The sequence below is a fragment of the Oryctolagus cuniculus genome, chromosome 6, assembly GCF_051225735.1.
Source record: "Oryctolagus cuniculus isolate XC-2025 breed Fujian yellow rabbit chromosome 6, ASM5122573v1, whole genome shotgun sequence".
NCBI classification, from domain to species: domain Eukaryota; kingdom Metazoa; phylum Chordata; class Mammalia; order Lagomorpha; family Leporidae; genus Oryctolagus; species Oryctolagus cuniculus.
In genome coordinates, this window is record NC_142872.1 from 127,894,972 (window position 1) to 128,471,687 (window position 576,716).

Consider the following 576,716-nt stretch of genomic DNA (forward strand, 5'->3'; position numbering starts at 1 on the left):
CCTGGCTTCAGAACGGCACAGTTCCGGCCACTGCAGCAAATTGGGGGGTGAATCATCAAATGGAAGACTTCTCTCTCTGCCTCTCCTCTCTCTGTATAACTCTGACTTTCAAATAAATAAACAAATCTTTAAAAAAAAAAAAAAAAAAAAAGGAGATGAATTCCTGCCAACAACTAGTGAGCTGGGGAGAAGAACTTGAGCCTTAGATGAGATTTCAGCCTGATGAAACCCTAAGCAGAGGATACCACAGGCCTGAGCCAAACGCCTGATTCCTGAGATCCAAGTGTGAAGCCAAGCACCCATGTTGTGGTTACTTGTTATGCAAAAATAGAAAAGAAAAGAAATGTGATGACCATTGTTAGAACGAGTGTTATGGATGGGTTTTCTCACCCTTATACTGTCTTCAGAATGAAATATGAGTGTTACTTTGAGGGAAGAAATTCATGAATGCAAGATTCAACCCTAAGGAAGCTACAGGAAAGTAATAATGGATGACTGCATAATAGTTTAGAGTTTTCATATAAAATCTCACTGGAAATTTATGTCATTCATATGACAAAGGTAGGCAGCAGTGGTGAGGAACAAAGATACTGGAGCCACAGTGCCTGCATTCAGCTCCCTTTTGGAACACTTAGGCATTCGATGAGTTCAGGCCAGTTTCTTGTGTGCTATGTGCCTCAGTTTCCCTACCTGTAAAACAGGGATGCAATAATTCCTACTTCCTGAGGGTCAGCGAGGATTAAGTGACTTTGTATAAAGTCTAGCTCACAGTCAGTGCTGGATGCATACTGTTGATATTCTTACCAATGGTCTGGTCTAAACAAACCAAGAAAGCAGTGAGCTTTGCTCCCTTCCCACCATAACATGCTACGCCAGTGACAACCTCAGGTTTTGATAAGCACCACCCCTGTGAACTTGGGAATTATCCTGGAGAATGGTAACCTGCAACTGTACGAGAGGCCAGCCATCCTCTGGCTAGGATCCTAAATCAGGGGAATGCAGACAAGAGCAAATAAACTTGGGGCACACCCAAGAAGCACCCTGGGCTGAGCACACATGTGATTGCTTTCTGTTGTCCCCTTTAAAATAGAACCCTGGTCAAAGGGATCACATAAATAAGACCAAGTGTCTGCTAATAATAATTGATAGAATTAAAGAGGAGAGAATGATCCAACATGGGAAATGGGATACACAGCAGACTCATAGAATGGCAGATCCTAAACAGCACTCTGGCCTCAGAATCAGCCCTTAAGGCATTCAGATCTGGCTAAAAAGCCCATGAGAGTGTTTCAGGCATGGAAAGCCAAGACACTCTGGCAAAAAATGACTTAAATGAAAGATCTCTATGAGTGAGATCCTGGTGGAAAGAACGGGCCACCAAAGTATGAGGTACCTTTCTCTGAAGGGAGGAGAGAACTTCTACTGTGCTTATGGCCTTGTCTAAATAAGGTAGGAGTTTGTGAATTCAAGAGGCTTCCATAGCCTTGGCAGCTCATGACAAGAGCCTAGGGTGATCACTGACATCATAAATAAGAGTGTTGTTAAATCAACAACAGGAGTCACTGCACACTTGCTCCCCTGTAGGACCTCTGTCCTTATTGTGTTGTACTATGAGAATGAACAGTAAAACTAGTCTTCAAAGAGTGCTTTATACTTTGTGTGTCTGTGTGGGTGCGAACTGTTGAAATCTTTACTTAGTACAGAGTTAATCTTCTGTATATAGAGAATTAAAAATGAATCTTAATGAAGAATGGGAGGGGAGAGGGAGTAGGAGATGGGATGGTTTGCGGGTGGGAGGGTGGTTATGGGGGAAAGAACTCTATAATCCAAAAGTTGTACTTTCAAAATTTATATTTATTAAATAAAAGTTTTCTATTAAAAAAATAAACAACTTGATAAAAAGAAAAGAAAAGAAAATAGAACCCTGGTTCCAATGGGACTCCAGACTTGGGACAAGAACACGGGCACACGTGGGTTCCTGCCTCTGTGGTCAGAGTTCCGTGATCTGTATCTCATGGTCTGGAGCAGACAGGCTGGCCATGGTTTCATGCAAGGTGGATCAGCTGCAAAAGCTCTTCCTTCTAGGTAGACTTGTCAATTGCAAACAATTAAAAGCATTTCCTGCCCCCCCCAAAGTCTTCTGGTCCACCAGGGTGGGGGCTGGAGGGTTGGCAGTGCCTCCTAAGGTGCCGTCAGCTGCACACATGACAAGGACAAAAGTGGTGTTTTCACTGGGCTCGCTCAGGGAGGGGGCAGGGTTGCCTGTGTACTTAACTTAGAGATGCAGACTCCTGAACAACACTTCCTAGCTACAGATTGTCCCAATAAGTCAGACAGTTCCAAACACCAAGGCTGCCAGGGCCCGATGGCATGTTTTGGTTCCTGGGCACAGCCGTGACTGTATTCTGTAAAAGTTTAAGGGATAGATAAAGGTGTATTTTTCCATATAAATTTTAGTACCATTTAAGTACCACTGGCCAGGGGCATACTTGGTCATCCCTAACCCAGTGCACTAATTTCTCAACTCACGTTTTAAAGAACAACACTTGATGGGGATGGGGAGAGGGAATATCTGAGTAAGCAGCTAAGCATCTGTGTGTGTGTGTGTGTGTGTGTGTAGTACAACAGACATCACTCTTCTGGTTCTGGTCCTCACCATTGCAAGCCTTGGTGTCACACAGAGAGCCATGCCAATTGTCCCCTTTGTATCTTTTCGGTATTTTCCAAAATTCATGCCATCTCCTGACAACAAATCACTCAAAAGAGAATGGAAAGCTACCAGCCACACACTTTACCTCATCTCCCAACGACACAGGAGCAGGCCAGCTTGTCCCAGCCATTTCACCTTCATGCTCTTGAAGATAGCCGGACAGATCCAAGAAGAGGTACAGCCCGGACGTCTACAGGGCACGTGCATTAACAGGGAACTGTGTGATCTAAGCCGACAGCAACAACCCTCCATGGCTTGCTTTGTACAGCACCGGTGCCAACGAAAGAAAACCCAAACACAGTCCTGCCAGGGTGCCCTGGGAGGCCTGGAGTGCCTGGTTTGCAAGGATCCCTGAACTAGAAAGTAGGAGTCTGAAAAGCCAATTGGGTACAGGAATATGGACCCCAAGACAGAGGCCAGAAGAACTGAAAGAGAATCCAGGGGCCGGCACTGTGGCTTAGTGGGTTATCGTCCTGGCCTGAAGTGCCAGCATCCCATATGGGTGCTGATTCTGGTCCCGGCTGCTCCTCTTCCAGTCCAGCTCTCTGCTGTGGTCTGGGAAAGCAGTAGAAGATGGTCCAAGTCCTTGGGCCCCTGCACCCACGTGGGAGACCCGGAGGAAGCTCTTGGCTCCTGGCTTCAGACCAGCACAGTTCCGGCCGTTGCAGCAAATTGGGGGGTGAACCATCAAATGGAAGACCTCTCTCTCTCTCTGCCTCTCCTCTCTGCATAACTCTGACTTTCAAATAAATAAATAAATCTTAAAAAAGAAAGAGAGAGAGAGAGAATCCAAACAACTAGATGGGCTTCCTGAAAATTGCCGTCCTCAGTGATCTGTGAGCTCAGAGTGCTAGACAAGACACATCCTAGAAATCCAAAGGCTACAGCGGCACATCAGCCTAAACACAAAAGGTAAAATCCAGAGGTGATGCCTCGGCTGCTGACGCCCAATGAATCACCCCTGCTATTTCGAGCAAAGGAAAATGCTTCCTCTTACTAATCAAAATATGAAACCATCTGCGATTGCAGGGTGGGTTTTAAGCCACTTCACAGCAAGCTATACCAAGCAAGGCAATCCCTGTTGCATAAACAGTCCTTATCAGAGCTTTTCCCTAGGGAGAAATTCCCTGCTGAAATCCCTTTGTCCCTGCAAAGCTTGGTCTAGTCCCATTAGGACACACAGTCCTCTAAGAGATTGTACAACTGTGTAGAGGACGCCGGGGGCTGGCACTGTGATGTAGTAGGCTAAGCCTCTGCCTGCAGCACTGGCATCCCATATGGGCACCAGTTCACGTCCCGGCTCCTCCACTTCCAATCCAGTTCTCTCTGCTATGGCCTGGGAAAGCAGTGGAGGATGGCCCAAGTGCTTGGGCCCCTGCACCCACGTGGGAGACCAGGACAAAGCTCCTGGCTTCGGATCAGCCCAGTTCTGGCTGTTTGAGGCTTTTGGGGAGTGAATCAGCAGATGGAAGCCCTTTGTCTCTCCCTCTGTCTATAGATCTACCTCTAAAATAAATGAATGAATGAATGAATAAATAAATAAATAAAAACTGGACGACGATGGAAAATTGTTCTATCTCAGATTAGTAATAATGGACCCCAAGGCAGAATTTCAATGTTGGTGTCTAAGAAATGGAGTACTCAGACCCTTCACCCACACAATCATATCAAAGTCAGAGACCTGAGAAAAGCCTGCGTGAGGGGGATGTATGCAGCGAGACAGAGAGGTTCTCTTCCCATTGGAAGTGGTCTTCTCGTTTCAAGCCTTCAGGGGAATTCAGGGAGCTTCACAGGAGATTCCTCGCTTAGGAAGATACCGTGGACTGAAAATCCCAGAGCAAGAGGCAGACGGTCCGCTGCTGACCTGAGCTCAAGGCAGGGCAGCTGTTTGGAAACTGGGTGACCCTGTACTCTCAGCTCATCAGGCCAGCGACACCTGGATGTGTCCCATGGACAGGATGTGGGCCACTCATTCCTAAGAGGCAGCTGGTGTGAGATCATGTGAGGACCTGTCTTGTAGGGTCTCCAAGAGGGCTGACAAGACCTCAGTCCATGAAAGCTAGAGGTGACTGGCAGAGGCCCTGGGGTGAAGAATGAGCAACCGAAGAGCCAGACGGTACAGCAACTGCATGGCAAAAGCTACAGGTGAAAAGGTCGCATTGAAGAAGGCAGGAAGTCAGGGGGTCACGGGGTCAGGCAGTCTCTGGAACACCCACAAAAACATCTAGGAGAGGAAACATTAGCCTTAAACAACCAGATCAAGAGAGCACAAAGCCACCCAGAGCAGAGAGGCCAGGTAAAGGCTGTTATTCCAATGTAGACGGCCCAGACGCAGCAGTTGTAGGTGGGGCAGAGGTGACAACGAGGAGCCAACTACCCCCCCCCAGGTGTGCTCCAACAACACACCCATGACAAATACATCACAAGCCCCTCCTTTAAAAATATTTCCTGAAATTTGGCTTTGCTCTCAACACGTTCAAGGTGAAGCATAACTTCACCTCTAAAACAAGGAAGTCACAGTGGTCACACAACTTATTCTTATTTTACCTTTGCCTTATGCAATAATGGGGAATTATCTGTACTTCTCAATTAGCTTATGACTCACCCACTTCTAGTTCAGCATAATATTTTATTAGAGCCTAAGCTTTGGAAACTCTTCTTTAGCATGAAAGGTGGGGAGGTATTTGGTCTCTTCCAGTGTTTTGTTTGTTTTGGTGTTCTTCCTGCTTCCTTCTATAATTGCTTCCATAAGGTTGTCAGTTATCTGGCCCTTAACCAGTAACAAGTGACTACATTCTCTGTTGTGATTATTATTATGATATTTATTTGAAAGGAAGGCACACACACACACACACACACATACCGAGAGAGAGAGAGAGAGAGAGAGAAAGAGAGAGAATCTCCCACCCTCTGATTCACTCTTCAAATGCCCCCCACAGCCAACACAGGTCAAAGCAAGGATCCAGGAGCTCCATCTAGATCTTCCATGTTAGTGGCAGCGACCCAAGTACTTGAGTGATTGCCCACTGCCTCTTGAACCCAAACACTCTGATATGGGATACAGGCACGTCAAACAACAGACTAACCACCACACCAAACACCCACCCCCAAATGTATCCATATTTTTGGTTAAAAATTAATAGGCTGTCACAAATTGAAAATCTGGGTGTTAGAAAAGTTCTGTGAAAATAAAAGTTGCAGGGTGGTGGGGCGTGCTATGGTGTAGCTGGTAGAGCCACTGCCTGCAGAGCTGACATCCCATACGGGCACTAGTGCAAATACCGGCTGCTCCACTTCTGATCCAGTTCTCTGTTATGGCCTGTGAAAGAAGTGCAAGACGGGCCAAGTCCTTGGGCCCCTGCACCCACGTGGGAGACCCAGAAGAAGCTCCTCACTTTGGATCAGCACAGCTCCAGCCATTATATGGCCATTTGCGGGGGAGTGGGGGGGGTGAACCAGTAGATGGAAGACTTTGTTTCTCTCTCTCTCTGTCTCTTTCTCTCTCTCTCTCTGCCTCTGCCTCTCTGTAATTCTATCTTTCAAATAAATTAATTAAAAAACAACAAAAAAAAAACAGAAAAGAAAGATTGTGGGTTTGAGGCTTGGAAAAATCAAAAGAATTGAGACTATGAAGGAATGATCTGAACTTGGACTTCGAGTAAAAAGCTAAAATGTTAGGAGGTGACCAAGCAGCTGTTGTCTATCTGCACTGCAGACAGAAAATGCTTTAAAAGCTACATGTGTTGTATTAAATCAGTCTAGAGGGAGGAGGAGAGGTTGGAAAGAGAAAATTACATAACTGCCCATTTTCTTTGCTTCCGTATCCCCACCTGAATTAAAGGCCAAGCCAAAAGAAGACATCTGGTGGACTCAGGCTACGTTTCTACTGGGAAGGAAACTCATTCCAACATTTACTCAGAGTCAACTGACTGAAATTAAAACATTACTGGAATCCCTGAGTGCCAGCACTTGGATTTTCAACCCATAGTCACTTACTTTCAGCCAGATGTGGCCTTCGTCTTCAGCAGACCTGGCCAAGACATACGGAAAATTACTCCATGGGTCACATACAGATAATTCTTTTTTGAAGATTTTAAGTCTGATAAAGTCTGGAAGAGACAGAGACGAGGAATCTGCACAGACAGAGATGCTGTGAAGTTATTATGAATGAATAAACAAGTAAGAATAGTTCATCCTTGCCAGGGGCTCTAGGATACACAGAAATGGATTCAAGAAAGACACACGTGGGAAATCGCTCTTGTGGACTCAACACTAGCACCACTTCCACAGGCACGGGGGGCAGGGCCCATACTTCATCCTGAAAGTGGGGTTAGCAGGGCAGAAGAGCGATGGGTGACACACTTTCTGTAAGTTAGGAAGCTCTTCCGTGTGCCATCAGAAGGGACTCAGAAAGACGTCCCAAGAGTTGAATGGGCAAAGCACGAAAACGACTCCCTTGATATTCGTGCAGGACCCTTGGTGTCACGGTCAAGAGCACGGCTCTGGAGCAGCTCTGCATGGGTTGACGTCCAGCACTGCACTTGGTAGCTGAGTGAGCGTGGGCAAGTCCCTGGTCCTCTGCAGACTTCCGTGTTGGTGCTACTACATCAAGAATGCTAAAGGCCCAACCGGGTGAGGTTCTGTAGGACTTGATGCATTAGTGTGTGGGAAGAGCTTAGAACCTAGCGCACAGTAGGTGCATTTAAGTACACCAGACCCTCGCTAGACAGCATCTCTATAAAACAAAAATGGAGGAGAAAGCAAGGCCGAAAAAAAAAAAAAAGTTCAACATTGCACACAAATCCAAGTCTATCTTTCTAAACTCAGGGCTTTCCACACCAGCACACTGCTGCCGTGAGACCAGGGGCCTGCAGCCAGAAAGAATCAGGGTTAGCATCACTTGCTTTAGCTCCTCGGGGCTGCACTCTGATGGCGGGGCCATTGAGCAATGATCAAGAAGCTGAGATTCACCTTGTTTGAAGGAGTCTTGGAGTCTACCATGGTTGTTCCAGCCCGCAGAGATCAGCTCAGACAGCTCTGTACCCTCATGGAAATGTGCACAGCTCACACATAGGCCGGGAATATTGTGTTGCCCACCTTAACAGAATGCAATTAGAGAATCCTTACGTTCATTCTTTATTACTGAACTGAGTTATACATAGGATTTCCCAAATAAAATAAGGTCTGCGTTAAATTATTGCCTACCTTGTCATTATCTCCTCAACAATAGGATTTAACTCTCCAATGAAGAACTTGAATTTGCTCTATGCTACTGGCTTTTAATTACTCTTTTCACCACAATCAATGGAGAAAAAATAAATCACTGTGACTCAGTGTACCCACACATCTATAGTTGAAGCAAACATTTTAGAACATAATGTTTTCCCTTAGTACATGCAATGTACTCTGGTATTTACCATTTTATTTCCTTCATTTTATTTTTGAAATGCTGATTGCAGTCACTGAGCTGTTACCAGGATCACCAGTTGGTTGCCATCCATGGTTTAAAGAGCACTGCATTAACAGTTTCGGCCAATCATTTCTAGGTACCGATGACAAAGTTCACCAACATCTGTAGAGCACCATGCTAGAAACTAAATGCTTAGAGAGTTTCCAAATTGTATAATCCACTCCCCCTGAAATATTTTAGTACGTGCATGATAAAATTTACTCCAGGTACTTTGTAAATAAGAAATGGTGTTACTGACTTCACTTTCATTGGTTGGTTTACTTAAGTCCATGTCCACTAATTACATTAAAATGATCCATTGTTGAATGGATGTTCCCTGATGTTACATCAAGTATTTGTAAACTCTATCAGTTGAATACAATGGGTGATAAATACATCCTCCCAGGCCTTTAAAGGGTCCCCCTAGGAAAAAACTTCCGTCTACCACCAAAATGATAGCAGACTTCCTTTAACCATGTCCGACCTCTCCACACATGCCCAACCCTCTGCAGCATCATTTCCTCACTCGCAGGGCTGTACTCCCCGTTCACGTACTCAGGCAGCTTTTACAAACTACAAGGCCAACAGCAAAGCATTCTCATGCCCAGCTCGTTTTATCAGGAAGATAAATATCCAACCCTCTGACATCCTTTTATTATTTTTAATTTTTTTTTATTTATTTGAACATCAGAGTTACAGAAAGAGAGGGAATGACAGAGACTCACTCCCCAGTTGGACAAAACAGCCAGGGCTGGGCCAGGCCAGAGACCAGGGCTCCTTCCAGGTCTCCCACATGGGTGCAGGGGCCCAAGCACTTGAGCCATCTTCCTCTGTTTTCCCATGCACATTAGCAAGGAATTGGATCAGAAGTGGAGCAGCCGGGACTTGAACCAGCACCTATATGGGATACCAGCAACACAGGCAGCAGCTTAACCTGCTATGCCACAACCCTGGCCCCTGGCATCTTTCATCATTACATATTTATCCTAATTAATCTCACAAAGTGCACTTTTCAAGTATTATAGAGGTCGTCACACCTGATATGGAATTCATTCATTAATTAGCTGATTGGTGACTACCACTGGGGCCAGCATCATGGCACAGTGTGTGCAGCTGCTGCCTGCGGCACTTGCATCCCATATCGGAGTGCCAGTTTGAACTCAGGCTGCTCCATTTCCAGTCCAGCTCCCTGCTAATGCACCTGGGAAAGCAGAGAGGATGGTTTGAGTACTGTGTCCCTGCCACCCTCGTGGGAGATCTGGACAGAGTTCCAGGCTCCTGATTTGGGCCATTTGGGGAGTAAAGAAGTGAACCCAGGATCTCTCTCTCTCTCTTCTCTCTCTCTCCCCCTCTCCCTCTCTCTCTGTAACTCTGCCTCTTAAATAAATAAATAAATCTTAAAGAAAAGGACAGGAAAGACAGCTCATGAGCTCACCATGCCATTGGACATGCTCTAGAACAGCACAGTCCATGAGAGCTGGCTGTGACAATGGAAGGTTCCAGATCTTCACTGACCAATATGGTCGCCATCTGCCACAGGTGACACTGAGCCCTCGGAATGTGACTAATGCAACCAAGAAATTGAATTTGGAGTTTTATCTTAATTTAAATGAAAACAGATACATGTGGAGCCAGCGCTGTGGTACAGCAGGTTAACGCCCTGGCCTGAAGCACTGGCATCCCATATGGGCACTGGTTTTTTGAGTCCTAGCTGCTCCTCTTCTGATCCAGCTCTCTGCTATAGCCTGGGAAAGCAGTAGAAGATGGCCTGAGTACTTGGGTCCCTGTACCCATGTGGGAGACCTGGAAGAAGTTCCTGGCTCCTGGCTTCAGATCCGTGCAGCTCCGGCCATGTGGCCAATTGGTGAGTGAACCATCAGATGGAAGAAACCTCTCTCTCTCTCTCTTTCTCTTTCTCTTTCTCTCTTTCTCTCTCTGCCACTCCTCTGTGTAACTATGACTTTCAAATAAATAAATAAATCTTAAAAAAAAAATGAAAATAGGCTTATGGCTATAACATTAGTGCAAATATGCATCATTTGTCACAGGACTTTCTAACAAACCTGATATAAAATAAATTTATTTATTTATTTATTGAGCATTTACCGGAATTTGCCAGTTATTTTGAAATCTACAATACATTTTATTGACCACAGTCACCCTGCTGAACAACAGAACACCAGAACCCACTCCTCCTGTCAGTAACATTGTACCCATCGATCAACCTCTCCCTGTGCACCCTCCCTGCACCCTCTCCCACCTCCGGGACCCACTATCCTACTCTCTACTTCTGTACAATTGACTTTTTTTAAAATTCCAGAGGTGAGTGAGATCAGGCAGGTTTACCTTTCTGTACCTGGTGTATTTCACATCCCATGTTTTTCCACGTTCATCCATGCTGTCATCAATGACAGAATGTCATCTTTTTTAGATGACTGAATAGTATTCCATTGTGCATACATACCACAATTTCTCATTCATTCACCTGTGGACAGACACTGAGGTTCTTTCCATATCTTGGCTACTGTGAATACTGCTCTAATACACAAGGGAGTGCAAATGTGTCTTCAACACACTGATTTCATATCCTTTGGAGATATATATAATGTTGTATATATTAATCCAGGGATTTCTAGATCAAATGGTAATTCTGGAGTGGCACTGTGGCATAGTGGGTTAAGCTGCCACCTGTGATGCTGTCATTCCATATGGGCACCAGTTCAAGTCCCAGCTGCTCCAATTCCAATCCAGCTCCCTGCCAATGTGCCTCGGAAACCAGCAGAAGATGGCCCAAGTGCTTGGGCTCATGCACTCATATGGGAGACCTGGAGCTCCTGGCTCCTGGCTTCAGCCTGACCCAGCCCTGGCCATTGTGGCCATTTGGAGAGTGAACCAGCAGATGGAAGACCGAACTCTCTCTGCCTCTGCCTCTCTGTAACTCTGCCTTTCAAATAAATAAATAAATCCTTTAAAAAAAAACTTGGTAATTCTATTTTTCACTTTTCAAGGAAGCGCTATTCTATTCTCCAAACATTCTCTGCAACAATGTGCAAGGGTTCCCTTTTTCCACATCATTGCCATCACTTGTTATCTCTTGCCTTTTTTGACAATAGCCATAGCTGATTGGAGTGAGGTCATTAGCCTACACTTTATGCAATTTGCTCTCACAACAACCCAACCTGGTTGTTGAAAATTACTGAAACCACACAGCTACTAAGTAAGCCATGAAACTTGAGATTCAGACCCAGCCCTGCCAGCAGAACCAGACTCTCTCCCACACCAGTGCCACTGGTCCTGTGTGTGTCTGCCTTTAACATCAATCGACAGGAAAAAGACCTGTGCAAGAGACTTGAGAATAAATTATTTTCTCTATCATTTACAAACGTCTCCTCTACTGGGAACCCAAAATGAGCCCCGAAGGAGGAGAGCAACCTAAGACAGAATCCTTCCAGCCCTAAAAACAAATGTCTGTGTGATTTAAATACAAGGCTGGAGATCAAGAGGTGAACTAGAATTCAGTTATATTTATGGCTTGGAGAAGCTCTGCCACTTGAGGATACGATACTATTTTTACATTTATTTATGATTTATTCCTGTCTGCTTCTGAGCGGATTTGAGGGGATTCACAGAGTGTGCTTAAGGCCTTAAAGGATCATAAAGAACAAAAGTCATTTTGGGAAAAAAAATTGATGGAATAAACACTAAAGTGTTACAGATATGGCAAAAAAGTAACAATAATTGCAGATAATAATTAGCATAATAACTTTATTAATTAACCAATTAGTAAAATGTGTGGGCTTTAGGTTGTAAATGGAATCTGTTGTTTATTTCTTGACAAAGAAATTAACTTCAGATTTTGCTGAAGATACAGACTGTTGCAATAATTCCTTTTTCTCTCGTCCTCCAAGAAGCAGACAGATTTTCAGGAAAATAGAACTCAGTAAAGACAGTTCTCTGAGAAGCCACGTCGCCCTGGCACTTTCCTTTCAAGAGCACCTACGAGTCCCTTTGTCCACCCAGCACTCACGCAGGTGCGGCCTCCTTGTTCTGTCCCTCTGAGCAGCCTCCTGTGGCCACTGCTGCGGCTGAACACTCCGAGGCTCAGAGCCTCTGTCTTTGCACCCGGCTGGGGTGAGGGGCGGGCAGCAGCCTCTCTACCACCAGCACACCAGGGACGTCTCTGTAAGCGAAGGACTGCTGTTGTCATTGACTTGCGACGGAGCTGAACTTGGCTGTGTGACTGTGTGTTCGTCAGAGGTTGCATCAAGTGTGTTGAATATGGTTAAAGATTTTTGCCTCTTCATGCACTTCCTTCTTATTTGAAGAAGGGAAATAATTACAAAACTACACACAGACACGCACACTTTTTCTACTTTAAACAGTTAACTCCTAGAGGGACTTTCTAAGGAGAGGTGTTTTGTCTTTCCCAGGTCAAAGTTAAAGGACTTGCACCTTTCAGGGCGCAGCTGCATGTAACCCAGCTTTTTCCTTAGGAGAGTCCTTGAGCTGGTAGTGATGGGAGAGTTAGGACAGTGGGGTGCAACGCCTTTAGCAGCTTTTTTTTTTTTTTTTTTTTTGACAGGCAGAGTGGACAGTGAGAGAGAGACAGAGAGAAAGGTCTTCCTTTGCCATTGGTTCACCCTCCAATGGCCGCCACAGCTGGCGAGCTGTGGCCGGTGCACCGCGCTGATCCGAAGCCAGGAGCCAGGTACTTCTCCTGGTCTCCCATGCGGGTGCAGGGCCCAGGGACTTGGGCCATCCTCCACTGCACTCCCGGGCCACAGCAGAGAGCTGGCCTGGAAGAGGGGCAACCGGGACAGAATCCACACCCCAACCGGGACTAGAACCCAGTGTGCTGGCGCCGCAAGGCGGAAGATTAGCCTATTGAGCTGCGGCACCGGCCTCTTTAGCAGCTTTAACGTTTCTCTAGTTCCATAGGAAGAGAACAGGGAAAAGGTTCATAATTTGTACACCTGCTATGTGTGATGCTCTTAATATGCCTTAATTTAATCATCACAGATCCACCAATGGTAGGTATGACTTTTATCCCATTTTGAAGATGAAAGCCACTGGGGTAAGTCACCCAAAATCCCTTGGCCAGCAGGCATCTAAGTGAGACTCAGAATCAAGACCATCTACCCCAAATCTCTGAGTCAAAGCTCCTAGGTTCATCTTTGATGGGAGGCACCAAGTCCACCTTGAAACTTATACGCTTGGCCTGGCACCCACTGGTGGCCAGCAAGTCTGGGCTGACTGACAGACTGTCTTTATACTCCTTACTCCCCTTTTCTGGGGAGTATATATACCCAACCATGTGCTAAATCCAACGCTCCAAAGTGATAAAATTCTAAAAACTGTTCAGCCATTACTAATGTACCATGCTCTCCCTCAGAACACCCACAAAGTCCCAACAGTCTTCTTTGGTGTCGGTGTACACCACTCACCCTTCCACCCTACTCAGTCCACTCAACACATACTTCATCAGAGGAGGCATTGTGGCACCACGGGTCAGTTAAGCCACCACTTAGGATGCCCCATCCCATATCAAGTCCTTGGGAATGGGTCCCACCTCTGCTCCACATCTAGCTTCCTGCTAGTTCATCTGGGAGGGAACAGATGATGGCCAAAGTACATGGGTCACCCAGTTAGGGCTCCTGGCTGCAGCCTGGCCCAGCCTTGGCTGTTGTGGGTATCTGGGGAATGAAGCAGTGGATTATTCTCTCTCTCTCTCTCTCTCTTCCCCCCACTCCCTCCCTCTATGTGTATGCTCATGTGTGTGCATGTGTGTGTATATCTATTTAACTCTCTCTTTGTGTTGCTTTGTCTCTCAAATAGATTAATAAAGAAATAAAACTTTAAATATTTATTTTGGGAGAGTGTAATAATGGAAATAAACATTGTAATTAATGCTGTCTCTTGGCCACATAAGACTGGATGAGTGACTTGTATTGTGACAGCCAGGTTAAGCCACCACTTGGTATGCCTGCATCTCAAGAGTCCTGGCCCCTCCACAAGTCTGATCCAGTTTCCGGCTAGTGTGCCTAGGATACAGTGGATGATGGCTCAAGTACTTGGGGCCCTGCCACCCACGTGGGAGACCTAGATAGAGTTCCTGGCTTTGACCGGGCCTTGCCCCCCACCAATTGTTGGAGGCATTTGGGGAGTGAACCAGCAGATGGAAGGTCTTTCTCTCTCACTCCCTCTCTCTCAAATATTTTTCTAAAAAGAAAAGGTGAATTGTTTTTTAAAATAAATGATTAAGAATTCCAAAAGTTAATGAGTATTAATGAGAAAGATAAGAGATTTAAGACCCAGATGTTGCTATAACAACATCTGTGGTTTTAATAGATTTTTTTTCATTAATAGACCTTAGCTTTTCCAGCAGTTTTTGGTTTACCAAAAAATTGAGTGGAAAGTCTAGAACCCCCATGTATGTTCCTCCTCTACTCTACATACAGTTTCCCCCATTACTAAATCTTGCATTGGTGTGAGTTATTTGTTATAATTACGGAGTCAGAATTGACACCTTACTTTTATCTAAAGCCCATAGTTTACAACAGGGGTCACTCTGTGCGCAGCTCATGCTACAGGTTTGGACAAATTCACGACAATGTGCATCCACCATTCACGGCACTAAACACTCCCTGTGTTCCATTGGTCAGGTCTCCCTCCCACCCATCACCACTTATCTTCCTACTGTCTCTATTGTGGCTTGACCTCTTCCAGAATGTCTAATGGCTGGAATCACACAGTCCATAGCCTTTTTAGATTGACTTTGTTCACTTAGCCAAATGCATTTACGTTTCCTCTGTATCTTTCATGGCTTGCTAGCTCACTTTTTTGACTGCCGAATAACACTCCATTGTACACATGGACCACTGTTTATCCACTCCCCTACTGCAAAATATCTTGGCTGTTTCTGTGTTTTGGCAATTATCAATAAAGCTTCTGCAACATTTGTGTGCAGGCTTTTTGGTAGATACCTAAGTGTTCACTTTGGATAAATACCGAGGAATGTAACTGCTAAACTGTACAGTAAAAGTATGGTTAGTTTTGGAATAAGCTGCCAAACTGCCTTCCAAGGGAGCCACACAGTTGTGCAATCCCAGTAGAAATGAATGAGACCTCCTGTTGTTCCACATCCTCACCCGCATGTGCTGATGTCAGTGCCTTGGACTCTGGGGACAGAGTGTCATCTCATTGTTGTTTTATTCTATAATCCTAATGACAGATGATGTTGATCATCTTCTCATGTTTCTTTGCCATCTCTATACATTATTTGATGATATATATTCAGATATTTTGCTCACTTTTTGAAAAAATTGTGTTATTTTGTTATCACTGAGTTCTCAGAATTCTTGCAGATTTTGAATGAGTCCTTTATCAGATGTGTTTTTTCAAAGATGTCGCCACAACTGTGGCTTTTCATTCTCTTAATAATCCCTTGTGTTTTAGTGAATGGAACATAGTTAATCATGTATCTACTTAGAAATATTTTAAATGAATAGAGCTAATGCAAGATGAAATTCTAAACACAAAAAAATCACGGAATGGTCAATATTTGTATTTAATCTCTGTATTAAATAATGATATTATTTCTAATAAAATGTTGGGGACTTCTCAAAGGATGAGAGAAATGAAGTATTTCTTTTTTTAGACTCCCATCTTATTAAGACCACATTTTTTATTAAAAAAAAAGTGAGCGACATATACGCAAACAGAATTTTTTGGTAAAAAAAAAATTTTTTTTAAATAAACTTACACAGCCTACTCTGGAAGTGATCGCAGCAGGCTGCTGTGAGGCCAAACTTTCCCAACCAGCCCTTCAAGTGCACCTCCCAGCCCGTAACAGGTGTTCTGTGTCCCAGCTCTGGTTTTGACCATTTGTCAAGTTCAGCTGAGCTCTCGCCTTCTCTGGAGCTATGTGTTAGGCTGGGATCTAGGAATTATCTGTAGGAGTGACCTTAGGCAAGTTGCTTCAACTCTTTGTGCCTGAGAGCCCATCTGAAAAACACTGCTGGTAATAACTACCTCCTGGAGTTGGTGGTGCAGCTCAATGAGACAATGCACATAAAGGACACAGACAAGCACCAGCCCACGGGGTCTTTATAAAGGAGTTGAGTCATGGCTACACAGTAGTCACGGTGCTCCCCAGAGCAGTTCGCACAGTTTACAACCTTGGCTACGTAGCCAACCCACCTCAACTGTACTTAGAAACCTATGCTCATTTTTTTTCACTATTAATAAAAATATATGGCAACCTTCTCTGCACTCTTTCTTCTTCGTCATGGCTGTTGGATTATAGTGACTCAACCACAGCTGCTTTGTTCTACACGGACGTGGTGCTTAGCACTTGCTCGGCAGCGCTGTGCTCCACAGGCGATCAGAATAGGCCACTGGGGAGAAGAAATGGAGCCATCTCGAGGAGGCCTGGCACAGTCTCCACCCACGGCCAAGCGGTCAGAACACGGAAGTCACAGCTTACGTGCACTGCAGTGCACAGGGCTTCCAACACGTTCCACTCTTTCAAAATTGGTAAAACACAAAACTTCTGGGAGGTATCATTTCCCTGGAGTGTTCCTTCTGAATAATAATGAGAAACTACCTAAGCAAAGAAATTCCAGCAAACAGTCAAGAAAAGTAGTTCTTCACACGGGCAGGAGAATAAGCTTTCCAGAAGGAAAGAGAGTGACACTTCCCCCTCCGCCCGGAATTTGCCCACCTACAGAAAACAGAATTTAATGTTCTTGAGATTTCCATTAACAGCAAGGCAAACAGGAAGAATCTCTCAGAAGCACTTTATGAAGCTGCACAAAGACCTATTTTTTCAGCATTTCATGGTTGGCAGCTTAAGATAATTTTCTTCTTTACTTCGAAGGGGAAGATGTCTTAGTTCTTCTGACATGTTGATAACGTGTACCTCAGATCCACATAATTACAGGAGATAAATCTTGATGGAGCAGCTGAAAAGTTACAGACCGAAAATGTCAGAAAATAAAAGGAAAAACCCTCCCCTGGGTTATGGCCTTTTTTACGTGACACATTTGGGCCTACAAAAAATAACAAGCAATAGACTTCTACTCCCAGCCTCCCTCCTGCCTGCCTGCACTGCCTCTCCTGTGGGAGGGCTGTAGCCACCTGCACCACCCCAGACAGGAAAGCAGACTCGAAGGACTCAAACCCGAACAACACCCACGTACTTTATTTTACGTAAAGGCTTCTGTGTCGTCCTCTACCTGCGAACCGGTTCCAAGAAAGACCAAGCAGAGTGTCCCCTCTCTGGCTTTATCTGTATCCACTCCCAACTCCATCAAGGACCCGGTTCTCACACAATTTTAAATCCAGTGCATCTGTGTTTCTAAGACAGCACATCTCAGACCCTCAGGGTATCCATTCCAGGGAAGAACTGAGACACGCTTGAAGCCGCCGTGTGCTTGCTGTCAGTCACGCGTGCACACGCATTCAAACGTGTACACTGAACACACTCAGCACGTGCAAGTCATTTTTCCTGGGACGGGAATATTTGCAAGGTGAACCACACCCCACGCTGCTTCATCTGGGCAGGCCACAGTGTGGCGGAGCGCCAGTACAGACGTGACTGGGAGCCCTGTTAGCCCACACTCATGTCTAAATCAGCAGAGTCTGAGTACAGCAGGTTGCCCTGCCTGATGCGGCTGTGACTGCCCAGTCAGTCGGAGGCTGAAGAGAAACAGACTGAAGTCCCCCAAGAAAGACTGAATTCAGGCCGGCTTCAGATGGAGCTGCGAGCTCAGCTCTTCTCTGGGTCTCTACCCTGCGGAGCTCAGACCTCCAGCCTCCACACACATAGGAGCCAACTCCTGCAAACAGATCTTTCTGCATATTCATATTGATACAGCTATTAGCCTTATAGAGAGACAGGTGGTCCCTTTGTATTCCCGGGATATTGGTTCCAGGACTCCCATCAGACACCAAAATACAGGAATGTTTAAGTCTCATATAAAATAGTATAGTGTTCATTTATAACCCTATGCACATCCTCCTGCATGTTTTAAATCACCTCTGGAGTATTTCTAATATCTAAAACAAATGAAAGCTATGAAAATAGTTGTCCTACTGTATTGTTTAGAGTATAATGACAAGGAAAGGGGACCAGCGTGTGGCACAGCGCGTTAAGTCATGGCCTGCCGCACCAGCATCCCATATCATAGTGCCAGTTTGAGTCCCCGAAGCTCTGCTTCTGATCCAGCTCCCTGCTAATGCACCTGGGAAGGAAACAGGGACTTGGGTTCTTATCACCCATGACGGAAACCTGGACAGAGATCCTGGTTTCTGGCTTTTGTCTTTGGCCTGGCCTAGCCCTGGCTGTTGCTTGCTTTTGGGGAATAAACTAGTAGATAAAAGATTCTCATTCTCTCTCTCTCTCTCTCTCTCTCTCTCTCTTCCTGCCCCCCCACGCTCCCTCTTCCTCTCTCTCCCTCTCTTTTTCTATTACTCTGCCTTTCAAGTTATAAAATAAATCTTTTTCAAGAAATGACAAGGAAAAATGTCTGTATATACTCAAGACATTTTTTGTGAATATTTTTGATCCATGGTTGGTTGAATCTATAAATGCAGAACTCACGGATATGGATAGCTGTAGATAATAGATCTCTTGCATCTGTCTGTCTGTCTCTGTCTCTAAACACACACACACACACACACACACTTCTGGAGAACCCTTACCAATACATATCCCCATAGCTCCATCAGACTGGGGGTGAAAAAAAACCTTAAAACTCACCAAGCATTGAGAGGTGGACACAGGAACCTCTCCACTCTCCCATGCTGCTGCTGGGGGTAGAAGCTCCACACGCATACTAAGGGGCCATCGATGGATATCTAGGAAAGTGGATGGCGCACTCACCCGGTGACCAGCCCCAGAAGAGCAACCATGGAGGGCTGCAGAGCCAGAGCCACTGGGAGCTGTTGCCGAGTTGACCAACAGAACGGTTGAGTGCATTACCCCAGAGGACACTTGGAGAAATAGTGTCAAAACTCTCAAGTCACTCAAGAGAGACCCAAGTCCCAACCATGACTCAGTACAACCAAAACAAAACAAAAAGCCAGCGGAACCATGTGTGACACTCTGGGACCCCGATCCTCCCCCAGAGGACCACAGCCCCTGTCTGGCTTCCCTGTCCCCACCCTCCACCCCCATGGCCCGCTGCTCCCGCGGCCTGCTGTGAAAAGCCTACACTCATAACTTAAAGAAAGCCCTTGGCACTGTGTCTGCACATGGTAAGTGTTTGACAAACAGTAACTACTATGAAGGGCATAAAAGTAGGCAGCTCACTGTTTTTATAAGTGACTAGCTACGAAACCGCCTTCGTCCAGCACTTCTAGCCTGTATATGGTGGAATCAGATGAGCCACTGTGGTGGAGCCAGCCAGTTCTCTGGAGTAGTCAACTGACTTGGACATGGTATTCCTTTTCCATGAAATTAACAAATGGCGGGCACTTACCAATCAGCAGTTCGTTGTGTGTGGACTGCTCTTAGACTGACACGTGAAACACACCATTGGGTGAAACTGCATGATGGACAGCTGACAGAACAAAAGTGCACTAAAGTCTAATTTCCTTTCTGCTTCCTTCTTATCATTTTACAGGTGTGCCTTGAAAAGTGCATTGAAGGAGTTCATTGTGCTGTAGCGGGTAAAGCCACCACCTGCAACACTGGGCTCCCACATGGGCACCGGTTCAAGTCCTGGCTGCTCTACATCTGATCCAGCCCCCTCTAATGCACCTGGGAAAAGCAGGGGGGAGGATGGCCCAAGTTCTTGGGCATTTGCACCCACTTAGGAGACCTGGAAAGCCATTTGGGAAGCAAACAAGTGGATGGAAGATTGCTCTCTCTGACTCTCCCTCTCTCTCTCTGTAACTCTTTCAAATAAATAAAATTAAAAATTTAAAAAAAGAAAAACTATTATAAAAAAACAAATTCATTGAAAATGAAATAAAAAATAAGTTTATTGGGGTGGGGGCATTGTGGCTTGGCAGGTAAAGTTGCCATACCATACAGGTGCCAGTTCAAGTCCCAGCTGCTCCACTTCTGATCCAGCTCCCTACTAATGGCCTAGGAAAAGCAGCGGAGGACAACCCAAGTGCTTGGGCCCCTGCAGCAATGTGGAAGACCTGGATGAAGTTCCTGGCTCTTGTGACAATCTAGGGAGCGAAACAATGGATGGAAGTTTCATTCATTCATTCATTCATTCTCTCTCTCTCTCTCTCTTTTCCCTCCCCCTCTCTCTGTAATTCTTTCAAATAAATAAATATTTAAAAAGAGAGAAATTTGCCTCCCCAAATTTAGATGCTATCCAGATAAAGGTTCCTCAAAAACTTTGTGGAAAATATACATTGTGAGAAATTCATGCATGGATTTCAACAATTTTTATACCAAAATAAATGTATCTTGAATTCCACTTTTCCATGTACTGTGTGAAGTACCCTCATATTTTTTTTTTTTTTTTGACAGGTTGAGTTATAGACAGTGAGAGAGAAAGACAGAGAAAGGTCTTTCTTCCATTGGTTCATCCCCCAAATGGCCACTAAGGCTGGCGCACCACGCCAATCTGAAGCCAGGAGCCAGGGGCTTCCTCCTAGTCTCCTGTGTGGGTGCAGGGGCCCAAGCACTGGCCACAGCAGAGAGCTGGACTGGAAGAGGAGCAGCCGGGACGAGAACCGGAGCCCATATGGGATGCCAGTGCCACAGGTGGAGGATTAGCCAAGTGAGCCACGGCACCAGCCCCACCCTCAAATTTCTTACCAGGATCTATTGAACCAAACTATTCTCAGAGCCTCATTTTACCTACTCTCTGCTGTTGTGGATCAAAACAGAGCCCTTCAATTTCAGCACAGGGAGTACACAGTAGGCACAGAACATACACAGGGAATGTGTTTCGACACGTGCTTAGTTATCTTTCGGAGACAGGTTGGTATGATGAAGGACACAGATTTTTGGAAAGGGAACTTGGTCCTCTTCCAGTCTGCCAGAAACGGTTTCAAGGCCCTAACATTTTTTTATATCTTGAGACTGAACCAATTCCACTTCCCAGAAATTCTCCAAAAGGAACAATAATATCATATCATATGTGGAAAGATATCACTGAATTGCTTCTTTGCTGAAATTTCAACAAAGAATGTCTATGACTTCGCTAGCAGGAACAATGGGGCTTGTTTTGGTTTTGCCTGAGCGTTCATTCTGTTTTGAAAGCGCGAGCTGTACCGAGTTAGAACTCTGAGGCCGCCTCGCTCAACAACGACACGCGCTTGAGGAAGTCAGCCCGCTGGAGTGCCAGCAGTGAGATCCGCAAGACGGGGACAATAAATGCCTCCCTCGAGGTTCACCCCAGAGCCCCGCACACCAGGGCTCTGTTTCACAGTCGGTACGTCCAGTAGACATGTTGAACAATGGAACAAAGCATCCCAGAAGTTCTGTATGGTGCTAGTTGGTTGTGGAGGAGGAGACTGGCTGTTCCATGGCCTACAGTCCTCTAGCTTGGCACAGGCTGCCTGGGCTGAGGGACACTCCCTTCCATGTCATCACTCTTTCCTTGTCCCACCTCGGGTCAAGGCTGCTCAGACGTAAGGACTCTTCGAAGAAAGATGCCTAACATTGCACACAACAGCCCTTTGGGCACTTGGCAGGGGGCTGGGGGTACCTTAGCGAGAGAGATAAACGTGATTCTTGGGGAAAAATAATTACTCTGGTTTTTAAATATGCAGGGAAGACAGGATTTCCATTACTGACTGCTCAGGCTTCGAAACAATACCACAGGCTACGGAGCTGTCAATCCAAGTGCTTTCGTAATTTTGAGATATTAAGTCGGAATTTATTGAGAAAAACATAGAATGTGCCAAGAACCACTAGAGACTTCACCGAGAGCCCTGGCAATCGTCCTTGGGAAATTCCCTCCAACCCTGAGGATCAAGGGGCAACTCTTCAAGTGACCTGCAAAGCTCTTTATCCGCCCAGGCCTACTCCCGGGGCCTCATCTGTGGCCAGCCAATGGGAAGACACCCTGGAAAGTCTCTAGCTCCCCCACTCTCCCTCTTTTTTTTTGAGGGACAGAGTTAGACAATGAGAGAGAGAGACAGAGAGAAAGGTCTTCCTTCCATTGGTTCACCCCTCCAATGGCCGCTACAGCCGGCGCTGCATGGCGCCGCAGGCAGAGGATTAGCCTAGTGAGCCACGGCGCCGGCCCTGCTCTCTCTTGACTCTGGGACTTCATGCATGCTTTTCCTTCTGCCTGGAAAACTCTCCCTCCTACTTGGCTGGTTTCTGCTTTCAGGTGCCTGTTGCAGCTGGTTCATAAGCTTCATACTCTAACTGGCAATACTGGTGGCGTTGGGGACTATGCCACATAGGGCAGTGTCCCAAGGAAAAGGGTGCTTCAAAAAGTTTGTGGAAAATGCAATTAAAAGATAAATTTATTTTGGTGTAAGAGATTTTGAAATCTATAAGCTGGGCGTTTAGCCTAGCACTTATAAGAGAAACCAGTTGAGATACCCACATCCCACATCAGAGTCTCTGGGCTGCTGACTCCAGCTGCCTGTTAACCATCCTGGGAATCAGCAGTGTTGGCACAAGGAACAGGTCCCTGCTACCCACGGGGGAGACCTGGATGCCCCCAGCTTCAGCCTCAGCTGGGAGTCATTTGAGCATTTGGGAAGTGAGCTGATGGCTGGGAAGAAGGGAGCTTTCTCTCTCTCCCTGCCTCTCACATAAGTACATTTTTTCCAATTTTAAAATCAGTGCACTTTTTTTAAGATTTATTTATTTTATTTGAAAGTCAGAGTTACACAGAGAAAGGAGATGCAGGGTGGAAGGAGGGGGAGTCTTCAATCCGTTGGTTCACTCCCCAATTGGCTGCAATGGCCGGAGCTGCGCCGATCCAAAGCCAGGAGCCAGGAGCTTCTTCCAGGTCTCCCACACAGGTGCAGGGGCCCAAGGACTTGGGCCATCTTCTACTGCTTTCCCAGGCCATAGCAGAGAGCCGGATCGGAAAGGGAATAGCCGGGTCTCAAACCTGTGCCCATTTGGGATGCCGGCGCTTCAGACCAGGGTGTTAACCTACTGTGCCACAGCACTGCATTTCTTATGAACGTTTTTGAAGATGCCTGTACTGCCTATGCATTGCCCCATTAAGTCCTCACAACAAACTTATAAGAGCACGTGTTACTGTTACAGTGCTGACAGAGATGGAAAACCCATGGAGAGTTAGTTTCCCCTCTTTCATAGGCAGGCAACACGGTCGTCCCTGGTGTAGGAAAAGGGGCTACACCTAACTGCCTGGAGATTGTCCCCACAGCACACCACACCACACGACCACCAGGGACCCACAGAAGCATCCTCCTGCCCTGAGACCACCAGACAGGCGTGAGGGTCCCCTCTGATCTCTCCAGGGTCTCCACCCTTTGTAAAATGACTGTACTCAAAAATCATGTATTGTCCATTTCAAAATAGCCCCAAGAGAAGATTTTAAATGTTCTCAATACAAAGAAATGATAACTATTTGGGGTGATGGACATGCTAATGACTGAATTAATCATTGCTCAATGGAGACCTGTATGGAAACATCACATTGCCCCATAAATACAACTAGTATTTGTCAATTAGAAATAAAGGAAATAGGGGCCAGCGCTGTGGTGCAGTGGGTTAACGCCCTGGCCTGAAGCACCGGCATCCCAGATGGGTGCTGGTTCAAGACCTGGCTGCTCCACTTCTAATCCAGCTCTCTGCTATGGTCTGGGATAGCAGTAGAAGATGGCCCAGATCCTTGGGCCGCTGCACCCGCATGGGAGACCTGGAAGAAGCTCCTGGGTCCTGGCTTCGGATCTGCGCAGCTCTGGCCGTTGCAGCCAACTGGGGAGAAAACCATCAGATGGAAGGCCTCTCTCTCCCTCCCTCTCTCCCTCCCCCTCTCCCCTCTCTGTGGAATTCTGACTTTTAAATAAATAAATCTTTAAAAAAGAAAAGAAAGGAAGAAAGGAAATAAATAATAAAATTCCATTGCATAAAAATAATTGAAATTAAAGAGAGCTCTCTACCCATGTGCTCGTTCTCACTGTTCCACGCTGCTCTGATATCATCAGTTACAATCCTAAATTAACAATATCAGAGTATAAGTACACTTTGTACTGAAAATATTTACCCGTGGACTTGAGCCTGGCCACTCACGTTTCAGAGCAACGTCAGCAGGCAGAGTCAAAGGCCAGTCCCAGGTGTCCTTGAGATCTGCGTGAGCAGCCTTCAAGATGCTCCCCAGCCATCCTCACCTTCCCTAATCACCTTCTCCTCCTTGCCCTCCAGTGTCCTTCTCTCACACCGCACCGGGTTGACCACCTTGGTCTCCGTGAGCAATACAGCACGACAGATGTGGTAATGGTAGGTCCCCCCTGAGAGTAGCCTACAACAGACTGCAGCTTCCACCTGCGGCTCTTGGCTTTTGCTCACCCCTCCTGGAGGCTGCCATAGCACGAGTGGCCCTATGGAGAGAACCATCAGGGATGGAACCCATGGCTCCTAAAAATAATTGCATGCATCCAGAAGTAGAGCCTGCAGCCCTAGTCAAGTTTTCAGCCTCGTCCAGCCAACAGCTTAACTGCAACTCACAAGAGACTCAGCCAGAACCACCTACCAAGCCACTCCTGAATCTCTGACACGCCGGAAACAGTGAAACAACAGACATTCGCTGTGTTAAGCTGCTAATTTATTAAAAAGCCATCAATAACTAATACAGCAGCCCAAACAGTACAAGGTTTCTTTCTTTCTTTCTTTCTTTTTTTTTTTTGACAGGCAGAGTGGACAGTCAGAGAGAGAGACAGAGAGAAAGGTCTTCCTTCCGTTGGTTCACCCCCCAAATGGCCACTACAGCCGGTGCTGCGCCTATTTGAAGCCAGGAGCCAGGTGCTTCCTCCTAGTCTCCCTTGGGGTGCAGGGCCCAAGCACTTGGGCCATCCTCCACTGCACTCCCTGGCCACAGCAAAGAGCTAGGCTGGAAAAGGGGCAACCAGGACAGAATCCGGCACCCTGACTGGGACTAGAACCCGGTGTGCCGGCACCGCAGGTGGAGGATTAGCCTATTGAGCTGCGGCGCCGGCCAACACAAGGTTTCTTTAGTATTCATTATTATTGGGCCCATTTTATAGAGAAAGACACTGAGGCATAAAGAGGTTAAGTGAGCGCCTCAAAGCCTTGGCAACTAAAAAGAGGGAAAAACAAGATTTAAACATGGGTCTGCCTGAACTCAGAGCCGGTGCTTTTCACTGCCATAGTACGTCGTGCTTGTTCTCGAATCTTCCTTAAATCTGGAGCAGGAGCCCTGCCTACGTGCTCTCAAACCTGCCCTGTGGACAGTACTGCCCACGTCACATTCTCATTTCCTGTCTAAGAGTCTTCTTCCTGGAGCGCAGGAAGCTGTGTTCCTACATTCATTCAACAAACAAGTACTGATGATCTCCACTGTGCTGGCCACCAGAAGTACAAGGGTGAGTGAATGAACACTGATGGGACTCCATCCTTGGACAGCTTGCAGTCTAGTGGAAGAAACAGGCAGCCACCAAATAAGTAGAAACCTCACAACTGCTGAGCGCTACCACCCAGGAGCTCCGGGAGGCATTGGCCCCAGGCAGGAAAGGCAAGGAAGACTCGCTGGGAAGTGGCCACTTAGCAGTGGTTATCCCAGCGAAGGGAGAAGGAGGGGCCCTCCGGCAGAGAGAACCACCCACTCCACGTGCCCCAGAGGGAGGGAGACAGCTGGGCAGGGGCCAACGGCGGTGAGCACAGAAGGTGGGGATGAGGAGCCTGGAGGGAGGAGACAGGGCCAACCACATAATGCTCCCCTGCACCCTGTGGCCCAGAGTCACCTTTCCCCCAGAAGCAACAGGAGCAGCAGCAAGGCACGGGGATGCAGGGTGACAAGATTGTACTTGTGGTTCAAAGCACTCGCTTGTACCCTCAACGCCGGGCACAGCCCGGAAGAAGCTGGGAGGACGGAGGGCCTGTGTTGGGCGGCGGTGGCAGGAGCCACGGTGGAGATCCCCAATGCCCTGCATGCCGTCATGCTCAGGGCCCGCCCTCCACCGCTATTCCCGGAAATGAAACATGTGTTGAAATGATGGGTGGTAACCTGCTGGGCGCAGGAAGAGAAAGGGCAGCCCTACGAGCTCTGAGGCCGCCAGTGTCTCAGGGTGTCCAGGGATCTCCCCAGCTCCAGGAGAGAGGGCCGCGATGCCAGCACGGCCAGGTGGAAGAGCCTCGGCACCCTGCCCCGATACAACATGTCAGTTCTGGATACCAACTTCTCCCCAAACCAAGTATCACCCACTCATCCCTCCCGATCACGCCTAAAATAACAAACACAGGGGAGGGCAGGTTAGGCTGCTGCTTGGGAGGTTCATACCCCATATCAGAGCGCTAGTTCCGGTCCCAGCGGCTCTGCTTCTGATCCAGTTTCCATCACCCTGGGAGGCAGTGACTGATGGCTTGGGACCCTGTCACCCACGTGGAGGACCCAGGGGAAGTTCCAACTTCCTAGCTTTCGCCTGTCCCAGCGTGGCTGTAGTGGCCATCTGGGGAGGGAGCAGCTAATGCAACCTCTCTCTCTCTGTAACTGTCTTTGAAAGGCAAAGTTACAGAGAAGCAGAGGCAGAGAGAGAGAGAGGACTTCTATCTTCTGGTTCACTCCCCAGATAGCCATAATGGCCAGAGCTGGGTAGATCTGAAGTCAGGACCCAGGAGCTTATTCTGGATCTCTCCCACACGGGTGCAGGGGCCCAAACACTTGGGCCATCTTCTATTGCTTTCCCAGGCCAAAGTAGAGAGCTGGATCGTAAGTACAGCAGCCAACACTCATACTGGCGGTCATATGGGATGCCAGCACTGCAGGCAGTGGCTTTACCTGCTACGCCATTGCACCAGCCCCCGTAACTATCTTTCAAGTAGATAAAAATATACAACATTAAAACAATAAATAAACACATAAGGATTGTCTGAGATGTGAGGTCTAGCATGGGAGATACTTGGACCAGTCTAGGCTTCCAGGACTGTCTACCACTCAGCCAAGCCAATCGAGAGACAATTAAAAAAAAAAAAAAAAAGGAACCAAAATATGCAGCTACTATGCAACACTATAGAGATTTATGACCGCTCTGTCAACTTTGCCTAAAGCAGAGCGAAAGGAAAGCGAAGAGTCTGCTTTAGAAGTGTTAGTGTTATGTTTTTCCCTTTAATACCGAGCAGTCTATACTCACACGTGCACATAAAAAGTCCTTGGTTACTTACATGCCTCTGCTACCTCTAAAGGCACTCTTACGGGTACTTGTCCCTGGAGCAGCCCCACCTGCAGAGCAGGATGAAAGCTAGAAGTTGACAAGGTTACAGGAGGTTGGATAGAGAAGGGGAAGACTGAGAGGCAGAAAGATCCAGAAGATTCGGGAAGAGACCCAGGCGCTGATGAGCTAAGATCAGAGGCTTAGGTGGAATGCCTACTGGGGGCTGTTTTGGGTGCAAAGGATGCCCCATCCCACCCCCCAACTCCATCAGGAAATCTCCAGTGAAATCCAAGTGCATTCTGGGAGATGGGGGGTGCAAAGAAGAGCGACAGCTTCGTGGGTGGCACGAGGCCAGTCGGGGCTGCGCTGGGACAGCAGCAGCAGCAGGGCTTTCTCTGTGCTGAGAGGAGCCAGGACTACCTGTGCACAAGCTGGGTGTGGTGGCGAGCACACTGTGCCTCTCCCCCTCCCCACTCCCCTGCCTGTCCACACACAGCGTGAGCATCCACCCTCTGAGGGGGGCACGCTGTCTTCAAGTGATCCCCCAGGGGACACAACCAGCCCAGCTCCCAGCCTCACGTCCAAAGCCACATCCTCCCACCCTGCTATCGTCAGCAATAAAGTACCCGGTATGCGCATCCATACGTGTCCTCACCTGTCTGGCTCCTGGCTCTCTTTCTTAATTAGCTTGAAACTTACACAGCAGGAAGAGTGTTACTTGTAGTCTCCCTCGACTTACCACTCAGCCTCTGTGAGTGTGCTACAGAAGGTTTGCAAGAACACACAGCAGATAATAGAAGCTGTCTCTGGGTCAGTCCAGCTGTATTTTAAGGTTTTGCTGGTGGAAACACACAATGCCAACAGTTTCAGACTCCAGCCCTCGTTGGAAATCAGCTTTCATTTTTACCTTTCCAGCTGTCTTGATGAGCTAGGATTTACATTCTAGACAGGCTTTTCCAAAGATGGTGCTCTTTCTCTACAGCGCCGTAAGTTCCCAGCTACCTTCACTTACCGTTCTTGCAATCTGGGCTACAATTACCTCTCTGATTCCATAGCTTCTCAGATCCACCTAACATTCGCTCTCTGGATGCCCTTCCCTCGTACACCTTCTCAGTGGTGAAACACTAAGGAAAAAATATTTTAATAATAACTACTGGTATCAGGGTAGTTTCTCAGCATGCAGCACTTGCAAACTAAGCTCCCGAAGTGTGGGCTTTTAATGCAATAAAGCCTTTTCTAGAGATGGATCAGAAGAGGGTGTGTGGGTTATGACCAGCTTAAAGGCCATTATTGTTCATGATACATATTCAGTAAATACTGCGGGGACCATTTAAAATTGCATGTTAGAGCCCTGAGGAAGATCATTCCCCCAGCCAAGGGACTCAGATAGTGGGGACTTCAAGACAGCCATTTGTATTGCTTAAGCTCCCTACCTTGTGATGATTTTTTTACAGAAAATTTGTATACTCCCGTATGTATTCCCTCTACCCACAGCATTCTTTCCTACCTTAACTACCGGAGAACTGCTTCATTCTTGAAAAAAAATTATTTTTTATTCATTTGACAGGCAGGGTTACAAAGAGACAGATGGAGAGAGAGAGCTTCTATCATTCTCTGGCTCACTCCCCAAATGGCCACATGGCCAGGACTGGGCCAGGCCTAAGCCGGGAACCAGGAGCTCCATTTGCGTCTCCCACTTGGGTGCCGGGGCCAAGCACTCAGGCCATCCTCCACTGCCTTGCCAGACGCGTTAGCAGGGAGCTGGATCAGAGGTGGGGCAGCCAGATCTCAAACCGACCTGCACCCACATGTGATGACGGTGTTGCAGGAGGCGGCTTAACCTGCTACGCTGCAGCGCCGGCCCCGCTTCCTTCTTTTCTGTCTCTCAGCACTGTGGGGAGCAACTGGGAGCAACTCGGACTAGACTAAGTTACTGGAATTAAGACTTATTCTATGCATCTGCTCTCCCACAATATGGCGCTGGGAGAGGAGAAAACAGCTTCTACGCAGCTGCCTCCAGTTCAACCAATAAGCAGCAGGACCTGCTCCTGATTGGAGGAGAGCAGCGTACTCGGCATGTGGGTAGCAGAGTTGGGATTGGTGGAAGAGGACTATAAAGGAGGAGAGAGACAACATGCACCGGGAACATCTGAGGGAACACCTGTGCAGCCCCCGAGAGAGCCGGCCGGCGGTGTGCCGCTCCCCCGTGGAAGTGGGGAAAGTGGCTAGGGGGAACCGCCCTTCCACGGAGGTGGGAGGGACGGTAGCCAACCCGGGAAGAACCAGCAGCAAACCCGGGGAGGGCCGAGCAGACGAAGGAACAGCGCAGGGTCCTGTGTCGTTCCTCCACGAAGAGGGGGAGCGACAAGCACCTTCTCTGTGGCTTCCTAAGGGCTGCCCTCCCGTCGGGTTCTGCAGGCCGCCCCTCACTCTTGCTTCCAGGGCTCCTGGTGCTGCCCTCCGTTGGGCACACCGGCATTACTGACATGAACTGAACCCCATCCCCTTCTTGACGGCAGGACATGTCTTTTCAAGTAAGGATAGGGGCTAGCACGTGGCAGGCACTCCATAGTATTTGACTGAACAATAAATGTTTAAAAAAAAAATCTGAAGTCACAGAATTCAGTTCTAAAAATAGTGAGAGCAAACATGAAAGAAATCATCTTATAAAAATATAAAACTGGGCGGCTGTTGCTGTGGCATAGTGGGTAAAGCCACCTGCAGTGCCGGCATCCCATATGGATCTGGTTCGAGTCCCAGGTGCTCTACTTCCAATCCAGCTCTCTGCTAATGGCCTTAAAAGCAGTAGAAGATGGCCCAAGTCCTTGGGCCCCTACACCCACATGAGAGACCCAGAAGAAGCTCCAGGCTCCTGGCTTTGGGTCGACCCAGCTCTAGCCATTGTGGTCATTTGGGGAGTGAACCAGTGGTTGGAAGACCCCTCTCTGTCTCTCCCTCTGCCTTTCTGTATCTCTGTCTTTCAAATAAATAATCTTTAAAAGGAAATGTAAAACTGGGGCCTGCATTAACTACTACCTGAGACACCAGCATCCCATACCAGAGAACAGGTTCAAATTCCAGCTGCTCTGCTTCCAATCCAGCTTCTTTTACCAGGGAAGGCAAGAAAAAGTGGTCCCAGTGCTAATGCCCCTGCCACACATGTGGGAGACCCGAATAAAGTTCCTGGCTCATAGCTTCAGTCTATTCTAGCTCTAGCTGTTGTGGTCATTTAGGGAGTGAATCAGCAGATGAAAATCTCTTGGATAGATTTCTAGAAACATAGAAAACGTGGCTGGCGCCACGGCTCAATAGGCTAATCCTCCGCCTTGCAGCGCTAGCACACCAGGTTCTAGTCCCAGTCGGGGCGCCGGATTCTGTCCCGGTTGCCCCTCTTCCAGGCCAGCTCTCTGCTATGGCCTGGGAGTGCAGTGGAGGATGGCCCAAGTGCTTGGGCCCTGCACCCGCATGGGAGACCAGGAGAAGCACCTGGCTCCTGGCTTCGGATCAGAGTGATGCGCAAGTCGTGGCGGCCATTGGAGGGTGAACCAACAGCAGAAAGGAAGCCCTTTCTCTCTGTCTCTCTCTCTCTCTCACTGTCCACTCTGTCAAAAAAAAAAAAAAAAAAAAAAAAAGAAAACATAAACAGACCAATAACCAAGAAAGAGATTGAATCAATAATAAAGACCCTCCCAACAAAGAAAAGCCCAGGCCATAAGCTTTCAATACTGAATTCTATCAGATTTTAAAGAAGAACTAATGCCAATGCTTCTAAAATGACCCATAACAATTGAAAGCGAGGGAAGCCTCCTAAACTCCTTCCAGGAGGCCAACATTACCTTATCCAAAATCAGAAAAATATGCACAAGAAAGTCCACTATAGACCAATATTCCTGATGAACACAGAGGCCAAAATCCTCAACAAAATACTAACTAATCAAATACAACACATCAGAAAGATCATTCACCCCCAACCAAGTGGGATTTATCCTTGGTATGCAGGGATGGTTCAACATACATAAATCAATCAATGTGATACATCACATTAACAAATTGAAGAAAAAAACATATGATTATCTTAATAGATGCAGAGAAAGCACTTGATAAAGTACAACATCCTTCCATGATTAAAAAAAAAAACCTTAAGCAAATTGGGTATAGAAGGAACATTCCTCAACACAATCAAGGCAATTTATGACAAACCTACAGCCTGCATCTCATGGAATGGGGAAAAGTTGGAAACATTCCCTCTAAGATTCAGAACCAGATAAGGATGCCCACTCTCACCATTGCTATTCAATATAGTTCTGAATGCTTTAGCTAGAGCCATTAGAAAGGCGAAAGAAAGCAAAGAGATACGAATTGAAAAGGAGTAAGTTGAATTATCCCTGTTGAAATGACATGATCCTACATATAGGGGAACAAAAAGACTGCACTAAGACTACTGAAACTCATAAGAGAGTTTGTAGAGTTGTAGGATATAAAATCAACACGCAAAAATCAACAGCATTTGTATATGCAGACAATGCCATGACTGAGAAAGAACTTGTGAGATCAGTAGCCAATAGCTACAAATATCCAAGATGAATGATCTCTACAATGAAAATTACAAAACATTAAATAAAAATACAAGACACAAAAATGGAAAAATCTTCCACATATGTGGATTTGAAAAATTAATATCAAAATTCCCACACAATGCAAGGCAACATACAGAGTCAGTGCACTCCCAATTAAATACTAAGGACATGCTTCTCAGATCTGGAAAAAAACAAAATTCATATGGAAACACAAGAGGCCCCGAATGGTTAAAGTGATCTTAAAAAAAAAAAAAAAAAAAAACAAAGCTGGAGGCAACACAATACCAGATTTCAAGACATACAACAGGGCAATTACAATCAAAACAGCCTGGTACTGGCACAAAAATAGACATGTAGACCAATGGAACAGAATAAGAGACCCCAGAAATTAATCCATGCAGCTACAATCAGCTAATCTTTGACAAACAACCTAAAATCAATACCCTAGAGAATGAACAATCTCTTCAACAAATGGTGCTGAGAAAATTGGATCTACCCATGCAGAAGTATGAAATAAGACCCCTGCCTTTCACCTTATACAAAAGCCAATTCAAAATGGATGAAGGATCTAAATCTATGCGCTGATTTTATCAAATTATTAGAGGAGAACATTTGGAAAATTCTGCAAGACAATGACTGTCGCTCCCCGTCTTCGTGGAGGAACGACACTGAACCATGCCTAGGCTTCATATCCGAGTCACGGCACCATTATGTCGCTCCCCCTCTTGGTGGAGGAACGACACAGGACCCTGCGCTGTTCTTTTGTCTGCTCGGCCCTCCCCGGGTTTGCTGCTGGTTCTTCCCGGGTTGGCTACTGTCCCTTCCACCTCTGTGGAAGGGCGGTTCCCCCTGCCACATTCCCCACTTCCGCAGGGGAGCGGCACACCGCCGGCCGGCTCTCTCAGGGGCTGCACAGGTGTTCCCCTTAGATGTTCCCCTTAGATGTTCCTTGTGCATGCCGTCTCTCTCCTCCTTTATAGTCCTCTTCCACCAATCCCAACTCTGCTACCCACACGCCGAGTACGCTGCTCTCCTCCAATCAGGAGCAGGTCCCACAGTTTATTGGTTGAACTGGAGGCAGCTGTGTAGAAGCTGTTTCCCTTCTCAGTGCCATATTGTGGGAAAGCAGATGCATAGAATAAGTCTTAATACCAGTAACTTAGTCTAGTCCGAGTTGCTCCCAGTTGCTCCCCACAGATCCCCCTTTCTTTTTATTTTTGGCATTGATACGCGCCTGTCTTCGGTGCCCTGCGGCACACACTCTGCTCTGCTTGCTAGAGTTGCCCACAGGTGCTTACAAGTCCTATCAATCAGGCAAACCGAATCCGGGTCCTCTCTTCGCCATGTTGTGAGGAGGTTTTTAGGTGCTGATGCGTGCCTGTGTTCGGTGCCCTGCAGCGCATGCTCTGCTCTGCCTGCAGGTGCTTACAAGCCCTAGCAATCAGGCAAACCGAATCCAAGCCTTCTCATTGCCGTATTGTGGGGAGACTTATTGGTGTTGATAACGTGCCTGTCTTCGGTGACCTGCGGCGCATAAGCTGCTAGCCGCCCACAGGTGCTCATCGCCTCACTAATCAGGCAGACCGAATCCAAGCTCTCTCATTGCCATGTTGTGGGGTGGCCTTTCTATTTCTCTATTTCTCTATGTCCGGGCATTCCTATTTCTCCCATTTTACTTCTATCTTCCAGCATTCCTATTTCTCTCATTTTACTTCTAAACTTCTGTTTCTCTTATCCCTGCGGCTTCCCGGCGCCCGCCCCGAGGCTGCTTCTCGGCACCTCGCCCCGAGGCTGCTTCACGGCTCTGCGCGGCTCGGCTTCGCGCGCACACTCCGCGGTCTCCACGCCCCTTCGTGTCCGCACCACGGCCTCGCGCCAGCCCCGCATTCCCTATCTATTCACGCCCCGTGCTCTCTCTGCACGCGGCGGCTTCCGCGAGTCACACAGCGTAGCTTACGTCTCCGCCACTAGCATTCAATCCAAGTTCCCCGGACTATCCTGGCGAATTCCAACCTGGCGGCCCACGTCTCTGCCTCTGGTTCCAGATCTTCGCCTCTTGCTCCTCGGGCTAACTTGAAGAATTCCAAGATGGCTTATGTCTCCGCCTCGGCCTGCACTCGCGGCTTCATCCTCCCTAACATTTTTCTCTACCCGGTAGGTTTCCCTAAGTTTTCTTCCAACAATATTCCTCCCTCATTTCTCCTGGCCTCTCCCCACAGTCCGTATCCAAGTCTAAGTTTCTTATAGGTTTCACTTTCACTTTCAACCTGCAGTCCGTATCTGAGTCTAAGTTTCTTCTTGCTTTCACTTTAAATCCTAACTTCTTTCCCACAGTCCATATCCGAGTCTATGCCTAGGCTTTCGATAGCTTCTTCCGGCACCTTTTCTGTCCGGCTTTTCCCTAGGCTCTTTGCTAGTCTCTCTCTCCGGTATTTTCCACTTCTTCCCGTTTCTTCCCTCCTAAGTTTCCTATCCGAGTCACGGCACCATTATGTCGCTCCCCCTCTTCATGGAGGAACGACACTAAACCCTGCCAAGGCTTCATATCCGAGTCACGGCACCATTATGTCGCTCCCCTTCTTCGTGGAGGAGCGACACAGGACCCTGCGCTGTTCTTTTGTCTGCTCGGCCCTCCCCGGGTTTGCTGCTGGTTCTTCCCGGGTTGGTTACTGTCCCTTCCACCTCCGTGGAAGGGCGGTTCCCCTGCCACATTCCCCACTTCCGCAGGGGAGCGGCACACCGCCGGCCGGCTCTCTCGGGGGCTGCACAGGTGTTCCCCTTAGATGTTCCCCTTAGATGTTCCTGGTGCATGTTGTCTCTCTCCTCCTTTATAGTCCTTCCACCAATCCCAACTCTGCTACCCACACGCCGAGTACGCTGCTCTCCTCCAATCAGGAGCAGGTCCCACAGTTTATTGGTTGAACTGGAGGCAGCTGTGTAGAAGCTGTTTCCCTTCTCAGTGCCATATTGTGGGAAAGCAGATGCATAGAATAAGTCTTAATACCAGTAACTTAGTCTAGTCCGAGTTGCTCCCAGTTGCTCCCCACAAATGACATAGGAAAAGACTTCTTGGAAAAGACTCCAGGAGCACAGCCAATCAAAGCCAAAACAGACAAATGGGATTACATCAAGCTAAGAAGCTTCTGCACTCCAAAGGAAAACACTTTAAAGTAAAGAAGCAACTGACAGAATGAGAGAAAATATTTGCAACCTACGCAACTGACAAAATACTAATATAGAGGATCTATAAAGAGCTGAAGAAACTCAACAACAACAAAACAAATAGTGCAGTTAAGAAATTGGTAATGGACATGAACATGCATTTTTCAAAGGATGAAATTCAAATAGCCAACAGACACAAAAAAAAATGCTCAGCATCACTAGCCATCAGGCAAATGAAAACAAAAATCCCAATGCGGTGTCTCACTCCGGTTAGAATGGGTATTGTTCAAAAATCAAAAAACACTAAATGCTGGCAAGGATGTGGGGGAAAAGTGTGCCCTAATATACTGTCAGTGAGAATGTAAAGTAGTACAACCATTATGGAAGATAGAATGGAGATTCCTCAGAAATCTGAAAATAAATCTACCATATGACCCAGCAATCCCATTCCTGAGAATTTACCAAAAGGGAATGAAATCAGCATATGGGAGAGTTATCTGTACCCCCATGTCTACTGCAGCTAATTCACATAGCTAAGATGGAATCAGTCCAGATGTTCATCATCTGATGACTGGACAAAGAAAATATATCCACTATGGAATACTACTCAGCCATAAAGAGAGAATGAAATCCTGTCTTTTGTAATAAAATGGACGCAGCTGGAAACCATTATGCTCAGTGAAATAAACCAGTCCTAAAGAGACAAATATCATATGTTTTCTCTGGTATGTGTCAGTTAACATAGAATACAGAAAAACATAAAGGATTGAAATGGAAAACATCTTGTGATATGACTTGTTTCAGCCCTTGTTTATGCTCCTGTGCAACTGTGGCTTCCCCACTTTTTACTTATTAAATATTATGGTTAGTGGTGAATTAAGCCTGTGATTATAGAGTGGTTTTAAAGCGCATCCTTGCAAAAATTAAAGAAAATTAAAAAAGGAAGGAAGGAGGGGGATGAGGGTAGGAAAGGGGAGAAAGGGAAGTGTGGCTAGCCTCTTAGACCTGTACCTATGAAATACATGAAATGTGTTCTCTTTTATTAATAAAAATAAAAAATGTCTACAAAAAAGGAAAATATCTGTGTGTCACACTCCCTTTTAAATAAATAAAATTAACCTTTAAAAATTTAAAACTATTAGTAAAATATCAAAATATTACCTAAGCACCCATTTTTCTAGGTTTACAATGAGCTACAAATCATGGCTATGCTCCTATAACATTTAGGGAAGAGAAATGAGTACATATTTCTTGGTCTCTTAAATTACCTGCTATGTTTGTAACCATCAGGTAGGACAGGAAAGCCCTCCACAATGAGTCCTGACAGCTCACTCCCCACAGGGTCACTAGTGACCAATCCGGGGACTTTCATCTTTAGGGCTATGGTACTCCAACTCTGCAAGTATTTGGATCCCCGGAAGGCTTGTTCAACACCATGGTGGCAGCTGCTCCCTCCCCCGCCATCGGACTGCCCACTCAACAGCTCTGCAGTGAAGTCTTATTTCCAACAAGTTCCCGACAACAGGGCAGAGTGAGTCAGAGAACACACCTGGAGAACACTGTTTAGGGCCTGGCTCACCCCAGGCTTCTGGTTCTGACCACTGTGGCTTCTCGGGCCAGTCTGGGCTCGGGCACTGGCCAGCATCACTTCCCCCATAGCCACGGGGTAAATACCGACTTCCGTTTTTCTTCCACAGGTACACAGAGACCTTTCCGCTGGGGCCAGACCCTCGGTTCCGATCCACCTCCCCAGTGCTGCTGCCTGTCCCGCTGATGATTTGCAACACCTCTCCCTCAACTGAAGCCCAGAGCCTTGAGCTACCGCAGCCGCAGCACCGGGGCCCTGGGCAGCACACGGCTGCCAGACGAGCCCAGAAAACCCAACATCCTTGAGAGCAGATCCACAAGGTCATATTACAATAGGGCATCTGTGCCCTGGGCACTGTGGGCTTCACTCAGGGAGGGAACAAAGAAACAAAGAAAGAAATGAACTGCTTTACCAGACATTAAAACATCGCTCTCAGATAAGTGAACCACTGAAGGCTCTCTCCCAGCCCTCCATGGCTGGGCAGTGCTTTGAACCTCAGGGAACCATCATGAGATGGCTTTTCTCATTCTTCGCCATTGGGATTAAGTCACGATTTTCAGACTCAGAGATGGCCCAACCACTGCCCCCAAACAACACAGCTTCCACGCACAAGCAATGCATTCCCTGACCTTCTCCCCAAAAGTGAAAACTCGGTCAGATACAGCAGAGATTCTGAAAAAGAACAGGGACCACATCCTGCAGATTACAACCTGGGTGAGCTCAGCCTCTGCATGGCCACCATCCGTAGAATGGGCACAGGGGGAGGGAACCCCAGACTCCCTCTGAGAACTACAGTCTTGCACTTGCCGCAGTCGGTGGATACACATCTCTCCCAGCTCTGATGGTCCTGCAAGTCCCATCTGGGTGCGTCCGGGTGGGTTACCCCACCAGCCCAGACCACTGGCAGTCAGAGCTTAGCCAAAATGAACTGCAAATCAAGGTGGGAGGGAACCCAGAGTCCAGCGCATTCCCAAATACAACAAATCGTTTTTCAGACTGCCTCCTGTTTGCTCCCCAGGGCCCGCCTGGACAGCAAACCTCACTTCCTTTGAGTTAAACCAGAATCAGGCCCTGCACAATTTGAAGACAGCTAAGAACTGCATGCAGACAGCCGCATCTCAGCCAGCTCGCCACAAACACAACAAACGTGTAGTTGTGCTACTGATTCCCAATGCTCTTCAAGTCATCGAGGTGAACTTTTGCCATCATCTGAATGATATTTTAAAATGCACTCAGCATCAGTTTCTGTTGCTTTGCCGGGACTACATTTGCACTCCAGCCCCGCAGGCACAGCGCTCCGCCCTCGGCCGAATTTCCAAACGTGGTGTCAATGGAAGCGCACCCACAGCCATTCACGCTGGTGAAATCGCACATCCACAGGCAGAGTATTTTTCATTATGGAGCCCAGTGAGAACTTCCTTTACAGCAAAATCAACCAAGAGCAAATATTTTCTCATCCAGTTTTATAGTCTCTCTAAACAGGAGTCAAGAGAAGTACAATCATGGTGACATCAGTGGCCATTATTCCCCGATGTCTTTGTCCAATATAAAACCCATACGGAGGCAAGTTCATATCTATCTAGATCCTGTCACTTTCCAAAAATGTCAGAGTAGAGCTCACTTGTCTTTTGAAAAAGGGAAAAAACAAAATTCTCATCAGATCCACGGTCAAGCCATCGCCTTGCGAATGTATGCTCCCAAACAGCTAAGATTTGGTCTAACCCCTAGCACCTACAACAACTAGCACATAGTAGGTGCTCAATGAAATCCACGCTTCTGTGCCCCGGTGTGCCGGGAACGAAGCCCCTCGGACTCAGATCTGGTGCAGTGATGCTGGGTGGTAGCCCCTGGAGGCGCACAGCTGTGTGTACATGCTGCTCCTCCCTCGGTTGGTTATCTGCAGGCTTGCTGGCCCAGGATGGACACAGCGTGGGCCAATCTTCCTCTCCAAACCAGCAGCACATGATGCATGATCATCTCCCAAAGAAAGGGAGAAGCAGAGGGGCCAGCTCAAACTGGAACCACCTTTCAAGGCTCGGCATTCACGCCTGACAGCCTTCCAACCATCAGAGTCCCACAGCCGAGCCCTGTGTTCCTGCCGTGGGGCAGCACATTCTTCCCACAGAGGTGGACTTGGGGAGGGAGCACATAGCTCCTGCAGGCCAGCATTTTCAAATCGTGAATAGAGGACTTTCTCTTCAAAGAAAAATAAATTGGCCCTCCAGCGTTGACTTCAGTTATTTTGATTATAACTCACTTCACTGCACAGAAATGCAAAATGACTTCTACACATCACATGCTTGTCCACTCAAAACAAATGTACAAATTAAACTCGAACAGAACCACAAAGCCAATAAACTTCCAAATCACGTCAGGACCATGTAAAGGATTATCTTGTTTTTGCTGAAACGAAATTGCTGCCTTCAGTCAGAACGTGGTGCCGATGGCTCTGGCCCGAATCCCTCGCATTCTCCGTGCCCAGACTACCACAGGCCATATGGAGGCCCCATCTCCCAGACATCCATCTCTCCACTAAAATCAGCACTCAAATATCATTTACCCTGAACTTGACACGAAGCATTGTTTTTATATTAAGCCTGCTTGTATTCTGCTATCGTTAGCCTCTGACAATGAATGAATTTCTACTTAGTACTAATACTTCAGAACACTGAAACAAACGGAGAGAGGGGTAAAGTGTTTCATCCCAATGATCCAGAACAAAGAGACAGATTGTTCAGTTCATTATTTAAATGGAACCGATTTTTTTATAAGTTCTCATTTTAAGTTCTTCCCCAGAAAGACCTCAGTTTGAGAAATACAAAGATCAAGCAGCTCACTGCCATGGTTTGAATACATTCCCTACAAAACCCAAGCATTGACACTTAATGGCCAATATGATCGTAGCAAGGAGTGGGCCCTTAAAAGGTGAGTAGGTCCCAAGAGTTCATGCCCTCCTGAGCGGGATTCAGGCCCTGCTCAAAGAGGCTTCAGACAGCATTCACTGGCTCACCCTCTGCCTTCTGCCATGTGAGCACACAGCGTTCTGCCTTCCGGATCATGCAGCAGAGAGCTGCCGTCTGGGAAGCCAAGATGTCAGACAACTGCACCTGCTGTACGGCCGTGGGCTCCCTACAGCTGTGGGGAAGTAAGTGTCTGTCCTCCACAAGGGAACTCACTGCCGTATTCTGCTACAGCAGTATGGAGGACTAACCACCCTGTCCACTCTCTGGCTTCCTAACCAGAGTGCACTATGAAGACACTCTGGACACAGTCCCTGTTCTGGGACCCGCAGCTCCATCTGCCGCCTCCATGTGGTTCTGCTTTCTACAGGTCAACAGTTTACACCATGGCCACTACAACCCCAAGCTGTGCCCTTCTAAAAGCTCAAAACTACTCCTAACGGACTTTGTAAAACTAAATAGGCCAGACAATGAGGCAAAAGGAGACCTGAGAAATAAAACAGCATTGCACAGCCAGGCATGGACATCGGTCGGCTTCTCCTTCCAGCAGGCTCACCCCATCTGGTTAGGGGACTCACCCTTCTCACCTCCTTGCAACCTGGTGGGCCTTCTGCAATGGGATGGGCAGAGTGACTCCAAGAACCTGCTCTCCAGGGAAGAGGGTCAGGGTGGGAAGCAGTTGATGGTTCATCATGAGGGCATCCTAAAAAGATTATTCCTTCACACTCCACTATTTAGAATCCCACCACTTCCTTCCGTGGCTGGCTTCACGTACAATCCATGCTTTTCCTTCAATTCTGGGAACTGCCCCCATGGCCTTACAGTAGATTCCTTTTTGGCTTAAGTAGCCAGACTTGGTTTCTGTAGCCCAACTGATAAATATTCCATCATGAATTTCTAAACATAAACAACCTCAAACAAGACAATGATTACACGAACAAATGCAACTGTGTTTGCCTTTAGTTTCCCAAAACAGAAGTGATCTCATCTCCAAATGCTGTTTATGCTGTACAGTCAGCTGCTGCAGCCCTGGGCTTAACCCTTCCTTTCCTGTTCTCTGGTCCCAAAGCTCTAGGATCTTCCCCTCATGAAGTGACAGCACTGACAAAGGTCACTCCGCAGCACAAGGCAAAGGTCACTGGCTGCTTGTACATGACAGGTGCCCCTGGGACAAAGAAACTAAGGGACTACCAACAGATGGCTGCCCAAACTTCTGTGGCTCTGCCAGGTCCAAGAGTACCAAGCACAAACAATACCTTCTGCAATGCTTTCCAGTCTTTCCTACCCTGCATGACCATTTGCCCTCCTTTTCTGAGACAGCTGCTGAATGTTTTTTTTCTACCATAGAGGCAGATCCAAGCAGACAGCATTCCACTGACAGACACCCCCTTGGGGTTAAGGACCATGTCTACTCATCTCCAAAATGTCAGGGTCAAGGGCAGTGTCTACCGGTAGCATTGCTCAGTGAACCTGTTCCTGTTCATTATGTTGGGTGACTGCAGCAATCACCTGACCGAACCTGTAAAACACACAAGAGCTTCTATTCTTACCATGTGCCAGACGTAGTCTAAGGATTGACACATGTTAGCGAACGTAATGCTCATCACAGTCCCCAGAGGTCATTACTATCAGCGTCCCACACATCAGCATGTAGATAAGGAAATAACAGTTATCAAGTAGCTGCCCAAGCTCAGCCAGGTAGTAAGTGGCAGAGAGGAGATTCAAACCCAAGTAGTCCGGCCTCAGAGTCCCTGCTTGTAGCCATTCTACTATCCTGCCTCTTGTATGATGAGAATAAGCCAGGCCAGCTTCACTGCCCCCTGAAGAAAAGAGATCCTGCTACTATCCTCCACAACACCTGTTAGAGCAGGAGTGGATTAACTGGCTGGTTCAAGCACAGTTTATTTACTGTCCCATCCAGTGCCTGCCACAGAAGAATTTGTAATAGTGTGGAGAAAAAAATGACCATAAATGTATGTTTTATTTAAGCATCTGAGTCCCAAGAGCCTCACCTCCCTATTCAGTCATATATCCGTTAAGGACAGTTATTAACCTGGTTCTTTGAGAGATACTCAATGAACTGTAACACACATGAAACCAAAACTGAAGCTACTCATGAAACAACTTATTTTTTGGAAAACGTGAGGATTATTTATTGTTTTCATTTTTATGTCTAAAAACAAAAGTACAAAAAAGAAGGTATATACATTCTCCTATGTAACAAAGATGACAATTGTAATTTTGAGAGAAAAAGGCTGAAATGGAGGTTGAAACAGACATTCCAGCATCACTAACTGTCCAACGCTAAATCCAAAGCACCTAGAGCAAGTTAACAGACAGAGAAGAGCCAACCCAGGGATATTTCAGCTGAGCAAAGTTGGCCTTCAAGAGTAAAATAAAAAGATAAAGTTTTTGAAATTTTAGTGTTCTCCAAAGATAAAGTGCCAACATTTAAAAACAGTGCTGAAGGTCTTATTTTTTTAAGACCTCACATGAAATACCACAAAGAGCCTATGCTATGTTGTTCATGAAATGGAATGCAACGATTTTTATCTCCTTTGGTTGTCCTATTCTAGAAGATGGCCCAACACCTGTACAGCTGCTGGAGCCCAAAGAGACGCAGAGAGCAAGCGACAGAGAAGAGAGAATGCACTCTCTTTCTCTCTCACACACACACACATACATTAGCCAGTCAACCATGGTCCATAGCAGCTAAACAGACTCTGCGGTGCTCGGATGACATGAAATGCACAAAAAGTACTTGCCACAGAGGCACACCCACTGCCTTCACTGGGCGGTGTGAAAGTGACATGAAAGTGATGTGTTATCAATGGGACGTACTCTGGCAGAGGCCCAGCGCTGAACGCGTCTGTTAGTAGAACTCCTGCTTTATGCTTTGGCACTTCGTTCTTCTCTATGTGTTTCCTCAACCGCTCTTGCCCTCACTCCGCCCACTGCACGGAGCACCCAGCCCTGGTTCTCTCTGTGCCTGGCTCAGTGGGGCACAGCCTGTGATAAAATGTCAGGGCTGACCCATCTTCTCAACCCAGTAAACCATCAAGAAACCTCAAGTCATGGACTCGCTCCACTCTGGCAAACATGGAAACGCTACAAAGCAGAAGGGGCTCCGAGGCCTGCAGGAGGAGTGCAAAAAGAGGAAAGGAACAGTTGGAGAGATGCTCCCCCAGCTCGAAATAGACATGCTGAGCGCCGGCAACAGCTTTCAGTCTGCTAATCCGGAAAGTCACATTGCTGGGTCCTGATGGGAATCAGCAAGGCTTTTTTTTCTTTTTTAATCTGGCTGAGCATTGGCACTGCCCCATACCCAGACACCACTCCCATGCAGCTGGCTGATGTCTCACAGACAGAGCCTTAGCTGGCAGTGGGGATGCGCCCAGGGAACATCTAGCCCCAGCCTGAGCCACCAGCAGGTGCCCCCAGGAATGTCCGTGTGTCATATCTTTCAGGAGGGACTCCTCCAGGTGCCGATGCTTAAAAATAAAGCCAAGACCTTTCGTATCAGCCAAACCAGAAGCTCCTAGGACAGGGCATTCCTTTTTACCACTCCCCACCCCAACTTCCAGCCTTCCAACTCTGTCCCCAGTCGCAAGATCCCTGGGCCACAGGATTTACCTGGTGAAGGCACCGATGTTATAAACATCAACACTGCCCTCCCCCCACACCAAAAAATAAATAAGTAAAATCCAGCACATTCCCACACCACTGCATGTCCAAGCAGACAGGGCTTGCAAGTTTTGGACAACAGCAAATACATTTCACTCTATATAATGTAATTATATATGGCTCGCAATTATTCATGAGAAGACAAATAAGTCTTACGAACACTCCCCATGATTATCTCAGTTTTCAGTTTCACCCTCGTGGACCCAGTTCACAGCTGCTGCTGAGTAGTAAAATGAGTCATTTTTCTGCCTCCTCCCTCAGCCAAGATGGTGAGGCCAGAAAGCACCGACGTAACCGAAAGGCAACCAGGCAAAGTCCGAAAAGAAATCTCACACACCACGTGCCCCAGAATGGTCACAATAGCACAGATCCAAAACCATTTTCTTGTCCGTCAGGGGCCAGCTCTCTTGTCTCTTACCCTTACAGAAGCGTGTTTTATGTCCTGAGCCTGGGCTTCCCAGAACCTTATGCACTTGCTGTGCAGACCAGATTAAACCTTTTGCCCAAGGTGAGAGCGGTTTGTCTCTCTCAGGTGCACGCCCATTACGGATACCAAAGTATCTGTTCAGTGATTCCAGAACCTCTATTGCAACCCTGCTCTGTGAGTGGCAGGTGCTCGGCCTGGAAGATGCAGCACCAACAAGACAGGGGCCTGCTGCCATGCAGGGAGGGGCATGGCCTCCCTGGTGGGAGCAGAGTGGGTGGCATTTACCATACACACAGCTATTTAATTATCATTGGGATATCATTTGAAAAGACAATTTCAAGACTTGCAGTAAGGGAGGGGAAAGAAAACCCGCCATGATGCAGGTGCATGTTCACGGGTTAATGTTGACCTTGGAACCCTCCACTCAACTCTGACCTACTCTGAGACAGTGACATGAGCTTTGCAGCCTATGGAATGTATGCAAATACACAAATTCATGTTAGACCCAAATGCTGGGGGGAAAGTCTTTGACTAAATCACAATGTGTCTAACAGAAAATCTCCGACACACAGCCGCAGCTCATGCAGGAAGTGGCTGGCCTGATGTTTGTCCCTGTCACCTTCCAAGCTCAACCCCACTCCACTTGCCATGTCGGGGGGACACCTACCCTCAAGTTCATTTTTAAGAATTCCAGCAGATGGGGCCGGCACTGTGGCACAGTAGGTTAATCTCCACCTGCAATGCCGGCATCCCAAATGGGTGCCGGTTCTAGTCCCAGCTGCTCCTTTTACAATCCAGCTCTCTGCTGTAGCCTGGGAAAGCAGTAGAAGATGGCCCAGGTGCTTGGGCCCCTGCACCCACATGGGAGACAGTGAAGAAGCACCCGACTCCTGACTTCGGATCAGCACAGCTCCGGCCGTTGCGGCTATTGGGGAGTGAACCAACGGAAGGAAGACCTTTCTCTCTGTCTCTCTCTCTCACTGTCAGTAACTCTACCTCTCAAATAAATGAATAAATAATCTTTAAAAAAAGAATTCCAGAAGAGATATTGGCTGAACATGACTCATTCCAAATCATTTGCACCTTAAAGGAAGACTCCAGAAGACTGAGAGAAAACTTTCAGCTTCTAAAAATTATAATGATAAGAGTATTTTAGGCATGGAAAGCCAAGACACTCTGGGGGAAAAAAAAAAGAGAGAGAGAGAGAGAGAGAGAGAGAGAGAGAACCTAAATGAAAGATCTCTGTGAGTGAGATCCCAGTAGAAAGAACGGGCCATCAAACAAGGAGGTACCTTTCTCTGAAGGGAAGAGAGAACTTCCACTTTGACTATGACCTTGTCTAAATAAGATCAGAGTCGAGAACTCAAAAGGCTTCCATAGCCTTGGCAACTCATGAAAGAGCCTAGGGAGATTACTGACACCATAAACAAGAGTATCAAATTGTTAAGTCAACAACAGGAGTCACTGTGCACTTACTCCTCATGTAGGATCTCTGTCCTTAATGTGTTGTTCAATGTGAATTAATGCTATAACTAGTACTCAAACAGTATTTTACACTTTATGTTCTGTGTGGGTACAAACTGATGAAATCTTTACTTAATATATACTAAATTGATCTTCTTTATATAAAGATAATTGAAAATGAATATTTTTTTGACAGGCAGAGTTAGTGAGGGAGAGAGACAGAGAGAAAGGTCTTCCTTCCGTTGGTTCACCCCCCAAATGGCCGCTACGGCCGGCGCAGCGCACTGCGCTGATCCGAAGGCAGGAGCCAAGTGCTTCCTCCTGGTCTCCCTTGGGGTACAGGGCCCAAGCACTTGGGCCATCCTCCACTGCACTCCCGGGCCACAGCAGAGAGCTGGCCTGGAAGGGGAGCAACCGGGATAGAATCCAGCGCCCCAACCAGGACTAGAACCCAGGGTGCTGGTGCTGCAGGCGGAAGATTAGCCAAGTGAGCCACAGTGCCGGTGGAAAATGAATTTTGATGTGAATGGAATGGGAGAGGGTGCAGAAGATGGGAGGGTTGCGGGTGGGAAGGAAGTTATGGGGGGTAAAAAAGCCATTGTATCGGGGCGCTGGATTCTGTCCCGGTTGCCCTCCTTCCAGGCCAGCTCTCTGCTGTGGCCAGGGAGTGCAGTGGAGGATGGCCCAAGTCCTTGGGCCCTGCACCCCATGGGAGACCAGGATAAGTACCTGGCTCCTGCTTTCGGATCAGCGCACTGGCCGTGGCGGCCATTGGAGGGTGAACCAACGGCAAAAGGAAGACCTTTCTCTCTGTCTCTCTCTCTCACTGTCCACTCTGCCTGTCAAAAAAAAAAAAAAAAGCCATTGTAATCCATAAATTGTACTTTGGAAATTTATATTTACTAAATTCCAATATAAAAAAAAATGATAAAATTATTATCAGTTTCATTAAACAAATGGATCCAAAAGGGACCTACAGAAATGGATAGCGTGGGGCATCCAGCCTAGTGGTTCATTAAGACGCCCATGTTGGGGCCGGCACTGTGGGGTAGAAGGTTAAGCTGCTACCTGCAGTGCCGGCATCCCACATGGATGCCAGGTCATGTCCCAGCTGCTCCACTTCTGATCCAGCGTCCTGCTAATGTACCTGGGAAGTCAGTGGAAGATGGCCCAAGTCCTTCGTCCCCTACTACCCATATAGAAGACCCGGAAGAAGCTCCTGGCTCCTGGCTTTGGCCTGGTCCAGTCCTGTCAGTTATGGCCATTTGGGGAGTAAACAGCAGATGGAAGATCTTTCTCTGTTTCTCTCTTCTCCCTCTGTATCTCTGCCTTTCAAATAAATGAATAAATCTTTAAAAAAAATGACATCCATGTCCCATATTGGAATGCCTGGGCTCCAGTTTGCTGCCAATGTATACCCTTGGAGGCAGTGGCGATGGCTCAAATAGTTGGGTCCCCAACACCCGTATGGGAGACATGGATTCAGCTCCTGACTCCTGGCTTCAGCACAGCCCAGTCCTGGACACTGTTGGCCTTTGGGGAGTGAACGAGCAGACAGAAACCCACTCACTTTCTCTCTTTCTCACTCTCTTTCTCTGCCTCTCAGATAAATATATTTTTTCAAAAAGATGCCTCACACCAGTGCCCAGTACCAACGCATGGAGAGAAACAGGCCCACCTCTGCATATGCAAGCACTCAGCCTATGCCTTATTTCTGTCTGTGTGTCACCTAAGGTGACAGGGCAAGGGACAAAGCCATTTGAAAACAAAAAGTAGAAGGTCCTAGATGGCTGAATAGGAAAAAGATGTGCTGGTTCTGACCATGGGAGAATAACAGAAGAAAAACAGAGGAGGGCCGGCGCCGCGGCTCAACAGGCTAATCCTCCGCCTAACGGCGCCAGCACACCAGGTTCTAGTCCCAGTCAGGGCACCGGATCCTGTCCCGGTTGCCCCTCTTCCAGGCCAGCTCTCTGCTGTGGCCCGGGAGTGCAGTGGAGGATGGCCCAAGTGCTTGGGCCCTGCACCCCATGGGAGACCAGGAGAAGCACCTGGCTAGTACCTTTGGATCAGCGCGGTGCACTGGCTGCGGCGGCCATTGGAGGGTGATCCAACAGCAAAGGAAGACCTTTCTCTCTCTCTCTCTCTCTCACTGTCCACTCTGCCTGTCAAAAAAAAAAAAAAAAAAAAAACAGAGAAGTACTTTTGTCTAAATACTGACAAGTTTGTGCATTCAAAAGGCTTCCATAGCAGAGGCAGCTCATGTCTGTGGGGAGCAACTCGGACTAGACTAAGTTACTGGAATTAAGACTTATTCTATGCATCTGCTCTCCCACAATATGGCGCTGAGAAGGGAGAAACAGCTTCTACACAGCTGCCTCCAGTTCAACCAATAAACTGTAGGACCTACTTCTGATTGGAGGAGAGCAGCGTACTCGGCGTGTGGGTAGCAGAGTTGGGATTGGTGGAAGGACTATAAAGGAGGATAGAGACAACATGCACCAGGAACATCTAAGGGGAACACCTGTGCAGCCCCCGAGAGAGCCGGCCGGCGGTGTGCTGCTCCCCCGCGGAAGTGGGGAATGTGGCAGGGGGAACCGCCCTTCCACGGAGGTGGAAGGGACGGTAGCCAACCCGGGAAGGACCAGCAGCCAACCCGGGAAGAACCAGCAGCAAACCCGGGGAGGGCCAAGCAGACGAAAGAACAGCGCAGGGTCCTGTGTCGTTCCTCCACGAAGACGGGGAGCGACAATGTCAAGAGCCTTGGGTGATCACTGATGTCATACATAAGAGTGTTAATTGCTAAATTAACAACAGGAGTCCCTGTGCACTACTCCCCATGCAGGCCCCCTGTCTTCAACGAGTTGTACTATGAATACTATGAAAGTTAACTGTAAAACTAGTCCTTAGTTTTGTTGTGTGTGCATGTGTGTGCAAATTATTGAAATCTTTATTTAGTATGGAGTTGATCTTCTGTGTACAAAGTTAATTAAAAATGAATCTTGGGACTGGCACTGTGGCGTAGAGGGTAAAGCCACCACATGCAGTGCCAGCATCCCAAAAAAATATGGGTGCCGGTTCAAGTCTCGACTGCTCCACTTCCAGTCCAGCTCTCTACTGTGGCCTGGGAAAGCAGTGGAAGATGGCCCAAGTGCTTGGGCCCCTGCACCCACGTGGGAAGACCTGGGGAAAGCTCCTGGCTCCTGGCTTCAGATCCGCTCAGTTCTGGCTGTTGCGGCCAATTGGGGAGTGAGCCATTGGGTGGAAGACCTCTCTCTCTGCCTCTTCTTCTCTCTTTGTGTAACTCTGACTTTCAAATAAATCTTTTTTAAAAAATAAAATGAATATTAATGGAGAATGGGTCTGGGAAGGGGAGAGAGAGGAGGAGGGGAGGGAGTGTGGGTGGGAGGGCAGGTATGGTGGGAAGAATCACTATATTCCTAAAGTTGTATTTATTAAATTTGTATTCCTTAAAATTAATTAACAAAAAATTTTTAGTTAAAAAAATAAATTTAAAAAAGTGGGGCTGGCGCTGTGGCGCAGCGGGTTAACACCTTGGCCTGAGGCGTTGGCATCCCATGTGGACGCCACTTCTGGTCCCGGCTGCTCCTCCTTCTGATCCAGTTCTCTGCTATGGCCTGGGATAGCAGTGGAGAGTGGCCCAAGTCCTTGGGCCTTTGCACCTGCATGGGAGACCCGGAGGAAGCTCCTGGCTTCAGATTGGTGCAGCTCCAGCCGTTGCAGCCATCTGGGGAATGAACCATTGGATGGAAGACCTCTCCCTCTCTCTCTCTCTGCCTCTCCTCTCTCTGTGTAACTCTGACTTTTGAATAAATAAATAAATATTTTGTTAAAATTTTAAAAAATAAAAAAGATTAAAAAAAATTTTTAAAGTGTCCTACATGAAGGACATCTGTGGGGGAAACCTCAGTGGAAAGAAGTGGTCATCAATGAAGTTCTCTGAAGAGAGAAGAGAATCTCTCCTCTGAAGAGAGATGAGAACTTTCACTTTGCTTATGGCCTTGTCTAAATACTGATTTAGTTTGTGGATTCTAAAGGTTTTCATAGCCTAGGCAGCTCATGACAAGAGCCTCGGGTGATCACTGATGTCATACATGAGAGTGTTAATTGTTAAATTAACAAAGGAGTCACTGTGCACTAACTTCCCATGCAGGACCTCTGTCCTCAAAGAGTTGTATTATGAGAGTTAACCATAAAACAGGTTCTCAAAGGGAAAAAAACTTCTGGAAAAATAAAGCATCATAATTAAACTTGTATCTACATGTTTTAGAAAGGTTTCATCAGGCATGTGGTTCTCAGGGTTCTAAGAACCAACAAAACTTTCCTGACTTGAACACTGAAACATCATACTGTTTAGGTTGTATTTGAATGTGCAATTCTTGGGTATGTCATCTCCACCCATGTGAAGACACATGGCCCCTTTTAGCGAAATCTGTCTCTTTATGTTAGCCACTTCTACACATGCTCGCGGGTTCATGTTAGAATGCAACTTCTTAGAAGAGGAAGAAGGAAGTGGGTGGGAGGGAGAGCTAGAGGAAGGGTAGGGTGGGAAGAAACACTAAGTTCCTAAATCTGTATATATGAAATGCATGGAGTTTGTACATCTTAAATATAACGTTTCTATGTGAAAAAAAAGATACAGATTGACTGGATTAAAAAATAAGACCCATCTATTTGCTGCATACATACCTCACCATCAAAGATACATGCAGACTGAAATCAAAGGATGAAAAAAGATATCCCATGCCACTGGGAAGCAAAAACAAGCAGGAGTAGCCATCCTAGTATCAGACAAAATAGACTTTAACACAAGAGCTGCTAAAAGAGACAATGAAGCTCATTATGTATTAAGTAAGGGATCATGTTCTCCCTGATCGGTGACAACTAACCAAGCACCAAAAAGGAAGCCTGTTCAAGTGAAATGAACACTATGAGAAATGGTGACTTGATCAGCCCTTGCCCTGACTGTTGATGAACAACTTAATAAGTTATCCCTCTTCGTATTTTTTTTTTGTTTGTACTACTTAATACTTTTGGTTGAATACTATAATCAATACACAGTTATTCTTAAGTGTTGAAACTTAACTGAAAAGTGATTGCTGTTCAATATAAGAGTGGGAATAAGAAAGGGAAGAGATGTGCAATTTGGGACATGCTCAAGCTGACTTGCCCCAAATGGTAGAGTTAGAAACATACCAGGGGATTCCAATTCAATCCCATCAAGGTGGCATGTACCAATGCCAGCTCACTAGTCCAAGTGATCAATTTCTGTTCACAATTGATCATAATGATAGGACTAAGAGCCAAAGGGATCACATAAACAAGACTAGTGTCTACAAATACTAACTGATAGAATAAAAAAGGGAGAGAACAATCCAACATGGGAAGCGAGATACACAGCAGACTCATAGAATGGCAGGTGTCCTAAATAGCACTCTGGCCTCAGAATCAGCCCTTAAGCCATGGAAAGCCAAGACACTTTGGAAAAAAAAAATGACCTAAATGAAAGATCTCTGTGAGTGAGATCCCAGTGGAAAGAACAGTTCATCAAAGAAGGAGGTACATTTCTCTGAAGGGAGGAGAGAACTTCCACTCTGACTATGACCTTGTCTAAATATGATCAGAGTCGGTGAACTCAAAAGGCTTCCACAGCCTTGGCAACTCATGACAAGAGCCTAGGGTGATTACTGATGCCATAAACAAGAGTGTCTGTCCTTAATGTGCTGTACATTGTGATTTAATGCTATAACTAGCACTCAAACAGTATTGTTCACTTTGTGTTTCTATGTGGGTGCGAACTGTTGAAATCTTTACTTAATATATGCTAAACTGATATTCTGTACATAAAGAGAATTGAAAATGATTGGGTATAGAAGGAACATTCCCCAAGGCAATATATAGCAAATTCATAGCCAGCATCTCATGGAATGGGGAAAAATTGGAAGCACTTCCACTAAGATCCAGAACCCAGTAAGGAAGCTCACTTTCACCACTGCTATTCAAAAAAGTTTTGGAAGTTTTAACCAGAGCCATAAGGCAGAAAAAATAAAAAAAAATTGATAAAAATTGGAAAGGAGGAAGTAAAATTATCCCTGTTTGCAGATGACATAATTCTATATATAGCAGAACCAAAAGACTCCACTTAGAGACTACTGGGACTCAAATAGAGTTTGGCAGAGGTGCAGGACATAAAATCACACATAAAAAATCAATAGCCTTTGTATACACAGACAATATCATCACTGAGAAAGAACTTCTAAGATCCGTAGCTAATAGCTAAAGTAAATACAAATATCCAGTGAGGTGAAAGATGTCTACAATGAAGATTACAAAACATTAAAGAAAAATTTGATGACATAAAAAAGGAAAATTCTTCCACATTCGTGGATTAGAATTAGCATCAAAATGTCCATACTATGCAAAGCAGTATGCAGATCCAATGTAATATCAATTAAAATACCAAGGACATTCACCTTCTTCTCAGATCTGTAAAAAAACAATGCTAAACTTCACATGGAAACACAAAAGGCCCTGAATAGCTAAAGCAATCTTAAACAACAAAGCCGTAGGCATCACAACACCAGATTTCAAGACATACTACGGGGCAATTACAATCAAAACAGCCTGATATTGGCACAAAAAATAGACATGTAGACCAATGGAACAGAACAGAAAACCCAGACATTAATCCATGTAGCTACAATCAACTAATCTTTGACAAACAAGCCAAAATCAATCCCTGGAGAAATGACAGTTTCTTCAACAAAGGGTGCTGAGAAAATTGGACCTATATGTGCAGAAGTATGAAACAAGACCCCTGTATTGCACTTTATACAAAATCAACTCAAAATGGATCAAGGATCTAAATCTATGACCTGATATCATCAAATTACTAGAAGGGAATATTTGAGAAATTCTAAGACATTGGCATAGGCAAAGACTTCTTGGAAAAGATCACAAAAAGCACAGGCAATAAAAACAAAAATAGACAAACAGGATTACATCAAGCTAAGAAGCTTTTTTACTGCAAAAGAAATGCTCAATTAAGTAAAGAGGCAACCAACAGAATGGGAGAAAATATTTGCAAACTATCCAACTGACAAAAGACTAATATCCAGGATCTATAAAGACCTCAAGCTATTCAACAACAAAAACCAAACAACCCAGTTCAGAAATGAGCAAAAGACATGAAGAGGCATTTTTCTTTTTTAAAAAATATTTATTTATTTTACTTGAAAGTCAAAGTTACAGAGAGACAGAGGCAGAGAGAGAGAGAGAGGGGCAGAGAGAGAGAATCTGTCACTCCCCAAATGGCCACAACGACTGGAGATGGGACGATTCGGAGCCAGGAGCCAGGAGCTTCTTCCAGGTCTCCCATGCGGGTGCAGGGGCCCAAGGACTTGGGCCATCTTCCAGTGCTTTCTCAAGCCACAGCAGCGGAGAGCTGGATTGGAAGTAGAGCAGCTGGGACTTGAACTGCCGCCTATATGGGATGCTGGCACTGCAGGCAGTGGCTTTACCCACTAAGCCACAGCACCAGCCCCGAAGAGGTATTTTTCAAAAGAGGAAATTCAAATGGCCAAAGGACACATGAAAAAATGCTCAGGATCATGTGCCATCAGGGAAACGCAAATAAAAACCATAATGAGATTTTACCTCACCCCAGTTAGAAGGGCTATCATCTAAAAAACCAAAAAACAAAAAAACACTGTCAAAGATAGGTGAAAACTGAACCCTAACACACTGATGGTGGGAATGTAAACTAGTACAACCATTATGGAAGATGGTATGAAGATTCCTCAGAAATCTGAAAATACAGCTAACTATATGACCCAGTCATCCCACTCCTGTGAATTTACCCAAAGACAATGAAATCGGTATATAAAGAGTTATCTGTACCCCCATGTTCATTGCAGCTCAATTTACAACAGCTAAGATATGGAGTCAACCCAGATGTCCATCAGCTGATGACTGGATAAAGAAAATGTTGTATGTATATACAATGGAATATTCTTCAGCTATAAAAAAAGAATGAAATCCTGTCTTTTGCAACAAAATGGATGCAACTAGAAACCCTTATGTTTAGTGAAATCAGCCAGTCCCAAAAAGATAAATATCATGTTCCCTCTGATATGTGGAAGTTAATACAGAATATCAAAAAAAGTATAGGAATTAAACAGACATCTTGTGATATGATTGCAGCTTTTAGCCTTTGTTTATACTTCTGTGGCGCTGTGGTCTTCTTGGTACTTACTTGTTAAATGTTATGATTAGTGGTGCATTAAGCCTGTGGTTACAGAGTAGATTGGAATTTTACGTCTTTACAGGAATTGAAGAAAAGGAGAAAAGGTGGGAGGGGATGACTTGGGGAGAGAGGGGTGAAGCAGGAAGGTTTGGTTTTTTCTTGGACTGTACCTATGAAATGCATGAAAAAATAAAAAATAATTGAAAATATTTTTTTTTAAACTGAATTGAAATCTGCAGCCCAAGTCAAGATATCAAATTCAGATCAAATATAATTGGGAAAGGAAAGGAAAAAGAACATTATTCAAACATTGAACTCTGCTGTGGCTTTTTTCTCATCTTTCAATTGTATACTTTTTAAGTGACACGAATCACTCTTGTTCCAAACACACACACACACACACCCTGCTGTCCTTATCTGACCTATATGTGATTTCCTTTCGGCAATGACTTCCCAAGAAGAGAAGTGGTGAAACCCCATTCCGTGACTTTCTCAAGCACCACAAAGTGTCCCTGCCCACAGAGGAGACTGGTGGCTCTTAAACTGCAGAAGACCACGAACCAGATTCAGAAAATTAAACAGCAGCATTTAGGCAACATTGGCAGTATCCTCAGCAGGACCCCTTCCTCCTAATTTAAGGAATCTGTAGCCCAAGAATTCATTCCAAATATTTTTTAATTAATTGTGCTCGTAATCTTGCAGCATGAAGCAAGCATCCAGTGACAGGGACAACAAAAAGAAGAAGAAAACAAAAGAGTAAACCAAACTAAATGGAGTCACGGCCAGCAAGCAAACTTCCCCTTTCCTGCTGTTCCAGGGCCTGGTTTTCTGCCCGCATCTTTCCTGGTCTAATCATATTATTTTCCATCTGGCCTCACGATGCCAGAATCCTGTTCCGACATGTACCCTGTCTGCTGTCCTCTGTTGACTTCCTTTAGAACCCCAGCCCTCCAGTTCCATCAGGTCTGCCCTACACAACTGGCTTTATCTTCCAGTGCTAGGCTCAAAAGCACTCATGAGAACCAGTTTTGTGGTCCTCTGTGATGCAAAGCTCAAAATTCTGAATGGAGAGACAGAGTCCACACTATGTAAGTTAACACACAGGTATTCACTGTCGAGTAAGCCAGGCATCAAGAGGCTCACAGACAACTTCCAGACCAAGAGTGACCAGGGAGTCTTGCTGTGGCTGCCCAGTGCACCCACAACAAATTTCCATGCCCTCCGTGACCAGCAAGGATCTGGGTGACCCGGCCTCTGTGGGCGTGTCCAGCCTCTATGGGCGTGTCCAGCCTCCGTGGGTGTGTCCAGCCTCCGTGGGCGTGTCCGGCCTCACTACACATCATGCACTGCTGCTCACTTCATGCCTCTCCTCTGTTCCTTGCAAACTCCAAGGTGTGTCTCACCTCAGGGCCCTTGCATTGGCTGTCTCCTCCTCCTAGAATGTTCTTCCGTCCACTCTCCACAAGGCTACGGTTGCTGTGGTCTCAGGTCTCAGTCTACACACCACCCGCTGGTCTCCAGAGAAGCCACCTCTGGCTTCCTAATCTGAAGTTACCTCCCCACCCTAGCCAATTAACTACAAATTCCCGCACTCTGCTAATTTCCTTCATTTCACTTATTGCTTCTGGAAAAATCCAGTTTTCTTAACATATCTGTCTTGACCATTGCTTTATTTCTTTTTTTTATTTTTTTATTTTTAATTTATTTGACAGGTAGAGTTATAGACAGTGAGAGAGAGAGACAGAGAGATCTTAACATATCTGTCTTGACCATTGCTTTATTTCTTTTTTTTATTTTTTTATTTTTAATTTATTTGACAGGTAGAGTTATAGACAGTGAGAGAGAGAGACAGAGAGAAAGGTCTTCCTTCCGTTGGTTCACTCCCAAAATGGCCGCTACAGCCGGCGCTGTGCTGATCCGAAGCCAGGAGCCAGGTGCTTCTTCCTGGTCTCCCATGCGGGTACAGGGGCCCAAGGACTTGGGCCATCCTCCACTGCTTTTCCGGGCCACAGCAGAGAGCTGAACTGGAAGAGGAGCAACCGGGACTAGAACCTGGTGCCCATATAGGATGCCGGCGCTGCAGGCGGAGGATTAAGCAAGCGAGCCACGGTGCTGGCCCGACCATTGCTTTATTTCAATGTCTAGTCCATAGAAGCTGCTCAAGAAATAGTTGCATGCTAGGATAATTAACTTAAAAATTAATTTCTATTTCTTTTAATTGTATTTCTCTCTCCCTGCCCATGAAAGTATCCAAGCTAACTTCTCACAGAAAAATCAAATTTTTAAAGATTCGAAGTGACATCCTAGCAAGATATTGTCCGTCCTTTTTTCTTAGAGCCTGAGTTCATCAAAGATATTAGCTGGGGCTGGCGCTGTGGCCAGCGCTGTGGCATAGTGGGTAAAGCTGCCGCCTGCAGTGCTGGCGTCCCATATGGACGTTGGTTCAACACCCAGCTGCTCCACTTCTGATCCAGCTCTCTGCTATGGCCTGGGAAAGCAGTAGATGATGGCCCAAATCTTTGGGCCGTGCACCTGAATGGGAGGCCTGGAGGAAGCTCCTGGCTCCTGGCTTCAGATCGGCGCAGTTCTGGCCATTGCAGCCAGTTGGGGAGTGAACCAACGAATGGAAGACCTCACTCTCTGCCTCTCCTTCTCTCTGTGTATAACTCTGACTTTCAAATAAAAGTAAATAAATCTTTTTTAAAAAAATAATATTAGCTAAGTGCCCCTACAGACAACAAAGGGATAGGAACAAAAATTAACTGACAGCAACAGAAAGAGAAGGGTTGTCACAGGGACAGCTCACTGTCCACTGTGTCTTAGTCCAGGGCCAGCGTTGTGGTGCAGTGGGTTAGGCTGCTGGCATCCCAAATCAGAGTGCCAGTTCAAGTCCCCACTATTCTTCTTCCAATTCAGTTCCCCGCTGGTGTGCCTGGGAAGGCAGCCAAAGATGGCCCAAGTACTTGGGTCCCTGCCACCCACATGGGAGACTCAGATGGAGTCCCTGGTTCACAGCTTCAGCCCAGGCCATGGCTATCTGGGAGTAAATCTGTGGAAGATCCCTCTTCCCTCTCCCTCTCTGTCACTCCACATTTCAAACAAGTAAAGACTTTTTTAAAAATCTTTTTTTTAAAAGTTTCATAGTCCCCATTTGTGGTGTACAGCTGTTGCTGAGACATGGCTGCTCAGCTGGGAACTACATTTCCCAGGTCCCCTTGCATCTAAGTGAAGCCACATGACTAGTTCTTACCAATGGAACATGAGAGGAAGTGATGTGTGGGCCTACTAGGCCAAAGTCTCATCTTTCTTATTCTGCTTTCTTCCCTCTACACAGTAGAAACAAAGGACTTTGGTAGATTTACAAAATGGAAACATGGGGCCAGCGCTGTGGCACAGTGGGTAAAGCCATTGCCTGCAGTGCTGCCATCCCATATGGGTGCCGGTTCGAGTCCCGGCTGCTCCTCTTCCGATCCAGCTCTCTACTATGGCCTGGGAAAGCAGTAGAAGATGGCCCAAGTCCTTGGGCCCCTGCACCCACATGAGAGACCCGGAAGAAGCTCCTGGCTCCTGGCTTCGGCTTAGCTCTAGCCATTGCGGCCATCTGGGGAGTGAACCAGTGGATGGAAGACTCTCCTCCCCTGGCTCTACCTCTCTATGTAACTCTGTCTTTCGAATAAATAAAATAATAAATCTTTTTTTTTTTTAATGGAAACAACCTGGATCCCAGCAGCAGTGCCCAGAAGGGGAGCTGCCCAACCAGAATATCTCCATTCAACCTTGCAAAAGGGAAAGCTGAATATTTATTATGTTAAGCATGGAGGCTCACTGTCCATCACAGCTACTACCAGCTATGTGAGGCTGGGCGATATAGTGGTAGGGATAGGCCCTGGCCACTGCTTTGCAATAATGTCCTGTTGACAAGGCAGTTTGTGTGTGATATAGCTGGGATGCTGGGACAACAGCCCAGTCTAGGCCCCTCCTTCATGCATGGTCCAAGTAATTCAATTCTTTTTTAAATTTTTTTTTAAAGATTTATTCATTTGAAAGAGAGTTACAGAGAGAAAGATCTTCTATCTGCTGGTTCACTCTCCCATTTGACCGTAACAGCCAGGAGTGGGCCAAGTTGAAGCCAGGAGCCAGGAGTTTCATCTAGTCTCCCATATGGGTGCAGGGGTCTAAGCACTTGGGCCATCTTCCACTGCTTTTCCCAGGCACATTAACAGGGAACTGTTATGTCCCAGGAGCAGCTGGGACACCATCCAGTGCCTATGTGGAATGCCGGCGTGGCAGGTGGTAGCTTTACCTGCTATGCCACAACACCAGCCCCTCTAGTAACTCAGTTGTGGTGCACTTCTGATAGGAAAAGTGCCCCAAGAATGGCTGAAGTTACATCTGCAGCAGCCTTGAAGGTGAACGTGCAAAGTCAAATTGAAATGAGCTAAAAATAAAACGCGTGCCACTGTTTACATGTCCGAATTTGGGGGCTGATAACTGTACCTGCTACATTAGTTGAATAAATAAGGGAGCAGAGATGACTACCACCTCATATCTAAAGAGCTCAAGTCACAAACAAGCAGAACTCTCATAACAACAACAGGAAAGCATAAAATCAATGAAATGCAGTTCATCAGCAGCCACCCACTGCCATGGCAGGGAGAATTTGCTGACCGGCGTTATGTTCAAGTCTTTGAAACACTCTGAAATGTATTCCTATTCAATTTTCAAAAGATATTTTTGGAACACCTATTGAAGTTGGCCCAAGGTTCAAAAATATTTGAGAAAAAAAATGCATCTGTACTGAACCCATAAAGATATTTTTTCTTGCCATTAAGCCCTGAACAATACAATGTCAACTATTTATAAAACAGTTACATTGTGCTAGGCACTATAAGTAATCTAGAGATGATTTCAAGTATGTGGGAGAGGGCTGGCATTGTGGCATAGCAGGTAAAGCCACTGCCTGCAATGCCAGCATCCCATATAGACACTGGTTTGAGTCCCTGCTGCTCCATTTCTGATCCAGCTCTCCGCTAATGGCCTGGGAAATGCAACAAAAGATGGCCCAAGTGCTTGGGCTCCTGTACCCACGAGAGAGATCTGGATGAATCTCCTGGCTCCTGGCTCTGGTCTGGCCCAGCCCCAGCTATTATGGCCATTTGGGGAGTGACCCAGCAGATGGAAGATCTCTCTCCCTCTCCACCCTCTCCCTTCCCCTTTCTCCCTATAACGTTGCCTTTCAAATAAATTAATTCAATAAATCTTTTTTAAAAAATATTTAAACATAAAATATATTGGATGATATGCATAGGCTATGTACAAATATTATTCTACTTTTTTATAAGAGACTTGAGCATATAGTTTTTAGAATATACCAAGCTGAATTTCTTGACCTATAGAACTGGGTAAATTGGTAGTGACTTTCTAATATTACATTTTAAAAAACCACATCATGTAATGGTTAAGTAAATGCTCTAGTTTTGAAAAGAAATATTGTATTTTTTGTTAAATGTACCCCAAAAATGCCAAAAAGAACCCTTGGAAGAAGTAAAAATTTGACAAATCTCGGCAGAGAGAATATAAATTGTTGTTGCTGTTAGATAAAATAAATAAAAAAGCACGTTTTGGGGAAATTTTTGATGGGAAAAAGCAACCAACCGAAAAATCTTTGTTATAAGAAGCCAGATAAGAAATAGAGTTGGGAGGGAGACCAGGACGCCGGCTGCAGTTAAGAACATTCAAGGCTAAGACTCTGCAACCACTCAGAAAGGGAGACCAGGAGAAGCACCTGGCTCCTGCCATCGGATCAGCGCGGTGCGCCAGCCACAGCATGCCAGCCGTGGCGGCCATTGGAGGGTGAACCAACGGCAAAGGAAGACCTTTCTCTCTGTCTCTCTCTCTCACTGTCCACTCTGCCTGTCAAAAAAAAAAAAAAAGTTCCCAGGAAAATGAACCAACTTCTCCAGAAGGCCCAAAATACTGGGTCACTTCGGGTCACTTCCATAGGAGAGAGGCCACTCCCAAGGGGAAGAGCTCAGGGGCACGTGCACCAGCTCCCAAATCCACAATGCATCTCACCAAGGATGCAAGAGCTTTGCTCCCAGGCTCAGGTTCAAGATCAACAGCCTCCCTGCGTGGCTATTCCCATCAGATAGCCCCCTTCTTCCCTCTCTTCCCAGGCAACCTCATTCAGTCGGGTGGGTAAAATTATAATACATCACATGTTAAAGGCCCCATGTCTTTGTTTTTTCTTGCTAGAATAAAATACCTGAGACCAGGTAGTCTATAAAATAAACAAACAGATAAGCAGAAGTTGAATGGGAGGTTGGGAAGGAGTGGAGCATCTAGTGTGGTGGTTAAGATCTGACTCGGGACACCAGCATCCATAGTGCCTGGGTTCAAGTCTCAACTCTGTTCTCAATTCCAGCTTGCTGCTAACGTGCACCCTAGGAGGCTGCAGGCGATGGCTTAAGTTCTTGGGTCCTTGCCATGCACATGGAAGACCCAGGCTGAGTTTCAGGCTCCTGATTTGGGCCTGGCTCAGCCCCAGTTATTTCAGGCATTTGAGGGGTGAAAAGGACGTCTCTGTCTCTGTCTCTCTGCCTTTCAAATTAATTAATTAACTCTTAAAAGAAGTTTAACTGACTTAAAGTTCCGGAGACAAGGAAATCCAACTCATGGCCCTGTCACATGTTCAGCATCTGGCGAGGGCCCTCTGGCTGCCTGGTAACATGGCAGAGGACAGCATGTGCCCAGGCAGAGCAGGTGCCAGCTCATTCCACTCTGCCACTTCCTACAAAGCCACTCATGCCATCACTGATCTCATCTACTGTCACCTCCCAGAGGCCTGTCCTCCAAGTATCCTTAACATAGGAATTGTGGGATTAAATTTCCGTCCCCAGAAGTTCTGGGGGACACGTTTAAGCCATAGAAATCCAACTGCACAATCCAACCAGACTCCAACTCTGAGCATCAGACCCAGACTTCCAGATGTTAATTGATATCTCCACTCAGCTGGAGGAATGCAGAAGAGTTAACAGAGCATGTGGGGGCTAAAAGGACCCCTGTTTTTTAAAAGTCTGTACACTAACCTTACAGGTTGAACTGTGTCTCCTTCTCCAACCCCACCCCTGTGTATCTGCTCCCCACCTCACTGCCAGCCCTGATGACGATGACCGCTTCTTGCTGTCACTATCCTTGGGTGACCTTCGCATTTCCTTTTTGACTTCCGCATTTCCAGCACCTCTGGAACCAATTCCATATGAAATCACTACTAGAAATAGCTAGTGTGGTTTTGGGTTTTCTGATTGAATCCTCCTCACTCTAAGTTTACAATTCGATTCTCCTGCGGGGTAAAAATTCAAAAATATAAGCAAGTCAAGATTCACAGCAAATCACAACGTGGTCTGAGCCATGGTTTCTCGGATACAACCCCAAAAACACAGGGAACAAAAGCAAAAACAGATAAACAGGATTGCGTGAAATGAAAAAGCTTCTGCCCAGCAAACAATTCCCAGAGTAAGGAGACAACCCACAGAGTGGGAGAAAATATTTGCCTATCACACATTATCTGATGAGGGGCTAACCTCCACAATATATAAAGAATTCTACTCAGTAGCAAGAAAACAAATAACCCAGTTTTAAAAAGATGAGGTGCCGGTGTTGTGGCACAGCAGGGTAAGCCAGCACCTGCAACACCAGCATCCCATATGAGCCCCAGTTCGAATCACAGCTGCTCTGCTTCCAACCCAGCTCCCTGCTAATGCACCTGGGAAAGCAGCAGCTGAGGGCCTTAGGATGGAGTTCCTGGCTCTGACGTGACCATCTGGGAAGTAAACCAGTAGACGGAAGTTCTCTTTCTCCCTCTGCCTCTCCTTCTCTGTCACTCTGCCTTTCAAATAAATAAAAATTTTATCTTTAAAAATAATACTAATAATGTAACTGTATTTGTTGACATAGAAACATATCTATATAGAGATGAATAGATTGGTTAGTGACAAAAACAGATTTCCAAAGGGCATGCGTACTTTTTAAAAAAATAATTAATAATTTGCAGCAAATATTTACCAAGAATAATTATTTCTGAGTGGCAGGAATTTAGGTGATTGAGGTGAAGTGTTGCTGTGGATTCGTTTCTGGGAGGAAGAGCGTGGTGGGTGCAAGAGGCACAGAGTCACCACACAGACCTGCAGACCCCAGGAGTTGGGTAAATGCAGGCCTGAGGCAAGCAGCCCACAGACTCCTTTATTTCAGTTGCTACAACAGCTTATATAGCCAAGGCAGCCAATCTGGTCAAAGGGCGGTCTATGCCCTAACCAATCACACCCTGTTGCCAGGCAGTTTCTGAAGCCATCCAATCACAGCCTGTTGCCAGGCAGTTTCTGTTGCCAGCGGCCATCTTGGCATGGCCTTCTCATTCCACCACAGTGAAGCACCCCATGCTTAGGCCCAACAGAAACATTAGGTCAGTGACCATCACAAACATACATAGAGAACACTGTTTAACATTAATAGGAAACATTGAAGAGACCACATACATAAAATATTTTAAAAATTCAAGTATTTGAAAGGAAGTACTCAGTCTCCATTTATATCCTTTAATCTGCATTTACAAGGTATTCATTCTTTGATTTTTCTGTTTTCTATTATTTCCTTGTCCTTTGCAATGCTTTCCAGGATGATCCATATTTACTGAACAGGAAGAACATGCTTAGCTAGCTCTCTATTGATGTGTGAGCCTAAGTTTCCCATCCAGTTAGGATGTGAAAGAACCAACCAAAGAGGAAGCAAAGCCCAATGGGAGTCCATGTGACCTGGGAGTCACACCTACTTATCTACATGTCTGCAGCTTGGAAAGAAACAACGAAATAACCTCCTTAAGAAAACGCATGCATCGCCCAGGCACCCAGACAATGGGAACTATCAAAGGGCATTGACTACTACAACCCAATGCAAGAACAGATCACGAAGTCTAATGCATTCTTTGCCTCCCGCCCTGGGAGTCATCTGCAGCTCACAGACAGACACTGCACAGCTCCATGAGTTTCCAGAACTGGCAAGAGGATGTGCTCAGTGGGAAAAGACCTCCGCCCACTCTCATCCTCATCCTCGCCCCCTTATACGATTTCACTCACAAACTCCAAGTGCCAAGCAGAAATCTAAAAATAACACGTTGTGTTGGAATTTAAAGGCTTGAAGCTAAAAACTTCCCAGGCTTCCCTCCAGCAATATTGAAAGTGTAGGGTTTTTTTTTTTTTTTTCCCTACACTAACAGAAGCTTGAAGGATTGGGTCTGAGGCTCTGAGGTCCAGAGACCTACCTGCTTTGTGCTCTCCCCGGGAGAAGCAGTCATTGCTACTTTGGAAGTCTCAAAAGGCTTAGCAAGAGTCCGGTCAAAGAACAGAGTGAACGTGAACACATCATCAGTGTAGGATCCAGGAACTGGGAACCACAACCCAGACAAAATAACACTGGTAAATCAAGACGTACCAACCCACACAAATGATATCTACCCAGCATCCTTTTCCTTGGTGGTGATTCACAGAACATGAAGAATAGTACATCCGTTTTCATTCCATTACATACCTCATCAACATTCACACAGTCAACCAACGTGTGTTCAAGGCATCACCCTGGGGCTCTGCCACAAAGCATACTGACTCAGCTGCCGGTCTGAAGGGGAGGGAAGAAGTGTACAGAAGTCGCGCACGAACACAACAGGGAGGGAGGGCAGAGGGGCGGAGGGAGGACACGAAGGCATAATGAGCACCGGCAGGGAGGAAGTGACGCTTCTTCATGAGCAGGGGACACAGCTGTGTACCCACAAGTCCAAAGGGATCTATCTACAGTTACAGAGCCTACTACATGAGTTAAGGAGGGAGATATCACACAGAGTTAATGGACCAGTACAAATTCTATCTCTATATACTAGCAGTAGCCATCAGAAAATGAGATTTAAAAACAATACCATGGATACTGGCATAAAAAATCAAATACACAGGAATAATTTAATAAAAGATATTCAACACCTCTGTACTGAAAACATTGCTGAGATCATGAAAGAAGACCTATGTAGAGAACTGTACCACATTCATGGGCTGCTAAGCTATCAGTCTCTCCAAATGACCTATAGATTCAACAAGGTCACACACAAATATCAGCAGGTTTTATTTTTTAGGAAATTCACCAAATTTCTTCAAATCTGAAATTCATATGAAAATTCAAAAGGCCCAAGATAGTCCAGACAATTTTGAAAAAGGAGAACAGCATTGAGGGTTTAAACTTCTAGACTTCAAGATTTACCATAAAAGTTAAGTAGTTAAACATTCGGCAAAAAACGTGAACAGGCACTTTACAAGATATCCACATAGACCATACGCAAGAAATTAAAACCACACACTTCATTAAAATCACAGCAAGGTATCTACACACGTACATTAGAATGAAAAAGAAGTATATACCACCAAGTGATGACAGGGATGTAGGTCAACTCATACTTCTGATGAGTGTAAAACAGAACAATTCCTTTAGAAAACTGATGATTTCTGCTAATGCTAAACATGGACCTATCCATGGGTCAAAAACCTATTCCAGGTGGATGTCCAAGAGAAAAAAAAAAAAAAGAGTTGTTGAAGAAAGTTTATAGTCTAGCACCAGATATTGGGACGTCTAGGGAGTAAACCAAGAGATGGAAGATATCTATCTCTCTCTCTTCCCCACTCCCTTCTCTCCCACCTGTTAGCCTACATTTCAAAGAAATAAAATAAACATTTTAGAAAACCGAAGTTTTAAAAATTCAGGATACTCATTTAAGATGCTTGCATTTTCCTATATTTGATTTTGCAACATAAAAGAAAAGAAAGTGCAAAAATAAACCACCTGGCAGAAGGAGGAACACCAGAGAAGAGCTGCATGGCAGGGTGGGATCGCATCTGCAGTAGTCACAAAGAATGGGGCAGGTGCAGGGAGTCGTAGAGAGACTTCCCTGGGAAGAGGGGAAAGATCTGGATCTGCGGGAAAGGGAAATGTAACCAGATCGTCAAGGAGACATACGCCAGGTTTCAGCTCACGGAATCTCTGATATTCAACCATTTTTCAACCTCCTCGACACGGCAGCTTCATATGGCTCAGAACCCGAGACACAGTGAAAACAGGAGTCACGGGCTTTCTTTGGGGCATTCTGTTCAGGGAGCAGAAGAAAATCAGAGACAAAGCAGGTAGGGGAGGAAAGCAAAGTAACAACACCACAATATACAAGGCTCTATGCATTTGGGGAAAACATATTCCCTTAATTAGCTTTCTAATTAAAAACTCTTTCCCAAGGACGTGAACTGACAATTTACAGAAGATATAAAAGCCAAAACACTTCTAAGAAATACTCAGCATCATTACCAGAGAAATAAGCCTTTAAGCCATCGGTTATCACCCTAAAGACGTTTTTAAATTCTAGGACATCTTGTTGGCATGGGCTTAGGAAGACACGCTCACACACTTCCTTCAGAAGTGTAAATTCATACAGACTTTCTGCAGACAACTTATCTGCATGTGGAAAATGCTTCACATTTTTCACATCTTGTGACTCAGTAATTTCACTTCTAGGAATTTATCCTAGGAATTATTATGTGATCATGAAAAACACACATAAAGATGTATGTAAAAGATATATACGCATGGGACCAGTGTCGTAGCATAACAGGTTAAGCTGCCACCTGCAGTGCCAGCATCCCATAAGGGTGACGGTTCATGTCCACTTCCCATCCAGATCCCTGCTAATGTGCCTGGGAAAGCCGTGGAAGATGTGGCCCCTGCACCCACTTGGGAGACCTGGATGAAGCTCCTGAATCCTGGCTTTGGCCTGCCCCCAGCCTTAGCCATTATGGCCATCTGGGGAGTGAACCAGTGGATGGAAGAGCTTGCTCTCTCGCTCTCTCCCTCTCTCCCTCTCTACCTCTCTCCCTCTCTCCCTCTATCTGTAACTCTGACTTTCAAATAAATAAATAACATCTTTTAAAACAAATAAAATAAAATCACCTTTATAAGAATATTTAAAGACATAGGAGAAAGCTCACCACAATCTAACCTCTAGAATAATATTTGTAAGTTGTTTCTTTTTTGCTGATGAGGAAAAAATAAATGAATACATATAAAAACGATGGGTATTTCAAAAAGTTGGTGGGAAATGGAATTAAAGATAAGTTTATTTTGATGGCAAAAGGCCTATGAGGGAGTTTTAAGAAATTCATGGAAAATGCAGTATTATGGAAAAACTACACATAGATTTCAAGTTCTTTGCATCAAAATAAAGTTTATTTTATCTTTTTTTCCACTAACTCTCTAAAGCATCCTCCTATATATAATACATATATAAAAAAAGATTTTCTGAAGAAATTACATCAAATGTCAGGATTACAATTAAAAAATCCTGTTGTTTATGGATTCTTTTCTTCACAATACCATTAATTACCTGAACAATTTTAAAGCAACTATATATTAAAAAAAAAAAAAAAAAAAAACAACTTTTGGCACAGGCTTTTACACCCACATCCCACATCCGCATGCCCGGATTTAATTCCTAGATCCAGCTCCTAACTCCAGCTTTCTACTAATGTAGCCTCTCAGAGGCAGCAGTCATGGCTCAAGGAACTGCACCCCTTTCACCCAATGGGAGACTTGGTTCCCAGCTCCCAGCTTCTGTCTAGTGACGACCTGGCTACAGTAGACATCTGGGGAGTGAACCAGAAGGGAGCTCACTTGCTCCCCCTTCCTAATGCTGCTGTCTCTCGCCCTCTCTCTCCACATCTCAGATAAAGAAATAAATACTAATTTAAAAAGCTACTTCTCCCAGATTGGCAGGCAGCATACAAAGCAGCCCAGAGACTGGCATAGGTGCTACACGCACACCTGCTGAAAGGCGGTGCAAAGATGGGTTCACCATAAAGCTCCGGAAGCCTAGCCTTGGGATCCTTCCCTAAACTCAGTGGTGTGCCTCCACGGTCATTGTCGTTCAGTTGGGTGAACTGTCGCCCCTTCCACCACAGCTCCTCCCTCATACTCTGTCACACATAAGTTGGCATCAGGGTTGCCTGAGCAGTTTGGGGACCCGAATAGAAGGCAGTTGAGTCCAGATACATTGAGTTCGGGGTTTCACTGGACATACTAATGTGGTTTTGGTCATTCCCAAGTGTGGTTAAATGACTGCTGGCTGTCCCAAGGTAGAGAGGACTTTCCGGAATATTCCTCCCACCCTGAAGTTCAGAAGACTGAACAAGCGCAAGGTGCCAGCACTGTAAGTTTGTGGGTAGCAGAAGAGACACAAGGTTTGAGGTGTACAGAGCCAGAAGCTCTGCCATGGAAATGTTTCAAATAGAAACAAACTAAATAAAAGTAAAAACAAATAAATAAATAAATGTTTACCTTACCAATATCTAAAAAAAAAAAAAATAGAAACAAACTGAAAAGTAAACGCACCATAGTCATTCGAATCTATGGGATAGTACTCAGAAAGCTATTGAGTTATATAAGAAAAAAGTATAAACAGATATACAAGTGTGTGGATGCTGTAAGTAAAATTCTGAAATGCATGTAAATAGTATAAAGACAAAAAGAAATCAGGAAAGAAAAAGTTGCATTTATTAGGATTTGAGGAGTTTTGTCTCTTTTTGCAACTCTTGAATGTCGTTATAATCTTTGTGAAATATTCTGCTAGCAGAACACTGGTAAGTTATTTTAAGACTGACTGATTTGAAAAGCAGAGCAGAACAAGAGAGAGCGGGAGAAAAGAGTCAGGGACCTTCTATCCATGGGGTCACTTCCCAAATGACCACAACAGTCAGCATGAGCAATGCCAAACCCAGGAGCCTGAAACGCCATCCAGGTCTCCTATGTGGGTGCAGGGACCCAAGCACTTGGGCCATTTTCCTCTGCTTTCCCAGGTGCATTGGTGGGGAGTTGGATGGGAAGTGGAGCAGTCAGGACTAGAACCAGGGCTGATACGGAACGCCTGTCACAGGGGGAGCCTCACCTGCTACACCACAGTGCCAGTCCTAACGGTAAGCTATTTCTAGCAGCCAACTCAGCTAGTGGACAACCACAGAGATTTGAGATGGGGAAAAACCAGTTTCCTTCTGCCCAGGAAGGTGCTGAAGGCCCTGCCTTCTTTGGTTGTAACAGAACACTCGCTGAAATGAGCCCGGGAGGCTGGGAGCACAGACGTGGAATAAGACTTTTAGCAACCACCGTGCACTTACTTTAAGGGCATTAAACTCACTAGTCAGAGTGAGAAAGATCAGCGCTATTATCCATGGCTCGTATGTGAGAAACGACTCTCCAGAGAGGACAAATCCCTCCTCTCTGAGCAAGGGGGATCTAAAGAACCAGCACGACATAACACCTGCACATTCATCAAAGAGGCTTCTGCATGGAACAGGTCCTCTTAGTATGGCACCTATGGCCTCAGGAACAGGTGAACAGGTAACTAAAATCACCACATAACGACGGCTACCTAGGACATCAAATGAATGACATCCTTTCCTTTTCGAAGGAGACACACTTTCTCCAACAGTGAGGATGGGCTTGCCCGAGCACCTACACTTGTCACACGTCACACTGCTGTTCCTGGGACATGCTCCTGACTCACAGCTGCATATTCACCTGCGGCTGGTGGCTTAGGAGGATTCCTCCTAAGGCTGGGGAACAGAGGAGCAATGCTGTGCCATTTTCCCCAAACCAGGAAGCCAGGAAGTCTCTGTTAATCCACGTCTACTCACAGGATTCCCAAAATGAAGTGATGTTCTTACTCCTCCCCTGGCTCTCCCTAGAGGGAAACGGTTCATCAGAATGCCTTGGGATTCCTTAGTGCTATTTGAGTGACAGGTTCACTGCAACATAACTGGTACAAAAGGGACAGAATCATTTCACCACTGCCAGGAGAAGTGCAGAATATGACAGTCGCCCCAAGCTATGGCTCCTCCACAGGGACAGGACCTTGGCTAGGACTAGTTTTATTTATTTATTTATTTATTTATTGACAGGCAGAGTGGACAGAGAGAGAGAGAGAGAGAGAGAAAGGTCTTCCTTTTTTCTGTTGGTTCACCCCCAAATGGCCGCTGAGGCCGGCGCACCGTGCTGATCCGAAGCCAGGAGCCAGGTGCTTCTCCTGGTCTCCAAGCATTTGGGCCATCCTCCACTGCACTCCCAGGCCACAGCAGAGAGCTGGCCTGGAAGAGGAGCAACCAGGACAGAATCCGGCACCCCGACCAGGACTAGAACCTGGGATGCCAGCGCCGCAGGCAGGGGATTAGCCTAGTGAGCCGTGGCGCCGGCCTAGAACTAGTTTTTCTCCAGTGCTATCTCTCCTCTTCTCCAGGCCCAAGCAGTGGTTTGACACTTCCATTTGGCTCTCTAATAGGTATCTCAGAAGTTAACATGTTTAGGGACTGGCATTGTGGCATAGCAGGTAAAGCCACCACCTGCAGTGCCAGTGTCCCATATGGGCGCAGGTTCATGTCCCAGCTGCTCCACTTCCGATCCACCTCTCTGCTGTGGCCTGGGAAAGCAGTAGAAGATGGCCCAAGTGCTTGGGCCCCTGCACCCGTGTGGGAAACCCAGAAGAAGTTCTTGGCTCCTGGCTTCGGAACAGCTCAGCTCTGTCCATTGCGGTCATCTGGGGCGTGAACCAGCAGATGGAAGACTTTCTCTTTCTCTGGCTCTACCTCTCTCTGTAACTGTCTTTTAAAAAAATTTAATTTCTCCCTTTGACCTATTCCTTTCTAAGTCTCCCCATCTCAGCAAATGACCACTCCACTCCACACTGCTAGTTCCTATGGCAAAAACTCACTCATCAAACTCGATGTAGCTCTTGCTCAACACCCCAGTCCAACTCTCCTGCAAATCCTGCCACCTCCCAGAGTCGCCACGTCTCACAGCTGCACCGCCCCCACCCTGACCCACGCCGCCACCACCTGGGACCCGGTCTCCCTGTGGCCACTCTTGACCACGGCGATCGTCCAAACCTGTGGAGCAGATCACGTCACTCCCCGACTTGAGATCTTCCCAGTCACTGTCTTCGTCTCAGAGGAAAGTCCCAACTCCTGAGCACACCCTTTGGGAGATGTCCCTGCCTCTTGCCTCTGAGGCCTCTAACCCTGTCACCCCCCGCCCCATTCATCACACTCCAGCCACTGTGGCCTCTGCTTGTTCCGCCAATGCACCACTTGCATGCCTGCCTCAGGGCCTTGATGCATGCTGACTCCTGGGCCAGCTCTCTGCATCACTGACTCTGCTTACTATTTTAATCTATCCACGTGTTCCCTTGGCCACTTTTCTTTCAAGTTCTATGATATCACCAACTCTACCCCCTTTCTATACCATTATAGTTTTATTTTTTTATTTGCCCAGCAATATCTGAAAGTGCACGAGGGATCTTCAAAAAGTTCATGGTAAATGGAGATTCTGAAAAAACTGCATGGTTTTCTATTTTGCTTTGCATCAAAATAATCTTGTAAAATTCCATTTCTTCAGTGCCTTTTGAAGTATCCTCATAAAGTTCATTCATGGGTGTGCTTCGCTGATGATTGTGCGGCTCTCTGACCAGACAGCAGGGCTTAGCACAGTACTTGGAGCACAGGAAGCACTCACGAATCCTCGGGAATGGAGGACTGTGGGGCTTAGCGTCGCTAGACAGTCGGTGGTAAATTCTCAACCACATGCGTCATGAGCAGGCAAGGTTGGAGGCTGCACCGAAGCTCGTGGAGGAAGCTGGCTGAGACAAGAACCCAGAAAGAAGCCAGCTGTCTCAGGCCAGTGGAGACCGCGGCCTCACTTCTAGTCACTTCCTGCTGCAGTTCCCACGGAGGCTGGCTCTACCGCAGAACCTGCGGAACTCCTCCACCTGAGCTAGCTTCAGGAAGCCGCTGCTGCGTGTGCACACACACAGCACTGAATGCCAGCTGGGAACAGACCCTGCGGAGCCACCAGGGGCCCCTGTTTTTTCTTCCTTTCCTAACCCTCCAAACAGCAAAAGCACCCAGGGCCAGGGAGCTGGATAGCCACAGCTTTTCCTCCCATTTCATAGGAAGAGAGACTGAGGTCCAGCTGTGCATGTGGCATTTGTATGAACCCTGGCAAAGTCAGAATTTGAAGACAGGAAGAATGGCTGTCCCTCTTGTACTGCATGTACTCCACCCCCAGTACATGGCGTCCTCTTTTGGAAGACATCATAACAGGAGAGCCCTTCATCTCCAAAAATTGGGGAATATAGACAACTCTGCTGCCCAGAACCCAGCTGTCAGTGGCTAATGCTTTGAAATCACAAAGTGCATTTGTTCCTATGGTTCTGGCCGGGGCAGCAATGAGCCCGGTTTACAGCAACAACAGCTGCAGCCATTTTAACTGTCCTTTTCCCACGCGCCTCCTACAGCTGATCACTTAACAGCTCTAACAGAACGTGAACTGCAATGCATAATCAATAAGTTGATTTCCCCTCTTCCTGCACAACTAGCACTCTAAAGCAATCTGCTGGCGCGTGAGGAAACTCTCAGGCTATGAGGCATTAAAGCATATTAAAGGAAATGAGAGACTGAGACACAAGGATAATGGCAAACTCGCCCAAATATGACAAAGCACATCCAGAGAAGTGCCCCAGCAACCAGGCACAACGCCGGGGGCTTCCACCTCCCGTTACTCACACCTGTCAAGGAACAGGAACGACCTGATGGCAAACACGTAGCATTTCACTGCACTTCTCCAGCCTTTTTAATAAAAATAGATCATGGCTGCCACCCACCTTCTTAAAAAAAAAAGTCTTCCCAGGAAACATAATTCATCTCTCTTCCAATGACTTCCCATGAAAGGTTAATGGCACAGCGTGCTGCCAGGCGCCAGCGGCGTTTGCTATTTTGATTTCTCACTTTAAAAAGTTCCATTATTCCATACAACCCCAAGCGAATACCTTTATTTAAGCTACCCCCAACCGACCTTCACAGCCTAATGCTGGGTTCATCTTGACAGCTTCCTATAAGCATTCATTTCAAGACTGGCCCGTGGAATTCTCCAGAAACAATACGCCACGTCACAGCACATTCTTTCAGAAAGCACAAAGGCGGGGGAGGCCACCACTTGTTTCAGGGCAGGTCGTCAGCGTTAGCGTCTGAGCACACCATCGCTCTGCCCGCATCAGAGCTGCACAGGGAACTGGAGGGGGCCTCGGTGAACCCAGGTGGGCAAGCACTCTCATCAGGGGCTTGGCAGTGAGCAGGAACCTCACAGGTGTTCCTGTGGCCACAGGGAGCGTTTCACCTATTTCCCTACACTCAACAGCAGGTGCTCCCACTCCGGGGACACTGAGTTGTGGGAAAACTCCGTCAGGTAGACACGAAGGGCCTGGGGCTCCCATAAAAACTGCGACTGCAAGGAAACATTGAGACCAGCCTTGTCACACCTAATCAATGGTTCTCAAATTATGCAACACCAAGAGGCAGCCGGCCCCCTCACTAGGTATTAAAGCCACAGATCTACAAGTATTCAAGAGCATGAAGGTCTGAGACACGGGACAAAGTTTCAGTGCTTGAAAAAGTATGGTGGAAGTTTTTTTTTTTTTTTTTTTGATTTGGCTTTTTTTTCTCCCAAAAAGATATGGGACTCAAACCACCTCCATCTGAATCACCTGCAGCATTTGGGAAATAGTCAGATGGCTGGGCCTCTGGCCTTAGCTTCTGAATCTAAGCCTGGGGGAGGTGGAGTCCCGGTATTTTACACAAGTTCCCCACATCAGAGAACCACTCTCTTAAGACTAGAAGAAGGGGCCGGTGCTGTGGCGTAGCGGGTAAAGCCTTCGCCTGCATTGCCAGCATCCCATATGGGTGCTGGTTCGATTTCCGGCTGCTCCACTTCCTGTCCAGCTCTCTGCTGTGGCCTGGGAAAGCAGTAGAAGATGGCCCAAGTCCTTTGGCCCCTGCACCCACATGGGAGACCCAGAAGAAGCTCCTGGCTTCAGATTGGCACAGCTCTGGCCGTTGCAGCCATCTGGGGAGTTAACCAGAGGATGGAAGACCTCTCTCTCTCTCTGCCTCTCCTCTCTAGATTACTAGAAGTAATCAAAAGACTCTTTTATAACCCCTCTTTCCTGGTGGCTCTTATTCACAAAAAGAACCAAATATTCACGCTTTCAATAAATTCAGAAAACATGCTGTTTCCCCAGTGTCAGTAAGTCACACGGACACGACATGGCCACCTACGCTGGGGTTGCTCAGACTGCAAATGCATGAGCAGCCTGGTTTGGAGGTTAGACCTCTTTAATGAGCAACTTGGTTTTCACTGTCTCAACAAAGCCCCTTTCATACAGAAAACTGCAAGGAGACTGTACCTGGGCACAAACGGTCCTTGGGCTTGCAAATAGTTTAGTCCATTTACACCTCTTATTGACTTGCATCCACAAGGAGATTTCAGATGGGGGATGGGGTGTTAAATGCCATTGGTTCTGCATATGCGTTCTCCCCCCTCCTCCCAAATCAACCCCTTTTCAATCAATTCCATTGGTTCAGTCAGCCAGCCAGCCAGCAAAATTATATTGCAGATACCTCAAGCCAAGGATCAGACTGATATTTAAAAATTATTCCCCTTCTGTGCTCGCTTCGGCAGCACATATACTAAAATTGGAACGATACAGAGAAGATTAGCATGGCCCTTGCGCAAGGATGACACGCAAATTCGTGAAGCGTTCCATATTTAAAAAAAAAAAAAAAAAATTATTCCCCTTCTGTCATAAGAAGAAGAAAAAGATAAAATGTCATCTGGTAAACAGAAAAAACTATAGAGAGACACTGGGCTGGGCGTGGCAGGTGCTTCTGGAAACCAACAGAACCTGGTGGGATCCTCCAGCTGCTGGCCCAGCCCTGGCAGCCAGAGTTCAGTCTGCTGGCGTGAATTTAAGTGGGCAGTGGCTGGTGGCCTCATCCATGGGATCCTGACCTCATACTTAGCCGTGTAACAGTCACACAGTGGACAGAGGAGAGGTATGGGCTGGGTTTCCGTTGCCTTTCTAACTCTGGCTTCATAACCTAACACGCCCAGCCCACCCTATGAGGGCTTCATCAATGCTGCCACAGCCAAGGAACCTGCTTGTCTCCTACCCCTAAGAGTACAAGAAGGAACAGAAGAGCATCAGGATTTGTCCGAGGACACCTTCTCTTGGTGCTTACTCTTTTCAAACAGTAGCCCTTTGGGTGAGTCGTTGTTTGTCAAGTAAAGCTCTCTTTGAAGGTTGGAGTGACATATGAGCTCTCTGTCCCTCCCAGAAATGCATACAAATTTTTAAAGCCCTCTTCAAATTGCAGCTTCTCCCCAAATCCCTGAATAAATAACCGTGAAGTATCCACAATCCCTAGCCCCTTGCCAGCTCCCACTGCAAACGGTCAGATCTGAAAGCCCCACAAAGAAAACTGATCGCCAAGCACCGCTTCATAGCTGATCCTTCTGTTTCCTCCAGTGCTGCTAGGGCTGTTGTTTTCTTTATATTAGGGTATCAGTAAAGGAATCAGCTTTAAAAAAAATGACAGGAGGGGGTTTTCCAGAAAAACATGTGGTTAAGCAGAAGCCCGTTCACGTCAGAATACTGCCAGGCGGTGAGAGACGAAGCTGTGCCCCACAGTAGGGTGCACCCGTAACGGGGCTGCAGAATTCATGCGGGTACCAGGACTGCCTCTCACTGCCAGGCAGGTGGCATTCCTACCATGGCTCTTGTTACACCATCCTCCAAATCACTCACCCATCCACAGGTGAATGATGCACCAGAGAGCTCAGAACAAAACCAAGAAGCACAGCTGGGATGCGAGCACCTCCTCTCCCTTCTTCCAGAGGGGCGAAAGGAACGCGCGTTTATTCCAGCCTTTGTGTTTATTAACAGGGATTTCCCTCCAGTGGACAAGCAACAAAAACAGAACTGCAGGTGGCAACACTCACAACAGGGACATAGGACTTCTGTGTCCCCCCAACTGATGACCCAGAAAGACAGACTCATCTCTAAAAGGGCAACTCGCTCCACAGACGTGCCTCTGAACTTGTCTAATGAAATCCACAATCCCAAGCCAAGAAGACACTTTTCTTCAGTTGAAGCAATCGACTGTCGCTCCCCCTCTTCGTGGAGGAACGACACAGGACCCTGCGCTGTTCTTTCGTCTGCTCGGCCCTCCCCGGGTTTGCTGCTGGTTCTTCCCGGGTTGGCTACTATCCCTTCCACCTCCGTGGAAGGGCGGTTCCCCCTGGCCACATTCCCCACTTCCGCAGGGGAGCGGCACACCGCCGGCCGGCTTTCTCGGGGGCTGCACGGGTTCCCTTAGATGTTCCCCATAGATGTTCCTGGTGCATGCCGTCTCTCTCCTCCTTTATAGTCCTCCTCCGCCAATCCCAACTCGGCTGCCCACACGCCGAGTACGCTGCTCTCCTCCAATCAGTAGCAAGTCCTACAGTTTATTGGTTGAACTGGAGGCAGCTGTGCGGAAGCTGTTTACTTCTCTCCCAGCGCCATATTGTGGGAGAGCAGATGCATAGAATAAGTCTTAATTCCAGTAACTCAGTCTAGTCCGGTTTGCTCCCCACAGTGGGAGAGCAGATGCATAGAATAAGTCTTAATTCCAGTAACTCAGTCTAGTCCGGATTGCTCCCCACAATCGACAAAGCAGCAGACCAGCATTTCAAAGCAGCCCAGCATGATGTGAGCTTAGCTTGGGCAATGAACCTTTCCAGAACACCCCATAGGCCTTCCGTGACCAGGTGGAGCGAGTGGCTGTCGTCATGGAGATAAGAGGTTAAATGGGTGGAGCAGCTTACACTATAACGGGGCGATCCAACACAGGACTGAAGACTCTCTCTATCCTATTTTATTTCCATTTAACTGTTTTTAAACAAATCAAATGCACATTGTTTTTAAAAGTCAGACTGCACGATAAGGTTGAAAAGAAAAATGAAGCCTGCTAAGTTCCCCTACTCCTCCCAGTCCCACTCCCTACCAGCAATCATTTTCAACATGTTTTAGCTATCCCCTATGATCATAACATATTTTTTTAAAAATTAACATATTTATTTGAAAGAGGGAGAGGAGACAGAAACACAGAGAGAGAAAGAGATCTTCTACCCACTGGTTCACTCCCCAAAACATCTCCAACAGCCAGGGCTAGGCCAGGCCAAAGCCAGGATCCGAGAACTCAATCCAAGTATCCGATATTGATGACAGGGACCCAACCACTGGAGCCATCACCTGCTGCCTCCCAGGGCGTGCATTAGCAGGAAGCTGCGATGGGAAACAGAGCGGCATTTGAGCCCAGGCACACCTCTATGCACGCATTCCAAGCAGCTTCCTACCCGCTGGGCCAAAGGCCTGCCCATGACCACCATGTTTTTAAAGTAAACCCATCACTTCTAGTTCTTATTTCCTTCTTCTATGCAGACTGTAAAGAGTACGATTTAGCTGTTGCAGAACTTCCTCCCGTTGCCTCACCCCATGGTCACCTCCACATAGTAAGACCACTGTCTCAGATAAAGCAATTCCGTGTCTACTCTGTCATGACTGTGAACCCAGACAGCCTTGGTTCACACTCTGCCTTGGACAGGCACGGGCCTTGTGACCTCATCCATCGTTTGTAAAATGAAAATAGCATGCACACTTAGGCTGCGGGGTTGCTGCAAGGTTAAATGAGCAATGACCAGCCAGCACTTAATCCAACAGACACACGGTGAGCACTCTCTAAATGCATGGCCAGAATAGATTTCCTTTCTTCCTTTTTTTTTTTTTTTTTTTTTCCCCTTTGCCTCGTTTTTCACTTAACTTACTGTCTACAGAATTTTCACTTACAGGCCCTGAAAATTCCTACAAAACTCTACAACTTGCTCATTGCAGACATTCAATTACAAAATTTTTCGTCTGTGTGTCCTTGTTTGTTTTCCTTGAAGACACCCTTCTGGGAGTGCTCCAGCCTCATGCTGCAATCTGTCACAAACTCTGGGTGGCTGCTGCATACTTCCAGTTGCCAGCTGTCGTCTTCTCTCTACGGTGTGGGCCCAGCACATTCCTAAGATGAGAAACCTGCCAGGTAGATGCTTTCAGTCGGGTTACTTTCAACACTTCTGTATTCCACCTCTGTGTTTGTCTGAATACAGACTTCTCAGTGGAAATCATTTCCCTCCAGATATTGGGTACAATGCTCCATCGCACTCCACCTTTCAGTGTCTCCGTCGGGTGCACCTCTGATGGTTTCTTATCATTGCTGGTAGCTCGTAGATTTGTCTTCATTCCTGGCATGAAATATCTTGAAGAAACGCATCTCTGATACTGCACACCCAATGATGCTCTCCATCTAGAAACTCATTCTCTCTGGGAAAACTTTTCTGTTCATCTTCCCATCTCCTTTCTTCTTGAAATTCATATTACTTGAAGTTGACCTCTTGAATTTTTCCTCCATTGCTTCTTTTTTTTGCTTCTATGTATCCATCTCTTGGTCTTTCCTGTTCTATTTTCTGAGAATTCTCCAACTTTACTTTCCAACCCTTCATTGTTATTCCTGCTGGCATATTCATTTCTGGTAACTTACTTCATTTTCTCAGTACCCCCTCCTTGTGAAGAGCACACTGTTCTAATTTAGAGAGTACAACAGCCGCTCCTACCTTTCTATAATACTACAATCAAGTTATGTTTAACATGTTCTTCTGTTGCTTGTATTCTTTATTTTTCTGCTGAACCCCAGTTTCGTTCTCTTCGGTTTCATCTCCAGTTTTTGTCTAAGGGACTCTCCTCAATCATCTGGCGATACGTGGCTGTCCAGATGTAAGAGAATCTCGAGAAGATGCACAGAAGTTCTGGGAGGGTGGGTGGGAGCCACAGTGAGTGGCAGGGACCTGTCATGTTTTGGGGACCTGGAAATGTCAGCATCTCTTGCTTTGTTAGTTAATTTCCTGTTAAATAAAAATTATAAGAGGCCATTTGTGGGGAGCAACTGGGAGCAACTCGGACTAGACTAAGTTACTGGAATTAAGACTTATTCTATGCATCTGCTCTCCCACAATATGGCGCTGAGAAGGGAGTAACAGCTTCTACACAGCTGCCTCCAGTTCAACCAATAAACTGTGGGACCTGCTCCTGATTGGAGGAGAGCAGCGTACTCGGCGTGTGGGTAGCAGAGTTGGGATTGGTGAAGAGGACTATAAAGGAGGAGAGAGACAACATGCACCAGGAACATCTATCTGAAGGAATACCTGAGCAGCCCCCGAGAGAGCCGGCCAGCGGTGTGCCACTCCCCCGCGGAAGTGGGGAAAGTGGCAGGGGGAACCGCCCTTCCACGGAGGTGGAAGGGTCGGTAGCCAACCCGGGAAGAACCAGCAGCAAACCCGGGGAGGGCCGAGCAGACAAAAGAACAGCGCAGGGTCCTGTGTCGTTCCTCCGCGAAGAGGGGGAGCGACAGCCATTGTTTTAGACAAAGTTCTTATGCTCCAGGCTAAAAATCAAAACAGAGTCACTCACACTTGAAACTAAGCTGTTTATCTGACCCTCTGAGAAATCAGGATTAGAGAGATAACAGCCAAATTTCCCAAACAGGCCAGCTCCAATTGGCATGATAATGAAGTTCCCTTGGTCTTAATCTGTTCACAAAAAAGGTAAGCTGTTCTGTCTCTCTGTCCCAGCCGTAAAAGGCAAGAGACTTTGAAATGGCCAGTCTGCTTTCCTCCTACCTTTTCCAGCCCTTCTCTGCGGAAACCCCAGCAGATCACTTTCTCAGCATTATGGCATCAAGTGTTACCTGGCTCTCGAATTCAAAATAAAGCCAATTAAGATCACTAAAACCAACTTGCAATTCTGCCCTCTGACATTCCCAGGACAGAGTCTCCTTCCTATTCCCACAGTGTTTAACAGACACACATCTGCGCTGAGTGATGAGGTGGGAGTTCTGGTCCAGGTTGATACTTAACCCAGGGGACTCTGGGCCAGGTAATTTTTGGCTGTAGCGATGTCCTGTGCATTGGAGACTATTTAACACAATCCCTTGGCATTTACCAATGAGGTGCCAGTAGCAAACTCCCACCTGATTGAGACAGCAAAAAAAAAAAAAAAAAAAAAAAAAAAAAAAAAAAAAAAAAAAAAAATTCTGCCAACTATTGCCAAGTGTCTCTGGACTTGACCTACTGTCTGGGAGCTCCCTGGTTCACCCTCTCTGAGCAGTGAATTCTCATCTCCAGAATGGAAGAGGCGGGCTTATCTAGCATCACGAGTGAAGGGAAGGGATGATCCTGTCTAAATTAATCTTCAGATGGGCCCTATCCTCACAGTTTTCTAATGCTGTACTCTCTGGAGCTTTATGGCACAAATCACCTTGCTTACTGCCAGCTATGGGATTTCACCCCAGCAGAAAAAGCTAAAACTCAAGTACATTACTAGTTATTCATTCTCCATATTTCAAAATTTTGTGGGCTATCTCTTGTAGACAATCACTTCATTCCCTATTTTTTGTCCTCATGGATTTATGCTGCTTAACCCTCTTCGCTGATATTCTCCTGGTGTTACAGATGGGGAAAAGTCAACAGTAAACATGGCATCTGGGCACCACGCTTCACCTGAAATTTCCCAATGTTTTAATCCTTAAATTCGGGTAAATGAAGAACACTTAAAACTCTCAGAAGCAGGGAAGTTATCAGTAAGTATCACTCAGCTGAGAATACAAATCCTTTCTGCATTTCTTATCAAAGTTCCTGTTTAAGATTGGAGCAATACGTGAAACACTGTCCAAGACCAAACCAGGACCAAAGCTCACTCCAACTCAGAGCAGACGCCTGAGCTGTTTCAAGACTGACCAAACCTCCAGGAGAGAACCTCTTTCACACAACAAAGTTAATGTACCTACTTGTTTTCTTCCACTTAAAAGTGAAATTCTATGGTTCAGAAAGATGCATCGACACCATCACCAGCCCCCAGAAGTCAAGTGGCTCAACGAATCTGCTCACTGAATCCATCTGAAGTGGGGCAGGCAGGCAGCCAGCTGACGTCTGCTGAGCTGGAAGCTGCTACAAGTCGCCATATGTAATTCTACCCCCCTATTTGTCAATCAAGACGCCCCCCTTTCCTGGGATGCATTTAATTTATCCAGGACCTAAGTGGGGAAATGCCATGAAAATATGGCTGTTGAGCTCCACATGGAACTTGAGGTGGTACCATAGAATTCCCAGGTGGCTTCACACCTGGAGAGGCACTGCCCCCTACCGCATACAGGAGACCACTCTCCCACTGCAGACCATAGCTGGAGGGGCTACATGGGTGCCATTCCTCTCTTCCCTCTCCCACTCCTTCTCCTTTTGGGTGATCTTCTGGCCCAATACCCACTCACGACTGGTAGCTTTGGGATCCGCAGGAGAGAAGGCCCACACACCCAGGAATGGAGAGTCCCCACCCGCACTTCCGGAAACAAAAAGTCCTTGCCAAGGTCCCCGCAGGTGCCTAAAGGTCAACCAATGAGGATCAGACCTGCCTCAACCTTTAATCCCCATGCCCTGTATCTACCAAAGGAGCCCTCCCAGTCTCTGACACACGACTTCCCCAGCCCCTGCTCTGTTGGGACCGTGAACCTCGCCCGGGAGCGAAATCCCAATAAAAGCTTGTAAATTAATCGATTCATCTGGCTGGGAAGATTTGTTACATGCCAGATACCTTGCAATGACTAGTGTCTCTCTGTGGGGCAACCTCTGCTCACATGTGTCCGTGTGCCCACTTTCTGACCTTTAGAATAAATTTCATTACCACTTTTTGCACCTTATTTGTGTCTGCACTTAGAATGATTATTTTTGTGCAAGGCAAGAGCCAAGAGTAGAAATTAATACACCCCAGCCCACATGGCATCCACTTCCCTCCGCACCCAGAATTACTACCCTCCTAGACTGACTTACCCTCGTCTCTTGCACAGACTCTTAGCTGGTCTACGTGCCACTGTTCAGTCCAGACCAGTCCATCCTCTAGCAGAGCAATCTTTTCAAAGAACAAGTATGGTCATTTCATATGCTTGAAACTTCTCCCTCCCCCTAAAACACAGAGGCTTCCCATTGCTCTTGGAAACTGGACTCAAGTCCTCAGTATGCCTAACCCATCCTCCTAGGGCTGGCCCTGTCTCATCTCCTGACGGGCTGCCTCTTCCTTCCTGTGCTCCAGCAGCACTAAGCAGCCTTCTCCACGCTCCTCCCACCAGCTCCTCCCACCACTGGCCTTGGCTTTGAGGGATTCCTTCTTCCTGGAATGCCTGGAATTACTGGAATGCTATTTACTCATACATCCCCTCAACTTGTTATTTCCTACCTACCCATCAAGTCTCAACTCATCCCTGGCATCCGCAGCCTTCCTAAGTCTATGAACAAAAGAATTCCTTTTTTCCCACGTCTCCCATCACTCCTTCTCGTCCTGATAGAAATTTTTGGTAGCTTTGTGTGCTGCTTTGATTCATGTGCCTCTGCTCCCCCACTGTGACCCTGGGAGAGGACAGACCTTGTCTGTCTTACCTGTTGCTCTATCCTCCTAGCTTTGCACTTTGCTAGACATTTAGTAGACACACATGCACACACACCACTGTGAAACGGAGCCCCTAAACAAGTCTCTAAAAGGCAGATGCAAGATATCAACAGGTCCCACTATCCCAGCCCTCCTACCCTTAGCTTAAGGTACCTTTCTTTTCTTCTTTTTTTTTAAAAGAGTTACAGAGAGAGAAGGAGAGAGAGAGATCTTCTATCTACTGGTTCACTGCCCAGATGGCCACAACAGCCAGAGCTGGGCCTATCTGAAGCCAGGAGCCAGGAGCTTCTTCCAGGTCTTCCAGGTCTCCCATGTGGGTGCAGGGGCCCAAGCACTTGGGCCATCCTCTGCTGTTTTCCCAGGCACATTAGCAGGAAGCTGGATGGGAAGTAGAGCAACCAGGACTCATATCGCCACCTATCTAGGATGCTGGCACCACCAGCGGCAGCTTACCCTGCTGTGCCACCGCAGCAGCCTCTGCCCTTTCTTTATGATTGCTAATTAACCGAGACCAAGCAAGGAAAGCCACCAGCACCTCTGACAAGCCAGGAACCTGGACACACACAACAGGAACATTTCATCCCCCAACTTGGAGCTGTTAGGTAGGAAGTCAAATATGAGCTTATGTGTGTGTGACAAAGGTCTAAGGAGTTGACATCTAGATCCAGCATATGCATCTCAAAGTCATCCCAATAACCTTTCAAGGGCAGCCCAGTATTTGCACTTGAAACATCCTGCCCTGCCCCTTCTACCCGTTAACCTTCCAGGTGGGGGCCCCACCCCTTCTACCCGTTAACCTTCCAGGTGCAGCCCAGTATCTGTGCCCATCCTTCCTCTAACCGGGGCAATGGGCAACACCAGCCAGGCTTCCTCCTGTCTGATAACTTCAGGGGGAAAACTCAGAAAGGAATTTTTAGTATTTACAACCAAAAAGTCCTTTGTTCCAGGAGGAGAAGTGGGAAGACAAAGACCGATCCCCTTAAACACCCCCCCCCCACCACGCCCCGGCCTCAACTACGCGCTCAGCCATCTGCCTGTCTGCTGAGTCGCCCACCTGGCCTGCCCAGGTGTATTCTCTCCACTCAACCATGTAACCTCGCTGTTCCCCAGTCAGAGCGACTGGGCAATCTCTCTCAGGTCCTGTCTGGAGAGGTGCCCATCCGCTCTTACGGATGTCCCTGCCCTAATAAACCTCACTATTTGCTTTCCACTTACTCTCTGTCCCACGCCTGAATTCTTTCTTGCACGAAGACAAGAACCCTGCCATTCTCCAGTAACAGAGCTACAAGATTCGCTGCTTTTACTTCCTCAGAGTCCAGGAGTCGAAAGCCAGCTGCCTGGCTCCTTACTCCGTGCACCACAACAAATAACCACTTTTTTCCACCATCCCAGTGCTAATGATTGGCTTTCTGCACAAAGGGCAGGTGAACCCGGCTGGGGGGTTACGCAGCCACTCTCCCAACTAGCTTGAGGGGTTGTTCTATAACAACTATTTGTTGCATGAATGGATGGTCACTAAATTCCCAAGAGCTACCCCAGGTACTCTAGAGAGATCCACTGTTTTCACTTTTAATGTAAGAGTGACTACCAGAAGGCCGGCACCGCGGCTCACTAGGCTAATCCTCTGCCTTGCGGCGCCGGCACACCGGGTTCTAGTCCCGGTCGGGGCGCCGGATTCTGTCCTGGTTGCCCCTCTTCCAGGCCAGCTCTCTACTGTGGCCTGGGAGTGCAGTGGAGGATGGCCCAAGTACTTGGGCCCTGCACCCCATGGGAGACCAGGAGAAGTACCTGGCTTCTGCCATCGGATCAGCGCGGTGCGCCGGCCACAGCACACCAGCCGCGGCGGCCATTGGAGGGTGAACCACCAGCAAAGGAAGACCTTTCTCTCTGTCTCTCTCTCTCACTGTCCACTCTGCCTGTCAAAAAAAAAAAAAAAAAAAGTGACTACCAGGGTGGGAGTCTGACCTAACCCTTAAGACATCACTTGGGCTACCCAGATACCACGTTGGAGTGCTGGGTTCGAGCCCCAGTTCCCCTCCGGATTCCAGATTCCTGCAGATGCCCACATGAAATAGTTAATAGTTAAGTAGTTGGGTCCCTGCCATCTCTATGGCTCCTGGCTTCATGCTGGCCCAGTGAGCATTAGGGAAGTAAAACAGATGGCAACTCTCCATTTGTCCCTCCCTCTGACTCTCTGCCTCTCACATTAATAAATAAGTGAATGGTAATTTTAGTTGAACAGTAGGTAATGTTTTGCATCCATCAGGAGGGAGATTACTGAATGAGTTGAGGGTGTGTACCAGACTGCCAACTGCCAGCATCCCCAGTCTCTCTTATCTGTATTACCGAGTAGCAAAGGGCCCAACAGAAATATTTGCATTTCCTCGGCCTTCCTTACAATTAAGTGTGCTTAGAAAGATTAGAGAGCACAACCAGAAGGTAGAGCTTTGGGGAAAGGCCCTCAGCTCACTCAGCTGGGATGCATAACCCGTTGCCTCTTTCATATTTTGTCCATCTTTCTATGCAGAACATGAATGCCATGGCTGGAGCTCCGGCAGCCATCTTGGACTGCAAGGCTTTCTTGAGAACAGAAATGTGCAATGAAGATGGAACGAAGTCCCGGGTCTCTGGTGGACCAGACGCAGTCATGTCTTCCCTACTCCACCTCCAGATACTTTTGGTAAGGGAAAAACCAGTGAATTCTTATGCTCTTGAGCCATTGAAATCAGCTCTGTTCCCAGCAACCAATCACAAATCCTAATCATCAACATGACAGGAATGAACAGAAGCAAATCCTGCTCCTAAATGCATCACAAATCTGCTAACAAAAAGATAATGGGCCCAGGGAGGCAGGAAATCCACAGCAGTGAACTCAGAGGACACCCTTGAGCGGCGGCTTGAGTGTTCGCTTGGCTGTGACGTTTTTGTGAGTTTCACAATGAAAGGTATTTCCAGAATTATCACCCCTCAAAGAGTCACTCCTCAAACACAAACCCTCAGCTAAGCTCAGACCCACTAACGACCTCAACGCGAGCCAGGTTTTGTTTTGAGTTCTCTGAAGAACACAGTGAAATTTGCAATTGTGTTTACACGAAATTGGGTCCCTTTAAAAGGAAAGTGGGAGACTGTGTATTAACTGAACACTTAGCCTGTGCCAGAGACTGTGCCGCACGCTTGGGATAAATCATCCTGGGTGAACCTGAGCTCTGTCAGATAACAGCGGCCCTCATTTGATAAATAAGGAAGCAAGACCTGAAATGGTAACTTGTCCAAGGTTCTCAAACAAGGAACAGGGCCAGGATTTCCAAACACCTGCCTCCACACCCGGTACTGTATTGTTCCCACTACCCACTTGGCCTCCAAGCCAGGTTATGAGTATACTGAGTGTGTGGTTGAGACCTCACCAAGTGCCAAGTCCCATTAGGGAATTCTCGTGGGTTGAATTCTATCCCTGTGAAAGGTGTTTTGAAGTCTCGATCCCCAGAACTGTGGAAGGGACCTTATTTGGAAATAGGGTCTGTACAGATACAACCAGTCAAGATGGGGTCGCACTGTACTAGAGAAGACCCTAACCCAGTGACTAGCTCCTTGTCAGAGAGAAACCTGGACACAGACATACACTGAGGAGGCTGTCACAGGAAGACGGAGAAGTGATCAGAGTGATGCCTCCACAAGCCAAGGAAAGCAAAGGTTTGCCAACAACCACCAAGAGCCAGGACGAGGCGAGGAAAGTCTCTCCCCTGGAGTCTTCTGACATCTTGTCTCCTGGCCTCCAGAATTTAGAATAAAATTCTGTTGCTTTAAATTACCCAATGAGTGGTAATTTGTTACAGCACCCCTGGGAAATGCATAGAGAAGGTGGGCCACACCACTAACGTGTTTGCGTATAAAGCCCTGTCCATGTGCTGTGACATGGGGTGGTACACGGGTCAGATGGAGCTGGGAATGTGTCCTGTTCTTCTTCCTGCCCTGTCCAGAAAGGCACTGAAGAGGATGAGATGGAAGATGCCAGATGGAGAGAGGTAGGCAGAACCGAGTGGCAGGTGGCTTGGGCTGAAGAACTGAGCTGGGTTTTGGATTTTGGAAGGTGACACAGAAGGACTTTCTTTTCTTCCAGTTGCCCAGAAGGTGGCCACGAAAGGTTTATGAAAGGTAAAACAAATTCATCCTGTGTTTAGAGTTTGAGCATCTGTTAGGTTTGGAACAGTTAAACCCCACTGAACAGGGACTGGATACAACTGTGGATCTGATACAATGCCAAGGATGTTGTCTGTGGGTTCATTAAAAGGCTCAGTTAACTGAAGCAAATGCTTAGAATCTTTGGAGAGATAATTACTCAAAATGTATGCTCTGAAATATATGAGATTATTAATACTCCAAATGTAAGGCAAGAAAATATTCTTGTTAAAATGAAGCTACATACGGGATCACGGAACTGAAGGGTCTCTCCAACTCACTTTTTCATTAATTGGCTTGACTCACTATGGATACACTCATCTCTAGGTAATTTCTAGAAAGATATATATAAACATCTCAAAGGCAGTAATTATAGCAGTAGCTACATTTTTAGACCAGTTACTTTTCAATGATGCCAGGAAGTTGAAACAACTAAATCGTGCCAACGCTTCCCTTTTGTTACAGTGACTGACTCATTCCATTTGCCTACAAATGGCCCAGTTTCCTCACAGAAGTTCCCACACCCCAGGACTCTCCCCAGTCTTGGGCAAATGGGACATCTGTCACCCTTCCTTTAATAAACGTAATGATTGTTGGAACAAGCACCACAAGGCAAATGAAGAAATTGATCCCAGAATCCAAAATGTACATTCAAAGAGGAAATTTCTGGGGTGGATACTGGCCCATAGGATGCATGGAAAACCAAGCTAACAACCTGAAAAACCAAGGCCACTTGCCAGGAGCACTCCCATGCCTAGCCAATGACTTCTTACCCACCACACCTCACTCTGCCTTCAACCCAACCCTTCCAGGGCTCACTGCTTTCATAAGTGTGGAAAGGAATGTCACTTCCCTGCATATAGTCCATCAGTAGGTTCCCATTGCCCCTGGACAACTCCAGCCTTCTAGCCCTGGCCTCCAAACTCTGTGTACCTGGGAACCTCAGCTTAAGCCATTCTCCTGACCCTGACCCTGACCCTGACCCTCGAGGCCAAACATTCTGTCTTTCTGTTCTTCCCACACATCAAGTTCATTTCCACCTCTGGGCTTCGCACTGGCTGTTTCCTTTGTCTGGAATGTTCTTTCTCACACTATTCTCACGGCTTCCTCCCTCTTGTTATTCACCGTTTAGCTCAAATCCTATTTCCTCAAAGACATTTTGCCTAATCATCCAACAAAATGTGATCATGGGCCCATAATCATTTGATTCCATGAGTACTTTTTAAATTGTACTTTATTTGGAAGTCTACTTTGAATTCTCTCTAACCGTACTTTGATTGTATCTATCTCCTTGAGAACAGAAATCTTGCCTGTCTTTTCTACCCCACTTTCTAGTGTCTAGACAAGTGGACGGCATGCAATAGGTATGTGACAAAGATTTGCTATTTTTACTGAAAAAACTCAGTGTCAAGTCCACGATGGAGGTGGTGGGCTTTCTCCACAGTGATTGGGGTAGAAGACATACTGGACATAGAGCAGAAGACTTCTCAATGGCTTCAGAAAAACACAGCCATGGGCCTAAACACACAGGCCCAGCCAGAGGTTGTGCATGTGTGTAGGGATTCAAGAGGGCAACAATTCCCACCAGAGACCTCATCTACGCTTCATAGTCTTCACTACCCAAGTCCCTAGCCCAAGACATTTTTTAAAAGGTAACAGTATGAATCCGAGACCAAAAAGGAACGAACACGGGGAGAAAACAAGCTGGGGGAAGGCATTAAAACCACTCCGTGAACTGCAGCTAACACTCCACGAGCATCTTACATCTGCTCTTCACCTCCCTGCACAGCAAGCCTCTGACCCAGGGTTCTTAGTCACCACCAGGGCCCGCACACCCAGCTCCAACCACAAGGGCCCTTAAGTGCCGGATAATTGCACTGTGTCCTGCTGCTGTGTTCATGCTCTTTGTGGTTCATCATCGTGAGATGTTGATTCCCCATCTCTCACTCCTGACAAGGTCAAAGAGATGCTGTCCAAGCAGAGTCTGAGGGGGTCGTGAAGGCCAAGGGCAGCAGTTGTAGACTCCACAAGAAGCTGGGTCACATTAAGTGCTGTTACCCTCTCACTGGGGATAATGAATCACCTCTTTTGAAAAGTACCTCCTTATTGGTGACTCTCATCAACTGATTCCAACTTTTTTTTTAAGATTTATTTATTTATTTTGAAAGTCAGAGAAGGAGAGGCAGAGAGAGAGAGTGCTAGTTCACTCCCAATTGGCTGCAATGGCCAGAGCTGCACCAATCCAAAGCCAGGAACCAGGGCCCTCTCCCAGGTCTCCCATGTGGGTGCAGGGACCCAAGCACTTGGACCATCTTCCACTACTTTCCCAGGCCATAGCAGAGAGCTGGATAGGAAGTGGAGCAGCCAGGACTAGAACCGGCACCCATATGGGATGCCAGCACTGCAGGTGGGGCTTTACCCACTACGCCACAGCGCCACCCCCAGATTCCATCGTCTTTATCACTGAAACCTTTCTTTTTTTCTTTTTCTTTTTTTTTTCCTTTTTTTTTTTTTTTTTTTTTTTTTTTTGTTTTTTTGACAGGCAGAGTGGACAGTGAGAGAGAGAGAGAGAGAAAGGTCTTCCTTTGCCGTTGGTTCACCCTCCAATGGCCGCCGTGGCCAGCGCGCTGCAGCCAGCGCACCGCGCTGATCCAATGGCAGGAGCCAGGTACTTCTCCTGGTCTCCCATGGGGTGCAGGGCCCAAGCACTTGGGCCATCCTCCACTGCACTCCCGGGCCACACCAGAGAGCTGGCCTGGAAGAGGAGCAACCGGGACAGAATCCGGTGCTGTGACCAGGACTAGAACCTGGTGTGCCGGCGCTGCAAGGTGGAGGATTAGCCTAGTGAGCCGCTTTATCACTGAAACCTTTGTCTTCCCTCCTCTGCCCGGACAGCTGCTACCTGAGAACCTGAGGGGACAGAGTCTCACCCCGATCCCTTCATACACAGGTCACTATTTCTAAATTTGTACCGAAATGTATGGCATGAGAAGGCTTCTCCCCATGTCTTTCTCTCTGCTTTCTTTGGCCTCTCCCACCCTCACCAGCAGCAGACCCAATGGAGAAGGCAATGCAAAGGCAGGGCCGTGGAGCAGCGAGCGGGGCCAGAGGACATTCACACGATGCCACTTGCCGAAGTCACCAGCCGCTCCTCCCTGGGTAAGGGCCCGTGGCGTGAGACACTGACCCAGGAGCAGCCTGTGTTTGCAGGACGAGTGCAGGAGAGGGGTGACACATCTCAGAGGGTCTGCATTAGGGTAGGGCAGAAGACTGAGTGAGAAAGGAGACGGCAGTCTTCTGACCCTGTGAACCCCGTGGACGGAGCTTCATGCTTGACCTTGGGTGGGCTCTCTTGCCCTCTGGCTTTTAGATGGTTCCAAGCAGGGGGGAGCACAGGAGAGGACTGGAAAGAAAGAGAGAGCAAGAGAGAGAGGGAGGGAGGGAAGGAGGGAGGATTTGGGGTGCTTTTACTCCCACCAGACCCCAGGGGGACAATGGTGCCCACCTGTGCCCCATAACCAGCTCCCGTCAGGCCTCCCTCTACAACACCCACTGCTCTCCAGAGACTCCTAGCCCCTGATACGTTTGACCTGAGATTCTAACAGCTTCCTGCAGTTGCTGGCCCCAACCGGCTTTACCATCTCTCTTTCTCTTAACTTTGTTAATCCCTTAGAATTAATCCCTAAGAAATAATCCCCTAATTAAACTCTTCAGTCACCCTTTAAGTTACTCATTAATTGAGCAATTTTGCTAAGACCCGTGTCATCTCCCCTAAAGGAAACCATAAATAAAACTGGTCCTCGGGGCCAACACTGTGGGGTGGCAGATGAAGCTGCCACCTGCTGGCATCCCAAATGGGCACTGGTTCCTGTCCTGGCTGCTCCACTTCCGATCCAGCTCCCTGCTAATGCACCTTGGAAAAGCAGCAAAGATGGCCCAAGTGCTTAGACCCTTGCCACCCACATGGGAGACCTGGATAAAGCCCCTGGCTCCTGACTGCGGCCTGGCTCAACCCTGGCTCTTGTAGCCATTTGGGGAGTTGAACCAGTGGATGGAAGATCTTTCTGTGAGTGTCTCTCCCTCCCTCTATATATCTCTAACTTTCAAATAAATTGTTTAAAAAAATCTTTAAAAGAAACAAAAATTAGTCCTTCCTCTTGGAGAATTTTCAGGTCAACTGAGCAGTGCTGTGGGCACCTTTTTTCTTCTAGTACCAGGCCTGCCCTTCCCAGGAGAAACCCCTCCAAACCCTTGGAATTTAATCAACCACTCCCCAGCCCCTACACTAGGATGGCCAGAAGACCCAGGCCCGACCCATCATGGTACTCAGCCCCTCCCTCCGCAGTGGCTGGCTCAGGGTCGAGCACGTGTCCCAGCATTGACTTTTCTCTTATAATTTCATCAGCACTAGTGTAGAAGCATTTTCTCTTTCTCAGTATGAGGATACCACACGCCTTTTTGACGTCCACTTGGGAGAGAACAGGCTGAGAACTTGGCCAACACAGGTAAAAGCAGACATGAAAATTAGGAAGCGTGAGAAAGATATGGAGTTGATCCCAACAGATTTGAATTCTACCCTTGGGGTTTGCAGCTTATTTGACCTACTCCTCATAAACAAGACCATCCTAAAGAGTAAAAATGACCTCCTTTGTTAAATGTCTGGTATACCAACAATCCAATGAACAATCCATGAAGAAAATGAATTTCTTCATGGAGTCATAAATAATATTTTTGGGGAACAGAGGTACGGGCAGGAGGGAAGGCCCATCCCAAACTACAACACACTTAGATGAGACAAGACTTTTGGATCTTAACTCTAAGGAATTTCCCCTACATGTCTTAAAATTTAAAAATACTAGCTTTAAAGTAAGTAGGTACAGAGTCCAAGTCCTTATCAAGTGATAATATGTCAAGACACAGAATTGGTCCTTAAAATACAGTTCAATGGTTGATGGACCAAGGACAAAAGCCTTCGATCTATTTTAATCCTTGCCTACCAGACTGAGAGCAGATCCCAAACCCTCCCAAGCCACATCAGTATCTCAAGATCTCAGCCTTAGTCCAAACCCTCCCAACTATCTTAAGAGTCCAACCTTAGCCCAAACCTTCCCAAGCCACACTACTCACTCTATCAAGAGCTCAGCCTTAGCCCAAGCCCCTCCCAACTATCTCAGGCTATGGAAGTCCCTAGCTTGTACGAGAACATGCTCTCTGCTATGCACTCGCTGGTACTGAGCCCCTCTCAGGTTTCTCTCTGAATCAACCTGTTCTGGCTGTGAATTCATGTTCTGTTTCTTTGTCTTGCTCATCCACCCTTACAATGTTTCAGCCAACCTGAGATGAAAAAATTTCACCCACACAGTAAGACTTAAAATCGCAAGCACACTGGGGCTGGCATGGTGGCACAGCAGGTTCAGCCACCACCTGGGACATCTACATCCCATATCACAGTGCCTAGGATCGAATCCCACCTCCTCTTTTTTCCACCTTCCTACTGAAGTGCCTAGGAGGCATCTTAGGGTCCTTTCTCCCACGGAAGGGATCCAGATGGAGTCCCCGGCTCCTGGCTTCATCCTGGCCCAGCCCTGGCTACTGCAGACATTTGAGGAGTGAACCAGTGGGTGGGCTATCTGTCACTCTGCTTTTCAAATAAATGAAGAAACCAAACCAAACAAACACAAGCACCTTGAAAATAATTTAAAAAGTAATTACAGCAGAGATTCAGTATTTTGGAGGAAGGTTTGTTGTATTACTTGAAAATTCTAGATTATGAAACACTTTTAAAGAAATGTAATCACAAAGCTTTCAAGAAAACATTAAGCCCAGAGCAAGGCTTTAAAACAAATCATATGTAATGGGAAGAAGCTATGATGGGTCCAGTAATAAAGACGAGAATAGAAGAATTTGCATGTCAAATTGCTTGTGAATTCATACTTTTTAGTTTCTGTAAGTACTTGAAAACAGTCTTTTCCTAAGGAATTTTAATACAAGTTTTGACCAGATTACTCTAAAATATTAAATAAATAAATATTAGCAACCTAAATTCTAGCCTAACGCCTAACTAAATATACAAAACTGACTTGGTAGCAGGATTTTGTTCAACTAAAATTGAATCATACTGGCTTCTGTCAGATAATAACATTTCGGCTGATGCTGTCATTAATAAAAAGCAAACCAGAAATGGCAACCTGTCAACATGAAGAGTAAAAGCTCTATTTTGACCTTTCCATCTAGCACTCAGTAGAAAATAAAATCATATTTGTTCTAGTATAATGCTACCTGAAAATTCAGGAATAAAACCAAAATTATGTTCATAGTTCCTGTTTATCCACACCTGTAAGTAAAAGGTCTCATTAACATACGCAGCACCTGAGGCAAGACAAACCAGCTCTCTTCAGATCAAGAAAATCAAACACACTACGAATTTTATCTTCAAATCAGAGCTTTTCAGAACGAACTTGAAGACTGAACAAATCACAAAATGCTATTTCCAGAGATTTCTGTTAATGTGATACTAACTCTGGAAAGTCCCACACTAACTAGGTTTTTTTTAGAATTTTAAAGAGTCGAAGTCACTTTCACAAGGGGTCTTGGAAAATGTTTTTCAAGTCTTCCCAAAAAGTTACTGCATTAAGCAGAAGCCCAGCCTGCAGGTCTTGGTCTTGCGGGACCAGGAAAAGCAAGAAAAGCAACAAGAGCCGGGCAGGTGCTGTAGCGTAGTTGGCTAAGCCTTCTCCCATATGGGCGCCGGTTCGTGTGTCCACTGCTCCCCTTCTCACCCAGCTCTCTGCTACGGCCTGGGAAAGCAGTGAAAGATGGCCCAACTGGTTGGGCCTCTGCACCTGCATGGGAGACCCAGAAGAAGCTCCTGGCTCCTGGGTTCAGATGGGGTCAGCTCCAGCCATTGCAGCTATTTGGGGAGTGAACCAGCGGATGGAAGGCTTTCTCTCTCTCTCTCTCTGTAACTCTAACTCTCAAATAAACAAATATTTTTAATAAAAATGAAAATGAAAGAAACAAGAGCACAGCTAGGAAATTGCTGAGAAAATTCTCACGGAGCACAAATGCTTAGGGGACTCAGATGTGTACACTCACGTCACGGTTTCAGCAGCATTGTTCACAATTGCCAAAAGATAGAAAAAGGTGGAAGCCACCCGAGGGTCCATCAACAGATGACTGGCCGAGCAAAATGTGGTTTGTCCATACAAAGGACTGGCACTCAGCCTTCGAAAGGAAAGAAATTCTGACACAGGCTACAACATGGGTGAATCTGGAAAACACTACACCAAATAGAATAGGCCAACCAGAAAAGACAAATTCTCTCCGATTCCACTTCTCGGAGCTATTTAGAGTAGTCAGATTCACAGCTATAGAAAGGAGAATGGTGGTTACCCGGGGCAGGGTGGATTCAGGAATGCGATGGGTGGTGGTGAGGGTAGCACAATTATCTGAAATACTTACCGACACTGAACTGTGCATGTAATGGGGGATGGGCATGTGGCACAGTGGTGAAGGTGCTACCTGGGACACCCACATCCACATTGAAGTGCCTGGCTGTGAGTCCCCGCTCTGCCTGCAGGTCCAGCTTCCTGCGAATGTGCAGCCCAGGAGAAAGTCAGTGACTCATTCAGGTTCAAATCACTGGATCCCTGCCACCCACGTGGGAGAACTGAATTGAGTTCTTGGTTCCTGGTTTCAGCCTGACCCACCTCACAGTTTGGGGAGTGATCCAGTGAATGAAAATCTCTATCTTATCTGTGTGTGCGTGTGCGTGTGTGTGCGCAGGTGTGTTTCCAATGAAACAAACACTTTTTTTTTTTTTGGTCAGGCAGAGTGGACAGTGAGAGAGAGTCAGAGAGAAAGGTCTTCCTTTGCCGTTGGTTCACCCTCCAATGGCTGCCGCAGCCGGCGCACTGCGGCCGGCACACCGCACTGATCCGAAGGCAGGAGCCAGGTACTTCTCCTGGTCTCCCATGGGGTGCAGGGCCCAAGCACTTGGGCCATCCTCCACTGCACTCCCGGGCCACAGCAGAGAGCTGGCCCGGAAGAGGGGCAACTGGGACAGAATCCGGCGCCCCGACCGGGACTAAAACCCGGTGTGCCGGCGCCGCTAGGTGGAGGATTAGCCTAGTGAGCCGCGGCGCCGGCCACAAACACTTCTTAAAATGCCTTATGGTGGGCATTGGGCACAGCAGTGAAGATGCTGCTTAGATGCTCACGTCCCATACTGGAAGGCCTGGTTTTGAGTCTCAGCTCTGCTTTTTTTTTTTTTTTTTTTTTAAGATTTTATTTATTTATTTGACAGGTAGAGTTACAGAGAGAGAGACAGAGAGACAGAGAGAGACAGAGACAGAGACAGAGACAGAGACAGAGAGAAAGGTCTTCCCTCTGTTGGTTCACTCCCCAGATGGCCACAATGGCCAGAGCTGTGCTGATCCAAAGTCAGGAGCCAGGTGCTTCCCCCCTCCCCCACCACCCCAGTCTCCCACTGGGGTGCAGGGCCCAAGCACTTGGGCCATCCTCCACTGCTATCCCAGGCCACAGCAGAGAGCTGGACCAGAAGAGGAGCAGCCAGGACTAGAACCAGCACCCACATGGATGCCAGTGCAGCCTGCGAAGGATTAACCTAGTGCGCCAAGGTGCCGGCCCCAGCTCTGCTTTCGATGCCAGTTTCCTGCTAATGTGCACCCTGGGAGGCAGCAAGTGATGGTTTAAGTACTTGGGTCCCTGTCGCTTATACGGGAGACACAGGCTGAGTTCTCCCACTTCCAGGCTTTGACCTCGCTCAGCCCCAACTGTTGTGAGCATTTAAGGAATGAATCAGCAAATGAGATATTTCTCTCTCTCTCTCTCTCCTTTTTTTTTCTCTCTCTCTCCCTGCCTTTCAAATGAATAAATAAATGTTTAATGGCTAATTTTAAGTTACACTTACTTTGTCATAAAAAAATAACTTCAGGGCCGGCGCCGCGGCTCACTAGGCTAATCCTCCGCCTTGCGGCGCCGGCACACCGGGTTCTAGTCCCGGTTGGGGCGCCGGATTCTGTCCTGGTTGCCCCTCTTCCAGGCCAGCTCTCTGCTGTGGCCAGGGAGTGCAGTGGAGGATGGCCCAGGTGCTTGGGCCCTGCACCCCATGGGAGACCAGGAAAAGCACCTGGCTCCTGGCTCCTGCCATCGGATCAGTGCGGTGCGCCGGCCGCAGCGCGCTGTCCGCGGCGGCCATTGGAGGGTGAACCAACGGCAAAGGAAGACCTTTCTCTCTGACTCTCTCTCACTGTCCACTCTGCCTGTCAAAAAATAAAAAATTAAAAAAAAAATAACTTCAGTGACCCAGCGAACAGGTGCACACACCTCCTCTCTAAAGAGAACAGGCTCAGCTCACACCGACTGCTGTGCAGGAATCTGGCCCAGTGTCATGCAGATCATCATGTTTCAAGAGAAACTTGAAATCCACTTTTTTTTTTTTAAATATATCCTTTCTTTTTAAGTTGGCAGCAAATGTTCTAAGTTTGTGAAACACTACAGGTCAAATAAAGCATGTTGGAATCTGCCGTTCCATCTCTCCTGATCCACCCTGAACCCAGATGGACTTGGCTCTGCAGGGAAGGGCAGGAACCAGCTGTCCCCACTCACACCCCCGATCACTGAAGCATCTGCCACCCTGGGCCCAGCTGGGGAACTGCAGTGCCAACACACCACCACTCTACCACCCTGCAGTAACAGCCCTGCCCACGTGCTGCCCTTCCCCCTGCAGGCTCTTGTTGGAGGGAGACCTCTTGAGACCCCACCCACCAGCGACCTGTGAAGCTCTCAGGCAGCTGAACCAGACACGCCACTGACCCAGCTCTGCGAACCACTCAGGAGGATCCATCCGCGCTCCCAATGCTCCTTGAAGAACCCGAGCAGCCCACCCTTAGCCACTCACCCTGCAGAGGCCCCATAGTCGGGCAGATCTGCTGCTGTCTTGCAAGCAGCTATGTGGCCCTGCTCACTCCGCCATTGGCCACCCTGCCCACATGCCTTCCACCATGCTGGAAGCAACCAGGCCACCAAGCTTCACTTGGGAAGCAAACAAGTGTCCCCATCCAACCACCCTCAAATCCAGGAAGCAGCGAGCAGCCTTTCGTGAGTATCCTGGGAAGCGACAGACAAGCCCGGGTGCCCTCCTGTGGCCCTCAGAGGCAGCTGAGCCTGCTCTCACATGCACGGTCCCCAGACTTGGTGAAGTACGTGTGTGTGTGTGTGTGTGTGTGTGTGTGTACAAACACATCCTCTGCTCTTCCAAGTAACTGATGTCAGTGTCTGCTTGTATTGGTGTTATTATCCCTATACTGGAGATGGAACAAATAATGTCTTTAGAGTAATAATAGGAATTGAATTCATTGATTGCTGGGCTGTGCTATTTAATTAAACTGGATAAATGTGTCCTGAACACCTCTGAAAAGCTCAGTATTGTGATGGGCACTACGATAACGCATAGGAATTGTATTCATCACTTTCCCACCATAATACTTCACCCAAACGACCCGGCTTACCTTTCACAGGGGACAATGAAGAAAGCAAACAGGAGACAGTCTGAGCCCTGAAGAAGGCAGGATCTATCCTGGAGCAACCCTTGGGTTCCATGTGGAGGAAACGTTTGGTGCCATAAGACCTCTGACCCTTGTTGGGGTAACCTTGTCGGGGTATAAATGTCTGAGCCGGTGGCAACCAGCTGACATTCAGTAGGCTCCAGTCTTCAGATTTCATGTTCACTGTGCAGATGAGGGATGTGGCCAATGGCATATAAGAGAAAAGGCTCCAGAACCCAGGGCCCTGCTTCTCAACACGATCCTCCTGCCCCAGTCCTCTGCCCAGGGCAGCGGCAGCAGCAGGTGCACCTCACCCACTCAGTCAAGAACCATCTCATGCGCCCCTTCCTTTGGCATGCCAGCGTGTGCTCCATCACACCGGATGTCTGCTATTTAGCTGATTGCATGCAGGAAAGGATAAAGGTGCGATCAAGGGGAAGGAGAGAGGCGGGCAAGCTCTCTGCTTCCAACTGGGCCTCGCCATGTCCATGCCTCCGAGGGTCACCCCAGGTCCGTGGTCTGGTCCTCAGCGCGTTCATTCAGGAATTCGATGCTATTGGCCCACTCGGGGGCAATGAGACTCTGGGGAACTGACTTATGCAACCAAATGTTGCTCAAGGCACTGACACGCAGAAGGCCAGTGGACTCATGAGATGAGAAACGGATCGCTAGGCGGATCAGGACATGCTGCAGGTTAGCTTCAAGCCCCCTTCTGGAAACCAGATCATTAAGGGGAGCCTCCTTGGAAAATACGGCCCAGAGAAAAAGCAGCCTCCATGGATTGGGCTCCAGACAAGCCACCCAGCCTGTGTGCTGCCTGCCCTCCAGGGCTCATATAAACCCTCAGCCTACAATGGCCGTCGCTCCTCTGCCCAAACACAGCCTGCCCCACTCTCCACCTGTTAAGCTAATGCGAATGGCTAACACCTACCAAGTGCTCCTTCCAGGCTGGGCACAGCTCTAGCAGTTGCACGTGTGTGGTCTCATTTAATCTCCCTTTTCGGAAATGAAGGCTCAGAAAGGTAAGGTTAACTTGCCCCTGGTCACACAGCTAGCAAGCCACCAGCCGGATTCAACCCCAGGTAGACCCTAGAATCCAAGCTCTTAACCATGAAGCTATGCAGCCTGCAACACCCAGTGACACCCTTCTTGCCCATTTAACGGGCATCTGATAGTCTTTAAGGATCCCCCTTCTGCCGTGTCTGTAACGACCAGCCCACCTCCCCAGCCAGGTGAGAAGGTGAATCTAGCCACCAATGAATTAGATCATAAAGCAAACCAGAAGAGCCCAGAGAATGTCTCAGAAGCTTCCAGAAGCGACTACTAATATTCACACTCTTGTTGCATAAATGTCTTCTCTGGACACAAGCTACACCCACCAAGGGCTTGGCTGGGGCAGACACACGAGGCAAATCCCACCCCCTAAATGCCACTGTCGGGTTCACCCTTGAAGAAGGCAGCAGGACAGTGTTTGGGATCCAATCAAAATGCAGCTGGCTCTCTGCCGCGCACCACTGGCTGGGGAGAGCCTGGGCTCGCAGCACCTGCCTGCCTGCAGGGAATGGACGCTGGGGAGCCTTGGTTTTCACCACACAGGCTGTGTGATTCGGCACAGGTTGTTTACCTTCTCTGAGCACCCAATGCCTCATTGTGGCTTCTTTTAGGCCCACCCCTTGCCTTCATGCCAGGGAGGGATGGGGCTGACTTGGCTGACACTGATGGGGTCCCCAAAGTCAGTCTAGAGGGGGGGGATGGAAGGTAAGTGGATTCCACTTGACAGAAAGCAATGAACCTCCTCTGTGGCATCCGGTCAGCAGGTGCTTCCTGGGATCCTGCTGCTCCCAGTAAGGAACAGCCCTCCTGCCGGCAACGGTCTCACTGCTTCCAAAATCAAGGGATTCAGGCGTCAGACAAGGCCCCTTTCTTGGTGTGGGTGGTGACTTGTGTTTTGTGGCCAAAGGCATTTTTTGAACACTCTTTCCACACTTGAGAAATTTCCTACAAGTCCACACCTCCCCAAGATGAAAATCCAGGATTTGTCTCCCCAGCCTACATTGCACCCAGGGTGCAGGCATGTGGCCCAGCTCCCCCAATGAGCAGCACCCACACAAAATTCCTAATGGGTGGGGGCAGGTGCTGTGGCACAAGAGGTGAAGCCATCGCCTGCAATGCCAACATCCCATATTGGAGCACTGGCTGGAGTCCCAGATGCTTCATTTCGATCCAGCTCCCTACAATTGCACCTGGGAAAGTAGCAGAAGATGGCTCAAGTGTCTGGACCCCTGCATCATGTAAAGAGAGCAGGATGGAGTTCCAGGCTCCTGGCTTTGGCCTGGTCCAGCCCTGGCTGCTGTAATCATTTGGGGAGTAAACCAGAAGATAGAAGATCTTTCTCCCGTCCCATCACTCTACCTTTCAAATAAATAAAAAGAGAAGGAGGAGGAGGAAAAAAAGGAAGAAGAAGAGGAGGAAGAGGAAGACAGAGAAGGAGGAGAAGCAGAAGAAGAAGAAGAGAGATCAGCAAGGAGGTGCCCTGCAGGACTCGCCGTGGTGGAGGTTGGTGGAGGATGGTATGGACGCCCTGCCTCCAGAGGCAGCAATGACCGCGTTCCCCCAGAAGAAACACATTTGGTGGGATGAGCAGAAGCACCTATACTTGGTGGTGGTCACATGGGGGCCTCCGGGGAGCCACCAGTGATGTAATCTGTGGTGTGTTCCTGGCTGTATGACTTCCAAGGCTGACTCTGGGGGCTAGAGATTCTGTGATCTCCTTAGTTTCCTTTTAGAAGCTCCCCGTCTACTTGGGCTAGCCAGAATGGGCACTGTTGTTTGTGATTTGAAACCTTAAAACCCCAAGTGACCAAATAACAGTTGCACCAAGAAAATCAACAGAGGTGAGAGACATTTGGCATATGAGGAGATATTGTTAATCCCAGAAATACAAAATTTTAAACAAGTGAAGGAAACTAAAGGCAACCATCTGCAAAACTTTGAGAAAATGAGGTGGTACTTTGTGCCAAAGGACAGCCAAGATCATTGCGGCAAGCAGAGGAAGCAAAGGATGTGACAGTGTTATTATCATAAAGTTAATACAAGGTGTCTTCAAAGACTCATGAAAATGGATATTATGAAAAAACTACAATCCATGAATGGATTTTAAGTATTTTTGTGCCAAAATAAATAAATCTTTTAATCTCATTTTCCATGTCCCAAAGGGACAAATACCACTTGTTCTCCTTGATAGGTGACAACTAACTGAGCACCAAAAAGGAAACCTGTTAAAGTGAAATGAACACTATGAGAAACAGTGACTTGATCAGCCCTCACCCTGACTGTTGATGAGCAGCTTAATATGTTATCCCTCTTAGTATTTTTTTTGTTTGTTCTACTTAATACTTTTGGTTGAATACTGTAATCAATACACAATTCTTCTTCAGTGCTGAAACTTAACTGAAAAGTGATCCCTGTTAAATATAAGAGTGGGAATAAGAGAGGGAAGAGATGTGCAATTCGGGACATGCTCAAGCTGACTTACCTCAAACGGTAGAGTTAGAAACATACCAGGGGATTCCAATTCAATCCCATCGAGGTGGCATGTACCAATGCCATGTCACTAGTCCCAATGATCAATTTCTGTTCACAATTGATCATAATGATAGGACTAAGAACCAAAGGGATCACATAAACAAGAATAGTGTCTGCAAATACTAGCTGATAGAATCAAAAAGGGAGAGAATGATCCAACATGGGAAGTGAGATACACAGCAGACCCATAGAATGGCAAATGTCCTAACAGCACTCTGGCCTCATAATCAGACCTTAAGGCATGCGGATCCGGCTGAAATGCCCATGAGAGTATTTCAGGCATGGAAAGCCAAGACACTCGGGGGGGGGGGGGGGAACTAAATGAAAGATCTCCACGAGTGAGATCCCAATGGAAAGAATGGGTCATCAAAGAAGGAGGTACCTTTCTCTGAAGGGAGGAGAGAACTTCCACTTTGACCATGGCCTTGTCTAAATATGATCAGAGTCAATGAACTCAGGGGGCTTCCATAGCCTTGGCAGCTCATGACAAGAGCCTAGGGTGATTACTGATGCCATAAACAAGAGTGTCAATTTGTTAAGTCAACAACAGGAGTCACTGTGCACTTACTCCTCGTGTAGGATCTTTGTCCTTAGTGTGCTGTACATTGAGATTTAATGCTATAACTAGTACTCAAACAGTATTTTTCACTTTATGTTTCTGTGTGGGAGCAAACTGTTGAAATCTTTACTTAATGTATGCTAAACTGATCTTCTGTATATAAAGAGAATAGAAAATGAATCTTGATGTGAATGGAAGGGGAGAGGGAGTGGATAAGGGGAGGGTTGCGGGTTGGAGGGACGTTATGGGGGGAAGCCACTGTAATCCATATTCTGTACTTTGGAAATTTATTTCATTAAATAAAAGTTTAAAAAAAAAAAGCACTGCAGTATTAACAAACACATAGATGCTACTCAAGACCCCTGAGGTTGCATGGAATTAACCTATATTTGCAGGGAGGAAGACTTGCTGGGTTAACTTCCACAGGACTCACAGTTCCTGACTTATGACATGGTTAAAAACCAAGCATCTGCTGGCACCACGGCTCACTAGTCTAATCCTCCACCTGCAGCACCTGCAGCCCGGGTTCTAGTCCTGGTTGGGGCGCTGGTTCTGTCCCAGTTGCTCCTCTTCCAGTCCAGCTCTCTGCTGTGGCCAGGGAGTGCAGTGGAGGATGGCCCAGGTGCTTGGGTCCTGCACCCCATGGGAGACCAGGATAAGTACCTGGCTCCTGGCTTCGGATCAGCGCAGCGTGCTGGTCGTGGCAGTCATTTGGGGAGTGAACCAACAGAAGGAAGACCTTTCTCTCTGTCTCTCTCTCTCACTGTCTAACTCTACCAATCAAAGAAAAAAAAAAAGCATTTATTTGACAATGGGCGTAAAGATTATTGACACATAAATAGGGTGTTTTCATCATTAGCGAGATAAGATGGGTCTTCAATGGGTCTTAAATCCTAGGCACTGCTCAGGCTTCAAAGGTTGTATGTACTTTTTTTTTTTTTGACAGGCAGAGTAGACAGTGAGAGAGAGAGACAGAGAGAAAGGTCTTCCTTTGCCACTGGTTCACCCTCCAATGGCCGCTGCATCGCGCTGATCCGAAGCCAGGAGCCAGGTGCTTCTCCTGGTCTCCTATGCGGGTGCAGGGCCCAGCACTTGGGCCATCCTCCACTGTGGGAGGCAGGGCCCTGCCTCCCGTAGCATGGCGCTGAGAGGGAGTAAACAAATTTTACACAGCTGCTTCATCAATTTGACTAAGAAGCTGCAGGAGCTGATCCTACCTCTGATTGGAAGAGAATGGCGTGCTCAGCATGTGGACAGCGGAGCACGGATTGGTGGGAGAGGACTATAAAGGGGGAGAGAGACGGCATGGTAGGGGGATTGGTTGGAGAGCTCGCTGTGGATTTCGTTATTTCGTTCGTTCTTTCTTCTCTTTACTTGTCCTTGCTCTACTGTAGAAAAAACCTACTGAAAGCGAATAACAGCGTCCGGTCCGGTGCCGCTCCTCCGCAAGCCAAGGAGCGACACTCCACTGCCTTCCTGGGCCACAGCAGAGAGCTGGACTGGAAGAGGAGCAACCAGGACAGAATCCAGCACCCCAACTGGGACTAGAACCCAGTGTGCCAGCGCTGCAAGGTGGAGGATTAGCCTATTGAGCCACAGCGCTGGCCCACCAAGGTCATTTTGATGCCAGAACAGCTTAGACTTCAAATAGAGGACACCTAATAAGAGCCCTTCAAGTCTTATCCTCCTACTGTATCAAAAATTGAAGCCCAAACCAACTTGTAACTGCCTTTCTCAAAAAGATGCAAATTTTAAAAACATCACCTTTCAGGATTGTGACTTAAAAGACATAGAAGATCTAGCCCTGTCTCAGCACTTTGGGTTTCCTAGGCCTCTGGATTTATCACACACAAAGAGGGCAGCTGTGGCCCAGTCTGCTTTTACTAAGCCTCAACATCTTAATTTCAGATGTCCAGGTATTTTTGGTAATAAACTTGAAAGCACTCAGGAGAGCTATGAGTTGGTTTTGCCTGAACAACATCCCGTCCCATTTCTTCTGGTAATAACAGAAGAAACAACATTCCCCCATTCCCAGTCCATGAGATTTAATGGAGGGAGGGGAGAGACTTTAACCTCTCCCAAGGGATGGACAATGACCCAGACCTGACTAATCGCACTGGCCACCATGCTTGGTTGACAGGCAGGCATGCAACTCATTCAGGGCAATGAGAATTAAGCCTGGGGATTTTGCTGCAACTATGAGGGAAAGAGAAGCCCTCTGCTGGGGAGGCTCAGTGAACAGATAGACCTGAGACTTCCAGTGATGTCTTGGTATCATGAAGAGAAGACCTGCCTGAGGAGGAAACCAAGCCAGAGGAATGCAGAGCCAATACAAGAGCCAGATCTCTGATAATAAAGACAGAATCCAGATCCAGCCAAGCCTTTGCACTTACGGTAACACGAACCAATGAATTTGACTTTTTTTTTTCCTAAGCCCCTTGAATTAGGTTTCTGAGATATATATTATATAACTCTAGATATGGCTCATTGATACTGATTCTTTGGAGGCTTTCCAAAGAACAAAAGTGTTTATCAAAGTATAAAAGGAGTTTGTACCTGAGACGCTCATCTCCAGCTGTGAACTATCTCCCTTCCCAGTTGGCACTACCTTACCCACAACCTCCTGCTTGGGGCACGGGGCTGGGGAGGCCTGTGCACATGACACCACCAAAGCACGCAGGATGAAGAGTCAGCCCAGCAGCGGGTAATGGTTTTGTTGGCCAGGCTCCAGCAGCTTGCATGGCCTGGGCTCAATGAGCTGGACCAATAGGAATCTCTTGCTTATGAACTTGAGCCAGGAGACACTAAAGGAAATTGAAGACTCAGGCTGCCATTTCGGGCATGGAAAGCCAAGACACTGTGGCAAAAAAAAATGTCCTACATGAAGGGTTGCGGGAGGTGAGACCCCAGCAGAAAGAAGTGGCCATCAAAGAAGGAGGTACTTTTCTCTGAAGGGAGGAACTTCCACTGTGCTTATGGCCTTGTCTAAATACTAAAGGAGACTGTGGATTCAAAAGGCTTCCATAGCCTTGGCAGCTCATGGCAAGAGCCTTGGGTGATCACTGACATCATACATAAGAGTGTCAATTGTTACATTAACAACAGGAGTCCCTGCGCACTAACTTCCCATGCAGGACCTCTGTCCTCAATGAGTTGTATTATGAGAGTTAACAGTAAAACTGTTCTCAAAGATTTATTTCATTTTAGCGTATTAAGTGGAGAATAGTCTTCTGTCTCATAAGTCTTAGTTATGCTAAGACTCCATTGCTTGCTTTCTTAGGAGCTTCATTAATTAATGATAAAACTCATTCTCAAAGACTTACTTTCTTTGAATGCATTAAGTGGAGGATATTCTTATGTCTCATAAGTTATATCTAAGTGCTCACAAAAGATGTATCATTCTTGGGTGCTTCTTGAAAATTGTTTCTTAAAAAAAAAGTGAAATTAACTTCGAGATGCAATGATTTTGAACAGCCCTTGTCTCAACTATTAAAGGAACATTTTGGTTTTGTTTTCTCATGCAAATTGTTGAAATCTTTACTTAGTATAGAGTTGGTCTTCTGTGTATAAAGTTAATTAAAAATGGATCTTAGGGGAGAATGGAACTGGGAATGAGAGAGGAAAGAACAGGAGGAGTGGGAGTGTGGTGGGAGGGCAGGTATGGTGGGAAGAATCACTATATTCCTAAAGTTGTACTTGCGAAATGCATGAAGTTTGTATTCTTTAAATAAAAGGTTTCTTTGGAAAAAAAAAAAAAAAAAGACTCAGGCTGCAACCACAAGAGTTTGGTGAACTATTCGAGAGCTACACGTAAAATAAAGAAGACAAGAGAGAAAAAAGAGAGGCTAACTGAGCAGAGCCCACACGCCCTGCGAGAAAGAATGCTCAATTTCCAGTGCTTTCTCTTGGACCCACGAAGCCCAGCGGCGCTTGGAGGCGCAGCCGTGGAACACTCTCCACAGGCAAAGCAGGAGGGTGGGTGCTGACTCCCAGTCACCACCCACGCGCCTCAGTGCGCAGTCTCTGAGCCCGCTTCTCCCAGGCAGAAAGGGGATAATAAGGTGTTTCCTCCTGGGGCAGGTGAGAAGATCCTGTGAGATCAGATACTCAGCACAGTGTCTGAGGCTGTCCTAATCAATGTCCTGATCAATGCTAGCAGTAGTCATGGTTACAGGGAGCCATTCAACTCTCATTCATTTCAGTAGCATCCACAGCCTTGGAGCACTGAGAAGGCCTCATCTAAAGCAACAATTTACTAAGTGCTCCGCATCAACACCAATATATTTTTCACAGCACATACGAAAGGGCTACCATGTGGGCAGAGCCGTATTGGAAGAGCCTTCTCGCCACGAGTGTCCCAGGCACGTGTCTCAGATGTGTGGACATGCTCCTGTCTCACCCCCATTCTGTACCCCGCCCCGAGGACCCTGCAATGGTCCCTCGGGCCAGATGACTCCCACACCGCAGGGCTGCCCCAGCAGCTGGCGAGCCTTCGCCCTGGCTCCATCACGGCGACCAGCTCAGGCTCCTCTTCAGCCGCACTGCATCTCTGGCCGTGTCTGCAGCTCCTTGTTCTGGGAGGAGAGGCACAGGGGCCCTGCAGGACATGCAAATGCTGAAGAGCCAGTGAGCGGAGTTGCTAGCGACCGTCTTGTCTTTCGGTCTGCAGACAACAGCTCAGCCTAATCCAGAAGCCAGCTCTCACTTCTCAAACCGCTGGCCTATGATTGCTTCCTGTTTTGAGTGCGCTCACCTCGTGTGAGGTTGGAAAAAACATTCACCTTGAGGCTGCAGGGTCTTGTTCTTTAACTGGTGGGTCCACGCCTGCGGAAACTACACAAGCGACTGTGCAGACTGCGGCCCCTTCCAAGGAAGAGCTGTTTAGTCATTTTGAACGGCTGATCTCTGTGGTCCAGCCCTTAAAATAAAAAACAGCAGAAACCACACACACACACACCTGACTGTACTACAGAATGCTAAATCAATTTTCAAAGAACTTTTTTTTTTTTTTTTTTTTTGGACAGGCAGAGTTAGACAGTGAGAGAGAGAGAGAGAGAAAGGTCCTCCTTTTGCCATTGGTTCACCCCCCAAATGGCCGCTACGGCTAGCGCGGCGCACTGCGCCAATCCAAAGCCAGGAGCTAGGTGCTTCCTCCTGGTCTCCCATGCAGGTGCAGGGCCCAAGCACTTGGGCCATCCTCCACTGCCCTCCTGGGCCACAGCAGAGAGCTGGACTGGAAGAGGAGCAACCGGGACAGAATCAGCGCCCTGACCGGGACTAGAACCCGGGGTGCAGGCGCCGCAGGTGGAGGATTAGCCTAGTGAGCCGTGGCGTCGGCCTCAAAGAACCTTTTTATTCAAAAAGATTTCCATCACAATATTTGTGTTTATGTATGCATTTTTTTTTCACAGAAATATTTGCCAAATCTCTTCCCCAAAACACATCAAGAATATGAGGTATATTCTGGTCCTAAGAAAGGAACAGAGGTGTGATTTCTTAAAAGAAAAAAAAATCCAGGCCCTTCACAATGGCCCCCAATGTATTTAATTTTGCTTTCTTTGCTAAAAAATGGTAACCAAGGGGTTAAGTCCACACTCCTCAGGCCTTCCTCCCTCCTCTGGTGAACATCAGGATGTGACTTGTTTTTTTGTTTTTTAATGCAATTGCTACTCTAGAAATCAGAGAACAAAAGTAAATTGGCAGCAAGAAGGGCCGAACACACTTGGCGCACTGCGGAGTCTGGGGCCAGGGACATTCCCACGTGGAAAGGAGCCAGTTCTGGGCTCCCCAGCCAGTCACTGGGCAGACAAGCAGAGCACTCTGCCCGGCCCGGAATGCTCCGAATCCAGAAGGCAGCCTCCTGATAGCGACGCTCTAAGTGCGGGCTGACGCCACCCTAGAGGGTTCCCAGAGATCCGTCCTGGGTCCTGCACAATCCACCTCCATTCGTGAGCGTCCTGTTTGCAAATGCACTTAGAGTTCCAAACAAGACACAGCTCCTCGGTGCCTCTGACCTTACAGGGCTGTCCTTCAGCCACGACACCCGCGGTGGCCAAGGCCTGTCCTCGTCCCCCTCCCCCACCCTGGCTGACACCCCAGGGCCCCCTCTTGGCCCTGGCGAGAGGGCAGGAAGGGTCCTTCCCATCCCTCTTCCTTAGTCCCTACTGGGTCACCAGCAGAGAAGGCAGAAAGCAGGGCAGACCTGGGCCAGGGGCCGAGGTGGGGGAGGGAAGCCTCGGCCGGCCACCCCTCCCCCCTGGCAGGGGACAGCCTGTGCTCTCGGCTCCCATTTCCACTGTCCCGTTGCTAAGTGCTATGCATAATGCAAAAGTAAATAGTTACACAGCGCAGCTTGGAATACACAAAAACACATCAGTCCGCCAAGGGAAAGAAGAAGGAAAAAAAAGAAGAAAAAAAAAACTCCCAAAGTTTCTAGGTTTATTTTTAGACCCCGGTTGGCCAAATGAGTAGCACAAATATGCACAGAGAAGCTGGGGCTGTAGCTATTTAGAAACAGAAGACACTGACGCCGGGAGACCAGCGAGCCCATCTCCGCTTATAAAATATGCATCGGTCAGGGCCTCGGCCATTGCCGATACCTCCCAGGACTCTTTAAAGAAGACTTCACACTCGGTGCCTGCGCTAAGACCTGCTGCACAGAGCATGCGCCCCACCCACCCCCACCCCCACCCCCCCCCCACCCCCCCCCCGACCGCAGGGATCAGGACACGCGGGATCCTGACCTCCAGGGCAGGGCGGCTGTCAGTGGAAGTGACTACAGCAACACTCGCAGGATACAACTTCCGGCAGAGCAGGCGCACAGCAACTGTGGGTTAAATAATAGTAACAGTGCTCCCTGGGAGAGAGAGTCCTCTCTCTTCACTTCTAGGCAACTTCCCCGGGACTCCCCACCTGGGGACCCAGCTAGCCAACCTGAATGCACGCTCAGAGATAAAGGTCTTATCCCTGGAAGAGGCAATCGGGAAGACGCCCAGAACAGAAAAGCAGGACTAACCCCGGCGGAACAGTGCCATATGCCCGGCCTCCTCTTTTACCATAGATCGCATGGGGTGGCCCTAGCACGTCCCCGCAACGCAGCAGAAGCACCCAAGCCCCCATGGAGTCCACACCCACAGCATCCTGACAGTCCACTTACAGGCAAAGAAGGCCAGGCAACTCTTGGTGCAACCACTGACGTCCAGGAAATGCAAAGTCTTTCTTTCCTTAGAAAAAGCCCCTCTGGGGGCTAGATGTGGAGGCTGGTTCGAGTCCCGGCTGCTCCACTTCTGACCCAGCTCCCTGCTAGTTTGCCTGGGAAGACAGTGGAGGATGGCCCAGCCTGGTCATTGGGACCATTTGGGGAGTAAACCACTGGATGGAAGATCTCTCTCTCTCTCTCTCTCTCTCCCTGCAGAGCATGCTGTACTACCTGTGGAGAATTACAGGAGAACAGCTGCCCGTGATATGAAACCGTCAAAGGAGCAATATTATACACCGAGATGTTCACAGCACACGTGCTCAAGACGTGTTATTATATGTTATTAAAGATCTTCTGCCCATGTTATATATCCTATGTTAAAACCAAAGCATGTTACAGGCTAATATGCATACTACAACTTTGTATTGGTAACAAAAACCATGCTGTCTTTGTATCTTTAAAGAGGTATGCAGCTGTCCCTTGGTATCCAGAACCCCTTTAGGATACTCAGATTGTTTTCTTGGGACCAGCATGGTGACCCAGTGGGTGAAGCCTCCACTTGTGATGCCGGCATCCCATATGAGCACAGGTTTGAGCCCCGGCTGCTCCACTTCCAATCCAGCCCCCTGCTACTATGCCTAGGAAAGCAGCAAGAAGATGGCACAAGTGCTGGGTCCCCTGCCACCCAGGTGGATTTGAAAGGCAGAGTTACAGAGGGAGGGAGGGGGGGAGAGAGAGAGAGAGAGCTCTTCCATCCACTGGTTCACTCCCCAAACAGCCACAACGACTAGGGCTGGGCCAAGCTGAACCCGGGAACCAGGAACTTCATCCAGATCTCCAACATGGGTGCCGGGACTCAAGTACTTGAACCATCTTCTGCTGCTTTCCCAGGCGTATTAGCAGGGGGCTGGATTAGAACCGGAGCAGCCGGGACTCAAACCAGTGCTCTGATGTGGGATGCTGGCGTTGCAAGTGGAGGCTTAACCCCCTGTGCCACACGCCAGCACCAGGATGCTAAAATTCTTGAGTGCTCCAGTCCCTGATATAAAATGGCAAGTATTTGCATATAACCTATATACATCCTCTGGTATACTCAAATCGTTTCCGTATTCCTTAGAAAGCCCACCACCATGTGAACACTGTACATTGTTGTTAGCATGTATGGTCCAGGGAATGACAAGGGGGAAGTCTGCACACATCCAGAGGCAATGCTTTTCTCAAGCATTTTCTGCCGCTCTTGGGCGGATCTGCAGGTGCAAACCCAGAGACAGAAGGCCAATTGTATCTGCGCTCACAAACAGGGAGACACACCCCGAGCCTTGATTCTGGCTGAGCCAAGGCTGCGTGCCCTCGTGGATCTGTGTCCTAAACTGCTTCTCTTGCTAACACAAGCATACATGACTTTCAGCACTTGGAGAAAGGGATGAACTTTCCTTCTAACTTGTGTGGAAACCATCTACCAGTAGAGAACACATGACTGGAAGCGGGGAGGAAGAGTACAACTCCACGCACTCACACGGCAAAGAAATGTTCAGCCTGCCGAGTCTTCAACACCACACAAGTGCAAGTTCTCCTGGGGGCCAAATTAGGGAGAACATTTCACGGTGGGGAAAGCCAGGGCCAGGGGAAAGAGGACACCAACACAGTCACACAACATGAGTTGCCCTGATCTGTCTGGAAAGCCAATTGGCAAAATGTGTTAAGATTTTTTTTTGTAAAGGCTCAAACCTCCAACCTATTAAATCCAATGGAATATATCCTAGCATAGGATCTTAAATAAACAAAAAGTTACTATTAAAAAATGGTAGTAGCACAAAAAGTTATTTTAAATTTAAATTTAAATTTTCAATATTTAAAATATTGACCAAATGACCAAAAATGGAATAACTGAGGCACAGCCATTCAGTGGGACATTGTATACACAATAAATGATTATCTACAAAGATTACATATAAAATGCCTGCAACATACAGCTAAATGAAAAAAATAATTTAAAAATAAATATGGGGGGGCTAGTGCTGTGGCATAGTGGGTAAAGCCGCCACCTGCAGTGCCGGCATCCCATATGGGCACTGGTTCGAGTCCCAGCTGTTCCACTTCCCATCCAGCTCTCTACTATGGCCTGGAAAAGTAGAAGATGGCCCAAGTGCTTGGGTCCCTGCACCCACACGGGAGACCTGGAAGAAGCTCCTGGCTCCTGGCTTCAGATCAGTGCAGCTCTGGCCTTTGAGGCCATTTAGGGAGTAAACCAGTGGATGGAAGATCTCTCTCTCTCTCTCTCTCTCTCTGGCTCTGCCTATCTGTAACTTTGCCTTTCAAATAAATAAATAAATCTTTAAAAATATAATATAATATAATATAGTATAATGTAATATAATATAATAAAAATAAATAAATACAGGGCACAGCAGGTTAAGCCGCTACTGCTCCCTGTAACGCTAGCATCCCATGTGGGCACCAGTTTTTGTCCCAGCTGCCCCACTTCCAATCCAGCTCCCTGCTAATGGCCTGGGAAAGCAGCAGAAGATGGCCCAAGTGCTTGGTCCCCTGACACCCACATGGAAAACCTGGAAGAAATACCTGGCTCCTGGTTTCAGCTTGGCCAAGCCCTGGCCATTTTAGCCATCTGGTAAATGGAAGACCTCTCTCTCTCCCTCTCTCTCTCTCTCTCTCTCTCTCTTTAGCTCTGCCTTTCAAATAAATAAATAAGTAAATCCTTTAAAATACATAAAAATATAAACAAATACAACTGTAACTAAGAAAAAAATCTCTAACAACCATTTAAAAAATACTGACTCTGCCTTTGCCAATCTGGATTATGGGGGATATTTTTTCTTCTTTCTAATTTTCTACATTATACAGTCTTTGTTTCAGCATTAATACCTTACTTTTATAATTTGAAGGGTACAGTATGGTGGGAACAGCAACTGAGGCATGGGGAGCGTGTTCTTTAAATGTCTTCCTGCTGCTTTCCCAAGAAACTCCAGAGACCAGAGCTGACTTCTGATTCCCTCCGCCTGTGCTTTGGCCCACATGGAAGTGGTCACCTTGTCTTCTAAAGGGTGAAGTGCTGAGAACGCAACATTAGAGTCTTCCCCCATGCCCATCCTCCACTTCCAACACTTCTCCAAAGAGCTTCGATCTGAAGCATCCATCAGGAAGGGTAGCTCGCATGTCTAAACAGCCATGTGTGTGCATGTGCTAAACAGACGTATGTGTGCGTGCTAAACAGCTGTGTGTGCTGTGCTAAACAGATGTGTGTGCACGTGCATGTCTGTGTTGCCTCCTCCCTCCTTCCCCTACTCTCAAGGGCAGTAAGACAAACTCTAGGGCAACGATGCAGCAATGCAGAATGACAACTGCAAAACAGACAGAGCCAAAGGAACCCCAGCCAGGGCGACCCCACAACATCAAGGAATTCCAAGGGACTGCACGTAAAACCCAACAATCCTTTCACACTGGCCACATTACACGAGTTAATCATCTCAGATCCATGCCCACACTATCACGCCCTCTGCCTACTACTGAATTAGGATACAAATTTCTCCATCAAGCATATTCAATGGTCAAACAAACATTCCAAATCTCTTATGGAAAGAACACTAGAAGATATCTATCACACATAAATGAAACCTAAATTTTTATAAAAATCTTAACAATAAAAAAAAATGAGAGAAAATACCCCACATCTCTCTGGTTGCCTTTAAACATTTGAATTACAGGTGAGAACACTAGTTATGCTCTAAAAGTGTGAAGGTCACTAAGATTTTGAATTTCCATACTACCATAAATACATCCAAAGGTATTCACCATTGTGAAAAAAATCATGAACTAGTTATAAAAGCAAAAGCATTTTAATAAGAGAGCAGCAAGCCTCCTGACTGATCTCCTTGGTAAATGGAAGCATTTGCAATATCCCGTGTGAGGATGGCCTGCGAGGAGGGAGCACCTGCTCCTTCCATGCGAAAGAACAGCAGCAGTGTCTCTGTGGAGGAGACTCTGCACTCTGCGCCTTCCGGGTTAACCCTCTCAACCCCGCAGTAACCCCACGAGGCAGGCACTTGCATTGGCCCATGTTCACCTGAAGATTCGTACCTAATCAATGACAAGAAGAAAATCACACCAGTTAATCCAGCCCCGCATGGGGAACACACTCTTTCCACTCCAGAACCATAGTCTGACTAGCATTCTTTTTCTCTTTTATAGACCATGAATATCTCTCGCCTAAGCTTGGTTTGGCCATCCTATGCAGGGGTGGAAGGTGGGGGGGGGGGGGGTGCTGATATTCACTAACCAAATAAATAGACTCTGAATGCACATGTAGCAATTCTGAATGAAGAAGGTACTGAACTGCTATAGTAATGTTCAAAAAAAATCAACCAGTTCCATATTAGAACTACAGGAAGGAAGCTATACATGGCCTTCAGATAACAGGAACAGAAAAAAATAAAATGAAATGGTCTGGTGGAGAAAAAGAAAGGTATAGAAGGGACTAAAAATAGCTTCCATCTTACGATGGCTTTCATAATAGCAGATTAGCATGTATCTCAGAAGTGTCACCCAGGCAACCAAAAATACAAAGACAAGGACATTCAGAAAAATATATGCATATAAATCTATTTTTGCCATCTACTGTACATAAAGGATCACTCTAGCAAGGAAACATCATTAGGAGACCGGAGAGGCAAAGAGAAAGTAGGTGCCAAAGGAAGTTTGGAAAATAGGTCCCAAGTGTGAAGCAGGCTCATCAGGTAGAAGTAGGTCTCTATCCGTGGGAGAGGCCCTGACCCACGGCCTGAAATCCAGGCCGACAATCTATCAGGAGCGTTAAATTGTACTTTTTCTTTCTTTCTTTCTTTTTTTTTTTTATTTGTTTGACAGGTAGAGTTAGACAGTGAGAGAGAGAGAGACAGAGAGAAAGATCTTCCCTCTGTTGGTTCACTCCCCAAATGGCCACTATGGCCGGAGCTACGCCGATCCAAAGACAGGAGCCAGGAGCTTCCTCCCAGTTTCCCATGCGGGTTCAGGGCCCAAGCACTTGGGCCATCCTCCACTGCCTTCCCGGGCCACAGCAGAGAGCTGGAAGAGGAGCAACTGGGACTAGAACCCGGCACCCATATGGGATGCCGGCGCTGCAGGTGGAGGATTAACCAAGTGAGCCATGGCGCTGGCCCTGAATTGTACTTTTTCTACGTCTTTCCAATCTCATGTTTCTATCTCATATGTCCAAGGCAGATTAACACAAAATGTAGTAGGCCAACACATTTTTAAAACATTTTTAGAGAACTACCTTAAACTTCACTTACATAGGGTGAGTCCCTACCCCTGTTTGCCTGGGTAATCTAGGACAGCTGGGGTCTGTGCCTGCTGTTCCGACGTCATTTCCAGAAAGCACTCCCCTTTCAAAATGTCCTGGTGTGAATGATAAATTATACAGTCTCTGTGTATTTAGGCAAGAAATATTTCTTGGTCATTTATGATGTGCTGTTGACTAGGTTGGGAACTTAGATTAGTGAAAATGTTGATAAGATAGAATACTCTAGTTAAGAAGACAGAAATAACATCTGAAACAACAGTGAAACTCTGAGAAATTAATCATCATTGGTGCAGCCTAGGCGGTAAGTGACTTAGTTCAGACCAGAGACAAAGCGAGCAAGCAACTGTGCCTTTTGAGCACTTACTGTATACCAGGCACTATACCAAGCATCGTGCCCCCGTGATCTCACTCCAAGCCCAAAACAACCCAAGAAGTATAGAGCCATCATCATGGCCATTTTACAGATGAGAGGATTTGCCCAGTGCCACCCCTGGAATCCAAACGACTGCCTCTCGAGCATTTGAAAGAGGCTATTGAGAAGAAAGTCGCAGCGAATCAGGAAAGCAGTGAACTCAGAGCGGGATCCCAAGGCTAGCGAGAGCAGGAAGCCATCACCACCTCTCAGCCTGAAGGCACAAGCGGGCAGGGGCTGGCTGCTTGGACAGGACATCCAGCAGGAGCTGTGACAGCATCCCTCTGCAGTGTGTAGCCCCGCACAGGGAACAGGGGAAATAAACACCCTCGCTTGGCCTCCTCCCCCTGATACCTAACAAGGATGCCCACTGAGGTCAAGGCCGCTGATGGCCAAGACCGGCTCTGGGTGCACAGAGGCAGGTGGAGAGGGAAGCAGCGGGAATTTGGAGGGACAAGCATGAGACACCCAGCCCACTTGGTGTCCTTGCTCCAATCGAGGCAGGATAAACTGGCCTGGTTCCTCTCTGGCAGGTGCCAGCTAAGCAAAAGGTCGTCACCCTCAGCATGTTACCGGAAGCCCGCACAGCTTTGTGGACACAAGACCTGCTCAGCCACACAAGCCCCAGGCTCAGAAGGGCCCATCCTTGGTTAAACACCCTGCCATGACCGCCTTGACATTCTTAACGGTTTTTTTAACAACGTTTTCATTTTGCAATGAGTCCCACAAAGCATGAAGCTGGTTCTCTGCAAGACAAACCCCTTGGTCCAGCTGGTACAGATGAAATTCTGTGTGTGTCATAGCATTCCAGATCCACGACTCAAAGCAAAAAGATGCAAACCTGATACTAACCAGGGGAACAATGAGACAGCAGAATACGTAACAGACAGGAGCTGTTTTCACCATTTTTCTTTCCTTCCTATCTTTGGATGGCTGAGAAACCACAATCAGCTGCCCCCAGAGAGACTCAGACGTCACTTAAACTTGCACAGTGCAGCGCCACCGGACTTGGGCTCGTCCCCAGTTAATGCCATCGGCACAGATGACCAAAGAGCGTAATGGACGCCCTAGAATGGACTTTCCTGATGCGCCCCATTGGATGGGCTGGCGTCGCCCAGTTAGCCAGGTAATTGCAAAAGCCACGCCCTCAGCTTGCCGTGTGCGCCCACTGTGGGACTCAGCATTGAGAACACTGACTGGCAGGCCAGCGGCATTCCCAGACAGTGTGTCTAAGCCGCTCTTTCTGAGAGCTGAGAAACTGGAGTGTACGCTGCTGCTGCTTCTGCTTCCCTTTCCTGAGAGACTGCGACACCCACAGCCCTCCTCTGAGAAACTGTATTTCAGAAAGCACTTGGGGAAGTCCCAGGTGAGAAGCCAAGCAGGCCAGGGACTGCCCTTTCTCCCAGGGCAAAGCCATGCACAGAAACGTTTCCCCCGAAGCAGGGGCCACACTGTCTTGCCATACATTCCTGTACTCACCCCATCACCGCAAAAAATAAAGGACGGTAGATTTTAAGTGCTCTGTTTGCTTTGCTGCTTACAATTAGAAGAAAACATCAAAAGAGCAAATCATTTTATTTATACAACCCCTATAGTGTCAAGGAAAGCGTAATCCAGGTGGCAAATCAAATCTGAATCAGAGAATAAAGAGTTATGTGTACCCACCTGGACCCTGGAGCAGGTGCAATGGTGGCTCCCCCAAAGCCTGTCTAAGCCTCAACCTTCAGAACCTGAGAAAGCGACCTGATTTGGAAAAGGGGTCTTTGCAGAGGTGATGCAGGGTCTTGCAATGAGATCATTCAGGGAGATGTGTCTGAGCGTCATGTCTAGTGACAAAGGGCCTTCTCCAAGATGCACGGGGAAGAAAGGAGGCCATGGGATCAGGGCAGAGCCTGGAGTACTGCAACCCCAACCCCAGGAACAGGCATAACAGGTGAGGAAGGAACTCTCCCCTCCAGCCTCCAGCCAGCACCTCCGCCATCCGGGGCCTCTGGCCTCTAACACCCTGAGAGAATGCATTTCCACTGTGATAATCTGGCCACAGGCAACGGATGTAAGCCCTGAGCCTGTCTCTGCCCTGCAGCCCTAGCTATACCACCCCCAGGACTGGAACAGGTGATGCCTGTCCATGCAGCCCATCCCTGTCTACGCAGCCCATCCCATTGTCACGGCCGGCCTCCTTCGCCTCTTATCCCCAGGGTGGGGCATCACAGAGCCTAGGCAGTCCCCGCAGCCATGCCTCAGGGAAGGGTCAGCCCTGACCGCACTATGCTGCCCACTGCCCACTGCCTACTGCCGTCCCTCCAGCTCCGCCCTCCCCCACGGCCAGTGCGGCCCATGGGGAACGAACTGCCCCTTCTGAACAATGTCCTTTCAACGCAGCTCAAGGTCACAGCGTCTGTGCAACCCATTACTATCTCATAGCACTAGCATTACCACGTGGGAGGTGATGCAGTTGTAAACCAACCCTTGTAGTGCATGTACAGGAGGACGGCATGGTGGGTAAGCTGCCGCTTGTGGTACTGGCATCCCATGCCAGAGCACCAATTCGAGTGCTTTTCCGCTTCTGGTCCCGCTCCCTGTTAATGTGCCTGGGAAGGCAGAAGATGGCCCAAGTGCTTGGGCCCCTGCCACCCATATGGGAGACCATTCCAGGATCCTGACTTTGGCCTGACCCATTCCTGGCTGTTGGGGCTACTTGTGGAGTACACCAGCAGATTAAAGCTCTCGCTCTCTCTCCCTCGCTCCCTCTCTCTCTTTCTCTCATTTTGCCTTTCAAATACATAAATAAATCTTTTTATTTTCTTTTTTTTTTTTTTGACAGGCAGAGTTAGACAGCGAGAGAGAGAGATAGAGAGAAAGGTCTTCCTTTTTCCATTGGTTCACCCTCCAAGTGGCCGCTACAGCCGGCGTGTTGCAGCCAGCGCGCTGCGCTGATCCGAAGCCAGGAGCCAGGTGCTTCCTCCTGGTCTCCCATGTGGGCCATCCTACACTGCACTCCCGGGCCACAGCAGAGAGCTGGACTGGAAGAGGAGCAACCGGGACAGAATCCAGCGCCCCAACCGGGACTGGAACCTGGGGTGCCGGCGCCACAGGCAGAGGATTAGCCTAGAGAGCCGCGGCGCTGGCCATAAATAAATCTTTAAAAAAAAGAAATTGTACTACAAACCAGTATGTGTGTTGTGCAGGCAGCAGCCCTGTACATCTCATGTGGGTGGCATCTCCTGAGAATCTCAAGACACTAGGACAAAAGGGAGGACACACAGCATGAGGCCAGGAGAGGAGACAGCTCTTCCAAGACGCAGGCTCCCTGGGAGGTTGTTGGCCTTGCTGACTGCACTGGAGAAACAGCGCAGTCTGCCCAGAGTAGAGCACGCAAAGCCTCACAGTTCCTGGATGATCACCAATCATCTTTCAACACTTACAGGAGGAACCTAATACATATGTTCAGAGAAAGAGCGAGGGGCCGGTGCTGTGGCGCAGTGGGTTAAAGCCCTGGCCTGCAACACTGCCATCCCATAAGGGCGCTGGTTCAAGTCCTGGCTGCTCCACTTCCGATCCAGCTCCTTGCTAATGCACCTGGGAAAGCAGTAGAAGATGGCTCAAGTGTTTGGGCCCCTGCACCTACGTGGGAGATCCAGAAAAAGCCCCTGATTCCTGGCTTCAGATTGGTCTAGTTCTGATCATTGTGGCCCTTTTGGGGAGTGAACCAGTGGATGGAGGACCTCTCCCTCTACCTCTCTCTGTAACTCTTTCAAATAAAATAAAAAATCTTTTTTAAAAAGTTCTTTAAAAAAAAGACCAAAGAATGAAGAACAGTTAGAAGCATCATTCTGACATAATTTGGAGTAAGTTAATAAACATTGGTAGTTCTATGCCTTTAAACATTTAGGTTTTACTTATTATAATTTTTACCCAAAATAAAACTCCTCGTTAGTGTAAAAAGAAAAAGAAGTCCAGTGGAGGGATTGACCCACACCACCTTGGTTTGTAAATCTGTAAAATGGGTATAATCATGACGCTCCCTCACTCTGGATACTCTCTGCTTGCCCCTGCCTCCTCGGTTGCTCCCTCCTCCCTTCTGTGGACCACGGGGTAGCCCCCATACCAACAAGCTTTCTTTTTTTTTTTTTAATTTTATTTGTTAGAGTTACAGACAGTGAGAGGAAGAGACAGAGAGAAAGGTCTTCCTTCCGTTGGTTAACCCCCCAGATGGCCTCAACAGCCAGAGCTGTACCGATCCGAAGCCAGGAACCAGGAGCTTCTTCCTGGTCTCCCATGTGGGTGCAGGGGCCCAAGGACTTGGGCCATCCTCCACTGCTATTCCAGGCCATAGCAGAGAGCTGGACTGGAAGAGGGGCAGCTGGGACTAGAACTGGCGTCCATATGGAATGCCGGTGCCGCAGGCGGAGGATTAACCTACTGCGCCACAGCGTCGGCCCCCCAACAAGCTTCCTTACCTCTGGCTTCAGGTCAGTTTGGCCGACTCAGAGGCACTAGCAGCAATTCATGAAGGGTTGAAAATAGGCATAGCTGGGGACTTATTCACCTGGATGCCTCCCTCCCAGGCCACAGTTTGGCAGATTTATTCCTCTACTGGAGCCCACAGCTCCTTCCGGCCACCCTCCCCTGCACTTCCCTCCCCCAGAACGTTCCAGAAACTGCTCCCTGGCACCACCTTCTCAGAGCAGGGTGTTAGAGCCATCCATGCACGGCTGGTCCTTCCGGTCTCCCTGAACCTGCCAGTGGCCTTGCACATCCCCTCTGCATTCAGCTCTGTAGTTTCATCCAAGTGTGTCCCCTGCCTCATTTCACCCTAGAGAATAAGTCCTTCATAGGGTTTGTCAGTGTTAACCGCGCTGAGACGCTGGATGCCCTCAGGCATTTGCTGGCATTGGCATTCTTAATAGCAGTCAACTGTCCAGGGAATCCTCAGCCACCTGACAACTCACCAGCATGCTCCCTTTTCTTCCCAAGTTCAACATCACTAAATGTGGTGATAAGCACATGGATGTGGGAAAACTACTAGATTCTCTTTCATCTGGAGAATTAAAATAACCCTGCAACGCCTCTGCTCCCTCTCTCACCTCCCCCTTCTCTAATGTTATTTCTGATCATGTTGTTGTCATGTGCCACCAATATTCAGGGGCTCCCTAAGACCCAGAATGAAATCTAACCTCTACCACTCTCCCCCAGAATTCAGTGTCAACCTACCTCCAAGAATATATTTAACAGTTTAGCCACTAAAAAAGAAAATAACAAGTGTCGGTTCAATAGGAGGTAGAGAAACTGGAAGTCTTGTTCATTGTTGCTGGGCCGTGGTGCCACTGTGAAAACCAGCATGGTAGTGCCTCAAAAAGTTAGACCTAGAATCACCACGTGATCCAGAAATTCCACTTCTGGGTCTGTACCCAAATAAATGGAAAGCCGGAACCTGGACGTGCACCTGTCCACAGCATAGTCTCAATAACCAAGAGGGGAGCAGCCCAAGTATCCATCAACAGGTGAATGGATAAACAAGCACGGTGCCTACAGACAGCAGATATTACAGAGCCAAAAACAAGGGAGGAGATTCTGACACATGCCACACATGGATGAACCTTGAAGGCACTGCGCTAAGTGAAACAAGCCAGTACTACAAAGATAAACGCTTTAAGATTCCACCTACATGAGGTACCTAAAGTAGTGAAATCCATAAACTCAGAAGGTAAAATGGTGGTTTCCAGAGACTGGGAGACAAGGAAGAAGGGTAGTGCTTAATGGGTATGGAGTTTCATCTGGGAAGAAAGAAAAATCCTGATGCCAGATGATGGTTGTTATAGTTTGGGTATTACTTTGGGTTAAACTCCCATAAGACCCCATGTAGAAGGCTTGGCCCACAAGGTCTCCTGTTAATGCTTAATGGATTAATGTTAATGGGTGGTGGACTGAGGGAGGAGAATTGATTAAGGCCCAGTGGGAAGTCGTGGTGTCATCTGGCTGGGGGCAGGCTGCCCTGGGAAGGCAGGTAGTTCTTGAGGAAGGGTAGGTTGTGACATCTGAGTTGGATCCAGCTGCTCTCTCTCCGCTTCCTGACTTGCTGTGGGATCCTTCCTCTGCACACATTCCACCATCAGACACCAGACCAAGGGGACCATCAATCTTGGCCTGTGAACCTCCAAAACTGTGAACTGAAATAAACACCCTTCCTTTGTAAGCAGGTATTCTAGTTACAGGGACATAAAGCCGACTAATAGAGTGATTATGGTTGTAAAATAATGTGAACAGGCCGGCGCTGCGGCTCATGAGGCTAATCCTCCACCTTGCGGCACCGGCACACCGGGTTCTAGTCCTGGTCGGGGCGCCAGATTCTGTCCCGGTTGCCCCTCTTCCAGGCCAGCTCTCTGCTGTGGCCAGGGAGTGCAGTGGAGGATGGCCCAAGTACTTGGGCCCTGCACCCCATGGGAGACCAGGAGAAGCACCTGGCTCCTGCCATCGGATCAGCGCAGTGCGCTGGCCACAGCGCGCTGGCCGCGGCGGCCATTGGAGGGTGAACCAACGGCAAAGGAAGACCTTTCTCTCTCTCTCTCTCTCTCACTGTCCACTCTGCCTGTCAAAAAAATAAAAATAAAAATAAAAAAATAATAATGTGAACGTACTTAACACCACAAAACTATACTTAAAAATGACTCAAATGGTATATTTTATGTTGTACATACTCAACCACATTTTTAATATATTCAAGAATAACCTGTACTAGGGTTACATCTGTGAATAAAATGGAAAGTTACTGTCTCAGCTCCTGCACTTCCCCCACATACTGCACATTCTAGCCAATCTGCTCACTGTATTGATTCCTGAAAGACAGGGGTGAGATCTTGCTCAGCCTGTATCCCTAGAACCTAATAGAATGTTGAGCTTATAGAAATTGACCCCAAAATTCAACCAGATATGTCTTACGTCCCCTTTTCTCTAACATTTCTTGAAGTTGCTGAGTTACATTTTCAGAAATATAATAAAGCTTCACACTAAACTCCCTTTAAACATTGTGTTCACAGGTAATTCTGCCTGCAGAGTGCAGAAATTGTGGATTTCAAATCAGAACTCCACTGTGTACTGGCCAGGCGACCTTGGGCAAGTTACAGAGTGCTTATCTGTGAGGTGGGAGAGCTCACAGCCCCACAGTGAACATCTGCTGTTTTGCAAGCTGGAACCGAGAGGCCCACCTCCCGGCGACAGTGCAACCATTGCTGCTACAGAGACGCTCTGCTCCTCCTCCTCAGCGGATGGCTCAGGGCTGAAAGACGTGACCAAGCCTGGGCCTTGTAACAGGAGGCACACGGCCACAGGAAGAAACCAAGTCACCACATGCAATGCTGGCTTCAAGACTAACCAGGATTTAAATCCCCAGACTATGTAAGGTCCAGCCGTCCCACAGCACCAGGGAGTCTAAAACTGGTGCCAATTCCAAGAAAGCAAACCAAGAAAAAAAAAAAAGGGAGGGAGGGAGAAATCAGGTCCCCCTAACAACGTCTGGACCTTGGAGTAAGCCATACCAGAAGTGCCATCCTCTGGATTAAGGAGTTGGAGCAAAAGGAGTTGGAGCAAAAACAATATTCTTTTTTTTTTTTTTTTTTTTGCTAAAACAGTTTCTGTTTGGGAGATGCTGACATTTGTAAGAGAACTGAGCCTTAATTAAAATAAGAGTCTCCTAAACAGTTGTTGCAAAGATTAAATGAGGCACCCCATGTAAGCTAGGGCACAAACTATATACTCATTAGCTGGCAATTACTAAATTAACAGTAGTCCTTGCATATTGTGTGGTGGTAGAAATTTCCCACCTCCTTCCAGACACTTTTAACTCCTGGGCTCTGTCCCCGGTTTCTGTCTTCATTTCATTTCCATCCAGAAGAGGAATGGTGAGGACAAAATCCATCTGCCAGCACGTCTTAATCCCATACCTTGACAGACATCACTAATTGATCACAGCACTCTTTCCTTGAGTCTGAACCCAGCCTTGGATTCCTATTCAACCCAGCTTTCCAGGCAGTCACTACCAATCAATCAGATAGGACAAGCAAAATGAAACCAATCTGTGCTCCGGCACAGCAGTTAGCAGTTTTTCCACGAAGAATTAGGTAGTTCAATGGGCGTATTTCCTATCACTCACTCTCCTTTGTGTTTTGTTTACAACCCTTTAAAGATGTTTTAAACAAAAATAAAACAAAACAACCTGCTCTAGAGGCTTGAAACCAGACCCTGGGGCTGTCTGGGGGTGCCGGGCACCCTCTCATCCTCTCTGCAGAGCACCTGGGAGCCCAGGCATGGAGCGGCTTGGAAACACCACCCGGGCCAGAGAAGCACCCGCGGAACACACACCAAGACCTGAAAAGAAGCAGGGGAGCACTGACCACAGAGGCTCGCTGTCCTGGCGACACGGCTGAGAGCTACGCTCGGGGAAGCGACAAGCCAAGGAAGAGCTATGGAGCCTGTGGGTGTTGCTGTGACTTGCCCTGTGGGTGTTGTGACCTTGCCCAGCGCTTCCACACCAAGTTCACCGCACAAACCCCTTCAAGGGCTGCAGCTCCACCCCCGGCCCCCAGCCAAGCTGCACTGCCTTTTTATGAGGGAAGGAAGGAAAGAGGCAGGTGCCAGTCACTACATTCTCCATTGTTTTAGTCTGCCCCGCACGGTTAAAGGGCCACCCCGGAATTAGCTCCAAGAGAGGAGCCTCATTTCTTCGGGCCAACCCTTGAGCCCTGAGTATTTCTCGCCTCCTTTACTGCCTGCTCTATTATTCTTCATGTTTGATTCTGGCTTTAGTGAAAACGATGGAACACTCTGACTGATAATCACTTATTCACTCAACAAACATTTACCCACAACAGAAGCCGTCACTCAAAGCACATGCAGGTTGGACGATTGACAGATGGCAATGCAGGGAGCTGTGCGTGAAACACCATGGCTATGTGAGGTTGGGGACAACTCAGCTGGCTGGGGAGGAGCAAGCCCGGGGATCTGCTGGAAGGTGACATTGCTGCAACTGAGATGCCCAAGAGACGACAGGTTCTGAGAGTCTGCAGCTTGAGCAGGAGGCTCCCCGTGGGGAGAAACGGGAGGCGAGGCCGAGGAGGAGGCGAGCCCGGGATCGGCACCAAAAACCTGGAAAGGAAACCAGGCGCCATGATAGGCCTGGATTTTGCTTTCAGAACAAGTGTCATGCAATAGATGGGGCCAGGACGTGGGAGCCACGAGGCCTGTTGAAGGCAGTGGCAGCAATGCAGGCGATGATGAGGCTAGGAACCAGCCCGCTGACAGCAGGAACTGGCCGGACAGGAACACAGGACAGCAGCAAAGATAACAATCAAGAGAGCAGGCATCTGGTGCAGTGTTAAGACGCATGCGTCCCACGTGGAGTGTCTGCCTTTGAGCCCTAGCTCGGGTTCTGACTCCAGCTTCCTGCTAATGCGAGCCCTGGGAGGCAGCGGGCGGTGCCTCCAGTACTTGATCTCCTGCTGTCCATGTGGTTGACCCAGATGGAGTTCTGGGCTTCTGGCTGCAGCCTGACCCCAGCCCTGGCTGTTGCAGACATTTGGGGAGGGAATCAGCTGACAGAGAAGATCTCTCTTTGTTCCTGTCTCGCTGCCTTTCAGATAAGTAAAAATGGAAATAGTAAGAAGAAAGGCTCGCTCGCTGGCACCGCGGCAGCACCTTCTAAAGACAGCGCATGAGGTTTGGTGCTTTCGGGTGTATTAACTCGTTTAATCCTCACAACCCCCTGGGGCGGCAGAGATGCGGGGCGGGCACCTCTCCAGGACCTCCCGCCACAGAGCAGGAGACAAAAGAGGGTCAGGAAGGAAGCACCAGGGGGTCTGGCAGCTCCCCGCAAGCAGCGCCCACATCCCCAGCGGCCACCCTAGCGACTCTCCCCACGGGCATGGACAAGAGGTCTTCACAGAGCGGCTCACAGGGGAGCCTCCAAGGAACGTCCAGGGCCCTGGCTTGGGTACCTGAACACCTGCGTTTCAGTTTCCTGGGCCGCCTCCTCTGCGGCTCCTCCCCACATCCGTCCTCGGCCCCCTCCCCTCCCCCTTGGTAGTCCTGGCATCTCTGCCCCGCGCCATAAAAACACAGGCACCTTCCCATCGGAGGGAAACCCTCCGGGGGCCTGGCCGGTGAGCGCCGGAGAGGTCGGAACCATCCCTGCCGGCGAGCCCCGCTCTCGCTAACTCAGGGGCTTGGGTCTGTTATTTTTCCAATGAGTCCGAACTGGGAAAACCTAAAAGCAAGCCCGCGTGGTGTCCGTCTCAGACGGCCAAGACTCGCCCGCCACCGCACCGATCGGAGCGCGCGCTTCCGTCTGCGGCTGACAGCCGCGCGCGTGGCCGCGGACTCCCCACCCACCCGCAGGAAGACCCCGAGCCGGCCCCGGAGGCCCGCAGGCGGCCGCCAAGTTCCAGCAGGCATCGGGCAGCAAGAAACTTGTGTGCGATTTCCTGCGCGCAGGGAGACCTCCTGCCCCTCCCGCGCGGATACAACCCACTTTGCACATCCTGCTTCTCTCGGAGCTAAAAATACATCGGTATGCACTGCAAAACACTCCGACACATCTCGCCGGCACACCCTCGCCGAGGCCCCCCCGGGCCACCGACGCAGGTCTTTCCGGTCCCAAGTCCCGAATGCAGATCTTTGCCTTCACCGGGTTCAGCCAGCGCCTGTCGGCCGCTCCCAAAGCCCCCTCCCCACACGCCCACCCCTCGCGCCTGCGTCCCGCGGCTTCCCGGGGCCGAGCCCGGAATCCAGCGGCTGCCCACGACCCTCAACACCCCCCATCAGCCGCACGGAAGGGATGCTTCGGAGGGCCGCGGACCACCGGGCTCACCGACGCCCCCTTCCGACCCCACGCGCCCCCGCCCCGCCTGCCCCGCGAGCCCCGGCAAAGTTGCTCTGCCCGTGCCGCGGCCGGTGCTCTGGTTGCGCTATGCTTTCCCTCCCAGGCACTCGAGGGTGAGCAGACAGACACGGGACTCGCCAGGGTGAGCTGCACCCGGGAGGGCTCCCAGCACCGCGCGCTCCCAGCGCCCACCCCTGCGCCCGCGGGGAGCGCGCGCGGATCCCACCCCAGCAGCGGCTCCCCGCGCCGCCGCCCCCGGTGCCCCCGCCCCGGCCGCAGCTCCGACTCGGCTCGGGCTCCCGAGCGGCGGAGGGAAGCCCTGCGACTCACCGCGTCCGCCGCTCCCGGCGTCTGTGTCGCCGCGGGCGAGGCGGCGGCCGCAGCGGCAGCGCCTTCCCTCCGCCCGCCTCCCCCTGGACAGCGCGGCCGCCAGCCGCGCCCCCAGCCCCAGCTCGGCTCGCCACCTCCCTCCTGTCCGCCGCCGTCCCCTCCCCACTGAGGCTCTGCAGGAGGCACGCCCCGGGCTGCAAGGGGGTGCCAAGCCGAGACGCGGGGATCGCAGGTGCCGTGGACTCCCCACTGTGCCACGGTGCAGCCACCGGCTTATGCTGCATGTGCCGCCTGATCGCAGCCCACCGCCCAGGCTTTTGGTCAGGCTGCAGCGGTGCTTTCCAAGGGTGCCATCGGCTTGCCTGCTGGGGTCGTGGGGCGGTCAACCTAGAGCATCCCCTTCGGAGCTTCGGAAACTGGGGGGGAGGGGGCTTGACACCCCGCGGTGAAGTTCTAGGTGATCTTGGAACACAACGCAAAAGCCTCTTCCGCACCGTCCCCTGCACCACCAAGCCCGCAAGCTAGAAGGGGGCTGCTCTGCTCTAACCAGTGTTTCACCACCCGTCCGAGGGGTCCGCTCCCCTGTCCCCATTGCCCACTGCGGAGTGTGGCACTTTTCACCTCGACTGGGACTGATGAGAAGCCAGTGTCTTCACGGTTTCTTCGCCAGTGTGTACTGAGTGCCTGCAGGCGGCCAGCGCGTGCTCCTGGCCTAGGTGTCTGCCAGGCTCAGCCTCTCAAAAAGCCACTGCAACCTGTGCGCCTCGACCCCAGAGACATTTCCAGAACCCTCAGAAGGACTCCATGGCCACTCATCTTCATCCACTTACGAAGTGGCAGCTATAAAGGCACCATGACCACGCTTTTAGAATGATTGCAAAAATCTTTTCATGGGACCTGTCGTAGAATTGACAGGTGAGTCCAAACGGCCACCAACCCTAATCTGAGCGTCAACTAAAAGGTTTATCTACCCAAAACTGCCCTTCCCTACCTCTGCTGGCTGACATCAACTGGAAAACAGCAATTATCTCACAAGTCACTAGACCGAATCATCAGAGCTGAAAGCCATAGCAGGTGAGCCTGGTGCTTTGCCTGCCTGGACACACAACTGAATCTCCTGGGGATGTTGGTTTTGTTTGGTGTGTGTGTGTGTTAAATATGACGCCTGGGTCTCATCCCCAGAGATTCTCATTTCGCTGCACTGTTCAGGGCTGCAGCCATGCATGAATGAGGGCCTTCTACCTAGGTCCCAGCAGATTCTGATGAGCAGCCAGAGTTGGAAATCACCCTGGGGTGAGCCGGTCCTCAAGAGAGCTGGAGGAACTAGGAGCGTGAACCTGAAGTTTGGAAGCATGGGAAGGTCCAGGCAGGCGGTCTCCCCAAAGCTCCCAGGCAGAACCTTAATCCCTCAGCGCAGCAGTGGTGGTGGGAGGTGGGGCCCGTGTTTGGGACGTAGGGGCGGAGTGCTCTTGGGTGTATTGATGCCTCTCTCCAGGCAGTGAGCTGGTGCCAGGGTTCCTATAAAGCGAGGGTAGCCAGGTGCTTTCTCTCTTTCCCAGGCACTGTTTCCCTTCCGTTTTTTCCACCATGAGTTAAAGCAGCATGTGGCCCTCACTGCACGCAGCTGACCAAACTTGGACCTTCCAGCTTCCAGAACCATGAGCCAAAATAAAGCCTTTTTCTTTATAAATGACCCAGTCTCAGGCACTCTGTTATAGCAACAGAAAACAAATGCAGGCACCATGGCCCTAAAGAGGTCAGCCTCATTTTCCATGTGGGAAATTGGTGTGGCCACCCAATTGGAATTCCGTATTTTATTTTGGTTTGGGTTGTTTGTATTTTTTTTCCAGAGAAGCCAGAAACCCACATTTCATGTCAGCTCTGTTTGAAATATTAGTCACTCACTTTCAAGATATTTACATGCTCTAGAAGGCAAGGAAGAAGAGTTCGTAAGCCACAGAATGTCCCCCGGTCATCAGTTCATCGCTGTGGTCTGGGTCGGAGGTGACAGGAAGGTGTCAATGCTGGCACCAAGGATTCCTCGCCAGAGAGAGGTGACTTGAATACCCACTTACCTACTTTGCCCTTTGCTTTAGTGCTCTCTGCTTAAAGAAAAAAGTTTTATTAATATATGATTCACAAGTACAATGGTATGCACTCATTTAAAGTCTGCATTTGAGTATTTTTAGTGTATTCACAGAGTTGTATCACCATCACCACACATCAATCAATTTTAGCCCTGACTTTATCATCCCCAAAGAAAGCTCCGCACCTGTGAGCCTCCCTCCCTTCTTTTCCCCCAGCCCCCAGCCCCGCCCATGAACCGCCTGACTGACTCTGGACATTGTGTACAAATGGAATCATAGAATAAGAGGACTTTTGTGATCAGCTTCTTTCGCTTAGTTCTTCCACGTTATAGAATGTATCGATGCAACGTTCCTTCTTATGAACGAATCCTGTGCAGTTGTATGTCCTGTTTTTCATCTGTCAGGTGCTGGATCTGGAGTTGTTCCCACTTCTCAGAGTTACTGAGGATCATGCTGCCGCCGACCATCTTGCCCAAGTGTTGCGTTTCTCCTGGCCGTCTAAGCAGGAATGGCACTGGCAGGGCCCATCATAGCTCCATTGTTCACGTTCTGAGTACCTGCCAGGGATTTCCAAAGCAGCTGACCATCTGACACTTCCCCCAGCAGCACGCGAGGCTTCCGATTTCTCCACATCCTCATCAACACTTTTATTTGCCATTTTGAAAAAAATCATACCATCCTAATAGGCGTGAAGTGGTATCTCATGACGGCTTTAATCTACGTGTTCCCAACGGCTAGCACTGCTGAGCTTCAGGCGCTTAGTGGCCACTTCTGTTTCTCCTCCAGAGAAACGTCTGAGTGTTTTGCTCACTTCTGGTTGTTGAACTTTCCACTCTCCAGATGCAGGTGTTCTTTGTCTAGGTCCCGGATGTAAGTCCCTGCTGGATATCGACTTCTCAATATGTCCTCCATTTCTGTGGGCTGTTGCTGCATTTCCTTGGGGCTATTCTTTGAAGTGTGAATTTTTAAATTTTTAATGAAACAAAGTTTCTGTATTTCCTTTTACTGTTTGAACTTTGGGCTTCATATTGTAAAAATTTTGCGTAATTCAGCGTCACAAAGATTGATGAATAATGGGCCTTATTTTTTTAAGTGATTTTTAGTGTGTGATGTTGGAAACCGGGAATATTGAAACAACTGGCTGTGAGTCTGTGGCCAAAGTTTCCCACTTGTATAAGCTGCTGGGCCAGCCCTTTCAACACCTCATCTGCTCAGCTCTGGGCACTGGATGGCAAATGTTTGCCAAGGGAGTGCATTTGGAGTGTGTATACACTTTGGACTCAGTAGGCCAACAATGGAAAGTAGTTTTTCATTCACTTGAAAATATTTCCTAAGAACCTCCTCCCATGTGCTTGGAAGGGCTCCACGCTCTCAGAATATAGAATCAAGGAAGCCAGGCAAGGTTGGAAAAATAAGCAGGCAGACAGACAGGGAGAGCACACAGGATACGCATCACATGCATGCTTCTGTCAAGGATTCACAACCAGCAAGGAGAGCGGCAGAGAGGACACAGTGCAAAGGCTCCAGTTCGGACGGGCAAAGGCATAGGTCATGCTGGGAACACAAAGAAATCGAATGTGGCTGGAGCTCAGCGGGGCTCTGTGGCTGAACTCCCTAGAGAGCACAGTCTGCGTGAAAGGTTAGGTGGCACCTCCTGGTAGGGAAGTGAAATCGCAGAGGAGATTGAGAGAACAAAGGAAGGGAGTCAGGAAAAGAGGAGAGACAGCTGCCATCATCTACCACGCAGCAAGGTTTCCATCCATGACGGGCCACATTGCCATGGGCCCATACGCTTAAAATGGAGAGAGGAGTTCCTACTCCCGGGAGTCATCAAAGCCCTTGTGATGTGACCGCACGATGCATCACCCACATGTTTGTGCTGATGTTGGTGTGAGCGAACTTGCTGCCCTGCCAGTTGTATAAAAGTATAGCACATCCAGTTAGTCATACTGGGTATAGCGCAGGCTACACCACCAAAGTGTGTGTATGCACACTCTATGATGTTTGCACAATGCAATTGCCTAACAGCGCATCTCTCAGCTAAGCGAAGCATGACTACATAAGGAAGTGTGCTACACAGCTGGCCATCGCCACCAGAGTCTGCAGAGGCACCATCGTGTGGTAGGAGCCAGTACTGAGGCCTTACTGCAGAGGCTGGGAAAAACCCGAGAGAGAAGTGCTGGTGTCTGGTCTTCAGGGAAGCAGTGGAATGCTTCGGAAGCTCCATTCATCTGTCGAGGGTGGGAGGAAGAATACTGGTATGCTAGGAAGACAGAAAAGTGGTTAGCAGGCTGCTTCCTCCCCTTGGGCAGAGGTCACTTTTCAGTACTGCTGGGTTGCATGGGAGGGGTCACCAAGTAGGGGTCTGGACAGTATCAGAGAACTCCCAGGGGGCAAAGTCAAAGGCATATGCCAGGAAGGGAGGCACTATTGGGCAAGACCCGAGACAGCTGGAAAGACGGAGCAGCAGTCGCAGTGAGCTCCTCAATCTGGGGCAGTGACAGCGTAGCAGCAACCTGGCTCCATGAACACAGGAGCAGTGCAAACCATTGCCAGGCTTGTCTAGAAAGTGACGCGTTATCATCGAGCTGATGCAGTACACACAATGGGTTTAGAGCAGTAGGCAAGGGGAAGAGTGAGACAAAGATGTGGTAAGAGAGTGGCAGGGCCAGCCCAATGTACTGCTTCGCAAGTCAAGATCAAGAATATAAAATTGAGGCTGGCGCTGTGGTAGAGTGGGTTAAGCAACTGCCTGCACTGCTGGCATCACACAAGGCTGCCAGTTCGAGTCTCGGCTGCCCCACTTCCAATCCAGGTCCCTGCTAATGTGCCTGAAAAGGCAGCAGAGGCCCAAGTCTTTGGGCCCCTGAATCCACATGGGAGGCCCAGAAAAAGCTCCTGGCTCCTGGCTTCAGCCTGGCCCAGCCCTGGCTGGTGCAACCATCTGGGGAGTAAACCAGCAGATGGAAGATCCCTCTCTGCCTCTCTTCCTCTCTCTCTCTCTGTAACTCTGCCTTTCAAATAAATAAATCTTTTTAAAAAAGAATATAAAATTTATTCCAGTTTTGAACTTATTCTAAGAACAATCCAAACCCACTGAAGGCTCTTTTTGATTTTTAAGGGACATCCATTACAATTTGTTTTTTGGAAGAGCAGTTCTGCAAGCTATAGGAATTGCATAGTTCTGCAGCCATCCCCGCTATAAAATGCAAAGAGCCATGGCTTCCATAAGGTGGCTGCCCCTAGCTGCCAGGCCTTCCCCACAGAGCTAAGCCCTGGCAAGCACTGCCGTGTTCGTTGCCTCTAGTTTCTTCCTTCGAGAAGAGCATAGCAGGAGGCTGGTGTGCACCCTGTCACGCCTGCCTTCTCCCACTGAGCCTGAAGCTCCTGAGATTCCTCTGTGTTGCTAATTGCATCGAAGCTTCATTTCTTGTTGCCGTGTAAGTGCACCGCAGGCCATTTTTCCACTCTTCAGTTGAAGGAAATTTAGGTTATTTCCAGTTGGGGGCAATTATTAATAAAGCTACTATAAATATTTGCCTACAGTTGTTTGTAGATGGAAGAAGCCATTTTTTTTCACTTAGGCAAACACGTGGGTCTGGCATTGCTGGATTGCACAGTGAGTCTGTTTTAAGTGTATTTAGGAAACTTTCAAACCAATTTCTAAAATTGCATTCCCAACAGCAATAGATGAGAGTTCCAGGCATTCTTTATTTTAATTTTACTGCACTTGATATTTTATAGTTGTATATAGTTATGGCATACAGTGTGACATTATGATTTATTAATACAATAAGGAATAATTTAACCAAGCTAATCAACATAGCCATTCCCTCAACTTATCATTTTGTGGCAAGATTAACTTTTATTCTCTTGGCAGTTTTGAAATGTACACTACACTAGTATTGATCCACCACACTGTTCAATAAATCTCAGAAGAACTTATTCCCCCTGGTAGCTGACTCTTTCCTTCCATCAGTATCCCCCCAAGCCTCACTCCCAGCCTCTGAAATCACCAGTCTACTCCGTGCCTCCTTGAATCCCATTGTTTTAGGTGCACATATAAACGAGAACAGGCCCTATTTGTTTTCTGTGCCTCGTTATGTCACTTAGCATAGGGTCCTCCAATTCCACCCATGCTGTAGCACATGGAAGAATCTCCTTCCTCTTTAAGGCTGAACTGGATTCCATTGTGTAGACACATCACACTTTCTTGATGTGTCTACCATTGATGGGCCCTGAGGTTGATTCTGTAACTTGGTCATAGCGAGTAGTGCTTCAGTGAACACAGTGAGCTGATGTCTCTTCAACACATTGACTTCAAATCGGTACATATTCAAAAAAGGGGTTGCTAGATCATCCAGTAATTGTGCTTTTTGTTGTTTAAGTAACTTCCATAGAGTTTTCCATAATGACTGCACTATTTTATATTCTGACCAACAATATGCAAGTTCCCCTTTTCCCCACTTTCTCCCCAACCCTTGTTCTTTTTTGTCTTTTTGGTGATAACCATTCTGACAGGTGTGAAGCAATATCTCTGTGGTTTTAATTTGCGTTTTCCTAACGATTGGTGGTGGTTGAGCATTTTTTCATGTGTCTCGTGGACATTTGTACAATGAACAATTGTGAGCCATGTCCATTCAGATCCCTTGCCCATTTTTAAAATGGAGTTATTTTACTTGCTCTCTCATTATTGATTTCTGGGTTCTCAGTACATTTTGGATATTCACCCCTCATCAGATAATCAATGGCTTGCAAATATTTTCTCCCAGTTTTTAGGTTATCTCTTCACGCAGTTGCTTCCTTTGCTGGGTGGAACTTTTCAGGTGGCTGCGATCCCATTTGTCTCTTCTTGCTTTGCTGCCTAGGCTTTGGGAGTCAAATCAAAACAACCAAAAAGATCACTGACCAGACCAGTGTTGGAGAGTTTTCTTCTAAGTAGCCTTCTTCTTTATAGCCTTAGATTTTACATCCGTGTCTCTAGTCGATTTTGAATTGTTTTTTTGTATGTGGTGTGAAATAGGGATCTGATTTAATTCTTCTGTATGTGGACATCTAGTTTTCACAGCACTATCTATTGAAGAGACTGTCCTTGTCCCACTATGTATTCTTGGCACCTTTGTCAAAACTCAGTTCACCGTCCTTGTCTGGGCTCATTTCTGGAATCCCCATTCTCTTCCCTTGTTAACATTTATTTTTACGCCAGTGAAATCAGGTCAGCTGATGCCCCTAGCTTTGTTCTTTTACTCATGATTTCTTTAACTATTCAGGATTATCTTGTAGGTTTCCATGTGAATTTTATCTACCATTTTGTTGCTCATTCTTCATTCCTGGAGACTCAAGTAACCTTCTGATATGACTGACTAGCCATCAATTCGAAGAACTTGGAACCCTCACGCATTGCTGATGAGATTGTAAATTGGTATAACTGCTTTGGAAAACCACTTGACAGGTCCTCAGAATGTTAAACACAGGGTTACAATGCAATGCAATATTCCACTCCCAGGTGTATGGCCAAGAGAAATGAAAGCATACACCCACACAAAAACACACATACAGATGTTCATAGCAGTATTATTCATAACAGCCAACAGATGGAAGTCATCCAAATATACAGCAACTAATGAATGCATAAATAAAACGTGGTATGTCCTTTATAATAGAATACCATATAAGCATAAAAAGAACAAAGTGCTGATAATACCTTGTGGGTGAACCTTAAAAGCATCACACTTAATGACAGCAACCAGTCACAAAAGGCCACATGTGTTCCATGATTCCATTTATAGGAAATGCTCAGAACAGGCAAATCCACAGTGACAGAAAATAAATCCATAATTCCCAAGGGATGGGGTGGTGGGGTTTGAGTGGAAATGCAAAATGACTGCCATGGGTGATGGGCTTCTTTTAGGGGTGGTGAAAATGTTCTAAAATGGATTGTGGGGATCATTTCAGAATTCTGAATATTATAAAGGCCACTGAGTTATACAATTTAAATGAGCGAATTGTTTGGGATGCAAATTGTACCTCACTGATGCTATTTTCAAAAAATATAACTATAAAATAACTATAAGGTGCAGTTATCAAATAACTATACACAAGGCGTTTTCAAGCCACACTCTGCTGTTTGCTCCAGCTCAGGACAATGCTGCTCAATCCGCTGGCTGCCGGAGAAGCACCCGGAGGCCTTGTCACACGGCAGGTGCCACCTGGCGAGCCCCGGGCGGAACTAAGGTGCTGCGCGTCTCACAAGGTAAGGCCAACACTACCTGCCCCACAACCACATTTCACGTCACAAAAGACACTGGAGACATTTTTCTTTTAGGGCAGCAAGCCAAAATCTCTGTAACAGAGGAAAAGCCGGGGTCAGGGGTCGGTGCTGCTCACTAGGAAAAGGGCCCAGCCATTTTTTGAATATGTTCTGCCAGTTGCAAAAGCCACATACTGGAGATTTGAAAATACTGAGCCAAACTTCCATCAGAATGACATGAGATGGCAGGCTAGGGGCTAGGGTGAGACAGAGGGCTGGAATTCAGGGACCTTCCCTGAGGCTGATTGGGAAGTTGTGTTGGGTCGTCTGTCTTGGAGGTAAGAGGTGTGTTGTGTGTGTGTGTGTGGAGTGATATTCTTAAAAAGCACCCCACTCTGGCCTCGCAGGGGATTCTGGGGCTCAGATAGATTTGGAGACCACCAGTCTGGAAGACATCTTTGCATCCTTCTGGGTCTTAAATTCTGGACAAGCTCCTTTATTCGACACAGATACGCACCCACTGATTTCTGTATGCGAGAGAGAGTTTGCGGATCTCTGTAGATAGGAATTAAAGCTCAGTATGGGCTCTCACCCCCGCCAAGACCTCCCAGAGGAGGTTCACAAGCAAGCCCGTGTTAGAATGCAAGGCAAATGTTCCCTTGAGGCGCAAAGTTGCTTCTCCTACTCTCTGTTAGTCTCCTGGATCCTTAGAGGAGAGCCTCTGAGCTGTAACTGACTCCGCTGTTTCTTTCTCAGATCAAAGCTGTAGCCCTCACGGCCCACCTCAAGGCCACTCTTTTCTGGTTTTCGCTCACAGAGAGGAGTCTTCCTCCTGGTTGCAGAGCCTCGGAATGTTTAGACTCCCTTTGGGATAATTTGAGTCTGTCATCTTAATTAGGATGTCTTAATTTTCCCTCAGGTCTCTTTTTTCCCCTTCAATTTACAATTTCTATAAAAGGATCCTGTTTCTTTGAAATGTCCCTCCCTTCATCTCCAATCAGAGATGATCATATCTTTACACCCCACATCCAGATCAAGTTGTTTTCCTCCTACTTGTGTTTTTAATAATATATCTTCACTTAATTATACCCGTGCCCACGAGCTAACCCAGGGTATGTCAGCTTTCCCCACCAAGTTCCTCTCATTGTGGGCAGGAGATGGGGAAGGAAGGTGCTCATTAAAATGGGGCCAGCGCTGTGGCGCAGCAGGTTAAAGCCCTGGCCTGCAGCACCGGCATCCCATGTGGGCACCAGTTCGTGTCCTGGCTGCTCCACTTCCTATCCAGCTCTCTGCTATGGCCTGGGAAAGCAGCAGCAGAAGGCCCAAGTCCTTGGGCCCCTGCACCATGTGGGAGACCCAGAAGCAGCTCCTGGCTCCTGGCTTCAGATCAGCACAGCTCTGGCTGTTGCAGTCAATTGGGGAGTGAACCAGCAGACCTCTTTCTCTTTCTGGTTCTACATCTCTCTGTAACTGTCTTTCAAATAAATAAATCTTTGTTAAAAAGTGGATTGGCCAGTGCTGCCTATCACACAGGTATCCTGCAGTAGCAGGCTCCATCGCCAGAGAGCCCTACTGTAAAGCAGACACAGCCACAGTCTGTTACACTGGTGGGGTGGACACTCTCACTGGCATTCAGAGGGGAGAAAGGTTACTTGGTTAAGATCAGAGGGCTCCTCAGGAAGCAGTTAATTGGGCCTTTATTCTGTTTTACCAACTATTCCATACCTTCTCTGGGCAAAACCATACACCAGGGGCCAGCATTGCGGTACAGCAGGTTGCTACCGCCTGTGACACCAGCATCCCATATGAGTGCCAATTGAGTCCCACAGCAGAACATGGCCCGAGTGCGTGGGCCCTGCCACCCAAGATCTAGCTGGAATTCCAGGCTCCTGGCTTCAGCCTGGCCCAGCCCCAGCCACTGCGGCCACTTGGGGAATGAACCAGCAGGTACAAGATCTTTCTCTCTCTCTTCCTCTCTCCCTCCCTCTCTGTAACTCTGCCCTTCAAATCAATAAATAAATCTTAAAAAGAAAAAAACCTGTGCCAGTGGCTGTGAGAGATGTAAAGATGGATGAGACGTGGGTCTTCTCCTAGAAGAGCTTGCAAGTGTGAGGAACTCCGGGAGAGTCTCCCGGCCCCTGGCTCTCATTCAGGAGTTATACCAAGATGGCTTTCTCTGGTCCCCGCTGCCAGTTCCATCTTTAGCATTTCGGCATCTCATGACCCCTACTTGTCCTGCTCTGTAGCCTCTGTGCTGTGGTCCTCCGGCCTCTGGAATTTATAATTGCATGTCCAGGTTTGCTCTTTCCCACACCCCTGAGGTTTTTTGGTTTTTTGTTTGTTTGTTTGTTTGTTTTTGTTTTGTTTTGTTTTTTGACAGGCAGAGTGGACAGTGAGAGAGAGAGACAGAGAGAAAGGTCTTCCTTTGCCGTTGGTTCACCCTCCAATGGCCGCCGCAGCCGGCGCGCTGCGGCCGGCGCACCGCGCTGATCCAATGGCAGGAGCCAGGAGCCAGGTGCTTCTCCTGTTCTCCCATGGGGTGCAGGGCCCAAGCACTTGGGCCATCCTCCACTGCACTCCCTGGCCACAGCAGAGAGCTGGCCTGGAAGAGGGGCAACCGGGACAGAATCTGGCGCCCCGACGGGGACTAGAACCCGGTGTGCCGGCGCCGCAAGGCGGAGGATTAGCTTAGTGAGCCGCGGCGCCGGCGTCCCTGAGTTCTTACAGCTCTGCGCTCAGCGCCAGCCTCTTCCATCGACCTCCCTCCCTGCACTGCAGCGCCACCCCTGCACCTGGAGATCCAAGTGCTCTGATCGCATCGCAATCGAGGCTCCTGTTCTCTGCTGATGTTTTGTGGACTGGCTCTATCGCTACCTCATGCCACCAGATAGGCTCTCTGCAGGGCAGGGCCCTACCCACCTCACTCACCACCTTATCTCTAACATCTGTCACCACGCAGGTGAATTCAGCAGAAAATACTTCATTCATCCCACACGAATTAATCGTGCAGTAGCTGGACCTCACAGAAAGCGGAGGTTACATCCAACTGGAAAAGTCGGGGAAGACTTTAGAGAAGAGAGAGGATTTTCGGCGAACCTCCAGGCTGGGTAGGATTTGGGAGGCAGAAGATCCAGAGTACAGGCATGCAGGGATAAGCACGGCGACAGGAACCAGGGAACAAAAAGACAACAGGGGCAAGGTTGCCCCCAAAATCCCGGATGAACAGAGTCACTACTGCCCGGCTACATACTCAGAACCTACGATTCAAGGAAAGAGAAACATGTTTTTCTTTCCTTAAGGGTGATTGCAAAACTGAGTGCTACCAACCCTCTTCTGGCGCTGCTTGGAGAGGGGTGGGGCGAGGAGGAGTGTTCACTAGGACACTAGGTGTCCTCCCACCTCCTGTCACCCAGAGCAGCCCTGCCTGGAGCTCTCGCACCTGCTTGCGCTCTGAAAGAAGGTGGGTCCCAGCTCCAACTTCATCCCTTCTACATGACAGTTAACGTTTCTTTGTGTTTCTCTTGTTTATAAGCATGTCTTTTTCACCTTGTTAAATAAGCTCCCAAGAGATTCAGATACCTGTACCACACAGATTTTCAGAGCAAATATCCATTCTTTTAAGAATATGTCTGAAATACAGATCCTTTCTCTTTCCATACATTACATAGGTATATTTGTAAAGTACTTTGATGATGATGTTGAAAGGCAGCAAATGGCCGGCGCCGCGGCTCACTAGGCTAATCCTCTGCCTTGCAGCGCTGGCACACCGGGTTCTAGTCCCGGTCAGGGCGCCGGATTCTGTCCCGGTTGCCCCTCTTCCAGGCCAGCTCTCTGCTGTGGCCCGGGAGTGCAGTGGAGGATGGCCCAAGTGCTTGGGCCCTGCACCCCATGGGAGACCAGGAGAAGCACCTGGCTCCTGCCTTTGGATCAGCGTGGTGCGCCGGCCGCAGCAGCCATTGGAGGGTGAACCAACAGCAAAAGGAAGACCTTTCTCTCTGTCTCTCTCTCTCACTGTCCACTCTGCCTGTCAAAAAAAAAAAAAAAAAAAAGGCAACAAAACTGTATCATGGCTATGTTTAAAAAAATGGAAATGGGAAAAAATGTATTAAACCTAGGTAGGAAAGTATTGCCTTCAGTTTCTGGGACAGTAATTTTAAGAGTGAATTGAAATCAGTGGAGTGGCTGTAAAGCATTCTGAACTGCATTCAAAAAGGTACTTGCTAAAATGCAAAGCTCGGACGCTGTATGTTGCACTCTTCCTCTGACAGGTCTGGTTCCTGCTAGCAATTCCTTTCTAATCAAAAAGAGAACCCTGACCCCAGTGGCCCCTGGTGATTTGAATACAGGCTTCCTTCAGATCCCATTCTTGGTTTTCCTTTAAAAGGTCCTCCTCACACACCCATAGCTGTCGTGGCCTGATCGGAGCTCGTTACATTTTCTCATTATTGGTTTTGGGGAACCCTTAGAGCCACAAAGATTCAGAAACCGAACTGTTGACTAATCCTTGCGTGGTGTCGGACGCTGAGCCCTGGCTCCCGCAAATCCCAGGGTAAAGTTGTATGGAGAGAAGTCCCCTTCATCTGAAAGCCCTTCTGTTTGGAGAAGCTCCAATGAACAGAGTAATCTGGAGTTCAGTGACAATGAGATTTGGTCACTGTTTTTCATTTCTTAGTCGAGAGCCTGGAAGCAAAGAGTCTGACACAATGATGCCAACTGCAGGAATTGAAGATCATGATATCCCCGGGACTCTCTCGTCCCGGCAAGCCGCACAAGCTCTACTGCTGGTGCTGCCATTCATCAGACGCCTTCATCTGTGCTTCCAGGAATAAGAAGTGGAGCAGCAGACTCAAGTCTGTGCCAGCTACACGGAGGATCGCCCAGAAAGCAGCCGGCATGATGGCCTGCTAACAACCCCATTACCACAACTGCTGGGAGACAACACCCTGGACGGCGAAGGCAGGACGCAGCGAGGCTGTGAGTGAGCAGCCGAGACAAAGCAGCAGGAGCAGAAACCCAGGTTGGTTCAGCAGTCAGGAGAAGGAGATGGTGGTACTGTCTGTCACTAAGACACCCAAGAACTCACAGAAAGTTGGCTGCGCAGCTACGCCACGTTGCGCTCTGCAAGTTTAGAGGTCCTGATTCTTAGGGCAGAAATGATTTGACTGGAGACTAAAGACCCACTAAACTGGAAGTCCAGACGCCACCTGGCCACTGGGGATTCCTTGTGTGCCTGAACCAATAGGTGAAGAATAGGGTTACTCTTCTGGCTGGCCTGACTTATCCTAACTACCAAGGGGAGGTGGTGTTCTTGCTACACAGCTGGTAGAGAGGTAGGGAGGATCATGTCAAGGACATGGGCAACACCCTGAGCTGTTTCTTTGTAATGTTTTCTATCTACTTTTATTTGAAAGGCAGGGAGAGAGGATCTTCCACCCACTGGTTCATTCCCCAATTGGCCACAACAGGAATTGGGCCAGTATTAGACCTCCATCCCAGTCCCCCACATGGATGACAGGGGCCCTAGCACTTGAACCAGCATGTGCTGCCCAGCCCAACCCCCAGGGCACACATTAGCAGGAAGCTGGATCAGGGGCAAAGGCAGAACTCAAGTCCAGGTGCTCTGACACGGGATGCGAGCATCTGTTCCAAGTAATGGTTTCAACTGCCAGGCCACAAAGCCCGCCCCAGAGGTGTTTCTGAATACTCCTATAGCCAAGACTAAAAGTCAATGAAAAGCCACAAAAAAAAAAATATATATATATATATATATATATATATATATATATATAGGACTACTAAAATGCAGACTCCTTGGGAATGAAAGTTTGAGTAACTCCATCAGGTAAAAAACTCTGACTGGTTAAGATTCTGGCTGAGGGCAAGAAAACATGAAATAAGCCGGCGCCGCAGCTCAATAGGCTAATCCTCCGCCTAGCGGCACCAGCACACCAGGTTCTAGTCCCGGTCGGGGCGCCAGATTCTGTCCCGGTTGCCCCTCTTCCAGGCCAGCTCTCTGCTGTGGCCAGGGAGTGCAGTGGAGGATGGCCCGAGTACTTGGGCCCTGCACCCCATGGGAGACCAGGAGAAGCACCTGGCTCCTGCCATCCGATCAGCGCGGTGCGCTGGCTGCAGTGCGCCGGCCGCGGCGGCCATCGGAGGGTGAACCAACGGCAAAGGAAGACCTTTCTCTCTGTCTCTCTCTCTCTCTCACTGTCTACTCTGCCTGTCAAAAAAAAAAAAAAGAAAAAAAAAAAGAAAACATGAAATAACAGCGGAAAAAGGAAGTTCAACAGCTGTCTTGCAACTATTTATAGATATGAAGATGGTAATAGTTATACATGTCCTTCCTTATTATGTGTATTTTGTGTGTGTATTTACATAAAATGTGTGTGCATACATATGAGGAGACTTCAAAAAAATCATGGAAAATAGAATTAAAATGTAAGCCTGATTTTATGTAAAAATTTTGAAATCCAAGCATAGTTTTTTTCAAACTAAATATTCATTTTCTGTGAACTTTTTAAAGTCCTCTTGGATACAGTAATCTGTATATGCGGGTACTCCAAAAAGTTCATGAAAAAATGGATTAAAGATAAAATTATAGGAGCAGACATTTGATCTAGACAGCAGTGAAGACACTGCTTGGGATGCCCACATCACTGATCAGAGCGTCTGGGTTCCAGTTCTGGCTCCACTTCCAATTCCAGTGCATGTGTGGTACAGCAAGTGACGGCTGCAGCGCTCGAGTCCCTGTGACCCACGCGGGGGACCCTGGCTGAGCTCCCAGCTCCTGGCTCTAGCCCCTGTGAGCATTTCTACAGTCAACAGCAGCGGGGAGACACTGCTTTCCCAGGCCATAGCAGAGAGCTGGATTGGAAGCGGCGCCCATATGGGATGCTGGCACTGCAGGAGTTGGCTTTACCCACCACATCACAGTGTTGGATCCCAAGTAGAGTTTTTTGATAGTGCATACTCCCATAAACTTTTTGAAGATTCCTTGTATGAATACTATATATAAAATTAGTATGGATTCTAATTATTATTTAATTAGGTATCAGTAAACTTATTTATAATTTCTCTACCCTTCTCATTTCCTTTACTTTCGAATATAAAGAGATGATGATTGTGGTTAACTTTACAACTCATCTTTTTCTTTCTTATTTATTTATTTATTTATTTTTTATTTTTTGACAGGCAGAGTGGACAGTGAGAGAGAGAGACATAGAGAAAGGTCTTCCTTTGCCGTTGGTTCACCCTCCGATGGCCGCCGCGGCCGGCGCACTGCAGTCAGCGCACCGTGCTGATCGGATGGCAGGAGCCAGGTACTTCTCCTGGTCTCCCATGGGGTGCAGGGCCCAAGCACTTGGCCCATCCTCCACTGCACTCCTGGGCCACAGCAGAGAGCTGGCCTGGAAGAGGGGCAACCGGGACAGAATCCGGAGCCCCAACCAGGACTAGAACCCAGTGTGCTGGCGCTGCAAGGTGGAGGATTAGCCTAGTGAGCTGTGGCTCCGGCCCTTTTTCTTTTTTTTAAAGATTTATTTTGTTTATTTGACAGATTTTGTTATAGAGATGTAGAGGCAGAGAGAGAGAGGTCTTCCATCCATTGCTTCACTCCAGATGGCCTCAATGGCCGAAACTGCACCAATCTGAAGCCAGGAGCTTCTTCCCAGTCTCCCACACGGGTGCAGGGGCCCAAGGACTTGGGCCATCCTCCACTGCTTTCCCAGGCCATAGCAGAGAGTTGGACCGGAAGCGGAGCAGCCGGGACTAGAACCGGCGCCCACATGGGATGCCGGCGCTTCAGGCCAGGGCGTTAACCCACTGAGCCACAGTACCAGCCCCAGTACAACTCATCTTTAGGTAATAAAACATCCAGATGGCATTTCAACTGAACTTGAAGTAATTAACATAGTCCAGAAATATCTACCACAGTTATCTTGTGGAGATCAACTCAACAACTGGAGCCAGCAGACAGAGCAAGGAATCAAACCCAGACCCTCCAATAGGCCTTCTAGACATCTTAGCCACTAGCCTAACCACCCACTCCTGATTCAATGTGATAATAACAGATAGGTGTGGGTCTAAATCTACTATTTTTCAACTTGTTTGCTATTTGTTACCTCAGGTCTTATTGTCTTCCTTGTTTTCTGCCCTTGTTATTTTTGATTTTTTAAATTAATTTATTTTGGTTTATTTGAAAGGCAGAAAGATAAAGAGACAGATATAAACAGAAAAAGATCTTCCATGCTTTGCTTTACTCTCCAAATGCCTCCAAAAGCTAATACAGGGCCACACCAAAGCCAAGAGCCCAGAATTCAGACCAGGTCTCCTACAAGAGTAGCTGTGGTCCAAACACTTGCGCCATCACCTCCTGCCTCCTAGGGTGTGCAACAGCGGGAAGCTGGACTCGAAGGAGGAGATGGGTCTCAGATTCAGGCACTCTAAGATGTGGGCACCCCAACCAGTATCTTAACCACCGCATCACACGCCTACTCCTCTTTATTTTGATACTATTTCATTTTATCTCCTTAGTTGACTCATTAGCTAAAGGGTACCTCAAAAAGTTTATTGAACATGGATTTAAAAGATAAATTTTTGTGTAAAAATTTTTTGAAGTCCATTTCTGGTTTATTCATAATACACATTTCCATGAACGTCTTTTTTTTTTTTTTTTTGACAGGCAGAGTGGACAATGAGAGAGAGAGACAGAGAGAAAGGTCTTCCTTTTGCTGTTGGTTCACCCTCCAATGGCTGCTGCAGCCAGTGCACCCCGCTGATCTGAAGCCAGGAGCCAGGTGCTTCCTCCTGGTCTCCCATGCAGGTGCAGGGCCCAAGCACTTGGGCCATCCTCCACTGCACTCCCGGGCCACAGCAGAGAGCTGGACTGGAAGAGGAGCAACCGGGACAGAACTGCCGCCCCAACTGGGACTAGAACCCGGTGTGCCGGTGCCGCAGGCGGAGGATTAGCCAAGTGAGCCATGGAGCCGGCCAAAGCTCTACTTTTTCATACATTTTACCTCTACATGTTATAAATGCCACAATTTAATGGTATTTTTATTTAAATAGCTAATTATATATTTTTAATTTTAATATATTTTCATATTTTATATTTACTCTAATATTTTTCCCTTCTGGTGCTCTTCTTCCTTTAAGCAGATCCAGATTTCCATCTGGGGCCATTTGTTTTCTTGGCAAACTTTTCTTATTTTTTATAGTGAAGTTCTGTTGTTAATAAATTCTTTCAAATTGTATGTCTGAAAACTGTCTCCTGATTTAAACTCTTCACTAAGAAGTCTCCTTTCATTCTTAGCTTGTTCCTCTTTCCATTATGTATCTTTCTTCTATAGCTAATTTTTTAATTTATTGATTTTCAAAGATTCATTTATTCATTTGAAAGTTAGAGTGAGAGTGAGAGTGAGAGAGAGATATATCTTCCATCTGCTGGTTCATTCCCTAAAGGGCCACAATGGCCAGGACTGGGCCAGGCCAAAGCCAGGAACCAGGAGCTTCAACTGGGTCTCCCATATGGGCACAGGGTCTCAAGAACTTGGGCCATCCTCTGCTCCTTCCTAAGCATTTAAGTAGGGAGCTGGATGGGAAGTGGAGCAGCCAGGATCTGAACCAGTGCCCATATGGGATGCTGGTGCTGCAGATGGTAGCTTAACCCACTATGCCACAGCACCATCTCTCTATAGCTAATTTTTACATATTTACCACTTGTGTCAAGGAATTTGATTTAGATGTGCCACTATGTAGTTTTCTTCATGTTTCTTATGCTTGCAGTACATTCTGTGTCTTCAATCTGTGGGTTTTTTTCCTCCATCATATTTGGAAATGTTTACCATTATTTCTTCAAATATCACTCACTCAGACACCTAGTTTAGGAACTCAAAATACACATGTATTAGACTATTGAAAGTTGTATCACAGCTCACTGATGTTCTGTTTTTTCCCACTGTTTCTTTTTCTGGTTATTTCCTATCACTATGTCTTCAAGTTCAGTCATCATTCCTTCTGCAGTATCTAATCTGTTTTTAATCCCATGCAGTGCATTTTTCATTGCCAAAATTTCACTTTGGGTTTTCTTATATTTTCCATGTCTCTCCTTAATATAAATATTATTTTGTCTATATTTCAAACATGTTGAAATATATTTGTGATTATATAAATGCTCTTGTCTACTAGGTCCATTATCTATATCATTTCTAAGTGTTTGCATTAATTTTTAACCTTAATATGAGTTATATTTTCCTGCTTCTTCACATGCTTGATCATTGTTATTGGATGAAAGGTATTGTGAATTTTACTATTTTGGATGCTAAATCTCTTGATACTCCTTTATTCTAGAGCTTTATTTTGGGATACAATTAAGTCATTTGGTAGCACTTTGCTCCTTTTCCTTTCAAATTTGTTTGGCTGGACAAGAGTAGCTTTTATTCCAGGTCTAAAGTTTTCCACATTACTGAAGTTAACTCTGGCTGCCCTGGGCCCGTGTACTGGAAGGTCTTTCTGCTGTAGCTTGGAGAGCAGGCACTGTTCCCAGGTCTATCTGAATGATGGTGATTTTCCCACCCGTCTTTCGCTGATAGTTCTTTGCCCAGCCCTGTTTTCCTTACATTTATGCTTTAAGCTGAAGTCTCAAGGGGGACTCTCCACAGATCTCTTGAGTTCCCCTTTTAGGATGCCCTCTGCTTTCAGGTTTGTGGCCTTAAAAATTGTAACCATCTATACCTCGTCAAATTCTCAACTCTTTTTAAAAAAAAAAAATTACTTATATATTTGAAAGTCAGAATTACACAAAGAGAGGAGAGGCAGAGAAAGAAAGGTCTTCCATCTGCTCGTTCACTCCCCAGATAGCCGCAATAGCTGGAGCTGTGCTGATCCAAAGCCAGGAGCCAGGAGCTTCTTCTGGGTCTCCCACATGGGTGCAGGGGCCCAAGGACTTGGGCATCTTCTACTGCTTTCCCAGGCCATAGCAGAGAGCTGGACCGGAAGTGGAGCAGCTGGGTCTTGAACTGGCGACCATATGGGATGCCGGTGCTTCAGGCCAGGGCATTAACCTGCTGTGCCACAGTGCCGGCCCCCAAATCTGTCTCTTTAACTCAGGGAAACCACTGAGCTCTACCTGGGCTCCCCCTCTCTGGCAGTACACTGGGGCAGGCAGTAACCCATCTTGTTGGTTTGCCTTCTCTCAAAGATCATGCTCCTGTGCTCCTGGTCATAGATCTGGAAAACTATTGTTTCATGTATTTTCTACTTGTTTGTTCCTTGACCATGACCAGAAGTGGGAGTCATGTCGATTATTTTAAACTGAAAAATGCTTGCATATGGTTTAAAAAAAAATTAGACAATACAAAAGGGAACATGTTGGAAATAAAGTCTTCAGAGCGGGACCAGAAGTTAGGGACACCTGTGGGCCTACAGCAGGAGTAAGATTCCGGGCAAGAAGCTTTTGGGTTTAGGAAGCTGTCATGGTCATGACCGCCCCAGGGAACCTGGTCGTGAACAGAGACCTGTGCTTCAAGTGGGCCATTGAGCTCAGAGGGCAGAGCAGAGGCAGCAGGAGCCAAAGTGACCAGAGCAGTGGCCAGGGAGACTCACTGTACCGTCGGTTACCTGGACAAGTAAGCACCTGATAGCAACGTGCAAAAGGCTGACCAGATCATAGCGGTGAAGTGCTGAGCTGTTCTGCCAGCGCTCCTTTAATTGTCTCTATTCCTCACTGAATGACCGACTCCTTCAGCTCTGCTTCGGTTACCCACTGCTGCATGAAAATCAGCAGCTAAAATAGCATTTCTTACCCCCACAGTTCCTGGGAGTCAGGAAGCTGAGAGCAGTGAATCTTTTGGTTCTGGCTTTGGGTCTCCTGTGAGGTCACAGACAAGCTATTAGACGAGGCTGTGGTCTGGAGAACCCACTTCCAGGCTCTGTCATGGGACTGTGGGCTGGAGGCCTCAGCTACTTCCTATAAGGGCTGTTCACTGATGCCTTCCCCAGAGTGAGTGATCTGGGTGTGCGTGTGTGTGTGTGTGTGTGTCTATGTGCAATGAAGACAGAGGCCACAGTGTCTGTTATAACACACTTTCACTTCTCTACACACTGCTGAACACTGTGGGAAGGTTCAAACGTATCTTAAAGACAAATGTAGCCTCAGAACCCAACACAGTACCCAACATACAGGGAGCCCCGGCTTCCTCAAATATCTATTTGCATCATGATCTCTAGGGAAAAGAAATTAGGGGTGGAGTTTCAGATTCAGAAGGAGACAGCAAATAAACAATGGATGTGACCATGGCCCTTAGAGAGAACACGTAGAGTGGCTGCTGTGAACCCAGGCTAGCATGGGGGAGGCAGAGGCTGGAATAAAAAGCGGGCTGGGAGGATGGAGTAGCCCAGCCCCACGGCAGGCTCAGACCAAGAGGAGAAGCATAGCATCCATGTGAAAGGAGGAGAGGTTTAGAAAGGAGGCAGCAGTCAGGAGCGTCGGATGCTACAGAGACCTAACAAGATAAGACTGAAGACGTGCTAGATGATCCAGAAGCCATCCAAGAGGATGGTTAGGGCCAAAGTTGGATTAGAGCATCAAGACCTCGAGGAGGGGGCCAGCATTGTGGTGCAGGGAGCTAGGCTGCTGCCTGCAACTCCACCATCCCATATGAGAGCACCGGCTCTAGTTCCAGCTGCTCTGTTTACAGTTTAAAAAAAAAAAAAAAAAACTAGACAATACAAAAAGGAAACATGTTGAAAATTAAGTCTTCGGAGGGAGAGTGTGTTATAACAGATGCAGTGGCTTCTGTCTTCATTGCACCCTCCCGCAGCTCCCTGCTAGTGTGCTAGGGAAGGCAGTGGAGGGTCATCCCAGTACTTGGGCCCCTGCTACTCACACAGGAAGCACCAATGGAGCTCCAGACCCCTGGCTTTGACCCAGACCAGCCCCTGCTGTTGCCACTGCTTGGGAAGTGAGCCAGCAGATGGCTCTTCCTCCCCCTCTCTCACTCACTCTGCCTTTTAAGTCAATCAATCTTTATAAAAGTAAATGAATAAATGAGAGGTGAGAAATTACAGAGAGGTAGATATAGACAAAATTTAGCAGCAAAGTAAAGGGGATAAAGATACTGACAAAGCAAAATATCTTATCCATTTTTCTATTACTATAACGAAACGCCCAAGGCTGAGCACTATATAAAGAAAAGAGGTTTGTCTAGCTCGCAGGGTTTTTTTTTTTTTTTCGACAGATAGAGTTAGACAGTGAGAGAGAGAGAGAGAGAGAGAGAGAGAGAGAGAAAGGTCTTCCTTCTGTTGGTTCACCCCCCAAATGGCTGCTACGGCCATTGCTGCGCTGATCCGAAGCCAGGAGCCAGGTGCTTCTTCCTGGTCTCCCATGCAGGTGCAGAAGCCCAAGGACTTGGGCCATCCTCCACTGCCCTCCCTGGCCATAACAGAGAGCTGGACTGGAAGAGGAGCAACCAGGACTAGAACCGGCACCCATATGGGATGCCGGTGCCGCAGGCGGAGGATTAACCAAGTGAGCCACGGCACTGGCTCCAGCTCGCAGTTTGAAGAGTCGAGGACATGGCAGCAGCTCTAGTGAGGACCTCATAGGGGACAGCATCACAACGGTAGGAGTGCACGTGAGAGGGAGAGGTGACACCAGCAGACAGGAAACCAGAGAGAGAGGAAGGGCCAGGCCTCCCCCTTTGTATAACAAACATGTAGTAAGAACAAATTCAGGGCCCCATGAGAACTGTCTTAATCCCCTCCTAGCCTGCCATGCTCCTGGACCTGATGACCCTCCAGCAGGCCCCACCACCTCTTAACATCATCATACTGAGGACAGAGCTCCCAACACATGAACCCCGGGGCGCACCCGCAAACTCAATGCAAACCACAGCACAAAGGAACAAATCTTTGCCTGCAGCTTCCTACAGGCCAGGAGGTTGGCTGGGTTCCGTTCCGTGCACTACTTTACTGTGTTCTCGTGGGAACCCTGTGAGATGTGATTGCCCACACAGCAGAGAAGGAGAAACTGAGGCTGGGAAACTTGCCAGGTCACACAACAGTAAGGTAAATAGGGCACTAGCTTGATAAGAAAGCAACACAAGCAATTCGGGAGACAGCATAAGATTGCTTGGGTCACTTGGCACCTTCTTTTTGGTAACACTTATAGAAGAACTATTACAGGGATAGTGCACCTTCTCAACCTTCCTCACATCCCTTGCAGGTAACCCACAGGTAGACGGGTAATCAAAAAGTATAAACTTTGTGTCCTGCAAAGGGCCTAACCGGATACCAAATTTTTACTTAATATTTCTTTATTAACTTCAGTCCATACAGCAGTAGCACTAGCATTCTCCTTGCAATTGTTTAACAAATAACCAATAACTGACATGGATGGGGAAATGACCCGAGACCTTTGAAATCCAAGGCATCCAGGCTTCATTCTGTGATTTTCATTTGCACTCTCAGAGAGTTATGCTGATGTTGCAGGACTGAGACGCAGTTTGGGGTTTTGCGATCATCTTGCCCAGTAAGTAGAGAGCCTAGCAGAGAATGAAATCAACAGAGCAGAAATCAGAGCTGTGGCATGGTGAGAAGCCAGGCCCTGGTGGCACTACCTGAGCCACCAAATCCATCTTCCCTGTGGCTGGCCTCTCCTGTAACTATAAATTCCTGGGCCAGCACTGTGATGTAGTGGGTAAAGCCACCTGTAGTGCCAGCATCCCATATGGGCACCAGTTCAAGTCCCGGCTGCTCCACTTCCCATCTAGTTCTGTGTTGTGCCCTGGGAAAGCAGTGGGAGATGGCCCAAGTCCTTGGGCCCCTGCACCCACGTGGGAGACCTGGAAGAAGCACCTGGCTCCTGGCTTTGGATCGGCGCAGCTCCAGCCATTGTGGCCAATTGGGGAGTGAACCAGCAGATGGAGGACTTTCTAACTCTCTCTCTCTGCCTCTCCTTCTCTTTCTGTGTAATTCTGACTTTCAAATTAAATAAATCTTTAAAAAAGTCTATAAATTCCCTTTTTAGTCAATCAGTTAGGGTTGAATATTCTAGGGGTTTCGTTCCTTGCTAAGGGATACCTTGAGTATATTTATAGACTGAGAGGGAGTTACTCAGTAGGAAATTATTCAGGAGATAATTTAAGTAGAGCTTTATTTTATGTTTACACTCTCCTATTTACCCAGCTCTGGAGTAACACAGGCTGTCATATTTCATTCCTGTTGGGTGCACATCCCCATTGCCATTCAGAGGAAAGCCTCTGAGGCCCAGAGTGAGCTCGGTACCCAAAGAATGACTACCCGCCATGGTTGTTTGCTAAAAGCAAAAATCAGCTCAGAACACATTTTTTAATGTCTACAACTCCCCCACCCCATGAGTTCATGTGGATCCCACTGAGCCCTCAAGAACTGACTCCATGTTGGAAAAGTGCCCCCTCAATTTTCCCTCAACCCTATCCCACCCCAAAGCTAAACAAGGGGCTTCCCATCGACGTGCCGTAATGCCTCACGCGGATGGGGACCAGAGCTCTCTCCATACCCACCATGGAGCTGTTTGATTGTTAAATGACCGGGGCAGCTCCAGGCTCTGATGAGCTCCATTAAAGCACGGAGGAGCCACAGTCCACGCGAGGAAATGAGTGTTGGGAGGAAACGAGGTTGTGCCGTCTCTCAGACACCGTCTCCTGAGCTCCACGTGCACTAATGAAAGAGCCTGTAATTTGCTGCTTGGAAATAATGAGCAGCAACCGGCGAAACACACTTTTTCTTAATATCTAGGGGCTGCTTTCATTAACAGCCTTTGGTCGGGCTGTACTTATCAAGCTTTGAGGCTAAAGGGAAAATAAATTGCACCGAATTTACATGAAGACAGAGGCTGAGGAGGAAAGCTTTTATCTGATTGCATGCAGTATTGTGGAAGGAGAGGAACTGGCACGCATCTGCAATTATTTTATTTGTGGGCTTCCATTTATTTAAAACCTTCCAACATGTCTGAGTTTTTACTTCTCCCTAGTGCGCTGCTGAAAATCAGAACTGGTGAGAGAAGAGAATGGTCTGTGCCTTTCTTTGTCTCTGGGTTGCCCTTTCGAGAAAAAAAAAAATCCCTCTATACAACAGGTCTTCAAAAGGTTTATAGAAAATGCGTATTATGAAAAAATCATCATGCATGGGTTTCAAACATTTTTACATGAAAATAAACTGATATTTTGGGTCTATTTTCCTGTAAATGTGTTTGAAGTACTCTCCTATTTTTGCTGGAAAGAGTGATGGCACAAATTGTAAGAAGCTTGGCAACACAGTGACTTGGGACGCAGGCGAAAGTTTTTCCCAGAGTATAATTGAATTTCACTGGGAAAGTTAGGAAACTGTTCATTGTCTAAAAATGTTTTAGCTCACTCTGTCCAGTCATTAGGAAACCTGGGAGCACACTGCAAAGTCCACATTAAGTCAAGTTTCCTTCAAATGGATTCTTTCCTAAATCAGTCAGTTCTTATATCCACTACCATTCGCATTGAGTTTGACAGAACTGGAGCCGGATAGCCAGGACACATGACAACACGGGAAACCAGCCTTGCGACTGGAAAAGTGAGGCATGGCTCCGTCGGTTCTGCGAGGTGTGCTCCTCAGGAATCCTTGACCGAGATGGACATTGAAAGCAAAGTGTAGGCACAGCAAAGGAAGAGGCACAGCAGGGCCGGTGAGCCACTATTGGGTGGTCATTCCTTACCACGAGATGTGAAGAAATGTAGCTGGTCATTGAGTGACGCATTTGCTGGGGCTACGAGATTTTTCTGGGGGGGGCCTCAGAAAGGCCTACAGAACAGAGAGAGCAAATGGGATTTATCTGCCCACTTTGTGCCTATCTTCCAATTCCTACTGGATAAGGTTTACTCCACGGGCAGCTAATTCTCCTGCACTTTTTTTTTTTATCTTATTTATTTGAAAGTCGGAATTCCAGAGAAAAAGGTGGGGCGGGGGGGGGGTCTTCCATGTGTTGGTTCACTCCCCAAATAGCTACAACAGCCAGGGCTAGGCCAGGCTGAAGCCAGGAGCCAGGAGCTTTATCTGGGTCTCCCACGTGGACGCAGGGGCCCAAGCAATTGGGCCATGTTCCACTGAATTCCTAGACACATTAATAGGGAGCTGGGTTGAAAGTAGAGCAGCCTAGGCCAGCACCGCAGCTCACTAGGCTAATCTTCCACCGGCGGCACCAGCACCCCGGTTCTAAACCTGGTTGGAGCACCGGATTCTGTCCTGGTTGCTCCTCTTCCAGTCCAGCTCTCTGCTGTGGCCCGGGAGGGCAGTGGAGGATGGCCCAGGTCCTTGGGCCCTGCACCCACATGGGAGACCAGGAGGAAGCGCCTGGCTCTTGGCTTCGGATCCATGCAGCGCACCGGCCACAACATGCTGGCCATAGTGGCCACTTGGGGGGTGAACCAACGGCAAAGGAAGACCTTTCTCTCTCTCTCTCTCACTGTCTAACTCTGCCTGTCCAAAAAAAAAAAAAAAAAGAAAAAAAAAGAAAAAGAAAAAGAAAGAAAGAAAGTAGAGCAGCCTGGACTTAAACTGGTGCCCATGTGGGACTCCAGCATCACAGGCCATGGCTTTACCTGCTATGCCACAACACCAGCCCCCTCCCCTGCACTTGCAGGTGGTGTCATCAGTAAACCCAGCAGCCACAGAGGATGCTGCCATCCCTCCCTGGTGTGGAAGGGGAGGAAGAAGCATCCATGGAGACCCAGAGCTTCAACACAGGGGCCCTGCAAAGGCTCTCCCTTCCTCCCTCTGAGACACTTCCCTGGTCAAGGTTGCATGGGTGTAGTTTGAGCTGGAAAATGTATAGGCCGACAAATACTAAAGAAACACTCATTAGAAATCTGGTATTAAGTTAAACTTGCTCAAGACACAAAGAACTTGATAACTCAATGCTTGTCCTTAAAATATCTGGACACACATGGAGATCTGAGTGCTGTGCCATCGGAGCCATCAGGACTTTGGGAGCCATTCCTTCCTGCTGTCTACTCATCACAAGTCAATAAAGCTTTCCTTTAAGGGGGAAAAATAAAGCCACCAGCACTTTCAGAGCCTGGTCCCCAGGAAGAAGGAGCTGCAGAAGCGTGTCTGAGGATTTGCTGTACTTTCTTTGGTTATCTGGTGCTGGTCAACAAACTACCTAAAGTTTCCCTCTTAGAATAACACACATTTCTTATCTGACAGTTTCTATGGCTCAGGAATCCTCTCACAGCCTAGCTGAGACCTCTCCTTCCGGTACTTTTACAAAGCTATAGTCAGCCAAGGCTGTGTCTCATCTGAAGGCTCAGCCGGGGCGTGACCACTTCCAAATGTACTGCCCTGGGTGTGTGCTCATCTGTTGCCTGTTGGCCTGAGACTGTCTTCCGTTCCTTGCCACAGGGACCTCTAAGCCAGAGATTCTGCCAACAAGACAGAGTGCGTGGTATTTAGTGACCTCCCCACAGATGCAGCGGGCCACTACCTCTGCTGGATTCCGTGGGTCTGAAGTGAGTCAGTAGGACCACCCCACACTCAAAGGCAGAGGACTCTACGGGGTGTGGGTACCAGGAGGTGGGAGACCACTGAGGCCACTTGAGATGTCAGTTTACCAAACTTGGGCAGTACATGTGCATGGTGAGACTCAACAAGGTCCTGCAAAGATCAAAGGGATTTGGGAAAGCCAGATCGGAAAGAACTCACTGATAGCTAGAAAAGTCCCAAATATTCAGAAACGAAACAGTATACTGGTAAATACCCCGTGGGTCAAAGGGAGGAGAGGAGGGATCATAAGGAAAATTAGAAAACACCTGGAACAGAATAACAATGAACAAGCAATACACAAAAATTTGGGTTTGCGGGCCGGCACTGTGGAGTAGAAGGTTAAGCCTGTGCCTGCAGTGTTGGCATCCCATGTGGGCACTGGTTCAAGTCCTGGCTGCTCCACTTCCAAACCTGCTCCATGCTAAAGAGCCAGGGAAAGAAGCAGAAGAAGGCCCAAGTCCTTGGGCCCCTGCACCCACAGGGGAGACCTGGAAGAAGTGCCTGGCTCACGGCTTTGGACAGGCCCAGCTCCAGCCATTGTGGCCATTTGGGGAGTGAACCTAGAGATGGAAGATCTCTCTCTCTCTCTCTCTCTCTCTCTGTAACTTTGTCTTACAAATAAATAAATAAATAAATCTTAAAAAAAAATTGGGGGTTGCAACTAATACTATAATGAAGGAAAAGTCATAACCTTAAATGTTTATAGAGAGGAGAAAAGTTTAAAATCAATGACATAGGGGTGGCCACTGTGGCATAGTGAATAAAGTCGCTGCCTGCAGCACCGGCATCCCATATGGGCGCCGGTTCGAGTCCTGGCTGCTCCACTTCTGATCCAGCTCTCTGCTATGGCCTGGGAAAGCAGTAGAAGATGGCCCAAGTGCTTGTGCTCCTGCACCTGTGTGGGAGACCTGACGGAAGCACCTGGCTCCTGATTCTGGATTGGCACAGCTCTGGTTGTTGCAGCCAATTGGGAAGTGAACCAGCGGATAGAAGACCTCTCTCTCTCTCTCTCTGCCTCTTGTTCTCTCTATGTGTAGCACTGACTTTCAAATAAATAAATAAATCTTTAAAAATACATAAAATCGGGGCCAGCGCTATGGTGCAGTGGGTTAAAGCCCCAGCCTGCAGCACCAGCATCCCAGCTCCAGTTTGAGTCCCAGCTGCTCCTCTTCTGATCCAGCTCTCTCCTAAGGCCTGTGAAAGCAGTAGAAGATGGCCCAAGTGCTTGGGCCATGGCACCCATGTGGGAGACCTAGAAGAAGCTCCTGGCTCCTGGCTTCGGATCAGCTCAGCCCTGGCTGTTGCAGTCATTTGGGGAGTGAAGCAGCAGAATGGAAGCCCTCTCTCTCTGGCTCTACCTCTCTTTGTAACTCTATCTTTCAAATAAATAAAATAATTCTTTAAAAAAAAAAGAAATAAAATCAATGACATAAGTTGATAGCTAAAGAAGTTACAAAAAATAGCAAATTAAACCTGAAATAAGTAGAAAAATGAATAAAATATACAATAGAAATTGATTAAATAAAAAATAGACAATATAGAAAATTAATAAAATAAAATCTCAACTCTGAATAGATTGCAACTATAAACTGCTAGCAAACCTAATCAAGAGAAAACACAAATCATCAGTATCCACACAGAAAGAGGGGATGCGACTACAGAAACCACAGCATCTAAAGCAAACTAAGGGAATAATATGAACAACTTGACAGCAATATATTCAGTAATTTAGAGAAAATAGACAAATTTCCTGTAAAACTCAACTTATCAAGCAGTGCCATTTGTCTATGACAGCAGCTCCCTGGCTCCCTGTTTGGAATCTGATATGGAGAAGTGCCGCGGTCCAGCCTCGGCAGGTCCAGGGGTCCCAAAGGAGGGGAGGCGTCAGCGAAGAAGGGAGATGAGGAGACGGGGTTTAGGAAGCAAGGACAGCATCACTCTGCCGTTCCTTCTCAGAGCTTTATTTTATACTCTTTTACACACACTTTTCATTAAGCCTTCTTCCTCCTAAGCCTCTATCCTTTCTGAGAAAGAACACATCACAAGCGATCGTCTATGCATAACCTTTCTCTATTAATCTTGTTTCATTTTCCTTTCACGGACTCATCGTAACCTCCCTATTAATCTTTTCTCTCTTCATAGTGGATGCATCAGCCATACGAAACCTGCTTAACTTATCTAAAGGTGCTAGACAAAAAGTCTAAGGTTTCATAGGTTAATCGATTTATTTTAAAAGGTTAAAAGTGTATAGAGCAAGTTCTAATGATTCGATCCTGTTTTTCTAAAGGTAAGGTACACCCCCAAGAGCTGTGTTTTTTATAGGATCTGTTCCATTGCCTCATGTGAGAGTTCCTTGTTCCTTTGTTCTACATTTCCAAGCAGGGGCATAACGCCCTAACCTTAGTAAGAAAGGCAGAGCTTGCGCATCAGTCCACTTGCTGTGATATTAACTAGGTGCCGACCATTCTCTTCATACACTGCTGTGTAAGGCGGGGGGAGGTGGGGTCGTCTGTGGGAACAAGCACCTGCATGCTCTTTCTGTTCTATTTTCTCATAAAAGTCCTCATGACTCATGTTCCTAATAACATTTTGCTCTAGACGAATTTTAGGAGATTCCTCTATTATTTCTCCAGTCACCTCTTGTAACTCAATTTTTTTTTACAAGGAACAACAATTTCGCTTACATTGATATCCATGATCCCCACACCGAAACCCAATGCCTACATCATTATTAAGCCTAATAAAAACAACAGAGAAGATGGCTTCAGTTCAGTCAGGGGCTTCCTGCTTTGCGGAGTTCCCCTCCTCCGGCTGTGACTTTGTCATACAGCATGGATGACATGGCCCCCCGCCAGAGAAGGAACACTACAAACAGTGTGAGGGGACGCTCTTCAGGACCAAGGGAAAGCACACCAAACTCGCATCTACTGGAAATGACACGGTATTCCTGGGGTTAAGATCTATACAGCAATTCTATGATACCATTTATATGAAGGATCTAGAAAAGGTGACTGGAAAACATACTCAAGGTGCCTAGGGCTCAGGGGAGAGAGCGCTGGAAAGACTGCTAACGGGGATGGGATTTCTTTGAGGGTGGAGAAGACGTTCTGGATGCAATGTCCTGGTGGTGGTACAACTTTGTCAACCACTGAACTATACATGTAAAAGGGGAATTGTATAGACTATATAGCACCTCAATTATTTTCAAAAATAGAAATAGATGGAACATGAAAAATAGAAAAAAAAAAAAAAAGGAAGGTAGGAAATGCCACTGTACTCTTACAAGGTTTCCACACTTTTTTCCTGAAGCGATTCAGTATAACGTGGTAAGCTAAAGATCCAAGATGGAATCCTAGAGCAAGCAATAAATGAATTAAGGGTTGGGACCACCATTGTGGTACAGCAGGTTAAGCCACCGCTTGCGACCCCATCATCCCATATTAGGGCCCTGGCTCGAATCCCAGTTGTTCCACTTCCAATGCAGCTACCTGTTAATGTGCCTGGGAAAACAGCCAAGGTGCCTGCCATCCATGTGGGAGACACAGACGGAGTTCCAGGCTCCTGGCCTCAGCCTGGCCCAGCCCTGGCTGTTGTGGGCATTTGGAGAGTGAAACAGCAAATGGAAGATCATTCTCTCTCTCTCCTCTCCCTAAATCCTTCTCCCTCTCTTCCCTCTCCCTCTCTCCCTCTCCCCCTCCCTTTCCCACTGTGCCTTTGAAATCAATATTTAAAAAAAAAAAATAAAGGCAATGGGGCTAGCATTGTGGCATAACAGAGTAAGCCACCACCTGCAATGCCAGCATCCCATATGATGAATCCCACTGATTCAAGTCCCAGCTGTTCCACTTCTAATCCAGCTCCCTGCTAATGTGCCTGGAAAAGCAGCAGGAGATGGCCCAATTGCTTGGACCCCTGCACCCACGTGGAAGAACCAGATGGAGTTCTAGGCTTCCGGCTTCTGGCTTCAGCCTGGCCCAGCCTTGACAACTGTGGCCATTTGGGGAGTGAACCAGCAAATGGCAGATGGATCGATCGATCAATCTCTCTCTCTTTCTCTCTCTCTCTCTCCCCCCTTCCTCCCACCCTCCTTCCCTGTCCCTCTCCCTCTCCCTCTCTTTATAACTCTGCCTCTCAAATAAACCTTTTTTAAAAAATAAAGGTAATTGTGGTTAGAAATGCAAAGCCAAAAGCTTCTATTTCCAATCCAGATGGAGTACAAGGACTAGATTTGCCTTTCCTTGATCAGGAACCTGAACACAGTATATGAAGCCATGACTTCCGGACACTGGCAGCCTGCAGCCCAAGTCCAGGAGCCAGGAGAGTGGAGAAGCAAACAGCTGGACCCTACACTGACCCTAGCCTTGTGCCTGAAGTCAACTTCTGGCTCCTGGGTGCTCTCACTGCAGTGAGTTGAATGCAGATCAGCGTCTGGGGAGACTGAGGCCGCCGGTGCGCGTGGATCTTCAGGAGAGAAAACTACAAGAAGACCCAGAAATCGGCTTAGTGGTCTGCTTGCGTCTTTGATGAGCACTGGGTTAGGCACGCACGGGGCAGAAGCTATAAACATGAAACTGTAAACATTAAGCAACAGGGAATTGTAAAGCCAAGACGCCCCAGAGCTCACGAAAGAGCGGTACTCTGACCAACCGGGGCAGAGCGTCCCAAGACCAGCGGCCCAAATTCCTAAGGAGGCGCTCTCCACCTTGGTGCCTGCTTCACAGGGAAAAGCAGCCAGATTTCCATTAAAGACGCAAAGGAACAAAGCAGAAAGGAGACAGGGATAGCCTCATAGCTACCGCTCTCCATTGTTCATCAATGACTTAAAAAAGGAGAGTTACAAAACGTCCAAACACATAAAAGCGAAATTCAACAGAATTCCCTGAGAATGTAGAAGGCCAAGCAAGCAATGTCTGCAGTTCCACTTTTTTCCTTTTTAAGATTCTACAGGAAGGCCGCCCAAAGACTGCAGCACATTTAGGATCACAACGCATTTTAGGTGTGATTTCATGCCCCCCGATATCTGCTACTAATTGTCAGATATCTTTGACCCATTCCCAAAATGGGAGCGGAAACATTTTAAAATCTATTTGCTATACTGTTAAGGTAGTTTAAAAAAAAAAAAAAAAAAGACAGACATTCCCGGAGGCCAAAAACTACGAAGGGAGCCAGTGCTGAGCGTTTCAGTTTTAATGGCTCACATGGAGAAAAAAGTCCAGAGCCCACACAAAGGGAAAAATCGAATCTTATCTTTGCATCAGACTAGCACCCCCAAAAGGTGACACCAACGGTGGGAGAGTTAACCCCCACCCCCCAAATAAAAGATGTGCCACAGAGGCAGGTGGTGGGGCAGCTTGCCTGGGCTCTTGCCTTCCTTCCTCAACCACGAAGTCTTACTTCTCCTTTAAGAATCCCCAACCACAGGTTCACCCTCTCATAGGTTTGGGGCTACACTCTCCCCTTCTGTGCAGCCAGACAAACCCAAGCTGCGGGTGTATTTTAATGTAGTTCCTGATGCATCCTTAGGACTGCCAAGGGCCTGGAAACAGCACGGCCAGCTCCTGGGGGGAGATGTGCTCTGAATTCCGGCCTCCTAGAATGAAGTGCTGGGCAGCTGTTTGGCCAAGCAGTTGACAACTGCATCCTATCTGCAGATAGGACTTGCAGAGTCCTATCCCGACTCTGGCAAGCACCAGTGATGGCTCCAGTAGTTGGGTTCCTGGTACCCACGTGGGAGACCTGGGTGGAGTTCCAAGCTCCTGGCTCCTGACCTGGACGCAATTTGGGCCATTTAGGGAGTAACTCAGCAGGTGGAACATCCAATCTTACTTTCTAATAAATAAATAAATTTGAAAAATAAAAAAAAATAGAGCTCCAAGTTCAGTAAGGTTTCACACAGACATGCACCAGGGAAGTAATTATCTGGAAGGAATCAGCCCAGGAACAAATAAATAAAGACCACAAAGATCACAGAAATGGAAATTATCATACGCTGAATATAAAGTCAGAACATGCAATGTGTGAAAGGAATAAGATTGAAGTGATGGTAATGGGACAAGAGCTTTAAAATGATGGAACTGAAAAGAGGAAATAGAGGTTCCCGACCTACCAAACGTACAGCTGAACTTAGGAATCCTTTAGAGGGCTTGAGCCACTAGTTAGACACAGAGGAAGAGGAAACTGTTAAGCTGAAAGGTGCAGTTAAGGAAACTGGAGTCTAGGGCCTTTATCTTAACAGCTAATTCAGACAGGGGACTGTGTACCCAGGACAACAGGACATTATTATGATGAAAAGATGACCACAGACTGTGGCAAAGATGGCTAGAGGCCAAACAAAACCCTGCTTGTCCCTTTATGCAGAGCACAGGAGGCGGGGGCCGGTGTTTTGGCACAGCAGGTGTAGCCACTCCTTGTGACACCGGCATCCCATATGGGAGTGGGGGTCTGAGTCCCTGCTGCTCTGCTTCAACTCCAGCTCCCTGCCAACACACCTGGGAAGGCAGCAGAAGACGGCTCAAGTCCTGAGGTCCCTGCCACCCATAGGGGAGACCCAGAAGAAGCTTCTGGCTCCTGGCTTCAGATCAGCCCAGCTCCGGCTGTTGCAGCCATCTAGGGAGTGAACCATCAGATGGAAGACTCACTCTCTCTCTCTCTCTCTCTCTCTTCCACTCCCCTCTAAAATAAAGAGTTGTCTCCAGCTTGCAGGTGTAGATGCTGATACAACTATAGGAGAGGGCAGAGGTACCAGCGGGAGCAGCGGGAGGGTGCGAGGTTACCCAGGAGAGATCAACGGCCCTGAAGGGACGCGGGTGAGGAGGAAGCCCCGGGGAGCAGCATGAGGGGCAGCAGCCTAGGCTCCAGCGTCCCTGCATGGAGAAGAACCACCTGACGACCAGGAACACTCGCCTCACACTGTCGTGAGAGCAGAAACAAACTTCTGCTTTGTTGGAGCCATCATACAACCTGGGGCTGGTTTCACAAGAGGATTTCAAAAAGCTTGTGGAAAATGGAATTAAAAGACAAGTTGGTTTTGGTGCAAAAAACAACTGAGATCGTGTGTATGAGGAGTCTTCAAAAAGATCATGGAAATGCATGTTATGAAAGTATGCAAATGTTTGCACCAAAATGAACCTCTTTTAATTCTATTTTTACAGAAACTTTTTTTTCAATAAAGATTTATTTCTTTAAAAGACAGAGAGAGAGAGAGAATCTTCCATTGCTGGTTTACTCCCTAAATAGCCATGGCTGGGCCACACCGAAGCCAGGAGCCAGGAGCTCCATCCAGGTCCCTGACATGAGTGGCAGGAACCCAAACACTTGGGCCATCTTTCACTGTTTTCCCAGGCACATTAGCAGGGAACTGGACCAGAAACAGAACAGCTGGGGCTCAAAACAGCACTTGGATGTGGGATGCTGGCATCACAAGCAGCAGTGTAGCCCACTGCTGCACAACACAGGTCCCTTCCACACACCTCCTCAAGTCCCCTCCTGTGTCCCAGCCTGGACTATCCCGACTCAAACACGGTGAGATCACAGGAAGTTTCTATGATGGCAGAGGGCATGGGAATCTACAGAGAGCAAAGCAGAGGCAGCATGGCGAGCTCCAGACGGAGCTGGAGGCTTCCCGGTTCCCAAGGCCCTGGGAGGACGTTCAGCTGCTAATAACACCACCTGCTTGCAGGGTGAACACGGACAGGACACAAATGCAGTGCCGCTGTTTTTGATGGGGATTTCATACCCGCCCGGATAACCTTACCCGAGGCTTGGCTCTTTCGCAGAATGCAGGTACCAGTAAGTAGCACAAACCCAGCCTGGTTACTATGAGACCATGTGTATTAAAAGTCAGCTTCCTCAACGCAGATTTCAGCCAGGCCCGCTTCCTGCCTGCTAGGAACTAGCAGTTTACATTGGAGAAAAATCTGCAATGGATGTCAAAATTAAAAACCCATGCTCTCTCTGACCCAGAAATTGAATCAAGAATTGATCTTACAGATCTACCTCTCTATGTACAAACTTTGCCGAGGAATTGTTTTGTAATATGTTTACAGTAGAAGTCTACAAGCATTCTCAACATGTGTTAATACAGGACTGGTTAAATAAATTATAGTGCAGCCACGTATTAGAATACAAAGCAGCCATTACTAAAAGTAAGGCGCTATGGAAAATCACTATGGTGGTTTCCCCAAAATTTAAACGTAGGAGACCTGTATGATCCAGTGATTCCACTTCAGATGTACACCCAGAAGAAGACAGGTAGGGACTCAGATATTTGCACATGTTGCATTTATAACGGCATTGTTCACAAGAGCCAGAAGGTGCAAGCAACCCCAGTATTCACAAATAGATGTATGGGGCCGACGCCGCAGCTCAATAGGCTAATCCTCCACCTGCAGCATCAACACCCTGGGTTCTAGTCCCAGTCAGGGCGCCGGATTCTTTCCCGGTCACTCCTCTTCCTGTCCAGCTCTCTGCTGTGGCCCGAGAGTGCAGTGGAGGATGGCCCAAGTGCTTGGGCCCTGCACCCACGTGGGAGACTTGGAAGAAGCTCCTGGCTCCTGGCTTCAGATTAGCACAGCTCCGGCTGTTGAGGCCACTTGGGGAGTGAACCCGTGGATAGAAGACCCCCTCCCCACCCCGCTTCTACCCTTCTGTCTGTGTGGTGTAACTCTGACTTTCAAATAAATAAATAAATCTTTTAAAAAATATATGTATCTTTGTAAGACTTTGAACCATGTGCAGGTATGAAGGATTCAAACATTATTAAAGTCTAATTTTAGCAACAACTTGTGCAGTACCTTGCAGTGCTGGTAGCATCTGGTATAGCAGAGGAGAAAGAGATCAGCTATGCTGATGAAATAAATCAAATAGAGCGAGAGACAGGGGAACCCGTGCTGCTTCTGAAACAGGGCATATAAATCAAGTTGGCCCCTGGGAACGATTTTTGGACAGGCACGGGCATCTCCGGATGATTGACTGGGACGAGGCAGGCATGGGCTCGGGGGCTGGACCTGCTCTAGGAGGCGGTCCAGCAGGGGAATGGCAGGACGAAAGGGAAGGGCACCGGGGCAGGGAGCTCCAGCTGCACCAGGGGTTTGGCCTCCAGCGCGGGCGCAGGCGTGGGCAGTCCCCCAGGGCTTGGCAGGTTGGGAATAGCACGGAGGAAGCTGGGATAAAGGGGGACAATGAGGGCAGCAGAGCGTGCAGAACGGGCCTGGGGCCAGTGGAAGAGGCAGGTGCAGATGCAGGTGGGGGAGACAGCGGAGGACAGGAAGCCGGTGCTTTTTCATCCGAAATCACCCATGGGGAGAGTAGGCGGCTGCAGACCCACCTAGGGAGGCTGTTAAACAGTACAGGTTCCCGGGTCCCATCCTGGATCTACTATGTCAGAACTGGAGTGGCACGAGAGACGGCCATAACGCACGTGCTTGGAGCTCCTGCGCTGCCTGCCCCTGAGGGAGGGCAGGTCTCACTTGTCTCCCTGCTTCTCTGTCCCTCTCTTCCCCAAGACAGCCAAAGTGACCTTTTTTTCTCTTAAAGATTTATTTATTTATTTACTTGAAAGTCAGAGTTACACAGAGAGAGGAGAGGCAGAGAGAGAGAGAAAGAGAGGTCTTCAATCCACTGCTTCACTCTCCAGATGGCCACAACACCTGGAGCTGCACTGATCCGAGCCAGGAGCCAGGAGCTTCTTCTGGGTCTCCCATGTGGGTGCAGGGGCCCAAGGCCTTGGGCCATCTTCCACTGCTTTCCCAGGCCATAGCAGAGAGCTGGATCAGAAGTGGAGCAGCCGGGTCTCAAACCAGTGCCCATCTGGGATGCCAGCACTTTAGGCCAGGGCTTTAACCCACTGTGCCACAGCGCCAGGCCCCAAAGTGACCTTTTAAAGCCCACATGAAACATGTCACTCATCCGCTCGAAGCTTTCCCTGTCTTCCCCTCCCCGACAGTGCAGCATCTTCAATCCTTTCCGCAACCCCATAATCTGTTCCCAGCTCCCAGCCCCCAGCTCCCCATCCCTACCCACAATGCACTGGTCTTTAGCACCAGCTTCACTGCTGTTTCTTGATGGAGAACAGAAGGAACCAAGCATGCTCTGGACTTGGCACATGCCATGCCTTCTGCTCAATGGCTCCTTGCCCACACGCCCCTACACCTTGTCCTCTGACCTCCTGCAGCTCTGCGTCTGTCTCCTCACCACAGAGGGGCTCTGGGTTACTTGTCTAAAGCAACATCACCAGTTTCAACACCGCCAGGCCTCTCGTCTGGCTTTATTTTGGTTCACAGCACTTGTGACCCTGACATTGTGTGTGTGTGTGTATGTGTGTGTGTGTGTGTGTGTGTTATCTCCCCACACTCAAGCATAAGCTCCATGTGAACTGGAACTTTGTTTTGCTCATGGCCACATCCTGGTATCTAGAATACACATCCATATTAGTGCGTTAGTGACATCATAAATGTTTGTTGATTGAATATAAGTGCTTACGCTCTCCCTAAGTGAGTCTTGGGCAGCCACTCTGGGGTACAAACTACCAGAGTAGCTATTCTGATGCAAATTCTCAAACATTAAAGTGTAGCCTGTCTCTGCCTATCACAGTTTCCATTGCACACAGGGAGCAGAGAGTACCCAAGTCTGTCCTTTGAAAGCTCAGTGGCCAGCTCTGGGCTCATCAGGGAGTGCAACTTCTGTTCCTTTTGGCCCTCTCTGGGGTTCCCCAAGGCAACCACACACGCCCTGTCCTCATCTGGGTGGGAGCGTGCCTGCCCCGCGACCCTGGGATGGGAGGTGTGCCACTGCCACCTCCTCCGAGGACACACCAAGGGTTTGCAGCAGACTTCAGCGCTGGTTGAGTGCTACTTTCCTGGGTAGTGAAACTCGTCTCTGGAGGTTTGGTAGTCTTAGAACTTAAATGACATCCCAGAAGTAACGAAGCAAGGCATGGAGTCATGCTGGATGGTGGTTATGGGGAGAACTAGGTAAATACTGTGTGTGCAAGGAGCTTCGTGGTTTACGAAAGGCGTGCACATCTCGTCCTCCCTCGACCCTCTTAACAGTGTGCAGGCATCAGGGCCTCACTTTGCACCAAAGAAGTCGGCTCACAGAAGTAGTCTTCTCCAAAGCGACTCTGCTAGTGAACGAGTGTTGAGACTTAACATCTTCTCCATTCAAGTGTTCATACCCCAGACGGCCACCATGGCCAGGACTGAGCCTGCCAAAGCCAGGAGCTGCATTTGGGTCTCCCACATGGGTGGCAGAGGATCAAACACTTGGGCCATCTTCTGCTGCTTTCCTAGGCCATTAGCAGGGAGCTGGATAAGAAGTGGAGCAGCCAGGACATAAACTGGTCCCCTTATGGCATGCCAGCATCACAGGAAGTAGCTTTACCCACTACACCATAGTGCTGGCCCCAGAGCACCATGATTCTCAAAGAAGAAATTGAGGTCAGCAGATTGAAGAGTGCTTGCCCCGTTACCAAAATAAAGTAGAAGCAAAAGTGAGCTTTGGGCCAGCGCTGTGGCTCACTAGGCTAATCCTTCGCCTTGCGGCGCCAGCATACCAGGTTCTAGTCCCATTCGGGGCGCCGGTTTCTGTCCCGGTTGCCCCTCTTCCAGGCCAGCTCTCTGCTGTGGCCCGGGAGTGCAGTGGAGGATGGGTCAGGTCCTTGGGTCCTGCACCCCATGGGAGACCAGGATAAGTACCTGGCTCCTGCCATCGGATCAGCGCGGTGCGCCGGCCGCAGCACGCTGGCTGCAGCGGCCACTGCAGGGTAAACCAACGGCAAAGGAAGACCTTTCTCTCTGTCTCTCTCTCACACTGTCCACTCTGTCAAAAATAAAATAAAAAAGTGAGCTTTGAACCGAGGTCTAGCTAACTCCAGAGCCAACCTCTTAGCCACAACCTTGTATTTCCTCTACTGAACAGAGTCATGAAGACAAAGAATTCAAGTCGCCTAGAAAAGTCCCTCTCTGTACTTCCTCTGTGTCTGAAGTCTTGACAACCTGCCCTTCCCTAGTTCTGTCTTCACACTAAAGTGTAGCTGATCATGTCTATAGACAGCCGGGCACCTCCACTCATTTCACATCGCATCCATGAGCAAAGTCAGTCGCCATCTCATCTCATTATGTTCCTCTCACTAACGAGTCCCACCCTGCTCTTCCAGGTTCGTTCTTGTAGCTTCACCCCTCTCAGCCCCCATTCGCCACCACAGTGTTCACAATCTTCTCTCTCCTCACACTGGCCCTTCCCACAGGAGGTGCCCTGGTCTGCTCGCTCCACCTGCCAGACGCGCACTCGCCTCCTTTTGGATGAGGGATGTCTGTTGTGGTTCCCCTGCGACTTTTTCAGCACTGCACATTCAGCAAATAAAGAACTTGTCTTATTCAAAAATCTCTGGACCCGAGGACCCCCACCCTAAGAACTGCACCGAAGGAACCGCACTCAAAAAGCTCTTCACATTTGAACTTGACTTACATAACATGCTCCTAGATTTTCCAAGAATGCCATAAAGGAATGTGACTTTGGGCAAGAGATAGATATAATTTTGCATGTAGGGGAGACATTCATTGCTTTGCCCACAGGGCTGGCTGTGGTAGATATCATCTGAAGATCATCATCATTGAGTCTCTCTCTACTTGTATGCATATCCCACTCCATCAAAATGTAGGGTCATTTCCCCTGTCCTTGGGGTGTCTTCCTATGGAAGCTCAAGCCGCATGGAAAAGCCACGTGGAGACCAACTGAAGTGTCCTGGTTGACAGTCTCAGCCAAGAGCCAGTAACAGCCAGCCACAAGGGAGCCATCTTGGATGTTCCAGCCCAGCTGACTCTGCCCCTGCTAACACCACATGCAGAAGAATCTTCAAGTTGAGTCTAGTCAACTCCAAAAGTTTTGGGAGATAAGATATTTTTTAAGCTACTAGATGTTGCAATGGTTTGCGATAGAGCAATAGATAACTACAACAAACCACAATGCCTAGAATAGTAGAGAGAACATAGAAGTTCAGGAATCAGTTGATAATGAGTGACAGTGCCTTCCCACTTGCAAAACCCTTTCTGAGAAAAGGCTTCCAATACCGCTGTCTCCCCAGCAAAGCTAATCAGGCCAGATATAAACAACTGACCTCACTGCAGATCCCAGAACACACAAAGAGCAGAGCTTTGGGCATAGGCAATAGTGACAACTAAAGCTATCAGAGCCTCTAGTGATGATTTTTAATGTGAATTACACAGCATAAGTCAGTGGCTGGTGGTAGAGTGAAAGGGTGTAACCCACATTCACGTAAGCAAAAGCCATGAAGTCGCATTGCTCAGGGAGCCATCAAGGTTAGAGGTAATAGAATCCATGAGGCAGCAAAGCACAAGGCACAGAGCCGAGATCAGAAGGAGAACAAGTGGGGAGCCGGTCATCTCGAGAAGTGGCAGGGATGACTGAGAGTGGCCGAGATACTGTAATGGTAGAGTAGAAGAGTAGAGAGCAAGAGAGTTTGCTTCTTAGAGGAAAACCAACTAGGTCGGTTGCTGAAACTAAATTGTATTCTGAAGGAGAAGTTCCTCTTGTGAAAGTCCCAGACACGCAACCACTCTGTCTTCATTGCTCCCCTGTGTAGTCACACGAGGAAACCTGTGCGTGCCAGGGCTCTTTACAACCTCGAAGGGTCTTTACTGACCTGAAAGGAGGTCTACATCTGTCTGTTACACAGAGCATGGATGCATGAATCTTTTTCTTAGAAACTCTGAGATACCAAGAAATGCTCTTGAAGCCCTGTGTGCCTGAGAACACTCGACGCATGCTTTGTAACAGTCAGGACTACACCACATTGTGCTATAATCACAAGTACTCCACATCTCCATGGCTTACTTCTCTCAAAAACTCTGCTGCTAGCCGGCGCCGTGGCTCAATAGGCTAATCCTCCACCTTGCGGTGCCGGCACACCGGGTTCTAGTCCCGGTCGGGGCGCCGGATTCTGTCCCGGTTGCCCCTCTTCCAGGCCAGCTCTCTGCTGTGGCCCGGGAGTGCAGTGGAGGATGGCCCAAGTGCTTGGGCCCTGCACCCCATGGGAGACCAGGAGAAGCACCTGGATCCTGGCTCCTGCCATCGGATCAGCGCGGTGCGCCGGCTGCAGCGGCGGCCATTGGAGGGTGAACCAACGGCAAAGGAAGACCTTTCTCTCTGTCTCTCTCTCACTGTCCACTCTGCCTGTCAAAAAAAAAAAAAAAAAAAAAAAAAAAACTCTGCTGCCTGTCTGGATAAGCATCTCAGGCAGCTGTCCATCCTCCATGATGGTTCAATACCACCCTAGCAACTTGCACTTTCATGATAAGCAGTGTATAGCAAGCATTCTTGAAACAACTCTCTCACTGACATTGACCTTAACCTGCCAATGGCTGCTTTCTTCAAACACCCATGACCCTTCGCAGGAGCATGCTTACAGATAACACTGGCGATGGTAGAGCACTGTCCCGCCCGGAAGCAGCTTTCAATGAGCAACAGATAGGAAACTGGTCGATAGGCACCCCAGTCTAAGATGGAACAACTGAAGTGATACTGTCTCCAGGAGCTCCAAGTCTAGTAGCCAACAGGTTACTGGCTTTCTGATGCACCCTTGGTTGGCTTCCTCGCCTTATCTGCCTGCCTTTGTTGCTATTTCCTCCCAAACTACTCACCTCCAGGTCATCTGTTTTTTATGGCTACTGATGTCTGCTGTGCCAGATGTTAAACCCCTTTTAGCAAAGTTATTAAGACAGTTGGAAATAGTGACTCTTCATAGCAAAGGTGTGACAAAAGCAAATGTTAAGAGAAGTAAAAGATAGAAAATAACTCCAAAGAGAGTATCCAGTAAACATGTAAGCAGTCTGAAGATGCAGTGAAATATATGTCAAGTGATTGCATTTCAGCTCAGCCCTCTGCAGGGGATGGGACTAGTATTGTACATTAAGGCCACTGAGAAACCCAAATGAGGTGGGGGAAGAGGGGCCTCAGCATGGCTTCCCCAAATACCACATGAGCTAAATTCTGAAAGGTTATTGCGTTTTTCAGTGAGGCACTTAGAACTTTGATTTTTGTGAGATAACATATTTTTAATTTCCATGAGTCAAAGGCTTGGTGCTCCACTAAATAGAGTTCAACAACCAAAGAGTACAAAGACCCTAGTGGGGTGGGAATAAAGGCAAGGGCTACAAAACAATAATCAAACAGAAAGGTGCGGGGAACCAGGGCCTTTCCCAAGCCAAGAGGTAGGGGAAGAGCACCGAGGAGAATTGAATCCACTACTTTTTATTAAACATTGATTTATTTATTTGAAAGTCAGAATTACACACAGAGAGAAGGAGAGGCAGAGAGAGAGAGAGAGAGAGAGAGAGAGAGAGGTCTTCCATCCGCTGGTTCACTCCCCAGTTGGCTACAACAGCTAGAGCTGAGCCAACCTGAAGCCAGGAGCTTTTTCCAGGTCTTCCCACGTGGGTACTAGAGCCCAAGGACTTGGGCCATCTTCTACTGCTTTCCCAGGCCATAGCAGAGAGCTGGATTGGAAGTGCAGCAGCCAGGACTCGGTGCAGCACCCACATGGGATGGCAGCACTGCAGGCGGTGGCTTTACCCGCTACACCACAGCGCCAGCCCCTGCATTCACTATTAAAAGCTCCCATCCAGAAGTAACACAAGTCACTTTGGCCAAAGCGAGTCATCTGTCCGCATCTGGCTCTAGAACAGTCCACTCATCCCCACTGTCAGACTGGCCGGGACCAGACATTGGCAACTCTACCTCTGTGCGTAGAGAGAACGGAAGGAATTCAGCACTCTCGTCCCATGACTTCTTTACCTCAACTGAAGCTGTCTTTGATCCCAGGAGGGCTCCCTTAGGGAATGTGATTCTCCCCACCTTAGAGACAGAGCACACGTATTTCGGGGCACAGGACAGTAAGGTGATCCAGTGTTGCAGTGGATTCATTTCTAAGAGGATTCGTTCTGAGAGGAGGAGCGTGGTGGGGGCAAGAGGCGCGGAGTCACCACACAGACCCCGAGGAGGGAGTCGGGCGAAAGCAGGCCTGAGGAGAGCAGCCCTCAGACTCGTTTATTTCAGTTGCTACAGCTGCTTATATAGCCAAGGCAGCCAATCCAGTCAAGGGGCGGTCTATGCCCTAACCAATCACAGCCTGTTGCCAGGTAGGCTCCAAAGCCATCCAATCACAGCCTGTTGCCAGTCGGGCTCTGTTGCCAAGCAGTTTCTGAAACCATCCAATCATGGCCTGTTGTCAGTCAGGCTCTGTTGTCATGTGGTTTCCGAAGCCATCCAATCACGGCCTGTTGCCAGGCAGTTTCTGTTGTCAGTGGCCATCTTGGCATGACCTTCTCACCTTCTCATTCCACTACAATCCAGCAGCTGGAAGGATGACCATAGGTGTCAAACATGAGCATAACTCAACACAGAGCCGGGCGGCGTGCCCACAGCTGCAGGAGCGCGGTGCTGGGGTAAAGGCACACCATGTGACGGCTGCTGCGCTGCCACCCCCAGCGCAAGCCGAGGTGCGCCTGCCTCTCGCAGCCCCCATGACTCCACTCCTTGGTGTCCAGCACCAGACGAACGGCTGCGGAGGTGCAGGAATGACAGACTCAGTTCCCAGGCAGGCACACTCTTCACCGAGAAGTGCCAAGACACAACGTGCAAACAGGAGAGCTGGGAGATTTGCAAGTCCAAGGTTTAAGAAAAACACGTTACAATGCTTCCCTCCCCTTTACCGCAGAACTTCTTGAATGTGTGTCTAAAGCCATCCATTTCCTACTGCTGTTCTAACAAATGACCATGAACAGATTGGCTTTCACCAATACTTCTCCTTCCACCCTCGGGTCAGTCAGAAGTCCAAGGGCAGGCTCGCTGAACTGCAGACAAGGTAGCACTCAGGCTACTGCTGCTGCTGCTGCTTTTTTTTTTTTCTTTCTGGAGGCTCTCTGGCAGAACCCACTTCCTGCCCTTTTCCAACGTCTGCAGGCTGCCTCCATTCCTTGGTTCCTGGCCTTGTCCTCACACCTCCAAAGCCAGCAGCACGGCAGGCTTCGAACCTCCTTCTGTCATCCCTTTCCTCTCCAAATGCACTGGAAAAGCTGTTCTGCTTTGCAAGACTCGTGTGGTTAGATGTGACCCACCCAGATAATCCAGGATAAGCCTCCCATGCCTTTAACCACATAAGCAAGGTGCATTTTGCCAGGTCAAGTAACCTGTTCACAGCGCCTGGGGAGCAGGAGGTGGATATCTTGGGGTAGTCACTATTCTTCCTATCAAAACACATTTAAAAATTGTGTAAACCCTTCCTTTCACGAACACCACATTCAGAGTATAAAGAACAGTTGGCAGAGATGCACACACAGACAGAGTGGCTCCAGATGGAGGAAAACATCCTTGCTAACAATGAAGGGAATGCACATGTCAAACAACTTTGATGCCGTCGTATTCCTTATAAGCCAGCAAAAATAAATAACCAGGATAGAGATCCACCGTGCGCGTAGCTTCTGGGAGATAAACAGTTGACGAGGCTGGAAACGGTTTCAGCCTTTCTGACTGCAAGCAACTTGGCGACAGGTAGAAAGATGTTCACGTCTTTTTTTTTTTTTTTCCAAATATCTCATATTTAGGGCTGTTGACCCAAGGAAATGACCTCAAAAAGAAAATTTTAGAAGCCATTGATCTAAACAAGCCTTCACAGTCGCATAATTTGTAATAGAGAGAAACTGGAGACAACCCAAATGTCCCAAAATAGAGCACTGGATGAGCTAACTGTGGCATATTTACAAGATGGACTGTGCCATCATCATTAAAAAGACAGCTTTATGGGTTGTGTTGACTCTGGGTTATGTGGGCCTGAAATATTATTAATAAAAGAGCACAGGACAAATGGCAAGTGCATAGCCATTTCAACCACAGAAAAATAAATAGTCTTATACTGTTGTTGATAAAATAAAGACGATGTGGATGTAACAATTTAATGTTGAGGATCTTCTCGGGCATTGAATAGCCAGCTTTTTAAAAGGTGAAGGAGAGATTGTGGCAACTGATTTTTTAAAAAGTGACTTAAGGCAAAGTGAAATGTAAATATGCATGTTCATGTATATGAGACGTGTCTATTAAATTGACAGGCACCTACAGTGTACGCATCCAGTGAGGAAAACCGAATAACAACGGAGGGCACCTGGGCTTAATGAGCATCCAAGAAACCAAAGGGGCATAGGGATTACAGCCCAAGCAGTCTACTGTTTGTGGAAAATGGAATTAAAAGATAAGTTTATTTCAGTGCAAAAAAGCCTGAAACCCAGGATAGTTTTTTTCATCATATGCATTTCCTGTGAATTTTTGAAGATCCCTCATATAAAAGAATTTTTTGTCCAATTCTGTGGAAGAGACTAAAGAGCACTTTTAAATTGTGTTTTAGAAATACTAAATTTTATAAATACTTGCTAACATATTGTGAAACATTTTTAATAGAATTAGGCATTAGGTAATAGTGTGAGATTATTGATGTTTATTGTTTTTGTTAAAAATGCTGATTGGGGGTATAGGGGCCGGTATTGTGGCATAATGGGTTAAGCCACTTCCTGAGATGCCTGCATCCCATATGGGCACTGGTTGGAGACCAGCTACTCTGCTTCTGATCCAGCTCCCTGCTAATGTGCCTGGGAAAGCAGTGGAAGACAGCCAAGTGCTTGGGGACACACATGCACATGGGAGACCCAGATAAAGCTCCTGGCTGTTGACTTCGGTCTGGCCCAGCCCTAACCATTGTGGTCCTTATGAAAAATGCACCAGTGGATGGAAGATCTCTCTGGCTCTCTCTCTGCAACTCTGCCTTTCCAATAAACAATAAAATCTTTTTTTACAATGCTGATGGGGAAGGCTGGTGTTGTGGTGCAGTGGGTTAAGCTGCCAACTGTGACACTGGCATCCCATATGGGCACTGGTTCAAGTCCCAGCTTTTCCACTTCCCATCCAGCTCCCTGCTAATGCACCTGGGAAGGCAGCAGAAGATGGCCCAAGTTGCTTGGACCTCTGCACCCATGTGAGAGACTCCCAAAGAAGCTCCAGGCTTCTCTATGGCACAGTCCTGGCCATTGTGACCATCTGGGGAGTGAACCAGTGGATAGAAGATTCTCTCTTCAGAAAAAAAACAATGTTGCTTTCTTACTATTGTTTGTTTAAAAAAATATATTTTTTTTGACAGGCAGAGTGGACAGTGAGAGAGAGAGAGAGAGAGAGAAAGGTCTTCCTTTTGCCGTTGGTTCACCCTCCAATGGCCACTGTGGCCGGCGCACCGCGCTGATCCGAAGGCAGGAGCCAGGTGCTTCTCCTGGTCTCCCATGGGGTGCAGGGCCCAAGGACTTGGGCCATCCTCCACTGCACTCCCGGGCCACAGCAGAGAGCTGGCTTGGAAGAGGGGCAACCGGGACAGAATCCAGAGCCCCGACCGGGACCTGAACCCGGTGTGCCGGCGCTGCAAGGTGGAGGATTAGCCTAGTGAGCCACGGCGCCAGCCTAAAAATGCTCTTTTAAAACACTGGAACTATATAGAAAAGAACAAAGAAGAAAGTAAAATGTATCACCTAAAGTCCTAAGAAATAATTATTGTTGACGTTTTATAAGCATCATGTTAGCCAGACTCATCTGGTCACGGTTCAACCAGAGAATCTGCAGGAGACATATGAGGGGACATCAAAAATTCACTGAAAATTCAAATTCTCTTTTAACCCCATTTCCCCATGGACATTATAAAGCCCCCTTTCGTATTAATAGATTCGTTGCACAGAATCGGTTTACACAACCCTGGGGCTGGCTACACAAGTCTGACGTCGGCAGGACAGGCCACCACGAAGGGTGGGGCTAAGGAACTCTGGGGCACAAGTGGAAGCAGCTGGATTTGGGCAGAATTTCTCCTTCAGGGAAACCCCAGCTCTACTTGTAGAGGCCTTTGAACTGAATCAAGCCCACCCAGGTTACCCAAGAAAGCCTCCCTTAAAGCCAGTTGATTAGGACCTTAATCTTATCTAAAGAGATACCTTCACAGCAACGATGAGTGTTTGATTGAGTAACTGGAGTTTAGCCCAATGAAGATGACATGTCTAAGGACCATCCACCCTGTGTCAACCTGATCCTCAAATACACCTCCTCAAGCCATACTTAATCTCCAAATAAAGATAACAACCATCATACTTCTGCCTACTGTGCACAACTCAAATCAAATTAATACTTTCCCAAAATCAATGGATGCCATGTCTTCACCTTTTGATATGCTGTAACTTAAATATTGGATAAAAAATTAACTATTGGTAATACAGCTTATGTTAGATGATAAGGGGATAAAAGTGAGAATATCTTATTATATAAACATTCATCGGAACATAAAGAAGAAACACAACTACAGTCCTCATTTTTGCAACTGGTACTTGTAACTAAGTCCTCCCTTTGTCCTTAGCAAGCACCTCATCTGAGCGTGGTTCTTTACATGGTGGACTGATCCAAGCCTGTATTCCTAAAGGATCTAGGGTATTAGTTTTCCACTGACTTTAATCACAAGGCATAGTAGTACTAGGATGTTCAGAGGAATGGCCTGTATTCCAGACACACTCTCCCTTACCTCTGCTATGAAGCAGGGGTCAAGTTTTCATTGGTAGTCCAGATAATCACCCCGGCCTACAGAGGAATTCTTCTTTCTCTGCTGAGTCAGAGGCACGAGGAGCCCAGAGTGGCCAAGCAGCGGTCTCAACCTCCAGTATGTTAGTAAAATGGTGTCGTCTTATCTGAAGCACCATCTATGCCCCAGATGCCATCTTGGACTCTGGCCCCTGTTGTCACCTTGCACAGTCAGTTTTGGTCCTAAACCCAATGGCCCAACCACAAGCATCAGCTCCACCCCGACCCTAATAGGATTCACCGCTCCCACTTCCCCACCCCCCTCGAGAGCATAACAGGACCTGCTTCTCACACACGTGCTCTCTCTCCTGATCTCTCTCGACTCCCCTCTCTCTCGCCTTCTTCACCCTTTCCCTCTGGCCTGTTGGGTTTCCCCTACCTGACAGTAAACCTTTCTTTTAACTCTGGTGTTTGGTGTGTTTTGTGGTGATCCTACAGTACATCTTGATAGGAAGAGTTCACCCTTTGGAACTAAAGCCTCCAGCTCAGCAGAGCTTAAGGAAGTAGGGCTGGGAAGCAGACATTTTGCTAGAAGACAGTTAGACATTTCTATTTCTCCCCCCTTTGACTCCCAGATTCACTAGCTCTGGCTATGAGAGAAACAACACCATAATGGCCATGCTGGTGTGGAGCATATACAACAACTTGGGGAACACTGTCCCTGCCCTGTCAGGTGCTGCCACTGGCCAGTGCCACAAATGAGCCTTCAAAAGGCCATTCCTCCATCATACCAAGCCAACCAGCGAGATGGAGAAAGTGGTAGCCAAATGGTGGTAACTGGTTACCAAAGGCAAGGTAGACTGGGTACTGTAATAGGTGCAGAGTCAAGGGGTAACCAGAAAAGTCTGACTCGCTGAGACGTGCGCCTTTGGTAGCCTGAACCTGGTGTCCCATGCTGCTAATGGGGATGAGGGAATGACTGCCAATGGGTACAGGGTTTCTCTTGGGGGTGATAAAAATGTCTCCAAATTAGACAGTGTTATGGCTGCAAAACTTAGTGAATATACTAAAAATTATTGAATTATACATCCTAAAGGAATAGCTTTTATGGCATGAAACTCATGGTATTTGATCAAATAATTTATAATGTCTCTACTCTTTCAAATATGCACTCAAATGCATACGTTGTAGACAGATTTGAAAGTACATGTAATACCAAAATGAAAATTACGTAAAATTCAAAAATGGACAAATGGAAGAGAGAAATACAATTTCAACTTTCAAAAGACTAGTGCTTTGGGCTGGCACCATGGCTCACTTGGCTAATCCTCCGCCTGCGGCACTGGCACCCCAGGTTCTAGTCCTGGTTGGGGCACCGGATTCTGTCCCGGTTGCTCCTCTTCCAGGCCAGCTCTCTGCTGTGGCCTGGGAAGGCAGTGGAGGATGACCCAAGTGCTTGGGCCCTGCACCCACATGGGAGACCAGGAGGAAGCACCTGGCTCCTGCCTTCGGATCAGCGCAGCGTGCCAGCCGTAGCGGTCGTTTTGGGGGTGAACTAATGGAAGGAAGACCTTTCTCTCTGTCTTTATCTCTCTCTCAATCTAACTCTGCCTGTCAAAAAAAAAAAAAAAAAGGCTAGTGCTTTGGTACTTAACATCTACATACTAAGAGCAATACACATTAAAGCCATGACCTGCACACTACCAGGATTAAATATTTCTAGAAGATCCTTCCCAAGATGTATACAGATGGGGCAAACTGCCTGCCAGCCTTCCACCCTCCTAAACATTCAGTATAGTTAACAGAGAAGGTTCCAACAGTGGTCATACCTCAGGAAGAAAAACCTGTGCCTAGGCTGGTTCCTGAAGTGGATGCTGAACCGTGGCTGACCCAGTAAAGAAGAAGAGCCAAGAAATATCAATGGCGCTGACTCTGGTCACACGGCTTTGCTAAGAACATCTTGCCTCTCATGATGCCTGTTACTAACATACGGTGTCCAGCAGTGTCCACCATGTGTACTCATTGACCCTACGCATGCGCTTCCATCTCTGGGGGAAGCCATTGAGCAGGTGCCTCCTGCTTCTCTGTAACCTAGCCCACCTGGCAGCCCCTGGGGGTGAAGGAACTTCAGCCAGGCCTGCCAAGGATCATTCTTGAAAATAATCTCACAGCATCTCTCACGGAGAGGGCCATGCCCAGGGCTGGGTCACCTCAGGGGCCCTTCTGAAGTCTTTCTTGAATACCAAAATGGGACTTTCTGGGGCTCCAGAGGCTTTTCTCTCCAGAGAGGCTGAAACATGGCTCCCTGGGATCACTACTCTCTTAGGGCCTTCCCCCTCACTTTCTTCCTCCAGCCAGCCATGCCTTGTGGGAGGCAGTTCTTTAGAGAGAGCCTGCCTGATTGATTTATTTTGATTTCCGCCAAGACTACTGTGTTCATGGTTTTGTTTTTTGATTCATTCCCCCTGTGCTTCTGTGATAACCAAAGCATCTGAGAAATTCAAGAACATGTTCCTTGTGTCTGTTTAAACCATGTTTTGTTTCTGAAGGGCCAGCTTAAGTGCAGGGGTAACTACCTGGCTTCCCATCCTACGACATCTTCAGGGGAGCTGGTTCCGTTTGATAGAAAACAAAAGGTGGGCGGGGTAGGGGCTGGAATTAGCCAAACCTCCAGGCTTCCAAGCCCTGTTTTCCAGCGTGCACCTCCCACTCAGTGCTTTAAATAGCTGCTCTTTGCTGCTTCCGCATCCTCGTGACCAGTTCCTGTCAGTGGGAACTGCACTGTGAATTCACACCTGGAATTCCTCAGTTCTGTGACTAGATGAGTGCCTGGAACCTAAAAGATCCATCTGAAGAAAGTCCAAAGAGCAGAGAGGGAGATAAAATGAAAGTGAGAACCAGGGGGTGGGAGGCAGTTTTCTTAGCATCACACAAGGCCAACTGTGAGTTCAATAGTCAATACCTTGAATAAAGTTAATCAGTGGACTCCTACTTGGGGGCCTCAGTGTCACGCTGGTCCCATGGAATTTACAAGGCACTGTGTTCGGGGTAGGGGTCTGGTTCTACTCAGCCTGAGGGGCCCAGAGGTTGGGCTGTGTTGCACCCAAATCCCCTGAAGATGACTTTTATCACACTCGTGTGTGTGTGTGTGTGTGTGTGTGCAGATGCATACACATATATACCCCCAAACAACCCCAGAATGGGTCCCAATACAGAGAGACAGCCAGAGTGATTTGAAAAGCTCCCTAGGTTACTCTGCTAGATGATCTTATCTGCAACCCAGCCATTGCCCTGGCTGAACACAAAAAAAAAAAAAAAAAAAAAAAAGCCACAGGAAATTCTTTCCTGCTTGCCCACAAATGCTGCTTCCCTCAACGTACCAGTTAAAACAGTGAGCAAAACTCGAACTGGTTTAAGACAAGGGAAGGTAGTGACTCACTGCAGTGTGGCTCAGGTGCAACACCCAGGACCTGTATCCAGGATATGATCCCATTCCCTCTCTGTCCTCAGCGTTGGTTCCAATTTCTGGCCCCATGTGATAGTGGCAGTTTGAGCAACTCCATGCTCTCTCCTTCACGTCTGGCAGGGAGACAGCATGTGTTTCCCCCGGGGTTTCTGTTATCGCATTGCACATCATTAGCTCATGTCTGAATGAGTCACCATGACCAAGAGCAGGCAGCCTCACAGCACGTGGTTTTGGTCGTGGTCCCCCAGGTTCTATCTCGAAGGGCTTTACTTAGATAGCTAGGAAGGGGAGAAGGGAGCTGACCCAGATTTTTCCAAGGCTTCCTATTCTGAGATTGACACTCAGGAACTCGGCTGCCCTGGGTGTTCCCTGAGGGGTGGGGGAGCACGTGGAGAGAAGGTAGTAGACGGAATCCAGGCCCACGATTGCTCACAGTGGGCACCCTGGGTTCAGAACCAAGTCAGTCTGAATGGCCCAGGGTTTTCTGGAATGGATTCTATGGAACTCCACCCAGACCTCCTCTTCAAGGCCAATGTATATATTCCTCAGAATATCAGCCACTAACAGCTCACAGCTACACCCCTCACTGAACATCATCTTCACCCCACAAGGTTATATCTTGCTCAAAATTATGCCCCTTGGGGCCAGCGCTGTGGTGTAGTGGGTAAAGTCACCGCCTGTAGTGCCAGCAACCAATAAGAGTGCTGGTTCAAGTCCAGGCTGCTCCACTTCCCATCCAGCTCTCTGCTATGGCCTGAGAAAGCAGAGGAAGATGGCCCAAGTGCTTGGGCCCCTGCACCCACGTGGGAGACCTGGAAGAAGCTCCTGGCTCCTGGCTGTTGTGGTCAACTTAGGAGTGAACCAGTGGATGGAAGATTCCCTCTTCTCTCTCTCTCTCTGCCTCTCTGTAACTCTGCCTTTCAAATAAATACATCTTAAAAAAAAAGATTATGCCCCTTTCTGGAGGGCAGCCCATAGCCCTGACTGGTTGAGGCAAGGCTGTGAAGTCCAGGCCCTTTTGCTTCCATGTGGACCCAACTTCCTCACCTCTAGGTCTCCTTGTAAGGTGCTGCAACCACATTGCTGGTCAGCTTCTCACTCTAACCAACCCTGCCTTCATCATGTCCTTACAGGAACACATCCAAAAAGCAACCCTTTCAAAAAAATCCTTCTGCACATAATTCTGTTTTATATTCTGTTTCCAGGGGAACCCAATATAAGATCTAAATCTTCCACTCATTCTAAGAAAGTAAATACAATGGAAAGGAAAAGAAGGAATTACTTTAATTTCAGGTTAGCACTGGGTACAGCTGGACTTTCGTTTTGATTTTAGACAACTTTGTTAGTTTTGAAGAGAAATATTGTGCATGGGGCCTGGAATAGCACAGCTGCCTCCACATCTTAGACACTCACAAGTACCTTCCAGACAGCTCAGAGTGCTACGTGGAACATTCCAGAAACCAAGTGCTTCTAGGCAGCAAAAGAAGGAGAGGTGAGAAGGCAAAGAGTTTTGTAATTCACATGGGTTTTATTACATTAAATTCAAAGAATACTGTGTATGGCCACAAGACTTGATTTCATGGCTGCCTTTTCCCTAGACGGTTTTATGGCAGCAAATGGAAGAGGATAGGGTATCAGTCAGGATAGGCGAGGTTGTATCCTGACAATAAATGGCTCTCAACACTCTACGGCTTAGGACTACTTATTCTATGTATCCAGGGAGGGTCGGCTGCTGCTGGGATCCCATTAATTTTCAACTGGGGACTGAGGCTAAGGGAGCAGGCTCAGTTGGGAACATTGCCAGTCGTGGTGGGATTGTGAACCACTTATGCTGGTTCTTAGCAGTTTCTGCTCAAAAGTGGCCCACAAAGCAAATCACACAGCCGCTCCTGAGTTCAACTGGTAGGAAGGGTGCGGAGGAGGGCAGAGACTGAAAACTGGAAATTCAGCACCACATGGAACGTGTGTGGCTCCCTAACACCATGGACAGCTCCCGTGGTTCACAGAGGACCTCTGCTGCAGAGAATCCCCACAGTCCTGGGCAAGTGTATTTTGTACAACCCAGTAACTCCACGCAAACATGACCACATTTATACTCGTCGAGAGGTGCACCGCTCTGGGGTAAATAACTGGTTTTTTATTATCTTCCCAAGTAAAGGCAACATTTGAGTCATGGAAAGACACCTGCAACTTCTAATAATACAGACATACTTGAGCTAAAAAGACTTTCCAATTTATAAGCATTTCAGTAGAATTAGAGTTTCCACAGCCTAAGGCAGACCCACATATATATTTTTTCTGACACTGGAAGATAGATAGATAGATAGTGTCAGAAAAATGTCTAAAAGGTGAATCTGATAAGGCAGAGGAATATGAAGGTCTTTGCCCATGATCCTGTCTCAGCCTTGTCCACTAGAATCAAGGCTCAGCTCTGCCTGAAGCATTGGCATGATTTGCCCTGGAGCTACTGGCCTTTGGAGTCCAGCACACCGAGTCTGCACCCTGTCTGCCACTCACCAGGCTGGAACCTTGAGCAACCTAATCTCCCTGAGCCTGTATCTCCCCATCTGTGAAACGCAGACGGCCGTGGCCTTTATTCACGTGGTGGTGAGGAGGACTAAGTAAGGAAATCTGCCTGGCACACAACACGCCCTCAGAGACGTCACTGTCACCCAGCAGCAGCGGCGGCTTCGTCATCTTCTTCACCCTCAGCATCATGGGCCGATCTCCGGAAGGAATTAGGAAGGTCCAAATACAGCTCGGACAGGAAACATTCCACAGAATGGTGGAAGTCATGTTTATTCTCACATCTAAGTTCATGGTATAAGGACATGTTCTAGACTGCTGATTTCAAAAGCATTGTGATCTCATTCATTAACTGACTAGTGATTTAATGCTTTACTTAAAAGGCTTTAGAAAAGTCTGACTATTACAGTCCTGTTGTTCCCCATTACATTTCAGCAGCGGGCACAGCACCACGAAAAGGAGTGTCTTCATAACTGAACTATTTGCATCTGCACTGAGAAATGTCTGATGACATTTCCGATTTCAGTCACCAAAATGGTTCTTGGTCCTCTTTCAGAAACAGAGTTCTGCTTCCAAATAACAATGCCATGGGAAAATTAGCACAGAAATCACATTACTCCTCAGATAAATATGCAGATTTGCTAGCTTTAAGGGGATGCTTCAAGCAAAAGACAAATTTAAATCCACCAAAAAAAAAAATTCCCTTCTAAACTTAACTGCTACCAAACCCTTTTATTTGCATATTCAGATCATTCCTAGATGAAGCATGCTTTGTGGGGATAGTGGTTTTTAGGATATCACAGTGGGGGAAAACATCACATATTTAGCAGCTTGAAGTGATATACATTTTGTTTTTAAAAAAGATTTATTTCTGGGGCTGGCACTGTGGCACAGTGGGTTAAAGCCTCAGCCTGCAAGGCCCACATCCCATAGGGGCACCAGTTCAAGACCCAGCTGCTCCACTTCCAATACAGCTCTCTGCTATGGCCTGGGAAAGCAGTAGAAGATGGCCTAATCCATCAAAGGATGAGGTATTTCCTCTGAAGGGAAGAGAGACCTTCCACTTTGCTTATGGCACTGCCTAAATACTGATGGAGTTTGTAGACTCATAAGGCTTCCATAGCCTTGGCAACTCAGTCAAGAGCCTCAGGTTATCACTGATGTCATAAATAAGAGTGTCTACTGTTAAATCAACGATAAGAGTTACTGTGCACTTACTCCTCATGTAGAACCTCTGTCCTTAATGAGTTGTACTATAAGAATTAACTGTAGAACTTGTTCTCAAACAGTACTTTATAATTTGTATGTGTGTGTGAATGCAAACTGTTGAAATATTTACTTAATATAGAGTTGGTCTTCTGTGTATAAAGTTAATTAAAAATGAATCTTAATGAAGAATGGGATGAGGGGCTGGTGCTGTGGCTCACTTGGTTAATCCTCCTCCTGTGGCGCCAGCATCCCATGTGGGCGCCAGGTTCTAGTCCCAGTTGCTCCTTTTCCAGTCCAGCTCTCTGCTGTGGCCCGGGAGGGTAGTGGAGAATGGCCCAAGTGCTTGGGCCCCTGCACCCATGTGGGAGACCAGGAAGAAGCACCTGGCTCCTGGCTTCGGATCGGCATAGCTCCGTCCATTGCAGCCATCTGGGGGGTGAACCAACAGAAGGAAGACCTTCTCTCTGTCTCTCTCTCTCACTATCTAACTCTATCTGTCAAATATATATATAAAGATATCTATAAATATATATATATATATATATATCTCAAATGAAGAATGGGATGAGAGAGGGAGTAGGAGGTGGGAGAGCAGGTATGGGGGGAACTGCTATATTCCTAAAGTTGAATCTATGAAATTTGTATTAATTAAATGAAAGCTTTCCTTAAAAAAAAAAAGAAGGAAGGAAGAAGGACAAAGGAAGGAAGAAGGAAGGAGAGAGGAGGGAGAAGGAGGAGGAGGCCCAAATCTTTGGGCCCCTGCACCTTCATGGAAGATCTGGAAGAAGCTCCTAGCTCCTGGCTTCGGATCAGCTCAGCTGTGGCCACTGTGGTCATTTGGGGAGTGAACCAGTAGATGGAGAACCTCTCTCTCTCTGTCTCTCTCTGTCTCTACTTCTCTGTGTAACTTTCAAATAAATAAAATAAAGCTTTTTTAAAAAATTTATTTCTCATTTGAGAGGCTGAGAGAGAGAGAGAGAGCCATGATCTTTATCTGGGTCTCCCACGGGGGTGGCAAGAGCCCAAGAACTTGAGAATCGTCTGCTGCCTTCCCAGGTACGTGAGCAGGAATCTAGACTGAAAGCAGAGCAGCCAGGACTGGAATCAGGACTCCAACTGGCACTCATTTGGGATACCAGCCTTGCTGGCAGCAACCCCCTGCACCTCAAACACCAGCGCCAACACAACACATTTCTCACTTCACAGTGCCTGCGGTTGGGAGTCTGGGCCCTCTTCAAGGCTGCAATCATGGTGTCAACAGCACTGGATTCTCATCCACAGGCTCAGCTAAAGAAGGTGCACTGCTGGTTCTTGAATGGAGGCTCTGCTCACCTCCTAAAAGCTTCTTACTTCTTGAGTTTTAGCAAAAGAGAAGGTCTCTACAGTGAGTCTGCTAGTAAGTTTGTCTTATGGGATGGAAGCTGTGGTACAGCAGGTTAAAGCCAGTTTGAGTCCCAGCTGCTCTACTTCCAATCTAGCTCCCTGTTAATGTGCATAGAAAAGCAGTAGAAGATGGCCCAAGTCCTTAGGGCCCTGCACCCATGTAGGAGACCCAGAAGAAGCTCCTGGCTCCTGGCTTCAGATCAGCTCAACTCCGGCCATTGCAGCCATTTGGGGAGTGAACCATTGGATGGAACCATCTCTCTGTGTGTCTGTATTTCTTTCTTTCAAATAAATAAAATAAATCTGAAAAAGACTGTCTTATATAATGTAGCATTATCAGAAGAGTGACATACCACACCTTCATCATATTCTAGGTTGGAAGCAAGCCCCAAGTCTTACCAACACTCGAAGACAGGTGTTCCCTAAAGCCATGAGTGCCAGGAGTTGGAAATTATGGGTGCTATCTTAGAGTCCACCACATAGCCTGACAATAAATGTCATCTACTGCTAGATACACAAAAAAGCTATTGATTACAACATTGAAAAATGTGGAACAATTTATTGGCCACCATCTGCGAATTACAAGCTCAATATGGCAGAAGTATACTGTGTCAAGTACTTGAGATAGCTGAACCACCAAACCAGGAGAGACAGCTTAAAATTCTTTGGCTCTACTAATGCTTTCAGATTGCAAAACCCATACTGGCATCAGAAAATTGACCCAAATGTAATAATTATAGGAGTTATTAAAGTAGTGCAATAATAATCTAAAAACAGTTCTTTTTAAGCTCCAACTTCATGACCACAGCTGTCACCTCCTCTCCTTGTAACTAGAATCAAATCTCTTCTTTCCATTCCCTCCTTCCTTGAGGACAATGTCAGATGTTAAAGCTCCACTCTCCAGTTCTGTCCCATCAATGTCCCTGGTTTCAGCGAAGTCTAAGCCAATTCTCCATTCAATATGCTGGCTTCACAAATCCCTGGACACTCACTTCAACCATCTTTATCTATGGCTCTTCTCTGTATTCTGACCGTGTCTCAAAAATCCTCATCCCATCTTCCCTCAGCACGGCGTTTGATGCTTTCTGCTCTGTCACACCTTCAATCCAATCTCATCCACTTTCTCCCTCACCGAGGCTTCCAAGGTCTGGATCTCTGCTTTATCTCCTACATCAGAGACTTCCTGTGTCCATGTGTTTGCAAAACAAGCCAGATCCACCCTTTCAAACCCTCTCGCCATTTGACTTTTATTTTTACTTTCATACTATCATAAAAACGGGCGCATGTGGACTGGTTAGTGTCCATCCTGCCATATGCAGTTCCAATGCCCACTCCTCTCTGTCCTGCAATGGCCCTGGAAGACTGATTCCTGTGGACTGCATCTTCCAGGGGCCACAGTCAGCTGCCTTCAGAACCTGGTGGGTTCTGATCATGGGAAACACGAATGAGAGATTGGTGGGTGAGCAAAACAGAGAAGTCGGGGTACTACCTAGCACCACACACCCACCCCAGCTCTGACGCTGAGACTCTAACATGAAAAACAGGAAAGCCTACCCAGCCCCTTCTCATCTACAAACCAAAAGCCTAGAATCACTAAATGTGCAGTGGCCAATTCTCTTGCTTTCATGGAGTAAGTACAGGTACACCGCAGCTGAGGAGCAAGCAAAAGACATTTCTGGGCCCAGACATTATCCCAACACAATTAAAGTCTCTACCACTGGGCAAGGAGCACAAGATCTGCCAAATACATAGGACAGAGTTTGGTTTCTGTGAGGAGGAGAGGCAGGATGACTGAGAGACTCTCCACCCTAAAACCCTCTCACAGAAGACCTAAGACCAGGGCTACACCAGATACCAGAGAAAACACCCTGACCTTTGCCACCAGACTTGCAAGTGCCAAGGAAGAAAGCAACAATAGTCTATCGCCAAGGGCAAGGTAAGAGTATGGGGAGACACTTTTGTGGAACAGGTGCACGGGGAATGTGGACAGCTCAGGATGAAACAGGAATGTTAAGGAAAATTCTCTGGCACCATTCTAGAAAGGTTCACACCAGGGGATTTTGAAGTTGGTAGTAGACAGAACATAACCACGGAAACAGCAGCACCCAAATCCAGCTCAGCTCCTCCTTATTCAACTGACTCACCCTCTCTCACCCACCAGCACCACATATACACACTAATAGCCTCGCGGAAGAAATTCTACACCCATTTCTAGGCACAGCTATGACAGACCTTATGCTCTAGTATTCTATGTACAATGGACAGCATTCAGTAAAAAACCATAAGGCCCACAAGTACACCCACCCAAAAACAAGGAAAAACACACACTGCTGAAAGACAAATCAACAAACAGTCCCAGACTAAGAGATGACCCAGGTGTTGGAACCATCAGACAGAGGATATAAATTTAATGTGATGTACATACTAAATGCTCCAGTGAAAGACTGGATAACATGCATGAAATGTCAGCACAGAGAAAATTCAAGAAGAAATGCTTGGGCCAGTGCCGCGGTTCAATAGGCTAATCCTCCACCTTGCGGCGCCGGCACACCAGGTTCTAGTCCTGGTCGGGGCGCCAGATTCTGTCCCGGTTGCCCCTCTTCCAGCCCAGCTCTCTGCTGTGGCCAGGGAGTGCAGTGGAGGATGGCCCAGGTGCTTGGGCCCTGCACCCCATGGGAGACCAGGAGAAGCACCTGGCTCCTGCCATCGAATCAGCGTGGTGCGCCGGCCACAGAGCGCTGGCCGTGGCGGCCATTGGAGGGTGAACCAATGGCAAAAGGAAGACCTTTCTCTCTCTCTCTCTCTCTCTCTCTCTCTCACTGTCTACTCTGCCTGTCAAAAAAAAATGCTTAGAAATTTTAACACACCGTAACAAAAATGAAGAATATTTTCTGTGGTATCATCAGTAGAACTGATTCAGTTGAGAAAAGGGGGGAAAAGAGCTTAAAGGTACATCAGTAACAATTACCTACACAGAAATGTGAGAAGGAAAAGAATGAAACAACGGAACAGAGCATCCAAGGCCAGTGGTCTAGTAGACATGTAATTAAATACCCAGAAGGAGAAGAGAACGAGAATGGAAACGCTGTAAGAGAATGACTGGGGCTGGGATGGCGCTGTGGCGCAGCAGGTTAAAGCCTTGGCTTGCAGTGCCGACATCCCATATGGGCGGCGGTTCTAGTCCCAGCTGTTCCACTTTCGATCCAGCTCTCTGCTATGGCCTGGGAAAGCAGTAGAAGATGGCCCAAGTCCTTGGGCCCCTGTACCCATGTGGGAGACCCAGAATAAGCTCCTGGTTTCAGATCGGCTCAGCTCCAGCCGTTGTGGCCAATTGGGGGATGAACCAATGGATGGAAGACCTCTCTCTCTCCCTCTCCCTCTCCCTCCCTCTCTCTCTCTCTCTGCCTCTCCTTCTATCTCTGTGTGACTCTGACTTTCAAATAAATAAATATTTTTTAAAAAGAGAGAGAATGAGAATTTTCCAAAATTGATGAAATACGTCAAATCATAGATCTAAAAATCTCAGGGAACCCAAAGAAGACAGACATCTCTCCAAAAGGACAGCGATGCATCATATTGAAATATCAATATGCAGACCACAAAGAGGATATTGAAGGCAGCCAGAGAAAAAGAACAGAATGCATGCAGAGAAACCAAGGTACATTACAGAGAGGTCTTGCCAGACCCCATGCAGGCCAAAAGACAACAGAGACATATCTTTAAAGTGCTTAGAGGGGGTAGGCTCTAACTCAGATTTCTACAAGGAGCAAAAATAACTTTCAAACACAGAAGTAAAGAGTTACACAAGAAACAAAGCGATCCTGAACACTAAGCATTAAAAGCAAATAAGAAGCAATCTCTTCCAGCAAAAAGATCATAGAACCTAAACAAGAAGCTACAGTCATGAAAAAGACCTTGTCTATGATGTTGCAAGTGACAGGAAAGCTAATGAGTTGATCTGAAAGGCATCTGCCTCCGTAGACTCCCCAGTGAGCCAACGGGAGTGTAGATGTGGAGTTTAGGAGAGAGAAGGGGCATCTGGGAATCACTGCCAAGCTCCTGGGGTGAGCAGTGAATGCGGCAGAAACAAGAAACCACTCTGTAAGGGTGACAGAGGAGACAAGGGCCATCCAGCGCCGAAGCTGCTGTCGAGCTCTCCAGGGCCAAGGAGCAAGAGGAGGGGCCAGACGAGAGGGCGAGGAGGGCTAACAGTAACAGCTTTCAATCCAGCCAGGCGTCGTCCTAGGCACGTCACATTCTTATCCTTACCAGTAGTGCTTGGTCCTCCCAAACAGGTGCTTTAGCCCACACAACAAATGCAGAAACTGAGGCACAGAAGTTAATCGATTCCCCCGGGGCCACAGAACAGGTGGTAGAACGGGGATCCCACGCCAGAGGTTTGTCCCAAATTCCTCCTCCTTCCCGCCTCACCATGTAGCCACCAAGAAGGCAGCGTGAAGCATCACTGCATTCAGAACCAGTCTCCTGTCAACCCGGCAGAAGTCTAAAACCTGGAGAGGAACCAGACGCCCCAGTGTTCACTGAGAGACTGACAGAGGTTCCTGATGGAGGACTTCCGGCCTGGCCCCTCCACAAGATACAGGCACTTATGTCCACAGAGGCGTCCAGTCCAGACCCTGGCTCCAAACCTGGTTTCCTTCTGAACGACCATGCTAATGCTAAGCCCGTATTCTCTCACCCACTAGCATAGGTACATACCTCCAGAATTCCCTAAAGGAAGGGTACAAGTTACCTAACCCCAGCAGGATGGCATGAGTCATAGAACTTTTAAAAATAGCCTAAGGTATTTCTTTAGTCAGGAGCATAATTTCTCTTGTTCATAGAGAGCAGCATATGGCTCTGAAACACCGGTTATGAACAGCCAGGGGGGAGTTTACAAGGGGGAAAAGTAAATGATAATAAATTCAGAGTCTGGTCGGTGGCAGGAGGGACAGTCTCTCCACAACGCTCTAACTCTGCCAGAGTTGATAGGAGCGCTGGCTGCGAACGCAGAACTACAGAATAAACAGAGGTTCGGTGTCTGTTTTCACCAGTCCCCAAGGGCAGGCGGAGGGCGGGCGTTTCACGTACCAGAAATTAGGATGTAGCTTTTACAGCGTTAGAACAGGGAGCTGAGCTTTTGACAGGAGCAGAATTTAAAACTCTCCAGGGTCTATTTTAAGCTCAGCTACGTCTGAATTGACTAACAGTTTAGGACCCGTTATTACCTCCTATACCAGTCATGTTTTATGTCTTCTCATAATTATTTCAACTCTATTTCACAGTTCTTGAAGGTCACAAACACACGGTAAGTTTATAGATCACACGAGTAAAAATAGGTTCTCTCAATAAAACAACCTGCCACCACAGGAGTCCTGTCTGTGCTACTCTGCACCGCATGGCAAAGCGCTTGACCACCTGGCAGAGCAGAGCTCATCTGATTAATGATAAATATTTAGCTCCTGAATGTCAAGACCATACTGAATCCTTTAGCTTTTCTCATCAGCAAATAGAAACAGAAAGCAAGGATTTGAATGTCTCCTCCAAAACTTCCCTATAAAGACCGATTTCCTTCTGGAAGGGAGACTCACGCTTGTTTACTGCTTTTCTTTGCCAAAAAGAAGCTGTATTACTGTGCTTCCAAGGAAGAGAAGCGTAGGGAAAGGCAATCAACATATAAACTGTGGGGCCTGCGCTGTGGCATAGCAGGTAAAGCTGCCACCTACTGTGCCAGCATCCCATATGGGCACCGGTTCGAGACCCGGCTGCTCCACTTCCCATCCAGCTCTCTGCTGTGGCCTGGGAAAGCAGTGGAAGATGGCCCAAGTCCTTGGGCACCTGCACCGCAGGAGACCCAGAAGAAGCTCCTGGCTCCTGGCCCTGGATCAGCACAGCTCTGGCCACTGTGGCCATCTGGGGAGTGATCCAGAAGATGGAAGACCTCTCTCTCTCTCTCTCTCTCTCTCTCTCTCTCTCTCTCTCTCTCTGCCTCTCCTTCTCTCTCCGTGTAACTCTGACTTTCAAGTAAATTAAAAAAAAAAAAAAACACACAGTGAGTCAGCCTCTCTACAAGTCCAAGACAGGGACTCCCTGCTCATTCAATGGCTGGAGCCCTGGGATGGTCACCCCACACCCAATTCCCACTGTCAGGGCTCTGAATCTTTGTCATGGTGGATAACAAAAATATTTTCTCCATCTGTCTTGATGGGTGAACGTTTGGGAAACACCGCTTTAGAGTTCTGGGTCTAGCTGTTTGTCTTTCATAGGCAGGTGCCTAGGAAAATCCTTCAGAGGCTCTTTAGAGGGCAAAATTTAGAAGATGATGTTTAATGAAAGCAAGCTCAGCCTGGACAGCCCAGAGCCAAGAGAAGGCAAAGCCAGAGCACCTGCAAAAGAACACGTCACAGCATGGCTGCAAACATCTCACAACGCCTCAGGAGATACTCAGGCACCAGAGACGTAAAAGGCCAACGTGAACTCTTCAATTTGGAAGAACAGGACTTGGAAAACTGGGCTAGAATCCAATCTGAAATCAGTCCATCTCAGCTAGAAGACTTTTGCCAAAATCCTGAGAAGGAGCTGGAAGTTAGTGAGAACACACCTGCCATGCGCATTACATTCATCATTCACATGGAAGTCAACACTTTTTGTTTTTAGCATCACTCACCCATAGGTATATTTCTGCTCTCAGCTGGTTCTCCTTGTTGCTTCTAGAGACTAGAGCCTTGAAATACATCTTCATAAACCAGTCCAGAGCAGTGAGCTTTGGGAAGACGCAGCCAAGCACCTGGGCTGCATGTTTTCCATAAGGACTTCCCCGAGCCAGATTAGTCGCATTCCCAGGACTTGGCAAGGGATTTCAGGGTCTGTTTGCCTGCAACAAAGGAGCGATCTAGTTTTTTTTCCAGACTTTCCCCCAAACCCTGCCCCTGGCTGCTTCCTGCAGTGAAGATGGTGGCGTGTGCTATGCTCTCTGTGACGTTAGTGTCACCGTTCCAGTTCCCAGAGGACCCCTCTTCACTCTCCCAGCAGCCTCGACGGGCTCTTTCCAGAGTCTCCAATGCATCTCCCATCCTGCACTCCCTATAATCCTTGACCTTCCAACATAAAGAAGCCCCAGGGGCCAGCACTGTGGCATAGCGGGCTAAGCCACTGCCGTGATGCCAGAATCCCATGAGGGTGCCAATTTCCCTGCTAGTGGCAGGAAAAGCAGTGGAAGGGGGCCCAAATGGGAGACCCAGTTAAAGCTCCTGGCTCCTGGCTTTGGCCTGGCCCACTTCTGGCCATTGAAGCTATTTAGAGAGTGAAGCAGTAGATGGAAGATCGCTCTGTAGCTCTTTCAAATCAATAAATAATAAAAATAAATAAAAGCCCTACTATTATATATGAATTAAACCTGTTACTTCTTCCCAGAGAATTTTGTTCTGATCTATAACAGAAGTCCATTCTGTCAAACCCACTCAACATTTTAGAATCTCTCCTTTCCTCCCTCTTTTATATGTTAAATGGTCTCAAATTAAATTATAATTAAGATAAAATTTTATTTTTGCCATCCACTGACTTAATTAACTCCCTGCCCCCTGGATGATAGCTTGGTAGGTACAGTGGCCTGTTCTGCTCACTCTTAGATTACACACTCTGGGCCGGCACTATGGTGTAGCGGGTAAAGTCCCGCCTGCAGTGCTGGCATCCCATGTGGGCACCAGTTTGAGTCCCAGCTGCTCAACTTCCGATCCAGCTCTCTGCAAAAGCAGTAGAGGATGGCCCAAGTCTATCAGGTCAGGGAACCAGAAGAAGCTCCTGGTGCCTGGCTTTGGATCTGGACAGCTTCAGCCATTGCAGCCACATGGGGGAGTGAACTAGCAGAGGGAAGACCTCTCTAACTCTGCCTTTCAAATAAATAAATAAATATTAAAAAAAAAAAGATTATAGACTCTCCTGAGGTCCACAAATTGCAAATACAGACCAGTTGTGATTTCAATATTCAGTCCAAACTTCAAACCCGATTTAGCATTAGATATATACTTCTCCAGTTCAAACCTACTTTCTCAGGGTAGCAAAAAGCTATGTGGTTGGATTTGTCTCAGGACCATTGTGCACAGTTGGGCAAGCTGGACACTGCACAACTCCAAGAGAGTGGAAGAAGGCCACCATTCTCATTCACGGACCCCTTCCTAATTTTCACAAGCGGCTATTTGGTGGGGCACGTCTCAGCTTCTTCCCCGCCTCGCCCGCTGCTCCTGAGTCTAACAGTGGGGTAGAGGCCGGCGTCAGACACAGCAAACAGCTTCCAGGAACCAGCGCCTCCCTCAGCTAGATGCGCGCTCTCTGGGCTGGCTGCTGGCAAGGAGGCTTTGTGTGTGCGCATGCGCAGGGCTAGGGGCCGGCCTAGAGATTCGGCGAGGGTTTCCCTGGTGCTCGGGGGTGACGCCAGCTCTCCTCTGTCCAGCAGCTGCCATTTTGCTGGCGATTCGCCCACACATACTCACACTTCCGGGGTGCCCTTCCCTCGGGCCAAAGCCCCCCCTGGTCAGAACTCAGGCAGGTTTGGGTCAGCTCTTTCTCCCTAGTCTAGGGAAATCCTTGCAAGTCTACCCCGGCATCCCCTGCGGCCACAGCGCTCAAGGATTCTCCGTTGTGGACATAGATGCCCCTTTGTTTTTCAACTGCCAGGAGCACACACAAGGTCTCCAAAGTCTCCCCCGGCAGTCCCTCCCCTCTCCCTGGAGGATTGGGGGCAGGGATCACAACAGGACAACGTTTTTGTCCAAAGAAATTCATCCCTTTAGATTCAACAGGAAGACAGCTTTGTGGCTCATGGAGGGGGAAGCTCTGTCCAGAAGCCCAAGGGACCCTGGGGCAGCCAGGCTGAAGGTCGGCTTGGGATTCTCCCAGACACCCACTACACTCCTGGCCCAGAATTTACCAGGGCTAAAGAACCAAGTGTGAAATACATCAAGTTTGCCTGCCTGTGATGCCCTGGCTAGGACCTGCGGTACCATGCAGAGCGGTCTTGTTCCGGAGCTTAGGGAGAAAGGTTCCAGTGTTTCACCACTGAGTGTGGGGCTAACTGCGGGTGAGACTCCTATCTGTGAGGGTCAGAGGGTGAGGAGAGGGGAAAGGCACAGAAGAGAGGGATGCCTATAATTTACTCCTGTTAACCTCATTCTGACCATAACCAACCTTAGACTTTTAAAATCCAAGTTACCAAGCAGGATTTAGAGTTCAAACTGATTACCAGGGCCTGCGCTGTGGTGCAGTGAGTTAAGACACCCGCAGAGCCAGCATCCCGGAAGAGCACGAGTTCAAGGCCCGGCTGCTCTGCTTCCAACCCAGCTCCCCACTGATGTGCCTGGGAAGGCAGCAGCTGACAGCTCAAGTGCTCAGATCCCTCACGAGAGACCCAGAATGAATTCCCAGTTCCTGGCGTCCGCCTGGAGCAGCCCCAGCTGTTGCCAGCATCTGGAGAATGAGTCAGCAGCTGGAAGATCTGTCTCTTGGCTCTGCCTCTCTGCACTTCAAATAAAATGAAATGAAAATACAGTTTGTGGACAAATGGAATTAAAATATAGTTTATGTAGGTGCAAAAAGTTTCTGGAATCTGTGCACGGGTTTTGATGCTATGTGTTTTCCATTAACTCTCCAAAGACCCTTTGATGCATGGATTTCAAAACTTTGAGGATCAAAATAAACACCCTTTAGTCACATTTCTCTGCAAACATTTTGAAGTAACCTTATAAATAGAGGAGCCCAGATTCTGCTCCTCTGTCTGACCACAGTATCTCGACTGGCCACTATTTTGTTACTCTGCGTTAACTCCCGACTCAATACTCTTTTTGACACACCACACACTTTAAACCCTAGTCCCTGCCAAGTGCGCCTGTCAATACCTCCATCTGATCCCTGACCATGCATCCCTGCCCCTTCAGCCAGAAGAGGGGCATCAGCCCACCTGCCCCTTCCCAACCCAGCCCCTGGGCAAGAGTGCACAGTCCCACTGTCTCCCAGGAAGCTCTCTGGGAAAGATGTGGGCTACAGGATGGAATAAACCCTGTAATTTATTCCTGTCACAGAAAACTTGAATATTAGCTAAAATCACAACAGGAAACCAGTCACTCGGGAGTAATGCAATCAAACATTTTGCTCAGTCCAAACATACCTGCAGTAGGGAAAACAATCCCAGCTGTCATCCAGTCTCAAGAAATCACCGAGTTCTCCGCATCGCGGGCTGGAGCGCCTAACGTCATGTTTTCAGGACAAAGGCTGGCTTGAGTGCTAAGCATGTCTAACATGGTCCCAGGGGAAAGGCAGCAGCACCAAGGTCCCACCACAGTGGCCCTCGGCCCAGGAAGGAAGGGTGCCACCTTTGAAATGATATGCAGGCAGGGGCTGATGCTGTGGCATAGTGGGTAAAGCTGCCACCTGCAATGCCAGCATCCCATATGGGCACCAGTTCGAGTCCCATCTGCTCCACTTCCAGTCCAGCTCTCTACTGTGGCCTGGGAAAGCAGTAGAAGATGGCCCAAGTCCTTGAGCCCCTGCACCTGCATGGGAGACCCCGAGGAAGCGCCTGGCTCTGAATTGGCACAGCTCCAACCGTTGTGGCCAATTGGGGAGAGAACCAGCAGATCGAAGACCTCTCTCTCTGCCTCTCCTACTCTCTGTATAATTCTTTCAAATAAAATAATCTTTTTTTAAAAAAGGAAATGTACCCAGTAATAGCAGCAAAGGATATTAAGCCTGCACAGATAATTAAGGTGAACCGAATTCACTTGTTCCTAATGCTCTCTTATTTGTTAAGGAAGTATAAGAAAGTATTTCCCAGCTAGATACTAGAAACTAAGATCACTTAGAAATTTATGCTAAAAAATGGCCAGGGGCCGGTACTGTGGCATAGCGAGTAACGCTGCTGCCTGCAACACCAGTATCTCATACGGGTGCTGGTTTGTGACCCAGCCGCTCCACTTTTGATCCAGTTCTCTGCTAATTGCCTGGAAAAAGCAGTGGAAGATGGCTCAAGTCCTTGGGTCCCTGCACCTACATGGGAGACCTGGACGAAGCTCCTGGCTCCTGGCTTTGGCCTGGCTCAGCCCTGGTCATTGGGCCATGTGGGGACTGAACCAGCAGCTCTCTGTCTCTCTCTCTCTCTGTGTGTGTGTGTGTGTGTGTGTGTGTCGCTCTCAATGTGTAACTCTGAGTTTCAAATAAATTGCACAGCTGGTCTGCAAGATGAAATAAAGACACAATGAAGAAATCAATCATTAAAGCTAACATAGCAGGAGGCCAATAGCTCAGCCCTAAAGGAACTGTTGACATTAAGGTCTCTCTAGGCTAGCAGGATCACTCCAGCATAGAGTTGAATGTTAATGCTAGGTAGAAACCCTCATGCAACAGCGCTCACTGCAAGTTTGGGCTCTATGTTATGTGTTCTGCATGTTTATGCAACAAGAAGTCCATGCTATTGTTCTTCCCAGCTCAGAGAGAGAAGCTGAGGCACAAAGAAGGCAGGTAACTTGCCACAGTCTCCCAAGTGGGAAGTAGTAGCACCAGGATTTGAACCCAACAAAGCCTGTACTTGTCCACACCTCACAGTGCAGGGTCCCATGTTCCAGCTCCTTTCTGTGGTTGCACGGGAATCACAGGCCCAGGGTTTAGAGGATACAGCATCACCGACGCCCCCGGCTCGCTGGAAACCTGGGCCCCAGATCTGGAATGTGAAAATGCCCTAACCTGTCTTGTCATCTAACTAAGACGGATGGCTTTGTTTGGGTGTCCAGGACCAGAGGAATTCACTGTGGCACAGCAGCCAGGGATGAGTGCGTGCCCCCACCCTCAGCTCCTGGGCTGCAGGGCGAGTGCCATGCGTCTGCCATTACTCAGCACCCCCTCTTCACCCAACAAAGCAAACACAAAGACCTCAGTCGAATCTGACCAGCCCAGGCCTCCAGGCACCCACAGAGAAGTACGGTTAGGCCAGTTGTTTCATAACGACTTAGGATCCATCCACACAAAGGGGCTCTTCCGGTTCCCACTGGTACCCAAATGCAAGTGACACGGCCAGCCTAGACTTTGATCTCTGCACAGCCAGCCAGGGGTGCAACTGCCCCAGGGCTCATCATGCTGGGCACATGCATTCTAAAGGGCTGAGCGTGGATGTCTTCTGTTTGCAGAGGCCTTGCTCCTGCCCGGAACCTTCCTTCTTTAAAATCTACCTCCTGGGTTCCTGCAATGAGGGAACAGTTCCTGAGCGGACACGCCAGTGGCTCAAGGGCTCCACCTTGTGGAAGTCTGGGAAATGAGGCCTCACCAGACGCGTTCTGCATCTCCTAGAGCAGGTGGGCCTGAGGAAGCCCAAGGGCAGACAGGGGCTACAGGGGACCCGTGGAACAGTCAGGTGTAGCTCTGACCTGTCGGGGGGTAGGGGGGATTGATGCTGTCTCCCTTTCGCTGCACTATGCCCCAGGGAGGGCAGCAGGCCACAGCGGCCTCTGGTTTTCTCCCAGGTCTATGCCAGGCACATGGAGTTTGGTGCCTCTCAGCTCTACAATTGACAAGACGCTGAAACAATTCTTCCCCTTCAGATAACTAGAAGCAATCAGTTTTGCTAAATTTCTTCATCAGGCCCGCCCACCGGATCCCTCCCACCCCCACCCAGGGCAATAGACCTGCCTGCCAGCCGCAGCTAGCCCTCTGGCCCTCGCCCCTGGGGCAGGAGCTGCTCCTGCATCTGCCAGCTCTCACCAACCCCTCCCCAGGCCACCAGCACTCTGAGGTGGGTTGGGACCCTATATGCATCAAAGCCGCCCCGGCATCTTGTTTGGGAGACTCTGGGGAAAGCCATGAGCTTTGCTATCGATTCAAACTGGAACAGAATCCTGGCTCCATCGGTCTCACTTTAAGGGAGGAGTAGCAGCCCTCTGAAGCTTACCTCGCATCCAAGGGAAACATCCTACAGACTCCGCTTGTTTAGGGAGTCCACTCTGCTCCAAGGCGAAGGTCAACTCTGCCTGGTTTATGGCTTCATTGCCAGCAGCTAGCACAGTGCCTGGCACCCAGCAACACAGAAATATTTGTGGAGGGAGGAGGGAAAAAAGTATCTTCCCAGCAGGATTACCCAGAGCCTTAAATGAGAGGATGCGTACACAGGTGGCTCACATGGGCCCTGTAATGACGGTTTCCAGCTCCAGCTTCTGATTACACGAAACCAGGCTTCATGGTTCAGCTAGTTATGGCCGTCATTCCTCGTTGAAGAAAGATTCCCTGGGCACCGCTGCTCGTCACGCAGGACAGGGCGCTACAGGAATAAACAGCGGGCTCCCTCCCTGAAAGTTGCTCGGCTGGGGCCGGTGCTGTGGCATAACGGGCTAAGCCTCTGCCTGCGGCACCAGCATCCCATATGGGCACCGGTTCTAGTCCCGGCTGCTCCTCTTCCAATCCAGCTCTCTGCTATGGCCTGGGAAAGCAGTGGAGGATGGTCCAAATGTTTGGGTCCCTGCACCCACATGGGAGACCTGGAAGAAGCTCCTGGCTCCGGCTTTAGATCAAGCCCAGCTCCAGCCATTGTGGCTATTTGGGGAGTGAACCAGCGGATGGAAGATCTCTGTCTGTCTCTCCCTCACACTGTCGGTAACTCTACGTCTCAAATAAATAAAATCTTAAAAAAAAAAAAAAAGTTGCTCAGTTACCATTTCAATAGAGTGTGTGCGACAACGGCCACAAGCACAGGAGGTCATGAGCACACAGAGTCGAGCCAGGAGAGAAGGCAGGAGCAGGGGAGACCTCCGGGAGGGAAAACGACTTAGCAAGTTGAAGCCGTGAGGCCTGTTGGCAAAGCTGGGGCTCTGGAGCTGAGTGTGTGCACCTGTGGGACAGGCTTAGAAGAGACTTTTAGAGGCCTCCCAGAGATGGGAACGCGGATTGCATCTGCATGGTGCTTTCAACTGGTTAGACCCCTGTCTCTCAGAGACCCAACAAAGCATAGTCCAGGTCCTCTGAGACGTTAGGCTCCAAACCCTGAGACCCACACCAAACAGCAGAAACCAGAGGCCAGTGCTGCCTCGAGGCTGGAGGGGACGTAGATCCAAGCGAGCGTTGCTATCTCATGCCGGCACAGACCACAGAGATCCCAGAGGGAGAGCACGGCTGGGGGCCTCCAGGCTGTGGGCACCTCACTCCTCAGCAACGATCCTGCCCCTCGGGGACTTGCACTTCAGCTACACTGCCCTGTCCTACTCCTGCCCTGTCCTACAGACAGTACCTCTCTCCCTGACCTCAGGGGCCACCCGCGGTGCAAAATCCCGATGTCCTCATCACCCGGGGACTCTGCCACTGCGCCTCAACTGCCTTCTCCCATCCTCTTCACCCCCCCCAACATGTTCCAGGTCCCAAATTCCCACGTACAGCATCTCCTCTGAGCACCACAATGCCCTCTCCTTCCGGACACCTGTTCAAGGACCCACCCCTTCCATCAGTCATTACTATACTGAAGTATCTGAGGCAGACGAACTTGATAAAGCAATGAGGTTTGGTTTTGGCTTACAGTTTTGGAGATGCCCGGTTGGGAGGTCGAGGGCCTCATCTGGTGATGGCTAAGGGTCCCAAGGCAGTCAAAGCATCACAGGGCAAGGGAGAAGGAATGCACATGTGTGTGTGCTGGGCCCTCTCTCTCCTTATAAAGCCACCTGGATTCCACTATGAAGGCTCCGCCCTAATAACCAATGCTAATGGAACCACTTCCAATTCCCCACCTCTAAACATGGTGGGAGTCATATGGGCGCCGGTCCCTGACCCGGCTGCTCCACTTCCAATCCAGCTCCCTGCTAATGTGCCTGGGAAACAGAAAATGCCCCAAGTGCTTGGGTCTCTACACCCGTGTGGGAGACACAGGAGAAGCTCCAGGCTCCTGGCTTTGGCCTGGCCCACCCCAAGCTGATACAGCCATTTGGGGAGTGAACCAGCAGATGGAAGATCTCTCTCCCCATGTCTCTCCCTTTCTCTTTCAAATAATTAAATAAATCTTTTTAAAAATGGTGGGAGGAAGCTTCCACCCTTTTAATACTTTGGACAGAAGACTCTGAGGTCTAACTTCCTGCATGACTGGGGAAACAAATCACATTCAAACCACAGCAACCCCCCACCGCCCCCAGTTCTAACCCAGTGCCCTCAGTCCTCGAATTCCTACTTCTTCCCAATCCATGAGCATCTCTGTGTACCTTAGTATTCAGCTCAGAGGCCATAATTCATCACGTGACTACTAGTAACACTCAGATCAGTAACCAGAACTGCTCCTCATCCACATCCTAACCCCACGTAGAAAATTCCAGGGAAACCCCAGCCCTGGTCTGCCTGGAACAATCCAGTTTTTTTTCCAGTTTTCACTGCCCCACAGCCACAGATGCTAGAGAAGTCATAAACAAGGTCAAGTGGATCCATTGTGATCTCCGTCTTCCACACCTTCTCCCCTCTGCCCCTACACCCACTCTCCAAGGAGTTCAATCCAAGGGAAATGGAGGCAACAGAGGCATGTCTACGTCCACACCTGCTCAGGAGGCTCCCATTGCCTGCTCACACCTCTGCTCGGATCTTCACCAAGGCTACGTCTCAGTGAATCCTTACTTGAAGAGATTTGCAGTTTAAAACTCTTACTTTGGGGACTTCCAATCAGCCTGCTTTTCCAGCCCTACTGGATACTGAATTTCTGGAGTCTCTCAGCTCCCTTTTGGTTTTTCTTGCAAGCCAGCCCGTTCTTTCTTGGGCTCATTTCTTTCTCGTAATACCTTGATGAGAGCCCCAGTGATTTCCAAACTCTTCGTGACAGATGTTCCCCCTCGGATCTGCTCTCCACCCAGGCCAGGAGGTCTACATATAGGGATTGCTCACAGCTGCCTTGCCTAATGGGGATCCCTGGAAGGACAAGGCAAAGACGACGACGCTGAGGTATTTATTCCCTAGCTCCTTCCCAGCAAAGCTGCCCCGAGCTTGCTGCCTCCCTCTAACTGAAGCATGCTATACGGCCACCTTCTCTCCACAATTCTCTTCTGGTTTAAGAAACTGCTCCTGAGATCTTAACTCACTGAATGTAGGTACAGTGCCAGCCCTGAGCCTGTAGCCCAATGTACTACCCCATCTCTACAGTTTCCTGCTCAGAGCTCCCAGATTGTCCTCTGAAGCCCTCTCAAATCATCTAATTAATTTGCTATCCTGACAAACACAGGAATATTCTGAATTTTTTCAAGTCACTTTTCCTTCTAGTCCTCCCCCCCCCCTTTTTTTTTAACTTTAAGGGACCAATTTATTTTAACTAGGGTCCTTTAGGCTGCGAATCTTTCAGATATCTCTCAAGAGATCTTCCATCTGCTGGGTCACTCCCCACAAATGGCCACGACAGCTGGGGCCAGGCCAGCTGAAGCCAGGAGGCAGGTACTCCATCTGGGTCTGCCAGGCACATTTACAGGGAGCTGGAATGGAAGTGGAGCAACCAGGATTTGAACCGGTGCCCATATGGGATCCCTGCATTGCAGGTGGCCCCTCAAATGAATTTCTTTTTAAATCTTAAAATATATATATGTATGTATGTTGCATTCTACTTCCAATCTTAGGTTCTTGATTTGGGGTCCCTGTGAACTATCTCTGTGTGTCCAAAATCCTACAAAGAGGATAATCATCATATCCCTGGGAAATGAGGGTATAGACTGAGAAGAGGAAATGTGGAGAAGTGGTTGTGGAGAACGGAAGTCAAGCTTACCAGGAGATAGTAGGACTGTCAGTGTGAAGTAGGCCATCAGGAACTCACAGAGGCTCTGAGCTGCCTTATTGCTGGACTTCTCCTCCAACAGCACTTAGCTGCTGGAGTCCAACCATGGAAAAGCTGGACTGCCACATTCCAGAGTTGGGGATTTTCCTACACACAGTAAAATGCAAGTGCGAGAGTGTAGGGTATTGATATAAGTGCTATTACTAGTAGACAAAAAGGGATACAGACTCATAGATTGGGAGAAAGTAGAGAAGTAGGAGGACTAGGGGTCCTGATGGAGCCAAAGACTTGTGGTACAGGGAAGGGTTGAACAAAATTGTACAAGTGTGTGTTTATCTGCACACATACATAGCAAATACTTGTAGGAAGACACTTCAAAAAGTTCATGGAGGGGCCAGCGCTGTGGCATAGCAGGTAAAGCCACTGCCTGCAGTGCCGGGGTCCCATATGGGCGCCGACTTGAGCCCTGGCTGCTCCACTTCTGATCCAGCTCCCAGTTGATGGCCTGGGAAGGCAGCAGAGGATGGCCCAAGTCCTTGGGCCCCTGCACCTGCGTGAAGACCTGGAGGAGGCTCCTGGCTCCTGGCTCCGGATTGGCCCAGCTCCAGCCACTGCAGCCAGGTGGGGAATGAACCAGCAGATAGATTTCTCTTTCCCCCTCTCTCTGTCTATAACTCAACTAAATAAATAAACCTTTAAAAAAAAAGTTCATGGAGGGGCAGACATTTGGCCTGGCAGTAAAGACGCCACTTGAGATACCTGTAGCTCATATCAAAGGGCCTATGTTTGAGTCCCAGCTCCACTCCCAGTTCCAGCTTCCTGCTTGCCAATGCACACCCGGAAGCAGCAGGTAAGGGCTCCAGTGGTGGCTCCCTGGTGCCCGAGAGTGCCCTGGATTCAGTTCCTGACTCCTGACTTCCACCTGGCCTAGTCCCCCAGCTTGTGCGCTCGCGCTCTTGCTCGCTCACTCTCTCTCTCTCTATATATATATATATATACACACAATATATATATATTTATATATAATCTGTCCTGTGAAAAGAAAAAAATCATACAAAAACAAAAGTAAAAGATAAGGGTTTTTTTTTTCTTCATATAAAAAAATTTTAGGGGCCATCATTGTAGTGTAATGGCTTAAACAGCTGCCTTGGATACCAGCATCCCATGCGGGGGCCGGTTCAAGTACCCATCTGCTCCACTTCTGATCCAGCCCTCTGCTAAAGCATCTGGGAAAGGATTGGAAGTTGGCGCAAGTCCTTGAGTCCCTGTACCCACTTGGGAGACCCAGATGAAGCTCTTAGCTCCTGGCTTCAGCCTGGCCCAGACGTTGTGGCCTTCTGGAGAATGAACCAGCAAATGGAAGATCTTTCTTTCTCAACCTCTCTCTGTAACTCTGCCTTTCAAATAAATAAATCTTTAGAAAAATTAAATACATGCATAATTTTTTTCATAACAAATTTTACAAGAGCATTTTAAAGACCCCTTACATATACATTTTTTGATTATGGTAGCTCCCATACTTATAAAGAAACATTTTTGCTCAAAGAGGACATAGAAAAAAATGATGTAGCTATGAAATAGTTTATTTCAACATATTAAGCCAAAAATAACAAAACAGCTCCTTTCTTTGGATGAAACCCAAATTCTGTACAAGCAGAGTAGGCTTGACTAATTAGATATTTTAACAAAAAAAGCATTTAGCTACATCACACCTCAATAAGCTTTTCACATATACAGTGGATACCAAATAATTTTGTTAAATAACCAGACATTTGGAAAAATCAAAATGTTGCCTCAAAAGAGTTAAGTACACAAGTTAACAGTATTGGGAATCTTTACTGCACCTAAGAATAAAAAGCCATTCTCAGCCCTCCATTTTTCACACACATTTTCTTTAACAGAACATCTGTATTTGAAGGACTAACTTCTTTCTTCTAAGATCCCCCTCAAATCAGTAGCTGTTTACAAAATAGCAGAACCATTTAAAGGGAAAAGGAAAAAATAAAAACAAAACATAACAAAAATAGAATAAAAGGAAATGGTGAGGAACAAAGACAACAGATTTCACTTCTGTGTCACCATCCGAGATTCTGCTGGGGAAGATTCCCTGAGGCGGCAGACAGGTCCCCCGGCTGGGTTCAAAACACAATCCCTGACTATAGGACTGCTGGGCCTTCACGCAGCCCATCAGCAGCGTCATCATGGAAAACCAGCTGGGCCAGGCAGCCTCCAGCTTCACCTATTACAAAGGAAATGTGGGAATTCTATGACAGTGATTGCTAAAGTGTAAAAATGCAAAATTCTGAATATTAAATACGTTGTTACAGATGTAAACTGCCATGTCTTCTCAATCATCACCTTCTCCATGCACAAAGGAAAAATAAAGCAGAAAGCCCTAGATGCTCCAAAATGAGACAACTATAAAAGTTTCATATATCGGCACCTGGCTAGGATCAGCTTACACTGCAAGAATAATTATTATTGTATATAATTGGACAGAAAAACCCAGCACTGTATCAAGCTGTCTTCCCAAGTCCTCCCAGGCCATAATTCTATGAGCTACAATAGAAAAATTTTAGCAAATGGAGTCTATCATGGAACTGTAAGTTCTTATATTTCTATATAATTAACCTTAGTTACTATAGCAATGATTTAAATATGAGTGCTTAAAAAAGAGAAAACAGTTGTACACATGCTTTTTTTTCTTTACCTGTGAGATAATATTAAAAAGAGATTCCACAGCTGATTAAGAACTAAGAATTACAGTGTCAAACATCATAAATAAATGTGCAACCTGGAAGCCCAGAAAAGGTAGAGAACACTAACCGTAACAAACCAGTGTATTAAAATCCAGTATTTTATATTAAGACGTCTTCATCCAAATGCAGTTAGGTTTATCACTACTATAAATAAGCCTCACATTAAGGCACCTGTCATGATCTATGAGACAGATTTAGATTCAAAACAAAAGGAATATGCTCTATAAAATTTTTCTTCCATTGTGATCTTATTACAGACATTGGCAGAGTTTTTTTTTTTTTTAACATGCTTTGCTTTTTTTTTTTTTTTTTTTACTTGAAAGACAAAGCAAGAAAGATTGACAGACAAATACCTCTACTGTCCACTGGTTCACTCACCAAATGCCCACAACAGTCAGGGCTGGACCAGGCCAAAGCCAGGAGCCAGGAACTCAATTCAGCTCTCTAATATGCACGGCAGCAATCTAAGTACTTAAGTCACCGTCTGCTGCCCTCCCAGGATAGGCAGTAGCAGGAAGCTGGATTGGAGGCAGAGCAGGGACCTGAACCAGGCACTCTGATATGGGATGCAGGTGTTCTAAGCAGCATCGTAACTGCTGTGCCAAATGCCTGCCCTTGGATATCATCAATTTTAAATGTTAAGTTTTTGTATGGCAGTAGATAAGTATCTTTGAACTTATCACCTGGATATAATTCAAAAAGTTTCTGTGTATTTTGATACTTTAAAGTTTCATATACATTAATGCTGTGATACTATATGATATTCTAATTAATGAGGGAATAGCCAAAAATCAAATCAAGATGGATGGCAAAGAACTAACTAGATAAGACATGACAACCTCAACACAAAATTATACAGCAGGGGCAGTAACTACGAGATCTTGGCCAAGTCCTTTAACTTCTGTGAGCCTCACTCTCTCCATCTGTGATATTGTGACAAGAGCTGTTCTTCAGGTGCATAAGGCTATTGTGAGAGAAAGTGAGATGTAAAAACACCAGCCCTGAACACACAGACAGTGCAATCGTACACCAAACAGTGCTGGTTTCTGATATTTTCTCTAATAACTAGGTAGGCTCTCCTTTTGCATTCACTTGAGAATTCCCAGTTTTGGTCAATTAGATAATTGCAGAAAAAATGAAAGAAAAAAAAAAACAAAACAAAACAAAAAAAACTCTCACCAAGAGAAAACCTCTACATTTTAACTTCCAGAACTTTATAAAGTAGGGTTTGCTGCAAGTGGGGAATCCTTGCTTAACGGGACCTCATCATACTTCCTAAAATTAAAGAGGGACAGACTTCTCAGAAACCTTGGTTCCTGGCCTCCCCTCAGTCTCTTCGAGAGACCCCTGTCACCCTTACCATCTGCTACCCAGCAACACGCATAGTTCCACTAGAAAAACTCTCTTGGGCCAACACTGTGGCATAGGGGAAAAAGTCACCGCCTGCAGTGAGGGCATCCCACAAAGAGACCAGTTTGAGTCCCGACTGTTCCACTTCTGATCCAGCTCCCTGCTTAACAGCCTGGGAAAAGCAACAGAAGATGGCCAAAGTACTTGGTCCCTGCTATCTACATGGGAGGCCTGGAAGAAGCTCCTGGCTCCTAGCTTCAGCCTGGCCCAGCCTTGGTCATTTGGCCACCTGGGGAGTGAACCAGAGGATGGAAGATCTCTCTCTCTCTCTCTCTCTGTCTCTCCCTCTCTCTTTCTCTCTGTAACTCTTTCATATAAATAAATAAATCTTAAAAAAAAAATAAAAAGAAAAACTCTCTTTTAACAATGTAAAAGAGTTTTAAGGAGATAAACTAAGAAACAAAGCCAAAGTCAATCACAGGCACATTCCTCAGCTTGGCATAAAATTTGGAACAGTTTAATAACCCCTGCCATGTTTTCTTTCTTTCTTGGCCTATAACCCCTTCCTCTATGTATAATGGGTGCTTGATCAGCATTCCCCATCCTACGTTCTGAACAACACCAGCAGGATAAGATGTTGACAGGTGAAAAGCATATCTGTGTTAAGAAAGTCTGGAATAGCAGGTTGACATACGTTTACTGCAGAATTTCTCAGTCTTTAATGTACTAATTGTACATTGAACTGGAATGGCGCACATAGCATTTGCAAACTCATTTGACCACTAAATTCCTTTATTGCCCACAAAGTATCCAGAAGGGCTAATAGCTCTGAGAATACTCTAGGAAACACTATTCTAGCCGATGCATCCCAGGACTAAACATCACAGAGCTAAGTCTGCCAATAGTGAACATTTATAATTTCCAAAGAATTATTTTGTTTATAAGGCCAATTGCCATGAAAACCTTATGGATTCTTTGAAAGTATCCTTCCCAAAGCAACAGAGAACTTAATTTCTTTCTGGGAAATTCAAAGAAGTTATTTCTCACATTAATGAGAATTACCTTCCTTTTAAGGAAATCCTTATACTCTTCTCCCAAATATTGAAAATGCAAAGGTCCGCTAAATCTTAGATCTTAGACCACAACTACTTTAAGGAGATAAGAGCATTTTGTCACAACATTACTGTAATTAACACTATTAATAACCACAATGATGAGAAATGGTGGTGGTTGTGGTATTTTTCCATCTTAATTCTCATATCCACATTGCACTTTTAAGACCTACTATTAGACCCATTTAAAAGATAAAAACACTGAGGTTTACAGAAAAACTGACTTGCCAAGGGTCACACAAAGGAATAAGGACAGGATTTCAAATGCATATCTGACCCTTCACCCCATGCTGTCAATCACCATACAATGCCATCTTATATTCCAGTGAATACAGGTCACATCCTTGCTGTTACACAGGAAGATCACAAGTGTCTTGATATAAAGCAAACATGACTGAAGTTTGGTTTGGATTTCCTTTTTAAGCAAATCCCCACCCCCTTAAAGGAGATATTTCAGCCCCTTAAAGGAGATATTTCAGGTTTGGTTGGGGGGGGGGGGGGGCAGAGGGAACCAGGGTGCTGTTTACCAATGATGGATTCAGAGTTTTAAAATAGGAGAGGGTTTTAAAAATCTGCGTCTAAGGTGAAGACATTATCTGTGGTTTCCGCCATAACTGCAAAACGCTGATACTCTGAAACTCGTTTCTCAAAGAAATTTGTTTTCCCTTCTAAAGAAATGTTTTCCATGAAATCAAAAGGATTTTCTGCCTGGAAAACCTGAAAAGAAAAGAGAGATTATTGGACAATCTAAAGAAGCCAAAACGTATCCCACAAGGAGAACAAAGACCACAAAACACGGAGCTCAGGTCTCCTGACACCTATCTGGTCACCCACAGGCCTGCATCAGGCCTTACCGGCACTCAAGGCAGATGCAGTCTACATGACGTGGTCACCTACATGGTCACCCCCACAAGAAGCTACACTAGCATCTCGGGTCCTCGAAAAAACAGAATGAAGAGCATTTTTTCAAGAAAAGAAATATTTAATATTAACCAAATGAAAATGTTTTCACACCATGAGAAATCCACTAGACCACAGAGACTACAGGCATTTTTCATGTTTATTACTATTAGGTAGTCACGGATCTATAATACTGCAAAACACTGAACTACAGACAATGTCCTGTGCTCCTAAATATGCTTCCTCATTCATTAGAGAATAATCAACAAACGGTCACTAAGGGGCCATGATCACGCTGCCCAGAGTGACTACATGTCTCCAAGCAAATGCGGGGCAAAGGCCAACAAGCTTTCTTACTGCTTCTGAACTCCAGCCGCAGATCTGACGGTACAGCTTGATGGAAACTGTGGAATATTTCCGTGATTAACAGAGGGGCACTGAAAGAGATCTGCTGAATTTACGAGGATCCCAGCAAGAATTATGAACACTCCAGCTAGGAATCTGTTCTAATAACCTGATTTTTAAAATCGCAGGAGATCCAAACAGACAGACACTCCTTCAACGAAGATATACTCGTACACAAGGTCAACAGACACAGGAAAAGTGCTTAATAGCATTAGCCAGGAGGAAAATGCAAAGCAAGATCAAATTGTGATGCCACTTACACCCACTGTGGCTATAACAGGTGTTGGTACGAATGTGAAGTTGGGGCCTTCACAAACCAGTGGCAATGTAAAATCGTGCAGCCACTTTGGAAGACAGTCTGGCTGTTCTTCTAGAGATTAAACATGGAGTTACTATATGACCCTGCAATTTCAACTTAGATCCGTGGTCAAGAAAAATGAAAACAGCTGCCCACACAAAAACTTGTAAACTGAAGTTCATAGCAGGATTATTCATAATAGCCTAAAAGTGGAAATAACCCAAATGTCCAGCAATTGATGAATGCATAAATAAATTTTGGTAGACCCATACAAGAGAATATTATTTAGCCATGAAAAAAATACTGGGGCTGGGGCCGTCACTGTGGTATAGAGAGTAAAGCTCTGCCTGGGCTGCAGGCATCCCATACGGGTGCCAGTCTGTGCCTCGGCTGCTCCACTTCCGATCTAGCTCCCTGGTAATGGGCCTGTGCAGCCACATGGGAGACCACAATGAAGCCCCTGACTCCTAGTTTTGGCCTGGCCCAGCCCCAGCCACCGAAGCTATTTCAGGAGTGCACCAGCAGATGGAAGATCTCTCTGCTGTCTCTGTCTCTCTCTCTCTCCCTCTCTCTTTGTAATTCTCTCAAAACAAATTTTAAAAATCTGTATTAAAAAAATACTAAAACATGCTACAATGTGAATGAGCCCTGAAAACATACTCAAGAAGGAAGAAAGCCACAAAAGACAATGCTATTATATGATTCCATTTTTATGATATGGAAAATATAAAGACCAGGCAAATCCATAGAGACTGAAATTAGATTAGTAGCTGCCTAGGGATGGGAGGAGTGAAGGGAAAAGAGGAGTGAGTGACAACAGAGAATTTCCTTTCAGAGTGGTAAAAATTTTCAGAAACAGTTGGTTTACTATGTTCAACAACTTTGTGAACTTTTGTAAAAACCAATGAACTGTACATTTTTACTGGGCAAATTGCATCCTATGTGATTTCTTTCTTAATAAAGCTTTAAATATAGGGGCCAGTGCTGTGGTGTAGTGGGTAAAGCCACCGTCTGCAGTGCTGGCATCCCATATGGGTGCTGGTTCGAGTCCCGGCTGCTCCACATCTGATCCAGCACTCTGCTATGGCCTGGGAAAGCAGTGGAAGATGGCTCAAGTCCTTGGGCCTCTGCACCCATGTGGGAGACCTGCAAGAAGCTCCTGGCTCCTGGCTTTGGATCCGCACAGCTCTGGCCATTGTGGCCATATGGGGAGTGAACCAGTGGATGGAAGACCTATCTTTTTCTGTCTCTCTCTGCCTCTATTTCTCTCTCTGTGTAACTCTGATTTTCAAAAAAATAAATAACTTTTAAACAAAAAAGCTTTAGATATATATGACTATCTCCAAAGGAAAAGTTCATATGCTGTATATGGCGGAGTTCTGGAACTCAGTGAAATTGTTAGAAACTATGTGTTAAGAATGACTGAAAATCTGAACTACATTTTACAAGATACAATGGAAAGAGCTCTGGGCCAACAGCCATAGAATCACTGGATTTCGGAACAGTAGATCTTTCAGAAAAATCAGATCCCAATCATGTGCAGCACAGGCAAGGAAATCAAGACCAAATTGAATTAAGTAGCTTGTGCCTGAAACCTAAGAGCACTCAAATGCATACTGACTAATCTCAAAGCCAAAGAGAAGCTGATGACATCATTAATGTGAGTCCTATTTAAGAATCTGTAATATTTAAATAATCTGTTTAGCGAAACATATCATAGCAATAATTCTTTTCCTAGCTCCTTGGGTTTAAAGTTCAGTTCAAATATTTTAAATTGCCATCTTTTTTTTTTAACACATTTATTTATTTATTTATTTATTTATTTATTTACTTGAGAGGTAGAGTTACAGACAGAGAGAGAAAGAGACAGAGAAAAAGGTCTTCCATCTGCTGGTTCACTCCCCAAACAGCTGTAATAGCTGGAGCTGGGCCAGTCTGAAGCCAGGAGTCAGGAGCTTCTTCCGGGCCTCCAACATGGGTGCAGGGCCATCTTCTATTGCTTTCCCAGGCCACAGCAGAGAGTTGGATCGATTCTGTCTTGTTTTCTTACGCACACATTCAAGGCCATAATTGCCGAGGATCTCTCTAACTGTATTCTAAAGGTTCCGATATATAGTAAGACCATTGTAATTTAGTTTATACTTTCAGTAAGTTATATTTTATTTTTAATCTCATTTTAAAGGTTTTCTCAACTTCTAAGTAGTCTAAATTTGGCAATTTTGCTATGAATTTCTAATTTTATGACATTAAAATAAACCTTTTAAAAACAACAAAAAGAAATAAATGAGTAAAAAATTAATGTTAAAAAATTATATGTAAAAAAGTACTGCAAATGCTTTTTGTAAAATATATCCTAGGGGTATTACCTGGCTATAACATTTAATTAGTAGTAACACAGTTATAAAAATCTTACCTTTGAGAATCCAAGTTCCATGAGTAACCTGTCAGCTACAAACTCAATGTACTGCTTCATCAAAATACAGTTCATTCCAATGAGGCCAACCGGCAAGGCTTCTGTTAAAAACTCCTGAAAGCGAAACAAAAACAGAGTAAAGTATAGAGATAAAAAAATAATAAGTACGCATTTTCCAAATAGAAAGATTTTGCTTTTATTTTCTAAGACACTGATCTTGTTCAAGGAAAGCACTATGGATAAACTGTTTCGATGTGGCACACGAGGTCCATTTGCTTAAAAATATATGGGATATTACTATGCATATTCTTTCACATTCTCAAAGAGCCAAAATAAATAGAAACTACCGAATTACTGGATTTTTAAAAGTAGTGCATGTAGGACCTGGATTCTTTTTTTTTTTCAATAGAAAAAGATGTTTTACCTTGAAAAATTTACAAAGATTCACTAAAGTTCATCAGCATGGGGAGCATCACTAAGGAAAGGAGTTGAGAAAGCTCAATTAACAAAGACAGGACCAAAATAAACAAACAAAAAGAGCAGATCTGGGGGTTGGGAGGTAAATGAAACTCCAACTACCCTGAAAGACAGTGATAAAGTGTTAATAGAAGAAAAATAAAACCATATTAATTATTTGGATTTAGTTTTTAAAACAATTAAAGATTCCAAAATGTATCTTATGCCATTCCCCCATCAATATGAAAAATTATGCAGTAAATGTTAACCTATGCAGTGTTTAAAAAAATATTCTATTTCCAAACTAGTACTTTAGAATGATTAAAAACACAACCTGAGTAGAGCACCTAGCCCTTTCTAGTCACTAATCCAGTTACTTATTTGTTCTTTTTTTTTTTTTTAAAGATTTATTTATTTGTTTGAAAGGCAGAGCTATAGAGAGGCAGACGCAGAGAGAGAGAAAGAGACAGAGAATCTTCCATCTGCTGGTTCATTCCCCAATTGGCCAAAAAGCTGGAGCTATGCTGATCTGAATCCAGGAGCCAGGAGCTTCTTCCAAGTCTCCCACGTGGGTGCAAGGGGCCCATCGTGGACTTGGGCCATCTTCTATAGTTTTCCTAGGCCATAGAAGAGAGCTGGATGGGAAGTGGAGCAGCTGGGTCTCAAATTGGCACCCATATGGGATGCTGGCACTGCAGGCAGCGGCTTTACCACTACACCACAGCGCCAGCCCCTACTTATTTGTTCTGTAAACATTTTGTGCATGCTTCAGCTAGGTACCTGTTAGGTTACTGAGAATACAAAATAAACAAGCGAAAATATCACTGCCCTCTATTAGCTAAAAACCTAAAAATGTAAAGATACAATAAAGTTTGTTATGGCATGAAATTTGACAGATAGATCAACGAGACAGAAAAATAGGCCTGGTACATATTTTAGTGTACTTAAAACCTTAATATAATCATATAATAGACTGACTTATAAAAAATTCTCTCAAAAATAAATATAGAAATAGTCCTGAAATACTGACACATCTATGTTTTGGGCTTTCATTATTGTGTTTATATTTAAATTTTTTTGTTATTTTCAGGCCGGTGCCGCGGCTCACTAGGCTAATCCTCCGCCTAGCGGCGCCGGCACACCAGGTTCTAGTCCCGGTCGGGGTGCCGGATTCTGTCCCGGTTGCCCCTCTTCCAGGCCAGCCCTCTGCTGTGGCCAGGGAGTGCAGTGGAGGATGGCCCAGGTGCTTGGGCCCTGCACCCCATGGGAGACCAGGAAAAGCATCTGGCTCCTGACTCCTGCCATCGGATCAGCGCGGTGCGCCGGCCGCAGCACGCCGGCCGCGGCGGCCATTATTAGAGGGTGAACCAACGGCAAAGGAAGACCTTTCTCTCTGTCTCTCTCTCTCACTGTCCACTCTGCCTGTCAAAAAAAAAAAAAAAATTTTTTTTTGTTATTTTCAATAGCCAGAGTGTCATCTTTGATAGTTTTTTTTTTTTGCCACAAGTTTTGATTCCATGTAAACAAAGTTTTCCTACTTGAAAAAACATGAAAAACCTGATTTTACTTAATGAAACAAGACATTTATTGTCATAGATTAAAAATAGTGCTTGAGAAGATTTTTGACTTTGAAATAACCCAAGTGAGTGACTATGACAAATAATATAAAGTGAAAGGAGCCTTCGAGAATTTGGGATTGGACTAGATGACTTTCACTAGGCTCCTTCCAAGTTTCATGTTCTGTCATTGGAAAAACACTGTTTCAAAGTTATTTTAACTTCATATTCTTTGCTGTGGGATTTTTGTAACCAATACCTTTGTAAATAGATTAAGTGGAATGGTAACAGTGATTTGGAGTGGAACTTGTCATTGTGATGTCTGGTTTCTCAAGTGTAAGAAGTGAGATGTTGTCTTCCATATATAAATTATCTCTCTGCCACTTAGTGATAACATATCTTCTAACCAATAGAGATTTAAGGTCAGAGTTTATCTAAACTCTGTTCCCATTGTTCCACTGAAAAGCATATTAAAATAATTATCAGAAAACCAAATATCACAGATTTTTCCAGGGATCCATACTCCTAAACCTTTGAAGTCAGCATAGGTATTTTAAGGTTAGTAACTATTTATAGGTTTTGTCTCCCTTGGTGACGGAATGGAATGCCATTGATTAAAATATATTCTCCCACAGGTTAAAAAAAAAAAAGCTATTCTGGCAATACGTTGTAATCAGTAGTTTGGGAACACACCTTAAAGCCACACATCTCTTGAATATTAGCATGTCCTTTATAATATAGTTTATTTACTGTCCAAGTACAGGGGTTGCTCACTATGCTTGCTTCTTCGGCACATTCTTCATTGCACCACTGGTAAATGCTAAAAGAATTTCATTAAGTATGTTTGAAGTATTACAAAGGCAGCTTGCTTTATAATCTATGCATCTTTGGGATTTCTGAAGAAATTTTATTCGTTGATGTAAAAAATAATTGTAAGAGTTGGAAACTCTGCACCTGTGTGTGTATATATACTTCTTAGCAATAAAGCAGCATAGAGCCGGCGCCGCGGCTCACTAGGCTAATCCTCCGCCTAGCAGCGCCGGCACACCGGGTTCTAGTCCCGGTCGGGGCGCCGGATTCTGTCCCGGTTGCCCCTCTTCCAGGCCAGCCCTCTGCTGTGGCCAGGGAGTGCAGTGGAGGATGGCCCAGGTGCTTGGGCCCTGCACCCCATGGGAGACCAGGAAAAGCACCTGGCTCCTGGCTCCTGCCATCGGATCAGCGCGGTGCGCTGGCCGCAGTGCGCCGGCCGCGGCGGCCATTGGAGGGTGAACCACCGGCAAAGGAAGACCTTTCTCTCTGTCTCTCTCTCTCACTGTCCACTCTGCCTGTCAAAAAAAAAAAAAAAAAAAAAAAAAAAAAAAAAGCAGCAGCATGGGCTGAGAATGCACTGAAACTTCAAAATAAATAAATAAATAAATAAATAAAATATAAAGTTTGAGAAAAAAGGCTGACTTACAAACCAAATTATAAACTGACTTACAGTAATTGCAATACATCACATATTGGTACCATCAAGGCTAACCATATAAAATTGCCAGTTTCCCCTTTAGTTTCCCCATGGAAAAGTAACTCTGCTTGCTCACTGCCCCGACCTGCAAGCAGCAGGCCCACGAGTTTCAGTACCCATTTGGACTTTCACAGAGGTGTCAGCATCGAAAGCTACCAGTTTGTGGTACTGTCATCTGGTATATGCAAGGTACTGGCACCATCTTCATCAGGTGATGGCCTGGATGCGAGGCCACCAGAAGGCGTTCCTATTTCAGTTCCCCGTGGTACTTTGCTCCTGGGTTTCAGCCCCAAAGCACCAATGACGGTGAGGCTGAGTGTCCTCAGCTCTTGTGTGATCATCGAATGGCCTCACAGGACTTCCATGGCACTTACTCACATTGTACAAGGTGTGGGCAGCTTCCACACGACAGTCGTGGGATCCAGCTGCCTAAAAGGACCAAGGGGCCGAGGCCATGGCCCAGTGGGTAAAGCTGAAGCCAGCGGCACCAGCATCCCATATGGATGCCAGTTCAAGTCCCAGCTGCTTCACTTCCGATCCAGCTTTCTGCTATGGCCTGGGAAAGCAGCAGAAGATGGTCCAAGTGCTTGGGCCTCTGCAACCACCTGGGAGACTGGAAGAAGCTCCTGGCTCCTGGCTTTGGACTGGCACAACTCTGGCCAATGCAGCCAGCTGGGGAGTGAACCAGTGGATGCAAGACCTTTCTCTCTCCGCCTCTCAAATAAATCAATAAATAAATAAATAAATCAGGAGGGAGGGAAGGAGGGAGTGGGGGAGAGAGGGAGGGAGGAGGGGGAGGGAGGGAGGGAGAAAGGAAGGAAAAGGCCAAACTCCACCCAAAGAGGAGGAGGCAGCAATGGAGTCAGCCAGATGGGGAGGTGGAATGCGACCTGAGCAGTATGGAAATCACCGAGGAGCTGGCCACACTTCCACTGAGCAGCACAGAGAAGAGCAACGGCGCGGCAGCAGCTGGTCCCGGCACGCCCAGACGACTACAAGCGCACCAACCACCAGCTACGCAACAACACCCATGGGTTGGTAGGGCGCCCAACCAAGAGGCCTGGCCGCAATGCAGCTCCTGTACAGGGAGCGCACTGCCAAGATCCGAGCCATGGAGGCTGTGGTACCACTGAGCTTCGACAAGCACTGTGCAGGAAGCTGCCTGAGTACTGGCCCCACGGTCCCCGCACGTTCTAAGCCCCAGTTCAGGGATCCCAGGGGATGCTTTCTGAACAGGGTCCCCAGTCTCACCCCCCTCCTTTCGAGTAGCCTCTCTTCAACTCAGCTTCTAGACATTCTCGGGGAAAGAGGCGTTAGACTGAGTACAAGCAGGTTCACCAAAGTCCCCGCAGGCCATCAGCGGGGGACTGTAACCCCGAGAGAGTCAGCAGGAGTATACTGTGGCCAACTGGAGAATTGTTCTCTCGACATAGAGCAGTACTTCTACATAACAAGGACTTTTGATATTGTCCATAACAGTATTCATTCATTAAAGGGCTTGCCCAGAAAAAAATAAGATAAAATTGCTACAAAATGACAATTTCCTGATTAACCTAACACAATGGTACAAATATCAGGGGAAAAACAAACAAACAAAAACATGCTACCTGCAGGGACTTTGCTTACCTGCTCAATTTCGACAGCATTAACGATGATCTCTCTGACCCTCTCTTCTGAAGGCTTATTTACTAAATACTGAAACATCAGGCAAGCAAAGTCACAGTGAAGTCCCTAAAACAGAAAACAAATGACACTGCCAATGAACTTTTAACCATCCATTTGCACACAATCATGTATAGAACATTATAAAAATTTGTTTCTAGGAATGTGTCATAGAATTTCTTAAAATGAAACAAGAATTAATAGGGTTAAGAACTTATTTCCTTCAAATATCATTAAATGCCAACCTAATGCCAACAAATCTTGGTTCATCAATATTAAAGAAGAATTAACTTACAAACAAAAACCTACAAACAAAAGCATTTTGAAAAGGAAAACAAAGAAAGAAGAGCCAAAATAAAAACTCATCAATTTTTTTAAAAGATTTATTTTTTTTATTTTTGAAACTCAGAGTTACAGAGAGAAAAAGAGAGACAAAGAGAGTGAGTTCTTCCATTCACTGGTTCACTCCTCAGACGGCCACAACAGCCAGCACTGGGCCAGGCTGAAGCAAGGAGCCAGGTGCTTCACCCAGGTCTCACGCATGGGTGGCAGAGGCCCAAACACTTGGGCTATCTTCTACTTTTCCCAGGCCATTAGTAGGGAGTTGGATCAGAAGTGGAGCAGCAGGGACATGAACCAGCACCCTGGTAGGATGCCCGTGACACAGGTGGCAGCTTTACTCATTATACCACAATGGGGGTCCCAAAAACTCATCAATTTTTAAATGCCAAAAAAATTAAAGAATGACTGACAAATATTAGGTAGTATTAAAAGGACAGAGATTTTTTAAAAAAGGTCAGAGATTTTAAAAAGATAGTATTTATATTAAATAAGAATAGCTCAAGATAAAAATGAATTCAGCACCATCTGAGTCCATATACAACAGACATGGCATTGCAGACAACTCAGCCACAAAGACCCCTGAGAAAAAAATAGTGATGCAAATTTAATAAATGCTACAGAATATTAAGTAACTAGAAAACAGGCCAGGCAGATTCAACCTACAGTAACCAGGACTCCAAAGCATAGAACAGATGATATAAAGCTGAAAATCAAAAGGACAGAAGAAAATTTTCAAAAATTCAAAACAAAAAAGATAATGAGGCCAGATATAAGATGATGAGATTCCCAAGAAAATTAACATAGACTCACATCATGGTAGAGTTAATTAATATTTCTGAACTACAAAGAAAAACAAATCCTTTTATAGGTAACCAAAGGGAAGAGTGCGGAAAGTACAGTTTAAAGGATCACAAATCAGAATTACTTGGGTTTTTCTAAATGAATTAACAAAAACCAAAAGAGGATTCAAAGAGAAGATCCTCAAATTAAAGCTTGTATTGAAAAGATTATTTACCTAAAATTCATTTTAAAAAACTCTCTTTGAACAGCTAATGCAAAAAAGTTTGCTAATGAACCATTTTTCCAAGATTTGTCTCCAGGGTACAATTCAAATTACCAACGGCAGAATGTCAAATAAACCGCTGAAAGATGTTAAAGAAAGTGTTGATTAGAATCAACAGAGAGAGGCCAGCAGTGTGGCGCAGCAGGTAAAGCTACCGCCTGCAGTGCCGGCACCCCATATGGGCACTGGTTCCAGTCCCGGCTGCTCCACTTCTGATCCAGCTCTCTGCTATGGTCTGGAAAGCAGTAGAAGATGGTCCAATGCCTTGGGCACGGGCACCTGCACCTGCGTGAGAGACCCGGCGGAAGCTCCTGGCTCCTGGCTTTGGATCAGCACAGCTCCGGCTGTTGCAGCCAAAGTGAACCAGCGGATGGAAGATCTCTCTCTCTCTCTCTGCCTCTCCTCTCTCTGTGTAACTCTGACTTTCAAATAAATAAATCTTTAAAAGAAAAAAAAAAGAATCAACAGAGAGCTACCTAATCCACAGAAAAGGTAGGCATGAATCATTGTTAAATCAATAAATGAATAAAATTAATTTAAGTTTTAAAGAATTTTCAATCAAAACCTCAGTAAGATTGTTTTTGATTCAAAAATCAAACTGGAATAATAATTGAGCAGAACCTTGTAGGAACAATTTAAAAAGGAAAGTTTTGAAATTTATCCTAACAATTATTAAAACATAAAACTGCAGCAATTAAAATAGTTTGTTACAGCACAAAATCTGACAGGCCACGAGGCAGGAGAAATAGCATATAACAGATTTTAGAACAGTAAGACTTTTACATTTAATAAAGAGGACAGTGCAGGGACCAGTGTGGTGGTGCAATGGGTTAAGCCTCTGCCTGCAAAGCCAGTACACATATGGGCACCATTTGAGTCTTGGCTGCTCCATTTCCAATCCAGCTCCCTGATAATGCACCAGGAAAAGCAGCAAAAGATGGCCCAAGTTGTTGGGCCCCTGCACCAACATGGGAGACCTGGATGGAGTTTCTGGCTCCTGGCTTCAGCTTGGCCCAGTGCTGGCTGCTGAAGCCACTTGGGGAGTGAACCAGCATATGGAAGATCTGTGTGTGTATGCATGTGTGCATGCATGCGTGTGTGTGTGTGTGTGTGTGTGTGTGTCCCTCTCTCTTAGAAATAAGTTGAGGAGTCAAGATCATTAGTACAATCAATGTGAACTGATTGGCTGTAATGGGCTAAACCAATGAGAACAGAAAGGTAAGATAGACCAAGTCTCTGCTCTGAGGAGCACAGGATCTAGCACAGAGGAGAGCAAGCGAACTGCAATATATATCATGGGCTAAAGAGTTTTCATTTTCAATCAGAAACATAAAAGAAAGAGTGGGGCATTTTATCTACTTGTGTCTGAAGAGTTCTGAATTGCCTTTCGTGGGGAAAAATGAAGGGAAGACAGGGAGGGCACGCGGCAGCGAGCATGCTGTGCACTGCATGTGGTCTGTCTGCCACAGGTTCCTGCGCTGGAGGCTGGGTGCCCAGTGTGGTGATGTGCAGGCGGTGGAACCTTTGAGAGATGCGGCCTAGTGGAAGGTAATTAGGTCATGGAGGTCCCACACTCATGAATGGATTAGTGCTGTCTGGCAGAAGTGGGTCAGGTCTCCGTGACTGAAACAGTTAACTAAAGAGCATGCTGTGAAACTGTAAAGCCATCCTGCGTGCTTGGTTTCCTCTGCACATGGCGGTTCCCTTTCTGCTCCTCCACAAGCAAGGGAGGTCCTTGCTGCAGGCTGGCACCAGGCTGTGTGGACTCCCAGGCACCAAAATCATAAGCCAAATAAACCTCTTGTAATATATATTACCCAACCTTGAGTGTTCTGTTATAGCAACACAAAATGGATTAACACAGGAAACAATATTTAGTTATTGATGGATGTGGCTGAAAAAGAAAAGAAGTGGAGCCAGTGCACCAGGTAAAGCCACCGCCTGTTAGGCCAGCATCCCATATGAGTGCTGGTGCATATCCTGGCTGCTCCACTTCCAAATTAATAGCCTGAGAAAAGCAGCAGCAGATGGCCCAAGTGCTGGGGCCTCTGACATCCACATGGGAAACCTGGATGAAGTTCCTGGCTTCTGGCTTTGGCCTGGTCCAGCCCTAGCCATTGTGGCCATCTGGGGAGTGAACCAGCAGATGAAGATCTGTCTGTCCCTTTCTCTGTAACTCTTTCAAATACATAAATAAATATTTCTTTTTAAAAAAAAAAAGGACCAATCTATTTTTCTCCCTCTCTTTTTTTAGAAACATTCTATTTAGTAAGTATAAATTTTATGAGTACATCTTTAAGAATACAGTGATTCTTCCCACCATACCTGCCCTCCTAGCCCTACTTCCTCCTCCCTTTCCCATTTACAGTCTCATTCTCCATTCATTTTCGATTAACTTTATACACAGAAGACCAACTCTATACTAAGTAAAGATTTCAACTATTTGCATGCACACACACATACACACAAATATAAAAACTGCTTGAGAACAAGTTTTACAGTTAAATCTCATAGTATGATTCATTGAGGACAGAGGTCCTGCATGGGGAGTAAGTGCACAGTGACTCCTGCTGTTAATTTAACAATTAACACTCTTATGTATGATGTCAGTGACCACCCAAGGCTCTTGCCATGAGCTGCCTAGGCTATGGAAGCCTTTTGACTCCACAAACTCCATCAGTATTTAGGCAGGGCCATACGCAAAGTGGAAGTTCTCTCCTTCCTTCAGAGAAAAGTACCTCCTTCTTTGATGGCCACTTCTTTCCACTGGGGTCTCATTCACGGAGATCCTTCCTGGAGGATATTTTTTTTGGCCACAGTATCTTGGTTTTCCATTAAAGAACCAATCTAAAACGACTCCCAGATTTCAAACTGGATGACTGGATAAAAGAATAATCCCAAGAGAAGGAAAAACATGTCTTGGGTTTTACATGGTAAGTTTGATTTCTGAAATACTAGGTTTCTTAGGCCTTCCAGGAGAAAAAGTCTAACATGCACTTGGATATACCAATATGGATTTGGAGTTTGGGAAAAAATACCTGGGATAAAGACAAATTTGGGTGGGCCAGCACTGTGACATAACAGGTGAAGCCTCTGCCTGCAGTGCTGGCATCCTATATGGGCACCAGTTCATGTCATAGCTGCTCCACTTCCAGCTCCCTGCTAGTGGCCTGGGAAAAGCAGTGGAAGATGGTCCAAGTGCTTGGGCCCCTGCACCCACATGGGCGACCCGGAGGAAGCTCTTGGCTCCTGACTTTGGCCCGGCCCAGCCCCAGCCATTGCAGCCATTTGGGGAGTGGTCCAATGGACAATGGATGAAAGACCTCTCTCTCTCTCTTTCTCTCTCCCTCTCCCTATCCCCCTCCCTCTCCCTCTCCCTCTTCTTTGTGACTCTGACTTTCAAGTAGATAAATAAATCTTTTCTTTTTTTAAAGAAAGTCAAATTTGGGAAAGCTGTAAGCATTTAGATAACAGTTTATTCCATGGGAATAAATAAGATCAGCCAGAAGGAGTGAAGCCAAGGCAGGAATTCAGGAGAACACAGAGAGATAAGGGTGAGCAGAGGAGACTGAGGAAGAATGGTTAGAGACACAGGAGGAAAATGCAGTGTCTTCAATTTTCTTTTAATTACCAGGATACTTGTATCACCATAAGCATTTTCCAGGGGAAAGATAAATAAATGAACACCAAATATGAATTCAAACATAACAATAACAGAAAAAAAACACTTCACCCTTACTTCATCTCTGCTGATGAGCTCATTGGAAAAAGTGAGTCCAGGCATCAGACCTCTCTTCTTTAGCCAGAATATAGCAGCAAAAGATCCCGAGAAGAAAATCCCTTCTACAGCAGCAAAGGCCACCACCCTTTCCCCTGGGAGACATGAAATAGTTGCACTTTCTGAAATATCATATACGACAGACATTTGCAGGTTTATAGAGCTACAGCTTTATTTGCACAATACCACAGCTATTTTGCTAAGAAACAAAATTAGTAAGTTCCATGGCCAAGAGTCTTCAGAGGAGGCACTGTTTCACCTCTCCCTAACACAGAGGGAAGTGGGGTCCTGTAGACTCGGTGTCCGGATAACGAATGGCCCTGCGTACTCAGTGAAAGAAGAGGCTAGCCTGTGTACCACACATGCCTGTGGGTGAAAGGACATACATGTGTGTGCACATACATATTGTGTCTAAGAGTGGAAAGTAAAAGACAGACTTTACCACAAATGTCTGCTTCTGGGAGGAGGGAAGGTTGCTGAGCCTTATTTTTAGAGACCTATGCTACCCTACAGACTAGCTGAAAACATTTAAAAAAATATTGCCGGGCCGGCGCTGTGGCTCACTAGGCTAATCCTCCACCTTGCGGCGCCGGCACACCGGGTTCTAGTCTCGGTCGGGGCGCCGGATTCTGTCCCGGTTGCCCCTCTTCCAGGCCAGCTCTCTGCTGTGGCCCGGGAGTGCAGTGGAGGACAGCCCAAGTGCTTGGGCCCTGCACCCCATGGGAGATCAGGAGAAGCACCTGGCTCCTACCATCGGATCAGCACGGTGCACCAGCTGCGGCAGCCATTGGAGGGTGAACCAACGGCAAAAGGAAGACTTTTCTCTCTGTCTCTCTATCTCACTGTCCACTCTGCCTGTCAAAAAAATATATATATATTGCTGTGCATCTATAATTGAAAAAATAGATAAACCCAAGCAAAGACATCTACTGGATAAAATGTCTCATCATATAAGCAAAAAATGATCGTCTCCTGCTAAACATAGAACGGCGGACTTGAAAGGTTAATCACTATTAGGAGAACTCTGTAGAAGCCCATCCCCTAAAACATCTACACTGGCATCATATCTGAACCGCTATCTTTATTAGATGATTATAGTTTAACCCAAAAGTATTTGCATGGCCCTGATGTCACCACACCACACATGCCCAAGAGAAGTATTTTTCTTCTATACATGTAAAAGGAGAGAGTTGGTCTGTCTAAGACTGTGAGATAAAGACAGCTTAGTGTGTGTAAAAGCTACAAACTTTTCACAGATGACATGGAAGTTTATATCTCAGTAACTGCAGGTACTTAACAAATGTGCCCTGAAGGGCACAATGGAAACTATACAGTAAGAACTAAATGATAAAAGACATTAAAATCCATTTCTATGGAAACTATAAAATTTTGACACAGAAACTGAATATAGTTTCTAGAACAAGTATAATTAATTATATTTAAATTTAAAAAGGAAGATGACTAAGTTTAAGTATTTCTGGTTATCTCTGAGTAATGCTTTGGTTTGTCCTTCTTTTCCCTGATTATTTTAAACCCTATCAGATACATAGATTATATCAATATACTTAGTCATTCAAATTGTCTATTAACAGCTGAAAATATAATAACTATAAAAAAGTTTTATCAACTTAACGTATACCTTACTATGTTTTCATTTTACTAATAAAACAGTGGATAGTTATAACTGATACATTTCTTGACATTAAGGTTATGTTCTAGATAATTATCTGTAAGGTAACTAGACTATAATTAAAATAGAAACATTGTGAGAAGGGGAAAATGCTATTTTAATTGTTCTATGCATTCATGTGAATATTAAACAACAAAAATCATGACAAATAGTTATGGAAGGCTATTCTTTGTTGGAGAGGGTTAAAGAATTACTAAGGGGTAATTTTACACATTTTTTGAGAATAATCCTATATGTGAACTAAAAACAGACTTACAGTTAATTCATCTAAAAACCATAATAAACATAACGGTCTCATGACTTGTTTTAGAAAAGGGAAAGACGCATTTTTAAGATACAGCTGCTCTTTATAATGCAAGGCGCTAACATTGCATAACAGGTTTTTTTTTTTTTTTGCGTTTTCAAATGCAGTTTCATTACATATGGAAAGGTTCAATCTACACAATTGTTTTAAAGTTCTTTAAGGATATTTTAAAATGAAACGGAATGTCTGAATTTTTTAAAACTATGCAAGTATATAATTAAAAATTTTAGCACTACAGAGATTGAATCTTCCTGTCACATATAAACTTTAAAACAACTAATACTTTTTTCAATGCATATTGTTGGCCTCTCTTTAGCTAAAAACTAAAGAATTATAGGAACCTGAATGCAAGGCAAGAGCAGTTGCTTTACTGGGTCCTACTTGGTGTAGGAGGCACAGAGAAGTCACCAAAACCGAGAGGCAGAGCCCTAAGCCAGATGCAAGAGCTGCCTTCGTCAGTCCCAGGACAAAGATCTGGCCCCGGAAGGCTGCAGGTGGCCGGGGAGGTTCGTGAGTCCGCTCCTCCTGGGCTGCTTAAAGGAAGTATAACCGGCAAAGCGAGGGGGTATTTCCAGGCTACTGGCTTTCGGCGCCACCCGCAATGCGCTCCTCACTCCTTTCCCTTTCCCTTCTTACTCTGCTCCCCACGTATCCCACTCCCGTAGGTCACTACTCAGAGCGAGTTCTCTCCTCTGAGACCCTGAGTCGGGAACCCTGAGCGGAGGTGCCTGGGGATGAAGCAGCAAGGCTAACTGAAGCCCGGTGGCTGCACGCTGCCTGCGCTCTACCTGTCCTCCTCCTTTTCACCTTGACTTTCTCCGGTGCTGTCACGGAACACCTGCCTCCCGTGCCCCATCGTGGTTTCCCACCAGTGCCTAGCCATGCGAACATTTTCAACACTGGCCTATTTCCCTTCTTTTTTTCTCTCGAGCCCATTTTCCCCAAAGTGTGCTTCCCAAATCATTTATCTGCAAGAGAACCAGTTTAGTGTAAACTGCAGATTCTTCAGCCCCACCTGGATTCTCCAGGGTTTTTCCACAAATTCTCAGGATGATTTTTTTTTAGTTTATTTATTTTTATTTGAAAGTCAGAGTTACACAGAGAAAAGAGAGGCAGAGAGAGAGAGAGAGAGAGGTCTTCCATCCGATGGTTCACTCCCCAATTGGCTGCAATGGCCGGAGCTGCACTGATCCGAAGCCAGGAGCCAGGAACTTCTTCTGTGGGTCTCCCATGCGGGTGCAGGGGCCCAAGGACTTGGGCCATCCTCAACTGCTTTCCCAGGCCATAGCAGAGAGCTGGATTGGAAGAGGAGCAGCCGGGACTAGAACCAGCGCCCATATGCGATGCCGACGCTTCAGGCCAGGGGGTTAACTTGCTGTGCCACAGTGCCAGCCCCTCTGAATTATTTTTATGCACATTGAAAACCACTGCGTTTCTCACTCTTGAACTGAAAGCAATGCAAACATATTTCTCCCCTGGTGTACTACACACTGGCCCATACTTGCAGTGTCACTGGCTCTCTGGTGTGCTCCAGGAGTCCCTGAGTGCCACAGAACAAGAAGATCTGTGAAGTCAAAAATATTTTCGTGGGGCTGGCATCGTGGCACAATAAGTTAAGTTGCCATGTGCAATGCCAGCATCCCATACTGAATCTTGGTTAGAGTCTTGGCTGCCCTGCTTCTCAGTTAGCCTCCAGTTAATGCCCCTGGGAAGGCAGTGGATGAGGCTCAAGTACTTGGACCCCTTACACTCATGTAGGAGACCCACATGGAATTCCTTACTCCTGGCTGTTGCAGCCATTTGGAGAGTGAAGCTGTAGATGGAAAATCTCTTGCTCTCGCTCTCGCTCTCACTCTGCCTTTCAAATAAATAAATCTTCAAAAAAATTGTTCATAATAACACTGGAATAGTATTTATTTTACTACCAATCTTTCATGAGTGCTTGGTGTTATTTTCCACAGGCTACATGACAAATCCACAATAATCTGAAAAGCTTACTAAAAGACTCCTCTCTTTTCTAACTACATATTTGAATGAAATTGAATTTTCTTCATGTACTTTAACCAAAATAACATAACTGCAGCAAACTGAATCCAAAAGCAGATAGGATAATCCAGCTTTCTCTAATAAGTCAGACAGCAAAAAGCTTTGTGAAAATATAAAAGCATGCTATGCTCACTTTTTGGAAAATGTAGGGTTTTCAAAAATAAAAATGTACAATTTATGTTAAAATGTAATGGGCTAATTATTGTTATTTTAAAGTAAACCAATAACTATTTTAATCTCAGTTTTAATTTCTAATATGGAAATATCAATAGACATAATTTATAAAAATAAAAGTACTTTGGAGTTCTCAGTGACTTTTAACAGTGCAAAGAGACTAGAGAATAAAAATTTTGAGATGTGCTTCCCTACATAATGAATAAAACCAGGAAGTAGAGTAAAATTTATGAAACAAATAAGAATAATATACATACTTATTCAAAGAAATATATCAATATTTTCATTAAGTTTAAATATTTATTGAGCAACTACTTTGTAATAGATACAGTCTTAATCACTTCCTTTAAAAACTGTTATGGGTGGAAGGCATTTGGCTTGACTGGTAAGACACCAGCTAGGAATACCTGCATCCTGAATGGAGTACCTGGGTTCAAGTCTAGGCTCCGATTCCAGCTTCCTGCTAATGTGTGCCCTGGGAGGCAGCAGTAGATGACTCAAGTAGTAGAGTCTCTGCCACCCACATGGGGGGACCTGGATTGAGTTCCTAGCTCCTGGCTTCAGCCCAGCCCACCCTTGCCCCTTGTGGGCTTTGAGAGCAAGTCAACGGATGAAAGCTCTGTCACTCACTCTCCTTCTCTGTTCTCTCTTTATCTCTATAATAAATAAATAAAATATATATTTTAATAATAAGTAAAAATAAATGTTCTGGGATCTCAACACATCTGTAAAGGTGCTTCAATTCAATTTTTGTGTGTGTATAAAATATAAGCCCGTTACTGCAAAATGTCTCTTGTTCTGGTTGAGTGCACTAATCTTTAGTTTTTTAGAATCTAGATATTTGTCCACCAAAAATATTACGATTGACTTGTTTAAAATTTCTAAAGAACAAAAACAAAACAAAATAAAAACCAATGGAAAAAAAGAAAAAAAAATTCTAAAATAAATATTCTTAAAATCAGGTACAAACTGAATTGCTACAATACCCCTGATAGATTCTATGTGACTGATACTTACTTGTCATAATGCATTGATATCTTAACTTTTCAACTTCTGACTTATTAAAAAGAATAGATAAGTGCTTTATTTTACCATCACTTTCTTTTTTTTTTTTTTTTTTTTTTTTTTTTTTGACAGGCAGAGTGGACAGTGAGAGAGAGAGAGACAGAGAGAAAGGTCTTCCTTTGCCGTTGGTTCACCCTCCAATGGCCGCCGCGGCCGGCGCGCTGCGGCCGGCGCACCGCGCTGATCCGATGGCAGGAGCCAGGAGCCAGGTGCTTTTTTCCTGGTCTCCCATGGGGTGCAGGGCCCAAGCACCTGGGCCATCCTCCACTGCACTCCCTGGCCACAGCAGAGGGCTGGCCTGGAAGAGGGGCAACCGGGACAGAATCCGGCGCCCCGACCGGGACTAGAACCCGGTGTGCCGGCGCCGCTAGGCGGAGGATTAGCCTAGTGAGCCGCGGCGCCGGCCGAATTTTACCATCACTTTCTAATTAACTACTATGAATAATGATTCTAAGTAAAAGTACATATTGAGACATTTGTCTTCTTTTTCCCATTTTAGGACTTGGATTAGTGCTGACAGTCATACCATATAAAATAGTATCATATCTCCTGTGGTAAATTTGATGATATATAAATTAGAGAAACATACCAAAAGTAGATTTTCTATCTGCTATCCATCGCAGGGCCCAATCTGCTTTTTTCTTAACATATGGCATTGTTTCAATTGCATTAAATAAAAATTCCCTGTAAAAACAAGAGAATTAAGACAGACAAAGTCACTCACTTGTTTTTCTTTTTGTTTTGTTTTTCCTAGTCAACCATTTTAACAATTCAGAGACAATAATTGTAACTCTTTCACATACTATCAGATTTGTAGTTTATTTTTTCATGTCCATAAAATATAGAAATGAAAATTAAATTCAAAATCAGTGACTCAGAAATTATTTAACACAAAACCAACAATGTGAACATTCTGTTTCCAAACAGAATGTGCTAATAAATAATTTTCAAAGATACAATACTAAAGATGCACTAGTTCTATGTAAGTTTTTAACCCAACACATTATTAGGCAACAGAAAATATTATATTCATAAGTGTCCATATTTAAATAAACTTTTCTTAATATTTATTTTTGAAATAGATTTTGCTTTTAACATAATAAAACAACAGGATAAACCTTTGTAAGTAAGATTCCAGCAATAATACCTTTTCTTGGGATCTCTGATGTAAGTGTCTATTAGCAAACTGTACATCTCTGAGTGGACATTCTCAATGAGAATTTGGAAGCCATAGAAACAGCGAGCCTCTGGAACCTGCACCTCCTGACTAAAGCGCTCCACCTGAGAAAACAAGGGAAACAGATACATCTAGTCCTGTGGACTCCCACTGAACCTGCGTTAAACTCTACCAGCTAGAATCTGGACATCAGAACGGCAGCAAACAGGTCAGAAAGACTATGGATTCTCTTAAGCAGTATCTTAAGCAATACTGTTTTTCTATCAACTTTTCACCATATATTAGTGGGACAATGTATTTTTAAGCAATTAAATGAATTGGTCTCTTGGGTGAAAATACCACCTACAAAACCAAATAAATTTTAGAACATCTACCCAAAATAGTGATCTTCCTTTGTAGAATTCATGTTGTCACTTTTTCTCAATAGTAGATAGACCTATTAAAGACTTTTCTGGCAGTCCACACAGCAGACTCATATAATGACAATTGCCCTAAACAGCACTAGAATCAGCCCTTTAGGCATTTGGATCTGGCTGAAAAGCCCATGAGAGCATTTCAGGCATGGAAACCCAAGACACTGTGACAAAAAATGCTCTGTGAGTGAGACCCCAGTGGAAAGAAGGGACCATCAAAGAAGGGTGTACTTTTCTCTGGAGGGAGGAGAGAACTTCCACTTTGTTTATGGCACTGCCTAAATACTGACGGAGTTTGTGGACACAAAAGTCTTCCATAGCCTCAGCAACTCATGTCAAGAGCCTCAGGTGATCACTGATGTCATAAATAAGTTAATTGATAAACCAACAACAGAAATCACTGTGCACTTAATCCCCATGTAGGGCCTTTGTCATTAATGAGTTGTACTATAAGAATTAACTGTAAAACTTGGTCTCAAACAGTACTTTATGTTTTGTGTGTGTGTGAATGCAAATTGTTGAAATCTTTACTTAGTATAGAGTTGGTCTTCTGTATATAAAGTTAATTAAAAACAATTTTAATGAAGAATGGGATGGGAGAGGGAGTAGGAGGTGGGAAAGGAGTAGGGGTGGGAGGGCAGGTGTGGGGGGAGAAGAACCACTATATCCTTAAAGCTGTACCTATAAAATTCATTAAATAAAAGATTTCTTAATAAATAAATAAATAAAGCCTCTTCTAGTTCAAGATAAAAGTTCTTATCTTATATCTCCTGACCAACAACATACAAGTTTTTGAATGGAGAGCTACAATCTAGTGTTCTACTGCAGAGATCCAGAAGGTTATGTAGGCATGGATGCTCTATTAGTATCATTATCTGAGGGTAAACAATCAAACACATGTTCATGCATTTTAAGTAGTCTCGATTAGTACAGTTTATGCTTCATTTTATGATATTCGGCTGGTCAAGTGACAGAAATATGCTTATACATTCCTTTCCTCTGACACCTAATCCTTGAAAATATTTGGCCTATTCTAAGATATCTTTTCTCAGGGTCAATCTAATTATTCTACGGATATAATTAATGAATGGACTGAAAAATAAAATTAAAAAAAAAAAACTTACCAAATTTTCATTTACAATTCCATCACTGGCTGCAAAAAAGGCTAAGACATGAGAGATAAAATATTTCTCATCTGATGTAAGTCTGTTCCAGTGAGGGAGATCCTTTGATAAGTCAACCTGGAATAAGAAATTTTCAAAATTTTTAACTTGCAGTTAAAGTACTTAAAAAATTCACTTTCACTCCAAAATTAAGGAGGGAGAACCCATTACCAGCAAACTGTGAGCAAAAATGTTAACATTACAAAAGAGGGGCCTGCACTGTGGCATAGTAGTCTAAGCATCTGCCTGTAGCACTGGCATCCCATATGGGCACTGGTTAGAGTCCCAGCTGCTCCACTTCTGATCCAGATCCCTGCTGATGGCCTGAGGAAGCAGAAGATGGCCCAAGGAAGCAGTAGAAGATGGCCCAAGTGCTTGGGTTCCTGCACCCACGTGGGAGACCCAGTAGAACCTTCTGGCTCCTTGCTTTGGATTAGCCTAGCTCCAGTTGTTGTGGTCATTTGGAGAATGAACCAGTGGATGGAAGACCTCTCTCACTGTCTCTCCCTCTCTCCATCTGTAACTCTGCCTCTCAAGTAAATAAATAAATCTTAAACACACACACACACACATTACAAAAGACCAAAACAAAATAAAAACATTATGCTAATAATAATATATTATAATCAGGATTTTTGCTAAATGAGATTATAGTTAATTTTGCCCAAACTGTGAGATGACGGATATGTTAATTTCTTAGACTTTCTTAACCATTTTACTACACACATCCACACAGGGAGTCTTCAAAAAGTTCATGAAAAAATACATATTATGAAAAAACTAAGCATGGATTTCAAATTTTTATATCAAAATAAACTTCATTTTCCATGAACTCTCTGAAGGTCTCATTGATATGTATCTTATAACATCATGTTGCAACCCTTAAATATAAATAATAAGATTCAGTTTCTGAAAAAACATTATGAAGGAATCTGAATTTCTGGATAATGGACAAGTTGGCCAGGATGTACTTTAGAGATATTAAAATTAAAGATTAAAATTAAAATTAAAAACTTAGAGATATTAAAATTGTCCTAGTGGAAAAATGAAGGAAAGAACAAGGGCACTTGCATTTCATTCATGGGGGAATCTGTCCTCATGACTTAATCATTTCCCAATGTCCCTCCTTGAAACATTATTATAGTAAGGATTAGGGCTCAATGTATGAATATTAGGGAGATACATATATTTAGTCCACAATACTTGTAGATACTACTTTGTATTAGAAAAATTTCTTAACTTTTTCATAGTAACTTCATAAACATTTAAAATATATAATTGTCCTTTGTAATAAATAACTGTGTCCCATTAAGTTCTGCTCTATCAAGAGCTTAACTCAGACCAGCACTGTGGAGCAGTAGGTTAATCTGCCACCTGCGGCGCCAGCATCCCATATGAGTGCCGGTTCTAGTCCCTGCTGCTCTTTTTCCAATCTGGCTCCCTGCTATGGCCTGGGAAAGCAGCAGAAGATGGCCCGAACGCTTGGGACTCTATTCCCACATGGGAGACCAGGAAGAGGCTCCTGGCTTCAGATCGGCCCAGCTTTGGCCGTTGCAGCCATCTGGGGAGTGAACCAGTGGATGGAAGACCTCTTTCTGTCTCTCCCTCTCACTGTAACTCTAGCAAATAAATAAATAAACTCTTAAAAACAAAAAAAGAGCTTAATTGACATATTCCTGTTTCTTATGCATTATACTCCAATATTAAAATTTAATATTATAAAGTTCTTACTCTTTAATATTATGTTTATCTCTTTGAATGCTCAGTTTCAAGTTTTATACTATATTGGTTGTATTCCCTTCTGGAAATGTAAACCTTCACGCTCAATCTTATTGCATCAGAGAAAACACTCAATTCTGCCATCTGAATATTGGTGCCAAACTAGTTTATTATCAGAATCACCTGAGTAAATTTTAAAAAAATTAAGAGAAGAAGAAGAAAAAGAAGAAGAAGAAAATACCAAGCCCCAGACCTTTTGTCTTCTGAATCAGGGTTTCTACTGGTCAGCCATATTTAGGAATTAAACTCAACCACTAATAAAATAATGGACTCTAAAGCTGATGAGATGGGAACTTACACAATTGCTTTAATGAAAAATATGTAGAACTAATAATTTATTTGACTTTCCTTGAAACTACATATTTGAATCTTATTATGAAATTTGTATCAACCTATTTTAGTTTTAAAATGAGTGATTCTTAGTAATAGAACATATACTACATTTCCAAATGAATTTCAAGAAATCCAAGTACTACAAGTCCCTCTTTAATATGATGAATGAAAAAGCCACCTGTGTACTCCACTTGTTTTTTGAACCTTGGCTAACCAAAAACTTTCTAAAAACCACAGACGGTTAGAGGCAGTCAGGTGTGCCAAGCATTATGACCCAGTTTTGAAAACATGAGGTATTGGTTTGGGTTTGGCTTTTCGCTCTATCTGGCAACTCATTTATAACAAAGATGTTGACAATCTAACAATACAATGTATGAAAGATGGGTCTGTGGTGAAATTAGTGTAAAAGAAAGTTCCAACTGAGTGCTTACTGATTTCTAAGTCAAATCTTCCCCATTCTATGGATAAAATAATATTTGCATTTATTTAGTACTTACTAAGTACCAAGTACCATTCTAAATAATTCATTAAAACACAATGAGCTAGGTACTATTTAGTACAGACTAATTTACTGAAGAGATACACGAGGTTAAGCAACATTTCCAATTCCATAGCTAGAGTAAGTGGCACAGCAGGCTTTCACCTAGGCTCCAGATGCTATATTGTTAACAGCTTGTGTTCAAAGTGTAAAATCAATTCAAAGTACAGAATCTCTCGAAAAACAAGCAAATAGATCCACCCACATAGATATATCTACAGACATGCACACACACACACACCCCACACAATCTATAGATCAAGAATGCAATGCAGGCATCATCCATCATATTTAAATATGAAGACAGGGGCTGGTGCTGTGGCTTAGTAGGTTAAGCATCTGCCTGTGGCACTGGCATCCCATATGGGTGCTGGTTCGAGTCCAGGTTGCACTACTTTCCAATCCAACTCACTGTTGATGGCCTGGGAAAGCAGTAGAAGATGGTCCAAGTTCTTGGGTCCCTGCATCCAAGTGGTAGACCTGGAAGAAGCTCCATGGCTCCTGGCTTTGGATTGTCCCAACTCCAGTCACTGCAGCCATTTGGGGAATGAACCAGTGGATAGAAGACTTTTCTGTCTCTCCCTCTCTCTGTCTGTAACTCTACCTCTCAAGTAAATAACTAAACCTTTTAAAAATATTTTAAAAGTCTGTTTTATAAAAAAAAAAGATGAAATAACTATTTGTGTGTTCCGTTAGATTACAGAGCAATCAATCACTTGCATGATCAACTGTCCTCACTAAACAAGCAAACATATTCTAATTTCTTTTGCTCAACTCATTTCCTAGGTAGAATCTGTCACATTGACAGAAAGCATTCTACAGCTGTCCTGTTAGGGGCAGCTGTGTCGGCTATGATGTGGCGATGGCAGGGTCAGATTGAGAGGAGCACTGTGGTTTCCGCCTGGCAGACTCAGGGGGTGACTACATGCCTGGAAGGGCAAACTCCATGTGCCAGATCCTTCTGTACAACCAGATGAGTGTCTCAGTTCAAAGCAGGGCCCTCCAGGCTTTTACTCTTTTTTTTTTTTAACTACAACTGCAATTTTATTCTGCTTATTATAAGTAAAGGCTAGTCTTATTTGGTTACAGCAAAGCAAAGGTGTGTTTAAAAACAGAATATGTTCTATAATATTATAAGAAGTAAACATCTGGCAGAATGAGATGCCATTTTTTGCAGAAAGAAGCATGTTCATAGAAAGCAGTCTAAACCCAGAAGCCGGAGAAAGCTGTTTCAGGAGCTGACATGAATGCCAACGTGGGTCACGCCACGTACCTCTTCTGCAGTCCAGAAGGATGCCTGTGCTTGCTTGTACATTTTCCATATGTCGGGGTACTGGATCGGAAAGATGACAAAGCGGCGGGAACTCTTCCTCAGCAGCGGCTCTTCATCTTCGTTGGTATCTGGAGATAACTTCTTTAAAAAGCAAAGTACAAAGACCGTGTTACGTGGACTCTTCCTCTTCATGTATACCTACACGTACATCTGGGGAAGTCAGGGAAACAGCACAGGTTTCAGAGCCAACCTGTCTGAGGTTGACCCTTATGAATATCTGAGAACTGCCCCATAATAGTGTTTGGATAGTTGGTGACCACAGGGCGTGCCTTCACTTCTCTGAACCTCAGCGGTAAAATAATACCTGCCTCATAGGTTTCTTCTGAGGATTAGAAGTCCTTTAAGCCTGGTGTATAATAAGCACTCAAAAAATGCTGCAGGGGAAGGCGTTTGGCTTACTGATTAAGATACCATTACCACATAACAAAGTACCTGGATTCAGTGCCCGGCTCCGGCTCCTGACTCCGGCTACCTACTGATGCAGGGACGGCTCAACTGACCAGGTATCCCTGCCACCCACATGGAAGACCTGGGTTGAGTTCCTGGCTCCTGGCCTTGGCCAGGCTCAGTCCAGGCCATTACTGGCCTTTACCAAGTGAACAAGTAGAATGGAACTAATTCTCTCTCTTTTTCTCTCTCCCTCCCTCCCTCTGCCAGTCAAAGAAATACATGAAAAATTTTTAAAACACATCATAATAATAATTTTGAGAATAAGTACAAAAATAGACCAGTTAAGTATCATTGTGGATAAATTTCTAAGTTTACGGACAAAATGACCCCTTAGTGCTTCTCTCTCATAGAATGCAAGCATGAGTAGGCTACTGCCACAAGCTACTTTATTTCAACATTTTTCTAAGTTTAATTGAACACTATATTACTTATCTGAAACTCCGAACCAACAACCAGCCCTTGCTCATCACATCCTTTCCATATAGTTACTCCTATTTCTGGTGTTTTTTTTTTTTTTTAAGATTTATTTATTTATTTGAAATGTAGAGTTACAGAGAAGCAGAGGCAGAGGCAGAGAGAGACATGGGTTTTCCATCTGCGGTTCACTCCCCAAATGGTCGCAACAGCTAGTTGGCATTTTAAAGGCTGTTCCTTTATTCAAAGAATCATAATGAGTATCTGATCAATCGATATCTTCTTCACTCACAAAATAATTAGAGAACTGCAGGGAGATACTCAGTGTAACTGAGATGAACTGGAACTGAAGCTCTATCTAAACAGCAGAGGTCTATGGTTAACAGAGTATTTCAAACTTGTCTCGGCCCGCATTGCTCTTCCTTGAATGCCTCTAAATGCTTTTATTATCATGTGCAGCATTCGAAGCCCAATCTTCACTTCCTTCTTTTCATTATATTTTGTCACTGAGGATTAGGTATCAGTCATACTGAAAGTTTGGAAAGACATCACAGCACCAAGTACTCTGATCCTAAAGTGAGTGGGCCTTTTTTAAAATTAATTAACTTAGTTTATTTGAAAGGCAGAGAGATATCTCAACTGCCGGTTAACTCACCAAACAACAGCCATGGCTGGCCTAGGCCAGAACCAGGAGCCAGGAACTACATCCTGCTTTCCCACATGGGTAGCAGGGGCCCAGGCACTGAGCCATCTTCTGCGGTGTTTCCAGGGGCATTAGCAGACAGCTGGATAAGAAGCTGAGCAGCCAGGACTGGAACGGCCTCACAAACGATGACCTAACCTGATGTACCAGTGTCAGGCCCCTTGATAAAGATTTGTTTATTTATTTGAAAGGCAGAGTTACAGAGAGAAGGGGAGAGGCAGAGAGAAGAGAGATCCTTCATCTGCTGGTTCACTCCCCAGATGGCAACAACAGGCCATGCTGGGCCAGGCCAAAGCCAGGAGCCAGGAGCTTCACCTGGATAGGAAATGGAATAGCCAGGACATGAACTGGCACCTGTATGGGATGTTGGCATCACAGGCGGTGGCTTTACCCACTACACCACAGCACAGGTCCTGAACAGAGTTTTTAAATGCTGATAAATAATTGATCAGTGTTAAGATCTATGAAATTGCTGGATTAGTATATAAATTATAATGAAAGTCACATTTGCATATACATTCTTCTTGTTCTATCTTGATAACATGCAGGCTAACAGGAAAAGCTGGATTAGAAGAGTATTCTGAAAGTTATTGCTTATTTCACAATACTTAGATAAATGCACAAAAACACATTTTAGCACAATTTCAGGAAGTTCATGCATTCTTCAGCTCTAGGGCTTCCAGGGTACCCTCTGCAGATCTGAGCTAAGAACAAATATTTTCAAAGAAAGAAAATGTGGAAAAAAAGACTTAATGCCATGTGACTTTTTTGTGTTTTTTTTTTTCCTTTTTTTTTTTTCTTTTGAGCAGACTGGAGGCTTTTATTTCTTTGGCCCACAAGATGGCGAGTGGCCCTCCATGGGATATTTTTAAGAACTGGAATTTTCTAAATCTGGACTTTATTATAAGTGGGGGACAACAGAAGCAGACAAAACCTGAAAGGTGGCAGACAGCATGTTCCAGTGACTTTTTTTAAAAATGTACTCTGCAGAACCCTTTGGTCCCTCTAATGTCACAAACACCCAATGAAAATTCACTTCTAAATATGTTTTTAGAGGCTGGTGCTGTGGTGTAGTAGCTAAAGCCGGTGCCTGCAGTGTCAGCAACCCATATGGGCGCTTGTAACCAAAGATATCAATTCTTATTTACTTATTGATTTTCACCTATTTGAAAGGCAGAGCAACAGAGAGATAGGGAGAACAATCTTCCATCTGCAGATTCACTCCCCAAATGACTGCAACAGCCAGGGCTGGGCCAAGCCAAAGTCAGGAGTCAGAAACTCAACCTAGGTCTCCAATGTGAGTGGCAGGAACTCAAGCAGTCATCATCATTGCTATCTCCAAGGGTCTGCACTGGCATGAAACTGGAGTCTGGAGAGGCAGGTATAACACTCAGGTACTTGGATACAGGATGCAGGTAGCAGCTGGCATCTTAACCACTAGGCCAAGTGCCTGCCCCTACAATTTCTTTAACAACTCACCTTCATTGAGTTTTCTACAGCTTTCTTTTCATAGAAACATCTTCTTTTGCATACTTATTAGTTTACATGATATTTAATTAAATTACAATAGTTACAAGCATAGTTGGTAAAATGTATAACTGGTATAAATAGGATAGGAAATAAAGACAACTGTTTCTGCTAAAGTATAACTCGAATGGGGTGGGAACAGAAGTATGTGAGTACCCTAGAAAAGCCTTTATTTAAGATTTATTTATTTATTTATTTATTTATTTGAAAGGCAGAGTTAGAGACAGAGAGAGAGCGGTATCTTCAACCCGCTGGCTCACCTCCCAAATGGCTGCAACAGCCAGGGCTGGGCTAGGACAAAGCCAGGAGCCAGGAACTCCTCCTCCCACAGGGGTTTCAGGGGCTCAAGTAGTCGGGCCATCTTCATGGCTTTCCCACATGCATGAGCACAGAGCTAGATTAGAAGTGGAGCAGCTGGGACTCAAACTAGTGCCTATATGGGATGCAGACATCACAGGTGGTAGCTTAACACACTGCACCACAATGCCGACCCCTAGAACTAGCTTCTGGCCATAGCTTTTCTAAAACCTATGTGTCTCGGGATATTTTACAGCACTGATAAATCAACAGGTTAGTAGTAAGTTGATTAAAAGAAATGTTTATAAATATGCAAAGAAAATGTTTGCTATGATTGACATAAATATTCATCTATTATCTAAAAGTGCAATTTAAAATAAAAACAAAACAGGCCCAGCATGGAGGCAGTGGGGGCTGTAGCGGTGTGATAGGAGACTCAGGGCGCCTGCCCAGAAGTATGTCAGCCCGTCTTGACAAAGTCTTAGGCTCCAAAGAGCTGCCAAGAGGTCCCCCTGCCAATGGGGCCAAGCTATTCTGGGCAGTGGGCATCATCAAGGTGTACCTGCCCAACAAGCAACACATGGTGGTAACTGTCCGGGGTGGCTTGAGTGTCTGTACCCTGTAGGCCAAGCCCTCAAGTGCGGGGTCTCAGTCAGGACTGCTGTGTGGTCTGCCGACTCATCAAGGAGCGAAAGGCAGCCACCGCCTGGGAAACAGCCATTGCCCCCCTTAGATGGAGGGGAGCTCATTGTCGAGGTCCTCAAAGACGGCCCTCTGATCATGCACAATTTTGTACAGAAGGTGTTCTTTAGCTTTGCGTTCTGTGACTCCTGCCTTAAGCTTCTGTCCCATGGTTTCCAAACCTGTGGCTACAAGTTCCACCAGGATTGTCCCTCCAAGGTCCCCACAGTGTGTGTGGACAGGAGTGCCGACAGCTCTACCACAGCACTGATCTGTCTGGAGGCTCCAGGCAGCATGAGGCTCCTTCCAATCAGCCCCTGAATGAGCCGCTCGGGTCCCAGCTCTTGCACCCAGCACCATGACCCAGAGCATTTCCCCTTCCCTGCCCTGGCCAATGCCCCCTGTCAGCACCCCCCGCTCCCCATCCACTCCCAAGGTCCACATGGTCTGCACCACAGCCCCCACGGAGTCCAGCCTCATGCAGCTAGCTCGCTGCTCAGTCACAGCACTGATGCCGCTGGTGGTAGGGGTGGTGGTGATGGAGCTCCTGGTGGGAGCCCTAGCCTGGTCAGCATGTCTTCAGGGAGGAGGTCCCCACATTCCAAATCACCATCAGGGTGGCAGGAGTGGAAGTCCACGGGCAACAAGAAAAAAGTGAAGAACCTGGGGTACTGGGACTCGAGCTATTACTGGGAGGTGCCCCCCAGTGAGGTGCAGCTGCTGTAGGACTGGGATGGGCTCACTGGGCACAGTGTTTTGTGGATGGTGGCATGTGCTCAAGGTGGCCCAGCCACCTTGAGATTGATTGAGATGCAGGTGTTCAGGAAGACACTGCCATTTGCGGCTTCACGACCCAACCAGGCTTTGCCATCACCACACAGTGGTGGGAGGGCTCCAGCCTCTACCACCACCTACACGTGGCTGCCGTGGGCTCTGACATGATCCAGCTCACCGACATGGCCCGGCAGACTGCCTCCATGCCAAGAACATCATCCACCGAGATCTCAAGTCTAACAGCATCTTCCCACACGAAGGGCTCACCGTGGTGATCGGGCAACTCCAGCCTGGCCTACCGTGCAGACGTGGGGAGTCAGGGCCCAGCTCTCGGAGCAGCCCTCGGGCTCCGTGCCCCGTATGGCGGCTGAGGTGATCTGTATGCAGGACCTGAAACCCTACAGCTTCCAGTCAGCTGTCTGTGCCTTCGGGGTCTTACTCCACCAACTCAGGACTGGCTCGCTGCCTTACAGCCACATTGGCAGCCGTGACCAGATCATCTTTATGGTGGGCCATGGCTGGAACCTCGGCAAAAATCCCCAGCAACTGCTCCAAGGCCATGCAGCACCTGCTGACTGCCTCAAGTTCCAGCATGAGGGGCGGTCGAACTGCTGCAACAGTCACTCCCCAAGGCTGAGCTGAGTGCCTCCAAACCATCCTTGCACGCACCCAGCCTGACAGCAGCTTGCCTGCCTCCTCCACGAAGGCTGCCTTGTGCCTTAGGCCCCACCCTCAGCCAGCGAGGGCCAATCTCAGCCTGCCACGCAAGGAGCCCTGCCCACCCACCAACCAACCAGTGTTACTTCTCTACCTTAATACTGTCTCAGGATTCCCCATGCCCACTCTGGAAGATAAGGGGGGCCCCAAAGTACTCTTCCAGTTCATCTGTTATTGGGGGATTCCCCCCAGAGACTGAGACACCTGCCTTCTCTGTAATTTGTTTTGCTTTTGGCTTTGGGGATACTTGTAAATTTGGGGAGCTCCTCCATCCCCAATGGCTGGGATTTGTGGCAGGGATTCCACTCAGAACCTCTCTGGAATTTGTGCCTGATGTGCCTTCCACTGGATTTTGAAGCTCCCAGCACACCATGTGGACTTGGGGGTCCCCTTGTGTGTGTGTCCCCTGCCATTCAAGGACTCCCCTCTTTCTTCACCAAGAAAACACAGAATTCTGCTGGGCAAAAATAAATAAATAAATAAATAAATAATGAGTTCATCAAAATGGTCTCATGATTCCACGGATTGATTTCATAAACAATGTTATAAACATTAACACTAATAAAATATAAAAAGGTGGGTTTCATCAGTTGGGTTTGGAGAATATCAATTTTGTTTGGTGAATGGGCTCATGTGTCAAAGCCCATAGAATGGCCTTGAATGTAAAAATGTGAATTTTGCCATAGCAATTTTCTTATAACCATTTTTGATACTTTCTTTACCTCAGTGTCATCATTTTGACAAAAGAAAACAAAAAAAAAGTTTTTTGTTTTTTGTTTTTTGGTTTTTTTTTTTTAATTTTGGAGTAGATCCAAGTGGCCTACTTTGACATACGACATTTTGGCACCTGGTCTCTAGACAATTGGGATCTGCTACAGGGTTTTGATCATGCAAGTAACATAATCAGATCTGTGTTTAGGATTACTTTTGTCAAAATGTGGCTAGAAATGAAATTATAAGTTCACAGAACAATTAAAAGATATGGAATGCGGCTGGCACTGTGGTGTAGAAGATAAAGCCGCCACCTGCAGTCCTGGCACTTCATATGGGCACCGGTTTGAGTCCTGGCTGCTCCTTTTCCTATCCAGCTATCTGCTATGGCCTAGGAAAGCAGTGGAAGATGGCCCAAGTGCTGCACCTGGGTGGGAGGCCCAGAAGAAGCTCCTGGCTCCTGGCCTTGGATCAGCCCAGCTCCAGCCACTGCAGCCATTTGGGGAGTGAACCAGTGGATGGAAGACTTTTCTGTCTTCCTCTCTGTCTGTAACTCTACCTCTCAAACAAATAAATAAGGCCTTAAAAAAAAAAGAAAAAGATTATTGAACTATCCATCTCTTGCCTGAACTGGGATTTCAACAGTAGAAACATATACAAGAAGAGACTGAGTTTAGAAATATTCAGAGTATAATTATTCTTGCTAAAAATTTGGACTAGGGGGAGGCAGTGCCGTGGCACAGTGGGTTAAGCTGCCGCCTGAAGTGCCGGCATCCCCTATAGGCACCAGTTCCAGTGCCAGCTGCTTCACTTCCGATCCAGCTCCCTGCTAATGTGCCTGGGAAAGCAGCAGGGGATGTTCCAAGTTCTTGGGCCCCTGCACGGAAGAAGCTCCTGGCTCTTGGCTTCAGATCGGCGCAGCTCTGGCCGTTGCGGCCAACTGGGGAGTGAACCATCTGATGGAAGATCTCTCTCTCTCTCTCTCCTCTCTCTCTCTGCCTCTCCTCTGTGTAACTCTTTCAAATAAATAAATAAATCTTTTTTTAAAAAAAGTTGTATTTGGGACAACAACATAAGGACAAGTTAAGATGTGCTTGATATTTTCAGCTCCAGACATCAGGTGCACTTGATCATAATAAGAAAGAAGAGGCACACAGAAGGGTCTTAGTACCTTGAGAATAACAATAAATCAGGAAAAATTTCTTTCTCACATCAGATGGTAAATAGAATTTGAAGCACCTTCTTCCAGCAACCCAAGATACATCAGCAGGTTACAAACACAAAAGCCCTAAAGCAGTGTAGCCGGTAAAAACGATAATTTGGCTTCAAGACATCTAGTGTCCAGCAGAAAATACACCACAACGACACAGAAGTGATGGAGATCCCACTGGGGCTGCCAAGGGAAGGGATGGGATTATGTAGGGAGAATCCATAGAGAAGCTAGACAACTGCAGATGCAGTCTTAGAGAATGCCGGTGTTTAATTAACAGATAGACAAGGAGCCAGCTGGGGTGAAAACACTGAAATGGGTGCAGGACAAACAAAAGGAAAGGCAGACATGATCTGATTCGGATAAAGCAAAGGGTCACCAGTTTAAAAAAAATCCTGTAAAGTATCTAGATTCTGTATATCATTCAGGCTAAGAGATTAGGAATTAATTTTACAGGCCAACAATTTTCAAATATCTGGGGCCTGGAGGCTCAAACTCCAATTGTTCCCCACTCACCCCCCCAGACCCCAGGTGCCAGCATTCATTGTGGGGCATAGTTTGAAAATCGTTCCTATGGATGGTCATAGAGCATTTCTACATAGGAATTAGGATGAGTAGAGGTGGCATCAGGAAGAATAATCGACATCTATGTGAAGCTGAATTAGAAAAGAGAACAACTAGATTTTGCTAGGGACTACAGTATCAATTCTAGAGCTGCAAAAGGGGACCTGAATTTAAGATGTGGCAATCAGCTTCAAAGAGACTTTGCCAGCCTGAGAGATTGGCCATTTTTTTAATAGTTATTAAGACCCTTTTGGAAGTTTTTATTGGGGAAATTAACATGGAAGCACTTGTTTAATGAAGTGAGTTGGCAATGGTAAATAGGATTGGACGACAGGTAATGTGGCCCTGGCAATAAGGAAGCCCCTGGTAAAAATCCCCAGCAATAAGGAAACCACTAGTGATGGAAAAGTCCCTGGAGGTGACAATCTGCTTCACTACATTTCTCCCAGAGCAGAGTTCACACTGCAGCTGTTGTGAGCTCACCCACTGCTTCCTCGCCGTATCTTAATAAACCTAACTGTTCACTTCTCTCTGTGCACCACTGCTCTAGTGAACTCTCCTCACCACTTGCAAAACCGGCCTCAACTGGTCACTTCCCGAGACAGGTAATGCTGGAGGTAGAGAGACAGTTAAGTTGCTGCTGTGCAGGTATAAAGTGGTGAAAGACTGAAATGCAGTTTGCCAGTGGGCATCCCTTCGCAACATTCCTGTCCTTTCTAAAATAGTCCTTCAGTTTCTGCTGGTCTGCAGGCATCCCTGCAGCATGCCTGGGCATGCCAGGGCAATGTGGCATCTTACATGGCTCCTACCTCCCATCCAGCCCCAGTTCCACCACTTCCATCTGCTTGTATCTCTCTTCTACTTCCCCCACTTAGTGGAATATTTGTGATGTCATAGTATATACTATTTGTGATGTCATACTATATACTATTTGTAGGCCTCATTCTCATTTTCATTCTGAATAAAAGGCCTGGAGCATGGTGGGCCCTGTCAATGTAGTCCTGTGCCTCCCGACCCACAGCCTTCTCTGCTTTTCTTCCAGCAGCTGTGGCTGAACCAAACTACAGGCGCGCTCCAAGGGGCTCCTGGCCTGCTACTGCCTGGTATAGACCCAACTTAGTTTCTAGACTTCTTTCTCCCCTAAATAAAGCCCTCACTTTTCTGCGTATTTCTCTCACTAAATAAATGCTTAAAAACTGTACCACGTTGCTTGTTTCATTTACAAGCAGCCAATATTTAGAATTCTTATCTAAATATACGGCCAGAACCCTCAAAATTTTCAGTAAACGTCCCAATTTCAATTCTTCCATTCCCACCAAATCTGACAAAGTTGATGGAATACTATAGAGGCACAAGAACTTGATTTTAAATCTGTCTCTATTGCTGACTCCTGGACATGGTATTTAATGTTTCCTGGCCTAAACTTTCTCACCTGCAGAATAGGGATGATGAATTAGATAAGTAACTGTTAATTTCGAGAAAAGCTACAAAAAATTTGAAGAGATCATAAACCCACTTCAAGCCCATGTATGGAGTTTCTTAAAAGATGTACACCAGAATCACCTGAAGTGTTTGTTAAGCATTCACATTCAGACCCATCTCAAAAGGTTTTGATTTACTAGGTCTGGGGTGTGGACCCAGTAATTTACATTTCTAACAAAGTACTCCAGGTGATTGCGATGCAGATCTCAAATGGAGCCATCCCACCTAAAGTGTGTTTTAAGCACCCTTTAGGACCTCAACTAGTAAGCTTTTGCTCCAGGTGTTCATTATGTAAAATTTATTCGCAAACCAAAATTCTGCCCCAGTCTCGGTGTCTGTACCACACTGATGGGGTGGGCGCGTGGGTTAAGGAGCACTGGGTTAAGGAGCACACCGTATTAGACCGCCAGCCATTCCAGCACCTGCCGCTCTGCAGTTCAGCCAGCTCCCTGTTCAGGCATCTGGAAAGCAGTAATGAAGGGTCCAGTCATCTGGTTCCTGCCACCCATGTGGGAGTCCCGGATGGAATCCCAGGATTCTGGCTTCAGCCACGCCATTGTGGGCATTTGGGGAGTGTGTCTTTCAAACAGATGAAAACAAATGAGCTTTTTTTTTTTTTTAAGTTGACTTCCAGGTGTTAAGCCTGAACAACTGCTGGTGCACAATCCAAATTTTTCCATCTGAGTGAGGAAATTGGTACTAACTGTACAGTATTTGTATCAAAAGAGGAAGAAACATTTGAGGGGTATGTGCAATTTGTTGATTTGTTACTAAATGTTCACAAAACCAAAAGCAAGTCAAATCAAATCCCAAATCTGGAATTTAAACTTTCTAAACATTTCTAAAGAAATGTAGGGCTCAGCATAAATCTCTGTGCTGAAATGCCCAATCTTCACAGTAATAACTCAAAGATAACACACAGAGCAACCCGCTTAAGCACAAAAAGCATTTCTCTTGTTCACAAACGGGTTATAAGTATTTGCAAAATAACAGAGTTTGCAAATTACGGAGCCACAGCTTAAGGGGCCACACAGCCCTGCTCTTTACTGTAACTACAGACGTCTGAGCCTGGACAAGTGACAGGTTTATCAGGAACCCACAACTTCCGTGGCACTTTGCATAAAGTATTTTACTTATTCTGTGAGCTTAGTATCACTTCCACTGTGTAAATGGAGAAAGTGACGCCCCCAAGATTCAAAGTAGCACGACCAGCGCCCAACTGGCCGCCTCATTTTGTTCTTCATGGTGTTTGGAGGATCCGTCCCCTCGGCCACCTCCCCTATACACCTGTGTCAGTTTCCACTCCCTTAGACCATCCCGGTCGACCTGCCACATTCCGCCCTCCTCGCCTCAGTTTCCCGGACCAACGCGGGGTGCGCTTCACCCCGGGGCCTCGGCCTCGGAGCCGAGCGGCCGAGCGGAAACCCGGCTCCCTCCCCGCCGCTCCCCCGGGACGCCTCCCGGGCGCTCCCAACCACGACCCGCCGGCCCCGGGGCTTCTGACGTCAACCAACAAAAATTCCCTACTGCGTATCCCCAACTTGCAGCTCCCCGCGGCAATTTACAACGGAAGGGCCAGGCGTGACTGCGGGGCGGGGAAAGAAGCGACAGCAACATTTACCTCACCCTGCTCGGGCCTGGCCGCTTCCGGCCTTTCCGGGTCGCCCATCGCGCAGACTCCGCCAGTGCAGCTGGTGCCCAGGGAACTGAGCGCCGCAAGCCACCTCTAACTGTGACAGGACCCAGGTGGCCGCGGGCCCGCCCCGCCCCTTGCGCTGGCCCGGCTGTCTGTCAGCCTATGGCCCGGCTCTGCTTGCACCGGCCTTGCCCCGCCCCCCTGCAAGGGCTCGCCCTCTCCCGCAGATCCCTCCCACTCTGCCTAGCGGGCTCCGCCCCCGCCTCAGGGCCCCGCCCACTCCAGCAGGCCCCGTGCCATTCCACCGAGCCGGCACCCCCTCCCCGGCGGGCGCCCGGGCCCGGTCTGCCCGGCACACCAGCCTCGGGGCCCCGCCCACTCCGGCTGCCCTCCCTTCAGTGCGTCGACACCACTTCCTGCGCCTGCGGGGCGCCGGCAGAGCCACACCCACCCCTCCTCAGGGCCACGCCTCTTCGGCTCGCCCCGCCCCTCGCCCGAGGCGCTCACCCAGTGCTGGCCGGGCCGGGCCGGGCCGGGCCGGGCCTGGGGCTGAGGTTCCCCGGCAGCCCGGCGCGCGTCACCTGGGAACGGAGCTTCCACGGCCCGTCCTAGCCCGTCCAGTCCACAGGAGCAGGCGAGGAGAAAGCGCTGTGGACGTGTGAGGTAACGGAGGGAAGCCACAGCGTAGAGAAACTATTGAGGAAGAAAGCCTGTGTTGGCGCCTGAAGAAGAAAGTCGCGTTGGCGAGTTCAACGGCCAGAGAGAAGCGGTTGGGGGAGAGTCGATGTGTGATGGGTGCTTGACAGGAGCAGCGAGGGGGGAATGACCACATTCAGGAAGATACTTGGAGCTTGTAAACCCGTGGGGCATTGTTTCAACCAACTAAGCTCTCAGCGATATTTCTTGAGCCCGTCCGAAGTGCCTGGCACTGCACTAGGCGCTTTATGAGGGTTAAGTCATCTAATCTTCAGCATTCAGTTTCCCTCACGCCGCAGACGCGGGCACCGAGGGGATGTGGCCGGAATGACGCAGGCGCCGGAGCCTCCAGGCTACGTGCCCTTTGTCCGGACGCAAACGTGGTGGCGAGGGTGCCTGAGGGTGCACTCCTCAAGGTGACAGAGTTACCCTCAGGGGGAGTATCTGAAGAGAACTACAACTAAAGGAAACCCAGTTGGCCTCGCAAAGCTGACAGAGATTTGTTTCAGTAGCTTGAAGCGGAATTATTGAGAGACCTTGCCATGACTTGGACATCCGGGGACCTGTTTCGTGGCGTGCTGCCTGAAGAAGAAAAAAAGAGAAGGAAAAAAAAGCTTAAGCTTTGTAAACGACTGAAAATTCTTCCTGAAACCAACCCTAGAGCAGGGAGAAAGTTGGCCTTCCTTAAAGCAATTACTAGGGGTCAAATGCCGACTGAAATAGTTTTATGTATTAACTTTTAAATTATGGTCACCTACATTTTGTGAGGAACGTCAGTCTCAATGAAATTAGATCATTTCATAGGATAGCAAATGAACTAACGGCGGCTAATGCCCCAAGCAGCTCAACAGTCTTTGTTGTGACTCATCTCTATTTCAAGACCCTAAAAAGCTCCTGATGACCTCCCAAATCCTTTCAGGTTTTCAGTCACATTCGGAGGAGATACAGTCCCCAGCCACGCGGGACAGGTCCAGGCCCTACTGCAAGAGCAGTGCCTGCACGGATGGGTCAAGAGCACCCTGAGGCCACGCTTTACTTCATGTAAATACTAAGATTTCCACCCCAGGAGGAGCCCCAGTCTTACGACATAAGGTACAACCTATTTTGGAGCATGTTTCTGAGCTGCAGCTACAGAGACTTATACACACGGCTACATGTGACCACAAGAACATCCCCTCTGAGGCCGACACTGTGGTGCAGTGGATTAAGTCACCATCCGCAATCCCATATCCCTGTCCCAGTTCCACTCCTGGCTGCTCCGGTTCTGATCCAGCTCCTTGTTAATGCCTTTGGGAAAGCAATGGCTGAAGGCTTAGGGATTGTCAGAGTGAGACCAGATTAGTGTGTCTGTTTCATTGATTAGCTGCCTGTCAAATTGGAACCTGAGTTGCCTCATTGACAACCCTCATCATTCACAGACTTTTATTGATTTCTCTCTCTTTTGTTTTGAAAGATTTATTTGTTTGAAAGGCAGAGTGGCAGAGAGGGAGAGATCTTCTATCCACAGGTTCACTTCCCAAATGCTTCTAACAGCCAGGGCTAGGCCAAAGCCAAGAATCAGGTTCACATTTAATGTATGTTATGAATCTCATTGTTTCACAAGCTATTTGCTCCCAGTTTCTCTCAATTTTTAGAACAATATTCTTAAATACTGAAGCAAATTACACTGTTTATAAGAGTAAACAATATATATTAGTTCCTGCCTCCAGATGTTTGTTATTGAGAGCAAATGTAAAACACTAAATGTGTAACTGAAAGATCCCTGAGAGTAAGAGGATCCTGCAAGTTCATATGGCCTATATGGGTTATTATGTTTTCCAAAAATGGGCACAGCATAATTTCTAATTCTATACAACTCCCATCAAATGGGAGACTCAGGCAAGCATTTGGCACAGTAGGTAAGATGCCACATGGGACACTGACATCTTATATCAAAGTGCCTGAGATTAAGTCCTGGCTCTGCTTTCCAGCTTCCTGCTAATGTGTACCCTGGGAGGAAGCAGGTGGTGACTCAAGTACTTGGGTCACTGGAACCTACATGAGAAACCCAGACTGGATTCTCAGCTCCTGGCTACAGCCTGGCCCAGTTCTGGAAGGGCTATTACAGGCATGTGGGGAGTGAACCAGCAAATGGAAGACATCTCCCTTGTGTGCTCCTGCTCTGCCATTCAGATTAAAAAATAAAAAATACTTTAAAAAGTCTGATATCCACTACACCACAATGCTGGCCCCCTATATATTTTTATAAAGCTCTAAGAATAAGGTGTTTAAAACTGACCTTGTTTGCAAATATTTAACAAAATATGTGAGTATATAGTCAAACCACAGTGGTTGTGATACAGGAGTTGAGATAATCATTTGAGATGAGGATTTACCCATTGAATGATATACAATAAGCCAGCAGTAACTTGAAATTATGTATTTTCCATCCTCGATTGCTTTCTTAGGTCATTACTTACTACATACATACATACTTCCAAGTGTAGTTGGAATGGAGGCTAGTCCAGTTACTATGGCTGCATAACAAATTATCCCAAGACATGAAGGCTTAAAACACCCATTATTATGGTCATGAATTTTATGGATTTGGAACTTGGCCAGGACACAAGATGGTTTAATTTTGCTCCATGATGTCAGGATTTTTTTTCAAATGGAATTTAAGAATGGAGCTGAAATCCTCTGAGGGCTCCTTCATTCATACATCTGGAAGTTGATGCTAACTGTTGGTTGGGTGCCTCAGTTGCTTTCCACATGGGATTTTGCATGTGGTCTCATGGTACCTAGATTGCAAGAACATACTTCCCCAGAGAGAGATAACCAGGCAAAATCTTTTATGAACTACACTTGGAAGTCATCTCTTCTGTTTGTCAAGTCTCTACTGACAGCTCATATTCAAAGGGATGGGTATCAGACGCTACCTGGTTTTTAATTTTTTTTTTTTTAATCTGAACAGCAGAGCAGGAGCACACTAGCTACAATGCCAACATCCCATATGGGAGTAGTTCCTGTCTTTAGCTGCTCCACTTCCAATCCAGCTCCCTGCTAACACACCTGGGAAAGAAGTAAAGGGTGGCTTAAGTACTTGGGCACCTGCTACCTACATGGGATACCCAGATGAAGCTCCTGGCTCCTGTCTGGCCCAGCCCTGGCCATTTGGGGAGTCAACCCAATCGACTTCTCTCTCTCTAACTCAGCCTTTCAAATAAATAAATAAATCTTTAAAAAAGAGGATTGAAAAATACAAATAGGATTATGAAATAGTAAAATTCAAATGACCTTAAACAATGGATGATGTGGCTTTGCTGAAAGAACATAGCATAAGAGTAGTAACTGTTAATGAAACATGTTCCTTTGCATTCTAGTCATGTAATAGATGACTGTTTTGCAACAATTCTCCTTTTATCAGTTGCCTTTCATGAGAAAAAAATGCATCATTTACATATCAAATTTGTCTTATTAACTATCATTAAAAAGAATATTGCTTTGACATTAGTGCCATCAGAAAAAGTCATCCAGATAATCCAAGATCTAGGCATTAACAGGCAAAATGAAGTCCTTGCTTCCCGCAACCAGACTGAACCATAGTTTGAACATCACTGGTGTAGATGGATCTATATTTAGTGAACCACTCATCTGTCATTTAGGGAAAAGCCATAAATTTGGAGGCAGAGATTAGAACGGGATAATGCAAGCTTGATATGAGTGACACTGGGGAATCCAAACACATGACTTACCAGTGGTTTGATACGGAGTTTATGACAGGATTCCAGAATGACAAATTTCTAATCAAGAGAGTAGGCATTTAGTAATGCCTTTCATCAATGAACTCTCAGCAAGAAACTGATGGGTTCAGTTTTGGGTATGCTGAGATCATGTTTGTGACACATTCCAACTGGGGGTGTCAAGTACTGTGGTTCCAGAACTTGATCTAGCTCTGACAATCTCTAAGCCATTACTTCACTTTCACAACAAAGCACCTGTCTCAAAAGAAATCAGCAAGCAATGCCGATTATTCTTTTTTTGTTTGTTTCAAGTACAACACAAAAATTATTTCCTGTCCTTAAATATTTCAGAATAAAGTGATGACCTGTCTAGGTTAAATGCAGCAGCAGGGAGGTGAAGACTTTTTCGTTTACTCATTACTAGGATAGTAGGTTTTGGTCAGAATAAGATGGTTAAGACTTAACAATTAAAAGGAGCCAAGCTCCAGGTAAGATAAAATCAACATATGTTCCTGATACGAAGCTGGTTACTGGAATTCTTTCATTCATTCAAATAAATGTTAGCATTATACTGGACACTAGAGAAGGAAAAGAAAGTGACACATAGTAAAGAACTTGTCTAAATCATCTTTGTCAAGGTGGAAGGTGGAGAGAAGCTCTAGAAGAGCTCCTTGGGGAGATGGCTAACCTGGTTCTGCAGCATTAACTAACCACTGCCAGACAAGCAGCCCTAAGACAGGGCAGTAAGGTCAGAGGGAGCAGTATATACACAGGTGCCAAGGTGCCGGGCATAATCCACGAGGGGACTGCAAGTCTTCCACTTTAACAAGGGAGCAGCCACAGGTAATGCTGTAAAGCAAGATTTCAATCATGAATGACCTTATGTTTCATTAGTTTGGATTTCATCTTACATACCCATGGGAAGTCAATTTATTTTTTAAACAGGTCAGTGACCTGATGAAATGTACCTTTCAGAAAGATAATTCTCTCCCTACCTATTGAAGGGGGCAAAATAAGGCAGAGAAGCCAGCTCGTAGTAAGCTGTTGAAGTATTCTAGGTGATATGGTGGTGAGTGGACACAAAGTAGATAAATTCAAGAGATAAGGATTAGTAACTATAGGGCTTGATGATTAATCTGAATGTTGGGGTAAAGAACTTGAGTATGATCCCAGGTTTCTTGACTTCTGAACCAGGCACCACTCTCTGCTCTGTGCTCCAAGAAGTAAACAAGGACACCTTCTGAGGGCCTCTGCTCTTGTAGGAGTCACTGGGAGAATCAGACAATAAACTAGCTTCATGGACCAACGCGGGTAAAAAGTGGGCCTCTGCCTCTCTGAAGCTTTTAGGGAAAAGCCATAGCCAGGCAAGGGCAGGGGCTGTCAGTCCCTTGTTACTGTCATACGGGAAGAAGGACTAAAAATGGCATGAAAATCTGGTTCTTTTTCTACTTTACATCACTTAAACCTTCAGCTGTTGTATCTTAAGCTTTTGCCTGCCTTATTTAAATATTCCAAGGTGATTTTAATTTTAAAAATGACATTATCTTTACAGTGCTTATGAAAAGCTTCTATGCAAGAAAACTTACCAAGAATCCTAACTTTTCTGTATAGTGCTATACTCCTCCATTATAAATAATATGCCTTTAAGGAATGAATTTATTTTTTTTTTTGACAGAGTTAGACAGTGAGAGAGAGAGAGAAAGGTCTTCCTTCCATTGGTTTACCCCCCAAATGGCCGCTACAGCCGGAGCTGAGCCGATCCGTAGCCAGGAACCAGGTGCTTCCTCCTGATCTCCCATGTGGGTTCAGGTTCCCAAGCACCTGGGCCATCCTCCACTGCCTTCCCGGGCCACAGCAGAGAGCTGGACTGGAAAAAGAGCAACCGGGACTAGAACCCGGCACCCACATGGGATGCCAGCGCCGAAGGCGGAGGATTAACCAAGTGAGCCATGGTCCCGGCCCAAAGAATGAATTCTTTCATTCAAATACATGGGTGCTTACTTTTTTCATGGCCCTGTATTTCAAGAGTCAGAATTTAACATCCTACACTTTATCATGTAACTTTATCTAAACTTTGATTGTATCCTTTAAAATGAACTGTGTGCAGCCATCACCGCGGCTCACTAGGCTAATCCTCCACCTGCGGTGCTGGCACACGGGGTTCTAGTCCCGGTTACCCCTCTTCCAGGCCAGCTCTCTGCTATGGCCTGGGAGTGCAGTGGAGGATGGCCCAAGTACTTGGGCCCTGCACCCGCATGGGAGACCAGGAGAAGCACCTGGCTCCTGCCTTCGGATCAGTGGGGTGCACCGGCCGCAGCGGCCATTGAAGGGTGAACCAATGGGAAAGACCTTTCTCTGTCTCACTGTCCACTCTGTCAAAATAAATAAATAAATAAAAATAAAATGAACTGTGTGCTTCCCTTTTCCAGAGTATTTAGAACGGTTCTTAGTGGAACGAGTAATTGTCCCAAGTTTCAGTTTCAGCCTTGGGTGCCGTTTTTGAATTAAGTAAGGCTGCTGGCATGTCATCCTTGCATAGCAGGCACATTGTAGTATCCAGCTTTTTAGACCTGGTAGGACCAAATGTTCCTTCTATTGAAGTTTTTGAGTATTTGCTAGTTTCCTTAATTTTGCTACTTTTAGCTTGTCTTCAAGAAGTTGATGATCTAATATTCTTAAGGGACCAAAGACTGTCATTTTGAGGTAACTGTTACTGCTTTATTTTTCACTCACCTCTTCCCACCACAATTCATTTGTTCCTAGTTGAATGGACTACTATGATCTGTTTTCATGTGGCAGGGTCTGGCTACATTCAAGGAACAGGAAGCATTTTGTTTACATAGACACTTTCATGGCTCTAACTCCTAATTCTTGGCACACTGAACCAGAACCAAACTTACCAGATGAGACTGCATTCAAACTTCATAAATCGCCAAATTTCATCATATCCATGGAAGAAAACATTTCAGATACAAATTTATGGGGCTGAAAATGATATCCTGGAGAGATCATACTTGCATCAAAAGTTAATCACATAACACCGCAACACAAACTGTTGATTTAAAGTTCAACTAGAAAAATAAAAAAAGATACATTCTGGAAAAGATTCAGGAAACTGAATACTTCACTCATGCAAGATGTTATTCTAGAGCAAGCAGCTTTTTACATGTGATGAGAAAATTGTCAGTTTTTCATTATGCATCATGCCTTTCAAGACCTTTGGACTTTAAGGTTGGGTACCAGAGTTGACTGTAGAAAATCCCTGCACCTTTAGAGCCATTATCCTTGGGGGAAAATGATGAAGGGCAAAAATGTTTCATCAATCTTCAGAAATTATTTATAAATCACTGCCGTTTCATAATAATGCAGCCACACACACACTGGAATATTCTGTCATCAACTCGCCTGACTACAATCACACCTTCCACAAAACAGCATAGCCCAATATTTAAGAATGCAAGCTGCAGATGTATAATCTTGAGCAAATTGTTAACCTGTGTGTTTCTTGTCTGAGGATGGTAACAGTATTTTCATAGGATAAACACATAAAAAATGTCTGGCATGTACTTCATGTTGCATGGTCATCCATCTTTTTTTTTTTTAATTTTAAGAGCATTACTAGAAGATAATTTGCCTATCAATAACACAAGGTCTCTTGATATGAATAAACAAGTCACATTTTAAATACATTTCTATATTAATCAGTGGTGTTTAAAAGTCTATTGAAGGCACTTCCAACTAGTCCCTTTCCAAGAGGAAGAGACTAACCAGGACTACAGGAAAAACAGGTAACATTTTTCATGTAGTATAAGAATGGAACTTCGGCTCTAACAAGTTTCCCAACACAAGGGTTTATATTCAGGAATAAAAATGAATGCTCTTTGGACAGTGTTTCAGAATCACCTAGGAAGCTGCATTCAGAATTAAGATTTCTGGCTTTTAAAGACTGACCAAACCAGAAAGGGAAGCGGAGGATAAGCAGTAATGAAGAATCTCCAAGTCAGTCTTAGACAAAAAGAAGCATCGAGAACTGCCTCAATTACTCAATTACTTCCTTTAAACACATTAAAAAAAAAAAAAAAATCCGATCTCTGAGAGGAATGTTATTCAGGCTCAAGCACTGAATAGTAACAATCATTCTTTCAAAAAGTCCTCTGAGGAGGCAGGCCAGAGTATGGCATAGCGGCTAAGATGCCAGTTGGATTGCTCATATTCAATATCAAAGTGCCAAATTTATATTTATTAAACAAAAGCTTTCAAAAAACAAAAAAAGACAAAAGACACAACAGAAATCAGATCCCCATGATCTGTGGTCACATGAGTTGACTAAAATGCTATTGTTCTTTATTTACTTTTAGTGAAATCACTCTATCAATTCAGTCTTACTATTGAATATCACTTGTTTATTGGAAGTTCTAGTAGACTGTGTATTTCTTTGATTTTTACAACAGGAAAATAAAGTATTACTTATAAAAATATATATATAAAAGTGTCTGGATTCAAGTCCCAAGTTTCATTCCCAATTACAGCTTCCTGCTAATAAGTACCCTGGGAGACAGCAGGTGATGGTTTGGCTGGCAGGATCCTGCAACCCACATTAAGAAAGTTGAACTGAGTTCCTGGTTCCTTGCTTTGGGCATTTGGGGATTGAACGAGCAGATAGGCACTCTCTCCATGCCTTTCAAATAAAATTAAAAAAAATAATTTAAAAATATGTAACAAATATCCCTCTCGAATCTGCTCAGGCAAGCCATTACACTGGGTACTCTTGATATTCAGAACACTTTAAAAATAAAAGTAGCAAAACTTTGAAAATCTTCAGTAAAGTGCTTCTTGTTCCATTTGTTTTCAATTTCATTAGGTTTAATCACTAAACAAGTCCAAAAAAGAACTTTATTTTACATGACTTTATTGTACATTTAGAACCGTTTTATTCTTTAAAAAGAAAAAGATTCACTCTGCTTTTAATATTACTAAAAGCATTTTAACCAAAATCTTGATTTAGGAAGACTTAAGACATTGTGCATTATTTTAAATATTTTCATTTTTTCAATAATTATTAAAAATAAGTTCACAATTAGGGTTTCAAATGTCCTAATCATATCTAGTTTGTTCTCATTTCATATTTTACCAATCTCCTGTGCATACAGAGGTTAAGGTGATATATAAATTTTTATATCTTTCCAACATCAATGCTTATTAGCTCTTACTCTAATTACTATTTCATTTATTCAGAAATAGCATTTAGACATAAAAACCAACGTCTCACTTTGTAAAATAACTTTTGGCTAATTTACATACATCTAATACAGTCTGTTGTCTAAGTTTTAAGTAATACAGTGAGCTTCACCACTATCATTTAGTTTTAAATATTTTTAGTGTCAACAGGGCTGAGATGTGGTTCAGTCTTTTGAAGGATGTTTTATAATAAAAGTACGGTACCTTGGAGAATGAAAACTATCCCAAGGCCAGAAATCTTTTAATAAAGGTACTGAAAGGCAGGAGAGATGCCAGAGATTTTCTCTCCTATTTTAAAGAGGTCACTTAGTTTAAGTCTTAGTGAAGAAAACAGTGTTGTTCCATATATGCCACTGAAGAAAGCTTCTAAAACCACAGGATTTAGGGATATTGGTCCTAGGCGATATAATTAATGGGTATCACAAATGAACCTGTTTCCTAATTATTGAGTATAAGTTAACTTCCTATGCCAAGAAAGGGTCACACTTCACTTCCCCCCATTTGTAAAAAGGAAAGGTGGCCTGGCCAGGTGCCATTCAGGATTCTCTGCTAACTGTAAAATGTGGGCTGATTTCCTTGTTTCTTATAGTCCTTGTGTATATAAACTTTCAGTTCTTTAAATCAAAATTTTTATGCACATAACCATGTCAGTGTATTGCCCTTAGTTTAAAAATGTACAACTACATGAATAAAAACTATTGTTCCTTCAATACTACTTGACATTTCTTCTGCAATTTCTTTATTTAAAAAAGTAAATGTAACAAGATACTTAAAAAAGGCTAGATACAAAAGTAGTTAAGCTGCTCACGAACATTTAAAATTTTCCAAAATGTATCTTCAATAATCATGATCTTATAAAACATTTTACAGTTATCAGAAAGTGCCCAGGCTGAGTTTACATAACTGAAATACCTCGGTACAAATGTCTAGTTAGAACTGAAGTGCAGTAACCTCCTGACTGACTGCATTAAAATAGGGATACAAAGAAAAAGAACTGATTGTGATAAAGTATTGTGCATTGGCCCCATCATATGTACAAAAAAGTGCCCTCACTTAAATGAACAAATTACATGCAAAATATTAGTGATATCATTAATGTCCTAGAGCTCAATGCAGCCAAAATCAACCGCAATAAAAGTGGTTTTGATAGGTAAAAGTGATTTCATCTCTAAGATCTGAATGTCAAGAACTTTTTTACAAGTTCCATATACATGATACACAATTGCAGCCAACCACAAATTAAACACCATAAAAAAGTTAAAATGAAAACACAGAACATACTTAATTTTTTATTTTGAAATTCCCTATTCCCTCTATACAAGAACCTTTGCTGAAACACTTTCCACAAAGGCAGCAGTGAATTTTCAGAACATTTTACATTTTTTTCCTCCCTCAGCAAAAAGATAAATCACAGTGTAAATTATATTGTTCTGCTGTCATCTTTGGCTGGGGTTAGACCCAGAAGTTGTTCACTAGCAAACCATTATAGCCAAATGTTGCTAGTGCTCCCTGGGCCTTTAGGCTACAAACTCAGCAAGGAATGTTTGCATTTAATCTCTTCTGAAGTACCACCAGGAGGGTATGACAGCATTAACTTCCATAAACTTTTATAGACAAATGGAAAAAAATCTACAAAATTAGCTAGTATTATTACACAGCAATACACACTTTTTATACTCTACACAAAACCAAAATTCTTGGTCTTAATGGCGAGTAGCAATTTCTGTTTGAGAATCTGTTTAGAGGAATAGAGTGGGACGTAAAGTCGAGAAATGCAAGTATTTGCGGTGGGAAGATGCTGATCATCTGGTGGTCTTATTGTGATTGAGGGCATAGGCTGAAATCCTTCTTCGCTGGCTGGCAATGACGGGCTTGATGTCCAAAAGTAAACCTAAACAGGAATACAGTAATTACAATCGTGGCTTTTCATTAACATTCAATCCTTAATTATGGCAACATACTTTTTGTGTACACAGAGCCCTATTCTCAAGTTAAAAGCAACAAGGGGGTATTATTTTGCACTGTTAATTTTTGTGTATTAAAAAGGAAATGGATTAATTAGCCCATTTAACACTTTTTTAAGCATAAAGGGAGGACACGTAGCATTAAAAGAGAAAAAATTGTTGCATATATAAAATGTTGCATGACTTTCTGTCTCAGGGCTTTAGTCTTCTCATCCGTAACACGAGACTGCTGCAGCCTATGGTCTCCGATGGCCTTTGCTGCGGCTAACTCTCAGAGAATATCTGCTGGTGGGAAAAAGGCGCAAGGCCTCTAACAAAGGATAGGGTCCTAGGTTCAAAATTCATATAGTTTATTTATTTATTTATTTTTGACAGGCAGAGTGGACAGTGAGAGAGACAGACAGAGAGAAAGGTCTTCCTTTTCCGTTGGTTCACCCCCCAATGGCCGCTGCGGCCGGCGCATCGTGCTGATCTGAAGCCAGGAGCCAGGTGCTTCCTCCGGGTCTCCCATGCAGGTGCAGGAGCCCAAGTACTTGGGCCATCCTCCACTGCACTCCCGGGCCACAGCAGAGAGCTGGACTGGAAGAGGAGCAACTGGGACTAGAACCTGGCGCCCATATGGGATGCTGGCACCACAGGTGGAGGATTAGCCTATTGAGCCGCAGCGCCGGCCATACAGCTTATTTAAGAATATTATTTTCCATTTTATCTCCTAGCAAAACAGCACAGAACCCACTGGTACTACATTGTGATACAGAATATTACAATAGTAACTGAGTGCTGAGGAACATCTACCACACATCAAAAAGCAAGCACTGGCCACACTGAGCTTTACAGCATTTATTTTGTACAACAGTGAAAATAAAAGATGTTCAATAGGGCAGGCATTTGGCCTGCTGGTTAGGAAACTGGACTCCATGTCTTCTGAGTGCCTGGTTCTGCTCCTGATTCCATCCTCCCACCTGGGGACATAACAGGTAATGGCTCCAGTAACTGGATCTCTACCACCCACCTATGTGAGAGACCTGGACTGAGCTCCCACTTCTAGTTTTGGCCTGGCCCAGTCCCGACAGGCATTTCGGGAAAAACCAGTGGATGGGAGCTCTTTGTCTTTTTCTGTCCCTCAAATTAAAAACAAAATAAACAAAAAAAAATACTAAAATAATGTTACCTTTTATTTTACTTTCTTACTTAAATATAATAATCTAGGATACATATCTTGTAACATTTGTTTCTCTGAATACATGCCATTCCTCACTGATCCACTCCTCCACACATACACGCCCATTCTTTTGTTATAGTAAGATACTATCTCTTAAGGAAAAGCTGTTCTGAATATAATAATTTGTAGTACACAACTAGATGATGGGGTACATTCAGTTTTCCAAAATGACTACGAAACCTAATTTATTTGTTGTATCCTGACACATGTTTATATGGAAAACCTCATCTAAAATACAATAGAAAAAGTATTTCTCCTCAAGTATCAGGGTCTACAAAATCTTCAAAGCACTATAAAAGAGCTGGAAGGCACTCCGGTGACAAAGCCAGACTAATTCATTCTATTTTACAGGAGAAACAAGCTTAGTGCCATGTTTCTCCAAAGATGAGTATGCTTAACCTGGGTAGAGGCTTACACTGCGGACTCCAAGACTTTATGATTAGAGACTGGAGGGCCTGTCAGCATTATTAGTGAACTATGTTCCCCAGCGGAGAAACAAAACACGTAATTCTTATCCAACAACCATGGACACCTATAATTCTCAGGACTGGGAGAACTATTTGGGAAACCCTACCATAGTCTAAGGTGCTCAGACGCATCAGGATAAAACCAAGAATATGCAAAGTACAGCCTCCCAAAGAGGGAAGTACAGTGGGAGGAGCTGCCTCAAGACACATCTGAAGTCCTAATAATAGATTTTTGATAGGAGTTTAATGAGTGATTCTCACAAATTAAAGCTGCTGATAGGGTATTTTAAAAGAGATTTTTTTCCCCTTAAGAGTGAATGGTTAGCAAATTTTTCTTCCAGCAGAAGGCAGAAACTACAGTGAGATTTAACTTAGCCAACCAAACCGAGGATGTACTGACTCTTTAAAACAAGACTACAGATAGCCAATCATTTCTACTTTTGTCTTTGGTTGGTCTTACATACTGTTCATGGGCGATGTCCTAGGAAAACAAGGTGCCCTCAATCTAAGTATTGACCACTTGTAGTAAAACCCCAAATAAGCTCATCAAGCGATCCTGAAACCAATTGGCACTGTTAGGGAATTTAGGAGCCACAAGATTAAGAAAAGCAAATGGTGACTAATTATATCAGACCTACGTGGAGAACAACCTAACTCAAATTACCAGGACAGCTAAGCCAAGAATAAAATTAGATAGCAGCCAGAACTGCTCACAACTTACCTCCACAGTACAGAAATACTGGCTGGCTGTTGGAATCATCTAAAGATTCAGGAACGCAAAAAGCTAGAATTCTCTAAACCCCTCTCTTCCATAATAAGCTTCTGCTTGAACTGAAGGTAAATGGTAACCTGCAAGCTTTGTACTGACCTACACAAATAGTTATTTCCCTTCTTTTAAATAAGATGGAAAATCTATCTAGAAATTGGATTTTTATACATTCTACAAGTGGTCTGGTTTTGATGACTAAAAACTTAGGCTGATTAGATAGAGGAAATGCCCCAGGGAGCCATGAAGGACAGGAGTTGTAAGGATTTTCAATGTCCCTGAAATTTCTTTTTTTTTTATTTTTTATTTTTGACAGGCAGAGTGGACAGTGAGAGAGAGACCGAGAGAGAAAGGTCTTCCTTTGCCGTTGGTTCACCCTCCAATGGCCGCCGCTGCAGCCGGCGCACCGCGCTGATCCGATGGCAGGAGCCAGGATCCAGGTGCTTTTCCTGGTCTCCCATGGGGTGCAGGGCCCAAGCACCTGGGCCATCCTCCACTGCACTCCCTGGCCATAGCAGAGAGCTGGCCTGGAAGAGGGGCAACCGGGACAGAATCCGGCGCCCCAACCGGGACTAGAACCCGGTGTGCCGGCGCCACAAGGTGGAGGATTAGCCTATTGAGCCACGGCGCCGGCTTGTCCCTGAAATTTCTACAGAGTCTGGAGCAACCTGACTTTCAAGATTATTAAGAAAGGTTGATTTGGACTTCACAGACTTTTCACTAAGATCAAAGTTTATGTTCTCGGGGCCCAGCTCAAGTCCTGGCTGCTATACTTCTGATCCAGCTCCCTGCTAATGCACCTGAAAAACCAGCAGTAGTCCTTGGGCCCCTGAACCCATGTGGGAGACCCGGATGGAGCTCCCAGCTCCTGGCTTTGGCGTGGCTTGTCCCAGCCCCAGAAGCTGCAGCCACCTGGGGAGTGAACCAGCAGATGGAAGAGCCCCCACCCCCTGCCTTTCAAAACACAATAATTAAACTTTTTCTAGTATACATATAAAAATCAAGACATACTCAGAGAAATGTTGCAAAGGCTTACTACTAGTCAAAATAATTGACTACCCAGTAGGTCCTGTTTATTCAAGGTTTTACCATCCACAGTTTGTTACCCACCATCAAGCACAGTATAAAATTATTAAATGGAAAATAGCACTCTTCTGAGTAGCATGGTAAAAATGTCATACTTTCTGATTCCATCACACCCAAGATGGGTGTGCTCCTTAGTCTAGGGTCTCTACAACGTTTATGCTACTCACCTGTGGTCACTTAGTGGTCAACGTAACACCAAGTAAACTGCTCATTATCACAGTGAATGTATTCAAGGGGCGTTTACTTCACTGAATAATGGCTACAAAGCACCAGAGTGACGATGCTGCTAATCCACATATGTCAAAGAGACCCATAAAGCGCTTCCTTTAAGTAAAAAAGTCAATGTTCCTGACTCAAAGGGGAAAAAAAAATCATATCCTGAGGTGGTTTAGAGCTACATTAACAACCAATCTTGTATCATTAAAATTGTAAAGCAAAAACAAACCTATGCTACCTTTACTGCCATACCCCAAACTGCCACAGTTATGGTTCACTAAGTGCTCAGTTAAGAGGGAAAAGGTATTAAATGAGAGGATTCAGTACTATTGGTTGTTTCAGGCAACCAGTGGGGATCATGGAACACACCCTCACGGCCACGAAGAGACTAGGTAAGCTGGTGGCATCACGCGGAACCAAGGACAGTTAATATATAAACAGCTAACACGCACTTCACGACTTGGAAACTCTAGTAATGCTTTGGGTGATCTGCTACATAGAAAAACAAACACCTCCTTTTATTTTGGACTTTCTACAGTTTCTCCACCCGGAACTATAACAATTACAAACTCAAATGGCTGTCATACACAGTATTTTAAAATTCTGTATTTTCTTCTACAACTTTTATGGAATTTTTTTAACTTACAAGATCTTGTCGTTCTGTCATGCTCATCTTCTCTACTATCGACCAGAACCAACGCTTGAATTGCAAGAGCTTCTCAGCATTTTCTCCTAAAAATGAAGAATATAAATTCAATATACAATATTAGTTGTTGTATCTTTAGAATACTGTTGGGGAAGGCATTGTGGTACAATGGGTTAAGCCATTGCCTGCAATACTGGCGTCCTATATGGGAGCTGGTATGAGTACTGGCTGCTCTACTTCCTATCCAGCTCCCTGCTAAAACACCTGAAAAATGGCCCAAGTCCTTGAGCCCCTGCTCCTGGATGGAATTCCAGGCTCCTAGCTTTGGCGTGGCCCAGCCCCAGCCACTGCAGCCATTTGAGGAGTCAACCGGGAGATGGAGGATATCTTCCTCTTTGTGTCTTCCTCTCTGTAACTCTACCTTTCAAACAAATAAATAAAATTTTAAAAAAAGTACTGCTAAACTTGTACCAAAAATAGATATTAAAATGTTACTTAAGGCCGGCGCCATGGCTCAATAGGCTAATCCTCCGCCTGTGGCATTGGCACACCGGGTTCTAGTCCTGGTTGGGGCGCGGGATTCTGTCCCGGTTGCCCCTCTTCCAGGCCAGCTCTCTGCTGTGGTCCGGGAGGGCAGTGGAGGATGGCCCAAGTGCTTGGGCCCTGCACCCCATGGGAGACCAGGAGAACCGCCTGGCTCCTGGCTTCGGATCGGCGCGGTGCGCCGGCCACAGCACACTGGCCGCGGCGGCCATTGGAGGGTGAACCAATGGCAAAGGAAGACCTTTCTCTCTGTCTCTCTCTCTCACTGTCCACTCTGCCTGTCAAAAAAAAAAAAAAAAAGTTACTTAAGTATGGGGGGGGTCTAATGTCTAATTTGTAACATAGGAAATCATGACTTTGCATAATATAAAAACCTCTATTAGTTAATCCTGTCTCAAACTGAGCCAAACACAAAAAATGAGATGCTGGCCTCAAAAATGACAATCACCTGACTTTGATCCTATCTGTAAATCAGGATTCTTCTCATGACCTTAGGCCACTGTTTCTCAAATTTTAGTTATAAACCACATGGAATCTTTGAAAACCCTGACTCTCGTTCATTCCCGGAGGCTGGCTAGGGAGCAAAGCCAGAGGTTCTGCGTTTCTAAAAGACTGGGGTGAGGTCTATGCTGCTGAGTTGAGGATCATACCTGGCAAGGCCTCACGTGGCCTTTTTAGTTATTTTATTTTCCATCCTAGGTTTCTGGTTTGTAAAAGTGATAAGCTCTTAGCAAACAGATAACTGAAAACTACAAAAAAAAAAAAGTACTACAAACATTGTTATACTACAACCCATGTATTGCTAAGCATGAAGGAAAAATTTAAAAATTACCCAATTTCAACTTACTACAATTTGGGTAAAGTTGCTTGCAAAATAGGAAAAATAAAAAGTTGGTACTTTTATGTACGTAGTGATCATTGATTCTAAGTGTAACCCTTTCACAGTGAATGTGGAGCTACTGATGTCTCACTGTATAGTCGTTTCTAAAAAGTCTACTTCTTGTCTCAAGGGTTTTCAAAAGAAAGAACTGCAACAAATCAAAGACTGGGACATTATTATCCTAGGAGGATTATCTCTACCTCTCTTCATTCCTCCTAAATTTGCCATGTCCTTTTGTGCTGTCATGTCTCTATACATGAGATTATGATTCAACTCTACAAAACAAACATCATACAATCATACTCTTTGATCAGGGAGTTTAACAGACATGAATCAGGAAGGACCAGTAGCAGAACTGTCACACTGATTAATTTTCCTTAACCCGTATACATAAAATCTTCATACATACTTGTTCACTGCAAAATTTCTACTTGCACAAAACTAAACTAGATATTCTTTAAGACCTAGAATTAAGCAATAAAATAAAAATTAAGAATAGTCTAATACCAGACCATCAGAATACTGCTTCAGTTCAATCATCCTTTAAAAAATATACAGCATTTCCCAAGCCTTATGGACAGAGACCAGAAACTCTTATTTCTTAAGTAAACATTAAAACACATTTCCTACCTGATTCATCATTGAAAGAGGTGAAACTGATGAGCATCTGCACGTTAACTTCGCCACAGCCATTCACCAAAAGCCTAAAATCTTCCGCCGTTAAATCTTCTAATGAATTTTTTGGAAGCACATCTAGCAGACCCTTCCTCATTGCCTGAAGAATTTCAAAAATCGTCCTTATGTTACAAACGGTACTTTATTTTCCATGAAGCACATATTCATATTGTTAAAGCTTGGTATCTAATATTAACAGTCTTTTTAAAAATGTTCTGTATTTTGAATTTCTTAACAGAGTCCAAAGAAAGAAAGGGACGGAGTGGGGGTGGGGGTACAACGACACACGTGGATGAACTACAAGGCATAGTACATGTATTGCAAGTTGAAAAATGACATAGTTGCACATAATAGGTTAGTAGTTAACTGAAAAAAATTATGTTAATAATCAAGCTAGCCACTGAATAAGAATAGCTACCATTTGTCCAAAATGTGTTTTTGTACCAGCATCCTAGGAACCTGACAGCAAATCTCATATTTAAGTTCAAACTCTACAAGCTTCCTGAGCTTTTAACAGGAATTGTTCCAACTACCTGACACACATTAATTCACTGAACTTTATCCTTACTTTGCAAAGAAGGGAGCCAAGGCACAAAGAGTTCAATTTACTAACATCCTCCAGCTAGGGGCTGCTGGAGCCGTGGTCTCAATTCTGACAGTACGGCTCCGCAGCCTGTGTAGTTATTCCAGCACAGGTATCAGAAACACTTCACACCATCAATCCTAAATTTACATCAGTGTTTTATCCTGGCTGGAGAAAGAATAGTTGGCCTGATGTTGCATTTAAGAACCACTTAATTGCAAGGCTGGCCTTTACCTGATGACTAAGAACTTGGTTTTGGCAATATACCTGTTTTGAATGCCTGGAGCAATTAACTATGTTGTGTGAGAGTACCCAGATTATTTATGCAATGTGATTTAAAAATGTGCTTTCCTCTGGGAGTCTGATATTTTAGTAATTATGGCTGGCTGTGCAGGCAGCAAATGCCTATCATTCTAGCTTCCAATTAAAAAACCTGGACCCTGACTTTTTTTTTTTTTTTTTTTTTTGACAGGCAGAGTGGATAGTGAGAGAGAGAGACAGAGAGAAAGGTCTTCCTTTGCCGTTGGTTCACCCTCCAATGGCCGCCACGGCTGGCGCGCTGCGGCCGGCGCACCACGCTGATCCGATGGCAGGAGCCAGGAACTTATCCTGGTCTCCCATGGGGTGCAGGGCCCAAGCACTTGGGCCATCCTCCACTGCACTCCCTGGCCACAGCAGAGAGCTGGCCTGGAAGAGGGGCAACCAGGACAGAATCCGGCGCCCCGACCGGGACTAGAACCCGGTGTGCCGGCGCCGCTAGGTGGAGGATTAGCCTATTGAGCCGTGGCGCCGGCCTGGACCCTGACTCTTAAGTGGGCTTCCCTTAGCACAAACACTGTACATGTACACATGCTGCTGTATTTTCTTCTTGAAGAAAGCAGCGTGTTCTTTGATACCTCATGTCCTGCAAACCAGTACCTGAGCTCCTCCAGACTCTGCCTAATGTATTTTTCCACCTGCTGATCTGCTCTGAGTCCTGAGTACTTCCAGCAAGTCCCACGAGGCATGAGTGGCAGCAGGAACCTGAGGCACTATTCATTTTGACCCCATAAGCACCCTTTCCAAACTTTTGTTCACCAAAGCTGCTTTCTCATGAAGTTAGGGTCATGAAAGTTAGGTCCCATGAAATGCATGGGACAAAGTGTTCAAACTTTGGAATATTTACACAGAGTTTACTGGCTGAACATCCCTAATCAAAAAATCTAAAATCCAAAATGCTCCAAGAGCCAAAACTTTGAGCAGATCATGTTGACCCTCAAATAGTTTTGGATTCCGGAGTCTCCAATTAGGGATGCTCCACTTACAGTTTTATTCCAAAGAAAATGAGGGCTTGGTTTGGATTCTCAGATTTTGGTATAATTTACATGGTAAACAAAGGTAAGTAAATTAATTTGGTTTCAGAATTTTGGCCCTTATAGAAAAACTGAATACAACGAGCATCAGCCTCCCGAGATCAGGGACCACTTACGTGCAACGGCTGCTCTGCAACCACCAGCATCCTGTGCTCTGCGTACTTGCGCACATACTCGTACACATTCTGGGGAGTGACTGGCACGTTCACACCATTGGGAATGAGTTCCACCTGTGGACACGCAGCAGAGCCACTGACAGGCAGTTTTGTCAAAGCAACACTAAACTAACAGCTCATAAAGCTCTTCCCTAACATTTTTAAATCTACAGACCATGCAATGCAAACATTTTAGGCTGAAATAAAATGTCCTCCCTTCTGCCTCTCAATCTGTCTCACTAATTCTTAATTCATCTCTCTCTCTGTTCATTTCCAAGTGTTTCATTTTTCTATATACATATGCATCTGTCTTGCTTGGTCTCTTGGTCCTTATCCAATCCTTCTATATGAGAAAAGCACAACAATTTCTTTTACTACACAATTGGGAAAAAACTGCATTTGCCTTACCTGTCCACCACCCTCTTCTTTACACAAGTCAATTGCAAATGCCAAATCCATTGCTGAGAAAACAGCATCAGCATCTGAGCTCTGAGAAGCAAGGATCAGCTGCCGTAAACTCTCATACATTACAGGATCAAAAAAAGCAAAATCATGCCAATTGACCTAAGAAAATAATCATATAAAACTCAATTATGAAAGAAAGATCTTCATTCCAATCATTAGTCAAGTAAACTATAAGACAAAAAGTTATCTAATTAGAAAACACACAAAGTATTATCTCCTAATAAAAATATACCTGCTATAAAGAAAAAACACAATAAATTTTTGGCTCTGACAATAACATTCAATTTTGAAAGCATAAAAAGTGTTAATATTTTGAAAATATTTGAGGAGAATTGCATACAGTTTATTTATGGAGCACAGACTATATGGAGCTGCTTCTAGTTCTCTGAACTAGAAACACCTCCAGTTTACTCTTGACAGTGACTGTGAAATGTGACTATGAAGTCCAAATGATAAACCAGCTGCTCCAAGGAAATCAGGAAGTTGCTCAAGGTCACATCCCTGGGTTAAATGTAAGCTGTATTTGATTCCATAAGCTAGTCACTAAACCTTGTTAAAGACCCAACACATCAATATTTTTATGTCGCCAAGCTCTGAGTTTCATTCATCTTTTACACAAGACCAGTATGATTGGAACACATGAAGACAATTCAAAATGGTCAGAGTTAAAAAAGAAAAGATATGTATATATGATAATATGATAAGCTTGTATTAAGAGAAAATAATATTCAGCAATGGGTTTAATTAAAGACCTCTGTCTCTCTCTCGCTCTCTGCCTCTCCTTCTCTCTGTGTAACTCTTTCAAAGTAAATAAATAAATCTAAGAAAAGAAAATTAATAGGTCACAGCTTTAACAATGCTAATTTATATCAGATGTGCAATGTACATTTCTGAAAAATAATGTATAATGCCTATCTCACTTTATGTCAATATAAAATATTTTCAGAACGTTTGTTTTAAATCAAAAGCTCCATGGGGCCAACACTGTGGCATAGCAGGTAAAGCCGTCACCTGTAGTTCCAGCATCCCATATGGGCACCGGTTCAAGTCCCCACTACTCCAGTTCCAATCCAGCTCTCTGCTATAGCCTAGGAAAGATGAAGAAGATGGTCCAAGTCCTTGGACCCCTGCACCCACATGGGAAGACCTGGAGGAAGCTCCTGGCTCCTGATTGGCTCAGTTCTGGCTGTTGCAGCCAATTGAGGAGTGAACCAGCAGATAGAACACCTCTTTCTGTCTCTCCTTCTCTAATTCTTTCAAATAAATAATTTTTTTTAAAAAAGCTCCATAATTACCATAACACATTACTTTTAAAGCAAATGCCTCCCTAATAATAAAGAAAGGTATATTTAGTGCATTCTTTTGCCCCTCTGTGTACATTTTACCTAGACAGATTTTAATTAATTATTTGAAAGGTACAGTGACAGAGACTGTCCATCCACTGGTTCACTGCCCAAATGCCCACAATAAACAGAGTTATTAGCCCAGGCCAAAACCAGGAGCCAGGAACTCCATCTGGGTCTCCTACAGGATAGCAGGAACCCAACTACTTGGGCCATAATCCACTGCCTCCCAGGTGTTTAAGTAGGAAGCTGGATCTAAAGCACGGAGTAGCCAGGACTAAAACCAGACAATTCAATATGCCCCATTTGACATATATTTTTGAGGTTAGAATGCCTTTTTTTTTGGGGGGGGGGGGGAGGATAGGCAGAGTTAGACAGTGAGAGTGAGAGAGAGAGAGAGAGATACAGAGAGAAAGGTCTTCCTGTTGTTCACCCCCCAAATGGCTGCTACGGCTGGCATGGCATGCTGCGCCGAACCGAAGCCAAGAGCCAGGTGCTTCCTCCTGGTCTCCCATGCAGGTGCAGGGCCAAGCACTTGGGCCATCCTCCACTGCACTCCCAGATCACAGTAGAGAATTGGACTGGAAGAGAAGCAACCGGGACAGAATCCGGCACCCGGACTGGGACTAGAACCCGGGGTACTGATGCCACAGGCAGAGGATTAGCCTAGTGAGCCGTGGCGCCAGCCATGGAATGCTCTCTTCAATATAATTTTAATTCTATCCCACTAGCATTTGCTATAACTGATAGTAGTGGAAAAAATTTATTGAGCACTTACTCCTTGCCAGACCCTGTGCTGCTTGCTTTACCACTTATGGGGGAAATATGCCTGCAGTATCAAGAAGATTTGTCTGCAAGAGGAGCCAGAACTATTAGACACCTAAACACTCTGCTATGCCATTTCCCCATATGTGGAGACTTCTCCATGTCAGCAGATGTTTGAAAATTATTTATAATAGCTGTAATGCTTTAAAAGTTAATAGGAACTCAATGTCATAAACAGGATATTGGCATTTGGTTTCAGTTTTGTGAGATCAACAAAATCACTTACTTTTCTACCAAGCAACACTTTAATGACATGTCTATTCAGTGTGATAGGACACAGCTCATTCTGCAACAGACATAATCCAAGAATCCTAAAAACAAGGAAATAAGACTTAAATCCCAAAATAATTCTAGAATACGCATAACCCCACATACATAAATACACATATAATAAATAAACTCTCCACACCCTCATTTGTAACCAGCATAAAGAATTTTTTAAACATATACTATAGAAAATTCCACACACTACAATTTTTTAAAATTGAAATATCAGATTAGAATTAGTTTACCTCCCAATGTTTCTGAAGCAATTCAGCCTTGCTTCTGTGTTTTTGCCAGGTCTTGGAGTATAAAATCCTCTTTTTCCAGGTTGGTAAAACAAAGGTGCATTGTCATCACCATCATCTGTGTCATCTAAGTCCATATCTACCACACTTCGACTAGAGCCATGACGCTTTCGGTTTTCCTAAAAACAGTAGCAGAGATTAAGCTCTAAGATGTATTTAAGAGGAACTGGTGCTGTGGCATAGCAAGTAAAGCCGCTGCCTGCAGTGCCGGCATCCCATATAGACCCAGCTGCTCTACTTCTGATCCAGCTCTCTGCTATGGCCTAGAAAGCAGCAGAAGATGGTCCAAGTCCTTGGGCCCCTGCACCCACGTGGGAGACCTGGAGGAAGCTCCTGGCTCCTAGCTTCGTGATCGGCACAGCTCTGGCCTTTATAGCCATCTGGGGAGTGAACCAGCAGATGGAAGACCTCTCTCTCTCTCTCTCTGCCTCTCTGTAATATCTGCCCTTCAAAAATAATAAATAAATAGATCCTTGAAAGGAAAAAAAGATTAACTTGAGAAAATGAAGCTTATGAATTGATTCTCTGAAACCACTCAGACTGAATGCAGGTAAGCTGAGAAATTCATATTTAAACAAACATACATGTGTAACACTAATGGTAAACTTTTTTAAAAAAGATTTATTTATTTGTTTGAAAGGCAGAGTTACAAAGAGGCAGAAATAGAGAGACAGAGACACAGAGAGATCTTCCTGATGGTTCTCTCTCTAGATGGCCGCAATGACCAAAGCTGAGCTGATCCAAAAGCAGGAGCCTGGAGCTTCCTACAGGTCTCCCATGCGAGTACAGGGGCCCAAGGACTTGGACCATCTTCTGCTGCTTTCCCAGGCCATAGCAGAGAGCTGGATCAGAATTGGAGCATCTGGGACTTGAACCAGTGCCCATATGGGATGCTGGCTCTGCAGGCGGTGGCTTTACCCACAACAGCACAGCGCCAGCCGCTAAAGGTAAACTTTAAAAAAAAAAATTTATTTGAAAGAGTTTCAGGGAGCCAGGTGAAGGGAGGAAGAAGGAGCAAGGAGAAGGAGATCTTCCACCCCCCAATTCACTTCCCAAGTGGCTACAATGGCTAGGGCTGGGCCAGGCCACCAAAGTCAGGAGCATGGAACTCTCCCACATGGGTGGCAGGGGTCCAAGCACTTGGGCTGTCTTCTGCTGCTTTTGCCAGGTATATTAGCAGGAAGATGGATCAGAAGCGGAGCAGCCAGGGCTCAAACAGGATGCCAGCACCACAGGCAGCAGCTTAACCTACTGTGCCACGTCAACTCCTAAAGGTACAACTTTTAACTCACCCATTGAACTATTATACACAAGCCTGTTCATGGCTAAGTCTTAAGATCTCTGATATTTAAATAAATCAGGTTAGTTTCTATCACCTTATCGTATGAAAGATATTTTCACTGGTTCTAGAATTCTGGACAGCTAATTCTTTCAAGCATATTAATGAGGTTCCGTAGTCCTCTGGCCTATGATTTTGGACATATTTTTCCATTTATTAGTGTTTACTTTTATCTTATAGAGCGTGAGATCAATTTTTTCTATAATTCCAACAGGTGGATCACCTCACAGTTACCATCTATTAGTTCTTTTTCCAGAATAATCGGTCAGTCGTTCCTGGTTCTTTATTTATTTACTAGATAATTTTGGAGTGAATATTAAGTTGTGAAACTCTGGATCTTTACAAAATGGTATGCTGCATGTTGATTTGGGGTGGGGGTGGGAAACTTTAGTAGGCAATCAATCTGGTTAGGTTTTAACTGGGAATCTCCCCGTCTCAGAGCAACGGTTTCAATGCTAATTACGCCTTGAAAGCTTCTATCAAGCTCTTTGTATCAAGCTATCAAGCTTTTACCTATGTGCCACACGGGATGTTCTGAGGCTGCAGTTTTTGCTCTCTCCTTAGCTGAGGCTGAGTAACAAGAATGAGCTTTACCCTCCTGCCTAGAAAGACACCAGACAGGTTATTTTCCTCTCCAATCTGTGTGCTGCTGTGCACTTTTCAGAATTCTCAGGCAGTTCCTACACGTGTTATGTCCACAGTGTTAACTGCAATCAGTGATAAAGACAAAATTTTAAGGATTTTTCCCATTCTTCACAGGCCTACCTTGTCTTCACCTGTGTTTTATTTATAAAGACAGAGCTTCTTCCTAAATCCTGCTCTCCTCCCTCTTACTTGAATTTTGACAGGCAGAGTGGATAGTGAGAGAGAGAGACAGAGAGAAAGGTCTTCCTTTGCTGTTGGTTCACCCTCCAATGGCCGCTGCGGCCGGTGCACCGCGCTGATCCGAAGCCAGGAATGAGGTGCTTTTCCTGGTCTCCGATGGGGTGCAGGGCCCAAGCACTTGGGCCATCCTCCATTGCACTCCCTGGCCACAGCAGAGAGCTGGCCTGGAAGAGGGGCAACCGGGACAGAATCTGGCGCCCCGACTGGGACTAGAACCCGGTGTGCCAGCACCGCCAGGTGGAGGATTAGCCTTGTGAGCCACGGCGCCAGCCTGAATTTCTTCATAATTTAAATTCTGAGTGGTCAGTGATAGCATATGTACAAAACATCCCTTACCTGTGCCTTTTCTGAGGAGTCTAACAATCCAAGATCCAGGATGCTATCAGCTCCATTTTCCCTAAACACACACACAAACACAAAAACCAGCATTTTCACATAATTGAAACTTATGGAGTCTAGTATGTAAATGTTAATTTACAAGTTTGAGAAGCAATGATTTGAATAGCCCTGTCTTGACTGTCAAGGAACAATTATTTTTTTCCTTAATGAAGAATAGGACTGGGAATGGGAGAAAGAGGAGAAGGTGGGGTGGGAGTCGGAGTGGGAGGGCAGGTATGGCATGAAGAATCACTATATTCTTCAAGTTGTACTTATGAAGTTTGTATTCATTAAATTAAAGATTTCTTTGGGAAAAATGCTAATTTAAATTGCTAAGAATTTATAAAATACTTTTCAGTTGTGAAGTTGATATATACTAGTGCTTACTAGTCTTAATGCAATTCCAGGAGCAGAAAGTCAGTCATATAAATGTTTTTAAAAAGACCTCTAGATGCTGCTACATGTTTGATCCAAGGTAACAGTCTAAAGGCTTTGTGACTTAAAGTAAAGCATCTGAAAATGCAGTTCTCATAGGGGTGCTTTAAGCTCGGAGTGAGCATTGTAGAAAAATGAAAGGCGGCTCAGGAAGCAATCACAAGAGTAATCAAATTCTTCAGTGTATTTAACAATTCTACAATACTAAGAAATTTACTGTTCAATCCAAAAAGCCCAGTGAAAAGAGTCAATACTGTTTTTTAGCTGCTCTCAATGGGGAAAAAAAAAAAAAAAAAAAAAAAAAAAAAAAAAAAAAATCTTTTTTTTTTTGGACAGGCAGAGTTAGACAGGGAGAGAGAGAAAGACAGAGAGAAAGGTCTTCCTTCCGTTGGTTCACCCCCCTAAATGGACGCTACGGCCGGCGCGCTACACTGATCCAAAGCCAGGAGCCAGGTGCTTCTTCCTGGTCTCCAATGAGGGTGCAGGGCCCAAGGACCTGGGCTATCCTCCACTGCAATCCTGGGCCACAGCAGAGAGTTGGACTGTAAGAGGAGCAACCGGGACAAAATCCAGCGCCCCAACCGGGACTAGAACCCGGGGTGCTGGTGCTGTAGGCGGAGGATTAGCCTAGTGAGCCACGACGCCGGCCCAAATTTTACATTTCTAATACATGGAAAAACTGCCTCAGCTGTCTCTTGCATAGATTTTAAGAATCACACTTTGAAAACACTGAAAGCCTTGCACTTGAGGGTGTAACTGAAGACATGGTGAGAAGTGCGTAATGGAACTGAGCTGGAATGCCTCCCACTGCACACGTTACCGTCCATGTGCAATAATGAGCTCCATGGCCTCATCCACTCGTGCTCTCAGAGAATCTTCACTTGCTAGAAGCAGAAGCAGCTGAGCTGGGGATAATTCCAACAGCATGCCAGTGATTTTACTTGCAAAGGCCTGTCAAAGACGAACAACTGTTACTGCCCACTCTCTGGAACCACTGTCTAAATCTACAGTATTTTACTCAAAAGAGAAGGAGGAGAAGAAATAAAGAAACTTGGATAACAGCCTCTGGGTCTCGGCGGCCATTTACGAAGCTGGAGGCTCGATGACAGAGCGCTCTGGATGTGCGCAGGGCGTAGTCTCATTTGTGCTAGTTACAATACCGGCAGGACAAGCCTATGGAAGGTTTTTCTTATCCATGAGTAAACAGAGACACACTCAATTTCCACACTTTTTTTTCTTTATCAGAAAGCCATAAATATCCCTTTCATTTAGGGTGGACAACAAAGAGAGGAGCAGGGAGGGAAGATGTGAGGAAAAGAGAGAAAGATGCCTATATTCAGGGCTAAGGACTTAGTCAAAGACATACAACTGGTTTACCCTGTCTCTTTGGCTATAAAATATGTACACGTAGTTAAGGGCAGTTAAAGTCAAAAAACGCAACTAGTTTGTTTCATATTATATGGAAGACACTTCTGGAAGAATGTTCAAAATAAATATCTTCCTGCAATATTTTTCAGAAAACTACTGTGTATTCCAGTTACAGCCTGCTAACACACAAATTCTGCTTCAAAGAGAAACAACAGTATATGTAAGTAAGAATACAAATAAATAAAATGTATAGATAACACTTTAGCATGCAGGAACTTGCTAGAATGGGGACAATGGAGGGTAGGTAGGGGATACATTCAAGCCTTATATAGTTTCTCTCCAAACACCCCTTCATTCCCTTCTAAGCTTCCTTTCTGCTACACAGCTTAACACAGACCTCAACCATGTGGCTGATCAGTGGCTCACAATACAAACAAGCAAAGCCAAAACAACAACAAAACACACACATTTGAATTCAAAAGCAAGGAAGTACCCTAGCCAGTTAAGAGGTAGCCATGTGCATGGTACATACTGGTTGCATCGCTTGTACCCGGGGATACAGCCTCTCTCCAAGCGCTTGCCGATGGGCTGGCAGAGGATCAGGATCGTCACTGGGATTCCCTTCAGAGGCTGGTCTGAAGGGCCGAGTGTCGATGGAGAGCTGTCTTCTGAAGTCTCTGTAAGAAGAAGACAGCTGCTATGAGTTCACGTCCTGTGACCGCAAAGGGACACTGTCAGTACAACTAATAACACAGCTGGAAAACCAGTTTGCTCCAGTTATGGCACCAAGGTGGCAGAACGTCTGAATAGATGATCATTAGAAAATGAAGACTATGTAGATTTTGTCACTTGAAAAATCTATGAATTTATAAAGTAGTCCTTAAACAATAATTTGATTCTAAGGGAGCAGGACTTCAAAGTACCAGAAATCAAGGTAATTCCTAGAAATCTTAGGCAAAATACAACCCATCCCCAAAAAAGAAAAATCAAAATATTTAAATAATAAAATTTGTCATAACCAAGATGTTTAAAACAAACTTAGGACTGATGCAAAAGAAAGATAGAACATAGCAGACTCACAGATTGAAAATTGCTTTAAGTAGCACTCTGACTTCAGAATCAGCCCTTAAGGCCTTTTGGTCTGGCTGAAAAGCCCATGAGAACACTTCAGGCATGGAAACCCAAGACACTGTGGCAAAAAATATCCTACATGAAGGACACCGGTGGGTGAGACCCCAGTGGAAAAAAATGACCATCAAAGAAGGGGTTACTTTTCTTTGAAGGGAGGAGAGAACTTCCATTGTGCTTATGGCCTTGTCAAAATATTGATGGAGTTTGTGGATTCCGAAAAAAAAAAAAAAGGGGGGGGGGGCCTTTCACAGCCTAGGCAGCTCATGTCAAGAGCCTCGGGGGATCACTGATGTCATACCTAAGAGTGTTAATTGTTAAATTAACAACAGAAGTCACTGTGCACTAACTTCCCATGCAGGACCTCTGTCCTCAAAAAGCTGTATTATAATTATTTCTAAGGGCTCCCAAAAGATGTATCGTTCTTGGGTGCTTCTTTAAAGTCAATTAAGTTTCTTTAAAAAAAAAAAAAAAGTGAAATTAACTTTAAGGTACAATGACTTTGAACAGCCCTTGTCTAGACTATTGAGGAATGGCATTTTTGGTTTTTTTTTGTACAAATTGTTGAACTCTTAGTATAGAGCTGGTCTTCTGTGTATAAAGTTAATTGAAAATGAATCCTAATGGAGAATGGGACTGGGAATGGGAGAGGGAGGAGGAGGTGGTTGGGAGGGCAGGTATGGTGGGAAGAATCACTATATTTAAAGTTGTACTTAAGAAATGCATAAAGTTTGTATTCTTTAAATAAAAGATTTCTTTGGTGGGGGGGATGGTAGAAATGCAATAAAAACTAAGCAATTATAACTTGAGAGGAACAAACAAATAGTATCATTTCAATTGCCTCTAGGTTTTTAAAGCAGAACTTTTATTAGTAATAGTAGGTTAAACTATTCTTAGTTACTATACAACTGTCCAAATATTAAAACTTTCATTTAAAAGAAAAAGTCTATAATTGAGACATTCATTTACAGGCCTCCACTTTGTCGAAAGAGCTGGTACTCAAACGAAAAGTAAAATGAAATAAAACAAAAATTACCATACCTATCCCGGTCTCTCCGAGAACCTGCTCGCAAGCCACTACTCCTCCTCATTTCCCTTTCTCTTTCCCTTTCTCGATCTCTCTCTCCTCTGTTCCTTAATCTCTGCATTAAACCTAGAAGAAAAAATGAAACACACACCATGGAGATGAATACAAATACAACTACAGTGCAGAGACCGTTACTAGGCAAGTAACAGATGGTCACTCAGCATTTGTTAAAGATACCTTTCCTTTTGTCATGTCAAAGTGGTGAAATGATTCATAGCAACTAGAACTGTGCAAGTTTTTTTTGTAAGTAATGACATTTCTTCCATGATTAGAGTCATTTAAACATCTTTTAATTGTTGGTTTGGGGTACTAAAGCATTACTGGCTACCAGAACATCGGCTATTATTATTTTTACATTGTTAAGCCTAAGCCAAGACTATGGTACCCTAAAATAGCACAAAAATATTTCTGAAATAGTATGACTTTCCAGGTTTCCATATTTACATCTGTCAATTTCTTATTATCCTAAGACCACAGAAAGTCAAATGGTGTAATTGATGATGCAGGCTAGAGAGCCCTCCACCATATTTTCACCCTCAACTTTTCAAAAGCTCATTCACACTCGATGGTGGTTCACACTTGTAGAACCCCAACGACACACAGATGCAGCCTTGGCAAAATGCAGGATGCTCTCAGTGGCTCTGTAAGCTTCCTCTCCATTAGTTAACGATATTCATCCACCTGCCGTGTGGACACACTTCTGTCCCTACTTGACACAAATCACCAGCCATTTTCTCCAAAGTTTGTGGTTTTTTTTTTTTTTTTTTTTTAAGATGTTATTTATTTATTTGGGAGGTAGAGTTGCAGACAGAGAAAGGGAGAGATAGAAAGGTATTCCATCCGATGGTGCAACAGCTGGAGCGGAGCGAAGAGTGGATCTGAAGCCAGGAGCTTCTTCCAGGTCTCACACCTGGGTGCAGGGGCCCAAGCACCTGGGACATCCTCCACTGTCCTCCCAGGCCATAGCAGAGACTGGATTAGAAGAGGAGCAGCTGGGACCTGAACTGGCAGCCCATATGGGATTTGTGTGCTGCAGCAGAGGCTTAGTCTACTATGCCACAGTGCTGGCCCTCCCATGGTTTTTGTAATCGTCAGACACTTAAATTTCCTATTCACAATCTTAAAACTCAGGAAGAGCTCTAATCCCAAAGTGCTGGTTCTCAATGAGATAATGCACTTGCCGAACAGCACAGTAGGTGGCCAGCGCCACGGCTCACTAGGCTAATCCTCTGCCTTGCGGCGCCGGCACACCGGGTTCTAGTCCTGGTCAGGGCGCCGGATTCTGTCCCGGTTGCCCCTCTTCCAGGCCAGCTCTCTGCTGTGGCCAGGGAGTGCAGTGGAGGATGGCCCATGTGCTTGGGCCCTGCACCCCATGGGAGACCAGGAGAAGTACCTGGCTCCTGCCATCGGATCAGCGCGGTGTGCCGGCTGCAGCACGCCGGCCACAGCGGCCATTGGAGGGTGAACCAATGGCAAAGGAAGACCTTTCACTCTGTCTCTCTCTCTCTCTGTCCACTCTGCCTGTCCAAAAAAAAAAAAAAAAAAAAGAAAAGCACAGTGGGTAAAGTTGCTGCCTGTGAGGCCAGGCTGCCACCCTGTCAGCATCCCATTTAGCGCCTCTTTGTGTCCCAGCAGCTACTCTTCTGACCCAGCTCCCTGCTAATGGCCTGGGAAAAACAATGGAAGATGGCCGCTGCCACCCATGTGGGAGATCCAGAAGAAGCTCCTGGCTCTTGGCTTTGGTCTGGTCTAGCACTGGCTGTCGTAGTCATCTGGGGAGTGAATCAGCAAATGGAAGACCTCTCTCTCTCTCTCTGTAACTCTTTCAAAATAGATAAATAAATCTTTTTTAAAAAAGAAAAGGAGGAGGGGGAAAGTCTCACTAAGTTACACAGTGAACTTAGTGATGTACTCAATTTAGATTTGGTTGTAGGCTCCTTATCTCACAACTTCGTAAATCACTCTGAATATACTGCAGAAAACATTTTCTTTTGAAATAGCTCAATCAGTTAAACACAGGAGTAGAACAGATACTGGAATTCTATATCACTACATATCTATATAAACTCCCATCCCTCAAACAGGTATGACTGGGATGAGAAAACCACGTAACTCTAAACAAAAGCAGTGTGGCAGTAAAACAGCAATTATTATACCACCCATCATAGTTGGAACGATTAAATCAGTAACCTACAATAAAGGTGGATGAAGATGTACAGGTTATATTAAAATTTCCCCATCATAAATACATAACCATGATTGCATTGATCTGATTAAGAAGGGTAATTTTTATGTTTTGTGTAGAGTACTTACTTGTATGAGTACCTTTGTTGGCATTCTGGATACAATCTAAATTTGGCAATTTTTCACTTGACAAAAACGCTTGTGCAATGGCTGTGTAAAAGCTTCGTGCTACACCACTGCCCTCTCCTGGCTCATCCTTAAATGTTACTTTTACCCTGTGTACAGCCATTGGCGTGGTAGCACATCTGCGACCAAAGTGATTGTTAAGCTGCCTCATAGTTTGCTGAATGAGAAGATCTCGATCTCGGTCAACCTATTAAAACACACCAAAAAGCAGTGAACTCAATGTCAAAAGTCACTCTGAGTTATTCTGTATAAAATCTGAGCTCATTTTAGCTTTTATTTGATAAGTAACTTCTCAGAGGTTTATATGTTCTACAATAAACATCCTTTAAAAGCAAACAAAAGTTCTTGCACTAAATCAGAATTATGGAATTTATTAAAACTCTTTAACACTTTCTTTCAAAGGTATACTGGAAGACAGTAATTTGTTCTGTTTGGGGTACATCAGAGTAAGATCCAAATGCATCAAAGATGTAAAAATAAAAATAATAATAATAAAAAAAAAAACAACACCACCAACAGCAACAAAAAACACAACAACAGCAAATGCCAGAAGATGGTTATGAATTCCTTACGGACACACAGACCACCACAGGCATGGTGGTTGGGGATAACAAACTGGGAAAATATTTGCACTTTCTGTAACAAAGACATGTGGACACTTCAATCACAAAATAAGTAAGCTAATTTTGGTGTAAAAAAATTCAAATCACGTATACCAGGCATCTCCAAAATGTTTATGGAAAATGCATATTGGAAAATAACTATTCTTGGATTTCAAGTTTTTTGCACCATGGTAATTTATCTTTTAATCCCATTTTCCATAAACTTTTTGGAACACCCTCACATGTATTCATCAATGTGTCTATCACCTGAAGGCCCAAAAACATCTCCGAAAACCTGAAGAAAGAACAACTTAACAGAAGACGACAAGATATAAAGAGTTCATAGAAAAATAATAAAGTATCAGCTAATTAACATCTGGCAAAATGACACGTGCCCTTTGATCCGACAATTCCACATCTAGGTATCCATCTCAAAGCATATCAGCAAAAAGAAAAGCACATAGAAGGCTATTCACATCTGTAATAGTGAGTGGAAAGAAAGGCACAACATGTAGTGTAAGCAACAGCTCTGAAAGGAAGGCAGACTCTTTTTTACACAGCGTTATGGTTTTATCTGGCATACACTGTTAACTGGGAAAAACAGATGGAATAAAACGTATGCTATGTTTACGGGGCATGGACAGAGACAGATAATATGCACTTTGTATTTTTTTAAAGAGGGAGACAGAAATAAACTTTTAAGAACTGAAATGGGCCTCAGAATATGCCTTCTCTTGAAGAAATAAAATTGCAGATATTTTAAGTTAATTATGGAAGGAAAAAAACTGTAAGAGAAATCGATCTCTGAAAACTGAAAGAAAAATGAAATAAATTGTCAAGAATGTTTAGAACGGTAGCAAAACACACAAGGAATCTTTTCAAGTGACTTTAAATCAGGGTAATTTGACTGCATCTCTAACTTGATGTGATCAAAAGGACAAGAAAAAAAGTCACAAATTCATCTTAAGCTACTTTCAATGGCCACTTTTGTTGGTGGGAGTACTGATGTTGCAATTCTAAAACTCTGTGTGTATGCTGTGGAATATAGTAAATAACTGCATCAACGTGCTGAGAAGAAAGGAGCTAAAAGTCTAAGATCTGGAGCACTCGGCACAGCAGTTAAGGCATCACTGAAGACACCCAATCCTATTTCGGAATGCCTGGATTCAAGTCCACCCCCTACCCCCGTTTCCTGCTGAAGTGCAACCTGGGAGGCAGCAGGTGAGGGGCTCAAGGACTTAAGTCTCTGCCACCCATATTAGAATACCAGGAGGTCCAGTTCCTGGATCCAGATCTGGCCTGGACTTGCCCTGGCTGTTGCTAACATTTGGGGAGTGAACCAGCAGACTAGAGATCTCTCTGCCACTCAAATTAATTAAAAATAGAAAGATTGCAGATCTAAAAGGCAAAAGCAACAAACAAAAGAACTTTGTGGTCCTAAATCTTGAAATGAAATTATCAAAATATTTAAATCCAAGCATTCACAATTAAAAAAAGGCAAAAACAAAAAACTCATTTGTCATCTTTAGAGGATGCTAAGGTACTAACAGAGAAAGTCACTATTCTAAATTTGGTGATTTTTTTTTCTTTAAAATTTTAATGGTAAAAACGTATCCCTAAGCAAGATCTATTATTATTCCGCATGTTTTAAAAGTCATATAAATGGCATATTATAGGCATAAGAAGAAAATCTAAATACCTTTACCTCTAGTGATAAATCTCTTGACTGCTGGTTTCTCAGTTTTTCCATTTCTCTACGGAATTTTGATTCTTTTACCTCAAAACCACCCAATTCGGTTAGGATCTTTAAAAAAATGCATGAGAGAATTATTCTCTGAAATATGTTCTTAGCAGGCAGAATAGAATTTACAACACACGAAATACATACTGAGCCAGGTTCTGCTCCGACGTCTTCCATGAACACCCTTCCGAAGAGTTCTAAAGACAGGCGCCACCGTCCTAGCAGCATATCGTGGGAAATAACCATGCCCATGAAGCTGCACTGGGGCCTGGGAGAAGTTCGAGGGAGAGGAGAAATAACTGAGCCAGTTCCCAAAATTATCTGGTGGCGGCTTAATGATACTTATTGACTTGCTCTTTCAGTATCTAAGGTGCTAAGTATTCCAAGCCACATTCTCTCTAATGGAGAGCTCTTCCATAGCTTATTTACTTTTGATTTTTACTCCCTTATTCCTTCCGTCCTTCACATCTGGCTATGTCTCTAGGCTGTCTCCTGTTTTTATTCTTCATTATACCTTCCCTTTGTAAAGCCCAACGTTCATTTCTACGTAGGTAATTCTCCTTTGGTTCAAACTTTCTCAAGGAACCAGAATCTCTGTTTGTTAAATATATGCATACAGACGACGTTCAATTCAAATGCAAAATGAATAAACCTCAGTATGGCTTCAACACTGACACTGCCTTCTGAATGTTTTCCACTACTGCAACCTACTCTTACTGCCTGGACTTAAACTAACTGTAATTTTTCACTCCCTGTTCCTCCAGAGTTTCTTCATCTTTGAAAGACTCCCTTTCCATCATGAAAGCCAACCTTCTACACTCTAGCCACTTTTACCTCGCTAGTTGGTACTAGTAAGACCTCTCTACCACCTTGAAGTCTTCTCTCCAATACTACCACGGCTCAAGCCATAATACCCTTAGGATGCCTGGGCCACCCTAGTCTACAATTTCCTCTTGCTTTAAATGACTGTTAGAAAATGTACACATAGTACTACACATAATACTAGAGTATTGTGTATGTAGTATAATACTATAGTACTATACTATATATGTACATATGTATATAGTATATACTATAGTACTATACTACATACATAGTACGATACAATGTACTATGTGTACATTTTCTTCACCCAACTTATTAAATTCTTCTAGGCAAAAAATATTATGGTACTAAAAATTATAAAGCAGTTACATCAACATATCACTTGCTGATTGCTCATACTGTGCCACAGGATGCATATGCTAACACATTTTTACTGAGTCAACAACGAACCTACCTCTTACACACAATTACCATCTAATAACCTAGCAAAGGAGCCCAGCTAAGTCTGAGTCAGAAATCCAGCCACTCACATGTTCCCTTTCCTGAGCTGCTTCATTCATTGGCCATTTGACATGGATACTTTAAGTACTGAACACTAAAAACAAAGACAGGGGCTGGCACTGTGGCATAGTGGGTAAAGCTGCTGCGTGCAGTGCCAGCATCCAATGTGGGCGCTGGTTCAAGTCCCAGATGCTCCACTTCCAGTCCAGCTCTCTGCTATGGCCTGGGAAAGCAGTGGAAGATGGCCCAAGTGCTTGGGACCCTGCATCCACATGGGAGTCCCAGAGGAGGCTCCTGGCTCCGGATTGATACATATCCAGCTGTTGCAGGGAGTGTATCAGCGGATGGAAGACCTCTCTCTCTCTCTCTCTGCCTCTCTTTCTCTGTGTAACTCTTTCAAATAAATAAAATAAATCTTTAAAAAAAAAAAAATAAAGACACAGAGAACTTCCTCACAGTGAAAAGAGAATCAGTAAGAAAACAGTCACAAAATTCCTAAGTCCAGAAAATGTAACTCTGCTATTCAAGCATCTGATAAACTAGGAAATCACTTCTACTATGTAAATATAAAGTTAACAAAATTATAAAGTTTCTATAAAATTTTCTTAGAAGAATATAATAGCTAAAAAGTAATGAAATAATAAGGAAGCTATCTTCACTTGTTCAATACCTGAAAGATGTCAGAGGTGGCCCCTCACTTTCAGTAAGTCCTATTTCCGCTAGTAAACTGCTTTTCAACTGTGCAGCCAGATCGTGAGCTGAGGGACCTGGTTTTGAACTCTCCGCTTCTTCCACCAGCACGGTCTGTTCTTCCCCTTCTTTTTTTTGCCGATTTTGCATGTTCATTACATTTTTTAGATTGGCAGCATAAGACATTTTAGTTGGAAGAACCTATGAATTTTCATATTTAAAAGTTATACACTAGAAAATAATAATTAGATTCTGTTTTCAACTTAGTTTAACACTCCATTAGAAATTACACGAAAGTAACTCACAGCTCCGTTCTGAAGCAGCAGTCTGCTCTAACCACCCAATCCGGGTACTCATCACAGTCTCAGAGACCTTGCAAAGGAACCTCTGGACTGCCTGTGGCACTGAAGTCTCTTACCAGTTTCACTACTGCATCCTCCTCTATCACTTAAACAATAAAAAATATTCCATAACTGTATCACTTCTATGACTGTTTTTCAAACAGGTTCCTACGTTTTCAACGAAGAATGAAACCACAGAGTGTAATGTTAGGCTCTCAAATACATCTGATAACTAGATCTGCCACTTCACTAGCTGTGTAACAACAGACACAATCACGTGAAATTTATCATTACTTCAAGCCTCAATTTCTTAACCAGGAAAATATTACTTTCTGCTCAGAATGCTTGAAAAGATTCAGACAGTGCCCAGGAGATAGAATTAACATCAATAATTGTTAGTTATTATTAATACTATTTTATCAATCTACATTCTTGATTCAAATTACTTTAGCAAGTTAGAGCAAAGTTTTAAGCCAAGATTCAATAGCTCAAATATTTATGATGTTTTTATGTATACAAAAACTTAAATTTTTAGCATACACCAATACAGAAAAAGCTGGGAAACCTATTTTATGGATTAAATACCTGACAAAGCAAATCAATAACAGTGCTGGAATTCCTTTCTTTCACAAGGCAAAAATTTCTGACATTTCCATTATTTTAGTGTAATATTCCAAAGTAATGTATATCTGAAAATCTAGATGCTGGGAAAACTGTGCATTTAAAAATGTTATAGTGATGGGGTCAGCACGGTGGCATGGTAAACTAAGCCTTGGCCTATGGTGCAGGCATTCCACAGGGGCACTGCTTTGTGTCCCGGATGCTCTACTTCCAAACCAGCTCTCTGCTTATGACCTGGGAAAGCAGTGGAAGATGGCCCAAGTGCTCAGATCCCTGCACCTGTGAGGGAGACCTGGAAGAAGCTCCTGGCTCCTGGCTTTGGATCGGCCCAGCTCTGGCACTTGCAGCCATTTGGGAAGTGAACCAGCAGATGAAGACCTTTCTCTTTCTCCCCTTCTCTCTGCAACTCTAACTCTCAAATAAATGAAAACTTAAAAAAAAATTAACAACAAAAATGTTACACTGCAAAGACTTTTACTATCTTACCTCAAGGCAGTTTCTGTCTACTGTAACTTCCATTAAGCATTTCCCACTATTGGCAGATGAAGAATAAAGACCCTGACTCGGACGGCCAAAAAGATCCTCCTTTCTTGCATTTGGCTGGAATTTTAACAGAAACATTCTCACTACATTGAGTATTTAAAAGAAAATACAGTCAATTAGAAAAAACTTTAAAACTAGTTTGTTCATTCGATCCACCTGCAACAGATGTGGCTGATCAGCCAAGGGAATGGCTTCAGCTAGAGGCACTTCAAAGGGATTTGGGGGTATACACCCAAGGAACGTCATAGAGTCAGAACGTCGGAAAAATGGATGGTTTTGACCAGTTTCTGCAGGAAGAGAGTCATCATCCTTATCATTCAAAGTAGCACCTAAACAAAGAAAGAGAGATAAAATGTTTGAAAAAGTTAATTATTAGGGAAACATAAAGGAATCTATTCAACCCAAATATTCCTTTCTTCTTTCTAAAATTTTAATACCACCCCAAAACAAGCTAATAGTATACATTCGGACAATATTTTTCAAGTAGTAATTCAAAATATAGCAACTTAATGTTGTAATGCTAAATTTTACATGTAAAATGTATGTTATATGCATCTTACAATGCTTAAAAAATGTAAAACAAACAAAAAAGCAGTAACATATATTCCATGCTTTATCAGACAGGTTTCCCATATCCTCTTCTTCATCTCTATAGACTCAAACGAGAGCGAGGGTCCTCACTGCTCATGCCAAAAGCAGGAGATGGCCAGGAACTACCATCTGAGCACCGGCTCACCACAGAAAACAAACAGAACTTTCTGGGCAAATCAGACCCCACCAGTAAGCAAGCAAGCTCCCACCAACTCTCCTGAATGCAAGGATTTTGGGCAGGAGTTAGCGTGCAGGCAGACCAGCAGTGAACTAAATGGCTGAGTTCTCAACCAAGAGCGGTTAGGGCAGTTCTTCCCCAAGGCTGACTAAAAGTCCCACATGTTTTAAAGACCTTTACACCCCAACTGACGTAATAGCTGAGAACTAGGAGTACCTACAGGGGATTACAAAATCTCATGGTATTAAAACTTCGGAAGAAAAATCTGGAGTGTGGAATATTTTCTCTCCTCTCATCACATTAACAGCTTTGAATATTTGGGAGTTATAACCGGTATTTCTCAACTTCTTAAAGAACTCTATTGTGCATCAATATTAACAAAGGCTTCTCTAAGACTTTATTTAAATTTGGTTCCTACATACTTTACTTATGAGTAAAGGTAAACATAAAACTAACAGAAACACAAAAGATGAAGTAGCAGGGCCAGTGCTGTGGCACAGAGAGTAAAAGCCCCAGCCTGCAGTACTGGCATCCGTATGGGCACTGGTTTGCATCCCAGCTGCTCCAGTTCTGAGCTAGCTCCCTGCTAACGAGCGTGAGAAAGCAGTGGAAGATGGCTCAAGTCCTTGGGCCCCTACACCCACGTGGGAGACCCGGAATAAGCTCCTGGCTCCTGGTTTCAGATCAGCTCAGCTCCAACAGTTGCAGTCATTTGCAGAGGGAGTCAGTGGTTGGAATACCTCTCTCTCACTGTCTCTACCTCTCTAACTCTCTCAAATAAATAAAATAAAAAGAGGAATTCCTCTCATTTAAAAAAAAAATGAAGTAGCAAAAAACATCAACTGTTGAAAAGTTTGCAACATTTAATTCATCTTTAGTTATGAAATATATAATGTAAGAATATATAAGGAAAATGGATAGAAAAGGTAAGAAATGGGATATAGAGAAGAAAAGAGAAATTCCCACCCAGACAGAAAACAATGAAGTTAAAAAGCTTGGAGGGGAAATACTGAGGCAGCCATTTCTTGAAGTAGATTAGCAGATTTTCGTGCACTAACTTTGATTGGTGTCATCATCATTTTCATGTTCTGAATCTTCATTATCAATACCCAGTTCCAAGAGCTCTCGTGTCCTTTAAAAGACAAATGAGTCATTTTACATGGAGAATTTGTGTAATATGAATAGGAGGAAAGGTAAGGAGAATTACCAGCAAAAACAAAACAAAACAAAACAAAACAAAAACAAACACAAAAAACCCACAGAAATGGTCATCTAAGTAAGTATCTTACCAATTTAAAAGATTGTTACCAAAGAGTTGCAGACTCTGGGAATGGTACTCATGTGGTACAATACAAAATGGAGTCAACAGAAGCAAAAACCAAAAATCATCCAAGAAATAGTGAGTGCCTACATTCACTATAATAGAAACATGATAATCAGGCCAAACTACCTCGAACATGAAGTTTAACCAACTCTTAGGCTTTCCGTTCTACATGGACTACTATAACTGACAGAAAAAGGCAGAATATACTCAGACTAACTTTCCCACATGAAAATGTTCCTGCACTACTTTTTTTGCAATGCTGTTCTCCTTATTCCAAAAGCTGACAATATAATAATGGAGACACACCCATCAAGGATGTCTTAAATCAACACGGTAGGGGCTGGCATTGTGGTGTAGCAGGCAAGGTTACTGCACGTGACAACAACATCCCATATGGGCACCAAAAAAATATCCTGGCTGCTTCACTTCCGATCCAGCTCCCTGCTAACGCGCCTGGGAAAGTAGCAAAGGTTGGACCAAGTGCTTCAGCCCCTGCACCCACGTGGGAGACCCAGAGGAGCTCCTGGCTTGATCCTGATCTTGATCTAAAAAAAAAAGAAATCACAAGTATAGCCACCTTTTGCGTTCCAGCTGAGGTGTATCCAATGTTGTCTGCTGGTTCATTGCTTTAATCCAATAGATAAGGGCTTGGAAGACATAGGCCACATGCTTTAATGAGCAAACATCCAGAACTGGAAGAACATCTGAGTGCTCGTCGTTATGTGACCGCATGAGAGAGAGCGCATAATTCAGAAAGTCTCCTCGAGCAGACATCATTCCCTGACGGGCGCTAAGCAATGTGGCACGTCTACAGAACAAAGAAAAGAGAAAGGCAGAATTTTTGCAAGTTATGTATTTGATAAGAAGTTTATATCCAGAAAAAGGAACTCATGAGCCAACAGAAACAAGCCAATTAAAAACTAGAGAAGACTGTAAATAAACATTTCTCCAAAGATATGCAAGCTTGCCAGTTAATACATGAAAAGATGATCCCTATCATTCATAGCCCATTAGGGAAATGCAAACCAAAACCACAGAGACCCAGTGTCACACCTCTGCAGGTTGGGCATAATAAAAAATGGACCGCTGCTGAAGATAGAGAGAAATTAAACTCTTAAATGTTATTACGGAGTGTCCTCTTCTTTGAAAAATAATGTGACAGTGTCTTAGAAGGTTAAATAGAGTTAACACCTGCCTTGAGAAGTGAAAATACTTATTCAAGCTCATGGCAGCACTATGCAAAATACTGAACAGGCTGAAGTAAGTCAAAAGCCCAGCAACTGACAAATGGATAAACAAAATATGATATATCTGTACAATGAAATATTAGGAAAGGAATGAGATACTGATGCATGATAAACATGGTGAACTTAAAACCATTAGATAGCTATGTGCAAGGAGCCTGTCACAAAATACCACATAATGTATGATTCCATTTACACAAATATCCAGAATCCATAGACACAAAGCAGACTAATTGTGCCAAAGGGCAGAGACCGGTGGAAAATGGAGAATGACTGCTACCATTTCTTGCAGAGATGAAGAAAATATTCCAAATTGATTAGGATGATAATTACAGTTAAAAAAGTACAGAATTGTACACATGGTATATGAATTATATATCAATATAGCTATCCTGAGAGAGAGGGAGAGAAAAGGCAGGCACGCACATGCATGCACACACGTGCACATGCACACACACACATACACCTACCAATAAGGATTCAATAAGAGAATTCCCTGTTCTCTGGGGGAGGGATATCCTGAAAGAAACAAGGCTTTCACCTCTGTGTGGAACAGGCTTCTTGGGACAGCGGCTGCCTCCCAAACCTGTCTCTAGTTAGCTATCTCTGCCAAGTATCCAATTTTGCATCCTGGACAGTTCGACCAAATTAAAAGTGTGTCCATTCCACCCTTCTGGAGTTTTCTCTTAACTTTCCCACCCGCTATTCAGAGTCCAGGTCTAAATACAAATATAAATTCTGCCAACTCCTGCTCCATGTCTCATGAAAGGCCCTAAATTCTAGAGAGGGATTAAGGTTTCTCTCCCCTCCTTCCAGGATTTCACTGCCCTACTTCAGTAACTAATACCTCTCGTGAGCTCTAAAACAGCCTTAATTTTTCTAAGCACTTTCTAGAGCCTCATCCTTCCTCCTTCATGATCTAACCAAAACGACAAGGTTGCTTAGCCTGAGCCAGAGGGGAGGGCGAGGTAAATCCTTAAACTTGGGCTTTAGGCACAGGGCCTTTCTACTTTTGTGATACAGCTGTCACTCAAGAGGTCAATGTCTAGGTTAAGTGCTAGTTCACTTTATGGACGAAGAGAAAGAACCTAAGTACCTAAAGGTATATATTTTTAACTATGATTCAACAGCTTGGTGGAGACAGAGGAGAAAACGTGACTGCACAAGCCACGAGGGACTTTGGTAATCACGTATACTTCTTCTTCTTGAGCACCAAGGACATTTATGCTCAGTCATGGTCAAAGTTTTTCTGTGAATAGGACCGTTTCAAAAGGAAGGCAGGAGAGGCCTGGGAGATAAATGAGACAAGGATATGGACCAACAATTTCAAAACTGAAAAGTCTCCACTGTCAGAATCTGATGATATGAATGGATTGTAAAAGCACAGTTTGGGTTAGAATTTATTTGGCTTCAACTATAGAACAATGTAAAATACTTAATGGAATGGGAGGTGCTTACTTCCTCTTTCATAATAGAATGCATCTGTAACAGCACTCAACAAGGTCTAACTCTAGAGTACAAGGGCCATGGTCTAAGCATACGCATATTCATGAAGAATTTCATACCGTCTGCCTTCAAGGGTTCGTAAACTAGCCTCCTCTCGTGCAGTCATCCTCTCTCTTCGCGCTGAATTCTGAGAAGCGTGAAGAGGATGATTTGGGTGTCCCGGATCACCAGCAGATGCTAATGCAGAACCATAACGTAATTGAGCTTCAGTAGAATCCATAATACTGACCATCCAGTTCCAAGTGGGAATAAGCTTTTCTTCTACATAGTTCTATGAAGACCAAACTAAAATAGTTAAAACTATCCAAATAGAGCTAAATTCGATACAGCAGTAGTATGTCAACGTTTGTCATATTTATTCCCATTATACTAGAATTTTCAAAATTATAGGCAAAAAAGTATTCAAATGAGTAATTTTTCATCAGTTTCATACCTGCAAGTTTACTGCATCTTGGTAAGTCAATTTCACAGCTGCCGGAATCTGAGAGTACACTAGGTGGTTATACTTAGGAATAAGGCCCATCAAGTCCGAGATTTGTCTGATGACAATGCTGTAAGCCCTGGCTAAACTGCTTGCAGATGTTAAGTAGCTGCTGGCATTACTAGCTTCCAAGGCAGCTGCTGCAGCTGCAGCACTCGTACTGATGGTACCACTCCGGCGTAAGTTTGAAGGATCAATATAAATCAAACCCGCCGAACTTGCTATAAGGAAAAAGGACAACCACAATGAGTCAGTTGCTAATTGTGTTTCTCCGGCACTGCATATACTTAGGTAAATCTAAATGGTCACATATACACAATGCAATATTACTAAGGCAAAAAAAAAAAAAAACTAGCATTTGCACAACATGGATAGAACAGAGAGCATTATGTCAGTGTAATAAGACAAGCATACAAAGACAGACAAATATTACATGATCTCACTCATATGTGGAATGTAAAAACACAGGTGATCTCAGAGAAGTTAAAAACATAATGGTGATTTCCAGAGGTTGGGAAGAGAAGGAAGGAAGAAGCGGTAAGCAAAGGCTGACTGACAGGTACCAGGTTACAAGACAGGAATGAGAAGTTCTGGGGTTCTACTGCACAGCAGAATGAACACAGACACTGACTGTACTGTACATGTCACCATCTAAAACAATACTAGAAGGTAGAATTTTGCAATGTTTTCACTATAAAGAAATGTTAAATGCTTGAAAGGACAAGTATATTTACCCAAATTGGACATGACAAAAATGTATACATGTACAACACAATCACACAGTACCCCATAAATATATACAATTTTTCTGTCAAATTTTATTAAACAGTCTGATCAATTGCTAACATGTCATCAGTGAGCAAAGAAGTTTTCCTAAACCCTACTAATTTAGGTAGGCTTGTGTTGAGGGAAGCAAGAATTTAACACAATGTTCTCCACCAGGGATGACTCTGTATCCTGCCCCTCTGCCAAAGAGGACATGTGGCATGTCTACAGATGACTCTGGACCTCACACTGGCGGGGTCGCACAGGGGAAGGGAAGGGAGGTGCTACTGACAGCTGGCGGGGAGAAGCTAAGGATGCTGCTTAACATCCTACAGTGCACAAGACAGTCCCCACCAAATAAAAGCTACCCAGCCCAGAGCACCGGTACTGGAAACATTGAGAAACCCCACCATAATCAAACACACATCATTTCTATATTGAAAATAAAACAAAACCATAAGGCACTACTAATTTGTCCTCTATGTGAACAGGCTTGCTTATTTTAAAAATGACTTAACTGTGATTATCAAAACCAGGTTTTCAGACTTGCCTGCTGGTGTGGATGTACTAGAAGGGGCTGTGCTGGCTGCTCGCTGATGCTGGGTGTTTCGGACAGCCCACTGCATGGACCGGGGAGCCTGGGCAGCACCGTTGGCATGGGAGCTATTCGTGGTTCTTTCTAGTGGTTCGTCAAGCATAAAGGTCTCCTGCTCTATGTCGTCACTCTGACTACTGCTGCTATCGGAATCACTCGAGTCATTTGACTGAGAATCATCTTCAGAAAAAAAGGCAGGAACACTGCTTGCTCCTTTTGAAAACAAAAATCATGGTAAGCTTGTTAGAAATAAAAATGACCATGTAATTCAGGAAAACATGTATGTTAACTAGAATGCCATTTTGTTTTTAATAGTCAAAAAAATTCATGCTGACACACTGCCAGCCGCAGCATGAGCAGGAAAGTTGCTAGCGAAAGGCAACAAACCTGCTTCTGAGCCGGCAGTTGCTGCAGTGACAACACTTCTGCGACCACTGGCATTGTCTTGGTTGCTATGGTTACTTTCACTGTCACTTTCCGTTTCAGCTGCTGCTAACAAGTCCAGCTCCATGTCACTCCCTAGAAAAATACATTTTAATAATAAGAAGAGAGTAAACGCATGAAGAAGCTGTGGATCAAGACAGTCTGCTGGCTGAGTATGTACTACACAGGTGGGAACCCTGAAGGCATGCTGGTCAAAAGAAAGGCAGAGCGCGCAATCAACAATACACTAAGAGTAAGTGAGGGCTCAGCCTGAGCAGAACCACTAAGTAAATTCTGAGAGTTCCTGGACTGTTCTCTCCTGCAGAGCCTCTCTTATCTGCAAATAAGCGGCCAGGAGACTTCAGCCAGTGGGCAGAGCTCTGGACAAAGTCTGCTTGCTCCATGTTCATCTGTTTACACCCTGGGCTTCCAATGGGGATGTTAAAAACATCTGTTCTGAGTATTTCACAGGAACTTATGTCAAAACAGACAAAATTATAAATTTTAAATATGTGCAGTGTGACTATCGTAAGTAAAATGGAAAATTCACAAAATTTTTAAGTATATACAACACCTGACACATGTATGGGACAAGGGCAGTGCAAGAAAGGATTAAAAGTAAAAATTGAAGTAGTTATCATCTGGGTGAGGTTATGGGTGATTTCTTTCCCTAACTTCCAAATGCTTCTTAATAAGGCAATGATTATTCCTTTTTAAAGATTTATTTGAAAGGCAGATTAGAGAGAGAGGAGAGTGATATCTTCCATCTGCTGATTCGCTTCCCAAATGGCTGCAATGGCCAGGGCTGGGCCAGACTGAAGCCAGGAGCCCAGAATTCCAACAAGGCTCCAACGTGGCTGTCAGGGCCCAAGCCATCTGGGGCTGTCTTCTGCTGCTTCTGCAGGCGCAATAGCAGGGAGCTGGATCAGAAATGGAGCGGCCAAGGCTCAAACTGGCACCTATATAGGATGCAGGTGTGGCAGGTGCCAGTTAAACCTGCTGGGCCACAACACCAGCCATGGCAATGATTATTTTAGTTTGTAAACATCTTTCAAGGAAAGAGAGAGGCAAGGGAGATTATTATTTTATGTACGTATGTATCTTCTTCCTCCAGTTCTCGACCAGATCTTACAGAATCTCTGGAGAGAACACAGATGTGGCTTCCCAGAGACCCTACATACCGTCCTCATCATGCTCATCATGCTGCCCCTCTGCCTCAGCGTTCTCTTCCCCGTGTTCCTCCTGTTCATCATGGTGGTCTTCCTCTCCAGCCACACCTTCCACCACCTCAACCTAAATCCAGAGGCTTATTTGTAGAAGGTCAAAGCATGTAAGAAACCCGTATCTCTACCAGTGTTTCGCACAGCAACTAATAAACCGAAGCACAAAGGTGCCTAACTACAGAGAATTATGAATCAGACATACTAAAGCACTTCTGAGAAGTCTTCATTTGCTATGACAATTTGCCACCAAAAATTTTATCAATTTATCCCAAAGTTTATGATTAACATCCATACACAGAACCCTAAAATTTGGATAACAATTATACTGGGACGGGGAGAGGTTTACACACACACACACACACACACACACACACACAGTAGCCATCAAAAAATTAGAGTAGCCTCTCTTTCAAATATGTTGCACAAAACAATTTTTTTCTCATGAACCACCTCTTCACTCAACTCTTACATAAAAAGAAGTTTGTGCTCTGTTTCCTAATACTCATTAATCAATAACTACTAAAATCATTCTAATATGTATAACCACAAAAAATATGTGACAAGACTGTAAAAGCTGGATGCAAATGTAAACAGTAGTCATAAGCAACTGTTAATAAAATTCTAGTGATTAACTCTTTCCCACCAAAGAAAATTTTTTCCATCTATCCCAGTTGAAACAAACCACCTCTTCCACATCTGCTGACACAATATCGTCCTGCTCTTCATCCCTGCCCCGAACAGGCTGCGACTGGCTGATGCGCCTCTGCTGCGGGTTCCGGATGATGTAGGACGACTGAGACTGGCTGGAGCTGCAAGAAGCAGAAGGTAGTGAGCGCGCCGCCGCCGCATCCCAGGCACAGCACATCCTCTCGTGCCGCTCAGTCTAAGAATTTAGCTCACTTCTTACCTGGGACACATTTGGGAGGCCACTACTTCAAATCTGGCCTAAGAATTCTTGGAACCCAACTCCAATACATAATGTCAGAAAACCATGAATCCCAAAAGCAGCTATTTTACCATACACACTTAGGAATCTCAGAATTTATTTATTTATTTATTTGAAATGCAAGGTTGCAGAGAGTGGGACAGAGGTCTTCCACCTGCTGGTTCACTCACCAAGTATTCTGAGCAGCCAAAGCTGGGCCAAGCAAAATCAGGATCCTGGAACTCCATCCAGTTCTCCCACATGGGTGATAGGAACCCAAGTACTTGAGCTGTCATTGGCTGACACCCACGGTATGCACGAGCAGGAAGTGAGATGGGAAGCAGAGTGGCTGGGACTCAAACCAGGCATTAGGATATGGTACGTGGGCATCTCAAGGAGCGACCTGATTAAGCTGCTTCACCAAGAAACCGCCCCCAAAATATTTTTTAAAGAAACAGCTATGCTGGTGATAAAAGAAACAACGGTCTGTACAAGCTTGGGGAGCAATGAATGGTGCCAAAGGCATCTTCTGATGTCTCCTAGGCTAAGGGGTTTCGGGCAGCTGTAGGCTTCACAGAACACAGTTTGGGCCTAACCTAAGCAGGGTAGGAACTAAGTCTCTCCTCTTCTATCACCATCACATACATATGTACATCAATCAAAACATAACTGAAAGGGCAACATGATTAAGAGGCAAAATAAAAGAAAAATCATACATCTCAAAAGACTTGCCCATGTCAGGCACAGCTAGATGGGAACACTTCTCTGCAGAGAATTTCAAACAAGTAGCCTGTACGCTAAGAGTCTAGGACTGTAGCTGTGTTATATAGTATGATGAGCATGGGGCTGGTGCTGTGGTGTACAAGGCTAAGCCTCCACCTGCAGTGCTGGCATCCTATATGGGTACCAGTTTGAGTTCCAGCTGTTCCACTTTTGATGCAGTTCCCTGCTAATGTGCCTGGGAAAGCAGCAGAAGATACCTAAGTGCTCATGCCCCTGCACCTGAGCGGGAGACCTGGAAGAAGCTCCTGGCTTTCGGATCAACTCAGCTCTGGCTGTTGCAGCCATCTGGGGAGTGAACCAGCGGATGGAAGATCAATCTCTCTCCCCCTGTAACTATGCATTTCAAATAAAAAAGAAAGAATAAAAGAAAATCTTTCTCTAGATTAGAGTCCAGCCTCTATATTTTTATAGCTACATAATGCTGGCCAAGTTATCTAACCCGAGCCTCGCTTTCTTGTTAAAAATTGGATGGGAGCAGGCATTTAGCTTAGCAGTTAAGCCTACACCTAATATCCAAATATCCAGGTTTGAGTCCTTGGCTCAGGTTGCAGGCTCCAGATTACTGCTAACTCAGACTCTGGACAGCAGTCACACTGGGCTCAAGTAGTTGGTTTCCTGCCGCTCACACAGAAGACCTGGGTTGTCTCCCTGGTTCCTGGCTTCAGCCCAAGCCCAGCCCTGGCTATTGGAGGCATTTGGGGATGGCAGTGGATGTGTATGAATTATGACGAAGATCAGAGGAGCTAATGCATCCATAGTGCTTGGGGAAGTTCTTATTCTTAGCACATACTGAAATCCCAGTAACATGAGAAGCATGTAGGTAAAGCAGAAACAAATTTATTAACAAGGGTGTTAAGAGTCCTAGAAAAGTAGAGGGAAACAACAGAAGAAGCAACACTACTACCCAAAAGATTCAAAGGGGTGGCATTGTAATTTCCTGTCTTATGGTTGTCATTGACATCATACAGTAACAAACTGCCCCCTAAGCGTTTGGCCATAAAGATACAGGTGTTGTCAATCTGGTCTTACAGCATACTGTATTTAAAAGAAGCAAGCAAGCAAGGAATGAGGTTACAGAATTCTAAAAGTAAACTTTCTTTTTAGATTACCATAATAAGAACAGTGCCTTTCAATTATAAAGCAAACTCCTACTATTATCTGTGACCTTAGATAATAATTTTTTTTTTTATTACTTATTTGAGAGACAGAGACAGCTTCCATCCACTCATTTACTCCTAAGACGCTCACAATGGCTGGGGCTGGGCCTTGAGGCAGGAACCTGGAAAGCAAACCTCCCACAAGCCTGGCAGGAATCCAGCTACTTGGGCAGTCACTGGTGCCCAGGGTTCACATTAGCAAGCAGCTGGAATCAGGCTGCAGAGTCAGGAATCAAGCACAAGTACTATGACGTGGGACATGGGCTTGAACACTATGCCAAATGCATCTTCCCCCAATTTCCCATGCTCCCCCACCCCGGTACCCCTTAAAGTGCTTTCACATATTCCCAAGGAAGGTCTCTACCGTATGCTGCACAAAGGATCATGTACACTAGGCAGATGCTTATGCAAAGGTTTCCATCAGCCAAATGCAGCATTTCCAGGGAACGAGGGAATCGAACTCGGTGGCTACAGCAAGTACCTGCTTGACTGATCAGACGAGGGCCGAGGCGGCAGTGGCTCTACTGAGAAGAGCTCCTCGCTGCCTTGCATGGCATCGATGCTGGTGCTGGCCAGAGTGAAGGGCGCGGTCGGGCGAGCGATCCCCATCCTGACGGGGACGATGAGGGACTCGGCGACGTTGCACAGCTCCTCCACGGCGTACGGCAGCAGTGCTTGGAATACGCGTTTGCACTTTCCAATTGGCTGTGGAATAAAGTTGCTAGAGCACAAAGGGAAACAGAGGAATCATTCATGAATACTTCTACATACATTATTACGAACACAAAACCTATGTGCAAATGATATAAAAACCAAAATCAAAAAGCACGCCTTACTTTTTCTTTTTGGATGAAGCCATTTCCACACTAAGAATGACAAAAACTCTTGCCACTGAACGCAGAAATCTCATCGTCACAGCAATGGCTTCTTCTCTACGCCCAGGTGTGTATTTGTTTTGGAGCTCTTTCACTAGCGTGCCTAGTAGTGTATCTAAAAGCTTTAGAAAGTTGTAGTAACTCCATTAATGTCCAGATAGGTCACAAGATGTTTACAGACATTCATAAAGTGGAAAGTATAAAGACTTTTTCTTCAATATTAAGATTTCACAATAAAACCTCAAAACAAATTTAACTGAATATCTCATTAAATCATGCAATGTAGCGCCTGCTGTGTCCTAGGCACCACAATCGATATTTCTAAGTGAAATATAAACCACATCACATCAGAAGTAGCTAAGGGCTGGCGTTGCGCTACAGTGGGTTAAGCCACGGCTTACATCCCATGTGAGACACAGTTCAAGTCCTGGCCGCTCCACTTCCAATCCAGCTCCCTGGCACCCATGTGGGAGAGCCAGATGGAGTTCAGGATCCTGGCTTCTCCCTTGCCCAGCCCCGGCCATTGTGGCCATATGCAGAGGAAAACAGCAGATGGAATGTTTTCTTTCCCTCTAACTCTACCGTTAAAAAAAATAAACTTAAAAAAAAGAGGAAAAACAAGAATTTATTTTACTATAAGGTATACTTATCAAACAGCAAAGTACAAATATTTATGTGAATAAATTCATAATTCAATCTCAACTGAACCATCATTACTTCCTACCCTCTTTTCTATAAACGGTTTATCATGTAAATATTAATTACATAGAACACCTAATTTCCTGTTTTGTTTTTTTATTTTTAAAAAATGTTGCTTATAATAACCTTTAGGTTTAAATTGTTACATTACATTTATTAACTGGTAGGGTGATAATCTGAGTCAATAGCATACTATTAATAAATCCATAAAGTATTTCTATTAATAAATTTTACATTATTCCACATGATTATCTTTCTCAAACTATAAGCCACCTTTTTTTCCTTAAAGATCGATTGATTGACTGACTGACTGATTTAGGAGGCAGAATTACAAAGAGAGAGTCAGAGACAGAGACAGAAAGGTCTCCCATCTGCTGGTTCATTCCCCAAATGGCCACAATGGCTAAACCTGAACCAATCCAAAGCCAGGAGCTTCATCCTGGTCTCCCACGCAGTTGCAGGGGCCCAAGCACATGGGCCATCTGCCACTACTTTCCCAGGCTGTAAGCAGAGAGCTGGATTGGAAGAGGAGCAGCTGGGACGTGAAGGGGCGCCCATGTAGGATGCTGATGCTACCCGTGGAGACTTAGCCCACTATGCCACAGAGCTGGCCCCTTTATTACTTCTTTATGACAGGTTTCTAGGACACTGATATTTTATGGCAACTACAGTGTCAAGTTGTTTTCCAAAGAGAAGACCAAATGCAACTGACACCCCATTGGTGAGTGCATTCTTTTACCACAACCTCTGAGTATTCAGTTTTACGGTATAAATAAACACCTTTTCTAATTTCAGGGAAAAGAATACCTGAAAAATGAATTTTCTTAAGATATGCGATAAGTCACTATAAATTTTGAACAGTACTCCAAGTTTATATATTGTTGTATTATTAAGATGGTTTAGGATTTGTATTTAGAATGCAAGAAGCTCCTGCTGGCTAACTGAGACATTTACATCACCCCCAAAATTGCATTCCCTCTTCAGAGTTTTTAATCAGTCCTTAGGGGTTTGGATTGAAAAAAAAAATGACACTAAGGAAGAAAAACCACCTTTTCATATATTTATTATACAACTCAAAGAACTTACCAAAATATCTGCTGTACACTTGACTATAAGGCAGTGAGTGAAACAGTCCAACCGAATCGTGCCACTTTGCTGATTGAGGTATACTTGTTCTTCTGGCAAAAGATGGCCTATCCTACTGCTGGCACTAAGACTGGAAAGGGGAGGAAAGACAGAATGCAGTGTAAAATCCTTTTCTGATATTGAAAAAAAAGAAATCTGAAAATGTTTCAATGAACACCTACGGGTCTTTATTTTCCTGTGACCCAAACATAATCATTGACTTCAAAGCGTTCCAATCCTGTAGAACACGCTCCAATGCAAGCTGGGCAAATCTTGGAGGCTCTAAATCATGATCAGGCATATCTGAATCTGCAAAGAAATGGTGGATAAGTCAGGAAGAAGACACAGTCCTTGCTGTAAGTGCCCAAGTGCCACGCTGACTCACCTTCGGGACTAGCTGTCTTCCGGTTCCGATCCTCCCGGATTCGAGGGGGCCTGTACTGGCAGTGCTCCACCGTCTGCCTGGCAACCGTCTGCACTAAAAACAGTAACAGGTGCTCGCCCCTGCAAACAGGACACAACTGTGATGCAGGGGAAAATGGCACTTTGCATGTAACTTACTTTGTATCTTAAAAACCCCACTTGTGGCATGTACCAATGCCATCTCACTACTCAGTGATCAATTTCAGTTCACAATTGATTATAATGATAGGACTAAGAGTCAAGGGGATCCCATAAACAAGACTAGTGTCTGCTAATACTAACTAATAGAATTAAAAAGGAGAGAACAATCCAACATGAGAAGCGGGATACACAGCAGACTCATAGAATGGCAGATGTCCTAAACAGCACTCTGGCCTCAGAATTAGCCCCTTAAGGCATTCAGATCTGGCTGAAGAGCCCATGAGAGTATTGGGGGGGGGGGGGGGGGGCATGACGGGGACGGTGGGCAGAAGACCTAATGAAAAAAAGAACATGTCATCAAAGAAGGAGCTTGTCTAAATAAGATCAGAGTCGGCGAACTCAAAAAGATTCCATAGCCTTGGCAACTCATGACAAGAGCCTAGGGTGATTACTGACACCATAAACAAGAGTGTCAATTTGTTAAGTCAACAACATGAGTCACTGTGAACTTACTCCTCATATAGGATCTCTGTCCTTAATGAGTTGTACAATGTGAACTAAGGCTATAACTAGTACTCAAACAATACTTTATACTTTGTGTTTCTGTGTGGGTGTAAACTGCTGAAATCTTTACTTAATGTATATTAAACTGATCTTCTCTATATAAAGAGAATTGAAAATGAATCTTGCTATGAATGGAATGGGAGAGGGAGTGGGAGATCGGAGGGTTATGGATGGGAGGGAAGTTATAGGGGGGAAAAGCCATTGTAATCCATAAGCTGTACTTTGGAAATGTATATTTACTAAATAAAAGGTTTTTTAAAAAGTAAATGCTCAATTCAAATTGACATTTTCATATAAATTATAAGCAAATAGTAATTTTTCTAAAGAAAATACTTTCAAACATTGAAGAAAAAAAGAAAGACCCCACTTGCCTGCTGTTGGGCAGAGTGACCAGGTTAGTAGCAGTGAGCAGGCGATAAAGCAGATCAAGACGCGCAGATTTCTGTCCAGCAATTAGAGTTTTACATTTACATTTCTCCCAACAGTCACAGTAAGCTGTTGGTGATGTCCGTTTGAGTCTAGAAAGAATTTATACATCAGTACAAAAAAACAAACTGATGAAACATAACAGATCTACACTGATATTAAAGTATAACTCTTTAAATTTAGATAAAATTCTGGTTGAGTTTTACACGATAAGTGTAATTGTTAAGGCATACACAACAAAAACCAGTATTTAGAGACATAAAGTCAGCAAAACAACCTAAAATTATCTTCCCTAATTCACACATCTCAAGTGCAGGTTCTCTCACAGGCAGATGGTTCTTGCTTGTGGCCTTGGGTAGGACTATGAACACTGCTAAGACAGGATTATCTTGTCCATAATTAACTACCCGAGCCTAGCATCTAGCCTAATGAATGTGCTTAAACAATCAATAAAAAACAAACAGATTAATCATTTTTAGATGCTTAAAATAAGGAAGACAAAAATATTAGCAAAATTTTTTTAAAAAAATTATGAATCTGCAATAATGCAAATTCATAAAACTTTTCTACTTAATTACTTCAAGTAAGGTGAAATTCAGAACACTTTTATAATCTAAATTTACTGCCTATAATATGTACAGATCTGTGGCCACTTACAGCTGAGATCTCTATCATTGATGTGGGACACTGCTGATCTTAGTGCTTGTGCATTTTATGACTCTCAGACTGTGGAAACTCGCATAATTAGCTATGGTGACTACTGCCAGATGAGCTATGACTGCATTTCCTGTAAGAAGCACAGCAAGCAGAGCGCACACCCGTGCACCATGACCCGCATCGTGCTCACAGTCCACACCAGTCTTCTAGAAGACCCTATTCACAGAGGGCTGAGGCCCTGGCTACAGAACACAGACACTCTGTAGATGCTTCTCATACAGCTAACTGACCCACAGTGCATGCTCACCGTCTTAGCATATCGCCCCACTGTTAAACAACAGAAGACTCACAGGACACTTTAAATCGAGAACAGGTTTATACATGAACTGACAGAATGAGGCAAAGTTGAGAAAACATCAATTTTTTAATTATACAACTACAATATGACAAAACAGAGATTCCACACAGCAAGGAAAATTTAAATGGTATTAGACAAAAAAGTTACAACTGTACTCACTTGCAGTCATGGCCTTTATGACAAACCCTTGCACATTCTGTACAACAGCAAAGCGACTCCAGCAAGCCACAAGTTCGACACTCAAAAATATCCTACAAGCGGAAGAGTTTACTTTTAAAAGAGTATGTTTCAGTCTGTGTGTGTCACCACAATAATTACTTCTGGTATTTTCTAAAACAATTCAATTATAACAGAGAAAATGAATGCACCTTTGAAACCAAGGAGTTCTTTTTTTTTTTTTTTAATTTTTTTAATTTTTTGACAGGCAGAGTGGACAGTGAGAGAGAGAGACAGAGAGAAAGGCCTTCCTTTTGCCGTTGGTTCACCCTCCAATGGCCACCGCGGCCGGCACGCTGCGGCCAGCACACCGCACTGATCCGAAGGCAGGAGCCAGGTACTTATTCTGGTCTCCCATGGGGTGCAGGGCCCAAAAACTTGGGCCATCCTCCACTGCACTCCCGGGCCACAGCAGAGAGCTGGCCTGGAAAAGGGGCAACCAGGACAGAATCCAGCGCCCCGACCGGGACTAGAATCCGGTGTGCCAGCACCTCGAGGCGGAGGATTAGCCTAGTGAGCCGTGGCGCCGGCCCAAAACCAAGGAGTTCTATAGATTAGTTACCTGAGTATAGCAAACATGTATCTTACAGCACTGCATACCAGGAGGACAAACATAATTTGCACCATCCCCCAAAAAGGTCTACAGTTATAAAACCCTTCATCAAGAATTTTGAGGCTGTGTGCTTGGCACAGTGGTTTAAAACACAACTTGGGATACCTGCATCCAACATCTAAGTGCCTAGGTTTGACCCCCTGCTCCAGCACTGATTCCAGCTGCTAATGCACACCCTGGGAGACAGCAGATGACAGCCAATGAACTTGCGTCCCTGCCACCCAACTGGAAGACAAGATTGAGTTTTGGGCAGCTGATTCAGCCTGGGGCAGCCCTGTTTTGGGCACTTATGGAGTGAAACAGCAGATGGAAGAACCCTCTCCTTTTATTATCTGCTTCTGTCTTTCAAATAAAATTAAAATACACAAAAATTTAAAATACAATATAGAACCTAGTAATAACTCTATAAAGGAAAAAAAAATGTGTTAAAGGTTATAGTACCCAGTGATGATTCCTGATTTACAAAATGTGTCATATTTAATTTGGCAATCAAGTTAGAAATTCAATCAAAATTAACAGCAGAGAATGTTATGATGCCATAAAAGGAAATATCAGACTTATAGCAGAGTTGTAAACTGTAACTCTAGTGATGGCCAAAGGGAAAAATAAAACCTGAAGATGACACAGAAACAAGGAAATATAAAGTACTTTACCTGGTTGATGTGCTCTGCTCCAGTCCATGTAAAACTACAGGTGTCATTACAACACAAGACATATAAAGGAGAGTCATCAGGGTTGGTACCCGATGGACAAACCATTCCCATAAACACATCTTCCTCTTTTTCACTTGAGGACACTTCGGCTAAAAAGATGAAGAATACAGGAGTTTATCTATTAGGAAAGGACTTAATCATGACCATATACTATTTTTCTCAAATAGAAAACTCTTGATATATAAACCAGAAACTACTATAGATGTAAAAAAAATTTGATATATAAAGGCAAAGTCAATGTACAAGGAAACCCAGGCAATTCTGGAGCCAAGTAAATAAGGCAAAGCCCATATGATGGCAGTACACACACACCACACATCAGCCATCTGAATCCTTAGCACTGAGCAATGAGAACTCAAGTTCTAGTTCTAGTTACCAAACTACAATTCATCTCAGAAAAGAAATACTGGGCGCCAGTGCCATGATACAGCAGGTAAAGCTGTCACCTGAGGCACCAGCATCCCATATAGGTGCCAATTAGAGTCCCAGTTCCTCTACTTCTGATCCAACTCTGCTAATATGCCTGGGAAAGCAGTGGAAGATGGTCCAAATCCTTGGGGCCCTGCACCTATGTGGGAGGCTGGGAAGATGTTCCTGGCTCTGGCCTGGCCCAGCCCTGGCTGTTGCAGCCATTTGGTGAGTGAACAAGCGAATACAAGATCTTTCTCTCTGTCTCTCTGTCTCTCTCTCTCTCTCTCTGTAACTCTGCCTTTCAAATAAATAACTACATCTTAAAAAGAAAAGATGTATCAATAATGTTTTTAAAAATAACTACTTTAATCTAAACACTGGATGGCAGGAACAGATATTCCTTAATGCTTTCTACTGAGCAGAAATTCCAAGTCAGAAATAACTACAAGACATTTGCCTATTATTTCTATAAGCTTTTATCACTACCACCGATTAAGCAGTTACAAGGTTCTATCAAGAAGCCATCTTTTATTTTCAAGGTATTTTAAGCTTTTTAAAAAAATACTTTCAAGAAATTCATACCGGTTGTTTTCTGATGGAAAGATAGAAGATATAATATACTTGAGAAAATTATAAACACATGATGAATTTTGCAGACGCAAGAATTATCTTGATAATCAGTTTCCAATCAGTTTAATCATTTACATATGGAAGTTAACTTGAATAATTACACTACTACGTGTACAAAAGACAACCTAATCAAACTGAAAAATAAGCAACTCATTCAGGACTTGAAGTAATTTACCTTTGGCGATTTTCTGGGCTGTTTCTAAGATGGTAATTGCAGCAGGATAAGCTCTGCCACTTACAGCCGACATAAACGGAGTCATCCCTCTTGCATCCCTGAAATGAGAATTGTACATAAAAATATTAATTACAGGGGCAGGCCTTGTGGTGCAGCACATTAAGCCACCACCTATGACACCAGCATCCCACAGGGGTGTGGCTGGCAGCCTGACTGCTTCCACTTCCAGTCCAGCTCCCTGCTGCACCTGGGATTGGGCCCCCACAACCACGTGGGAGACCCAGGCTTCAGCCCAGCCCAGCTCTGGCCCGTTGCAGCTGTTTTGGGAGTGAACTAGCAGACGGAAGATCTGTCTCTCCCTCTTTGTGTAACTCTTTTAAATAAATAAATCTTTAAAAAAATCCATGTATTAATTATTATGTCCCTTTTGACTGTCAAAGACATAAATATTCATGATGAAACAAAAAACTAAGTTGTTTTAGTCAGAGACCCAGCTGTTGCATCCATTTTGGAAAGTGAAGCAGCATATGTAAGATTTCTCTGTCTCTACCTCTCTGTCAATAAAATAAAATAAAATTTTTAATAAAATAAAATGTTTTAAAAAAAAATAAGAGGAAGAAGTGGAAGAGGAGGACAAAGGTGGCATCTCAGAGAGTGAAGCAGCCAAGGGCATGGAATATTATATTCCAGTATATTACTTTAAATTCATCTAACTGTCATCCATATATAACTATATATAACACTAAAAGTCACTAAGTTAAATCTTCCTATTGCAAAGTATATGAAGTCTTACTTAGCAGAGAGGAGTTCCCGTAGATAGGGCTGCAGAACTGCACTGTCACATAACAATTTTAATATAAAATGTGCATTTGCTTTCCGATCCTTGGATTCTACTACAGATGGCTCTGCGGAAGGCCCTGTAAACAAGCAGATCCATTCAGTATGAAAACAAGGGTGAACATGGCAGACTAAAAGACTATCCAGATTAATACACCAGGCAAAGAACCACCAGTGAAACTCTAACGTTATTAATAAACTCACTTCAATACAAAGACTATAAATACAGTAACAGTAACACTGTACAATCTCAACTCATTTCTAAACCTGTACATACATACCGCACATTTCCACTGACATACGGAAGATAATTCAGATAATTATATGCTTTTCAAGCAAAGCAAAGTCTCCTCCAGAAACAGTGCAGATCCACAGAACCCTGTATCCAAAGTGTGTCCTTCTTCCTTCCAAATGCCCAGACAAGAGAGTAGAGATTCTTACCTGGAAGGGTGGAGGTGCTGGGTCCTTGACCAGTGCCAGTTGCTGCTGTGGTAAGAGATCCCACAGCGGGGGCCAGGATAAAATCAATGTCACCATCTTTCAGTAAACAGAACAGCAGGATGCACATCATTATAGGCAACATAGCTCTAGCATGTGCTTTCAAATGGCCTTAAGGCTCTGCTCTGCAGCCAAGGTCAAACTGGACAGATGCTCAAAGTGAACATCTCTCTCCCAAACTCCAAGAGAAGGAATCCACTAAGCAAATTATTGACTTAGCTTGATGTATTGCTAATAAAGGGACTCTCTAGCTTCTTTCCAGGATAAAACATTTCAGTGAGAGAGGTGCCTGATGAAGTTTCTAGAATTTAAAATTTAAAATATAAACTCCTACTATCAAACGTTTATAAAATAATTTATCATACTACTTCCAAACACTTCAAATTTCTAAATAGAGCATTAAAATGTTCCACTTCTTTTCTCTCATAACCTTGCCACTTGGTTACAAACAAGATGAAAGAGATCTTACCAGGATCCATGGCAGGAGGGTCAGGAACCCAGCTAGGGGGAGCTATGGGTGGTGACACTGGATCCTGATGGTCACTGGAGGAGGCGCCAGCTTCATGTCTACCCAGACCAGCAGCTCTCAACGATCGCCTCATCATTTCCCGTAATCTCAAACTAGAAGAACACGGACAGAATCAGAGCTCACTACCACGTGCACATGTACTGACAGGTGTACAGAAACTTCTCATCTGAGAAGATCAAAGTATGTTCTACAAACAGACACTCCAGGCAAGGGAAGTGAAGTACAAATGCCAATTCTGGAATCACAGAGTAAGTCAGTGAGGGATAGAAATGAAACTGGGGTTACTACAGCACCCAGTTTACCAATAAAACCACTTTATTAAGCTCCCACACAAACTTTAAGCACAGGGAACAAAAGTTGCAATGAGATAAGATTAGAAATAATCTTTCATACAGTACAGACATATGAACAGCTGAACATTAAAACAAAGTTTTCTGTCCCCTTTCCATAATCAGTGAGAATGAAGTTTAATAATCGACATCAGTAAACATACTGATTAGCACAAAACGAAGTTAACCTCTCAACCCTTTTCTGTGATCTCAAAAACTGAACTAAGATCCACATCATGAATATTTTTAAAACAAAGACCAATTTCGATTCTTTTTTTTATACAAAAAAATTTATTTTCAAACAGTACAACTTTCATCCCCAAGAAATTACTGAATGAAAACTAGAGCTTGTAGAATATGTCATTAGATTGTCTGGGCATGTTTTTTCCTATTGCTATTTAAAAAACACTATTGTACAGTGTGTACATCACTAAAGAGAAAAAAGAAATAATCACACACAGAGACCTTGCTAGGGGAACTAGTAGCTACCCATACGAAAATCTATCCCTCTGAATAAAAGCTCACAAAAGCTACAAAATTAACGTATTTAGAACTAACAGCAATTAAGAGACAGCACATAAGGCAAATCCCTTCACTTAGCCACAATTTTAGAGCTTCTAAATGTGTAAGAACACTCAATTTGAAGGGCTAGACAGCGCATAAGGGACCATATTCTCCCTTGCAGACTTAATTCCAAAGACATGACATCTTTGTACGTTAAGACCTAACATCTTACTAGGTGAGCATAATATGTGTATAAGATTTTATTAACACTTGAATTTCTAGTGGCAGTAATCATTAATTAAGCTAAGTGTAAACGTGTTTTCCCATATCAATACACTTTCAATTTTGTAGGAAAAAACTCCTTTATGTATTCACAAAACACTCTCTTAGAGGCTACTTGTAGGAATGCATCCATTTCATAAGTCTTAGTTACGAAGTACTTTTTGGAATAGAAACACTCTAGAAGATTCTGCAAAGTAAATTTTAATATCTCAAATAATATATTAGCTACTCCAGTACTATTAAAGATACCTACAGATCATTCTTTTATATTATCAATGTCTTCTTTTTCCCATTTGAGAAATCTTGCGTGTAAGAGTTTATAATGTGGACGAGAGCAGGGGACACTGCTTCAGTCAAGGTTACTTCCCTGTCCAAAGGTGTCACTCAGAGAAAAAGGGGAGCATCTTACCAGGAACAGCACACCCCACAGTGCCTATTCACACTGTGATGCTCCCACATAGCTCTAATTAAGCTCGACAGAGACATTGGTATCCTAATGTGTCATAGTACTCAAAGCACAGAGGGGGGAAAATCAGCAATAATTGGGAGGCACTGTGAATCACTTGAAAATAAATGCTTACACCAGGGTCCCACAGTCAATGCCTACTGGGTCAGAAAGGTAAAATAAATGAGTACAGGGTAGTCAGGTGTAAGAAATATGGAGTAGTGGCAAATTAGAGGCAAACCTGCTCATGGAAAGGCATTCAAATTAAAGAGTTTGTAACACTGCACCGGACAAATCAAACATATGTGGGCTCCTTTCCAACCTCTAACTTAAAGTAGATTAAGAGTAATGAAGATAAATTGAGACCATAGTCTCATCTTGAACTTGCAAGCTCCCAACTTTGTTGCTGTCATGTAGTCAATTCAATATTAAATGAGGGGGTCATTCTTTGTCATTTTAAAAATTGTCCTTAACCTCTTTTCTTCATTAGGTCTTGGGACCATTTTTAAGTACAATGCCCAGCTCCTCATACAGATTCTTAAAAAATAAAAAACAAAAAACAAAAAAGAAAATTATTCTTCAAGATGCTGTACACAATTCATGAAGATTCACCTGGATCCTCATGGCTGAGGACAATACTGAGGAGATACCACCTTGGCTGCTAAGATTCAGAGTTTTGACATTTCTTCGTATAGGCTTGCCTGGAGTCATCGTATTTTCTGACAATATGGAAGAATTCAAGGATGATGTACTTTCCTCTTTGTAAGCACGTTATATCCATGCTACAGAAGCCTTAGAATCCAGTCATGTTCAAACATAACACTGTGACAAAAAAGCGAAGGTCATGTGTCTTCCAGATTACATCTCTAGAGTACATACACCTGCAATCAGATGCATCAGTCAAGCTCTCCACTCAATCTGCCCTCGGGACTCAGAACTATCGAGCCACATAACACATCTGCTGAGTCAAATCACCATCGGAAGGCATTTAACAGTGCTCCATTCAATACTGAAACTGCACCAGCTTGAGCTTACAGCTCACGAATCCCAGCCTGCACACTCATCAAGGGGCATCGCCTAGACAATCCATGGTAGGCTAGAGGAGGGTTTCACTTCAGTGAAGAGAGTCTGTGCACTTCCTACTGCCCGGCGTGGTAATAAGACTCCTGTGCTTTCATCTGTTCAATCGGCAGCCCTGAGTTTGAACTGGTTAAGAGCACTGCAGTGAAATCTTCGGCAAATTCCTCAAAGGAGCTTACTCAGCAAATTATTTCTGTGAGCGACGCATCACCCACTCTTGAAGCTCCTTTTAGTCTTTGCCTTCAAAATAATCCTGACATGAAAAAAAGAGATGGCAGCACTGGCATTGGACCAAGCATATCAGAGTCCAACTTGATTTGCACCTGTAATTTCCCTGAGGAAATGAAATACCTGAAATAATCCAGACACTAATTTCTTCATGATGAATTTAAAGTTGCTTTCCATTTTTGACCACTTTGCCTGCCTAGTGATAATTTCCATTTTGTATAGTTTACATTACGTCTTTTTTTTTTTTTAATTAAAGTTCAGTCACCCATAAAGATAAGAGTTATCAAAAACTTCAGGATGTTTTTGAACCTGGGAAGCTATCAACTTGGAAGCCTTCTTTGTGCCAACTTAAGAATAATAACTTCTAAAGGGAAAGATGAGTATGGAACACAAAATAGGCAAGGAGGGTCTTCAGACAGAATTTACGACCTAGCACATAAGCACACATGCGCAGGGCTTCCATGAATGATCAGACAGCAGCAAAGAATTTTGTCTTTCCTCTGTCTACGGTAAGTGTGCTTTTTCCTACAGAGAGAGAATATCCTGAATCATTTATATTCAACAACTAGTGAAAACATCTATTAATTCATAACGTGTTATAAAGGTTTGTGCTTCTCACAACTCAGAAAATTTAAAACACCAAACATTCATAACACACATCACCAGCCTTTCATTTCATCCCAGATGATTAAGAAATCTGAGAAACTGACCTCAATAAGCAATCTGAAAATAAAAGATAGAGGGTCTATCCATTATTATATTACCTGTTCCTCAAAAATGAAAGAAAATAGCTTTCTAAGAAGCAAGAATGATGATGAACTAAGAACACACTGAAAGAATCAAATTTGAACTACCTGTGTAAGTAATCTCAACTTTTCAAGAGTTTTAGAGCCTACTGTTCTAGATTTAAATTGAAGTTAGTTATCATCAGGTACTTTTCCCATGGTGTTACTGGAAGAAGCCAAAACCCAAACAAAGAAGGACAACCTATCAATTCATGCAGAAGATAGGTAAAGAGAGACACTGCTTTCTGTACTTGAGTGTTTTTTGTTTCCTCCAATTAAACTTTCCTGGTAAAAATCACATTACCTTCGGCTGCTTGATGATCCAGCCCGACTACCTGGGCCATTACTTGAAACAACTGATATTGCATTAGCAATGGCCTCAACCGCAGAAAGCCGTTCTGCAAATGTATTTCTTTCAGAGCGCTCTGCTTCTGAAAGATAAGAGAAAAAATTAGGATCAATTTAAGCTTCAGAAGTAGCAAGTATGTACAGGATTACCAAATGCAATTTGTACATATGCTAGTGCTCTAATTCACATACTAGATAACCAGTTGCTTCACTCTTCCTACTGAGAACCAGACTTAAGACAGCGTGGAGGTCGGCACTGTACTATAGACTCCACCTACAGTGCTAGAATCCCATATGGCCACTGGTTCAAGTCCTGGCTCCTCCACTTCCCATCCAGCTCTCAGTTAAGGCCTGGGAATGCAGCAGAAGATGGTCTTGGTCTCTGCACCCGTGTGGGAGACCCGAAGGAAGCTCCTGGCTCCTGGTTTCAGATCGGCCCAGCTGCAGCCATTGCAGCTATTTGAGGAGCGAACCAGTGAATGGAAGATAACTTTCTCTATCAAATAAATAAATCTTAAAAAAAAAAAAAGGTGAATTATGACCTTCAACATATGATTTATTTCCTTATTCTACCTTATTTTCCCATCTCCATGGGTCAAAAATAAGATTGTTGAGTACAGTGGGAACTGATGTTGTAGGACAGTGGGTTATGGGCTAAGCCACAGCTTGGGATGTTTGCATCCCATATCAGAGTGCTGATTTGAGTCCTAGCTATTCTACTTCCAATCCAACTTCCTGCTAATGGGCCTGGGTAGCAGTGGGTGATGGCTCAACAGTTGGGTTCCTGCTATGCATGTGGAGGACTGGGACCAAGTTCTGCCTTTAGGTCCAGCTCTGCTCCTGCAGCCATTTGGTGAATGAACTAGTGTATGCGAGACCTCTCTCTCTCTGTCACTCTTTCAAATACATAAATGAATCAATAAACTCTAAAAATTAAAATATATAAAAGAATTATACAATAAATAAAAACACACTGATGAGAAATTCTGTTGCTCCTACATACCCATCGGACAAGAGTTCAGGCAATTTTACCTTCTGAGAAAGCCAAAATCTGAACATCTCACAAAATCACACACCTTCTTTATGGTAACTTGCTCTTCTTTATTTTAGAAATTGACTAAAACTCTTTTAAAGTCTTCCTAATCTTACCCTCTTCTTCTTTAGTTTCCTTATTGCTGGTTGGAAAGCAAACCGACACACAAGCGTGCAGAATGTTCCGGTTCCCGTCACATCTGTGGCTGATGAAGGTCTGCAGCATCTGCAGGTTCTGCTCTAAAAGAAGGGCTTGCTCCAGATTCACAAGGTACTGCCGACAGGCCTCGTAGTCACAGCGGAGGATGTGCTGCATCAAGGTTTGTTTCTGTGCTCAGACAAAGGGGGGGGGGGGGGGCACGACCTTCAGTGAATTAATAGCACATTACGAAAGTTCTCCTTGACGAGACACTCATAGAATCAGATCTGCACATAAGAAGATGCGATTTCAGGCTGGCCTGGCAAAAGGAGTTCAGTGTGAGGGCCCTTGAAGAACGGCCCAGCAGGAAGGCAGCAGCGATACACAAAGCATCATGCATAGGAGCGGCTGGAGCTGGCCTTTAGGCCATGGTTTGCTGATCGCTGGTTCTCAACATATAACCACCAAATTAGAATTTCAGAGTTCTATTAACACTGCTAGCCAACTAACAGAGTACAAATTTTATTGCAGGCTTGCCATCATTCTCTTATGCTCTCAAAGGTCACGCTATACTTAAGTACATGAAAACCAAACCTCTCAACTTCCCAGGAATCATGACAAGTGTAATTCTCAAAGGTGACAGGTACTTACCTGTCAACAGATAAAGTATTTATAGAACACGTCATTAATAAACACATCATTATAAAACATGTCATCAAGGTATTTCTAGGACACATTCGTCAGTTCCAAACATGAACGTACTAAGAAGGTCAAAAGTACTTTAAGAACTCAATGCACTGATGATTAAGCATGCTTTATAATACAAACTTGCTCATTATAAACTCAAAGCAAGAACTTAAAAAAAAAAAAGCAGATAGGAAAAATAGGAAAAGAGTGAGTACTAAAAGAAGAAAAATGCATTTGGGGCCGGCACTGTGGTATAGCAGGTAAAGCAGCCACCTGCAGTGCCGGCATCATATGGGTCCTGATTCCAGTCCCAACTGCTCCACTTCCAATCCAGCTCTCTGCTATGGCCTGAGAGAGCAGCAGAAGATGCCCCAAGTCCTTGGGCCCCTGGTTCCTGGCTTTGGATCGGCACAGCTCTGGCTGTTGTGGCCATCTGGGGAGTGAACCAGTGAATGAAAGACCTCTCTCTCTCACTCTTTGCCTCTCCTTCTCTAACTGACTTTCACGTTAAATAAATAAATCTTTTTAAAAAAAAAAAAAAAGAAAGAAAGAAAAATCCATTTGAGGGGCCGCTGTGGCGTAGTGGGTAAAGCTGCTGCCTGCAGTGCCAGCATCCCATATGGGCACCGGTTCAAGTCCTCCACTTCCAGTCCAGCTCTGGGAAAGCAGTAGAAGATGGCCCAAGTCCTTGGGTCCTTGCAACCATGTGGGAGACCCAGAATAAGCTCCTGGCTCCTGGCTTCGGATTGGCGCAGCTCCCGCTGTAGCAGCCAATTGGGGAGTGAACCAGTGGATGGAAGACCTCTCTGTCTCTGCCTCTCCTCTCTCTGTGTAACTCTTTCAAATAAATAAATAAAGCAAGCAAGCAAGCAAGCATTTGAATAACTTGTCCTCCTTAAGGGAAGGAAGAGATAAAACTGGGTAGGCTTGGGCGGGGGAGGGGGAGTCAGGGGGGCGCCTCCATAAGAAAACATTTCCACTCCCTACCACATGGGAGCTAGGCCATTTTGGATCTGAGATAACCTAACAGCTCCAGAGTTCATGTGGGCCACATGATACTAACTTTGCAAATGTGGAAATTTATATTTATACAACATTCATAAAGAAGATATGTCAAAGTCTCTCTAAAGAACAAAGGTCCAATATTTTCAAAGGCAACTAAAATAAAGAGAGTGTGTTGCACACTGAGACAATATAGACTGTTTTCAGGGTTAGAAGCAGCCATTCTACAGGAAGCTCTCAGCTCCAGCCTACAAGGTGATGCATAGATTTTCACACTACAGATAGCAGTATCACTTTTAGCTGGGTTGTACGCTGTACTTGTCATTTATTCTTACAGCAAAGGGCACAGAGTTAAGTAAAAAATGTCTTGTGTCTACTGTGTGGTAAGTACTAGTCTCTGAGGTACACAGACATGCTGGCTGTCTATCCTTACTGGGCTGATTAAGTGCAGGTGTCACACAATCAAATGCCCAACTTTGAAGTAACAAAAACGGGAGAGGGAGGCTGTGGGCAAAACAAGCCCTACAATAAATGGCAACAAAATGACTCAGCAACAAACTGCAGGTCATAGGGACTGCAATGAACTTGAGCGAATACAAACAGGATGGAAAAGCCGGAGTCTAATGTTTTCATGAGGTGGGTATAAGGGGGCCTACTTTTACCAGGTCTCATTTTTCACAAGCAACTGAAAGTCTGGATTCTAAAATATCAAACTCTATGATGTTAATGAGTGGAAGACTATTTCTAGGGGTCAAGTTCAGATCACAGTCATCTCCTTGTCCTTGCCCCCTGTGGTTTGGAACTGTCAGTCTAGATTATAATCCCAGATGTACGAAAATATGTCTACAAACAACAACTCAGGAGCTCTCAGGAACACCTGCAGTCAGTCTTACTTTGGGTGCAGCTCCACACAGGGGCAAGCACTGCTGTGGGGTGCAGACTTGGGAAGTGCCCACATCCCACACCAGAGTGATGGCAGGAGTCTCGGCTGTGCTCTCAATTCCAGCTTCCTGTAATGAGCACCCTGGGAGGCAGCAGGTGATGGCTTAAGCAGTTGGGTCTGTGACATGTATGTGGGAGACCCAGATTGAGTGCCAGGCTCCCAGCCCCAGCTGTTACAGACATTTAGGGAGTAAACCTGATGAGAGATCCACACCATGGCCTGCCTCACTCTGTCTTTCAAGTAAATCGTTGAAAAGAAGTTTTAATACAAAGTTTACTAACCACCTCTAACCTACTGAGGGGTGTATGTCCCCCTATTATGCTACATTTCCACCCTTTATAGAAAATTCTCCAGTTCCTCACCTCCCATTCTCTGCATACCTCACACTAATCAAGCTTTCATGCCCGCTGTCAACAATAAAGGAGATAGTGTCAAACCCACAAGTCAGTACTCAGTACCCAGTTTATCCAGTCTTTAGCATCACTTACCATACCTGATTGCTACATCTTGACACATACTCCTCATTTGGCTTCTAGAATTCCCCTGAATCCAGCTGTCCTCCAACTCTTATGGATGACCCTTCTTGATCTTGTATGCATGTTCTCAAAATGTTATCATCCTGACACTTAAATGATACGAGTATTCTCACGGCTCAGTCCTTGGACCTTTCATCCACAATACTGATGATCCTCAGTGTAATCCTTTAAATAACAGCCCCATGTCTATTTCCCCCTCCTGGCTTTTAGACTCAGGTATCTATCTTTTTCTCTCTCATGTCCTCTTTGGCTGAAAGCCTGAACTTTACAAGTCTAAAACCAACTTTCTGATGCCACCCCCTACTTACTGAACCTTTCCTCACCTGACAGGCCTCATCTTCAGAAATGGCAACTTCGTTCTCTCAAAATCTTTTGTCTTCTCACTTCCTGTAACTGCCATTACTTCCTGTAGCCATCAGCACACCCTGTTGGTTCTACTTTCAAAACATATCTAGTGTACCTACAGTGTCATCACTGGGCCAAGTCCATATCAACTCTCACCCACATTACTTTAACAGCTTCCTAACTTGTCTCTGAAATTTCACCCTGTCCCTCTAAGTACACCCAGCATGTCATCAGGTGCTCTTTTAAAGACCACATCAGTCTTCAAACTGCTCCAACATCTTTCAATGATGAGAACGAAAACTCTATATTTCATAAATACTCAACTGCAGCACACTAAAAATTAAACTCATCCTCTTCCCTTACCAGTTGTTTCTCCTACTATATTTCCTCTCTAAAATCAACCACCCTCAAGACAAAAGCTTTTTAACTCTTTTATTTATTGGTGATATCCAGTTACCAAGCTTTATAGCTTCTATATTCTTAAGATCTCTGAAATTTCCAAGAGTTCAATCTAGATAATTGTTTTTGTCTAACCTGGATTATTCTTACCTGTAAGATCTCTAAATTTCCATTATCCAATACCTGTTTTTTAAAAACCCACCCTTTATAGAAGATCTTTTCTAAAAAGCTGATCTTCCCATTTATCTACTTAAAATTATACCACTTTGAGGTTTCAGGGTAAAGTCAGGCCCTTTAGGATTAGCACACAGGTACCCCTCACAGTGCCTCTCTCCAGCCTCATCCACTGCTCCTCACTGACACATAAAATCCCTACTTCTTGGACCTATCAAAAAATGTACACATTCTCCCAACTCTACATTATACTCACTGGTTTGTTTTGTTATCCTAACACACTACTAATAGTAACTCTTGGAAGGCAGGAAGGGGCAATGAAGGATCTACTCGAGACTGTTTCCATATGCTTCAGCAGTGTCGTCTACATCAGAATGCCATGTACTTTCAGAATTCCAATTACCTCCACAGCCATGATGATGACAGCAGCTTTCTTTTTGATTGTTGAATTGGCAGGAAGATTTATTAAAGAATGCACACCCATTCCAAGACTACTAATAGGTGGAAGATCAAGCCAATCAGGATCTCTTATTCCTCCCATGCAATCTTTAGCCATTGGATAGATGGTACCATTTCCATCTCGAAGAATAATAGGAGATTCCTATACATAGAGGGAAATAATAAAGTTTGGCTATATATAAAAACTCTGATTTTCACAACAGTATATTACTTTTCTAAGTAGATACCAGTAATAATCGTCAGTAATACTGATCAAATAAGAAACCTACTATAAGGATCTATTAAATATCCCACATTCTTTAATAGTTTGATAACAAGCAAACCAAATACAAACCCTAACCTTCACAACGATAACAGTGTTTCCCTAGCATTTCTCTCAAGCAAACATGAGCCTTTACCTGTCCAGCAGTGAAAATGGCGACATTCCTCTCATTCTGACCAAGGAAGGCGATGCTGCTTGTAGGGAAATTATTCTCCTGTTCAGCTTTTCCCGTAGCCAGATCAAAGATACAGTAGCGTACCCAATTTCCAGTCTTCAGAACAGCATGCACACCTTGTGGGGGAAAGAAGTGATAGAAGCTGTTACACAGTCAGTCACTTGGACGAGTACTGAGCAGATGCTCACAGCCCTGGCCACAAGGGTAAGTCAATTCAGACACACACAGTTCCTTCCACAATCTTACACAGGAGGACAAAATCTGTCACTGCCCGAACACTTGGCCCTACTCCCATTTCCTGCCTGGGCAGTGAGTGTGGTACAGAGAAGGGACACTGGTAAAACTTAAATCTTCACCTTTGGAATCTACATTCACTGCTAATATTTCTGTTTTTTCAGGTATGCAAAGCTTTTTAGGCGTCCTTTGGAAACAGTCCGGAACTTTTGGCGTTCCTCCAGTTTTGACAACCTGTATGACAAAAAAGAAACTGACTCTTAGTGAACACATTCAAGGAGTCAGCCCCACGTTTACCTGCTCAGTGGCTCTGCACACCCACCTGCAGTTCATCAATTCTCAGTAACCTGCAATCCTGCAGGAGAGACGAAGGGTCGGCGTCGGGACCGGAGCTGCTCTGACAGGTTGTGTTGCTGGATGTTCCTGGAAACTTCACAGCAACATAGGCACCGTCCACTTTTAACACCTAGAAGTACGGGCACATACATTGAGTAGTAACAACAGCTTATATGAAATCAACATACAAAATCTCTTCAATGAACTAGCTTAACTTAAAAGGTGTTTAACTCCTTAAGAGAATGTTTCTTCAGTGATAACCAGGTTATAAAATTAACCTGGACAGACTCATTAAAGCTTTGCTGTTGATGTCTATATTCAGAGAAAAACCAACTCATGCAGCCAATACAGTCTATGAATGTTTAGCAATCAACTGAAAAATTCAAACATGACCCAAGAACATCTCCCACCTTCCCTCATTACTAGCCATACTGTGTGACACTGTGTGACAGTTATCAGCGCCATCCACTACAGTAAGCAGCAGCCCTCAGTGGCTATTGAGAATCTGAAATTAAGTGAACGTGGCTGAGAAGGTCTGTGATGTTATTCCAGTTTAATACATGTAAACACCACATACACACAGGACTTGACACCCGGGGATCTCAGTCCCGCACTCTTTGTCCAAACATCAACACTTCTAATCTGGAGCCAGTGTAAGCTTCTCAGAAGAAAACACTTAACCATAATTATACACTGCAGTTAATCAGATGGCGTGCTGTATGACAAAGGCCTTTATAAACCATTCAGTATGGCGCTCCGGCCCTTTGCTTCAATTATATACAGAAGACCGTCAAGTTTTGGACACTAAAGAGCATCAGGAAAAACCTTTAGTTCGCAGATATCCTACAGCTGTGGGTTTACTCGGTACTGCATGGAGAGAAAGTGAAATGAAGGACACTACAGTGACGGCCTCCACCTACTCGGACTCCAGGACAAACCCTCTTCAGGAGGAGAGGGGGAAATGCAAGGCTGTGTAACCAAACTACTAAGTTCTTTCAGCATTAAGGATGAATCATCAAAAGATTATGTATCTCCATGCAACTTTTCAGTAAATGTGCAATGACTCCACAGTAACACGTCTGAGTTCTTGTTATGATAAAAGCCACACAAGCTCAGTGAGGAACATCATCTCTTCATCTCTCGGGCACAGAAGAGAGACAGAGCAGAGATGCATCTGATTCAGGGATGGAACCGAAGAAGCCGCTGAAGCCGATACATAGAAAACAGCCCAGGAAGACAGGGCTCACACCACGCACCGACCACGAATGCTGGCATAACCAGTATAGCAGCAGATATTTGGAACAAACCTTGCCAACAGGAACATTCTTAACATCTTCCACAAAGACGACCTCACGAAGAGACCACTGCTCTTCGTTCACCTTTTCCTCCTCTTTCGGGGCAGGGGTCGACCGGCGGCGTTCTTAGACAACAACAAAATGGTAAGTACCAAAAAGAAAACGTGAAAGAGACTTTATAGATTTCATCTACATATATGAAAATCGCTCATTTTTAAAGGAATACATAACTGAGGCTTCTAGATAAAAATGTCATGAATGACTGCTTTCTGGAGTTTTATGACCAACTTCTTTTTTTTTTTTTGACAGGCGGAGTCGACAGTGAGAGAGACAGAGAGAAAGGTCTTCCTTTTGCCGTTGGTTCACCCTCCAATGGCCACCGTAGCCAGCGCATCACGCTGATCAGAAGCCAGGAGCCAGGTGCTTCCTCCTGGTCTCCCATGTGGGTGTAGGGCCCAAGCAGTTGGGCCATCCTCCACTGCACTCCCTGGCCACAGCAGAGAGCTGGCCTGGAAGAGAGGCAACCGGGACAGAATCCGGCGCCCCGACCGGGACTAGAACCCGGTGTGCCGGCGCCGCAAGACAGAGGATTAGCCTAGTGAGCCACGGCGCTGGTTTATGACCAACTTCTACTTCAAATAAATTCACAGGAAAGAAACTACAACTGTTAATGCCTTCCTACACTAACATCACTACAAACAAGAAATACACATGTATTTTGGACTCAAAACTTAGGGTGACCAAACCAAGGCTTAAAAAAGAGGACTTGATAGGCTGTTCTATGTCCTCAAAGACTATCATGTGGGGCCGGTGCTGCAGCATAGCGGGTGAAACCACCTCCTGCAGTGCCAGCATCCCATATGGGCGCCAGTTTGAGTCCTGGCTGCTCCACTTCAGATCCAGCTCTCTGCTATGGCCTGGGAAAGCAGTGGAGAATGGCCCAAACCTGCACCTGTGTGGGAGACCCAAAAGAATCTCCTGGCTCCTAGCTTCAGATCAGCCCAGCTCTGGCCGGCTACTGCACCCATCTGGGGAGTGAACCAACAGATGGAATACCTTTCTCTCTGTGCCTCTGCCTCTCTGTAACTCTGCCTTTCAAATAAATAAATAAATAAAAACTATAATGTAGCTGTTGAAGTTTAATTTTAAATTTCCTCAGCTGTAAAATAACTACTCTAGTGGGTGGATTATGGAATAGTGGGTAAAGCCTCTATCGGCGATTCTGGCAACCCATATGGGCACAAGTTAGAGTCTAGGCTGCTCCTCTTCTGATCCAGCACCCTGCTAATGGCCTAGGAAAAGCAGCAGAAGATGGTCCAAGTGCTTGGGCCTCTGCCCCCTTATGGAAAACCCAGACTGAGTTCTAGCCTTCTAGTTTCAGCCTGGTCCAGGCTCAGCTGTTGTGGAATCTGGGGAGTGAACCAGAGGATGGAAGACCTCTCTCTCTCTCTCCCCACCTCCCACCCTCCATTCCTCTTTCCCTTTTAAAAATAAATAAATAAACTGAGCCGGCGCCGTGATTCAACAGGCTAATCCTCCGCCTTGCGGTGCCGACACATCGGGTTCTAGTCCCGGTCGGGGCGCCAGATTCTGTCCCGGTTGCCCCTCTTCCAGACCAGCTCTCTACTGTGGCCAGGGAGTGCAGTGGAGGATGGCCCAAGTGCTTGGGCCCTGCACCCCATGGGAGACCAGGATAAGTACCTGGCTCCTGCCTTTGGATCAGCGCAGTGCGCCAGCCGCAGTGCGCCGGCCGCGGCGGCCACTGGAGGGTGAACCAACGGCAAAGGAAGACCTTTCTCTCTGTCTCTCTCTCACTGTCCACTCTGCCTGTCAAAAAAATAAATAAATAAATATAATAAATAAATAAATAAACAAACTACACTATAAAATCAAAACTTCAGCTCCATGGTACAATAGTGAGTCTAGGTTTACAAACTCTACAAATCTGCGCACAAGTTGCAGCCACGCTGTAACCAATGTGTGTAAGAGTCTCGGGGGGGGGGGGGGGGCGGGGTGGGCAGGGGGACAGGTACTCTACCTAGAGGCAGGTCATTTCCTTCTACCACTGCCATGAAGTTTAGATATTATAGTCAACACTGTACAAACTACTTTTTAATTTAAATAAAGCTGTACAAAAAATCTACTAGAAACTTATATAAAAAGGATTTTTCAGACGCTAAGAGCTGCCTCAAGCAAGAAACAAACTGAACATAGCTCTTGGGCTCTGATTCGGGCACCACGAACTTCACATAAAACTTACTGTATGGCATTGAGGCGCTGCTGGCAATGGAGGAGGCATCACTGCACGTGGATGCTGGAGACGGGGGAGGACCCATTTCCGTTTTCACTGGCTCCTGCTTACTTTCAGGCCTAAGAGAAGAAAGAAGATTCTCCTTATATTCACGAAAGCAGTGAAAGATGGCCCAGGTACTAGGGCCTTGCACCCACATGGGAGAACTGGAAGAAGCTCCTGGCTTCAGTGTGGCCTAGTCCTGGCCATTGCGTCCATTTGGGGAGTGAACCAGCAGATGGAAGAGCAATCTCTCTCTTCTCTCTCTCTGCCTTTCAAATAAATAAATAAATCTTAAATATGAAATTACGTATAGCAACTATACAAAATTCTACAAATGGTAAAAAAAAAAAATAATTTATCACAAGGCAGCAATTTGTTTTTAGCTAGAAAACTAAATTACAAATTTGTTATTCATTTCATTCTGAAACAAATAATCTGGTATTTTTATTTATTAATTATTTTTGAAAGGCAGAGAGAGAGAGAGAGAGATCTCATCAGCTGCTTTGCTTCTCATGCCCACAATAGCAGGGCTGGGTCACACTGAAGCTAGGAGCTCAGAACTCCATCCAGGTCTGTCACGTCAGTGTCAAATCCTCGAGTGATCACCAGCTGCCTGCCAGGATATGCATTAGCAGGAAGCTGGAACAGGAAGCAGAGCAGAGGCCTGAACCCAGGCACTATGACATAAGTTGCAGACAACCCAAGTGGCATCTTAACCACCGCCCCAAATGCCTTGCTTCACATTATCTTTTCTATTAAAAACATTTTTAATTACTGACTTTAAATTTACGAAACAGGCCGGTGCCGTGGCTCAATAGGCTAATCCTCCACCTTGCGGCGCCTGCACACCGGGTTCTAGTCCCGGTCGGGGCGTCGGATTCTGTCCCGGTTGCCCCTCTTCCAGGCCAGCTCTCTGCTATGGCCAGGGAGTGCAGTGGAGGATGGCCCAGGTGCTTGGGCCCTGCACCCCATGGGAGACCAGGAAAAGCACCTGGCTCCTGGCTCCTGCCATCAGATCAGCGCGGTGCGCCGGCTGCAGCGGCGGCCATTGGAGGGTGAACCAACGGCAAAGGAAGACCTTTCTCTCTCTGTCTCTCTCTCTCACTGTCCACTCTGCCTGTCAAAAAAAAAAAAAAAAAAAAAAAAAAAAAAAATTTACGAAACAAAAATTCTGAGGTGGTACTCTGTCGAGTTCCCATATACCCTCACTCCATTTTCCCTTTTAACTTTCCATATTAGTATATTTGTCACAATTAATGAACCATACCCAGCTTCAATGATTTTTCTTTTTAAAAGATTTATTTATTAGAAAGGCAGGTAGAAAGAGAGAGAAACAAAGACAGAGATCTATCACCTATGGTTAACTCCCAAAATTGCCACAATAACCAGGGCTGGGCCAGGCCAAAGCCAGTAGCCAGGCACTCCATCAGGTTGCTACATGGATGGCAAGGGCCCAAGCACTTGGGTTATCCTCTGCTGCCATCCCAGGTGCATTAACAGGAAGCCAGATCCGGGATGTAGCTTAACAAACCGAACCACAATCCCAACCTCTCCATTTTTTTGTTTTTGTTTTTTTTTTTTTTAAAACCAAACTCTTTATCCTTCCCATCCCACCAAGCCTCTAAGTTAACAACATTCTGTGTTCAGAATGTTGAACTTTCTTCATTCAGCCAATTTTTGCTTCTGTATGTAAGGGAGAACACCACGTATTTGTCGTTCTGTGTCTGGTTTATGACACTCAACATGACATCTTCCAGCTCTAAGAATTTTGTTGCAAATGCAAGAGTTCATTCTTTTTTTATAACTGAATAATATTCCAGTGTGTGTGTGTGTGTGTGTGTGTGTGTGTGTAAAACACATTTTCTTTATCCATTCCTCTGATTATTCACACCTTGGCCAAGTCTGCATCTTGGCTACTGTGAACAGTGCTGCTATACAAACGTGGTGGATCCCACAGCATCTTTTAATTTCATTTTCCCACAAACCTTTCAAAGCACCCTCACACAAATATTAAGCAAGCTGAAAATGGCAAAAACTTAGCAATTCCCAAATTCTGTCACTGTACACTTCTAAGTCTTCCTTTATTAATCCCATACAGATCAAATAAGATACTGACATAAACACACGATTAGTTAGGAGAAAGTACTTACTTAGTTTCCGTAGTTTTGCTAGCTTTTTCCATGCTTTTCAAGCTCTCAGGAGATCTAAGTTGAAATCTACAGCTATCATTCATATTCCAAACTGACTCCATTAAAACACCAACTTTAGGAATTCCAGCGCTAATCGAAAATGCAACTGCTCCGGCATGATAAAGAGGATTATTTCTTAAGCATACCTAGCAAACAAAGAAAATCACCACCAAGTTGAAGTCACTTTAAACCAAACTCGATTCTTTCAGCTGCATGACAATGCAATACATGCAAGTACTGCTTCCTGGCTTTCCCAGACAGTCTTACCATCAGTTAGGCTGAAAACACTGACTTAGAGCTCTGTCAAGAAAGCACAGTCCTGAAGTTCATGAGTGGGAATAATTTCAGCTACCTGCTCAAAATTTATCATTAGCTTCAATTACACTTCATTTCCTGTAATCTGAAATTACTCTTTTAAAATTCATGATGCTATTATAAGGGTTCTACAACTTCATTTCTATCAATGTTTATTTCCCCCAGAGTCTTGTTTTTTACTAACCAAAAGCTTTGTGGATATTATAATTTTTCTTTTAAATGAACAAAGAAAATATAAACATTACTGTTAGGAATTCTGCCACGGAGTAACTTCAGACCATCCTCTGAAAACCAATTGCCTGTCAGATGCTATTACCAAACATACCAACCACCGTGCCATATGAAATAGGAACATGATTTCTGGGGATCTCTTTTGATCTCTCCAATAGCCCAATACTACTGGCATTCTGTTCATTAACAAATTATTACATTACACTTGACCAGTGGCATATATGAAGGTTACAGTTTTTATTGTGGCTTATAAATACTGGAAACACAAGCAGATAGCAATACATTTAAACTAGAGTCCCGGCTGCTCCATTTCCAAGCCAGCTCCTGCTAAAGTGCCTGAGAAAGCAATAGAAGATGGCTGAGCCCTTGCGCCCTGCACCATGTGGGAGACCCGGAAGAAGCTGCGGGATCTTGCATTCAAATCGGCCCAGCTCCAGCTGCTGCAGCCGTTTGGGGAGCAAGCCAGCAGATGGAAGGTATTTCTGCCTCTGCCTCTCTGTAACTCTGCCTTTCAAATAAATAAATAAATCATAAAAGTGCACAGGGCAGGGGTGGGGGGGAGTGTGGGTGCTGGCATTGTAGCATAGCAGGTAAAGCCACTGCCAGTGATGCTGTGGATGGAAGACATCTCTCTATCTCCCTTTCAAATAAGTAAAATAAATCTTTAAAAAAGAGAGAGAGAGAGAGAGAGAGAGAGAGAGAGAGAGAGATGTCAGCATTGTGGTGTCGTAGGCTATGCCTCCACCTGTGGCACCAGCATCCCATACGGGCGCTGGTTCAAGTCTCCGCTGCTTCACTTCCAATCCTCTGCTAATGGCCTGGAAAAGCAGTGGAAGATGGCCCTAGTGCTTGGGCCACTGCCTGGCCCAAGAGCCAAGCTCCTGGCTCCTGGCTTTGGATGCATTCAGCTCCAACCACTGCCATCATTTGTGAAGTGAACAAGTGGATGGAAGACCTTTCTGTCTCTCCCTCTTTGTCCATAACTCTATTGCTCAAATAAATAAAATCTTTAAATGTGTGTGTGTGTGTGTGTGTGTGTATTCACACCAATCTGTGAATGTAGGTGTAGCTGACCAACAGTTCTTTCTGATATTAACACAGGAACATTTTCCTGAGACCTCCAGTTTTCTACAGCTTTAAAACAAAATCTTAGTTCTCCATCCAAGAATTTTAATATGCTTTCACCAATTTAACACCAAAAAAATTTTTTTTAAGATTTATTTATTTGAAAATCAGAGTTCGTGGCGGGGGGGGGAACGACGACAGAGATAGTTCATCCTCTGGTTCATTCCCCAAGTGGCTGAAATGGCCAGGGTAGAACCAGGCAGAAGCCAGGAGCTTCATCAGGGTCTCCCATGTGGGTGGCAGGGCCAAAGCACTTGGGCATTTTCTGCTGCTTTTCCCAGGCCATTAACAGGGAGTTGGATTGGAAGTGGAGTAGCCAAGGCTTGAAGCAGCACCATGTGGGATGCTGGCACTGCAGGCAGAGGCTTTACCCATATATGCCACAGCACCAGCCCCAATACCAATATATTTTATTGCAAGCTTTTCTTCAGCATGTTTTTGTTTTCTAACGTCTCTTCATACAGTAATGCAATCCCACCTGCTAATAAGTTAGCTGCTATGCCATCCTACTATAATACGAGTCCAGCTGACAAGAAACTTTGACAACAGAAATTAGGATTTGAACTAAATAGGAAAAGAGAAGTACCCAGAGGAGAGAAGTAGAAAGAGCAGCAGTGAGAAAAGAAAAAAAGTGAGAAGAGGAAAGAGACAGGAGGGTGCAAACAGAGGCACAGTACAAGTCCTGGGCAACACAGGTCACATAAATAACTGAACCAGCACAACAATGCAGAACAGCACAAAGTGACTGAGAACTTTCTAATCAGAAGACCAATAAAAGAGTAAGAACAAGACAACCGTGAAGGGGACTAAACCAACCAACAACCAGTGCCACAAAGAGGAATATGTACACCTAAACTGGGTTTGGAAACTGCAGCTCAGATAGTAACTAACAAGTTCAGATGCAGGAAACAAATAATACTGCCTTAAGGTGATGAGAAAAATCCTGAACTCAAAACACTGCATGAGGAAATTAGCACATTATGCAATGAAAGCTAGCAATTGTCTAACTTTCAATGACTTTGAAATTCTTAAACATTCTTTATAGCAGTTGCTATAATGAATACAGTTGCTATAACGAATACAAGCATCAACTTTAATCATGAAGATAAACAATAAACAGTAATGACAGTTCTCTTTCTCAGGACTCATTCTCATCATTGAGTACTATTTAAGTTTCTCAAAATTCTTGTGACTATGTGGGCCACAACTAGTTTGAATAATCTGTAAGTTAAAACTGATTAAATGTACTAGTAAAGGTGAGAAATTCTTACATACTTAAGAAACAGAAGCCCATATTAATACAAACACGTTTTCAGAAAAATAATTTTCAAAAAATGAGAAAAGTGGCATATTTACATTTTTGCAAATCTAACAACTGCTTTAACAGAAGACAGCTGGATTCTGTCTGCTGTAATCTGTTGTCCATACATTACTGTGACCAAAGTCCCTACGAAGGCCATGCAGCATCACACCTAGCAGTAACTAAGAAGAATAGGTGTCAGGGAGCTGGCAGGAGTCTCTAGACACTTTAAGCACTCAGAGTACTACAGAATCATCTTCAATCCTTGCCTATCTTCCTGCTGGATTATGGTATTTTAACTCTTTATTTGTTGATCTTTATTTAGTAGGACCATTAAGCCTTTAACTATAAAGCTAAAAATATTATTCCAAAAACTTAAGTTGAAAAAAAAAAATCTCCTTCCATAACGTATCTTTATGAGATTAAAACTATCTCAGAACCAAAAAAACCCAGACAAAAAACCAGCAATGGAAGATCCCCATCTCCTGCTTCATAATGACAATCCTTCCTCCAAACCTCAGATGATTCAACTCCCCTGAAATACCTGTTAAATACACTGAGTAGGTCTAGTCCAAGGACCAAACAAAAGAAAACAATCTTTCAGGCAAGGGTAGCTCCAGAATGCATTGGTAAAGTACCAAATGATTCATTTTTATTCTTTTAAAAATGTATTTATTTGAAAATCAGAATGATACAGAGAGACGGAAAGACAGACAGATCTTCCATCCACTAGTTCACTCCTGAAATGGCTACAATGGCCAGGGCTAAAGCCCAGGCAGAAGCTAGGAGCCAGGAGCTTGTACTGGGTCTGCCACAGGATTGCAGGAGTCCAGTCACTTGGGCCATCCTCCACTGTTCTCCCAATCACATTAGCAGGGAGCAGGATCAGAAGTGGAACAGCCGGGACTGCAGACATCAGTTTAATGCACTATCCCACTGCTCCAGCCCCTTCAAACGATTCTGAAAACCAGACAAACAGAGGAGATGCACCCCACAGGAAACCTAAACAATGGGCAACAATCTATAAAAAGAATGAGGGGGCCAGTGTTATGTCCTGGCTGCTCCACTTCCAATCCAGCTCCGTGCTAATGGCCTGTGAAAGGCAGTGGAAGGCGGCCCAAGTGCTTGTGCCCCTGCTACCCATGTAGGAAACCCAAATGAAGCTCCTTGTTTCAGCCTGGCTCAGCCCTCGCCACTTCTGCCACTTGGGGATTGAGCCATTGGATGGAAGACTTCTCTGTAACTCTTTCAAGTAAACATAATCTTGGGGCCAAAAAAGCACATTTACACTATGGGAAGTTGGTCCATCAAATGATGCTCATCCATGAAATTACTCACAGATGGAGAAATTGATTTTTCAGTTTTACTTCTTGATTTCATGTGAAAGGCAGAGCGACACAGAAAGAGGAAAAAACAGAGAAGAGAGGGAGATCTCTTCCATCCACTGGTTTACTCCCCAAATGCCCGCAATAGCTGGGGCTGGGCCAAATCAAAGTCAGAAGCCAAGACACCCAGGCAGGTGGCAAGAACCCAAACCCAAGGACTTGGCTATCAAATGTTGCCTTGAAGTACGAGCAGGAACCTGCTGGGAACTAGAGCAGGACTGCATCCCAGGCACTCTGACATGGGATGCAGGCATCACAAATGGTGACTTGACCCACCGCATCACAATGCTATGCCAAGAAAATGATTCTGGAGTGAAATAACGGCCCTTGAGATAACAGGCTCGATTCTAATTACTTACCTGGGTACCGACAGTAATGTTCGGCATTGAGGAAATACCAGCACTGGATTTAGGCTTCTTATTTTTTGCTCTCGCTTTCTCTAACATTTTTTTCCTTTGACTAAAAGGGACTACACCCCTGAAAAGAAAAACATAAAGTCATCAAATAAGCAGCATATTTAAATCAGTATCTTTAAAAACATATGAAATTACACATATTGTCATTTAAGCATGAGTAGTATTCTTTCTCTAATATGTTGGCCACACAGTATTAAGATGTGCAATTACCCTCAATTGAAACTTTGGCATAAGTTTAACAAATAACTGGATACAGTTTTAATAAACCTTTAGAATTAGAATTAAAAAAGTATCAATTGATATCTTTCTTCCAAGTCATATTTTAATAGACCCCCCCATATATTACTCTGCAAATACAGACTCAAGATCAGAGATAAATCAAGACACCTTCTAATGGTAAAGCTATAATTAAATAAGGCAAACAATTTTCATACAATGAGAAAACAACCTACAACCTATTCAAATTATGTAAAAGCAAAATATGATTATGTAGAAGAATAAGAATACCACTCCCAAATACTAACAATCAGTATCTTTGAGTTTTAAGACTCTACTTTTATTCCACTTCATAGTTTTATAAAATGCAATGATTAGTCACTATGTATGTATTACTTCTATAAATTTACAAGTAAATTTTTTTAATTTACTTTGCAATTTGCCTCTCTGTTAAGCAGTATCTCACGTCTGCCATGCACAGCACGTCTGTGCACAGAACATCCCCAGAGAAGAAGCCCCCCTGCCTACGCACTCACCACCAGTACAAGCTGTTCTCCAGCTGGGCGCAGGTGTACAGAGCACAGCCATGTAAAGAAACTATCCGCTCCCCCTGAAGCTCTGAGTATGTCTGAGCAGTGTGCTCCAATTTAGAAGCCACAGAACTTAAAGTTTCATCCACCCATGTAGCAACCTGAAAAATAAAATATTAGGTTATTCAAAGGTAACTGACCTTTCTAAAAGGACTATGGTCAAAACTAGGGCAAGGCATATACACTCAATTTAAAATTTAAAATTTTCTGAACAAAGGGAAGTATTTCAGAATATGTTCTTAATACAACTAGAATATTTTCTTCACAAAAATAAATCAGAATAGCAGTCACTGAAATAATGTCTAGGGCCATCTTTAAGGCATTAGCCAAAGTGAATACTTCCTCCAAGAATTTTGAAATGAGTTTCATAAATTTGTCTTCTAGGTCTCTTTAAAGTTATCCTGCGGGCTGGCGCCGCGGCTCACTAGGCTAATCCTCTGCCTTGTGGCGCCGGCACACGGGGTTCTAGCCCCGGTCGGGGCGCCGGATTCTGTCCCGGTTGCCCCTCTTCCAGGCCAGCTCTCTGCTGTGGCCCGGGAGTGCAGTGGAGGATGGCCCAAGTGCTTGGGCCCTGCACCCCATGGGAGACCAGGAGAAGCACCTAGCTCCTGCCATCAGATCAGCATGGCGCGCCGGCTGCGGCGGCCATTGGAGGGTGAACCAACGGCAAAAGGAAGACCTTTCTCTTTGTCTCTCTCTCTCTCACTGTCCACTCTGCCTGTCAAAAAAATTAAAAAATAAATAAATAAATAAATAAATAAAGTTATCCTGCTCCAAAATGAAATGTCCCTCTCTGTAAAGCACTTAGGGACGACCTTCTCCAGTTCATATTCTGCTACTCAAAGCACCTCTCTACACACATACAAGCATTCCCTGCTGAGAAACCTTCCTTGCGGTAAGATCCACCACCAGCACTAACTGTGGGTTCCGAAGCCTCACTGAAAACTGAGATATACCACTCATAGTCTCTCCCTCTGTATTTCACAACTTCTTAGCATCCTTGCCTTTCTCAGTACCTTACTAAATGCTTTTGCATCTCCTAAAAGGAAAACTACTTGTAGCACTGGATTATAGTATAAACTAGTCAACAAAAAAAAATATACACTGAATTAGTCTACTAAGGCTTGAGACACTTTGTATTTATGGATCTAGTTAGGCGGAAAGAAAAAAAATGAAAATATGGAAAAGGGGCAAGAGTAGAACGAAAATCAGGAATTTAAGCATGAAATGTTACCAATGCAAAGTGTTTCATACCTTGTTACTCTCTGTAGCTACAGTTGCTCTTATGCTATTTGCAGACAGGAGGACTATCTTTTCATTGGTTAACCCCAAAAAGGTCGCTCGTGGATGATGTAATGAAGGATTCTTTGAAAGCATAAAAAAATGATTACTGTTCTGTATGCAGATATGTAGAAGCTACTCAATGCAAGACCGACATAATAAAATACCTGGGCGTTTCTGTAAGGCTCCGACTCACTCCACTTCCATTGATAAAGTTCTCCTTTACTACTAACAGCCAGAAGCTCTGAATACAGGGCCCCAATACAGATGAATTTTGTTCCATCCTAAAAAGTAAAAATGACACAATGTTATAAATATAAAAACTGCCAACTCCCTGATCTAAACACACATGGCATTTATTTATTTACAAACAAGGAATGTGGGAGTTTTTAAAAAGATTTTATTGTCCTGAAACAGAATAAGAGCGAGGGAGATTGAGATTTTCCGTCTTCTGGTTCGCTTCCAAGTGTCCACAACAGCCAGGTATAAGACAAGCCAAAGTCAGGGGCTGGGAGCTCCATATGGGTCCTCCACGTGGGTGTCATTTAGGCTATCATTGCTGCCTCCAGGTGCATCAGCGAGAAGGTAGATTGTACACTGAATAGCCAGAACTCAAATGAGGCCGTCCAATATGGGGCGGCTTAGGGGCCGGTGTTGGGAACTGCCACTTGCAAGGCCAGCACCCCATATCAGAGTGCTGCTTCTGGCTGCCCTAATTGCAAGTCCAGCTCCCTGCGAATGCACCTGGAAAGGCCATGGAAGATGGCCCATGTTCTTGGGCCCCTGCCGCCCACATGGGAAACCAAGATACAGTTCCTGGCTCCTAGTTTCTACCTGACCAGACCCAGCCATTGCAGCCATTTGAGGAGCGAACCAGCAGTAGAAGATCCCCGTCCCCACCCCTGCACACACACGCAGACGTTCTGCCTTTCAAATGCATACATAAGCCTTAAAACTAAAAACTAAAAACTAAAATAAAAATAAATCAAAGAAACTCCAAGCTTTTCCCTAACCTCCTGCACCACAATGCTTGCCCTTTGGATGCTCACCTCAGTCACTAAATCAATGCAGAGACATTATGTAAAGATATAAACCAATTATCCCAAGTCTTTAGCATAGCTACAAGGGCCCTCCACAAATTCACTCTTCTAGCCACACTGCCTTCCTCGTTCCCAGGACCCCACCAGGACCACTGCGCTTGCTGCCCTCTCTGCCCTGGCCCTGCCTCATTCTCTAATTCACCCCTCTCCTCAATGACCTTCCCTGACCACTCTACCTACGAACCCACTCCTTGCACACTCCAGCCTTCTCCCTGCCAGCTTCTCAGGTCGCAGCACTTCACAAACTGACATGCTCCATTCACTTGTGTATAGTCTGTCTCACTCAAAAAGAAGCTTTACCTGGTTTACCACTGCAGCCTCAGGACACAGGCACCACTCGAAGTAATCTCTGGATAAGTATGCTGAGTGAGTGCAGTGAGGGATGAGCACTGGGAAGACTTAGAGCAGGCAAAGGCAAAGTCACAACAAGACTCCTTTTCTGTGGGCCCTTTAAGAGGTTGAAACCAAGGTCTATATTTTGTTTTCTTAAAGGTAAAAATCTTTTTACATTTAAGACAGTCTATACACAATTAGGGTCATAGGCAGAAGCTTGGGCACTGGGACTGTCTTCCAAACATGGCCCACGACAACTCTTCAAGCAATAAATTACAGACACAGTCACACAAGATTCAAAGAGCAACTGAAAAGCCTGATCAATACCTTTTATCATATCCTGCATACAACTAAACAAAAACTTGCTTCACAAAGCAACACTGAAGAGTCAAGAATTCAGATCTGGTTTCAGAATCAAAAAGATAGATGCCAATTCCAGAAAAGACCAAGAACGTCAGGAGGTTTTAGAATTAAGTCATGGAGTGATTGCCTTCCAAGAACAGATACAAAAATCTTTCTACCAGGGGTCGGCGCTCTGGCGCAGTGGGTAAAGCCCATACAGGTGCCAGTTCGAGTCCAAGCTACTCCACGTCCGATCCAGTGCTCTGCTATGGCCTTTCGCCCCTGCCCTTGTGTGGGCGACCCCAGAGAAGCTCCAGCCTCCTGGTTTTGGATCATCCGAGCTCCATTCACTGCAGCCATTTGGGGAGTGAACCCATGGATGGAAGACCTCCCTGTCCCTGTTCCTCTCCCTCTATGTGTAACTCTGCCTCTCAAAAAAAATAAATAACTCTTTGAAAGAATTTTTTTCTACCCTAGGTAGGGAAGCCAGATTGTGTCACAGCAACTGGCACATTCCCATCAAAGCTTTTATAAACAACCCATACCCTGGAATTGGGTCCAGAGAACACCTTGCTAAGAGTTCAAATCTGCATTGAAAATCGAAGTTCTAGATTACCTTTCCACATCCAGATAAAAAGAAAACCTAATGACTCCTTAGAATAAGAACACTGAGACAGCTTCAAGGTATGGCGGAATCAGAAAATGGTACCTCTTCACTAACAACTGTTTTCTCTGGAGCGAGCACACGTGGATACAGAGACAATGTAATGTATTTGACATCATAACAAGGGCCCTGAATTTCTCTGAGTCTTCCGAGGAATTTAGCCTAAACTCTCTGGGACTGCAGGAAAAACCTTCTGGAAAGGGTAAACAGGGCTTCAGAAGGCAAGACAAGCACAAGAGGACCCACACAGTCCTATTAACCCAGTATGGCTTCAACATTCACCAGACGTTGGAATAAAAATAAATTTAGTAACAATAATTTTTGAGTCATTTCAGTAATGAGTGATTCCAGCAGGAATCCTAAGTCAATGTTTAGACCTTTAACATTTGAACAGCAAGGGACACACATCATCTCAAAGGGGATCTTCACACATGCATATGGATGACAAAAGGAAAACCTCTCGCTGTGAGTGGAGAAATCTGCCAAGACAATCTCTTCACTAGAAATGGCACAAACCAATGTGAGGGTACTCCGAGGGACACAGAGCCCCGTCTGCAGCAATGGTGCTGGCGAACAAAGCATACAGCAAGCACAAGGACACACCAAGCAAACCCGAGCTGAGCGACAGTGTACAAAGTCAACGGCCCTGTCCTGCACAAAACCAGACTGCACAACTGAAATGGGAAAACACAGACTAGGTGAGGAAATGTTTACAGTGTCTCCAGAGAGCTTTCTTCTATTTGTAGCACATGCTACCATTTCTGCGGCTGTTCAGAGGCCTGTCTGTGCCAAGACTGGGCTTGCTTTCCTTACAGGACATAGGTTTTCTGTTTTTTTTTTTTTTCTTTCTTTCTTTCTTTTCTTTTTTTTTTTTTTTTTTAAACAGGCAAAGTGGACAGTGAGAGAGAGAGAGAGAAAGGTCTTCCTTTTGCCGTTGGTTCACCCTCCAATGGCCACCGCGGTCGGCGCGCTGCGGCCGGCATACTGCGCCGATCCGATGGCAGGAACCAGGTGTTTCTCCTGGTCTCCCATGGGATGCAGGGCCCAAGTACTTGGGCCATCCTCCACTGCACTCCCTGGCCACAGCAGAGAGCTGGCCTGGAAGAGGGGCAACCGGGACAGAATCTGGTGCCCCGACCAGCCTAGTGAGCCGCGGCGCTGGCTAGTATTTTTTACTGAAGTAAAATATGTAACAAAGATTTCCATGTTAATCGTTTTAACTGTACAATTAATGACATTAAGTACATTCATGCTATCATGCCACCATCCTCACTACCTATTAGAATCTTTTTTATCTTGCAAAACTCAAATCCTGTTCACATTAAACTATAATTTCCACCTCCACCTTTCCCCAGGCACAGACACCACCATTCTACTTTCTCTCCATGTAGCTGCTCTAGGTAACCCATCTAAATTGGCTCATTGTACTTGCCCTTTTGTGTCTGGGGTAACGCCTTCAAGGTCCATCAATACGGTAGCACATGTCAGATTTCCCTTGCACTTTAAGGCTAAATATATATATAATATACTAAATACAGTTAGCCTCTGCATAAAGACTTTGTTCAACAGAGCATCTGTATGAGCTATCATGTGTCTGTGACAGGATCAAAGGGAACAGTAGAATATACCATCTACTTCTTCAACCTTGCTGCAGTAAACTCACAACGTCATGAAGACCTCCCAATGGAACAAGATATGCAGATGGAAGCCACCAGTGTTAATGATTCTGACCATGCATAGACTGAGGCTAATTTGCATGTTTGTGTCAAGATTTTAGCTGTGCCGTAGCAGATGAAGCCACCGCCTGCAGTGCCCGCATCCCATATGGGCGCCAGTTTGAGTCCCACCTGCTCCACTTCCGATCCAGCTCTCTGCTATGACCTGAGAAAAGCAGCAGCAGATGGCCCGAATCCTTGGGCCCCTGCACCTATGTGGGAGACCTAGAACAAACTCCTGGCTCCTGGCTTCAGATCGGTGCCGTTGCAGCCATCTGGGTAGCGAACCAGTGGATGGAAGATTTCTTTCTCTTTCTCTCTCTCTCTCTGCCTCTCTGTAACTCTGCCTTTTAAATAAATAAATAAATTTTTCAAAAAGAGAGATTTTAGCTAAAAAAAGTTAAAAATATCAAAAAATAGAAATTTTTTGAAAGATTTATTTATTGGAAAGGCAGAGGCACAGAGACAGGTCTTCCATCCACTGGTTCACTCCCCAAATGGCTACAATGGTCAGAGCTGGGCCATTCCAAAGCCAGAGGTGAGGAGCTTCCTCCAGGTAACCTATGTGGGCACAGGAGCCCAAGGACTTGGGCCGTCCTCTACTATTTTCCAGGCCATAGCAGAGAGTAGACTCAGAAGTGGAGCAATGACTAAGCACCATGAAGCTTTCCAGAATCGCACAGCAGTCTTAAACTGTATCCTACACTAGTATGTACATGCCTTCAAATAGTTTTCCACTACATCCCTGGCACACGGGCAGACAGCTGGATCAGAAGTGAACTCGTATCTGAACCGGTACTCGTATGACATACCCACATGGGATATTAGCAATCACGACATGCAGCAAATTAACTCCCCCTGCTACAATGGTGGCCACTAAACCCATTTCTTCACTTACAAAATGGGTATTATAATAAAATATATCCTCACGTGGTGTAGGCGTAAAAACCCAAATGAAGTAATATATACAAGAAACACAGCACAGAGCCCCTCACTCTGCTCCCTGACTTCATCTCCCAGAAAATGGCTCTGGCTTCACGATATTCCTATCTCTAGATTTACTTAATAATAAAAGCACCACTCATATCTCCATCTCAGAAAAAAAAGGGTCTGTAGTCCTCCCTTATTTAGATCTCTCTCTCTCTCTCTCTCTCTCTCACACACACACACACACACACACAATATGCGCTTCTTATAAAGCCAACAGAGCTCACACATACACACACTAGATGTGGCCGTTCTCATATTCCTCAACACCCATCCAAACTAGGCTTTTGTTCAGTCTTACTCAAGGTAATGTGGATTTTCACGAGGCACGTGCTTTCAGTGACACCCATAGTCACATTTCCAATTGCCAAGTCAATGTGCCATGTATTCAATCAGTGCATCTCCCCCTCAAACCTTTCACACCACTGCTCTCTGCTCATCGTCTACCCTGAAACCTAGCCTGCTCTCCTGGTTCACAGATCACCACCTCTACTACTTTTCCTCCCATCTGCATGATGATTTCCACCACCTCCCTCATACCACGTGTACTTCCATTTTTCTGTCCCTTTGTTCACATTATATTCCACCCTCAATCTGAGTGACAGCACTTACATGCCTAACTCTCCCATCTCCGGAGGTAGCTGCAAGAGTACCCAATCTGGATGCCTTAAAAAGCGCCAACTATAAGAGCAAGGCCTCATCTCCCCCTGCCACAGCACCCCCGCCTCTGCAGTCCTCTCTTCGTGGACGACACTCACCATGCCTCCCAGTAAGAGGCATGGGGAATGGGGGAGCACTCCTCAACTCCTCCTTTGCTCTCTTGAATCCAATGACTTGGAAACCAGGGCTACATCTGCTTGAGACTGCTTTGAGAGTCTTCCATTCCTCAACCCCCACTGTCCCCGCTATGACTGAGATCTGTACAATTCCTTTATTCACAAAGTCATCATTTTCATAACTGACTGGACTTTTCCTATTCTCACAGTTCTCTCACAATGCTGATAGTGTTCACCTGCTTAACAGTAAACCCAACATGTAAACCCCCACCAATCTCATCACACCAGTTCCCTAACGACTCAATTTTGACTTCTTAAGTGCAGGAAATCATCTTGATTCCTTGGCAAGTTGTCTCACGTCCTTGATAGTCTCGCCCCATCCTACTTCTTCTACTCCCTACCACAAAACAGGGCTTCTGAACTTATCATTGGTACGCAAACACACAGTGAACGTCCATGGCTAGACCAGCACTTGGGATGCCTGGCACGCCTTCATGTCTTGGTCACTTCACACTTCTACTTAAACATGCTGCCCACAGGCACAGGTGCCCTTCCTTTCCCCTTGTGACCCGCCCAAGGCGCTGTACTCACACCTGCGGGCTAGCGCATTCTGCTCTGCGTAAATGTTCTTGTTCCCCCTAGTTCCTTTGGGAAGCTCTGTATCACACTCCCACATCACCATGGCCTATCCTGGCAGCTGGCACAAAGTAGGAACACACCAACTGACTGCTGAATGAACAAATGAAATCTCTAACTCCAACTTCTTCACTAGAGTACAAAACAGAAACCAAACCACCCCAAAAGCAAGAGCATGACACCCAAGGCCATCTCAGAACTGACTTGCCTATATCCTTCTAGGACAAGTCAGTGTGCCTCAGGCTATACCCTAGATGAACCACATGGATCCCACTGCTCTTGAAAACACACTGTCCACAAATATACCAGCCACAAGAAGATAACAGGAAAATCATCTCTTATTTCTTATTTGTCCTCATAAAGGAAACTACATGTAGAGAAATACGAACAAAAGGACAGTATTTTAGCTCACCCACTTCCTTATGTCATAGCAAACAATCCTTTTATTGTTTAAATGAACAATGAATGGCAGCTTCTCAGCCAGTTGGGCTCACTTCTGTCCAACTAGACAAAGTGTGGACAGACACGTTTCCTTAATGATCAGGACCTGCAGAGCTTTCCATAAAAAAATTAAAAATCAAATGATTAGAAGTTGGATCTAACCAGTAAATTTACAACTGGCTGAATAAAAAGGTCATCAACCAAATCGGAAAGTTCTTCCCAATGGGCTAGCACTGTGGTTCAGCAGTTTAAGCTGCTGCCTACAATGCCAGCATTCCATGTGAGTGCTGGTTTAGAGTCCTGGCTGCTGCACTTTTTAAAAATATTTATTAACTGAGGCTGATACTGAGGCATGGAGGGTAAAGCTGCTCGGAGGGGGGTGGCAGAAAGAAGAAAGATGTTAATTAGAAAGGCAGAGTTACGGGGAAAGAGCGAGAAAGACAGAGAGAGTTCTTCCATCTGCTGGTTCACTCCCAGATGGCTCAATGGCTGGACCAAAGCCAGCAGCCAGCAGCCAGCAGCCAGGAGCTTCTTTTGGGTTCCCACATGAACAGCAGGAGCCTTTAGGCCATTTTCCACCACTGATGCTCTGCTTTCCTAGGAACATCAGCAGCAAACTGAACAGGAGGCAGAGCAGCCAGGACTCCAATCAGTGCCCACATGGGATGCCGGCATCACAGGCGGAGCAATTACCCACTATGCCACAAGGCCAGCATCAGCTGCTCCGTGTTTGACCTGGTTCCCTGGTGCTTGGGCCCCTATACCTATGTAGGAGACCCAGATGGAGGTCCAGGCTACTGGATTTACTCTGGCCCAGATCCAGCTACTGCAGTCATTTGAGGAGTGAACCAGCAGATGGAAGATTTCTTCTCTTTTCCTGTTAACTTTGAGTTTCAGATAAATGAACAATTCTTTTTTATAACGCACATTTTATAAAGATTTATTTATTTGAAAGGCAGAGTTATAGGCCGGCGCCGCGGCTCACTAGGCTAATCCTCCGCCTAGCGGCGCCGGCACACCGGGTTCTAGTCCCGGCTGCCCCTCTTCCAGGCCAGCTCTCTGCTGTGGCCAGGGAGTGCAGTGGAGGATGGCCCAGGTGCTTGGGCCCTGCACCCCATGGGAGACCAGGAAAAGCACCTGGCTCCTGGCTCCTGCCATCGGATCAGTGCGGTGCGCCGGCCGCAGCGCGCCGGCCGCGGCGGCCATTGGAGGGTGAACCAACGGCAAAGGAAGACCTTTCTCTCTGTCTCTCTCACTGTCCACTCTGCCTGTCAAAAAAAAAAAAAAAAAAAAAAGAAAGGCAGAGTTATAGAGAGGCAGAGAGAGAGAGACGTCTTCCATCCACTGGTTCACTCTCCAGATGGCCACAATGGCTGCAGCTGAGCCGATCCAAAGTCAGGAGCCTGGAACTTCTTCTGGGTCTTCCACGTGGGTGCAGGGGCCAAGGACCTGGACCATCTTCTTCTGCTTTCCAGGCCATAGTGGAGAACTGGACCAGAAGTAGAGCAGCTGGGACTCAAACAATAGCCCGTATGAGATGCTGGCACTGAAGGCAGCAGCTTTACATGCTATGCCACAGCACTGGCCCCAATAAACAAATCTTGAGAGAGACAGAGACAGACAGACAGACAGACAGATGGAAGGAGGGAAGGAAGAGATTTATTTGCTTATTTGAAAGGCAGAGCAACAAGTAAGGTGGAGCAGAGAGTGAGTGAGTAAGGGCACTCCTGCATCCACTCCCCAAGGGGCCACAACAGACAGTTCCGGGACAGGAGGAAGCCCGGAGCTCACAAAGTCTCCCACCGGGTCATCGTCTGCTGCCTTCCCAGGCACATCAGTGGGAAAGTGGATTTTAAGTACAGCAGCTGAGAATCAAATCAGCACACTGATATGTGATGCTGGCATCACAAGCAGCAGCTTGTACCACACCAGCCCCGCTGTTTCCACCTGCAATATTTAACTTCGTTCTTCGTATTCGACTTCTAACAGTCATTTTACCACTAATAAGTCACTTTAGCTTCTTTTACCTTGAGGGGGGAGGGAGGAGATACAGACACAGTAAGGAGAGAAAGACAGAGATCACAAGCATTGCCCTACCCACCACTGATGGCTGTTTCACTCCCCAGAGACCTGCAAAGGGCTAGACAAAGCCAGACCAAAGCCAAGAACCAGGAACTCAATCCATGTCTCTCGTATGAGTGGCAGGGCACAAGTTACTTGAACCATCACTGCTGCCTCTTAGAGTCTGCATTAGCCAGGATGTTGGAGTCAAGAGCCAAAGCCACATAAGAAACCCAAGTACTCCTTATGAGACAGGGGCATTTGACCAACAGGCTAAACACCTATTCCCTAGATTCTTTTTCTAAAAATAAATTTTAGGGGTAGGCATTGTGGCACTGGAATTAAACCAGTGCTTGGGATGCCTGCACCCCATATCAGTACCTGCAATGAAATTCTGCCTCCATCTCTGCTTCTCACCCAGCGTTCTGCTAATAAGGCACGTGGGAGGGAACAGATAATGGCTCAGGCACTGAGTCCCTGAGGCCCACACAGGGAATCCCGATGGAGTCTGGGACCTGGTTTAGCCCTGGTCCAGGCAGTTACAGGAATCTGGAGAGTGAATCACTGGATGGAAGCTCTTCCCAACTCCTTCTCTGTGGTGTTGCTTTTCAAATAAAAATGAGTATATAAACATGAATAAAAATGAATTTTAATATTTATAACATGTCACAGGAAACATGTAGGTAGTAAACATTTATTACAGTGAAGAATAACCTGTTTCAGTCCAGGTACTAAGTCACAACAGCACCTATGTTTAAAATCTCAAAACACAGTGTTATTGACTAGAATTGCTGATATACATTTTTCAAGACTAGTTCATTCCACATGTCTGCCACTTTGTACCCTTTAATTATATCTCCTCATTTTCTACCTTTGCACCCCTGCCCGTAGTAAATACCAGTTTTTGGTTTTGGTCTAAGATTTACACCTTTCAAAGAGTTGTCACAGAGATAGAGGGTGAAACACAGCGATCATCCACTCACTGCTTCCCTCCTCAGATGTCCAACAGCAGGGGCTGGGCCGGGCCAAAGCCAAAAGGGGGTTCTTCCAGGTCTCCCACGTGGGTGGCAGGGGCCCAAGCACCTAGGTCATCTCCCCTGCTTTTTGCAGGCATATTAGTGGTGAGCTGGATCAGAAGAGGAACAGCCAGGACTTGCACTGGTGCCCACATGGGATGTCAGCATGACAGGCGGAGGCTTTGCCAGCTATACCACAGTGCTGGCCCTAGTAACTACTGTTTTATTCTCTGCATGTTCCCTTATCGCCCAGCTTAAGATTCCACATGAGATCGTGCAAAATTTTTCTTTCTGTGTCTGGCTTATTTCACTTAGCTTAATGTCCACTAGGTCTATCCATGTTTTGCACAATGGTAGAAGCTGCATTTTGAAGGCTGAATAATGTGCATGTCATGTTTTCATTATCCATTTGTCCGTCAACAGATAGGAAGTGTTTCCAATCTTGGTTATTCTGAATACACTGCAATGAACACAAGGTGCAGGGATCTTCAAAAGGCGGCGATTTCATCTCCTTTGGGAAGACCCTCACAAGAAGAGGGTGGGGTCAACAGGTAGTTCCATTTTCAATTTCTATAAGAACCTCTCTACTGTTTTCCATAATGGCTGTGCCAGTCTATAGTCCTCTCAACACTGTTCTAGGGTTCCCTTTTCTCTAACCCCTTGCCAATATTTTTCTCTGATTTTTTCTTAATAATAGCCCACCTAACAGATATGGGGTAATATTTCATAGTAGTTTTAAATTCACATCTCCCTGATGTCATATTGAGCACCTTTTTATGTATCTGTTGGTCACTTTTAGAGAATGTCTATTCAGGTCTTTTGCTTATTATATTCTTGGGCCACTGAGTTATAAGAGTTCTTGATAAATTTTGAATATTAACCTCCTCATCAGGTATATGGTTTCCAAATAGTATTCTCCAAGCCTATAGGTTTGCTTTACATTTTGTCAATTGTTTCTTCTAAGCAGAAGCTTTCTACTTCGGCACAGTCCCCCCCCCCCCCTTTTTTTTTTGGACAGGCAGAGTTAGACAGTGAGAGAGAGAGAGACACAGAGAGAAAGGTCTTCCTTCCGTTGTTTCACCCCCCAAATGGCCATTACGGCCAGCGCGCTGCAGCAATACGAAGCCAGGAGCCAGGAGCTTCCTCCTGGTCTCCCATGCGGGTGCAGGGCCCAAGCACTTGGGCCATCCTCCACTGTACTCCTGGGCCACAGCAGAGAGCTGGACTGGAAGAGCAGCGACCCAGGACAGAATCCGGCGCCCCGACCAGGACTAGAACCCAGGGTGCCGATGCCGCAGGCAGAGGATTAGCCTATTGAGCTGCGTCGCCGGCCAGCACAGTCCCTTTTAAATACTTTTGCTTCTGTAGCATAGCTTTGGGTGTGGTCACAAACACACTACTAGGGACAATGTCCAAGAGCCATTCCCCAACTCTTAGGAGTTCGACAGCCTCAGCTGTTATGTTTAGGCCTGTTGTACCTCTTCAGTGGAGTTTTGTGAAAGATGTAAGATAAGAATCCAATTTTATGCTTTTGCATGTGGAAGTCCAGTTTGTCCAGTACCATTTCTGGAAGAGACTATCCTTTCTCAAAAGTGTTCTTTTGTACGCTTGTTCAAAATTCCCATCCACGCTTGGATTCAGTGCTGGGCTCTCTGTTCAGTTCCAATGGTCTATGTGTCTCTTTTTTATGCCAATACCATAATGTTTTGATTATTACTGTTTTTCTTTCTTAGTATCTGGCAACTTTTTAAACGTGTGTGTGGTTCCATAAAAAATTTTAAGACTGCTTTTCCCATTCTGTGAAGAATAATACCACTGGAATTTGTTAGAGCATGCATCAAATCGATATAATACTTTGAGTGGGAGGGACATTTTAATTCTTCCAAGTCATGAACATCGTGTATCCTTCTGTTTACTTTTGTCTTCTTCAATTTCTTACATCGATGTTTTTATAGCTTTCAGTGTACACATCTTTCATCTCCTTGTTTTCATGTATTCCCAAGTGGTTTTGGTTGGTTTTCCTTTTTTTTTTTGGGGGGGGTGGGGGATACTATCATCATAATTGGATTGTTTTCTTAATTTCTTTTACGTCTAAATTGAGAAATGCTGCTGCCTTTTGTCTGCAGATTTTGCATCCTAAAACTTTACTGAATTCACTTATTAGTTCTACCAGTTTTCTTATCAAATATTTGGGTTTTCTATAAATTAGGTATCATCTGCAAAGAGATAATTTTTACTTCTATCTTTCCAGTTTGGATGCCTTTGACTTTGTTGTGTGTGACTGTTCATAACTCTAATCCCAGTACTATTTTGAATAAAAGTGGCAAAAGTGGGAAGGCCTGCTTACTGCCAGATCTTAAAGGAAAATCTTGGGGCCAGCGCTATGGTGCCCCGGGTAGAGCCTCCGCCTGCAGTGCCAGCATCCCATATGGACTCCGGTTTGAGTCCCGGCTGCTCCAATTCTGATCCAGCTCTCTGCTATGGCCTGGGAAAGCAGTAGAAGATGGCCCAAGTCCTTGGGCCCCTGCACCCACGTGGGAGACCTGAAAGAGGCTCCTGATTTTGGATTGGCAAAGCTTTGGCCATAACGGTCAATTGGGGAGTGAATCAGAGGATGGAAGACCTCTCTCCCTCCCTCCTTCTCTCTCCCTCTCCCTCTCTCCCTCTCTCTGCCTCTCCTTCTCTCTCTGTATGACTTTGAAATAATCTTAAAAAATTTTTAAAAATTTAAAAAGGATAAAATCTTTAGTTTTCTCCTGTTAATTATGTTAGCTGGCCGGTGCCACGGCTCACTTGGCTAATCCTCCGCCTGTGGCACCAGCACCCCAGGTTCTAGTCGCGGTCGGGGCGCCGGATTCTGTCCCAGTTGCTCTTTCTGTCCCAGTCCAGCTCTTTGCTGTGGCTCGGGAGGGCAGTGGAGGATGGACCAAGTGCTTGGGCCCTGCATCCACATGGGAGACCAGGAGGAAGCACCTGGCTCCTGGCTTCATTGGCCACAGAACACCAGCCATCGTGGCCATTTTGGGGGTGAACCAACGAGAAAAAAAAGGAAGACCTTTCTCTCTTTCTTTCTCTCACTGTCTAACTCTGCCTGTCCAAAAAAAAAAAAAGAGAGAGAGAGAGAGAGAGAGAGATGCTAGCTGTGGGTCTTTCATAACGTAATTTCCACACCTATGTTGTTAAAGTTGTTTTTTTTTAATCAAGAAAGGATGCTAAATATGCACCTTTTTTTAACATCAATTGAGAGGATCTTGTGTTCTTTTTCAATCTGTTAATATGGTATACTAGAGAGACTGATTTGCATCTATCAAGCCTGGCTTGCATGCCAGTGATATGTGTCAATTAGACATGATGTGTAATCTTTTTGATGTGATGCTACATTTGGATTGTTACATTTTTAACTGAGGGTTTTTATATCAATGCTCAGACACACTGACTATGGTTTTCTTTTCTTACAGTGTCTTTGGCTTACATGTCAAGGTGATGCTGGCCTTTTGAAATGTATCTGGTTTAGATTCTTGTTGGAAGTAGACTGATAACAAGCACATATATACTCACATTTACACTTAAGATATCTGACAACATAAACCAAAATTCTAGGCTTGGAAAAATAAACTGAAGATGACTGGGGCTGGCGCTGTGGCACAGTAGGTTAATCCTCCGCCTGCGGTGCTAGCATCCCATGTGGGCATCAGTTCTAGTCCCGGCTGCCCCTCTTCCAATCCAGCTCTCTGCTGTTGCCTGGGAGAACAGTGGAAAGATGGCCCAAGTCCTTGGGCCTCTGCACCCACATGGGAGACCAGGAAGAAGCACCTGGCTCCTGGCTTTGGATGAGTGCAGCTCCGACTGTTGCGGCCATTTGGGGAGTGAACCAACAGAAAGAAGACCTTTCTCTCTGTCTCTCCCTCTCACTGTCTGTAACTCTACCTCTCAAATAAATAAATAAAATCTTAAAAAAAAAAAAGATTGAAAATTGAAAATGGAACTTTGTTAGATAAACTAACTGAAAGATAACCTCTTCTTATCAAAGCAGCTGTATTATCAGTTAATACCAAGTATAATACACAGTCACATGCAAGCCAGAAAAATTAAAGTTGATGTTTTCATGTAAAACTCTTTGGAAACCAGAATAAACTTGGCTAGTTCAACCATGAACATTCCTGGACATGGAGTTAAAGAGAGCAGACTTGAGACACTCCCCTTACTTCTCACTTTGTATATACAGACACACCTGTTTATTTCCCATTACACCAAAATATTACTGTAACAAAACATTTTATTAATTAGTATTCTATTCTAAACAAAAGTGGCATGGTCTGTATTTTTCCTCAGTTCACACTGTATTCACTAATAACAGAGAGCTTCACACACAAAATACAACTGCTGCATAGACCCACTTAGGAATACCCAAACACTCAGATCTACTGGTCCCCCACACCCCTCCATGACCTGCAGGCACCACCTGTTCTCTCTTTCTAGGGCAAGACTATGCTGGTCATTGCTCTTTACCATCACATAAGATTTTATGAAGCTATGAAATGCCAAGTTAATTAGTAGAGAAAAAAATGTAAACTATCATCTAGCAATCTGACATGCTGAGGATTACAGAAATACACAATTCTGGAAAAATAATTATACAGCCACCAAACTGTTTTAAAAAATCAAATCACAATCCAGGGTATAAAGAAATCTACCTTTAAGAGTAATATTGGAGGGGCCGGCACTGTGGTATAGTGGGTAAAGCCGCCACCTGCAGTCCTGGCATCCCATATGGGCACCGGTTCATGTCCCAGATGCTCCACTTCTGATCCAGCTCTCTGCTATGGCCTGGGAAAGCAGTAGAAGATGGCCCACGGGTCCTGCACCCATGTCGGAGACCTGGAAGAAGCTCCTGGCTCCTGGCTTCAGATTGGTGCAGCTCCAGGCATTGTGGCCATCTGGGGAGTAAACCAGCGGATGGAAGAACTCTCTCTCCCTCCCTCTGACTCTCTGAAACTCTGCCTTTCAAATAAATATTGGGCACTAGTGCTTTGTCACAGTAGGATAGGTTTCTGCCTGCAGCACCAGCATCCAATATGGGTGCTGGTTCGTGTCCTGGCTGCTCCTCTTCATCCAGCTCTCTACTATAGGACTGGGAAAGCAGTGGAAGATGGCCCAAGTGCTTGGGTCCCTGCACCGCGTGGGAGACCCAAAGGAAGCTCCTGGGTCCTGACTTCAGATGGGTTCAGTTATAGCCATTTAGGCAGTGAACCAGTGGAAAGAAGACCTCTCTGTATTTCCCTATCTCTGTCTATAACTCTACCTCTTAAATAAATAAATAAAGTCTTTAATTTGGAAAAAAAAAAAAACAAAAAACTGGAGTCAGCATTGTGGTAGAGCAGAATGAGCCACTGCCTGCAATGCCAGCATCCCATATGAGCACCAGTTTGAGTTCTGGCTGCTCCAATTCAGATCCATCTCCCTGCTAAAGTACTTGATAAAAACAGCAGAAGATGACCCAAGTACCTGCGTCCCTACCACCCACGTGTGTGATATGGATGGAGTTCCAGGCTCCTGGTTTTGGTATGGCCCAACTCCAAGTCCTACAGCCATCTGGGGAGTGAACCAGCAAATGGAAGATCTCTGTTTCTTCCCTCTCGGTAACTCTGCCTTTCAAATAATTATTTTTTTTTATTTTAAAGGAATATATATTAATTTATGACTTATTACCATCTGTCTCCTGCCCTAGACTTTAAGTTCCAGGAAGATAGGTTCAATACCTGGTGTTGGTGACCCACAAAGAGCCAGGAGCTTGGCAGCCATCAACAATGTATACATGAAAAAGATAAGGTGACAGACCCAGGCTTGGCAACTGTTCTGGGTTCCAACGTGTAAGTCTATATGTGATGTTCAAACTGTCCTGAGCAAGGATTCCTAGTGGCTACTTCATTACACCCTCCACTCTCCTGGGGCTGGATCCTCTGTATACAAGGTACCAAGTGCATTCTGACATCCTATCTCCCTACGTTGCACACCTACCTCACAGTAAAGCCTTCCTTTCGTCAGGGTATATTACCTCAAGAGCCGAGGACTTGATGGAGTCACGGGTGGTGACTTTACACACTAAGATGGCACTATTAAAACATGATCCATGGGCGGGGGGGGGGGGGGGGGGGGGGCGGGGGAGCGGGGACAGCGCCAACAGCACAAGTGTTGTGGCACAGCAGGCTGCTTGCTGTGATGCTGGAATCCAATGTCTTCGCTGCTCCACTTCCAATCCAGCTCCCCGTTATGTGCTAAGAAGACATCCAAGATGGCCCAGGTGCTTGGACCCCTGCTACCCGCTTGTGAGACCATGATGGATCTCCTGTCTCCTGGCTTCACCCTGGCCCAGCCTAGTTTTTGTGGCCATTTGGGTAGAGAAACAATGGGTGGAAGATCTTCCTGTCTCTCTTGCTATTACAAAATAAATAGATCTTTAAAGCAAAATGAAACAGACTGGGGCTGCCATGGAGGCACAGTGTGGCTAAGAAGCTGCTTGTAATGCTGGAATCACAAAGTGCTGATTCCAATCTCAGTTGCTCCGTTTCCCATTCAGTTTCCTGCAAAGGCAACTGAAGACAGCTCAAGTACTTGAGCCCCTACAACCCATATAGAGACCAGGACAGAGTTCCTGGCTCCTGGCTTCGGCCTGGTGCAGCCCTATGTGGGGGCCATTTGGGTAGTGAATCTGTGATTGGAGGATCTCTCTGTCTCTCTCTCCCTCTATCAATCCACCTTTCAAATAAATACATGAATAAACCTTAAAAAAAAAAAAAAAATAAGGAGCCATCACCTGGGGTACTGGGGAATGCCACCGCCTAAGACAATAGCATCACACATAGTGTCAGTTCAAGTTTCGGCTGCTCCACTTCCAATCCAGCTCCCTGCTAATTTGTCTGGGAAAGCAGCAGAAGATGGCCCAAGTGCTAGGGACCCTGTACCCACATTGGAGGCCAGGAAGAAGTTCCTGACTCCTGGCTCCAAACTGATCCAGCCCTAGCTGTTGCAGCCATTTGGGGAGTAAACCAGAAGATAGAAAAATCTCTTGTCTCTCCCTCTCTAACTGTGCCTTTCAAATAAATAAAAATAAATCTTAAAGGACAAAAAATATTGCATACTACATGATTTAGGAGTCTTCGATTACTTCCTGCCAATATTAAACAGACCCAGCCCTAACATGATCCAGGCAGGAAAATAGGGAACAACGAACAATGCACCCCCAACCCTCTCCACAAAAGTTAAAAACTTAATGGTTTAAATCGCTCCCAAAGCATGAAATAAAAATAAAAGTAAACTCAGGATATTTCAAGTTTTATGGAAATAAGAGAATGCAACCCAGGGGAAGTTTGGCAGCTACCAAAGAAAACAGAATAATCTTTTGATTCCAAAGAGACTAATTAAAATTCATGTTCCTTCCTGCATTCAAGCTTTCCACATGAACTGAATGCAGAGGAAATAAAGGAACTGCATCAAGACTCACAGTAACCGTGGAAACATAAATTGAGAAAGTTAAATAATATCTTCTTTCATTATCCCAAATTCAAGTTCAAGTTCAAAGCAAGAAAGAAATCCTTATCAGATTCTCTTTATCTGCTACAATTAACCTGGAAGTTCTAATCTTTCAGCTCATATTTGCTTATAAGAATTTCCTACCCATCTGGCTCCAAATATAAGGAAAGATAAAGGTCCTGTTAAAAATGAAAACCACACAGCTTCTTATAGGAGCCTTAGAAGATGAGCTATCGATCACTTAAGACAATGAAACATGCATACCATCACTCTTTAATTTATGGTGATGATGGACTCTCATTGAAATATCTGAATCAACGTAACAAGTCCTAAATGCTTCCTAAAATCCACTAATTTTTATTCCCCAGGAGCAGAGCACAGCTCTGTTCGGTTGGCTTTGCCTCTCCTAACAATCACAGCAGAAGTGTCTATCGGAACTGTCATTACATGGGCCAGCTAACTAGTCAAAGAACAGAGTCTCCCTCCAGCCCTGACATTCATGCTGCATCAACGACCACACACTTGTCCATCTAACCTTCTAAATTTGACAAAATGAACTTCTACCAAGAAATCCAAGTTACTGAATTCATGACGACCAGAAAGTAAGTCCTAGAAGACATGCTGAGGTGTTAGCAAGAACATCCCTGTTTCTGATTTCATTAAGCAGGAAAAAAAGAAACACCAAGGAACACATCTCACTGAGATGACACACGCAACAGCAGATTAAGATGAACTCCTTCTATTTTATAAGAAAACAAAAATATTACTGTATGTAGTAGTATAAAAACGTGAATAAATAAAACAGAAACCTTTCAGAAGAGAAAAAGAAGAAAGCTGCCATGAATCCATTTCAATGGAAAGGGTGTAACTTGTTTTCCAAATACCTTATCCGGCCACCACTGCAAATCTTCTCCTAGAGATACTGGACTTTGCACAGGTGTGTTCTTCTTATCCAAGTTTGGCTCTCCTTCCTTGCTGGTAGAGCCCCTCTCATTATCAAATGAGGCTCCATCCAGCCACCTTCGTTCACGTAAACGTAAAACGGATTCACGTTCACGCAACAGCTCAGAGTCTCTCTCTAAGGGAAGAAGGAGAACTGGTATGCAATTGGGTCACACCAGTGGGATAAAAGTAAGCCACTCTCTAGTAAAGACCCTTCAGGATGCAACTAACAGCAGTTTAGCTACTCAAAAATTCTATGTAAATGTGTATCTAATAAGGCTGACATGCAACATTCAAAATATTAACCCTTTCAAACAAACTGTGAAAACTGCTTTTAGAAAATTGATTTTAAATTGAATTTGGAGGTTTTAAAATGGAATTTAAAATTTTTAGATTTCACTAAAAATGCTTACTATAAACATTTTTATTCATACATTAGAAAATGTGCATAAATTGTAATTCTAACACATTAAATACATAGGAAGGTACTTCAGAAGGTTCTGGAAACACAGAATTAAAAAACAATGTGCATTTTTCCATGAACTTTTTGGAAGCAATCTATTTTAAGCAAACCAAAAACAGCATCTGTTAGAAAGTATTAGGTTTAGGGGGAAAATATGCACAGAGGAAAATACAAAAAGATCAAACCAAAAGTCCAGTAACATAAACTAATAAGATATCCAACAATTTGAGTCAGTTATGATGATTCTATATGCAGGATTTTCATATAAGTCATTTAAAATATTTTGAGGAATGAAAAAGATATTGTTTATTTTTCTTAAGAATCTTTAAAAATTTTGTTACAAAAATTCTTTTCCTGCAATTGGCCTACAAACTGTCTACAGCCAGTTTTTTCCCCACTTTGTTCATACATAATTTTTCAAGATAAGGAAATTAATATTAAATTTTACATGACTCAAACAATAAAGATTAGAGACAATATTTAGGTGAAACATATAAACAGCCACATATGGAGGTCAAAAGTACAAGCATCAACTATTTCAAATTATTAAAATTGAAAATAATGCCTATAATACAGAAACTTAGGAAAAGAAAAAGGGAGAAAATTAAGGAGTTACTTTTATTAAATACTGAAAATTTGAAAAAGTAATACTAGATACATTTTAGGCAATTAAGTATGCCTTTATTTTACAATTTTTATAACTCAACTGTGTTCAAAACATTTAAAGATCGCCATCAAACTGTTATTTTAAAACTGGTTTTTAAATTCTGATTTTAAGTACTTATATACTTGCAGTGAGGTTTTAATTGAACACAGAATATCTTCTAGTTTATTAGTGATCCCTAAGTAGTTGGCTTTTGTTTGTTATTTGAGTCAAACGATTTTATATTCTGGAAAGTGAAAATACTGGCTTAAAGTTAGAATGCAAACTAAAGCTATACCAACACATCAAGGCTGGTTTTAATGATTTCTACTACCTACTATACTGTTAACTTTTTTGAGGAGTTTAAGCTTTTGAAAATAGCATTTTAATAAACTAACCACTCTATACATTTAAAATTGGTCACTCATTCTGGTAAGTTCTTCAGATTTGATTCTAACCATGATTGAAAATGAACAGAACCATTTTACTCATCCTAAGGAGACTTGTTTTCTGAATGCTGCATGTCACTATAAAGTAGAATTCTGCTTTTAGTTCAGAATCCATATTCCTGATTAAAAATACAGTTCAGTAACTCACAAGCCTTGATTATGTATCTATTTCACAATGTGAATAAATAAGATCATCTATACAGTACTACTGTGGCTCTTCAAAATTAAAACTAACAAGTGTTAATGCCAAAGCACCCCAAAACACTAATAAGTGATCATTTAATCTATTATATTATTAGAAGTTCATATAAAGTCAATCTACCACTATCTTTCATACAACCAACCAGTGGTCAAAGAAATAAATACAAAATTACCTCGAGATGATCCCAGCCTAGACAGTGACGAACGACGAAAAGATGGGTAACCAAAATAGCTGATGTCTTCAGAAAACATGGCATCCGCATCGATAATGACACTTGGGTGGGCAGAGTGAATGTCAGCATCAAGCAGAGACATCAGATCCTCTACAAACAAACACACACAGGTAAACACGGCAGCTCCAGGAGCCCATCAAAGAGCTCAAACCATGAGAACACAATCACGTCGGGGCTGACAATACACACACAAAGAGAAACAACTGCGTCAGAAATCAAAGTAACACAAAATGGAAGGAACTTCAATTTACTGCCAGTGTCAGGGCTACTCATTAATTAAAAAAAAAAGATTACCTTATCTATTACATCGTAGAGATGATAAGAGTCAAAACCCTTAACACAGCAAAGCAATTATATTTTCAGAAATAAGGGCATCAAAGCAATTATATTTTCAGAAATAAGGGCATCAAATAACAACAGTCTAAAGTTATCTGAAACTCCATAACACAATCATGGATTTATTGGGACCAAGCACAAGTCCAGTGAGAAAAAAACGTGTCTTCGTTTTCTCTTAAATGAAGCTTTACAATTAAACCAAGCAATTCTATAATGAGAAATATCTACCACCTTGGAAAGTGGTCAGAAACTAAACTGCAAATTACAATTTCATCTGCAGTCAGAAGTCTACATGAGAATCGCAATGTTTGTGTGTGTGTATGTATGCGTTGGGGGCGGGGGCAGGGGAGGGCCACCAACCTCCAGGCAAGTAAGATTCACTGGCTGTATCGTCACCATCGTCTCCATCCTCATCGTCCCGGCTAAGTAAATTATTTACAGCAAGGTTTACATCAAGATTCGTTCGCTGAAGTTCCCGAATGATGACACTTCTGGATTTGCCTTGTAAAACAACTTGGGCCTGAAATAAAAAACAAAGGAGAGGGCCGGCACTGAGGCACAGTGGGTAAAGCCACTGCCTGCTAGTGCTGACATCCCATTTGGGCATTGGTTCAGGTTGCACCACTTCCAAGCCCACTCTCTGCTTTGGCCTGAGAAAGCAGAAGATGGCCCAAGTCCTTGGGCCCCTGCATCCACATGGGAGACCTGGAAGAAGCTCCTGGCTCCTGGCTTCAGATCAGCCCAACTAACGCCACTGAGGCCATTTGGGGAGAGAACCAAGGGATGGAAAACAACTCTGTCTAGCGTTGCCACCCTGTAACTCTGCCTTCCAAATAAATAAATAAATCTTAAAAAAGAGAGAGAGAGAGAGAGAGAGAGAGAGAGAGAAAGCACTATGCTAATTTTCTATTGAATAAATTCAAAACCAGCTTTCCGGGATCAATACAGAAAACCAGTCTCTCTCAATTCATGGGGAGTCATGCCTGCCACCCACCACGCTCACCTAAGGCTCAGGCCACGCGTTCTGCAAACCCGTACCTGTGAGATCAGCTCCTCGGGAATGACGGACGCTGGGATAACCGGCTGAGGCTGGCTGCCCAAGAGCCCAGAGCCCCGGTCCCGCCCCGTCCGGATGACTCGAGTCTGTCGGCGGGAGTCCCGAGCTCCAGCTGAAGACCTGCCAGAGGATCCTCCTCCACTGCCGCCCACTCCAGAACTCCAGCGGCTTCTAGATAGCAAAGAAGTTGTAACAGTCAGTATTTTAAACAACCACTCTGCAAAGCACCATTTTGGGCCTCATTTTCACTCTTTTAAGCTAAGATAAAGCTGACGTACTATTTTACAGTAGGGCTTTGACAAAAGCAGAAACAGAATCAACCTTTAAAATAACACTCTCAATTCTTTCACTTTTAGAAAGATAAATACAATGCTTTTACATTATCTTAAAAGCTCCACAGCCACAGCCTTAAAATGAACACATCTCACCTCTGCATGAAGCACTCATCCGACTTAACTACCAACATCCTGCTGCTACGCAAAATTCAAACTCAGAGCTCACAATTCAAACTGCTTTGCACAGAATAAACTGCTCATTTACAAAGATGGTATTTCATTAATATTTACCAGGATTAACTACTTTCATCAAAGGGAGACTACCATTTAAAACAGGTTCACCACATTTTTTTCTTAAATATGAACAAATATGCAAAGGGAATGCCATCTGCATCCTAACTTATTGTCCCAAAGATGGCAACTGACAAGCTTCAAACCAAACCGCTCTTCTGCATTAAATCACATCTTAGAGAAAACGATCACACAAATCACTTTAGCCTTTAAATTAGGGCAGTGCCACTTATCTTCCAAGTCAATCTATTCCTTAACAGATTATTCAACCTAGAGAGAGACACTTTACTCCTGGCTTCCACAGCATGTACCTAAGGCTGAAACCTTCAACATGTGATTGCAAACAGTTACTTTTAATTTCATTATCTAAATACGTTTTCTTTATAGAGTCTTGAAAATATCAACCAATAACAATTCTCCAACCAGTATACAACAAACCTCCTGGTTTATCTTCTTACTTTACTGGTCCAATGGCTACCTAAATAATCTAAAATTTTCTAAAACACCTTTCTTAGTAAAATGAGGAAAGAAAAAGTGTAATCCTTTCTGAAGGCCTTCTGTACTTACTGATGTACACTATCAACTCATTTTTATGCAGTATCTGTACCTATTGTCTCAAACCACACAAGAGAGTTCTGGAGAAAAACAGTATTGAGCATCTTTGGGGCTGCAGTATGAAACTGCACTTATTTCAGTTACGTAATAAGATTCCAAAGTGTCATGTTAAAAAATCATTCACAGGCCAGAAGAAAAATAAAGGGGCATCACTAAAAGTACATTACGGGGGTGGGTGCAGTGGGTTAACGCCCTGGCCTGAAACGCTGGCATCCCACATGGGCACCGGTTCAAGATCCAGCTGCTCCTCTTCCAAGCCAACTCTCTGCTGTGGCCTGGGAAAGCAGTAGAAGATGGCCCAAGTCCTTGGGCCCCTGCACCCACATGGGAGATCCTAGAAGAAGCTCCTGGCTCCTGGCTTTGGATCAGCACAGCTCCGGCCGTTGCGGCCAATTGGGGAGTGAACCAGCAGATGGAAGACCTCTCTCTCTCTGCCTCTCCTCTCTCTGTGTAACTCTGACTTTCAAATAAATAAATAAATATCAAATAAATGAAAGTATATTACATTAACAGAAACTTTAAAACAAGAGAATTAGGGAAAATTCCATTTATATACCATTAAAAATAATGAGGAAAAAATTAGCCAAGTAAAAGGCACTGAAAAGTACAAAATGTTACTAAAAGAAATTAAAGACACAATTAAGAAAGATAACCTACATTAATACATTCATGAGTTACACTGGAAGACAGTAAGATGGCCACACTACCTAACGCAATCTACAAATTTAATACAATCTATATCAAAATCTCAACAGCAGTATGTAAAAGAAATAAAGAAAATGCATCCTAAAACTTCTAATCAGACCCCAAGACAGCAAAAACAATTTTGAAAAACAAAAGAGTTGGAATATTAATACTTCATGATTTCAAAGCAAATAAGAGAGCTACAGTAACCAAAACAGGGTGACAATGGCACAAACAGATCAATGGAATACAACAGAGGATCTAGAAATAAACCCTTGCATATCTAGTAAAATGATCTCAGACAAAGTGCCAAGACCGCTCAATGGGAAAAGGACAGTCTCTTCAACAAGTGGTGCTGGCTCCACACGCAAAAGAATGAAGCTGGAACTTTATCTTTTACCATACACAAAACTTTAATTCAAAAGAATCAATGACCTAAAACTATAACAGCTAGAAGAAAATATATGGGAAAATCTTCATGACAGGACTTGACAATGATTTCTTGAATATGACACTAAACACAGGCAAGACAAGAAAAGACAGACAAATAAGACTAAAAAAATTTGGAATTTTTGTCCACTGGGTGCAGCAGGTTAAGCCTCCACCTGGGACACTGTTATCCTATACTGGATTGCCAGTTACAGCCCCAGCTGCTCCGCTGTCTTTTTTTGCTAGTGCACCAAGAAAGGCAGCAGAGCATGGCCCAAGTGTCCAGGCCTCTGCCAGCCCATGTGGAGACCCAGATGGAGATGCACGTTCCTGGCATTCACCCGGGCCAGCCACGGCCACTGCAGCCAATAAAGGAATAACCAGCAGATAGAAGATCTTGCCCTTTCTCTTTGCGTTTCAATTAAAATAAATCTTTACAATAATTTTTTCCGTGCATGAAAGGACACAACAGAATGAAAAGGCAAGTTAAAAGCAGAAGAAAATACTGCAAATCATGTGTCTGATAAGTAGTTATATATCCAAATATATCAAAAACTCCTACAACTTAACCAAAAGCCAAATAACTTGATTAGAAAAACAAAGGACTTATATAGACATTTCTCCAAAGATGATATACAAATGATAAACAAGTATGAGGTTTTCAAACAGTTAATAGAAAATGCCTATTAAGAAAAAAAAAAAAAAAACTACGCATGGATTGATTTTTTTTTTTTTTTGGACAGGCAGAGTTAGACAGTGAGAGAGACACACAGAGAAAGGTCTTCCTTCCGTTGGTTCGTCCCCCAAATGGCAGCTACGGCCAGCGTGCTGCAGCAATCCGAAGCCAGGAGCCAGGCGCTTCCTCCTGGTCTCCCATGGGGTGCAGGGGCCCAAGCACTTGGGCCATCCTCCACTGCACTCCCAGGCCACAGCAGAGAGCTAGACTGGAAGAGGAGCAACCGGGACAGAATCCGGTGCCCCAACAGGGACTAGAACCCGGTGTGCCGGCACCGCAAGACGGAGGATTAGCCTAGTGAGCCGCGGCTCGGCCAATTTCAATTTTTTAAACACCAAAATAAATTTAGTTATTAATTTATTTTCTCATGAACTTTCTGAAGTATCATGAAGAGATGCTCAGCATCACAAATCAAATCCACAATGAAATAAACCTGACACCATTATTAGGATGACTAATAACAAGAAAAGCAGAGGCTGTATAGAAACTTGGAACCACTGTGCACTGTTGGTAGGATTTTTTTTTTTTTTGGGGGGGGCCAGGCAGAGTTATACAGTGTGAGAGAGAGACACACAGAGAAATAGCTATAGACAGTGAGAGAGAGAAAGGTCTTCCTTCCATTGGCTCACTCCCCTAATGGCTGCCACTGCCGGTGCTGCGCTGATCTGAAGCCAGGAGCCGGGTGCTTCCTCCTGGTCTCCCATGCGGGTGCAAGACCCAAGCATTGATATTCATGCAGTTTTTTATAACACATTTTCCTTAGATGTTTAAGTCATCTTTTAAGCCAAATTTCAAAAACATTTTTCTAACAAAATAAATATATTTCCATGAACATCTTGAGATAACATTACCTATGCAAAAGTACCAAAAGCAGGATCCTGAAAGTTGGTTTTTTGTTTTTTGTTTTTTTTTTTTTTAATTTTAGATTTACTTACTTATTTGAAAGGCGCAGGGGCGGGGCAAGGGCAGGGGCAGGGGCAAGGGCAGTCTCATCTGCTGGTTCATTCCCCAGATGGTTGCAATAGCCAGCATGAGCCAGGCGGGAGCCAGCAGCCAGAAGCTTCTTCTGGGTCTCTCACATGGGTGCAACGGCCCAAGCATTTGGCTGCTTTCCCAGGCACATCAGCAGGGACCTGGACCAGAAGTACAGCAGCCAAATCTTGAACTGGTGCCCTCATGCAATGCTAGCCTGCAGACGGTGGCTTAATGGACTATGCTGCAGCACTGGCTCCAAGATTTCTTTTTTAGAAATTCAGTTATTTATTTGAAAGGCATAGTTACAGAGAGAGAAAGAGGGAGAGAAGGAGAGAGATCTTCCATCTGCTGCTTCACTGCTCAAATGGCCCGAGCTGGGTCAGGATTAAGCCAGGAGCCAGGAACTCCATCCAGGTCTCCCACATGGGTGGCATGGGGCCAAGCACTTGGGCCGTCTTCTGCTGCTTTCCCAGGCACATTACAGGGAGCTGGATAAGAAGTAAGGTAACTTGGGACTCGAACCAGTGCTCATATAGGATGCCAGCATGACAGGAGGGGGCCTGATCCACTGCACCACGGCAGCAACCCCTCGAAGATATTTTTGCATTCTCACGTTCACAGCAGCACTATTCACAGCTGTGAAGCGGGAGAAGCAACCCAGAGGTTCATGGAGGAATGAGTTTTTTGAAAAGCGATATATACACATAAAAGAACACTGTTGAGCCTAATGAAGTAAATCCTTTCACAGGCTACAACATGGATGCATTTTGAGGACATTATACTAACTGAAATAAGCCAGTCACAAAGACAAATACTATAGGATTCCCCTTACATGAGGCATCTGAAAAAGTGAAATTCATAGAAATCACAAAGCAGGATGGTGGCTCACAGTGCCTAAGGCGGGAGGAGAAAGGGGGAACTGTTTTTCAGTGGGTATAGATTCAGATTTGCAAGATGCAAAAGTTCAACAAATATGCGACTATATAAATGGTAAAAATGCTAAACTACTTTTTACTACAATTAAATAAAAATTTTAAATATGCAGTAAAAATTATGCTATCTAATAAAACACTATTCTAGAAATTTTCAAGTTATAGGTATTAAGAATATTATGCAACAGAAAACAACATAGGATGAAAGAAACAAACAGGAATTCAAATCGGCTTTGGCACTTCTCATGATAGTCGTCTGTAAGTTCTACAACCTAGTTCTTTCAGGTGGAACTACTCTTTGGAATGCTTCAACATCCAAAAGCTAAATATACTACTTCAACTTGAAAACAGGAAACGCCACACTAAAGAGTTCTGAAAAGATACAACTGGGGTGACCATATGTCACAGTATGCCTGGGACAGATAGCCAGTTTAAGTCTATTTTCTGAGCTTAATTTCACTCAAAAATGCCCCAAGTTTGGACAATAAATATATGGTCAACATAGATAAAAGTGATGACTTGACATTTCCACCAAGGAATGTATGCCATTTTTGCTCCAGGAAAAGAAATACTAGAAAGCCTGATCAGATATTTAAATGCCACCCAAGTAACATATCTGTTCCTGGCCAGACAGTACAGGCATCACAAACTCAAATCTCCATGAGAGATAGAGGCACAAACAAAGGCAGCCACAACAACAAGGTAGAGGGGAGAATACTGCCCATCAAAAACACTCAAAAATTCTTCTCTTTAAGCTCTGCTTGTTTTAATCCATTACAAGACCACCATCTGTCAGTTTGCAATCTTTGCTACACAAATCTCAAAATGAATTTGTTGAAAGAAAATTGTCAAAATATCTCTGGCTTTGCCCATTTGATTGTTACTGTAAAACATTTTTTTCCACTCACCTTCTATGCAGTGTTTCTCCTATAAGAATCCAAACCACCTACAAAGCCACATACCTAAACACTGTGTTCCTAAACATTCCTCGAAAGCTCACTATCTGAAGATTCATGTGTTAAACAGATAGTACTAACAGAGGCTCTTGGTGGTCGCTAAAGACAACTACTGTAATCAGTGCTTCCCTCTATAATTATAATGGGATATATAATTTTTTCTTTATTTCAGAGGCAGAGACAGACAAACACACAAACAAAAGGACAGGCAGAGAGCTCCTATTTGCAAGTTCAATCTCCAAATATCCACAACACTCCATGCTAGGATAAGGTGGAAGCTGGTAGCTGGGAACTCAATTCAGGTTAGGGACAGGGACTCAATTACTTAAGCCATCCATTACCTGCTTCCCAGGGGCTGCACTGGCAAGAAGCTAGAATCAGGGGCAAGAGTCAAGAGTTGAAGCTAAGCATTCAGATGGGGGACACCAGGCTTCTTAACTATGTGGCCAACTGCATACCCTAAGATAAATATCTTTTAATGTTGAATAAAAACACAGGGAAAACCAAATACTACTTTGTTTTGCTTATTAGATTAATCCTACAATTCTGAGCCTATTATATAACACTCAAGGTACAGAGTGATTCACAATCAACTGAGCAAATCACACCTGGCAGGGAATTAGTCCACAGCTTACAAACATAAGCCCAATAGGTCAAGTCTTGCCTGTACACCTGGTTGGTCTGAGAAGTACATGTCATCAAAACAAAGAAAAAGCTGAGACACTGACACAGTCAAGAGGAACCTAAAGAGAAATGATGAGTAAGTGTAATGGAATCTAGATGGCATCCTGGAAAGGAAAAAATGGAAACCAGGTTTTTAAAAAAAACATAAAAGAAATCTAAGTGCCCGGTGACTTCAGGTAACATCCATGTGTAAATGGGGCTAATGTTGTGGGTTAGGCCACCGTCTGTGACACTGGCATCCCATGTCAGAGCACTGGTCAATTCCTGGCTGCCCTGCTTCCAATCCAGCTCCCTGATAACGCACATGGGCAAGCAGCAGAATGCACTGAGTATGTGGGCCCTTGCCAACTACTTGGGAGACCAGAATGGAGTTCCAGGCTCTTGGCTTCAGCCTGGCCCAGCCCAGGGCCAGTGCAGCCATTTGGGTAATGAATCAGCAGATAAAAAGGATCTTTCTCCCTCTCTATGCCTTTCAACTATATAAAACAAATCTTTAAAACAATAATAGTGTAGAATAACATATAAATATTCCATTCATTGAAATAAAAGTACCATACTAATATAAAATGTTGATACTAGCAAAAACTAGATACAGGGTACATGGGAGATTTTCAGTACTTGGTAATTTTTCAGTCAATCTGCAACTATCCTAAAATAGAAGTTTATTTTAGAAATAGACGTACACAAAGCATGCATGTATACACACACATTACATGTATGACTAACAAGTGTGACTATATAAATAAGCATATTTATTTCCATGAAAACATTAATTACATCCAACATTTAAGCAAAAGATTACACAAAAAAATTGCCTATTTGCAGGTTTGCTTGTTTTTTTTTTTTTTTCCTTTTTGAATTTTTAGCAGATTTTCTTAAAAGGTACAGAGGTACACAGGCTTGATTTGGATTTGTCAACAGTTGCCCAGTGTGGCAGCAATCAGTCTATCAGCTGTCTCCTTGGGGCATCCTCCTGCCTACCATATCACCCCATAACCAACCTCAACTATCTGCAATTTCCAAGTACCTGCTTGGCCTCTGCATTGCAAATCCTGTACTAATTACTACCTTCTGTAATTAATTAGCTCCTGTACTAATTAAAGGCATATGAGCTCAAATCAAAGAAAAGAAAATCAAATCAAAGAAAAGTAATTTATATACAGCACCTATTACTTCGAGTGATGAGAAATTACAAAGGGGACTTTAGATACTAACAGCTCCATTTTAACCTAATTATTAATGACTCCTACTCTTCAAATAAATGTGGTACTCTTATCCTTCACGTGGTTTGCAAAAACATGGTTATGAGATTTTTGAAATATCTCCCAGGATGAATTTGATAATTATTACATTATTAAAGAAGAAAACAGCAGTGGCTAGAAATCTTCAGCACCCAACCCTGCCAGTTAGCAAAATCCCCAAAGGGAAAACACTAAGACTGCCAAATATTCCTAAGAATGCTGGAGTCAAACTACATGCTCAGCTCTCAATTACCCATGGTGACAGAGGACAGAAATCCTACCAATTATTCCAAAATCTTTAAATACACACTAGTTACCCCAATTCAGAATAACTCTTTCAAAGTAAGCAATGGGTGGGGTTCTGTCTGTGGGAAGACCAGCGCTGTGGTGTATCGGGTAAAGCCACTGCCTGCAATGCTGGCATCCCATATGGCCCACTGGTTTGAGTCCCAGCTGCTCCTCTTCTGATCCAGCTCTCTGCTATGGCCTAGAAAAGCAGAAGATGACCCAAGTGCTTGGACTGCACCACGACCACCACCCCGCCACCCCGGCGTGAGACACACGGAGAAAAAAAGCTCCTGGCTTCGGATTAGCCCGGCTCCCACTGTTATGGCCATTTAGTGGAGGGAACCAGTGGATGGAAGATATCTCTCTCTGCCTCTGCTTCTTAACTCTCTGACGTTCAAACAAATAAATGAATGAATCTTAAAAAATAAAGTCTGTGGGAAAAGTCTCTTTCATATACGACTGTATCTGGTACATTTGTGGTTAAAGAGTCCACTTTTGGGATTCAAGATATACCTATCCTAGATTTTCTAATACAAATTTCTTCAAGTTTAATGTAATCGATGCAGAATAATTGGGGTGGGGACCACTGTATAAATAAGAAAAAAGAAAATTTATCAGGAAGGCAAACATTTGACTCTAAAATTTCTTGATTCACAAAATAACTTGGTCACAATGTCACCATCCAGAAACAGAATTTTCATGGAACCCAAAAGAGACAATCAACCTATAAGTTCTCACACTATTTAATTTCTGCAAATCAAAATAACAGCTAACAAATGACATCCTGCCTTACAAAGCACTCTGACGTTTCTCAATATTACAATTCATAAACACAGCATTAAAGAAAGTTTGTAGTCTGTTCTGATGTATGGATGAAAGGGGTAGCAGGAAAAGACAGAAAGAACAAGGGGAGTGTGACAAAATATGAGTGTGGGAGATTCAAAATGTGATGAATCCCTCTGTATTTTAATTTTTTGAAGATTGTTCATTTATTTCAAAGTTTCCACTGCTGTATTTAAGTCAGTCTCACACATTCTACTATAAATGGTTATATTCAGGTTTGATAAGATAAAAAAATTTAAATCCAGGGGTCACGGGCAGGCATTTGTTGTAGCAACATAGATGCCTGCATCCCATATCCAAGTGCCTGGGGCGGAGTTTCCACTCTGTTTCCAATCCAGCTTCCTGCTAAGGCACACCCTGCGATGAAGCAGCTGATGGCTCTGGTACTGGATCTCTGCCATCCGCATGGAAGACCCAGTCTGAGCTCTGGCTATTGTGAACACTGGGCATCCTGTGTTCAGATCATGTGGGGAGTGAACCAGCAGACAGAAGATCTCGATGTGCCTCTCTGCCATTCAAATAAATAACTTGAGTAAGACAGTGAGAAAGAGAGAGAGACGGAGAGAAAGGTCTTCCTTCCGTTGGTTCACCCCTCAAATGACCGATCCAAAGCCAGGAGCCAGGAGCTTCCTCCTGGTCTCCCATGCGGGTGCAGGGCCCAAGCATTTGGGCCATCCTCCACTGCACTCCCGGACTGTCGCTCCCCATCTTCGTGGAGGAACGACACAGGACCCTGCGCTGTTCTTTTGTCTGCTCGGCCCTTCCCGGGTTTGCTGCTGGTTCTTCCTGGGTTGGCTACCGTCCCTCCACCTCCGTGGAGGGGCGGGCCCCCTGCCACTTTCCCCACTTCCGCAGGGGAGCGGCACACCGCCGGCCGGCTCTCTCGGGGGCTGCTCAGGTGTTCCTTCAGATAGATGTTCCTGGTGCATGTTGTCTCTCTCCTCCTTTATAGTCCTCTTCCACCAATCCCAACTCTGCTACCCACACGCCGAGTACGCTGCTCTCCTCCAATCAGGAGCAGCTCCTGCAGCTTGTCAAGTTGGTGAGAGGCAGCTGTGTAGAAGCTGTTTCCTCCTCTCCCAGCGCCATATTGTGGGAGAGCAGATGCATAGAATAAGTCTTAATTCCAGTAACTTAGTCTAGTCCGAGTTGCTCCCAGTTGCTCCCCACACCGGACCACAGCAGAGAGCTGGCCTGGAAGAGGAGCAACTGGGACAGAACCGGCACCCCAACCAGGACTAGAACCCAGGGTGTCGGCACCACAGGCGGAAGATTAGCCTAGTGAGCAGCAAATAAATAACTTTTAAACATAGCCAAAATAAATCTAGGTATTAACAGTAATGGGTTATAAACCACAGAATAAAACAAATATGCATTGAGACTAATGACACAAATGTTTAACTAGAAAAAGAAATAGGGCTGAAGCTGTGGCATTGCAAGTTTGGCCACTACCTGCGGCACTCGCATCCCATAAGGACGCCAATTCAAGTCCCAGCTGCTCCACTTCAGATCCAGCTCCCTGCTAATGAGCCTGGGAAAGCAGCAGAAGATGGCCCAGGTACTTGGGGCACCCACATGGGAGACCCAGAAGAAGCTCCTGGCTCTTGGTATCAATCGGCTTGGCCCATCCCTGGTCACTGCGACCATTTGGGGTCAAATCAAAGGATGAAAGACCTCTCTCTCTCTCTCTCTCTCTCTCTGTACCTCTCCCTCTCTCCCTCCCTCCCCCCCCCCACCGTGTGTGTGTATGTGTGTGTGTCTTTCCTCTTCTCTCTGTAACTCATTTCAAATAAAATAAATAAATCCTTTTTAAAAAAATGGAATAAGAATCAGAAAACAAAGTTGTTTCTTACAAATGCCAATTAATGGGTAGAAAATAAAGGAAATTTTCTTTTAAATTTTCATTTGGCCAACACAATAGTTAATGATTCAGACAAAAAAAATCTAAAGCCAGTGAGTAAAAGTACAATGAGAAACAGGACATTACACAATGCCAGTCCCACTTCACTGATATTCTTGTCAAAACTAAGCTTAATCAGGAGGAACTGACAGATATATCCAAACATTTTACAAAATAATAATCAATTTTTCAAACTCACAGGGTCTGCAAAGACTAAAAAGGACTGAAAAACTGTCCCAAATTGGAGGCAACTAAAGAAACATGACAACTAAATGCAGCAGGGATCCTGGACTGAGTTCTGGACCAGAGGAAGTGGATTAGGGGCACAAAGGGCAAAACTGCAACCACCTCTGTAGACTAAGCAATGAGCAACGTGAATTTCTTGGTTTTAATAATATAGTTACAGAAGATGTTGCCATCTGAGGAAGCTGACTGAAAAGAGTTCTAATGTTTTGGACAATTATTTCAAAATGAGAAGCTAGATTAAAAAACAAAACAAACAAACAAAAAAACCAGAGTATAAAGATAGTAAAAAATGCCACTACTGAAACTGATAAAACTGAACCCGGGATCAGACAACTTTTACTATAAAAGGCCAAACAGATCATACACTGGGATTTGGGAGCTAAGCAGTGTGGGGCCACTACTTACCTCTGCCTCGAGAGCAGAGAAGCAGCCACAGACGGAGCATGGCTACATTTCAGAGCAAACATGAGGGGCTGGATTTGGCCCAAAGCTAATACTCTGCTGACTCGTGAACCAAACAAAAAATGAAAAAGTTTCCTTCAAGTATGATTTTACACAGCATGATAGGTAATAGTTATTCTTTCTTAAGTATAATCAGGTTTTCCCAGGTTTATCAAATACAAATCTTCATTTGCTATCACATTTTCATGAGGCCATTTAAAGTAGATATGACATTTTCATGAAGGCCAGAGCTATATTTAATGAGCTACAGGATACAGTCACCCTAGTGACCTTCCTCACAACCCAAATTAATTTCAGCATAAGAACACAAAAGCAAACAAAGAAAGCACTCTGGGATACCAATCTTTTAATCCAACTTTCAGATATCAATTCATAATCTCCACAAAAAAACTTCCTTCATTATATTTTGAAATCATTTCAACTGCTTCTAGTTATCTTCCTAATCATCCTTTAAACACATACTTTGACTGGATTAGCATTAGTTATAATCATTCATTAACGAGGTATTTCAGAAAATATGGCCATTCGAGGATCAAAGTATAAAAGGAATAAAAACATCTGGCTTGAACTTTGTGTATGGTTTCTTTAGTTTGCCAGTTTATAACTTTAGCTAAGTTTTTTCATCTAAGTTTTGAAAGGTGATCAAAGATGGAATTATTTAAAATTTTAAATGAGATGCACAGCACGACAAGGGACATGATAAACATATTTTTCACCAATTTATGTACTTGAAAGGTAGTTACGGGGGAGGAGTGATAGAGAGAGATCTTCCATTCCCCAAATGGCCACAACAGCCGGGGTTGGGACAGGCAAAGCCATGAGCCTGGAACTTCATTTAAGATGCCACATGAGTGGCAGAGGCCCAAGCACTTGGGCCATCTTCTGCTGCTCTCCCAGGTGCACTAGCAGGGAGCTGGATGGGAAGTGGAGCAGCCGAAACTAAAACCAGTACCCAGATGAGATGACCCAACATTGGCCCCATGACATTCATTCATTCATTCATTCATTTAAAGAGGCAAAGAGACAAACAGAGCTTCTACCTGCTGGTTCACTCCCCAGATGCCCACAACCTAATAACCAGGAATTCAACCCGGGTCTTCCACATGAGTGGCAGTGACTATGACCTACTTCCTTGAGGGTCTGCACAATCAGGAAGCTGGGACCAGGAGTACAGGTAGGACTAGGGCATCCAGCTCAATGCTAGGTCAAATATCTACCTCTATACATTTTTAAAGTTCAAGGACCTCGATTAGTCATAATTACTCTATATGCATTATTTTTGTAAAGCCTTGTGATCTTTAGTTTTTTTTTAAACTTATTTTATTGGGGGCAACGCTGTGGCACAGCAGGTGAAGCCACCACCTGCAGTGCCGTCATCCCATATGAGTGCCGGTTCTAGTCCTGGCTGCTCCTCTCTGATCCAGCTCTCTGCTACGGCCTGGGAAAGCAATAAAAGATGGCCCAAGTTCTTGGGCCCCTGCAATCACGTGGGAGAGCCAGAAGAAGCTCCTGGCTCCTGGCTTTGGATTGGCTCAGCTCTGGCCATTGTGACCATTTAGGGAGAGAACCAGCAGATGGAAGACCTCTCTCTCTCTCTCTCTCTCTCTCTCTGCCTCTACCTCTCTGTAACTCTGCTTTTCAAACAAATAAATAAATCTTTTAAAAATAAATAAATATGTATTATATTTATCTGAAAGGAGAGATACAGAGAGAGAAAGGTCATCCAGCCACTGGTTCACTCCCTAAATGTCTGCAATGACCAGGGCTGGGCCAGGAGCCAAAAGCTTCATCTAGGTCTCCCACCTGGGCATAAGGGCCCAAGCACTTTGGCCTTCGTCTGCTGCTTTCTCAGGTACCTTAGCAGGGAGCTGGATTGGAAGTGGGGCAGCCAGGACTTGAACTGGCACCCATTTGGGATGCCAGCGCAGCAGACCAGGGCTTTAATCCTCTGCACCAGCACCAGCCCCTGTGGGTTCTTTATCATGGCAGCTCACTGTGAGCACCAAGTGCTCCCTGCCCAGAGTTCAGTGGAGTTGCCTCACCCTAGCCCTTGGTAAGCCTAAAGGTCAGCCAGAAGAAAGCACTCTCACAGAACAACAGCACAGACTGAACAGTGGCCAAGACTTACCCCAGGGTGTTGCCTGCCAACCTGCCCAGAGTCTCAGAACCTGAGAGAAACCACGGGGAGTCACTTGTCCTACCAGGCCTTGAAGTCCTCCCAGCCCCCGAGTTGCTGTTCAACTTTGACCTAAGGAAAAAAAAAAGAGGTGGAATAATCACAAACAGCACCAAACTGCTTAGAAACAAACCTTGACTTTCACATGTCCACTGCAAATAAATGTTAAAGCTAACATTTTTCTATAGAGTTTTAAAATTTATCATATTTTCCTTTAAAAAAAAAAAGCCAACCGAGACTTATCAAACAATATTAAGCATCCTTTTTCACATATTATAATTTTTAAGGATAAAAAAAAATTTTTTTAAATACACTTATTAAAGTAGCAATTACATTTGTATTTCATCTTGGTCCATTTAGTCACACACAAATTGTATGTTTGATTCTTATTTTTCAATTTTTAAAGCCAGAATGTTGAGAGATAGAGATTTTCCATTCACTGGTTCACTCCCCTGAAATGGCCACATCAGAGCTGGGCCAGGCTGGGTCTCCCACATGGATGGCAGGGGCCCAAAGCACTGGGACCATCATCCACTACCTTCCCTGGCACATTAGCAGAGAGCCTGACTGGAAACCACCACGTAGCTGGTACTCCAAAATGGGATGCCAGCATCACAGGGCTGGCTCCTTATGACCAAAATTCTTAAAAGATCTCTGTTGCTTTCAAATTGAGTTAATGACTTGGAAATATTAAAGGGAAGAACACAGGATCTATAAAATCATTTCAGTCCAGCGGCATATTTAACTCAGGACCTATGAAATACATATTATTATTCTTCTGGGAACCTGTTTCTGTTACGTGATAATTCATTCCTCTGCTACTTTTAATGTTAACGTTAATGTTTTGGCTGCAAAGCATTGATTGTTTAAAAATTAATATCATGGGACCAGCATTACTGTGTATCAGGTTCAGTTCCTGCCTACAACACTGGTTTGATTCCCAGGCACTCCACTTCTGATCCGGTTCCCCTTTAATGCTCTTGGGAAAGCAGTGGAAGATGACCCAAGTACTTGGGCCTCTGTACCTGCAGGGGAGACAAGGATGAAGTTCCTGGCTTCGGCCTGGTCCATTTGGTAAGCGAACTAGCAAATGGAAAGATCTCTCTTTTCTCTCTATCTTACCTCTTCTCACTGTTGAACGCTGCCTCTCAAATATATAAATAAATAAATTTTTTTTTTTAGTTTAAATTTGAACTACAAACTAACCATTTCACTCTATTTTAATCATTTCATTTTCTGTCATGATTTTTATTTGAGGGCTACCAAAGCAAAACTTAAACATAATACATTCTGAGAGCTGGATACATGCTGCATTAAATAGAAAGGTCATGTCTTACCCATCAGTATTATCAGGTTTACCCAATTCCAATCTGTCTGGCTGTACTGAAAAACCGATCCTGCAAACTCTACCATCCTAAAAGCAAGGGAAATAAAAGAAATTCTCAAAGTAAACGTGTGTATTAAAATGTGACTTTATTCAAACAGATTCTGAGCCTACCACTGTCAATTCAGAAAACAACAAATAAGGTCTCTTCTAGAAAGTACTCACACCTCAGTTGGGAAACAGGACGCACATTATCAAGCAACCACCAGAAAATAATCTGTAACATCTCAAACTGACAGGACTCACAGAGAAAGTAACAGGTGCCTCCTCCTTCTGTTACTGTCTAGTTTCAAGTACTAGGAAATCATTTAGGCTTCCTCTGAGCCAGGAAATACACACAAGAAAAGAGAACTGGGAGATAATGAAAATAACTCTTAGCAGTAGCTACTGTTTTCCTTGGTTACAAAAGAAGTATTGCACAATTGTACTGTAACTGTTGCCCCCCCTCCCGCCCCCATTTCTCTACCTCAGAGCAGATAACTTACCTCAAGAAGAAAGGCGGCATGATTTGGTCCCACCACACACTGTTTAATAGTAGCCTGTTCCAATACATTCAAAGGGGGGTGGCTGAGGAATAAAAAGAAGTAAAATTATTTTTAAATGATAGATATGTCATTACTTGTTTAAAAATCCAATTAAAGAAAAAATAGCTGGCAAAATCTATTTTTATAAAACTAGTGTTTATGTATTTTTAAGCAACAATTGAAAAACAATTATAATATCCCCCTAAATCCCTGGGCTCCCTGTTATGCAGATTTTTAATTCATTCTGATGAAACCATATCCACGTGAACTCAATTCACAAAAGGTTGACAGATTAAATGATTCTTAACCTGATCATAATCATGTTCATATTAATCATACTGGGTCACTTGCTGAGTTCTTTTTCCTAATAAGGCAAAATTCAGTCTTTGTGAGAAAATTAAGTTATCTTAAAGCTCTTACCTGTTTAAATTATATTTATTCAGTTTCTCTGAAACTTCCCGTAACCTTTAAAAACAAAACAAAACATTAATAAACCACATGTACAGATCTTTTGTAAATAGAATAGTTCCTACACATACCTGTATCCTTTTTTTGGTGATTTCAAATAGGAGCACACAAAAAAATTGCATGGAAACATTTTTTTAAATATTCTCTTTCACTTCTGTCCTAAAAAGGTCAGAAGCTAATTGCAGTTTCTTCTCCTTACCACCCCAATAACAATTTCAGTAGTAATAATATTAAATCCACTTTACAGATGAGGGAAAGGCTTCTAAAGTGTACACCCAATGGAAAGCTCATTTATAAGAAATGTGCTATCTATACCAAAAGAGACTTCTAAACAGACATGGAATCATAAAATGAAAATACTCAAGTAACACAGGTCTATTAAGAACTTAACAGAATGGGGTAGGCAAAGTCCAAAAGCCAAATTACTTGGCAAGTTGTTTACAGGCCTTATGACACCAAACTAAAATTTCAACAGCTTACACACAGAGAACTATGAACTTGCTGTCTCTCACGATTTAGCTGCTTCCCTCATTCTTAAACACTCTTGAACAGAGAAGACTAAATCAGCCTGGGCACTTAGTCAGCCTAAGAAGTAGCTGTATAATGTTAACATGTAAGCAAATGTAGATATTTAAGAGTCCAAACAACTACCTGATCTTTAGAAATTTTTACAGAATGCCACGAATTCTGCTCTCTAGAGTGACAGAAGGAATGAAATAAAATTTCAATCATCTGTACTGACATTGAAAGTACCACACATGCTCCAAAAATAAATCACAGCAAAGCTAGTTTATATGATTTGCGGCAGTCTGTAAATCCTAATCTACTGGCAAATAATCCAATTGTCAGTAAGAGAGATTCTAAATCGGCACCAGTTGTCCTTTAACCTTACCCTTAAATTCTATCCCCTGACACCACTGAGAGGCATTTTTCAATCATGCACAGTAACTATCCAGTACCAAATCACACAGAATAGTTAACTTTCTAATGATACTTTATTCATCTTCCAAGAAAACTAACACTAGCTGATGATATTTTTTTCTCAGTCCCAAAAACAGCATCTGATCACATGTGATTCGTTCGGCCTCACTAAAATCATACGCTTTCGTTTTCATGGCCTGGTGCTGCATTTACTTTCCTGGGTCCTGGGAAGTCAAGCCTTTCACTGCATTCCTTGTTTACGAAGCACCCTCCTGCATCCCACGACAAGACACAACTTGGTCGGAGCACTGCCTCATGAACAGGACACTGGGAGCAGAAGGAGCTCACTCGCCCTCCCAGGCCACGTTTACCCCAAGTTAGCTCATGGAAACTTCTACCAGGCTGGCGCTACAGCAGGAGAAAAGGCTGGGAAAGAAAGGCTTTGCCTCTGACACTCTAACTCTGACACTCTGTCCACTGACATAAACCTAACCTCGTTCCTTTTCATTCCTTTTGTACTGGCTCAAAACTGTCTCTGGACAATGTTTCCAAAATACCCAGTGTTGAGGTGAAATACAAGTTGTCAAAGACCTTTTCAAAACTGTACAATAAATGAAACTAAAATTAAATGCTGCTTCCTTGGCTCCAAATGTCACTCCATGCAGATGTTATTTAAAAAGTTATTTAGAAAGTTGAGAATATCAAAAATGCTATAAAATATTTAATTATCCAAGAACTTAAAGGCCTATTTCAGGCTACTAAGGAGATAATGGAAATGCTCCTACTATCAATTACATTTTTCCAATCTTAAACACATTTAGCCTAGTGATTAAGGCACTTGCGGGGCCGGCGCCATGGTTCACTTGGTTAATCTGCCTGCGGCACCAGCATCCCATGTGGGCACCGGGTTCTAGTCCCAGTTGCTCCTCTTCCAGTCCAGCTCTCTGCTGTGGCCCGGGAGTGCAGTGGAGGATGGCCCAAGTGCTTGGGCCCTGCACCAGCATGGAAGACCAGGAGGAAGCACCTGGCTCCTTGCTTCGGATCAGCATAGTGCGCTGGCTGTTGTAGCCATTTGGGGAGTGAACCAATGCAAGGAAGACCTTTCTCTCTGTGTGTCTCTCTCTGTCTATATCTCTACCTGTCAAGACAGAAAAAAAAAAAAAAAAAAAAAAAAGACACCTGCATCCCACATCAGAAGGCCCGTGTCTGATTCCTGCTCCAACTTCGGATTCCAGTTTCCTCCTAATGCAGACCTCAGCAGGCAGCAGATAGTGTCCTGTAACTGGGTTTCTGCTACTCACGTGGGAGATCTAGATTGTGATACTGATTCCTGGCTTTCCACGTTGGTCCAGCCCTGGCCATAGCCAGCATTTGCAAAATGAACCAGCAGACATAAGGGCTTGTGGGCTCTCTCTCAATTTAATCAATTAATGATTAGTTACTCATTGTTAGGTTCTTTTTTTTTTTTTTTTTTTTTTAATTTATTTGAAAGAGATACAGAGAGAGGAAGAGAAAGAAAGGTCTTCCATCCACTGGTTCACTCCCTAAATGGCTACAATGGCCAGAGCTGAGCCGATCTGAAGTCCCAGGAGCCAAGAGCTGCTTCTGGGTTTCCCACATGAGTGCAGAGGTCCAAAGCCTTGGGCCATCTCCTACTGCTTTCCCAGACCATGGCAGAGAGCTGGACTGGAAGTGGAACAGCCAGGACTAGAACCGGCACCCAAATGGGATGCCGGCACTTCAGCCCAGGGCTTTAACCTACTGCGCCACAGCTGGTCTGATCCGAAGCCAGAACCTTCTGGCTCTCCCACATAGGTGCAGAGGCCCACGAACTTGGGCTATCTTCTGCTGCTTTCTCAGGCGCATTAGCAGGAAGCTGGATCAAAACTGGAGCAGTGGGGACATGAACCAACACCCACAGGGGATGTCAACGTTGAATACAGCAGCTTAACCTACTGTGCCATAGCTCATCTTCTAACAGGGCTCACTGAAGCCCACTCCAGTTCTCACGTACACGGGTAAGGACTATCCGTCACCTATGGTTCTAGCCCATTCTGAAATACTTATGAATGTATATCAGTTAAGGATAAATATGTCTATATAGAAACAGCACTTAATGCCATGGCTTATCTATTTCACAATCTGAAACTTTAATCTATATTTTACAAAGACACTTAGAAATTTTCCCAAATATCAATTAAAAAAATTCTGAAATTCAGTTCTTAAGTTTATACAAAATGTATCATTCTTTCAAATGTCAAGACAGTTATCTTGACTATACCAGCCCCTTATTAATTACTTGACATGGATACAGATAATGGTGACAAAGACATTTTCAAGCAAGAAAAATTAACTATACTTAAGGAACATTTGGTTTTCTTTTCCACAGACGACACACAAATCACAGAATGACCATTCAAATGCACGGAGTCACTGAATGCCATCTACTTTAGAGGATCTTTGCCTGAAAGCTCACAATTTTTTAAAGCGATTAACTCTATGTCCTCTCAGCAATATTAACAAAAATATTTCCCTCCTTCTAAAATAAAAGGAAACCCAAGTTAGAGCTAACCAAATTTCATTTCTGACAAATTCTTTCCATGTGGTTATGATGGAAAACAATTTGAAGAGTACAGCATAACACACAAAGCAATCTCCTAACTCAGCATTTCATCTCTTTCAAGGGCAGACAAGCAAGCCTTTGAGAAGTAGCTGCAACACACAGTGGACAGGTTAGCAATAAGCTCTGACAACCCTGGTACTCCTGCATCAAAGATTGATGCTCCATTCCAGGGAATAACCTATTTTACTCCTTTCAATGCACAGATCACTTTGTAGATCCAGATACTGTAATTTTTTTCAAAGCACAGTAGGATGGGAGCAAACTAATGTGACTAGAAAGTAAAACAAAGTGTAACAGTACTGGTGGAAGCTAACATTATTTCTTTGCTGCTCTTGAAACCCCCTATAATTTCAAGCTCAATTTCCCCAAATTTCACATGAGAACTCTAAGCTAGTTCATCCTCGCACTGATCCTCAGCCAGCGACAGCACTCACGGCAGACTGCTCAGTCTGGAACCCTCCGCTTGTACCGTGCTTGCCACAGCTGCTGTTCAGACTCACCCCCTTCAGTGGATTAAATCTGATGGGTCTTTCATGCCGAATTTCTTTAAAAACAAAATTAAGGTGTACCTACATCTCCAAAGGGCTTCAATTATCAAGGACAGAAAACCAATTCTGCCATCCCACCTTCTCCCAGGTGATGGTTTCCACCTATCTGGAACCAGGTATGCCTCCTCATGTTTCTAATGGCAAAAAGTGGCACCATTAGCGGTCAGTACATTTCCTTCAGCACTTATTTCATACCCGGTTCAAATACTATCTCCTCTCTGAATCTGTCCTGGTAGTCCTAATTTTCTTCCTACAAAATTCTACAGTATTTCTCTCATTTAATATCTTTCCTATCTAGCCATTTACATTTCTGTCTGCAGGGACACAGACTCTAAGTAATTAAACACAGCATAAAACTTGCAAATCTTCTACTATACCACTTTTCAAAATTTTTTCTATATTCTACCCTTTAGAAGAATCAATTTATCTATTTCCTTACTTAAAAAGCACAGCTACATAAAGAGACAGAGATCTCCAATCCACTGGTTCACTCCCCAAATGGCCCCAAAAGCCAGGACTGAGCCAAGCCAAAGCCAGGAGCCAGGAACTTCTTCCAAGTCTACCCCATAGGTGTAGAGGTCCCAGCACTTAGGCCATCTTCCATTGCTTTCCCAGGCACTTCAGCAGGGAGCTGGATCAGAAGTGGAACAGCAGAGACTTGAACCAGTGCCCTTAAGGGATGCCAGCATCCCAGGTGGCAGCTTAACGCGCTGCACCACAACCCTGGCCCCTCCGCTTCCTTGGCTATAGTTCCAACACCAAAGAATATATATTACTCATACAAAATCACTTCAGAGGCAGCGGAAAAAAAATTTTTTAAGATTCTGATTTGAGAGGTGGAGTTGCAGAGAGAGGGAGAGACAGAAAGGTCTTCCATCTGCTGGTTCACTCCCCAAATGGCCACCAGGGCCAGAGCCGGGCCGATCAGAAGCCTGGAGCCTCTCCTGGGTCTTCCATGTGGGTGCCGGGCCCAAGAACTTGGGCCATCTTCTACTGCTTTCCCAGTTCACAGTAGAGCTGGATTGGAAGAGGAGTAGCCGGGACACAAACCAGCACCCATATGGGATGCCGGTGCCACAGGCAGAGGCTTAGCCCACTACACCACAGGGCTGGCCCTGACAGCAAAGATTTCTGATCCTAATCTCAATTAACTCTCCAAGTCTTCCTTCTCACCCCATAAGGAAGATCAAGAAAGAATCACAAGAACATACGCATTTCTTTTAGGACAGTTGCCCATACAACACATAACCAAATGACTTAAATAGGGGGAAAAAAAAAAAACCACAACATTCAGGGGCCAGTGCTGTGGTGTAGCGGATAAAGCCATCGCCTGCTATGCTGGCATCCCATATGGGCACCAGTTCCAGTCTCTCCTTCTCCCTCTCTCTCTCTCGGGAGTGAACCAGCAGATGGAAGACCTCTCTCTCTCTCTCGTGAGTGAACCAGCAGATGGAAGACCTCTCTCTCTCTCTCTCTCTCTCTGTAATTCTGCCTTTCAAATAAACAAATGAATTTAAAAAAAAAAATTCAGTAACTCAGCCCTTACTCAAAAACAGCTTGTAATAGACAGCACACCAGCTTCTGAATACACATCTGTGGGGAGCAACTCGGACTAGACTAAGTTACTGGAATTAAGACTTATTCTATGCATCTGCTCTCCCACAATATGGCGCTGGGAGAGGAGGAAACAGCTTCTACACAGCTGCCTCTCACCAACTTGACAAGCTGCAGGAGCTGCTCCTGATTGGAGGAGAGCAGTGTACTCGGCGTGTGGGTAGCAGAGTTGGGATTGGTGGAAGAGGACTATAAAGGAGGAGAGAGACAACATGCACCAGGAACATCTATCCGAATAACACCTGTGCAGCCCCCGAGAGAGCCGGCCGGCGGTGTGCCGCTTTCCCGCGGAAGTGGGGAAAGTGGCAGGGGGAGCCGCCCCTCCACGGAGGTGGAGGGGTCGGCAGCCAACCCGGGAAGAACCAGCAGCAAACCCGGGAAGGGCCGAGCAGACAAAAGAACAGCGCAGGGTCCTGTGTCGTTCCTCCGCGAATGGGGGAGTGACACACATCCACACAGGGTAACACAATTTTTACCTATCCACATCTTAGCTTAATAATCCATGTAACAATCAACAGAAAATGGTCAGTAAAACTTGGGTATCACACATACTAAGCCATAGACTCCAGCAAGAAATGTGTTAAAACTCAACTCAGCTCTCGTCATTCATGTAAGAAGCCAGGTATTCTCCAAATACACACATAGTGCATATTAAAAATCTCTGTCCAGGGCCCAGCCTTGTGGCGCAGCAGGTTAAGGCACCACCTGGGACTCTGGCATCTCTATGAGCACCCTGTCAAGTCTCAGCTGCTTAACTACCCAGCTCCCTGCTGCTGATGATACGGGAAAGTAGTGGAGGATGGCCTCAGTGCTTGGGCCCCTGCCACCCACATTGGATACCCAGACGAAGTTCGGGTCCTGGCTTCAGCCTAGCCTAGCACCAGCTGTGTCAGCCATCTGGGGAGTGAGCCAGTGGATGAACAATCTCTGTGTGTCTCCCCCTCTCTCTCTGCATGACTCTTCAAATAACTCTTTAAAATAAATAAATAAATAAATCTGTGCCCAGGAGCATCCATTTGGTGCAGAGGCCAAGACTGCCTAAGTCTATTGCCTCACTATCAGAGTGCCTGGGTTCAAGTCCCAGCTTCACTTCTGATTCCAGTTTACTGCTAATACACATCCTGGAAGTCTCAAGTACATACCTGCCACCTACCTGGCAAAACAGGACTGATTTCTCAGAACCTTGATTTAATCTGGTCTGGCCTCGGTTGTTGAGGGCATTTGGGTAGTGAACCAGTAAATGCAAGATCTGTCTCTTTCAAACAAATTTTTTAAAAATGATAAAAATAAAAATCTGTACCCTGAAACATTCTGGTACAAGAAATATCAAAGAAAGATTCCTGCAGGCCAGTGTTGTGGCGAAGCGGGTAAAGGTGCCACCTGCAACATCAGTATCAAATATGGGTACCATTTCAAGTTCTGGCTGCTCCACTTCTGGTCCAGCTCCCTGCTAATGCACCTGAGAAAGCAGCAGAAGATGGCCCAAGTGCTTGGGACCCTGCTACCCATGTAAGAGATCTGGATGAAGCTCCTGGCTGAAGCCTGACCCATCTCTGCTGTTCCAGCCATCTGGGGAATGAACCAGTGAATGGAAGCACAGTGCTCTCTTTCTGTCTCTAACTCTGCCTTTCAAATAAATAAAGCAAATCCTTAAAAAAGAAAAAAGAAAAAGAAATATTTCTGTCTGAAGCTGGCACTGTGGCGCAGTGAGTTAAGCCACTGCCTGCAGCGCCTGCATCCCACATGGGCTTTGGCCTGGCCCAGCTCTGGCCGTTGTGGTCATCTGGGGAGCGAACCAGTGGATGGACAATCTCTCTCTGTAACTCTAACCACCAAATAAAATACTCCCAGAGATGGTAGACAGGCACCAAGTCCACTCCTGACCACAGAACATGGTCCCCAGCATCACACACCTTCCTAAGCACAGTCAGTCCTCAACTCTGTTTCACAACTATCACACCACACTACACACACTAGACACCACCTCTTAACCCACTCCTTCACGTGCCCGCTGTTTCATACTGACATCAGCACATTCCAACTATCACATGGTGGTCCCACCTGCAGCTGCTCTAACTGGGGAAAAGGCTGCACTTTGGGTACAGCTGGAAAGGGGGTTTTAAGGTGCTCGTTTATTTGTGCCAGCATCTGGGGGGGCTAGTCTCCATGCCGCTGATCCCCACCCAGCAAACTGAGAACCCAGAAGGTTCCAACCCCCAATCCCTTCTCCAGGTCCTGGAGCAAGCCAGTGGCAAGCCACCTGAACAAGGTCACAGGGAAGCACCTTTTGTGTGTCTTTGGTAAGATGGAGGAGCCCAACAGTCTTCACCTCCTCATGCTGCACTGTGGGCTGATCGTATACTCTGTGTTGGGCTGGCGATGGCAGAGAAAAGCCTGGAAAAATTGCCCCTACAGCCTAGCAGAAGGCGGTGACCTCAACCCAGCCTGATTCCATTCTCTTCTCTCTTTCTCTACCTCTCCCCCTCCCTCTCCCTCTCACCCCGCAACACCCCATTGGGGCTGCAGGTGATAACAGGAGTCTGGCTGCCCTGAGACTCCTACCAGCCTTCCCGGTGCAGGAAGCACACACACTCCATCTCTGTGTGGATGAAAACTAAGCCTGAAAAGTGAATTCCAGCCACTCCATTGTTAGACATCTTTTAAAGATCTGAATTATACTGCTTATATCTGAATTTAACCTTGATCACTAGTTCTCCAACTCTGGGATTTCACAGATCAGTAAATGGGAGTGGAGACAGAAAAAAATGAGAGAAGCACCGTCATTACTTTGATAAAAGACAAAAGAAAATCATTATTCTTGATTTTCACACCAAAAACGTAAAAAGGCCATAATCTTCAAATGAAGAAATATAAACCTGACTATACTTAAAACTTGCAGTTTTGTCCTTGGTTTTTCTGTGCCAATACACCCATGGAAAATCTCGTGGTAAGGTTACCACAATGGCTAAAGCAGCAAAAGGAACTGGGTGCGGAGCTTAAGGGAACAGGCAGACCCTGGTAGGCGAACTGAAGTCCAAATGGCAGAGCAAGCAAGCAAGACGCCCTGGTGTGATGGCAAGGAGGCAGGGCAGGCCAGGGACACAGCAGCGCCTACACGCTCTTCCTGCAGGCTAAGAGCCCTCCCTCCAGGCTGGAGCTCAGGTGGGGTGAGGAATGCTGTGAGGGCCCTCCCCTCCTGGGAAGAAGCCAGGGCACACCTTACGAGTGAAGTTCCAGAAGAACCAGACGCAAGGGAACCATGGCCAAGGAGGTCTATATGCCTGAGCACAGAGCGGGTCAGCAAGAATGCAACTCAACAAAGCCGCTGAGGGCCACACAGTCTCTCGGGCCTTCAGTCTGCCGGAAGGAACAATTTGCATGGAGACATTTCTCCCGAATTGGCTGGCTGGCTCACTCAAGTTTCAGTGGGTTACTTTGTGTTGAGTAAATTCGTAACCAGGGGGGAAAAAAGACTATTGGAATGAAACTAAAAACACTACCAGAAATAAAACGAAGATCTGGGCTTTAAGAGAGCAGAGGCCAACATTTTCTTTATTAATCTCCTTTAGGAAGATTTTCTTTAAAAGTCCAACAGAATCTCTGGTGAAAATCCCTAAAATATTATTATTTATTTATTTATTTATAAAGCAGAGTTAGAGAAAGATCTTCTACCTGCTGGTTCACTCCCCCAAATAGCCACTTTAGCCAGGGCTGGCTAAATCCAGGAGCCAAGAACTCCATCCAGGTCTCCCATGAGAATGGCAAGAACCCATGTACTTGGCCCATTATCTGCTGTTTCCAAGGTTCATTAGAGGTGGGATGCAGGGTGGGGGAGGGCGCGCAGGACATGCGCGTGTCCTCTCCTTCGTCCACCTCGGCCGCCCCTGGTGCTGCTTGTGTGCTGCAGACGGGGTATCTCTGTGAAGTGGCAGCTGAGGAGACTCCAGCGCTCGCCATGGCCGACGAAAAGCCCAAGGAAGAAGTCAAGACTGAGAACAAAGGTCACACTAACTGGAAGGTGGCGGGGCAGGATGGTTCTGCGGTGCAGCTTAAGATTAAGAGGCACACACCACTTAGTGAGCTAATGAAAGCCTACTGTGAACGACAGTTTGTCAATGAGGCAGATCAGATTCCGATGTGAGGGACAGCCAATCAATGAATCAGCCACCCCGGCACAGCTGGAAATGGAGGAGGTGGACAGCATGGATGCTTTCCAGCTGAAGACGGGCGCCGTCTCCTGAAAAGGGCGCCCGGAGCCCGCTGCTTTACCCCAGAGCTCTGTCCTGACGCACTCTCAACTGGAGGACTGCACTGGCTGCCAGCACATGCGGCCCACTGCAGCACAGTGCTCTCTGTTCTCTCATGCCCCCTTGCCCATTCCTTTACTGTACACTAAGTGACAGGTGTATGTGCACAGGCATATTGCACCTTTTCTTCTCTGTTTTTTTTTTTTTTTTTTTAAACTAAATGGCCAATGGTATCTTTTGGCTGACATCAAATGGAGATGGAATGAGGAAGAATACTGGTTCTGTGAAAATATCCCCTTTCTCCATTAGTGGCATGCTCATTCAACTCTTATTTTTATACTCCAGTAACTTATTTTGCTCTCACTGTCATAACAAAAAAAAATCAACAAAATAAAAAAATCCTTGCATACCTTGTCTGATTGGAGAATTTTAATATTTTTCATTTATCATTCTAAAACCAAGGACAATTTTATAACTATTATCTATGTAGCTGTTACGTGTATGGCAATCTGTCTTTAAGTAGGGTAAATTACTCTTTTTTTTTTCTTTTTAAGATTTATTAATCTACTTGAAAGTCAGAGTTAAACAGAGAGAAAAGAAAAGGCAGAGAGAGAGGTCTTCCACCCGCTGGTTCACTCCCCAATTGGCTGCCACGACCGGAGCTGTGCCGGTCCGAAGGCAGGAGCCAGGAGGTTCTTCTGGGTCTCTCCATCGCCTGTATGGGATGCTGGCACCGCACGCGGCAGCTTTCCCCGCTACGCCACAGCCAGCCCTGGTAAATCACTCTTTAAAAGGGCAAAATACTCTTTCAAAAAAATGCATCCTTGGGGGCGATGCTGTAGCATGGCGGATAAAGCTGCCACCTGTAGTACCAGCATCCCATAAGGATGCCAGTTTGAATCCTGGCTGCTCCAGTTCCAATCTAGTAGTTCTCCCCTATGGCCTAGGAAAACAGCAAATGGTCCAAGGCCATGGGCTTCTGCATCCATGTGCGAGACCTGGAAGAAGCTCTTGGCTCCTGGCTTCAATATCGGCTTCAAGATCTAGCCGTCTGTTGCAGCCATTTGGGGAATGAACCAGCAAATGAAGACTTCTCTCTCTCTCTGCCTCTGTCTTTCAAATAAATAAATAAACCTTAAAAAAAAAAATCCTAACAAGTTTTCCCTTCAAGCCAAGCGTTTTGCTGTTTAAATAAACTTAAAAAAAAAAAAATAAGAAACAGAACTGGGTCTTTATCCTAGGCACTCTGATAGTGGATACAGATGGCCCAAGACCTCGAGCCCCTGCAAACCACGTGGGAGACCAGGAAGAAGCTCCCGGCTCCTGGCTTTGGATTGGCCTAGCTCTAGCCATTATGGCCATTTGGGGAGTGTAGCAGTGGATGGAAGACCTTTCTCTCTGTCTCTGCCTCTCACTGTCTGTAACTCTACCTCTCAAATAAATAAATAAAATCTTTAAAAAAAAGTATGATAAAGAAAAAGCTACATTATACTTGTAATTTCTTCCCCAACCTAGAAAATATTCCTGTTAGAAATACCTATACAGAATCTTAAATAATATGGTTCCTAGTAAAATAAAAAGACCAAATTCCAAACTACTGTGCCATGTGAAACATAACACCTCTGAGAAACCAAATGCCAAGCACAAAAATAATGACTCCTTTTCCTTTAAAGCAAAATTAATCATCTTATTTTCAGCTCCTTTCAAAACAGGAAAAGGCAAAGAATATACATGCCAAATGGAAAAGATAAAATGTATATCCTTTATACTGCAACTGTTCTGGATATTTTCTAACACTGTCTCATCTAATTTCATTTTTTTAAATTTTCTTTTATTTATTTCATAGGTAGAGTTACAAACAGTAAGAGAGACAGAGAGAAAGGTCTTCCTTCCGTTGGTTCACCCCCAAATGGCCGCTACGGCCAGTGGGCTGTGCCGATCCGAAGCCAGGAGCCAGGTGCTTCCTCCTGGTCTCCCATGCAGGTGCAGGGCCCAAGCACTTGGGCCATCCTCCACTGCCCTCCCGGGCCACAGCAGAGAGCTGGACTGGAAGAGGAGCAACCAGGACAGAATCCGGCGCCCCAACCAGGACTAGAACCTGGAGTACCGGCTCTAACCTCCCAGATCTGAAAGCATTCTTAATCTGTTAAATGGAGATGAAACCACTTGTCCGGATGTGCTGCTTCTATAAGGATTAGAGATAATGTACCTTGGAAAGAGCTAAGCACTTAAATGCCCAATAAATGGCAGGCATTATCAATATTATTGAACTATATTCTCCATCCTTGGATAGCCTGCTATATTGCTGCAACTGGGACTAGAACCCCCATATGGGATGCCGGCGCCACAGGCGGAGGATTAACCAAGTGAGCCATGGCCCTGGCCCTCTAATTTCATTTTCTTAAGAGTAAGACTATACACATATTTACAAGAATCAAGTTGTGATAACAGATAGAATAGGAAGACTTCATCGCATCCAGCCAAAATTTGCAAAGAAAAATACTCGGCTTTCGTCACTCTTAGCCAATATTCACATTCTGAATAGCTGCAAATTTCATTCATTAAAGTATCTGCTGGATGTAGATAACGTACTCAAATAATCACACACTCAATTTCAACTCTATATTCCAATCAGATGTCTAATGAGATAACTGATGCTACAAACTCATACTACAAACACTGGGATCCGGGGCACGCGTTTGGCCCAGCAGTGAAGACAAGGTTGAGACATTTATATCCCATATCAGCTCCGGTTCTCCCAATTCCAGCTTCTTGCTGAGGTACCCCCTGGTAGGCAGCAGGTGATGACCCAAGTGACTGAGGCCCTGCCATCCACATGGGAGACCTGGACTGGAGTCCTGGCTCCTGACTTTGGTCCTGGTCTAGCCTTGTGCAGTGAACCAGCCAGCAGCTGGGAGCTCTCTGTCTCTCCACCTCTCAAATAAATATAATTCATTAGTTAAAACAAAAATGCCACCTTTTGGCAACTTATAGAATCCTTCAGATACAACTGTAAATTGAAATTACCTGCCTGTAATGAATCTGATTTTTCGACAGAAAATAAGACAAGTAGGAGATCAAAGATCTTGATGCCATTAGAGTTCATAGAGCTGCTGGGATGTCTTACTGCTGCCCTTTCAATAACATTAAAGATGCAAACAGCAGTTTCACTCCCTTTGAAACGTTCACCTTACGTCCTAGGCTGCCACCCCACCAGCCCCACCAATCACGCCTATCCTCTCTTGAGGGGCAGCGTGGTGGAGTGAGTGGATGAGTGTACTACAGTGCCTGGTTTGCATCCATCCCTACAGCTGACCAGCCCTGTAACTTTTTCTGACAGGCAGAGTTAGTGAGAGAGAGAGAGAGACAGAGAGAAAGGTCTTCCTTCCGTTGGTTCACCCCCAAATGGCCGCTACGGCCAGTGGGCTGTGCCGATCCGAAGCCAGGAGCCAGGTGCTTCCTCCTGGTCTCCTACACAGGTGCAGGGCCCAAGCACTTGGGCCATCCTCCACTGCCCTCCCGGGCCACAGCAGAGAGCTGGACTGGAAGAGGGGCAACCAGGACAGAATCCGGCACTCCAACCAGGACTAGAACCTGGAGTACTGGCTCTAACCTCCCAGATCTGAAAGCATTCTTAATCTGTTAAATGGAGATGAAACCACTTGTCCGGATGTGCTGCTTCTATAAGGATTAGAGATAATGTACCTTGGAAAGAGCTAAGCACTTAAATGCCCAATAAATGGCAGGCATTATCAATATTTTTGAACTATATTCTCCATCCTTGGATAGCCTGCTATATTGCTGCTTCAAATCTGCCAAGTTCCGGATTGAACTTGTTGGCAAAGTAAATAGGGTTCAATTCGAATCCTGAGGCCTGAGGGGAACCTGAGCATCCAAAGATTAACAACTCTGGGAAGTCTAGGAAGCAGAAACCTCTAAGGGCTCCAGAGCTCTGCTGTGGTGCATGACTTTTTATCCCACAATGGGAGATTTCTTCTCTCAGTCTTCCAGAAGCAGCCTATACTCCAGACATCTCTAGCTTCTCACAATTCACTAAGCAAATTATATCTGAAAACTATCCTCTTATTTATCTTTCTAACACACCAATCCCCTCGCCTAGAATGACCACGTGCCCTGTGCCTTCTGCACACTCTCACCAGCAATAGCTTGCTCCCATATTTTAGTCATCAAAGACCTCAAGAACCCACCATCAAGTGTCTCCAATTCTTTGTCTTATAATAAAAACTCAACATATGGCAACTCAATTCAGTCCCTGCCACCACTGACCAAGTAATGTTTCATCCCATCCCAATGTCTTTCATCTTGCCACTTTATTTAAAAAAAAAAAAAAAAAAAAGCACTTGGTTTTAAATTTTTATTCATTCACTCATTTGAGCAAAGCAGTGTGAGCATGCACTGCATCCTCTGGTTCACTCTCCAAATGCCTGCAATGCCAGGACTGGGCTGGGAAAAGCCAGTAGCTGGGGATTCAGCCCAGGTCTCCCAAGTGGGTGGCAGGGACTCAAGTACTTGAGCCATCACTACTGCCTTCTCAGGGTCTGCACCAGCAGGAAGCTGGAATCAGGAGCAGGAAGCAGATATCAAACTCAGCTACTTCCACCTGGGATGCAGGCATCCTAGCCACAGGCCAAACACCTGTCCCTAAACACTTGATTCTTTAGGGGCCAGCACTGTGGCATAGTGGGTAAAGCCACTGCCTGCAGTGCCAGCATCCCAAATGGGCACCACTTCAAGTCCTGGCTGCTCCACGTCCGATCCAGTTCCCTGCTGGTGTGCTGGGAAAGCAGAAGATGGCCCAAGTGCTTGGGCGCCTTCACTTCCACCTGGCCTAGCCCCAGCCTTTGCAGCCGTTCGGAGAGTGAACCAGCGGATGGAAGATCTCTCCTTTTCTGTGTGTCTCTTCCGCTCTCTGTATAACTGTGACTTTCAAATAAATAAATAAATAAATAAATCTTTTATAAAAAAAGATTTTCTAGGAAAGATGTCTAAAATTTTTTATCACCCATATGTGGAAACTTTGTTGGAGACTGACCGGAAGCACACTGGGGACACCAGGCCTAACTGTGAGGCACCGACAGGCCTGGTCATCTACCTGTCAGGAAGCCTGAGCAGACTGCAAGCCGAGACCCGCTCACCAGTCCACCCATCTCAAGTCCCTCAGCACTCCTGTAAAACCAAAGTATACACACGGATAGACACATGAGAGGCAGTGGTTAGGCCACAGCCTGGGATGCCCACCACCTCTACCAGAGCGCCTGGGGCTGAGTGCCCCACCTCCAGCCCAGTTCCTTGCCTGTGCACATCCCTCGAGGCAGCAGGAAATGGCTCAAGCAGTTGGGTCCCCACCACACCCATGGGAGACCTGGACTGAGTGCCAGCCAGAACCCAGGCCAATGCAAGCATTTGGGGAGTAAAACCAGTGGAAAGCAGCACCCTCTTCTTTCTGCTTCCTCCCCTAAAAAAATTTAAAAAAAAAAAAAAAAGAAAGAAAGATAAAACCGTAAACCAGATGCCAAAATGACTGTAACAAGCAAAAATGTCTGACAAAGTAGAATTCCCTTGGAGTTAGATGAGTCAGTGAGGGCTAGGGCTTCAGGAGTCAAGATTTCAAAATGAGCCTTCATCACCTCGGGAAAATGAGATTCCAGGGAAAATATGGTAATTATCTAATAAAAAAATAACAGTCTCTTAATCCTAAAAGTGAGTCTTCTCTAAAACACTTCAAAGCACCAAAGGGAGAATTCAGAGATGTGAAATTGAATTTTCTCGTAAGTCATCTACAAGAGAGACGGTGCCAGAGTACTCCGCTCATCAAAATTTAACTGCAAGAACAAATAAGACACAGGCTATCTACCACCTTCCTGTGATCAAAATTAATATTTCTGGAATCAAAATCTCCCTTCAAACAAGGCTGAACTATAAACTACTACAGACTATTTAAAGACAGCTGATATGACAAAAATAGTAAAAAGGAATGGTCAGCATGCTTTCCAAATGCAGCTTTCATGCCCAGCAGAGCAGAGGACACAGGGCACAGACCCACAGCCCTACCACTTGGCCGCTGCTGTGATATGCAACCACACAGGTGAGTGCAGCTGCAGGACCCTCAGCAACGAGAAAACCAAGAAATCTTCTGTCCAGCAACCCCTTACTAGACACTGTAAAAATTCAAAGAAAACAGTTCAATGGGCCGGCACCATGGCTCACTTGGTTAATCCTCCACCCGCGGCACCAACATCCCATATGGGCGCCGGGTTCTGGTCCTGGTTGCTCCTCTTCCAGTCCAGCTCTCTGCTGTGGCCGGGAAGGCAGTGGAGGATGGCCCAAGTGCTTGGGCCCCTGCACCCGCATGGAGACCGGGAGGAGGCACCTGGCTCCTGGCTTCGGATCGGTGCAGCGCCAGCCACAGTGGCCATTAGGGGGGTGAACCAACGGAAGGAAGACCTTTCTCTCTCTCTCTCTCTCTCTCTCTCTCTCTCTCTCTCTCTCACTAACTCTGTCAAAAAAAAAAAAAAGTTAAAAAAAGGTGATGAAAGGGGGACCATGCTGTGGCACAATGGGTTAAGCAGCCACTTGCCACACGTTTCAGATCCAGCTCCTGCTATGCCTGGGAAGGCAGGAAAGAATGGCCCAAGTCCTTACTCCTGCCATCCACATGGGAAACCAAGATGGAGTTCTGGGCTCCTGGCTTTGGCCCGGCACAGTCTCAGCTATTGTAGGCATTTGGGGAGTGAATGAAGGATCTGTATCTGTCAGTATGTCTGCCTGTCTCTTTCTCTCTCTGTGTCACTCTGCCTTTCAAATAATTAAAAAAAAAAAAAAAAAAAGGTTATAAAGTGGGACTGATACCCCATATGGATGCCAGTTTGAGTCCTGGCTGCTCCACTTCCAATCCAGCTCTCTTATTAATGCAGCTGGGAAAGCAGCAGAAGATGGTCTAAGTCCTTGGGCCCCTGCACCTATGTGAGAGACCCAGAAGAAACTCCTGGCTCCCGACTGGCCCAGCTCTAGCCATTGCAGCCTCTCTCTAACTCTGCTTTCAAATAAATATGTCATTAAAAAAAAAAAAAAGATTATAAAAGAAAACCCGAGTTCTGATTACAATTTTTTTGAAGAGTTTTTTAAAACCTGAAGACCTTCTCTCTGTCACTCTCACTAACTCTGTCAAAAAAGAAAGAAAGAAAGAAAGAAAGAAAGAAAGAAAGAAAGAAAGAAAGAAAGAAAGAAAGAAAACCTGAAGACCAATGTAAGTGTCCCAAAATTAAATCTCAAGTAAGACTTGAACGCATTTTAGAAAGTTATTAGAACCGTACATTCTGGGATACTTTCAGGAGGAAAACACAAGTTACCAGGAAGTCCACAGTAGGCTTTGAGCCTCTCAAGAAGACACAGCATGCCAAGAACCACATCTCTCACACACACACAGGCATAGAAAAGATGAATAATTTTCATGTATCAGACTTCTTAGTAAGTATGTGTTTATTTCCACATTATCTCCTGTAACCCCACTAAAATGACAACAAATTTGAAAAGATAATAAACAAATGAATTTTAAAGTTGCAAGGACAAAGAGAAAGAGAGGAGACTAGACATCCAAGCAAAGGGTGCCAACCAAATTCTGGAAGCTGGACAGCAGGGAGGGAAGTGACCAATGACTTAGCAGCTAAAACTAAAACCTAAGGCCCACAGGAGAGGCCAAAAATGAATACGGCAATTTCTGGGGATGGGAGACAGATCTCAAAACCTGGGGCAACTCCAAACAGAAAGACTTGGAAGTCTGTGTAAGGAACAAGCAGTTAATCTCCCAGATCCCCACTCTCCAAGGAGACTGGGCCTCTCAGCCTCAACAAAAGACTTCCTACTTAGCAAAATTCAACCAGAATGGCTTGAGAAGGCACCCAGCACTGGGATGGGGAGGAGAAAGGTATCAGGTATCAGAAGAAAAAGTGACAGCTGTCCACTGAAATGCGGAATCAATCAGCCCACATCCCAGAACGCTTGCACTCACTCCACCCAGGATTACTCTCAGAAAACTGGACCAACAGGAGGGAAAAAAATCTTCGGGGCCAGCACTGTGGCACAGCGGTTAAAGCCTCCACCTGAAGCACCACCATCCCATACAGGCTACTCCACTTCTGATCCAGCTCTCTGTTGTGGCCTGGGAAAGCAATGGAAGATGGCCCAGACTCTTGGGCCCTGCACCCATGTAAGAGACCTGGAAGAAGCTCCTGGCTCCTGGCTTCAGACCAGCCCAGCTCCTACCGCTGCAGTCATTTAGGGAGTGAATCAGCAGATGGAAAATCAATCAGTATCTCTCCTCCTCCATCTCTATAACTGCCTTTCAAATAAATAAATTGCTAAAACAAATCTTCAACAGAGTATAAAACAAAGTAAAAGAAAACACAGGAAAAAAAATAAGAAAATCAGGGTAGCAATTGTCGCTCCCCCTCTTCGTGGAGGAATGACACTAAGCCCTGCCTAGGCTTCATATCCGAGTCACGGCACCATTATGTCGCTCCCCGTCTTCGTGGAGGAACGACACAGGACCCTGCACTGTTCTTCTGTCTGCTCGGCCGTCCCCGGGTTTGCTGCTGGTTCTTCCCGGGTTGGCTGCTGGTCCTTCCCGGGTTGGCTACCATCCCTTCCACCTCCGTGGAAGGGCGGTTCCCCCTGCCACATTCCCCACTTCCGCGGGGGAGCAGCACACCGCCGGCCGGCTCTCTCGGGGGCTGCACAGGTGTTCCCCTTAGATGTTCCCCTTAGATGTTCCTGGTGCATGCCGTCTCTCTCCTTTATAGTCCTCTTCCACCAATCCCAACTCTGCTACCCACACGCCGAGTACACTGCTCTCCTCCAATCAGGAGCAGGTCCCACAGTTTATTGGTTGAACTGGAGGCAGCTGTGTAGAAGCTGTTTCCCTTCTCAGCGCCATATTGTGGGAAAGCAGATGCAAAGAATAAGTCTTAATTCCAGTAACTTAGTCTAGTCCGAGTTGCTCCCAGTTGCTCCCCACAGCAATGGAGATGTCAAGTAATCAACTAATAGGAGGTCCACAAAAAGAGAAAAAAAATGGATGAGAGAAGGAAGCATTAATAATATAATACGCGGGGCCGGAGCCGTGGCTCACTTGGTTAATCCTCCACTTGCGGCGCCGGCTTCCCATATGGGCGCCAGGTTTTAGTCCCGGTTGCTCCTCTTCCAGTCCAGCTCTCTGCTGTGGCCTGGGATAGCAGTGGAGGATGGCCCAAGTGCTTGGGCCCCTGCACCCACATGGGAGACCAGGAAGAAGCACCTGGCTTCCTGGCACAGACCAGGAAGAAGCACCTGATCAGCACAGCTCTGGCCATTGCAGCCATCTGGGGAGTGAACCAGCAGAGGGAGGACCTTTATCTGTCTCTATATTTGTAAACTCTGTCAAATAAATAAATAAATAAATAATAATATAATACACAATATAGACATGAATGATATGAACTTTTATAATAAACAGATCCACCATGGGGCCAGCACTGTGGGGCAGTGGATTGAGTTAGCACTGCACCAGCACCCCATGTGGGCACCAGTTCAAATCCTGGTTGCTCTATTTTGAACCTAGCTCTATGCTGATGTACCTAGGAAAGCTGCAGAAGATGGCCCAAATGCTTGGGCCCCTGCAGACATGGGAGAGACCCACATGTAGCTCCTGGCTCCTTCGGTCTGGAACAGTCCTGGCCATTGAGAGCATCTGGAGAATAAACCAGCAGATAGAAGCTCTCTCTGTAACTCTGCCTTTCATAAAAAATAAAATAGGGGCTGCCACTGCAGCATAGTGGGCTAAGCCTCTGCCCATGGCACCGGCATCCCATATGGGCACTGGGTCAAGTTCCAGCTGCTCCACTTCTGATTCAGCTCTCTGCTATGGCCTGGGAAAGCAGTGAAAGATGGTGCAAGTGCTCTGGCCCCTGCACCCACATGGGAGACCCAAAAGAAGCTCCTGGCTCCTGGCTTCAGACTGGCCCAGCTTTGGCCATTTGGGGAGTAAACTAGCAGATGGAAGATATCTCCCCGCCTCCGCCTCTCTGTAATTCTGACTTTCAAATAAATAAATAGAATAAATCTTTACCCCTCCCCCCCCCCCAAAAAAAAATCCACCAAGTGTCAAGGACTACAACACAAAGAATAAGACAAGGGCCAACACCATGGTACAGCAACATGAAATTTCTCATCACTAGGGATGGAAGGAGGGGTGATGTCAGGCACAACGGGATCAGGAATCAAAATGGCATTGAACTCCTCAAAAGTAATACTGGGGCCTGCGCTGTGGCTCACTTGGCTAATCCTTGGCCTGAGGCGCCGGCACCCCGGGTTCTAGTCCCGATTGCTCCTCTTCCAGTCCAGCTCTCTGCTGTGGTCCGGGAGGGCAGTGGAGGATGGCCCAAGTGCTTGGGTCCCTGCACCCGCATGGGAGACCAGGAGGAAGCACCTGGCTCCTGGCTCGGGATCAGCACAGTTGTAGCCAACTGGGGAGTGAACCATCAGATGGAAGCCCCCCTCCAACTCTCTTTCTGTGTAGCTCTTTCAAATAAATAAATTAATTTTTAAAAAAATAAGCAACAAAGTAGCATATCAGGGACTGGCATGTAGCATACTGAGTTAAGCTGCTAGCTGGGATGCTGGCAGCCCATATCAGAGCGCCTGGGTTCAAATTCCAGCTCTACTCTCCATTCCAGCTTTCTGCTAATGTGCACCCTGGAAGGCAGCAAGTGATGGCCCAAGTAGCTGGACCCTTAACTAGCTGGACCTAGTCAGAATTACTAGCTCCTGGCTTTCAGCTGGTCCATCCTAGGGTCTTGCATTTGGGGAGTAAATCAGCAAATATGAGATCTTTCAGATAAAATTTTTTTAAAAACTTTAGATGTAAATATATGTCTTCTTCCTATTCATCACAACAGCAAGCTACTCTTTAAAAAGATTTATTTATTTATTTATTTGAATGTCAGGGCTGGGGGGAGGTGGAATGGGGTAGGGGTAGGGATCTTCCATCTGCCAGTTCACTCCCCAGATGGCCACAACAGCCAGGGCTGTGCCTGGCTGAAGCCAGGAGCTTTATCCAGGTCTCCCACGTGGGTGCAGGGGCCCAAGCACATGGGCCATATTCCACTGCTTTCCCAGGCACACTAACAGGGAGCTGGAAGTGAGCAGCCAAGCCTCAGACCAGCACCCACAGGGGATGCTGGCGTCACAGGCAGGCGGCAGGCGGCAGCGGCTTGACCTGCATCACAATGCCATTCCCCAGGCTACACATTTATTCAAAAAGATTTTTGGAGTTCTTTAGGAACTGACTTTAAGGTTGGTTTTTTTTCTTTTTTTCTTTTTTTTTTTTTTTTGAAAGCCATTGCACATTCAGTACCTAGTACAACGCCTGGCACACAGTAGCCGTGCAAATGATTAAAAGCATATTCACAGCAATTGTAAACCCTGGTCGTTTCAGGCAGATGTGCCTCTGAAAAAAAGAAATCATTCAGTCCTAAAGTTGTCTGATCAAATGCACAATGGAGCCAAGCAGTTCTTATCTGTGACACTGTGAAATACATACTTGCTCTTTGTCCCATTTCAAGGCATACAACTCCTTAAATACTTGGAAAAGTGTCTTATTCTATGCGGCCCCTAGTTAGCTTTAGGATGAGAACTAGTCATTGGAAATACCAAGGCAGGAGTAGAAGGTGGGCTTTTAGCCCTACCCCTCAATCTCCAGGGAGGGGTAAGATGAAGGTTAAATTGATCACCAATGGCCAAGAATTTAATCAGTTATGTAATGTAGCCTTCCTAAAAGCCCAAAAGCCAAGTCTGGGCCAGGCCCAACCCAGGAACCAGAACTCCATGCCGGTCTCCCACATAGGTGGCAGGACCCCAAGTCATCATCCCCTGCTTTGCCAAGTGCATTAGCTCAGAGAAGCCACGACTGGAACTGGATAGCTTGTGAGCAGCTGAACCCACAGAGCCTTCCAGGAAGGTAAACAAGAACAAGGCCACAACCTGCAAGGATGCATACCCCAATCCCACAGCTCGTGTGCTCGAACCCCTCCGGATCTCGCCCTATGTACCACTTCATCTGGCTGGTGTTCTTTTCCCCCCATTTAAAATATCCTTTACAATAAACTACAAATGTCTGTCTGGCCCTATAAGCCACTCAGGCAAATTAATCAAACTTCCTGAGGGGGTGAGGGGAACTCCAGCTTGTAGCCTGCCAGTAGGGAGGTAGGGAGGCAAGGAAAGCCCCAAATCTGCAGGATCTGATGTTATCTCCAGGGAGGTGTCAAAATGGAATTGACTTAGAGGACACCATTGGTGTCTCCTTCAGAACCCCGCCCCTGCTGGCAGGGAGAAATCCCCACTCCTCTAGCAGTCAGGGTCTTCTCTGTTCATCACCATGGTGCGAGAGCAGAGGAAAGTGTTTTCTCCCAACTCATTATCCAAAGAAAATACTATTTCACGTGACATACCCTGTGACAGCACGGTCTTAGCAGAGAACTTAATCGCTAGCCCACATTTCAATCTTTAAGTCTCAGGACACAGCAAATATTCACATTTCCTAATGAATATACCCAATCAACCACCTGACCATACAAGCAACACTAGTGATGGCAAAGAAACACATTCATATCGGCCCCCTTTCTGATTCTGACCTGGGTGCTCACTTTGGGGGTGGAGGGATGCCTCTGTGAGAGTCAACTGGGAAGTTCAATACTTCTGCCTGGAAATACTATGTTCCTTAGTAGTTACAAGTCCAGAAAGTACATTATGTCTAAAGCCAAAACGTCAAGTCTTCACTGTTCCTATTTTCAAATACAACGGTACTTCCAAAAGCTCATAAAGTATAGAAAAGTTTATTCTGACTCAAAAAATTCAGAATATACATTTTCCATGAACTTCCTGAGATACTCTCACACATGGTAACAATCTTTTCTACAACACTCCTGGAACCTTCATCTCTCTGTGGCTGTGGTCATTTTTTAAATACTGTAAATCCTGACAGTCCCCCCGTCAAGAGGCAGCATCCAGTCACTGTCCTCGATTGCCGGCTGGCCTGTTACTTGCTTCTCCAAGAGAGGAGGAACCCGAAGTCTGCTGCGTGACTTCAAAGGCCAGCTCACAAGAAGGCACTCCAGCCTGGCTCTCCCTTCCCAGGCCTTTCAAACTGCCAGCTGCCCCAGAGGGAAGCCTTCTACCCAAGAAAGCACACAGAGAACCTCCAGCTTTCCAGACTCCGGCGGAGTGAGGCTTCCTTCCGGATGAATCCAGTTACCACCAATTTCCACTCCCAAGAATCACTGAGCCAGCCCAGGACTCTGAGATCATAATAAATGAGCATCGTGTTTCCCCTCAAGCTCAGGGTGGTTTACTGCCTAGCAATAAAAAAGCCAGGATGATGATCAAAGAAGACCTCAACATAGTCTTGTGCTCTGGTTCTATAGGTTACAAATTCTTTGATATATTTATGTTAATAAAGCCTCATTTATGACTCCTCTTTGATACATCCTGATTAAGTCCTTTTAGTAGTGCTATAAAACAAACACAACTTTATATAAATCTTCACCTGCAAGCTTCCTTGGACATTTATTACAAATATCTTATTTACAAAACTAACCACAGATTCATCTTCACAGCGAATCTTTGCCCAAAATAAAAGATAATCCTTAAGTGTCATCAACAGAAAAGCCACATTTTTATATACCCTAGTGACGATCGTAACACTGACAAGCCAACTCTCCACAGTCACATCCAGTAACACTGATTCGTGCTCTCACTTCCTCAACCCTGCAAGTCAGGAGCCTGCCTAAAGAAACAAAAGCTGACAAGGCCAAACCCTTCACCAACCACTGATCTCTCAGGAAAAAGCTCTGCAAACATCCCCGCGAGCTTAACAAGTACAAAACCTGGCCAATCACTTCCACATCCTTTATGGTCAAGCTAATGGCGACCTTAGGGTTTTAGCCGACAATCAACGCAAACCAATGCAAAATACTTGCGAGGTACAATAGCAAATCCCACAGAAGGTGCAAGACTTCATGAGCTAGGCAAAGATATATTGAAATTCCTCAAAACACACATACATACCTCTGACAAATGATAATATCATGCCTAGAACTAAAAGTTACTGAAAATTTTAACACAATTCTGCTTTGACATAGATTGAGAACTATGTAACAAGTAACTATGGCACTTTTTAAGATTATTTACTAGAAAGGCAAATGAGAGACAGAGACAAAGACAGAGTGAGCCATTTTCTACCACCTGGTTCACTCCCCAAATGACCGCAACAGGCAGCGCTGAGCCAGGCCGAAGCCAGGATCCTGGAACTCCATCCAGGTCCCCCACAATCATGGCAAGAGCCTAAGCATTTGGGCTATCTTCTGCTACTTTTCCAGGCACATTAGCAGAGAGCTGGATCAGAAGCACAGCAACTGGGACTTGAACCTGTCCTCTGATATGGGGGTACCAGCTTTACATGCAGCAGCTTAATCCACTGTGCCACAATACTGGCCCTACAGATTTATGGGGGGGGGAAAATGACACCATGATAAAATTAAATGAGAACAAATGCAGTGTGTGAACCCTAAATTCTGACTTTAAAAGCCCCCCTATTACAGATATATTGAGAACAGGTGGAGGAAAAAATGACAAATGACTACTAGATATTAAAATATTTTTATTTCTTTAAGTGCCTCATATTTAGGAGACATGAGCACATGTATTTAAAGATGAAATATTGGGGCCGGCATTGCGGTGCAGCAGGTTAAAAGCCCCAGCCAGCAGCGCTGGCATCCCATATAGGCACCGGTTTGAATCCAGCTGCTTGACTTCCAATCCACCTCCCTGCTAATGCACCTGGGAAAGCAGCAGAAGATGGTCCAAGTCTTTGGGTACCTGCACCTTCAAGGGAGACCTGGAAGAAGCTCCCGGTTCCTTGCTTTGGATCTGCTCAGCTCTGGCCACTGCAACCGTTTGGGGAGTGAACCAGTGCTCATGCTCACTCGCGCTCTCTCACCCTCTCTCTGTAACCTTGTCTTTCAAGTAAATATAATAAATATTGAAAAATCAAGATGAAATACTACAATGTCTGCAACTTCAAAAGTTATTTACAGGCCGGCGCCGCAGCTCACTAGGCTAATCCTCCGCCTTGCGGCGCCGGCACACCGGGTTCTAGTCCCGGTCGGAGCGCCAGATTCTGTCCTGGTTGCCCGTCTTCCAGGCCAGCTCTCTGCTGTGGCCAGGGAGTGCAGTGGAGGATGGCCCAAGTGCTTGGGCCCTGCACCCCATGGGAGACCAGAAGTACCTGGCTCCTGCCATCGGATCAGCGCAGTGTGCTGGCCACAGTGCGCCGGCCACGGCAGCCATTGGAGGGTGAACCAACGGCAAAAGGAAGACCTTTCTCTCTGTCTCTCTTTCTCTCTGTCCACTCTGCCTGTCAAAAATAAATAAATAAATAAAAATAAAAAGTTATTTACAAATATTTTTCAAATGACAAAATGTTAATTACTAGATCTAAGACATAATGAGGTAAATCACTATTCACTCAGTTTTTCTGCATGTTTTGAAAATGTTTAAAACAGAAAGTGAGAAAAAGAGATAAATAAAAGTCAGCCTCACCAAAGAAATACAAACACCCACAAATACAAACACACAGATCAAGGATCACCATTTTCAGAGGACCTCCTAACACAAAATACGGACAGGTGGGAAAAAGGCAAGGGAACTTATAATGTGCTACCTCTCAATGTTATGGGGACTAATATTACATGAAGGGAAAAATTCAAACAATTTAATCATTTTTTATTCTTCTCTTAAAAATCAATTATTTATTTATTTACTTGAAAGGCAGAGTTAGAGAGAGAGGAAGATTGAGAGAGAGAGAGAGAATATCTTCCATCCACTGGTCATTCCCCCAAATGGCCACAATGGCCACAGCTGGAGCCAATCCAAAACCAGGAGCTTCTTCCGGGTCTCCCATGTGAGTGCAGAGGCCTAAGTTCCTTGGGCCATCTTCTACTGCTTCTCAAGCACATTAGCAGGGAGCTGATCAGAAGTGCAGCATTTGGAACTCAGACAGCTGCCCATATGGGATACTGGTATGCACCAGCCCCGTTTATATTTATTTATTTGAACACAGTTATAAGAACTAATTTTTATTGAAATATTTTGCTTGCTTTTGAAGTCCAAACCGACTTAATAAGAATATATACTAAGGGCTGGCATTCCGGCACAGCAAGTTAAGCTACTGCCTAAAACAATGGCATCCCCAATCCAGTGCTGGTTGCACTGCCATCAGATCCTGCTCCCTGCTAATATTAGCACCTGTGAAAGCAGTGAAGGATGGCCCAAGTGCGTGGGCCCCTGCCACCCATGCGGGAGACCCCGATGGAGTTCTGGGCTCCTGGCTTTGGTTTGGACTAGTCCCAGTCATTGTGGCCATTCGGGCTGGGAAGCAGCGGATGAGATCAATCTCTTTCAAATAAAATAAAGCTCCAAAGGCAGGAGCGGGGGCAACACTGCTACACAGCAGGTTAAGCCAACACCTGTGATGCCAGCATCTCCTGAGTGATCTTTCAAGTCTCCTCTGCTCTACTTCTGATCCAGATCCCTGCCGACGCAGCTAGGAAAGCAGCAGAAGATGCTTGGGCCCCTGCCACCCACATAGAAGACCCAGATGGGAATTCTAGGCTCCTGGCTTTGGCCTGGCCCAGCCCCAGCTCTTGTGGCCATTTGGAGAGTGAAGTCTCTCCCTCTGTCTCTTTAATTCTGTCTTTCAAACAAATAAATCTTTAACTTAAAAAAAAAAAAATGCACTAATTTACTGAGGTACCAAGGATGCAAAGACAACACTGTGCCTGATCTCAAAGGTCACCTCCCAGCTCTTCCAGGAGGCACCAACAGGCTCATACCGAAGGAAGAGCCCTGGGGCCAGCACTGTGGCACAGTAGGTGAAGGTGCCTGCAGCAGAGGCATCCCATACGGGCACTGGTTCAACCCCGATCCATTTCCGATCCAACTCCCTGCTAATGCACCTGGGAAAGCAGTGGAAGATGGCCCAAGTCCCCTGCACACACTCCTCGTGGGACACTCGGATGAAGCTGGCTCTGGAAAACCAGCAAATGGAAGATATCTCTCTCTGCCTTTGCCTCTCTGTCTATGTAACTCTTTCAAATAAATTCACTTAGAAAAAAAAGCAGCCCTGAACCAGAAATGAGAACATAATAAATCATTTATTTAGAGATATTACAAACAGTTCAGTCAGGTTTCCCATTTATTTGTAACCGATTACAATTGTTTGTAAGACTACATTTCAAGTAGATGAAATACATGGATATTAAACACTACATAAATTTTAAAAAAGCATTTACGCAAAAGAAACGTGTCAGCAGAATGTGAGCTCTACAGAGGTAGGAATTTTTGCCTCTCTTCTTCTTTGATGTAGTCCAAGTATCTTGTCCAAAACAAGCCCTCATTAGGGGGCCAGTGCTATGGTGTAGCGGGTTAACGCCCTGGCTTGAAGCGCCAGCATCCCATATGAGTGCCAGCATCCCATATGAGCGTCGGTTTGAGACCCAGCTGCTGCACTTCCGGTCCAGCTTTCTGCTATGGCCTGGGAGGGCAGAGGAGGATGGCCCAAATCCTTGGGACCCTGCACCCACGTGGAAGACTGGGAAGAAGCTCCTGGCTCCTGATCAGTGCAGCTCTGGCCGTTGGCGGCCAACTGGGGAGTGAACCATCGGATGGAAGACCTCTCTCTCTGCCTTTCCTCTCTGTGTAGCTCTTTCAACTAAATGAATAAATCTTAAAAAAAAAAAAAAAAAAAAAAAAAAACCTCAATAAACACTTGCTAACATTGAACAACTGAAACTTTTTTTAAAGATTTATTTAAAAGACAGGGTAACAGAGAGAGAAAGAGACAAAGACTAAGATTTTCTATCTGCTAGTTCACTCCCCAAATGCCTACAACAGCCATGGCTGGGACAGGCTGAAGTCACAAGCCAGGAACTCCATCAGGATCTCTCACATGAGCTGCAGGGACCCAAGTACTTGGGCCATCAACTATTATCTCCCAGGTGCACTGGCAGGAAGCTGGATCAAAAGTGGAGCAAAGGCTGGCTCTGTGGCATAGTGGGTAAAGCCACCAATTGTAGTGATGACACACCATATGGGTGCTAGTTCGAGTCCCTGATGCTACACTTCCAGCTCCCTGCTAATGCCCCTGGAAAAGCAGCGGACTACTGCCTACATGCTTGGACCCCTGCCCCCACGAAGCAGACCTGGAGGAAGTTCCTGATTCCTGGCTTTGGTCTGATCCAGCCCTAGCTGTTCCAAACATCTGAGATGTGAACCAGCAGATGGAAGATCTGTCTGTCTGTCTCTGTTGCACTCTTTAAAAATATTTTATTATTTATTTATTTGAAAGTCAAAGTTACAGAGAGGGAGAAACACACAGAGAGAGAGATCCTCCATCCCACTGGTTCACTCCCCAAATGACTGCAACGACTGGGGCAGGGCCAGGCAGAAGCCAGGAGCTTCTTCCTTGTCTCCCACATGAGTGCAGGGGCCCAAGCACCTGGGCCATCTTATTCTGCTTTCATAGGAAGTGAAGCAGCTGGGACTTGAACTGGCATTCATATGGTATGCTGCCATAACAAGCAGTGACTCTACCCACTGTCCCATAAAGCCAGCCCCCTCCCTACTCCCCTCTGTCTCTCCCATTCTGTCTGTAACTCTGTCTTTCAAACAAAGTCAATCTAAAAAAAAATCTACAGAATTAACCTTAGACAAAGAATTTCAGCTCATGTGAAGTTTTTTTTTTTTTTGGGGGGGGGGCCTTAATGAAATTAAATCACTATTATTTATTCAAAGCTTTTCATGTTCCTATTTTAGATGAATAACTAAACTAAAACACTCCCCTAGGAATTTATTCTTTCTCTATTAAAATACTCTAAATTAATGACATATAAAATACTGAATCATAAAGAGGGGCCAGTGTTGTAGCTCAGTGGATTAAGACACCACCTGTAACACCAGCATCCCATTTGAGTGCCATTTCAAGTCCTGGCTGCTCTACTTGAGATCCAGCTCCCTGCTAACACGCATGGGAAAGCAGCAAAAGCTCACTCAAATACTTGGGCTCCTGCCACCCACATGCAAGATCCAGCTAGAGTTCTTGGCACCTGACCCAGACCATCATGGCCATTTGGGGAGTGAACCAGAGGATCAAAGATCTGTCTCTCCATATCTCTCTAACTCTGACTTTCAAATAAATACTTTAAAAAATAAGAAACTATTTAAAGACTTCAAGTATTTATGTATATATACACACACACACATACACACGAAGATACACAGTATGTGCATATATTAATAAAGAACTAATATAGGGACCAGTGCTGTGGCACAGCAGGTTAAAGCCCCAGCCTGCAGCGCCAGCATCCCATATAGGTGCCAGTTCAAGTCCCGGCTACTCCACTTCCACTCCAGCTCTCTGTTATGGTCTGGGAAAGCAAAAGATGGCCCAAGTTCTCAGGTCCCTTTATTCATGTGGGAGACCCCAAAGACACTACTGGCTCCTGGCTTCGGATTAGCTCAGCTGTGGCCGTTTCAGTCATTTGGGGAGTGAACCAGTGGAGGAAGATCTCTTTCTACCTCTAACTCTGCCTTTCAAATACATAAAATAAAATCTTTGAAAAAAAACCTACATTTACATTATGTATATTAGAGGAAGAACTTCCTGTACCTTTTCTTTTTTTTTTTTTTTCTTTTTTTTTTTGACAGGCAGAGTGGACAGTGTGAGAGAGAGACAGAGAGAAAGGTCTTCCTTTTTGCCGTTGGTTCACCCTCCAATGGCCGCCACTGCAGCCGGCGCACCGCGCTGATCCGATGGCAGGAGCCAGGATCCAGGTGCTTTTCCTGGTCTCCCATGGGGTGCAGGGCCCAAGCACCTGGGCCATCCTCCACTGCACTCCCTGGCCATAGCAGAGAGCTGGCCTGGAAGAGGGGCAACCGGGACAGAATCCGGCGCCCTGACCGGGACTAGAACCCGGTGTGCCGGCGCCGCAAGGCGGAGGATTAGCCTATTGAGCCACGGCGCCGGCTTCCTGTACCTTTTCTAAACAGAAAGTTATATGGGCCAGGCTTGTGGCACAGTGGGTTAAGCTGGTACCTGCAATGCAGAAATCCCAGAGAGTCTCTGCTTCCAATCCAGCTCTCTGCTAATGGGCCTGAGAAAGCAGCAGATAGCCCCCTGTACCCACATGGGACACCTGGATGGAGTTCCAGGCTTTAAAAAAAAAATTTATTTTATTTATTTGAAAGACAGTTACAGAGAGAGAGAGAGAGACAGAGAGGTTGGTCTTCCATCCACTGGTTCACTCCCCAGATGGCCGCAATGGCCGGAGCTACACCGATCCGAAGCCAGGAGCCAGGAGCTTCTTCCAGGTTTCCCACAAGGGTGCAGGGGCCCAAGGACTTGGGTCATCTTCTACTGCTATCTAAGGTCACAACAGAGCTGGATTGGAAGAGGAGCAGCCGGGTCAAATGGGATGCCGGCGCTTCAGGCCAGGGCGTTCACCCATTACGCCACAGCACCAGCCCCAGGAGTTCCAGGCTCTTGGCTTCAGCCTGGACTACCCCTGGCTATTGTGACCATTTGGGGAGAGAAGCAGTGGATAGACAGTATCTCAATATCTAGGTCTCTATTTCTCTGTCACCCTGCCTTTCAAATAATAATGAAATCTTTGAAAAGAGAAAAAAAAATAAAGCTGCGTTAATGTAGAGTCTAGTTTTTGCCATTTAACTAAACACTCCAACCCTCAATTTTCCCAGCACCAGGCAAGCACTGTGCCGCAGCAGGTTAAGTCGCTGTCTGGAATGACACTAGCTAGCATCCCCTATGAGTGCCTGTACTAGTCCCAGCTGCTCCACTTCCGATCCAGCTCCCCACTAATGCACCTGGGAATGCAGAGGAAGATGGCCCAAGTGCTTGGGCCCCTACCACCCATGAGGGACACCTGGATGGAGTGTTTGGCTCCTAGTTTCAGTCTGGTGCAGACCTGGCTGTTCTGGCCATTTGGGAAATGAACTGGTAGATAGAAGAGGTATCTCTACCTTCTTTTTCTGTCTCCATCTCCCTCTCCCTCTCTCTCTTTCTCTCTCTGCTCCCCATCCCTCCTTCCTTCCTCTCCCTTCTGTCCCTATGCTTTCCAAATTTTTTTTTAAGTTTCTCCAGCTGCAAAATAAAACCCTAAAATCTCCCTTTGTGTTTTGAAGAATAACTCAAAAATGACTTTCTATTCAGCAGTGCCCAGGCACAGGTAATCAATTATTATAGCATAATACACAGAAAGGTAACAGGTACCTTGGAAAACAGTTTCTCACTGGTCACTTGCCAGTTTTAGGACCTCCTAAACAGACTTCCCGAAGAGAAGAGCCACAGCCTCAACCCACCAAAAAATCAAACACTGCAAACCCCAGGAGGTAACGGACATTTGTACTGTCTGTGTGCTTTTCCTTTGAGCACACTATTTCCAATGAGCTTGTGCCACACAAAACCTTCCTGCACTAAATTTTTATGGGAAAGTGTCATTAAGAGACTGTAATTGAGCTAAATTCATGCAGGTCAAATTAAATCCACCAGCCTTAGTAGTTTAAAATAAAAAGGGAAAAATAGAACAAAACAAATAAAAACAGAACTATGAAACGTGGTGGGAAGAGTTTAGACAGAACTATTTTGCGCCCACTACTCCTAAATACCTATTAGGAGTACAGAAAGGGCAGAAGAGCAGGTTTGAAGCAGGAAGTAACAATCAAACCTTGAAATTGCAGAGTGGGTTAATTACCATATGTCAAATACAACTCATAAAGCAGCATCCTATAGTCACACAGACTCAACTTCCGGACATCAAATGCAGCTCATCTTACAAATGAGTAAAGTGAGACTCACAGCAGGAAAATGACTTATGACTTGCCCAAGATTACACGACCGCTGATGGAAGGACCAGGCCTCTCATGTTCAACTCTACTCTTTGCAGTTCTCAGAGTCATGGCCTACTGCACACCTTCTGACACACAGAAACACTCCCATACTCAGTTAAGAATTGTACTGTGATAAACATTTTTACTGTCTGAGTACTTGACAGGCACTTGACACGACTATGGTAAAACAAATCTTAAATATTTATTATAAAACATGCAAATATTAAAAGATACATCTTAATTTAGAAATGTATTTGTGCTATTTCATATCACTTTAGTCTCAGACTAAGTGTGATACACAGTTCACATCACATGAATATATATATATACACACTTCACATGATTATATGTGGATATATATATCTCTCCAAACATAATCTTGCAATAGTTACTAGCAATCCACCATATGAAATTTCGTGACACTTTAGTCTCACAATAGACATCTCTGTGCTAAGTCATCCTGGCCGCACTTAAGGAGGTCATGGGGTTAACCTCGGCCTGTGTGCAAGGAGCAAACACTGAGGTATATCCTCTTCAAAGCATCCCCCGCCCCCCCCCGCCAACTCCCAAAGTCCACTCTCTTCAAGCATTAAATCAAAGCACTGGTACGAGACAACCTGTTTTCCCAGCCACAGGAGCTGGGAGCTTCTTGTCTCCTTATCCCTAGCTGGAATCTTTTGCAAACAAAAAGCAAATTAAAACACACACACACACACACACACAGCAGCTATATATATATGTAAACTGTTCTTATTCAGTGCAAGAGAGCCAAACTTTTTTTTTAAAGACTTATTTATTTATTTATATGAAAGCCAGAGTTTACACAGAGGGAAAGAAGATAGAGAGAGGGAGAGACAGAGCAATCTTCCATCCACTGGTTCACTCTCCAATTGGCTGCAACGGCAAGAGCAGGGCCGGTCCAAAGCCAGAAGCTTCCTTCACATTCCCCATGCAGGTGGCAAGGGCCAAGCATTGTGTCATCTTCCGCTGCCTTTCCCAGGCACATCAGCAGACAGCTGGACTCGAAATGGAGCAGCCAGGACTTGAACCAGCATCCTTAAAATTAGTCAATGTCGCAGGCAGCGGGTTTCATCTGCTACACCACAGTGCTGGCCCCCAAAACTATTTTAAAACTTGTATCAACACAAGGGGCCAGCATTGTGACATAGCTGCTACCTACAATGTCAGCAGCCCATACGGGTGCCAGTTCATGTTCCAGATGCTCCACTTCTGATCATGCTTTGTGCTATGGCCTGGGAAAGCAGCAGAGGATGGTCCAAGTGGCAAGGCCCCTGCACCCATGTGGGAGACCTGGATGAAGCTCCTGGCTTCAGCCGGCTCAGCCCTGGCCATTGCTGTCACACAGGGCATGAACCAGCAGATGGAAGATCTCCCTCTCTCTCTCATTCTGTCATTCCCTCTCTGTATAACACTTTCAAATAAATAAAAAATCTTTAATAAAAAAAAAACTATCAGCATCAAATACAGGCACCTATGATGAAGCCCTGGCTGCTGACAGCATCTTCAATGCCTATAAACCAATATTCATTAGCCTAAGAGAATTCAAGCCTCCACTGGAAATTCCAGTCTCCACCCCCTGTAAACTTGTCTTCAAAGTCCTTCCCAAGGGCACCCAGATTCAACCACTGTACCCTTCGTCCCTGGTCACTAATATCATCAGCGCTTAAGTGTATATTTACATGTCCCTTTCCCTAGCAAGCTGCAAGTTCCATGAACAAACTTTGTATATTAATGTACACAACTTAGTAAAATATTTATTGAATTGAGTAAAACAATTAAATTTCTTTTTCCATTCCCTTTGTTCAAGTTTTTCCATTTATCAACAAAATTAGGTAAAAGAAATTAGAGAACCACACACACAGTTCTTTTTCTCCCTCTGAGCCATTCAGTATCACAAAAACCCTTTTCCTTACCACAATTCCAAGAGCACAGAAATGGAGAAAAAAATCCAAATGATCTCATCTAACTCTCATGTTATAAACGATTTCTATAAAGGTCACACGGTCAGGGTCAGATAGAAAAACAAATCCCAGATCTTACTACTCCCAATCTATATTCTGTTCACCATCACAGAGCAGCCCACAGGGACAGACTGATGGAAAGTTAGTAACTACAGAGTGTAAATCTCAACCATCTAACATCACCACTTAGGGGCAGGCATTTGGACCAGCAGTTCCAGACACACACATCCATCCAAGTGCCTGAGTTTGATTCCCAGCTCCTGACTCCAACTTCCTGCCGATGCACACCTGGGAGGCAGCAGGTGGCGGTGTCCCCACCAACCTGTGGAAAATCTGGATTATTCCCGACTCTGGTATTTGCAGGGTGAGCCAGCAGATGGGCTCTCTGACTCTTGTCTCTCTGCTTCTCAAATAATTATTTTTTAAAAAAATACTTTCTAAAAATATCAAGTTTTCTTTAAATTTGTGTCTTCCAAATTTTTCTTCTATATGAATAAACAATTTTCAAAAACACGTACGGGAAAAATGTTCCTTTCTATGTCTAGTACTTTGACAAGGATGCCAAAATTATCTGGCAGAATTAAGATGTGACCATTGGAGGAAACTGGGGGAGGGTGCACAGGACCGCTCTACTGTTTTTGCAAACTCAACTGAGTCTGTAACTATTTCCAAATAGAAAGTCAGAGAAACAATACATGGCATACTCATCTTATGTCACTCTCTGAGCCCACTAATCTATAACCTCACTCTTCTCTAAACTTTCCAAGTTAAAAAAAAAAAAATTTTTCCAAACACTTTTTAGCCCAAAGTTCCAGGAAGGATTGGTGCAGCAAGCTGGGCCGGCTACCCCAGGCCTAGCACAAAGTCTGCACCTGAGCAGCACACAGCATTTGCTGAGCAAGGACTACGACGCTAACACTGCTCTCGAGCTCAGAGCAGGCAACAGCAGGGCACGCAACATGTGCAAAGGCCAAACTGGACTACCTCTGGAATGATCCTCACAGTTTGCTCCTGGCCTGTGAACCAACACTCACATGTGCTTGAAAAGCTGTCCTGAGGAGGATGTGCTATTTATGGAACAAACTGAATTATTTTCAATTTCACGGTAAAAACAAAAATAGTCTACCCTCACACCTTCTCTCCTAGTAGGATAAAAGATTTCCTAGCATTTTAGTTTTGCCTGAATGCACACAGATCCACGCATGCATGTATATATACCCTCACAAAATCAAGGAGCAGGAAAACAGCCTATTCTCTGACAGCTATGGAACCTGTAATCTAAAGAGGAAAGAAGCCTAATTTGCTGTTATCAATTAAACTCAAGACAAAGCAAAGCAGATGAGAGCTTGCTGCACAGAGGTCTTTAAGTTCTGGCGCTCCGGAGGACGCTGGCCCACAGACACCATGAGAAGCCCGATTTAAATCAAGTACTCTCCTACCTGGGAACAGCCGCCACAATAAATAATGTTACTACTATTTGGTTAGGTTTTGTTACTTACAGAAGTGCAATATTACTATCAGAAAAAACCTTCACTAAAAAATGTAGTTAAACTTTCATGCCACCCCGAAAGTTGCTATTCCCTCTCAAGAATGTCCGAGGATTTCCCAAAGGAAGACTGAATCTTCTTGTCAACTGAACAGGCTTCTCACACTCAGAGAAGTGAGAGGTCCCGAGAAGCAAAGCGGCACACAAACTACCTTAAGAGCTCCCACCGCTCAGGTCCATTCTGGAGGTCGCATGGCCGCCCACCACATACTGACTCCTGTCTCTGGGGTGACACTCCTGTCCACGTGCTGTAGCTTTCAGCTCTCACAGAACGCTGAGCAGCTGCCAACACAATCCGTCCACACATCACCTCTGACCCGGGCACCGTCAACTGCGGACTTCTGCTGCAGATGACACTTACTCCCGGTTCTGCGCAAGGAATGCCAGCAATTCGCATTCACCCTCCTGCTGGCAACTAAGGAAGGAAGAGCAAAACCGTTCCCATACTCCCCGACAAGAACAACCACAGAAACACAAAAGGTAGCACTGTCCACAGCACCAAGAACCCTCTCTCCTTCAACCACTCTACACAGACTAAGCAGAGCACCTGAGAAGTCTAAGAATGTAACTCCTTAAGGAAAACATCAGTGGATTTCTTGGACTAAACACACTAGAAACAAAGGCATATTAAGAAAATGAACACTTAAGTTAGACATGCCCATAATTCAACAAAAACCACTTGACAGGTGCTTACTTTAAAGGTTTCAAGAGGGTTTCTGGATGCAGGTGATGACCGCAATAGCTGGACAAGTTCAATCACTTTTGGACAAAAAACAAAGCTACTACTATCACGTGAGAGATCAGATAATCAACTGCACAAGCCCAATATCTCTATCCCTGAAGCCTTTCATTTAAAACACACACACACAACAAGGCACAGCAGGTTAAAGCCCTGGCCTGGCCTGAAGCGCCAGCGGGGGGGATGCTGGTTCAAGTCCTGGCTGCTCCTCTTCTGATCCAGCTCTCTGCTATGGCCTAGCAAGCAGTAGAAGATGGCCCAAGTGCTTGGGCCCCTGCACCCATGTGGGAGATCCAGAAGAAGCAGCTCCTGACTGCTGGCTTCGGGTTGGCGCAGCTCCGGCTGTTGCGGCCATCTAGGGAGTGAACCAGCAGATGGAAGACCTCTCTCTTTGTCTCTACCTCTCTCTAACTCTGTCTTTCAAAGAACTAAAATAAATCTTAAAGTTTTTTATCATTTAGATCTTTTTTTAAAAAGATTTATTTATTTATTTATTTGAAAGTCAGATTACACAGAGAAAGGAGACACAGAGAAGGAGGGGCAGAGAGACAGGTCTTCCATCCACTGGTTCACTCCCCAAATGGCTGCTACGGCCGGCACTGCATTGATCCGAAGCCAGGAGCCAGGTGCTTCTTCCTGGTCTCCAATGTGGGTGCAGGAGCCCAAGCACCTGGGCCATCCTCCACTGCTTTCCCAGGCCACAGCAGAGAGCTGGACTGGAAGAGGAGCAACCGGGACTAGAACCCGGCAACCATATGGGATGCCGGCACCGCAGGCAGAGGATTAACCAAGTGAGCCACGGCGCCGGCCCTGAAATTTAGTTTTAAGGCTTACAAAACCCATCCTCCTCCTCTTCTCACATCACACCACCAGTCATTACAGAAAAGCACCCCATCAACGTGCACCATGCCTATAACTAACAGTGTCTTGGAGATGACCCCAGACAAATGGCCTGGATATTTGGGTTCAGGTGAAGACCTCATCACTGGAGATCTGCAACAGCAGGTTCATGCTGCCACACAGCCAACTTCCTGAAATGAAGGGTTCTTAACACCTTTTCTCAAGCACAAAAATGCGGCCTCAAATAATGAGGAAGAAAATAAAAATGTACCTAGTGCTGCATTCATCACAATGCTTTGTAGAGGAAAATGCCATAATCTTCACAACTAGACATCCAGAATACAACCATTACATTTAATAGAATTCTAAGATATAATCTCTTACATATCAATAAATTCTTACATTTTTCTTGACAACAAAATTTCATGTTAATTATAAAACATTAGTATACGTAGAGAGAATATATGTGTATGTGTGTGTATGAATGTATGAATGACTTTCCTATGAAAAATATTCTAAAAACTTAGGAGAAAAATTTCAAGTACAGAGATAGGCAGTCGGCCTAATAGTTAAGATAGCACTTGGACTGCCAGTATCCTACATTTGGGTGCCTGGGTTTGATTCCCTGCTCTCCTTCTGATCCAACTTCCTGATAACATAGGTATACAAAACTATACCCAGGGGGCCGGTGTTGTGGCACAGCCCTGGCCTGAGGCGCCGGCATCCCATATGGGCGCCGGTTCTAGTCCTGGCTGCTCCTCTTCTGATCCAGCTCTCTGCTGTCACCTGGGAAAGCAGATGATGGCCCAAGTCTTTGGGACCCTGCACTCATGTGGGAGACTCAGAAGAAGCTCCTGGCTTCTGATCAGGGCAGCTCCGGCCATTAGGGCCACTGGGGAGTGAACCAGCAGATGGAAGACCTCTCTCTCTGTCTACCTCTCTCTGTAACTCTGTCTTTCAAAGAAATAAAATAAATCTTTAAAAAAAAAACAAAAAACTGCTGGCTCTGCAGCTCAACAGGCTAATCCTCCGCCTGCAGCGCCAGCACACCGGGTTCTAGTCCCGGTCGGGGCACCGGATTCTGTCCCGGTTGCCCCTCTTCTAGTCCAGCTCTCTGCTGTGGCCCGGGAGTGCAGTGGAGGATGGCCCAAGTGCTTGGGCCCTGCACCTGCATGGGAGACCAGGAGAAGCACCTGGCTCCTGGCTTCAGATCAGCGCAGCATGCTGGCCGCAGTGGCCATTGGAGGGTGAACCAACGGCAAAGGAAGACCTTTCTCTCTCTCTCACTGTCCACTATGTCCAAAAAAAAAAAAAAAAAAAACTATATCCAGGATAACAACAATTATAGAAAAAAAATTAAAATATCCAAGAATAGAAAAATACACAAAATGGGGCCAGCATTATAGCATAGTGCGTAAAGTCTCTGCCTGCGGCACCAGCACCCCATATGAACATAGGTTAGTGTCCCAGTTGCTCCACTTCTAATCCAGTTTCCTGCTACTGGCTTTGGAAAACAATGGAAGATGCTTGAGCCCTGCAACCGTGTGGGAGACCTGGACGAAGCTCCTGGCTTCAGCTTGGCACAGCCCCTGCCACTTTGGTCACTTGGGGAGAGAACCAGTAGATGGAAGACCTCTCTCTCTGTAACTCTAACTTTCAAATAAATTAAAATAATAATAATAAAAGCCAGCATTGTGGTGTTATGGTTAAGCTGCTGCCTGCGATGCTAGCATCCAATATGGGCACAGATCAAGTCCCAGGTGCTCCACTCCTTGCAAACACACCTGGGAAAGCAGCAGAAGATGGCCAAGTCCTTGGAGCCCTGCACCCACGTGGGAGACCTGCAGGAAGCTCCAGACTCCTGGTTTCAGAGGGACTCAGCTCCAACCATTGCAACCATTTAGGGAGTGAACCAGCAGATTGAAGAGTTTGCTCATTCTCTCTTCCCCTCTACTGCTTTTCAAATAAAATATATTTTAAAAAAATAAAACCCTTAAAAAAGAAAAATACAGGAAAGTCAACAAATGCTATCAGTAACTGCATAAAACTCTATCTGATTTTGCTTTTTCCATAGTTTATATAGGAATTTTTTGGTAATAAAGAACAGGGAATGGGGCCTACGCTATGGCATAGGTTAAGCCTCTGCTTTTGGCGCCAGCATCCCATATGGGTGCTGGTTCGTGTCCCACTTTCTCCTCTTCTGATCCAGCTCCTTGCTAATAGCCTGGAAAAAGCAGCGGAAGATGGCCCAAGTGCTTGGGCCCCAGCATCCACGTGGGAGACCTGTAAGAAGCTCCTGGCTCCTGGCTTCGGTCCAGCCTAGCTCCAGCCATTGTGGTCATCTGGAGTGAACCAGCAGATGGAGGACTGTCTCCCCCTCTCTCTATAACTCTGCTTCTCAAATAAATCTTTGAAACAAAACAAGCAAACAAACTAAAGAACGAGGAGCTACAAAATTAAGAGCAGGAATAAAGTCAGAAATAGAAAGTAATCCAAATTTACACCAACTACAGAAAAGATTTAACAATTCTGTTAGGGCTGGGCATTATGATATAGCAGGTTAAGCCACCATATGAAGACATCTGCATGGAAGTCCCAGCTCCTCCACTTCTTCGTTTTGTTTTTTTATTAAAGATTTTATTTATGTATTTGATAAGTAGGGTTACAGACAATGAGAGGGAGACGAAGAGAAAGGTCTTCCTTCCGTTAGTTTACTCCCCAAATGGCTGTAACGGCCAGAGCTATGCCAATCCGAAGCCAGGAGCTTCTTCCCAGTCTCCCCCGAGGGTGCAGGGGCCCAAGGACTTGGGCCATCCTCCACTGCTCTCCCAGGCCATAGCAGAGAGCTGGATTGGAAGAGCAGCCAGGACTAGAACCGGCGCCTATATGGGATGCCGGCGCCACAGGCGTTAACCTACTGCACCATGGCGCCACCCCAACTCCTCCACTTCTGATTTACTTCCTGCTTATGCAGCTGGAAGGCAGCAGATGATGGCCCAAGCCACCCATATGGGAGACCCAGCCTGAGTTCCTGACTTCTGCCTGGTGCTTTGTCTCTCTGAACTCTGCCTTTCAAATCAATGGTAATTAAATCTTTACAGAAAAAAAAAAAAAAAAAAAAGGCTTAAGAGTAATATTCAAGGGAAAACTTGCAAATCAACTACAAAAATAATTCAACACTTCATAATCACAGTGAGCCAGAAGTAATCAATTCTGTGTTCTTAACCAGATGTACAATAAAATGAGGAGAAAGGAGACGTTAAGTTCATCCTCCTGCAACACAAAACTGTTCCCTTCAACCTGCAGTGTAAGACTACACGAGTGTCAATCTGACAGTCTTCAGTGATTAAACTGTCCTGTGGAGACTATTTCCTAAACAGCCTTGCTGTTAGGGGAAAAAAATCCTGACCTTTCCTGACTTCATCCCAGTATCCTCGCTGTGCTCCCGCACACCATGTAATTCCCTTCCAAGTGTCTGCTTACTGCTGGGTCTACGACTTAGCCACTGGTTTCTCTATTTAAAAAACTGAACTGCCCTTGCTCGTTTTCATTTTCAATTTTATGTTTGGCTACTTTGTACTGTTTTTAATCCTTAAGCAGCTTCATTAATCATTTAGTTAACTGTAACTATACTTTTCCAATTCAGTGTTTCTAGGTTTTTAAGTAACAATCTCAATAATCAAGTAGTGAGATTTCCCATTGATTTGAAGACATGAACACTCTATCCCACACAGCCTAAATACTTGAAAATTCTGTTAAACACTTCCTCATGGTGCAACACTCCTAAAGTTCAGGCAGCTTTGAACTACTACAGCCTCTACCCACCACAATCTTTGCTTGGCAACTTTTCCCTCCTACTGAGAGGGCAATGATATGGCTGAGGTCTTTTCCTTCTTTTTTAATTTATCTTTTACTTATTTGAAAGGCAAAGTTACAGAGAGAGATCTTCCATTTACAGGTTCACTCCCTAAATGGCAATGGCCAGGGCTACACCGACCTGAAGCCAGGAGCCAGGAGCTTCTTCTGGGTCTCCCATGTGGGTGCTTCCCCAGGCACATGAGCAGGGAGCTGGATGAGAAGTGGGGCAGCCAGCACAGGAACCAGCACCCACGCCAGTTGGTGTTCCAGGCGACAGCTTTACCTGCTGTGCCACGACGATGGCTCTCTGGCTGAGTCTTTAAAAACCAAAAGTTCCTGGCCGGCGCCGCGGCTCACTAGGCTAATCCTCCACCTGCAGCGCCGGCATACCAGGTTCTAGTCCTGGTTGGGGCGCCAATTCAGTCCCGGTTGCTCCTCTTCCAGGCCAGCTCTCTGCTGTGGCCCGCTTGAGTTGGAGCCAGCGTTGTGGCACCGCCTGTGATGGCAGCATCCTCTTTGAGTGGCACTTGAGTCCCAGCTGCTCCATTTCAATCCAACGCCCTGCTAAATAAAGCACCTGGGAAAGCAGCAGAAGATGGCCCAAATACACGGGCCCCTGCCCCCATGTGGGAGACCTGGAAGAAGCTCCTGGCTCCAGCCTGGCCCAGCCCCAGCCCCAGCCATTGCAGCCGTCTGAGGAGTGAACCAGTGGATGGAAACTCTCTCTCTTCCTTTAATTCTGCCTCTCAAATAAATATTTTATTATAATTTGCTTGTACTGTTCGTCATAAAAGTCACTTCCACTAACTTTTTCATCTTTATGCAGTGAAGATAATCTGCAACAGGACTTCTCAACCTCAACACAACTGACCTTAGGGCTGACTGGGTAGCTCTTTGCTGCAGGGGGCTATCCTGTGCATTGCAGGATAGAGTACCATCTCCAGCCTCTACCAGTTCCAAGTCAACTGCAAAGCCACACCTGCCACAACTGAAGAGCAATCCACACAGGGAGCAGCAGTTAAGCCACCTGGGATCCATATCCATGGGCTGGGATCTATATCCATGGGCTGGGATCCATATCAGACTACTGGGTTCAAGTCCAGGCTCTGCTCTCCGTTGCAGCTTCCTGCTAATGCACACCCTGGGAGGTAGCAGGTGATGGATGGCTCAAGTATGTGGGTCCCTGACACTTACATTGGTGACCAGAGTGGGTTCTGGACTCCTGGCTTCTGCCTGGCCCTGCCTCAGCTCTTGGGGGCATTTGCAGAGTGAACTTGAAGTTGGAGCTCTGTCAGCCTTTCAAATAAAATATGTAAAAAAAATTTTTTTTAAACTTCAGACACTGCCAAATACCTCCTGGAGACAAAATCACCCTCAGTTGGTTTTAAACCACGAATCGAAGACTAGAAGTCTGGATTCCCACTCTACGCTGAAATAGCCTAGCGCAGTTTCTTTGAGTACTGCTTTTCTACTTAAACTAAAAGATAGTGTTTCCACAGCAGCCACATTGTATTTGTGTTTTCCCATCTACTATCTCAAGTGGTCCTCTCTGTCCTGGAGGAGGGCACCACGCCTAACTCGCAGACTGAGGTGGAGGCTGGGTGAGAAGCAGGAAGGGAGCTGCTAAGAGGTTAAATGACTTGCCCACCAGCACCTGGCTTCTTTACTGTCTTACCTTGCTAAGTCTTACAGCACACACTGGACTAAGTCCTACAGAAAAAATGCTTTGGTATAGAAACCTCAATCAAGACTTTGATGACTGCACACTACATTACAATGCCAAAAGGCAAAGCTCCCAGGACAATTTGCACCCCGACAATGAGGAGTAGCAGGACAGGGCCAAGGCATGCCCTATCCACGTGAGAAAGGCCTCCTCACCTCAGACTAGGATGGGGCTAAGAGGGCCAGAAAAGGCAGAGGGCAATCTGGGGTCCTGGAACAAGGAACTGGGGCGGGGGGGGGGGGGGGGGGGGACGGACAGAGATCAAGCCTCTAAGATACAAGGTTGCTCCAAGGCTGAGATGCCTGAGACAGCAGATATATTCTGGAATGCAGGCCATGTGGAATAATGGAAAAGAGCAGTAAACTTTTAAAAAAAAATCAAAAGACCCATCATGTGGCCCTCAGCTGTCTGTCAGGAGCTCATCATGTACTCTGGGATGAATTCCAGAAATCTCTGGGCCTGTGTCTTTGACTCCCTAGTACAAAGCCTGGCCTACAGGACTTCTCAGGCACTTTCCACTCTCCCGCCCCTCCGTCTCCACAAGCAGAACCCAGTTCTTGGAATGTTTCGCTGAAGTTTCCCTGAGACAATGATTTAGGAAAGAACAAAGTACCTAACTCAAGAAATTCACTGCAAAGGAATCAAAATATCAGGCAAGTCTCCCAGTGGCTGAACAGTTTCAATTCAACTCAGTGAATGACTGAGGGCCACACCCTGGGCTCTCTGACCTCTCCTCTTCTGGCTGCCACAGCCATCCCCTGGTGCATTCATCAACTTCATTCATGCATCCTCATTACCATTAACTAGTCTGAAGACACAAATTAAAAAACAAAAATATGATGCGCATTGTTATGTTTCACATATTTACAAAGTTTGAGGAGCCAGCACTGTGGCATAGCGGGTAAAGCCGTCTGCAATGCCAGCATCTCACACAGAGCACTGGCTGCTCCACTTCTGAACCAGTTCCCTGCTAATGGCCTAGAAAAAGCATCAGAGGATGGCCCAAGCCTTTCGGCCCCTGCTACCCGCCTGGGAGACCTAGATGAAGCTTGTGGCTCCTGGCTTCTGCCTGGCTCAGCCCTTGCTGTTGAGATCATCTGGGGAATGAATCAACCGATGAAAGCTCTCTCCCCCTGCAACTCTTTCACATAAATAAATATTAAAAAAAAAAAAAAAACACATTTTAACATACAGGACTACTATTAAAGTGAAGAAAATGGGGTTGGGTATTGGAAGAAAACTCATTTAGGGAAGAAGATATTGATGATTAAGGCCCTAAAATCTTTCCTGAACAATTTATCTGCAGTACCACATTGCCTGCTTTTACTGCTTTTAGCGCAAAGAACTTTTCACTCAAAACTATCATTTATCATTTCGTTTGTGACGCTCACATTTCTCATATTAAAATGACGGAATATGGCCGGCACTGTGGCACAACAGGCCCCATGTGAGCCCCAGCTGCCCAACTTCCTACCCAGCTCCCTGTTCATGCCCCTGGGAAAGCAGCAGCACATGCTTCAAGTGGTTGGGCCCCTGCACCCTCATGGGCGCCCAGAAGAAGCTCCTGGCTTCAGCCTGGCCCCGCCCCGGCTGTTGGGGTCATTTGGGGAGTGAACCGGCGGATAGAGATCTCCCTGTCGTTCTTTCTGCAACTCGGCTTTTCAAATAAATAAATGTTTTCAAATAAATAAATAAAATTAGAGTCGCACATTCTTTTCTAGTATCAAAACTCACTAAAACATGGCAAATTTTTTTTCTGAAGATGAACATATTCTGGACTGCTGCCTCTGGTCTAAAAACAAATCTCATGCACTATGTGTGGCTTATTATTTTAAACCAGAAATGCCAAGAGGACCTTTCCTTTTGAAGGGGAGGCACAGAACAGCTCTCTCGCTGAAAGTCGGGGTGCGTAACTGTCCTCAATGCAGGCCACTGGCAGCTACCAGATACAAGTCTACATCCCCAAAAGTACCTATCTGTTCAGGGATCTACCACCTTGTTGTACACGTTACAGTCTAACTCAAATCCACTTGTCTTCTCCTTTAGCTCACTGAAAAAAAAAAAAAACTCAATATGTTCATTCTTAATATTGTATTCTGATCCTGTAAGAATAAAAAGTAAAGCTAATTATTTCTTATTTCTTTATACTAGAAGAAAAGTAGCTTCAAAAGGATTCATTACTTGTTAATTTCTCAAATATGTGATGCCAAAGAAATGTGCAAAAACAAATCAAAGGGCCCCATACACTGCAAAATAGGTTCTGATTTGCGCAGTCAATTGAGTAAGTTAGGACTCTCGGTAAACAAAGTTAGGACTAACGCAGAAAACATGCCCTACTTCTCTCCTGCTCTCGGTGCAATTTTCTATGTTAGAAGGCAGGTTACGGGACAAGCTGGAACTAACTGGGTCTATGAATGACGGCAGAGCTACCCTTCACTACTGGCCTGGTTCTAAAATGTACAGAAAGTCCCCGAGTCTGCAAAAGATCTGTAATGGAAGAATCACAGCAAAATGTTAAATAATTGATAGAGGCTGTTCCAGTGTTGAGAAGGAAGTACATGCAAACTCCCAGTGGTTAAATTTTCAGAAAGTTTCACAAACACACGACACACAATATGGCTACGGCGAAGAGTGGACGAGCCCGAGTCCAGTGCCACAAACTAATAGGACCGCTGGGGACTGAGAGGCTTCGTGCCCCACCTGGGGTGACTGGGCACCCGGAGGCCGAGGGCAACATCTCAACCAGCGAGTTGGGCCTCTCCCTCCCTCCGAGAAGCACATGACAAGCCGGGCGACAGGCACCGTAAGTCACCCGGTCACTTAGCAAAAACGGAGTCTAACTTCTATCGCGGGACCAGCCGGCCTACCGAGGGAGCCGGAGATCCTGCACACTTCTGGGCCCTCGCGAGGCCTGAACCCCGGACTCTAAGGCACGCTTTAATGGAAGCCTCCCTCGGCCTCCCCGGAGCGTCTTCCTGCCACAGCGAGGGAACTTTTCCTGCTTCATCTCGGCTCGCGCGGCGCGTGTGGCCCTGCAATTCAATATCCTAAACCGGCCAGCAGCGCCGGAGGACGCAGGAGAGGAGTCTAAACCCAAACAGCCTCTTTATGAAAGACAGAAAATCACTCCTCCTCCGCCCGGAGCAAACCCAGCCCAGAAATTCCCAGCGCTGCGAACTGCGAACCTCAGAGTTTCCCTGCGACCCGCCACGCACGGTTTTCAGCTGTCAGATTACAACTCGGGGAAAAGCAAACAACAAAGCGCGCACCCCGGGGGCTGGGGGCCGGAGCTGCCAGCACCATTTCAAAGGCACGGGAATCCAAGCCACTTCCCACCCCCGCCCCCACGCAGCCCCTCCCGGGGCGGGCGAACCTCGCTGCAGGGGCTCAGATTTAATAATAATAACAATAATCATGGCGCTTCCGCCCGTCGCCGCCCGCGATCCGCCGGGAACCCGCGGCTCCCCGGGGTCCGCACCGCCCCGGCCGGCCTACCCGGGGGCCCCCGGCCCCGCGTCTCCTCTTCCCTCTCTTTTCACCTCCACCATCCCCCATCCGCATTGTCTGTCTCAATTCAACTTTGACTAATATGGATTCCTCGGGGCCCGGGCCCCAGCGGCAATTCCAGCCCAGCCCCCCGGCCCCGGAGGAGTGGGGGTGAGGAACCGGCGCCCCCCGGCCCCGCCGAGCTCCACGCGCTCCTCGCGGGGAGGGGGAGGGGGCTTGCGGCGCGCTCCGCCGTCCACGCCGCGCGCGCCCCCAGCCCCCCGGGTCGAGAAGTTGACGGCGGAAGGGTCCTGGCGGAGGGGAGGGGGCAGCGAGGACCCCCGACACACACACACACACCCCCAGGAGGCCGGCGCGTAAACAGGGGCGCCGCCGGCTCGGCCCGTGGGGGAGGGGCGCGGGAGGAGGCGCCCCTCCCCCGCCCGTGGCCCGCCGTCCCTATTACCTGTCATTGAGCTGGTCCTCGGTGCCCGGCAGCGGGTGAACCACGAAATGGATGGACGTCATGGCGCTTCCTTCTCGTCCTCTTCCCGAGGACGGCCCCCTCCTGCTCTCGCCCGCCCCCCCCGGACCCCCTTCCCCTCCCCAAAACCCACAGCCGCCGCCGCCGCTGCCGCCTCCCAGTCCCCAAATGGAGGGAAGCCGAGGCGCAGGGGCCGCCGCCGCCGCCGCCGCCTCCCTGCCGGGCGTGTGTCCGCGGCCCGGCAGCCCGGCGGGGCGGACCGAGGCGCCACCCGCTCCCCCGGCGACAGCGCCAGGGAGTGCGAGGCCGGCGGCCGGGACCCCGGGGCGCGCCGCCGCCAGCGGCAGCCGGGCGTCGGGGGAAGGGGCGGCTGGGGCGGGCGGAGAGGGGCAGGCTGCGGGGACGCTGTGGTACCGGGCGGCGGACGGGGTCCGGATTAGGGGAGGTGGGGAGGGACAGAAGCCCGCACCGCGCGTCACAGGCGAGAAGCCGTCGCCGCCGCCGCCGCCATCTTCACTTCTGCCCCAGTTTCTCCGTCTCGCAGGCTCCGCTCCCGAGCGGCGGGGGAGGGGCGGCCGTGGGGGGGGGGGGAGGCGGAGGGAGGAGACCGGCGGGCGGGGGCACGGCTGCGAGGGGCGGGGCTCCGGGAAACGGGCGCTAAGGCCCTTTCGATTGGGCGACTCAACGTCGTGGGGCCACGGCGCTGTAAGGCGCGTGCCGATTGGTCCGTTCGGCCCCCGAGCCCAGCCCCGGGCGGGGGGTGGGATGGCTCGGGGAAGCGAGTGTTCCGGCGAGCACGTGTTAGGGAAGGCGGCGAGCCCGCCGGGGCGGGGCGTGAGGGGAAGCGGGTGTCCCCGAGGAGGAGGGGGAAGGAGGCAGAGGCGGGGGTGCTGCTCCTGGTGTCCCCCGGGGCCAGCCCTCACTGTGTCAGCGACCTTAGGGGGTTTCTGTTGTCATTGCTCCTCCCGCTCCCGCGGCTGTATTTAAAGTGGAAGTGCGGACTGAGTCGAGGGGCGAGGGAGACCCAGCCTTTCGGTGGAGAGGTAAGGTCGTTAGCTAAGGGCCTCTCCCAAGGGGATAGAGAGTAGATCGCGGAGCCCACTTGCAGCGACTCCCTTGATCGGCCTGGTCTCCCCCCTTCCCCCACCGCCATCACCCGTGCACGATGTGGAAATTTCCACTGGTTGCCTGAGTTACGTGATTCATGATTCTTTGTATTCCTTGTAAATGGGAGATGATACTCTTGTATACCTTATTGTACCCTGGAGTTCTGCAACTCTTGGTGGCAGATTCTCAAATGCATCTATGGGGTTTTCCAGGAAACCAAGTTCGTGGCTTTCTTCTCAAAGGTTTCTACGACTTCAGAAAATCAAGTAACCTCTTTCAGAGGGAAGCCCAGGAACATAAAGCCTCTTCTCCGGTGCGAGTGGATGTTGGCAACCGCAGGGGTTGTGTAAAAAGTTCTTGTGGAAGGGTGAATGTCGCTTTTCCTGTATTAATGCCTTGCACCTGCACTTTTTGCTTAAGGTCTTTTGATCAAAAATACATGAAGATGTATTTATAAATCAGGATAAACTAGGTACCCCTGAGACGGATAATAGGACACTTTTGTAGGTCACCAGCTGCAAGGTTGGCCCAGATTAGTTTAGACTGAAACGAGATTTCAAGGCCACCACTTATTAGTAATGAAGTCCGTGCAAATCCTGGGGAAGCAAGACCAATGGGCATTGATAGTTTTCCAGCCAGAAAGACCTGGATTTGAGTCTTCTTTTCTGCTGCTTAAAGATGTGGTCCTGGTTAGATTATTTAAGCTATCATAGCTACTTTTTTCTCCTTTGATAAATGTCCCACAGTAACAGATCTATACAAGGTCAGGGTGAGGTCTAAGTAAGGTAATGAATGTCAGGCACATTGTAGTTACAGCAAATGGAAGCTTCTATTTGTCAAGTGCTCACTGTGCGCGACTTGATACACCTATGTCTTTTAATACTTAAGTCCTACTATAAGGTAAATACTATGATCTCCGCTGTATAGATAGCCCTGGGTCTCACACACTTTACCTAAGTGCTGCTGAGACTTAAAGCCATGTCTTCTGACTCTTAATTCCATCGCTCTTTCCACTATACCACAGTTGCCATCTAGAAGTTAATAATTTAGAAGGAACAGACTATTCAAAGCTAACAGGAAAAAAAAAAAGATAAATGCAATAAGAGTGAAATGGAAGTAAAAGGAAGTAATTCCAGCCAAGAGAATAAAGAAAAGTCATGTAAGCTGAGCTTTTAAGAATGTTCTGAGCAAGCAAAATATCTGGTTTAAACCTAGTGTTTTTGAGTTGCTCCCTCAACAGACTACAGCATGCCCGTGCCTTGGCTCATTTTCCTTCCTTCCAGATCTGGGCGTCTCTTTAAAAAGACGTCCACCCTACTTCCAGCTTGACTTTCCCACTGCAGGGTTCCTGGAACTGAGGCTTTCCCTCCTCATTGAAGGTTGATCTCCCTCTAAACCGCCCATTCAGACTGTCTATGTGTTCTGGGGTTTTGTCTTGTTTTGTTAAGATTTACATATTTGAAAGTCAGAGTTACACAGAGAGAGGAAGAGACAGAGATCTTCCATCTGCTGGTTCACTCCCCAAATAATCACAGCTACCATCGCTGGGCAGGCTGAAGCCAATAGCCAGGAGCTTCATCCAGGTATCCCATGTGGGTAGCAGGGGCCCAAGGACTTGGGCCGTCTTCTGCTGCTCTTCCCAGGCCCATTAACAGGGAGCTGAATTGAAAGTAGAGCAACCAGGGGTCTGCTCTGTGGCTCACTTGGTTAATCCTCCATCTGCAGTGCCGGCATCCCATATGGGTGCTGAGTTCTAGTCCCAGTTGCTCCTCTTCCAGTCCAGCTCTCTGCTGTGGCCCGGGAAGGCAGTGGAGGATGGCCCAAGTGCCTGCACCCACATGGGACGCCAGGAGGAAGCACCTGGCTTCGGATCGGCGTAGCTACGGCCATAGCGGCCATTTTGGGGCCAACAGAAGGAAGATCTTTCTCTCTGTTTTTCCCTCTCACTAACTCTGTCAAATAATAAAAGAAAGTAGAGCAACCAGGACAGGAACCAGCGCCAACAAGGGATGCAAGTGTTGCAGGCAGCTGCTTAACCTGCTACAACACAATGTTGGCCCCTGCATATCTGGTCTTTGACTGACAACCATCTTGGCATTGCAACCATTTTTTAATTTTTGTCCTAGGTGGCATGTTAGGGAGAATTTCCATCTCCCAGGACTCTTAACATTTTGGTGGAGCTAGGAGAATAAAAGTGTCAACGTGCAATACAAACCTAGAGAAAGAGGGAGGGAATTCCTTTCCAATAATTTGGACTAATTCTCCCTTTGAAGACAACTATAAACATTAGACAAAATAATTTTTTGAGTTTGCTAAAAGGCACAGGAAAGCCAGCACGATAATCATGAATTACCAAACCAAGATCCACAGCATGAATGAAACTCAGGGAAGGGAGTCCTGCATTTGGAGCCGCTATAATCCCTAAATGCCAACTGCAGAAAGACAAAGTGAGAAATCAAGCGGTTGAGCCAGTCCTCTGACCTGCACCTAGAGCTGAGACAGCAGGCATTGATGTCTGGGCTCCCCAGTACAGCAGGGAGTGCTAATGCACCCCTCTTCGTGTTGCACACCGAAAGACTACATCCCTGCAGTATGCCTTGTCTTAGAGTTAGCTTCCCCAAAGTTAGACCTAAAGACAGGATTTAGCTATAAATGCTTTCGTACGGATTACAAGAAGTGCTGTATGGGAATGGAGAAATAAGATGGGAAGAGAAGAAAACCCAATAAAAGGCTGATGAATGTCTCACCATCATGGGCAATTGGAGCTCAATCCCACTGGGAACCCTCAGGGATGACGAGAGGTTAGCCTGGGAGGTAGCCTACTGGGGAGGAAGGAAGCTGGAGATACTCAGCCATCAACTCCATCTCTGCTTCACTGTGGGTTCTTCCAAGGTTGCTCATCCCCTGCCACTTCAAGTCCTCCCTAGCTGAGGGCAAATCACGCTCCTACGGCCAAATAACAGGCTCAAGAGTTTCAAGAACATATAGACAACTAGAATTTGTCAATTTACAATTAAAAGAATTTCATGAATAAAAGCAAATGACACTTTTTGAGAAAGAAAGGAAAAGGAAGTGTGAGAAATTTTTAGCAGCCAACCATACTAAAAGAAATGATCAGAATAGTTTTCAGGCAAAAGGAAAATGTTTCCCCAATATAAACTCAAATCCCCTTCTACAAACAAAACTCCAGGACAAGATAACCTCAATGTTGAATTTTGTCAGTTAAGAAATATATGTCAATCTTCTATCATAAGCTCTTAAGGCAAATAGGGACAAAGTTACCACCATCCACTCATTTAATGAGACCAGCACGTCTTTGCCATAAAAATCTGATAGAGTAGCAGGTGGCCTACCAGTAAGACGCTGCCTAGGACTGGAGTGCCTGGGTCAGTACCTGGTTCCAGGTCCTGATTCCAGCTGCCTGCTAATGTGGTTCCTGAGAGGCAGTGGTTGGTGATGGCTCAAATGATTAAGCTCCTGCCATCCACCTGGTAGACATCAGTTAAGCTCCTGGCTTTGTCCTGGCCCAGCCCTGGCCACTGCAGGCATCTGGGGAACGAATCAGCAATTGTGAGCTCTCTGTCTCTATCTCTCTGCTTTTCAGATAAATAACTTTTTAAAAAATGCAACAGACATTAGAAAGGAAAAGTATACGAATATAAATAGAAAAATCTTAAATATTAGCAAAACAAACTCAATAGCATGTAACAAGGATAGTACCTCATAACCAAGTTGAATGATTTGACAAATGAAAAATCAACATAATTCACCATATTAACTGATAAAGTAGAGGCCAGTGTTGTGGGGCAGTAGGTTAAGCTTCCGCATGCAAAGCCAGCATCTCATATGGACACCAGTTATAGTCCAGGCTGTTCCACTTACTAACCAGTGCCCTGCTAATGTACCTGGGGAAGCTGTCGGGTAGAAGATGGCCAAGTCCTTGGGCCCCGCCACCCATGTGGGAGACCCAAAGAAGCTCCTGGCTCCTAACATGGGCCAGGCCCAACCCCAGCAGTTGTGGCCACTTGGGAAGTGAACCAGCAGGTGGAAGACTCTCTCACTGTAACTCTGCTGTTCTTTCTTTCTTTCTTTTTTTTTTTTAAGGGAAAGAGTTTATTGGGGGAAACCCGACAGACTGAAGGGAAGGGGCAAAGAAGGAAAAGAGGGAGAAGGAGAGAGAGAGAGAGGTCAGGACATGGAGAGAAAGAACAACTCTGCCTTTCAAATAAATATTTTCTTAAAAAAAAGATAAAGGAGAAAAATTCATCAAATCATCTCAATACAGGAAGAAAAAGCATGTGAGAAACTTTTATAACCATTCTTAACAAATAAATTTTAGCAAACTATGAATAGAAGGGAACTTCCTTAATTTGATAACAGATATTTATAAACACCCTACTGCCAGCCTCTTTGTAATGGTGAAATGTTGAAAATTTCCCCATGAGATTGGAAACAAGGATGTGTGTTCTCACCATTCCTTTTCAATATTATACAAGGGTTCTAGCCCAGGCAGTAAGAGAGCAACGATTTTTTTAATTGAAGGATTCATTTGCTGAGACTGCTGCCAGTGGTGACAAAGGGGCAGCTCCTGGTGCTCAGTGGTCAAAGCTCCAGGGCCTTCTGGAGGCCAGAGTGGCCACATAGGAGCTGCTGGCCTGGAAGGTGGTTCTCACACATTGTGAGGACTTACCATTTCTGGTAACTTGTACTGAATTAAGCTGGAGAACCAGGCACAACTCAGCTTTCCTCCAAAAATACACGGATACTAACCCACACCTGCCTCCCCAACCATGATATGGACTTAAGGGTCTTGATTCACTTGCAATGGACATTGACAAGCAGCCAACATCCAACCCAGACAAGGTTTACTGGGGACTTGTGCTTGAGCACAAGGGACACAGCGTGTAGGGAAAAGAATCCACAGACTGGGTCCCTGAAAGGAGCTGAACAGGGCTTTGATCAGGTCGGGGAGGCCTGGCCGCTGCCTCTTGGCCCCCAGCTTGCCCCCCTCAGCACATGTCTCTGCCGTTTGCACCCCACTCAGTGCTCTGCACAGGGGCAGTTGCTTCTTTTGCACATAACCCACTCGAAATGACAGTGTCGCTCAGGAAGACTGTGTGTTCCTCATCCTGGGCTGTTCTGGGCATTGCAAAGGGTTGGGGACATTTGGGGACCTCTTGTGGTTAGGGTCTGGACTGGTTTGGAGCTGGGTGGAATGGCGGGTGGCCCAGATGGGTACTGTGGGGCTCGCTTGAGTGGGTCCTGTTTCTACCTGTCTCAGCCAGGCACATCCTCAGGCAGACTGTGAAGTAGCCACAGACACGCAGCTCTCCAGGATCAGGCATGGCCAGGACACCCTGGAGCACCTTAAGGTTGCAAAAGATTCCCCTTGAATGCATTTTTTAAAAAGATTGATTTATGGGGCTGGCGCCGTGACATAGTGGGTAAAGCTGCTGCCTGCAATACCAGCATCCTATATGGGCACTGGTTGGAGTCCTGGCTGCTCTACTTCCTATCCAGCTCTCTGCTATGGCCTGGAAAAGTAGTGGAAGATGGCCAAATCCTTGGGCTCCTGCATCCACGTGGGAGACCTGGAAGAGGTTCCTGGATCCCGGCTTTTGGATTGGCCCAGCTCCGGCAGTTTTGACCATTTGTGGAGTGAAGCAGCGATGAAAGACCTTTCTCTCTCTCTCTCTCTCTCTCTCTCTCTCCCCCTCACTCTCTCTCCCTCACTCTTTCTGCCTCTCTGTATTTATTTATTTATTTAAAAGGCAGAGCAACAGAAAAGGGGAAAGAGATAGAGGAAGATCTTCTATCTGCTGGTTCACCTCCAAACGCTTGCTGAAATCAGAAACCAGGGAATCCAGTGGGGTCTCCCAAATGGGCAGTAGGGACTCAAGCACTTGAACCATCATCTGCTCCTTCCCAGGCACATTAGCAGAGATTTGGATCAGAAGTAGAATAGAAGCCGGCGCCGTGGCTCACTAGGCTAATCCTCTGCCTTGCGGTGCCGACACATGGGGTTCTAGTCCCGGTCGAGGCGCCGGATTCTGTCCCGGTTGCCCCTCTTCCAGGCCAGCTCTCTGCTGTGGCCAGGGAGTGCAGTGGAGGATGGCCCAAGTGCTTGGGCCTGTACGCCATGGGAGACCAGGATAAGCACCTGGCTCCTGCCATCGGATCAGCGTGGTGTGCCGGCCGCGGCAGCCATTGGAGGGTGAACCAAAGGCAAAGGAAGACCTTTCTCTCTGTCTCTCTCTCTCACTGTCCACTCTGCCTGTCAAAAAAAAAAAAGTAGAATAGAATTAAAAAAAAAAGTAGCCAGGAATTGAACCAGCACTCCAGTATAAGATGTGGGTATCCTAAGTGGTGGCTTAACCCACTGTGCTTGCCACAGAAAATGAAAAAAAATTTAAAATAATATAAATGACCTAATATCTAAGGACAAATCTGATAGAAGATATAAGGCCTCCACGGAGAGAGCTTTAAGACATCCTTGAAGAAAATCAAGGTGATCTAAATGAATGAAGGCAGAGACCATATCCGTGACCTGGTAGATGACCGTGTGAAATTGTCGAGACTCCCTAAACTGCTTACAGATCTAGTACCATCTCAACCAAAATCTAACACTTCTCCACCCCAGAACTTCACAGGTTTTCTTCAGACTTACATGGACACATGAGGAGAGACCCAGGGATAAGTGAAAAGGAATAGAGTTCAGACACAGACCAAAGTGTAAGGAACGTTTAAGAAAGTGTAATGACTTACCAGCAACCTAGGCCTGCCAGGGCAATCTGGAAGAAGGTGCTGCAATAAATCGTGCTGGTATGGTTGAATTGTTTTCATTAAACTTATCCCCTACCCATATTATGCACAAATATCTACCTAAATCATAGATCTAAATATAAAAGCAAATAACAAAATCTCCAAGATAATATATAAGGATACATATATTCACTTAGGGTAAGGAAAAACTTCCTAAACTGGACATAAAAGTTCTGATCATAAAGAGAAAGATTGCTATAACAGAGTACATTACAAATAAGATCTTCTATTCATCAGAAACACTCAAAGAGATTGAAAAAAATAGGCCGCAGAATGAGAGAAGATATTTGCAATACATATTATTGACAAGACTCGTTCCAAGATTATGTTGCATTTTTTTTATTTTTTTGACAGGCAGAGTGGACAGTGAGAGAGAGAGACAGAGAGAAGGTCCTCCTTGGTTCATCCCCCAATGACTGCTGCAGCTGGCGCCCTGCAGCCGGCACACCGCGCTGATCTGAAGCCAGGAGCCAGGTGCTTCTCCTGGTCTCCCATGCAGGTGCAGGGCCCAAGGACTTGGGCCATCCTCCACTGCACTCCCTGGTCACAGCAGAGAGCTGGCCTGGAAGAGGGGCAACCGGGATAGAATCCAGTGCCCCGACCAGGACTAGAACCCGGTGTGCCGGTGCCGCAGGCAGAGGATTAGCCTATTGAGCCACGGCGCCGGCCCCAAGATTATGTTTTTTAACTTCCTAGAAATTCCAAAGAGAAATAACGAAAATTTTAAAAAGGGAGAGGGGGAGGGAGCAAAAGTATTCTACCAAAAATACATGCAAATAGCCAATAAACATTTGCAAAGGTGCTCAACCTCACTGGTTATCAGGGGAAAGCAAAATAAAGCCACAATGAGATACTACTACCCACCCTCTGGATGACTATAATCAAACAGACTAACTAAGATAAGCATTGGCAAGGATGTGGAACAATAAATCTTACAATTGGTGAATGCTTAAACTGAAACACTTACCTTGGAGAACATTTGTCATTTTCAACTAAAATGAAGAGGCACACTTCTAGCAATTCCACTCCAAGGCATGTACCTACATGTTCTGTGTGCCAAGGAACAAGGAAAAGATTGGTCATTAGCAGCATTAGCTGGAAAAGCCCCAAACTGAAAATAATCCAAATGACCATCAGATATGGTTATGCAAAATAATACCACACAGGAAAAAAAAAAAAAAAACATGAATGAGCTACAGCTGCTTGCAAAACTGGACTGAATCTCATGAAAATCACGTTGAGTCAAAGAAGCCAGAAGTGGTACAGTTCCATTGAAGTCAGCTTTGAACACTGGTCAAGTGCACCTTCATCATTAGGGATGCATGTGTAGGTAGTAAAACTAAGAGAAGCAATCAGGGAGTTACCTTACAGGGTGGCAGATGCTTTCTGGAGGAGGAAGTGTTGATTGGGCCATAGCTCCAGAGCAGCCGTTGGAGGGCTGGTGGTGTCCTTTTTCTTAACCTGGCTGGTTACAGGCTGTTTGTTATCATTCATTTGGTTCTACACTTTAATTTTGTGTATTTTTCTACATGTGTGCTAAACGTTACCGTAAAATTATCTTTTGTTAAAAAAAAAAAAAAAAAAAAAAAAAGAGTGGCCCTACCTGAGACCATATTGAAGTAGTAACTCAAAATGAATTGTCCCTATACGTGTCAGAGCTAATTTTTTAAAAAGGTTTATTTTTTTATTTGAGGGGCAGAGTTATGGTGAGAGGGAAAGAAAGAGAAAGGTCTTCCATCCACTGGTCACTCCCCACATGGCCACACCACTGGGCTGATCTGAAGCCAGGAGCCAGGAGCTTCTTCCTGGTCTCCCACGTGGATGCAGGGGCCCAAGGACTTGAGCCATCTTCTATTGCTTTCCCAGGCCATAGCAGAGAGCTGGATTGGAAAAACAGCATCTGAGACTTGAAGCAGTGCCCATGTGGGATGCTGGCACAGCAGGCATAGGCTTATCCCACTATTATCCTAACCTACACCACAGTGCCAGCACCCTTAATTGCTTTTCATCTACTTAAAAGGCAGAGAGATAGAGACAGACAGGTCTTACACAGCTTTGCAGAGGTAAGGAAGTGGGAGCAGCAAATCCCATTAGTGTAGGGGTAGAGCTTGTGATTGGACTCTTGGGTCACTTGACTTCTAGTAAGCCAGGGTGGACTTAGGAAGATGGCACCATTTTACTAACATAAATCATATATCTGATAAGGGACTTGCATCTAGAAAATATAAAGGACTCTTGCAACTCAACAATAAAAGACAAATAATCCAATTTTTGAATGGGCTAAAGGGAAAGCAGGGGCTGAGCATGAGCTTCAGTTTATGAGAGCAGGGCAGAGGAGTGGTTTGTGAAGAGGCACTAATACTAACGAGAATGGGAAAGAAGTCGGCGATTTCACTCTGGACTGCTCTACCCGAGACTGCGGTCTACAGGCAAGTTTTGAAGGTGAAAAATTAAGGATTACTAAGTTATCATAAATGCAGGCAAGGCTCTAAAGTCAGATAAATTATACACTTTAGTGCCAAAGAAAGTAAAAAAAAACTAGGTGGGCCCAGGAGGGGAGGGGAGCAGAATGCAAAGATTTTAAATGGACATTCCTAAAAACAAAGTATACCAATGGCCAATACGCACATGTAAAGATGCTTAACCTCTTTAGTCACAAAAGAGATGCTAGTCAAACCCATAGTGAGATACTAGCTCTCATCCTAGTATGACTGAAAAAGAAGAAAGGACAAGAACAAGCACTGACAAGGAGCTGGAAAAAAATAAAACTTTCTTACGTCGTTGGTGGGATTGTCAAATGGAGCAGCCATTTTGGAAATTGGCTTTCCAACTGACAGATCAGAGGGTTTCTCAAAAAGTGAAACTGAGTTACCATGAGACCACTCCTAAACGTGTGTATGAGAACTGAAAACGGACAGACCTTCAAAACCCTTTGCATACATACTCATAGTAGTGTTAGTCATGATAGATGTAAAAAGGGAAAGAATGACATCTGTAGAAACTATCACCATACTTAGTAGTCTTCCCAGAGGGAAATAGTAAAAAAAAACTTTATGAGGGTAAGTTGATCTTTTGAAATTATTTTTTCACTAAAATGAGTTTTGTCTTCTTTATTTCCTAAACCAGTGATTCTATTCTCTCTGTTTTTAAAATAATGGAACAGGAACCTACAAAAACTTTTTTATAGAGAATTTGACCAAGTCATTGATAAATTTAAAGGTAGGTATATGCAGTATACCTGTGTGTGTGTGTGTGTGTGTATATATATATAAATGCTTTCAAATGTACATGTATATGTATTATATACACTTTCTGCCCAGGTGCAAAATAAATAATATTATCTTTCTTTAAGCCAAAAAAAGAATATGGAAAGATCCAAATTCCAATTAACTGATAGTTATATGTGACCTAGTCATAGGATGCAATATGATTTGCCATAAAAAAGAATGAAGTACTGATGTCTATTGCATGAATGAATCTTGCAAACAAGATGGGAGGAATTGGGGGAGGAAGGAAAGGAAGTATGGTTATGCTCTTAGAATTGCATCTATGAAATACATGAAATGTGTTCTCTTTATAGTAACCAAAAAGTTAAAAAAAGAAAACATTATGATAAAGGAAAAACAGCAGCCATAAAAAGTCAAATATTGTATGATTCCAGTTATGTGATGTGTTCGGAACAGGCAAGTCCATGGAGACAGAAAGCAGATTAGCAGTTTCCAAGGCCTGGAATGGGTGGGAAATGGAAAGTGGCTTTTAACGAGCATGTGGTTTTTTTAAGGGATGGTGAAAATATTCTGGAATTAGAGAGTACTGATGGTTGTGCAAATATACTGAAAACCGCTGAATTCTACACTATAAATGGGTTAGTTTTATGCTTGTGAAATTTTATCTCAATAAATGTGTTATTTCATTAAAGGGGAAATAGTTATATTAATTTATACTCCTACTGAGTTCAGGTAGCTATATATAATATATAATATATATATATATATATATAATTAAGTAAGCTTGTTACTACCTTTTCATAGCATTTTTTTAAACAGTCTCTAGCATTCAGCCAAAGAATGATTCCTTTAGTGACTACTATACACCAAGCACTAAGTCCTGGAGACAGATACAATGGAAGGGTACAGCTGGGCCCTCGCGGGGCTTACAGTCCAGTGGCAAGAGGTAAGAAGAGCTGGGGTTACAGAAACCTCAACAAGAGGTTGAGGCACTTGGCCAAATTCACACAGTCAGTAGCACTGTCATTATGGAAAGCAAGATCAAGTCCCATAGGACTGGTCATTTCGTCTACTGTCCTCATTTCATGGAAGAGGCTTGGGGACGTGGGTGACACATGTCTGTTACACACTGCCACAATATGCAAGCAGCTCAAGTTTGGGAGTACAAGAAGTCTCTAGTGAACTCCTGGTGTCAATCCACAAAAGACTTCTTTGCACTGCCTGGTGGCTCTTGGCCACTTATGGTACCCTCAGAAAGGGAAAAAACCTCCAGGATACATTACCAATGGTCCATTGCTATTTGCCACATGCTAGGCACTGTGCCATAGGCTAGGAACCCAGCGGTGAGCAAGGCAGGGACAGATTTTGCCCAGTGGCTGCACGGAGTCTGGTTGCTCCCGAATGCCAGTTTGACAGGTGTTTTGGTAGCTACTTAAGACTCATTTTTGGAGATAAAAACAGATCTCCGGATCCCTTCCTGGTGCTGTGATTCCGCTGATGTAGAGTCAGCCTGGCAATCTGTTTTCTTCATTCTCTGCTGCTGATTCTGGTGAGCAACCACGCTTGGGAGCCACAGACCCAGTGGACCCCACAACGTGGCTTTATGAGCAAAGCAAGCTCAGAAGAGACTTACCCCGGGGCTGGTGTTGTGGTATAGTGGGTTAAGCTGCTGCCTGCAATGCCAGCATCCCATATGGGCACTGGTTCAAGTCCCAGACACTCCACTCCGACTTAGCTCTCTGCTAATGACCTGGAAAACAGCAGAAGATGATCCCAGTGTTTTGGTCCCTATACTCACGTGGGCGACCTGGATGAAGCTACTGGCTCCTGGCTTTGGTCTGGCCCAGCTCTGGGCCATTTGGGGAGTGAACCAGTGGATGGAAGAGACAGAGTTATCTTTTAAAAAAAGATTTTTTTTTTATATATTTAAAAGGCAGAGTTACAGAGAGAGGGGAGTCAGAGTGGGAGAGAGAGAGAGAGAGAGATCGATCTTCCATCTGCTGGTTCACTCCCCAGAGGCTACAATGGCCAGTACTGGGCTAGGCCAAAGCCAAGAGCCTGGAACTCTGTCCAAGTCTCCCACATGGGTGCAGGGACCCAAGGACTTGGGCCATCTTCTATTGCCTTCACAGGTGTACTAATAGAGAGCAGGATTGGCAGTGGAACAGCCAGGACTCAAACCTGCACCTCCATGGAATGTCAGCATTGCAGGCCATGGCTTAACCTTCTGCACCACAATGCTGGCCCAGTACTTGCACATTTTTTAAAAAAGATTTATTCATTTATTTGAAAGGCAGAGTTACAGAGAAAAAAAAAGGAACAGAGAGTCTTGCATCCACTGGTTCACTCCCCAGCTGGCCACCATGGCCAAAATTGGGCCAGTTGATAGCCAGCAGCCAGGAGCCAGTAGCAGGGCCCAAGCACTTAGATCATCTTCTGCTGGGAGCTGCATGGGAAGTGGAGCACCTGGGACTCAAGCTGTCATCCAAATGGGATACTAGCACTGCTGGCGAAGGCTTTACCCACCATACCACCCCAGTGTGCACATTTTTCATCTTCACTAACAATAATTTGACATGGTTCAGGTTTATAAAGAAGAGTTGGCGGCCGGTGCTGTGGCTCACTAGGCTAATCCTCCGCCTTGCGGCGCCGGCACACCGGGTTCTAGTCCCGGTCGGGGCGCTGGATTCTGTCCCGGTTGCCCCTCTTCCAGCCCAGCTCTCTGCTGTGGCCCGGGAGTGCAGTGGAGGATGGCCCAAGTACTTGGGCCCTGCACCCCATGGGAGACCAGGAGAAATACCTGGCTCCTGCCTTCGGATCAGCGCGATGCGCCGGCCGCGGCGGCCATTGGGGGGTGAACCAATGGCAAAAGGAAGACCTTTCTCTCTGTCTCTCTCTCTCTCACTGTCCACTCTGCCTCTCAAAAAGTTTAAAAAACAAAACAAAACAAAACAAAACAAAACAAAAAAAAAAAAAGAAGAGTTGGGAAGAGGTTAAGTCCATTCTCCCCAGGTTAAAGAGGAAAGCTGACTTCATAAAATGGATATGGTTTGAAAATGAGAATGAAAGGTCCAAACCTTTCAGAAACGTTTGGTTGGAGCACCATCTCTAAGGAGAAACTGCAAGAGAAGCAGGAGAGAAGGGAAGGGACACTGATAGTGCAGAGACAGGTAGAGCACTGTGTTAGGAGCTGCGAGGCTCAGGAAAAACACGCAGTATGCAATCACTATTCTTAGCAGGTCTACACTTCAGTTAAAGACACAACAAGCTGTAAACAATAAAAAAGCAAGTACTCACTTTCACACAAAGATTCATATCCACTGCCCCCAAACAGCCTTCTCCCTGGTCACACCTTTGCTACGAGCCACACACTCTGAGTTCCTGATTGCAATGCCATCTCCTGTATGATGTTACTCATAGTGGAACCACATTTTTTTTAGACTTATTTTATTTATTTGAAAGGCAGAGTTACAGAGAGGCAGATGCAGAGGCAGGGAGAGGGGTTTTCCATCCGCTGGTTCACTCCCCAGATGGCCTCTACAGCTGGAGCTGGGCTGATCCAAAGCCAAGAGCCTGGAACTTCTTCCAACTCTCATGTGGGTGCAGGGGCCCAAGCACTTGGGCCATCCTCTACTGCTTTCCCAGGTGCATTAGCAGAGAAATCTCTCTCTTGCTCGCTCGCTCGCTCTCCTATTCTGTCTTTTCCTCTCCATATATAACTCTTTCAAAATAAATAAATACATTTCTTAAAAAGTTTAATAAGGATGTGTTTATTTGAAAGGCAGAGTTAGAGAGAGAGAAAAAGGAGGTGACAGAAACAGAGAGAGAAAGATTCTGTTTGCTGGTTCACTCCCCAGATGACTACAATGGCCAGGGCTGGGCCAGGCCAAAATAAGGAGCCAGGAGCTTCATCCACGCCTCCCACCTGGGTAGCAGAGGCCCAAGCACTTGGACCATCTTCCTGCTTTTCCCAGGCCATTGGCATGGAGTCAGCTTGGAAGTGGAGCAGCTGGGAGTTGAATTGGCGCCCATATGGGATGCCAGTTTTGCAGGTGGCAGGTTTACCTGTTACACCAAAAAATGCTGGCCCCATAAATCAATCTTTTTTTTAATCAACAAATAAGGAAAGATTGGCTTTGGAGCCCTTCCTTCATTGGTTCAAGTTCCCATGCATATTGAAGTCACTAGTGCTTTCTTTCAAAGGTATAGATAGAAAGAAGAAAAGGCCATACATTTATCTCCAGTGTTTCCATATCTCAATTTTGCTCTTTTCTCTACAGCTACTCAGTGAGGAAAAGGTCAATGATTGAACTGGGGACACAAGAGACTAAACTGAACAGGGTGCAGTAGACATGGGTGGCCTGGGGAGACTGGGGTCCATGGTGGGAATGTCAGGGTTAGTGGGGTTTGAGTATTTGCCTGACTGTTCCAACAAAAATGCTAAGCAATTTGCCAGGGCATGGGATTGATTTCTGTCACCTTTCCATGAGAAGTACACCTGGTCCTTTTTGCCGGAACCACCATTTTGCCAGTAATTCCCCAAGATGACGAACACAAAGGGAGCGAGGGGAGGCACCGGATATGCGTTCTCGGGCCTTTTAGAAAACATGGAGCTGTGCCTTTGGCCACACACATGAACATCTACAAGGAAGGTGACATTGTAGACATCAAGGGAATGGGAACTGTTCACAAAGGGATGCCCCATAAATGGTACCACGGCAAAACTGGAAGGGGCTGCGGTGTTACCCAGCATGCTGTCGGCACTGTGGCAAACACACAAGTTCAGGTAAGATCTTACCGAAACAACAAATGTGCATCCTGCACATACTAAGCACTCTAAGAGCCGAGACAGCTCCCTGAAACGTGGGAAGGAAAGTGACCAGAAAGAGAGGGAAGCCAGAGAGCAAGGCACCTGGGCTCAACTGAGGCACCAGCCCCTCCACCCAGAGAAGCCCCCTTTGTCAGAACCCACTGAAAGGAGCCACAGCTGCAAGAACCCATTCCCTGTGAATGCAAGGCTTGGTGAGTGTAAAAAATAAAATAAACAAAAGACCCCTGGATTGTAAAAGAGAGAGAGAAAGAAACCTGGGAAAGATGAGTGGGGAATTAGGAGACCATTTAGACCATTATACTATTTATACCAACCAAAGCAGTCTCCCAAACTTGGACCTTCGAACCACCATGAAGGCACTAGGAAGACAGGAACAGTCATGCGCAGAAGCAGTATGAATAAACAAACGTGACAAATGAACAGAAGGTGGTCAAGGAGGGCTAAGGTTTCGTGTGTTTGCCCCACACCCACAGTCACCCATGCACGCCCCCTCCCAGTGGTGCAGGCCCCACCCACGCTGAACAGTCTGCAGGGTCCTGGAAGGCAGACCTCTTTCCACTGCCTCAGAGCCTCTTCTGTGGGGCCACTGGGTGGAGGAAAGAGATCTGGTGTTTACTCCCCAGCTCCCTCCCTCCTGGGCCCGCATTCCTGCCTGTGGGACTAGAAGTCTCAGCTACGGCTCACCCAGTAACCTCTCCCTTCCCTTTCTTCTTCTTTTATTTATTTATTTATTTATTTATTTGAAAATCAGAGTTACAGAGAGGGGAGAGGCAGAGAGAAAGACAGAGAGAGGTCTTCCATCTGCTGCTTCACTCCCCAGTTGGCCGCAATAGCCAGAGCTGCGCTAATCTGGAGCCAGGAGCCAGGAGCTTCTTCCGGGTTTCCCACATGAGTGCAGGGGCCCAAGGATTTGGGCCATTCTCCAGAGCTGGATCAGAAGAGGACCAGCCAGGACTAGAACTGGCACCCATGTGGGATGCTGGCGCTTCAGGCCAGGGCGTTAACCCACTGCGCCACAGCTCCTCCCTTCTTTCTTGAAGCAAGCTGGTAACAGGGGCTTCCAGCTCTGGGCAGTCCCTGACTGCTTAGCCAGTCTCGGTGGTTCTCCTGAATAGTGTGCAATCACACCTTTCCAATGTGCCAGCTGGTTTTGGGCAGGTCCCTGGCCATGACACGCTCCAGACTCCAGCCCATCACTGTCCACTGGCCACACTCTTTTCTAAAATCCTCTCTCATTTCCCCTCTTGCCTCTCTTCCTCATTCTACAGAATCAAGCTCCTAACCCTTTTCCTTGCCAGTTCTTTGGGTGTTAGGAAAATGGCACAGTCTTATCTATGGCGCGATCTACGCCTTGACACCATCCTAGGCTCTGGCCCCCACCGCCATTGCTGGAAGCCAGGTGACCACATGGCCCAACCACGGGTGTCAGCTCCACCCCCTTCCTAATGGGATTCACTGCTCCTACTTCCCTGCCCACCCCCACCCCCGCAAAGTTTTAAAAGGACCTGTTCCTGAATACGTGGCACTCTCTCTCCTCTCATCTCTCCTCTCTCCACTCTCTCTCCTCTCCTCTTGCTCGCTGTCTGTCTTCCTCTCCACCTCCTAAACTCTGTCTCCTTCTCCCTCTTTTCCTTCTTCGCCCCCTCCCTCCAGTCTGTCGGGTTTCCTCTGCTATGTTTCTCTGCTATGTTTTGTGGCGGCCTTACATTGGGTACTCAACAGGGTCATTGCAATTAACCTACCTGAAAGTGATATACCCCAGGACAATGTTGCTTTTTTGTTTCTTTTTTTTTTAAGAATTTATTTATTATTTTATTTATTTGGATGGCAGAGTTACAGAGAGAGGTAGCGACAGAGCGAGAGGTCTTCCATCCACTGGTTCACTCCCCAAATGGCTGCAACAGCCAGAGCTGCGCTGATCCGAAGCCAGGAGCTTCTTCTGGGTCTCCCATGTGGGTGCAGGGGCCCAAGGACCTGGGCCAGAAGTGGAGCAGCTGGGATTGGAACTGGCACCCATATGGGATACCAGCGCTTCAGGCCAAGGCTTTAACCCACTGCACCATAGCCCCGGCCACGGCAATGTTTCTTGATCTTAACAAGATGACAACAAAATACCCTTTGACAATAAAATGCTTTTACTGTGAATTTCATCCATAGTAAATGTGACGTCAACCAATGTGGTGTGTCCAGGGCAGCTTTGTGAGCCAGGCCCCTCCTACTCATTTTAATGTGTTCAACACAAGGAGTTCCCTCCCTCCCTAAGTCCTGATTACCTTAGGAGAGGTCATCTCAATTTTTATGAAATATTTTTATTCTAAATGAGTCTGCAAAAATTTGAATTGAAAAAGATATAGGTGTCTTTCCTATGAAATATACTGTCTAGGGTAGTCTTTTTTAATATTTATTTTTATTTATTTGAAAGGCAGAGTTATCAAGGGGGAGAGACAGAGAGAGACAGAGAGATCTTTCATCCATCGTTTCCCTCCCTGTTAGTAAAATAGTATGGTCTTACCTATGGCGCCATCTTAGACTCTGGTCCTGCCGCCATTTTGTACAATAAGCTTCAATCTAAGCCCAGCTTGGCTTACTAGAAGTCAGGTGACCAAATGGCCCAATCACAAGCGTCAGCTCCACCTACTCCCACCTCCTTACCTCCCTCCGAAAAGCCGTTTAAGACCTATTCTCCCAGGACAGGCTGCTGTTCTCTCTGTGCATGGGGGAGGCAGCCTGTCGGGTTCCCCCACCCAGCAATGAGCCTTTTCCCTTACTCCAGTGTTTGGTGTGTTTTGAGGTGGCCTTTCTTTTCACTTCCTAAATGGCCACAATGGCCAGGGCTGGGCCAGGCCAAAGCCAGGAGCCAGGAGCTTCTTCCAGGTCTCCCATGTGGGGCAGGGGCCCAAGCACTTGGGCCATCTTCCACTGCTTTCCCAGGCACAGTAGCAGGGAGCTGAATAGGAAGTGAAGCAGCCAGGATTCAAACCTGTGTCGATGTGGGATGTTAGCATTACAGGTGGTAGCTGCACCCACTATACCACTGCGCTGGCCCTGGTGGGGGTGGTGGTCTCTTTTTCTCCAAAATTAATTGTAGCTGAAATGCAATTTTTAAAAAAGATTTATTTATTTTTTTAAAGGCAGAATTATAGAGAGGGAGAGATCATCCGTCTGCTGGTTCACTTGCCCCAGTGGAAGCTGGGAGCCAGGAACTTCTTCCAGGTGCCCTGCCTGAGTGTCAGGGGCCCAAACACTTGGGCCAACTTCTACTTTCCCAGGCACATTAGAAGTGAACTGGATCAGAAATGGAGCAGCTGGGACTTGAACCACTGACATACTTACCGTATGGGATGCTAGCATTGTAGGCAGTGGCTTAACCTGCTATGCCACAACTCTATCCCCTGGAATAAAATATTTAACTTGGGAGATCTGTGGTGGGATTTACTGTGTAAGAAGACTATTCACCACGTTTGGAACCCTTGTTCATATTTCAGATGTGAAAATCTTTGGTCTATCAGATCCTGTGAAGAAAGAAAAAGAAGAAAGAATAGAAGAACTGTATGCACATTTCCAGGACTTTGAGGGTGTCACAAGTATAAAGAGGAGCAGGTGTTGTGATTCAGCAGGTTAAGCCATTGCCTGCAATGCCAGCATCCCATATGGGCACTGGGTTGAGTCCTGGCTGCTCCACTTCTGATCCAGTTCCCTGCTAATGCACTTGGGAAAGCAGCAGAGAATGGCCCATGTGCTTTGCTCCATGCACCCATGTGGGAGACTCGGATGAAGCTCCTAGCTTCTAGCTTTGGCCTGGCTCAGCAATGGGTGTTGTGGCCATTTGGGGAGTGAACCAGTGGATGGAAGATTGACCTCTCTCTCTGTCTGTGTGTGTGTGTCTCCCTTTCTCTAACTGCCTTTCAAGTAAAAAAATAAATCTTTTTAAAAATCTTAAAAAATAAGTACAACAAATTCAGCGTAAGGATCTTAATTGGCCTTATTTGTGACCTATAATCAGGCACTGCTTTATTCCATAAGCAAGAACAAGTATTTCAAGGAGCTGAGCAAAGGAGCTTGGTTTTATAGACAAAGAACGGGACAAGAAAGCAGAAAGAGAGAACAAAGACAAAACTGGAAATTTCCAAATTACTTCTCTTGTAAGACTGGGACCAGGAGACAGAACAATAGAAAACTACTTGATCGGTTGCCATCAGGTTTGTTGTTTATAAGGATTGGATTTGGGGAACTTCATTATCACAAGGCTAGAGGCCGGTCTGGCAAATTTGGCTGTTATCTCTCCAAACCTGATTTCTCCAAAGCTCAGATAACAATTCATCTTGAATTTGGTGACTTGGAATGTCAGTGTGATTTACTCCATATTGATTTTAAGTCTGTCTGAGTTTGGTAGGAATTCGGTACAAAACAATGACTTCCTGTAACTTTAATTTATTGGGGGTTAAATATCATAGAAAATTTCCTACCGCAAACTCCTTTCACTGTTGGCTAAACACACAAAAAAATCCTTTTTTAAATTTTTCAAAAAATTTATTTGTCTCAGTCAGCCAGGAACAGAATCCAGGTCTCTCAGATCAGTGGCAGGAACCCAATGACTTAAGCCATCTCTGCTACGTACTAGGGTCAGCATTAGCAGCAAACTGGAGGCAGGAACTGGGGCCAGGGGTCAAACCCAGGCACTCCAAGGATATGGGCTGCAGGCATTCTGACCAGTGTCTTAACCACTAGGCCAAATGCTTGCCCCAACAAGTATACTTTAAGATGTGTAACTGCTCCCAAGAAAGCAAGAAGAATCTCTGAAGGTGAAAAATCAGTGATGGAGCTGAAAACCAGAGAGAGAAGGCTGAAGTTCTGCTGCAGCAGCTGGGATGAGGCTATGTGCCCCCGCCTCCCCCACCAAGGTAGTCAGGGCACTTGAGATTTGAATGACCACAAGGGGACAGTAGAGCTGGCAGAGAGCTGGGGCAGAGTCTGCTGGCAGGTGTACACTTTGAAGGGTCGCATCCTTGGGGAAGGGAAGAGCTAGGAAGTACCACCCAGTTGCACAAGGCAGCAGGTCTGTTTCAGCTCAGGCTTTGATGGGGACAAAGGTCACAGCTGATGACTTCTCATCACAACTTCTCCTCCCTCCAGTTTGGAGCTCATTGCATTTTGTGATTTGCAAATACTCAAGCTCAGCTATTAGCACGGAGTGTGGTTTTAGGTCAATGGCACACCAGGGACTCTGGCAGGAGCAGGCTCAGGCACGAAGTGCTGGTGCACGCTCACGGGCACACACACATACACACACATTTCTGAAAAACACCTTCAATCCAGGTTGTACAGGGATTGTCCTGGTAAAAAGCCTGCTGCTGATGAAATTACAATGAAAATTCAACATGCACACTTCACCCCAGCCAGAAAAACTACAATCAAACCCACACTTTGACATAAGAAATTTCAAAGCACTAAAGAGTGTGTGAAAGAACAGTTTACTAAGGAACAACATTTAGACAGTGAAAACAGCAACAGAAACCAGAAACTAATGGAATAATATTTTGTGCTGAGAGAAAATAGCTGCTAGCCTAGAGATTATCAGAAAAACAGTGAAGAACAGATACTTCTGGAATATGAGTGAGCTCACCATCCAGACAGCCTCACTGTGGGGCTCCCAAGAGAGATTTGCTTCAAAGGACATTGAAGTGGGGCCGGGGTAGCACTGAAGAAACAATGGGGGGAGGCAGTGTGGTGGCATAGCTGGTTAAGCCGCCACCTACAGGGCCGGCATCCCATCCTGGAGCGCTGGTTCAAGTCCCAGTTGCTCTGCTTCTGATCCATCTCCCTGCTAATACTCCTAGGAAGGCAGAGGAATGTGGCCCAAATACTTGGGCCCCTGCCACTCATCCAGACTCCTGTCTTTGGCCTGGACCCCCCCCACACACACACACATTGTGGCCAACCAGGGAGTAAACCAGCAGATGGAAGATCTCTTTCTCTGTTTCTCCCTTTCTCTCTGTTACCCTGCCTTTCAAATAAATAAAATAGATCTCGGGGCCAGAATTTTGGTGTAGCAGGTAAAGGCACCGTGTGCAATGCCAGCATCCCAGCAGTTCCAGCTGCTCACTTCTGATCCAGCTCCCTGCTAATGCACTTGGGAAAGCGGTAGAAGATGGACCAAGTTCTTCTGGGTAAAGCTCCTGGCTCCTGGCTTCAGCCTGTCCTAGCTCCAGCTGTTGCAGCCATTTTGGGGAATGAACAAGTGGATCTCTCTCTCTCTCTGTAATTCTGCCTTTCAAATTAAAAACAAAAAGATCTTAAAAAGAATAGTAGAGTAGAAATTAGTAAACTTATGGACAAATCCAAAGAAGAACTGATGACATAAAGCAAAGAACCATCTTAACAACTCAGCAGAGGAGAGTAACACACAAGGCCTGTCTACAGAGCTGTCTAAGTGAGGACAGATGGGTAGAGTGAAGTCCCCCGACAGCCTATGCTGGTGTGAGAGAGGCCTAACAACAGTGGTTAGCTTACACTGTCGGGTCATGAATACTTCATTAAAGATGTAAGAGTTTGGGCAGGCAGCTGGCTAGCAGTTAAGATACCAGTTAAGACACCCTATGTCAGAGTACCTGGGTTGGATGCCTGGCGTCTACTCTTCTGATTTCAGTTTCCTGCTGATGTAGACCCTGGGAGGCCACAGTGATGGCCCAAGTCATTGGGTTCCTGCCACCCACATGGGAGATCTGGATTGAGTTCCCTGCTCCCAGCTTTAACCTAACGCTGCCCCAGCCATTGAAAGCATTTTTGGAGTAACGAGAGGATGTGAGCTCTCTGTCTCTTAGCCTTTCTCTGTCTCTCTTTGCCTCTTAAGAAAAAAATTAAGGGTAGGCTGGCGCCGCGGCTCACTAGACTAATCCTCCGCCTGCGGTGCCGGTCCCGGGGTTCTAATCCCGGTTGGGGCGCCGGATTCTGTCCCGGTTGCTCCTCTTCCAGCCCAGCTCTCTGCTGTGGCCCGGGAGTGCAGTGGAGGATGGCCCAGGTGCTTGGGCCCTGCACCCCATGGGAGACTGGGGAGAGGTGCCTGGCTCCTGGCTTCGGATCGGCGCAGTACGCCGGCTGTGGCGGCCATTTGGGGAGTGGGCTAGCGGAGGGAGGATCTTTCTCTCTCTCTCTCTCACTGTCTAATGCTGTCTGTCAAAAAAAAAAAAAAAAATTTAAGGGTAAGCACTAAAATAATAGAAATTGAATGAATGACTCCTAAACCAGAAAAGGGAAAATGAATGGTGGTCTCAGAGCCAATGTCCTGATTCTGCTAGGGCCGATCTGGGAGGATTTTCCCACCCACACGGGCCAGTGCCCATGTGCAAGTCCAGGCCAGGAAGAGGGGAGACATTCTTACATAACAAAGGAAAGCTGGGCCTCTGGGTATGGAGACACAAATGTTTGCACTCCGGGGTTGAATGTAGAATGATTGGAACATTTCATAGGTAAAGTTATCTAGGAAAGCTGTTTCTCTAGGTTATTTACAAACTTAATGCTTGAATTATATGTGATATATGCTGTTTTTCCTCTTGGTCAAACTTCAAAAATAGCATTGAGGTGGGCATTTGGCGCAGCAGTAAAGATTCTGTTTGGGGTGCTGGCAACCCACATCAAGTTGTGTGGGTTCCTGCTAATGTGCACCCCGGAAGGCATCTGGTGATGGCTCAAGTACTTGGGTCCCTGTCACTCATGTGGGAGACCCAGATTGAGTTCCAGCTTCCCAGCTTTGGCTTGGCCCAGCCCTGGATGTTGCTGGCATTTGGGGAGTTGAATCAGCAGGTGGACAATCTCCCTCTGTAGGTGTCTCTCTCTGTCTCCCTGCTTTTCAAATAAACAAAATAAAATAAAGATTTTTGCTATTAAAAATAATATATGTTGGCCGGCACCGCAGCTCAATAGACTAATCCTCCACCTAGCGGTGCCAGCACACCAGGTTCTAGTCCCTGTCGGGGCGCCGGATTCTGTCCTGGTTGCTCCTCTTCCAGGCCAGCTCTCTGCTGTGGCCCGGGAGTGCAGTGGAGGATGGCCCAAGTGCTTGGGCCCTGCACCCCATGGGAGACCAGGAAAAGTACCTGGCTCCTGCCTTCAGATCAGCGCAGTGCGCCGGCCGCAGCGGCCATTGGAGGGTGAACCAACGGCAAAAGGAAGACCTTTCTCTCTGTCTCTGTCTCTCTCTCTCTCTCACTATCCACTCTGCCTGTAAAAAAAAAAAAAAAAAAAAAAAAAAGAAAGAAAGAAAGAAAATATCTAAGAAATCCAGAAAGTACAAAGATGGATTCAACTTAATGCATGGGGTCACAGCATCTCTACTGTTTTTCAAGTGCTAGACCAACTCAGCAAAACATCCAGCAAACCCACCTGCTGTGCAACTTTGCATTCAGACTTAGCAAGGGTGGAAATTCCTGCGGCAGCTCCACCTCGCTGCCCTCCCCTTCCTCCCCACCAAGTCCATCCCGAAGCCCTACTATGAGTAGAAAAGTGGAAATCCAAAGGTCATACCCACAGACAGGGTGCTGTCAGTCATCTCAGTAAAACCTCCATGCGTGCACTGGAAATCAAGTTCACAGGTCCAGAGCGTCTTTTCAGGTTCAAACCGCACAGGGAAAGCTAAGTAAGAACACAGCCTTAGTCATGCAGCCCTCTCTAGGTCTGCTTTGTTAACTTTGTCCATGGCATCCTTGAGCCCCGTCTACACTCTAATAACAATCGTAGGCTAGGTCATATGTGGTCCATTTAGCGCTTGATTTATTGCTTTTTCTAATGAGACATTTTAGTACCCATGGAAGTGATTATCAATAGAATCTTGACCTCTGGAAGTCTCCATTTCTTCACTGGGTTGTAGAGATGATTATATGTCCTGCACTTGGTATACATTATTTCACATATATCACCTGACACTTAACAGGTGCTCAGTTAACACGTCCTCCCTCTTGGGGTCATCTACAGATGGTCTGCAAGCTGAATCCACATTGTGTGCAAGTTTTGTTTGACATGCAGGCTTTGCTTGTTTGAAATCGATTTGCTAAATTAAAATTAGAAAACATAATACCAAATTCCAGTATCCAAAATCACATCCACAGTTCTAAAGATCCCATCACCCGTATCCCAAAGGCTGCCCTCTTCCAATGGAATGTGGCCTCCTACTTGGTCCCTGTCTCCATAATTCCTTTTGTTCTAACCTCGGGCCACCCTCCCCTGCAGACATGTGATTTTGTTGCAATTCTAATCTTTTATTTCCTGTAAAATCATTTCCCACAAATTCAATACTTATGGCAACACAGTCTGATTTAAGTGCATATTAAGTCATAAAATGTCAAAAACTGAAACCCCCCACTTGGCATTGCATTTCATTTTCATCTCATTAACAAGGCGGCACTATCAAATGTTTCCCCCTTAGTATTAATAACTAACCCATAACTTACCCAAGTTGCCATTGATGTGCAATTATTCTAAATTTTCTTTCTAGATGTTCTTGCCTTTGTTTCCTATTAGTGAAAAATTACCTCCTCATCATATCCTGCTTCAAATTATATAGCATCACAAGACAGCCTCTGAAAGCATAATTGTTTGAATAGCCTTACTCTTCAGCAACTCTAATAACCTTCCAAAATATAGTGTAATCAGAGAATTAGTTCTTACATCTTGTGGTTAGTGTTTGCTTGAACCAAAAAACATAATTCCTTCTGGGCTTTCAGTTCCGATGAATTTTTATTGGTTAGTTATTTCATTTAAATTTTTTTTTATCACCAGTACAGCTCTGTAGCCCCTCTTACACAATTATCTACTTATAATTGCTTTCATCAAAGAAGACGTGTAACTGCTGTCTAATTTTATACTGCTGGCCTGTTTGCTTTGTTTTAAGCCAGAGCTTGGCAGACTTCGTAGAACAAAATGAAACCTTGCCCTAAAACTTTTAACACTTGGATGGCAAAATACACTTGGTCTTCGCTCGACTAAAAGTCTCTGTGCTGATGTTCTGAAGAGTTAAAATTGTATATGTGCAGGTGTAAAAAGTTAAGCTTAAGCTTACAGGTTTAAACCTTCCTGGTGCAGCTGTGAAAATAAGACAGAGTAAAGTAGCACCTTGACAGCAGGGACTCCATTTTGGAGCCCTCGAGACTGCATTCTGGGAAAGCAACCCCCCCCCCCCGTGAGACTCTGGTCTGAAACTATGATCTCAAATAGTCGGACAATAGCAGTGTACTACATCACCCTTGGCAATGCACAAAAACCCCTTAGCATGATTGCTCAAGCTTAAAAGTAGAAAGGTTACACCTGGGTTACCTGGGCTAATAATGAAGATGTGATTTGTCTATGTCTTAAGATCATAATTGCTGATTGTAAGATTTTAGCAACCGTTTAGCAATCGTGTATTCTCTCCCTCCTCCCGATTTTGCGGTTTTTGCCTTTATAAACCCTATGCTGTAGTTTCTCACTGCTCCTCTGTCCTTGTCAGAGGGCCCCAACATGTTGGATCAATAAATTTAACCCTTTGCTGGTTGCATGAGAGAAAAAGTCTCTTGGAGTCGTTCCTTGGGCGGTGGGCTTTTTTGGACCCTAACAGTTGTAACGCAATGGAGTACTGGGACAGAGTACACCCAACTGTTCCTCAAAGGGTGAGCTCAGATCATTTAAAATGAATCCGCCACCCATGATCAGAGAAAAATTTCTCAAGAATTCCTCAAAAGCACGTGGCGAGTTGTCATGACCCTGCTCAGGGTAGAAGGCAGTATTTTAGAAGTCATTGATGGGGCAGACAACTGGCATAGTGGGTAAGAAGCGGCTTGGCACACCCACATCGCTTCTTGCAGTGCCTAGTGCGAGTCCCCACTCCTCTGCGTCCACTCTAACTTCCTGGTAACTACTCTGCGTCCACTCTAACTTCCTGCCCTGGGAGGCGGCACATAGACGATGAGACAAGTACCTGGCTCCCTGCCAGCCACGTGGGATACGTGGATTGAGTTCCAGGCTCCCCTGAGCCTGGCCCAGCCCCGGCTGTTGTGGGCATGCGGGCAGTGACCGGCAAATAGACCTCTCTCCCTCACCTTTTCTCCACCTTTCAAATAAAGTAAAGTACACAAATTTAAAAACATACGTGATTGAATACTATTTGATCTCTTTTTTTTTTAAAGATTTATTTATTTATTTGAAAAGCAGAGTTACAGACAGAGAGAGGCAGAGGCAGAGGCAGAGGCGCAGAGAGAGAGAGAGAGAGAGGTCTTCCATCCACTGGTTCACTCCCCAGTTGGCCACAACGGCCAGAGCTGCATCTCTCCGAAGCCAGGAGCAGGAGCTTCTTCCAGGTTTCCCACGTGGGTGCAGGAGCCCAAGCACTTGGGCCATCCTCCATTGCTTTCCCAGGCCATAGCAGAGAGCCGGATCGGAAGTGGAATAGCCGGGACTCGAACCAGCACTCATATGGGATGCTGGCACTGCAGGCGGGGGTTTACCTGCTACACTGTAGTGCTGGCCCCTTGAACTTACTTTTGAGCATGCTGTTTACCTACAGCCTAGAAAACTAACCATATCTTCTGAGTTAATGATTAAAAGTCTTGTTTTATTTATTAGTTTCATTTTTTAACATTTTGCCATTTTTGTTTCAAATGTAGACATTATGTACATACAGATATATACCATCTTTTCTTGAAAACAGAGATATTAATATCACAGTGTGAGGGATTCATGGCAATGATCACAAAGTGGGGGAAGAAGAGAATTACGTGGTATGATTCAAGGAAGCAATATTTATAGCTAGTTACCAAATACATGACATCCACACAATCTTTATACTCACTATATATATACATGTACATATACATATACATATATATATATATTAACTTCCACAAATAAGAGAAAACATGTGACATTTGTCTTTCTGGACTTGGCTTATTTAACTTAGCATAATGATCTCCAGCTCCATCCATTTTGTTGCAAATGTTAATGATTAAAATTTTCAAAGGCCTTTCCCTATTGCCTCTGAAAATTCTATTTTTTAAAAGAAGTATTTATTTATTTGAAATTCAGAATTACAGATAGAGAGAGAGAGATTTTTTTCCATCTGCTGACTCACTCTCCAGATGCTTGTAACAGCTGAGACTTGGCCAGGCACCAGGAGCTTCTCCCAGGTCTCCCACATGGGTGCAGGGGCCCAAGCACTTGGAGCACCCTCTGCTGCTTTCCCAGGAGCATTAGCAGGGAGCTGGATCTGAAATGGAGCAACTGGGACAAGAACTGGCGCCCATATGGGATGCCAGCCCTGCAGGTGGCAGCTTTACCCACTATACCACAACACCGGCCCCTAAAAATTCTTATTTTGTGCTTCTTTCTTAATTTTTCACTTCCCTTCAACAATTTTCCCTTTGGTTCTCTCAACTTTCTCTCCATGAAAACTACACTGATCCTGCCAGGTTTTCCGGCTCCTTCTCATTGTATGGTAATACAATAGCTGACAAAATAACATATCGGTTATTCATTAAAATGTGGATATAAGTGTTTGCTGTATTACAAAATACACTTTCCTAAGGCAGCTGCTTGCTATTGATAACCTTTTAATTATATATGACATTGGGTATTTTTTTTCTTTGCCACGTGAAGTAGTCATTAAAAAATCAGAAATGGGACATGCATGGGACCTAGCAGTGGCCATGCTCGGTAGGATGCCTCCACCCCACACTGGAGGGCCTGGGTTCAATTCCCGGCTCCACTCCTGACTCCAGCCTGCTGGCAACGCAGGCCCTGGGAGGCAGCAGGCGATTGCTCAGGAGCGGAGTTCCTGCCACCCACGGGGAAACTGGGATGAGCCCCTTAGCCTGCTACACCGCGAGTCCGGCCCAGATCGAGCTCAGGACTCCTGGCTCCGCTCTTGGCCCAGCCCGCTGCTGCAGGCATCTGAGGAATGAATTAGCAGGTGGAAGCGCCCTCTCACTCTGCGTGTGTGTGTGTGTGTGTGTGTGTGTGTCTGTCTGTCTCCATCTCTGTTTCTCTCCTGCTGCCTCTTAAATGAATGAAAAAAATAAAGATGAAGAAAGAGCTAGGAAGCTGAGCTGGTAGTACTCACAGTGGGACAGTCCTTTGAGCTTGCGGCAGACTGCCTCCCCTAAACACCAGCCCATTTTACACCCTTTGTCCTGCTTTTCTTACCCAAAGCTTCTCTGTCTGTAGCCCTGAGACAGTAAAACCTGAGATGCTTAAGAGAGGAGTGTGTATGTCAAATACTTCCATCAAACAGATATAATACACATATAGCAAGAACACAGATAACATTAAAGTACTAATCGGGAACTCTGAGTACCTTTTAAAGGTATAATTTATGTAGAATTTAAAAATGTTTTGAGAGGCAGGGAGGAGAGAAACTGAAAGAGCAAACAGGATCCCATCCCTTGGCTCAGCCCTAAATGTGCTGCAATGGCCGTAGCTGGGCCGGGGCTGAAGCCGGGAGTTGAATCAATGCAGGCTCCCACATGGTGGCAGGAACCCAGTTCCCCGAGCCATCACAGCTGACCCTGAGGGGCTACAGTGGCAGGAAGCTGGAGTCAGGCCGAGCTAAGCAGCAGAGGTGAATCCGGGTACTCTGACGTGGAACATCAGCGTCTTGGCCCCTAGGCCGAATGCCTGCCTCACCCATGTGCGCATCTGAGGCAAATAAGGACATCTGGTGTTTCACTGCTAGGTCTTGTTTGCCTTTTTTCCTAGCTCCTTTTAAAATCTCCTCTGAAAGCAGACTCCCTTCAAGAGAACCATCAAAATCTCGCTGATTAATGACCAAATAAGAATGAACACCACTGCCTTCTTTTCTGAACTGTGTATTTTTATTTAAAAAAATTTTTAAATTTAAAAAAATTTAAAAATTAAAAAAATTATTTAAATTTAAAAAAATTTCAAAAAAATTTTTTTTAATTTTAAAGAATTTTATTTTAAAAATCTGGGGAAAGGCATTTTGCCTGGTATTTATTTATTTGAAAGGCAGAGTTACAGAGAGGCAAAGGCAGAGAGAGAGAGAGAGAGAGAGAGAGAGAGAGAGAAAGTCTTCCATCCTCTGGTTGACTCCCAGATGGCTGCAATGTCTGGAGCTGGGCTGATCCGAAGCCAGGAGCCAGGAGCTTCTTCCTGGTCTCCCACATGGGTACAGGGGCCCAAGCACTTGGAACATCTACTGCTTTCCCAGGCCATAGTAGAGAGCTGGATTGGAAGAGGAGCAGCCGGGACTAGAACCAGCGCCATATGGGATGCCGGCACTGCAGGCAGTGGCTTTAGCAGCTACCCCTCAGCACTGGCCCCTTGCCTCGTATTTAAAGCTCCCATGTCACACATTGGAGTGCCTGGGTTTGATTCCTGACTTCCAATTCCAGCTTCCTGCTAATGTGCACCCTGGGAGGCAGCAAGTGATGGCTCAAGTAGTTCGGGTCCATCCCACCCACATGGGAAACCAGGATTGAGTTCCTGGCTCCTGACTCTGAGTGAGTTCAGCTCTGGCCGCTGTCAGCATTTGGGGAGTGAACCAGCGGTTGGAAGCTCTTTCTTTCTCTCTCTTTCTGCCTTTCAGATAAATTAATTTAAAATTAATTAATTTATTAAATTATTTACTATAAATTACAAATTATAAATTATTATTAATTTAATGTATTTAAAACCCAGGCTTCTGCCTTAGTGGGCACCATTTAGTGTATTACCAGTGTATTACTCCATCTTTGTCACCAAAAGTACCTGAGTATTGTTACTCATAAAGGAAAACAGGTCCGGCGCCGCGGCTCACTAGGCTAATCCTCCGCCTAGCGGCGCCGGCAGACCGGGTTCTAGTCCCGGTTGGGGCGCCGGATTCTGTCCCGGTTGCCCCTCTTCCAGGCCAGCCCTCTGCTGTGGCCAGGGAGTGCAGTGGAGGATGGCCCAGGTGCTTGGGCCCTGCACCCCATGGGAGACCAGGAAAAGCACCTGGCTCCTGGCTCCTGCCATCGGATCAGCGCGGTGCGCCGGCCGCAGCGCGCCAGCCGCGGCGGCCATTGGAGGGTGAACCAACGGCAAAGGAAGACCTTTCTTTCTTTTTTTTTTTTTTTTTATTTTTGACAGGCAGAGTGGACAGTGAGAGAGAGAGACAGAGAGAAAGGTCTTCCTTTGCCGTTGGTTCACCCTCCAATGGCCGCCGCTGCAGCCGGCGCACCGCGCTGATCCGATGGCAGGAGCCAGGAGCCAGGTGCTTTTCCTGGTCTCCCATGGGGTGCAGGGCCCAAGCACCTGGGCCATCCTCCACTGCACTCCCTGGCCATAGCAGAGAGCTGGCCTGGAAGAGGGGCAACCGGGACAGAATCCGGCGCCCCGACCGGGACTAGAACCCGGTGTGCCGGCGCCGCAAGGTGGAGGATTAGCCTATTGAGCCACGGCGCCGGCCAAGGAAGACCTTTCTCTCTGTCTCTCTCTCTCACTGTCCACTCTGCCTGTCAAAAAAAAAAAAAAAAAAAAAAAGGAAAACAGTTACTGTGAACCACACGGTGAACCGGGAAGCAGAGATGGAGACAGACAGCAGACTCTTCCTTATAGAGCCACCATGATTCAACCCCGGGCTCCACCCCAGCAACTGAATCCAATCTAATCCTCTACACAGCCCCCTCACACACACACCTCACCTACAGATCACAACTGGATTAAGTCTCTACCCTTGATCCATTAAAAATTAATATAAGGCTTTGGGGACTGGGGCCGGCTCAGCAACGTAGCAGGTTAAGCCGCCACCTGCAGTGCTGGCATCCCATATGGGAAAAGTTCAAGTCCACTAGTGATCCAGCTCTCTGCTATGGCCTGGGAAAGCATCGGAAGATGGCCCAAGTCCTCGGGCCCTTGTACTCAACTGGGAGACCTTGAAGAAGCTCCTAGTTCCTGGCTCTGGATCGGTGCAGTTCCAGCCATTGCAGCCATTTGGGGAGTGAACCAGCAGATGGAAGATCTCTCTCTCCCTCTGCCTCTGCTTCTCTGTAACCCTGCCGTTCAAATAAATAAATAAATCTTGAAAAAAGAGAAAGAAAGGAAGGAAGGAAGGAAGGAAGGAGGAAAAGTGCATGTCTCCACTTATTAAAAAAAAAAAGACTATGGGGACGAAGCCCCTAACACATGGGCCTTTGAGGAATACCCAAACTAATGTTCAAACCACAGCATTTGATTTCTGGATGCATTGCATAAGTACAATGTCAGGACAGGGAGAGGAACGGGGAAGTGGTAGAGACAGGAGGTACCGCTGTGAGCCTACCCAGCATTCCAGAGAAAGCAACGATGATGCCTCTCAAGTAAGCTATGTCAGTGCTGAACCATGTCATTGTTCCACTTGCCTGTGGAAAGGTAAAAACACTCCATTTTTCATGTAGGCAAAATATTAAAACAAAGAAAAGCTAAGCAGACTACTGGGCATCTCAGCTGAGACGGTAGTGGAGCTGGCCTCAACCTCAGCGGCCGTCTGGCCTGTGTCCCTGCGTGTAGTCACCTGTTCCTGTCACCAGCTGCATGCTGTCGCAAGGCTTGGCGCACACATTCGTTTCTTGCTATTGTGTTCCTTTAGTAGTCTAATTTTTCAACTTGTTGTTGTTAGTTGTCTATAAGTTTTGTTTGTTTTGGAACTGTGATCATATTTTCAAAACAAAAGTCCATTATTATCATTTACAAAATGTATTAATATTTCATTGGAAATTGAAGAATGATACAATGGTGATAGCGTGCAAGAAAGGGCTTTATCATCAGCAATAATTAATCCGAATTTATCTATCATCAAGTAAATGGTTTAGCTTTCACGTGGGACCGGACAAATGGCCTGAAGTTCATAAAACTATGTGATGGACAGGATCAATGTACATTCACCCAGAGATTACAAAAGGGCTTAGGAAAATTGCCAAGCTTTAAGGAAACAGTTTCAGCGGCTGGATTCTAGATGACAAAGCCTGCAGTTTTCTGTTCCGAATGCTTCTTATTCCCTCCCACTTAAAAACATCAATCATGAAGAATTTCTGGGGGCTAAACTGCTTTAAAAAACTTTTAGCATAAAAAGAAAAACCTTTAGGAAGCATTGGAAACTTTCAGAAAGCATATGATAGTTGAAGTATATTTTAAAATATTGCATCTTGGCCGGTGCCGTGACTCACTAGGCTAATCCTCCACCTGCAGCACCAGCACACCGGGTTCTAGTCCCGGTCGGGGTGCCGGATTCTGTCCCGGTTGCCCCTCTTCCAGGCCAGCTCTCTGCTGTGGCCCGGGAGTGCAGTGGACGATGGCCCAGGTGCTTGGGCCCTGCACCCCATGGGAGACCAGGAGAAGCACCTGGCTCCTGCCATCGGATCAGTGCAATGCGCCGGCCGCAGCGCGCCGGCCACGGCGGCCATTGGAGGGTGAACCAACAGCAAAAGGAAGACCTTTCTCTCTGTCTCTCTCTCTCACTGTCCACTCTGCCTGTCAAAAATAAAAAAAAAATATTGCATCTTGAGAGTGAATATTGATTTTTCTGATACAAGCCTGCTAATAAGTTACCTTCACTTATTCAAGTCAAGTGGAGAAGAGTGAAATATACCTGACATCCCTAAGTGAAAGTGTTTTACTTTTCTTGGCAAATGGCATTTACTGCAGGAGCTTGTGTCAGCTGTACATGAAAGTGACTTTCAGTGTCCATAAGCTGATTTTTAGAAATATACAAATTCATAATCACTGGCCTGATAAAACAGGATAGTTGTAGGATGTCAGAAACAAGATAATTTTCCTCAGCTTATTCAAGACCATTTTGGCCAAAGACTGACAGTACAAAGGAAAACCAATTGATTCATGCAAGAGCCACAGAAACATCAAAGGCTACTTCTGAAGAGGAAGACTGGTTCTGCTGAGGAGGACTTGTCCAAGTGTAGCTCTCCATGGTTATAGAACCATCTGCCAAAAAGCAGAGTCCACGTCAATGACGTACAAGGTGCAGCCTACAGCGCCGATGTTCCCACCACTGGAAGTCGACAGAGCTGCAGTGGGGTAAGAAGACCCAAGACTGCTGCCCCAAGTGTCCCCGCCATGCTTGTCCTCAGCCAATGAATCCAGAAGGAAGTGAAAGAACATCATGATCTCTCAAGATTTTCAAGTCTTGGCATGCTGTTACTGATGTATCTGAAAATGCTGGCAATGTTTTTATAAATGTAAAAGTGTAAAACATTGGAATCAATGTATTTCTTTTTTAAACCTGTAAAATTGGCCATCACAGTTCTTTTTTGTATATTTTTCTATTTTTTATTTTATTTTTAAAAATATGCCAGTTTGAAGTTCCTTTCTGTTTTTTTTTTTTTAATATTTTATTTATTTATTTGAGAGGTAGAGTTACAGATAGACAGAGGCAGAGAGAGAGAGAGAGAGAGAGGTCTTCCATCCACTGGTTCACTCCCCAAATGGCCGCAATGGCCAGAATTGCGTCAATCTGAAGCCAGGAGCTTCTTCTGGGTCTCCCACATGGGTGCAGGGGCCCAAGCACTTGGGCCATCTTCTAGAGGAGCAGCCGGGACTACAACCAGTGCCCATATGGGATGCCAGCGCCGCAGGCAGAGCATTAACCTACTGCACTATGGCGCCAGCCTCCCTTTCTGCTTTTTTTTTTTTAATTATTTATTTGGAAGGCAGTGTTTATAGAGAGAGCGACAGAGACAGAGACATAGACACACAGAGAGAGGTCTTCCATCCACTGGTTCACTCCCCAAATGGCGCAATGGCTGGGGTTGAGCCAATCTGAGGCCAAGAGCCAGGAGCTTCCTCTGGGTCTCCCTCTTGGGTTCAGGGTCTCAAGTACTTGGCCCATCACCTACTGCTTTCTCAGGTACACCAGCAGGAAGCTGGATCGGAAGTGGAACAGCCAGGACTTGAACTGGCGCCCATATAGGATGCTGGCATTGTAGCCAGCAGCTTAACCTGCTCTGCCATGGCCCCAGTCCCATCACAGTTGTTTATCAGTGGTGAGGAACTTTTAAAGATTATTAAAAAACTTTTTTGGCACTGGCTCTTTAATTATACAGATACCCAGAGAATGGAACAGTTTGCTAGTGTGGATTTCCCAATTTGACTTTATGCTTGCTTAAATTGTTTTTATTTATTTATTTATTTTTTTGACAGGCAGAGTTAGACAGTGAGAGAGAGAGAGACAGAGAGAAAGGTCTTCCTTCCATTAGTTCACCCCTAAAATGGCCACTACAGCCGGCACTGCGCTGATCCGAAGCCAGGAGCCAGGTGCTTCTCCTGGTCTCCCATGCGGGTGCAGGGCCCAAGCACTTGGGCCATCCTCCACTGCCTTCCCGGGTCACAGCAGAGAGCTGGCCTGGAAGAGGAGCAACCAGGACAGAATCCGGCGCCCCGACCGGGACTAGAACCTGGTGTGCCGGCACTGCAGGTGGAGGATTAGCCTAGTGAGCCGTGGCGCCGGCCACTTAAATTGTCTTTATCACATGATAAGTATGAATGTGGTTGTTGATATCTAGTTGTCACTGTTGTCATTTTAAGACTTCTAAAATAACTTACCATTGATTAGAATTAAATAAAATATACTCTATCATTCTGAATGCACATATCTTTGATTTTGTTGTACCTAGCAAAAATTAGAGAGTGTGGCAAAAAAGAATGTACCGTATGACCAACTCTTCTCACCCTTTGGTCTGCTTTAGTTGTGAAACGCATTTGGATACTAAGCCTTGGGGCTTTGATAAGGCAAGATTCTGACAACGCAAACTTGAGGCCAACAAACCCGAAAGAGCACCTGATATTTCTGCATCCTAAAATACATTTTGGACAGTGTAGAGTCATGAGAAGAATTCTGTTTTGGAAAGACTGCATTCTTATCAAATGGAGCCAGCCCAAATTTAGAGTCCTATTTTGAAGCATCTTGCAAGATTGTTCATCCTATTACCTGGCCAAACCATCTCCATGTGATTGGAGAGAAGTTCATGAAGCCAAAAGTCTTGTTAATCTATTTTCTTTTTAAAGATTTATTTATTTATTTGAAAGACATAGTTACAGAGAGGCAGAGCAGGGAGAGAGGCCTTCCATCCGCTGGTTCACTCCCCAAATGGCCACACTGTTTGGAGCTGGGCTGACCTGAAGCCAGGTGCCAGGAGCTTCTGGATCTCCCACGCGGGTGCAGGGGCCCAAGGCCTTGGGTCATCTTCTACTGCTTTCCTAGGCCATAGCACAGAGATGGATCAGAGGTAGAACAGCAGGGCCGGTGCTATGGTGTAGCGGGTACAGCCGCCGCTTACAGTGCTGGCACCCAGCTGCTCCTCTTCAGATCCAGCTCTCTGCTATGGCCTGGGAAAGCAGTAGAAAATGGCCCAAATTCTTGGGCCTCTGCCACTGTCTGGGAAACCCAGCAGAATCTCATGGCTCCTGGCTTCAGATTGGCACAGCTTTGACTGTTGTGGCCATCTGGGGAATGAACCGGTGGAGAGAAGACCTCTCTCTCTCTGCCTCTCTGTAACTCTGCCTTTCAAATAAAATAAATAAGTCTTTAAAAAAAGAAAAAAAGAAGTGGAGCAGCCGGGACTCAAATAGGTGCCCAGATGGGATGCTGGCACTACAGGCAGTTGCTTTACCCACTATGCCACAGTGCCCCACCCTTTTTAAAAGATTTGTTTATTTATTTGAAAATCAGAATTACAGAGAGAGAGAGGGAGAGACAAAGAGATCATCCATGCCCTGGTTCACTCTTCAAATGGCCACCAGTGGCCAGGGCTGGGCCAGGCCAGAGCCAGGAGCCAGGAGTTTCATCTGGGTCTCCCATGTGGGTGCAGGGCCCCAGCACTTAGACCACCTTCTACTGCTTTCCCAGGTGCATTAGCAGGGAGCTGGATTAGAAGTGAAGCAGCCGGGACTTGAACCTGCACCCACACGGGGTGCTGCGCTGAACCCACTGCCTCACAGCCACGGCCCCTGGCTGGAGACTGAAGCTGAGGGAGACTACTTCAGTGGCTGACATCACTGCAAAGTAAAGTTCCTTATATTCTGAGTCAGATCTTCATCAATCGAGACCTTTCTAGATGGCATGGAAGGAACAAAATGAGAAGTTTTCCTCTGACTTCTGGGTTTTGTGCATTATTTGCATAACAACCAATACCAGGAAAAACTTGTGTTTTCTGAGCTCATTTTTGAAAATGCAGATACCACTCATGGCTTTAAAACTCTGAAAAGCCTATGACAGGCAAACCTGGATGGAAAGAAAACGCCTGGATCATCCCCTGGGAGACGCCCTTGCAAAGCTGGGCAGCCCATCCGGTCACACGCGTTATAGAAGAAACCGGCCCTGCCTGTCGGCCAGCGCCAAAGACCCCTGAGCAGCCTTGTGTCCCGCTGCAAGGGTTCTTGACCGCCTCCAAGGCACGGCCTCGAGACACAGGCCTTTCCAGAGGTCCTGCCGAATAACAGGAGCAGAACACGAGCAACCGCAGTCAGACGGATCATCAAGTGTTTTTTTTGTTGTTGTTTTTTGTTTTTTTGACAGGCAGAGTGGACAGTGAGACAGACAGACAGACAGAGAGAAAGGTCTTGCTTTTGCCGTTGGTTCACCCTCCAATGGCCGCCACGGCTGGCGCGCTGAAGGCGGGGCATCGCACTGATCCAAAGCCAGGAGCCAGTGCTTCTCCTGGTCTCCCATGGGGTGCAGGGCCCAAGCACCTGGGCCATCCTCCACTGCCTTCTCTGGCCACAGCAGAGAGCTGGCCTGGAAGAGGGGCAACCGGGACAGAATCCGGCGCCCCGACTGGGACTAGAACCCGGTGTGCCGGCGCCGCAGGCGGAGGATTAGCCTAGTGAGCCGCGGCGCCGGCGTCAGGTGGTTCTTGAACTTGCAGCCCAGTTGGTGTGCGTACTTCCTAGAAAAAGAAAAGGAAAGCCCATTCTCCAAGTCATTGTGCTGGGAGTGGTTCACTTGGTGCTTGGTGTTTTAGGCAGTCTCGCTCCTGCCGAATGTGGTAAATCTTCAGTTCAAGGTCCCAGAGTCAACCAGCGTAGTTTCCTGGGGGAAAAAAAAAACACTCCACGTTCCTTTGGCCAAGACCCGTACTTGGAAAAATAACAAAGCTCCCAAGTTTCCATCACGAAGCAAATGCTTTTCCAGGCTGGAACGGAGAGTGACAAAGACGTTTTCTTGATTTCTTTGTGGTCAGAAAGCTGCAGGGACCTGGAAACCCAGAGAATCCTCTGGCGCGTTGCTCCTGCGCAGTCTTCCAGTGGGAAGCGGACCTGCCATGCCTTCCTGTTGACAGAGAGCGGTGAGGAGGCAGAGCCCGCCAACGCGGGTGCGGTGCCCCGGGGCGAAGGGAGCGAAGGGAACGAAGCGACGTGAATCCGACTTGAAGATTTGTGATCCCTGTCTCAGCCCATCTGTAACTGGCCAGTGGGACGCTGATCCCATTTGAGTCAGGCATCCAACACTCATTTCCAACCAAAGTGAAAGTCAATTGTATGATAATTATAATGTTTCTCTTATTTTTTTCAAAACCCACACAAGTATTAAATAAAAGGGAGAGCATCTTTTTTTGTTGTTGTTGTTGGAATTCTTTTAAGCAGATTTAAAACTTACTGTTTGTTTTGTTCAGGACATAACTTTATTGAAATGCCGTTTGAACTGTTTAATCTACTTAAAAATTTTCAAGAAGTGGGCATTAGTTTTTTGCTTGAAAAACCAAGTTAGAAAAATGTGACCTTTTTTTGATAATTCCCTCTTCTAAGTCAATGAAATAAATTGTATACAAAATTTTATTTTATTTTTTAAAGATTTTGTTGGCCTGCACCGCGGCTCAATAGGCTAATCCTCCACCTGCGGCACCAGCACACTGGGTTCTAGTCCCGGTCGGGGTGCTGGATTCTGTCCCGGTTGCCCCTCTTCCAGTCCAGCTCTCTGCTGTGGCCCGGGAAGGCAGTGGAGGATGGCCCAAATCCTTGGGCCCTGCACCCGCATGGGAGACCAGGAGAAACACCTGGCTCCTGCCATCGGATCAGTACGGTGCGCCGGCCGCAGCGTGCTGGCCGCAGTGGCCATTGGGGGGTGAACCAAAAGAAAAGGAAGACCTTTCTCTCTGTCTCTCTCTCTCACTGTCCACTCTGCCTGTCAAAAAAAAAAAAAAAAAAAAGATTTTGTTTATTTATTTGAGAGGTAGAGTTACAGACAGTGAGAGGGAGAGACAGAGAGAAAGGTCTTCTGACTGTTGGTTCACTCCCCAAATGGCTGCAATGAATGGAGCTGTGCCAATCTGAAGCCAGGAGCCAGGTGCTTCTCCTGGTCTCCCATGCGGATGCAGGGCCCAAGCACTTGGGCCATCCTCCACTGCCCTCCCGGGCCACAGCAGAGAGCTGGATTAGAAGAGGAGCAGCCGGGACTAGAACTGGCACCCATACGGGATGCCAGAGCTGCAGGCAGAGGATTAACCTGGTGCGCCACAGCACCAGCCCCCACAAAATTTTATATAGGAGTGTTTATGTGCATTTTTTCTGGCAATGAAGTCTATAACTCTTGTTTTTCCTTTTTAAAGACTTATTTATTTGAAAAGCAGAATGGCAGAGAACAAAGAAAGAGAATTTTTCTTCTGCTGGTTCACTCCCCAAAAGGCCCCCAATAACCAGGGCTGGGCCAGGCCAAAGCCAGGAGTCAGGAACTCCATCTGGATCTCCCTCATGGGTGGCAGGGGCCTAAGCACCTGGCCATCTTCCACTGCCTTCCAAGACGCATCAATAAGAAGCTGCATCGGAAGCAGCGGTGACTGTAACATGGGATCCAGCAATCACAGTGGTGGCTTAATCCTCTGTGCTACCATGCCTGTAGCTTTCATTAGAAGCTCAAAAATCTGGGGGGCCATTGCTGTGGCATAGTAGGTTAAGCCACCAATTTACTGGCATCCCATATGGGTACCAATTCCAATCCCAGCTGCTCCACTTCCTTTTTTTTTTTTTTTTTTTTTGACAGGCAGAGTGGATAGTGAGAGAGAGAGAGAGAGACAGAGAGAAAGGTCTTCCTATTTGCCGTTGGTTCACCCTCCAATGGCCGCCACGGCTGGCGTGCTGCGGCCGGCGCACTGCGCTGATCCGAAGGCAGGAGCCAGGTGCTTCTCCTGGTCTCCCATGGGGTGTGCAGGACCCAAGTACTTGGGCCATCCTCCACTGCCTTCCCAGGCCACAGCAGAGAGCTGGCCTGGAAGAGGAGCAACCAGGACAGAATCCAGCGCCCCGACGGAGACTAGAACCCGGTGTGCTGGTGCCGCAGGTAGAGGATTAGCCTATTGAGCCGCAGCGCCGGCCTGCTCCACTTCCAATCCAGCTTCCTACTAATGGCCCAGAACAGCAGTGGAAGATGGCCCAAATGCCCTGCCACCCCCATGGGAGACCTGGATGGAGTTTCTCGTTCCTGGCTTCGGCCTGGCCCAGCCCCTGCTGCTGTGGCTGTTTGAGGAGTGAACCATCAGAAGGAAGATCTCTCTCTGTCTCTGTCTCTCTCTGTAATTCTTTCATATAAATAAATAAATATTTCAAAAAATCTTCTGAACCACAGACATAACTAAAAATCATGGTAAGAAGGAAGAAAGAAATTAGCTTGTGTGTGTGAAAGGGGCCTAAGGAAAACAAAGCCCCGTGGAAAGGCTTGTAGTATTTTACAGTATTTTACACTAAAAAGTCCTGACCACACCCAGCTAACGTGAGAGGTGGTCTCAGCCTTCCTTCCATGAAAACCCCCCAGGAGAACCCTCTCTGCCTGGTACCTGGCAGGCTACCAGCCTGGCAGCACTGAGTAACAGAACATTGCTAGGAACCCCACCACTTTCACACACAGGAAGCCCCTGGTCCAGGAAAAGAGGCTGGGGGGGGGGGTGGCTCTCACACCCATAGAAACCCCAGCTGGAATGGACGCACTAATGGACGCATTAAACCTTGCCACCTTGCTTACTGCTGCTCTCTGCCTCATGGCTGAAGTTCTTTTTCCCGTGGAAGACAAGGAGTTCTATTCCAGCCATTTGCACTAAAGATTACATTCCAAGTCAGACTGCCTTGTTTTCAAATCCCTGGATAGACCTGCTGATGCGCCCCATCTACTTTCCTCAACGCCAAACCTCACTCCACTTCCCCTCCTGGCATCTGGAGTTCTTGATGTTAGGTTTTGTGTTTTCACCAGTGACTGTGGAACTTAGACCAAATTGGGTTTAGGTGACCTTAGGTTTCTGTCACTCGTTCTTTTTATGTAGCACGAAGGATAACTTGTAAATGAGAGCAAAAGACATGCAAGATGTCCAGCTCTATTTGTTTTTTTTTTTTTTTAATGAAGAGTGATAGACAGAGGTAGGGCCTTCCAAACCAGTATTTGTGAGGCTTATTCATCACACAGATAACGGCCCACTGCTTCCCTCTCAGATACTATTGAAGCAAGCTCAATATACATATATAACTCAATATATATATAACTTCTTTGATATATATATAACTATATATATATATATGTAAAACTTTGATTCCCTGTTTAAAAAAAACTGTATAATGCAAGACAGCCTCTTCTTGAGCATGAAGGCACCACTACTCACATACTGCCAATGGGACAGGTTCTTTGAGGTATTCTTTTAAAGTTGGGAGAGAGAACATCCAGTGCCCACCTAGCAACTGCTGTCCACTGGAGATTTGCACAGGCGGGATTTACCCACGGCCTAGAACAGGAAAACCAAATGGCCTACATGAGGATTTTACCCATGGTCACAGCCTCAACAGCATAGCCCTGTCCACTGAGGGAACATTGTCCATAGAAAGTACTCTTTGTGGCAAGGATAACGTTTCATTTTGCTTAGTTCTCTAATTCCTCAGATGTCTGTCCCAGCATCCATCCCAGTCATCACTCTTATGCAATATTGCTTCCATCAAAGTATCCTGTAGGGATCCTTATATCTAATTCTGCTACCTTCTAGGCCTGGGAAATTTTTGCTCTGCTGTTTGTATCTGGCGGCAAATGATAATTGCACATTTTTAGGAACCAGGCCTAAAGATGCATGTGAGTATTCTATTGGCCAGCACATATTCTACTGGGCAGAACACAGCCATAACGGCGCCGCCCGGATGCAAAGCGGCAATTAAATGTAGCCTGTGGGTGTGCCAAGGAGGAGAGACCACAGGAGCTGGGGAGGACTGGCTGCTCTCTGCCAAAGGCCATGCTTAGGGTAACCAAATGTCTGTTTCATTCTTTCTTACACACAAAGAATGCTGGCCCATCCCCTTACAAAGATGCCCAATCCCAAGTCCCAGCCGGTTACTACAATGCACTCAGAAGGCGGGATCCTCAAGGTCACGTGCGCACGTCCTCCCCAGCAGGTCTGCGTGTGGCTCCCTGTGTGCAAAGGCAACACCCACACCACCCTGCAGGGGCAGCACCCCCTTCAATGCTGCACCCTGGGCATCTCATTTGCCTCACTCCATCCCAGTCCCACGTCCTGCACCCACTAATAGGAGATGGTGGAAGCAGAGCTGCTGCATTAATCACTCACATTTGGATGAGAAAATAGAACACACACGCGGCAGTCAGTGATTAAAAGAAATCTGGAAACTCGCTCGGCATTCACACCCTCTGCTTGGCTCCAGTCCCATTCTCCGGGAGCAGCTGTCTATGGCTTCCTGTGGCCCCTGAACTGCACTCTGGCATGGTCTCCATGGCACATCGTCTTCCTTGGCCATCGTGGAAGTGTATAGTTGGAAGGATGCCATCCTCAAGTGCAAGATGAGAGGCTAAAAGCTTGGACTGTCAATGCTTTTTCAGTCTGGGTTCCTGGATTCAAAAATTCTGCAGGCTTCTCATCGCTTTATTTCCAATCAGTTCCGTGTGCAGGTAACCTTACCCACAGCTCCTTCCTGCACAGTGTGCAAGCCTGCCTTGTTTTTGCAGTGCTCATTCCCCTCGACCTCACTTCTCTTCTGTGTCTTTTTTTTTTTTTTTTTTTTTTTTTGACAGGCAGAGTGGACAGTGAGAGAGAGAGACAGAGAGAAAGGTCTTCCTTTTGCCTTTGGTTCACCCTCCAATGGCCGCCACTGCCAGCGCGCTGCGGCCGGCGCACCGCGCTGATCTGATGGCAGGAGCCAGGTGCTTCTCCTGGTCTCCCATGGGGTGCAGGGCCCAAGCACTTGGGCCATCCTCCACTGCACTCCCGGGCCACAGCAGAGAGCTGGCCTGGAAGAGGGGCAACCGGGACAGAATCCGGCACCCCGACCAAGACTAGAACCCGGTGTGCCCGTGCCACAAGGCGGAGGATTAGCCTATTGAGCCGTGGCGCCAGCCCTGTGTCTCTTTCAGCTCAGTGGTGGCTACCTCCAAACCATTAGACCTGGGTTGGAAGGTCACACCCCAATCAGCTCTCAGATGCGAGGCTGAGCCACTTTGCTCCACTGGGAAATTTTCTTAGGAGTTTGTTACACAGAACCCTATCCATCCTTGTGTCTTCCAGTTTGGAATCTAAGAGAAGTTGAGTTTTCCAACTCTGCACAACTGTGATTTTTCTGGACTTTATTGATTCCCTTTCACTCTTGCTTGTAAATTGGGCAACGTTTTCCTGTCCCCATCTTTTTCTTGGAATAGCCTGTCAAACGCAGCCAGCGACAACAAAAACACGTGGCTAAGGGGCTGTTTTTCTCATGTCTCCTCACAGAGCCCCATAATCAGTAGGCGCAGGTGACCATCTTGGCACATTTCTGCCACTGTAGTCCATGGATTTCCAGCCATGCACCTGCTGCATCTGTTTCTTACTGCCAAGGGACACACTGTGGTGTTTTGTTTTGTTTTCTAATCCATGTTCAGTACTAAGTTCTGTGTTAGGTGGAATGAGAAAGTGTGGTTACTGCTTCACAAATAGTTCTAAAATCTCACAGCTCTGACCTGACAAAGAATTTCTTGCTGACATTACAGTCTGACCAGGGCGAGTAGAGGAGCTATGCAGGCATTAGTCTCTCTCCTCCTACCTGGGTTTCAGACTCACCCCTGGATCCTCTATATTTGGAGACATATGAGAATATGAATTGGGGAGTGAACCAGCGAATGGAAGACCTCTCTCTCTTTTCTTCTCCTTCTCTCTCTGTGTAACTCTTTCAAGTAAAATAAGTAAATCTTTAAAAATAAAAAAAAGCCACCAGCAACATCTGTCCCACTGCCCCACCCTCTGTTCCAAATCCAGCACCACCTTTAAAAAAAAAAAAGATCTTTATTTACTTGAAAGGCAGAATAACAGGGAGAGACAAAGAGAGAGATCTTTCATCTGCTGGTTCACTCCCCTAGATGGCCACAATGACTGGGGCTGGGCAGAAGCTGGGAGGCAGGAGCCTCATCCGGGTCTCCCACGTGGGTGGCAGGGACCCAAGCACTTGGGCCATCTTCTGCAGCTTTTCTAGGTGCATTAGCAGGGAGCTGGATCAGAAGTGGAGCAGGTGATATTTGAACCACTGCCCACATGCGGTACAGGCATCTCAGGCAGCAGCTTAACCCACTGCACAACAACACCAACCCCTAATCTTTCATTTTTTTTAAAGATTTATTTTATTTACTTGAAAGACAGAATTACAGAGAGAGGTAGAGACAGAGAGGAAGAGGTCTTCCATCCACTGGACCACTCCCCAAATGGCCGCAGCAGCTGGAGCTGAGCCGATCGGAAGCCAGGAGAGCTGCTTCTGGGTCTCCTCTGTGGCTGCAGGGGCCATCTTCTGCTGCCTTTCTCAGGGACATTAGCAGGGAGCTGGATGGGAAGCGGAGCAGCCAGGACTTGAGCTGGTGCCCATAGGAGATGCCGGTGCTGCAGACTGGGACTTTAATCCACTGCTCCAAAGGGCTGGACCCAAACTTTCATTTTAAAGCAGAGCACTCTCAGCAGATAATTTTTGATTTTGGTCAATTTCAGAGACAATGGCATGGTCCTTGCTCCACGGGTGCCAGGACAAGCGGGTACCCTCAAATTATGGATCTTTCATATTGTTTTGGGTAGGTTATTATGCTAAAGGCTTACAACTGAGTCAGACTTTAGAATGAATACCCCCATATTCAAGGATTTATTTCTCCATCTTTTGGGAGGAAAATGAGAAAAGGGGGCTCGGTCACCCTAATCTCTGCTAACTTCCTACAGCTTTCACCCAGCCGGCAGGCAAATGGGATGAGATGCATCTCAACATTTATATTTCCCCTGCCAAGGGCATGCTATTTGCTTGGACTTGTGGTCTCTTCGCCGTGATATTTATTCTGTATTTATTCCTCAGGTTCCATGGCAGAGTTAATCATTCCTGGAATCCGAACATTAAGCCTGCTGCTGATTCGGATCACACTTATTTGGAGCCGCCTGGGAAGAAGAGAAGGCTTCCTTAAGGGCCTTCCTCAAAGGAATAGTCATCAAATGCAAAAATTCTCCCCATCCTGATGAGTGACAGCACAAGGTAAATCAGGCATTGGGGGCCGCCCACAGATACCACCATAAATTTTGACTACTGTCAGTCCTGAGACAGGAATTGTTATTTGCCCTCAATATGCATTCTCTTTTTCTTTCTCATGAATAGAACAAAGTAGCCCATGACCCTCAGAATAAATGCTACTTTCCCAGGCATCCTAGCCGTGCACTGCAGCCCGCGGCGGCTCAGGTAGAGAGAAAGGTGTGTTCCCTATTTCTCGAAGGTGTCACTCTAGGAAAAGGCTGTGTTCTGCTTGTCTGAGCGGCCACACGGAAGCCAAATATTGAGGGTGCAATTGCAAGGATTCAGAAGGAGCTGGATTGCCCTTCCCAACTTTAACGCGAGAGAGTTAGAAATTACTATCTCGTTTTAGCCACTGCCACTGTGAGCTTTCTGTCCCTGGCGGCTGGGTCTAATCCTAACTGCTAAAGGTCCCCGCTTTAGAAGGAAGGTCCTGGACCAGGCAGAAGTGGTCTTTTCTCCCTTCTATAGAAGAGTCTGGATGCACGTGTGGTTGGAATGGGGAGATTAGACTCAAGGCCTTTCGATGCCATCGGTGACCTATTACTGGCTGAGGTCTATTTAAAACTCTGCCTTTGAGGGAGAAGTTTCTTCTTTTATTATTTAGTAATGAATTACTGACAACCGAAAGTCAGTTCTACCTGTGGAATGTCCTGGTAAACCTGGTCGCCACTCTCCAAAGACCCACATTGCCAAAGATGGAAGGAATACATGTGACTAAAATATCATCAGATTTGAAGCTTATCATACATTTGCATCAGCTTAAAAAAAATAGGAACTGGCCGGCGCCGCAGCTCAATAGGCTAATCCTCTGCCTGCGGCGCCGGCACATCAAGTTCTAGTCCTGGTCAGGGTGCCGGATTCTGTCCGGTTGCCCCTCTTCCAGGCCAGCTCTCTGCTGTGGCCAGGGAGTGCAGTGGAGGATGGCCCAAGTGCTTGGGCCCTGCACCCCATGGGAGACCAGGAGAAGCGCCTGGCTCCTGGCTTCGGATCAGTGCAGTGCGCCAGCCACAGCAGCCATTGGAGGGTGAACCAATGGTAAAGGAAGACCTTTCTCCCTGTCTCTCTCTCTCACTGTCCACTCTGTCTGTCAAAAAAAAAAAAAAAAAAAAAAAAGGAACTATCAGTCCTAGCGGGAGGATGGAAGTCTGGCTGTCACAGAGTGATGGGCACAGATTCGGGGGGATGGTCAGTGAAGACGGAAGCCTTGGCCCCTGCAGGCACAGAGCCCAGGTGCCGGCTTGAGATGCGTGTGACTCACTCTGCCGGAAACAAGGCCAGTTGCTCAGCTCCTCCGCTGATCGGCTCAGTGTCATCTCCACTTGAAGAGTCGACCGGAAACTTCAACTGGAGAGGATTCCTGGCCCCAGAGGTCCTGCAGGACCACCCAGAATAGCTGGCCCCACTGATCAGCAACCTCCCTCGGTCCCATGGGTTTCATTCTTTCTCTTGTTAGCCAGAGTGTAGATTTTGTTCATTTTCTCAAATGGCTAAGGATGTGTGCTTCTGGCAAGACGGTGTAGACATTTTTTCCTCTTTTCCCGTTGAGCACAACCGAAAACCCTGAACACTGTGCAAAAACAAACATAAGAAACCCTACCTGGGGACGGCACTGTGGTGTAGTAGGTTCAGCCTCTGCCTGTGGGGCCAGCATCCCATATGGGCGCCAGTTCCAGTCCGGGCTGCTCTATTTCCAACCCACCTCTCTGCTATGGCCTGGGAAAGCAGTGGAAGATGGCCCAAGTGCTTGGGCCCCTGCACCCATGTGGGAGACCAGGGAGAAGCTCCTGGTTTCAGATCGGCCCAGCTCCGGCCGTTGCAGCCATTTGGGGAGTGAACCAGCAGATAGAAGACCTCTCTCTCTCTCCCTCTCTCTCTCTCTCTTTCCCTCTGTCACCCTGCTTCTCAAATAAATTAATTAATCAAAAAAAAAAAAAAAAAAAAGAAAAGAAACTCTACACTCTGCTGGTGGAGAGAAGGCAGAGCAGCTAAGGACATTGAGACTCAAGGAACAGCATGATAATGACTTCCCTGAGGGTTTCTTTTTCTTCTTTCTTTCTTTTTTAAAAAGATTTGTTTACTTGTTTTGGAAAGTCGATGTTAGGGAGAGAAGGAGAGAACAGAGAGATATCTTTCATTCACTGGTTCACTTCGCATATGGCCGATATGGCCAGGGCTGGACGAGGCTGAAGCCAGGAGCCAGGAGTTTCATCCAGGTCTCCCTCGCAGGTGCAGGGGCCCAGGCACTTGGGCCATCTTCTGCTACTTTATCCAGGTCATTAGCAGGGAGCTGGATCGGGAGTGGAGCAGCCGGGACACCAACCGGCGCCCATGTGGGATGCCGGCATCACAAATGGCAGCTTTACCCGCGAAGCCCCCCCAACCTGAATTTTCTTCTCACCTCTTATATCTTAGACTTGGAGTAGAAGAAGCCAGCAACCTAGAAATGCCAACTAAGGAAAAAACAAAAAAGCCTGCACTTACCAGTGAAAGGATTAGAAAGGGGTATCCTAGCAAAAACTTAAAACTTTTAGTTGAAAATCACTCTACTGTAGTCAAACACTATAGAAAGAGAGCTGTGGTCCCCACCCCCTCCAATGATAGCAAAGGTTGAGTAGCATCTAGATGTCTGTTCTCATGAGGCTGGAATGAAATGGAAGTGTGGTGTAAAAAGGCAGAATAGTGGGGTGAGAATTAGACCCCTTGGGCCGGGGTTGTGGTACAGTGGGTTAACCCTCTCCCTGCAGTGTTGGCATCCCCTGTGAGTACTGGTTCCAGTCCAAGCTGCTCCACTTTCGATCCAGCTCTCTGCTATGGCCCGAGAAAGCAGTAGAAGATGTCCCAAGTGCTCAGGCCCCTGCACTGCGTCAGAATCCCAGGAGAGAAGCTCCTGGCTTCAGCTCGGCCCAGCTCTGGCCATTGTGGCCATTTGGAGAGTGAACCAGCAGATGGAAGATATCACTCCCTGTTTCTCTCTCTCCCTTTCTCTCTCTCTCTGTAACTCTGCCTTTCAAATAAATTAGTAAATATTTTAAAAAATACATTGGACTGAATGGAAATAAAATGAGCCCACCAAAATTTGTAGGTCACCAGTGCTGAAAAGAAAAATCTAGAACACTAAGAGGAGAAATTTCAAATCAAGCTCCTGCCCTGCAAACCTAGGAAAGAGAAAGCCCCAACAGCCACACCTTACACAAGAAGCAACTCAGAGCGGGTCACGGGCTTAAACACAAACAGTAGGAAAGTATGGTGCTAAGAGGAGGGGCGGATAAAGCAGAGTGGGAGAAAATATTAGCAAAGTATTCATGTGAGGACAGTAGAGAAAACCAAAAAACCCACTTAGGAAACTGGCAACAGACAGGAACAGACATTTCACCAAAGAGGAATTAAAAATGGGGAATACTCACAGGAGAGGATGTTCACTGTTTTTATCCATCAGGCAAGAGCAAATTCAAACCACGGTGTGATGTCACTGCACGCTTAGCAAAATGATTAACAAGTGACCACATCCAAAGATATGGAGAAACCGAGTCATTCACACATGACTGATGAGAAAGCATGATTGTATGCACACTGGAAACCAGTTTTACAGTTGCTTAAAGAGCTAAACATGTGACCCAGCAATGTCACTCCTGGGCATTTGGCCCAGAGAAATGAAACTCACATTAACAGAACATTGCAATGACTATTTTTAAGACTGATTTATTTATTTTGAAGGGGGAGGAGAGAGATCTGTCTGCTGGTTCAAAGCTGGACCAGGCTGAAACCAGGAGCTTCACCTGGGTCTCCCACGGGGGTGCAGGGGCCCAAGGACTTGGGCCATCTTCTACTGCCTTCCCAGGCACATTAGCAGGAAGCTGGATCAGAAGTGGAGCAGCCAGGAGATGAGCTGGTGCTCTGCTATGGGATGCCGGCACTCCAGGGAGTAGCTTAGCTCACTGTGCCACAGCACCAGTCCCTACAGTGACTATTTATTGCAGCTTTGTTCCTAGTAGCCAGCAATTGCAAACCAGCCAGATGTCTTCCAGAAGGAGAGTGGTTAAACATGTGGTACTATATCCATTATTACTCAGCAATAAAAAGGAGTGGGCCGGCACCGTGGCTCACTTGGTTAATCCTCCGCCCGTGGCGCAGGCATCCCATATGGGTGCTGGGTTCTAGTCCCGTTGCTCCTCTTCCAGCACAGCTCTCTGCTGTGGCCCTGGTGCTTGGGCTCCTGCACCCACATGGGAGACCAGGAAGAAGCACCTGGCTCCTGGCTTCGAATCAGTGCAGCGCCGGCCATAGAGGCCATTTGAGGGGTGAACCAATGGAAGGAAGACCTTTCTCTCTGTCTCTGTCTCTCTCTCTCTTTCACTATCTATATCTTTACCTGTCAAATAAATAAATAAGAAGAAGAAAAAGGAGTGGCCATTTAGCCTAGCAATTCAGATGCCCGCCCCCACACTGAAGCACCGGGTTCCATACCTGGCTCCGGCTCCTGGTTCCAGCTTCCTGCAAATGCAGGCCCTGGGAGGGAGGATGGCTCACGTCATTGGCTTCCTGCCACCCTCACGGGAGGCCTGAATTGCACTTCTGGCTCCCGACCTCGGCCCTGGCCCAGCCCAGGCCACTGCAGGCATTTAGGGAGTGAACCAGAGATGGGAGCTCTTACCCTTCTCCTCATCTCATCAATAACCGAGGTGGGGGCTGGGGGGAGTGCCAACCACTGATAACACAGCAACCTGGAGGATTCTGCAGAGGGGTAATCTGAGCACAAAAAGTCAGCCTCCAAAGATTACAACCCATGTGATGCTGTTTACATAGTGTTCTTGAAATGAGACAAATGACAGAAAAGGAGAGAAGCGTTGTGTGCGCTGGGGATTAAGGAGAGACAGGAGGGAAGGGCGTGATGGGAAGGGGCTGCGTGCTGACCCCCCGTGGTGATGCAACAGCTCTGTCTTGACTTTGTCAGCGTCTATCGCCTGGCCATCATCTTGTGCTACGATTTCGCAGTGTGCTCTCCCTGAGGGCGACTGGGCAAAGGGTACGCACGGTCTCTCTGCATGCTTTCTCACGATTGCGTATGAGTCTACAGTCATCTCAACACAATAATATCATTTGCAAATTGAAAACTCTCTTCTCTGCCTGCTACAAGCCCGTGAATTCATTAGGTGTGTGGTATCAAAGGCAGAAGGTATTTACTTTATAAAACTTGAGTCTGGGGTTTCCAGGACAGTACTTACATGAGGAGCCAGAGGTCTTCACTCTAACTCTCCCCCTGGATGTCGGTTAGATTCTTTGCTGCTTGCACAGAAACATCTTCCCTTGGGGCTGGCACTGTGGTGTAGAGGGTAAAGCCGCCATCTGCAGAGCTGGCATCCCATATGGATGCCGGTTTGAGTCCCGGCTGCTCCTCTTCCGATCCGGCTCTCTGCTATGGCCTAGGAAAGCAGTGGAAGATGGCCCAAGTCCTTGGGCCCCTGCACCCATGTGGGAGACCTGAAAGAAGCTCCTGGCTCCTAACTGGCCTGGCCCATCTCTGGCCATTTGAGGAGTGAACCAGGGGGTGGAAGATATCTCTCTCTCTCTCTCTCTCTCTCTCTCTCTCTCTGTATCTACTTCTCTCTGTGTAACTCTGACTCTGACTTTCAAATAAATAAATCTTAAAAAATAAAAAAAAAAGAAATCTCTTCCCTTATCAACATACAGTGCTGGTCTTAGGCTTTTCTTCGGGCTGTCGCTTTCTGGACCTCTCAGCTGCGTCCAGGCTAAGCTTCACGACCCACGAGCCCTAAGAGCCTGCACTCTAAGTCGCTGTGAGAACCACAGGAGGAAGGGTCTCACGACATACGAGTTAACAACCTCCAATGGCCAAAAGAAAATGTGCCTTTCCTCTCCTCCTCGAGACCTAGGTCATAGTAATGTGGTTTGGTTTTTCTACTTTGGGTCTTCCTGTTGTAGAAGAACAAAAAGACAAGCATTCTGTTAAGTGCAGATAACACATATGAATTTGTTCCAGTGGTACAGAGGGCATCACAGACTTTAGGTCCTGAGGGCTAATTATTGCCAGAGAGAACAGTGTTAGGTCAACCGCTGGGAAGCCAAATTTGCTGTTTAAACAGATTTCCTGCAACTCTTTACTGGGTTGCCTCAGATGACCCCATAGGACTAGCAAGCTCACGTACAGGCCATGACGTGAAGGTAGAAAATGTGGAGGGGCATGCGCCGTCCACCCAGAGACAAGAGCTGTGCTTCTCCCGGCAAGGCAATCACACTGGGCCCCAGGAGGCTCCGGGGGCACCTGCTGCCTTCGGCAATCTTCCATGGCATGCTGGGAGGTCTTTGTGGTTATGTGTTTAGAAATACACTTCTGTCCATTAACACTCACCTTCACCAGGCATAGGAGACTAGATATAAAATCTAAACACAATTCAGTAACTTACTGAGAGACATGTTCCGTTTGTGCTTTGATCAATACTTTGAGAACTGCAAAGAAGATATTCTCCAAGACCAGAGAATGAGGGAGCCCACTGGGACCTGAGCTACAAAATCCGTACAAGGCTGCCTGCTTTGGACTGGAATTCCTGAGTGGGCACGGGCAGCCCACTTTCCCTGAGTCGCCAAGTTGTGTGGGAAGCCAAATTACAAACTGAGCAGCAAGCTCCTTTAGAATACCATCAAGAGGAACTGTTAAGAAGGTGGGAACACGTGACCCCATGTTCTCCACCCAGACTTTCTCTGCAGAGAAGCCAGAATAAGGAGGAGACTGCTCACACACATGCAATGAGAAAGACAGCAGTCAGATCAATCGAGTGTTTAATGGAATCGGGCACACACTGGGTGACACGTCCAGCTCACGTTAGAAAGATCTTGCCTATGGGATCCGGAACATTCTAGTCACCCAGCGACAATCTGTGTCTCCCCCAACACTGAGAATGGCTGTCCCAGATCAAAAGACAGTCAAGATTCAAAGGCTGTTGGCTGGGATTTCTGCTCCCTCGGGGGTGCTGGGCTGGGCACAGCTCACATTCCCTCCATGCTTCTTGTCGGTAGCCGGCCCTGCCGGAGTCCTCTCTGGCTGAGATGATTTTGAATGCTCTACCTCGGCCCATGCTGCTCAGTAGCCTGCAAATACTGACGAGCAAACATTTTGCAACTTGTTTACCTTGGGAGCCACCCCAAGAAGCTGTGGGGCAGAAATCAATACAGATTTTTAATTTATTGATCTGGGTGGCCATATGTATAACTGGTCCACAAACTTTGAGGCCAAAATGACTTCTGTATTGCTATGGGTGTGCAGGCTTTGGGTTTTTTTTTCCCCATAATCTACATCAGATTAGGTTCTTAATCATTTTTTTTTAAGATTTATTTATTTATTTGAAAAGCAGAGATAGAAAGAGAATGAGAGAGGGAAAGAAAAAGGGGGGAGGGGAGAGAATCTTTCATCCACTGGTTCATTCCCCAAATGGCTGCAATGACTGGGGCTGGGCCAGGCTGAAGCCAGGAGCCAGGAGCTTCTTCCAGGTCTCCCATGTGGGTGTCGGGTCCCAAGCACTTGGGCCATCTTCCACTGCCTTCCCTGGCCATAGCAGGGAGCTGGATCAGAAGCGGAGCAGCTGGGACTGAACTGGAGTCCATATGAGATGCCAGTGCTGCAGGTGGTGGCTTTACCCACTGCACTACAATGCCGGTCCCTGATTATCCGTTTTCTACCAGTGGCTCTGGGTGTCTCACTTTTTGTCACAGGGTGATATTGGGTGACAAAGCATTCACCTGCCATAAAGAAACACAATGCCCTTCCTGTGTGTGGGTTGATAAGCATCCTCTGTTTACGCTGCTAACATCACTCCCATTCTCAGCCTTGACGTCGTGAGTGAGAAGAGCTCATGGGCACTGTGGCACCTCAAGGCTGAGGTCCTCTAAGGGCACTGGTGCTGGGCCTTTGTCGGCTGTGCATCCGTGGCAGGCAGCCTTGGCCAGGTGTTTGCCTTCAGCAATGGCGAGGATGCGCACCGGCTCCTTCCCCTGGGTTCCCTGGTTCAAATCAGCGTGAGCGTGACTGATCTTTGCCGCCACAGTCTTTGTCAGTTATCACCAGATGAAAGAACTGCACTGGGAATGCAGGTCCAGGTTCCCTCACCAGCAAAAGGCAGGAGCCAGGGGCAGCTGAGCCAGGAACTGAATCAGGGAGAGCCTCGCAGCTCTCTCGGAATGGGGGTGGGCTGTGGGATACAGCCACATCAGGGGCCGGAGCTGGGATGCCCGCACTGGACACGGCTGCAGTGCGCCCACACCCTCACCCCCACCCTGCTTCATGTGTACAACACTACTCCCACCGCCCCTGCCCAGCCCTCCCGGATTCTTACTGTGTTGTTGCAGGCGGCCTATCTGGTAAAGGCACTTCGTATGGCATTTCTTTTCTCAATATTTATGTATTGCTTTGGAATTCACCAATCCAAAAATTACTGTGTTTTTCCTGGAAAGTTTTCTTCTCACTGAAACATTCTTATTGCCTGACATTGTGCTGTCGCAGCCAACTAATTGTCAGTTGCACTGATCTATTAGACTATCGGCCCTCCATGGAAGTGTGTCAGCACGCTTCCAGCGTCTCTCTTTACAGCCATCACTTAACCATCTCATTGCCCTGCAAAGACAATGTGGCCTTTTTGTTCTGGGTAATTCCTGTCCTTCCTGCATCACTGCATGCTTAAAGTTATGTAATATTATGCTATATAGTTATATATATATAATGCTATAAAGTTATAATAATAGACATATACAACTACCACAATAATAACGGGATGATGAAGAATTTTATGCAACAACTTGCCTGGGCTAAGAGATGCCCAGGGAGCTTCTGGGCATGTCTCTGAGGCTGCTTCTGGAAGAGATTAGCATTTGAATTGATAGAGGTAAGACCGTGGCCCTCACCAGTCAGTGCAGGCCTGCATCTTCTTGTTGAGGGCCTGAACAGGGCAAAAAGGCAGAGGAAGGGCAGATATGTTCTGCGTTTGAGCTGGGACATTAGCGCTCCTGATTCTTGGGCCTTCAAACGCACACCAGTGTTTTTCAACTTTGTTTACGTATTTGAAAGAAAGAGTAACAGAGAGAGCGATAGATGGAGAGGGGGTCTTCAATTTGCTGGTTCACTCTCCAAATGCCTGCAACAGCTGGGGTTGGGCCAGGCTGAAGCCAGCAGTCAGGAACTCCATCTGGGCCTCCCTCGTAGGTGACAGCAGCCGAAGTACTTGGGCCATGATGCTTTGTGGCCTCCCAGGATGTGCTAGCGGGAAGCTGGATTGGGAGCGGAGGTGGGACTCCATCCGAGGCACTCCAATACGGAGTCTTGGGTGGTGACTTCAACCACAGCACCACAAAGCCACCCCTCAGTCCAGTATTTGAACCGCTGGCCTCCAGGTTCTCAAGCCTTTGGGTTGGGTTTCCTGGTTCTCCGGTTTGTGCACGGCAGATTGTGGGACTTCTCAGCCTCCAACATCCTGTGATCTAATTCTTAGAAATCGCTCTCTTCCTGGTCCTCTGTTGGTTCTATTTCTCTAGAAAACACTAACACAAACGTGTCAATGTTTTGAGCACCGTTCTAGGTTCTTGACAGATGTCAACACATTTAGCCCTTACAATCTCGCAAACTGGAAACGATCCTTATCTCCCCGTCATGATGAAGGAGACGGAGGCACAAGGAGGTCGGCCAACCTGCCCAAGGTCCCGCACGGATCACGAAGGAGGCAGGTGTTGTTCCCAGGAAGAACAGCTTTTCTGTCTACAGCCTAGAAAATGCCCCATGGAACACAGCGGGTTAACCGCCACCTGAGATGCTGGCATCCTGCATCTGAGTGCTGGCTCGAGTCTTCTGCTCCACTTCCCATCCAGCTCCCTGCTAATGTGCCTGGGAAAACAGCAGGGAGTAGCCCAACTGCTTGGGCCCCTGCACCCATGTGGGAGGTCTGGATGGAGTTCCTGGCTCCTGCCTAGTCCTCATCATTGTGGCCATTCAGGGAGTGAAGTAGTGAGTGGAAGAGGAAGACCTCTCTCTCTCTCTCTCTCGCTCTGTCTCCCCCCGACTCCCTGTAACTCAGTCTTGCAAATAATTAAAAATAGATTTTATAAAAAGATACAGGCTCATAATTTTTTTTTTTTTTTGATAGGCAGAGTGGACAGTGAGAGAGAGAGACAGAGAGAGAAAGGTCTTCCTTTGCCGTTGGTTCACCCTCCAATGGCCGCCGCTGCAGCCGGCGCACCGCGCTGATCCGATGGCAGGAGCCAGGATCCAGGTGCTTTTCCTGGTCTCCCATGGGGTGCAGGGCCCAAGCACCTGGGCCATCCTCCACTGCACTCCCTGGCCATAGCAGAGAGCTGGCCTGGAAGAGGGGCAACCGGGACAGAATCCGGCACCCCGACCGGGACTAGAACCCGGTGTGCTGGCGCCGCAAGGTGGAGGATTAGCCTATTGAGCCACGGCGCCGGCTACAGGCTCATAATTTTAAAGTCCTTATACTGCTTAGAATTACAATGAAAAAGTTTAAAATATATATATATACATATATATGTATATATCTCACATCAATGCTACCACCCAGAGATAAGCACTGATGCTATTTAAGTGAACTTCTTCCAAACATTTTTTGATGTGTTTAGAAACATATTGATTTGTGATTATCATAACAGAAATGGAATCAACATGCAACACTTTCAGTAGTCTACCTTTCCCACGCATTCCATGACCCAGACATCAGCAGCCACTTGCCCGCTGGGAAGTGCTCCATAAATCTCTGGCTGCTGGGATGACTGGTGCAGAGGGGGGATCTCCGGGCCCCTCTAAGACCGGCTTTGAGATCAGAGCATTTCCAGACCCTGAGGACTCCACCTTTCCTTCTCTGCAGGCTTCATTTTTGCCTGATCTTTAACACAGCCACTTTTGAGAAAGTCACGAAAGCTTTAAAAAACTATTTATTTGTTTACTTGAAAGACAGAGTTACAGAGAGAGAGAGAGAAAGGGAGAAAGAGAGAAGGATCTTCTATCTGCTGGTTTACTCCCCAAAAGGCTGCAAAAGCCGGGGCTGGGCCAAGCCAAAGCCAAAAGCCTGGGACTCCATCCAGGTGTCCCTCGTGGGTGCAGGGGCCCACGGACTTGGGACACCTGCTGCTGCTTTCCCAGGTGCATTGGCAGGGAGCTGGGCCAAAGTGATGCAGCCAAGACTCGAATGGCACCCATACAGGATGCTGGTGTTGCAGGCAGCAGCTTAAGCTACGGTGCCACAATGCTGGCCCCATAAAAATCCTTTCTAGAATGCACGCCAGTGCTGCTGGCCAGTGACTCCACCCTGAGGGCCTGACGCCCAGCTGTCTGGAGAGTTTATCTCAGTTGGTGATGTCTGGGGTCACGTGCCCACCGACAGCAGGGTAGCTGACCTGCAGACACGGCTGAGCTGTGGGGTCTCTGCAGTGCAGTGGCACAGGAGGAAACAGTGAGAGAGGAAGCTGAAACCGCTCCAGTTTAATGGTGGGTACTGCTCCCATGCGCCTTACCAGGAGACACGAGTTGTGCCGTGCACAGCATGGGTGGCCATACATGACAGCTCCACTGTGGCTCAGCTGAGTCAGGGACTGCAAGAGCTACTTCCTGTGGCCAGACGAAAGAGAACCACCTTAATAATGCAGACAAGCCACAGGGTGTCCAATATGCCAGGCCCTGTTCTGCTCATCTGTTCAACTTCTATCACCTTGGTGGGGCCTCCCAATGGCTTGTGGGGGAGGTATAGCACCATCATCCTATTCCAGAGATGAGAAAGGGCCCACACGGACAGAGAACGTGGTCTGTGCACTCAGTCTCAGACTGGTAACTGACAGCACAAGGGCTGCCCCCAGCACTCCGCTGTGAAGGTCTCCATGCTTACCCATCATCCATGCCACTAGCAGGGAAACATGATGTTTAGGGTTCCCAGGAGTTTCTTCCTTTTCTGGTGAAATCTTCCTGGCACTCATGCCAAGGACGGGGTAGGGGCAGTGGCCAAGACCCAGCAATGCCACTTGAAAAGGGTACAGCATGTCTGGAGTGAGCGCCTTCCCTTTGCAAGCCTTGGCTTCCTAGGCTGTTGCTTGGAACTGGAAGGTCACCCCTCTTGGCCCAAGGTGCGAGTTACGAGTGCCTGGCGCATGCGTAGCAGGTACTCAGTACATGGCTGCTACAGTGAGGGGCTGCGGGGCGGGCAATAGACCACAAGGGGCCAATCGGTCTTCAACAGCAGTCTCTTACTGGGAGAAAACTGACCATGGGCCCAGCCACGCTCAGTCTCTGAGGTGTACCAATTACAGGAAGCACAAAGAACCAAGACCTAGGAAGACCAAGGAACAGAGGCGCTAACACTGCATTCCTCTCCAGATTCAGGGGCACGCTCAGTCTGTGGCGCACCTGCCACGGCCCCAGCAGGTGGGATTCTCACTGCCCATGCTCACCTGGCCAGGTGCTCTGGCTCAGACCTGCTTGCTGTATCCTGCAGGTCCTCTGCCCAGCTGGTGGCTCTGGCCGCATCTCCTGGGTATGGGCATAATTTGGTATTCTTGAAGCTTAGCAGGACTTGACTTTTATAACCTTGTGGTTGTGGCCCTGGGTCTCTGCTGTCCTCCAACCTCCAGCTTCCACACTGCTGCGTCTGAGGGTCCAATCCTCTCCCTTCCTTCGCAGTTGGTTTCTACCTTGGCTGTCAGCACTGGACGGGCTCTTTTCTGTGGTATTTGCGGTAGCCTGCGTCCTTTAGCACTGGAGAGGGAACCAAGGCAAGGAAGCAAGAAAAAGCAGTGTGCTGCAGAGCTAGCCATAGCTTCTTTTTAAAAAATACATTTTGAAAATTCACTTTCAGAGCCGGCACTGTGGTGTAGTGGGCTGAGCCTCCACCTGCAACATTGGCAACCCATGTGGATGCCAATTCCTGTCCCAGTTGCCCCTCTTCTGATGCAGCTCTCTGCTATGGCCTGGGAAAGCAGTGAAAGATGGCCCAAGTGCTTGGGCCCCTGCACCCATGTGGGAAGCCAGTATAGAGTTCCAGTCTCTTGGGTATAGCTTACTCCAGTCCTGTTGCGGCCATTTGGAGAATGAAGTAGAGGATGCAAGATCGGTTCTCTGTCTCTCTGTCTCTCCCTCTCTCTCTGTTGGTCTGCTTTTCAAATAAATAAAAAAATATATCTTAAAAGAGTAGAAAGTAGTCTGTCTCTGTGTATATATATCTTTCTGCTTTTAAAGCAAATAAAATATTTAAATTTTTTTGTTTAAGAAGAAAACTCCAGACATTTAAAGAAGAACTAATTCCAGTTCTTCTCAAGCTATTCAAAACATTTGAAAGGGAAGGAATCCTTCCCAACTTCTTCTGTTAAGCTAGCATTGCCTTAAATCCTAAACCAGAAAAAGATACAACAGAGAAAGAGAACTGTAGACCAATATCCCTGATGAACACAGATGCAAAAATCCTCAACAAAATATTAGCTAATCGAATCCAACAACACATCAGAAAGATCATTCACCTGGACCAAGTGGGATTTATCTGGTATGCCGGGATGGTTCAACATCTGCAAATCAATAAATGTGAAACATCCCTCACATGGCGGGCGCCACAGCTCAATAGGCTAATCCTCCGCCTTGCAGCGCCGGCACACCGGGTTCTAGTCCTGGTTGGGGTGCCAGATTCTGTCCTGGTTGCCCCTCTTCCAGGACAGCTCTCTGCTGTGGCCAGGGAGTGCAGTGGAGGATGGCCCAAGTGCTTGGGCCCTGCACCCGCATGGGAGACCAGGAGAAGCACCTGGCTCCTGGCTTCAGATCAGCACGTTGCACCAGCCACAGTGGCCATTGAGGGGTGAACCCACGGAAAAAAAAGGAAGACCTTTCTCTCTGTCTTTCTCTCACTGTCCACTGTGCCTGTCAAAAAAAAAAAAAAAAAAAAAAAAGAAAAGAAACATCCATCACGTTAAAAAAAACTGCAGAAGAAAAACCATATGATTAGCTCAATAGATGCAGAGAAAGCATTTGATAAAATAAAACACCCTTTCATGATGAAAACTCTAAGCAAACTGGGTATAGAAGGAACATTCCTCAACACAATCAAGGCAATTTATGACAAACTCACAGCCAACATCTTGTTGAATGAGGAAAAGTTGGATGTATTCCCACTATGATCCGGAACCAGACAAGGATGCCCACTCTCACCACTGCTATTCAGTGTAGTCCTGGGTGTTTTAGCCAGAGCCATTAGGCAAGAAAAAGAAATCAAAGGGATACGAATTGGAAAGGAGGAAGACAAATTATCCCTGTTTGCAAATGACATGATTCTAGAGGGAACAAAAGACTCCAAGAATAGACTATTTTAGTTCATAAGAGTATTTGGTAAAGTGACAGGATATAAAATTAACACACAAAAATTAATAGCCTTTGTATACACACACAATGCCACAGCTGAGAAAGAACTTCTAAGATTAATCTCATTCACAATAGCTACAAAATAATTAAATTCCTTGGAATAAATTTAACCAAGGAGGTCAAAGATCTCTATGATGAAAATTACAAAACATTAAAGAAAGAAATAGAAGAAGACACATAAAAAATAGAAAAATCTTCCATGTTCATGGATTGGAAGAATTACTACTGGAAGCAACTTAACTTAATGATACAATGTGATCTTGATCAAAATACCAGTGACATTCTTCTCAGATCTAGAAAAAATGATGCTAAAATTCCTATGGAGACATAAGTGACCCCAAATAGCAACAGCAATCTTACACAACAAAAACAATACCAGATTTCAAGACATACTACAAGGTAGTTATAATCAAAGCAGCCTCATACTGGCAAAAAAAAAAAAAAAAAAAGACGTGTAGGCCAATGGAACAGAATAAAAATAAAAACTCCAGAAGTGAATCTACACATCTACAACCAACTTATTTTTGTCAAGAGGTAAAATCAAGCCCCCGAGCCAGCAGTCTCTTCAACAAATGGTGCTGTAGAAACTGGATCTCTGTGTGCAGAAGTGTGGAAGAAGACCCCTTCCTTATACCTTACACAAAAAATCCACTCAAAATGGATCAAGGACCCAAACTGATGACCCAATACCATCAAATTACTAGAGAACATTGGGGAAACTGCAAAACATTGGCATAGCCAAAGACTTCTTGGAAAAGATGGCTGAAGCACAGGCAATCAAAGCCAAAACTGACAAATGGGATTACATCAAGCTGAGAAGTTTCTGTATTGCAAAAGAAACACAGAGCAAAGTGAAGAGGCAACCAGCAGAATGAGAGAAAATTTTGAAAACTATACAACTGATAAAGGATTAATATTCAGAATCTATAGAGCACTCAAGAAACTCAACAACAAAACAAACAATCCAGTTAATAAATGGGCAAAAGGGGGCCGGCACTGTGGCACAGTGGGTTAATGCCCTGGCCTGAAGCGCCGGCATCCCATATTGGCACCATTTCCAGTCCCGGCTGCTCTTCTTCCAATCAGCTCTCTGCTATGCCCTGGGAAAGCAGTGGAAAATGGTCCAAGACCTTGGGCTCCTGCACCCGCATGGGAAGACCCGGAAGAAGCTCCTGGCTCCTGGCTTTGGATTGGTGCGGTTCTGGCCGTTGTGGTCATCTGAGGAGTGAACTAGCAGATGGAAGACCTCTCTTTCTGTCTCTACCTCTCTCTGTAACTCTGTCTTTCATATAAATAAAATAAATCTTTAAAAAAAATGGGCAAAGGACTTGAACAGGCATTTTTCAAAAGAGGAAATTCAAATGACCAACAGACACATGAAAAAAATGCTCAGGATAACTAGTCAAATCAAAACCACAACGAGGTTTCACCTTACCCTTGTTTTAGAATGGCTCTCACTCGGAAATCAACAAATGAGAAATGCTGGCAAGGATGTGGGGTGAAAGGTGCCCTAATATGCTGTTGGTGAGAATGTAAACTAGTGCAGCCATTGTGAAAGATAGTATGGAGACACCTCAGAAATCTGAATGTAGATCTACCATGTGACCCAGCCATCCCACTCCTGGGAAATTACCCAAGGCGAATGAAATCAGCATATGAAAGGGTTAGCTGTAGCCCCACATTTATTGCAGCTCAATTAACAATAGCTAAGATACGGAATCAACCCAGATGTCCATCAACTGAAGACTGGATAAATTATGGTATATGTACACTAGAATACTACTCAGTGTAAAAATAAATTTATTTATTTATTTGACAGGCAGAGTTCGACAGTGAGAGAGACAGAGAGAAAGGTTTTCCTTCCTTCCATTGGTTCAACCCCCAAATGGCCACTACGGCCAGAGCTACACCAATCCGAAGCCAGGAGCCAGGTGCTTCCTCCTGGTCTCCCATGCAGGTGCAGGTGCCCAAGCACTTGGGCCATCCTCCACTGCCTTCCAGGGCCACAGCAGAGAGCTGGATTGGAAGAGGAGCAACCAGGACTAGAACCTGGAGCCCATATGGGATGCTGGTGCCACAGGCAGAGGATTAACCAAGTGAGCCATGGCGCCGGCTCAGTGTAAAAATAAAAATGAAATCCTTTTGCAACAAAATGGGTGCAACTGGAAACCATTATACTTAGTGAAATAAGCTAGTCCTAAAAAGACAAATACCATATGTTCTCCCTAATCTGTGATAAGAATATATCATGTAAAAGGTAATGTATAGGAGTGAAATGGACATTTTGAGATTTGATAATTTTTTACAGCCCTTGCCTTGACTGTTGAGGAACAGTGTTTTTTTCTTCATACTATTTGTTGAACTCTACTTAGTGTAGGGTTAATCTTATGAGCATAAAGTTAGTGGAAAATAGATCTTAAATAAAATCAGAGTGGGAATAGGAGAGGGAGGAGGAAGAAGGCTGGGAGCTTGGGCAGGAGGGAGGGCAGGGTGGGAAGTATCACCATGTTCCTGAATCTGATATGAAATACATGAAACTTGTATACTTTAAATAAAATTTAAAAAAAAGAAAAAAAAAGAAAAGCATTTGGCCTAGAGGTTAGGATACCACTGAGATGCTCATATCCCACTTCAGAATGCCTGGGTTCAATACCCACCTGAAGCTCTGTTCCAGCTTTCTGCGTGTGCAGACCCTGCTAGGCAGTGATGTTGGCTCAAGGAATTGGGTTCCTGCCACTGCCACCCGTGTAGAACACCTGGGTGTGAGTTCCTTGCTCCAGGATTTTGTCCGGCCCAGTCTCAGCCTTCAAGGGCAAGCGGGGGGTGACCAGTAGATGGGCATTCTCTGTCTCATGAAAGAACTCTTGGAAGAGGTTCAAGAAAGAACCCTTGCCCCTCCACCACATGAGGATACACAAGAAGGTGCCGCATAGGAACCCGAGACCTCGTCAGACACCAAATCAGCCATCCCCTTGATTTCAGACTTCTCAGAACTGTGAATAATAAAGTCTAGTTGTTCCCAAGCTATTCAGTTTATGATATTTTTGTTAGAGAAGCCCAAAAAGACTAAAAACAGATACCAAAATAGTCTTTTAAAGCAATTAAAAAGGTTGTCCAGGAACTAACACTTAGATCATACACCCTGAGCGTGATTCTGCCAGCACTTTGACATTTGACTGTAAGCCTGTAGACATGTGAATCAATAAATTTCCGCTGAGGCAAACATTTGGCACAGTAGTTAAAGTCGCTACTTGGGATGCCTGCAACCCATATCGAGTGCCTGGGTTTGAGTCCCTACTACTCTGCTTCTAGTCAGCTTCCTGAAAATACACACCCTAGGAAGCAGCAGGCGATGGCTCAAGTAGTTGCATCTCTGCTACCCACATGGGAGACCCGGATGGAATTCTTGAGGTCTGGCTGCAGCCTGGCCCCACCCCAGATGCTGAGAGAATGTGGAAGGTGAGAGTGGGTCTCTCAGTCTGTCTTTGCCTTTGAAATAAAATGAAAATAAATAAAAATTTAAAACACATTCTGTGTTGATGTATGAAGTTGGTAAACTGGTCACTGTGGGGAAAAAAAACATCTGTTGCTGTAAGCCACCCAATCTTGTGCTTGGTTATAATAGTTCTAGGCAGCTACTAATAGTATCTAGGCAACTAGATTAAGGGAAGTGAATTGAAGACTGTGCTTCATACTCATTAATGTGTAACTTAGCTACCATTATTACATAGCTCTGCCTTATTCATTTTTTTAAAGATTTTATTTTTATTTATTTGACAGGTTTAGTTTAGACAGTGAGAGGGAGAGACAGAAAGGTCTTCCATCTGCTGGTTCACTCCCCAATGGCCGCAACGGCCGGAGCTGCGCCGATCCAAAGCCAGGAGCCAGGTGCTTCTTCCTGGTCTCCCATGTGGGTGCAGGGGCCTAAGCACTCGGGCCATCTTCTACTGCTTTCCCAGGCCACAGCAGAAAGCTGGATTGGAAGTGGAGCAGCCGGGACTAGAACCACCACCCATATGGGATGCTGGCGCTGCAGGTAGAGGATGAACCTACTGTGCCGCTGTGCCGGCCCCCTGCCTTATTCTTTTTAATGTTTATATAGTATTTCATTTTCACTTTTGGCAAAGCTTACCATTTAATTATTTTTGTTTTTATTTAATTAATTAATTTACTTATTTATTTATTTCAGACAGAGTTAGACAGTGAGGGAGAGACAGAGAGACAAAGAGAGAAAGAGAGAGAGAGGGAGAGAGAGAGAGAGATCTATCTGTTGGTTCACTCCCCAGATTGTTGCAACAGCCAGGGCTGGACTGGGCTGAAGCCAGGAGCCAGGAGCTGCATTTGGGCCTCCCACATGGGGCATTAGCAGGAAGCTGGATCAGAAATGGAGCAGCTGCGACACAAACCAGAGCCCATATGGGATGCTGGGGTTGCAGGCAGCAGCTTAACCTGCTGTGCCATAGCTGGCCCCACATGAATTATTTTTGTTATTATCAAAATGATACATTCTTAGAAAATCAATATTAAAAGACTTATAGTGAAAAATAGCAGTATTTTTTCTCCCCTCACCCATAAAGCCCCAGACTCACTTCCCAAAGGCAAATAGTTTTCGATGACTTGAATCTTCCTGGCATTTCTAAGTCATGGGCTACTTCTTGATTTGTCAGTTTGAGTCACTCTCTTCTGTCTCCCTGTTAGGAGAAATGAGAATTTTGGTTTACGACGTACCCTATCCCCTACACACACCCTGTCTCTCTCTCTCTCTCTTTCTTCTCCTATTGTCATCTTCACAATAGGATTATATAATCATTTTTAGTCATTTAATAGACAGTTAAAAGAGATTTTGAAGTCTCCCAGATTCCTTAAGACTCCAAGGCTGAGAACAATAGGTACAAAGAACTCCCACATTCTAAATAGAGATTCTAGACAGTATGCGGAGTGTTTGCAAATGAGACGACCCCAAAGTGATTCTGCCAGCCTTGTTCACTACCCCCAATCTGCAAAAGAGAAAAAGAATTGGGGCCGGCGCTGCAGTGTAGCGGGTAAAGCCTCTGCCTGAGGTGCCGGCATCCCATATGGGCACCAGTTCGAGTCCCAGCTGCTCCACTCTCATTCCAGCTCCCTGCCTGGGAAAGCAGTGGAAAATGGTCCAAGTGCTTGGGCCCTTGCCCCCACGTGGGAAACTCAAAAGAAGCTCCTGGTTCCTGGCTTTGTGGGATCGGCCCAGCTGCAGCCGTTGTGGCCATTTGGGGAGTGAACTAGTGGATGGAAGACCTCTTTCTCTCTGTCTCTTCCTCTCTGTCTGTAACTCTGCTTCTCAAATAAATAAATGAATGAATCTTTATAAGAGAAAAAAATTAAGTAGGGGTTATGTATGTATGAGTGGTGGCCTTGGAGAGGGTTACCAGTATTGTTCCCCACCTCATCCCCAAAGCAAGATGGGAGAAGGACTCCTCCTACACATCACAGACCAAGGGAGGGGTCAGGAGACTTCTATGAGACTGCTAGCCAGCCCCAAAGTTTGGGAAGACAGCTATGTTCCTGGGGACTGGGTCACGTCTGAGAAAAACAAACTGAAGGCCAGAAGCTGGCTGGAGCAAGCCTGCCTGGTGGCAGCACAGAGTCAAGACCGGCCAGCATTTTCAAGGATTGGTAGGGCAGGGGCATGGTTTGCTCTGGGTCAGGATGGATTCTGTGAGAGAGAGAGCTGCCAGTGGGTCACTCCCGAAATTCCCCACCCAACAGCAGCGTCTGGAAGGGTGAGAAGTAACCCCTACAAAGAGTGGACCGTGACAAGCGAGGGCCCAAGGGAACTGCTGGTGTCCACGCCAAGGGAGCATTGCCCAGGTCAAGGAATGGGCGTCTACAGCGTCCTTAGTGATGGAGCTGGCCCTGATCAGCCTTGGGCATCTGATACACCAGGGGGGCACCCGTGGCAGGTGACATCTGTGCGCCTCAAGAGCTTTCCCTCCCTTTGTTTCTATCCTTGCCCTTGGGGAGCCAGCGGCAGCAGCACAATGAGCAAGACCAAATACAGCGAGTTGACCCTTTACCCAGGGCTGCCAGACTGAGCAGACGCAAATAACCAAATGCTCAGTTAAATCTGAAAACAAACAATGGATGCTTTTTATTGTAAGCACATCCCATGCAATATTTGGGATATAATTCTACTAAAAGTATTTGTTGCTTTCTGGAATTCACATTTAGCTGGGATCCTGTATTTTATTTGGCAGCCCTACCCACATTTCTTGCCCACTGCAGACCTGAAGCCTGCATCAGGGCCAGGCTGTAGGAGAGGAGAAGTAGAAATTGGTAAGAACTGGGTGTCCTGACAGGAGACCAAATTGGCCCTTGGATTACCTATGGTGAAAAAGAAGACTATTTGCTAACAACTCAGCGTACTTAGAGAAGCTGTAACTCCTGTCTGGTATTTCATCCACTGGGCTGAAAAAGTGGGAGGACAGAGGAGTCCGCAGCTGGAGCACCTCAAGTTCATTTTGTAAAATAAGCAAATTATCAGCATTTAGGGTATTAATATCACTAAAAATATTCATTGCTGAGCTGAGCTTTGAATCAAATCACATTTCTCACATGAATTTCTGTTTTTTCCTTTCACTTAACAATGGCCTGGTATAAGAATTTTCCATTTTTTTAAAGATTTATTTAATTATTTGAAAGGCAGAGTTACAGTGAGAGGGATAGGGAGAGGGAGAGGTGGGGAGAGGTGGGGGGAGAGAGAGAAAGAGAAAGAGAAACAGAGAGAGACAGAGAGACAGAGAGAGAGACAGTCTTCCATCTGACGGTGCGTTCTCCAAATGTGGGCCACGGCCAGGGCTGGGCCAGGCTGAAGCCAGGCGTCAGGAGCTCCATACGAGTCTCCCATGCGGGTCACACTGAGCCAAGCACTTGGGCCATTATTTACTGCCTCTCAGGTGCATTCGTAGGAAGCTGGATTGGAGATGGAAAAGCCAGGACTAGCACTTCTGTATGGGATGTGGCTGTTCCAAGCAATGGCTTAACCCCCTGTGCCACAACAGCTGCCGCTAAGCATGTCTCCTTTGTGCAAGCCCCTCCCCCCTTCTTCCTGTGAACTGCTTATTTGGGCCCTCTGTTGGGTTGCTGAGCTTTCTGTAACTTATAAAACTATTTCTTTTATATTCAAACATTGACCTAACAAACATGTCTTCTACTGGGGAACTGGAAGTGGCAAGGCACAGAGGGTCAGTGGGTGCTTTCTGATGTTTGTGTTGGGAAGCTTAGAGTTCCGCTGAACTCTGTGGTTAATATCTAGTCCTGCTCTTCCAAAGCAAACTTACTCAAACCAACAGCTTCCTGAACTATTCCTTTAATGCTTCCAAGTTCATTTCTTGCTCACAGTTTTCCCAAGGAGGATGTCAATGAGTACAACACAGCTTATCAGCATTTTTCCCCTCTCCGTTAGACATGGTCACTCGTCCTTGGGACTTATTTCCATGAAATTATCCCATCCCAAGAAAATAGCTACAATGATCCCCTGGCAGATATTATAAGAAATTTCTCTTGGGAGATATGATTAGGAGAGTTGCAGCACAAATAAATGACAAAAATTAAAATCTCAAATCCTCCTCCTTTCTCTGCTCTGTGGTTTGAGTATGTTCACTAAGGCTTCTTGTGTTGAAATTTAGCACCCATTAAATTTGACTGTGGTGTTTAGAGGTGGAGCCTTCACGAGGTGATTAGGATTAAATAGAGTCATTAGAGTGGAGTCCCGTGGCTGAATGTGATAGGACTGTGAAGAGGCAGCCAGCGTCGTGGTGTAGCAGGTGAAACCACTCCGTGAGATGCTGGCGTCCCACACTGAAGTGCCGGTTCCAGCACTCACTGCTTTGCTTCCAATCCAGCTTCCTGCTAATGCGCCTGGGAAAGCAGCGGAGGATGACCCTAGTGCTTGGGCTCCTGCCACCCACATGGGAGACCTGGATGGAGTTCCGAGCCCCTGGATTCGGCCTGCACCGGCCGGGGCTGTTGAAGACATCTGGGGAGTGAGTGAACCACAAGAGAGAAGATGGCTCTGGCTCGCTCTCTATATCACTCTTTCAAAAATAAATAAATCTTAAAGAATAAGGAGGAGGAAGAAGAGGAGGGAAGAGAGACTAGAAGATACACACACACACACACACACACACAGTCTCTTGCCATGTGGTACCCTGGGCCAACACCTTTGGACTCGGCCAGCAAGAAAACCATCACCATTTGTTGCTCTGTGACCTTGGACCTCCAGAACCAAGAGCCCAAATCAGCCTCTTTTCCTTGAAACCTACCCAGTCTTGTAATTGTGTGTATTAGACCAGAAAATGCACTAGTACACCATTCATGACTTTACGATTCTGTTCTGCCAACATATTTCATTGTAACACTTCTCGTTAGAATGTCAAGATCTTACTCCTTGCTGGTAAGATTTAGTCTCTGAGGTACCTCTGAAGCAATGGGAATCATATAAAGTAAATGTTACATTTTGGACTACTGTCGCTGCATGTGAATTTCCCTCATAAACGGTTGCAAACCACTCTTTTCAAAGAATCCTTTTGTTCTTCTGGGAAATAAAACATTCCAAAACCAAAATGTTAAACTACGTGTTCAGAAATGATTTTGGAGAACAATAGACAAAAAAATTCCATTTCAGATCAGCTGTCAGTTAGATCCCACATTTGTCAATAAGTTCCCAGAAGGGCCCAGGGTATGCTCCATTTCTTATTTTTATTTATAAATTCGATTTTAAGACTGCCAGGAGATGGGCTGATTCTCCTGTTTCACTGTTTAATTTATTTATTTCTCTCGAGCAACTGACATGCAGTAAGGGCTGTGTTCCAGAATCTCACGGCCCAAGAATAATAATAATTAAAAAAAAAAAAATCATTGCGTGTCTTGCAGACGCCAGCTCTGTTTGGTCTCAGCAATGACATCCTCAGCATCAGTAAATTCTTTTATTTTTATTATTATTATTTTTTTTTGACAGGCAGAGTGGACAGTGAGAGAGAGAGACAAAGAGAAAGGTCTTCCTTTGCCGTTGGTTCACCCTCCAATGGCCGCTGCGGCCGGCGCACTGCGCTGATCCGATGGTAGGAGCCAGGTACTTATCCTGGTCTCCCATGGGGTGCAGGGCCCAAGGACTTGGGCCATCCTCCACTGCACTCCCTGGCCACAGCAGAGAGCTGGCCTGGAAGAGGGGCAACCGGGACAGAATCCGGAGCCCCGACCGGGACTAGAACCCGGTGTGCCGGTGCCGCAAGGCGGAGGATTAGCCTATTTAGCCGCGGCACCAGCCTCAGTAAATTCTTACATTCATGTTCTGCTTTTTTCTCTCTAGTCAATGGGACACTAGTTTCTTGGGCAACCCTTTTTTTAAAAAAATATTTATTTGAAAGGCAGAGTTATAGAGAGAAAGAGGAAAAGATAGAGAAAGCTTCCATCTGCTGGTTCATTCCACAAATGGCTGCAACAGCAGGCAGTGATCTGATTTAAAGCCAGGAGCCTGGAGCTTCTTCTGGGCCTTCCACGTGGGTACAGGAGTCCAAGCACTTGACCCATCCTCCACTGCTTTCCCAGGAACATTGGCAGGGAGCTGGATCAGAAGTGGAGCAGCCAGGACTCGAACCAGTGCCCATACGGGATGCTGGAACTGCAGGTGGCGGCTTTATCTGCTATGCCACAGCATCGACCCTGGCAACCTTGTCTTAAACATCAATTAAGGGGCTGGCACTGTGGCGCAGCGGGTTAGAGCTGTGGCCAGCAGTGCTGGCATCCCATATGGGCACTGGTTCGAGTCCTGGCTGCTCCATTTCCTGTCCAGCTCTCTGCTATGGCCTAGGAAGGCAGTAGAAGATGACCTGAGTCCTTGGGCCCCTACACCTGCGTGGGAGACCTGGAGGAGGCTCCTGTCTCCTGGCTTCTGATCAGCTCACCTCTGGCCGTTGTGGTCATTTGGGGAGTGAACCAGCGGATAGAAGACCCCTCTCTCTCTCTCTCTCTCTCTCTCTCTCTGGCTCTACCTCTCTCTGTAACTCTTTTAAATAAATAAAATAAATCTTAAAAAAAAATCAATTGAATGCCTTCTCTCTTGAACTCTCGGCAGCACAGAAGTTCATCTGTCAGCTTTTGTGTTTATTTGGTGGAGTAATGATAAGATAAATATCTGATTGGTATACAAATCAATCAATCAATCAAATGCAACACAGGGTATCCAGGCCTTGTGGAGGAAAGCTGTGAACGTTTGCTGAGGGACGGTCACGTTTCTGGCTCCACACTCAGTGTTTCTACTTGTCAGTGTTATTGAATTCTTGCTGCAATTTTCTCAAGGTAGAAGAGGAATCTGAAGTTCAGAAAGTTTGAGGAGCTCGCTAGAGGCGGCCAGCTGGTAACTGTCAGAATTTTCTCTGTCCCCTGCCCCACGCCCAGCACCTCAGCCATACTGAACTGCAGGCCGTTCTTAAGCTGGTGATCATTACGGACACCACGGTCATCATGACGCGATGAATCCTCATGCAAGTTTTGTGAAGCTGCTAACAGGGAAGCAGAAATACTAGACGCAAGCTGCTGCCTGCAACGCTGTGTTGCAGTTTGAGTCCAGCTGCTCCACTTCCATCCAGCTCCATGCTAATGCCCCTGAGAAGGCAGCAGAAGATGGCCCAAGTGCATGGGCCCCTGCCATTCATATGGGAGACCCAGAGCAAGCTCCCAGCTCCTGGCTTCGGCCCGGCCCAGCCCCAGCCATTGTGGCCATTTGGGAAGTGAACCAGCAGATGGAAAATCAATCTCTCTCTGTCTGTGAACTCTGTCTTTCAAATAAATAAATCTTAAAAAAAAAAAAAAAGAAATATCAGAATCATAAGCAAACCCTCAGTTTGCCAAGTAAGAATTAAAGAAAAAAACATTAACAAGGGTTATGTAATAGGATCTTCAAAAAAGAAAATTCAACAATTATAGATTAAGGGAGGGTATGGAGAAAAACAAAGGACTTCAATGTTAAATGCTCTACTGAACAGAGTTTCAAAAAACGTGGACCTCAAACCCTAAATTCCAGCTAACTGTTTCCTTATTCTAAAAATAAAGCAGACATAAAATTGTCATCTAATTCTTGTCTGCTATGTATATTTCTTTTTCTCAAGGTAGAAGAATCTGAAGGTAAGAAAAAGTAACTTATATACAAATATGACTAATATATATTACTATTGTAGCTTTTTCTTTTCACTTTTTAAAAAATATTTATTTATTTATTTATATGAGCAGAGAGACACAGAGAGAGATAGAGACAGACAAAAAGATTGGCCATCTGCTGGTTCACTCCCCAGCTGGCTGCAACTTCCAGGGCTGGCCCAGGCTGAAGCCAGGAGCCAAGAGTTTCATCTGGGTATTTCATGTGGGTGCAGAGGCCTAAGCACGTGGGCCATCTTCCATGACTTTTCCTAGGCCATTAGCAGGGAGCTGGATCAGAAGTGGAGCAGCCAGGACTCGAACCAGTGCCCATACGGGATGCCGGGACCGTAGGCGATGGGCAGCCTTACCTGCTAAGCCACAGAGCCAGCCACTGTGCTCTCAGCCTTCAACATCTCAACCTTTCTGGCCACCTAGCTGTCCTCGTACTTTGCACAAAGCTCCATAGCTGCTAGCCCTGTGTGCAGCGATTTGTGGCTGCCTCTTACCTCTGATCTATACCCACCTGCCCAGGAGCAAGCTCATCCCTTACCCACGTGCTATCCCCCGTGCCTAGCGTATCACTCTGTACAAAGTAACCGCTCAGGAAGTATGTGCCCAGTGGATGAATATGCGAAGAAATATAAAATGTAACAGAGTGCGCACGTTGCAAGTAAAGCAATGAATTATCGGGTACTGGGAGCTACTTTTCATGGTGAATAAGAACACACGCTCAGATAGTTGTTTTCTTGGATTAAAAGTCAAGTTTAATCACTTGGAAACTATAAGATGCGGCAAATGCTTTAACTTCTCCGCGCCCCTGTGTCCTTGGCTAGTAAGAGAACCCGCCTCAAGGCTGTTCTGAGGATTCCAGGGGATAATGCATGGGTGAGTTTAGGGCAGTACTTGCCACATGAACACACTCTGGCTTATACTCCAGGGTGAGTTGACGTAGAGAGATCTGAGGTCCCCCACCCCCTCTTGCAAGGCCTCCTTCTCCCTTTGCCGTTACAGGCAACGTCCAAACCCACATTGCTCAGGGCTATGTGTGGCACCATAAAGGTCAATTTCAAATGAGTTCAGCCTAATTCAAATAAGAAAGTCAGCTTGTCATAGGCATTAGCCACATTTTAGATGCTCAAGGGGCTGGCATTGTGGCTCACAGGGTTAAGCTGCCTCCTACAACACTGGCATCCTATGTGGGCACTGGTTAAAATCCTGGCTGCCCCAATTTTTTTTTTCAAAGATTTATTTATTAATTTGAAAGCCAGAGTTACAGAGAGGCAGAGAGAGAGAGAGAGAGAGAGAGAGAGAGAGTCTTCCATCCACTGGTTCACTCCCCAGATAGCCACAACTGCCTGAGCTATGCCAATCTGAAATCAGGAGCCAGGAGCTTCCTCTGTGTCTCCCACGTGGGTGCAGGGGCCCAAGGACGTGGGCCATCTTCTACTGCTTTCCCAGGACATAGCAGAGAGCTGGATTGGAAAAGGAGCAGCCAGGACTAGAACCAGTCTCCATATGGGATGCCCGCACTGCAGGCAGCGGCTTTACCTACGAGGCCACAGCACCAGCCTCTGCTACACTTCTGATCCTGCTCTCTGCTTGTGCATCTTGGAAAGCAGTGGAAAACGATCCAAGTGCTTGTGTCCCTGCCACCCACATGGGAGACCCAGATGGAGTTCCAGTCTCCTGGTTCCAACCTGAACCAGCCCCAGCCATTGAGGCTATTTGGGAAGTGAATCAGAGGATGGAAGATCAATTCTCTCTCTGTTTTATACCTTTCAATAAATAAATAAATCCTAACAAATCAATAAATAAGTGTTCAATAGTCACATGTGGCTATTGGCCAGTATACCTATCTTCACAGATATAGTACATTCCCACCATCATAGAAAGTTCTAATGGACAGAATTTACTTGTGAAAACAGGACAGAAGAGGATTTCTAAGTTTTGTATTTTTTTTTAAGTCATGGTGTTATTCCTGGGATGACAAAGTGATTATGTTACAGGGTAATTCCTGTTTTCCCGTCTACATACTAAATAATCTTATGGGGCGAGCATTTGGTGTGTGGGAAAGATACCACTTGGGACGCCTGCGTCCCCTGTTGCATGCCTGGAGTAGCGGCCCAGCTGGGCCCCCCATCCGAGCTGCCTGCCAATGCACACCCAGGGAGGCGGCGGGCTGCAGCTCAGGGTGCTGGGTTCCTGTCACCCTCAGGGAAGCCCTGGATTGAGTTCCCAGCTCTGGCTTTGCCTGGTTCAGCCCCCTCTGTCGGCACTGTGGGGGAGTGAAGCTGCAGATGGGAGCTCTCGATCCTTCTCTGCCATTTTAAAAGAATAAACAAAAAGCTTAAAAAATAATCTTTAAAGTCACAACAGCAGTGAACCATATTCCCGGAGCCTCCTGTGTTCCTGCAGCTGGAACAGATCACCGAGGCTCGCAGCCTTGCTGCCTCCTGCCTCACATCTGTGGTTTCACCCCGTCTACGGGACTGCTTCTGCATGAAGCTTCACTTCTCCCAATGTCTAATGAGTAGAACGTACTTAGTAGACAATGCATTGACACTCGTCAGGATCGGCTTTAGCTGTCTTAATAACCAACTCATCATCCTACAATTTACTGCCAAGGTTTTATAAGATATCTTATTCTGTTTCCCTTATTTAAAAAAATTTTTTAAAGATTTATTTTATTTGAGAGGCAGAGTTAGAGACAGAGAGAGGCAGAGAGACAGAGATCTTCCATCCGCAGTTCACTCCCCAAATGGCCACAATAGCTGGAGCTGGGCCAGTCCAAAGCCAGGATTCAGGAGCTTCCTCAGAGTCTCCCACATGGGTGCAAGGGCCCAAGCATTTGGCTATCTTCTGCTGCTTTCCCAAGCACATTAGCAGGGGGCTGTATCAGAAGTGGAGCAGCTGGGACTCGAACCAGCGCCCATGTGGGATGCAGAAACCACAGGCAGCACTTTATCTGCTACGCCCAGGTGGGCCCCTTTCTTACAAAAATTATTTATTTGAGAGTTGGAGAGAGAAACAGAGAGTGCTCCCATCCAAGGACTCACTTGCCAAATGTACCATAATGACCCCTTGGGGCTAAAGCCGAGGTCCAGGAACTCAACCCAGGTCTCCCTCAAGGTGTCAGGAGCCCAGTTATGTCAACCATCAGCTCTGCCAGGGTCTGCATCAACAGAAGCTGAAGTGAGGGACTGGAGCGGGGATCAGACTGAGGCTCTCCAAAATGAGACACAGGCATCCCAGCTGGCCTCTTAGCCGCTGGGCCAGACACCTACCTACCTGGCATTCCTGGCTATGCTGGAGGACTTCCAAAGCGCTACAGCCACCGATTTCTTAATCACAATACTTGTGCCTGCTAAGGACAGATTCATGCCCTGGATGCCCCGTTCAAATTCCCCTTTTCACCCTTCCCATTCCCCCACCCCTGCCAAACTGAATGTCCCCAAGTGACATTCAGTCTAATGCCACCATTCCCCTGTAACCTTGCCATCTATGGCTCAAATCCACCCCCGGTGACAATGGGCTGGGTGGCATGACTATCCCAATTGTTGGGGATGACAGAATTCTCCTTAGATTATTGGTAGGCTTATGTCTAAGCACACATCCACTGAAGGATTGGTGTCTATTTATGCAACATCCTTTGAGACTATTTAGCAATGAATGTTTGCCCTGCACTATGTCATGAGCTAGAGATAAAGCAGGGAATGTGATAGGCACAGTTGCTGTCATCACAGAGCTTAGTTTAGTGGAAAGAAGATACAGGATTCAGGGGCGGCACTGTGTTGTAGTGGGTAAAGCCACCGCCTGCAATGCCAGCATCCCATATGGGCACTGGATCAAGTCCCAGCTGCTCCACTTCCAATCCAGCTCTCTGCTTTGGCCTCGGAAAACAGTAGAAGATGGCCCAAGTGCTTGGGCCCCAGAACCCATGTGGGAGACCTGGGAGAAGCTCCTGGCTCCTGGCTTTGGATTGGCCTAGCTCCGGCCATTGTGGCCATCTGGGGAGAGAATCAGAGGATGGAGTACCTCTCTCTCTCCCTGCCTCTGCCTCTCTGTAACTCTGCCTTTCAAATAAGTAAATAGGTCTTTAAACAAACAAACAAAAACAAACAAACAAACAAAAAAGAAGATACAGAATTTAAATGCTGGGAGTTATGACAGAGGACAGGGTGTGCTGGGAACACACTGGAAGGGTCCCTATCAGTGGCAGAGAAAGGACAAGAAAATGACCATTAAGCTAAGACTAAGTAGGAATTAACAAGGAACATTGTTTGGAGAGGGTGATGGTGATGGCTTGGTTTGGGCAAGAGAGTCCCGGGTGGAGGGACCACGAGCGGGGAGAACCTACAGAAGGGCACACAAGATGCCCCTAGAAGCACACCATACACTGAAATTGCTCTCACTCTGCAAACAAACTCCTGTTGTCATCATGCCTGTATTGGAAAATAAAAGAATATGACCCAAATGTGAATGAATGCCGGAGGACTCTCTGGTTCTGCTAGGCCAGGACAATCAGAAGGGACAATGTGTCAGCAGTTTTCCTATTAATTCCTTATTTTCAGTGTTTGTTCATTTCACACTGATCACACATCAAGTGATGGTAAGAATTCTGTTAAGAAACTCATTGAGTGCCCCAAATAGACTGGAGATGTTACATAATGGATAAAGTCCCTGGTCTGTCTTTCTTCCGCAGATTTTTGTTCCAATGCACTCACGGCTTATTGATGGACATCGTAATTATGAGCGCAATATCAGATTGTGGTTTCCAATGCAATGCATCTAAAATGTGACATTTCAGAAGCCCAGTAGTCCTTATTAAAAATGCATTTCCCTCTTTCTGTGCCGCCACCTAGTCGTGAGGCATTGGAGACTCGGGGACATTTAAGAGTCAACTCAGCCTCCGTGTCTCCCTCTCTCTGTAACTGTGACTTTCAATATAAATACATCAACCTTAGGGAAAAAAAAAAAGTCAGCTCAGCCAGGACTCCTGAGCCACGCAGAGGAAGGCACTGACTCTGCAGGTGTCACGGTCAATGCTGCTTCAGCAGGGTACTGAAGACTACCCTCACCCACAAGGGTGGACACATGGAGTTCTCAAAGCCGCCAGTCTTAGGGGCGGGTGTTTGGCACACTGGTTGGGTTGTCCGGATTCAGTATCAGAGTGCCTGGGTTCTCTTTCCAGCTCTGCTTCAAATCCAGCTTCCTGTATGCACACCCTGGGAGATACCAGGTGATGGCTCCAGTAGCTGGGTCCCTGCTATCCAGGTGGCAGACGTGGGTTGAGTTCCTAGATCCTGGCTTTGGCCTGGTCCAGCCCTGTCTATTGTGGGCACTTGGGAGTAGGCCAGCAGATGGGAGATCCATCTGTCTGTCTCTCTGTCTATATCTCTCCTTGTCTCTCTGCCTCTCAAATACGAAAGGAAAAACAAGGAAAAACAACCCTGCCCTTTTTTTTTTTTTTGACAGGCAGAGTTAGAGAGAAAGGTCTTCCTTTTCCGTTGGTTCACCCCTCAAATGGCCGCTACGGCCGGCGCTGCACTGATCCAAAGCCAGGAGCCACATGCTTCCTCCTGGTCTCCCATGTGGGTGCAGGGCCCAAGCACTTGGGCCATCCTCCACTGCCTTCCCGGACCACAGCAGAGAGCTGGACTGGAAGAGGAGCAACTGGGACAGAATCCGGCACCCCAAGCAGGACTAGAACCTGGGGTGCCAGTGCCGCAGGCGGAGGATTAGCCTAGTGAGCTGCGGCGCCAGCCAACCCTACCCTTCTTACTCACCCTTTGGTGGGCTTGCATCCCTCAGGTGAGTGAGACCCTCTGTGCTGAACGCTCAATGAACCCAAGGAAGGTTGATGACAACAAGAAACCATGGGGATGGATAGGCCTCTAAAATTGAGAGAGGTGGGAAATTTGGTCAAGTTGTTGGTTACAGTTGTGTGGTTGGTTGGTAAGGTCCAAGGCAAAGAATCTGAGGTCAAGAACATCACCGCTGGGTACTTCAAATGCAAGAGACGAACAAATAATAAAAAAAAAAAAATCTGGGTCTTGTTTTTAATTGGAGAGCATGTCCTCGAGCCCACGTGGACCTGAGTAATCAGAATATCCACCGCGGTGTCTACAGGAGGAATAGCCTCTGGGATTCCACTGCACCCCCAAGTGTGGGAGCCTGCACTGTGCTGAAATGGCCACAAAGCGCTAGTGGTGGGCTGGGGCCACGCTGGCCAGCAGCACGGCCGGGAGTTTCACCTCTGTGTTTCATTATTAACTCAGCCCTACAATCTATCTGGATTGTACTGTTTTTCCACTAATATGCTCTTCCTTTTTCAGGATGCCAATCAGAATACCTCAGCGCATGTAGTCATCTTGTCTCTTGGGACTCCTCTGTTCCGGGATTCTGTTTCCTTATCTTTCATGACCTTGGACAGTTTTGGAGAGTCTTTGTTGAATATCTTGGATCATATCTGCTGCCACCCCCCCCCTCCCCGATACATGTGCATTTTGGATTTGGGGAATGATAGCGCAGAGGTGAAGGAGCCAGCTTATCACAGCCTTTCAAAGTCCTCACTATCAACCTGATTTATCACTGCTGATGATATCCCTGATAGGCAACCTCACTCTGCCAAACCTGCTGAGGATCCGGTTTCCCGCTCCTCCCCCAACGGTGTCCTCTTTGTGAGCAAAGTCACAAAGCGAAACCCACAGTCAAGGGGGAGGTGGGGGTTAAGCCTCACTTACTGGAGAAGGCAGCGTCTACACAAACCTTTTGGAATTCTTGGAATTTTCCTGTAAGAGAGATGCAGCTCTTCTTCCCCATTTATTTATTCAATTATTTATTTACAACAATTTGGGCTCATGGATATTTATTTTATACTCTGGGTCCTTATCCAATACTATGTTATTTATCTCATTGCTCAACTGTTCCAGTTTCGGTCACTGAAAGCCTCTTTAGACTGGCTACTGCGTCCCTCTGACATTTCTGAGTCCTACATTCCTTTTGGCTCCTTGTACGTTCCCTGTCCCAGTCCTACAGTCAGCTAGTTCTCCAAGCGGAGATCTTTTCTAACACATAAATGTCTGTTTCCAACCCCCAGGCACTCAGATCCAGTTGGTCTAGGGAGGAACCCGACAATAGTCTTTTTTTTTTTTTTTTTAATGAAATGAAATGGTACATGTTCACAGTAAAAATAAATTCAGGGTGCTGGCACTGTGGCGCAGCAGGTTAATCTTCTGCCTGCCTTGCCAGCATCCCATATGGGCGCCGGTTTGAGTCCTGGCTGCTCCACTTCCTATCCAGCTCTCTGCTGTCACCTGGGAAAGCAGTGGAAGCTGGCCCAAGTCCTTGGGCCCCTGCACCCGCGTGGAAGACCAGGAAGAAGCTCCTGGCTCCTGGCTTAGGATTAACACAGCTCTGGCCGTTGTGGCCACTTGGGGAGTGAACCAGCAGATGGAAGACCTTTCTGTCTCTCCCTCTCACTAACTCTGCCTGTCCAAAAAAAAAAAAGGGAAAACATATGTAAAGTAAACCTCTTCTTGCTCAAGACAACCTACTGCCAGTTTCAGAAATAGTCCACACACACTTCTGAATGTGCATGTGTAGACACGTTCATAACTGCCCATACTTGTACAGAGATGCTACAACGAAGTGTTGCACCTTTCTCTTTTCACTTCACAACACAGCTCGGAGAATGTCACATGATCACAGATCGACATCATACTTGCGTACAGTGACATACACCTTCTGTGGGTCGCCATGGTACAATGCATTTACCCCACTGCTCACTGACAAACACTTGGGCGGTCTTTGAGTTTTGCTATTACAAGAAATGCTGCCATGAACTTCCTGCATGTCCATTTTCACACTCCTGTTAAGACATCACCACATCATTAGGTGGTGAAATCATTAGGTCAAGGATATTTGCCTGGGGCTGGCGTCATGTATGGCTCAGCAGGTTACACCACTTTTGGGACACTGGACCCGGAAAGTGCTACTTTGAATCCTGGCTACTCCACTTCCAATCTAGTTTCCTGCTAATGCATCTGGGAAAACAGCAGAACTCTCTCTGTCCCTTCCTTTTCTCCCTCTGTCTCCCTCACTTCTTCTCTACTTCTCACTGGTGCTTTCAAATAAATGAATAAATAAACTTTGTTGAGAAAGAATACATGCTGGGCTGGCGCTGTGGCACAGCAGGTTAACACCCTGGCCTGAAGCGCCAGCATCCCATATGGGCGCTGGTTTGAGACCCGGCAGCTCTACTTCCGATTCAGCTCTCCGCTGTGGCCTGGAAAAGCAGTGGAAGGTGGCCCAAGTCCTTGGGCCCTGCACCCGCGTGGGAGACCCGGAAGAAGCTCCTGGCTCCTGGCTTCAGATCGGCACAGTTCCAGCCATTGCGGCCACTTGGGGAGTGAACCATCGGATGGAAGACCTCCTCTCTCTCTACCTCTCCTCTCTCTGTGTAACTCTGACTTTAAAATAAATAAATAAAATCTTTTAAAAAAAAATACATGTCTGGATCATTTTGATACATTCTGATGAGAGCCATGCAATCCATGAGAGCTCTGTTGTGAATGTTTTTATTAATTGTAGTGTCTTATTTTTCCTGCCAATCTCATAAATGAAAAATGATACCTCAATATTCAGTTAGGGCCGGCGCCGTGGCTCACTAGGCTAATCCTCCGCCTAGCGGCGCCGGCACACCGGGTTCTAGTCCGGATTGGGGCACCCGATTCTGTCCCGGTTGCCCCTCTTCCAGGCCAGCTCTCTGCTGTGGCCAGGGAGTGCAGTGGAGGATGGCCCAGGTGCTTGGGCCCTGCACCCCATGGGAGACCAGGAGGGGCACCTGGCTCCTGGCTCCTGTCATCAGATCAGCTCGGTGCGCAAGCAGCAGCGTGCCGGCCGTGGCGGCCATTGGAGGGTGAACCAACGGCAAAGGAGGACCTTTCTCTCTGTCTCTCTCTCTCACTGTTCACTCTGCCTGTCAAAAAAAAAAAAATTCAGTTAGGCATCGTAGCAGTGGTATTTTTATATAAATCGTTTCAATTTGTATGAGTGAATGTGTGAACTATTCTTACCTGTTGCTCATTTTCTCTATTAATAGTCTTTTTCTTGTTGACTTGTCAGAGCTCGTTACATATAAAGAAAACAAGTCCATGCTTGTCTTTTGTGTTGTGCATATCTTTTCAGAAATATTTTAAGTTTTCCTGGTGACTTTGAGTTGGGGAACCTCTGCTAAGGAAATGTATTTTAATCAAGGTTAACATGTCACATGGATGTTCCACCTGCAGTCACAGGGAGAGGTAAGAGTTGCTTACAAGGTGTGTTCTGCAGGTATGAAACTCTGAAATGACCTTGGCCGCTGAGTGGAGTGAAGCCTGCCATTGAGGGGTAAGGCGGTGTTACCAAGGCGAGCAGCAGCACGGAGAGCCAGGCTCGTGCAGTGGCAGGGCAACGCTCCCCCGTGTCCCTGGGATTAGGTACGACCCGCAATAGGACACCTGCACAATGACAAAGGACATAGCCGTGACCTTGCTAATCAGGCAGGAGGAACGTTCTGCTTATCTGGTGAGCGCTCCATCCCCGGGGCAGACAGGAGGAAGGCCCCTCCTCCCCTTGTCTGTCTTGCACACCTGGAGCATGGAGCCTGAGATGCCAATGTGGAGGCAACAGGGCACAGCCCAGCAGCGGTGGCAGCAGGAAGGAAGAGAGGGGTTGAGTGGGGGAGCGAGTCAGGGCTGGATGTCCAAGAGAAAAGCCGTTTCTCCAAAGGGAAGGAGCTGCACCTCGCGCCCCCACCCCCCGAGGGTCACATTGAGGACCCCAGGGTGAACTGAAGGCGGGGGAGGGGAGGCAAGCCCAGGCTCTTGGCCCCTCTGTAGTATCTGGAACAGGCAGAGATACTCAGCCAGAGGTCAGATACCTTGGATAATACCCAACCCCCACCCCCATCTGGGTTGATCTGATAATATTCTCATGATTCCATTTATGTTTTGGCTCTGGGGAACGATACCACAGGGGTGAAGGAGCCAGCTTGTCACAGCAGTGTTTAGCAGGCTGTGCCCTTGGGCTTGGCACGCATGTCCCTGGCTGACAGCGAAACCCTCCGCCCTGTGTCTTCCCTCCATGATGGCGGTGCCACAGGGTTGTATCCGAGGCTCTGTTCAGGGACTGGTTTTTGTTGGTTAGGCAGAGAGAAATTAGCCCACGTGTGTGAACAAAGCATACACAGAAAGGAACACAGCAGCCCTCGGGCAAGTGCACGCTGGGAGCAGCCCACAGCCCCATAACGTCACAGGTGGTCCCTGCCTTCCACCCAGGAAAGAACCCAGAAGGCTGCCTTTCGCTGGAGCCTAGTGGGGTTACCCAGTCTGAAAACACTGGGCAATAAAACCTGGGGAGGAATTTTACCTGTTGCACACCCAGGAAAGCCTTGGCCCAGGAGAAGAGGCTGAGAGCACAGGACAGGAGAAACAGCTGGAAGACCCGGATCCCACTGCCTTCTGAGCCCCAGTCTGAATGCAGCCCTCCGTTCTTTGCTGAGATGCCCGCCTGGCCTGGCAGATGCACTCTCTCTTCATTCCACTTTGTAACCTTGCTTACCCAGTCTGAGCCGCTGGGCAGGTCTCTCAGCTCCTGGAAAGGTGCCCGTGGGTCCTGACAGCTGCCCTACCCCCACTACACCTGCTACCCTGCTCAGCACTGCCCTCTGTCTGCTCTCACCTCCGACAGCCTTCCTTACCGCAAGGCAAGATTCCAACCACCTCTGCTAAGGCTTTCAGAGCTCAGATGCCATTCGGAAGCGCACATCTGAGCACCTTCGCCTCGGATAGGAGCCACCGCCGCCTGCCGCGGAACGGAAGTGAGCAGAGAGGCGCCCATGAGCCAAACACAGCAAACCCAGGGATATTCCCTGCGGGGCAGAGGCGGCAGCGGCCGAAGCTCCCAGGAAGGCTCCGCTGGGAAGCTGGCGCCCGGGCGCGTGTGCATTTGCCAGGCAGGCTGTGGACAACAACTCCTGCGGGGGATTCCGGGAAGGCTGGAAGCGAGGCTGGGGTGTCTGAGGATGCACCCCCACCCGCGAGGGCGGGGTTCCCAGGAGAGTGGCAGTTTTCTCCTCTCAAAGCATAGTGAGGACACGCGTGAGCCAGCTTCGCTGCATTTCAGATCGCCTCAGGCGCCTACTGGTCTCATCGGACCCCCAAACAGCGCCCCCACCCCGAAAAGATATAGAGCAGGTAAGACTCAAGACAGAACAAACTCTGTAGATGTATTGCCAAGTCAGTTTGCTCCTTGTGAATATTTTCGTATAAAATAGGCAACGCTACACCTGCCTTTGGGTCTCGGGAAGCCATGGGATTCCCTCTAACGTCTAACGCACTTGCCAGGATTTGGGCCACCAGGCAGGATGGCTCTGACAAGCGCTCAGCGCCCTGGAGCCGGCAGCTGCACCCCGGCTCAGCTGACCAGCACGGCGGCTGCGGAAGATGCGGCAGACCCCAAGATTTCAGGAATTATTTTTCAACTAAATTCCCTCTATTTTTCTTCCTTCACTCAAAGCATCCCAAGTGCCAAAATGTTTATTTTCAAAAAAGTTTGTTTAAAAAGCCATCTCAGGGGCAGGCACTGTAGCCCAGCAGGTTAACCGGCATCCCATAGGAGCACCAGTTCCAGTCCCATCCGCTCCACTTAGGATCCCGCCATCTGCCATGCCAGCATCACATATGGGCAGAAGGGCCCAGCTTCCACCACAGGATCAACCAGCCTGCGGTATTGTAGAACCTCAGCCGACTGTCCGCGTTTAAATGCCTTAGGCACTCATTCATTCCTGTTGCCTGCAAATGGTTATTCCTGAAGGACCATGGTCAAAGTCTTCACCGACTGCTCCCCTCCCAACACAACGCACACATACAGGGGGCGTCAGAGTTCATGGCCATGCACAGTATGAAAAAACTATGCTGTATCCCAAAACTTTTTGGAGCATTTTTCCAAAATATGCTTACCTTTAATTCCACTTTCCCACAAACTTGGAGAAATACTCTTAAATACCCAACACTAGACCACATAAGCATATTTTTTGTTTTCTAAGGGGAAAAATACTTTTTAATATAGAAAAGTGATCTTACACTCCAAGCACCAACCGAAATTCAGCTGACAATGTTTGTCCTCCAGGACTTTAAAGCTTTTCCTTCTTGTTTGTTATTTGATTTTTAAATAAGGGAGGGGGGAGACAGAGAGAGAGAGAGAGAGAGAGAGAGAGAGAGATATCTTCTACCCACTGGTTCACTCCCCAAATCCTTGCTACAGCTGAGGCTGAGCCAGGGTGAAGCCAGGAGCCTGGAACTTGGGTAGCAAGGATTCAAGTACTTGAGACATTGTCCACTGTCTCCCAGGACACACATTAGCAGGAAGCTGGACTGGAAGCAGAGTAGCCAGGACTTGAACCAGACATTTGGTTATGGGAAGTGGACATCCCAAGCAGTAATTTAGTTTGCTGTGCCAAAACTCCCACCCCAAGGCTTTCTTCTTTTTTATTAAAAGAGGAAAAAAATGATGGGTAGTTACTCAAAGTAACTACAATGATGAATTTAGCATGTATGCCTTCAGTCTGTCATTTAAAACTTGTATATATGTGTGTGTGTAGCTCTTAGCAATATTATATTGAATATATAGTCTTTTTTAATATTTATTTGTTTATTTGAAAATCAGAGCCAGAGAGAGACAGAGATCTTCTATCTGCTGGTTCACTCCCCAAATGGCTGCAATGGCCAGAGCTGGGCCAGGCTGAAGCCAGGAGCCAAGAGCCTCGAGCCTCCTCCAGGTCTCCCAACATGGGTGCAGGGGCCCAAGGACTTGGGCCATCTTCTGCTGCTTTCCCAGACACACTCTAGGAAGCTGGATCAGAAGTGGAGTGGCCAGGACTTGAATCAGTGTCCATATGTGATGCTGGCATGGCAGATGGCGCTTTACCCACTGTGCCACAGTGCTGGCCCCTAGTATATAGTCTTGAATTTGTGGTATTGCTTTTATTTCATACGGCATCACACTGAACACATCATTCTACAACTTGCTTTCCTCATTCAAGTTTATACTTTCAAAGTCTATCCCTAACAAGTCCATATCTTTGCATTTTCCATTTTGTATTTTAACATTTAACATCACATTTTGGGGCCAGCATTGTGGCCTAGAGGGTTAAGCTGCCGCCTTCAGCACCAGCATCCTATAGGGATGCAGGTTCGAGTCCCAGCTGCTCCATTTCTGATCCAGCTCCCTGTTAATGTGCCTTGGAAAGCAACAGAAGATGGCCCAAGTCCTTGGGCCTTAGCATCCACATGGGAGACTAGGAAGAATCTCCTGACTCCTGGCTTTGGTCTGGCCCTGCCCTGGCCACTGTGGCCATCTGGGGAGTGAGACAGAAGATCTCTAACTGTATCTTGCAAATAAATAAAAATAAGTCTAATTAAACTGTATCTTGCAAATAAATAAAAGTAAGTCTTATTAAAAATCACATTTTATCATTATTGGATAATTAATTTCTTGAGTTTATAAATAGTGCAGTAATGCATCTTTTTGCATAAATCTCCTTGTGAGAACATCTTTCTAGAGTGGGGACCTAGGAGTGGAAGGCCAGGTCATAGGAGGTGTGCACCAGCATATTTCATGAATATTGCCAAGTAAGGCCTCCAAACAGACTGCATCAATCCTCACTCCTCCAGCAGCCCCTGAGACCGCACGAGTTCTCTCCGTGTGGACTCCCATGGGACGGGAATACACCTGGTCTGGGGCCTCTGCCTCCTGGTTCAGGAAGCTGCTTCTCTGGACTTGGAGATAACAGTGCCCCACATAAAGGCTTCTGGGTGGGAATCTTTTTTTTTTTTTTTTTTTTTAGATTTATTTATTTATATGAAAGGCAGAGTTACAGAGGAGCAGAGGCAGAGAGAGAGGTCTTTCATCTGCTGGTTCACTCCCCAGATGGCTGCCAATGGCTGGAGCTGCACTGATCCTAAGCCAAGAGCTATGAGCTTCTTCCAGGTCTCCTGTGGGGAGCAACCCGGACTAGACTAAGTTACTTGAATTAAGACTTACTCTATGCATCTGCTCTCCTACAATATGGCGCTGGGAGAGGAGAAAACAGCTTCTACCCAGCTGCCTCCAGTTCAACCAATAAACAGCAGGACCTGCTCCTGATTGGAGGAGAGCAGCGTACTCGGCGTGTGGGCAGCCGAGTTGGGACTGGCGGAGGAGGACTATAAAGGAGGAGAGAGACGGCATGCACCAGGAACATCTAAGAGGAACATCTAAGGGGAACGCCTGTGCAGCCCCCGAGAAGAGCCGGCCGGCGGTGTGCCACTCCCCTGCGGAAGTGGGGAATGTGGCCAGGGGGAACCGCCCTTCCACGGAGGTGGAAGGGACAGTAGCCAACCCGGGAAGAACTAGCAGCAAACCCGGGGAGGGCCGAGCAGACGAAAGAACAGCGCAGGGTCCTGTGTCGTTCCTCCACGAAGACGGGGAGCGACATAATGGTGCCGTGACTCGGATAGGAAGCCTAGGCAGGGCTTAGTGTCGTTCCTCCACGAAGAGGGGGAGCGACATAATGGTGCCGTGACTCGGATAGGAAGCCTAGGCAGGGCTTAGTGTCGTTCCTCCACGAAGAGGGGGAGCGACAGTCTCCCACGTGGGTGTAGGGGCCCAAGGACTTGGGCCATCTTCTATTGCTTTCCCAGGCCATAGCAGAGAGCTGGATTGGAAGTGGAGCAGCTGGGACTTGAACCGGTGCCCATATGGGATGCTGGCACTGCAGGCAGCGGCTTTACCTGCTGTGCCACAGCGCCAGCCCCCTGGATGGGAATCTTTCCCAAAGTGTTTTCAATCCATGAATCACTGGGACTTGCTGTGGCCTGCCCTGTGGGATTGTACCCAGCCCAGTTGTTAAGCTTCTTAGTTTTATTTTCCCCTGACTTGGTAAAACAAGCAAAACTCTGTCCGCTCACATGTGTCCTAACCTGACCTCACTCAGGGCCTGTTACCGAGTAGGGACCAGTATCACGTTGGTTTGACCTCAGGTTACCTAAAAGTCAATGCTATTGCTTGCCTTGGCTTGTCCACTCTTTCCTCGAATATCTACTGAGCCCTTGGATGAGGGGGTATGAGGTAAACAAGGCAGTATTCATAGTTACCATCTGTAGAAGGTGTAAATCCGCAGCTTAGCTCAGCCGGGTGCTTCCAGCCTGCCTATCAAGTAGGTACCAGTGTTATCATCATTTTAGTGAACAGGAAACCGAAGCTCTGGGTTCAGGAAGATGTCACTTGCCCAGACGTAGCTAAGACTCCAGCCCACACCATCCATCTGCAGACACAGTGTCTGAGTGCCTGGCTTGAGCCTCTATAACGTGGTGGAGGGGCTCTCTGTGCAGCTGGCCTGAGAAGCCCCTGTGGTTCAGGGCCTCAGAGGAGATGGCGGAGAGACAGTGGATGTGCCGTGGGCCTAGAGGCCTGTTGTGTATTTTATGGGAAAGGCTGGTGGGAAGTGCGCAGGAGGCACGAAGGTACAGGTGTGGAGGGATGACGGGATGAAATACGTCTGGGGAACGGTGAGAAGCTGGCGAAGAGGTTGTAGGGGTGGCAGGACAGAAGCCAGGACAGGCTGGGATCTGCTCCCAGATGGCCGGAATGACAGGGAAGAACATTTGCACCTAAGTCAGGCGAGAGGCTTCTGGGAGAGGAGTGGCGGAATCAGAGACAGCAGCCAGAAGGTGCGTGGACTTGGAGAAGAGCAGGAAGCTGGGAGACGGGCTGGGAAGCCTGGCAGTGTGTAAGTCTGTTTGCTGTTGCTAGGACAAAGCACCCAAGGCTGTGTAATTTACAGGGGCTAGAACTCTGCATGGCTCCCGGTCCGAGAGCATGCCCCTGGCATTGGCTCGACACCGGGTGCAGAAGATCCCTCTTCCTTTTCCCATGAAGACACTAATGCCATCTTGGGGGTCCCGCCCTCATGTCCTCATCTAATCCCAATTATCCCTCAGACACCCTATCTGCAGATACCGCTCACACAGGAATTTAGGGCCTAAGTTTCTAACACATGACCTTCTGGGGGACCCTGTCAAATCACAGGGAGACGTGGAGGACGAGCTTGCTCAACATCCTCGCCAGCCTGTACCAACACAACGGGAAAGCAGACACTCTCGTCACCACCCGTCTTTGTAGCCGGGACCAGGAGCCATGCGGCCACCAAGATGAGCCAGAGAGGCGGCGTGCTGCTGGGATCGCCTGCTCCCTGGTTTGGGGGCTTCCAGTTTCTGACAGGGCTGGGAGGACCCCAAGAGTTGAGCGTTGTTCCTGAGAACAATGCTGCTCCCAGCATCCTCTCCAGATGTTGTTAGCCCTGTGAACCTGAGGTCCTCTCGGACCAGCAGGAGTTGGTGCTCTTTCTACAAATGAACTTTAAATGAGGAAACCATTGCAACCGAAGTGGTAAGGACGTCAACTGGGTAGAAGCATGGGGCTGGAAAGAAGAGTTGGGTGAGCTCATTTAAAGGTGGCAATTAGGGGCTGGCGTCATGGTGCAGAGGGCAAAGCCACCACCTGTGATGCCGGCACTCAGCATGGGCACTGGTTTGAGCCATGGCCACTCCATGACCCAAGTTCGTGGACCCCTGTCACCCACAAGGGAGACCCAGGTGGAGCTCCTGGCTCCTGGCCTCAGCCTGGCCCAGCACTGGCTATTGCAGCCATTTGGGGAGTGAACCAGCGGATGGGAGCTCTCTAACTCTGCCTTTCAAATAAAATAAATAAATCATTTTAAAAGAAGTCAATAAAGGTGGTAGTTGGCAGATTCAGGTAGGCCTTTGAATGTGGGGAGGAGGAAACTGTCAAAGATGACACTAAGAAGTGGGCACTGGACTCAGCCACTGAGACGCTGCTTAGAACGCCCTCACTCCATATCAGAGCACCTCGGTCAAGACCCAGGTCAGCTTGCCCTCAGCACACCCAGGCGGCGCTGGTGATGGCTCAAGTTACATTGATCCCTGCCACCCATATGAGAGATCCGGATTGTGTGCCCAGCTCCTGGCTTTGGCTTGGTCCAGCTCCAGCCGTTGTAGGCATCTGGGCTGTGAACTAGGAGATGCAAGATCTGCCTTTCTCTTATGATTTCAAATTGGAAAAAAAAAAAAAATGAGGGTGGGCAGTGTGGCACAGGGGGTTAAGCCCCAGCTCAGAATGCCCACATCCCATACTGGAATAGGAGAGGCAGTTCGAGGCCTGGCTACCCTACTCCAAACCCAACTTCCACTAATGCATCCTGGAAGGCAGCAGACGGTGGCTCAACTACTTGGGCCCTGCCATCCACATGAGAAACCTGGGTGGGGTCCTGGGCTCCTAACTTCGGTCTGGCCCAACCCCAGCCGGGGCAGGCATTTGGGGAGTGAACCAGCAGATGGAAAATCTCTCTCTCTCTCTCTGCCATTCTGCCTTTCAAATAAATAAATAAATAAGCAAAGCTGAAGTTTGACATCTGATACTGCAGGGAGCCCTTAAGTGGACACAATTGTTTTATTACTTGAGAGAAAAAGAGAGGTGGAGAAAGAGAAGAGGATATACTTTTTTTTTTTTTTTTGAGAGGCAGAGTGGATAAGTGAGAGAGAGAGAGAGAGAGAAAGAAAGGTCTTCCTTTTCCGTTGGTTCACCCCCCCAATGGCCGCTGTGGCTGGCGAGCTGCAGCCAGCGCACCGCGCTGATCCGAAGCCAGGAGCCAGGTGCTTCTCCTGGTCTCCCATGCGGGTGCCGGGCCCAAGCACTTGGGCCATCCTCCTCTGCACTCCCGGGCCACAGCAGAGAGCTGGACTGGAAGAGGAGCAACTGGGACAGAATCTGGTGCCCCGACCAGGACTAGAATCCAGTGTGCCGGCGCCGCAGGTGGAGGATTAGCCTAGTGAGCCGCAGCGCCGACCGAGAATATACTCTCATCTACTGGTTTACTACCCAAATGCCTGCAATGGCAGGAGCAGAGAAGTCAACCCAGTCTCCCACATGAGTGGCAGGAACCCAGTGGCTGGCGCCATCAGAGCTGCCTCCGAGTTTGCATTAGCAGGAATGTGGAATAAGGATCCAAAACCCAGACTTGAACCCGGGTGCTCTGACATGGGAATTGACTGTCCCAACTGATGGTGTGCTGCGAGGTTGAAACTCTGGTCCCCACGTAGATTTTGGGAAGGTGAGTTTAATCTCAAACTTCGGGGAGGCCTAAATTTCCAGAGGTAGAAAGACGAGGCGGTTGTGAATCAGTTATCTATCTGGAGCTTCCATGCACTTGCATCTGGCCTGTGGTGAAGCTCCACGGGGCAGATTCCTTCCCAGCCCCATACATTTTTTTTTTTATTAAAAAATTTTACCTGGGGCCAGCGCTGTGGCACAGCAGGTTAACACCCTGGCCTGAAGTGCCAGCATCCTATATGGGCGCCGGTTCCACAGCAGACTGCTCCACCTCCTATCCAGCTCTCTGTTGTGGCCTGGGAAAGCAGTGGAAGATGGCCCAGGTCTTTGGGTCCCTGCACCCACGTGGGAGAACCAGAAGAAACTCCTGGCTTCGGATTGGTGCAGCTCCAGCTATTGCGGTCAACTGGGGAGTGAACCAGCGGATGGAAGGTCTCTCTTTCTCTCTCTTTCTCTAACTCTTTCAAATAAATAAATATTTTTAAAAAAATAAATTTGACCCAACACCATGATAGAGATAAACTAACATTTTATGTTTTAGAAGACTCCGAGTTTTTCTCTCCCCTTTAGATCTATAGCGTGGCTGGGAGCTACGTATGCGTCGTGCGGTAGGCGGTCGAGGCTGATGTTTATTCCACTTCAGCACCCTGCTGGTTCACCCCCTTCCCACAGAGCCGCCTCTACCACCTGTCACACACCCACCTCCGTGTGATTCTGTTCTGAAAGTCTGGCCCGGCCGCTTGCCCAGCTCCTATAACTTTGTCCTCTCAGTATTCTTTACTCTTGTTCTGAGAAACAGGTATCAGTGCTGTCATTTGGCCAATGTGCAATGAACGAACGTTGACATACATAATGTGTGTTGTGCTGGGGTGTTCCACTGAGACCGCTTTCCTAATTTTTTCTCTGCACGAGTCTGGGTTGAGTTGGCCGGAAGTGAACTTGTATGAGGTTTGCGGGGCGGCGTGGAAGCAGGCAGCATTGCGTTCTCCAGGTTGCTCGTGAGAGAGGCGGCGAGGCACAGCCACAGTCAGCCTCCTTCTTCCTGACACGTGGTGCCCCTGTCCTTCCTGCCTGCCGGCTCTGCCAACAGCAGCAGCCCCAGGACGTCTGGCCGACACTGCTCTGGGGGCTGCCAAGGCAGCATCACAGACAGCCGAGAGCCGTCTGTGGCCTGGACGTGGCCGGCGCCCGGCGTCCCAGGCAGCCGCGGCTGGTGGGTGATTTCTCTCTGATTCTTCACCTCGCCTTCCTAGTTCTCCCCCACAGAGCGTGTACGGTCCATGTGCTGTAATAAGCACCGTATGTCATCACTTAGTGATCCTGTTTCCCTGAATAGCTCTGGACTGAGACACGCCTATGTTGAAATACTCCACATGGAGCGCAAGGGACAAGCCTGCCGCACACGGTTAGGTCTGCAGTGGGGGAAGGATGGAGTGCAGAGTGTCTGGTGGGCTTCAGGGCTGACTCCCCAGGTGGTTCCATTGCTGATGCTGAATTTAAGGTCTGGGAGCCGGCTCATTCACCCCTGTGCCCTTCCTCCCTCCCTCCCTCCCCCCAGCTTCCCTTGCGTGGGTCACTCCCTTGTCTAGATGCCTGTGTCTCTTCTGGTGGATGCACTCGTTAAGGGGATTGTTTTATTTAACTTTCACTTCCTTCCAGGAAGTCTCCGTGGGGGTGCTGGCTCTTGGCCGAGGTCTAAATATCTGGATAGGACATCAGTGTGCAGGAGAGAGGGACCAAGTCTGAACAGGCAACGGCGACCCATGCATTACATGCCTAAGGCGGTGCTGAGGGCTTTCGGTATTAGCTTGCTCATTTTCACAGCGATTCTATGGACAAAGCGCGACTGTACGCTCGTGTTGTTGATGGGAGAAGTGGGAATCAGAGTAGGCAGGAAACGGAAGCCTCACCACGTCCCCCTACTCACACCCAGGCAAATGGTAGGGAGAGGGGTTCACTTGCCCCAGAACTTCAGAGTTCTTTCTCCTGAGTAGTAATTTCAAGACTTCAGTGTGGTCCTCGTGAGTGTGCTGCTGCTGTTGGGTTTTGTAATTCTGTGTCCTCTCTTGAGAGAATGGGGGAGCAGCAGCAGGGCCAGCTGCTGAGGAGTGAGTCTGTGTGAGCTGACGGAGGGCAGCAGGCCCGGCCGGGGGGCGTTCTGACTGACGTGGTCGTGTAGACATCGTATAGACACGGTGGCTAGCGTCCACTTGCACAGGACGCGGTTTGTCGTGCTGTAAATCCCCCCCACCCCCCGTCCTCCTGAATTACATGCAAATGTGAGTTTATGGAAAACAAGGAAATGGCTGGGTCTCACATCTGGATCACACAAAACAAGATGAGCCCTAGCCTAGACCAATGCGCAGGAGAGGTAGCCCTGCGCTTAGGTCTCCTGGGGACTCGGTGGGCGTCTCAGAGAAGGCACCAGGCTTTCCAAAGTCTAGGCACTGGCCTATTTGAGACAATCTTCTTTGGATCTTACAGGGCTAGAAGTCTCCAGCTGATACTTCCATTACTTAAGGAACGGAGTATGTGTGGCTAAGCCTGGAGGCAGCACGCGTGAGCCAAGGGAACTCCTGGAAGAGCAAGCAGGGGTGTGGTGGGAGGGTGGAGTGCTCTAGGGTGTCGGGATAGGGAGGACGCTGACCCCATGCTCCTGGAATTCAGCGTTGACTTGGGGATGCAGAATGTAGAGATAAAAGTGTCACAGGAAGTGACTGATGGAGGCCCAGGTCATGGATGGTGAAAGAATTCCCCAGAGCGGTCAGTGAGTAGAGCAACATTTACCAAATGCCCTGCAAGGGAGAAGCCAACAGAGCAGCCAGCCAGAGACTGCAGCCTAAAGGAACAAAACTAACTGCTTAGTTAGGGTGAGTTTTTCCCAGGATCCAATAGGTTTTCCCTGGAAGCTGATTTGCATTTCTGGGTGGAACTGGGGAGCTTAGGGACTGTCCAGGTGTCCCGGGGTAACCCTCCACAAAAAGGAAGGCAGAACAATACAAAAAGCTATCTAATTCAGTGTCAAAAGACAGGATTCACATGGGCGATAGACTCCTTTCAAAGTCTACTCACCCTTTACTTATTTTGAATGAGTTTTGGAAGTAAAGCTTTTGTTTAAAAACACCAACCACAGGGCAGACTGTGGGTTAAGTGGTGGCCTGTGATGCTATTCCCGGCTGCTCCACTTCCCATCCAGCTCCCTGCTAATGCATCTGGGAAGGCAGCAGAATATAGCCCAAGAACTTCACCCTGCTACTCACGTGAGAGACCTGGAAGAAGCTCCTGGCTCTTGGCCTTGACCTGATCCAACCCTGACCATTGTGGCCATTTAGGGAGTGAACCAGCAGATAGAAGATCTCCCTCTATCTCTATCTCTCCCTCTATCTCTGTAACTCTGCTTTTCAAATAAATCTTGCAAAAAAAATTTAAAAAAAGCAAAAACACTAGCCTCGCTGTGTATCTATAATCCAAATATCCCAGAATCCTGCCACCCTCCAGAACTCCCCCTTGGGAACTGCCCATTTGTCCTCCTGAATGCTGATCAAAATTCATAAGGAACAAGAGAGTCAGGCCCTATTGATCAGGAACTTCATGGTGACTTCCACAACATTTTGGATTATGGGAATTTTCTAGAACTAGACCCTAACTATCCTAACCTCTCAGTGCTAATGGACAAATGTGTGGACACCCAAGGTAACAACTATTTATTGTGTGCAGTCCACGTCCGGCACTGGGTGCCATGACCTTGGGGGTCATGGGATATTAAATAAAATCACCAAGCTCCTACAGGAGGCTCCAACAGACCAGGCTAAAAATACAAATGGCGTCACTCATGGCAAAGTTGCACATCACCAGCGCACTGAGCTGTTTATCTGACCTTCAGAGAAGAGAGATACAGACAGCAGCTCTATCTCCCACACAGGCCAGCGTCCATTGGCACCATAATGAAGAGCCCTTCAGCTTAATCCTGCCCCGGCACGGTAACCTGAAGCAACCTGGTGATAACCAGACTTTGGTTTCTATTGTTCTTCCTGTTCCCAACTTCCAAGGAGAGTAACTTGGAAATGACCAGTCCACTTTATACTCTTTGTTTCTACTTTTTTTTTTTTTTAACCTTCTTTGACTACAAAGCCAACCTCTTCTGCTGAGCCCATATGAACATTAGGGAATGCTGCCCGATTCTAGAGTTGAAAATAAAGCCAATGGAGAATTTTAAGATGGTTTTGTCATTTTGTCCTTTGAGGAGACACACCCAAGACCCAGCTCCACCCTTGGAGAGCTGAAGAATGCAAAAGCCTATAAGAATCCAGGCAAGATTTTTAGGCCAAACAGAGTTTTGGGAAAATGGTCAACATTTAAGCTTTAAAATTCTCACTCCCAGACTTAACTCTCCCTCTTTCAGTGCCTTTCCTTGTCAAAATGGTTTCTGTTGCTATTGTTTGTTAAATATTAACATAGCAGAAATGTTCTTTTAAAAGTTTTCTCAATAGGGGCTGGCCTTGTGGCATAGTGGGTAAAGCCACTGCCTCCAGCACCGGCATCCCATATGGGTGCCAGTTTGAGTCCTGGCTGCTCCATTTCCTATCCAGCTCTCTGCTATGGCCTGGGAAGGCAGTAGAAGATGGCCCAGGTCCTTGGGCCCCTGCACCCGTGTGGGAGACCCAGAAGAAGCTCCAAGTTCCTGGCTTCAGACTGGCCCAGCTCCAGCCATTTGGGGAGTGAACCAGTGGATGGAGGATCTCTCTTTCTCTCTCTCACTCTCTGCCTCTGCCTCTCTGTAACTCTGCCTTTCAAATAAATAAATAAATCTTTTTTTAAAAAAAAGATTTATCAATAGTACCTTATATTTCCCAGAAGGAAGAGACAAATCTATTAACTCCTTAGAACAGAATGATGGGCTGTGTTGTGTCGACACTCCCCTAAGTTGAGTGACATGGTGACAGTTAGAGGGGCTAACAGGTAGTTAAGTCAGGTCCCTGTTGGAATGAGAAAAAGGGAGTCCCTTGAAAAGTACACATATGCATGCTTCTCCCCCGAAGCTGCCTTTAGCAAGACAAAAGTGCCTACCCCACCCTTCTTTATAAGACTAGAAAGAAGACTAGAAAGAAGTTACCTATCCCAACCCCTCTGATGGGGTTTTATCTGTTTTATCAGAGCAGGCTACACAAGATTTCTATTCTGGCCCTCTGGTGGGTTTTGTCCCCACCCTTTGATTGTTCTCCAAACTGTGTTTAAAGGACTCTACCTCAGGGCCTGCGCTGTGGCATAGCTGCCGGCTGCCGTGCTGGCATCCCATATGGGTGCCAGTTCGAGTCCCAGCTGCTCCTCTTCAGATCCGGCTCTCTGCTATGGCCTGGGTAAGCAGTGGAAGATGGCCTTGGGACTCTGTACCTGTGTTGGAGACCTGGAAGCTCCTGGATCCTGGCTTCAGATCGGCACAGCTCCAGCCGTTGTGGCCATCTGGGGAGTGAACCAGCGAATGGAAGATCTCGCTTCAGCTTCTCAGGTCTTCCTCTCTTGGAGTCCCTCTCCTGGCTGCTCTGGCAGGAGGCTTCCGACTTCAGTAAATCTCACTTTGCTTACTGCCTGGTCTGTGGGAAAATTCTTCTACACGAGACAAGAGCTGAGGTTGTCCTCCTTCGTCACTGTTTTCCTCATAACAACATGACATTTATTTTTCGGACTTAAGCCTGAAGCCCACAAATGCTCCCAACCACCATTTGCTTTAGAAGGTAAAAGTCGGGGCCAGAGCCAGTAGGTTAATCCTCCTCCTGCAGCGCCGGCATCCCATGTGGGTGCCAGTGTTAGTCCCAGCTGCTCCTCTTCCAATCCAGCTCTGCTGTGGCCTGGGAAAGCAGTAGAAGATGGCCCAAGTCCTTGGGCCCCCACACCCGCGTGGGAGACCAGGAAGAGGCACCTGCTCCTCGCTTTGGATTGGTGCAGCTCCAGCCATTGCAGCCATCTGGGGAGTGAACCAACGGACCAAAGACCTTTCTCTCTGTCTCTCCTCTCTCAGTGTCTGTAACTCTACCTGTCAAATAAATAAATAAAATCTTTAAAAAAAAAAAAAAAGGTAAAAGCCAATGTCTTGAAATAATTAAGAAATACTACAAAACAGTATGTTAGGGTTCTGGCAGAAAACACTGACTCCTCCAAAGGCAGTTCTGGTAGAATTAAGCCCCAAGAGCCAGCACTCATCCCTTGCCCCGTGGTACAGAGGCCCACAACGACTCCCTCCTGCCTGGAGGCAGCTTTCGGAACCTGCTGGTGCAGCTGGCTTGCGGGCTGGGACAGCTCCACGGTGGATCTGCCTCCCTTCCCAGATGCCCCGAAACACCACTGCCTTTTCCTTGGGAATTAGTCAGTTTGGCATTTCCACAGGAAAGACCTGAGGCAGCTAACTTTCTAAAAACACTGATTTTTTTTTTTTTTAACAGTTTGGGAAGTTCTAATCTGACATCGGGTGCTTGGGGGTCGGGGGAAGAGTGGAAGTAAAGACCCCTCGTGGCAGCACATTGCAGTGGGAGCCTCTGTGTGTGTGTGTGTGTGTGTGTGTGTAAGGGCTTATACCACCACACAGAAAATTGGGAGACTGGGGTCCCACAGTCCCTCCCAAGAACACACCCCCAGTAACCTAAGCACCTCCCACCTCACCTCCCAGAGGCTCCATCGTCTCCTGAGAGCACTGCCCTGGAGACCAACCCTTCAACCACTCGCCGTTAGGGGACAGCCACCCCAATACCTGAACCACAGCACCCAGATGTCCGAGAATGCTTGGAAGACTCGTGGCCCTTGGCAGGCTTCTGTAACCCACTATTCAACTGCCCAGTGGGAGCTAAGGCCAAATAAATCCATTTACAATGATGATAGAGTGATGTCAGTGTCCAAAATTGGGGTCAGTCTCTCCCCTCTGGTTGAGTAAAGAAGGGAATTGTGGAATTGTTGGCCTAAAGCTGCCTCTGCACATAGTTTAAGTTTGGCTTACAGGTCCCTGCATATACACCAAGCTGTAACCTAACTTGATGTGAAGCACTCTGTGTAACCTACTCTTATAGCAAGTAGCTGGATCTCAGCCAATGGTGAGTGCCCAATTGTTCAAACCATGTTAAATAAGTTAAAAAAAATACAAGTTGCAACCAATCAAGGTGTCTATGGCACTTCCATTTTCTGTACATCATTTTCTTTTTTCTGGCTATAAATATAACCTGCCCTTGTGGTATGGCAGGTTATTATGAATCATTTTTTAAAAAAAGATTTGCTTATTTATCTGAATGGTAGCATGACACAGGGCAGGGGAGGAGAGAGGGATCATCTACCCTCTAGTTCACTGCACAGCACTAAAGGCTGGGCCAGGCCAACGCCAGGAGACAAGAACGCCATCTGGATTTCTGCTGAGTGGCAGGAACCAAAGCGCTTGAGCCATCATCTTCTGCCTCCTGGGTGCATTGGCAGGAAACTGAGTTGGAAGTGTAGAGTAGTCAGGACTTGACCCCAGTGCTCCAATACGGGCTGAGTCATCCCAAGGTGCCGTGTAGCCCATCGTACCATAATGCCTGCCCCTCGGAATCATTGTAGACTGCTGCCTGCTTCTAGAATCACGGATATGTTAGATTTCTGGTGCTATAACAAAATGCCTGAGGCAGGCTAGCTTTATAAGGAAAGAGGTTTACTTTGGCTCATGGTTCTGGAAGCTCACAGTTCGAGGAGATCAAGCAGGCCCCATTGGTTCAGGCTCTGGTGACAGCATTCTTTTTTTTTTTTTTTTTTTTTTTTGACAGGCAGAGTTAGACAGACAGAGAGAAAGGTCTTCCTTCCATTGGTTTGCCTCCCAAATGGCCATTACGGCCAGCACTGCGCTGATCCAAAGCCAGGAGCCAGGTGCTTCTCCTGGTCTCCCATGCGGGTGAAGGGCCCAAGCATTTGGGCCATCCTCCACTGCACTCCCGGGCCACAGCAGAGAGCTGGACTGGAAGAGGAGCAACTGGGACAGAATCCTGCACCCTGACTGGGACTAGAACCCAGGGTGCCGGTGCTGCAGGCGGAGGATTAGCCTATTGAGCTGTGGCGCCAGCCTCTGGTGACAGCATTCTTGCCACCGAGTCCCAGGGTAGCACACTGCACCACATCTCAAGGAGCAGGGAGCAAATCTGCCTCTGTGTCCTAGGACTGAAACATGGAGGCTCCAGCCTCTAATGACCTAATCCAATCACTTCCTAAAGTCCCCCTGTAAACACCATACTGGGATTCAGTTCCTACCCTCTAAGTGCCATTAACATGAGACTTCGCAAACAGAACTCCTGAGTTCACAGAGAACAAATATTCAGCCATAGTAACAAACAATGAAGATTTGCAAAGCTAGACTTGTTGCCGTGTCGTCTTTTAACACTGCGTGGCGCTCTCTCAATCCATACCTAAGCCTCAGCTCCTTATGATCCCCATTCAAAGCCTCTCACACAGGATGGGCACTTCGCCTGGTAGTTACGCCGCCAGTTGAAGCACCTGCATCTCATATCAGAGTACCTGGGTTCAAGCCCCGGCTCCACTTCTGACTTCAGCTTCCTGCTGTATAGGCCCTGGGAGGCGACAGTGATGACTCAAGTAGTTGGGTTCTCCCCACCTAATAGAGCAAGGACAAAAAGCCTCAGATCCATGTGGACCTCTCACCGACAGAAGAGGCCCCCATGTCTCTGCCCAGCCAACACAGCCCCGCCCTGCCATGACCGTCCCCGCCCTGCCGGGACTGCTGGACACACCACTATCTGGAGAGTCCAGGCATCAGCCCGAGCTCTCTCCCCAGCTCCGCAGCTCAGCTCCAGCTCAACCCCGCCCAGCTCACACTGTGATCTCGCGGGACCTTTAGAACTAGCCCAGCTTTAGCCCAGACCCCCAGGCCCCTTCCACACTTTGTACTGTGTAACCCACTAGTGTGCAAGGGAAGGGGCTCTGTCCCTACTGAGAGCGGGCTGTCAGCTCTCTGTGGCGCATGCGCCTGGGAGTGAGCCCCTCCCGGGCTTCAGTCTTCGGAACAAACCTGGTCTGCCTGTGGCTTCCTGCTGTCTCTTCTTTCCTGCCACCGCCCACGTAGCTCCCAGCTTTGTGGGGATGTGGGAAGCGGCAGAGCAGATGTGAGTTCTGTGTCTCTGCCTCTCCAATAAATAAACTTTTGTAAGTGAAGGAGAATATTAAACAGGGAGGTACACATCACCAGCTGCTTTGGTCTTCTAAAGCCTCTGACATGAGGTATTTGAGCGGGGGGTGGGTGGGTCTTCACTGGTGGCCTGGTAAGTCAGAGGGTCTTCCGTGGCCGTGGCACAAGCTCGGACGAGTGTGGGCTCTGCAGGCTCCTGCTCTCGTGCCTCCCTTCTCTCCAGCCTCCCTTCTCTGCACCACAATTAGATGTCTTATTGTTAAAGTGGGAGGGCCAAGCCCTCCTCTGCCCCTGCCCCTGCCCCTGCCCCTGCCCCAAGCCTCTCTCGGCCTAACTGCCGGGGGCCTGGCTGGGCGGCCCCACAGCAGAGGTCTCGCCACCAGCCGATCTCTCTCCTGGGTGCCAGCGGTGGTGGTAAAACATGCCCACCAGGCTCTGACACTGCTCCAAAGAGTGGCATCTGCTTCCCCCCGCCCCGGCTTGGTGCAGGCTGCCGCTCAGTTCCAAGCAATGAAGTGTGGCGGGAGGGGTATGTAACTTTGCAGATGAGAACAGAAAGGGCATGGTGACTCCCTCTTCCCTCACCCTGGGGCAAGCCAGTGCTAAGTCTCAAGATCTCTCAAGCAGACGTGGAAACAGAGACCCGGAGAAAACTTTCTTCTCCGCCCTCTCTCCATTGCTAATGCTCTTTCCACTGGACTTCACCAAGCACAGCTCTGGGTCAAAGTGCAGAGTGGGGGTGGGGGTTCAGGGAGAGGTACTGGGTCAGGGCAGCACTGCAGGGACCAAAACCTGAGTTGGGGTTAAAGCCCCTCTGTAAGCGTCTTCTGTAAACAGGCGCGCTCTCTTTCAGAGTGCTGGAAAGATCAAGCAGGCAGAGGGATGGGCTTGCTGGAGGGCCAGGCTCCTCCCTTATCTGATGGGAGTCCTTGTTACTGTGATTAGTATTGATTTGATAGGGATTCCAGAGTGCCCTGGGAAGGAAAGGAAGAAACCTGCTTGATGTGGGGGGGGGGGGGGACGGCTGAGGGAGGGGTAGGAGGGAGAAACAACAACCTAAGCCTCAGATTCTGTTGCATGTGCGCAGTGTCCTGGACCCAACTTCCTAGCTGCCCTATGTAGCGTGAGCTCCATGTTAGGCTGACCCGATCACATTCAGGTTTTGCTGACTCCCTGATTGGCTCACATAGAATACCTTATTAGCATACACCTTGACCAATCAGGTGAGACTTCTTCCTTTAGAAACACATAAATGTCTGAGCCAGGGAGTCTTGACAAGCAGCTCTCCAGGGCAGGCCTGCTCTCCTGGCTGCTTCGGTTCAATGAATGTCCTTTGCTTTGCTCGCCCCTTTCTTGTGCCTCATTCTTCGTGGTCACAAGACAAAAAGCCGGGCACAGAAGAGAAGCTGTGACCCCCAAAGACTGCACCCCTCAACTACTCTGGCAGAGAGGAGAGGCTGTACCACAGCGAGCTGCAACGCAAGGAGCTGGAACAGGAGAGCCGTTTCTGAAGAATCCCACAGAAGAGGAATCTGCCACGTCCCTCGGGACGAGCCACAGACTCCGCCTGCCACACCGACACCGGAACTCCTGCAGCAGGCTGAGCACCTACTGTGCGTCAAGCTCCATGCTAGCTGCTTTATGCTCATTCTTGTACCACTACAAAAAAGTTTTTAATTGATGTATTTTCATTTTATTTGAAAGAGAGATAGAGAGGTAAATAGAGGAAAAATTTCATCTGCTGGTTCATTCCCCAAATGCCCACAAAAGCCAGGGCTGGGTCCAGCCAAGACCAGGAGCCTGCAACTCAATCTGGGTCTCCCACATGGGTGGCAGGCACCCAAGTCCTTGGGCCATCATCTGCTGCCTCTGAGGGTGGAGGGTGTGCATTAGCAGAAAGCTGGACCAAAAAGTAGAGTAGTGGGGACCAAAACGTGCACTGTTACAAGGGCTGTGGGCATGCCAAACCCGTGCCTCGGGTGTATCTTTTTTTTTTTTTTAAGATTTATTTTATTTATTTGAAAGAGTTACAGGGAGAGGTAGAGCCAGAGAGAGAGAGAGAGAGAGAGAGAGAGAAATCTTCCATTCGCTGGTTCACTCCCCAAATGACCCCAACAGCCAGAGCTTAGCTGATCCTTCTGGGTCTCCCACGCGGGTACAGGGGCCCAAGGACTAGGGCCATGCTCCACTGCTTTCTCAAGTGCATTAGCAGGGAGCTGGATCAGAAGTAGAGCAACCAGGACTCGAACTGGTGCCCATATGGGATACTGGCGCTGCTGGCCAGGGCTTTAACCTGCTGTGCCACAGTGCTAGCCCCTAAAATAGTATTTATTTGAAAGGCAGAGTTACAGAGAAAGAGAGATTCTATCCACTAGTTCATTCCCCAAATGGCTGCAAAGGCCAGAGCTGAGCCAATGCAAAGCCAGGAGCCGGGAGCTTCTACCAGGTCTCACATGGGTGCAGGGGCTCAAGCATTTGGGCCATCTTCCACTGCCTTCCCAGGTGCATTAGCAAGGAGCTGGATCAGAAGTGGAATAGCCAAGACTTGAATTGCCAGTCATATGGGATGCCGGTGCTGCAGGCCAGGGCTTTAACCCACTACAACAGTGTCGGCTCCATAAATAAATTAAAAAAAAAATCAAAACGACAACCATATAGTCAAGAAATCTTAATTTTCAATTCCAGAATTGGATGACGCTTCATCCTATGAAACACAGTAAATGTTTCCGTGAGCCAAGGAGATGTTGGTTTGCTGGACAAGTAAGGGTGGAAGAAAGCAGAAAGAAGACATGAAAAGCGACTGGTCCTTTCAAACTTACCCTGGGCTGGAGGCAGGTGGATTGAATAGCAGGAAAATAGCTCCTGGGTAAACTGCAGCTCCTTCCATGACCTTGTCCTGAAGGATCAAGGCCAGGTGCAAGTGGCCTGGCCAGGGACCTCTCTAACCCCGGGTTCTCTCCTAAGGTCACATGCACAGCTTCATTGCAGCATGGTGATGCGGAACAACTCTGTACATTTTGGCTGTTCTATTGGGGACCAGAGCAGGAGCTGAGTTCAAAACAATGGCCTCCATATTTTATCTCGCAACTGCAAGGATTCTGTTCCAGAGCCTTTGAAGGGGAACTCGGCCTTGCTGACACCTCAGTTCTGGCCTCTTGAACCACGAGAGAATAGAATTCTGGTGTGTTAAGCCTTGAAGCTTGGGTCATTTGTAACAGCTTTCCTAGGAAACAAATACGGAGGCTTTTATTCCCACTTTACAGATGAGAAAATTAAGACTCGGAAAAACGAACAAACGTGTTCCAAGCCTGTTTTTTAAGCAACAAACCAACGGATGGAGAAAAGATCAGGACTCCAATCTAGACAATCAGGACAAAGCTGTAGCTCCAGGTCTCTACTGGAAAAGGGAAAACAAGATCACATCATTCCACTTAATGTGCAATTTTGCACAAATACCGGAGCCCGCTCATTTAATTAGGTCAGAAGGAAGCCTGTTGGAAGGAGAGAGTCCCACAACAGAACGGAAGGCAACACGTATAAAAAAGCTCTGTGCAGCTCCCTGTGGAAGACCGGCCCAGACCAGCCAGAGCCAGCCCCAAAGATCATGCCTTGGACTCTTGGGAGCCCTTGAGCAGATTTAATTAATAGAGCAATTAGGGGGCAGGAAGCCGGCTAAGCCTCTTAAAATCTGGGGCTCCAAAGGGAACATTTCAGAACAATTTGGTTTGTTGGAAGGAATGGCGTCATGCACTTGAACCTCTCTCTGTTTATTTGCAGGATGCTGAAGAGCAATAAATAATCACAGGTCTTCTGAGATGCTAACAGCAGGGAGTCATTAGTTGCGAGGTCCACCCATTCCCAAGGAGCCAGGGCGCCCCCAGGGCCTTGGGGGCTCAGTCACTCTTGGTGGGGGGAGGCAGGCTCCTCCCAACTGGCAGCACCATCCCCATCCCACGAGGCCTCTCTTGCCTTGCTTTTCCAAAATATTTGCATTTCCCATAGTTACAAAAACAACAAATGCTCAGTATACTACAGTGGAAAACTTGAAAAGGCACAAAGAAAATAAGACGCCAACAATGGACGCCCATCATCTTACCTCCTACACTTGGGGATACATCCGCTGGTAGTTTAGATAGAACCATAAATGTAATTCAAAACCCAACTGACTGTAGCCACTTGGGGGGAGGGGGTGAGGGCACCGTTTACTTTGTGTTTTGAAAGATTGATTTATTTATGTGAAAGGCAGAGTGGCAGAGGGAAGAGATGGGGAGAGAGAGATCTTCCATTCCCTGATTCACTCCCCAAATGGCTGCAACAGCATAAATCATATTTGGGGAGAAAAAAGTAATTGACACTTGATATCATTAACTATGTGCCAAACCAACCTCGTGCGCGTCAGTAACCCCGGGGGACTTCCGTCCTCCACGGAGAACCAAGATAATCGTCCATATTTAACTCACTCATTCTCAGCAACTCAACCCAGTATTAGTGCCATCACCATTCTGTAGATAAGGAAACTGAGGCACTTAAAGAATTGTGCCACATGCCGGTTCGAGTCCCAGCTATTCCACTTCCGATCAAACTCTCTGCTATGGCCTGGGAAGGCAGTAAAAGATGGCCCAAGTCCTTGGCCCCTGCACCCATGTGGGAGACCCATAGGAAGCTCCTGGCTCCTGGCTTCAGATCGGCACCACAAACCACACAACCTGTGAGTGCAGGGGTTGGCCCCTCGGCCTCAGAGGCAAGTGCGGGGTTAGCATCGGCTTCGAGGCTCTCTCTTGGGTTGGCAGAGCGCGGTGCGTTGGGCCCTTGAGGGTTTCCCCTTGCGCTCTGCTGTCCTCCATTTAAGGAGGCTGCTGGGTTCGAGATGCTGCGGGGGGGGGGGGGCGGGGGGCGGTAGAGACAGGGTGGGACCCCAGTAGAGGGCAGCCCCAGCCAGGGCCCGCCCGCCCTGGGCCGAGCCTGTGCAGGAAGCTCGCCTGCTGTGGCAGGAAGGCGACCACGTGCTTGTTGGCAGCGAACTGGGGGTTTTGGAGAGATGCTGGGGAAACCGCTCTGAACTGGGACCGTGAGAGAGAATTCGGGTTGCGCGGACGCTGCGCCCCAGGAACCTGGAAGAGCTTGAGGAGGACACTGTACATTGTACTAACCACAGATGGGCTGGAAGTTACAACCCGTGTATTATTTTCAGTCTCAAAGGGCTGAATGATGTCAGCCGACACCTGTGAGAAAAACACTCCTGCGTGTATAGATGTATGTTATCTGTAACACATATTTTCTGTTACATATATATATATATACAGCAGACAGGAATATGCATAGAACATGTGCAAGTAGATGACTGATTCTTTCTGGAAAGGGACATGGAAAATCCATATACTATATAGTATATTACATATATATATATACACACATAACCTGTGGTATAACTACATAATGCTTAATACACCACAGTCTTTAAAAAGTAGAAAAAGCATATTATGAAAAAGTACACATGGAACTCAAATTTTTTGCACCAAAATAAACTTATCTTTTAGTTCTGTTTTCCACGAACTTTTCAAAGCACCCTTGTATGTAAAATTTTGGTTTTTTTTTTACTCAGAGATATATTGTAAAATGTCATTTCAGTACTATTCTTTACAGTATGATCATGAATATATTTTTATCTGCTCTATAGGAGTACCATAATTTGCATAACCAGTCTTCTCTGTTAGTTATCTGGGCTGTTTTGAGTTTTGAACTTATAAATAGAACTTATAAACAAATGTGATGTATATTGCTGGCACAGGGCGGGGGCGGGGCCTGGCAGGAGGCAGGTGGCTCACTATGACTGGGCGATTGGGGGTCTAACAGAGGAGGAAGCACGAAAGTGCGTGGTGGCCGGTGGTGGCCATAGGAAAACCAGCCACCAGGGAAGCCATGGGGATGGTGCCCTGGGGATGGTGCTGCCTCCAGCACACTGCACCACTGCTTTGCTTTCTGCTACTTTCATTGCTTGAGAGGTCAACACTTTTTCTGTGTTGAGTTTTCTTTTGTATACTGCCTTTGCCCAATGCGGGGTTCATCTTTTTTCGGCTTGGTTTGTAGGGTGTTTTATATCATAAGTATAACAACTGTCAGTTTCTTTCTCCAAGTATTTCAGTAGGTTGTTATATTTTATGGGTGGTTCCTGTGGATAGACAGGAGTTTAAAATTTTATGTGGACTAATATATCCATCTCTGCCTACAGCAGTCAGAATGATGCCAATTTCAATAAGCATATGAACACAACTTGCGATATATTTTAGGGCTTGTTTTATTTAAATTGATTTATTTATTTGAAAGGCAGGGTTACAAATAGAAAGGGAAACACAGAAAGCAAGGTGCTTCGTCCACTGGTCTGCTCCCCAAACGGCTACAATGGCTGGAGTTGGGCTGGACCGAAGTCAGGAGCTTTCTTCAGGTCTCCCACACAGGTACAGGGGCCCAGGAACTTGGGCCATCCTCTGCTGCGTTCCCAGGTGCATTAGCAGAGAGCAGTATTGGAAGTGGAGCAGCTGGGACTCAATCAGGTGTCCATATGGGATGCCAGCATTGCAGGTGGTGGCTTAACCTGGTACACCATAGCACTCACCCCTGTGGCTACTTTTCTTAAGCCGCTAATGCTTATCTTCTTAACTAGAACTACAGCTGTAACTTTCATTATTAAACATTATTGCTAACCCTGTAAGTATGATCCCTCCCTCTAAAAATAATATTTTAAGTCTTTACAAACACAGGATCACCGTGAGTCATTATACTGCCTGATCTTGTGGTCTCCCACTATGGTGTCAAAGTGGGGAAGAATGACTCCACTTCTTTTTTTTCTTAAGCAAATTCATCCTCTAGGTGTGGCGCAGCGGCTCACTAGGCTAATCCTCTGCCTTGCAGCGCCGGCACACTGGGTTCTAGTCCCGGTCGGGGCACCGGATTCTGTCCCGGTTGCCCCTCTTCCAGGCCAGCTCTCTGCTGTGGCCCGGGAGTGCAGTGGAGGATGGCCCAAGTGCTTGGGCCCTGCACCCCATGGTGGAGACCAGGATAAGCACCTGGCTCCTGCCTTCGGATCAGCGCGGTGCGCAGGCCACAGCGCGCCGGCCGCGGCGGCCTTTGGAGGGTGAACCAACAGCAAAGGAAGACCTTTCTCTCTCTCTCTCTCTCTCACTGTCTAACTCTGCCTGTCAAAAAAAAAAAAAAAAGTATATTAAACTCTGCTTTCTGAACAGAACACTTGGCTGAGCCTTTGCAGACTTTCCTGACTTAAAATCCAAGTCAGCCTTGTGGAGCAGTAGTAGGTTAAGCCACTGCCTGAGACACTGGTATCCCGTATGAGTGCTGGTTTGGGTCCCCGCTGTTCCACTTCCTATCAGCTTACTGCTAATGTGCCTGGGAAAGCAGAAGATTGTCCAAGTACTTAGGTCCCTGCCACCCGTGTGAGAGAGACACAATGGAGTTCCAGGTTCTTGGCTTCAACCTGGCCCAGTCCCAGCCCTTGTGGCCATTTGGGAAGTGAACCAGTAGATGGAAGATCTCTACCTCTCTCCGTCTCTCTTTCTAACTCTGCCTTTCAAACAAATAAATCTTTAAAAAAAGAAAAATCTAAGTGAGACTAGAGTAATGTTTGTTTTTTAAAGAATCACCCTTGGGGCCGGCGCTGTGGCACAGTGGGTTAACGCCCTGGCCTGAAGCGCTGGTATCCCATATGGGCGCCGGTTCAAGACCCGGCTGCTCCATTTCCCATCCAGCTCTCTGCTGTGGCCTGGAAAAGCAGTAGAAAATGGCCCAAGTCCTTGGGCCCCGCACCCACGTGGGAAACCTGGGAGAGGCTCCTGGCTCCTGGCTTCGGATAGGTGCAGCTCCGGCCATTGTGGCTAACTGGGGAGTGAACCATCGTTTGGAAGACCTCTCTCTCTCTGCCTCTCCTCTCTCTATGTAACTCTGACTTTCAAGTAAATAAATAAATATTAAAAAAAAAAAAAGAATCACCCTTAAGACGTTCAAGGTGGAGTAAATGGGGAAAAGCAGATTTGAAGAAATAAAGTCAGTTTGTAGACTGTGGTACCAACATATAACATAATGCATGCATAAAGGTTTGGGGCCAGCCACCCTGTATTTCAACCAGTAATAAGAAAAACCAAGGGGCCAGCACTGTGGCGCAGTAGGTTAATCCTCTGCCTGCAGAGTCGACATCCCATATGAGTGCTGGTTCAAGTCCTGGCTGCTCCACTTCCTATCCAGCTCTCTGCTGTGGCCTGGGAAAGCAGTGGAAGATGGCCCGAGTCCTTGGGCCCCTGCTCCCTCGTGGGAGACTGAGGAGCAGCTCCTGGCTCCTGGCTCCGGATCAGCCCAGCTCTGGCCATTGCGGCCAACTGGGGAGTGAACCAGTGATGGAAGACCTTTCTGTCTCTAACTCTACCTCTAAAGTAAATAAATAAAATCTTAAAAAAAAAGAAAAAGCCAAATTGTTTTTAATGTCTATTTCACACATTCTGAATATGTCACTTTTGACACCAGACCTGGAGTTCCCCACCCCCAAGATATCAACTCTCTAGTGGACAGGCAAACCGGGTGTCCTACAATTTTTCTCAATCCTAGCACTATGTACCTGGAGCTAGCATCAGATCCCATAGGCTGAGGGCCCCTTAGCCCCCTCTCCAGATGCCAGCCTTCAAGTCCAGACCTCCTGCACTGCTCACCAATCAGCTACAAATCAGAGGTCCCCGCAGAGCAGGCTTCAGGCTCAGTCTCGGAGACTGACTCCCAGAGCAGATCATGACGCTTGCCATGGAAGATAACGGATACAGAAGCAAAAGAGAAGCTACAGGTACAATGAAGACGCTAATTACAGCTGATCAGCTGCACCTCAGTGTCCCTGGGGGGTGGTCCCTGGGGGGTGGTCCCGGGCCCTCCCAAGCAAACCCAGATCCAGAGTTCCTGGCATAAAGCAGCACAGAACGTGCACATAACCTACATAGGGCTCGCACACAATTTATATCATCTCCGATCACTTATCCTACCTAACACAGGGTAAACGCCATGCAAATAGTTGTTACACTGTATTGTCCAGGAAGCAGTGACAAGAAAAACACCTATGTTCAGTAAAGTTTTTGGAAAATTTTTAAAATTTTTATTATTTGACAGATAGTCAGACAGTGAGAGAGGGAGACAGAGAAAGGTCTTCCCTCCATTGGTTCACCCCCCAAATGGCCGCTACGAAACTATGCCGATCCGAAGCCAGGAGCCAGGTGCTTCTTCCTGGTCTCCCATGGGGTGCAGGACCCAAGCACTTGGGCCATCCTCCACTGCCTTCCCGGGCCACAGCAGAGAGCTGCACTGGAAGAGGGGCAACCGGGACTAGAACCCGGCGCCCATTTGGGATGCTGGTGTCACAGGTGGAGAATTAACCTAGTGAGCCACAGCGCTGGCCCCTAGTACAGTTCTCTTCTTGAATAATCTCTGATCCACAGCAAGTTGAATCCACAATAGACCCCGAGTGTAATAAAGGCCGCTGAGTGCCCGTGGGTAGCTAGCAGTATATGCTAGTACCTCTCTGTGAGAAGAGATACTTAGATACTTTGAAAGAGAAAATTCTTAAAATGTCATTTATTACAGATATTTTTATTACATTTATTTAACAGATGGTCATTTATAATTTAAAAAATATTTATGTATTTACTTGAAAGCATCACAGAGAGAGAGAAGGAGAGGCAGAGAGAGAGAAAGAGAGAGAGGTCTTCCATCCGCCGATTCACTCCCAAGTTGGCCGCAATGGCCAGAGCTTCGCTGATCCATAGCCAGGAGCTTCTTCCATAGATGCGGGGGCCCAAGGACTTGGACCATCCTCCACTGCCTTCCCAGGCCACAGCAGAGAGCTGGATAAGAAGTGGAGCAGCCAGGACTAGAACTGGCGCCCATATAGGACACCAGCACTGCAGGCGGCAGCTTTACCTGCTACACCACAGCGCCAGCCCCTACAACTATTATTATTATTTTTTTTAATTTTAAAGACAGAGAGAGAGCCCTTCCACCTGTTGGTTCACTCCCCAGATGCCTGCCACAGCTGACGCCAGGAGTCTTGACCCCAATCTGGGTCTCCCAAGTGGACGGCAGGGAGCCGAGTGCTTGAGCCATCACCTGCTGCCTCCCAGGGTGGCCACTAGCAGGGAGCTGAAATACAAGCGGAGCTGTGACTGGAACCCAGGCACTCTGAAGTGGATGCAGCCATCCCAAGTAACATCTTAAGCTGCTCCAAACGCCTTTTCCTGCAACAGAGTTTCATGATCGGGCACACTAATTCTGAACTCCAATTAAAGTGTTATCTTACAGGGCCTGGCACTGTGGCATAGCAGGTAAAGCCGCCGCCTGCAGTGCTGGCATCTTATATGGGCGCCAGTTCCAGTCCCAGCTGCTCCACTTCCAATCCGGCTCTCTGCTGTGGCCTGGGGAAGCAGTGGAAGATGGACCAGGTTCTTGGGCCCCTACACCCACGAGGGAGACCCAGAAGAAGCTCCTGGCTTCAGATCAGCACAGCTCCGGCCATTGCGGCCAATTGGGGAGTGAACCAGCGGATGGAAGACCTCTCTCTCTCTGCCTCTCCTTCTAACTCTGACCTTAATAAATAAATCTTTTTTAAAAAAAGTGTCATTTTCCAAAAAAAAAATTCCTTCTTCCTATTAGATCAGTATTTTTAAAATTGTGCTTTATTATTACATTTTGAATTTTTTTTTTTTTTTTTGACAAGCAGAGTGGACAGTGAGAGAGACAGAGACAAAGGTCTTCCTTTGCTGTTGGTTCACCCTCCAATGGCCGCCACGGCCGGCGCGCTGCAGCCAGCGCATTGTGCCGATCTGAAGCCAGGAGCCAGGTGCTTCTGCTGGTCTCCCATGGGGTGCAGGGCCCAAGCACTTGGGCCATCCTCCACTGCACTCCCGGGCCACAGCAGAGAGCTGGCCTGGAAGAGGGGCAACCTGCACCCCAACCGGGACTAGAACCCGGTGTGCCGGAGCCGTGGCTCAATAGGCTAATCAAATACGTATTGTCCGTTGTTGTTAAGTACCTAACAATCACCTCAATCTTACCCCTTGACCTACAAAGCCTGCAACATGCATTCCCTAACTTTGGCTGCAGAGGATGGGCCCAGAACGGCTACTTCATCTTTTTCTGGGTATTTCAATTCTGAATGTTCCATCTTTTACTCCTGCTATCTATGCTTTCTCATTTATCTGCAATGGACATGGATTAAGTATGTAAGAAAGAAAGTAAGCCATTTGTAAAATCAGTCTCACAAAGAGAAACTGTTCCCTGCGCGAGGCTGATAAGGAGTCAGGAGGAGGGGTCTGTGCAGTGCTGGCTGGGCCAGTGGGCTCCTTTCTATGGAGTCATTGTGCTTCTCATCAAGAGTGGGAAATCTCACGGAGGCAGAGGACTTCCTGTGAAGAGAAGCCCTTGTGTTTTTCCGAGAACCACGTCACAGCAGAGAACTAGGAGGATGCTTTTCGATGCCACAAACTCAGCTGAATCAGGCTCTTCTTTATTTTTGTCTTTATTTGAAAAGCAGAAAAGCTGAAGCTAGAAGCCAGGAACTCAGTCTAGGTCTCCCTCATGGACTGCAGGGACCTAAGCACTTGAGCCGTCACCTGCTGCCTCCCAGGGTGCACACTAGCAGGAAACCAAGGTTGGGAGCAGAACCAGGACTCAAACCCAGGCACTCCAATATGGGACGTAGGTATCCAAAAAGTGGTATTTTTTTTTTCTTTTTATGATTTGTTTATTTGAAAGGCAGAATTACAGAGAAAGGTTCACTCTCCAAATGGCTGCACCAGGTGGGGCTGGGCCAGGCTGAAACCAGAAGCTTTATCCAGGTCTCCCACATGGATGCAGGGGCCCAAGCAGTTGGGCCATCATCTACTGCTTTCCCAGGTACATTAGCAGGGACCTGGATTGGAAGTAGAGTAGCCCAGACTCGAACCAGTGCCAATATGGGCTTCCCCTGCTACACCACAATGCCGGGCCCCAAAGTGGTGTCTCCACCATTGTACCAAACACTTGCCCTTGAATCAGATTTTTTCAGAAGCCCAGCCCAGCCTTCTGGAGAGGGACAGAATCGGGGTGGGGTGGGGGAGTCCCACGGCCTGACCTCTGGTCCCAGAGAGCTCCAGGGCAGGTGGCACAATGACCAGCAGGAACTCTCCCAAGACTGATCCAAGTCCACACCGGAGAGGGGCGGGGGCAGTGGATACGGATGAAAAATGGGCTCCACCAACTTTGCCTCCCCATACCAGGAGCCAGTAGTGGTCTGGTCCCATGGGTTGCCAACCTTTTATCCTTTTCATCTTTTATCAAAACTTTATTCAGAAGCAATTTTACACAAGACAGGGATGTGTTCTTCTATCTGTTTTACAATTTTAAATTTTACCACTTAGGATAGTCCAAGAGCAAAGCCAATGAGGCTGTTCCCATAAACATGCAAAGTTTAAAAGATTTAGATCAGTCTCGGCATCAGGGTTTCCTCCCGTGTTGTTTTTCTGCTTCACGGCATCAGTGAAGACCCGGCTCCCCCGTAGAGGGACGGCAAATGCTGTCAGCCTTGACAGCTCACGCACCAACTTCAGGACACCCTTCACTTGAACTGCTCTAAGGGCTTGAAGAGCAGTAGAGAATTTTGTTTCAAAAATTGAATCATGGAGCCAGTACTGTGGTGTAGCGGGTAAAGCCACCATCTGCAATGCCGGCATCCCATATGCGTGCCGGTTCTAGTCCCAGCTGCTCCACTTCTGATCCAGCTCCCTGCTAACGTGTCTGGCAAAGCAGTGGAAGATGGCCCAAGTGCTTGTGCCCCTGCACTCATGTGGGAGACCTGGAAGAAGCTCCTGACTCCTGGCTTCAGCCTGGCCCCGCCCCGGCCCTTGCAGCTATTTGGGGAGTGAACCAATGAATGTAAGATCTATCTAACTCTGCCTTTCAAATAAGTAAAAGTAAAATCCTTAAAAAATTGAATCATTGGCCAGCACCGCGGCTCACTAGGCTAATCCTCTGCCTGCGGCCCCGGCACACCGGGTTCTAGTCCTGATCGGGGTGCCAGATTCTGTCCCGGTCGCTCCTCTTCCAGTCCAGCTCTCTGCTGTGGCCCAGGAAGGCAGTGGAGGATGGCCCAGGTCCTTGGGCCCTGCACCCGCATGGGAGACCAGGAAGAAGCACCTGGCTCCTGGCTTCGGATCAGCACAGTGCACCAGCCGCAGTGGCCAATAGGGGGTGAACCAACGGCAAAGGAAGACCTTTCTCTCTGTCTCTCCCTCTCACTGTCCACTCTGTAAAAAAAAAAAAAAAAAAAAAAAAAAAAAAAAAAAAATTGAATCACTAGCATGCTCTTCTAGTGACTAACAGTGATCATGATGAATACAACAGCTAATCAAGGAGCACCCAGATTACAGTAAACATCAACATGACCAGATGGGCTATTTGCCAGGACAGGCTTCTCATTCACCACTGATGGTTCAGCTCCCTGGTACACGGAGTTAGTTTTAATGAATGAGCAGGCCCAAAGCTGAATGTTTTAAGAGGGTAGGGCTATGACATTCCTCCTCCGCGTAGATTCAGGACAGTGGTAGAAGCACGTAGTATATACTTAACAAACACATGCTAACTGAATGAATGAGGTCTCTCTCTCCATAGGCTGATGCCGTGTTGGTCTCCACCATGTTAAACTGTGATAGGAAACATCTGAGTGCACACGTGTGCATGCGTGTGTGTGTGTGTGTGTGTGTACCCTTATGGAGATAAGACTATGAAATCTCATTCCTTAGGTTTGAACCCCAGCTCTGCCATTTGCTAGCTGTGTGGAATTGGGAGCGCTGCTTAACTTCTCTGTGCATTAGTTTCCTTGTCGGTAACACGAAAACAATAATGGTTATAAAGAGAATTGAAAATGAATCTTTATATGAATGGAAGGGGAGAGGGAGCGGCAAAGGGTAGGGTTGCAGGGGGGGAAGACATTGTAATCCATAAGCTGTACTTTGGAAATTTATATTCATTAAATAAAAGTTAAAAAAAACAATAATGGCACCCACTGCACTCGTGTCTGTGTAAAAAACTTTGCACGCAGTTGTAGGCCTGACACAGTGAGTGGAAAGCAGCTGCACCCATTCCCTTTCGCCTCTTGACACACTCCCCTCCCCATGTGGCTGTCTGTGACACGTGTAGAGCCTGCTTGTCCCTCAGCCCACCCACTCAAAAATCAGCATATGTCCTCTCTGGGGTCCTTGCTACCCAGACAGTAGAGCAATGAAGGGGCACGGGTTGTGCCAAAAAACCACCGTGGCTGCACAGCTGTGCTCCGTGGGTGCCCATGGGCCAGGCCAGGAAGAAGTTCATCTTTGCAAATGCAATAGCGGCTGCGGACATCAGGGAAGTCTCTGAAGTGGCTGCACGTGGACCTGGGTTACTGCCTGAGGTGTCCCTGCCCCACGCCCAGCCTGGTGCAGACCTGACAGTGCTGCTACCCGCCCCCTGGCCCTGCCCCTAAAGCCTTGAAACAAAGAAAAACCATCCTTTGGGGACTTGGAACGGAAGTTATCCTTACAAACCCGCAGCCCTAATGGCCAAACCCAGAATCACCACGTAAGTTTCCTTCTTCAGAGGCGTTTCTTTGAACTGCCCACTCCACACACCCAGGCAGAGCAGACGCGTAAGGGACAAGACCCGGGACCTCATACAGGCATCCTCTTACACATCCTCTCCCCCTCCAGGAGCTTCGTCTGGGTCTCCCACATGAGTACAGGGGCCCAAGCACTTGGACCATCTTCTGCAGCTTTTCCCAGGCCGTGTTAGCATGGAGCTGGATCAGAAGTGGAGCAGTGGGGACATAAACCAGCACCCATGTCAGATTCTGGCATTACAAGTGGTGGCATCACCCTCCACGCCACGACGCTGGCCCCTGGCTGTCTTGATTTCAGGCACTCTCCAGACAGACTTCAAGACCATATTAGCAGGGCCGGCGCTGTGCTGAAGTAGGCTCAGCCTACACCAGCTGTTCCACTTCCAAGCCAGCTCCCTGCTAACGGCCTGGGAAAGCAGTGGAAGATGGCTCAAGTCCTAGGGCCCCTACACCCATGTGGGAGACCAGGAAGAAGCTCCTGGCTTCAGATCGATCAGTGCAGCTCCAACCACTGTGGCCATTTGGAGAGCGAACCAGTGGGTGGAAGAATAATTACCATAGAGGAAGGAAATGTGAATGGAAGGCAAAGGGCACAGAATTCTCCTGGGAATGCCGAGATGGCAGGATCATCATTTGGAAACCACTGGTTTAGGAGAGACCTGGTGTATTTGCACATTTCCCAGTGAAACGGTCTCCTCCTGTGTCCACACCCCTGCCTAGCCCTAGTTCCCAAACCTTCTTTCCTTGCCTGCCTACAGCCAAGTTCGCATGCCAAGGAGAAGGACGGCTCGTGCACCCTAGGGCCACTGTGACGGAGGAACACAGACTGGGTGGCTGAAGCTCAGGGGAAATCATCCTCAGCTCTGGAGACTGGGCGTGTGAGGTCAAGGTCGGGGTCCCCTGCTTTGGAGGTGCCTGGGCTGTCTCTGGCGGGGCGGCTGGCAACGCCTTACTCCACCGCTTGATCCTCACTGGCGCTCTCCCTGTGTGAGTTCACATCCTCTGCCCTCTGTGTCTGCTTTTCCCCTTTTCGTCATTCAGGTAGAATCAGGGTCCCATTCAACGTCCTCGTGGTAACTTGATTACCCCTGGGAAGACCCTATGGCCCCCAAATCATTCTCAATCATTGGCAATCAGGGCCTGCACGCGTGAGGGGCACCCCGAGTTTTACTCCCTGTCCGTGAACTTCTTGAAGACTCCCCTCTTATTTTTTGGAGCAGCCAACTCAACCCCTAATAGATGGCAATGCAGAATGTCCCAGTGTAGGGCGGGCACTGTGGCACAGCCGGCCAAGTGCCACCTGCAGTGCTGGCATCCCATATAAACTGCTCCACTTCCAAACCAGCTCCCTGCTAACACACCTGGGAAAGCAGCAGAAGACGGCCTGAGTGCTTGTGCCCCTGCACCCACGTGGGAGACCCTGTTGGACTCCCAAGCTCCAGACTGTGGCCACTTCAGGAGTGAACTGGCCAATGGAAGATCTTCCTCTTTGTAACTCTTAGGTGGGAAGTTAGAAATTAGCATATTGGGGGGAGGGGCACTGAGGAAAGCAAAAGTAGCAGTCTTGGAAGCTCACCTTGGAAGCTGCCCAGCACTTACACTACAAAGTCTTGCCCAGACCCCAGTAACTGTACAGGTGGTCTCAGCCTCCCCCCTAGGGAAAGCTCCCCTGGGAGAATCCTTTCTACTCAGCACCAGATGGGTACCTGGCCTGACAACAACGGGTGATAAAACCTCACAGCCTCCCCCAAAGGCAGGCTCCCCCACCCCAAGCTCTTCTGTCCATGCCAGGTGGGCTCCCCAGTCTGACAGCACTGAGCAGGAAACCTTGGGAGGAATTTCACCCGATTCACACTCAGGAAGCCCTTTGTCCTGGAGGAGGAAGAGGGGAGGAGGAATGGCAGGGAGAACTGAACCCCCTTTCCCTTATAAGCCCCAGTCTGAATATGGACATCGTGGTCAGCACTCAGCTCCCTCCTGAGCTGCCCGCCTGGCCTGCCAGGTGCATTCTCCCCATTAAACCATGCAACCTTGTTTTCTGCAGTCTGAGTGACTGGACACTCTCTCAGATTCTGTCTGGAGAGGGACCCATCCATTCTGGTGGGTGCCCTACCCCATTAAACCTGACTACCTTGCTTCCCACTCCTGTCTCACGGCTGAATTCTTTCTTGCGAGAAGCCGAGAACCCCACCCATATCCACCAACATTTTTACCTTTTAAATAAATATATATTTAAAGGATGTCCAAGGGGCTGACACTGTGGCATAGCAAGTTAAAGCCCCAACCTGCAGCGCCAGCATCCCATATGGGCGTCGGTTCAAGTGTCGGCTGCCCCACTTCCGATCCAGCTCTCTACTGTGGCCTAGGAAAGCAGTAGAAGATGGCCCAAGTCCTTGGGCCCCTGCACCCATGTGGGAGACCAGAAGAAGCTCCTGGCTTCATATCAGCCCAGCTCCATCCATTGTAGCCATTTGGGGAGTGAACCAGTAGATGGAAGACCTCTCTCTCTGCTTTTCAAACAAACTTTTAAAAACCTTAAAAAAAAAAAAAAAGGTACCGATCAGTTATTATGGTGACAGTTCCCTCTCCTGGCTTTGGACTCACCAACTGGTTCACATCCTTTGTCCAGATTTAACCATGAGCACCGTGGAAAGCAGAAGTGAAAGATCTTGGTCTTTTTCCCCAAGGTGTCCCGACGGTTTTCTGACTAAGCACCGCATTGCAGTGCTCAGCATGTGCTGAAGGTTTGTTTAGACAGAGGTAAGGCTCCCACCCACCGGTTCACTCCCCAGCTGCCCCTAACAGCCGGGCTCAGCCAGCCTGGGGCCCCAGTAACTCAATCCAGGTCTGCAGCAGAGTAGCAGGCACCCAACTACTTGAACCATCACCTGCCACCTCCCAGGGCCCACAACAGCGGGGAAGTACAATCAGAGGCCAGAGCAGCGACTCGAACCCAGGTCCTCCTCTAAGACGGGACACAAGCATCCCACCCCCGGAACGATGTTTTTAACTGAGGACGAATCTGGAAATTCCGTAACACTGTGCTATGTGTCAAAAGACAGCAAGGACCGCCAGCTCTGCCAGGCCGAGCCTCAGCACACACGCGTTCTCATCTACTTCTCGAGGTGCCCGACGTTATGCGGTATTTTTACCCCATTTCCAGATGAAGCAATAGAGGCCCGCGGCCCGGCTGGCGCTCTGAGAGTGGAGGCGGCGGGATCTCCCAGCTGCACAGAGCCCGGCTCTCCAGGGCAGGAAGCAGCCCCACCCCACCACTCGGCGCCACTGGAAAGGCTCCACCGCCCGGGGGCGGAGGTGGGCGTCTCCCCCAGGCCCCGGGTTCCTCTTCCCACCGGCTGCCTCTCGACCCACCCACAAGCCCGCCCCGCGCTTATTAACGCCGCAGGTTTACCCGGCACCTTTTATTTTTCCGATCTCTAAATATTCCAACAAGGCATTTTTCTCCTTTTCCTGGGCTCCTGACTGCGAAAATCGGACTCACAAAGACTATTATGATCATTAATGACTTGGGTGGTTATGCAACAAAGCAAGACGAAAGCCCTGCGGGGGAGGCGGCGCCTGGCTCCGGGGCCGCGGAGGTGGGGGCGGATCTGCTTCGGACCGGGAGCACAGCCCAGCTGCACCTCGGCCGACTGGCCGGCCCGGGACCTGCGGGAAACAGCTTCTCCCTACCCGGCCGCGAGGCTGAGAGACGCTCCCCACCTTGGCCTTTTCAGCAGTGATTTCAATGCATTCCCAATAGTCGGGAATACAGCTCGTCCCTTTCTCGCGGTCTTGTTTGTCCCCGACATTCGGCATATATGGATGGGGCTCGCGTCCCAAGCTTGGCCGGGGTGTGCACAGAGGTCACGCCCGGCCTTTATTTCTCAAATCCGCTTCCTAATGCAGTTAGAATGGGCTCCTCCAGACACCCCTGGCCCCGGAAGCCAAGCAGCTTAGCCCTCTGGGGAGAGGAGACTGATTTCTGGGGGTGCTGGTTCGTCAAAAGAGTGGCGTAGGTAATTTTGGTCTCTAAAAACGTCTAATTTGGTGATTACACTCCCCCAAAACAAACCCCTAGAATGAGCTCCACTGGGGGAGAGGGGGCGCCTGTCTGCTCCGACTGCCTGCATCTCCTGGCTTTCGGAGGGCAAGTGTGGTCGGCCTAGTGGCCCCCGGCTCTCTCTCCTCTGCCGCCATGCCTGGTTTGATTTCTGAAATGCAGTATTTAGTTTAAAAAAGGGGGGGGGGGGAGTGGGTTCATTGTTCCTCCCCGAGCAATCCTGCTGGGAAGTCAACACCCTGGGAGACCAGACACGGCTTGAAATCCTTGGAGACATGGGCGAAACCAGCTCCAGCAAAGTCAGCTGGAAGCTTGTTAAACGCAGGGACTCCTGGACCCCCTGGAAGAAAACAGGAACCCGGGCAGGGGCCCAGGAATCTGGCTGTTAACAAGCTTCCTAGGTGACTCATTTGCAGTCTCAGGTTTGGGAGCCCCCCAGACGGGGGACACCTGCACGGCCCCCACGCAGGCTGAGTCACCAGGAAGCCATGGTGCCTGACCTCGCGTGGGGGCTTGGGGAGCAGGAGCTCACCTGGCAGCCTCGTGCCTCCTCCGCTGGAAATGACAAATTAGAACGCGATGTGCAATGAAGCTTTTCATGGGCGGTTAATCAGTGCATCCCCTCTGTGCCTCAGAGCCAGCCGTGGTGTCCCTGGGTAATCAGGAAAGTCACCAGACAACCCGGTGCGGTGTGGGCTGAAGGCAGACGGCGCAGAAGCACTCAGGTGGTGCCTGTCCGCCCCAGCCTCACCTGGCTGGGTTCACCCAGGTGTTTGTAGTGCTTGCCCATGGCCAGCTCAGCCACAGGCCTGGGGTGGGGCTGGCCCAGCCACAGACACCCGGGAGCTTATTATAAACACGGATAAGATACAGCTGGGGACAGCTGCGTCCCACACCAGAGTCCTGGCCTCCTGATCGCAGCTTCCTGCTGTTACGCACCCTGACAGGTAGCAGGTGAGGCTCAAGGACCTGGCTCCTGCCACCCCAGGGGAGGGAGACCTGGTAGTCAGTGAGGATGACAAAGGACAGACATCCTTCCAGAGAGGTTGCTGCGTGGGCGCATGTGCTCTGCTCCACTGGGCGCCAGGAGCCTCCAGAACATGGCTGGGGAGAGGGGGGAGGGATGGCAATGGAGATGGAAAAGATTCTAAGGCCCAGGCCACTGTCTCCTGTGAAGGGTCTTCTTTAAAAGGGTTATTTCCAGGGGCTGGCGTTGTGGCGTGGCGGGTAAAGCCACCACCTGCAGAGCCAGCATCCCATCTGGACAACAGATTGAGTCCCAGCTGCTCCACTTCCTATCCAGCTCTCTGCTAATGGCCTCGGAAAGCAGCTAAAGATGGACCAAGTGCGTGGGCCCCTGCCACCCATGTGAGAGACCTGGAGGAAGCTCCTGGCTCCTGGGTTTGGACTGGCCCAGCCCTCACAGTTGTGGCCATTTGGAGAGTGAACCAGTGGATGGAAGATCTCTCCCTCTCACTCTCTGTAACTCTGCCTGTCAAATCAATAATAATCTTATATATGTGTGTATATACATATGAAAGGAGGGCTATTTCCAGAGGTGTACTCCAAGTGTGTCCTCCTAGGGTGAGGGGAAGCTGGAGGGAAAAGGTTCTGCTTTGCAATGTTTGTAATATGTGCTGACTTCCCTGGGGTGTTTCCCCTCTGCGTGCCAATTTCCTGTTGCCACTGCAGGCGGATGGGGAAAGCGGTGCACGATGGACACATGCCCTCTTGGTGGACCCCCCCCCCCCCGCCAGGAAGATTTTCCTGCAAGTTTCCAGCAAGGTCTGCCTAAAGCGCGTCCCGGTGTGGCTGGCTGCACACCCGATCCCCGGGGACCGGCGGCCCGTGGACTCCCAGCTGCACGGCAGCAGCGGGCTTCGCGCCAGGTCTGTGGACACCAGCACGTGCAGGGCCGGGAGCTGATGCTCAGCCTGAACCAAAGCCAGCAGCCCAGCTTCCTGCACGAGAAACAGGAACCAAGAATTTCAGGTGTGGGGAGGGAGCCTTCTGAATCCTGCTGGGGATCACTCAGCAAAGACAAAAGAGTTCCCGGTAAAGGGCATGGAGGTGCTGCCAGCGCCCTGGTGGCCACAACAGCAGATTCCTCACGAGCCAGCTGCTGCCCAGGGCTGTGCGGGCTGCGCCAGGTGCCACCATTCAGTACAGCGGCAATAGGAGTGGCCTGAGAAGCATCCAGTTAATCATGCACACTTGTGTCTAAGGAGCCGCGATGCTCAGTAATGAATTTCAAGTACTTTTAAAAACTGCTCTGGGGAGAGATGTGAAACCTGCGCTGGATATGAAATTAGCACATATTTTCCCCATATAGGTTAAATGTGTTCGGTAAATACAATGGGAAAGCAAAGGTTTCTGGGAAAGACCTCATTTGCATGAGACATTGGTGGGGAGGGGCGACGTGGGGATGCAGATCCCAGTTTGGCAAGAAATACCGTTCACAGCAGAATCTACACACGGCTCTATTTCCAAGTCATGTGGTGTTTGGAGAACCCCAACCCCGGACTGTGTGGGTGCTCTTGTGTGTAGGGGGGTGAGGTGAGGTGAGGTGAAGCTACGGAAGTACTATTCTGTTTAAAAAACCAAGCAAGCGGCACTCTGCCATACAATTGTTACTAAAAGCATTTGCCCCTGGGATCGGCTGAGCAGCAGCCTGTGCCGGAGCCAAGGGCGCACATCTCTTCTCCACCTCGTATTCAGGGCTGTCTCAGCGATGGGAGTTACTCAGGGTGATGGGCGAGTCCCAGGATCAGGCTGGCTGGCCTTGGAGTGCTGATTGCTAAAGGCCCGCCATCTCCTAGCAGCTGGCAGGTTGTCCTGCGGAGGTCGGGTCTCAGCCAGCACAGGCTGCCATGACGCAAGACCACAGACCAGGTGGCTGAAACCTGAGTTACTCCTCACAGTTCTGCAGGCTGGAAGCCACAGTCAAGGCAGCAGCTGCTTGGGTCTCCCCTGAGTCCCCCCCCTCACTGTGTCCTTGCACAGCCTGGTCCTGGAGCAAGCACGTCCCTGCCTGGTGGCCCTTACTTTTCTTTCTTTGCTTTTTTTTTTTTTTTTTGAATATTTATTTAATCTACTTGAAAGAGTGATAAAGAGATATCTTCCATCTTCTGGCTCACTCTCCAAATGTCTGGGCTGGACCAGGAAGAAGCCAGGAGCCAGGAACTCCATCTGTGTCTCCCACGTGGGTGGCAGGGGCCTAAGTACTCTAGCCACCTTCTGCTGCTGTCTCAGGTGCCTTAGCAGGGAACTGGATCAGAAGCGGAGCAGCCTGGACCCACGACGAGGACCCTTCCTTCTCTCTCTTCACCTAAAGCCATTGGTGCTATTGGGTCAGAGTCCAGCCTACGCCCTCATTTAACCCTCACTGCCTCTTCACCATATGAAGTTCATGGAAAATCAGTATTATGAGAAAACTGCATGGATTTCAAACATTTTTTGGTGCCAAGATAAACTCATGCTTTTAATTCTATTTTGCGTGAACTTTATCAAGCACCCTGGAGTAGTCATGTTGGGGGCTAAGGCCTCAAGGTGTGACCTTTAGGGGGACAGAGCTGATGACACCATGTGACAGGCCTTGAGGGCGGTTGTGTTTTCAGTCGTGTTTTACCCCCCAAGAGAGGGAGAAGGCCGAGTCCCTAAGCAAGATGGAGCATGCAAAGGGCTGCTTCTGTGGATCCCTAGAAGTCTGCCGAGCTGCTGGTGGTGCTGTTAGCAAGGTGGATGTTAGGCTACAGCCTCCTCCCCTGGGGACCCTGCAGACCTGGGCACTGGGCCCTGCGTCATTCACGGCTCTGTGAAATGGAAGGGCGGGGGCCTTCAGGCTCGTTCGCACAGATGGAACTGTGGGGAGACATAGACCTGCCATTCCCCATCCCAGCATTTACATGGGACCTGCTGAGCACTGTGCTCATTGTAAGGAAGAGTGCACGGGGGCCAGTGCCGTGGCATAGTGGTTGAAGCCGCCGCCTGCAGTGCCAGCATCCCATATGGGCGCTGGATCAAGTCCCGGCTGCTCCACTTCTTATCCAGCTCTCTGCTATGGCCTGGGAAAGCAGTAGAAGATGACCCAAGTCCCCAATTGGGGTGTGATCCAATGGATGGAAGACCTCTCTCTCTCTCTGCCTCTCCTTCTCTCTGTGTAACTCTGACTTTTAAATAAGTAAATCTTAAAAAAAAAAAAAAAAAAAGAAGAGTGCAGATTGGTGCCTTTGTAGGACCCCAAAAGCAGTGTCCTCTTGTGACGACCCCAGAAACACAGACTCCAGACCAGACGATGCAATAGAACAGGAGGTAATTTTATTTCATTTGCGCAAATGGGCCCTCTACTGCTGCAAGCAGCAAGCAAGCGAGAGGAGCCCCGAGCAGCTATCTTACACAGCTTTTAAAAGGCAAAACCACAAAATTAACATACTATAGACTGGCGTAAGTTCATTGGATAATTTTCAGTAGCGGGCCTTGTATGGCAGTCTAAAAGTGGTAATATCGGTGGAAAAGTACTAGGTCAAAGGGATACATTAGGGGAGGGGGTTTCTAGGAGAGAGGAATAGGTTGCTACGTGCCTTGCAGCTTTCTTAGTTAACCTTGAGCAAGCGTAGGGAAGGGGCTTATCTACAAGGCAGGTGTTCTGTGTATCTCTGGTTAGTAGCTGACTGCTTTCTCTGTGAACTGGTTTACTCCCCATTTTCCAAGGCCGTCTCTGGAACGGTTTGTCTCAGGAGTTTTATTTTATTTCTTTAAAAGGCTGTTTTTATGGTGGCTCACAGCCGCTTCTTTCACCTTCTCACCCAGGGCACCAAAATGTAAGGAAAACAGATGCAGAACAGAGGAGGTAGGCTACGAACTTGCAGCCAGGCCGAATTTATTCAGAGAAAGTAAATCTGCAGAGGTGGGTGAGCAACCGCCAGCATGCACACTGAGGGAGCACACAGCAGGAGGCCACCCCAGCAGGCCAGGCTTTTTATATCTTAGCAGGGTTGGGGGCAGCAGGTGGAGGCGAATTCCTCGGAACTGGTCTTTAAAGTGGCCACCGGGCTTCCAAACCAGGGGAAGAATGCAGGGGTAGGGTATAAAGACAGTAGTGTGCAAGACTGAATTGAGGTCTAGGGACAAGGAATAACGTCCGATTTATCTTTTGGGCAGCGAGTGAGAATGGCTGAGGCTTATGTCTTTGTTCCAACCCTGATAGCAATGATCCTACACAGCAGGCACGTGTGAGCAGTGACATCAGTTGGTGCAGCCAAATACGAAGCTCAGGACTGACAGGGGCCGAGTGCACGCTGTGTCCCATCCAGGAGTAACTCAGGAACCGCTGGCTACAGCTACAAGCCGTCTGTGAGCAGCAGGGCTGCAAGTCTGAGCGTGAGGCCAATACTCGGGCAGAGGAGGGCAGAGAGGTGGAGCCAGAATCTGGATCCAACAATGCCTGCAGCCTTGGCACCCAGACAAGCAGATCACATTCTGTTAATGATGGGAGTTTCTTGTGTTGTCTAGCCCTTCTTCCCCTGGGTTTTCTGTTATTTACAATAAAAAAATCATCTCACTGGTGATAAAACAAGATGCTGTGTGTGTGTGTGTGTTGGGGGGGAGGAGTGGTTTACATAACCTGCATGTACCAGTTCAGGGTTTCAAGACATTGTCACACATCTGTTCAGATGGCTTCCAGGCCCTGTCTTGGCTAACTACCAGGTCAGCATGAACAGAGAGGGAATGGGCACAAGTCCAGGGAAGGTCCTACCTGTGGAGACAGGACGGGAGGAAGGTGCCCTCAGCTGTCCCCTTGCAGGTGCTGGCCGTATGGGACTCCACCCTCAGACAGAAGGCACGGGCTCGGCACTGAGGGCTCCAGGCAGGAGGGGCAGAGGAGCAGGTGTTTCGGTCCCTGAGGCCCGTCCCTTGAGGTGCCTTAGGCAAGGGCCCAGGTGCTTGAATCTTCTCCTGTGTGTGTGTGTGTGTGTGTGTGTGCGTGTGTGTGTGTGTGTGAGAGAGAGAGAGAGAGAGAGAGATCCCGACAGCTACCCCCGCCAGTCTGGGCTCCTCCTCACCTCCCTGCTACCTGCTAATCAATGCATTCACCCAGTGAATCCTCACTGAGCCACAGACACTGTGCCAGGTGCTAGCACATGGCGATGCAGACCAGGCCCAGTCTGTGGCACCTTGGCTAGGAGTAAGGCAAGCAGGTAATGGAACCAGTACTAAAGAGCATGCTGAGCCATGGGTGCGCCCGACCCCAGGCAGAGTGGTGTTGACATGGAGCTCTTCCTGGGTGATGAGCGGGGTTAGCTGTGTGATAAAGCAAGAGTTAGCACAAGGGAAGGCAGAGCAGAGGGCTCTGCGGGCGCAGAGCTGGAGGGAACTGGGCACAAGCAATCAAAGCGGTCAGGAGCCTCCAGCTCAGAGCCTCCACGTAGCCGTTCGCTCTGGAGGCCAGCCTGGTGGGTGGCAGGAGCCGGCGGGGAAAGAGGCAGAGTGTGGCTGAGGAGCGGGTGCGAGAGCTGGGTGGAGAGGCCGTGTCCATGACCACAGGGGGCTCGCAGGGGCTCTGGCCCCGGCCCCTGACCCTGATGGTGTAGGGGATACAGCTTTAAGGAACATCAGGACAACAACTTCAGTTTTATTTGTGTAAGAGATAAACATCTATTTGCAAAACTAGGAGTACATGACCCTTTAGACTAGAAGCAAGGTGGCATAGTGGGTTAGGCTGCAGCTTGCCATTCCTGTATCCCACATTAGAGGGCCGGTTTGAATCCCTGCTGACCCTGGGGGGGCAGTGGAGGATGGCCCAACTACTTGGGTCGCTGCCACCCGCATGGGAGCATGGGAAACCTGCATCGGGTTCCTGGATTCCGGCTTTGGCTTGGCCCAGCCCTGACTATTGTGGCCGTTTGGGGAGTGAACCAGCAGATGGAAGACCTCTGTCTCTGCCTCTCTCTCTGTCACTCAAATAAATAAAACACTCTTTTTAAAAATGAAAAAAAAAAAAAAAAAACACAGCGAAGCCAAGCCTCAGCCATGCGCAGTGTTCTGACTGCCCGTCTGCCCCAGGCACGCAGAGGGGATGCGCACAGGAACCGGCCTTCTCCTCCTTCTGTGGTGGCTGCCAGGGCTGAGTGTCCCGGAGCAGCACTGGGCTTGGATGCCCCTGTGGATGCCACGGAGGCCCTGCTGCCTGCGTTCCTAAAATTCCACTTACAATAAACTTCCCTCCACCTTGTTTTTATATCCCCAAGTGTGCATGTGTCTGTGCCCTTGCACGTGCACACACACACACACAGCTGGGTTTTAAACAGCTTCTTTTTACTCTTTTGAGATTGATACTTGCTAATTGACTTTGGAGGTGTTTATTAAAACAGGGAAGGAGGGGCCAGCACTGTGGCACAGCGGGTTGACGTCCTGGCCTGAAGCGCCGCCATCCCACATGGGCACCGGTTTGAGACCCGGCTGCTTCACTTCCAATCCAGCTCTCTGCTATGGCCTGGGAATGCAGTAGAAGATGGCCCAAGTCCTTGGGCCCCTGCACCCACGTGGGAGACCCGGAAGAAGCTCCTGGCTCCTGGCTTCAGATCAGCTCAGCTCCGGCCGTTGCGGCCAATTAGGGAGTGAACCAGCAGATGGAAGACCTCTCTCTCTGCCTTTCTCTCTCTGTGTAACTCTGACTTTCAAATAAATAAATAAATATTAAAAAAAAAAAAAAAACAGGGAAGGCCGGCGCCCCGGCTCAATAGGCTAATCTTCCACCTAGCGGCGCCAGCACACCGGGTCCTAGTCCCGGTCGGGGCGCCGGATTTGGTCCCGGTTGCCCCTCTTCCAGGCCAGCTCTCTGCTGTGGCCCGGGAGTGCAGTGGAGGATGGCCCAAGTCCTTGGGCCCTGCACCCCATGGGAGACCAGGAGAAGCACCTGGCTCCTGCCTTCGGATCAGTGCGGTGCACCGGCCACAGCGCGCCAGCTGTGGCGGCCATTGGAGGGTGAACCAACGGCAAAGGATGACCTTTCTGTCTCTCCCTCTCACTATCCACTCTGTTAAAAAAAAAAAATAAAAAAATAAAAAAATAAAAAAAAAAAAACAGGAAAGGAACAGGGCACTAAATTAGGAAACCCCCAGGAGGGAAACAATGCAATTTTATTATTATTATTTTTTTTGACAGAGTGGACAGTGAGAGAGAGAGAGACAGAGAGAAAGGTCTTCCTTTTGCCATTGGCTCACCCTCCAATGGCCGCCATGGCCGGTGCGCTGCAGCCGGCGCACCACGCTGATCCGATGGCAGGAGCCAGGTACTTATCCTGGTCTCCCATGGGGTGCAGGGCCCAAGCACTTGGGCCATCCTCCACTGCACTCCCGGGCCACAGCAGAGAGCTGGCCTGGAAGAGAGGCAACCGGGAAAGAATCTGGTGCCCTGACCGGGACTAGAACCGGTGTGCCGGAGCCGCAAGGAGGAGGATTAGCCTATTGAGCCGCGGCGCCGGCCAACAATGCAATTTTAACCGTTCAGTTGCATGAAGGCCGTCGGTGTGCAGAGCCTGCAGCCACGTTGGATATTTCTGGCGGGCACCAGCCCAACAGCTACATGGAAGGGGGCGGGGTTTGGGGCGGTGCCTGCAGGGCTGTCCTGCGGACGCTGGCAGCCCTCGGCTCCTCACTGCCTCCCCACCTACATCGTCTCCACCCTTAGATTTTTGTTCTTTACTCTTTAGGGGAGGTCGAGGAGTGATGTTCATTATTCTGTAACTCCTTTCTGCTGTGTCAGGGCGTTGTTCGTGCAAGGGAACAAAAATCCCTTGCTCTCTGATCTAGAGGGACCATGTATGGAGCTAGAGGTTCCACACCACTCATTGGCAAAGGCTGGAATGCCTGCTTCATCAGCATTTCCGCAAGAAACCAAATTCTAGAGGAGACAGATTTGACAATCAGGCAAAGAAGGACCAAGAGTAAGAGCCATGCCTGAGAAGGAGAGCACTTTTTCCCAGATGGTGGAAGCTGGGGGGACTTCCCTTACCAAAATCGTGGGACCACTTGGCTTGAGCATAGAGCCTTTGGCTATCTTTGTCTATCAGCCCACTGTTGTGAACATAAGCCTGGCAAGCTTTATCGCTCACTCCACATTTCCATCTTGTCCTGTCAGCAGGTGATCTAGGGCTTGTAGGTGGCTCATGAACACTTTAGCTTGGGAATCTAAAGACAGGAGTAGTTTGTGTGCTTCCTGGGCCAAGTCCCCCACGCCAACAGACAGGTTTCTTAAAACAACTTCATGGTATGTAGTAAGAGTTTCTCTCATTATGGTGGAAAAGTTTACAGGGGGCTGTTCCCACCAATAGTAGCTTCTCAGGACAACGAGTAGGAAAAGGTGTCAGCTGGAAAGAGCCTCAGCCTTAATGCCCCTCCCTAGGGAGGAGTGTGTGGCAAAATGCAATATCTACTTATCTTTTAGCCTTTTAAGATAAACATGAGGTCCTCATTGGGCTCACAGACTTGGCAGGATTTTCCTCCGGGCGGGCGTGCCTGTGAAGACTGGAAGGGAAGAGGTTTAATTCTTGACAGATGTACCAAGCTGGAAATCCCTGTAATCTAACCGCAGCTGGGGTGCTAAATAGCACCCGAGGGCGTCCGGGCCATTTAGGACAGTCCCCCCTCCAGGTTCTGAAGAGAACTAGGTCTCCTAGGGAGATCAGTTGTTTGTGATTTTTGGAACCTGGCACCAGGAGAATCTTGTTGCCATATGTGGTCAGTCTTCTGCTCCTGACCTGAATTAAGAGGATGCCAGGGGCCGGTGCCGCGGCTCAATAGGCTAATCCTCCACCTTGCGGCACCAGCACACCGGGTTCTAGTCCCGGTCGGGGCGCCGGATTCTGTCCCGGTTGCCCCTCTTCCAGGCCAGCTCTCTGCTGTGGCCAGGGAGTGCAGTGGAGGATGGCCCAAGTGCTTGGGCCCTGCACCCCATGGGAGACCAGGAGAAGCACCTGGCTCCTGGCTTCGGATCAGCGCGATGTGCTGGCCACAGCGTGCCGGCCGCAGCGTGCCGGCCACAGCGTGCCGGCCGTGGTGGTCATTGGAGGGTGAACCAACAGCAAAAGGAAGACCTTCCTCTCTGTCTCTCTCTCTCACCGTCCACTCTGCCTGTCAAAAAATAAAAATAAATAAAGGATGCCAGAAGTGAGAAAGGGCCTCCCATAAAATATCCCAAAATGGGTGAGGCTGTGAGGTAGCCGTGGGTGCCAACCTCATCCTAAAGAAGCGGCAATAAATAGCTTGCTTTGAGGGTCTGGGGTCTTGGAGCCGGTCCCGGAACCTCCCGAGGGGCAGACTTGTTGGCTGCTGCACCTGCCCAGTGCATTCCCTCCGAGGACAGAGCTATTGCCTTCCAGGTGTTCCAACAGCCACTTCCAGAACTCCCATATGAATCAGAAAAATTAATGTTCCTACCTGTGACATCCAGGGTCACCCAGGGGCGTGATGGTTCTATGGGTGCTGGGAGTCACCCAAGTTCCGGGGCCCTGTGGGCTGAGGGCAACCCCAGCTCCGATGCCCCTAACGGTGGGTCAAATCCCTTGTGTCAATGACCCAGCTTCCCACACCCAAAGCTCTGAGTTAGCCCTGAGGTCATAGGACACTGATAGCCGGACTGCTCTCTTAGGAGCCTGTTGTCTGGACTGTAGCTTCCTGTGTTGGAACCCCTCTTCCTCTTTAGCCTTCTCTGTATAAGTAAACACTCAAATGCTAAAGTTTGGTAGGAAGACAGAAATTAGCCCATGTGTATGAAAGAGGCCTATGGAAAACAGCAACCCCTAGCAGCCTTGGAAGCAGCCCAGAACCTGCTTTCCCAGGCCGTAGCAGAGAGCTGGATCAGAAGTGGAGCAGCCAGGACTCGAACCGGCGCCCATATGCCCATATGGGATGCTGGCACTGCAGGTGGCGGCTTTACCCACTACGCCACAGTGCCCACCCCAGAATCTTTCTTGTGATACTGAATATTTATTCAAGACAATAATACACCAAGCATATTTACAAGTAGAGCCACAGAGCACGGACATATTTCAAACTTGGAGTGTGGTTTTGCCACTCACAGTGCACAAAAAAGGTAATTCCTATATTAATTATAGAACCTAATACAAAAATAATTTTTCTTTAACAGATAATTTCTTTAAATTGAGGGAGATGTCCTTAAACATTTTTTTTTCAGGAATTATTTATTTATTTGAAAGGCAGAGTTACAGAGAGGGAGAGGCAGAGGCAGAGTCTTCCATCCACTGGTTCACTCCCTAGAGAGCCACAGTGGCCAGAGCTGTGCCGATCCGAAGCCAGGAGCCAGGAGCTTCTTCCAGGTCTCCCACATGGGTGCAGGGGCCCGAGCACTTGGGCCATCTTCTAGTGGTATCTCAGGCCTTAGCAGGGAGCTGGATCAGAAGTGGAGCAGCCGGGACTCGAACCGGCACCATATGGGATGCCGCCCCTACATTCTTTACTTTTAGTAGTCAGTAAGGAAAAAAAGAGTTCGCTTTTATAGAGGTCTCAAGAGTTTCTTTGGGAAAGAAAAGGTTTATTTCAGCTTATGGTTTGAGGTTACAGGATTGGGCAGCCCCATAGTCCAGTGTCTGATGGTGGCCAGCTGTGCTGAGTGAGCTAGGGAGGAGAGCGAGAAGCTGGACCAAACTCCCAATGAAAAACACTCAAGGGGCCAGTGCTGTGGCATAGCTAGGTAAGGCCTACAGTGCCAGCATCCCATATGGGCTCTGGTTCAAGATCCGGTTGCTCCACTTCCGATCCAGCTCTCTGCTATGGCCTGGGAAAGCAACAGAAGATGGCCCAAATGCTAGGGCCCCCGCACCCACATGGGAGACCCGGAAGAAGCTCCTGGCTTCTGGCTTCAGATTGGCCCAGCTCCAGCCATTACGGCCATCTGGGGAGTGAACCAGTGGATGGAAGACCTCTCTCTCTCTACCTCTGCCTCTCTGTAACTCTGCCTTTCAAATAAATAAATAAATCTTTTAAAAGAAAGAAAGAAAGAAAGAAAGAAAGAAAGAAAGAAAGAAAGAAAGGAGGGAAGGGGAAGGAGAAAGAAGGAAAGGAAGACACTCAAACCCCTCCCAGGAACCCCTCTCCGAAGGCATGCGCCCAGTGTCCCAAAGACCTCCCACGGGCACCACCCATGCCATCGTTAGAACAAGTGTCCCTCCTTAATCAAATCAATCACGAACAGTTTAAGCAAGGACAGTGTTGTGGCGCGGGGCATGCTGGGCCACCACCTGCCCATGTTGGTATCCCATAAAAGCACCTGTTCAAGCCTCGGCCATCCCATGCCCAAGTCAGCTTCCTGCCAACGCAACTGGGAAAGCAGCAGAGGATAGCTTTAAAAGCTGCATTAGTTTTGGGGAGACAAATCTTGCTGAATGCATGATGTTCCACCCTTGGCTGCCCAAAATTCACTTCTTTTCTCATACAACATACAACTGATTGCATCCTCAGTCCCAAAGTCTTAACTCAGTTGGGCATTAATTTAAAAGTCTATAGTCTCATCTGAGGCTCAAGGCAAACTCTCTTAGCTATGGACCTTATAAAGTCAAAAGCAAGTTACATACTGCCAACATGCAGTGGGGAGGCCGGCCAACCGTGTGCACTTCCATTCTAAACAGGAGACAAGGAAACAGGATTACCAGGGCCAAGGTACGATCAAGCTCCTAGGGCCGGCTGGAGTCACATGCCTGCCCTGCAGAGAGGCAACTTTATTTGTAGTTCCTACAGGTGCCAGACAGGACTGGGAGAGGGGAACACGGTGCTGTGCATGCTGGGTGGGCCAAGCACTGGCTGTCCATTGCAGGCTGACTTCCCCAGTGGCCTGCTTAGAGCTGAAGACCGCCTAGGTTCTGGGACCAGAGATGGCTTCTGGGATTCAGTGCAAAGCGGACAGTGTGATGGACAGAACAGTATTGGAAAGTGTCTCCTTACAAAACTAGCAACACCATCATTGAAAGACCTTATCCAAAATTGTGAGTCTACAGGCCGGCGCCGTGGCTCACTAGGCTAATCCTCCGCCTAGCGGCGCTGGCACACCGTGTTCTAGTCTCGGTTGGGGCGCTGGATTCTGTTCGGTTGCCCCTCTTCCAGGCCAGCTCTCTGCTGTGGCCAGGGAGTGCAGTGGAGGATGGCCCAAGTACTTGGGCCCTGCACCCCATGGGAGACCAGGAGAAGTACCTGGCTCCTGCCATCGGATCAGCGTGGAGACCAGGATAAGTACCTAGCTCCTGCCATCGGATCAGCGTGGTGCACTGGACGCAGTGTGCCGGCCGCGGCGGCCATTGGAGGGTGAACCAACGGCAAAGGAAGATCTTTCTCTCTGTCTCTCTCTCTCACTGTCCACGCTGCCTGTCAAAAAAAAAAAAAAAAAAAAAAAAGAAAAAAAGAAAAAATTGTGAGTCTACAAAGTCATCTATAGTTCTACTGCTTGGGTAGCTACAGGTAATTTTTTAGGGTATTTCTCTTGCAGATTCTTCGTAACAGAGTTGAGGACACACTGTGTGTATAATTTTAATATTTGAGCACTTGCTTTGATCCAGCAGCTGCTAGAGCAGTATCAGAGGAAGAGACAAAGGGAAAGATCTTCCATCCTGTGACACACTCCCCAAATAGCCACAATGGCTGGGGCTGGGCCAGGCTGAAGTCAGGAGCCAGAAGCGCCATCTGGGTCTCCCTCATGGGTGGCAGAGGCCCAAGTTCATGGGCCATCTTCTGCTGCTTTCCCTGGCACATTAGCAGGGAGCTGGACGGGAAGCAGAAGAGACGAGACTCAAACCGGCGCTGCGATACGGGCTCTGGTGCTGAAGGTGGAAGCTGGACCCCTCGCCCGTCAGTGGCAGCCGTGGAGGGTATATCTGTGATGCTGGCCTCCTGAGTCACCTTACCTGCAGCTGTCCCATCTGATGAAAGAGGCACGGGGACCATCGTTGGCCCTTAGCTCTGCCAGTGCCGGGACCCAGCACAAAAACAAATTAAAGTTAAAGCAGAACAAAACAAAGGCCCTGACAGCTCGCTGCAAGGTGAAGTGACCCTGGAGGACCACTCGGTTCCATCTCCCCGAGGACTGCTTGAGCGCAGTGTGGGATCTGCCTTGTGGTTCCCATTCGTCCCACTGCTTCCCTTCACTGCCCCTCGGATGGTGCTCCCAGCAAAGTTTCTTTCTTACTTTTTTATTTTTCAAAAAAATTTTTAAAATTTTATTTAAGATATACAAACTTCATGCCTTTCATATATACAAATGTAGGAACACAGTGATACTTCCCACCTAACCCTCCCATCCGCCCTCACTCCGCCCTTCTTCCACCCCATCTCCTATTCTCACTCTTTACTTTTACAAAGATCTAATTTCAGTTTCCTTTATACTCATAAGAGTAACACTACAGTAAGTAAAGAGTTCATCAAATAGGATTCAGAAAAAATCACTATTCCTCAAAGTAGAGACAAGCGCTGTAAACAATCATTGAATCTCAAAATATCCACTTCACTCCTCTACATTACCTTTTAAATACTCCATTAGTTACCACGTATGACATTTTTTTTTTTTGGTACTGGCTAAATTCACTAAGTTTAATGGTTTTCAGTTGCATAGATCACTCTTTGAAAAAATACTTATTTATTTGAAAGATAAAATTACAAAGACCATGAGAATGAGAGCAATCTTCCATCTACTGCTTCACTCTTCAAATGGCCATAAAGGGCAGGGCTGGGCCAAGCCAAAGCCAGGAACCTGGAATTCCATCCGGGTCTCCCACATGGGTGCAGGGGCCCAAGGACTTGGGCCATCTTCTACTGCTTTCCCAGGTGTGTTAGCAGGGAGCCGGATTGGAAGTGGAGAGGAGCAGCTTGGACTGGAACTGGTGCTCATATGGTATACTGGTGTCACAGGGGGTAGCTTAACCTGCTGTGCCACAACACCAGCCCCTATAGACCATTCTTATGGGTTAGCAGGTTCTGATGAATTTCAACACTGTCTGACATGAATAGATCACGTTTCCATCTGGTCTTTCACGGAGATACTACTGGATTCTGTCACTTGAAATGATGAGAATGTGCTTGGTAATGAAGAGGGAACTCACTGGGAAGATGGGATAAAGGAAGAGCCCTAGTTGAAATACAGCTATCACCATCTTAATAATGTGCCACACAAATACAGATGTGTGTATTGAAGCTCCTGGACCTGTGTATTTAGCAGTTGAAAACGGAGAGCTTGCCCGTCTCAACCTTTGCTGACATTTGCACAGGGATGGAATTGGAGGGGAAATAAGTGTTCAGAAGTTGATCCCTGGGAGCTGGATAACTGCACCACACCTGCGATTATCTCTCTGGGGAGGGTAGGCACACCACCATTAGCGGAGCCCACCCCTACTAGCGGAGCCCGCCGCTCAGAGCTGGGTGGAATCGATCTGGAAAGACATCAGCGTTTGTCTGTAGCAGGGTGATATTCAAGTCTGAGTCCTCCCAATAAGTCAAGGGGCACAGGGACTCTGGTTTTCTTCCCTAAGACACGTCACCTGCACAGAAGGGGCTTCCTGCGCCAAGCCTGGGGCAGGTGGAGCCGCTGGGAACGGCGCTGTGGTCTCCCGGTGGACAGGGATCTTGCCTCTGTGATCACGCCTCCTGCAAGCCTGTCTCTACTGCTTCCCCCTGTTGCTCCTAGGCTTCCTATCCGAGTCACGGAACCATTATGTCGCTCCCCCTCTTCATGGAGGAACGACACTAAGCCCTGCCTAGGCTTCATATCCGAGTCACGGCAGCATTATGTCGCTCCCCGTCTTCGTGGAGGAACGACACAGGACCCTGTGTTGTTCTTTCGTCTGCTCGGCCCTCCCCGGGTTTGCTGCTGGTTCTTCCCGGGTTGGCTACTGTCCCTTCCACCTCCGTGGAAGGGCGGTTCCCCCTGCCACTTTCCCCACTTCCGCGGGGAAGCGGCACACCGCCGGCAAGCTCTCTCGGGGGCTGCACAGGTGTTCCTTCAGATAGATGTTCCTGGTGCATGTTGTCTCTCTCCTCCTTTATAGTCCTCTTCCACCAATCCCAACTCGGCTGCCCACACGCCGAGTACGCTGCTCTCCTCCAATCAGGAGCAGGATCAGCTCCTGGAGGTCATCCTCAAGTTGGCAAGAGGCAGCTGTGTAGAAGCTGTTTCCTCCTCTCCCAGCGCCATATTGTGGGAGAGCAGATGCATAGAATAAGTCTTAATTCCAGTAACTTAGTCTAGTCCGAGTTGCTCCCCATATCCCCCATTCCCACTTGTTTTTCCTCAAGAGTTGGCCTCCTCTTTCATCCTGGGTGAGCTTGCCCACTCCCAGGGTTCCCACCACCCGTGGCTCCCTAATTTATCTCTGTGACCCTGTACTCCCTCGAGTTCCAGACCCAATCTGTTGACAGGCTTCTCCACATGCGTCCCTTTCAAGGTGTCACCTCCTATCCACCAGGTCCCTCACACCGACTCTTCTTCCAGAGTTCCTTGTCCCAGTGCACCTGGAGTCTGCCACCCTACAAGCCTGGAAGGCATTTCTGACGCCTCCGCCCTCATTCTGTTCATTATTTTTTTTTTAAAATGTACTCATTTGATAGTTCAGCAAATAAACATAAGCCACCTGCTGTGTGCCAGGCCTTGTGTTAGCTATCTAAAAGTGAGCAGAAGTTGACACGGTCCCTCCCCTCCCGGCCCTTAGTCCAGTTGGAGAAACAAATTGTGCCTGAGGAAGGGTGTGTAGAGCCCTGGGAATGTCTGGGGGCCAGCGGGGGCTCCCTCAGCATCATACAAGAGGAGAGTTTGAAGAGTGCCTGAGGGACTAAGCCAGTCAGACAGACGGACAGTGGGAAGTTCCAGTTCGAGCGGACAGGACAGTAGGTGTATACGCCACGAGAGAGGGATGACCTTCAAGAAAGGTCACCATGGCGGAGGTGGACCAAGTTACAGTAATGACGATGGGAGGGGCTGCAGGGACGGGCAGGGGCTCTATTGCAGCAGCTACCCTGAGGATTTTGGTGCTTCCAAGAGGACAGGGAAGACTCTGAAGGGTTTTAAGGTGGGCAGGGTGGGGAGAACTTGAGAGAGGACAGCTTTACCCATGAAAACCACTCTGGCTGCGACGCGGATGGGCCCTGAATGGACGTGCATGGCGGCCGTCCCCCTGGCTTTCTCCTGGCCATCCCCACGCCCTGATCCCCAGCCTGGAGTTCTGTCATCTCTTGTCTTCCAGCGGAAGACCCCCCTCCAGATGCCCCCTTGCAATTCACCTTCAGGGTGGCTATCTGACTACTTTTCCACTTCTCTCAATAGCAAAGAAAACCAACGATTCTCCACCGGGCTCGAATAAAGTGCAAACTCAGTCTGGCCGGCAGATTCCTTCACTCCTGGCCCCTGTCTCCCTCTCCTGCGCCACATCCAACCACTTGTCCCCAAGTACCAAATGCCCTAACCCATGAAAAGGAGGGTTGAGAGCTGGACAGCGGTTTGAGGGAAAGGACTAGCTGGGTAGAAGGAGCGCAAGCCAGGAGGCTGTGCCTAAGGCCTGCGATGTTGATCCAATGGAGCATGCAGGGAACTGGTTGAAGTAGGGGTGTTGGGCATTGGCGTTGAGAAGTTTTAGGCAGTACCACAGGAGTATCAGGATCACCACTGGGGTCACCGAGGGACAAGGCCTCTGGGGGCTCAGAGGTGTGATCAGGGTGCAGGTGCTGGGAGGTGATCCCTAAAGACAAGGCTCTGAGCACTGAGTGGTGGAAGATGAGGGCAGGAACCCCCCTCCGCTGCACAACTCATGGCCTGGGATAGCCAGGACCCTCATGAGCGAAGAACGGGCAGGACTGAGAGACTTCGCACTCAGAAGGTCGAGATCAAGGGCTGCCTTGGTTAGGAGAACTCTAAGAAAAATTTGTAATAGTCTGCCTGCCTGGAGCCTGAATAAGTTGTAGAGTCCAAGGGGCTAGAGCTAAAGGACACAGAGCAAAGAGCCGGGCAGCTCCTGCCATGGCCCCCCACCTCGAGATCAACCAACACAGAGACACAGCTAGGGCTCATTCCCAGCGCTTACACAGTCAGGAACATGAACCATCAACCCCGTGAACCCAAAGAGCAGTGACCCCTCCCACCCACGGTGAATAAACCCTCAATGTTCGTGTGGTTCTGGGGCAGCTCTGCAGCTCAGGAGGGGCTCAGCAGACCATGACTGAGTGAGGTTCACATGGCAACCAGAAGACTATGACATCCTCAGAGGGCGGTGAGGTCACAGAGCAGAAGCCTTCAAGTAAGTGAACCATGTGGGCCTCATGTATTTTTAAAAGAAACTTCTGAGAAGAGCTTAGAACAATTTTTTTCCCCTGAGTGCCATTCCCCAAAGGTACTCACAGAACAATAAGGTGTGACTGTAATGGCTGCACTGAGTTGTCTTTTGGACAGCGTTAGAAGGGACATAAAGAAGGTGGACAGAGAACTCAGGCAACTGAGATGCATCGACGAACTTAGCACGCGTTGCCTGTGCGACCTGTACATGCATCCGTACTGCTGTTGTGACTTGCACCCGTACCCCTACTGCCTGTGCTATTCCAAGAGGTCCCGTTCCTGTGGCCTGTGTGACATCTACCCTTGCTGCCTGTGTGACTACAAGCTTTACTGTCTTCGACCATCTCTCAGAAGTTTGGAGAGGAAAGCCATTAGAGCCATAGAGGATGAAAAGAGAGAGCTTGCCAAGTAAGGGAACTTGTTCTCTAGTTGGTATATTAGCCTTATAAGTTGAAATACGGTAGGGCGGGGGTGGGGAACGTGGCAGTCTATACTTGAACAAAGATCAAAAGGGTTCAACACAAGGACCCTGGTGACTTAGGGAAGATTTAAGGAGAACAAGTGGGAGCATGACGGGAATGGTAAGATTCTCAAAAGACAATGTAATGACGTCAGTTGGCAAGGTTGGTGGTGGTTTAATGGTAGGTGTGCCAACATGATAAATAAGGTGGCTTTAATGACAGATAGAAACGGGGGTGTCATTAAAAAGCCATTGGCAATGACAAACTAAACATTTTTTTCTGGTTATGAATGAAGTGATTGGAGTATATTTGGACTTACAGAAATGACTACAGAAGTAATCATAATTGATCAAATCCTTAATATTTGCCAGAGGCTTTGAGAGTAGGGGAGCAAACTGAACAATAGAAGCATTTCCTGGGTTTTGGAGGGAAGCCTTTCTCCCAGCCCCCAACTCCAGACATCCATAATCTGTTGCCCACCTTCTCCAGCCCGACTAAAGGCTGTATGAATAAATTACAGAAGTTGCAGCTTTCATAACAGACTTTTAAAGAGCTTTGATAGAACTGGATACTTTTAAAAATCACTCTACAAATTTTGGGGTTTGATGACATTTTCTTTGTGTCCAGGAGAAAGCTTTCCTTTTCAAACTTTCTACCTATGCCATTTAATCTGTTACTGTTGGTGGAAAGGCAGTTGAAAGCACTGTCCCTGGTTAAATAAATTACAGACCATTCATATGCTGGGATAATATGGAAAAAGGATTGAGAAAGCATTTTACATATTGGTGAAAAAAGCAAGGCGCAGAAAAATTGTGTTTAGTATGCTAATTATTTTAGAAAACATATGCATAGGAAAATGGATGATGGATGAATGGATATTATAAATGATAGATGATAGATAACAAATGATAAATATAGACGATAGATTAGACAGGTAGGGATGATGGATGGATGAATAGAGTCCCTTGACAACAGTGACTGTGATGTGTCATTGGAAAGGACAATGACAATTACTGTCTAGGTCACCAGTCACAAAGATCAGGAATGGACCTGTGACAAAGTTATAAATTCAGCTATACTCTCATTGTTTATTTTTACTACTTAGGATATCAAATTAAAATAAATTGTTCACACCATGAGTCTGGAACTCTTTTTTTTTTTTTTTTTTTTTAGACTTATTTATTTTACTTGAAAGGTGGAGTTACTGAGAGGGAGAGGCAGAGAAAGAGAGAGAGATCTTCCATTAGCTGTTTCACTTCCCAAATGGCTGTGACAGCTGGAGCTGGGCCAGTCTGAAGCCAGAAGCCAGCAGCCAGGAGCTTCCTCCGGGTCTCCCATGTGGGTGCAGGGGCCCAAGGACTTGGGCCATCTTCCCCTGCCTTCCCAGGCACACCAGCAGGGAGCTGGATCAGAAGCAGAGCAGCTGCGACTCAAACCAGCACCCATATGGGATGCCAGCGCTGCAGGCAGTGGCCCAACCTGCTATGCCACAGTGCCAGCTCCGCAAACTCTTTTTAATGTTTGATGCTGGGACTGGCATTGTGGCACATCAGGTTAACTTGCCACCTGCAATGCTGGCAGCTCATATGAGGACCACGTCGAGTTCCAGCTGCTCTGCTGCCTATCCATATCCTTGCTAATGAGCCTGGGAAAGCAGTGGAAGATGGCCCAAGTGCTTGGGATCCTACTACCCACATGGGAGACCTGGATGGAATTCCAGGCTCCCAGCTTTGCGTTGGCCCAGCCCTAGCCGTTATGGCTACATAGGGAGCCACACATCTCGTACATCATACAAGATATGAGAACTTCTCTGGTTTGTGCCGCTTTTCCTGACAGTATATGGGTCTTAGATTTTCCCCTGTGCCTGCGGCAGTATGTGAAGCTGGTGATGCCTTCACATTAATTCCTACATCTCTGAACTGACAACTCCATGTCCACTTAGAAACGACCTACGGCTCGCCCTCTTTTCTCCCCAGCCACTTTCCTTCCCATTCATAACACCTTGTGAAATTTCTACGCTCTATTTCTGACAGCTTGAGATTTCACTCCCCAGTAGGGATTAGTGCCTCCGACAAAGCTAAATATTCAGTTTTCCTGAATATGGGGAGAAATAAGCCCTAACCCCAACCCCTCACCCAGAGGACTCCCACAGTGACTATTTTTTTCTTCCAGTGAAATAGCTCTTTTTGTCTGGTCTCTCAGCCAGCTCCTGATCCATGACTGAACAGGTCCAGAAATACCATGGAGATTCAATGCTTACAGCCAGTCCTTGGTGTGAAACTCGCTGCAGGCCTTCTGAGTCTGGGATCCATAGTCACATGAGCTTCCATCCATGCAGGGATACCAGATCTGTTAGTCACCTCACCCTTTCAGCTGTCAGGCTGTGTCGTCCAGAGGTCCGCTGCCCAACGAGAAAGACTCCCTGCTTCACAGTTGCCTTGTCCCCACTGAAATCAGTGTTCTACGTGAACGTGGACCTGCTGTCTCTGGGGCTCATTGAGCCTTGGCTCACACTTTCTTACGAGCACCCTTAAGTTTCTTTTTTCTTTTTTAAATTATGCTTTAATTCCAATTTCCATGAACTTTTTTTTTTATTCGACAGATAGAGTTAGACAGTGAGAGAGAGACAGAAAGATCTTCCTTCCATTGGTTCACCCCCGAAATGGCCACTTCAGCCGGAACTACACAGATCCGAAGCCAGGAGCCAGGTGCTTCTTCCTGGTCTCCTACACAGGTGCAGGGCCCAAGCACCTGGGCCATCCTCCACTGCCTTCCCGGGCCACAGCAGAGAGCTGGACTGGAAGAGGAGCAACCGGGACTAGAACCCAGCACCCATATGGGATGCTGGTGCCGCAGGTGGAGGATTAACCAAGTGAGCCACGGCGCTGGCCCCATCAGCACCCTTAAGTTTCTTGAGCACTCCTGAGCCAGTCGACTCATGTGTGTCTTGTCAGACTGGGCATGGAGGTTCTGGCCCATCTCCACTGTTTCTTGAGCGGCTGCTTCCAGAAATACCTTGGCAGTGTCTTCCTTAGCGAGCACTTGGGTTTGTTTCACTTCCCTGAGATCTCCTTTTCCTCCCTAAGTCATATTTGCGCCCAAAGCACTGGCAGTGCCCTTGACCCTTCCTCCTCGGAAACGAGAGGTGACTGAATTTGGTGCCACAAGCTGCATGGGAGTTCGCACCTGACTTGCCATCACACTTCGCAGTCTTTCTTGTCCTACAGCTGGAGACACAAACCCCAGCCCCTCCTCAGTGCTGCCTCTGGGAGCTTATCTAATTAGTGGGTGTCTCACTGTGGCTCTGACACCTGGCACCAGGCCCTGTGGGCATCCCAGCTGTACCCAGGAGCTGCACTGGGCTCAACCTCTGCACCTGTTACTGGCTCTGGAAATTAATCCTGAGACTGCCTCTCCATCCATGCACCCAACTACCTGTGGCCTGAACCTCTCTAAGAAATTCCCTTGAGGGGGCTGGTGCTGTGGCACAGCAGATTAACGCCCTGGCCTGAAGCGCTGGCATCCCATATGGGCACCAGTTCAAGACCCGGCTCCTCCTCTTCCAATCCAGCTCTCTGCTTTGGCCTGGGAAAGCAGTGGAAGATGGCCCAAGTCCTTGGGCCCCTACAGCCACATGAGAACCTGGAAGAAGCTCCTGGCTTCAGATGGGCGCAGCTTCAGCCGTCGTGTCCAATTGGACAGTGAACAATCGGATGGAAGACCTCTCTCTCTCTCTCTCTCTCTCTCTCCTCTCTCTGTGTATCTCTGACTTTCAAATAAATAAACAAATCTTTAAAAAAAAGAAATTCCCTTGAGAACCCCGACACGAAGGGCACCACGTTAAAACATCAAAATCGGCCTTCTCATTTCTTCTCCCGATACCCTCTTCATGCCCTGAGCACGAGGTTTTTGGCAAATGCACTTTTCCTCGGTGAGGCTGGTGACAGTCCCTTTGTGGGGTTCAGCTTTTTGTGGGTTTGCTGGTGCCTTGTCCAGGTCTATTCCCAGAGGCCAGAGCATGATTGAGCCATGGGAAGCCAGCAGAGAGCCACTCCAGGGATCTCTGGCTGGTGAAAACCTGGCTCACCCACCGAGAAGACTCCTTCCTTTTCCTCTGTGTCCTCTGCAGAGGTCAGAGAGAGCTGGGCCCTTCAGTCCCCTCTTACGCTAATCTCTTCATATGCGTAGGTCTTGCGGCCCTGTCACCCCTTGGCTGCAGAGGTAGGCACAGGTGCCCACTGAGGTCAAACGCTCTCTGGTTTGACTGTACTGTTTAATGATGAAGACTTGGGGTTTGATCACATTAAACCTCAGATAGGTGGGGCCTGGTACAGCCTGGTAAGGAAGCCTCAGAGTTTGCTGAGTGAAAACCGTGCCTGGTGCTTTGTGGCTGTCTGACCTTCTCCCACCCTGGTGGGCCAACATCATCTCAGTCATCTTGCAAATGCTGAAACAGATGCAGGAACACTGTTCTTGTCTGCTGGATGTGGTAGAGCCAAGACTTGAAGCCATGTTTGCCTAAGTCTGGACTCCACACGTTTAATCACTAGGTTAGTGGTTCTCAAAGTGTGTTCCTGGACCAGCCTAAGCGGCATCACCCAGCACTTCTTCAAAATGCAAATCCTCGGCCCCACCCCAGATCCACTGAATCTGAAACCCTGGGTGTGGGTCCTCGCCACCTGCAACTTGCAGAGCTCAGCCGTGGAGTCAGGTGCACCTGTCTGCTGAGTGACGCTGTCTTCACCCAACGTCTGAAGAGAGAACAGGCAGGAAAAAAGGCAAAGGGAAAAGAAAAGAAAAAGAAGAAGATGTGTTGGAAGGGAGAGGTCGAGTTTAAACAGGTCTTCGAAGCCAAGCACCCAAAGGAGGCCGGGATGAAGGCTCCCCTCCCTTCGCGCCCAGGCGGAGGTGGGCATTTGTGACATCTCTGCTACCTTGTTCAGTGCGAGGCTGGGTGGGACTGATGCCTTGTGAAGATGGCTGAACAGATGCCCCTGCTGTGGGCAGTGAACTCCAGCTTCACCAGGGAGAAGAGGTGGCAGCACAGGCACCTGCTGTCTGCTTCCATTGCCCTGGCATTTCTAGCAGGCTCCCTGCGGGGCAGGTTTCCCTGTTTCCTGAGGTTTGAACTTCGTCCCTGTTCACAAGGATGGGAGGCAGAACCCCAGAGAGCCATGGAAAATCCCATACAGGGTACAACTCCAGGCAAGAGTCATGTTGCCAGAAAAATATGGCCCCTCCATTTTCCTGTAAACCCACACTGCCTTGCTGCTAACTACTGCCTAGAAGCAAGAAGAGGAAGAAGTCTGACCTGGCCAAAGGTTTTTAAACAATTTTCTGAAGACTCGTTGGATTCAAGACCCCTGTGCAGCTGCTGCAGGGTCGCAGGAGCCAAAGGGAGAGGCACAGAGAAGAGGGAACTCGGCAGTAGTGTGGAGTCGCTCCCTCCCTGGCACACAGGCTGCCAAGGGCATGGATCTGGGGGTGAACTTTGGCTGACTTCTGCAGGCTGCAAGAGAGCTGCATCTTGCAGAATCACCATGGCAGCGATGGGGGTCCCTGCCCGCCTTGGCTGTGGCTGATCTGGGTTCAACCCTGTGATCCCTCCAGAGGGCACCACGGGCTCCTGGCTGAGTCTGGGCTGGGTCCCTGCATCTTTGCAAGCCCACATGGAGGACCTAGTGCTGATTCTCCTGCTGCCCTCCATGGTATGGTACAGGCCACTCTGGAGCACCCTGGGTAAGACAGCCCTGAGGCTGGCGCTGTGGCATAGCAGGTAAAGTCACCACCTGTGGTGCAGCATCCTATGTTGGTGCTGGTGCAGAGTCCTGGCTCTGCTCCAGCACCAGCTTTTTGCTAATGTGCCTGGGAAAGCAGCAGAAGATGGCCCACATTCTAGGGCCCCTGCACCCACATGGGAGACCTGGAGGAAGTTCCAGGTTCCTGGCTTCAGTATGGGGAGTAAACCCATGGATAGAAGATAGCCCATCCCAACTTTGCCTTTCAAAATGAATAAGACAAATCTTAAAAAAAGACAGCCCTGTGCCACCCAGGTTGCTTGTGGCCTGGGGGAGGAAGTGGAGCTGACAGTCCGCTGGGGTGTTACACAAGTCGTTTCTGTTTGCCTGTGTCTTGCTGGACTAAGTTCTATTTGATGTTGTGTAATTAGCCACTAAGAGTCTTAGCTTTCAGTACAGGGATAGTGAACCCACACCTTGTTAACTCAATCATGATTAAGACTTGTGTGAAAAATAGCAGCTAAGTGTACTACATATAGCACGATTTCATAAGAACGCACAGAACTATATGAATATAGGAATACACATATGGAAAGTCTAGCACCATAATGTTAAGTGTTACAAGGGATTATGGGTATTTTTAAAATATCCCATCTTGTGCTGATCTGCATTTTCTGAGTCTTCTACAGTGAAGCTGAACAATGTATACAGCAAAAAGGAAGGAAATTTACAAACAAAATTCAGCATGAACGATGACAATGATAATTACATCTGTATATCACAGTTATTGTGCAGATTAAATGAAATAATGGCTTTAATATACTTAATGCTTTCCATGGAATATTAAAAGAGAGAAACCTAACACCCTAACTATGCACCAAGTGCTACGGTAAATACTTTTCCTGCATTACTAATTTAGACCTCACAAAAACCCAGTGAGGTAGACTACCACTGTGTCTTCCAGAAGTTCAAGGAAAAAGGATTCTTGTGAAAAAACAACGCATGGAAATTCAAGATTTTTGACACCATAATAAAACTTGTAATTCTGCTTTCTATGAACTTTCTGAAGAACACTGGCATTGTCTTAATTTTACAGATAACGAAACTGAGGCGTAGAGAAGTACCTTGTCCACGTGGCACAGACAAGATACATAAACTTAGCTCCTCGGGGTCCAGAAATCTATGACTTCTCCATGTATCCTAACCGATGGATAGGTGTGAGCCACTCTTGCCCTTTTTTTTATTAAGGATTCACACAGTAGGACCACCTAGTCTACAGGGATCACCGCAGTGGTATTTAACAGCTGGCTCCATGGGGCCCTGATCTGCAGTGTTTAGTTAATTGTTGTGAAGATTCCCACGGTGACTGATTCCAAGCTATCCACAGGAAGGCAGGGAACAAGGAGCTGGGAAGAGGTGTGTGCGATCAGCTCTTGCAAACTGGTGGGCTCCCAACCAGCCCAGTGCCTGAGCTACCCAGCCGCAAGCTGATGGTCTCTGTGGTGCCTGGTGTCCGAGTGTGGGGCAGTTTGGCAGTGGCAGGAGGAGCCAACTCCGAGTAGGCAGGGCCAGGTCCCAAAGGGCAGAGCCAGATCCCAGTGGGCAGGGCCAGGTCCCAGTGGGCAGGGCCAGGCTGTGGCTCTCCTGCCATGCTGGCTGTGGATGGAACTTTCCGGCTGAGTCTGTGCAACTGCCCAGTGACACCATCAGGACTTCATATTGCAGGGCAGGCTTCCCAAACTGGCAGCATCTCTAAAATGCTGAGTTAAAATGGTGTCTCCTGGGTGCGTCCCATTGAAGAGAAAAGCTAATATTAATGGTAATAACTAACACATATCTGTAGAGTTCAACCTTTCACACTGACTGCTGTTAACTTATGCTACAAACAATAATATAGATTGAAATGTGGCTTCACAGGCCGTGGCTGAGGTCTAAGCACCTTCTTCCCTTGCCCTCTCTTTTTGCTCAATTCCAGACTGAGAAGAACCACGAATAGAATCCTGGCCTCCTCTTGCTGTAGCAGTAACATTTTAGGATCGGTGAACGTGTGCGGCTTTGAACCTGACCAAGTCAAAGTACGAGTGAAGGACGGAAAGGTGTGTGTGTCAGCCGAGCGGGAGAACAGGTACGACTGCCTTGGGTCGAAAAAGTACAGCTACATGAACATCTGCAAAGAGTTCAGCTTGCCGCCGTGCGTGGACGAGAAGGACGTGACGTACTCGTACGGGCTGGGCAGCTGTGTGAAGATCGAGTCGCCGTGCTACCCATGCACTTCTCCCTGCAACCCCTGCAGCCCCTGTAGCCCTTGCAACCCCTGTAACCCCTGTAGCCCCTGCAGCCCCTGCAGCCCCTGCGACCCCTGCAGCCCCTGCTACCCCTGCGGCAGCCGATTTTCCTGTAGGAAGATGATTTTGTAAGGCATCCGGATGTAGGAACCCATAACTTAGAATTCAGCCCAGCCAGGCAGCTCTTCCAGTGTTTCTCTTCCCCTTCCCATGGCCCATGTAGGTTAGGCACATAGGAGGTTAAATACACAACTGCAATCTGCTGGTGGTGTGTGAAAGTCTTTTGGCCGAACCCCTCACGGGAGCCCTGCAGAGTTGGTGGGTGTTGGAAGAAGCAATGGACGGAAATGGAGGATGAGATGGTGAGCTCTCCTCTCCACCTGGCTACCTCTGAATTCTAGGAGAAGATACTTTCTGGGTGGGCTTCCCCAGACACTGTGTGTCCAAATGAGCCCATGGAATGGCCTCAGCCCAGAAACCAAACTGCGAGAGCAGAACCAGAGTAGTTAGGGCTGAAGAAAAGCATTTCTCAAAGCTGCTGCAATGGCGGGTCCTGGAGAGCCAGGGACTCCCCAGGTGCCAGGGGTTCAGTTTGCACCAGGGCAGTGAATATGAGGCCAGGGGCCAGGGCCTGGGAGAGTGCCCCCAGGGCCATCGTGGTGTTCCTACATTCCTGTGATTCTGGGCACTGGCCAGCTCTGGTCTGGTGTTGTTTTGTAAACTTCTCAGGATTCACTGCAATTGTCTTAAGTCCTGAAACTACCTTGGGGCCCAGAAGTTCAGTTCAGGAAGGGAAAAGCAGAGCTCTCACAAAATGGTGGAGCTCCCCCGAACTTGGATCCTCATGGACACAGCCCTTGAGTCCTTCTTGGTTGCTGGGACAGAAACGAGTGGAGAAGACGACGGGGATGATGGGGAGGGATCGGAATGAGACTGGCTTCAAGCCTGATTCTCGGCAAGCACACAAAACCCTCCAGTTTGCATGGAAGTCTTGTTAGTCTCAGCAGCATGTGGGTTACAGTAGTGGTTCAGCCTTGACTGCACTTGGGGAGTCTTTAAAATATGGTGTTAGGCCAGCGCCGTGGCTCAATAGGCTAATCCTCTGCCTTACGGCGCTGGCACACCGGGTTCTAGTCCCGGTCAGGGTGCCGGATTCTGTCCCGGTTGCCCCTCTTCCAGGCCAGCTCTCTGCTGTGGCCAGGGAAGGCAGTGGAGGATGGCCCAAGTGCTTGGGCCCTGCACCCCATGGGAGACCAGGAGAAGTACCTGGCTCCTGCCTTCGGATCAGCGCGGTGCGCCAGCCGCAGCGTGCCAGCCGTGGCGGCCATTGGAGGGTGAACCAACGGCAAAGGAAGGCCTTTCTCTCTGTATCTCTCTCACTATCCACTCTGCCTGTCAAAAAAAAAAAAAATTGAAAAATATGGTGTTAAACAAAACATAAGACAAAAAGTAAATATATATATAATATAAATATATAACAGCAAATACATATATAAAATATGTAAAAAATAAAAAAGCTTCTCAAAACAAAGGAAAAATATTGAAGTCTGGGTCCCATCTTCAGAGATTCTAATGTAATGGACTTGAGATAAAATCTGGGCATCAAGCCGTTTAAGTTTCTCCAGATGCGTCACGCATACAGCTAAGGGTGAGACTTCTGGATGGGATCTGAAAGCTCTCCCAGTCTTTAAAGTTGCCTCCAAGTTCAAGGGTGAAGAATGTTGATGGTGAAAGTCGGCACATTTTGTTCAATTGAGAAAGTAGTGGCCCTCTCACACAAGTGAAGAAACACTGAACATTTCAAAAAGGTATAACTTAGCAACTACAGGCATATATATATATATATATAGAGAGAGAGAGAGAGACATATATATATGGTTGTATATGAAAAACTGTAGAGTCACCCTTGTTTTGCTCTGTTGATTAGACACTTGTAAACAGTCTAGATTCTAAGTTATGTATTTTTTAATTCTTTTTTTAATTTATTATTTATTTGACAGCGTTATAGACAGTGAGAGAGCGACAGAGAGAAAGGTCTTCCTTCTGCTGGTTCACTCCCCAAATGGCCGCTACAGACGGCTCTGAGCCGAGCCGAAGCCAGGAGCCAGGTGCTTCTTCCTGGTCTCCCATGTGGGTGCAGGAGCCCAAGCACTTGGGCCATCCTCCATTGCCCTCCCCGGCAACAGCAGAGAGCTGGACTGGAAGAGGAGCAATCGGGACTAGAACCCGGCGCCCATATGGGATGCCGGTGCTGCAGGTGGAGGATTAACCAAGTGAGCCACAGGCCGGACCCATAAGTTATTCATTTTTTGAAAACAATTTTGAAAAATTTTCACCCTGTAGAGTCGACGAATCCCACCAGGTTCTTAACCCCTTGGGCGAGCGGGGCCCTCTGTCTGTGTGGCATCTTTGCTGGGTATTCTAGGCAGAGCTCACTCTGTTACTCACCCACACCCACCCATCTGTCTGCCAGCTCAGCACTCCATCCATTCATCTATGAGCGGCTAGCCAGACCTCATCATTTGAAATGCCGGGCATGTGCTCTGCCTCTAGGATGCAGAGAAAATACCCTTTTGGGAAATGCCTTAAGTTGAATTCAAGGAAGGGTGCTGTGGAGGGGTGAAGGGTAGGGAGCAGAGAGGTGGGCGGAAAGTGAATTTACAAAGGTTGGGAGAGGCCAGGGACCTTCCACACATTCCCATGGCACGCGCTGCTGACGTCACTGCCTTGCAGGACACCTCAGGGAGTCAGCCGGGGCTGCACTGAAGTAGCTGCCTGTGTCCACCCACCATCCCCCCAAAGCGAGACCGGGTGGAGAGACAAGTGCTCCAAGTGATGCACGGAGCTGTTGTCGGTAAGTACCTGTCCAGGAGCTGCTGCAGGTGAAGGCAAGACTACCACTGCGCTGTGACTGTCAGAACACCTGACAGCGTGTCATCAAGAACCAGCTACATGGTGTGCAGTTGAGAGCCCTCCAAAATGAGAGGAGGATGTGTGGGAGGTGGCGCAAGCCAGAGGAGGCAGAGTTTGGCAGTGGGCCTTGTCTGAGGTCTTGAACAAGGGCACACAGCAGGGCTTGTCCCATGCCTGACAGGGTTCCTGAGAACAGCGTGGAAGGGTGCCAAGGTTCAGAAACTGCCCTTGGCTGGGTGGATGGACTCCTGGGCTTGGATAGCTCTGCTGTGGCCTTTGGGGCCATTTTGCAGATCAGAGTCCAATTACAAACTCCTGGCTCCATCTACCTGGGTGGGAGATGGGAAGAGGGGGTGACTCAAGTGGGCAGAGGCAAAAAATTGGCCTAGAAGGGAACTGAAAGATGAAGGAACCTCAGAGCTACTCACTGTTCAGCATGTGTCTAATGAATAAATGTATCAAATAGGTACACAAACATGCTCGGTAAATACTGTACAATTGAGATTGAAGGGGCTGGCGCTGTGGCACAGCAGGTTAATGCCCTGGCCTGAAGCGCTGGCATCCCATATGAGTGCCAGTTCGAGTCCTGGCTGCTCCACTTCCAGTCCAGCTCTCTGCTATGGCCTGGGAAAGCAGTGGAAGATGGCCCAAGTCCTTGGGCCCCTGCACCTGCGTGGGAGACCCGGAGGAAGCTCCTGGCTCCTGGCTTTGGATCAGCACAGCTCCGGCCGTTGCGGCCAATTGGGGAGTGAACCAGTTGATGGAAGACACCTCTCTCTCTCTCTCTCTGCCTCTCCTCTCTCTGTGTAACTCTTTCAAATAAAAAAAAAAAAAGAAATTGGAGGGCCTGGCTTTGTGGTGTAGCAGGTAAAGTTGCCACCTGCAAGCAACGCCAGCATCCCATATGGGTACCAGTTCGAGACCTGGCTGCTCCACTTCCCATAGCAGCTCCCTGCTAACGTGCCTGGGAAAGCAGTAGAAGATGGCTCAAGTGCTTGGACCCCTGCACCTACGTGGGAGACCCAGAGGAAGCTCCAGGTTCCTGGCTTCTGCCTGGCCCAGCCCCAACCCATGCAGCCATTTGGGAAATGAACCAGCGGATGGAAGATTCTGTCTCTCTAACTCTGCCTTTCAAATAAATATATTTTTTTAAAAATTGGAGATGAAGATACCAAAACTCAGTGTTCATGGAATATAACCTAGAAGCAAAGAGCTACTTCACTATCATAAACAGAAAGCTTCTCAGGTGTAGGATTGCATGGAAGCTATTTTATAAAATGATTTTATAAAGATTCTAAGGGGCCAGCACTGTGGCATAGCGGGTAAAACCACCGCCTGCAGTGCTGGCATCCCAAATGGGCACTGGTTCAAGTCCCGGATTGAAGACCTCTCTCTCTCTCTCTGCCTCTCCTTCTCTCTGTGTGTAACTTTTTCAAATAAATAAATCTTAAAAAAAAAAAAAAGATTTTATAAAGATTCTCAGTTGACCATTTTTCAGTCATAGTAAAATAATTTTATTTAGTGAATGATTCAGGTCTCCAGAAATAACAGACTAAGTTTCAATTTATCTTTCTTCCTTGTGAAGTAACTCCTTTTTCTGCCTCTGTCTCTGCAACACATGAGGACCACACACCGCAGGAGGAGGGATCGTCCTGAGTGGGCTCTCTGGCTGAGGACCTTGTGCTCAAAATCGGGGCCAAGTGATCCCGAGGAGCAGGTGCTTGGTACAGCGGTTGAGACACCGCTGGGGACCCTGTGTCCCCCGTCAGAGTGCCTGCCTTCAAATCCTGGCTGCACTCCCTACTCCAGCTTCCTGATAATGCACACTCTGGGTAGGCCGCAGGTGGCTCCAGGACTTGGGTCCCTGTCACCCATATAGGTAACCAGGATTGAGTTCTTGGCTCCCAGCTCTGGCCTGATCCCAATCCCTGTTGTTGTAAACATTTAGGGGGTGAACCCGCAGATAGAAGATCTTTCTTTTCTTCCTCCCTCCCTCCCTCCCTCCCTCCCTCTCTCTCTCTCTCTTTCTTTCTTTCAGATTTATTTGAAAGAGTTAGAGAAGGAGAGGCAGAGGGAGAGAGAGGTCTTCCATCTGCTGGTTCACTGCCCAGTTGGCCACAATAGCCGGAGCTGTGCTGATCTGAAGCCAGGAGCCAGGAACCTCCTCCAGGTCTCCATGCGGGCACAGGGATTCAAGGACTTGGGCCATCTTCCACTGCTTTCCCAGGCCACAGCAGAGAGCTGGATTGGAAGTGGAGCAGCAGGGACTGGAACTGGCACCCATATGGGATGCTGGCACTGCAGGTGGGGCTTTATCCACTATGCCACACCCGGAAGATCTTTCTATATCTGCCTCTGTCTTTCCCTGCTTTTCAAGTACAAAAAGAAAAAAAGATACTGAAACCAAAAGACCGTATTTGTAAGAAAAGTAAGGGCAGGGGAGGATGTCGCTGGGTGACTCACATGACTTTCAGTGAGGTTCACAGGGTGTGGAGCACAATTCTCAAGAGGCCTCCATGCGCCATGTGATGGTGGCCACAGTGGAGATGGACTCAGAAGTGACCCTCAGGCAGAAACTGCTTCTGACGTTGACACAGAAGTGCTTCTTCCTGTCTGGAGATGAGCAGTGAGTAGTAGTTCCTATTCCTAAAAATATGAAACAGAACCAAAATGCATCCCTCGCCTAGCCCGCTGAATCCTGCTGCACTTACACAGTTTGATAGCAAGACCTAACCCCTCCTCTCCCTAAGTTACACCAAGCCCTGGTGCCTACAGTAGTCCCACTAATCCTGGGAGATTTACTGTTACTCCTTGAAGGTTCATAAGCCTGGCCTTTGACAGATGACAGAGCCTCTGAACCCGAGGCCGTGGGTGCGCTTGAGAGAACATTCCAGGAACAGGGTTGTGGAGCCAGATAGGGTGTGTGACACTCAGCAGTCAGTGTTCCTGAGGCAGCTGGTCTACCACAGCGAAGCCTTCCACGGTCACCTCTCTGCATAGCAGGGAGCGCCAGCCAGGGCACAGGCATGACCCTGCGTGGCTGGAATAACTTCTGCTGGTAGTGCAATGGGACCTCCAGGCACCAGACTATCCCAAATGTCCAGTCTGGAATGTTCTGGGGAAGAGAACCCTTCTCTCCCACTCAAACTGCAGTGATAACTGCATTTTTACACAGAAACCAAGAAAAATGCTCTAAGAAGAATTTTACTCTGGTTTGTGCAGTTGCACTCCAGGGTCTGCATTATCAGGAAGCTGGATTCAGAAGCAGAGTCAGGTATCAGATCCAGGCACTCTGATAAGTGAGGTGGGCATCTTAACCACCGTGCCAAACGCCTGCCCCTCGCTGGTGAGTTCCGATGAAGAGTCGGAGCTGGCTAGCTAACACTGTACTTTATTATATAAAGAACCGCTTTGATTAAACAGAACACAGCACACAAAGAATCACAACATTCAGCATTAAAGATGTCTCCACCCAGGGAACATCTGGAATGAGCGCTGCTTTAGAAAGAATACGGTAGAGACCATCTGTAGAAACAATCAGAAGCACACAGACATGCTTTGCTGCTTTTTTTTCCAGTTATGTTTGTGATTATTAAAGCCATTTTAATTGAAATGGATCAGGGCTTCTGTAAACTGCACGTATGTCCCAGATTTTCTGGAAGAGCCCAGCATCCAAATGACTGCTGGTTTGGGGATGGGAGGGCGTAGTTCCTCCACCCTTCCTGCGTGAGGCCAGGGTCTTCCGGCCAACGTGGTTAGGAACTGGTACAGAATCCTGCACCAGTGACAGCAACAGAAAAAAAGGGCACAAGGACAAAGAGCGAGCTTTTCACAGCTGGTGGCCCCTGCAGAATCGTGCGAAGGGGGCAGGAAGGCACATGACCAGAATTTGTCAGAGCAAAACAACTTCATGGCACAGGCCGCTGCCTGGGAAGAGGAAGTTGGCTCTCTTAGTCAGCAGCTTAGTCACCCTCCGGCATCAGCATCCGTGTGGAAGTCTGCAGCCCGGGGGCCTGGCTACAGGCTCCTGCAGGGGTTCTGCCTCCTGGGAAGGGGGTGGGCTCCAGAGGGTCGGAGAAGCCTCAGTTCCTCTCAGTGTGAGTCCACGGAGGGGCCCCCCTTGGGGCAGGCAGGCTGGGAGACCCAGGCAGGACGCAGCCACGGCCAGGGTAGGAGAGCCACAGTTCTGCCTCCTCAAGGTTCCCTGTTGGGATCAAACCAAGCACTGGGAGGCCCCTGGGAGACAGCGGCACGTACCGCAGGTGAGCCTGGGAGACAAGAGGCACACACCGCAGGTGAGCCGAATGGGGGCTAGTCCTTCCTGCTCCCCCGGGCCATCAGTGGATGAAGGGGTGGGGACAAGAACTAGGCCCTAGTTCCTGGCGAGGTTGAATCTCTCCCCTGAGAAGCTGGGGTGCCCTCCCCATGTGAGGGCCCTGCCAGAGTCTGAGCAGGACACAGGCACCCTCAGCTGGAACTTTCGAATGAGCTGACTTTACAGAGGGGTGGGAGAGACAGAGCTATTCCATCCACTGGTTCATTCCCCAGGGCTGGGCTGGGCCAGGCCGAAGCCAGGAGCTTCATCCATGGGTGGCAGGCACCCAAACATTTGGGCCATCTTCCACTGCTTTTCCCAGTGCATGAGCAGGGAGCTGGATGAGAAGTGGAGCAGCCGGGACACGAACCGGCACTCATAGGGGATGCTGGTGTTGCCGGCTGCAGCTTAACCCGCTGCACTACTACAGCGCCGGCCCTGAGGGCTGTGCCGCTTCTTCTGGCCCTCACTCCCTCTGAGGGAAACCAGCTGCCAGCCATGCAGCTGAGCTGGGAAGCAGACCCCCACCCTGGGGCAGTCCCAGAGGGCTGGGGGCAGGGGTTGCGGCAGCTCTGGGAGAGGCCTGAGCTGTCCCCAGCTGAGCTGCGCCTGAACTGCTTTGCCAACCCCCAGAGTAGAATCAGGTGTGACTGCGGCAGGCCGCAGGCTGGGGGCGCGTGGACAGCAGCAGCCTGTTGGCCTCAGAGTTCCGGAGGTGGCGAGCGTGACAGGATGTCGGCAGGCCTGCTTTCTCCCCTGACGCCCCTCTGCCTTGCTCGCAGGGGACCCCTCTCACTGTGTCTTCTCATGGCCTTCCCTCTGCACCCGGGCATCCATGGCGTCTCCCCACGCACAGAGGCCCCGGTCTCAGGACCTTTAGCCTATGACCTATGACCTTCCTGACCTCTCACAAGGCCCTGTCTTCAAACACACTCATATTCTGAGGTGCTGGGGGTTAGGACTTCAAGAAATGGATCTGTCGGGGAGAGAGACACGATTTAGCCCACAGGACGCAGACGCTGAGATAATAAATTGCTGGTGCAAGCGTTCAGCTTGTGCTAGTTGGGCACACAGCAATAGACAGCCCACACAAGCATTTGGGTGAGACTCAGAGACCATGAGGCTGTCTCTAGCGGCCATACCCCTCCTCAAAGCAGCCAGGGAAGGCCAGGGCTTCACCAGCAGTAGGAACACTGCCGGTGAAGTGCACCCCTGGGTGGCAGTGTTAGCCTGAGCAGTTATATGGACTAACAGGCAGTTAGGCCAGGTCTCTGTCGGAATGAGAAAAGGGGCAGAGTCCCTGTAGGAGGGGACCAAACACGTGCTTCTCCCCAGAAGCTGCCTTTAGAGGGACAAAATGATCACTCCGCCCCTCTGAGTTTCTAGTTTATCAAGAGAATAGCAAGACAGAATTGTCATTCGCCCCCTTGTGATAGGTTTTTGGTTTATCCAGAGCAGGCTACACAGGACTACAACTCCCGCCCTCTGGTAGGTTTTGCTGCCACCCTCTGTTAGCTGCTAGTCTATGCCTCCCAGGAACTGTGTATAAAAGACCCCACACTGGAAGTTTCTTGGGGGGGGGGGAGGTTACCCCTGCCTTTTTTTTTTTTAATGATTTATTTTATTTATTTATTAGAAAGTCAGAATTAAGGGGCAGGGGGGAGAGAGAGAATCGATCTTCTGTTCACTGGTTCACTCCCCAGATGGCCACAACGGTCGGGGCTGGGCCAACCCAAAGCCCTGATCCAGGAGCTTCTTCCGGGTCTCCCATGTGGGTGCGGGGCCCAAGGACTTGCATCATCTGCTGCTGCTCTCGGAAGTGGAGCAGCAGAGACTTAAACCGGCGCCCATATGGGACGCTGGCGCTGTAGGTTGTGGCTTTACCCGCTAAGCCCACAAGCGCCAGTCCCCAAGGGGTTTTCTTCCCTTGGAGCCCCCTCCTGACTGCTGTGGCAGGAGGTTTCTGACTTAAATAAATCTTGCTTTGCCCACTGTCCTGTCCATGTGGAAATTCTATGTGAGACAAGAACGGAGATCAACGTCATCGTCCCCTGAACATCAGCCTATGTGCAAAGGAGGATGTGGGAATTTGCGGGTGGTGGATGAGGGGCGCACCTGCCTTACCTGTGCTGCACACCCTGGTGAGGGGAGTCCAGCGATCTGCAGGTTCCCCTTGGGGCAGCTTCCCTGCCCTGCCCTGGGGGGCCACGGATCAAGGAATTCCTAGAATCCCACACCCAGGGAGCCTTCCAGCTGTAAAACCTGCAGCGTGGATGCTGCCCCGGCTCCGGCTCCTTCCTGGGACCCCCGCCCGCGCTCTCACGAGTGTTCTCCCCATTAAGCCTGGCCACCTCGCTTGCCACTACTTTCGGCCTCGCCTCCAAACTCCTGTGTGTGAAGACAAGACCCTCTGAGCCGCTGCCCCAGGACCAGAGGACTTCTCAGGACCCCCACCAGCGAGGGGAGTTGTGGTGTTAGGGAACCCAGACTCTAACAGGCCGCAGAGCTGTCTGCCTGGGGACAGGTGAGGGCGGCTCCGAGGGGCTGGTCTTGGCGGCTGTCAGAGGAACACTGGGAAGGAACCGTCTGGAGGAGAAGGGACCCCTCCTGGGTGAGGACCCTCTGCAAGTGAGCTGGAGGTGGGGGGGGGGGCTGAGAGGGCACTGGAAGTCAGAGCTCCATACCCTTATCTCTGCTGGCATGCCATGCGGCCCAGCGGGGCGCAGTGAAACGCGGATTCTGATCCAGGAGTGCAGGCAGCGGGAGTGTGCACGGCTCCCTTTTGTCTGCAGGGCTGCCGCCCATGGGCCGCACTGGATTTGCCCTGTTCTAAGCCAGAAACTGACCAGGAGCGTCACACTATCCCAGCCACGGCGGCCTTGGAGCGCTGATCCGAGTGCCTCTCCTAGAGGACATGGGAGACCCCCCCTGCCCAGGGCCCACTCTGTCCCCAGGCACAGCCCCAAGCCAGCAGTGGCTAGAGAAAGGGAAGGGGAAGCAAGGAGCACATTTGTGTTTCCAGCCTGGGTACACAGCAGGCCCAAGCTGAGGATGGAAACAGCGTTGCACCAGCCCGGGGTTCCGTGAGACACTGGACCAACTGTTTTCTAACCCCAGACGAACGGAAGCACCGTGGATCTGCCCCAGAGCCCCCTCGGCGGCTGGGAGGACGTGGCCCACCATGTGGGAAAAAGACAAGTGCTTGAGCCATCATCTGCTGCCTCCCAGACACTGCCATATGGGAAGTGGCTGTCCCAAGCAGCCATAGCACCTGTCCCGAAGCTTCCTCTTTTTAACTAATAAAAACAAGGCAGGGGCCGGCGCTGTGGTGTAGCGGGTCAAGCTGCCCTCTCAGTCCCAGCTAACCACAGGGGCACCGATTCGAGTCTCAGCTGCTCCTCTTCCAGTCCAGCTCTCTGTCGTGGCCCGGGAAAGCAGTGGAGCATGGCCCAGGTGCTTGGGCCCTGCACCCACGTGGGAGACCAGGAGAAGCTCCTGGCTCCTGGTTTCGGATTGGCCCAGCCCCGGCCATTGTGGCCATTTGGGGAGTGAACCAGCAGATGGAAGACCTCTCGCTCTCTGTCTCTCCTCTCTCTGTAACTCTTTCAAATAAATCTTCAAGACAAAACAGAACAAAGCAAAGCAAACCCTCCCTCACCCACCCCTTCTTACTTGCTGCCCGGATTCTGGGTGCCTCTGGGGCCAGATGCAGGGCTGGGGCTGGGGGGGTGCAGAGGCTCGCACTTCCTGTCCCCAGGACTTCATCAGGGGGAACCTGGATGTCCACCCCAGGAATCCTGCGTCTTTGGCCAGTTGGTTAAAAATAGACCTGGCCGTCTTGTGCGGACCGGAACTCTTCTCTCCAAAGTCAGGTAAACCCGCTGGAGAAGAGACATTACTGCGAAGCAACTCCCAGAGCAAGCCGAGAGCCGGGCAGCGCCTGGGGACGGTCCCAGTTCTTTTGATAAATGAAGCCCACTTGTGCCGGGTCAAGGGTCAAAGGTCAAAGGTGCCGCAGACGGCCAGGCCTCGCTGTGGCCGCTAGAGGGCGTGCGATGGGCGGAGACGCCGCGGCTAATCGTCAGGCGCTGAGCCTGGGCTTGCGTTGCCAATGCCGTTTCATTTCTAAATTCAGTTCTTCAACCATGTGACCGACAAGATGGAAGCGACTGCCGAGTGCCAAAGGCAGTGGGAAGGAGCTGCCCCTCGGCCGTCGGGGGACCGGCAGCATGACGTCACGGGGCTGCGGGATCGCCGCGGTTAACAGGGGTTGCAGGGAGCCTCGGTTAACTCGGCTTTCACGATGATGGAGGCACGCGAGCACGCTGCGGGGTGGCTTCTGAGGGGATTTCCGGAGAAAGGGAGTTCTTTGGGTTCACCTGGAAGTGCCCGTCAGATACGACGCGGGGGTTTGCCTGACTGACGCGCGCGCCGTTTTCTGTCGCCGCTGCGAGCCCGGAGGTCTGAGACGCTCCGCGAAGGCCCCGCCCGCAAAGCAGGGCCGCACCGCCCCCTGGTGGTCAGCCCTGGTCTCGCGGCGGGCCGGGGGGCCGGGGGGCCGGGGGCTGCGGCGTGCCCGCTCCTCTGGCTTCCTCCCCGGTCCATTGGTCGCATCAGACTGCCCCTTCTTTTCCTTCCCGGTGTTCGGATGCAGGCTCGCGCTCAGCGAGGCCGTCCCTGCTTCAAGATAATAAGGAGCATCTTAGGGCTTCCTGGAGGCAGCCGGGGTGAGGAGGGGGGAGCCGGAGCCTGCTCTCCTCCCCACCCCTCACTGCCGACGTTTCATGGGTCCCTTTAAGCAGGGAAGAAGCGGTGCGGGTCTGGCAGTGTCTAGCGTGTGGCTCTATAGGCTCCGCACAACACCCACCCATCCTTATCTTTCCATGAGGGGCCTGAGGGAGGGGCCCAGGGTCACCCAGCCCGGGGGTGGGGGGTGGTGGTGGCAGTGCTGGGATTTGAACGCGGAACAGCCTGACTGCGAAGTGTGCTCGCTGCACTGCGCTCTGCCTCTCGGACTCCCGGCAAACAGGGCTTTCCTGCTTCCTTCCTCCCTCCAAAGCCCCCCTCCCCGACCCTGTGCCTCCTTGGTGGTGGTGGTGGGGTGGCTTTTGTTGGTGCCTGCTGTAGAGGCGGGAGCCCAGGGGTCCTGGGCGGTGTCAGCAGGAGCAGCGACTCGGGGCGCTTTCACGGTGATCCCTGAAACTGTGGGCTCGATGTGCATCAGCAGCCAGCACTGGCCTAGGAGCTGCGATTGCTCCCCGGGGTGGGTCACCCTGGGGGACCACGACCCTGGGCAGGTCCTCTCAGAGCCTTGCCGGGGTCCCTCCCAGCCACCCCCACTGCCCTCGCCTCAAGCATTCTCAGGGAGCCGCCAACTCACTCCAGGGCTCAAAGTCGACGTTGTTAACAGGTGTTCCGGCTCTGGAGGAGGCTGGAGGAGGTGCGCGGGATCCTCGCGGGGCGGGGCGAGAGCGGAGGGGGTGGGGGAGGAGAGCCGGCCACCTGTGCAGGCGCTGCGGGCTCCACGTGACTCCTCCCAGCGAGGCAGCCGCAGCCGGAGGCTGTCCCGGCCTGGTTGTGAAACCGGCCTTGTTGTTGCCGGCCCTCCTGTGCGCAGTCAGTCGGGGAAAGGGCACGGGTTCCAGGCGTGTGCCCAGAGACAGGAGCCGGGCCCCCGGCAGCCCTCTGCCCGCAAGGGCGTCCTGGACTAGAGCAAGGGTACAGGGGCTGGGACGGCTGGGAAGTGATGGGAGGGCTTCAGCAGGGAGGCCATGGAAGGCTCCGCGAGGAGTGGGAGGTGAGTCCTGGTGATGGTGTCCACCTGTTCTTCCAGACGCTGAGGGTCGCCGTGGGGGGACTCGGGCTACCCCCCCACGCCACGCCCTGCTGACCGCTCACTCACTTGAGTAACCACTAGAAAGCCTGCCTCCAGTCCCTTCTGTTTATTTTTAAAAGGTCTATTCGAGAGAGAGATTGATCTTCCATCCACTGGTTCGCTCCCCAAATGGCCACAATGGCCGGAGTTGGACCAGACTGAAGCCAGGTGCCAGGAGCTTTCTCTAGGTCTCCCACATGGGTGCAGGAGCCCAAGGACTTGGGCCATTTCCTGCTGCTTTCCCAGGCACAGTAGCAGGGAGCTGGATCAGAAGTGGAGCAGCTAGGACTGCACACATGCCATCCCTTACCTCCTTACATTTTTTGAAATTGGTGACTGTATGGGGGCCGGCGCTGTGGCGTAGCGAGTACAGCCTCTGCATGCAGTGCTGGCATCCCATATGGGCGCCGGTTCGAGTCCCAGCTGCTCCACTTCCGATCCAGCTCTCTGCTATGGCCTGGGAAAGCAGTAGAAAATGGCCTAACTCCTTGGGCCCCTGCCCCAACGTGGGAGACTGGAAGAAGCTCCAGGCTCATGGCTTCGGACCAGCCCAGCTCCAGATGTTTCAGCCATCTGGGAAGCAAACCATTATTATATTTAATAATATTTATTTTAACAAAAAGGTTGATGACCGTGGCACCCCAAGTGCTGCCCAGGATGCCGCAGGGCTGCAGGCCGATTTGTGTCCTCCCAGCTGTGGCTGCCTGCCTTTTCTGTAGCTCTGCTCAGGGGTCTTTTCTCTCTGGACAGCCTCTCTGGTTGGCGCCCTCTCTGAGCCCAGGGCGACCTCGGCACAGAGCACACTCAGCTCCCACCTCCACCCTCTGTCGGCACCTGGTCCTCTCATTGCGGCTGGTTCTTTCCCCAGCCCTGCACGCTGGCTCACCCCAGGCCTGGCAGAAGGCAAATGTTCAGTGTGTCCAGCCAAGGTCATCCTTCTTACCCTAAGCGGAATATTTTTCAGCAGATGGTACTGGAAAAATAAGCATTAAACTATATGGAATTCAGGCTGTGGACCTAACTCTTCAGAAGGGGAAACCGAGGCCCTGGAGAAGGGGCCGCAGGACTGCACAGCGTGTCACAGTGGGGCACAGATGTGGGCCCCTCTGCGGGTGGCACAGCCTTCGCTAGTGACAGCAAAACCCATCCCCAGCTGGCGTCCGTCCCTGTGACAGGCCACAACAAGCTCAATGGTCTCGTTCCCAGTGTCTAAAAACATTCATTGACTGCTGTATTTTCTTTCATAGACTGCTGTATTTTCTTTCTCATTTCTTTAAGTTGTGGATTTGTTATTGTTGTTGGCGATGCATAGAGAGATCTGCTGGTTTACTCCTCAAATGCCTGCAATGGCCAAGGCTAAGCCAGGCCCAAGCCAGGAGCCAGGAACTCAGCCCAGGTCTCCCATACGTGTGGCAAGGACCCAAGTGCTTGAGCCACCACCTGCTGCCTCCCAGGGTGGGCTTTGGCAGGGAGCTGGAGTCGGAGGAGCTGGGACTGGAACCATGAGATGAAGGTGCCCCAGTGGCACCTTAACCACAAGGCCAAACATCCGTCTTTTTCGTTTCTACTGCAGTTATCTTTTTAGAAAATCTTCATTTTATTAAATCTGAGCGTGAAACGATGCATATTACAGAGATTCTGAATGTGCTGGAAAGAGAAAATGCTGAATTCCACCAGATAAGGGGACAACCTGCTATTATTAAAGCATTTTTGTCACAAATAAATCTCTATAACTGACATCAAAGTATATGTTGAATTTTATGTCTTTTTGATTACTAATGGATTGTATTTCTCTAAGTCCTTAAAAATGGAATATTTTCTTTGTAGTCTTTGCCTCATAAAGCTTTTCTTTCTTTCTTTATTTTTTATTTATTTTTTGACAGGCAGAGTGGACAGTGAGAGAGAGAGACAGAGAGAAAGGTCTTCCTTTGCCGTTGGTTCACCCTCCAATGGCCGCCACGGCCAGCGCGCTGTGGCCGGCGCACCGCGCTGATCCGAAGGCAGGAGCCAGGTACTTATCCTGGTCTCCCATGGGGTGCAGGGCCCAAGTACTTGGGCCATCCTCCACTGCACTCCTGGGCCACAGCAGAGAGCTGGCCTGGAATAGGGGCAACCGGGACTAAATCCGGCGCCCCGACCAGGACTAGAACCCGGGGTGCCGGCGCCACAAGGTGGAGGATTAGCCTAGTGAGCCGCGGCGCCGGCCGCCTCATAAAGCTTTTCAATCAGCACACTTTGGACAGAGTTAATTCATACATAAAAAGAATCTAGTAATACAAATAAAAGGAAAAATGCTACATAATCTATTATTTATGACGGCCATACTTAATATCTGGATGGTTTGCAATTTTTTCATTGTGGTAAATTATAATAAATGTAAAATGTTTATTTCATCATTTCATTGTGATGAGAAAGTATTTCCAAATGACAACTCTGCCTGCATTTGCCATTATTGCTTTGAGAGTTATGTTCTCAACTTTAAGAGAAAGGGTTTTTTATTTTTTTGGTAGATTGATTTATTTAAAAGGCAGAGTTGCAGAGAGAGAGAGAAGGAGAAAGAGAGAGAGAGAGAGAGAACTCTTCCATCTACTGGTTCACTTTCCAAATGGTTGCAGTGACCAGGGCTGGGCCAGGCTGAAGCCAGGAGCCAGAAGCTTCATCCAGGTCTCCACATGGGTAGCAGTGGCCCTAGAACTTGGGCCATCTTCTCTTTCCCAGGCACATTAGCAGGGAGCTGGCTGGGAAGTGCAGCAGCCAGGACTTGCCCCAGCAGTTACATGGGATGCTGAGGGTAAAGGCAGTGGATTAACCTGCTGTGCCAAAGTGGTGGCCCTGGCGGAAAGATTTACGAGGAGAAGTGTTGCAAGATTCAAGATAAGCTCAGCAGATAATGCTATTTCTCAAGTTACCTTAAAAGCCAAGATTACTTTTTTTTTTAGATTTATTTATTTGAAAGGCAGAGTTACAGAGAGAGGTAGAGACAGAGAGAGAGAGGTCTTCCATCTGCTGGTTCACTCCCCAGATGGCTCCAATGGCCGAAGCTGCGCCGATCTGAAGCCAGGAGCCAGGAGCTTTTTCCAAGTCCCCCACATGGGTGCAGGGGCCCAGGCACTTGGGACATCTTCCATTGCCTTCCCAGGCCACAGTAGACAGCCAGATCAGAAGAGGAGAAGCCGGGACTGGAACCGGCGCCCATATGGGATGCCGGTGCTTCAGGCCAGGGCTTTAACCCGCTGTGCCACAGCGCTGGCCCCCAAGATTACTTTTCAATCAGAAGAAAAATTATTGTTAATAAACACGAAAGATACACTATAGTGAAATGGTGTTAAATTAAGCTTGCAAAGAGAACTGGCTTAACATCTGAGGGAGGATTTATTTCTCTTTATACTCAGAGTATAATTTAGGTGTCAGTTGCCATTATGTAATGCTAAAGAAAATGTGTTTCTTTCAGAATTATTTTTTCCCCATCTGCATAAAGTTAAATAGTTTCAGTTCAACAGTGAAGTAACCAGAAAGAATATTTTCACTGGTAGAGCATGGACAACAGCTACTGGGGTTTAAGTGAACAGTCTTGGAAAATACCAAGGTGAAATAAAACTGTTCAAGGGGCAAGCCTTTCAGTGCAGTGGGTTCAGCCTCTGCTTGGGATGCTTCCGTCCCATATGGGAGTGTTAGTGTTGGTTCAAGTCCTGGTTACTCCGTACGTCCTTATCCAAATCCCTGCTATCGAAGGAGCGCATGGGAGACCTGGATGGAGTTCCAGGCTCCTGGCTTCTGCCTGGGCCTGGCTAAAGCCTGGCTGTGGAGGAGTGAACCAGCGGATAGAAGAGGTCTCTCTAATTGTGACTTTCAAATCAATACATGAATCTTTAAAATATATATTTCAGGGACCAGTGCTGTGGCATAGCGGGTAAAGCCGCCGCCTGCGGTGTTAGCATCCCATATGGGTGCTGGTTTGAGTCCCGGCTGCTCCATTTCCAATCCAGCTCTCTGCTATAGCCTGGGAAAGCAGTGGAAGATGGCCCAAGTCCTTGATCCCTGCACCCACATGGGAGACCCAGAAGAAGCTCCTGACTCCTGGCTTCGGATTGGCACAGCTCTGGCCGTTGTGGTCAATTGGGGAGTGAACCATTGGGTGGAAGACCTCTCTTTTTTTCAGGCCAGGGCGTTAACCTGCTGTACCACAGAGCCGGCCCCCTTAAAATGTATTTCAAACAAAGTCAAAGCTAAAATAAGATTCAAGTTTGACAGATTAAAAATGCAAGCAACAGGAGCCAGCACTGTGGCATAGCAGGTAAAGCCACTGCCTGCAGTGCCAGCATCCCATATGGGTGCTGGTTTGAGACCCAGATGCTCCACTTCTGATCCAGCTCTCTGCTATGGCCTGGGAAAGCAGCTGAAGATGATCCAAGCGCTTGGGCCCCTGCCCCAACGTGGGAGACCTGGAAGAAGCTCCTGGCTCCTAGTTTCAGATTGGCGTAGCTCTGGCCATTGTGGCCAATTCGGGAGTGACCCGGTAGAAGGAAGACCTCTCTCTCTCTGCCTCTGCCTCTGCCTCTTTCTGTGTGTAACTCTGATTTTCAAATAAATAAATATTTTTTTAAAATGTAAGCAACTAACAACCCCTGATGTGTTTATGTTTTTAGGGTCTAAATATATTTGTGTTACAAAAATCATTCCAATACTAGATTTTGGTGACTAAACTTTTATTTCACAAACATGTATCTATTTTTATCTTGATGACATGGCCCAGATATAAAATTCTAGCTTATGGTGAAATGAACAGCAAATATAAAACAGCTCTCAGTGTAGCTCATGGTTTTCAGTTTTCCCTTACATTATTTTGTTAACCGTAAGAGGAGCCTGCTTAAAAACAGGGTTAATGATAGGCCAATAGGACTGTTATGTAGGTGATTTTGAGGCTACAAACCAATTTGGAGCTTACAGGGGACCAGTCCTCCAAGGTGTCTGTACAGCAAACACTCATGGTCCCGGAGGAGATTTCCAGAAATAAAACAGCCGCCCGCATGTACTGGTGGATCAGCACGCACCAGGAGCAAACATTCTTCGGGGAACCCCTGTAACTTCCAGATGCGAAGTGGATGCCAAAGGTCTTAGTTTCTTGCCTAAAAGTCCCTGCCGGGAAGTAGCTAGACTTCAGTCCAGGTCCCTGGGATCACCAAGTCCCAGTGTTTAGCTCATGGCCCCTATGCTGTCACATGGCACAAGGCTGGTTTTACTTACTTATTTGTTTTACTTATTTGAATGGCAGAGAGACACAGAGAGAGATCTTCCATCATGGGTTCACTCCTCAGATGCCTACGACAGCTGGGACTGGGTCAGGCAGAAGCCAAGAGCTGGAACTCCATCTGGTCTCCCACATGGGTGGCAGGAACTTGAGTCCTTGAGCCATCCCAGGTGCACATCCCCAAGACGCTGAAACTGGGAGAGGAGGTGGGGGTAGAACCCATGCATTCTGATGTGGGATGTGGGCGTAGTCTTCACCGCTACACCAAATGCCTGTACCCCCAAAACTGGATTTCCAAACCAAAATGCGGGAGAGGTGCTGTGCTGCAGTAGACAGAGCTTCTCCGTGGACCTGAAGCTTCAACATGGCACTGGGTCTTGGAAGACAGGACCTACAGTATGCCACTCGGCAAAGGGCAGGAAGTGGGAGGCCACAGAAGCTTCCAGAGAGGCAGGGGGTTGCAACCTTCCCTTCCCTCTCCTCACCAAGCACAGGAGGGGCTCTGTCTCCCAAGCCCCCTTGCCTGACCCAGGGAAATTCTTCCAAAAGAAATGAATGCAATTGTCTTGGACCTGCCCCCTCTCCCCTCTGCAGAACACAAATAAGTCAAACCTCCTCAGCAGGGAAAATGAATCCCTGGAGAAGAGACCAGGAGCTGTCACCATACCACATCCCTTTGTTCTGAGGCCTGCCTGAGACACTTTGTCCCCAACTTGTCACCACTCCCCAGAGCCCAGAGGACATTTGTCCCAGGCCACTGTCTGCTCTGGTTGATACCCTACCTCCCCTCCCCACCCCCCATCTTGGACTCCCCTATGTAAGTGGCCTCCAGCTTGGGATGAGGGCCAGGGAAGCCTGTGTCCCCCAGGGTACCCTCACCCCGGCCTCTGGTGTAGCTCCGCCAGTGAGGATATGACGGCTTGACTGCGTCACGCAAGGAGGTGAGCAAGACATGGTGCTAAGGTTTCCGGGGGCCCTCAAATCCTGTGTGATGAGTTGAGGGGGAAAGAAAAAAGACTAGGAAAGGAATGGTGTAGAACCCAAATATTAAAAATCAACATTTGGGGGAAATACCATTTTTGGAAGGAAATCCAGCTCCACTGAGTTGATCAGGGTATCCAGGGGTCGTCAGAGAAAAAACCTTGAGGTTCCCTGGCCTTGTGTGGTTGTCTTTGCCCCACCCCGCTTCTGCGGCCTCCCCCGCGCTGGGGGTCCCTTGCACCACGGAGCCCGCCTCCTTCAGGCATCCACCCCTGACTTCTGCTGTGACCCCATGCCCTCCTCCCACACCTATGCTCCCACCTGTCGACCGTGAGTTCTTCCACTCCTCCAGAGAGCATGGTCACACACCTCCCTGGGAACTGTGGCTCCTGGGTACCACGCCCGCCATCCCTACCCCATAGTCACAGCATGACAAGAGGGACTTGGGACTGAGGCCTGGCCAACACATCTGTATTTGCAGGGTGCTTACTCTGCACTAGCTACTGTTCGAGGGGCTTTGTAAGTGCTAGCTTTGTTTGGTTGTCTTAAGATTTATTTATTTAAAAGAGTTAGAAGAGGCAAAGAGGGAATCTTCCATCTGCTGGTTCACTCCCCAAGTGGCCACAACAGCTGGTTTGGCACCAGGCCAAAGCCAGGCGCCTGGAACTCTGCCTGGGTGTCCCACGTGGTTGGCAGAAGCCCAAGCATTCTCCACTGGGCTTGAAGCGGGGGTGGATGGGAGCAGCAGCACAGCCATCTGGGGTCTGCGGAGAGAAGGCTTCTTTCACCGTGAAGCCGTCTTCAACCCGAGGGAAAGAGAAACTGGGTCCCAGTGACAAAACGTTCAGCTTGGTGAGCTCAAGAGTGACCTTTCAGCTCAGATCGGTCTGGGTTGGGTTATCTTTCCTTTGCAACCAAAAGATTCCTACCTGTACAGCTCAGCCTGTGCACACCTTTTACTATTAGCAAGTCAATCGATGAGGGAAATGAGCATGCTTTCATGAATATAATAATGTTTAAAATTTCTTTTTTGATGGCATAGTAATATTCCAGAAAAAAATCATGATTCATCCAGATAAGCACCAGAATACTTTCATTTCATGAGCACAAGCATGCATAGACATGATTTATTCTTCTTTTAACCGAAAGTCAATGCAAGGGGGTTGTTTGGTGCAGTGGTGGAGGCGCCTCTTGGGACACCCACATCCCATGTCAGACTGCCTCTTCCAGTCTCAGCTCTTCATTCCAGCCTTCTGCTAATGTGCCACCATGGGAGGCAGCAGGTCGTGGCTCAAGTAGTTCAGTTCTTGCTCCACATGTGGACTTGTTTTTATAATACTTTTTTCAAAAAAGATTATTTGAAAAGCAGAGTTACAGAGAGAGAGAGGGACACATACACACGCGCGAGCACACACACACACACACACACACATCTTCCCTCTGCTGGCTCACTCCCCAAATGGCCACAACCACCACGACTGGGCTAGGCTGAAGCCAGGAGCTTCATCTGGGTCTCCAACACAGGTGCAGGGGTCCAAATACTTGGGCCATCTTGCGCTGCTTTCCCGGGCACATTAGCAGGGAAATGGATTGGAAGTGGAGCAGCTGGGACATGAACTGGCACTCATATGGGATGCCGGCGCTGCAGGCTGTGGCTTACCTCACTGTGCCACAACACCAGCCCCCACACAACACAGACTGTGTTCCTGGCTCCTCATTTCATCCTGACCTGGCCTCTGCTGTTGTGGACGTTTTGGGAGTGAAACAACAGATGGGAGATCTCTCTTTCTCTTTTTGTTTCTCTGTCTTTCTGCCCTTCAAATAACTTAAAATAAATAAATTTAGCAAAAAGGCCAATGCAGAATTCTAAATGTCCAAATCAGTGACAAACTTACAGAAGCACACACAGAGGGGGTAGACACTTTCCGTTTGCCTTCATTCTGGGGTAAGCTACAGTGCCTGACTTAGGGTCCCCAATCTGCTGAAATTCTGGCGAGAATCTCTTGGGAATCTGTTTCTGCAGACTTTTCTGCACCTAATCCTGTTTGCCTTTTTTTTTTTTTTTTTTTTTTACAGGCAGAGTGGACACAGAGAGAGAGACAGAGAGAAAGGTCTTCCTTTGCCGTTGGTTCACCCTCCAATGGCCGCTGCAGCCGGCGCACCATGCTGATCCGAAGGCAGGAGCCAGGTGCTTCTCCTGGTCTCCCATGGGGTGCAGGGCCCAAGGACATGGGCCATCCTCCACTGCACTCCTGGGCCACAGCAGAGAGCTGGCCTGGAAGAGGGGCAACTGGGACAGAATCCGGCGCCCCGACCGGGACTAGAACCCGGTGTGCCGGCGCCACAAAGTGGAGGATTAGCCTAGTGAGCCGCGGCGCCTGCACCCTGTTTGTCTTTTTGTTGCTTTACGCTCTTCCTTTGGATGCTGTGATGGTTCACTTCTTTGCTTTTTCTCCTCTTTTTCCTTGCATCTTCTCCCAATTGTTTCACCTAAGTGTTGGCATACCACAAAAGGTTTTATTCTCTCTCTTTTAAAGACTTATTTATTTGAAAGGCAGAGTAACAAAGAGGCAGAGGCAGAGAAGAGGGAGAGACGGAGAGAGGTCTTCCATCCACTGGTTCACTCCCCAAATGGCCACAATGGCCCGAGCTGCGCTGATCCAAAGCCAGGAGCCAGGAGCTTCTTCTGGGTCTCCCAGGTGGGTGCAGGGGCCCAAGGACTTGGGCCATTTTCTGTTGCTTTCCCAGGCCATAGCAGAGAGCTGGATCGGAAGTGGAGCAGCCAGGACTTGAACCGGCGCCCATATGGGATGCTGGCACTGCAGGTGACAGCTTTACCTGCTATGCCACAGTGCTGGCCCCAGTTTTATTCTCAATAGAAATATCAGCGTTAGTATGCATAGTACTGAGGATGCAGGCTTAGCTGCTGCTATTACAAAATGATCCCGTATTTGCCAAGATAACCGACAGTGGCTCCAATGAGACAGCTGTGCATTTCTCCTCTCCATGCTAGTCTGGAGCCAGGCAGGCAGTCAGGGGAGCTGGGCACCCAGGCTCACGGCTCACGCAGGAGCCCAGCTTCTTTCTGTGTTGCTCTCCCCCTGTTCCTGGGGGGTAGCCTCGTATTCCTGCTCCCTGCTGGCTCCCCAGCACATCAGCGTCGCGAGAAAGGAAGCAGCAGTCTTTTCGAAGGACGTGACCTGGAAGTTGCACGCACACACGTCCTTTCTGCTCACATCCCATTGGCCACAAGTTGGTCATCTGACCACACCAAGGTGCGGCGGAAGCTGGGAAACATCCTATCAGCTGGGTGTCTGCTATGGTTTGGATAAGACTTTGGGTATCCACATGGTAAAGACTTGTTCTCCAGAACCTTACGTTAATGATTAATGGATTACTGTTAATGGTTAATGGAGTAAGGGGTAAAAAACATAATCCACTTTTGGTGCCTGATTAGATTCCATTAAGCTGTTAGGGTGGAGCCCAAGAAGGAATCATGGTGGCTTTATACAGAGAGCCCACACAGACACAGATGATGAGTGTACGCCTCCTGGCTCACAAGGAAGCCTTTCCCTGCCCTCCCTCCACCATCGCGCCCTCTAACCTCACCCCATGGCTGAGCCACTGGGGCCCACCCTGTCTTGGACTGTGAATCTCCAAAACCGTGAGCCAAAATAAACCACTTTCCCTTTAAGTAGTCCTTGTCAGGTATTTAGCTATGGCAAGGAAAAGCTAACACAGTGTCCATGTGTCTGTTTCAAGCCAGGAAGTCCCATTACTAAACAGACGATGGAGAATGGAGCGTGGTGATGAGAAGTCCTTACCCAGCCTTCCCTCTGCCGCCACCTCCTGGCCCCCTCTCCTGGTGTTAGCTCTGCCTGCTCTCAGTGATTCCAAGTCTCCAGCCTAACGACACCTGGACTCCTGCCCCCAGAATCAACAGGCACAACTCCCAACTTCCCTCGGCTTTCTCTGTTCTCTGCAGGAGACTGTCCACGCTCCTAGTCATCCAGACTCGAATTTTGCCTCAGCTTCCACGTACATGCCCTGGCCCCTGTTCCCCACCATCTAATGAAGGTCCTTCTGTCCACTTGAGCCACTGGAAAAGCCTCTTCCCCGATCTCTGCATCCAGCTCCCTGCTTCTAGCACATTCTTACGCACAGCCATCCACTAAACACTTAGAAGTTGTCACTCCAATCACTTTATTTCCCTCTTCAAAAACCTTCCTTGACACGGTTTGCTCTGGCTTAAAGTCCGAGCACCCTTACAGGCAACTATAATGGACCCTTCCCGCATTTTCTCCCGTGCTCGTTCACCGTGAATTCTGGGTTTCCTCATACTACCACCCTCCATGTGCCCTGAGCTCTCCTATTGCTGGCTCAGGCTGGTCTGCTGTCCCTCCCCTTTGCTCCCCGTCTGTCTGGTGAGACCTATGCACCCGGCCAGGTCCAGTTTCTATGTCCCCTCCTCCCTGACTGCCAGCCACAAGTCCTGGCATGCCCCATGGCTCCGTGCTTACCCACCCCTGACACCCACGTGTCTCTGCCTTCCCTAGCCCTTTGCTTACCAATGCCCTTGCGGCCCTTGACCCAGTCCGCCTCGATGTGCCCAGACACCTGAGCCTTGTCCCCTGGTGCACCTCCGCTCTACGCCCTGGGCTCTGGCGCTGCCTGTCCCTTTGTCTCCATGCTGCAGCAAATCTAGCGCCACGATGCCTTTCTTATTAAAGCACAAAACGTCCAGAGGGGCTGGCGGGGACCCGAGGAGGGGGCTGGGTGCAGGCGGTTACTGAAGTTCACGGCCCCTGTGATATTTGCTCTTTAGCTGGGCCCCTGTGCTTGGCGGTGCTCCCTGGGTCAGCATAACCTGAGAGTCAGCTGCTGCGAGCGCCCTCTCGCCAGCCCCTGCCAGCACCGCCTGCCTTCCGGAGCTGTTCAGACTGCGGGGTAAATGTTGTCTGGAACTTGATCCAGGGTTTAAAAATAACCCAAAGGTCTGACCCAGTAAAGAGCCGCCTTGGGATCTTCCAGGTGGGGTAAGCTCTTCCTGGCAGCACCTGTGCATTCTTTAAAACCACCTGGAAGGCTGACCCCCAGGCCACCCCTCTGTCACCTGAGCTGCCTGGGGCTTTTCCTCTCTCAGCAGAGAGCCTAGATTTGGGGGAGGCCTCTGGCTTCCTCCCTCCCTGTGGGACTGATGGGCGCCATGAGTCCCACCCTTCCTGGGGCTTCCCAGGTGGTGGGGGAAACCTCTGAGGTCACAGCCAGTCCCTGTGAGCTCGCATGGCCGAGCACCCCTCTCGCCCTGCTCCCTAGCCCTAGCCAGCCTGCCCCGGGGCCCTCAGCCAGCAGCCAGAAAGAGAGAGCTGACAGCCACACACCCTTCTGCCACCATTGTCTCTGCTCCCCCAGCCTCCTTTCCCAGCCCAGGGCCAGAGCCTCATCTTCAGAAAAGGAGAAATACGTAGGCGGGCGCAGCCCTCAGCCGTGTGGGACCTGCGAGCAGGCAGCAATGACTCAGGTCAGAGGCGCCCAGTGCTTCAGGCCAGGGCCGGCGAACTCCAGAAGGGAACAGGAGAAGCCTGTCCAGGAGCCAGCATGCAAACGCAGGACTCCTTTGCATGCCTTGGGTCCAGAAGCAGCCCCTCTGGGGAATCCTGGAGAACTGTTTGTTTTCTTGAACACTGTCCCGCCCTCCCACTCAGCTTACCCAGCCCTACATGCACGTACACACACACACTCAACTCCATCGTCAAAAATCAGAAAGACGGCGAGAATGAGGGTGAGGTCAGAACTCATCCAGTGGAAGAACCTAAGACCAGTTCTTCTCCCACTCACTCAACATAGAATTACTCAGCAGCGATTGGGTGTCAGGTGCTGCTGCCACAAATGTTGTGGGAACAAATCCTCTGAAGTCCAGAGGAACAAGAGATGTGACTTTATTTTTCTAAAATGTAAGGCTACAAAAATCCCATTTTGAGCCCTCATTTAGCTAGGCAAGTTTGTAATGATTGACTCTGCTGATTCACTCCCCAAATGGCCGCAACAGTCAGGGCTGGGCCAGTTTGAAACCAGGAACCTAGAACTCCATCCAGGTCTCCCACGTGGTTGGCAGGAGCCCAAGCACTTGGGCTGTCTTTCAGTGCTTTCCCAGGCACGTTAGCAAGGAACTGGTTTGGAAGAAGTGGAGCAGCTGGAACCCCAACTGATACTTGCATGGGATGCCAGCGTCACAGACAGTGACCTGACCCTCTGTGCCACGATGCCAGCCTCAGATGCCTGGTTTTAAGTTCTGGGGCTTTGTACCCTTTGCTGAGCTCATGGGGAAAAGGAAGCCTCCAGTCTTCAAGTTTCTAGGCTCCCCAG

At 46.7% G+C, this 576,716-nt stretch overlaps 4 protein-coding genes, 7 long non-coding RNA genes, 1 other non-coding gene and 2 pseudogenes across 38 annotated transcripts in view; 6 read left to right on the forward strand and 8 right to left on the reverse strand.

Moving 5' to 3' along the window:
• NCALD (neurocalcin delta) overlaps positions 1-126,617 on the reverse strand; it is a 449,552-nt gene extending 322,935 nt beyond the window's left edge. For 2 of the 4 annotated variants that reach the window (XM_008255798.5, XM_070075374.2), the window contains exon 1: positions 124,122-124,264. Coding sequence is in view for 2 of the 4 variants with exons in the window: in XM_089336420.1 (XP_089192546.1) it covers positions 124,122-124,405 (284 nt within the window). In the remaining 2 variants the exon portion in view is untranslated. Of the gene's footprint in view, positions 1-124,121 lie in introns of all 4 variants that reach the window. The other 2 variants (XM_089336420.1, XM_089336419.1) reach the window with 1 other exon arrangement.
• Positions 15,715-100,429, reverse strand: LOC149126292 (uncharacterized). 2 transcript variants are annotated; one of them, XR_016236559.1, is made up of 2 exons: positions 95,812-100,429; positions 15,715-17,122 (listed from the first exon to the last, which is right to left on the reverse strand). It is a non-coding gene; the product is annotated as an uncharacterized LOC149126292 (long non-coding RNA). The 2 variants fall into 2 exon arrangements; XR_016236558.1 differs by lacking the exon at positions 95,812-100,429 and adding an exon at positions 71,548-72,106.
• Positions 73,194-73,300, forward strand: LOC138850259 (U6 spliceosomal RNA). The gene has a single exon (XR_011390011.1). It is a non-coding gene; the product is annotated as a U6 spliceosomal RNA (small nuclear RNA).
• Positions 125,059-134,658, forward strand: LOC149126293 (uncharacterized). Its single transcript, XR_016236560.1, has 3 exons — positions 125,059-125,195; positions 125,972-126,175; positions 126,613-134,658. It is a non-coding gene; the product is annotated as an uncharacterized LOC149126293 (long non-coding RNA).
• Positions 134,659-146,755: 12,097 nt separating this feature from the next.
• RRM2B (ribonucleotide reductase regulatory TP53 inducible subunit M2B) lies at positions 146,756-240,106 on the reverse strand. 9 transcript variants are annotated; one of them, XM_008255805.5, is made up of 9 exons: positions 239,719-240,106; positions 228,508-228,648; positions 224,546-224,662; positions 222,979-223,112; positions 222,421-222,515; positions 216,514-216,647; positions 211,334-211,438; positions 206,189-206,302; positions 146,756-147,001 (listed from the first exon to the last, which is right to left on the reverse strand). In XM_008255805.5, exons 1-9 carry the CDS (start codon positions 239,764-239,766, stop codon positions 146,924-146,926), a joined length of 966 nt encoding a protein of 321 aa, XP_008254027.2. In that variant the 5' UTR covers positions 239,767-240,106; the 3' UTR covers positions 146,756-146,923. The 9 variants fall into 9 exon arrangements, 6 of the variants coding, with proteins under 6 accessions (XP_008254027.2, XP_089192553.1, XP_008254026.2 ...); XM_089336427.1 differs by having other exon boundaries at positions 239,724-239,868; XM_008255804.5 differs by lacking the exon at positions 146,756-147,001 and adding an exon at positions 201,835-202,889.
• Positions 232,299-234,603, forward strand: LOC149126294 (serine/threonine-protein kinase A-Raf pseudogene; annotated as a pseudogene).
• A 6,681-nt stretch (positions 240,107-246,787) lies between the features above and the next one.
• Positions 246,788-248,423, forward strand: LOC149126295 (uncharacterized). Its single transcript, XR_016236565.1, has 2 exons — positions 246,788-246,854; positions 246,951-248,423. It is a non-coding gene; the product is annotated as an uncharacterized LOC149126295 (long non-coding RNA).
• A 620-nt stretch (positions 248,424-249,043) lies between these two features.
• On the reverse strand, positions 249,044-407,681 carry UBR5 (ubiquitin protein ligase E3 component n-recognin 5). 14 transcript variants are annotated; one of them, XM_070075377.2, is made up of 59 exons: positions 407,574-407,681; positions 360,432-360,476; positions 359,973-360,054; positions 359,441-359,517; positions 358,056-358,175; positions 344,352-344,541; positions 343,674-343,833; positions 342,918-343,067; positions 340,931-341,124; positions 322,613-322,729; positions 322,419-322,529; positions 321,111-321,265; positions 320,302-320,419; positions 315,548-315,732; positions 313,365-313,474; positions 311,117-311,229; positions 309,796-309,939; positions 309,596-309,707; positions 309,201-309,355; positions 308,747-308,944; positions 304,236-304,446; positions 303,043-303,169; positions 299,026-299,177; positions 298,500-298,595; positions 298,015-298,138; positions 297,222-297,319; positions 295,946-296,094; positions 294,623-294,714; positions 293,394-293,540; positions 292,280-292,398; positions 292,077-292,203; positions 291,856-291,985; positions 290,032-290,192; positions 289,677-289,916; positions 287,016-287,139; positions 286,289-286,400; positions 285,072-285,203; positions 284,640-284,897; positions 283,277-283,545; positions 282,903-283,114; positions 280,671-280,901; positions 279,828-279,901; positions 278,157-278,329; positions 277,944-278,057; positions 276,476-276,696; positions 274,627-274,747; positions 274,438-274,542; positions 272,080-272,323; positions 269,721-269,832; positions 268,084-268,228; positions 267,004-267,134; positions 265,707-265,767; positions 263,090-263,265; positions 262,804-262,888; positions 260,353-260,508; positions 259,906-260,019; positions 257,810-257,954; positions 255,757-255,842; positions 249,044-251,280 (listed from the first exon to the last, which is right to left on the reverse strand). In XM_070075377.2, the coding sequence occupies exons 8-59, from the start codon at positions 343,057-343,059 to the stop codon at positions 251,068-251,070; spliced, it is 7,641 nt and encodes a 2,546-aa protein (XP_069931478.1). In that variant the 5' UTR covers positions 343,060-343,067; positions 343,674-343,833; positions 344,352-344,541; positions 358,056-358,175; positions 359,441-359,517; positions 359,973-360,054; positions 360,432-360,476; positions 407,574-407,681; the 3' UTR covers positions 249,044-251,067. The 14 variants fall into 14 exon arrangements, 13 of the variants coding, with proteins under 13 accessions (XP_069931478.1, XP_069931477.1, XP_069931476.1 ...); XM_070075376.2 differs by having other exon boundaries at positions 340,931-341,142; XM_070075375.2 differs by lacking the exon at positions 407,574-407,681 and adding an exon at positions 407,087-407,217 and having other exon boundaries at positions 298,500-298,544.
• Positions 369,888-370,489, forward strand: LOC127490636 (small ubiquitin-related modifier 2 pseudogene; annotated as a pseudogene).
• Positions 407,682-486,693: 79,012 nt separating the features above from the next.
• On the reverse strand, positions 486,694-488,782 carry LOC149126296 (uncharacterized). 2 transcript variants are annotated; one of them, XR_016234948.1, is made up of 3 exons: positions 488,541-488,782; positions 487,208-487,630; positions 486,694-487,110 (listed from the first exon to the last, which is right to left on the reverse strand). It is a non-coding gene; the product is annotated as an uncharacterized LOC149126296 (long non-coding RNA). The 2 variants fall into 2 exon arrangements; XR_016234947.1 differs by lacking the exon at positions 487,208-487,630.
• A 13,182-nt stretch (positions 488,783-501,964) lies between these two features.
• LOC138849959 (uncharacterized) lies at positions 501,965-505,721 on the reverse strand. The gene is made up of 3 exons (XR_011389283.2): positions 505,372-505,721; positions 504,861-504,957; positions 501,965-502,371 (listed from the first exon to the last, which is right to left on the reverse strand). It is a non-coding gene; the product is annotated as an uncharacterized LOC138849959 (long non-coding RNA).
• A 36,723-nt stretch (positions 505,722-542,444) lies between these two features.
• Positions 542,445-551,174, forward strand: ODF1 (outer dense fiber of sperm tails 1). The gene is made up of 2 exons (XM_002710721.5): positions 542,445-542,942; positions 550,709-551,174. Exons 1-2 carry the CDS (start codon positions 542,623-542,625, stop codon positions 551,148-551,150), a joined length of 762 nt encoding a protein of 253 aa, XP_002710767.1. The 5' UTR covers positions 542,445-542,622; the 3' UTR covers positions 551,151-551,174.
• Positions 551,175-551,965: 791 nt separating this feature from the next.
• On the reverse strand, positions 551,966-562,054 carry LOC127490744 (uncharacterized). The gene is made up of 3 exons (XR_016236566.1): positions 561,919-562,054; positions 556,395-556,544; positions 551,966-552,071 (listed from the first exon to the last, which is right to left on the reverse strand). It is a non-coding gene; the product is annotated as an uncharacterized LOC127490744 (long non-coding RNA).
• Positions 562,055-570,881: 8,827 nt separating this feature from the next.
• LOC127490790 (uncharacterized) lies at positions 570,882-575,274 on the reverse strand. Its single transcript, XR_011389284.2, has 2 exons — positions 574,919-575,274; positions 570,882-571,114 (listed from the first exon to the last, which is right to left on the reverse strand). It is a non-coding gene; the product is annotated as an uncharacterized LOC127490790 (long non-coding RNA).
• Positions 575,275-576,716: the final 1,442 nt, after the last annotated feature.

Bases quoted from the DNA above. Each gene is read 5' to 3' on its own strand.
- RRM2B (XM_051844687.3), bottom strand. From the start codon at position 239,766: ATGGGCGACCCGGAAAGGCCGGAAGCGGCCAGGCCCGAGCAGGGTGAG. The intron at 223,113-224,545 runs GTAAGTTTTTTT...TTGTTTTCTCAG, and splicing joins GAATTGTAAATGAAAATTTG to GTGGAGCGCTTTAGTCAGGA. The intron at 206,303-211,333 runs GTAAGCAAAGTC...TTTCGCTTTCAG, and splicing joins ATGCTGTCGAAATTGAGCAG to GAGTTTTTAACAGAAGCCTT.
- UBR5 (XM_051844677.3), bottom strand. From the start codon at position 407,148: ATGACGTCCATCCATTTCGTGGTTCACCCGCTGCCGGGCACCGAGGAC. The intron at 260,020-260,352 runs GTAAGGCAAATG...GCGTGTCCACAG, and splicing joins AAGAAGAGGGTGGTGGACAG to GTGGAACTCATTCCCAATGG. The intron at 257,955-259,905 runs GTAAGTGGTCCC...GAAATTCTTCAG, and splicing joins TTGCAGAGCAGCCGTTGCAC to GCAATGAGGAAGGGTCTGCT.
- ODF1 (XM_002710721.5), top strand. From the start codon at position 542,623: ATGGCTGCACTGAGTTGTCTTTTGGACAGCGTTAGAAGGGACATAAAG. The intron at 542,943-550,708 runs GTAAGGGAACTT...GCTCAATTCCAG, and splicing joins GAAAAGAGAGAGCTTGCCAA to ACTGAGAAGAACCACGAATA.